Source organism: Schistocerca gregaria, chromosome 7 (genome assembly GCF_023897955.1).
Source record: "Schistocerca gregaria isolate iqSchGreg1 chromosome 7, iqSchGreg1.2, whole genome shotgun sequence".
Classification (NCBI taxonomy): Eukaryota; Metazoa; Arthropoda; class Insecta; order Orthoptera; family Acrididae; genus Schistocerca; species Schistocerca gregaria.
Window position 1 is genome coordinate 468,787,810 of NC_064926.1, and position 576,716 is coordinate 469,364,525.

The window sequence follows — 576,716 nt, forward strand, 5'->3', positions numbered from 1 at the left end:
CAAAGGACACTCAAACTGGCGACAGCCTCCTTTGGATTTTGATTTCTGTGTTGGTCTGTGCATTTCCCATCTACCCTGCATAACTGCCGGGCCTTCCCCTACCTGCCAACTAAGGATGCATCCGGTAGGGTTCAGAAACTGACTGGACTTCTTACTTTATTACATTAGAGTTTTCACCAAAGATCCTAATTTGTGACAGTCTTCAGGTCAGGTTAATGCAGTCTTGTTTTCTCACTAGCTGCAAGGTTCTGTATAAGTTTTTATATATGATGATTAAATAGATGAAGTACCTGTTGACAGAACTTAAAATGCCAAGTCTTTTGTTCCTGGAATAGATGGTATAGTCTCCACATATTGCAACATTTGTGGTAAGAGCCTGTCATGTAAGAACATATGAATTGCTGCCAACCTGTTCTGAAGATTATGTAGGCAGATGGAGCAGACATCCCATGAACAAGCAATGCATTTTATCAGTAGTGGAATTTATTGATTTTCTTTGCATGTCTGATTTTTGTGAAATAATGTAAGCCCTTTGTCAGTGGAGGATAATTGCCAAATACAGTTATCTTAGGTCCAATTCCTACTCACATGTGTTAAAATATTTCAGGCTTTTATGTAGTGCTCAGTGGGGAAACCCACCAATTTCATGTTCATAGCTTCAGTGAAGGCACAGCTCACACCCTTGCTTGCTACTGACTGAAGTCAAATTTCATTTTTGCGTTTTTGCTAAATGTTGTTGTTGTTGTGGTCTTCAGTCCTGAGACTGGTTTGATGCAGCTCTCCATGCTACCCTATTCTGTGCAAGCTTCTTCATCTCCCAGTTCTTACTGCAACCTACATCCTTCTGAATCTGCTTAGTATATTCATCTCTTGGTCTCCTTCTACGATTTTTACCCTCCACGATGCCCTCCAATGCTAAATTTGTGATCCCTTGATGCCTCAGAACATGTCCTACCAACCAGTCCCTTCTTCTTGTCAAGTTGTGCCACCAGCTCCTCTTCTCCCCAATTCTATTCTTCATTAGTTACATGATCCACTCTTCTCATCTTCAGAATTCTTCTGTAGCACCACATTTCGAAAGCTTCTATTCTCTTCTTGTCCAAAATATTTATCGTCCATGTTTCACTTCCATACATGGCTACACTCCATACAAATACTTTCAGAAACGACTTCCTGACGTTTAAATCTATACTCTATGTTAACAAATTTCTCTTCGTCAGAAATGCTTCCCTTGCCATTGCCAGTCTACGTTTTATATCATATCAACTTCACCCATCATCAGTTATTTGGCTCCCCAAATAGCAAAACTCCTTTACTACTTTAAGTCTCTCATTTTCTAATCTAATTCCCTCAGCATCATCTGACTTAATTTGACTACATTCCATTATCCTCGTTCTGCATTTGTTGATGTTCATCTTATATCCTACTTTCAAGACACTGTTCATTCCGTTCAACTGCTCTTGCAAGTCCTTTGCTGTCTCTGCCAGAATTACACTGTCATTGGCGAACACAAAGTTTTTATTTCTTTTCCATGGATTTTAATACCTACTTAGAATTTTTATTTTGTTTCCTTTACTGCTTGCTCAATATACAGCTTGAATAACGTCAGGGAGAGGCTACAACCTTGTCTCACTCCCTTCGCAACCACTGCTTCCCTTTCATGCCCCTCGACTCTTATAACTGCCATGTGGTTTTCGTACAAATTGTAAATAGCCTTTCGCTCCCTGTATTTTATCCGTGCCACCTTTAGAATTTGAAAGAGAGTATTCTAGTCAACATTGTCAAAAGCTTTCTCTAATCTAAAAATGCTAGAAACATAGGTTTGCCTTTTCTGAATCTTTCTTCTAAGAAAAGTCGTAAGGTCACTATTGCCTCACGTGTTCCAGTATTTCTCCGAAATCCAAACTAATCTTCCCCGAGGTCAACTTCTAACAGTTTTTCCATTAATCTGTAAAGAATTCGCGTTAGTATTTTGCAGCCATGGCTTATTAAACTGATAGTTCAGTAATTTTCACATCTGTCAACACCTGCTTTCTTTGGGATTGGAATTAGTATATTCTTCTTGAAGTCTGACAGTATTTTGCCTGTCTCATACATCTTGCTCACCACATGGTAGAGTTTTGTTGAGACTGGCTCTCCCAAGGCTGCCAGTAGTTCTAATGGAATGTTGTCTACTCCTGGGGCCTTGTTTGGACTTAGGTCTTTCAGTGCTCTGTCAAACTCTTCACACAGTATCATATCTCCCATTTCATCTTCCTCTACATCCTCTTCCATTTCCATAATATTGTCCTCAAGTACAACGTCCTTGTATAGACACTCTATATACTCCTTCCACGTTTCTGCTTTCCATTCTTTGCTTAGAACTGGGTTTCCATCTGAGCTCTTGATATTCATGCAAGTAGCTCTCTTTTCTTCAAAGGTCTCTTTAATTTTCCTGTAGGCAGTATCTATTTTACCCCTAGTGAGATAAGCCTCTACATCCTTACATTTATCCTCTAGCCATCCCTACTTAGCCATTTTGCACTTCCTGTCGATCTCATTTTTGAGACATTTGTATTCCTTTTTATCTGCTTCATTTACTGAATTTTTATATTTTCTCCTTTCCTGAATTAAATTCAATATTTCTTCTGTTACCCAAGGATTTCTGCTAGCCTTCATCTTTTTACCTACTTGATCCTCTGTTGCCTTCACTACTTCATCCCTCAAAGCTACTCATTCTTCTTCTACTTTATTTCTTTTCCCCATTCCTGTCAATTGTTCCCTTATGCTCTCCTTGAACCTCTGTACAACCTCTGGTTCTGTCAGTTTATCCAGGCCCCACCTCCTTAAATTCCCACCTTTTTGCAGTTTCAGCAGTTTTAATCTACAGATGATAACAAATAGATTGTGGTCAGATTCCACATCTGCCCTGGAAATGTCTTACAATTTAAAACCTGGTTCCTAAATCTCTGTCTTACCATTATATAATCTATCTGAAACCTGTCAGCATCTCCACGATTCTTCCATGTATACAACCTTCTTTCATGATTCTTGAACCAAGTGTGAGCTATGATTAAGTTATGCTCTGCGCAAAATTCTACCAGGCAGCTTCCTCTTTCATTTCTTACCCCCAATCCATATTCACCTACTACATTTCCTTCTCTTCCTTGTCCTGATCTCGAATTCCAGTCACGCATGACTATTAAATTTTCGTATCCCTTCACGATCTGAATAATTTCTTTTATCTCATCATACTTTTCATTGATTTCTTCATCATCTGCAGAGCTAGTTGGCATATAAACTTGCACTACTATAGTATGCGTGGTCTTTGTGTCTATATTGGCCACAATAATGTGTTAGCTATGCTGTTTGTGGCGGCTTACCCACACTTCTATTTTTTTATTCATTACTAAACCTACTCGTGCATTACCCCTATTTGATTTTGTTTTTATAACCCTGTGTTCGCCTGACTAAAAGTCTTATTCCTCCTGCCACCAAACTTCACTAATTCCCAGTATATCTAACTTTAACCTATCAATTTCCCTTTTTAAATTTTCGAACCTACCTGCCCGATTAAGGGATCTGACATTCCACACTCTGATCCGTAGAACACCAGTTGTCTTTCTCCTGATAACGACGTCCTCTTGAGCAGCCCCTGTCCGGAGATCCGAATGGAATATAGAGATATGAAGTAATATGTTTTCTTTTCAAAATTTGGGTGCAACTGGCCATTATTCGAGGATGTGTAACTGAATGGTGTCAGTATTACAATGCTGAAAAAAATAAAAATTGCACCATGGGGTGATTGCAATAGTGGACAACAACAACTGACAACAGAAAATGTCTGGGGCAGTATTTAGCACTCGCTCCCAAGAAACACTAAATCCTGCCCCATTCTCCTTGCAGTATCACTCAGGCCCTGAATTCCTCAACACATTGCCTATCCAATGCTACGACTTTATTAAGTCGAAGCTTGAAATATGATACTGTCTCGTTGGTATCCTCCTCGCATCATCCACTATCCAGCTGTGACCATCTGTTGGCCTCCTGATTTCTCTAATGTCCTAGTCAAGTTTTATGGCATTCCGAAGCCATTATTCCTATCCAAAGCCCCGCTGTAAATTTGCTCCACGCAGCCACCCACTACCATCTACTCCAGCCTCACTGCTGGTAAATCTGGTAATATGAAAGGTAGAACAACTTGCCAAACCGTGCATGTTGTTTGTCAGCTAGCCTGTAGCTACTGCACAGTATTTTTATACAAACAAGCACCACTAAACTGGCTGAGCACATGAATGGGCATAGAGGAACTGTACGCTTCGCGGACACCCAGCACCAAGTTGCTGGAAGTGCCTTCCAGCATAACACAAAGGACTTGGGGTGCCTTCTACACCACATGGTGTGATTCTTCCACCCAATACTAGTGTCCCTGAAATCCAGATAGGGGAACTAGCCCTCCAATGCATTCTTGCATCCCAACCCCTTCTTGGACTTAACTTTTGTTAATATATTACCCCTGCCCCTTTTTCATCTTTTTGTTACTAAATTTTTATTTATTTTGTCTCATTTCTTTTATTGCTTTCACTTATTATCTTCCTTATCCTCCCTCCTCTCATTCTCATTATTGTTATTACTAGAGCTTTTTTTCTAGTCTGTAATTGCACTATTCATTTGTCTTCCTCAAATCCATCTTTGCATGCTACTCTCACTGACTGAAGCTGCCACAATCTATACCAATGTACTGTTTTTGTTCACTTCCTCTCTCTTACACCTCCAACTTCAGCTTACTCTCCTCATTCGTACAACAGGTGGGTCTCTCTCTTCTTGAGGTTTTGGTGATCTGCTCATACGTTTTAACCTTACCTAACCAATTCCTCTCTCCTCCCTTGTGAAGGAACTAATAGTTTTGAAAGCTGTTGTGGGAATTTTTATGATGTGTGACTCTTCAAATAGTTAGGCGTAATGACAACATTCACACGATAAATTTAGTCCCTTATGAAGTTTGTCTACAATCAATAACATTTCAAAAATAGCAGTAACATTCATAAATGTAATACGGAAAGAAGAAATAACATACAGTATCCATAACCAGCTTTAGTGTGATGCTGAAAGAAATGAGGTATACAGCTGGCATCAGTTAGCTATATATAGGCTGATATTTGCTGTTGGTAATGTTGCAGCATCATGAGTGTCATAATATGTTGAGAGAGGACAGCGATTGAGATTCTCTACATTACTATCACTTTTAAACAGTAACTTGCATCCAGGTTTTCCTTTCTGTGAAACTGGTCTATGCTGATTGAAAAATTTACCAATTAGTCAATGGTTTAACAACATACTTAGCAGTCATTCACCTCCCATCTTTTAATAGACCAATGTATGTATACGTGTAGGTGTACTGATATGTTGTATATTTTACACCCTTCCTGAAAGGTTATTAGGGTTCCAGATATCAAACTTCTTGCAATACTGACTGATGTGACAAGCATTTGTGTTCTGTACAAGTTTTTGCGATCTAGTCTTGTTTAAAGTATTCATCTCCTATAATTCCAATGAAAGAGTTTGCTCACTCCTTCCACCCCTTTATCCAGTTAAGAATTTGTATTGTGGTTGACTTTAAACCAAAGATTCAATTTTTAGAATTCAGCTGAGCTGAAATTGAGATGTTGATAGTTACTGTTTAGGTTAAGTTGTGCATCTTAATCCAATACATACATATTTTATACTTATTTTTTATGCTTCTGTTTTTTTTTCATCTATTTATTAAAAGATAATTAAAAATAACCACTCAACACATTCTGGATTGGACAGTTATGTGAACAAGATTTAGAAAGATGGGAGGAGAGGGTGAGTGAGGGAGGGGCCTTATTGTTACTCATTGTTTTGCTTGTTTTCTAGCCAGATCTTGTCAGTATTGCATTAATACCATGGAAGTTAGAAATTTCCAAAAATAGCTTAGAATGCAATGACAGTGGTCTGCTGTTTTCAAGCATATAGTGAATTAGTGCTATTTCTGAATAGCTGGCGTTCCTTTGACTGAAAGCTGCTGTTATGCTACTAACAGTAGTGTTAGATTAACTCCCCTGAATAAGGTACCTGAGCTGTGCAAAGTATTTATGGCACCCCATTCCTCTCATTACATGCTGCTTCTCTGATGGGTTTAGTTGCTCAGTTCAAGGAAAACAGTTTCTGGAGACAGCTGTGAAAACTAAAGTGATTTTCATAGAAGGAGGTGGAGGAAACAAACCTGTACAAAATAAAACCCAAAACTAATGAACAACTATATTTATTGACCACTAAACATACTAATTCTATCCTTTTTAGTAATGGGTATCTACAGTACAATTAACTGATAGATGTAGTTTGTACAGGAATTGTCCATATAATTATGCTTTTAGGATACAATGCTAAGGGAAGCCATTTGGTATTTTCAGTTGCAGGGGGAATAGGAGGTATCAGTAAAATGTTCAGAATGAATTTTGATTATGCAGTTGAGTTTGAGATGATCTGAAACTTCCAGGCAGGTTAAAGCCATGTGACACACCAGGCTTGAACCTGGGTGCTTTGCCTTTCATGGGCAAGTGCTCTATCAACCTAGCTCTCCAGGCACAAATGCATGTCTCCTCAATATTCTTTCTTTGTCAGTGCTAGTCTCACATCAAATGCAGGAGAACTTCTGTGAAATTTGAAGTTAGGAGATGGGTACTAGCTGAAGCAAAGTTGTGAGGTTGGATTGCAAGTCATGCTTGGATAACCCAGATAGAAGAGAACTTTTGCATGGAAGGCAAAGATCCCAGGTTCGATTTCTGGTCCAGCAACAGTTATAATCTGCCAGGAAGTTTCAAAACAGTAAAATAGTTTTTAGGTTCCATAACAAATGGCTGTGGATATGCTTGCCATTAATTAATATCCATTACTTGTTGTGGCTTTCTTCAAACTGATATTGGATTAAAATGTCTGTCTGTGTAGCATGGCAGGATGCAAGTTTGGTTTATGAAGACAAGAGGTGGAGGTGGGCGGATGGGCAGCAGAGCTGCCCTACATTGTGTTATGTAACACATTTGAAGGTAGCTAAGGAAAAACTAGGCAAAAAGACAAGGCCCAACAGAAATCCTTGGGTAACAGACCAAATAAAAATTCGACAGATGAAAAAAAAAGATTAGCAAATGAAACAGACAAACTGGAAAAATAGGCACTTACAAAACACTTACAGTTAGGAAGATTGTGGCAGAATGTAAGTAATTTAGAAGTTGAAGGTTAGAAGCATTGAGTCATCAACAGGTGCATAAAAAAGAATGAAAACTTTTCTTATTTTTACATGAAAACTCCTGTTACAGTTACATAGTGGCAGCTGAACACCCAATCTGGGGCTGCAGTTCGGCAAGTAGACTGGGGTGAGGGGTTGTGCCTAGAGATCTAAAACTGAATGAGTACAACTCTAAATGTTGAGGGTCAGATACACTACAAATCAAGGTGCTGCTGTTAGGTCAATGCTAAATCACATTCCTTTTTTCCCCACTTCAGTTCTGGGTGTGTGAAGAGCCTGAGAATAATGGCACTGCAGTCACTTCCCACTTGTTGAATGCTTCTCTCTTACTGAAGCCGGCTAGACTGAGACTAGTTGCGACTTAGTACAGAGGTTGAGTGCATGATCATGTTGCTGTAAATTAGCAATGACATGGTGAAATGACTGGTTGTTTGGGTCAGATGACCTCTAACGAAGCTGTGTTTTGTGAGACCGGGAGGGTGTAAGACGAAAGTTAAGTGATGCATTGTATACAGTTGCAAATGTGTTTCGTTAGAGAAGAGTGGATAGTCCACACTTTGCATGATAAACATACAAATTTAAATCAATGTAAAAAACATGGGTTTGTTATTGTTTTTCTCCTTTAACATGGAAAAAAAGTATGTGCTCCGTGTGAAGGAAAACTGGGCACAGAGTGATGTTACTGTTATGTCCCTGGAACCAAAAAAGACGCTATATATAAAATCAGGGGAACCTGTGTTTATGGGCTAATAGTGAGCAATGTAGTTTATCATTCATTTCTGTAACTTTTTTGTAGACTACTGTAAATTTATTTCATTAGTTAATCACTATTTAGAATGTACACTTTGCTTCTGGTACAGTCATCGTAGAATTAGTAATGTGTTGAAAGTTTGTGTGTTAGGCATTCTCGGAATAGAGATTAAATATTAAAATATAAATTTACAGCAATTTTCGAAAAAAGTTTTATACATATAAAAATATAAATAATATACATATAAACGTGTGTGTGTGTGTGTGTGTGTGTGTGTGTGTGTGTGTGTGTGTGTGTGTGTGTGTGTGTGTGCGCGCACACACACACACATACAAATGTATGTAGAAACAGAACAATATTCACTGCTAAATGATCAGTGTATTGGTGTATAATAATTGTCATGCCCAACAGTTTCATATGTAACAGTAATGCCACGAGTGCTGAGTTATACTTGTGAACTCGTGTACCCACATTCCTTTCTACAATGGTGTGTTCCACTTGTACCTGACAACAGATTCAAGTGACGAAGTTTAAGTTAAATGGCGAGTAGTGGAGATGGCAGAGTCTGGAGATGACACTGTAAGACCCACTGGTGCGTTTAAAGTGAATATACAGAACTCATTTCTGATCTCAAGTTTTGTTGTGTGGGTTTGGAGGAAGGAGGAAAGAAGTGGGAAGCAGGAGGCACAGTGGCTGGCTGACAGCTCAGAGGAAGGCAGCAGGTGTGTGGGATAGGAATGTGGGAGGAAGAAGCAACAAGTACACATCATAGCAGTGCAACATGTGGCCACTGGAGCCAGTGAGTTCATACTGAGCACAGTGACAATTTAATGGAGTGGCTTGGGAGTGGGTGATGGGACAGAGAAAGAGGAAACTGTTGGGTAGAGGGTGTGGGTGTAGTGGGTTAGTGGGTTAGTGGAGATTTGAGGGCAGGAGGATTACTGTAATGAAGGATGTTTCGCAAGGGTCTCTCTCGTCTCCTTAGTTCAGAAAAGTTCGTGTAGATGGAAGGGTTCCAGGTGGGATGGAATGTGAAGCAGCCATTGAACTGGGAGGAAGTCATTTAAACCAGGCTGCATATTGGGCACTGCCTTTTTAGCCATCGTCATTTGACAATTGGCGCTACCACACCACTTCGTATACATTGTGGCCAAGTTTGATCTCTCTTCCACTTCATGACGGAATGCCCATTTTTTAACTGTTTATATTCCCATTTGGGTTTGCTGTCTGAGTTATCGGCTGTTTTAGCAAATGACACACGGGCTGTTGACCGCATTTTACTTTTTATCTGCCAAAGCAATATGGTGAAGGCCATTTAATTTTTAGTTTTGGACTTCCATTTCTGTATAGTGTCTTTTTTAGCCCTTTTCTCAAATGCCTGTTTTAGGTGTCTTCCCTTATGTCAATTGCGACTGACATATAGTCATTTTTTAACTCCTCTTCTTGTTCTATAGTATTGAATTTGACGCATATGACCCCAGTTGTTTTTTGCGCCCTAAAGCAAAACGAAACCCAACAAGTGGTAGACTCAGCTCTGGACCACAGTTTGGCAGTGGCCAGTCATGCTGGTGGACAGGCGGCTGATGGTCATGCCCACATAATGTTGTGGAGAAATTGCAGTGTAGGTGGTATGACATAGCTGCTTTCACAGGTGGCCCTGTTACTGATAGCCTGTGATAGGAGTAGGATGCGCTTGCTGAATGAATTGGGCAGGTCTGGGTTTTCTACAGGTACAACTTAGGAGGTGTGGAAAGAACAGTAGGTAGGATGATGTCACTGATTTCCAGGTATGATGATAGATAATAATCGAAGCCATGGCGGAGATGGGAAGTCTCTTTGTGGACTAGGCTTGGGGGACACTGCCTGTCTTTGAAGGCTTTTCAGAGACCATTGGCATTCTGGGCAAGAGAACACAGGTGGCCAGTCTATATAGGAGTAATTTTTTGGTGTGGAAGGGGTGACAGCTGTCACACTGCAGGTGTTGTTGGATGTTTGTACATATCAAGAGTTTCAGTGGGAGTACTGTAAAGAGCTACAATGTGGTGTCCAGTATTGTTGGACTTAAGGGACAGGCTCAGCAGCAGTTTTTGACTGTTTCCTGGTGATGCTGTAGTGTACGGAAAGGTGTCTTCACTGTGTGATTGTAGGAGGATACAAGATGATTTAGACAAAATTTCTAGTTGGTGTGATGAATGACAGCTTGTTCTAAATGTAGAAAAACATAAGTCAATGCAGATGAGTACAAAAAACAGTCTTGTAATGTTCAAATATAGTGATAGCAGTTTGCTGGTTGACACAGTCCCCTCGATTAAGTATCAAGATGTAATGTTGCAAAGCGATATGAAATGGGATGAGCTTGCAAGGATGGCAGTAAGGAAGGTGAGGTCAACTTTTACGTAGTGGGAAAATTTTAGGAAAATGTGGTTTATCTATAAAGGAGATTGCATATAGAACACTAGTGTGGCTCATTTTTGAGTACTAATCGAATGTCTGATATTACCACCAGGTCGGATTAAAGGAAGACAGCAAAGCAATTTAGATACGGGCTGCTAAGTTTGTTACCTCTAATTTTGATGAACACACGAGATGCTTCATGAACTTAAGTGAGAACCCCTGGAGGAAAGATGGTGATCTTTTCATGTAAAACTCTTAAGAAAATTTAGAGACCCAGCATTTGGAGTTGACTGAAGAATGATTCTGCTGTCACCAATGTACATTTCACATATGCACTGTTAAGATAAGAGAAGTTAGGGCTTGTATGAAGCCATATGGACAGTAATTTTTTTTCTCACTCTATTTGCAAGTGGAATTGGAAAGTAAATGACTAATAGTGGTATAAAGTAGCCTCACCCATGCAGCATATGGTTGTTTGCAGAACATGTATATATATGTATTGATTTTGGGAAGTATGTAGAAGGAGTGAGTGAGTGGGATTGTTGGAATGAGGTGGGAGATAGATTAAAGAGTAAGTGTTTGGGACAGGCTTAAGGATTTGAGTAGGACTGCAGTGTATGTTGGACACCTTGTATGGGGTTGCAATGGCAGAGCTTGTAGGTGGATGCCTTCTGTCTGGTAGTCACTGTGATTCATGACAACAGTTATGGAGCCTTTGTCTGCATGGCGGAGAATTAAATCAGGGTCTGTCTTGAGGTTATGGATGGCTGTTCTTGCTTCTGCTGAGAAGTTCGTATTCCGGGAAAGGAAGTTGGTGGTAAGAAGTTCCTGGAAGGTGACATGGTCCTCCTCAGCTCAATGTGCCACCATCTTGCATGTTCACCTCCACACTGTCTGATGGCTCCATCCATACCTCTCTTCATATCAGACTCACTAATTATCAACGGTGCCTGCATTTTCATACCTGTCATCTCTTCCACACCATAAGATCACTCTCGTGTAGCCTGGCCACCCATGGATAGCATACCTATAGTGACAAGAATTCCCTTGCCCAGTATGAGTATATTCTTGTAAATGCCTTCACAGACAAGCACTATCCCCCCAAGTCCACAGATTTCCCATGCTGTATCTTCAGACACCCCTAATCCTTCCAACATACCCAAGAAACAGCTGTAAAGTGGCCTGCCCTCCCCCAGCTCACCTCACCCAATATCATCCTGGACTGGAGCAACCAAACCACGTCCTTTCCCAGAGCTTCAGTTGTCTATCATTGTACGTGGAAATGAGGGACGTTTGTTCTACTGTCACAACCTCACCACCTGTCATAGAGTGGTACTCTGATGCCCATCCATCCTACACGACATCCTGGTCCATCCCAATGTCACTCCCAGTCCTGACTCCTTGCCATAGGGATCATATCCCTGTGGAAGATGTAAATGCAAAACCTGACCTATACACCCACCTGATACATCCTACTCTAATCTTATCACACAAGAGCATGGACCACATGTGAAAGTAGCCATATCGTACATCAGCTCTGCTGAAATTTCTGCACAACATTTTGTGAGGATATGTCCACCAATCAGATGTCCACCAGAACGAATAGCTACCATCAAACTGCAGTGTAGAGCAGAGTTGACCACATGGTGGTGAGCACAACATGCAAGAATGCAGTGGGTGCTTCATAGCCTGTGCCACTTGGATCAGTATTATCCTTGCAACACATTCTTCATTCCTGTAATCCTCTTGGACTCAACCTCTGCTAAACCACTGCACCGACACAGTCTTCCATTCCTCTGTCCTATCATCCTCTCCTATCCCACTCCTCCACATCATTGTCATTGAGAACCACACACACACACACACACACACACACACACAAAGAGGCTCTGGTGTCCACAAATTACACTCCTATGTTGTACACTTATTGCCTCTCCCTCCCGCATTCCTTTTCCCCACACTGCTGCCTCACTCCGAACCATCAGCCTCCATTCCCCCAACCGCGTCTCCTGCTTTTCACCTCATTTCTCCCTCTACCCAACACAAAACAGCACCTCACCTCAGTCTACCTCCCAAATGGCAATCCTAGCATTGTGCATTCAGCCAACACAATGTAGCTGCAAAGCATTTATTTGTGTGTGTGTGTGTGTGTGTGTGTGTGTGTGTGTGTGTGTGTGTGTGTGTGAACTAAATATAAGACAGACGAAATACCTTCAGAATTCAAGAAGAATGTAACAATCCCAGTTCCAGGAAGGTAGGCACAGATGAATGTATTCATTAGTTTAATAAGCCATGGCTGCAAATGCTAACATGAAGTATCTGCAGAAGGATGGGATGACTGAGAGAAACTAATTTGGGGAAAAATAAGTTTGGGTTCCAGAGAAATGTAGGAGCACGGCAGGCAATATTTACCTTATGACTTGTCTTAAGACATGTTGAAGAAAGGCAAACCCACTTTTATAGCATTGTTGTATTCAGGAAACACATCTGACAAAGTTGACTGGACTACACTCTTTGCATTTCTGATGCTATCAGAGATGATATACTGGTACCAAAAGATTGTCTTAAATTTGTATGGAAACCAGATTGCAGTTCTAAGAGTTGGTGGACATGAAAAGGAAGCAGTAATCGAGAAGGGAGTTGTAACCTGTTCCTTCATATTATTAAATCTGTACATGGCACTAGAAGTAAATATAACTTCAGAACAATGTAGAAATTGAGGGAGAAGAAGCAAAAAAATAAATGTTTGTCTGGTAACATTGAAGTTATTATAAATGGCAAATGACTTGGAAGGACATTGGAATGCAGTGGATAGTATCTTGAAGGGAGGTTGTAAGGTGAGCATTAATAAAAGTGAAACAATGCTGAGTGTAGTTGAATTAAGTCAAATGGGGCCAAAGAAACTACACTACAAAATGAGATTCTGAAAGTAGTTGCCAGTTTTTGATATTCGGGCAACAAAACAACAAATTGTACTGTAAACGTAAAAACTGGCTTGTTCTGCATTCTTGTGATCCCAATGTAGTAGGACCTATGGAATATAATATAAAATCAAATCAAATCATTAACAATGGCAGAAGGAAAGAGGATATAAAATGAAGATCGGCTATAGCAAGAAAAGCTTTTCTGAAATATGTTGATACTGAATATAAATTTATTATGAGGTATTGCCTGAAAGTATTTGTTTGAAGTATAACTTTTTAAGGAGGTGAAACATGGACAGTAACAGAAACAACAAAGAGGCATTAAATCAAATTGGGAAGAAAAGAGCTTTTGGCATAGCTGGACTGTAGGGAGGTTGATTGGACACATCTGCAGCTGAAGAAATAGGGAATTTTCCATTTTTTTTTTTTTTTGGGGGGGGGGGGGGGGGGTTCGGGGGAAGAGGTAATGCTGTTGAGGGAGACCAAGAGTTGAATGTAGTAAGCAATTTCAGATGGATGTAGGGTGCAGTAGTTGTGCAGATATTGAAAAATTTGCACAACCTAGAGTGGTATGGACATCAGCATGAAACCAATCTTGTAATTGATGACCAAAACAATAACAAGTTATTGCTAAACAGATTAAAAATAGCGTTCAGTAACATTATTAATTATTTACTTTGGTTCATTCCATATTAAAACAAACTTGCACCAAGCACTTGTAACATCTGCAAGGTGGCTTGGAATTGCTTCATAACACAGTTTGAAAGAAATAAGCATAGCTACAAGTAGTAATGGCACGAAGTCTTTCAACTAATATAGACTTCTGTCAGCTCTGAACCAGTGAACTCAGCAATGAGGAAAAGTTTGACAAATAAAAAAGGATATATTTTGTTACAGTCTTCATGGTTTTTCCATTTGTCTTTCTGAAAATAAAAATAATTGTCCCTCTATAATGAATGATGAGTTGGGTTAGGTAACATGGAAAGAGGTTGGTATTATACGGCACTGTTCTTGTGTGTAGGGTAAACTAATAAGGCGCATTCTACTGTGAAAGTATATTATAGAATTTTATTATTACTGCATGTTTCATTTTCACTGGGCTTGATTCTTTATCTAAATATTTTTTTACTATGTAATGTCTATTATTTCAGATATGCTTAAATGCATTTTTTAATGACTGAAAACTTTTCCACACTGAGTGAATTTGGACAGATCAAAATATCCTATTATTTTGCTTTCATCACTGTACAGTTTTGGCTGTAAAACTTTCTGTAGTGATTGTGTAGAGCAGGGTTTCCCAACCTTTTCAGTTGGTGGACCCCTTCCTCAGTCAAAAATCCATGGCGGACCCCTAGTTTGTTTCCAATGACACTCCCCCCCCCCCCCCCATGAAGTATCAATAGTCTTTGGTTTAGAGATGAATGAAAACAACTTGAAGGTCAAAAATCAACTTATGAAATAGGTAGTGCACTGACAAAGAAAGTTTAACATTTAATGATGCCTGGGGCCGCATACGTGCCAGCGAGTGCTGTGATTGGTCGACAAAGCTCGCTCCACGCATGCTAAAAGGTTTCAGCGCATCTACCGCCATGAGCCGGCGCACAAACGACCCCCCGTATTGTTGCGAAACAGTTGATCAGTGAAGCCGCATTATCCGGCACTAAAATGTGTTTGCGTTCTCACTTAGGAACCGCAAAGGCTGCTAGGGAATACGACCTGAAGTAAAAGTACACATTTTTTCACATGAAAAAAAAAAAGTGATGAATTTGATTTCCACATTTTTATTCAATAATTTTACTCATTATTCTACACGATTTAGTGAAGGGTGGCCGCAGTCCCCTTGGAAGAGCCAGCGGACTCCTTAGGGGTCCGCAGACCACACGTTGGGAAGCCCTGGTATAGAGTAACCCATCAGAATGGGCATACCTGGATTGGAGTTAAAATATGCATCAAATTGGACAAGAGTAGAACTAAAAACAGGATAGAAAGTGCATCTTGAATAGTAATGATGTAACAAAGAATTGTAAGAAAGTACTGGACTATGTATTTGAAAATAAAGGTGTATTTTAATCCATCTAATGCCAATCAGTTTGGCAGACTAATTGTTGAGATAATTTTTGGTGGCTGCGGGCCTTATTGCAACCAAAAATAGGTATTTTTAATATTTCAGTTTTAGTTATTTGTTTAACCTAATTGGGATGTTTATCACACCATTTCATTCCCAAGTAGATGCTCTTTTAAATTTTTCTTCAAAAGTAGTTAGTGACCTTGATAAAGATGTTAATGAAATAATTATTAATGTTTCTTGTCACTATGAAATTGTTACTGTGTTCCAGCATTTGACATGTCACAAATAGAATCACCTAACCAGAGTCTATAAACATATCTATACAATGAGTCTTTTGTATAGTGAGCCTTTTTTTTTTTTTAATCACCCTTTCCTGTAGTTTGGAAATGATACCAATATTTTGTGTATTTGATGCCCAAAAATTGATTCTATAGCCGAACATTAGATATACACGGGAACAATATGTAACGACAAGACACTGATGGTTTCACACTGTTAAGAGGACTCTGAGGGTGTGACATATTGATGATAATCTCTATGCCAGTATTTCATTTTTCCTTAGCTTTAAAGCTAAATATGACAGAGTTCATTTACTGTCATACCCAGATAGGCTTCATTGGGGACAATATACCTCCTCCTATACACTAATGAGCCAAAACATGATGGCCACTTGCTTGACAAGAGTGTTGGTTCACTTTTGGAACACAATACAAGTGCTATTCTGCATGGCACTTATTCAATAAGTTCTTGGTAATTTCTGGAGATACATGGCTGGCAGCAAAAGTGTGCAAACGTCACACAATTCCTGTAAATTACAGGCCAGTGATTAGTGGCTGCAGAGGTGGCACCTGATAGCACCCTGATGGGTTCCATTGAGTTCAGATCTGGTGGATTTGATAGCCAAGATATTGAGGTACACTGCCGTGCTTCTCCTTCAGGGAAGACATTGGGCATGAAGGAATGTGTGTGTCCCTCAGTACAACTGTGACAGTCTTCAATTACTATCGTAGGTACCATGGAAAACCAGGTGAACATCCCCCATAACATAATACTGCCCCCACTGACCTGCATTCATAGTGCAGTTCCTGTTCCAAGTAACCATTCACCTGGCTGATGGCATATCTGGGCAAGACCACCGACTTGTTATAACAAGAAACATGATACATCCAATCAGGTGATCAATTTTCATTGATCGGTGGTCAAATATTGATCATTCTATGCTCACTGGAATTGTAACTGATGGTATCTTTGGGTCAGCATGAGAACAAGTGGGAGTCATGTGCTGCAGAGTCCCATGTTCAGCAATGTGCACTGAATGGTATGCTGCAAAACGCTTGTACCTGCACCAGCACTGTACTCTGTCAATAGATCTTCCACATATTGCCATCAATCCTACTTTACAGATGGGAGCAAGCATTTGATCTTCAGGTTAGTGATTAGATGTGGATGTCCAACTACTTGTGACCTACACATAGTTTTACTGTTCTTCGATATTTTTCTGTGGAGGCTCATGACAACTACACACAAAATACTACCAGTTTCTCCTTTTGAGGTAATCTGTCCCAGATGCCAGACCATAACAATGTGCCCTTTGTCAGTCTTTTACATCAGTGGATATCCCTACCTGCAGTCTTAATCATGACTATGATTCTCTATTCATCACTGATATACTTTTCCTTACCATATCACATCCCTACAGTGCCACCAGGGAACTTTGAATTTAGCGATGGACAGTTGTCATAAGTTTCAGCTTGCCAATGTAGATTCACAGTATAGTGATGTGCAATTGTGATTCAGTCATAGCATCAGTGGTAATCAAAAAAGACATGGCAACAAAAATAAACATAGTAGCCTACAGATTCAGTAAAATTCCCCATAGTTTGCACAGGTTATGTCTGAAACTGGAGATAGAAATATCTGCTTGTCATAAATCTGTTGGTGAATTGTAACTCGAGTTCAGGCAAATAGTTTATTGAGCTCTACAAAAATCAGTAGGCTACTAAGAAGAATAACAAGAGATGTTGTAATCACTGTTACACTATTACACCAGCAAAAGTACAAAGCTGTAAAAGTTGAAGGCAAATTGTAAAAGTGCAAATAGACTGAAGTTAGTAGAAACATACTTGGCTACCATAAGGACCATGCTTTACTGTAAGAAATAATGTAGCAGATCCTCGATTAAAATCCTTAGAAATATTAGCAGTGTCTAATGTTGTCAGTGGCATATAAATTAATGCCCAGATTCTCATTGGTAATGCAGAGACCAATGTAAAAGTCAGCAAAATGTATGCTGAAATGCTGAACTTCCAAATATTCTCTGACAAAGTGAAATTTTCTACTCAAAGGGACACACAGGTTTTAAAAAATAATGTAATGATACAGAGTGCCTAGCATTGGGCTACCATATTTTAACAGTTTATTTTAAATACCAGATTGAGCAGACTCTGTGGCCTACTTGAGGTTAAACATCCTGGTGTTTTCCTCCAGTCTCAATGAAGGTGGTAAGGAAGTTTCAAATTACTCAATCAGGCTAGTTGTCTGCTGTTTGTAGACAACCAGGCAATATTCATTGTACATAAGCATATGTTAATATTGAATGCCATCTAGTTTGTTACATTCAAAGTGTGTCTGCATGGGCTTATGGTTTTAAACTGTCTTGAAAACTGTAAGTACCATGCTCTGACTGCTGTAATATATGGCCTATAGTTCACATAGTGATTTTGTGTTTTTAGTGTGTTTCACTATGTTTAGATTAAATCTCCCATGCTTAATCCATGCATAGTTATTTAATTAATTGTTGTAATTTTTGCTTAAACTGCATTTGTGTACTTTTTGTTCTTGCATCCCTTCAAAATTATTGTAAAAAAGCCCAAAATTTAATTATCTATTGGCAGTCCAAGTTTTTGCTGTGTATGCCAGTGCTCTTTAAAATTAGATAATTTTTATTTTTCAGGTCATTGAATCTGATGGATGATCCTCCACTTAGCATAAACGATCTTCCAAATGAAATTTTGTTGCAGATCTTTTTTTATCTTTCTGTTGAAGATATAGCACTTAATGTTCAATTTGTTTGCAGTCGTTGGTCTGAAGTGTGTTCAAATGATGTACTGTGGAAGAACAGCTGTTTAAGTGTAGAGGGAAGTGCATCCATTCAGTATGTTGTGTCACTGTTAAAAAAAGTTCCAAAATTGCAGTGTTTTTGTATCTGGTTTAGATCATCAGGAGAAGTTCTTAACAGATTAGCAGAATTCTGCAAAGATTTGCGTAAATTAGACTTCTGCGTGCCTCAGCTTGAGTTACCTTATGAAGCATTCAAGAATCTTGTTTCAGAATGTCCGAAACTGGAGGAAATTACTATCCCAGGATCTGCACTAGTAAGAGAAGAATTGGCAGAGCTTGTGGGCCAATGGGAGTACCTGAGTGACATTTACCTTATAGGTAGATCAGACAAACCCATTGCACTGAAGTATTTAGCAGAGGGCTGCCCAGCATTACAGCATTTACACATGCGTTATGTTGTGTGCAATTTTACTGAACTAGAATATTTCTTAGAGAAAAAGAAGAACAAACTACTGACTTTAAGCATTAGTCCACTCACTCAAGATGGCAGATGTGTGATTCCTCTCCTCGACATTTGTAAGGACAGGCTGGAAAAACTGCAGTTAGAAGACAGCAAATATTGCTACATTGAGTCACACAATTTTGGTATCATAAAAACACTGAAAAACTTGAAGGCCCTGAGCATAAAAATTCCTCGTGGTGTAAGAACAGATGTGATGTCAAGTATTTTTGAAGAAAAGGCATTGTCTCAGTTACAAGAACTTGAACTAAACAATTATGCAGAAATAAATGATGCTCTGGTTAACACTATTTGTAGTAACTGCCCAAATCTCTTGAGATTGGCTCTAAGATATTCAACACGTATTAGTGATGATGCAATGAGGAATCTACACAAATGCAAGAACTTGGAAGATTTAGATTTGTATTATTGCACAGAACTTACAGATGTCTCTGTGGACTTTGTTTTAAAGTGTAGTAAATTGAAGTACCTCAATCTTGGTTTCTGCAAACTAACAGAGAAAAGCTTAACACGTCTTATAGTTCTGACTGAACTTAGAGAACTGATTCTTGATGCAATTAATGTTGCAAGTCTTCCCTTGCACATTTTTCCTCAACATTTGACGAACCTCAGAGAGCTTAAACTTGATTACTGTATGAACATTGATAATGAAGCACTAGCTATTCTCTGTGTTGAAATGCCTCATTTAAGAGTGTCAACAAAACAAGCTGAACTGTGTCCTTGACTGCTTCATATTCTTATATCATTATTAAAAAGCTTTGCTAAAAACAGTGACATTTCTTTGCTGTGAATATTGTATTTATCACTTATAATATTGTTTTCATGTCAGTTACAGATATTTTAAGTGTAATGAAATAATAAAAGTGTTTATATTATCTGTCTTTTATTTACACAAATATACATTTTATAAATGAATCAAAAATACTTACAGACAGCTACAGTAATCAAATAAACAAATCTTTGAATGTTGCCTACTCCCATAAATATTGTTTACATTTGCTGGAGAAACTGTCTACATATAGTGTAGTTGCGCAATCGTATAATGTTATTTGTACACGAGTTGAAACTATAATAGAATATATATATGAGGCATCCCAGGGGGAATGGTTGGTATTTAGATATGACAGGAACAGTCATTTGAAGCAAAAAATCTAGTATACATGGGTTCTGAAATTAACATCTTCAGAGCTTTGAGTACATCTTCATTCTCAATACCATGAAACAAATTTCTTCCAACAGCAAGCTCTTTGCTTTCCACGTTTTTGGAGGAGGTAGTATAGACCATAACAAGAAAAAATTGTCTAGTAACTATGGGCTCTAAAATGCGCACCTTAAGAGCTGTGAGCACTTCTTCAATAGAAGAGATGTCTTTCACAGTAGTGAAGATTAACAGGTGCTCATAGCCCTGAAGGTATGTACTCTGGAGCCCATGTTTACTGGATATTTCCTTCTTATTTTGATCCATACTATCACTTCTCATAATATTGAAAGTAAAGAGCTTGCGGTAGAAGAGGTTTGTTTAACGCTGTCAAAGATGAGGAAGTGCTTGTTGCTGAGAAGCAATACTGAACTGCAAGCTCTGCACACTTCTTACATGTTCCGTACATATTCCAAATGATGATCAAACAATGGAAACTCCAGGCAAGAATATTAACAATGTAGGAAAAAATAGATTGCTACTTACCGTAAATAAGGCATGTCATGTTCACACACACACACACACACACACACACACACACACACACTGTTGGCCTGAGATGCTGGAGTTGGCAATCAAGTGTGCATGAGGTGTACTTTCTTTTCTGTGTGTGTGTGTGCGCGTGCACATACGCGCTTCATTTTACCGATGAAGGCTTTGACCGAAACCTGTATGTGAGTGTTTTTTAAATCATGCCTGTCTGCACCTTGAAGTGTTTTCTTTATGGTAAGCAGCAATCAATCTTTTCCAAATGATCAGTGTTTTGTGCACCACCTACACTGCATTTACTAATGTATCACGCTAAAATGTGATCATAGATATTTTCCATCTGATATCTGAGACATTTGTGACTTGTATCCATAACTGTATGGTGTTGTAGGAAAATGGTTAAAATTCAGGGATATGACATGAATAATTATTCGAAGCAAGAACGTCTAGTAAACATGAGCTCTAAAAAGCAAACTTTAACAGGTACAAGCACTTCATCTTTGACAGTGTTAAACAAATCTCTTCTACTACAAGCTCTTTTACTTTCAATATTTTGAGAAGTGGTAGTATGGATCAATATAAAAAAGAAATGTCCAGTAAACATGGGCTCTAAAGTGCATACATTCAGGGCTATGAGCATTTGTTAATCTTCACTACTGTGAAAGTCATCTTTTCTACTGAAGAAGTGCTCATAGCTCTTATGATATGCATTTTAGAGATCATAGTTACTAGACAATTTTTTCTTGTTATGGTCCATACTACCTCCTCCAAAAACATGGAAAGCAAAGAGCTTGATGTAACAAGATTTGTTTCACAGTATTGAGGACGAAGATGAACTCAAAGCTCTTAAGATGTTAATTTCAGAGCTCATGAATGTGGATGCCTGCTTGATCAGTTGTTATTTTCATTTGGTAGTGACTATAGAACTCCTGACTATTGAGTTAGTGAGGTGCATATCAGAATTTAAGAAAACATTGATTTAATTTTTGCAATTATGTTATGGCTTTTATTTTGTGTGTAATGGTTTTCTGGCATATTATGATAACTTTTCAAAGAAAGTTAGATCATTTCTCTCTTAAGTTGGACCATCAGGGATAAATTTTCTGCAGCCACTCACTATCTGCAATTAGGATGCTTTTAGTAGCACAATGTAAAATATTCAATGTATTAAATGTAATTTCTCTAATCTTAATACATACACATCTGCACTGAAAGTCTTAGAAGGAATGTACAGTGCATTTATAGGGGCTTGTTTTACATTAATTCTGTAAGGCAAGAAACAACTACTTCAAAAAGAGCTATACCATTTTTAGTACACTAATTAGTTGCTACTCTTCATGAATCTAAGCCACTATGCACATTTCCCAATAGTAAATGAGCTTCTACACTGCTCTTATCTGCTGCTGTTAACAGTAAATAACAGTAGTTTCTGTGATTTCAGAGACTTTAAAAAGGAATTTATAAAATAAGGGCTTTGGATAAGACAGCTTACTTTTTAGGATCTTACTATTTTAATCTCTTGTTTTTTGTGCCAGCAGCTAATAGGGGGGCACAGTTTGTTCTAATTATAACAGAAGCCACAATACTTAAATCTAGAGCAGATTTTGCTGATACTGCCTTATTAAACATTCCTTCCAGTGCACAACAAGAGTCCGCAGATATGTGTAGATTGCCTAAAGTTGCTACCCCTACCCTGCTGCTACATGTTGCATGGAATTGAAGGCAACTGCACAAAAGCATATACAATCTTACATGAATGCCTTCCATAAAGGGCAAAGCTTTCGCTCGTAAGTGTGCTTTCAAGCAGTGGAGATGTATGCTGTGCACTTAACAGTGGCTGCAGCACATTGGCAAGGTGATTCGAGAAGCATGAAGGTAGAATATGGCAAATTGGTGCAAATAACACAAGAGTGTTTGAACTGAACAACATGAACTGAAATCATATTTGTTATCAGAATTAAAGACTATCACAAGCAGGACAAAAATAGTATAGTATGAAATAAAATTGCTGAATGTTAAGAGTGTAGGCTGCAGATGACAATTGAGGATATTGGAAAGAAAATAAATACTCTGTTTTCATAGTCCTGCCAAGAAAGGCATGTCACTGAGAGTTCGAAGCGAATTGGTGCTGACTGTGAAGATGTGTCTGTACCAAAAAGTATAGTTTTTTGACAGATTTTGATTTGCCAGTGGCATAGAATCTTTGCTGGTAAGTAATCGCTTTTCTCATCAAAATGTCTGCTGTGTTAATTTCTTTGCACAAGACCAAGTAGAAATTTATAACTATCCTTGAGCATCCTCAGTTAATGTCAAAACGAGTGCTTGGTGCCAAAACTAGTACCTGGCCTCCAAAAGGAGTCACACACACAAAGGAAAGTCACGTTCCCCCACTCCTCCTGTCAGTTCATCCATTTGTGCCCCCTTAGTGGCTGGTTTCTTTTGTGCTATTCACTGCCACATTTTATAATGCAGCAGAGAAAGCAAGAATTGAAGATAGTGCCATGATAGTTTGCCATCTGTGTGTGCACAATAGTGTCTCCTGACATGCACTTTGTGGTACATCTAATCACATGACTTTTCCCATACACTTTGGGGGTGCACATTGTTATGTGCTTTAAGGAATGTGAAAATGGGCACTTAGCTTCATAGCTCACAGAGTAATTTTTGTACATCTCATCCTGCCAGTTATCTAGCTTTCCAAAAACCCTTGATATTTTCATTATTTACAAGTACCTGATTAAAGTTCTTGTTTAGAGCCTATATTATGTTGTGGTACAAATGATATCCTGTAACAAACTGATGTTTAACAAGATATAGTGTTCCTAAGTGAAGGCACATACTATGTGTTGATTGTGAAATATGGTACCATATTGGGTGGTGGAACTGATTTTGCTATGTGGGAACTACTCTTCTTCAATTAACTTTACAGACAACTTTTTCAGTTAGTTAATTTTGTGGCAGTGTTTATTCAGTTCTTACAGCATGTTACAGCAGATTGATGTAATGCTTATGGAGTTGCATAACGATACAACATTTAGTCTTACAGACCATCAAAATGAATAATTTAAGACTGTCACTTGAATGAATGTTTCACTGTGCAGTGGAGTGTTCACTAGTTTGTGAGATGTCCTGAGAGATTAAAACTATGTGCTGAACAAGAACTCGAACCAGGCATCTTAACTTTCACTTAGCTGGTTAGAGAATTGTTTTCCAAAGGCTGGGTTCCAGATTCAAATTCCAGTCCAACACACAGTTCTAATCTGTTAGGAAGTCTCAATACTGACTCTGTTTGTTGTGGATTGTACAGCATCATATTACTGTTTGGTCCACTTCTTGTCTATTAATAGTTTGCTTCTCTGTCAATTTGAAATGTAGCATTTTGCTTCACAAATATTACAAGAAGACAGAAACTTTGTCAGACACCTGTAAGGTAATAATGCCACCATTCAGGTGGTGTTTATTGCTGTTGAATGGATTTAGAGTGCAAGACATTATGGGCATTAATTCCAGAGGCATAACGGGTATTGGCATTTCTGCAAAAGGGTAAGTGTGTAACAAATTGACTTACTATGAACACTACAATGATAAAGTTTTAATCTGACAGGAAGTATCAAAATCGGGGCACACTCCACTGATGAGTGAATTCAGTCTGGAAATGATTCCCTATGTTATGGCTGAGCCATGTCTCTGCATTATTCCCTCGTTCAGGAGTGCTAGTCTCGTAAGGTATGTGGGAGAACTTCTTTGAAGTTTGGAGGGTAGGGAGTAAGGTACCATCAGAAGTAAAGCTGTCAGGACAGGTTTTAAATCATGCTTGGATAGCTCATTCGGTAGAGCACTTGCCAGTAAAAGTCAAAGATCCTGCATTAGAGTTTGTGTCTTGCTCACAGTTTTAATCTGGCAGTAAGTTTTGATCCAGTTATTATTATCAAGAATAGACAAAGTGAATATCAGTGATCATTTTAGTAAGTTTATTTGCTCATGTCACAACCTTATGATAACATAGTAGGATATGTTAACAAAGTCGATGTAATATGAAAGAGAATAGCCTTGGGCTATTGCAGTACTGTAGTAGGGGAGGTAAATGTATGTAAAAGGAGAAAGATTTCTGGAGCTTCGTTGCAAGTATCAGGCTGTTTGAGCAATTAACACACTTCCAGAACTGAAAGGAAAGAAGAGATGAGGGCAAATGAGAATGTGGGATAGTGGTAAATGAGAAGGAAGGGAAAAAAAGAAAAAGGTGAAAATCTAGGAGGCTAACATTGCTGGTCTACCTAAAAGTGTAGTTAACTAGAAGTGTACTAAAATATAGTTAAGTAGGAAATAATTAGGACCAGAGAGGCCACCGCAGGTGCAAAAAATAAAAGGGAAAAATAGACACAAATATCTTGCTGCACTATCTGAACTTATTGATAAAGGTGGAAGTAGACAATACCAAATTGTCAAATGGGAATCCACTAGTACAAGTGCTTATAAATGGAATCAGCAGGGAGAGTAAAGAATCAAAAATGGTTTAGAGATAAGAAACATAAAAAATGGAAAAGTTGTATTCCAAACAATGGAAATCCCAGAACGGAGTAGTTACAATTATGAATTATGATAGACTGCTACTCACCACATAGAAAAGACTCTGTGCAGCAAACAGGTAGAATTAAAAACACAACTAAAAGTGGAGTAAGCTATTGGATAAAGTCTTTCTTTAGACTTAGAGAAACACACATGGGTTGATATACACACAACTCATACACACGACCTCTGCCATCTCCAGGTGCTGAGGCCTGACTGCAGTGAGCAGCAATCTTGGCTGAGGTGAGTAGTTGGGGTACAGAAGAGGCATGGTGTGGGAAGGAGAAGGGGTAGCAGGGTAGGGACTTTGGGAAGATGCTGTAGTGCTACCTGAGGGAGTGTGCAGGTACCTGCTGGGGAGAGGATGGCGGGCTGTTATGTGTAACATTGGGGGATAGTAGACATGTGTGCGTATGGAATGGGAGGATGGTGGGGTGTAGAGGCAGGTGGAGGACAGGGACTAGCAAAGAGTGAGGCCAGGGGGACTATGGCAGTGAAGTAGATGGTGCATGGAGAGTTTCCACCTGTGCAGTTAAGAAAAGCTGGTATTGGTGGGGAGAATACAGACTGAACAGGCTGTGAAGCAGTCATTGAATTGAAACACTTCATGTTGGGCGAAATGTAGCAGTTGGGTGGTCCAGCTGTCTGCAGTTTCATCCAGAACTGAAATGACCAAATCACATTTTCCACCAGGATTTCAGATACCTTTTGTTGTGGCCTGAAATGAGTAATATTCTTGTCATTTTTTTTTTTAAAGAATTTTACTAAATCGAATAAATGAAAAGATAGAAAAGGAAAGGAAGAAGCATGGTCGACCTGATATTTTCTATCCGCCAACTGATGGAAAAAAAAGTTGGGAGTATAACAAAAGGGTGATAAAGGTTTTTATAGACATAGAAAAAGCATATGACTCAGTTGACAGGAAAAGACTCTGGGAAGAAATGAAGAAGATAGACATAGAAGATGGATACATAAATGTTATAAAGACAATGTACAGAGGACACAATTGTAGAATTAGAACACCATTGGGGAACTCTGAATTCTCGAAATAAGACAAGGACTTAAGCAAGGAAGTATTCTATCTCCTGCACTTTTTAATGTTGTGATGGAGGGAATGAATAGGGCAGCTAAAGACACAGTAAAAGAAAAAGACAAAAATATGATTTTTGCAGATGATATGTTAATATGGGGAGATAAAGAGGTAGATGTACAGTTACAGCTTGATGCGTGGAAGGAAATAATGAAAAGGTGTGTGTTAAAAATAAATAAAGATAAGAGTGAAGTAATGGTATTTGGAAGAGAGAAAGGGATCAATGGAAATATTACCTTGAATGGAGAACCCCTCAAAGTGGTAGAAAGTTTCACTTATTTAGGGAGTGAAATATCTATGTATGGAAGAATAACTAACAAAATTAATAGGAGGTTACAGAAGGGAGGCAATTTCTACCAAACAATAAAACACCTGATTTGGAATAATAAAGTTTCAGAAAGAGCAAAACTTCTTATGTATAAGAATTATTACATCCCTATTGTCACCCATGGTGGAGAAATATGGACAATGACAGAAAGGCACTGGAGCAGACTGCAAGCAGGGGAAATGAAATTTCTCAGTGTAGTTAAGGGAAAAAACAAGAATGGACAGAGTAAGGAATGTAGAGATTAGAAAGGACCTTAAACAAGAAAGTATGAGACAAGAAATTGAAAGAAAGAGACTAAGATGTTATGGGCATGTTAAGAGGATGCATGGGCAGAGACTCCCCAAAATTATGGAAGAACTAAAGATGGATGGGAAAAGACCTAGAGGGCGCCCAAGAACACGGTGGAAAATGGGAGTGAGAATATCTGTAGAAAGGAGTGGTGTGACATGGCAGCAAGTGGTGGAAGAAAAATAGTGGGAGGACTGAGCCAAATGGAGAGGACTCGTCAACACCCAGACCTGGCAGTAGCTGGAGCGAGATTTGGATATAGATAGATATCTCCCACAGTTTGGTAATCCACTGCCCAACCTACACTAGCAATTTCCTTGTTCATTGCTGCTCCACTCTGTTACCCCATGGCTAATATCCATGTGAAAGATACAGACACAGGACCTGTCCTGTACATACTCTCGCTACCACCTGTTTGACTGATGACCACAGCAGTTGAGTCCCATAGTGCTCAGAGCCATTGAGCCACCTGTTTCAGTCCTGTCACTTCATCAAAGGCAGGACAACCTGTGAAAGGAGCCAGGTGATGCACCAACTTACCTGTAGCCACTGTGCTGCTTTCTACATGGGCATGACTACTAACACATGCACATGACTACTCATGAATGGCCACCGACAAACTGTGGCCAAGAGACAGCTGGACAACCCAGTTGCTGAGGATGCTACGAAATGTCACGTGCTTCACTTCAATGAATGCTCCACAGTCTGTGGCATCTCCCTGCAGCACATCATTTGTTCCTGTAACCCCTCTGTCCTCCTCCTGCCTCTATGACCTTCCCTATCCCCACTCCAGTATCACACACCCCTTCCATCCCCCAAGTCACCTGCATAATCCTTTTCCCTATCCTACATCTTTCCACTCCTCTCCTCTTCCCTCCTCCCTTCCTTCCAGCACAGCCTCCTGATGCTGCCTCTAGTGGCGGCATACCTTCCCTTCCTGCCAGGATACCCACAACTCCCATGGGCAGCCTGGGGCTGACAGTGTTTTTTTTGTGTATTTGTGTGTGTGTGTGTGTGTGTGTGTGTGTGTGTGTGTGTGTGTGTGTGTGTAAATCAAAACAAAGTGTGAGATACATAGTCCTAAACTTAAATGAGTGCTAAAAAATCTGCAGTTAAGGTACCAGAAATATTCAAGTATATATTCTTGAAATACCAGAAATATTCAAGTATATATTCTTGAATATATACTTGAATATTTCTGGTATCTCAACTGCATATTTTTCAGCACTCATTCAGCATCAGGACTATGTATCTCAGAATGAAGAAAAATGGACTTTTACCACTATTGAAATAAACCCCTCATATCATTGTCAAGATTCTTTTTAAATAGGATCCTGAAAGCCATGTAACAAAGAAATCAGGTGGATGCAATTTTTCTTGACTTTTGAAATGTGTTTCACTCAGTACCACACTAATGCTTATTAACAAAAGTACAGTCACATTGGGTATCGAACAAAATTTATAACTGGATTGAGGATTTCTTTGTAAGAAGGGCAAAGTGTTTTGTCAGGAATGGAGAGATGTCAACAGATGCAGATGTAACTTCAGGTATTCCCCAGGAAAGTGAGGTGAGGTCTCTGCTGTTTGTGTTATACTAGTGATCTGGCAGGCTACATTAATACTACCTTCACACTTTTTGTAGCTCATGCAATCCTGTACTACACTGTCCAGTCATATTAATGTGATAACCTGTCAAAATTCTGAAGAACCCCCTTTTAGCAGCATGGGCCACTTTGAGATGCAAGAAGTGTGGTGGCGAGGTTATAGAAGGTACCGTCAGGGGTGTGGAACCATACCAACTACAGTGCTGTGGCCAGCTCTGCTAGGTTTCTCAGTTGAGGATCCATGGTGCGAACTGTCCAATTGAGGTGGTCCCACAGATTTTTAATTGGGTTTAAATTCGCAATGTTTGGTGGTCAGAGGAATATGGTAAACTCATCCTGGTGATATTCAAACAGTGCAAGTACCTTGTGAGCTGTGTAACACATTGCATTGCCCTGCTGATAGATGCCATCATGCCAAGGAAAAACAAACTGCACATAGGGGTGGACATGTTCCTCAAGAATAGATGCATACTGGTGTTCAATCCATTGTCCCTTCCAGAATGATGAGATCATCCAGAGAATGCCATGACAGCATTCCCCAGACCATAATGCTTCCTCTTCCAGCCTGGACCATTCCAACAGTTGTTGCAGGGTGTTTCCATTCAGAATGTTACACACTGTATGTGCTAACAACTGTCTGATGGACCAGAAAATGTGGTTCATCTGAAAAGGCCACCTGTCACCATTCAGTAGATATCCAGTTGCGGTACTGATTTGTAAATTCCAGCCTTTGTCACCAATGAACAGCAGCCTGATGCAGAGGCCCATGTGCAGGAATGTTCACTGAACAGTCACTGAGGGGCTGTTGGTAGCTCCGTGGTTCATCTGGTGAGTCAGTTACTCAACAGTTGCGTTTCTATTTGCCTGTACACATATCAGCAGCTGTTGTTCACCCATGTCATCTATGGCTCATGGAGTGCCACAGTTGCCTTGGCGCCAGTTTTTGATAGTGTAATTTTGTCATGCATAGTGTATTTTAATTACGGCTGCATGCAAACTGTTTACAAGCTTGGCTATTTCGGAAATGGTTTCATCCTTGGCTCAAAGCCAGTGAGCATGCTCTTTCGGACATCAGATCAATTGCTCCATTTCTGCATTATGACAATGAGTGAACTCTTTTTCGTGTCACCCTGGCATGGTTTATATACTCTCCACTGCTAGTGCTGCCCCCTGTTGTCTGTGAGTGGTTATTGCATGTTGATGCAGAAGAAAGGTGGTGGCCACATTAATGCGACTAGACTGTGTAACTGAGGACAACTGTATGAATATTCAGTCAGATGTTGGTAAAGTTCCAAAGTGATGCAGATATTGGCAACATGCATTAAATGTTCAGAGGGGAAAAATTGTACCCATTATGAAATGTGCAAAACAGAGTGTCAGTATTATGAAAATGAAAGTTGCTATTCACCATATAGCAGAAATGCTGAATCATGGATAGGCACAACAAAAAGTGTGCCACACATATGCTTTCACCCAGCAAGGCCTTTGCCAAAAAAAAAAAAAAAAAAAAACACACACACACATACACAAATGTAACTTGCACACGCGACTAGAGTCACTGGCAACTGAAGCCACATTGCAGTGCAGTGCACCAGTGCATGATGGGAATGATGACTGGGTGGGGTAAGGAAGAGGTTGGGGCAGAGAGGGGGAGGGAAAGTAGTTTAGGGTGGGGGACAGTGAAGTGCTGCTGGGCAGCGTACAGGGACGAGGTGGAGAGAGGGTAGGGCAGCTATGTGCAGTCGGGATGTTACACAGAGGTCAGGTGAAGGTGGGGAGGGAAGGGGAGGGGCAGCGTTAAAGGACAAAAGTAAAAACACTGGGTTCAATGGTGGGATGAGGCCTGCGTAGTTCTGAAATGGGGCAGGGAGGGGCTGGATGGATGAGGACAATGGCTAGTGAAGGTTGAGGCCAGGAGGGATACAGTAATGTAGGATATATTGCAGGGAAGTTCTCACCTGCACAATTCAGAAAAGTTGGTGTTGGTGGGAAGGATCCATATGGCACAGGCTGTGAAGCAGTCATTGAAATGAAGGACGTCTTGTTGGGCGGCGTGCTCAGTAACAGGGTGGTCCAATTCCCTATTGGCCACAGTCTTATCAATGGCTGTTCGTGCAGACAGACTGCTTGTTGCTTGTCATGCCCACATACAATGCACCACACTGCTTGGAGCTTAGCTTATAATCACTTGGCTGGTTTCACAGGTTATGTGATTTTTGTGACCGGGCTGGAGTAGGTGGTGGTGGGAGGACATATGGGACAGGTCTTGCATCTAGGTCTATTACAGGAATGTGAGCTATGAAGTAAGAAGTTAGGACCAGGGGTTGCATAGGGATGGACGAATATATTGTGTAGGTTTGGTGGGCAGTGGAATACCACTGTGGGTGGGGTGGGAAGGATAGTGGGCAGGACATGTCTCATTTCAGGGCACGATGAGAGGTAGCTGAAACCCTGCCGGAGAATGTAACTCGGTTGTTCCAGTACTGGGTGGTTCTGATTTACAAGGGGAATGCTCCTCTGTGGTTGGACGGTGAGACTTTTGGAGATGGTAGGAGACTTGAAAGATAAGGTGTGGAGATTTGTTTTTGTACGAGGTTGGAAGGATAATTACGGTCTGTGAAGGCTTCAGCGAGACCCTCGGTATATTTAAAGAGGGAAGCTCATCACTGCAGATGCAGTGACTGTGGGTGGCCATGCAGTACGGAAGGGACTTCTTAGTTTGGAACGGGTGGCAGCTGTCGAAGTTGAAGTATTACTGGTGGTTAGTAGGTTTGATATGGACATAGGTACTGATGTAGCCATCTAGGTCAATATCTAGGAAGGTGGCTTTTTGGATTGAGTGGGATGAGGTGAAGCAAATGGAGGAGAAGCTGTTGAGGTTCTGGAGGAATGTGAATAGGGTGTACCCACCCTCGATCCAGATTGCTAAGATATCATCAGTGAAACTGAACCAGATGAGGCGTTTAGGGTTCTATGTGTTTAGGAAAGATTCCTGTAGATGTTCCATGAATAGGATGGCTTAGGGTGGTGCCATGAGTCTGCCCATAGCCATACCCCAGATTTGTTTGTAGGTAATGCTTTCAAATGGGAAGTAATTGTGGGTGAGGATGTTTTGGTCGTGGCGACTTGGAAATAGGTTGTTGGTCTGGAATACATCGGGCATTGGAAAAGGTAGTATTAAATAGGTGGGAGGCCATGGGCATTAGGGAAGTTAGTGTAAAGGGAAGTGACATGAGTAGTGACGAGCTGCGGGTCTGTGGTGAAGGAACATGAGTCAGTGGAGGAAATGGTTGGTATCTTTTATATAGGAGGGTAGGTTTTGGGTAATGGGTTAAAGGTGTTGGGCTACGAGAGCAGAGATTCTCTCAATGGTGGCACACTAACCAACCACAATGGGGCGTTCTGGTTGGTTGGATTTATGGACTTCAGAAAGCTGGTGAAAGGTAAGAGTGCAGGGAGTGGTAGTGGTGAGCAGAGAGATGGACTCTGGGGAGAGATTCTGAGATGAGCCTAAGGATTTGAGGAGTGACTGGAGATCCTGTTGGAATTCTGGAATGGGGTGATCATGGCAAGGTATGTAGCTAGATGTATCTGACAGCTGGTGGCGTCCTTCTGTGAGAGAATCCTCTCAATTCAAAACAACATTGGTGGAGCTGTTGTATGCTGGTAGGATTATAAAGTTGGGATTAGTTTGCATGTTGAGGGATTTGGGGTATGCTGATGAGGCAAGCTGCATGGTTAAGGGAGCAATAGGGGTGGTTCACAGTTGGATGGGGGAGTCCATAAATCCAACCACCCAGAACGCCCCATTGTGGCTGTTTACTGTGCCCCCATTGAGAGAATCTCTGCTCTCATAGATCAACACCTTCAACCTATTACCCAGAACCTACCCTCCTGTATAAAAGATATCAACCATTTCCCCCAATGACTCATGTTCCTTTACCGCAGATCCCCTGCTTGTCACTACTGATGCCACCTCCCTTTCCACCTAACAACCCTAATACCCATGACCTTCCACCTATTGAACACTACCTTTCCCAATGCCCAGTGGATTCCTAGTCACCATGACCAACTACATCCTCACCCACAATTATTTGCCCTTTGAAGGCATTACATACAAACAAATCCAGGGTACAGATATGGGCACCCTCATGTTACCATCCTAAGCCATTCTATTCATGGGACATCTAGAGGAATCTTTCCTAAACACGTAGAAAACTAAAATCCTCACATGGTTCAGTTTCACTGATGATATCTTAGCAATCTAGATCAAGGGTGAGGACACCCTAGCCACTTTCCTCCAGAACATCAACAGCTTCTCCTCCATTTGCTTCACCTCATCCTACACAACCCAACAAGCCACCTTCCTAGATGTTGTCCTAGATGGCTACATCAGTACCTCTATCCATATCAAACATACTAACAAACAGCAGTACCCCCTTTTCAACAGCTGCCACCCACTCCATACCAAGAACTTCCTTCCATACAGCCTAGCCACCCATAGTCGTTGCATCTGCAGTGACGAGTGTCAGTCTCCTAGCACCTCCCAAAGTCTCACCATCTGGCCACAGAGGAGCATTCCCCTCATAACTCAATACCACCCAGGGCTGGAGCAGCTGAATTGCTTTCTCATCTCGTTGTGCCCTGAAATGAGAAATGTTCTGCCCGCTATCCTTCCCACCCCTTCCACAGTGGTATTCCGCTGTCCACCGAACCTACACAATATACTCGTCCATCCCTACACAACCTCTGCTCCCATCTCCTTACCTAATGGCTCATATCCCTGTAATAGACCTAGCTGCAAGATCTGCCCCATACATCCTCCAACCACCACCTACACCAGTCCAGTCACAGACACAGCATATATCATCAAACGCAGGGCTACTTGCAAAACTAGTCATGTGATCTACAAGGTAAGCCGCAGCCACTGTGCTGTGTGGGCATGTCAACCAACAAGCTGTCTGTCCGCATGAATGGCCACTGACAAACTGTGACTATGAAACAAGTGGACCACCCTGTTGCTGAGCACGCTACTCCACACAATGTCCTTCATTTCAATGCCTGCTTCACAGCATGTGCCATATGGATCCTTCCCACCAACAGCAGCTTTTCTGAATTGCACAGGTGGGAACTTTTCCTACGATATCTCCTACAGTCCCGTAAACCTTCTGAACTTAATTTTCATTAGTCATTGTCCTCATCCATTTAGCCTCTCCATGTTCCCATTCCATCACTACACAACCCTCATTTCACCATCACACCCAGTCTTTTTACTTTACTTCCCTCCTTTTCCGCTACCCCGCCCCCATCCCCTCCATCTCACCTCCCCCTGCCCTCGGTCTAACCTCCCAACTGAACGTAGCTGCTCTACCCTCTCTCCAACTTGTCCCTGTGTGCTTCCCAGCAGCAGATCACTGTCCCCCCACCCCTTCCCCTGCCCCTACCCTACTATCACTCCCCCTCCCCCTCCCCGCACCAGCCTCCTCCTTACCCCCACCCAGTCACCACTCCCATCACCCACTGGTGCTGCTGCTTGCAGTGTGACATCAGTGTGTGTGTGTGTGTGTGTGTGTGTGTGTGTGTGTGTGTGTGTGTGTGTGTGTGTGTGTGTGTTCCTTTTCATGATATTGTTACATTCCATCCCAGATTTTCCACTGTTTCAAAAATATATTGTCAAAAGATTACAATATTAATAAAGACAGAACTGGAACCCGTCAAGTCATACAGATATGTGAGTGTAACTATTGGGGCTACAAAGTAGAGTGATCATATTGAAAAAAGTTGTGTGTAAAAGCAGGTGGTAGACTTCATTTCGTTAGTAGGTTGCTGAGAAAATGTTGTCTGGCTACTGATGAGATTGGTTAGAGAATATCTGTGTGGCCCATCAAAGAATACTTCTTAAATCGGTGGGAGCCTACTAAATAGGAATGATGGGGGGTGTTGCGCAACTACAAAGAAGAGTAGAATAATCTGAGGTTTGTTTGACCCACAGGAAAGTAAAATTCTATGTACCAAATTGACAGAAGTTCTGGTCTTACGTTAAATCAGTAAGTGGATTGAAACAGCATATCCAGACACTCTGGGATGATAATGGCATTGATACAGAGGATGACATGTGTAAAGCTGAAATACTAAACACCTTTTTCCAAAGCTGTTTCACAGAGAAAGACCGCACTGCAGTTCCTTCTCTAAATTCTCGCACAAACGGAAAAAGGTCTGACATCGAAATTAGCGTCCAAGGAATAGAAAACCAACTGAAATCACTCAACAGAGGAAAGTTCACTACACCTGACAGGATACCAATTCGATTCTACACAGAGTACGTGAAAGAACTTGCCCCCCCCCCCCCCCCCCTTCTAACAGCCATGTACCGCAAGTCTCTAGAGGAATGGAAGGATCCAAATGATTGTAAAAAGAGCACAGGTAGTTCCAGGTTTCAAGAAGGGTCGTCGAGCAGATGCGCAAAACTATAGGCCTGTATCTCTGACATCGATCTGTTGTAGAATTTTAGAGCATGTTCTTTGCTCGCATATCATGTCATTTCTGGAAACCCGGAATCTACTCTGTAGGAATCGACATGGATTCTGGAAACAGCGATTGTGTGAGACCCAACTCGCTTTATTTGTTCATGAGACCCAGAAAATATTAGATACAGGCTCCCAGGTAGATGCCATTTTCCTTGGCTTCCGGAAGGCATTCAATAAATTTCTGCACTGTCGCCTGATAAACAAAGTAAGAGCCTATGGAATATCAGACCAGCTGTGTGGCTGGATTGAAGAGTTTTTAGCAAACAGAACACAGCATGTTGTTCTCAATGGAGAGACGTCTACAGACGTTAAAGTAGCCTCTGGCGTGCCACAGGGGAGTATTATGGGACCATTGCTTTTCACAATATATATAAATGACCTAGTAGATAGTGTCGGAAGTTCCATGCGACTTTTTGCAGATGATGCTGTAGTATACAGAGAAGTTGCAGCATTGTTGGTAAGGCGGGTGCCAGGTTGAGATTCATTGGGAGAGTCCTTAGAAAATGTAGTCCACCAACAAAGGAGGTGGCTTACAAAACACTCATTTGACCTATACTTGAGTATTGCTCATCAGTGTGGGATCCATACCAGGTTGGGTTGACAGAGGAGATAGAGAAGATCCAAAGAAGAGCGGCACGTTTCGTCACAGGGTTATTTCGTAACCGTGATAGCGTTACGGAGATGTTTAGCAAACTCAAGTGGCAGACTCTGCAAGAGAGGCGCTTTGCATCGCGGTGTAGTTTGCTGTCCAGGTTTCGAGAGGGTGCGTTTCTGGATGAAGTATTGAATATATTGTTTCCCCCTGCTTACACCTCCTGAGGAGATCACGAATGTAAAATTAGAGAGGTTCGAGTGTGCATGGAGGCTTTCTGGCAGTCATTCTTCCTGCGAACCATACGTGACTGGAACAGGAAAGGGAGGTAATGACACTGGCACTTAAAGTACCCTCCGCCACACATCGTTGGGTGGCTTGCGGAGTATAAATGTAGATGTAGATGTAGATGTATATGACAGAAATGCAGAAAAACCCGGACTAGCAGACGCCTGAAGATGGACATTATGTGAATGTTTTAAGAACTAGTATTAAGTGAGGAATGTAGTAATGTACTACAACCTCCTAGCAATTTTCCTGTAGGGACTGCAAAGCCAAAATTATAGAGAAAATGTAGTGCACAAAGAACCATTTGAGAAGTCATTTTTTCTGTGCTCCATATGTAGCAAATGGGAGATAAAGAAATCCTAATTTGGGTATGACTGGAAGTAAACTACCTCCCCCCTCCCCAAATATACTTCATTGTGGTTTGCAGAATGCAGACGTAGAATAATCTCTTAAGTACAGAAGAGGATTGATGAATGGCTGGAGTCTATTAGTTGTCTGTATGGTAGAATATAGCTGTACTGAAGCATAGTGATGGCATTTATTCATTCTTGGAGCATTTTATGACATAAGTGTATCCCCGACATAATTACTGTAACCTTTGATTACAATATTATTGAATTTTTTCTCAAGGTAGATAGATACATATTGACACCATCTCACTCATTCCGCTTCTCTTACACATCACTTCTTCCTTTATAAGTTGAGTGCCCTACTTCTGTCACCTTTATGTTTAGTTCAGAAGTGTTGTGCAAATCTTTTATGGCTCTGTAAGTTTTAAACACTTTTTCATTTTTCTTTAGTGCATGTTGATCATAATAAAACATATGGCAACTTACTGATATTATTTCTTTCTTTTTTAAATTTCTTAAGTGCATTCTTAACATTTTGTTGCAAAAACTTCTATAAATCGCATACATCCATGGTAATCTTCTTTCGACCATTTGATTAAAAAAAAAAAAAAAAAAAAATACTGGCCCTTTGTATGTGTGGCTCCCTGAATCCACCCATAGCTGTGATGGAGGAGCGCGTGAGAGGGAGGGGGGGGGGGGGGAGGGAGCAACAAGTGGTTTAGTAATGATGTCAGAGCGGAGAAAAGTCAGTAATTTGAGCTGGATGAAGAGTGCATGCCTGAAGCAGATATCTTCAGAAATACTGAACTGCTGGTATAAGAGCTAGGAATTTATATAAATGCTGTCAGTTTTCTGTGTAACAGCAGAGTACTATCAGATGCATAAGTAGGGGTAAATGTGAGAATATTTGCTTGTTGAATCTGATGTATCTATCTTATACGCTGAAGAACCAAAGAAACTGGTACATGTGCCTAATATCGTGTAGAGCCTCCATGAGCATGCAGAAATGCCACAACTCGATGTGGCATGGACTTGGCTAACATCTGAAGTAGTGCTGGATGGAGTTGGCACCATGAATTCTGCAGGGCTGTCCTTAAATCTGTAAGAGTATGAGGAGGTGGAGATCTCTTCTGAACAGCACATTGCAAGGCATCCCCGATATGCTCAATAATGTTCATGTCTGCAGAATTTGGCGCCCAGCAGAAGTGTTTAAACTCTGAAGAGTGTTCGTGGAGCCCCTCTAGTGATTTGCATATATGGGGTGTCACATTGTCCTGCTGGAATTGCCCATATCTGTCGGGATGCACAATGGACATGTATGGATGCAGGTGATCAGACAGGTTGCTTACATATGGGTCGCTTATCGGAGTCGTATCTAGACATATCGAGGGTTCCATATCACTTCAGCTGCACATGCCCCATGTGGATTCATGAGGTTGTCTCCATACCCGTACATGTCCATCCGCTCAATTTAGTTTAAAATGAGATTGGTCCGACCAGCAACATGTTGGTCCGACCAGCAACATGTTTCAAGTCATCAAAAGTCGAATATTGGTATTAACGGGCCCAGGTGAGGTGTAAAGCTTTGTGTCATGCAGTAATCAAGGTACACAAGAGGGTCTTTGGCTCTGAAACCCCATATTCATGATGTTCCATTGAATGGTTTGCACTCTGACACTTGCTTATGGTCCAGCATTGAAATCTGCAGCAATTTGCAGAAGGGTTGCAGTTTTATCATGTTGAAAGAATCTCTTCAGTCATCATTGGTCCCATTCTTGCAGAATATTTTTCTTACCACAGCCACAGCTGTCAGAGATTCCTGATATTCATGGTGCACTTTTGAAATGGTCGTATGAGAAAATCTCCACTTCATCGTTCCCCCAGATACGCTGTGTCCATTTGCTCATGCGCCGATGCAACACCACATTCAAACTCACTTAAATCTTGATAACCTGCCATTGTAACAGCAGTAACCAATCTAACAACTGTGCCAGACACTTATTGTCTTACATAGGTGTTACTGACCGCAGTGCTGTATTCTGCCTGTTTAGGTATCTCTGTGTTTGAGTATGCATGCCTTTACCAGTTTCTGTGGGACTTCAGTGTAATATACCTGTAGGAATATTTAACAAAGGAGGAGGAGGAAATTTATGAGTTGCTAGAACAATATCGCTTTGGATTCAGGAAGCATTAAGGTACTAGAGGAAAAATAATTACTGTACTTTTAGTCAGGTGGGAAGTAAAAAAGGCAGTCTTGTAATATTCTGTGCTGAGATAGTCTTCCTGAAGTTAGTTGAAAATATGATCTTCAAAATTCTTGAGACATTTGGAACTATTTAAAAAGATGAAGTGTCTCCAATATATACATACATAAAAAAGTCTTGCATCACCCCAGTTCCCAGAACTCCTGAAGACCTGGTGTTGACTGTGGACATTGTATCACAGACACAGTCCCTTTGACTGTTCAGAGATGTCACTAAACCCACCCAAAGATGTGAACAACCATGTATGAGCAGTGCCTATTAGATGCAGGGAGTCCAACAGCTGATAAAAAAAAAAAAAAGATTCAAATGGCTCTCAGCACTATGCGACTTAACTTCTGAGGTCATCAGTGCCTAGAACTTAGAACTAATTAAACCTAACTAACCTAAGGACATCACACACATCCATGCCCGAGGCAGGATTCGAACCTGCGACTGTAGCAGTCACTCAGTTCCAGACTGTAGCGCCTAGAACCGCATGTCCACACCAGCTGGCTACAGCTGATCAGTTCCAGTCATTCCACCAGGAGGGAGGTACACAGCTTGTGTTGTCTGTAATTAAACTATGCCTAGATGGTCAATACTGCAATTCAATCATGTCCATGTTGTTACTTTTTGCCACGAAGGGCTATCAACAAGGGAAGTGTCCAGGTATCTCAGAGTGAACCAGAGCGATGTTGTTCGGACATGGAGAAGATACAGAGAGACAGGAACTGTCAATGACATGCCTCACTCAGCCCCCCCCCCCCCCCCCCCCACTACTGCAGTAGATGACCACTAACTACGGATTATGGCTTGGAGGAACTCTGAAAGCAATGCCACCATGTTGAATAATGCTGTTTGTGTAGCCACAGTATGTTGTGTTAGGACTCAAACTGTGTGAACTAGGCTGCATGACGCGCTACTTCAGTCCTGACGTCCATGACGAGGTCCATCTTTGCAACCATGACAACATGCAGCGAGGTACAGATGGGCCCAAATCATACCGGTTGGACCGCTCAGGATTGGAATTACGTTGTCTTCACTGATGAGTGTCGTATATGCCTTCAACCAGACAAACGTTTGAGATGTGTGTGGAGGCAACCTGGTCAGGCTGAACGCCTTAGACATACTGTCCAGCGAGTGCAGCAAGGTGGTGGTTCCCTGATGTTTTGGGATGGCATTATGTGGGGCTGACACACGCCACTAGTGGTCATGGAGGGCGCTGTAATGGTTGTACGATACATGAATGCCATCAGCCGACTGATAGTGCAACCATATTGGCAGCATATTGGCTAGGCATTTGTCTTCATGGATGACAATTCGCACCCCCATCGTGCACATCTTGTGAACGACTTACTTCAGGATAACATCGCTTGACTAGAGTGGCCAGCATGTTCTCCAGACATGAACCCTATCAAACATGCCTGGGATAAATTGGGCTTGACCCACTAACCACTCTGAGGGATCTACGTCAAATTGCCGTTGAGGAGTGGGACAATCTGGACCAACAATGCATAGATCAACTTGTGGATAGTATGCCATGACAAATGCAGGCATGCATCAATGCGAGAGGAAGTGCTACTGAGTATTAGAGGTACCGGTATGTACAGCAATCTGGGCCACGACCTCTGAAGGTCTCACTGTATGGTAGTACAACATGCAGTGTATGGTTTTCATGAGCAGTAAATGAGTGGGAATGATGTTTACGTTGATCTCTCTTCCAATTTTCTGTACAGGTTCCAAAACTCTCAGAACCGAGGTGATGCAAAACTTTTTTTTTATGTGTGTAGATGCCCAGTTGGAAGCAAGAAAAAAATGAGAGATAAAGATAAGCTCATGCCAAGGGGACTACAAAATTAAGTTATAGGCTATTATTATTGCTGCTGAACTTGAGTATCAAAGAAGTAAATAATGGTCACCAATGCTCCATGGCAACAAAATCCTTATGCACAAAGTGAGGAGAATTTAGAATGCCAATTTAATGAAAAAGGAATAGAATTTTGACTAATCAAAACAATATGAGAGGAAAATAGGGCAGTGGAAAGGAGGATTGGCATTTTTGAAACACAATGAAAAAAAGGCTTGTGTATACTACAAGCAATGAAATTATTCTCTTACTTTAGAAATCAGATTACACATAAACAGCCAAACTGGATGAGATTTAACATGCAGATTGATAGAGAATTAGGAAAAAAGTATTTGAAATTGTACACCATAAGCATGGTGAAAAAAGCATTTGTAATGTACTGTAGAAAAATTTACAAATTAAGTGATCAAACAAACTTTTTAAAATGAAGTGGTATGTACATGCAGGATTACATGAGGGAAGAAGTCTGTAATAAAACAATTCTAAAATAAAGCACAGGTTAGTGAGACATATGCTGAGATTCATGAACCATTGATGTAGCATTGTAAGAAGTAGAAAAGGGGAAAATCTGAGATGCTGACAATGACTGGCAATACTATTGAGTTTAGTAAATTTATTGTAAGATGCATAAAAAAAAATGAAAAAATCCATCAAAACAGTATAGGAGTGTAGACAGTACAAAAATAGAGAAATACGTTTAGAAGACAAAAAATATGCAGAGGGAAAATCTTAAACACATGACTTGAAAAAGTTCATTAATGTCATTTTACTTGATTACAAAATCGGTCCAAATTCAAACTATTTTGCCGATAAAATCCTCTTCCATTTGTTGATAGGCGTAAATTGTACTTAACTAATAACTAGGGGAAATTTATTCCTTGTAATTTTAGTCTGACATACCTGATGTAGAAGTTTTCTTTAACATTACACCCCTCACTTAATACTGTACTATGAAGTATGACTGTGTTGTGAAATTGCTAATGTGTAACTGCAGTATGTGGTGAAACATCTGATATATTGTCAAACTCTTTGCCTTTACATATGTCTGCTTGTATATATATATATATATATATATAGATTCCAAGACTTACCAAGCGGGAAAGCGCCGGCAGACAGGCACATTAACAAAACACACAAACACACACACAGAATTACTAGCTTTCGCAACCGATGGTTGCTTCTTCAGGAAGGAGAGGGAAAGACGAAAGGATGTGGGTTTTAAGGGAGAGGGTAAGGAGTCATTCCAATCCCGGGAGCGGAAAGACTTCCCTTAGGGGAAAAAAAGGACAGGTGTACACTCGCACACACATACACACATATATCCATCCGCACATACACAGACACAAGCAGACATATTTGCCTTCCTGAAGAAGCAACCATCGGTTGCGAAAGCTAGTAATTCTGTGTGTGTGTTTTGTTCATTGTGCCTGTCTGCCGGTGCTTTCCCGCTTGGTAAGTCTTGGAATCTTTGTTTTAATATATATATATATATATATACCAAGCGGGAAAGCGCCGGCAGACAGGCACATGAACAAAACACACAAACACACACACAGAATTACAAGCTTTCGCAACTGGCAGTTGCTTCATCAGGAAGGAAGGAAGGAGAGGGAAAAATGAAAGGGTGTGGGTTTTAAGGGAGAGGGTAAGGAGTCATTCCAATCCCGGGAAGTCTTTCCGCTCCCGGGATTGGAATGACTCCTTACCCTCTCCCTTAAAACCCACACCCTTTCATTTTTCCCTCTCCTTCCTTCCTTCCTGACGAAGCAACTGCCAGTTGCGAAAGCTTGTAATTCTGTGTGTGTGTTTGTGTGTTTTGTTCATGTGCCTGTCTGCCGGCGCTTTCCCGCTTGGTAAGTCTTGGAACCCATGTGGAAGTTTCTTTCTGTTTTATTTACATCGTCATTAATTTGAACCCAACGGGAAGTCTTTCCGCTCCCGGGATTGGAATGACTCCTTACCCTCTCCCTTAAAACCCACACCCTTTCATTTTTCCCTCTCCTTCCTTCCTTCCTGACGAAGCAACTGCCAGTTGCGAAAGCTCGTAATTCTGTGTGTGTGTTTGTGTGTTTTGTTCATGTGCCTGTCTGCCGGCGCTTTCCCGCGTGGTAAGTCTTGGAATCTTTGTTTTTAATATATTTTTCCCATGTGGAAGTTTCTTTCTGTTTTATTTATATAAAGCTTGTGTCTGTGTATGTGCGGATGGATATGTGTGTGTGTGTGCGAGTGTACATCTGTCCTTTTTTTCCCCTAAGGGAAGTCTTTCCGCTCCCGGGATTGGAATGACTCCTTACCCTCTCCCTTTGTGTGTTTTGTTCATGTGCCTGTCTGCCGGCACTTTCCCGCTTGGTATATATATATATATATATATATATATATATATATATATATATATATGCTTAGGGAAACGTCACATTCTAGATGCTAGCTACAGACTTGGAATCACCTCATATGTTCCCAGTGAAGAGTCAGGTGTGAAATCCATTAGTTTTGTCAAGCCTGGGGCATCCCTCTCTGAAATAATTAAGAATGTCCACGCTGAAGAAATTATCAAGTTGTCTTCGGATGATTTTGTAGCAGTGATTGTCAGTTCTAATGACGTATACAAAAATGAAACATCAACAGCTTCCTCTGAATCAAAGAAGCACATGGCTCACTTGTAGCACACAATATTCTTTTCATGAAAATTCCACATTGCTATGATCTGCTGCCTTGGTCTTCTGTAAACAAGGAGTTTAGTGCTTCTAATGAGCATTTTTAGACATATGCAAAAAGTTCAATATTGTCTGTGTTGTTGATATTATTAGCATTGAGCACAGGTTTCAAACTTCACATGGACTTCACTTGAGTGACCAAGGAAGCAGAGGTGGCACAAATTATGGGTAGGAATCGCGATGTATCAACAAGCATCTGAGCACCAAGAACAGTGTCAGTACTAGTAACATCACAAATACCAGTAGCATCTGATACAATTCAAGTACCACCAACACCACCACCACCACCACCACCACCAACAACAACAACAACAACAACACCAGCAGCAGCAGCAGTAGCAATAACAGCATCAGTAGCAGCAGAAGACTCAACACAAATAGCAGAATGGTCACCAGTAATAGCAACAAAACTATAAAGTGGTAAAACCAACAGCAGCAGATCAAACATCACATCAGTAATAGGAGGAAAGGCACCTACCATACAAAAAAGACAACAACAGTTGTAGGAGCAGAGCAGTGCTGATAGAGGCGCCAAAGGCAAGGTATATCTACTCGGCTTCATAAGGATTTTTTATGGCTTCAAACCAAGAAGAGGAAAAGGTTGTGCCAAACCAGCCTGAAAACTTGCAAGATAAGTGACAACTATCAAGAAAAAGGCAGCATATTATCAAATAATGAGAAAAGTAAAAATATTTGCAAAATATTCAGGTTAATGTGTCAAAATATTCAGTGAATCAAGAACAAAGTGTTAGATTTAGAAGTAGCTTTGAATAATGCATTAAGTCTTATATTTATAAGTAATTTCAAATTAGCATCTCATTACTGCCACAGTGTTTATAAAAATGCTGGAGTACACATTTATACAACAGAATTGCAGTTTAAAGTGAAAACAAAAATAATGAAAAAGGTTTTGAACCATGTCCCATAGAGATAAAAAATGGGGAGAAGATTCAAAAAATAATTGTAATATCAATATGTAGATCACAAGTGGGCATTTTTAAAAAGTTGGAGACAGCTTTAAACACATTCTATTACAATGAAATGAAATTATTTTTATGTGAGGACTTTAACATTAATATATTAACTGAAAGTGAAGTCTCTTATAACAATCCTCAGTAGAATAACATAGTTGACATCTTCCACATTAGACAATATCTTCACAAACATGGGAAGTGGTGTTACTGAGGCACTAAATATAAACTTAGGTCTTTCATATATCATGTATACTGGCTAATGAAATATAAGTAGGAATATAAAAGGTACTTCTCTACAGAAACAGCAAATATTTTTATTCAGATATTAGCAGAGGAAACCTGGGAAAACATTTGCAAAAATAACCAATAATGACTCATTCAGTGCATTTACTAGTGCTTTCATGTCCCTGTTTGAGATGAAAAAAAAAAAAAAAAAAAAAAAAAAAAAAAAAAAAAAAAAAAAAAAAAAAAAAAATTACAAAAATCTGTCATGCCAAGAAACAACAGCCAGTGGATATCACATACTGTCGGAGTATCTAGCCAAATTCTAAAACATCCCAGTCAACTTGAAAAGGTCAACAAAGATAAACATTTCACAGACTATGTTAAGACATATAATGAAATTTGTAGGAAGATGATTTAAAAAAAAAAAAGCAAACCATCAAAAGCAAGAGGAAAAAGAAATAAATAGAAGTGTTAAAAGTCAAGATGTTACTCAGAAACCTTACACTAGGAAATTACATGAAGAACTACTTCATAATTACTCCAGTGAGCCTGATTAAAAATTGCCTTAGGATTAGTAGAATCTCTGTTCCAAGAAAAGAAATTGTCAATGTAATATTGCTGTACCCCACAAATAAATAAGAAGCTCTGAGAATAATATCAAAAATATGATGTGCTAGTGGCATATCAGAACCACTCATACATGGCATAACTAGATCATTATTAGGAGGAGTGTTTCCAAAAAGATAAAAAATTTAAAAAATAAAACCGTTGTATGAAAAGGGCAGTCTATATGAAGTGGGAAATTATAGCCCAATAGCATTGTTATCTGTATTCTCAAAAGTGATGGAGACAGTCATGAAAAGCAGTCTTACAAATTTCCTTGAACTTAATTCTTGTCTGTAAACCAACAGTTTTTGCAAAGGCTTGAGTAAACAGTGAGGTATTACTCAGTTCACTGAAAATGTCATGGAACTAGACAGAAAAGACAGTATAGTAGGAATAAATTTGAACTTATTGAAGGGATTCAGTATGGTCTGACATGATAGTCAAATGAGAAACTTTTACTGGATTTTCAGTTGGAGCTTGGCAAACATGACAATAATATCAAAAAGGAAATCATTTCCTAATTTTGTGCAAAATTATATTTATTTTGTCACAAACTGGCTTTTGGATTATCAGGCCGTCTTTGGATGACAACTGAATATCACAAACACAGATAAACATGATGTGTGCCTTACATAGATTTTATTTGTACAGAAAATACAAACATGACAGTGCTTACATAGGGTACATGAGAAAAATATTACAATAATTACATTAACTAAGAAAGGGGAGAAGTTGATGAGAAATAATATTAATCTACAGTTTGAATCTAGTATTTGTAATGAAAACTTAATTTAATTTTATGTATATCACTCTGTGACAAGGGATGCATTTTGTCTTTACTATTGAATAAAAATTTTGTTATGTTATTGGTATTATAAAATGCAGGCCTGTAGTTGAGAGACTTGACTTTTTTTGCTAGACTCTCTGAAATGTTGCCAAGATATAGAATTTTGCACCAGGCTGTGTCTGCTGTCGGTCAGCATACAGAAGCGGAGTGATTTTATTCGTTTTCTTTTTTCGTAGAATATTACCAATTAGGGCAGAGCTATAGCCATGCTGGAAGCAATTTGTTTTTGGTTTGTAGTGTAAGTTCAGACATCAATATGAAAACAATAAACTAGGCAGTACCCATTCAAAGTACTAGATTGTGTAATAAACTTCTGGCACAGATAAAAGAAATAAAAAAAGTCTTCATTTAAGGAATCAATATTCAAATTTTTAATGACCAACCCTTACTAGACTATAAACAAATACCTGTGAAAACCTAGTAGCAAATAAGTATATTCACATACGCCATAGTCAGTGTCAGTAGTACTTTCAGTCAAGTATTTACTGTGGTCTGAATTAATGTTTTGAATTTAATTTAATAGTACTCTGTGCAGAAAGTGCCAAAATATAAGTGTACAAGGCTTTCGTACATGTAGCGACAGTGGGAAAAACAACTGAAAACTGTGAGGCCTTTAACAACAAGGTCAGGAAATGTGCATGTTACAAATAGAACAACAGACTTGATAAATGCATACAATGCAATGACAGAAGTATTAATCTTAAAGTGTGGTGTTAATTGTGAGAGTGACTTAGAGAGAAGAGAAGCAGACAAACACAGCACTATTATAGAAAGGCATACTCCACCTTGGCATCAAATTGTACAATGCACTACCCAAATCCACAAAAATAATAATGGGCTTAAACAAGCTCAAATCAACTGTGAAGGATTACTTGGCCGAACACTGCTTCTATACGGTAAGGGAATACCTAGGGAGGAAAAAAAACAACAAACAACCTGCCTCACTGCTTAAGACTGTTTTTATAAAATGTGTACAGTTAGAAAATATTGGATAATTTTATCTTTTGTTAAAATGCTGTCTGAAAAAGAAAAAATCAAGGAAAGTGTATTGTAATTAGTGAATGGTCAAATATCTTTTGTACACTGTACAGTCCTAGATTCACAGGCCCAACAAATAAATAAACTGGTAGGAAACATAAAATATTTAGAACACTGTATAGCTTAAGAGGCACATTAAGGAAATGAAAAACATGAAAATTGAACTTTGTGTATTGAATGAAATGGCATTGAGAAACCTGATAAACAAGTGCAAAAACAAACAGGTTGGAAGTGAAATGATTGTAAAAATGAGTGAAGTGACAATGTCCAATAGCTTGTCTGTTACAAATAAGGTTGCCCAAAATGAAATGGTCAGAAATGTGAAACACAAGAAAAACAAGGTACTTGTTTTAGTGGACAGCCAGCGAAGAGAATAAGGATCACTTCTTCAGGAGAAGATACTCTCTTCTTACCAGGTGGAAATGATCAAACAGGTGCACTGTTAAAGGACATCACAAAAAATGTGGCAAACCTAACAAAAACTTTCGCAACAGATGGTTCACCAGTGATAATAGGAGGTACAGATGAGTTTGATAACCCTATTCAAATCATTAAAAAGTATGTGTACAAAACATTACAGACTGTAGTGAAATTTAGTCATAAAAAAAAATATTCATCCTATTTTAAAATGACAATGTGTAACACCTTCATTCAAAAACAGAAGCAACAAATCAACATGGTACACACAATCAGTGAGCTGAGGAATGCAAACAAAAGAAGAATGACAGTTAATTTTGAAATGGAAAGACTAGGACAACAAATGTATTTTACAAGTCTTATATTTAAACAGAGAAGGAAAGAAAAGATATGTGAAAGATTGGCTTTTCTCATTAGCAATAATGAAATGAAAGTCCCAAGTGTTAATATTAAACCTCAAGAAAACTACTAGCAGGGAATAAGAAAGGAGAAAGCAGAAGGCAAAAGAAAGACAATGACTAAAACAGTACAAACTACTTTTAATAAGCGGATTTCAGAAAAAAAAGGCAGAAGACATAGGAAAAAGTAAGCAGAACAGCGCAAACTACAACTAGCAGGGTTTAGAGTAACAGAAAAGAAGAAAGAAGATATAAAAGGAATTAACAATCATCAGGACCAAACAAACCATACGGAAGAAAGAAGATGACAATATGTCAATTAATACAACTGTGAACCTGTTTTTTTTACTTCTTTTTCCAAAAAAGTTGCCCCACTAACTGAAAAGTCATATGTTGTTGCAAGACATGCAGTCTCAATGGAAACACCATTCAAGCATCTGAAGAAAATTCAACAGGATTGGCAGAGCCTCATAAGTATCAATAACCACCTCACCAACGCAACAACAACCGTTTTAGCATCACCACCAAACATCTCAGTGGCAGGAGGTGGTTCTGCATGAGCATTTAGAAGGAACAGGAGATAGCAAAGTCATTTGAAGGATTTTTTATTGCCAAAAGCAACAGCTAAAACAGCTCTAAACAAGCAGCATTTAAACTGAAGGTAAGCGGTACTATTGATATTCCCATAATTCAGGAATTAAGAGCTTTTCCCCCAGAATATTCATTTCTTATACAGGGTGTATACGACCCGGGACAACCGGGAGATCCGGGAAATACCCAGGAGTTTTTTCATCCAGGAGAAAACCGGGAAAAACCCGGGAATTTTTCATTGTTTTAGTTTTCAGTTAATTTTGTATAATTTTGACTGGTAAGAACCGATACTCTAACGAAGGATATTACTGCATCCCGCTACTGCAGAATAATACTGCAGCAACAAAATATGAACTAGAGAATAAAACTTAAATTGCATAGGAAAAATGCCATAAAAAAAGAAAAGAGTGCTCATACAAGAATTTGCCAACAGCAAAATGTGTCAGTAAGTTTTGGAAGACTATGCATTGCTTCGTAACAACGAATTACCTCTGATGAGTGTGACATCACAACTGTTCATATTAGATTCATGTAAGCAATTGCGAGCGGGATCATGCGTATGCGTAGTTGAGTCACGTATGAGTAGTACCTCCTCCTGCTTCTGGCTACAGGAATGTTGCTGTTGGTTGTGTACGCAGCAAACCGGGGTATCTAAACTGGGCGGCAATTGAGGTGGTGAGGGGGGGCAAATTCGTATTACTGAGGAAAAAAAAGCTTGTTTCACAAAGTGCCAAGCAGTTAGTGCACGTTAGTCTATCGATTATTCAAATGATTTTGAAACGCATCCCTGTTGCTTTTTGAACACATTCTACCTTGATTTCTGAATGAATCATAAGTTGATTTTTGAATGCATGCATAGTGTACGTGATGTCCATGCCAGGGGAATCCACGTCGCATATAGAAATAAACTTCCCTGCAGACAAAAGGGGATTGGGCTATTAGAGCTGAGCGGAATAAAGCTGAATGGGTGAAAACCGTTTGTATATGTGATTCATTGAGTATGCGAATGATTAGCGTTATTATAATTACTAGCGAAGTCCATAGATTCAGACTACCAGAGTGGAAATAAACGACTAACAGGAATAACAGGTAAGAAAGATTATGTTATCTTCTCGGTGTATCCAAGAAAATGAAATTTTGACAGAAAATTTTTGACCAGATCGCTACAGTAGAAAGGGCAAGTTGTACATTTCCTGGCTAGCAGCCGCTAAAGTGTATTCTGGGAGAAGCCTGGACAAGGCATTGTATGAACACGTAATAACACCTAACCGGAGAATAATCACTGGATAACTAATCCGGTGATTCTGGCAGGGTTAGTAGAGTTAACCGGAGAATGAATGAGCTTTGACAATGATAGGAATAGCTACAGAATTAGTGATGAGAAGATAGTTTGTTAGAATGAGGAAGGAGAAGAAACGGGGACATCACACAGATTATGGAATAATATGACGATTCCAAATTTATACAAAAATTTCGTACTACTATTTTTCGATCTCGTGCTTCAAAAGCTGGAGCGTATGAATGAAATGTGAAACTATTTCCTAAAATAAAGCTTTTTGCTTGTACTAGACCAAATATGCATTTCATATTGGTACTTCGCGAATTAGATTCTGTCATATTATAAAAATGACAATTATTTCCAAAACAGTCTCGCTTATTTGGTGTGTGGTACAGTTGCTGCAATATTTAGAAAGACCTGTTTTCTTTTGTCTAGCAGACAGTGACAAAATAGATGTAATCAGATCGAGAAACGACACCACTCGTGGGTACTATTTGCATTAACAGCTTTTTCAGTATTAGACAACGACATTTAGAATTTTTATGTAGCAAAACGTTTGACGAACTTTGATGAGGTAATAGATTCTTTCGCAGAAAGAAAAGCACATCATGTAAAGTTGTGCCAAGATTAGAGAGAGAAAGAAAAACGCTAAGACTTAAGGATTGAAGAAATGTGTACTGTCTTGCTTGTCTCTTGTCGTACCTGGTTTTATGTATCCTGTATTTCACAGAGCGAGGTGGCGCAGTGGTACGCACACTGGGCTCGCATTTGGGAGGACGACAGTTCAATCCTGCATCCGGCCATCCTGATTTAGGTTTTCCGTTATTGCCCTAAATCTCTTCAGGCAAATTCCGGGATGTTTCCTTTGAAAAGGGCACGGTCGACTTCCTTACCCATCCCTTCCTAACCTGATGAGACCGATGACCTCGCAGTTTGGACTCCTCCCTCAAAACAACCCAACCCTGTATTTCAAATAGAAAGAAACTTCCACATGGGAAAAATATATTAAAAACAAAGATTCCAAGACTTACCAAGCGGGAAAGCGCCGGCAGACAGGCACATTAACAAAACACACAAACACACACACAGAATTACTAGCTTTTGCAACCAATGGTTGCTTCTTCAGGAAGGAGAGGGAAAGACGAAAGGATGTGGGTTTTAAGGGAGAGGGTAAGGAGTCATTGCAATCCCAGGAGCGGAAAGACTTCCCTTAGGGGAAAAAAAGGACATCTGCTGTCTGCTTGTGTCTGTGTATGTGCGGATGGATATGTGTGTGTATGTGTGTGCGAGTGTACACCTGTCCTTTTTTTTCCCCTAAGGGAAGTCTTTCCGCTCCCGGGATTGGAATGACTCCTTACCCTCTCCCTTAAAACCCACATCCTTTCGTCTTTCCCTCTCCTTCCTGAAGAAGCAACCATCGGTTGCGAAAGCTAGTAATTCTGTGTGTGTGTTTGTGTGTTTTGTTAATGTGCCTGTTGCCGGCGCTTTCCCGCTTGGTAAGTCTTGCAACCCTGTATTTCATTTTATTTCACACAAAACAGTAAGTTATTAGGTAATAGGCAATAAAGAGCCCAAATTTTCTGAAGAGTTCTTGTTCTTCCGGTTACAAATAATCCCATCCAGTATTAACTGCAATGGTTTCTTCTATATATAAAAAAAGAGGGGCATTATGTCAAGACCATCCGACTGGGAGCAGGAGAAGCACCCAGGACATTTTAATTTCCGTTGTCCTGATATAGTTTGATGGCATCCATTACAAAATATACACATTTGGGTTCCACGATGCGAAGTACAGTGACATGTGATAGAAGAATGCACTTTGGCACACTTAAGACCAAATAACATTTCTTATATTTCCTTGAAGTTTTATGCATCAGACTCTTCAGAAAGATGTTCACTACAAAATGAACATATTTTTGAAAAGTCGTTTTTTTAAATTTTTTTGTCCTATCTCAAATGCTCGAGAGGGGAAAGGGGGGAGTAAGGGCGCCATCATCTAGTATTGACCCCAGTTCGAAATATCTTAGATCCGGGGCTGATGCGCAGAGCAGTCCGAGTTACAGTGGGGGATTTACATTTAGTGATATTGCTGTTGCCTCTTCATTTATTGCTCTAACATAAAAAAAAAACTGTTTTATGTGTTATGTGGCTGGTAGCTATCAAGTGAATTAAATTACATTCACATGATTATGGAAGGCTACAATATGTTGTTAGTTCCAAATATTATTTTATTTCCACCTTTCTGACAGTCAAGCATTTATCACCTTTTAGAACAATGAAGTTTCTTTGTCGCTTTGCTAAAGAAATTTGCTTTTTATTTATCTTTTCCACTGAGGCAGCCATTTTGTTTCAAATGAAGTATTTAATTCCACACTGTTGGCCAGTTTCAACTATTCACTGCATTTCAAGTGCACGTTTTCATCTTCTAGCATATATGGCATTATGCCATAATAAAGAAGCAAACATGAGATAATACAGTACTGGTACTCCAACAAAATTTACATCCCGAAAATCACACTGTAAAGCTTAATATTAGATTGAGGCCTACTTCGCTGCAAATCTGGACATATGAATGTGCAGTTTAACGCGAATTATTCATTTCAGTATGGTTCAAGAAATTCCGGCTCTTTTGGAGTATTCTCTGATGTCTTGTTTCTTTTATGACATAATGTAAGATCTTTTAATGTTTCATACATACAAACATATGGGCTTTCTACGTCATCGTAGCTGTGCAAGTGCGGGGACGCCTCTCTCTGGCAAATGCTGGAACAAATCTATTTGCAACAGATCTTGGGAAAATATTGCGAATTGTGGTTTGAAAAGTGTTATTTTCAAAGTAAATTTCCTTTTGTGCAAGATGAACTGTGTGCGAAAATGTACAATGGATTTCTTAAATCACAGAGCATGTGACTTTCATTTAAAAATCAAATCTTTGATGACAAACCATCTAGAAGAATTTTGAGCCCAGAAGATCAGAGATTTATTTTGGTATTAAACATTTTACTGGCACATTTGTGTGATGTGTCTTAAAGTGTAAAACATGCAAAAAAGACCAACATTATATGTGAAAGCTTAGTGTCACTTGTAACTTATTAATCTTCGCTACAAATATAATATATGAAAAGTTTGCTTTTCCTTTATCAACACTGCATATATTAATTTAAACCATTAACTTTTCCTGTTTGTATGTTTGCACTGCGTAAGTGATGTTGCTATTGGCTGACTACATCATGTGTCCTATGCTATGAATATCTGCTGTCATCGGCTGGCGAGATATCGTGATATGAGCTATGACTGGCATACAAAAGTGCATAGCAATGTTGATTTCAATGCTTCAGAAAGTAACATGCGGTTTTTGGTGCAATTCGAATTTATACTTTCCTAATACAAAAATATGCAGCATATATGTTGCTGCACACGAGAGAACTTTCCAAAATGTGGTTTTTCCCCGAGTTTTGTTTTCTAAAGTGCCGGGAAATTCTAAGCTGCTGTATAAAACCATAACCATTCAAATTACTGATAAATTTTACAGTTCCAAGGGAACGTATAGTTTCACTTAACACGGAAAAAGTGTATTTTCACCTGGGAGAAAGTGTTTCCCACATGGGAGTAAAATGTGTTTTTAACTGGGAGATCCGGGAAAAATCCGGGAATTTTTTTTCCTTGTCCACGTATGCACCCTGTTATAAAACAAAATTGAAGACTTAAATATACTAATAATGCATGAACTAGAAAGAGATTTTTGTGATGTGTCTTTCTGAGTACAGGCTTGATGAAACCTTAATAAAATCTGTCTCCCTACAAAATTTCTCTCTGGTTGACAAGTCATATTCAACAAGAATGGTACAGAAGTTAGTAATGTAGCTAATTTTACTTACCAAAGTTGTGAACAGCTTCGAGATGGCAGCTATAAAGTTCCAATATTAAATTCGATAATAATGTAAGTGTAGCAATTCCCATCAGGAAACTTTGAGGTATTCCTAGAATAAATCGAATGGTTCCTAAATAAAGTAAACGCAGTGAGATATGATGTTATAATTTATGGTGATTTTAACATAGACTTTGTCAATGACTGTAAAGAGAGAGCCACTGTGGTCAATCTCATCAAATCACAGTAAACCTTACAATGAGACTGACACTAACCAGTCAGACAGCCTTAGATCAAATCCTCATTGATAAAGAGTAATTTGAGTGATATATAAAAGTATTCAATACAGGATTTGGTGACTATAAACTCTTAATAATGACCATCACCATTGAAACAGGACAGGCAAACAACAACATACATAAAGTTAAATATAGGATGTTCTGTCAGGAAAGCATAAACCTCTAATACATTACTGCATAATGAGGATTGATCTGCTGTCTGTGAAATGCAAAGTCTAGATGGATTAGATTAGATTAGATTAGATTAGATTAGATTAGATTAGTTTTTCGTTCCATAGATCCATGCTGAGGAGATCCTCGTGGATGTGGAACATGTCAAATTCAACATATTTACAGAAAAACTGATACAGTACTTTGATACAGTAATGGTAAATTTCAGAAATTATGCAAGAGGCAATAGCTGGAGTACTAAAGGAGTTAGAACTTACTGCCATAAAAAAAGAACTGTGTGGAATCAACAAGAAAAATAATATCCTAGCAGATCTTCATACTCACTACAAAACATACACAACAATTACAAAAGGTCATAAGACAGGGAAAAAGAATGCACAATGATAGCAATATAAAAATTCTGCAACCAAAATAAAAACAATGTGGGAAATCATAAATAAGGAAACAGGCAAGGATAAGAAAACCTATATATATATATATATATATATATATATATATAGAATTACAAGCTTTCGCAACTGGCAGTTGCTTCGTCAGGAAGGAAGGAAGGAGAGGGAAAAATGAAAGGGTGTGGGTTTTAAGGGAGAGGGTAAGGAGTCATTCCAATCCCGGGAGCGGAAAGACTTCCCTTAGGGGAAAAAAAGGACAGGTGTACACTCGCACACACACACACACATATCCATCCGCACATACACAGACACAAGCAGACATATTTAAAGGCAAAGAGTTAAGGGCAGAGATGTCAGTCGAGGCGGAAGTACAGAGGCAAAGAAGTTGTTGAAAGACAGGTGAGGTATGAGCGGCGGCAACTTGAAATTAGCGGAGGTTGAGGCCTGGCGGATATCGAGAAGAGAGGATATACTGAAGGGCTGTTTGTTGGTAATGAGGATCACCCTGTGGCTAAACATGCCTTGATGCACGGCCAGCACATCTTGGCACAGTGTTACACCGTCCGAGTTATCTGGATACTTCCCACCAACACCTACCTATCCGAACTCCGGGGATGGGAACTCGCCCTTCAGTATATCCTCTCTTCTCGATATCCGCCAGGCCTCAACCTCCGCTAATTTCAAGTTGCCGCCGCTCATACCTCACCTGTCTTTCAACAACTTCTTTGCCTCTGTACTTCCGCCTCGACTGACATCTCTGCCCTTAACTCTTTGCCTTTAAATATGTCTGCTTGTGTCTGTGTATGTGCGGATGGATATGTGTGTGTGTGTGTGCGAGTGTACACCTGTCCTTTTTTTCCCCTAAGGGAAGTCTTTCCGCTCCCGGGATTGGAATGACTCCTTACCCTCTCCCTTAAAACCCACACCCTTTCATTTTTCCCTCTCCTTCCTTCATTCCTGACGAAGCAACTGCCAGTTGCGAAAGCTTGTAATTCTGTGTGTGTGTTTGTGTGTTTTGTTCATGTGCCTGTCTGCCGGCGCTTTCCCGCTTGGTAAGTCTTGGAATCTTTATTTTTAATATATTTTTCCCATGTGGAAGTTTCTTTCTGTTTTATATATATATATATATATATATATATATATATATATATATATATATATATATATATATATATATGTGTGTGTCTGTGTATGTACGGATGGATGTGTGTGTGCGTGTGCGTGTGTGTGCGTGTGTGTGTGCGCGCGCTCGCATGTGTATACCTGTCCTTTTTTCCCCCTAAGGTAAGTCTTTCCGCTCCCGGGATTGGAATGACTCCTTACCTTCTCCCTTAAAACCCACATCCTTTCGTCTTTCCCTCTCCTTCCTGAAGAAGCAACCATCGGTTGCGAAAGCTAGTAATTCTGTGTGTGTGTTTGTGTGTTTTGTTAATGTGCCTGTCTGCCGGCGCTTTCCCGCTTGGTAAGTCTTGGAATCTTTGTTTTTAATATATGAACAAAATGATTACAGAACCAAATGAAACTGCTACTTCACTGGAATAGCTGAAGATTTAGTAAAAACTAAATTTGTTGGAAATTGACAGCCAGCAGAGAACAAGATCAATAGCTATAAATTGTCAGTGTTTGTTGGTTATGTAAGCAGGGAGGAAACAGTCAAGCCTGTTACAGATCTAAAAACAACATACTTAGTAGGAGTTGATGGAATACGCAGCTGAATCGTAATTGCTATCCCTCCAAAATATTATGGACCCTCTAACTCATATATGTAACTGCTCATTAGAGACTAGCATTTTTCCTGGTCAACTAAACACATACAAAGTTATTCCAGTATTCAAACCACTGCCCCATTACATTAAGATCCTGTTTTTAAAAGGATTGGTAAAACTGATGTACAGTAAGTTAAAAAAGTTTATAAAAAGAAATGTAGTATTAGCCAGTTCTCAGCATGGTTTCTGAAGTAAGAAATCAATTAAGACAACAATCTATGAATGCATTAACACTGTTTTAATAGCCTGTGATGAAAAACAACAGATAATAGGTATATTTTTAGACTTAACTGAAGCTTTCAATGCGGTAAACAACAAATCTCTTCAAAACATGCTTGATTACTGTGGAATTAGGGAATTAGCAAACGAATGGATTTGTTCATTTCTCAGTGACCACAAGCAAAAATTGTACATTAGTCATGTAGATGAAAAAAGCACAAATAGTCCTAGAATACCTGTCACAAGAACACTCGATCACCTATGGGGTCCCTCAAAGGTCAGTAATGAGACCTCTTCTTTTCCCAATATATTTCCATGATGTTGATGTGCATCTTGAATCATGAAAAATAATTCCATTTCCTGATGACACAACAATATTAATAAAAGCAGCTAAAAATAATGATATCCAACATGAAGTAAACTCTGTTACAAATCAATTAACTAATTGGTCAACAATGAATTGTAATAAACAACAGAAAACAGTAGCATTAAATTTCAATAACTCTCAAAACAATATTAGACATATATCTAGATATCACCATCAAGAAACAAACTATTGTGAATAAAGAAGTAACAAAATTTCTAGGCATTTGGATTCAAAGTGACCTAACATGGGACAAACATATTGAACACATTAATGCCAAGTTGAATACAAGCAACTAGTTTTAGGACCTCTAAAAGCATGCATAAATGAACAGTCTCTAATATCTGTCTATACCTATATTTTAATTCACATCTAAAGTATGTATTCATATTCTGGGGAATACACCAGCAGTTCTGGTGAGCTTCAGAATCCGAAAAAGAGCCATTAGGATTATTACAAGAAACAGAGCTAGACAGTCACATAAACTGATGTTTAAAACACTGAAAATGTTACCACTACCTTTCATGTTTGTTCTTGACACACTAATATATATTTAAAAAAATGTAATTGGAAATGATAACAGTCTTTTTGTTTTGTCTGTCTGTGACTCAGCATCTCCACTATGTGGTGAGTAGCAACTTTTATTTTCATAATATTGTTACATTCCATCCTGGATTTTCCATTATTTGAAATGATAATAGTATTAGACAAAATTGTGGCTTACATATCACAATAGTAGATTAAAAGGTAACTTGCATTTACTCCTAGCTAATACTAGTTTGTACATGTTACATTGGAATAAAAATATTCAATAAGTTGTCAAATGATATAAAATGCATACTAAATATTAATGCTTTCTAAGATCTGTTAGAGAATATCAACAGTATCTCTGCTTCTATCCAGTAAATGACTGAGCTGCAATAAATGTGTAGATCTGTCACTTTTGTAACATATTCATGGAGAACTACATATAATCCTGAAAACTGTCCTCTTTAAAACTGGAGCTAAGACAATATCATATTGTACATTGTACTACATATGATCAAAGGACTAAATAAATAAATAAACAAACAGAAGTGTTGACTATTATGTGTTTGTATGTAAATCTCAGCTAAGTATTCCATGTAAAATATCATTTCCATTCATTTATGAAATTTTACATACAATTTTGAATGTGATTGTTTAGCTTAGTGTGGACCCTTATATTGTTTAAGATGCTGTAGAGCACATATGCACATGTGCTCTTGTTTGTTTATTTTTTATTTTTATGGTATGTATTTTCTAATGAAATTGATGCAGTGGACATTGTCTCTGGATGAGTAAACTACTGTACTACTGCAGCTACAAGCAGTACTAATACCACTATAATCCAACTGAGAGCGTATAAGTAAAAATATTGGATCTGAAACCTTTGACTGGAGAAACTTCATAAATCATTACTACATTTTGGAATGAGTGTTTGAAAAATAATAACTTAAAAGAAAAAAAAAAAAAACAATTTATCTTTGTGCAGATAATATGAACAGAAAATTTTGGAGGTGTATCTAGAAAGGGTGTCAACAATGTTTTCCCAAAACTAAAAGGAAATTGAGGTCATAAATTGCTTGGGGTTGTTTGTTCTGCTAATATAAACCACAAAGCTATCCAGATGGCTGCTGTTGACCTTTCTATTGATACTGAATGTATTTTTTCCAAAATATGTTCTTATTTCTGTATGTATACTGAAAGGGTTTACAATCTTAAAGAACCTTGTAAATTTTTAGGCCAGAGGTACAAAGTTTTACACTATGGCATAACATGAATGTTTTGCTTTACTTCCTGCTATCAAATGTCTTCTGACTATGTTTGTTCCTCTAAAATCATCTTCTGAATCTCAAAATATATGCCAATTTGTTAGCAAAGTTTTCAAAAATCCTTCATCAGAAGCTTGACTACTTTCTTCACAACCAAGCATCAACTTTACACACCACAGTTCAAAATGTAGATGGTGAAACAATTGCAGTTTTTGAAGTACTTTCTACGTTAAATGATTGAAAAGCTAATTTAGTTTCCAAGAGTGAAGATTGTGTCTAATATCACCTGCCAGATCAGTTCTTGGTAAGAGTATATCATAAGAAATTGCAAAATTTAAACATACATTTTATCAAACTGTACCTGATATTTAAATAAGTAACTTGAACCCACAGAGAGTTTACAGGACTACAGTCGGGTAACTCTTAGTGTAGGAGTACTCCTGAGGAAGGATATACAAAAGACTGAATACTTCATTCACAACATGACCGTGTCAACTATAATAGATGATACTGGTCTGTATAATGAGTATTTGTATGTTAATTTACATATATCAACAAAAATATTACAAAAATGGAAACTGGGAAAAACATCACCTAGCAACTGTTGGGTAGAAATTATTTCACATTGTAATATGAACACCATGTCTTAAACTAATTCTCTTAAAATTTAAGGATTTTGTATTTGCTTACATGGAACTAACATCCCCACTGAAAAACCGTTTTCTCATATGAATGGCATGTGGACAAATCAGAAGAATGCTCTTTCGGTACAGATTTTTAAAGTTATGTTGATCAATAAGGCGAACTTGAATAATACCTGTAAATTTTTACAAAATCTTGTGTGGTAAGATGGACTTACTGAATAAGATCCATTCATCAATATGATATCAATAGGAAATGACTCCAGTACTAGTAATTTCACAGGATTGTTTAGCTGGAGAGAATTTAGAGCTACTATATTTGTAAGTTACACATTATTTATTTGTGATTAGTTTTGAAACCTTTGTATTTATGACGAAACAGTTTTACATGTCTTCTTTTTCCCTTGTTTCACTGAGAACAATTAACAAAGTCCCATTTTCTTGTTTCAAAAATGTAATCACCTTACTGTAGATGCATGTGATATCAACCTCTGGCAGTACTGCAAGTATGTGTCAGAGGTTGAAAAAATTTGAACTCCTCATTTTAAAACACTAAAAGTTCTGTAATTTATGTTGATTTTCTAGATTAGAATTTAATTGTCTATGTGTTTTCATAATTACCATATGTCAAATTTTAGTTGATAATCTCATCTATACAATGACTCCCACACAACATGTTATGAATCAGTGAATGATCGAACAAATGAATAAATAGATAAAAACCATAGTAATTGTGGATATCTGATACACAAGAGATTATTCTAATAGCAACTCTTTTCTTTAAATATCATTTGTCTACTGATGAAGAGCACAGAATATGGAATTCAGTAATGACAAAGTGTTAAGTTTATGAATAGAACAGTGTTCCAAGTACTTTGTGTGAGTAAATTTGGCAGTTAAACCTGACCAATACTACTTGGTAATACTTCCAGTATTATAAGAGCACACATTAGATGGAAAGAGTTGTGAGTTGAGGAAGTTTTCTACCCCATCTTTTAGTCTATATTGGCAGTGAGGCCATCTTTTCCCATGGAAAGCCAGTGACGTCGGTCTTCCCTGGGTAAACCACATGCTCCAGCATGCCACACAGTTAAGCATTGCCCACATTTGTGGAATGACCTGAAACCTGATTAACCAACATATGCTGGAATACTTGCTCTTCTCAAAGCACAATATTAATAAGACTTATTTTGGTATTCACATGTTTATGGTTGGAAATAAAATGGCAAAATATCTCTGGAAGTAATGTGAAAAAGTCAGTGTTCTTACATATTCCTCCCATTAAACAAGCAAATGGTTATACATCCTGAACCCTTACACCAAAGTTCCAAACATAGAAACTTCAGGCGCATCACATCTATACTAGTAATAAAACTGTAAAACTGTTATGTCTGTCTGTTCAAACAAGCTAATCCCCCAAATTGCTAGATGAATTACCATGGGTTTTTCACAGGTAACTTGAGTATAGTTTGGGGCAATGTATAAGCTTTATTTCGTCAAAAGTGAAACATGGAAAGCCAGCCAGAGACTGTGGTCACATGTGTGTGATTTGCTTTTGCGTGAGTGGGTATGTGTACTTTGTCCATTTCTGATGAAGGCCTATTTGGTCGAAAGCTTTGTTTGACAATCTTTTTATTATGCCTATCTGCAACTGAGCATCTTTGCTATATGATGAGAAGTGACAATCCTTTTCATAATTTTGTCATTATTCCATCCTGTATTTTCTATTGTTTAGTTACATTAAGAAGATGCATTTATGAATGTCTCCTCTACACAGTGTGTTTGATCAACGTTAAATATTACATTGGTGCAGTTGTCATTTTTTTTTAAAAAAAATATGGTGGCTAAAGAGAGTTATACTAGAGGCCAAACAAAAGATTGAAAAGTATGTGCCCACACATCAGTTTCCTAAAGCAGTGCTACAAAATTTTTAAAGAAAAACTCTAAAAAGTTGTCCCTAAATGTGAGATAATGTCAAAGCACTGTTGAGTGCAAAACAGTACACAAATTTTAAATACATGTCTGTTGCTTAATGCATAGCATTGAAGTCTGGTAGAGTAAGACTTTCTGGCTTGAATCTCCTTCACACCAAATTCTTTTTTTTTTTTTTTACTTTTATTTATACTCTGGACTTCTTGTCAGGTGGAAATTGAAATAAATATTTAAGCATAAGTTTCTAGTGAAAATAACATAATTTCATTTTTCAGTGATGGGTCATACAGAGATTAGATTTACTTTCATTCCAATTGATCCATAGTGAGGAGGTCTTCCAGGATGTGGAACATGTCAGAAAAACAACAATACATGACAAATATTTACAACTGAAACAAGTAAGCTAATGTACCTTCCACAAGTCCCAAGTGGAATGATTGTCATTTTTTTAAATGAACACTATATGAAATAATCATTTTACAAACACTAATGCACTGAATTTAAAACAAAAAAAGTTTTTTATTTATAAGTTAATAAACATGTAATAGAACTACTACAATACTTATTTACAATGAACACATTAGTGCACTGAAATGGTCCACAAAACACACACACACACACACACATAACTTGGTTCTACTGAGAAATTCTTCAATGGGGTAGAAGGAGTTGGCCACCAATAAATCCTTTAGGCTTTTCTTACACTGAATTTCATTGGTTGTTAAGCTTTTTATGGCTGCTGGCAAGTTATTGAAAATGTGTATTCATGAATAATGCACGCCTTTTTGTACAAGAGAAAGCGATTTTAAATCCTTGTGAAGATTATTCTTATTTTTAGTATTGTTTCCATAAATTGACCTGTTGGTTTGAAAAAGTGATGTATTTTTAATGAAAAATTTCATTAAGGATTAAATATATTGGGAAGCAGTAGTTAGTATTCCTAGTTCCCTAAACAGGCTTCTGCAGGATGTTCTTTAGTTCACACCACATATAACTCTTACTGCACATCTTTGTGCCTGGAAAACTTTTGCTTGGCTTGATGAATTACTCCAAAAAATAATCCCATATGACATTGTGGAATGAAATTAGGCGTAGTATGCCAGCTTTTTCATTTTTATATCCCCTATGTCTGACACAATTAGCACTGAAAATAGCGATTTGTTAAGGCACTTCAGCAGTTCTGTGGTGTGCTCCTCCCATTTAAATTTATTATCAAGCTGTAATCCAAAGAATTTAACACTGTCCACTTCTTCTTGCATGTAGTGTGTTTTTTCAAAGTTAAGTGACAAAGAATTGGCTAGGAACCAGTGATTAATGTTCACGAATATTAGCTGATCTTTGTAAGACTACACTTGATTTGCTATTTATTGCAATGTTTGTATCATCGGAAAACAAAACGAACTTGGCATCTGGTAATGTTACTGATGAAGCTCATTGATATACACAAGAAAAAGTAAAGGCCCTAAAATGGAACTTTGTGGGACCCCACATGTAATTAGTTCCCAGTTAGATGATGCCTGATAGCTTAATACATGTCTCTTTCCTAATCACACCCTTTGTTTCCTGCCAGAGATATAAGATATTAACCATTTTGCAGCATTTCCTGTTACACCATAATATTCTAATTTACTTAAAAGGATATTGTGAGTTACACAGTCAAATGCCTTTGACAGATCACAAAATATACCAGTTGCCTGAAATTTTTTGTCTAATGAATTAAACACATTTTCACTGTAAGTGTAGATAGCCTTCTCAATATCAGCACCCCTGACTTTGACAGTATGTCATTTGAGATAAGATGGTTATAAAGCCGAATGTACATTACGTTTTCCAAAATTTTTGAGAATGCTGGCAAAAGTGAAATTGGATGGAAATTTGATGCTATTTCTTTATCTCCCTTCTTAAACAGTGGCTTAACTTCAGCATATTTCAATCATTCAGGAAATATTCCACTGATAAATGACTGGTTACCCAGGTAACTTAATATGTTACTTAACTAAGAATCACATTTTTTAATTAACTTTGTTGATATTTCATCATACCCACTACATGTTTTTGATTTTAAAGATTTTATGATGGTCATTATTTCTGCTGGGGTTGTTGTTGTTGTTGTTGTTGTTGTTGTTGTTGTTGTGGTCTTCAGTCCTGATTCTGGTTTGATGCAGCTCTCCATGCTATTCTATCCTGTGCAAGCCTCTTCATCTCCCAGTACCTACTGCAACCTACATCCTTCTGAATCTGCTTAGTATATTCATCTCTTGGTCTCCCTCTACAATTTTTACCCTCCACACTGCCCTCCAATGCTAAATTTGTGATCCCTTAATGCCTCAGAACATGTCCTACCAACCGATCCCTTCTTCTAGTCAAGTTGTGCCACAAACTCCTCTTCTCCCCAATTCTATTCAATACCTCCTCATTAGCTATGTGATCTACCCATCTAATCTTCAGCATTCTTCTGTAGCACCACATTTCGAAAGCTTCTATTCTCTTCTTGTCCAAACTATTTATCGTCCCTGTTTCACTTCCATACATGGCTACACTCCATACAAATACTTTCAGAAATGACTTCCTGACACTTAAATCAATACTGGATGTTAACAAATTTCTCTTCTTCAGAAACTCTTTTCTTGCTATTGCCAGTCTACATTATATATCCTCTATACTTCGACCATCATCAGTTATTTTGCTCCCCAAATAGCAAAACTCGTTTACTACTTTAAGTGTCTCATTTTCTAATCTAATTCCCACAGCATCACCCGACTTAATTAGACTACATTCCATTATCCTCGTTTTGCTTTTGTTAATGTCCATCATATGTCCTCCTTTCAAGACACTGTCCATTCCTTTCAACTGCTCTTCCAAGTCCTTTGCTGCCTCTGACAGAATTACAATGTCATCGGCGAACGTCAAAGTTTTTATTTCTTCTCCATGGGTTTTAATACCTACTCTGAATTTTTCTTTTGTTTCCTTTACTACTTGATCAATATACAGATTGAATAACATCAGGGAGAGGCTACAAACCTGTCTCACTCCCTTCCCAACCACTGCTTCCCTTTCGTGTCCCTCGACTTATAACTGCCATCTGCTTTCTGTGCAAATTGTAAATAGCCTTTCGCTCCCTGTATTTTACCCCGGCCACCTTCAGAATTTGAAAGGGAGTATTCCAGTCAACATTGTCAAAAACTTTCTCTAAGTCTACAAATGTTAGAAACGTAGGTTTTCCTTTCCTTAATCTTTCTTCTAAAATAAGTCATAGGGTCAGTATTGTCTCAAGTGTTCCAACATTTCTACGGAATCCAAACTGATCTTCCCCGAGGTCGGCTTCTACCAGTTTTTCCATTCGTCTTTAAAGAATTCACATTTGTATTTTGCAGCTGTGACTTATTAGACTGATAGTTCGGTAATTTTCACATCTGTCAACACCTGCTTTCTTTGGGATTGGAATTATTATATTCTTCTTAAAGTCTGAGGTAATTTCACCTGTCTCATACATCTTGCTCAGCAGATGGTAGAGTTTTGTCAGGACTGGCTCTCCCAAGGCTGTCAGTAGTTCTAATGGAATGTTGTCTACTCCCAGAGCCTTGTTTCAACTTATGTCTTTCAGTGTTCTGTCAAACTCTTCACGCAGTATCATATCTCCCATTTCATATTCACCTACCTCCTCTTCCATTTCCATAATATTGTCCTCAAGAACATAGCCCCTGTATAGACCCTCTATATACTCCTTCCACCTTTCTGCTTTCCCTTCTTTGCTAAGAACTGGGTTTCCATCTGAGCTATTGATATTCATACAAGTGGTTCTCTTTTCTCCAAAGGTCTCTTTAATTTTCCTATAGGCAGTATCTATCTTACCCCTAGTGAGATAAGCCTCTAAATCCTTACATTTGTCCTCTGGTCATCCCTGCTTAGCCATTTTGCACTTCCTATCGATCTCATTTTTGAGATGTTTGTATTCCTTTTTGCCTGCTTCACTTGCTGCATTTTTGTATTTTCTCCTTTCATCAATTAAATTCAGTATCTCTTCTGTTACCAAGGCTTTCTACTAGGCCTCCTCTTTTTACCTACTTGATCCTCTGCTGCCTTCACTATTTCATTCCTCAAAGCTACCCATTCTTCTTCTGCTGTATTTCTTTCCCCCATTCCTGTCAATTGTTCGCTTATGCTCTCCCTCAAACTATGTACAACCTGTGGTTTAGATAGTTTATCCAGGCCCCATCTCCTTAAATTCCCACCTTTTTGCAGTTTCTTCAGTTTTAATCTACAGTTCACAACCAATAGATTGTGGTCAGAGTCCACATCATCCCCTGGAAATGTCTTACAATTTAGAATCTGGTTCCTAAATCTCTGTCTTACCATTATATAATCTGTCTGAAACCTTTTAGTATCTTCAGGGTTCTTCCACGTATACAACCTTCTTTCATGACTCTTGAACCAAGTATTAGCTATGATTAAGTTATGATCTTTGCAAAATTCTACCAGGTGGCTTCCTCTTTCATTTCTTAGCCTCAATCCATATTTACCTACTACATTTCCTTCTCTTCCTTTCCCTACTGTCGAATTCCAACACCCATGACTATTAAATTTTCATCTCCCTTCACTACCTGAATAATTTCTTTTATCTCATCATACATTTCATCGATTTCTTTATCATCTGCAGAGCTAGTTGGCATATAAACTTGTACTTTGGTAGTAGGTGTGGGCTTCATATCTATCTTGGCCACAATAATGCGTTCTCTATACTGTTTGTAGTAGCTTACCCGCACTCCTATTTTGTATTCATTATTAAACCTACTCCTGCATTACCCCTATTAGATTTTGTATTTATAACCCTGTATTCACCTGACGAGAGTCTTGTTCCTCCTGCCACCGAACTTCACTAATTCCCACTATATCTAACTTTAACCTATCCATTACTCTTTTGAAATTTTCTAACCTACTTGCCCGATTAAGGGATCTGACATTCGACACTCCGATCCGTAGAATGCCAGTTTTCTTTCTCCTGATAACGATGTCCTCTTCACTAGTCCCTGCCTGGGGATCTGAATGGGGGGCTATTTTACCTCTGGAATATTTCACCCAAGAGGGCGCCATCATCATTTAATCATACAGTGAAGCTGCATACCCTCGGGAAAAATTACAGCTGTAGTTTCCTCTTGCTTTCTGCTGGGGTAGTGAGGGTCAAATTCATATAATGGAAGTTACTTGAAATGTCTTATCTGAGGTATTGCATAGCAGCATCTACCTAACCCGACAACCCCATCTTTTCAGTAAGAGTTACAAAATGTTTGCTAATAAGTTCTGCAACACTATACACATCTGTCACCAATGTATAATTTCCTCTTAAAGCTATTTGTCCTTTCTTCATGTCTGGTTCTACCGGTCTCCTCCTTCACTATATCCCATATTGTCTTTATTTTGTTATCTGATATGACTACCTTTTCCTTGTAATATGTTTGCTTTGATGTTCGTATTACAGTCAAAACAAATTAAACTTTGATACGGACATGTTAAATGACTTATATACTTCAATAATACTCCAGAACTAATTTTCACTCTGCAGCAGAGTGTGCCCTGAAATGAATTTACTTGATTGGGATAAGTGGATTTACTTATTATGCTTTTTGTATTAAAACTTTAATTACATTGCTTTACTTCTTTTGATAGTTTTATTTATACTCTTTGCTAGAAGAAAAATTATTAAGTTTGCTTTGTGATTTGGGTGTTACCCATTACATTTTGATTTCATTTTGTTTATGTATTAATATACCTAGAAAAAGGTTGAATCTTTTGGAATATACCAGAATGGCTAAAAGACTGGGGAGTATGCAGTCTCAATAGTGCAATGATGATTGTGAGGTGAGACTTGCTTGGCTTATCAACATCAGGCTTTAACATGCTCTTCAGAAACTCCTTCCAAAAGCAAGCAACAATGTAACTCTCATCAAGAGCATCATGCATTATCTCACTCCTCAGAACCCTTCATCCACAGTTATATAAAATTAGTTCTCTCCAAGGTAACAGCATAGAAGCAGAAATTTTGAGGGGAATTGGTACAGGCGAGTGAAGTTTTACACTCTGAACCCCACTTAGTCCTAATAATTTACCAATGTGCTTTAAATGTGTACAATTCCTGGTGAGCTTATATTATGCTATGACCATAAACAAAGCACAAGGGTAGACATGCATGTCGCGGGTGTGGACCTTAGTGCTATTTGACTTTTGAACAGCGAGCTCTCTGTGTCTCTCTCCCATGTTAGTAAAACAAACAAGCTCTTCATTCATGTCTCCAATCATACTTATTCAAATGTTATGTACCAAGAAACTTCCTAAGTCAAAAATAAATTAGGGCATACATAGTCTGATGCATAGCTAAAAAGCAATACTTGGGCAATGCCAGGTTTCTCAGCTAGTATTTAATTTAAAATAAAACTATGTCACTGTTCTGAAGTATTAGCACTCAATCAATAATTATTGAAATTATTTTTCCTTTCCTTTGTTTTTTTGTGTAAGTAATTAGTCAAGACTGTCAGTTTATCACACTTTCAGTTCAAATGCTCTGTACACAAAATTTTTATATCAACATGTATGCAGTAAATTTATTTGCACATTTATTTATTTAGTGCATGGTGGAACACATGACATTATTATATGTTACAGATATAAAACAATGGTAGTAAAAAAAATAGGTAAAATATGGCAAATGGCTTACATAGATTCTCATCCAGTCAGCATCATCCGAATCAGTGTCAGGACATCCTTTGTGTTGCTCAGATATGATGTTAAAGTACACTCCTGCAAAGTGTTTTGGATGGTCTCAACACAACTGCAACATGGCTGTGTACTGTTTTACCATTTGTAAAGTAGCATAGTCCGTGGTTTGTACAGATTCTATCAGCTGTCTTCCATGTGCGTTGGGGTAAAAAGAAGCCTACCAGTTTACTGTTTTGGTCACTTTGTATTCATAGTGGTGCTTACGGGACCCATTTTTGCTCTCATTCGTGGTGCATATCAAATCATTCATTGAGAAGTTCTGTAGCATTTCCTATTTCTGGCTGTCTAGATTTTAGCCTGTCGGATGTAGCACTTGGGACATAGTCATGAATGGGACACTTAAGATTGTCCAGTATTTTCTTATACTCATGTAACAACGATTCCTGCCTTCTGATTTCAAGTAAAGAGATCTGGCTTTGAGCTGGAAGGCAATGAGTTGGTATAGCTTTTAGACACGCTGTGATTGTAAGCATTGTTTTATTGAGTTGGGTTGGGTATAGAGCCTACCGGTATGGTTCCATTCAACATGCTGATTGCCGTGTGGCTGCCAAGAGCAACAGCAGAATGTCATGCCTAAGGCTATGCACCTGTCCTGGCTGTGAAACATCCAACACCAAGCATACAGCAGCCAGTGTGTTAACACAGGAGCTCAGTATTGGGAGTGTTACAGCTGTTAATCCACACAGTATTTGGAGGATATTATTATTGGTGTGAACTTTGGTTGTAGTATTACTAAAGGATCTGTCAGTTGCTGTCCTCATACAAATGCTTTAGAGTAGGGTTGTATTTTACAGGATTTCCATTAAAACAGATTTGCAGTTGACAGTTGACATAATTTGTTGTTGAAATGGAAGCATGAGCATTCTGTTTACTTAGGCTGAGTCTGAGTTGCTTCTTACAGTAGTACTGCCAAAGGATTGAGACTTCTGTCAATAAAATTTTAGTTTCATCAGTGGTCTTTGCTGGGATAGGAATGGTGAACTCATCTGTGCAAGAGAATTTCCTGCTGGCAGCATGAGGAGTATTGCCAATATCTGGATTGCGAAAAGACTGATCCTACATCAAACTGGTAGCAATATTATGCCATACATGCCAGTTGAACAAGCTGATTTTCAAACTTGTAAGTACTGTAAAGATCAAGTCTTTAGTTTCACAACATGTAACAAAACAGGCAGTCAATAAGATGTGAAAAAATGCATGTGGTTTTTGATTTATTTGCACAGGATATCTGTTTCATTAGCAACTCAAATATTTCACTGTTATTGAATTCAGCAGTCTGTGCACTTGATAAGAAGATATTTGAAGAAAAGGGAATTTAATTTCTTGTCGAGAGTATGGAGCATACTGAGACAGGTTCCACAATTATAATATTGATTTGCAATTGAATATACACATCAATTACAGTAAAAATAAAAATGCTTCTGGTGCATTTTTTTTTTTTTGGATATTTTTGAACTGTGATGGAAGACAAGATTTTCATTGCAAAAAATTATAGCTCTATTAGAGAAACTCCTTGAGGAAGAATGACACTGTTTGATAAGATATTGATGCTCCTTTATACATATACTTAATAGGTCATTATTTTATTTGGCATTTATTATAAGGAAGAAATTAGCAACTGTACTGTGATGGAAGACAAGATTTTCATTGCAAAAAATTATAGCTCTGTTAGAGAAACTCCTTGAGGAAGAATGACGCTGTTTGACAAGATATTGATGCTCCTTTATTGTATAATAATAATGATGATGATGATTTTTGTTTTGTGCCATGAGAGCATGTACAAGGGACAAGTATGTTAAAACGTGCACTCAGATGTGTACAAATGGCCTTATTTGCTGATATCTAAAAAGGTTAACTTATCTTTGGATGGAATGTATATTATTAAAAGAAATAATTACTAGATAGTAAAACACATAAACACAGTCCAATAAAATGTGTTGCTCCAACTATCACAATCTACACACCCTACTGGGTCTTCTCAAAAGAAAATGTCACACTATATTGGGTGTAGTCTTATGTGAAGCCTGATTAATGCCTCTTCCTTCCACCTAAAACTGCATTTTCCAAGGTACACTACAACATGCAATGATGATGAAAGCAGCCTCTCTACTCTCACTCGGGTTTGCTGCCACTGGAATTGTTTCCCATGGTGTGATCACAGTTGCAGCTGGTGTTGCATAATGAGTCATAATCTAAATGATGACAAAAGTTCAGAATTTTTATATTGATTAAATGTCAATTAATTTACACATGTTTTTCAACTTACAGAAACTGATATATTAAAGAACCTGTAACATTTTCAAGAAACCTTTCACTTAAACTGAAAAATTCTGCAGTGATCCTGTCTTCTGTACAATAAGATCAGATAATCTGTAGTAATGTGGACTTATGAGATGAATAAAGAATGAATATAAAGGATAAATCAATTTTTTTTCTCAGTTCATCAAACTTTTGTCTCAAATAATTTTGAAAAGAATTCCACTCTCCATCAAACATATTGTAGTGGCATAATAGCTTATTTATTTTTGACAGTGAATCTTTTCAAGTGGTAACTGAAATATGACATTACCTGACATAATATTTCTCCAGTGAAGAGAAGATAATGAATCATTTAGAACAGGGGTATTTATTTAGACTAAAGCATGTGACTAATTCCAAGATAAAAATGCTCACTCTACCACTATTGATAGGATGCCGGCAAAAAAATTCATTAGTTTAAATACAGATAATGAGTAGCCGTGATAACTAAAAACAGTGATTCAGTTTCTAAAATGTAACCAAATTCCTTATTTATATTGTTCCTTTCATAACATACTTGTTCTTCTTGCTTTATGTTTTCAGAATCAAAACAATAATGTGAAATGGGATGTTTGTGTTTATTTTTATTTAAAGGTTTTCAGAAATTACTGCAACCAGTCACCTTTTATGTAGATGTATTTTATTTAACCATGACCGGTTTCAAGCTGCCTAGCAACTCATCATCAGATGGTATATACATTCAGTGCTTTTTTGTACCCATTGTGTGGGTGGTTGAGTATCTGTGGAGATAAATCTTTCTGCAGGTATATATATCTCTTTTAGGAGGTATTCTTGAAACCATTGTTGTTCTTGTTTTTCACAATTCCACAAGTTAAGTTTCAAGAATACCTCCTAAAAGAGATATATATACCTGCAGAAAGATTTATCTCCACAGATACTCAACCACCCACACAATGGGTACAAAAAAGCACTGAATGTATATACCATCTGATGATGAGTTGCTAGGCAGCTCGAAACCGGTCATGGTTAAATAAAATACATCTACATAAAAGGTGACTGGTTGCAGTAATTTCTGAAAACCTTTTCACACCACAGTCGCAGTGTTCCACATCCACAATGGATAAAAGTCTTATTTTTATTTAATTTCTTAAATTACAAAATAATAAACTACACACGCACACACACACACACACACACACACACACACACACACACAGAGAGAGAGAGAGAGAGAATTATTCATGTGAGAAAACTAGTAAATTATGAGATTGTTGGCCAAATCTTACCTTCACGAAACAAAATGTGCAGCACTGCTCATAGACACCTATAAATATAAAAGTGATACACCTCCTAGCTTTCAAAGCTAACAGTTCTTTCTCGGAGAAGAGAGAGGGGCACATTGGGGTATATTAAAAGGAAGGGCAAGTCACTCAGCTCCCAGGTTGAGTGGGACCCACCTCTAATAAGAACCCTCCCTGAATAACAAAGGCACCAATGTTGTGAAATTAAGCCCATCATGTTCTGTAAGTGGCTCATTGTTCCTCCAACTGATTTTTTTTCTGCTACACATCTCATGGCATCATCACCTTCAAAGCCTCATTCACAAGGTACCAGCACTGCTCATAGGTGCATTGCCTCAACAGGAGCTGCATCAACCACCACTTTACTTATGCCACCAGACAACACCTATCACATGTGGTGTACCCCTTGCAGCCATAGTCAACATTCCCTCTTTGGAAAACACACCTTAAGCTATTGAAAAGGTGTTTTCCTATATCACATTATCAGCTTAATTTACCCTACAGTATTATTCTCTACAATGAGCCATTGATTTTCCCATTCATACATGACCTGTCTCTGTGACAGCAAGCTGACAGGAAGTAGAAAAACACTAGTTTGCATAAGTATGTTGTAACCTTACCCTCCCTCACATCACCTGTTGGCTGCCACTCTTCAAAACAATTGACTCTTTCAATAAGCTTCAAGAGGAGTAAGATTTACAGGTAAACTTTCTTACTTATCTTCTTTTCTCATAGTTGGCTCTAGTGCTTCATGTCTAGGGGTTGATTCTTGATGCTGAAATTTGTTGATATTGTAGGTTCCAAATGAAATGATAATTATGAAGAATTGCCTGTTTTTATCTTGATTTTTATTTTTTCACATTTTTCTATATCACACCGTCTTTACAATCTCCCCCCCCCCCTTTTTTTTAAATCAAAAATTACGTTGTTATTGCCAAGATGGAAAACGTATACCCACTACTAACTCATTCTGCAGTAACAACAATGTTACAAAGAGTTTACAAACTTTCTTGACAAAAGAAGAATCTTCAGCAAGTTGTATCATTATTTTCTAAATGAATCCAGAAATAAATTTAATAAATATCTTCAGATTGTGCAATTAATAATATGAATTTTAAGTGTGCCAAATATATCATAGTTTCAAATAGTTCTAAAAAAAAGTAATTTTAACTGTACATACAGAGTTAGTACATACCGATTGTAACAAAAAAATAAAGTGATTTATTTTTATACATTTTAGCCTGAAATATACTACACCATGTACAAAATCATATTAAATTCCTTTAGGAAAACAGCTGAGATAATATTAACCTGTTCAAGATTCGAAAATATCGATTACTTCTGTTGAATAAAGGTAATGTTAGAGGAGGGTGTCCCTTTACAATACCACCCTCACAAAATTTGGAAACAATGTGTTTACAATAATTTGTGACAAACTATAAGACCTACCAAACAGTGTACAAAATGATGGCAGAAGATAGAATAAGATAGAATACAGGTGTATGGCAGTGTCTGATACATAACATATTACAGAAAACATAAGAAAAATATCTACTATACACGTCATAATCTATACATATATCAGGACATGGCATTCATATTTTCAGATAATGGAACATATTGTACAAGACAAATAATACAAAGTCAAAACTACAACATTACAACACTAAACCATAGAAATAAATACAGAGACTAGGTAAATTACTAGAATTACGAATTGTAAGTTTACATCCACAAAATCACACCTGCAATTTGCAAATCTCAGTTACAACAATAATGTAGTTGACAGATGCTTGAATACATTACCCAGCACCTATGATCTCTTGTTAAGTCGACTGGTCCAGCAGGGCACAGCCATCCAGCTGTGTGGGGAGTGAATCCTCCCACATCTTTCATTCTCCTCCCTAGAGTTCTCATCACATGCTCCAACGAATAGGTAACTTCCTGTCTAGCATTCACATCAAATCTTAAAACTTTATTTGTGTACTAAATATGTTGTTCAATACCTTCTTCACATCACATTACATATGCTCTCCCTGTTTATATTCCAAGAGCAATTTTTTAGGATTTATGTCAGATAATATTAAAAAGTGTTCACATATGAAACATTAATCAACAGAGTTTAATGCAATGAAAAAAATGAACTAACAAGGTGATACACACAGAGGTACTAACATACTGTTCCTAATTTTTCAGTACAAATTATGAACACTGTCCCATTTCAAATTTGCAAAAGGATCTACACATTTAGGCTCATGGCATATATGTATCAAATTCTAAAACACAAATCTATATGAAACATAATTATATGGTGTATCATAGATTTTAACTCAGTCAATAGATGAGATAGAACTTTAAAAATCTTATTGTCTTATATACTACGTCCCTGACAAACAAAACACAATTATATAGTCTTATGAATCTACAAACATAGTGTGTATTTTCTTCTAGACTAGGGATTATTATGCATCCATGTTCAAAGGTTTCATCTTCTATACTAAATGTTAACAGTACTAGACATTTTAAATACTTGTTGTGCTTACCATTAGCTCCTCTTATCTTTACACCTACAATGGACACTTCCACAAGGTTGTTGTCTCTAAATTGTTCAGATATACAGTAGAGCGTCGATTATCTGAAGTAATTGGGGAACATGGGTGTTCAGAAAATTGGTTTGTTCGGATAATCGAACTGTACATGTTTATTTGCCAAAAAGAAGTACTGTACAGTAAATTTATTCATAAACTGGCATCTCTTTTAGTATTAAAAATTAACATACAAAGGCAACTTCAGTAGGAATATATAGTATGTGGCACAGTTTATTAAGCAAAAATATATACATATTACATACGCATTTTGCATGAACAATACACACAGTATACAAAATTAATGTTTAAAAATCCTTTATTTTGGTCTGTCTAAGCAAGCATACATGCTTACGAGCAGCTAAGTCACGTACTTTTTTCATTACAGATATTTGAAACTGGTCACTTTCGTCTTGGGCTTCAAACCATCGCAAGGCAGTATCTAAAGAAGTGAATGCCTCAGAAGCTGTTGGTATACTTTCATCTTCACTTTCTGGAGCACTGATTGATGAGATGCTGGCAGCATCATCTTTATCAGTGACGATGTTTACAATCTCGCTGTCCTGCATGATTTGGTGTCCTGGATCTGCATCATCGATATTCATCCATTCATGAACGTCTTCTTCATCACATATGTGGCAATCTATTTCTTTTAGCAATACCAAGAATTTCGGACATATAATTCTGTTCGTCATTTTCAATCATACCTTGTGAATTTTCTTCTGTGTCCAAAATTTTATTCCAGCCTTTCTTCAAATTCTCTTTCTGTACACTATTCCATGCTGCACTGATCATGTAGGATGCATCTTTCAAGTCAATATTCTTATGATTTCTTAAGAGACTTTCTTCTCCATCCTCTTCTCTTTCTAATAGTAACTTACGCAACAATTCTTTCCTGTAATATCATTTGAAAGTCTCAATAATGCCTTGATCCATGGGCTGTAATAAGGAGGTTACATTAGGTGATAGAAATATTACCTTTATGAACTTGTCTTTTTCATTTAAAATATCACATGACGGATGAGTTGGTGCATTGTCAAGGAGAAGTAGTGTTTTCTCTCTCTTCCCATTATTTAGCTGATGAGCTTTTACAGAGGGTACGAAAATGTCCAGAAAACACTACATAAAAATCATACTATCCATCCAGGCATTCTTTTGTGAGGTGTACACAACAGGCAAGGCTGACATATTAACGTGCTTGAAACAACGCGGTTTTTTACTTTTACCAATGACGAACACAGGCAGCCGGTGACTTCCAGTAGCATTAGCACAAGTCAAAGCTATAATATGGTCCTTGCTTGTTTTAGGACCAGGTGCTGCTAATTCATGACGTGAAACAAGAGTTTTTCTCAGTAAAGCTTTTCCAGTTAAGTCCAGTTTTGTCAGCATTGTAAATGTTTTCGAGAGCATAATCTTCTTCCCTTAATACGTCTCTTAGTTTGACTTTGAAAGAATCAGCTGCTGAAGAATCAGCCAACAGTTTTCCTCCCTGTATTGTAAGCTCAAGAATACCGTGTCTTAACTTGAAGCGGTTTAACCAGCCCGTGCTCACTTTAAAGTTTGAAGGCCCTCCAAGTTTTTCATTGAACTGCATTGCCTTCTCACACAGAATGGGACCTGAGATAGGTTCTCCTTCCGATCTCTTTTGTGTAAACCACTTGTAAACAGCATCATCTAGATCTGTGTTAGTGGCGAGCTTCATAGTTTTATGGCTTGATGATCCATCAGTAGAATCAAGCATAGCTATAAAATTTGCTATGCTTTTGCTGTGCTTGCCGTAATTGTCGACTTCCCCACCTTGTACTCATTGTATAAAGTGGTTGCAGATTCACCTTCTTCTAACCTTTTAATAATCTCGTATTTGTCCCCCATAGAAAGGACAACATGTTTACATTTAAGCATTTTGTATCGTCAAGTTCACTTCTTCATGCAGCAGCACACAAGTGGTCGTAACAGAGAACAGAAGGTGACTGCACCTTGAGAAGCTCTTCTTGGGGGCACGCAATCCTTCAAACTGCGTGGAGCGACATGCCTCAACTCTAAGCTGGCACAGCTGTTGCTGTGAACAGCTTTGATACTCCCACTACTTCTACTGCCAGTGCCAAGCGGACAGAAGTGTGTTGATTGTTGAAACACAGTGACTGGCAGCTTGGCTAGTCAGCAGTGCCTTGCGAAGGCCCCATTAGAAGCAATGTTCTACTAGCAGTGGCCCAGTGCGGCGACTACTGTCGGAAAGTTGGTTTGGGAGTGAGAGGGATGATGGACGGTAGGGTGGGAGAGTAACAGGTGCGAGCGAGTACACAGTTTGTTTAAGCGGTCGTTCGGTTGACCGACGTTCATATAATCAACGCTTTACTGTACCACAAATCAGGCTTCCTGCATCAATTACTTTTGTTACTCATGCTGTCAGGTAAAGATTGAACATCACTTATCACAGAAGGAGCACAAAATATACTACTGACAAAATCACACTTCCTGCTTAGATCTTTCATTTCATTCCACCAATATGGATACAAATTTTGACTAACCACAGCTAACTTATTCCAGAATGCACATTTATCTGTGTTATCATCAATATGGTCCCAAACAGACTTCAAAAAGTTTTCATCTTTATTCTCTAGGGTTACAGATAACTCACCTTTACTGTTTGGATCATTATTCTCATGACATTAATGAAAAACTGCAGTGACTGGACTTGTATTCCATGACTCTCACTTACATCATCACAAACATCACTTACCTTATCTATATCGTCAACATCATTTACAAATAACTCTGAAACTTCATTGTTCTTAAATTCCACAAATACTTGATACTTATCAACATCATCACCATCACCATCACCATCACCATCATCATCATATTGTTCCAAAATTAGTTCACCAACAACATCACTAACAACACAAGACTCATCTCTGTCAACTCCTCCATTCATTTGCAATAAGCTACCAGTTTCAGGTTTACCAACTTCAGTTATTTCAAAGCTCTCATTCACATCTACGACAAAAATACCACCTATTTAAGATCCAATACAGTCATCACCTGATTTACATATATCAATAAGAAAGGATAATTAATCAAAACCCTCAGCTGCTAACAGTTGCCGGCCGCAGTGGCCGTGCGGTTCTGGGCACTGCAGTCCGGATCTGCGGGACTGCTACGGTCGCAGGTTCGAATCCTGCCTCAGGCATGGATGTGTGTGATGTCCTTAGGTTAGTTAGGTTTAAATAGTTCTGAGTTCTAGAGGACTGATGACCTAAGATTTTAAGTCCCATAGTGCTCAGAGCCATTTGAACCATTTTGCTAACAGTTGTTGTTGATATACCTCAATGGCAACAGCTGAAAATGCGTGGCCTGACCGGGACTCGAACCTGGGATCTCCTGCTTACATGGCAGATGCCCTATCCACCTGAGCTACCGAGGGCACAGAGGATAGCGTGATTGTAGGGACTTATCCTTTGCATGCTTCCTGTGAGACCCACATTTCCAACTGTCCACAACCTACATTTTTCAACTGTCCCAATTGAGGTATATCAACAACACCTGTTAGCAGCTGAGGGTTTCGATTAATTATCATTTCTTTCTAGAGAAGCTGCATGGTCATCATTGGTATCTGTTCTTTCAGAACAGTTACTATCTTCAGATATATCAGTAACACTGTTTTCTGACCAAGAGAAGAAATCATTAGCACATACTCTCACATTCTGCTTTGTAATTAGCACTTACATTACTATAATTAAGCACAGTATACCAAAACTTTTGATCAAAACAGAAATGAGAAATCTGACATTCCTTCTGTTCACCTTCAGGCACCTGGGCCATATCATTAACACTGTTATTATCATCTAATTACAAGTGTAAGTTGGGTGTTCTGTGCTTGTTGTGTTTCCTTGCCCCAAAACTGTGGACCTTCATTGAGGCAGACTGCCATTTCTGGGGTAGTTACCTCTATGATTGATTCTGCTATTAAATTGCCCACAGTCATCCCATTATTCCTATTCTGCTGATGTTCAAAATTTCTCTCTCTATTAACATTTTGATCCTGATAGGAGTTACCAATATCTCTGTTTATGTAGTTATTCCCATTGCGATCTCTATCATGCCGATTGTTATGGTACATACTTCTTTCTACTGTCCTATCCAGCCTGTCAACATACCATAAAAATTGTTCAAGACAATCATTCAGTTCGTGTACTAAATCCCAGTGCAACCTTTCCGGTAATCTTGTTTTAAGTGCATCAATCAAGGTCATTTCATCAAATTGTTTGTCAAGATGTCTTAATTTCTTAAGTTGATTTTTACAAAACTCTTTCAAAGAATCGTTCCTATTCCTATGATTAGAAGCATTCAAAAATTCACTTTTAATACTCCCCTGTTCATCTTCTGACCAAAATTTATTTAAAAAACGTTTTCCAAAACTTTGATTTGTTTCCCATTGACTCAAATTTAAATTTATATGAGACAGAGCTTTGCCTTCAAGATGTCTTTTAACAAATTTAAGTTTTTGGTTGTCACTCATGCCTGACACAAAACTGTCTCTACAGTGGTGCAGAAAATCCACTGGATGTAAATTGTCTGTTGGAAAACTTTTGATTGGAGTGTTGGACTATGCAATATCATAGTTTGAATACAGATGTTTGTGAATTCAGTTTTCTTGAACTGCTGAAATATATGATTTAAAACACTTTCATTAGTTTGAATATTGCATATTGTCTTCAGCATTTAATTTTTTTTATCTAAACTACTAAAGTTCGGTTCCATTTTTTCCACTATGGCCTTCTGTTCAACTCTGACATCATTAACATTCTTTGTCTGTCTGGCAGTTTAGACAATGAACTCATTTTCCAAAACAATACATTTATTTTCTAAGATGTCAACCCCCCATGAACCGTGGACCTTGCCATTGGTGGGGCGGCTTGTGTGCCTCAGCGATACAGATAGCCGTACCGTAGGTGCAGCCACAACGGAAGGGTATCTGTTGAGAGGCCAGACAAATGTGTGGTTCCTGAAGAGGGGCAGCAGCCTTTTCAGTAGTTGCAGGGGCAATAGTCTGGATGATTGACTGATCTTGCCTTGTAACACTAACCAAAATGACCTTGCTGTGCTGGTACTGTGAACCGCTGAAAGGGGAAACTACAGCTGTAATTTTTCCCGAGGGCATGCAGCTTTTCTGTATGATTAAATGATGATGGCGTCCTCTTAGGTAAAATACTCTGGAGGTAAATAGTCCCCCATTCGGATCTCCGGGCGGGGACAACTCAGGAGGACGTCGTTATCAGGAGAAAGAAAACTGGCTTTCTAAAGATTTGAGCGTGGAATGTCAAATCCCTTAATTGGGCAGATAGGTTAGAAAATTTAAAAAGGGAAATGGATAGGTTAACATTAGATACAGTGGGAATTAGTGAAGTTTGGTGGCAGGAGGAACAAGACTTCTGGTCAGATGAATACAGGGTTATAAATACAAAATCAAATAGGGGTAATGCAGGAGTAGGTTTAATAATGAATAAAAAAATAGGAGTGTGGGTAAGCTACGACAAACAAAATAGTGAATGCATTATTGTGGCCAAGATAGACATGAAGCCCACACCTACTACAAAAGTAAAGGTTTATATGCCAACTAGCTCTGCAGATGATGAAGAAATCGATGAAATGTAAGATGAGATAAAAGAAATTATTCAGGTAGTGAAGGGAGATGAAAATTTAATAGTCATGGGTGACTGGAATTCGACAGTAGGAAAAGGAAGAGAAGGGATGTAGTAGGTAAATATGGTTTGAGGCTAAGAAATGAAAGAGGAAGCCTCCTGGTAGAATTTTTCAAAGAGCGTAACTTAATCATAGCTAACACTTGGTTCAAGAATCATGAAAGAAGGTTGTATACATGGAAGAACCCTGAAGATACTAAAAGGTTTCAGACAGATTATATAATGGTAAGACAGAGATTTAGGAACCAGATTTTAAATTGTAAGACATTTCCAGGGGATGATGTGGACTCTGACCACAATCTATTGGTTATGAACTGTAGATAAAACTGAAGAAACTGCAAAAAGGTGGGAATTTAAGGAGATGGGACCTGGATAAACTATCTAAACCAGAGGTTGTACATAGTTTCAGGGAGAGCATAAGGGAACAATTGACAGGAATGGGGGAAAGAAATACAGCAGAAGAAGAAAGGTAGCTTTGAGGAATGAAATAGTGAAGGCAGCAGAGGATCAAGTAGGTAAAAAGACGAGGGCTAGTAGATATCCTTGGGCAACAGAAGATATATTGAATTTAATTGATGAGAGGAGAAAATAAAAAAAATGCAGCAAGTGAAGCAGGCAAGAGGGAATACAAACGTCTCAAAAATGAGATCGACAGGAAGTGCAAAATGGCTAAACAGGGGTGACCAGAGGACAAATGTAAGGATGTAGAGGGTTACCTCACTAGGGGTTAGATAGATACAGCCTACAGGAAAATTAAAGGGACCTTTGGAGAAAAGAGAACCACTTGCATGAACATCAAGAGCTCTGATGGAAACCCAGTTCTAACCAAAGAAGGGAAAGCAGAAAGGTGGAAGGAGTATATAGAGTGTCTATACCGGGGCAATGTTCTTGAGGACGATACTATGGAAATGGAAGAGGAGGTAGATGAAGATGAAATGGGAGATATGATACTGTGTGAAGAGTTTGACAGAGCACTGAAAGACCTAAGTCGAAACAAGGCTCTGGGAGTAGACAACATTCAATTAGAACTACTGACAGCCTTGGGAGACCCAGTCCTGACAAAACTCTACCATGTGCTGAGCAAGATGTATGAGACAGGTGAAATTCCCTCAGACTTTAAGAAGAATATAATAATTCCAATCCCAAAGAAAGCAGGTGTTGACAGATGTGAAAATTACCGAACTATCAGTTTAATAAGTCACAGCTGCAAAATACTAATGTGAATTCTTTAAAGACGAATGGAAAAACTAGTAGAAGCCGACCTCGGGGAAGATCAGTTTGGATTCCGTAGAAATGTTGGAACACGTGAGACAATACTGACCGTATGACTTATCTTAGAAGAAAGATTAAGGAAAGGCAAACCTACGTTTCCAGCATTTGTAGACTTAGAGAAAGCTTTCGACAATGTTGACTGGAATACTGTCTTTCAAATTCTGAAGGTGGCAGGGGTAAAATACAGAGAGCGAAAGGCTATTTACAATTTGTGCAGAAAGCAGATGGCAGTTATAAGAGTCGAGGGACACGAAAGGGAAGCAGTGGTTGGGAAGGGAGTGAGACAGGTTTGTAGCCTCTCCCTGATGTTATTCAATCTGTATATTGAGCAAGTAGTAAAGGAAACAAAAGAAAAATTAGGAGTAGGTATTAAAATCCATGGAGAATAAATAAAAGCTTTGAGGTTCACCAATGACAGTGTAATTCTTTCAGAGACAGCAAAGGGCTTGGAAGAGCAGCTGAATGGAATGGACAGTGTCTTGAAAGGAGGATGTAAGATGAACACAACAAAAGCAAAATGAGGATAATGGAATGTAGTCAAATTAGATTAGGTAATGAGACACTTAAAGTTGTAAAGGAGTTTTGCTATTTGGTGAACAAAGTAACTGAGATGGTCAAAGTAGAGAGGATATAAAATGTAGACTGGCAACGACAAGGAAAGCATTTCTGAAGAAAAGAAATTTGTTAACATCTAGCATAGATTCAAGTGTCAAGAAGTGGTTTCTGAAAGTATTTGTATGGGGTGTAGCCATGTATGGAAGTGAAACGTTTGGACGTGAAGAGAATAGAAGCTTTCAAAATGTGCTGCTACAGAAGAATGCTGAAGATTGGATGGGTAGATAACATTATGAATGAGGAGGTATTGAATAGAATTGGGGAGAAGAGAAATCTGTGGCACAACTTGTCTAGACGAAGGGATTGGTTGGTAGGACATGTTCTGAGCCATCAAGGGATCACAAATTTAGTACTGGAGGGCAGCGTGGCTGGTAAAAATCGTAGAGGGAGACCAAGAGATGAATACACTAAACAGATTCAGAAGGATGTAGGTTGCAGTAGGTACTGGGAGACGAAGAAGCTTGCACAGGATAGAGGAGCATGGAGAGTTGCATCAAACCATTCTCAGGACTGAAAACAACAACAACAACAACAATAACAACAACAACAAGACATCAGCTTTTCCATTTACACTTTTTAACCCCTTTGAGAACTCATTTTTTAGATCCGAAACCTGATTACTAAGATGGTGTATTTGGTACTGTACACTATTCATTTTACTATTGTTTTCCGTTTCCAGGCCATTTAATTTTCCTTGTAGTGAAGTAATTTTTTGGTTAACTGCAATACTTTTGGTATTGTTATCTGTTTCATTGCCTCTAGTTTTGCCTAAATTAATTGCAAAATATCAGTTTTTACTGTTTCTTTTTGACTTGGCTCAAGCATGTCCTGATTGGGTCCAACAGCTTTCACTTCTATATCACTGCTACCCTCATCTCTATTCTGGCCACTGTGGCCGAGCGGTTCTAGGTGCTTCAGACCAGAACCAGGCTGCTGCTAAGGTCGCAGTTTTGAATCCTGCCTCGGGCATGGATGTGTGTGATGTCCTTAGGTTAGTTAGGTTTAAGTAGTTCTAAGTCTAGGGGACTGATGACCTCAGATGTTAAGTCCCATAGTGCTTAGAGCCATTTGAACTATTTTGACAGTCACATGAGTCCACAAACAAATTAATTTCACAAATAGTTTGTACTTATCTTTTCTTCTTGATGTTCCTTCCCATAGTTGTAAAGTCCTCTTTCATTTGATTCATTCCATCATTGTTGATAGTATCTCATCACTGTTTATATGACTTAATTGGACAGTCATCAGTCTTATTTCTTCACATGACTGGAAATTCATTTATATCTAAACTGCAAATGGCACAAATCTCTCTCCCTTCTTCTGCAACAGACAAAACTTCATTATCAGTCAATTGATCCCTCCCTCACATCACCTGTTGATTGTCACTCTTCAAAATAATTGACTCTTTTAATAAGCTTCAAGCGGAGTAAGATTTACAAATAAACTCTTTTACTTATCTTCTTTTCTTGTAGTTGGCTCCAATTCGTCACATCTAGGGGTTGATTCTTAAGGCTGAAATTTTTTGATGCTGTTGGTTCCAAATGACATGTTAATTACTGAAGACTTGCCTGTTTTTATCTTGATTTTTATTTTTTCATGTTTTTCTATATCACGCCGTCTTTACAATCTCCACTTTTAAATTGAAAATTATATTGTTATTACCAAAATGGAAAACATGACTGATAACATCAGAGGCTTGCTCACTAATAACTCATCTGTGGTACTAACAATATTCCAAAGATTTTGCAAACTTTCTTGACAAAAGAAGAATCTTCACCAAGTTATATAATTATTTTCTAAGTGATGAAATGGTCCCACTACCTTGGGAAGCATTCCAATTACTATAATGTGATGAGGCCTTCATACATTAAAGGTTACACCAAATAGTAATGTCTGCACATACAGAATTAAGCACATTTTTCTTTGTTTTCTCCACCACCAGATAAACATCTGGAAAAACTAAAAGACTTGTATTTGTAGAGTCAGTTCTTCTGTTTCTTGTAAAAGCCATACTGAATGTAAGGTCCTTGGGATGTAGGGTGCTCCACTAGGAAAGAGAATCCTAGGTCTTACTGCAGCTGGTCTTCCTAAATGTGTATGTTGCAATAATAATCTGCAGATTTTTTGATTCATCGTTGTTTATTCACAAAAACTCAAAACATTTCCACTGCCCAATTGTTCAACCGCCACCAGCCATTTGCATTCAACTGCCATTCCAACTTCCCTCCAAAACCCATCTCCTCCAAAGAACAAACAATTGACAAAACATTAACGTCTTTGTAAATGGAAGATTAAGGAATTAACAATTAAAATTAATACCAATAATCATGTCTCACCAAAACATGTGTAATTAAGATCTGCATTTTATATAAAAGTTATTTGCATATCACAAAGTAGACACAAAGATCTGCACTTAGTAATGGGAAGGATAGAAATGGGAAAGTGGTTCCATTTCAATAACCCCCCCCCCCCCCCCCCCCCCCGAAGAGCTTTTACTAACATCAGTTAGTAGACAACTCACAACCAGCAGGTGGATTGTATGTGAAAATTGGAAAAGTAAACAAACTTCCAGCACCAGTGGTATTTGAATGAAAGTCAGTGAAATGATCTTTTTATGAGTTTTAAACCCTACATAAAAAACTTTCAGAATTCAGATTGAATCGTGTGCAGCACATTGTCAAACATAAATCACAAAAACAATTTTAAAATGGTGTTAAGCACCTATTAATGTAGAAATACAATTGTATAAGCACAAAATCATACATAGAAGTTTTAAATGGTGTGAAGCACCAATGAAATTAATAAATAAAGTAGATGAGAATCATGTCGTGTGAAGCACAGTTATCAACATAAATTAAAAAACTGTATTAAATGGTGTTAAGCACCTGAACAAAAGAAACCTAAATGCAAAAGTTACATAAAACTAGTAAAGTGGCATGAAAAAGTTCGTTCTACAATTCTATACGGAAATTGGCATAAGACAATGCCATAAACATTTCCACACATTGGTGTGAGACAATAAAACATTTTATCAAACAAGTTAAACAGTGAAAATTTACTAGAATTAATGTAACAGAAAATTATAAGTATGAACTACATTATAAATTATTTACAGATGTTTTCTTTTTGCATGAACTCAATTTTGTCAGAGACAAAGTCTCTTGAAGAGAGGTGTCTGCTCCAAAAATTGATCCTTTATATTAGCTAGTCTCAGGTATATCACTGACTTTTCAATTCCTGAAACTAGTTTTGTAACGTTCCATTCTATCTGAATATATTGCATACACAATCATTTAAATCAGTGTCCTTCCACTTTAAACATTACATGTTCTCTATTTATCAGGTACTGCCTCTCACAGTATAATGAATGTTTCTTTATATTTGCATATTGTCTTTAGTTCTGGCATGAAATCAGTAAAGACTACTTTTAAGCCAAATCCCAGTACATATACAAAATACAGAAAATAAGATAAATGAAAATGGCACAGAATGCAAATAAGAAAAATAATCATAGGATAGTTTTCATTGACAGGTCCCCCTCAGTAATTATGGAAAAGTCAAAAATCCAGGTATGGTATCGAATAGCTAGGTCGAGATAATCTCAATGCCCCAAATCTAGATAGCTTGCTCAATTCATCTTGACAAACATTTCATGTAAACATTATGGACAGTGTAAATGTGGGTTTGCTATAATCAATGTAGTTAGTGTTGTTGTTGTGGGCTTCAGTCCTGAGACTGGTTTCATGCAGCTCTCCATGCTAATCTACCCTGTGCAAGCTCCTTCATCTCCCAGTACCTACTGCAACCTACATCCTTCTGAATCTGCTTAGTGTATTCACCTCTTGGTCTCCCTCTACGATTTTTACCCTCCACGCTGCCCTCCAATGCTAAATTTGTGATCCCTTGATGCCTCAGGACATGTCCTACCAACCGATCCCTTCTTCTAGTCAAGTTGTGCCACAAACTTCTCTTTTCCCCAATCCTATTCAATACCTCCTCATTAGTTATGTGATCTACTCACCTAATCGTCAACATTCTTCTGTAGCACCACATTTCGAAAGCTTCTATTCTCTTCTAGTCCAAACTATTTATTGTCTATGTTTCACTCCCATACATGGCTACACCCCATACAAATACTTTCAGAAACGGCTTTCTGACACTTATATAGTTAGTATGAGTGTGTATTTAGAATCAATAACCACAAAATTGTTCCCAACATGTGTTAAAATCATTAACATGATGGCATGTTTGCACTAATTGCACAGTGCCAAGTAAGGTTTTATCTTCTTTCAGTGACTCAGGATGCACAGCGTCATCTTGAGGTTTTATGAAGAATAAGTCATACGTAGATGCAATAGGTGTGTTAACTGTATTACACAGCAACAATCAGTAATGAATTCTGAAGTTTATTACCCAGAAATTATTCAATCTTAAAATATCATCTAATAAGCTTACCCTGTAGAATGTAAGTGAAATTCATGAAAAATAGAAAGACAAAAATCACCAAAATAACTTAAACTAAGTGTTTTTTAATGCAATAGTATTATCCAAGTTATCTCATTGAAACTGCACAGTCTAAGTAAAACTGCTAATTTTTATTTTCAGTCTCAATGGTGTTGATCTTGTTCCTCTGCTCTGAATCATATCATCTCTCATATGTACTAAGCAAAGTTAAAATCATCTAACCTGAACACATCATAAATACCTAAGTTAAAATTACCCCCCCCCCCCCCCAGCCTGTTGATAAGGATGAAACAAAGTGCAATTTGTTGCCATATCACAACAAACAATATTCAAAAGAATATATATACAAATGAACCAATCCTTTTTTTTAAAAAAAAAAAAAAAAAAAAAACAAACCCTCAAGTGATATCAACAAATGTAATGCATTCATTCAAATATTGAAAAGGCTGGTCGTTCACTGAACATACTATCCAAAAGTCCTAAAGATTTACAAGACATCCACCAGAGTGATAGTATCATGCAAAGTCACCAATTAGAAACATCACACAATCAACTCAATCTCCCCTATCTGCTGCTGTCATCCCTGGATTGAGCATGAAAAACATCTTCAGAGTCAAAATTCCTGATGTCTTTGTCAAATATCATAAGCTGATGTATAAATGTAAAAAAAATTCTTCATCAATCTACATTCTCAAATTCTCAATCCCATTGGTCTCAGTATTGAAAAGTACTTTTCAAATGTATCACTCACAGGTTTTCAAAAAACAAAATTCACCACTTTCAAATGTATGCAAAACAACAACAAAAAATCAAATGTATCAATCTGTATATGAGTGATGTGCTACTGAAGTGCAAGTTTATGATACATATGATTTAAGCTGCACTATGTTTCTCAGTCCAGACACTTTCCTGGGTCTAGGATAGATGAGTCTGTATGCATTGGGATGTGGCATTTCACAAATTTCAAAAGGACCCATGTAAATACTGACCTCCTCAATGCCAATGAGCATGGATTTACAAAATATAAATCATGTGAAACTAAACTTGCACTTTTTTCACATGACGTACTGAAAGCTTTGGATGGAGGCAGTCGGATAGCTGTTGTATTTCTTGAGTTCTGAAAAGCATTTGACTCAGTACCATACCTATGTTTGTGGTCAAAAGTGTGATAATATGGGGTATCAAGTGTGACTGGATTGAGGGTGTTTTTGGTAGGGAGGATACAGTATGGTAATTTGAATGGAGAGTCTTTGTCAGATGTAGAAGTAATTCGTTTGTGCTCCAGGGAAGTGTGTTGGGGCCCTTTCTATTCATGTTGTATATCAGTGGCCTTACATATAATATTAGTAGTAAAATCAGGCTTTCTGCAGATGGTGCAGTTATCTTAATGAAATACTGTCTGAAAGAAGCTGCATAAATATTCAGTCAGATCTTGATAAGATTTCAAAGTGGCTCAGAGATTGGCAGCTTGCTTTAACGGTTCAGAAATGTAAAAATTGTACACTTCACAAAACGAAAAACTGTAGTATCCTATGGCTGTACCAATGAGCACTTTTGAAATGACACATATCCTCTCCCATGCACCTTATGGTGGTTTGCAGAGTATAGATGTAGATGTAGACTTGAAAATAGGATTACAGTGATATGATGCATGTTAATGGTGAGATTGAAACTCATGGCATATGCTAGCTTCTGGCACATCAGATGGGGCTTAGGAAATCTACAGTCCTGGAAATTGAAATAAGAACACTGTGAATTCATTGTCCCAGGAAGGGGAAACTTTATTGACACATTTCTGGGGCCAGATACATCACATGATCACACTGACAGAACCACAGGCACATAGACACAGGCAACAGAGCATGCACAATGTTGGCACTAGTACAGTGTATATCCACCTTTCGCAGCAATGCAGGCTGCTATTCTCCCATGGAGACAATCGTAGAGATGCTGGATGTAGTTCTGTGAACCAGCGTTCGTGCTGGACGTGCAGAACGCATGAGACGACGCTTCATCCAGTCCCAAACATGCTCAATGGGGGACAGATCCGGAAATCTTGCTGGCCAGGGTAGTTGACTTACACCTTCTAGAGCACGTTGGGTGGCACGGGATACATGCGGACGTGCATTGTCCTGTTGGAACAGCAAGTTCCCTTGCTGGTCTAGGAATGGTAGAACGATGGGTTCAATGACGGTTTGGATGTACCGTGCACTATTCAGTGTCCCCTCGATGATCACCAGAGGTTTACGGCCAGTATAGGAGATCGCTCCCCACACCATGATGCCGGGTGTTGGCCCTGTGTGCCTCGGTCGTATGCAGTCCTGATTGTGGCGCTCACCTGCACGGCGCCAAACACGCATACGACCATCATTGGCACCAAGGCAGAAGCGACTCTCATCGCTGAAGATGACACGTCTCCATTCGTCCCTCCATTCACGCCTGTCGCGACACCACTGGAGGCGGGCTGCACGATGTTGGGGCGTGAGCGGAAGACGGCCTAACGGTGTGCGGGACCGTAGCCCAGCTTCATGGAGACGGTTGCGAATGGTCCTCGCCAATACCCCAGGAGCAACAGTGTCCCTAATTTGCTGGGAAGTGGCAGTGCGGTCCCCTACGGCACTGCGTAGGATCCTATGGTCTTGGCGTGCATCCGTGGGTCGATGCGCTCCGGTCCCAGGTCAACGGGCACGTGCAACTTCCACCGACCACTGGCGACAACATCGATGTACTGTGGAGACCTCACGCCCCACGTGTTGAGCAATTCGGCGGTACGTCCTCCCGGCCTCCCGCATGCCCACTATACGCCCTCGCTCAAAGTCCGTCAACTGCACATACGGTTCACGTCCACGCTGTGGCGGCACGCTACCAGTTTTAAAGACTGCGATGGAGCTCCGTATGCCACGGCAAACTGGCTGACACTGACGGCGGCGGTGCACAAATGCTGCGCAGCTAGCGCCATTCGACGGCCAACACCGCGGTTCCTGGTGTATCCGCTGTGCCGTGCGTGTGATCATTGCTTGTACATCCCTCTCGCAGTGTCCGGAGCAAGTATGGTGGGTCTGACACACCGGTGTCAATGTGTTCTTTTTTCCATTTCCAGGAGTGTATTTCAAAAGTGTGTACAATTCCTGGTTTTTGTGGAGACAACTACAGTTTTGGTAGGAAGTTTTCCTATCAAACCTTCATCATTGCTGCTTACTTGTCACAACTGAAACAGGAATGTCAGTTATTCATAGTTCATAATGATAAACAGCCCTATTCAAGAAATGAAGGAAACTACTCTGTCAACTTTCTTACGTCTGAAAAAATATTATACCTGGCCTGCCTTTGCCTGGAGATGCTGAATGGTTCTTAAGGTATCCTCCTACTGTTTGACAATGTCCATAAATGCTTCTCAAAATTAGACAGAACATACTTTAAGTAAACTAAACAGTTTATTCAGAATGACTGAAGACATGCCATCCACAAAATGAACACCTTTCTTAGTAAAACATAGTTTTACACTTTACTTAAGTATGTTCTCAAATTGTTTACCATTGACTGTAAGGCACAATTGTGGTCATTTTTCAAGAGCAAGATGAACAAATGAATGTACAATGGGTGATACGACACTGCATGCTGTGTCACTTCGATGGCACATATGGTCTGGCATAGTTGGGGCGTCATGATACACTGCATCTTCCAGTGCTCCTCAGAGAAAGAAATCAAGGGAAGTCAAATCAAGAGACCTGACCAGGCATTGTACTGCAGCATTCTGTCATATTCACAGGCATGAAACTTTTCATTCAGTATTTGCCCTGCAACATGGGAGAGTGAGCTGGGCAGCTGCCATGTTGGAACCACATCCACTGTTGGTTATCCTGTGGTACTTCTACTAGAAGAACAGATAAAAAGTTTGCAAGAAGGTGTGCATACATATTTCCATTTAACATCCCTGAGATAAAATGAGGGCCTACAAATGGCTTTTTCTATGATGTCACAATGTAGATTTATTCTTCATGGCCATTTTTGTTGTACCCGACAAAGCCAGTTTGGATTTTCAGGTGCCCAGTTGTGCCTGTTGTGTAAATTTACACTAATGCGGTTCATAAATGTGCTTCATTGGTAAAGTGCAAACATTGGAAACACATGTGTCGTCTTCCAAGTGATGCAGAGCAAACTGAAAAAATTCTACACTCCTGGAAATGGAAAAAAGAACACATTGAAACCGGTGTGTCAGACTCACCATACTTGCTCCGGATACTGCGAGAGGGCTGTACAAGCAATGATCACACGCACGGCACAGCGGACACACCAGGAACCGCGGTGTTGGCCGTCGAATGGCGCTAGCTGCGCAGCATTTGTGCACCGCCGCCGTCAGTGTCAGCCAGTTTGCCGTGGCATACGGAGCTCCATCGCAGTCTTTAACGCTGGTAGTATGCCGCGACAGCGTGGACGTGAACCGTATGTGCAGTTGACGGACTTTGAGCAAGGGCGTATAGTGGGCATGCGGAAGGCTGGGTGGACGTACCGCCGAATTGCTCAACACGTGGGGCGTGAGGTCTCCACAGTACATCGATGTTGTCGCCAGTGGTCGGCGGAAGGTGCACGTGCCCGTCGACCTGGGACCGGACCGCAGCGACGCACGGATGCACGCCAAGACCGTAGGATCCTACGCAGTGCCGTAGGGGACCGCACCGCCACTTCCCAGCAAATTAGGGACACTGTTGCTCCTGGGTTATCGGCGAGGACCATTCGCAACCGTCTCCATGAAGCTGGGCTACGGTCCCGCACACCGTTAGGCCGTCTTCCGCTCACGCCCCAACATCGTGCAGCCCGCCTCCAATGTCGCGACAGGCGTGAATGGAGGGACGAATGGAGACGTGTCGTCTTCAGCGATGAGAGTCGCTTCTGCCTTGGTGCCAATGATGGTCGTATGCGTGTTTGGCGCCGTGCAGGTGAGCGCCACAATCAGGACTGCATACGACCGAGGCACACAGGGCCAACACCCGGCATCATGGTGAGGGGAGCGATCTCCTACACTGGCTGTACACCTCTGGTGATCGTCGAGGGGACACTGAATAGTGCACGGTACATCCAAACCGTCATCGAACCCATCGTTCTACCATTCCTAGACCGGCAAGGGAACTTGCTGTTCCAACAGGACAATGCACGTCCGCATGTATCCCGTGCCACCCAACGTGCTCTAGAAGGTGTAAGTCAACTACCCTGGCCAGCAAGATCTCCGGATCTGTCCCCCATTGAGCATGTTTGGGACTGGATGAAGCGTCGTCTCATGCGGTCTGCACGTCCAGCACGAACGTTGGTCCAACTGAGGCGCCATGTGGAAATGGCATGGCAAGCCGTTCCACAGGACTACATCCAGCATCTCTACGATCGTCTCCATGGGAGAATAGCAGCCTGCATTGTTGCGAAAGGTGGATATACACTGTACTAGTGCCGACATTGTGCATGCTCTGTTGCCTGTGTCTATGTGCCTGTGGTTCTATCAGTGTGATCATGTGATGTATCTGACCCCTGGAATGTGTCAATAACGTTTCCCCTTCCTGGGACAATGAATTCACGGTGTTCTTATTTCAATTTCCAGGAGTATATATGGCTTTCGAAATCATATACTCAGAGTACCTGATGTTATGACAGATAAGTGTGGAATTTATGTCAATGAAAAATGCAAGTAGCAGTCCTCTGGCCGATCCCATATTCCTTGGCAATATGTCATTTGCCACTATTTGCCATATAAAAGTAGCTTGTCTAAGTTCTCCTTGTGGTATACATGTCTGCATGCAAGGAATGTTGAAGCAGAAATAACCTGCTGAAATATGATACAGTTCCTGCTAGTTCTGCAGTGCAGATAAGTAAACAGTGAAAAGTCTTAGTATCATGACATTGCCTCACATGAGTGTGTTTATAACACAATAGCAAATTCTAGTAAGCTTGCCTTTCAATTTTGGAATATTTCTTCGATTCTTTTGTGAAGCCTTTAAACCTCAATATTAATAAGCATTATATCACTGTACTCATCTTTTCAAGTGCTATTGGATGCTATCAATAAAGTAAGTAAACAGTGATAAGTCTTAATATCATGACATTGCCTCACATTCTATTTTTAAAAAAATTAATTAGATAGATAAAAAATCTACTCACCAAGCGGTGGCAGAACACATACATAAAAGATGGTTGTAACTGGCAAGCTTTCTTCAGTCAGAAGGGCTGAAGGGGAAGGAGTAGGGGTGAAGGAAAAGGTCTGGAGAGGTCTAGGAAAAAGAGGTAGATTTTGGGAAAGTCACTCAGAACTACAGGTCAGATAGACTTACCATACGGGATGAGGAAAGACAGGGTAATATGCTGACAGAGATTACTGCTTAAACATCATGCATGAGTTACTAAGAGCAGAGAGCTAAATGCATTGTACATAACAGAGGTGGGAGGGGGGCAGTGAAAAATAGATGGATAAGACAATGAAATATGTAGAAATCGAAAATGGAGTGAAGCAAAGAGTAGTTACAGCAAAGAAATGCTGAGATGGAAGAAAGTAATGTAAATTAAGGCCAGATGGGAGGCAAGAACCAAGGACATGTTGTAATGCTAGTTCCTGTCTGCAGAGTTCTGAGAAACTGATGTCTGGGGGAACAATCCAGATGGCATATTTGGAGTAACAGGTGCTGAGGTCACAATTGTCATGTTGTAGAGAATGTTCTGCAACAGGATATTGCGAGTTGCCAGTATACACCCTCTGCCTATGCCCATTCATCCCAATTGATAATTTGGCGGTAGTCATGCTGATGTAGAAGACCGAACAGCGTTTACATAACAGCTGATATATGACGTTACAGGGCTGTTATACAGGGTGTTTCAAAAATGACCGGTATATTTGAAACGGCAATACAAACTAAACGAGCAGCAATAGAAATACACCGTTTGTTGCAATATGCTTGGGACAACAGTACATTTTCAGGCAGACGAACTTTCGAAATTACAGTAGTTACAATTCTCAACAACAGATGGCGCTGCGGTCTGGGAAACTCTATAGTACGATATTTTCCACATATCCACCATGCGTAGCAATAATATGGCGTAGTCTCTGAATGAAATTACTTGAAACCTTTGACAACGTGTCTGGCGGAATGGCTTCACATGCAGATGAGATGTACTGCTTCGGCTGTTCAATTGTTTCTGGATTCTGGCGGTACACCTGGTCTTTCAAGTGTCCCCACAGAAAGAAGTCACAGGGGTTCATGTCTGGTGAATAGGGAGGCCAATCCACGCCGCCTCCTGTATGTTTCGGATAGCCCAAAGCAATCACACGATCATCGAAATATTCATTCAGGAAATTAAAGACGTCGGCCGTGTGATGTGGCCAGGCACCATCTTGCATAAACCAGGAGGTGTTCGCAGTGTCGTCTAAGGCAGTTTGCACTGCCACAAATTCATGAAGAATGTCCAGATAGCGTGATGCAGTAATCGTTTCGGATCTGAAAAATGGGCCAATGATTCCTTTGGAAGAAATGGCGGCCCAGACCAGTACTTTTTGAGGATGCAGGGACGATGGGACTGCAACATGGGGCTTTTCGGTTCCCCATATGCTCCAGTTCTGTTTATTGATGAAGCCGTCCAGGTAAAAATAAGCTTCATCAGTAAACCAAATTCTGCCCACATGCATATCGCCGTCATCAATCCTGTGCACTGTATCGTTAGCGAATGTCTCTCATGCAGCAGTGGTAGCGGCGCTGAGGGATTGCCGCGTTTGAATTTTGTATGGATAGAGGTGTAAACTCTGGTGCATGAGACGATATGTGGACGTTGGTGTCATTTGGACCACAGCTGCAACACGGCGAATGGAAACCCGAGGCCGCTGTTGGATCACCTGCTGCACTAGCTGCACTTTGCCCTCTGTGGTTGCCGTACGCGGTCGCCCTAACTTTCCAGCACGTTCATCCGTCACGTTTTTAGTCCGTTGAAATTTTTCAAACAGATCCTTTATTGTATCACTTTTCGGTCCTTTGGTTACATTAAACCTCCATTGAAAACTTCGTCTTGTTACAACAACACTGTGTTCTAGGCGGTGGAATTCCAACACCAGAAAAATCCTCTGTTCTAAGGAATAAACCATGTTGTCCACAGCACACTTGCACGTGGTGAACAGCACATGCTTACAGCAGAAAGACGATGTACAGAATGGCGCACCAACAGACTGCGTTGTCTTCTATATCTTTCACATCACTTGCAGCGCCATCTGTTGTTGAAAATTGTAACTACTGTAATTTCAAAAGTTTGTCCGCCTGAAAATGTACTGTTGTCCCAAGCATATTGCAACAAACGGTGTATTTCTATCGCTGCTCGTTTAGTTTTTATTGCCATTTCAAATATACCGGTCATTTTTGAAACACCCTGTAGGTAGTGATAGGAGGGTGCATGGGGCAGGAGGAAGATGGGTGCAGAAGGAGCATAGGGTCTGTCAAGAATTTAGGGAGCTGCAGAGAGACAAGAAGGGAAACATCACTGTTCAGATAGTTTAGGAGAAGGTGGGGCAGCTTTTTGAGGTGGGGTGTGGCATTTTGTTGCAGTGTGAAATTAGCTTGGCAGATGATACCAATCTGGCAACATGAGGGGCAGATAACTGCGGGTCATTCCATGTCAATTCAATGCACCTTTCAACCTGATTCTCTTTGATTTCGTTCATAATTGGTGCATTCAAAGACCCAGATAAGAGATGGGAAAATTGCAATTTGCAGGTGTGTATTACAACTGTGAAGAGATTTACAGGTCTGGAAAGTTTGGAATTTGTGCTAAATTTACATGTGTATATCACAACGTAAATGACTATAATTCTGGTTCTAATTCAGTTACAGCAATGAAAATGGTACCATTGGAAAGCTAATGAATAGATCTTTACATATACATTACAGTTTTAATGAAAAGGCAATGAAAAGTTATTAGATCTCCCCTCACAATTCTCCAACTAAATTGTTAATGTTTGCCAGATGTGATGCAGGGAGATTGTACGTCCTTGCAATTGGTATCACTGGATCCACTCTTGTGATAATGTCTCATTTTCTGATGACACAAGTGTCTGGTTTGGCAGGAAACACAAATGATGGAGATGGTCCATGTGGATGCAAGAAGTTGACCTTTACTTCATCTGTTTCTTCACATGTTTGTACGACATATGCAACCCACCAATGACTGTCATACATACAGGCAACAAATCCATGTATATTTGTTAACAGTGAATTTATGGGATGAAACTTGCAGTATTTTTATGTAAGATGATACCTGCATACCTGTAGAAGTCTTCTTGATAAAATTCTGGTGTCATTAAAATTGTAAGACCCTTTCAGAATCGCCTTATATTAACAATAGAAAAAGGGCTGTAGTAACAAGTGATACTATAGGAATAAGACTACATTCAGAATGTGGAACTTTAAACATTATATCCCACAAACTTTGGTGCTTGGTGCAATACTATTGTTAACCTACAAAGAAGTTTTCTGTGACATTCAAGGAAATGGTGATATTTGCTAGTGACAATAGTAAAAACATCAAGAACAGTTAGAGTAACAACAACAAATGCAATAACAGCTCCATCAACTGCCAGAGCCAGCCATAATACCAGCCGAAAAATGAACAGCAAGAGCAACAGAACCATCAATAGCAACAGCAGTACTGCCCACAACAGCAGCAGCATCAACTCCAATATTGGCAGAACCAGTATTGTCAACTAAAAAAACTTCAGACAGCAGACAGAAGCCAGTGCCTCCATCCCATCTAAATGAGCTTTTAGTGGAAACCTGAAAGAGGAGGAAGCCCACAAGAGAAACAGAGATATGATCTTATTTAATCTGAAAAAGCAGAGAAATCTACAACACGGTATCCACCAGAATGTACATGGTTTGAGCAATAAATATGAACTATTAGATGTGTTTATAAATGAAACTATGCCTGATGTGCTTGCTATTAGTAAACACTGGTTATATGATGCCAAATTAGAACTTTTGTAACCTCTAAACATGGTACTAGCCAATAAGTTTTGCAGATCTTCTATCAGAGGAGGGGATGTGATTTTAATTCTGTAAATGTAAGCAAATATTCATTGTAAGGGACAGTTGAATTATGGACTGCATGAATAAAGATACCAAATGATGAAATTTGTGTTATATGTTTATATAGACCATCAGGAGGAAACTTCGAAGTTCTCTTTTCAAAGTTTTGTGATATGGTAGAGAATGCTTTAATATCACACCTGAATAAGTTAGTAATTATAGGAGATTTCAACATAAATGTATTAGCAGGTAAATTACACACTAGACTATTCAAGTATACTCTGCTTGAATATATTGAAAGATACCCAATAAACACTGGAACCAGGGAGACTGAAACATTCCAGTCTGCAATAGATAACATAATCACTGGTATTCATGTTTATGATCTGACATCTTCTGTTATTATAAGTGCTTTGTCAGACCACCACACAGCAGAACTAGATGTGAACATGAAAAAGGTTCCTACACACAGTTGCTACAGATATATTAGGAAGAATACAGACCAAATTAGAACTCATTTGAATAACATGCTAAGGAATGTGGATTGGAACAGTATTCTAATAACACTTTGTAGTTATGGCAAATTCTCAAGTGAACTATGCTACATTCTCAACCAAGCCTACCCATTAATAAAAAAAGAGAATTCAGTCGCATGCTGTAACCTGAAACTGGATGCCAAGTTCAGTCATTGAGGCTAGAGAAAAACTAAGATGCTACAAATATGCTTTGTTAAATGACTTGAGCAATAAAAAATTAAAGGAAGAATTAAAAAAAGTATCAGAAATACTATATAGACACTCCTAATCTCTGAAAAACAGAAACATTTTGAAAGTGTCATTCAAAACACAAATAATATTTTCGAAACATCATTGTCACTAGTAAATAGAGAAATAGCTAAATCTGGGAAACATACAACTGAAAATCACTTGCTGATAAATGGCACAATAGAAACTGATCAGAATAAGGTAGCAGATCTATTTAACAATTACTTTGCTTTTGTTGGCTCCAGCATAAACAATTGGCTTACAAATCACAAATACAAATTCAGAGGAACACCAGTGTCAGGAAGTATATTTTTGACACCAACAAGTAAACAAGAAATAATTAAAATAGTGAGTAGCTTGAAGAATTCTCATGCAGAAGGATATGATGGACTTAGTCTGGACACTCTTAAGAAACATAAAATTGCATCACCTTTATCAGCAATCATAATCTTTCATATGGAAGATGGTCTATTTCCAGATGAGTTGAAAATTAATAAAGTTGTGCCTTGAACCATTAGCTTCCTCCTCGTGGTTGTTCGGAAATTGAACGTTGCTTCTGGTTGGAGTAGGTCGTGTTTAAAATGGCTGTGCTGATTCAGAATCCCGCCAAATGTGAAATACGCTCCATCAAATGTTTTCTTCATCAAAAGATCACCAACCATCAGATATTCACAAAGAAATTGTTTTTGTTTATGGGAACATTATGAATCGACAAAATGTAACGAAATGATGTCATCATTTGTCTGAAGGTAGGACCAATGTTCATGATGAACAAAGAACAGTTCGACCATCTGTGATCTCTGATGCCCTTCTTCGGAGAATGGAGGAAGCAATTTGCGCGAATAGACGTCTCACATTGAAAGAATAACTTCAGATCATACCGGACGTGTCAATGACAACTCTTTATGATGTTGTGACTGTCAAGTTAGGGTACAGGAAATTGTGTGCGTGCTGGGTTCAAAAACTGTTAATGGAAGAACACAAAAAGAAAAGGATGGGCTTTACACTCGACTTCCTCACACGCTATGCTGAAGCAGATGATGAGTTCCTTGATCATATTGTGACAGTTGATGAGACATGGGTTTATCACCATACACATGAATCCAAGCAACAATCAATGCAATGGTGCCATTCGAATTCATCAAAATCCAAGAAAAGGAAAACGTCGATTTCAGCGAAGAAAATGATGGCTTCTGTTTTTTGGGACAAACAAAGCATTCTTTTGTTGGAATTTATGCCTCCTGGAATGACAATTAATGCTGCTGCATATTGACAGACTTTGAAACGTCTTTGAAGGGCAATTCAAAACAAACCCAGGGGAATGCCGACAAGTGGAGTCTGATTGCTTCATGACAACGCTCGGCCTCACACACCGCTCGTAACCAAAGCACTACTCAAACAGTTCAAATGGGACATATTGGACCATCCGCCATACAGCCTGGACCTTGCATCCACTGACTTCTGTATCTTTCATTACCTGAAGTCACATCTGGTGGAAAATCATTCCACAACAATGAAGAGATCTAAGATGAAGTTGAAATGTGGTTCCGACAACAGGCGGCAACCTTCTATGACTGTGGGATACAAAAGCTAGTGCACCAACTTAACAAATTTTGGATAATGGGGGTGATTATGTCGAAAAAAAAAAAAAACAAATAATCCCGTTAATAAGATGTAACTGAAATTTTCTAAATAAATGTTCTATTTAAGGACTGCAAGCCATTGTATCTTTGCTTTTCTAAATGCCCTCGTACTAATCAGAGATCAGAAAAGATGGTGGCTAGTGTTAAAGTAAATCGTGTATCTCCGCAAAAAAAAAGTAAAATTCGATGGAAAAAAGAAATCATGTATGAGTTGTAAGGACGAGATATCAAAGCTAAATGAACGTATAAAAAGTCTACAATTCATAATCAGTACTCTAAAACAGGATATAAAAGAACTTCAATTGTGAAAATACGGGAAGCAAGAAGACATGGCCTCCACAGGAAAATGGGAATAAGTGACCGAAGAAAACTTTATCCAGGAAGATAAATCTCAAAGAAGCAGTGTAACTTCAATACAAAAAAACAGTGTGCAAAAATCGAGTGTAGTAAATCATGGAATACAGCCATCTGAAGAAAAACTGTTGCAAGGAACTGAAAGTAAACAAAAAGTGTGCAAACAAACAACTCTAGCATGGTAGCAGAAAAGCATGTAAACAGATCAAACTTTCCTCGAAATCGCGAACTTCCAAACATACCGGTAGTGAAAAGTAAGGATTGCATAGAAACATGAAAGGGAAAGTAGCACTGTGCGATGCAATCATGGAACAATTAAACCAAAATCAGCCAAGCTTAGTGCAGCCTCCAATTGTAGCAGCAGCAGCAATGGAATCAGCAATTTCAAATCTACATCTACATCTACATTTATACTCCGCAAGCCACCCAATGGTGTGTGGCGGAGGGCACTTTACGTGCCACTGTCATTACCTCTCTTTCCTGTTCCAGTCTCGTATGGTTTGCGGGAAGAACGACTGTCTGAAAGCCTCCGTGCGCGCTATAATCTCTCTAATTTTACATTCGTGATCTCCTCGGGAGGTATAAGTAGGGGGAAGCAATATATTCGATACATCATCCAGAAACGCACCCACTCGAAACCTGGTGAGCAAGCTACACCGTGATGCAGAGCGCCTCTCTTGCAGAGTTTGCCACATGAGTTTGTTAAACATCTCCGTAACGCTATCACGGTTACCAAATAACGCTGTGACGAAACACGCCGCTCTTCTTTGGATCTTCTCTATCTCCTCCGTCAACCCGATCTGGTACGGATCCCACACTGATGAGCAATACTCAAGTATAGGTCGAACGAGTGTTTTGTAAGCCACCTCCTTTTTTGATGGACTACATTTTCTAAGGACTCTCCCAATGAATCTCAACCTGGTACCCGCCTTACCAACAATCAATTTTATATGATCATTCCACTTTAAATCGTTGCGCACACATACTCCCAGATAGTTTACAGAAGTAACTGCTACCAGTGTTTGTTCCGCTGTAATATAATCATACAATAAAGGATCCTTGTTTCTATGTATTCGCAATACATTACATTTGTCTATGTTAAGGGTCAGTTGCCACTCCCTGCACCAAGTGCCTATCCTCTGCAGATCTTCCTGCATTTCGCTACAATTTTCTAATGCTGCAACTTCTCTGTATACTACAGCATCAACCGCGAAAAGCCGCATGGAACTTCCAACACTATCTACTAGGTCATTTATATATATTGTGAAAAGCAATGGTCCCATAACACTCCCCTGTGGCACACCAGAGGTTACTTTAACGTCTATAGACGTCTCTCCATGGATAACAACATGCTGTGTTCTGTTTGCTAAAAACTCTTCAATCCAGCCACACAGCTGGTCTGATATTCCGTAGGCTCTTACTTTGTTTATCAGGCAACAGTGCGGAACTGTATTGAACGCCTTCTGGAAGTCAAGAAAAATAGCATCTACCTGGGAGCCTGTATCTAATATTTTCTGGGTCTCATGCACAAATAAAACGATCACTGTTTCCGGAATCCATGTTGATTCCTACAGAGTAGATTCTGGGTTTCCAAAAACGACATGATACTCGAGCAAAAAACATGTTCTAAAATTCTACAACAGATCGATGTCAGAGATAAAGGTCTATAGTTTTGCGCATCTGCTCGACGACCCTTCTTGAAGACTGGGACTACCTGTGCTCTTTTCCAATCATTTGGAACCTTCTGTTCCTCTAGAGACTTGCGGTACACGGCTGTTAGAAGGGGGGTAAGTTCTTTCGCGTACTCCGTGTAGAATCGAATTGGTATCCCATCAGGTCCAGTGGACTTTCCTCTTTTGAGTGATTCCAGTTGCTTTTCTATTCCTTGGACACTTATTTTGATGTCAGCCATTTTTTCATTTGTGTGAGGATTTAGAGAAGGAACTGCAGCGCGGTCTTCCTCTGTGAAACAGCTTTGGAAAAAGGAATTTAGTATTTCAGCTTTACGCGTGTCATCCTCTGTTTCAATGGATCATCATCCTGGAGTGTCTGGATATGCTGTTTCGAGCCACTTACTGATTTAATGTAAGACCAGAACTTCCTAGGATTTTCTGTCAAGTCGGTACATAGAATTTTACTTTCGAATTCACTGAACGCGTCAGGCATAGCCCTCCTTACGCTAACTTTGACATTGTTTAGCTTCTGTTTGTCTGAGAGGTTTTGGCTGCGTTTAAACTTGGAGTGAAGCTCTCTTTGCTTTCGCAGTAGTTTCCTAACTTTGTTGTTGTACCATGGTGGGTTTTTCCCGTCCCTCACAGTTTTACTCGGCACGTACCTGTCTAAAATGCATTTTACAATTGCCTTGAACTTTTTGCATAAACACTCAACATTGTCAGTGTCGGAACAGAAATGTTCATTTTGATCTGTTAGGTAGTCTGAAAACCACCTTCTATTACTCTTGCTAAACAGATAAACCTTCCTCCCTTTTTTTATATTCCTATTAACTTCCATATTCAGGGATGCTGCAACGGCCTTATGATCACTGATTCCCTGTTCTGGAAATACAGAGTCGAAAATTTAGGGTATGTTTGTTATTAGTAGGTCCAAGATGTTATCTCCACGAGTTGGTTCTCTGTTTAATTGCTTGAGGTAATTTTCGGATAGTGCACTCAGTATAATGTCACTAGATGCTCTGTCCCTACCACCCGTCCTAAACATCTGAGTGTCCCAGTCTATATCTGGTAAATTGAAATCTCCACCTAAGACTATAACATGCTGAGAAAATTTATGTGAAATGTATTCCAAATTTTCTCTCAGTTGTTCTGCCACTAATGCTGCTGAGTCGGGAGGTCAGTAAAAGGAGCCAATTAATAACCTAGTTCGGTTGTTGAGTGTAACCTACACCCATAATAATTCACAGGAACTATCCACTTCTACTTCACTACAGGATAAACTACTACTAACAGCAATGAACACTTCACCACCGGTTGCGTGCAATCTATCCTTTATAAACACCTTCTGTACCTTAGTAAAAATTTCGGCAGAATTTATCTCTGGCTTCAGCCAGCTTTCCTTACCTGTAATGATTTCTGCTTCGGTGCTTTTTATCAGCGCTTGAAGTTCCGGTACTTTACCAAAGCAGCTTCTACAGTTTACAATTACAATACCGATTGCTGCTTGGTCCCCGCATGTCCTGACTTTGCCCCGCACCCGTTGAGGCTGTTGTACTTGTCCGAGGCCATCTAACCTAAAAAACCGCCCAGCCCACGCCACACAACTCGTGCTACCCGTGTAGCCGCTTGTTGCGTGTAGTGGACTCCTGACCTATCCAGCGGAACCCGAAACCCCACCACCCTATGGCGCAAGTTGAGGAATCTGCAGCCCACCTGGTTGCAGAACTGTCTCAGCCTCTGATTCAGACCCTCCACTCGGCTCTGTACCAAAGGTCCACAGTCAGTCCTGTCGACGTTGCTGCAGAGCATATGACTCCAATGACTGCAGGAAGAGTTGAAGTGGCAAGAAGAGGATCACCATCTAGCCTATTTGCAGTTTTGCAGTTCCTCAAATTACAACTCCAAAAATTACAGCAGAAAATCCATCACACTACAAGTCAACTCGGCCAACACGAAACAGGAAAAAACCACAACATTTTTTATGGCAAGTGATTCCAGAGAAATGTTGATTTTATCTTCTAAAACATTGCTCTGGAAAGAAAACTTCAATTGTAAAAGTGTTAAAAATGGTATGTCATGTGCAGCTGTCGAACATAAGGTAGGCCAAAACAACGTAGTAAATAAGCCATCGTCGAAATTTATGCTCCTGCACCAAAATGTACAATCCTTATCAAATAAAGTTAGTGAGACAGAAATATTGTTATCAGATGAACTAAAAGAAGTGTCTGTTATATGTGTTAGTGAGCACTGGTTATCAGAAAATATGTCACATCACACAAGGATAGAGGGCTTTACCCTTTCATCTTTTTTTTGTAGGAAAACCTCCATGCATGGAGGAACATGCATATATGTTAGAGAGGATGTCAAACACGAAAATTTAAAGTTCACTAACCAGCTAGGGGAAGAGCAAAGCTTCAAAATTTCTGCTACACAGCTGACAAATTTAAATATAATTGTTATTTGCATATATAAAAGCCCAGATGGAAACGTAACTACTTTCATTGAAAATCTTGAGAAAGCACTTAACAGTATAAAAATAGTAAAACAACCATCATATGTGGTGACTTTAATATAGATTTCAACAAGAACTCAAAAGACAGATTAAACCTTGAGGCCTTATTAAAAACCTACAATATACATACAACTATCAAATCCCCCACCAGAGTCACCAAATCGTCAAGCAGTGCCATAGATCAGATACTAATTAATACAGATAAATATTTATACAAATCTGGAAATATGAATACAGGTTTCAGTGATCATTATGCACAGTTTATTGAATTCCCAGTAGAGACTGCAGGGAATACTGAACAACAAATGACAAGAAAAGGTAGAAATTTTAGCAAGCACAACCTAGAACACTTTAGGCACTTACTAAAAAAAGAAACATGGAATGATATAGACAACTATGAGGACACATGTAAAAAGTTTGACATGTTCATGGAAATATTCTCCCATTATTTCAATATTTCTTTTCCAGTTAAAAACCAAACATTAAAAACTAACAAAAGAAATGTTACATGGCTGATGAAAGGCATTAAAATATCATGCGCTGAAAAGAGGAGACTTTATGAAATCTCAAAAACACAAAATGTTACAGAAGAATTTCGGGTGTATTTCAAGAATTATAAGAGAGTGCTTCACAAAGTCATAAAAGAAGCTAAAAAAACAACAAATGATCAGCATATAAAAATGGCCAGGAACAAAATGAAAGGCATGTGGAAGATAGTCAGAGAACAAGTAAGAAATGAGACCTCCCAAAATACAAATCTCCAGGTAATCCAAGATGGCAAAAAAATTACAAATCCAGAAGAAGTAGCCAATGCTTTTAATACGTACTTTGCAAATATTAGTGAAAAATTCCTCTCTGACATAAAATCTTCAAGTAAAAAATCCTGCTACAACACCATCAAATCAAAATAGAAAGTGCAACTCCCTATTTCTTACTCCAACCAACCATAAGGAAATTATACTATCAATTAGAGAGTTAAAAACAAAATTTTCAGCAGGTGTGGATGAGATTCCAGATTATGTCATTAAAAATGTGGGTGACCTCATTGCAATACCATTAGCCCACATTTTCAACAGTTCATTAACAAATGGAGTCTTTCCTTACTGCTTAAAGACAGTGAAACTAAAACCACTGTTCAAAAAGGGTAAGAAAGAAGACATAGCCAATCATAGACCTATTGCCTTGCTATCTACATTTTCGAAAATATTAGAAAAATTTTTCATAAGAGGTTGCTAGATTTTCTAGAAAAGTGCAAAATATTACCCACAACCCAACATGGCATCCGGAAAGGCCGATCAACAGAAACAGCAATATATGAATTTCTGGGTGAAGTACTGGAAAAAATTGATAGTGGACAAAAAGTAACTGGCATACGCCTTGATCTGTCTAAGGCTTTCAACATCATAGACCACACCCTATTGCTGCAGAAGCTTGAAAGAATTGGTAACAGAGGTATGCCTAACAACTGGCTTAGATCATATCTTACTGACTGCAAGCAAGTAGTAGAAATACATTTTCACAAAGAAAACAAATCAACAAGACACTATTCTGATTATAAAGCAGTAAAAATATGTAGTACCGTAGGGCTCGGTACTGGGCCCCATCCTATTTTTGATATATATAAATGACCTAACATCAACCAACCAGTAACATAGCACTATCCAGTTTGCAGATGACACAAGCATATTAGAATCTGAGATCTGAAGACTGTGTCACAAACTGTAATTTCTTTAATCTATGTATTGCAATAGCAAATTATTTTTATGTTTAGTCCATACATGTAACATTGTTCTCTCAACTAAATTTAGAAAAAGTTGCGTAGATAATAATTCCAGGCAATGATAAGTAACTCTAGTAGGTAAGGTACTGTAGTAAAAGACAGACTGTTACTTACCATAAAGATGACACATTAAACTGCAGACAGGCACAATTAAGAGAAGGGTTATCCATTACTGAAGCAGGCATAATTCTGCAGTATTTTAATGAAAATGAACTAAAATTAAACACAAATAATTCTGTCTGTATTAAATTTGATCTTGGGAGGCAAAAAACTCATGAAAACTAAAATTTGATGGGTGATGAATACATTAAAAAAGAATACTCTACCAAATTTCTTGGCCTGATACTTGATAGAGAGTTAAACTGCTTTTGGCCAAAGCCTTCATCAGAAAAATAGGAATACACTCCATTTGTACTACCTGGCATTTCCATTGTTTGATTCTAAATCTCAAATTATTTGTGATTTATCACTATTTGTTTCTTTATCCATCCATAAATTTCTTTTTCTATCCATAAATTCCATACAGTTCTCAGCCCCACAGAGAAAATCTGGTGCTACAGTTACTTTACAGAACTTCAGTAGGATTTCTTTTTTAATTTTTCTTCTCAGTAGTATGCAAAAATAATTCAAAGCATTCAGTTTCTTCTCTATTTGTTTGATGCACATGTGATGTCATAGCTACAGTAAGCACTTGACAAAGTGGACTTGTTTTATGATCTGATTATTTATTTCAGTTTTAAATCTTACCTCTTCAGCATGACTTGCTTGACAATAACTCCTGGGGATAAGACCTTCAGTGAAGTTTTTTAAAAATAGGGGAGGGATATTGATAGGAACGAAACTGTGAGAGTGGATCATACTTCATGCTTGGGTAGCTGACTTGGTAAGAGCATTGCTCACAAAGGGTAAGGTACTGGGTTTGATTGCCATGCATGTAGAAAATTATAAATATGAAAAAAATACTATTTTTATGTGTCTTTCAGTCACTGTTGCACTATTTATTAAATATGACCCAGCAGCATATGCCACAGGTGGAAAGTAGAAGAATGTTAGCTTTCTTGAATTGAGAAAGAAACTAAAACACAGTTGATGTTTATTGTTAATCTCTTATATTCAGGTATATGAAAAATCACAAGAATATGCTAAAATACATCCTGTGTCTCTCTGTCTTCTGTCATTTTTTTACAGAATGCTCTGTCCATGAGGACGAGAAGGTACACAGTTTCTGAATTACAGAATGCACTGAATGATAGTTAAACATAACAATACAGTAATCTTCCAATAATAAGAAAACAACCCTGTAAAAGTTTTATAATATACATACATATAGTAACTAAACATGTAGCAAACACAACTGTGTCTAAATCTAATATTGCACATATTGACAAGATATAAATGGCATCTTCCTGTCAAAATTATCACAACCACTTACATAACAAAATAAAATTTAATCTATTGCACTTTCATTTTTACATGAGCAGTGATGACAGAAGATATTAGTTCCAAGTCTTAAGTTGCAGTGCCATTCTTACCTAACTTCAGTGCAGAATACCTGTTTTATTTAACAATGCTTTTTACATTACATGGGATATTTCAGTAATGGATGTGCATAACTATGCCTGTAGCCACTGTTTTTATTGGATCTGGCCACATTAGTGTTCCTATTGTGCAGCCAGTTACAAAGAAATGGAAGCACCAGTCATATCAACACCAATATAATGAAAATATCTTCTCAGACTTAGATTGAACAAGTAATTCAGGTAACTTGATAACTTGTTTCTGCTTAATATAATATGCTAAGTTATTAAACATAACAGGAATTACAGTGAAATACTGACTCACAAGTCTGGAGCTGGCAATTTGTGTGATGAAATTCAGACAATTGTTGGGCAGCTACATAAGTATTCACGATGATGAGCATTTTTTCTGAATCAAACCAAATTCTGTTATTTCACAGCATAGCATTTCAAAAATTCTTCAGTCATTAATTTTATACATTAAACAGATTCCATACTGAAACTAGGAATTACATTATCCAATACTAATTTTTACTGTTATTTTGATTGTGTAAACTAGGGCTTTGTATTAAATGCTACTATTTGACTACTGTAAAGATTCACATATATAAAATAATGTAAACATGAACCTCAAAACTGAAGAACAGTAATTCGTGTTCAATATATGCACATGTCTTTAAATTTCTTCAAAGCATACTATTTCAAAAAATTTCTTAGAAATATTTGGCACTCAAGATCAGGAAGAACATAAATGTCATTGTAGTATTTAAAAAATATACTTAGACACAATGAAACAGCACCAGTTATGCACATCTAATGTTAAAAATGTATCAGCAGGTAGTATTATTTAGCTCATCATCATAAATTTACCTGATTGTGCTAATGTAATTTTGAGAACATAAGATAATAAAAATACAATGGTAAATAATTTAATTTTGAATTGTTTTGAATTTCAAGTGGTAGAGAATCATATTGTGAAAAATAGTTTATTAGTCACACAAAATGTAGCACACAGTTTCAAATTGGACATTAGTTTCCATTTTTGTTTGTATCAAGTTGCATAATAGTTTCAAAGATGCTGCAGGCCACTTTTTTTAATGATTGAAAAATGACTGCAATTATTTATCAGACACACACTAATATTTTTGGAGACATCTCATTACAATATTGGTATCCTATTTTCAGATTCCTAATAACAATGACAGACAGAAAGAGCTCTGTTCAAGAAATCTACAGATTCACCATTTAAAATCCTAGTTGGTTTAGTACACCAAGATTAGTCTTTCTCTGGTGTAGATCTGAAAAGCAGACACACAAATGAATCTGATCATTGCTACCGAAGTTAGTTTGAGTAAGCCAGTCTCCTTACAGTTGCTGAGGGTAGATGTAAGTTAACATTTTTCTTAACTGAAACATTAAATTTATGCATGAAAGAAAACCCCCTTGAATTTGACAGCCTTATGCTCACATGCACAATAAGCTTAGCCTTTTTCCACAATGCAGTAACATTTGTGTGACTCACTGTTTCTTTGGAGATACAAAGTAAATTTTCTTTGTTCCATTTCTCAATAAATGGAGTATACGGTTGTTATCACTTTGTAAGAATTTACACACCATGTTATTTATAAGCCATCAAAATAAAGTAGAGGTACTATAAAGTTTATTTAGGAAAGTGTGATGAAATTTGTATGAAATCAGCACTACAATGGAATGAAGTAAAGAGATTGTGTTGCTGTCTGCAATGATAAATTGAGTTTTTGTTATTGAGTGAGACTTCTAATCACATGCAGCATTATTCAGATTCTATACCAATTGTCATGTGTTAAATATTTGTTAGTTTTATTACTGATCCTGGTGAATAACAGTATCATCGCATCATCAAATCATTTTAGCTAAGCATTCTTGTCAAATAGAAGTTACTGTCGTATTTCTAACAATTTTGGATTACGTGAAAACCAGCCATAAGGAAAACAGGGGTAAAGGACCAGAAAAACAACAGAAAATTGATGCATCTGGGGTGAAGCTATGTTGTATGATGCACAGCATTTGATAGAATGTGATGGAATACTCACTTGTCTCTCACATTCCAACTGAGAAATATCTAATAATATCACTGAATATGCATTTAAGTAAAAATTGTATCAATGTATGATAAATGGGGCTTTCTTCTAATCTTTCTTTTCTTAAAGAAATGGAGGAAAGTATGTGGTGGTGGAAGTAAGTTAGATAATGATGCTGTCTTTCTGTTAATCAGATTACTGTTTCAATTGAAATAAAATATTAATATGCAAAGGTGGAAAAATATAGGCTGTTGTCCCAGCCAGTCTCTTCTCAATTAATGTGATGTAAAGAACTTTGGTCCTCCTGTATCTCCCAGTAAAATAACACACGTAAATGGTTTACACTCCTTTTTAGAAGATTTCTGTCTGTCACATACGTGTTCACATTATCATTTGTATGTCAGCCGTGGGTGCAAAGTATTCAATTTTGACGCTATGTTGCAGCAAATAACATATATTATATATAATGTAAAAGCTACATTACACAAGTAATTGTTTAAAATCACATCTGTGCACACTCAACAGAAGTTCATGGAGAGAAAAAGATAGGAAGACTTTATGCCAAAAACACAGTCAGAACTTATTATTTGTGTATTTATCTAGTCAATTCACTCCAGTACTCATCATTTGTCATATTGATACAGCTGAATAATTGTAAGAATTATCTTAAAATTATATTTGATATATAATTTGCTGCATGATTGTTGCCTATAATTTTATACTGCTCTTCCATTCTGATTTTGCTGCACATTTTGAGAATTTAATTAGGGAAGTGCACATGGAATAGAAATAACTAAGTTGTCAAGGTTTTCAAAAAATGCGGCACAAAGAAAGCTTCCTTCTGAGACAGGAATATTCTGTATGCATATTGTCCAAAATTTGTATTAATTTAATATGGAGTGCTGAATGTTTTCACCCAAAATGCTTATTTATAGAGAACAATGGGGTTCAACAAACTTTATTAATTATATTTTAAGGTATGAAATGTGTGCTACATGTGGCATGAAAAGCTAAAATGCTGGAACTACTACTTCTTGTGACTTCTTTTAGGCAATCATATCATCAGTGGCCTATTATCCTACTACATTGTGAAAATGTGACATCAACCCAGAGAAGGTGTCTTGATTCCTCAAACATTATCAGACTCATTTCATTCTTTTAAATCATGGCATGACATTTTCAATCATAATGTTCTTTCTAACAAGTCATTTATTTAGTTAGTTATTACTAAGTCTTATGAATGGTAACTTGTGTAATATTCTAAACTGTATTCATTTTGTATTAGTTATTTTCCTTCACACAACATTCAATACAAATATAAATGTCTATCAACAAAGAAACTAATATTGCACTTTCATTCAGTTATTTCTGACTCCTCTTCAGTATGGAGAACTTGTAGTTGAGGTAACTCTGAGAATGATGTTCTCTTCTAACAAACTAACAATAACTTACCTAATAGCTAACTTACGTCTCTACACTTTCTTTTTGTGTTTCATTGTGATGGTAAAAGTAAGCCTGATTTTCATTCAGCTGACAGAGATCTGTCTTCTAGATTTTCTGACTCTCTGTGTGAAATGCAACTTTTTCCACAAGAATAGGTAACAAGCATTTTTATTTTCACAGATTTTTGCGACAATTTTTCATGTATAGTGAGATGCACTGAACAATGTTGACAGCTTAATCAAATACACAAATTATTAACACAAGCAGTTGTTTTGAATGGAAGCCCTATAGTTTTGGTCCTACAGTAACTACATTTACAACATGAGACTCAGCTTTACAGTTTGCGTGTCTGTGCAGTTACTCATATTGGGCTTGTTACCACAGGTTGCAGTTATAGTTCAGTTTGTACTTTGGCTGGCAAGTGAAACATATACAAAACTATGCATTATGCACTGACAAAGTTTACAGTAGGTAATAGACACAGACATATGCAACAGATGCTACACAAAATAATCAGTATTAGCGTAATTCTTTGATTTTAAAATAATACAGTAAAATGAGTAATTTAAATTATTGACATTTTTATAATCAATTTTTATTTTGCTGCCAAATGTGAAGCTGTTCAATAGTCAACAAAAACAATCAGAATTTTTCACACTTTTTATAAAAAGTTCTACATACATGTCTCCCAATCTGAGAGGTGAAAGTTTGGAGGGGGAAGCTCTAAATTTCATTCAGTCTCATTGACATTATGGACTTTTGGTACCAAGTATGTATACAAAAGTAGAATGAATTTAATAAAAAACTTTTGCCCACTTCATTAAATAGGTAGCCTAGTTTACAGATATATTATTACATTGTAGGAGGAAGGAAAAGTGGCAGGTGACCTGTATGCAATTACATTACAGGGCCACTGGAAATGTCACAAACTACTTCGCTGTCACTGGTAGCTTGCAGTTGTCTGCATTAACAAAAGGACGGTAAGACAGACTGGTGGACGGATGGCTGTGAACTGAGCATACTTTGTAATAAAATGGGGCTCTCAACGAATTAAAGCATGTAACTCATTTATTTTATAGAATTTCTAGCATGAAAACTGAAAGGATGCAAGGAAAAGAAAGGGAAAATTATTTTTTTTTGTGTTACAGAAGGAAGTAAGACTTTTTGAATTTTCAAATAAATGTAGATATTAAATATACTAAAAGTAAGGAAATTTACTAAGAGAAGACATTCTCACAACACAAAAATATATAGAGCGAAGCAGGAAATAATACAAGGCTCATCAGAACGGGGTAAGCACAGTTTTTTGTCACACATCCAATGGCTGATGTTGACAACAGACAAGAATACTACCAGTTTCAGATACACAAAAAATATTTGTTAACATAATATGAAAGACAAAATTTGCCAATAGGATTATTCTAGTATCTTCAACATAAGAATCAAGATGCATCTGCCATATTTCTCGGTTGCATGGCTCTCGTAACTGCCTTAATAGTACTACAATTGAAATATAATCTTCCCATCTTCAAAATAAACACTGTTTCTCCTCATACATACAGAAAATGAGATCACAGGAACAACAAATATAAACACCTATTCTAGCTAAGAAATATAGTTCAGCAACTACTGTTTTATGTTCTGTGTCGATAGATATCTGTATGTATAATAAAATTCTTCACAGCTACTCTTTGGCTTGGAATGTTCCACATGACAACTATCTACATGGACTCCTATTTTACAGGCATTGCACAATGGGTTTAAATCTACTAAAAAGCTATACAAGTTATAAAACATTATTAGTGTCAAAATTATAATCACTGCACTGTTCATGTAATGACATATCCGGACTTTTCTCTTTTGTCTGTTGCTTGAAGGTATCTCATCTGGGTAAAAAGAAAAAAAAATCTGACCATTTTCTTCCAGAATTTCTGTCAGCCTTTTTGAAATAATGGCTCCAGAATTAATTCAACATGACCATACAGCAGCAGTTGAAAGATGACTTTTCCCTCAGGTAAAGGTAACTGATTTACACCTGCAGTTTATGAGTTAGTAGGTAAGACATTCAGTGTTCTGAATGATACCCACTTTCTTCATACACAGCAATAGCAGCATCCGATGAAGTCACAAGTCCTGCCGCAGTATTATCCACGGCGGACTGGAGAGTAGCTAGAGCAATTGTTCTATCACTGGATGCAGTAAGCACATATGCTCTGCTCCTCTGATTGGTAATTGGTTGACTGTGTAGTGCTGAATCATCTCAGGAATATTATCAAATGGTTTGCTGAACTGGCCGAGGATGAATTTTCCTGATTCTTTGTTTTGCTGGATACGCATGTGCATAAATCCACGGGCACCCCTGGAATAAAAAAAATTAAAAATGAGTATTTGTTGGAGGAACGGCTTATAGGCACTCAGTGTCAAGATTATCAGTGGAATATTTCTTATCAATAGAACTACAGTACTGTCTACAAAGTTTTTGGACATGTGCATTGATCATAATTTGAGCTGGAGAGACCACGTCATATACCTATCCCAAAAACTCAATTCTTCTGACAATAATTTCTAGAGTTTGTAGCACAGAATGTGCAAGATTAGTGTATTTTGCTTATTTCCATTCTACTGTATCACATGGAATAATGTTCTGGGGCTTGAGAGACTTTTTAAATTACAGGAAAGACCCATTACAAATATTACATAAACTTTGCAGGCACTTATCTATGTAGTTAAAGATACTTACAGTGCCATCTTTGTGCATATTCAAAAGAGTATTGTCTACAAAAACACACATCAGTAGTTTATATATAAATTCAGATTTCCATAACTACAATAGATGCTTCATTAAGAATCAGCATGTACAAAGAGCAAGAAAAACACAGACTCAAAAACATCTCAGTCATTATGGAATAAAGCTGTGTAATGCCCTACCAATATGTATCAAGGAAATTTAAGTTGAGGGAAAATTTAAGACAGAAATAAAAAAAAAGTACTTGTTGAATAAATGTTTTTATAATGTGGAAGTATATTTTGAATCACTAAATCGCTAACAAACACTTATTTTTCTTCACTGTCATTTCAATAATGCTGTTCTCATTGGAAATTTTATATTTTGTTTGCATATCCTTTCAGCTATAAATGATGTGATAAATGTATTTTCCAAAGTGCACTGCACGTATGTCAACTAATTATTTATTTATTCATGGATGTTGTGTAAGACCGATGCATTATTTTATTGTGTCTTTTTGTAATACACTGCCTGTGCATTAATTTTATATTTTTAGTATCTCTTGAAGGGCACTAATAAACTAAACCAAACCAAACCTCTTAACTGCTTTTCCCCTTTTTGGAAGAAATACATCTATTGATTTAATTCTGACTGTTTTTGGGCAGTCAAGAATACACTTTATCTATCATTTAGTTTCTTTAGTTTGCTTTAGATAACTCACACTAAAGATCTTCATATCAGCTGCTGTTCTATCACATTAGTGAACAGGAGAAATTAAATAAAAACCAGTTACCCCTTGATGAAAATTAACTGATGAGCCAAAACTTCATGACCACTGCCCACAGTGAGATTGAATGTCATCTGGCAGCAATATGGGAACTTGACACAACAAGAAAAAGCATCTAAGTAGAGTAGAGATGACAGGAGAATTATTCTAGCAATGATATGGGCCATAAAAGAGAAATCCCAGGCAGAAGCCACTTTCACAATGGGCAGATTGTTATGGCCCTATCCCTGGGAACGAGTATCTCAGAAATAGTCAGGTTGGTTGACTCTTCATGTTATATTGTCATGAGGACCTACAGAAAGTAGCTGAAGGATGGTAAAATTATGAGTAGGCAATGAGGTGTTGGATACCCAAGCCAATTCACATAAAGTGAAGGTCAGAACCTTGCCCATTCTGTAAAACGTGATTTGCAATGATCTATTGATAATCTGATGAGAGTTTGCTATACTGGTGCATGCATATGCATTTTAGAGCACACTGTTCAGTGCACACTGTTGACCAGTATGTTGCCCCAACAACAACATCAATTATGATAGCAGTGGCCACAGGAGCATGAAGGCTGGATCATGAATCATTGGAATCATGTCATTTATTTATTTATTTGGATGGATGAATCACATTTCTTGTTACACCAAGTTTTTAGTTGTATACAGATATAATGTAATCCACATGTATGGCTGCTCAAAACATACACCACAACATGGACAAAGACTGGTGGGGGCAGTGTTAAAACGTGTGTGTGTGTGTGGGGGGGAGGGGGGGGGGGGGGGTGTTTACTTGGGTTTCCATGGAACCTATGGTAGTAATCAAAGGCACCGTGACAGCTGTAGATTAAATGAACAATGGACCACTTGCATTCCTTCAGGCTTGGTGTCTTCTTCAATGGCAGTAGCACCTTCAAGGAAGATAACTATCCATGTCACAAGGGAAGAATCATTCTACAGTCATTTGTGGCATGTGATAGTGAACTTATGTTAATGTGTCAGCTGCCAAATGTGCCTGATCTGAAGCCGTTGGTACATATCTGGAACGCTATCAGTTGCCAACTCAGCACCCACAAATCATCAGCTCCTGATTTATGGAAATTTAGCATATGGTGCCACGTACCTCTGGAAAACCTACATAGGACTTGTTGAATGTATGCCATGCAGGATCACTGCTATATTGTGTTCAAAAGACGGACCAACCAGCTATTAATGAGGTGTTTATCTGTGTATACGATAAGGTCATTAATCATCTGTAAGAATGTTACATTTCCTTATGGTTTAAGGACTCAGATTCCTTCTCTTCCTGAGAAACTGTCTAAATACTAGAAAAATTATGGAATTATTTTGAGTTCAGTTTCCATACTTTCATAGTTTTTTTCATAGTATATTTATGGTGCAATTCAATATTCTCTTTGTTGTTCTGTTGTCGTTTTTTTTTGTTAGCTACACTGTTATAGTGTGGACATGTTCATGTGACAGTCAGTCACAAGCGAAAACAAATGCGGATTTAGGCTGCTGTGAGGAGAGGAGTAGTGCTGCTGAACAATCCCTGCATGCCTCACACAGGACTGGAAGCCTACATTCAGATTTGTGCTCCTACGAAAGCAACACTGGTGTGTGGTTGAAAGTGACTGTGAATCATTCTTGGGATTGAAGAAGTTGTACTTGATCACTGTGATGGACCTTGAGTAGATTCATTTCGAAATAAGAAAACAATGATCAATGAACAACACAAAGCAAAAAGTAACAATATATTCAGTAATGGCTACCATAACTATTTGCTAAGGTTGGGAATGTCATGGTGAAGATAATATGGGCCCAACATCTATCAATACCTTACGCAACAGTAACTCAACCACACCCTTCGTAAAATTGCCATATTAAAGCATCCACACAATAGCAAATAGTTTATGTACATGAAGACAGTCTGGAGTACTGGTACTACTTCAGTTTTTGGAAGTTATCCATTGTCTGATGTCCAGTCATGAATGTTAGTAAGTGAAAAATGTATATGATATTTATCTGTACAAGTAGATTTTTTACTTTGTGTCATAGATGCATCTATTAATATTTATTTCTTCATTCTTTTCCCATGACACTAGCAGATAACTTCCAACTGATATAGAGAGAAACATATAATTTCATAAACAGACAGACCAAGACAGACATAACATCTATGTTTTGGCTGTATTGAAAACTTGAGGCTTAATTTGAAAGAATATAAATTAATTTCAGAATAAAACACAGGTTCACATTTTACTGGCATATAACTGATCAAGTATGAAGCTGACAAAATACTTTTACTTCATATTGCAACAAACTGCATAAGTGGAAATAATGGTGATCCCTATATGGTCAGATAATGAATATGATTCAGATTCAGATTCAGATGGTGTCCTTGGCGTGCACTACAACATGCAATGTAACTATTTTCAGTTCAATGACTGAGGATTGTTCAGTGAGCAATGGAGAGATGCACAATTGGAATTTGGCCAACCGAAGAGACAGGAGAACAAAGAAGTGGATCAAGAAAATACTTGAGTGGGAGGCTGTAATGAAATTAAAAGGATGATGGTTGGGATATGTAATCACACGAATGGATAGCAGATTGGCCAAGGGAAATCATTGTTGGATTAAAAAAAAGTGAAGAACAAGATCATGACCCAATTTGGTGAACGATGCTAGAAAACATTCAGGAGGAAAATGAATGCGTAATAGCTGATGTCCATAAGGAAAGATAAAACTCAAGTAAGCATTTCAGATAGGTGACTGGTGGAGGATGGGGGGGGGGGGGGGGCAGAGATGTGAAAGGGGGGGGGGGGGGGAGGAGGAAAGCAGAATAAGGGTCAAAGATATGAAAAGCACATCCATAGCATATTCGTACTGATAGAAATTTGGAGTAACAACGTTGAAAATGATAACAGAACATTACTGTTTATTGAGATCACTGATTAGGTGGGAGTGTGTTACTTATTATGTTGTTTCTCCACAGAAAAACCATGTGTTTTTCCATAAGTGGTAGTTGATAGGAGACTTACTTCAGTGACAGTGAATAGTCGTGTCTGGCTGACTCGCTGTTGCGCACCAAGTATGAGCCCTCACGGAGGACTCTGAGGACATTCTCAGCCTCCACTCTGGACAAGGCACCATGGTACCACCTGTCGCAAAATAACAAGATCAGGGCTTAAATATCAGTTATAACAAATAAATTCTTAAGTAATTGCAGCAAATATATTGCATCTGCAGCAGTACTAAAACTTATATCATAAGCCATGTAGTTTGAGCAGAGTAGGTATAATATTGAACTCAGGTCTATAAAACATGCTATTTACATACCAGGCCAAAAAAACCTATAAAATAATCAGTTCTCATCTCCCATACATGGTGGTTAGACCAGTTTCAATGTTTTACTTTTGTGTTCATTATTTCCTATTCTCTTTCTATAATGTTGGCTTGATAGTTATGTACTCCTTCCACCTTTAAGTTTTCCCTTCTTTGCTTACTAAAGACTTGACACCTGAGCTCTTTGTAATAACACAGCTGCTTCTGTTGCATTCACATAATTCATGCAATTAAGGTAATACATTTAAAATAATGAGAGAGTGTTAGGCCAGGAGTCTGTAACATAAAAGTGCAACTATTTTATACTGCTTGTTGTTTCAGTATGTTGTTATTGATGACTTAACAGAAAAAAAGCCCATTATCATATAGTTTGGATCCTGGGACATGTGGCCCACATACACTTCCACACATGTCATAAAATGGATTGGCTGGAAACCACCTTATACATGTAAAACTTTTTCATGCTTTATCAGCAAAATTATAAATTCTTAACAGATAAAAGAGCATGACTGTTACATGCCCCAGAATCCAAACCTTGATAATGGGCTGTTTTTTTGTTAGGTTGTCAATATTAACGTATTAAAATGCCCAGTTGAAAAGGAGTCCTTCACTGTAGCAGCACTGTGTGTGTTCCTCGTGGGTTAATTTGTTTGCTGAGCATTTTACGATGATATTCTGAGTTGCACAAGCAGAGTATGGCTTCATAGAAATTTCCTCATTTCTGAAGAGTTGTTCTGCAGTTTGTTGCATGATGGGTTCCTCCCACTCAGCACAAAGACCAGTTATCCAGTTTCTTTGCATCCACAGATCTTTCAAAGTATGAGAAGACGGTGGGAATTGGTGTTCGCCTCACCCTTCAGTTGAAAGACATGGTTCAAGGAATGGATTACATTGTTCAGATGGTGCTATATGATGAAATGTGGTGTCACCACTTCGACCCTGCCTCCAAATAGACGAGTGTGGCATGGTGCAGTCCTTGCTCCGCTCATACAAAAAATACCCACTCTCTCCTGAAGGCTGAAAAAGTGCTGCTCAGTTTCTTTTTCAACAAAGAAGAACCTCTACTCATTGACTGGCTACCAAACAGTGCAACAGTCAACACTGCGTGGTAATGCAAAATGTTGCTGAGGCTCGAACAGGCCAGCAAGAAAAATTGCACAGGCAAGCTGGAACTGTGCTTCTCCAGGATAGTAACATGTGATAAAGAAGATCCTCAAGTTCCCCCAAAAATATTGATGGTAGGTCCTGGAACATACTGCTTACAGATCTGCTACCTCCCCGTGTGTCTTACATATCTTCGTCCCCTTAAAACGATCACTGAAAGATCAGAGGTCAACCTGTGACAAAAAAGTGTAGCATACTGCAGAAAAGTAGATCCATCAGCAATCAAGGAGTTTATATACTAAAGCCCTCCACTCCCTCCTACACCCTGGGATGGGAGCATCAATGTAAATGGCATTTATGTATAGTTGTATTGTTCCACATGAACTGTAATTTCTTTACAAATAATTGTGGTCTCCTTTACATCTTATAATGCAAAATAACTGCAGATTTATTTTGTCATGGGCTCCCAGACTATATAGGGTGATTCAGTTGCCGCCTACCAATAGGTTTTATGCACCCTGCAACAACTTAAAAAACCGTGTGCAAGATCTTCATACTTGCTTGTTTCCTATGCACAAATTATCAGTCCCACAGTAGAAATGAACAGGACCTTTTTGTAGGAAATTTAATGCAGCTAAACATGGCACTGGGTTACGATTTCACTGGAAAACACAGTTTTCAAGTTATTAAAAGAAAAAATTAAAACCACACACCACAAAGGAATTATCAAAATGTGGCAGAAATCGGTAGATGTGATGATGTACATGTATAGACAAACAAATGATTGCAATGTCAGGTGAACTGCACAATTTATTTAAGAAAAATATTTTTACAAAATTTGGAATACAGTAACGTGTTGGTCCACCTCTGGCCCTTGTGCAAGCAGTTATTCGGCTTGGTATTGATTAACAGAGTTGTTGGATGTCCTCCCGATGGATATTGTTCCAAATTCTGTCCATTTGGCGTGCTAGATTGTCAGAATCCAAAGTTACTTGGAGGGCCCTGCCCATAATGCTCCAAAAGTTCTCAGTTGGGGAGAGATGTGGCGGCCTTGCTTGCCAAGGCAGGGTTTGGCAAGCACGAAGACAAGCAGTAGAAACTCTTGCTTTATGCAGGCAGACATTACCTTGCTTTAATATAAACTCGGAATGACTTGCTATGAAGGGTGAGAAAATGAGATGTAGAATATCGTTGACATACCATTGTGCTGGGAGCCAAGGATGGCAACCAAAGGCGTCGTGTTATGAAATGAAATGGCACTCCAGACCTTTATTTCTCATTGTGCTGTGTAGCAGGCGACAGTCAGGTTGGTATTCCACCACTTCCTGGGATTGATTTATTTATTTAGCCATCCGTGGACATTTTAAAATGTATGGGTGTTGTCAGTTGCATACATTCATATATTTATACAGTTTGTTGTTACATGTAGTTAAACATTGTGACATATAAGTTATATACAATCATTTTTGCTCCTTGTGAAACAAATTATTTGTAATCATTTTGTACTAAGGAATTCACTTAAAGTGTAAAAGCAACGTTCCTGCAAAAACAATTTAAGATTTTTCCTAAAGAGGTACATGTTATCTGCTTCTTTTATTTTCTGCGGCAGTTTATTATACAGTTTTACACCTTCATACAAGAAGCTATTTTGAGTCTTATATTTTTTCTGCCTGTCTAGGTGAAGACAGTGATTTGTTTTTGTACTATAGTTATGAAAACTGCTATTTGTGCTATAATTTTCTATGTTTTTCTTGATGTACACTATGGTTTGGAATATAAATTCACAAGGAACAGTTAGAATTTCCAACATTTTGAAAAGTTCTCTGCAGTGGGCCCACTTACTGCTTTTTGTTATAATTCTTACTGCTCCCTTTTGCATTTTAAATACTGTTTGTAAATTCTGAGCACTGTTTCCCCAGAAAATAATACCATAACTGATTACTGAATGACCATTACTAAAGCATACAGTTCTCAAACATTCACTACTGCATGTGGATACAAGGACTCCAAGTGCATAACATGTTGTGGATATCTTTTTCGAGAGTGTCATAGCATGTTCCTTCTACTTCATTTGGCTGTCAATGTGCAACCCTAAGAATTTTGTTGTAGGTACATCATCTATGTACATCACGTATGGAGATGTTATCTAGTTTTAAATTTAAGGGACTCTGTTTTCTGTTCATTCTAAAGCATATTGTATTTGTTTTCTTTGTGTTGAGAGTTACTTTCTTTTCCTAAGACCATTTGTGAACATCCCTCAGCACTTCAGTAGAATTTTCCAACATTTGTGCTGGTGTCTTACTGGTGATTACTATGTTGCTGTCATCCACAAACAATATCTTCTCTCCATGGCTGATATTCTGCGGGAAATCATTTATATACACCAGAAATAATACAGGGCCTAGTACACTTCCTTGAGGGACCCCATATTGTGGATCGGATATATGTTTCTCAATGTACTTTGATCCACTGGAGACATGTGTGATCTCTACTGACAGTACTCTGTTTTCTAGATACGAATGAAACCATTTGAGAACCAATCCCCTTATTCCTAGTGCCTCTAATGTATGCAACAGCTTCTGTTGGTCAACTGTATCAAATGCCTTAGACAGGTCTAGGAAAAGGCCAGTTACATAGCTGTTCTCATATAGTGCTTCTAAAACTGTTTTTGTAAATTGTGCTATTGCAGATTCTGTACCTCTACCAGGCCTGAAACCATGCTGGTCATTGCAGAGGAGGTTCAATTTACTTAGATAGCTGAAAAGCATGTTTTTCATTATTGTTTCTATCACTTTGGAAAAGCATGACATAGGGCTATTGGTCTGTAATTCTCAACATTTTCTACGTCACCTTTCTTGTGAGCTGGTAAAATTTTGGCTTGCTTCAGACAGTCGGGGAAGCAACCAGTTTTGAAGGATTCATTTCTCATTTCTGTTAGCGGGGCTTTGATACCGTTTATGCATTCCAGATATTTCACTGGGCATCTGAGCTGAGTTCGATGTGGGATTCATCACTGCAGGCAATTCTGCTCCAGTCAATGAGGTACCAGGCCGAAGACAGACTGGAGATGCTTCAGACAGCAATGGGATACCAACGTGATTGTCACCTGCCATGCGACCTGACAATGATGAGTGGTCAGGGGTGCAATTTCATTTCCTTTGGTTTTCATCTGCAGCATCCTTACAGCACAGTGGTACATGGACTATGTTCTACACCCCATTTTGTTGTCCTTCATGACAAGCCATCCTGGGCTTACATTTCAGCAAGATAATGCCCACCTATACTTGGAGCGAGTTTCTACTGCTTGTCTTCGCGCTTGTCAAACCCTACCTTGGCCAGCAAGGTCGCCAGTTCTCTCCCCAGCTGAGAACATTTGGAGCATTATGGGCAGAGTCCTCCAACCATTTCGGGATTTAGACGATATGACGCGCCAATTGAACAGAATTTGGCACGATATCCTTAGGAGGACATACAATAACTTGTAATGGTATGTACTATTAAAACAATCTTGACCACGGTTTATTTATCAAGGTGACCGGTTTCGACCACTACTGTGGTCATATTCAGACCATTGAGTAGGAACCTCTTTCTGTTGGGAGTAGTGATTTCCCAACAGAAAGAGGTTCCTACTCAATGGTCGGAAGATGACCATAGTAATGGTCGAAACCGGTCACCTTGATAAGTAAACCGTGATCAATATTGTTTTAATAGTAAATATTTGTAAGACATTTATCACTGCCTTTCCCGTAATGTATTCAAAAGTAAACTTGTAATGGTACTTGAATTACGTAACCATTACGGCTCCTCACCTCAACCTCTCGATACCAGCAGTATTCTACTGTGTTTCTGTAAAATAGTTAACATATTTCTGTGACAACATTCAGGTATGATTTCATTAGTGTAGAGGTACTTCGATACATCGATTTGTATATATTGCAATGTTATTATTCTTATGTGTATTCTTTCTTTTGGTCTCTATGATCATTAACATACTTGTAACTCTGATTTTTGGGCGTGTTAGCAGTTATCAGAGAGTCAAGATTTGGTCGTCATGTTAAAAAGACGCAAATTGTAGTCAGTTTATGAAATGTGAACTTTAACAGTGAGGCAGATATTTTCAAGTATGTTTTATATTGTGGAGTGATGTTTTGGAACTAGTTACGTCATATTGCAACAAAAGCAATAAAAAAGAAGTGTAACTTAAATTCGGAGTGTTGATTACTTTTTTACATCACCATTGTCCTAACTTGCAAAAGTTTAATTTTCAAGAACGGTTTATGAAACACATCTACAAAACTTTTGAATATTGCAGAATAACACCTAGGCTTCTTTGCATCCGAGCTTGGAATCATCACTACCTAGATTTTCGACGATTGAGCCATGAGTTCACGACGAGACCAGCGTGGGAAACACGAAAAGATGAGTGCCTAGTTTATCCCTTATTTGAAGAAATGTCTTTATTAACTGCGCTCTAATGACACCTGCCACATAATATAACTTTGTTGTAGCCCGAAAATGCAGTATTTAGCAGCGTGAGCAACGCTACAATCATAATTAATTTTTGACCTTTGTTGTGGTAGGGATGTTAGAAACTCTATCAATCAATGGCAAGATCAATAACTACTTGCATAATGGCCAGAGGTGGAATAACACATTACGGACTTAATTTGTGAAGCTCTTTCTCTCGAATAAATCCTCCACTTCTGTTTAGTTGCAATCATTTGTTTGTCTGTTCGTGACATCACATCTACCTATAACCGTCTCCTTCGGACGTGCATTTTTTGACTGTATTGGGGAGAGTGGTAGTTCACAAAAACTGCAGTCTTAGGAACTGGAAAGTGCAACACGAGAGCCAGGCCCCGCATCCGAGTAAGGATACTCCGCAATCCACCATACGGTGCGTGGCGGAGGGTACCTCGTATCACAACTAGCATCTTCTCTCCCTGTTCCACTCCCAAACAGAACGAGGGAGAAATGACTGCCTATATGCCTCTGTACGAGCCCTAATCTCTCTTATCTTATCTTTGTGGTCTTTCCGCGAAATGTAAGTTGGGGGCAGTAAAATTGTACTGCAGTCAGCCTCAAATGGTGGTTCTCTAAATTTCCTCAGTTGCGATTCACGAAAAGAACGCCTCATTTCCTCCAGAGACTCCCACCCGAGATCCTGAAGAATTTCCGTAACACTCGCGTGATGATCAAACCTGCCAGTAACAAATGTAGCAGCCTTCTTCTGAATTGCTTCTATGTGCTCCCTGAGTCCGACCTGATAGGGATCCCAAACGCTCGAGCAGTACTCAAGAATAGGTCGTATTAGTGTTTTATAAGCGGTCTCCTTTACAGATGAACCACATCTTCCCAAAATTCTACCAATGAACCGAAGACGACTATCCACCTTCCCCACAACTGCCATTACATGCTTGTCCCACTTCACATCGCTCTGCAATGTTACGCCCAAATATTTAATCGACGTGACTGTGTCAAGCGCTACACTACTAATGGAGTATTCAAACATTACGTGATTCTTTTTGCTATTCATCTGCATTAATTTACATTTATCTGTATTTAGAGTTAGCTGCCATTCTTTACACCAGTCACAAGTCCTGTCCAAGTCATCTTGTATCCTCCTACAGTCACTCAACGACGACACCTTCCCATACACCACAGCATCACGAGCAAACAGCTGCACATTGCTATCCACCCTGTCCAAAAGGCTTTAGGTAATACGCACCCCTGCCTCTCGAGCGGCAAGGAGACGTCGATGGAGCCCGGCTGCGCCGCGACTCCCGCAGGCAGGTCGAGCGACAGCGCTGGCCGTCGAAGGGGCGATGCGGTGGACGACGCGTCACCGCCGCCCAAGTTCAGGCTGAGCCCGGGCCGCGCGCACACACCTGCAACATTTCACCCAACAACACGATCACACGCGTCCGTAAAGATATGTTTACGTTAAGGCTGTCACATTTTCTAAAATGAAAACTGACAACTTGTTACTTGTTTATACACTAAACCAAGTCTGTGATATCCTAGAAAGATTCCCTATCGAACGTGCGAACCCCTATCGATATACAGGGTGAGTCACCTAACGTTACCGCTGGATATATTCCGTATACCACATCAAATACTGACGAAGCGATTCCACAAACCGAACGTGAGGAGAGGGGCTAGTGTAATTGTTTAATACAAACCATACAAAAATGCACGGAAGTATGTTTTTTAACACAAACCTACGTTTTTTTAAAATGGAACTACATCAGTTTTGTTAGCACATCTGAACATATAAACAAATACGCAATCAGTGCCGTTTGTTGCATTGTAAAATGTTAATTACATCCGGAGATATTGTAACCTAAAGTTGACGCTTGAAACCTCCGACGTTCAGTTGCGTGTTCTAACAAACACGGGCCACGGTCGGCGAGCACCATCTGCAGGGACATGTTTACGATGACGACCGTGTTTACGAGTGTGGTTGTAGTGCACTGTGCCGGCCGCGGTGGTCTCGCGGTTCTAGGCGCGCAGTCCGGAACCGTGCGACTGCTACGCTCGCAGGATCGAATCCTGCCTCGGGCATGGATGTGTGTGATGTCCTTAGATTAGTTAGGTTTAAGTAGTTCTAAGTTCTAGGGGACTGATGACCACAGCTGTTAAGTCCCATAGTGCTCAGAACCATTTGAACCATTTTTTGTAGTGCACTGTTGTGGTTTGGTCTAGCTGTCTCAGAGTCCGCATGTAGCGCTTGCTGCTATTGTTATTCTGCATTCGTCTCCGCACGCAGACCAACTGTAGTACACGGTGTTACCAGACGTCTGTGATAGTGTAGCGTTGTAGGAGCTGTGACCGTGGTGTATTCGAACTCTGAAAAGCGGAGATGATACTCATCTATGGCGAGTGTCGACGAAATGCAGCTGAAGCCTGCAGGGTGTATGCAGAACGGTACCAGGACAGAGAGCATCCAACGTGCCGCACATTGCCAAACATCTACCGCCAACTGTATGCAACAAGTGTGGTCGTAGCACGCAAACGGGTCCGTAACAGGCCCGTCACAGGAGGAGCGGGTGCAGTTGGTGTGTTAGCTGCTGTTGCCATGAACCCACACATGAGTACACGGGACATTGCGAGAGCCGGTGGACTGAGTCAAAGTAGTGTCATGCGCATACTGCATCGTCACCGTTTTCACCCGTTTCATGTGTCGCTACATCATCAATTACATGATGATGACTTTAATCATCGAGTGCAATTCTGTTCAAATGGTTCAAATGGCTCTGAGCACTATGGGACTTAACTACTGTGGTCAGCAGTCCCCTAGAACTTAGAACTACTTAAACCTAACTAACCTAAGGACATCACACACATCCATGCCCGAGGCACTATTCGAACCTGCGACCGTAGCAGTCGCGCGGTTCCGGACTTCGCGCCTAGAACCGCTAGACCACCGCGGGCGGCTGCAATTCTGTCAATGGGCATTAACAGAGAATGCGTTGCAGTTCTACCTGTTTACCGATGAAGCGGGTTTCACAAACCACGAGGCAGTGAATCTACGGAACATGCATTACTGGTCCGTGGACAATCCTCGCTGGCTCAGACAGGTAGAGCGACAGCGACCGTGGACTGTAAATGTATGGTGCGGAATCATTGGCGACCACCTCATTGGTCCTCACTTCATTGCAGGGGCCCAAACAGCTGCAACATACATCACGTTTCTACAGAATGATCTGCCAACGTTGCTCGAAAATGTCCCACTGGAAACGCGTCGACGTATGTGGTATCAGCATGTTGGTGCACCTGCACATTCCGCAATTAACACTAGGCTGACCCTTGACAGGATATTCGACGGGCGTTTTGTAGGACGTGGAAGACGCATAAATTGGCCAGCCCGTTCTCCTGATCTTACACCTCTGGACTTCTTTCTGTGGGGTACGTTAAAGGAGAATGTGTGCCGTGATGTACCTACAACCCCAGAGAATATGAAACAAAGTATTGTGGCAGCCTGCGGCGACATTACACCAGATGTACTGCGGCGTGTACGACATTCATTACGCCACAGATTGCAATTGTGTGCAGCGAATGATGGCCACCACATTGAACATCTATTGGCCTGACATGACGGGACACACTCTATTCCACTCCGTAATTGAAAACGGAAACCACGTGTGTTCGTGTACCTCACCACTCATGGTAATATACATGTGCGTCAGTGAAAAAGACCAATAAAAAGGTGTTAGCATGTGGACGTAATGTGCTGTTCCAGTCTCTTCTGTACCTAAGGTCCATCACCGTTCCCTTTGGATCCCTATGTGATTCGGTGCTCTCCGATACACACGATCGAACAGCGAAGGAGTGGTACTCAAACGTCAACTTCAGGTTACAATATCTCCGGATGTAATTAACATTTTAAAATGCAACAAACGGCACTGATTACGTATTTGTTTACATGTTCATTTGTGCTAACAAAACTAACGGGGTTCTTTTTTTTAAAAAAACGTAGGTTTGTGTTAAAAACATACTTCCGTGCATTTTTTTATGGTTTGTATTAACCAATTACACTAGCCCCTCTCCTCAAGTTCGGTCTGTGAAATCGATTCGTCAGTATTTGATGTGGTTTACGAAATATATCCAGCGGTAATGTTAGGTGACTCATCCTGTATATCCAACGTTCGACTCGATGTCGACCATATGGCGCAAATTATGGTAAATGTTTAGTCACAGTCTAATAAATACAGTTACGGCAGTAGTGATAGTAAATGGCTCATCAATGCACCGGGTGATCAAAAAGTCGGCATAAACTTGAAAACTTAATAAACTACGGAATAATGTAGATAAAGAGGTAAAAATTGACACAAATGCTTGGAATGACAAGGGGTTTTATTAGAACAAAAATATATGTTGCTATACGCGTGAAAGATCTCTTGCGCGCGTCGTTTGCTGATGATCGTGTGCTCAGCCGCCACTTTCGTCATGCTTGGCTTCCCAGGTCCCCAGACCTCAGTCCGTTCGATTATTGGCTTTGGGGTTACCTGAAGTCGCAAGTGTATCGTGATCGACCGACATGTCTAGGAATGCTTAAAGACAAAATCCGAAGCCAATGCCTCACCATAACTCCGGACATGCTTTACAGTGCGGTGCACAACATTATTCCTCGACTACAGCTATTGTTGAGGAACGATGGTGGACATATTGAGCATTTCCTGTAAAGAACATCACCTTTGCTTTGTTTTACTTTGTTATGCTAATTATTGCTATTCTGATCAGATGAAGCGCCATCTGTCGGACATTTTTGGAACTTTTGTATTTTGTGGTTCTAATAAAACCCCATGTCGTTCGAAGCATGTGTGTCAATTTGTACCTCTCTGTCTACAATATTTCGTGACTTATTCAGTTTTCATATTTATACTGACTTTTTGATCACCCGGTATATCCGGGCTATTATAATGAAAAGTATGTATCAGTCTTTTTTATTTCTGAAGAAAAGAATTTTATTTGTCTGTAATGTACTTACACTTGCCTTTCCAATTCACAAAACGAAGATACATTCTTGTTATGGGTTTCTCAGCTGCTGAATCATCCTAGACTTATTGTCGGTTTCAAAATAACACAGTAACTGACAAGAAAGATAAGCGCAAGTGTAGTTGTGAAGTTAAGTATAAACACAAGAGTCCTGATTTTTTCGCCTCGAGATCTGGTCGGCCTACTACTACAATCACTAGATTAAATTAGTACTTGCTCCATAGATCATGAATACGACACTTCGTAATGATGTGGAACATGTGAGGTTAATAAAAGGTGTCCATACAAGATATTACATTACACAAAATATAACATGACACTTAATATTTTTTGGGGGGGTGGAGAAATTACCCACTTACTATATCAAAAAATTCATCTAACAAGTAGAAGCAATTGTCATTAAGAAATTCTTTTAATTTCCTTTTAAATATTATATGGCTATCTGTCAGACTTTTGATGCTATTAGGTAAGTGACTTTTGTGGCAGCATAATTTACCCCCTACTGAGCCAAAGTTAGATTTAATCTTGAGTAGTGAAGATCATCCTTTCTCGTAGTGTTGTAGCCATGTACACTGCTATTCCTTTCGAATTCATTAGGATTGTTAATAACAAATTTCATAAGCGAATATATATATTGTGATGCTACAGTGAAGATTTCTAGCTCTTTAAATAAGTGTCTGCAGGATGATCTTGGATGAGCTCCAGCTATTATTCTGATTACACGCTTTTGTGCAATGAGCACTCTTTTACTCAACGATGAGTTACCCCAGAATATGATGCCATATGAAAGCAGAGAATGAAAATAAGGGTGGTAAGCTACTTTACTTAGATGTATATCGCCAAAATTCGCAATGACCCTAATAGCATAAGTAGCTGAACTCAAACTTTTCAGTAGATCCTCAGTGTGTTTTTCCAGTTCAACCCCTCATCAATGCATACACCTAGAAATTTTGAATATTCTACCTTAGCTACCGATTTCTGATCGAAGTCTATATTTATTAATGGTGTCATTCCATTTACTATGTGGAACTGTATATACTGTGTTTTGACAAAGTTTAATGAGAGCCCGTTTGCAGAGAACCACTTAATGATTTTCTGAAAAACATCGTTTACAATTTCACCAGTTAATTCTTGTCTTTTGGGTGTGACAGCTACACTTGTATCATCGGCAAAAAGTACCAGCTTTGCACCTTCGTGAATATAGAATGGCAAGTCAACGAGGGCACCTTCCCGTACACCATAGCGTCATCAGCAAACAGCCGACAGCTGCAAATTCTGCACATCCTGCCCGTCAGATCACGTATGTATACAGAGAACAACAGCGGTCCTACGACACTTCTCTGGGACAATCCCGACGATACCATCGACTCTCCGTCGATCACAACGTACTGGGTTCTAAGTTTCCTTTAATTTACATCTATGGTCAGAAACCTTTTTTTAACAGATGCCGTACAGTATCCACAAGATGTTTGTGTTGTAAGTTCACCAGATGTCGCTAATGTCGGCATACACTAGTTTTCAATAACTAATTGAGACAGCGAAAATAAAGGGGGATACAATAGTTGAAGTCTGTAATAAGCTTATAACGTATAAAAGGCATTATAATAATAAAAAGCAATAAAAAGAAGAACACGACAAAAGTAAGATTGTTAAAAAGAGGAAGAGTTAAGGAACAGTGGTTGACATGTGGTCTAGTGCCAATATTCTAGATAATGACATAAATATTAAACACCGTGGATAGTGCACCGGGTAATATTAAACAACTATAAAACAAATCGCTAAAGGAGCCACAAATGAAAGAAAACATAGCGCTGCACATAATCAGCACACTCTGTTAGCGTTAACGCCAGAATTCCGCACAGGCGGGAAGTGTTTGGAAGAACGTGACCGGCAGAGGGCTCCTCGCACCCTGCGGCACTCCGTTGCAAGAAAAGAAAGTTTTTATAAAACAGGTATGCCTCTTCATATTTAAAGCGCACAAATGTAAATTTTGTCAATACTACTTTTCATTATATTCGATGTATTGTTCTTAAGCTGTAGACAGTTTGCGAGTGTATTTATGTTTTTCCCATTTTTGCTACAGATCTGATGATGGTCATTGAAGACCGAAACCGGTAATCTGTTAACTAAAAGTTTGTGACCATGGACGTACGTAAATTAAAGGAAACTTATTACATATACGGTTCACTGTTTTCTCGAGACAATGTCGGAGCTTGTGGTATTGGGTTCTGTTACTTAAGAAGTCTACGAGCCATTCACTTATCTGGGAACCTATTCCGCAAGCTCGTAGTTTCGTCAGTAGTCTGCAGTGGATCGCCGCGTCAGATGCTTTTCGGAAATCTAGGAATATCAAATCGCCCTGTTTCCGTTCATCCACAGTTCACAAGAAGAAGGGCGAGCTGAGTTCCGCGTGTGAGATGCTTTCTAAATCGGTGCAGAATCGTGGAGAGAAGCTTTTCTGTCTCACGGAAATTATATTTGAGCTCAGAATATGTCCAAGAATTCTACAGTAATGCAAGGTTATTGATCCGTAACTCTGCGAATCCGTTCTTTTATGCTACTTATACTGACATCTGCGCTTTCTTCCAATCGCTTGGGATTTTCCGCTCGGCGAAAAATACGCAATAAATGCAAATTAAGTACGGGGCCAATACCCATAGTACACTCTGTAAAAGCGAATTGGGATTGCATCTGGACCTGCTGCCTCATTTGTTTTCAACTCTCCCAATTGTTTCTCTACGCCAGGGATGCTTATCTCTGTGTCGTCCATAAGGGACTCTGTGCGATTGTTAGACGACGTTAAGCTCGTACCATCCTCCTGCGTGAATGATTTCTTGAACGCAAATTTTCATATTTCACCTTTACTTTTGCTGTTTCCTATTGCCACACCAGACTGGTTAATGAGTGGATATGTAGAAAATGATTAAAGAATTTGAAAATTTAGGTTCTTCTGAAATGTAATATGGCAGAGGGAGAAAACAGTTGATAAGACGTCTGTCGAAGATGTAGCCACAGCACTGCGGGAGGGGTCGAGAGGTGGTGTGCTATTATGCAGCGCACGGGGAATTGCTCGAACGTTGGTCGTGCCTACAAACTCGGCGCATAAAATCCTAAGAAACATCATGCATTGCTGTCCATACAAAATCACCCATAGTGAGGAGTTTCTTTCTCCTAACCTGCCATCAAGACGAATGTTCGCTCTGGAATTTCTTGCTCGTATGGAGCTTGACAATGAATGGCCATGGAACGTTATGTGGACAGACGAAGCCCATTTTCGTCTTCAAGAACATGTAAATACGCAGCACTGCACAATATGGGCAAATAAAATCCGCATGCTGATCAACCGGTATCACTTCATTCACCAAAGGTAGCTGTGTGGTGCGGGTTGACCGCATCGTTTTATCGTAGGACCATATTTTGTCGAGGAGATGGTTCCTGTCGGTCCTGTTACCTGTACCGTCACTGTTAACAAAGACTCCACTGCACACCAGTCATTCCAACTCTTCAGCGGCGTGAATTTGTGGCTAATTTTGCAAGATGGCACTCCTCCGCACATTGCACAGCAAGTGGAGCAGTTGCTGCAGTGAAATATTGTAAATGCTACAATTATCAGCCGTCATTTACCTACAGTCTGGCCGTTCAGGCCACCTGATCTTAGTCCATGTGACTTCTGGCTGTGGGATTATCTGAAAGACGTTGTGTTCAGTGTTTAGATTACAAACGTAGCTGAATTGATGCCACGAATTGCACAACGCATTCTGAACGAGATCCTGTGACATTGGGGATCAGTTGTGAAACGTACCACTTCTCGATTTCAACTTGTGACAGAAGACACTGGACAGCATACTGAACTTGTCTCCCGCCAGTCTCACGACCGTTAAAAACCTATTTCATTGTTGCTTTTTAGGTGGTTTTTGGCTTTGGCACAGTTAACAACCGTTTTTTCCCATAGGATCTGATTTGATCTTACCGTGGTGGGTGGGCATACCTAAGGCCGGTATTAAGCTATCATATTTCCTTGACAAAGAAATATGGTCAAAAATCCTTGACTCGGCGCTTAAAAGGGCTATTACACTATCGTCATATTTTTCGTCAAATTTTAAGATGGCGGACAACAACTTCTTATGCGCTGCAGTTGAGTACCACAATTGCATTGTGTGTGTACTTGGAAGAAAGGCGGTGGAGAAGAGGAAACATATTTGGATGAAGCCATAGGTATTACGTCGAGATAATAAAAGCATTCAGCAAAATTTGTTACGAGAGCTGCAAGTGGAGGATGTCAAGCCATATATAAATTACTTACGAATGGATGAGATTGTATTTCAGTATTTGCTCAGTAAAGCGGCTTCTCATATTACAGAACAGAATAATCTCTTGAGAAATGCTATATATGCAGAAGACCGGCAAACTGAGACACTGTCATTTCTTGATACAGGAGAGAGCTACTTCAGTTTAGGCCTACAACACAGCACTCTAATATCACATTGTATATTTACCAAAATAATTTCAGAAACCTGTGAGGCGATTTATAAAGCACTGAAGAGGGAATATGTGAAGGTAAATAAATCTTTCGTACACTATATGGGCAATAAGAACTAACTTTATTTTTGAATAATTTAATTAATGGAATTAGTGTTCCAACAACCACAAAATTAATAAGTACGAAACAGATGAAGTGCTTTTTAAATTGCGGCATCAAGAGTTCAAAAATAGACAAAGTAGAATGGAAAGGTAAGAAAGAAATTTGTTTTGGAGTGTGAGCACATTCTCTATTCTGGCTTGCTGGATGTTTCCAGATATAGAAGTGGATGGCTGTAGACGTGAGCATGCAATGTGTCCCTTACTCATCTCACACCCTAGTCGAAGCAAGTTTATACAAAAAAAGGTCGAAGGAACACACCAACTCTGAAGCCATGAATACAAACACACTACAGAGAGTGTAGTGACGCTAGCCCTCCAAGCGGTTACATTTCGCGTTGCAGTGAACAAAAGACGAACGACTCAAATCTACGGCAAGGCCCTGGATTTGATCATATTTCTTTGACGACAGGCGAGATTTGACAGAGTTCCGAATTAAACCATCAAATTCCTTTGACATAAATATTTGACATATCGGCTTTGGCAAAGAAATATGATAGTGTAATACCTTCCTAACTAACAGTACCAGAACTGTTGAATGCTGACTGTTGTATGCTGAACCGTAGTCTGCAATGTGTCGAGTAACGTTCATGAGCAACTCACACCATAATCATAGTAATGCGATTTATCTGCCATTTGTAACCGAAGCCAATTAGTTTATGACGCTTCCAGCGTCAACTAGTGAGAAAATTTTTGTTAATTTTTGTTTGTCCCGTGACGTTTCCCCTGCGTCAATAATATGCTGTATAAAAAAAAGGTTCAAATGGCTCTGAGCACTATGGGACTTAACTTCTAAGGTCATCAGTCCCCTAGAACTTAGAACTACTTAAACCTAACTAACCCAAGGACATCACACACATCCAAGCCCGAGGCAGGATTCGAACCTGCGAACGTAGCGGTCGCGCGGTTCCAGACTGTAGCGCCTAGAACCTCTCGGCCACAATATGCTGTATAAATTTGACATATTTCTGAGCAGTGCTTCTCTTTCTACAGCGTTTTTAAACTGGAACTTTAGTTATCGACACTCTGTATTTATTGTTGTTGTTGTTGTGGTCTTCAGTCCTGAGACTGGTTTGATGCAGCTCTCCGTGCTACTCTATCCTGTGCAAGCTTATTCATCTCCCAGTACCTACTGCAACCTACATCCTTCTGAATCTGTTTAGTGTATTCATCTCTTGGTCTCCCTCTACTATTTTTACCCTCCACGCTGCCCTCCAATACTAAATTTGTGATCCCTTGATACCTCAAAACATGTCCTACCAACCCATCCCTTCTTCTAGTCAAGTTGTGCCACAAACTTCTCTTCTCCCCAATTCTATTCAATACCTCCTCATTAGTTATGTGATCAACCCATCTAATCTTCAGCATTCTTCTGTAGCACCACATTTCGAAAGCTTCTATTCTCTTCTTGTCTAAGCTATTTATCGTCCACGTTTCACTTCCATACATTTCTACACTCCATACAAATACTTTGAGAAACGACTTCCTGACTCTTAAATCAATACTCAATGTTAACAAATTTCTCTTGTTAAGAAACGTTTTCCTTGCCATTGGTATTAGGGTAGTTAATTTCCTATCTTGTTCAATCACATAAAGCAAATGTTATGACGGTTCCTACAAACAACATTATGGTACTTCCTTTTCCCCGTCGCCTAGCTGAGGTGGTGCTCTGTGTAATGACTTCGATGCCGATAGGACGTTAATCCCAGAAAAAGGATCTATCTTTTGACAGATCGTGTCTGGGTCTCTAGCAGGTGTGGCGGAGCGGGCGAGGTCTCGCCGAGGGCTCCAGACGGTGCTCCGTCTTGCGGCCGTCGTGTAGCGCTAAGTGAATTGGCCGTGCTGGGGCTCTCCGGCAATCCATCAGCCCTGCCATCTGGACGCAGCGGCCGGTCCTTCTTGGCCAGGTCAGTCCTAATCTGCGGCCACGCCGCCTTGATGGATGGCTGGCGGGTGCACCAGATGCACCTGTCTTTGAGTCGGCCGCTGCTCGGTCAACATCCGTTACGGTCTCCCTTTATTCCTGTATGGCCCCACCCGTCTCAACACTGGGGGTACATCGATAGAGCAGCATGCGGCTGATTACCTTTTAAACTCCAACTTTCAATTGATGATGCGTGCTCTTAACAACAGACTGAAACATCTACATCTACATGATTACTCTGCTATTCACAATAAAGTGCCTGGCAGAGGGTTCAATGAACCACCTTCATGCTGTCTCTCTACCGTTCCACTCTCTAACGGCACGTGGGAAAAACGAGCATTTAAATTTTTCTGTGCGAGTCCTCATTTCCCGTATTTTATCGTGATTATTTTCTCCCTATGTAGGTGGGTGCCAACAGAATGTTTTCGCAATCGGAGGAGAAAACTGGTGATTAAAATTTCATGAAAAGATCCTGTCGCAACGAGAAACGCCTTTGTTTTACTGATTGACCCTCGAATTCAAGTATCATGTCTGTGACACTGTCTCCCCTATTTCGCGATAATGCAAAACGAGCTGCCCTTCTTTGTACTTTTTCGATGCCGCGCGGGATTAGCCGAGCGGTCTAGGACGCTGAAGTCATGGACTTTGCTGCTGGACCCGGCGGAGATTCGAGTCCTCCCTCGGGCATGGGTGTGCGTGTTTGTGCTTAGGATAACTTAGGTCAAGTAGTGTGTAAGCTTAGGGACTAATGACTTTAGCAGTTAAGTCCCATAAGAGTTCACACATATTTGAACATTTCTGGACTTTTTCGATGTCATCCGTGAATCCCACCTCTATTATGTGTGCCCTGACATGAAACCAGCACAGCTCCACTGACGGCCCATAATGACGAACATTCTAGCGCATTATAGAGATCTAATGTATAGAGTGTGGACAAAAATGCAGAAACACAAAAAAACAGAACTCATTACCATCCGCTGGCATTCAAAACAACTGTCAGTCGTCTCGGAATGAATAAATACAGGAAATCTTATATCACTCTTCCTGCAAAATGGTGGCAAGTTGTAAGAGGTCCATGACTAAGGAATTTTTTGCTAGCCCACTCGAGCAGATGTAATTTCAATGGATTGCTCACGCGCTGCCCGCGACATGTAAGCTATAAGAGAATCTCAGACCAGAGAGCAGTGTTGACTGCAGTAGGAACTGTGTAGCAGTTGTAGTAGTAGTAGCTAGCACCCGTGTGTATGGAGTTGGCTGGGCCGGTCGTGTGGAGCGATGGCTGTGCCTGAGCATTATAATTGTAGTATAAGGTAGGTTTAATAGTGAATAAAAAAATAGGAGTGCGGGTAAGCTACTACAAACAGCATAGTGAACGCATTATTGTGGCCAAAATAGCCACAAAGCCTATGCCTACTACAGTAGTACAAGTTTATATGCCAACTAGCTCTGCAGATGATGAAGAAATTGATGAAATGTATGATGAGATAAAAGAAATTATTCAAGTAGTAAAGGGAGACGAAAATTTAATAGTCATGGGTGACTGGAATTCGTCAGTAGGAAAAGGGAGAGGAAGGAAAGACACATAGTAGGTGATTATGGATTGGGGCTAAGAAATGAAAGAGGAAGCCGTCTGGTAGAATTTTTGCACAGAGCATAACTTAATCATAGCTAATACTTGGCTCAAGAATCATAAAAGTAGGTTGTATACATGGAAGAATCCTGGAGATACTAAAAGGTATCAGATAGATTATATAATGGTAAGACAGAGATTTAGGAATCAGGTTTTAAATTGCAGGACATTTCCAGGGGCAGATGTGGACTCTGACCACAATCTATTGGTTATGACCTGTAGATTAAAACTGAAGAAACTGCAAAAAGGTGGGAATTTAAGGAGATGGGACCTGGATAAGCTGAAAGAACCAGAGGTTGCACAGAGTTTCAAGGAGAGCATAAGGGAACAATTGACAGGAATGGGGGAAAGAAACACAGTAGAAGAAGAATGGGTAGCTCTGAGGGATGAAGTAGTGAAGGCAGCAGAGGATAAAGTAGGTAAAAAGACGAGGGCTGCTAGAAATCCTTGGGTAACAGAAGAAATATTGAATTTAATTGATGAAAGGAGAAAATATAAAAATGCAGTAAATGAAGCAGGCAAAAAGGAATACAAACGTCTCAAAAATGAGATCGACAGGAAGTGCAAAATGGCTAAGCAGGGATGGCTAGAGGACAAATGTAAGGATGTAGAAGCTTATCTCACTAGGGGTAAGATAGATACTGCCTACAGGAAAATTAAAGAGACCTTTGGAGAGAAGAGAACCACGTGTATGAATATCAAGAGCTCAGATGGCAACCCAGTTCTAGGTAAAGAAGGGAAGGCAGAAAGGTGGTAGGAGTATATAGAAGGTTTATACAAGGGCGATGTACTTGAGGACAATATTATGGAAATGGAGGAGGATGTAGATGAAGACGAAATGGGAAATACGATACTGCGTGAAGAGTTTGACAGAGCACTGAAAGACCTGAGTGGAAACAAGGCCCCCGGAGTAGACAACATTGCATTAGAACTACTGACGGCCTTGGGAGAGCCAGTCTCGACATACCCTCAGACTTCAAGAAGAATATAATAATTTCAAACCCAAAGAAAGCAGGTGCTGACAGATGTGAAAATTACCGAACTATCAGTTTAATAAGTCACAGCTGCAAAATACTAACGCGAATTCTTTACAGACGAATGGAAAAACTGGTAGATGCGGACCTCGGGGAGGATCAGTTTGGATTCCATAGAAATGTTGGAACACGTGAGGCAATACTGACCTTACGACTTATCTTAGAAGAAAGATTAAGAAAAGGCAAACCTACATTTCTAGCATTTGTAGACTAGAGAAAGCTTTTGACAATGTTAACTGGAGTACTCTCTTTCAAATTCTAAAGGTGGCAGGGGTAAAATACAGGGAGCGAAAGGCTATTTACAATTTGTACAGAAACCAGATGGCAGTTATAAGAGTCGAGGGGCATGAAAGGGAAGCAGTGGTTGGGAAAGGAGTGAGACAGGGTTGTAGCCTCTCCCCGATGTTATTCAATCTGTATATTGAGCAATCAGTAAAGGAAACAAAAGAAAAATTAGGAGTAGGTATTAAAATTCATGGAGAAGAAGTAAAAACTTTGTGTTCACCAATGACAGTGTAATTCTGTCAGAGACAGAAAAGTACTTGGAAGAGCAATTGAACGGAATGAACAGTGTCTTGAAAGGAGGATATAAGATGAACATCAACAAAAGCAAAACGAGGATAATGGAATGTAGTCAAATTAAATCGGGTGATGCTGAGGGAATGAGATTAGGAAATGAGACACTTAAAGTAGTAAAGGAGTTTTACTATTTAGGAAGTAAAATAACTGATGACGGTCGAAGTAGAGAGGATATAAAATGTCAAGGAAAGCGTTTCTGAAGAAGAAAAATTTGTTAACATCGAGGATAGATATAAATGTCAGGAAGTCTTTTCTGAAAGTTTTGTATGGAGTGTAGCCATATATGGAAGTGAAACATGGACGATAAATAGTTTGGACAAGAAGAGAATAGAAGCTTTCGAAATGTGGTGCTACAGAAGAATGCTGAAGATTAAATAGGTAGATCACATAACCAATGAGGAGGTGTTGAATAAGATTGGGGAGAAGAGAAGTTTGTGGCACAACTTGACTAGAAGAAGGGATCAGTTGGTAGGACATGTTTTGAGGCATCAAGGGATCATAAATTTAGCATTGGAGGGCAGCGTGGAGGGTAAAAATCGTAGAGGGAGACCAAGAGATGAATACACTAAGCAGATTCAGAAGGATGTAGGTTGCAGTAGGTACTGGGAGATGAATAATCTTGCACAGGATAGAGTAGCATGGAGAGCTGCGTCAAACTAGTCTCAGGACTGAAGACAACAACAACAACAACAAGGTAAAAGCAACCTCGCGCATATGTAGTCTTGTTATATCAAATGCCATGTAAATGTTTTAAAAAAATCTCTTAATTATAATCTTTCTCATAAAAAGTAGCTTTTGACAATCATTCATCTTAATTTAAAGAATTTACTAATTTCTCCAGTCCATGGTCATTCCGATTATTGTAAAGAAAAATCAGTTGTTTCTTTTTATACGTGACAAATCTATCGGCCAGCATTGCACTGGGCGTGCCAGAAAAGTTTCTTATTGGAGCAGATATATAGACGTTATGCGGCCACCTTATTGAGGTAAGAATTTTTAATTTATTCAGTATGATCTTTCAGAGCCATGACGCAGCACTGCTGACGTCCAAAATTTACCAGTTTAAATTCACAGTCAGTTATTGAAAGGTTATATATGAGCCACAATTTTATTGAGGAATTAGTCACCGATTTTTATTACTGATAGGTTGCGGAATTTTTATGTTGGGAGGTTACAAAGTTCAGGTAACGACGATGGAGGTGGATAGCGATCACACAACCTTCTCTCCAAAGTAGATCAGTAGGCTCAATAGCCGGCCGGTGTGGCCGAGCGGTTCTAGGCGCTTCAGTCTGGTCGCAGGTTCGAATCCTGCCTCGGGCATGGATGTGTGTGATGTCCTTAGGTTAGTAGTACTAAGTTCTACGGGACTGTCGACCTCAGATGTTAAGTCCCATAGTGCTCAGAGCCATTTGAACCATTTTTAGGCTCAATAATGTTGAGATCTGGTGAGTGCGGTGGCCAGGGGAGATACGAAAATTCATCAGCGCATCTGGACGATGCGAACTGTGTGAACACGGGTCCTGCCGTGCTGAAGGCAGCGTTACCATCCGGGAGTGAACACTGTCCATGGGATCCCCAAACCTACCAACAAACTGTCGGCTTTCTGATTCGCAGAAGCAATGATTTATTTCGTTTCAAAGATGATCAAACAAGCTGTTGAGTAGGTGGTCATAATGTTCTGGATCATCTGCGTATAAAATTTCATGAACAAGTATTAAGAGAAAGATTTAGAGATAGTCTTCAGTCACCGGTATATCGCTTCCATCGGGAGCATGAATAGAAAATTAGACTAAATACCGCACGTACAGAGGCATTTAAACAATTCTTCCCGCGCTCCAACACGATGAATGGAGGATGTAGAAATGTTGTGTGTAATTAAGTGCGAAATGATTTAAATTTATTGATACGTTCAATACTCTTTGCATACAGTACTGAAAACTAAGGTTGGTAGCGAACATAAACAGGTGAATGAACTTCTTACGAAATGCTGCTCCTGTCAACCACCGCGTCGAGAGCTGCTTAGAGTGAACGATTAATACGGTGGTATTGGTTAAGTAGTATGGGCTTGCGGTAAAGAAACCGACAGGTACAATCGAAACCCTTTAAACTCTTCCCCTTTAGGTGTTCTGTCCCTGTTTTTTTTTTCTTTTCCTTTTTTAAATCGCTCCTGAGGGAGAAAGGTAGGCAGCACCAATGACGTGACAGGGTTGCTGATAAAAAGGGGGTGCCGTTAATGGAGCGAACGGCGCCGACGTTCTATTGTCACGTCGTTACCGCTGACGTCAGAGAGGAGGAGGTGAGGTGGACTCCGTAGAGGCGGTTTCGGCCGCTCGTATCTCTGCATTTATTATCTCTTTCCGTGGACACGCCTCTGTCCTGGCGACGTGACGCGACCGTGTCTTCTCGGGCGCTGCTTAATTCAGCAGTATCTGCAGGGCTTTCACAGAATACGCCTATATAGAGAGACCAAATCTTTGTTAGTAGATAGCTGATTTTCCTTTTGCACGGAACTTGCATATCTCGGATGTAGGAGGGAGAAATACGAGAACTACGCAACAGTTGGAAGAGCTATGTGCAAGCTATTCCCCCCCCCAAAAAAGAAAAAAAAACCGGAACTTGAAGGATAATCCAGACGAAAAGAAAAACAATCTGGAAACCAGGCAGAGTTAGTAATGCCATTTATTAAAAGTAAATAGCGCCGTTACCGATTTCGATGACATCAGACGGCTGCTCGCGCTTAATTTTCAACGTGCAAAAATTTATCATCATTTTATATTTCGTTAACTGCGATTACTCGTTCAACTAAGCTAATGATGACAGCACGAAAGTACGATCGTCTGTGACACATGGGGGCATCGATACTGCTGCTCAGATGATGACTGAATGAATGATTTGCTACGGTTTTATCTTTATTTGACGACAAACCTTTCCTCTGCAGCTTCGCTCATGTATGTGGTCGACACACACATCTCCCCCCCCCCCCCAACCCCCTCTCTGTGTCCACTTCCTCCCCCATCTCTCTGTCCAACCCACCTCCACTTCTATCTGTGAATCTCCTCCTCCCCTTGTCTGTACCATCTCCTCTGACCCCTGTCTCCAACCATGTTTTCCTCCCCCTCCCTACGTCCATCTCCGCCTTCGCCTCTTCCTTTCCACCTGTCCACTGCTCATTTACGCCTTCCACCTGCCTCTCGTAAAGGGACATCCTCCTCTAGCATTACATTTCCTCAACAGTAGTAGTCGATAGCAGAAAAATTTTTCGAATTTTGGACAGGTCAGTACTAACTCAGTTGCTTTTCTGAAAAATTTCAGATAATTTTATACACAATACGTTATGTTTCAAGCTAAAATTTATGAAAAGGAATTACTCTATTTTCCTTGTTACACTCAATATGTATTAGTTCTGAATGTACAGTTAAAATAGTCTCTTTTTTTACTAAAAAATTTTTTATAGAAACATTTGAAATTACTAAATATTTCCACATTTAAAAGTTCTATCATTAATTACGCCATCTAATACTGTTTATTATGTTTATTTCTCGATTCAGTTATAAAATAATAATCTAAACTAATAGAAATTCATTTGTCAAGAAAAATTGTGTACCCTTTGAAATACTGTTATTACCGCAAAGTGTTTTTTTTTTTTTGGTTTAGAGCGCAAAAACAACTGGGGTCATACGCGCTTAACCGCAGAGTGAAGTAGTAGTAAGCACTCCTGTGATGCGATCGGATGTATTTTTGTATCTTGGACGAACAATGTAATTTCAGCTTTGTTAACGTGATAATTCAAAAGACAATGTGATATAGTAAAATGTGAGGCAATAAATTATCATAAAAAAAAAATTCTGCAACGACACTCTACAAAATTATTTAGATCAATTGAGCCATCAGAACCTAATATGTGAGAATTTCAGCTTCAAGAATGAGACTCCTAGACATGAAGAAATGGAGCCAAGTATGCGAGAAAATAGAAGTACAAAGTTTATTGTCAATCTTACTCCTCTCGACCCTTCTGAAAAGATTCTGCCATAGTGGACAGTAGCAACAACAACGACGGGAGGGGTAGATTACACTCTCCTTTCCTCTCCATATTCATCTCCTCCTGCCCCCCTCTCCCTATCTATCTCCTCTAGCTCTAGCTCACCTCTCCCTCTCTATCTTCTCTTCTCATAGGCCTCTAACCGTCACTTCCTTCCTCCTCTCTCTATCCCTCCCTACCTGCAACTCTCCCTCCCTGTCCCTCCCTTCCTACCCCTCTCTCACCCATCCCCTCCTCTTTCCATCTCAATCCTTCCCGAGGTGTGTCCATCCACACACGTAACCAATTTCCGTTGAATTCAATCCAAAGGGTTGGGAAGAGAATCCTGGAGGTATATATATAGTCCAATATCTCACTATGCAATATCACCCATTATTTCTTGTGATCTGTTTTCTTTAATTAAAAGAATAATGAATGCTGGATCTCTTCTATGGTCATATTGAACAAGCCTTCATTCCAATATAGGCTAACAAGACAAGATAATGGTCATTCCCCAAAAAAGAGTACATTGTCGATTTTCAGCGCTAAAGATGGTGCAGAAATGGTACCAGGTAGGCATGTGACCCTCCACCACTAACTTAAACCATAACAGAACTGAAACTTCCTGGCAGATTAAAGCTGTGTGCCGGACCAAGACTGGAAACTCGGGACCTTTGCCTTTCGCGGGCAAGTGATCTACCAAACACGACTCACCCCTCATCCTCACAGCTATACGTGTGCCAGTACATTGTCTCCTACCTTCCAAACTTCACAGAAGCTCTCCTGCGAAACTTGTAGAACTAGCACTCATGGAAGAAAAGAGGTTAAGCCATGTCTTCGCAATATCCTGGACACAGACAGGGGGAGGACGATATGAATCGAGTATCTCGCAAAAGGCCATTACTTACAGCGGCACGTAAATCTGCACGTCTTAAGTGGTCTAAAAAACATAGAAACAGGACAGCATCTGGCTGGAGGCATTTATTGTGCTCTGATGAGTAGCCATTTTGCCTCTTTTCAAATGATAAAAGATATCGGGTATGCCGACGACCCAATTAGGCATGACTCAATGTGTGAACGGTGTAGTTCAGACCGGAAGTAGTTCAGTAACGTTTTGGGTGTTTTTTTCGTACCATGACTTGGTTCCATTCATTCTAGTTATCATGAACACGAATCAGATCGTTTATTTCATCATATTCTGTGGCCAATTGGTGCCGTTTCTTCTACATGTATATGACGCGTATGCTGTCTGCCGTATTCGAAATAACACAACAGCCACGTTGACACTACTGTGCGCATACGTTCCTGGTTTGATGAACGCCACAACTTCGTACCTTGACTGGCCCGCTAAATCACTGGACGTTTGTCTCGCAGAAAACATCTGGGACTATCTGGAATAGTGGGTAGAACAAAATAATCAGTCAGTATCCCTCCAATGCGGTAGATTTGCGGGATCTACTGATCAGCGAATGCTTTCAGTTGGATGTGGCATACTCGAAGAAACTTGTGGAGTCTCTTTGTCGCCGAAATGGGGCCACTAGAGGCGGCGTTACAGGGTGTAGGCGTATGCTAGGGTGACTAATTTTTTGTCGAACAGTAAACTGTTCTGTATTTGTCATTAAATTATCAATAAATTTGTTTATTTTAATGTAACTACGATTTTTATTTGACTAGTGTTACAATCTCCACGCCTGTTGTTTATTTCTGACAAAAACTTTAATCGTATTAACTGTGATCAAGTGGAAATCTGGGGTTCATTACGGCTGCTAGCAGAGAATAAAAGCTGGTGACCAGGTTACGGTCAAGACAGTAAGGCTAGCAGGGAAGTCCCCAGTCTAGTGGCACCTGACAGCACAGGGGAGAGAATACTGGTTGTTACTCTCCTGAATCCCAATATACCAGGATCACTCTGAAAGAAATGCACAACGTTTTATTTTTAATCCAATATTTTTTCTACATCCTTTTTATTTACAGAGGTCACAGAAACAGCCTTCCCCCTTGTGTTCAAATTTAATTCAACCTGTTTCCGTAACTAGCGCTGTCGTAGCACATCGTCAGCTTGGATGCTACACTTTACGTTCGTCTGAAGTAAAGTGCTTTGACGAGTTCCTGTGTTGTGAGAACGAGACAGCCGCGCGGGATTAGCCGAGCTCTCTAAGGAGCTACAGTCATGGATTGTGCGGCTGGTCCCGGCGGAGGTTCGAGTCCTCCCTCGGGCATGGGTGTGTGTGTAGTTTGTCGTTAGGCTAATTTAGGTTAAGTAGTGTGTAAGCTTAGGGACTGATGACCTTAGCACTTAAGTCCCATAAGATTTCACACACATTTGAACAAGAACGAGACAGTGACAGGCATAAAAAAAAAATGGTTCAAATGGCTCTGAGCACTATGGGAATTAACATCTGTGGTCATCAGTCCCCTAGAACTTAGAACTACTTACACCTAACTAACCTAAGGACATCACACACATCCATGCCCGAGGCAGGATTCGAACCTGCGACCGTAGCAGTCGTGCGGTTCCGGACTGAGCGCCTAGAACCGCTAGACTACAGCAGCCGGCTAACAGGCATCCACAAGAGAGTGAAGAAGGTGTGTGGGGATGACGCTGCTGGTCGCCTTACAGTTAGCCTCTTTCAGCCAACAGAACATCTGGTGAAAGTATACTCGCTAGTACTGGGGACCACCAGTACAGTGGCAGACCGAGCACTAAACAGACTCCTGACAATGTGTGGCGTATCCACAATGTGAATTTGGCCGACAAACGCATAACAGAGAACAAACTGCCAATTTGAGTGGGAGGGGCAGAAAAGAATGTGAGCAGAATATTAAGACAGTTGAAGCTGAAAAGTATTTGCAGCAGTTAGGTACGGAGAATGTTTGAGAATGCTCACAAAGAGCACTCCGTCTTCAGGCCACAAGTGGCCCATCGGGACCATCCGACCGCCGTGTCATCCTCAGTTGAGGATGCGGATAGGAGGGGTGTGTGGTAGGCACACCGCTCTTCCGGCCGTTATGGTGGTTTTCTGTGACCAGAGCCGCTACTATTCGACCGAGTAGCTCCTCCATTGGCATCACGAGGCAGAGTGCACCCCGAAAAAATTGCAAGAGTGCATCACAGCCTGGATGGTCACCCATACAAGTGCCGGCCACGCCCGACAGCGCTTAACTTCGGTGATCTCCCGGGAACCGGTGTATCCACTGCAGCAAGCGTTGCCAATGCTCGCAAAGAAACACGGAAGATAGGGTGAAGTGTGCTTTTGGAACAGTTCGAGAATTCTGGAGATGATTACCCTGCAAGAATAACGACGGGAGATGTAGCATAGTTGGATCACTTTGAAACGGAGGTGAAAATTAATCGTTAGAGTAGTACTCGCTGTACTACTAAACAACGGTTCAAAAGTGCTGGTCATGACTTATATCGTGCACGTATATATTTCTTAGTTTAAGTGCAGCATAAGGAAATTCAAAGGAACGGAGATTATGAGGGAAAATTGAACTTTGTTTCTCAAGAATATATCGACATGTTTTAAATAAGTCAAAGGTATGGAAAATGAATTGAATGTTAAAAAAAAAAAACAGTTAGCATTTCTTTTGAAATGACTCTCGAACACACACACACACAAATGCGCGCGCACGCGTTCACTCGCCTTATACACTCCTGGAAATTGAAATAAGAACACCGTGAATTCATTGTCCCAGGAAGGGGAAACTTTATTGACACATTCCTGGGGTCAGATACATCACATGATCACACTGACAGAACCACAGGCACATAGACACAGGCAACAGAGCATGCACAATGTCGGCACTAATACAGTGTATATCCACCTTTCGCAGCAATGCAGGCTGCTATTCTCCCATGGAGACGATCGTAGAGATGCTGGATGTAGTCCTGTGGAACGGCTTGCCATGCTATTTCCACCTGGCGCCTCAGTTGGACCAGCGTTCGTGCTGGACGTGCAGACCGCGTGAAACGACGCTTCATCCAGTCCAAAACATGCTTAATGGGGGACAGATCCGGAGATCTTGCTGGCCAGGGTAGTTGACTTACACCTTCTAGAGCACGTTGGGTGGCACGGGATACATGCGGACTTGCATTGTCCTGTTGGAACAGCAAGTTCCCTTGCCGGTCTAGGAATGGTAAAACGATGGGTTCGATGACGGTTTGGATGTACCGTGCACTATTCAGTGTCCCCTCGACGATCACCAGAGGTGTACGGCCAGTGTAGGAGATCGCTCCCCACACCATGATGCCGGGTGTTGGCCCTGTGTGCCTCGGTCGTATGCAGTCCTGATTGTGGCGCTCACCTGCACGGCGCCAAACACGCATACGATAATCATTGGCACCAAGGCAGAAGCGACTCTCATCGCTGAAGACGACACGTCTCCATTCGTCCCTCCATTCACGCCTGTCGCGACACCACTGGAGGCGGGCTGCACGATGTTGGAGCGTGAGCGGAAGACGGCCTAACGGTGTGCGGGAGCGTAGCCCAGCTTCATGGAGACGGTTGCGAATGGTCCTCACCGAGACCCCAGGAGCAACAGTGTCACTAATTTTGCTGGGAAGTGGCGGTGCGGTCCCCTACGGCACTGCGTAGGATCCTACGGTCTTGGCGTGCATCCGTGCGTCGCTGCGGCCCGGTCCCGGGTCAACGGGCACGTGCACCTTCCGCCGACCACTGGCGACAACATCGATGTACTGTGGAGACCTCACGCCCCATGTGTTGAGCAATTCGGCGGTACGTCCAGCCGGCCTCCCGCATGCCCACTATACGCCCTCTCTCAAAGTCCGTCAACTGCACATACGGTTCACGTCCACGCTGTCGCGGCATGCTACCAGTGTTAAAGACTGCGATGGAGCTCCGTATGCCACGGCAAACTGGCTGACACTGACGGCGGCGGTGCACAAATGCTGCGCAGCTAGCGCCATTCGACGGCCAACACCGCGGTTCCTGGTGTGTCCGCTGTGCCGTGCGTGTGATCATTGCTTGTACAGCCCTCTCGCAGTGTCCGGAGCAAGTATGGTGGGTCTTACACACCGGTGTCAATGTGTTCTTTTTTCCATTTCCAGGAGTGTATATATATCCCCATTCGACTTCCCTGGTTTCGTCAACGATGGTTTCAGTAAATCAACGACGGATAATGATGGGGTCGTTCCTTAAACAAGGGAACAGCTGATTTAGTATCCTATGTTTTCCATCTCTTATGATCCCATCATCGATAGGGTGGAAGGGGGATTAGTCATTGTCTTTTACTATCTCTCGGTATGTAAACTTCGATGCTCTCAAGGCCGCACCTACGCTTGATTTACGACAGCCCTGTCATCAAACCCACGCGCCCCGTCAATCTACCCTATCACAATCGCCCGGAGAATGTAAACACAGCCAAGTGTCATTAATCTTGCAGTAGAGGTCCTGCCACCTGTTGAGCCACCCACATACCTCGCATGCAAGAAGGCCCTCCGATAATGAAGTTACGGTTGCGGATGATTACATGCATCGCACATGATTATCAGCCAGGTCACCAGATCCGTCCTATTGCATTTACGCTGGCCTATAAAAATTACAGAAACCACATTAAAAGAAAATAAAATGCATGGAAAACGTAGAACTAACTCGCAAATTTAGAGATAATAATAAGACTGTCAAATGAGATACCAAATTTAAAAATTTCTACTGGCTCTGTACAAAAAATGAAAAAAACTCTCGCTAAATTTTACACAGTTTCGTGTTAGTCACACTTCTTTGCTTTCGTTTCTCGCTAAGCTCAGTACTGAGCTATTTTGATGCAAACGAATTTGTCGATATGTGGAGAAAACTAGCGGTCGGTTAGGGTTGTCAGGCGCAGTTCTCTGATGTTTCGCGACATATTTGGAAATTTGTCTCCGCACTGCTTACCAAGTGGTTCATGTGACGCCTAGTGATAAAGCTTCTCACAAAACGATGAACAAGTGAGCAGCGACAATAACATATCTGTCGATGAAAATGGCGACATGCATCTTTTCCAGATCTCATTTTTGTGTATGAAAATATGTGTTACCAGTTAATAGCGAAGTGAGAAAGGTGTGGGAAACAGCGAATGTAATTAAAACCAACAAAGAAAACACGACAAAATGTACGATACGACCAAAAACGAAAATATGGGACATGCATAACTTCGAGCCTCGAAAAAAGCATTAAAAATTATAACTCTTCAAACACGCTATTTCGACTACTTCACAGATGACATGCTGTCAAACCATAAAAAAAAAGTATAAAAGCAAACCAGCCTGTATAAACCCAACTTCACAGTTAATGTTGTTTCAGGCGAGCAACCAAAAGGAAATAAAAATGTAGATGTTACAACTTTTAGGCCTAAAATAGGAAAACAACCTCAAACTTTCTATAAGAGTCTTACAGAAATAAATTGACACCCAATGAAGAAGACGTATAGGTGTTGCTACTTGCTGAGTCCCTTGCGGTTCATTTTGTATATTAAGTACCTTGCAGATACGCTATGACGTTGAAAACCGTATTTGCTTATAAATCTCCTAATATAAGGTGATGTGGTTATCTACAGTCAAATGCAGTGTGAAAAAAGCTGCTCAAATATTCAGTCGGATCTTTATCTCACTGCAAAATGGTACAAACATTGGCAGCTTGTTTTAGTGTTCAGAAATTGAAATAGTGGACTTCCGAAAACGAAAACACGTAGTATCCTATATTCAAGGATCGCTACTGGAATTGGTCAACTCACTTAAATTTCTGGGTGTAACAATTTGTGGGGATATGAAATGGAACGATCACGTAGGCTCACCCATAGGCAGAGCATATGGAGGACTTCGGTGTATTGATAGAATATTAGGGAAATGCAGTCCGACTACAAAGGAGAACCGAGCCAGATGGGACTGACAGAGGATATTGAACACATTTATGGATATAAAAATATTAATGGTGATGTTTCAGGTTAATTTAACACGCAAAGGCGAAAATGTTGGCGTTTGAAAAATATCACTGGACCCTGAACCAAGTACAATATTTTATTTGGTTAGAGACTATAATGATTTACCAAGCGCACTGAAAATGACCATTTCATCCCTGTTCACATATTAGAATAATGGGTAAAACGTTACCACGTTTGTATCAGCTTGAAACCAAGATGGTAATAGTCAGAAGAAAATTAATTAAGAATTAATTGCCTAATGCACGAAATAAATCAGATTAAACTAACTGTAATTTCGATCAAAAGAGTATATTACAGGTACAAGACCTGTCGTGGAAATTGCACCAGCCGACATTACTAGATCGCGGAAAGGCGATAACTGAACTGCACTTTTGTTGAGGTCTTATATTTATTTTAAAAAATGCTCAAATGTGTGTGAAATCTTATGGGACTTAACTGCTAAGGTCATCAGTCCCTAAGCTTACACACTACTTTACCTAAATTATCCTAAGGACAAACACAAACACATGTCCGAGGTAGGACTCGAACCTCCGCCGGGACCAGCCGCACAGTCCATGACTGCAGCGCGTTAGACCGCTTTTTTCTATTTTTTCCTCTATTCATCTTTTTTTCTTTAAATACTGGGGTAATAATAACAAATATAAACAGCTTCTATCAAGTTTTTGTTTATAAGACGATGACCTTTATAAAATAAAATATTTCTGGGAAACGTAAATAAGTGGACTTTTTTTACACAATGGTGTAACAATAACAAACATAAACTTCTTCTATCAGATTTTTCTTATAAGACGATGACTTTTATAAAATAAAATATTTCTGGGAAACGTAAATAAGCGGACTTTTTTTACATAACAGTGAAAAAAATATCCTGCTTCTGCCAGTACAAAACAATAACGGACCACGTTCCTCTTCTTCGGCACGTACCTAGCTAATCCCGTTACAGCCCGCGTTGGTGTCGGGTACGTCTTCACGTGTGGTGGTGGATCCTCTCCACTGTCCTGGTCCTTTCTTCTTCTGCTACTTATGGGCAATAATTACATTCTCCTACCCGGGACACCCCAACTGGGTGGGGGATCAAGCAAGGCACTCCCTAAAAAATTAGCGTAATATGTTCGATATCTCAGATGTCTCATAAGCTGCGAGTGATGTTCTTGTACTAAGGCCAAAAAGTCGAGTGCATTTTTACTGCCGTCTCGGAATAGATAAAGCACAGTCAAACCTCGAATCCAAGTCACTACGTCTGTCTTTGTTCGGGGATAATAGGTTATATATAGGATCTTCTATTCATTAAAAAAAAGTTCAAATATATGTTAAATCTAATGGGACTTAACTAAATGGTTCAAATGGCTCTGAGAACTTTGGGACTTAACTTCTAAGGTCATCAGTCCCCTAGAACTTAGAACTACTTATACCTAACTAACCTAAGGACATCACACACATCCATGCCCGAGGCAGGATTCGAACCTGCGACCGTAGCGGTGACGCGGTTCCAGACTGTAGCGCCTAGAACCGCTCGGCCACCTCGGACGGCGGGACTTAACTGCTAAGGTCATCAGTCCCTAAGCATACGCTCTACTTAACTTAAATCATCCTAAGGACAAACACACACACACCCATGCCCGAGGGAGGACTCGAACCTCCGCCGGGACCAGCCGCACAGTCCATGACTGCAGCGCCCAAGACCGTTCGGCTAATCCCGGGCAGCTTCTATTTTTTTTACTAGTGGCTGTTGTAGCATATGATCTGCTCCCTAGGACGTATTTTACTCCGTGTTCCACAGCTATGTTTGCTATTAATATCCATAGTATATAACAACGCTAAGACATGTAGTAGATGTGGTACCAACAGAAGTCGCTAGATCGCGGAGCCATCAAAACCTCGAACTGGATGCGAGGTTTTTCGAAATGTGATGTAAACTGCTTTGTAAGTTCGAGACTTGTTCAAACATAGTATTAGTATCTGCTCTTTATATCAAAGTTAAGTATCGATACCCCAACCTATCAATACCTTTGTTCCGACACTTCTCAAAGCAAAATACTTTTCGTTCGGTACCTTACCGCTAGGCGTACGTCCTGTTGGACGCGAGAGGTCTTACGCGCGGCTGCACTTGCAATAGAATGGGAGACGGGCAGAAATCGATTCGCGGTCGTGCTGTGATCTGTGGCGCCAGGTCCCGCGGCTCCTGAAAGCGCGCCAGCGCTGTTGGGGGCGGGCACGATTCAACTTAATTATCGCGAACTGTCAGCCGGCGCTATGTTTGGACTGCCCGCCTGTGTTCCACATTAATTAGCGCGCCAGCTTGGTGGTCAGCGCAGCTCGCTGCGTATTGGTTTTGCAGTTATTTGTGGCTGCCTCCCACGCCAGGGCCGTGTCCCCACGTAAAACGCGCCAGAGGACAAAAGTGGCGACAACCCTTTGTTGGCAACTGAGCCGCATATCTCAAACAGCGAGTACCCTCTCCCGCCCGCCACTTTTTTTTTTTAAACACATGACTGCCCCGTACCGGATATACACTACAGTCCCGGACAACTGGTTAGAATACCTGCAGACAGAGATGACAGAAGAAGGCCGAAATACTGAATTGGATTTTTCAAGATCGTTTCACTGCAGAAGATAGTAATGGCCTTTCCCTGTTCCATCACCGCACTGTAATACATCACGCCGGACGGGGTGACCGAACGGTTCTAGGCGCTACAGTGTGGAACCGCGTGACCACTACGGTCGCAGGTTCGAATCCTGCCTCGGGCATGGGTGTGTGTGATGTCCTTAGGCTAGTTAGGTTTAAGTAGTTCTATGTTTTAGGGGACTGATGACCTCCTCAGAAGTTAAGTCCCATAGTGCTCAGAGCCATAATACATCACACCTCCACTGACCCAGATGTTTTTGGAAACATCCCTCTTTTGAGTGTTTCGATTCTCCCTGCCACAAATTCCTCTTCTGCCACCCTGTTCATTTCATAGTAGTATTCAGAGTAGCGGCTGCACCATATGTCCTCAATTATTTGTTGGCTGTATTCAAATCTCTGTCTTCCCCTACAGTTTTTATCTGCTACAGCTCCATTTACTACCATGGAAGTTATTCCCTGATGTCTAAACACATTTCCTATCATCCTTTCCCTGCTCCTCAGTATTTTCCATAGTCCCTTTCTTCGATGATTCTGGGGACTACCACCTCATTCCTTATCTTATCGTAAAGAAGTGATTGATTTGTATTATTTTTTTCGTTCGTGCTTCTTTTCTTGTCGATTAGGAGCTCATTTCAACAAATATATCTCCTCTAGCGTAAATTTTCATTTGTCACCGACGGCAGACATCTTGGACGAATAGATATAGGACGTTCATACTCACAGCAGATGTACCTATGTTCTGCAGAAATGATTAGCATTTTACCTCAGTTCAGCATGTGTTCTGTTGCCTAGTAGGCACAGATTCCGTCATGGGCCTTGGTAACTTGCTCCATGTGTGATGGCACCCATGAGTATAAGGTGCGAACGGCATCCAGTGGTACACGCATGCACGCTGCATTCACCTGGTTCCAAAGTTCATCTGTGGTGCTTAACATTGGGGCACAGCGCTGCACCCCTTGTTTCACCATATTATGCACGTTTTCGATTGGCGACATGTCTTGTTATCCGGCGGTGCAGGGCAACATGTGGTCGTGCATTGTCGTGCTGAAAAATTGTGTCTGGGGTATTGTACAGAAAAGGTATGGCTACGGGTCGCAGGATGCCATTCCCGTAAGTCACAATGGTCACAGTGCCCTGGACACACATCAACTGTTTTTTTTTATTGTACGCAATAGCACCCCACACCATAAGGCCTTGAGTTGGCACTGTATGTCTCGTGCGAATGCAGCCACTGTGATGCCGCTCCCCTTATCAGAGGCGAACCAAAATACGGAACCTGGTGTCGTCTTAAAACACTATCTGATGCCATTCCTGTCCACAGTGACGTCGTTCTATTCACCATTGTTATCTGGCATACTTCTACACATTCGGCAAAGGTAGACGGAGAAATAGACGACGCACACGTAACCCACGCCGTAATAAACGGCGACGGACCATTACCTCTGATATTGTACGACGTGTCCCACTGTTGTGCCACAGTGAGGAAAGTACACGTCTCTCACGCAATGCCATTCGGATTAGGTATGGATCTTCTCTGGGGATGGTCTAGCTCGACCCACCTTGCCGTGTTTTATGGCCTTCCGTGAACCATCACTTCACACACCCTTTGCACGCTGAAACACCTCGTCCCACACCAGGACCAATATTCCAGATGGATACATCGCGTTTTCTCATGCCAATAATGCGCACTCTTTCAAACTCAGTGATTTGAGGGTACGGTTGACGTATTCGGCTGTGAGGCATCCTGCACGTCTGCTGCACTCACACTGGTGCCTGATTACCTTCTGTTTATAGCGACCACGAGAGTTGCGGGCGCAATTTACCGGTAGGTAGTGTGACGCCTCATATCGATGCTGACTTGATGATATTTTGGTTTTTTGGATGCTCAACTATGAGGTAATCAGCACCTATACAAATTCCCAATCTTTGCACTATCCAGACTCGCCACTTTCCAGAATTATGAGGAACTGATGAGAACGACACAATCCCCGACTGGACTGGTAATCGAAACCGAGACCCAGTGATCCATAGGCAGGAATGCCAGCCACTAGAGAACATGCTGCGGACTGTTGACATTGGGTCAGTGGGCCTACATGGTTCAGCTGGTAATTATTCAAATGGCTCTCAGCACTATGGAACTTAACGTCTGAGGTCATCAGTCCCCTAGACTTAGAACTACTTTAAGCTAACTAACCTAAGCACATCACACACAGCCATGCCCGAGGCAGGATTCGAACCTGCGACCGTAGCAGCAACGCGGTTCCGAACTGAAGCTCCTAGAACCGCTTGGCCACAGCAGCCGGATAGTAATCATTACTGCAGAATATATATATATATATTACTGGGCATTAAAATTGCTACCCCACCCAGATGACGTGCTCCAGACGCGAAATTTAACCGGCAAGAAGAAGATGCTGTGAAATGCAAATGATAAGCTGTCCAGACCATTTACAAAAGGTTTTCGCTAGTGGCGACATCTACAACGTGCTGACACGAGGCAAGTTTCCAACCGATTTCTCATACACGAACAGCAGTTGACCGGCGTTGCCTGGTGAAACGTTGTTGTGATGCCTCGTGTATTGAGGAGAAATACGTACCATCACGTTTCAGACTTTGATAAAGGTCGGATTGTAGCCTATCGCGATTGCGGTCTACGTATCGCGGCATTTCTGCTCGCGTTGGCCGAGATCCAATGACTGTGGGTAGAATATGGAATCGGTGGGTTCAGAAGGGTAATACGGAACGCCGTGCTGGATCTCAACGGCCTCGTATCACTAGCAGTCGAGATGACAGGCATCTTATACGCATGACTGTAACGGATCGTGTAGCCACGTCTCGATCCCTGAGTCAACAGATGGGGACGTTCGCAAGACAACAACCATCTGCACGAATAGTTCGGCGACTTTTGCAGCAGCAAGGACTATCAGGTCGGAGACCATGACGCCTTGATGCTGCATCACAGACAGGAGCGCCTGTGATGGTGTACTCAACGACGAACCTGGGTGCACGAATGGCGAAACGTCATATTTTCGGATCAATACAGGTTCTGATTACAGCATCATGATGGTCGCATCCGTCTTTGGCGACATCGCGGTGAACCCACATTGGAAGCGTGTATTCTTCATCGCCATACTGGCGTATCATCCGGCGTGATGGTATGGCGTGCCATTGGTTACACGTCTCGGCCACCTCTTGTTCGCACTGAGGGCACTTTGAACCGTTGTCGTTACAGTACAGATGTGTTACGACCCGTCGCTCTACCCTTTATTCGATCCCTGCGAAACCCTACATTTCAGCAGGATAACGCACGACCGCATGTTGCAGGTCTTGTACGGGTCCTTCTGGATACAGAAAATGTTCGACTGCTGCCCTGGCCAGCAAATTCAATGCTGGCCTAGCAACTGGCTCGTCATAATACGCCAGTCACTACTCTTGATGAACTGTGGTACCGTTTTAAGCTGCATGGGCAGCTGTACCTGTACATGCCATCCAAGCTCTGTTGGACTCAATGCCCAGGCGTATCAAGGCCGTTATTACGGCCAGAGGTGGTTGTTCTGAGTATTGATTTCTCGGGTTCTATGGAGCCAAACTGTGTGAAAATGTAATCACATGTCAGTTCTAGTATAATATATTTGTCCAATGAATACCCGTTTACCATCTGCATTTCTTCTTTGGTGTAGCAATTTTAATGCCCAGTAGTGTATTACAAGTAATCGTCAAATGCTCCGTCTACAGCAACCGTTTATATAGCTGAAAGAATATGAGTAAATTTCATTTAATATTTAATTCTTATTATTATAACAGACAAGATTGTTGCAGTGAGTGTTTTGGGCTTTATGCGCCAGAGATACAGGGAGTGTGGCGCCGCAGTCTGTAAATCACGCAAGCTGCATCCACTCTGTGACTGTTTTACGAGTCGCTCACGGAAATTGAGAAGTATCGCACCATTAGCTTTAGTGTTTGTGGATCACCGCTTAAACAAGGGGCCGCCCGGCGAATGCGTATACCAGCGGCCGTTAAACCGGCGCGCAGATTCGATTCTAGCCTGGTTCAGCGCCCCAGGTCGTAAACCGACCGTTGTACGCGTTATGTGGAGCTGGTAGGCCGTGGACGTAGGCACTATTGAAACCAACACTCTGCGCGCGAGGAAAATAGTTTGTACTCAGTCACCAACATTATTAACATTCTGCATTAAAACGTAGAGGGAAAGTGATTAAAGAAATTAGCTCTGACAACACAGAATGGCGGGATACGCGACAACTGCCCAGAAATAATGTTTTTATCTGCATCGGAGTCTGCACTGTTTTAAATCTTCAGACAGATTAATAGAGTTTGCCAGACAGTGACTTTTATGAAGATTGTATGGTAGGTGACAGGCATTTCCAAGTGTGAGTCGTGATTAGGTAGCTCAATTCGTAAAAGAGTTGTACCCGGAAGAAAAGGTTACGGTTTCGAGTCCCCATTCAGCACCAAGTTTGAATAGTAATTACTGTTTACAGATGTAATTTTTTTTATCTAGTATGGAATATTACCAGTTGCTTGAAAAAGACATTGATGGAAATTGCAAATAAGTAAAAACTACGACAGCCGTAAGCAGTTACAGATTTGTCTGTATGAAGGCTGTGGAACCATCCCCCACAAATTACACTACTGGACATTAAAATTGCTACACCAAGACGAAATGCAGATGATAAACGGGTATTCATTGGACAAACATATTATACTATAACTGAGATGTGAATACAGTTTCACGCAATTTGGCTCCATAGATCCTTTGAAATCAGTACCCAGAACAACCACCTCTGGCCTGGGAATTGAGTCAAACAGAGCTTGGATGGCGTGTAGAGGTACAGCTGCCCATGCAGCTTCAACACGATACCACAGTTCATCAAGAGTAGTAACTGGCGTATTGTGACGAGCCAGTTGCTCGGCCACCATTGACCAGACGTTTTCAGTTGGCGAGAGATCTGGAGAATGTGTTGGCTAGGGCAGCAGTCGAACATTTCTTGTATCCAGAAAGGCCCGTACAGGACCTGCAACATGGGGTCGTGCATTATCCTGCTGCAATGTAGGGTTTCGCGGGGATCGAATGAAGGGTAGAGCCACGGGTTGTAACACATCTGAAATGTAACGTCCACAGTTCAAAGTGTCGTCAATGCGAACAAGAGGTGACCGAGACGTGTAAACAATGGCACTCCATACCATCACGCCGGGTGATACGCCAGTATGGCGACGACGAATACACGCTTCCAATGTGCGTTCACCGCGATGTCGCCAAACACGAATGAAACCATCATGATGCTGTAAACAGAACCTGGATTGATCCGAAAAAATGACGTTTTGCCATTCGTGCACTCAGGTTCGTCGTTGTGTACACCATCGCATGCGCTCCTGTCTGTGATGCAGCGTCAAGGGTAACCGCAGCCATGGTCACCGAGCTGATAGTCCATGATGCTGCAAACATCGTCGATCTGTTGGTGCAGATAATTGTTGTCTTGCAAACGTCCTCATCTGTTGTCTCAGGGATCGAGACGTGGCTGCACGATCCGATAAAGCCATGTGGATGAGATGCCTGTCGTCTCGACTGCTAGTGATACGAGGCCGTTGATATCCAGAACGGCGTTTCGTATTACCCTCCTGAACCCAGCGATTCCATGTTCTGCTAACAGTCATTGGATCTCGACCAACGCGAGCAGCAATGTCGCGATACGATAAACCGCAATCGCGATAGGCTACAATCCGACCTTTATCAAAGTCTGAAACGTGATGGTACGCATTTCTCCTCCTTACACGAGGCATCACAACAACGTTTCACCAGGCAACGCCGGTCAACTGCTGTTTGTGTATGAGAAATCGGTTGGAAACTGTCCTCATCTCAGCAAGTTGTAGGTGTCGCCACCGGCGCCAACCTTGTGTGAGTGCTCTGAAAAGCTAATCATTTGCATATGACAACATCTTCTTCCTGTCGGTCAAATTTCACGTCTGTAGCACGTCATCTTCGTGGTGTAACAATTTTAATGACCTGTAGTGTAAGTTTTCTGTACCAGAGCCACGAGTCTCGTTCCAATGCGACAAAGTGATAATCTGTGTGTTTTTTATCCTAATGAAGTTGAAGCCAGTTTGTACGTATCCATGAATACAGAATTAGTGGAATGTTTTTGTGGGCTGTTAGGTTGTAGCAGTCGCCACGAAGAATGCCACTGACACCTCTGCATGCATTTCAGTCGAAAACCGCACTTTATATTAACACTCCAATTTTACACCTCGAAACTACTCGTGCACCTGAGAGCAGAATTTGTCATCTGAGCTACCGTGCCATCTGTGCTAGATCGCCAGTCCCCGACGATTCGAGTACTGAAGCTATTCTTAAAACGCTGCGATTCATCTTGAACTTCTGGAATAATAAACACGACCCTTTATTTCGGTATCATTCATACAGCCCCCTTATCGCAGCCTCCCATTCTTCTTCCGCTATCTTAATTGAAATTTTAGCGGATGTCCTCTTCTGACTTTCTCGCATTGGATGGGGAGTCAGGTGCCTGCGCACACGTATAGACCATAGACTTTAAACACCGCTGTCCCCAGACACCATGGCTCACAACTGCTCCATTCTGTCCTACGAGTTCCCCGTCCGTAAGTCAGTGGCTGGCTGGCGTAAAACTGGCGCCCAAGCATATCTGGTATGCAACGAGGGGAGGGGCTGATCCGTCCTGGTAGCATCGCTATGACCGTGCAGGTCGCGGGCTTAATTACCGACCGCCACATATCACGGGAGGCCGTTAGCTGGAGTAATCTGGGACATTAGTCATCGCGAGCGCGTGGTCCCTGTACGCCTCGGCGGCATTCATTGCCTGCGCGTCTGTTCGCGAGATATTGCCAGGCTCCGCATATGCGTGGCCGCATCACGTACGGTACTCATTCTGTCCGTTCCGCACCATGTGTCAGAGTGTACGAGATACGATCAAAAAAGTTTTATCTCTCTTCAAGATTTTCTTATTCCCCAGAGTCAGCTACACTCCTGGAAATTGAAATAAGAAGACCGTGAATTCATTGTCCCAGGAAGGGGAAACTTTATTGACACATTCCTGGGGTCAGATACATCACATGATCACACTGACAGAACCACAGGCACATAGACACAGGCAACAGAGCATGCACTATGTCGGCACTAGTACAGTGTATATCCACCTTTCGCAGCAATGCAGGCTGCTATTCTCCCATGGAGACGATCGTAGAGATGCTGGATGTAGTCCTGTGGAACGGCTTGCCATGCCATTTCCACCTGGCGCCTCAGTTGGACCAGCATTCGTGCTGGACGTGCAGACCGCGTGAGACGACGCTTCATCCAGTCCCAAACATGCTCAATGGGGGACAGATCCGGAGATCTTGCTGGCCAGGGTAGTTGACTTACACCTTCTAGAGCACGTTGGGTGGCACGGGATACATGCGGACTTGCATTGTCCTGTTGGAACAGCAAGTTCCCTTGCCGGTCTAGGAATGGTAAAACGATGGGTTCGATGACGGTTTGGATGTACCGTGCACTATTCAGTGTCCCCTCGACGATCACCAGAGGTGTACGGCAGGTGTAGGAGATCGCTCCCCACACCATGATGCCGGGTGTTGGCCCTGTGTGCCTCGGTCGTATGCAGTCCTGATTGTGGCGCTCACCTGCACGGCGCCAAACACGCATACGACCATCATTGGCACCAAGGCTGAAGACGACACGTCTCCATTCGTCCCTCCATTCACGCCTGTCGCGACACCACTGGAGGCGGGCTGCACGATGTTGGGGCGTGAGCGGAAGACGGCCTAACGGTGTGTGGGAGCGTAGCCCAGCTTCATGGAGACGGTTGCGAATGGTCCTCGCCGATACCCCAGGAGCAACAGTGTCCCTAATTTGCTGGGAAGTGGCGGTGCGGTCCCCTACGGCACTGTGTAGGATCCTACGGTCTTGGCGTGTATCCGTGCGTCGCTGCGGTCCGGTCCCAGGTCGACGGGCACGTGCACCTTCCGCCGACCACTGGCGACAACATCGATGTACTGTGGAGACGTCACGCCCCACGTGTTGAGCAATTCGGCGGTACGTCCACCCGGCCTCCCGCATGCCCACTATACGCCCTCGCTCAAAGTCCGTGAACTGCACATACGGTTCACGTCCACGCTGTCGCGGCATGCTACCAGTGTTAAAGACTGCGATGGAGCTCCGTATGCCACGGCGAACTGGCTGACACTGACGGCGGCGGTGCACAAATGCTGCGCAGCTAGCGCCATTCGACGGCCAACACCGCGGTTCCTGGTGTGTCCGCTGTGCCGTGCGTGTGATCATTGCTTGTACAGCCCTCTCGCAGTGTCCGGAGCAAGTATGGTGGGTCTGACACACCGGTGTCAATGTGTTCTTTTTTCCATTTCCAGGAGTGTATGTCCCCTTCGAAGTAGTCCCGCCTCAGATACTCTGAAGCCCAAAAAACTGTTACAGGCATGCGCATTCAAATGCAGAGATATGTAAACAGAAAGAATACGGTGCTGCGGTCGGTAACGCCTACATAAGGTAACAAGTGTAGGAGCAGTTATTAGATCGATTACTGCTGCTACAATGACAGGTTATCAAGATTTAAGTCAGCCTGAACGTGGTGTTATAGTCGGCGCACGAGCGATGGGACACAGCATCTCTGACATAGCAATGAAGTGGAGATTTTCCCGTACGACCGTTTCGCGAGTGTAAATGGCTCCGAGCACTACGGGATTAACCTCTAAGGTCATCAGTCCCCTGAAACTTAGAGCTACTTAAACCTAACTAACCTAAAAACATCACACACATCCATGCTCGAGGCAGGATTCGAACTTGCGACCGTAGCGGTCGCGCGGTTCCAGACTGTAGCACCTAGAACCGCTCGGCCATCCTTGCTGTTTCACGAGTGTACCGTGAATATCAGGAATCGGGTAAAACATCAAATCTCCGACATCACTGCGGACGGAAAAAGATCCTACAAGAACGGGACCAACGACGACTGAAGCAAGACAGAAGTGCAACCCTTCCGCAAATTTCTGCAGATTTCAATGCTGGACCATCAACAAGTGTCAGCGTACGAACCATTCAACGAAACATCATCGATATAGGCTTTAGGACCCGAAGGCCCACTTGTGTATCCTTGATAACTGCACGACACAAAGCTTTACGCCTCGCCTGGGCCCGTCAACGCCGACATTGGACTGTTGATGACTGGAAACAAGTTGCCTAATCGGACGAGTCTCGTTTCAAATTGTATCTAGCGGAAGGACATGTACGGGTATGGAGACAATCTCAAGAATTCATGGACTCTGTATGACAGCAGAGAGCTATTCAAGCTGGTGGAGGTTCTGTAATGGTGTGGGGTGTGTACTGTTGGAGTGATAGGGGACCCCTGATACATCTGGCGACAAGACAACTTTAAAAAGTGAAAAATCAGGAGAATTTTAGAGTTGTACTATTGTGAATTACAACACATCCCTGACGATTAAAGTTGCAATAATTCAATACCTGTAAAAACTCAAGTACATTTGCTTTATTATTTACATGTAAATACTAAATAATTGACATACCTGAGCCTTCGGAGTGTATAATTTATCATTCAGCATGCTGAACAACATGAATGATGAGCTCTGCAGGTTTCTTTGGATTCACACACATTCATGTAAAGCACTCTCGAGAGAATTGCAGTTCGAAATTACGATCCGAGGAAACAGACTGACGTCAATTACATTTCTGTTTTGACATTAGCACAGTTTTTGCATGAATAAATCACTGTTAAATGATCACATGTTTTCATTTCATAATACAACCCATATTTGCATGGCATCTTTTAAAACCGTAAGACATCTTTCCCAATTTCATACAGGATGTACATATTAGCCTTAGCAAATAATCTGAATAGTTTATCAGTTTGAATTTGTCTGATTACGGTAGTTACTTATTCAGCACACCCGTAGCTGACTTAGCCTTCTTCAAAAACTCTGAACTAAAGTTCTGCTCAAAGCACTTGTCTTTTTGGAACTGATTTTAAAATTAAAAATTTCTCCAAAGACGTTTCTGAAAGCATGGACCTGAACTGAGTTTTGGTCTTTGTAGCTCTGCTAAAAATTCTCTCCCATTCCGCATTACTATGTGGAATTGAAAAAATAGCCACATCAGCTTTGCAAGTTTATCATATTGAAGAACCCCCATCAGCCGATTTTATCTGACCTACAAAAACCCACTGAACATCCATTCTGTATGCTGCCAAGCTGGTTTCTTCCAGCTGAAAGTTACAGAACTGAGAGTGGAGTCAACGCTTAAAGGCATCTAGACGCTCTAGATAAGACTCTGACAGGTGATACGTACGTAAGCATCCTATCTGATCACCTGCATCCATTCATGTCCCTTGTGCATTCCGAAGGACTTGAGCAATTCCAGGAGGACAATGCGACACCCCAAACGTCCAGAATTGTTACAGAGTGACTCCAGGAACTCTCTTCTGGGTTTAAACACTCCCGCTGGCCACCACACTCCCCGGACATGAACATTATTGAGCTTGTCTGGGACGCCATGCAACATGTTGTTTAGAAGAGATCTGCACCCCCTCGTAGCCTTACGGATTTATCGACGGCCCTGCAGGATTCACGTTGTCAATTACCTGCAGCACCACTTCAGACATTAATCGAGTCCATGCCACGTCGTGTTGCGGCAGTTCTGTGAGCTCGCGGGGGCCTACACGATATTAGGTACCTGTACGAGTTTCTTTGGCTCTTCAGTGTAGTTGTCTAATTAGGCGTAAGAGAGAGCCTGAAGGCCGTAATTTTTCCGGCCGAGACAAACGTATAAATAAAGAAAAAAAAAATTACTGTATTGCAATTCATCGCAGCAGTCCACACAGCACGGATGCGCACATGTGACGCGTCCCGCGAAGAGCCGGGTTCGAGCAAATGATTGGGCAGATTGAGTGTGGATACTCGTGATTACTGCGCCAGATAAGGATGGGAGGGTGACTAAGCCGTACGCTGGAACAGTGCAGCGGCGCGACGGGTCAGTGATACGGGGGTGGCGGCCGGAGGTGTTAGTGTGGAGGCGCGACGCAGACAAAGGGCTGCGCCGCGTTCATCAGCACCGAGAGACGAGAGCGCCCGTCCCATTGTGCAGGTGGCAGCCGGAGAGAGCGGGGGCGGCAGCCCGGCTGACGAGTGCCGCTGCTGCGCGGCCAGTCATCAGCCTGCGACGAGAGTCATCAAGCGCCAGCAGCCGACACGCAGCTGAATAGCCCTAGTATCGCACTCCAAACGACCGCCAGCGGCGGAACCAAAGCCTCAATCCAGTCACTTCTTGATCCTTCCCGTCTTCTTATCCTCAACCCTAACGCTGATGGCAGCGTGATAGTCTCTGAAATGGTTCCTCTGCAATGCCATCTCCTCGATTTGGTATTTGGTTCTGCGGCCGTTCTTCTTTCGAAACTTGCATAAACTGGTCTCGGAGTCTTACTGCATCTAAATGTGCTTCTACAATGCGCAAGCCACCTGATGGTGTGCGGCGGAGGGTACTTTGTGTGCAACTGTCACTTCCACGTTTCCCTTTTGCTGTCGCGAATGGTGTGCGGAAAGAACGTTTGACCTCGAATTTATATCATTTTACTTTTACCTCTTTACCCGAGATACAACCTGTCAGTCCAAAAAGTCTCCAGGCTGGATTGATAAAAAATAGAAAATCTATAAGATGGTGGTTCTAATGTTTCAGATGTTCTATATAGTCTCCCCATACTCGAATATGACGTTCATACAACCACGTGAAACCGCTGGAAAAGTCTTTATTTGGGATGTTGTTTCAACTCGCGCTTCACATTGGCCGGAAGTCGGTTATGTCGTCAAAGCGTTGACACTTCATGTGAGCTCGTGATCTAGTGTCACGGCGGCACGGTAGCTCAGCGTGTTCGGTCAGGGGGTCAGCTGCCCTCTGTAATTAATGAAAAAAAAAACTGTCTGCATGGAGTAACGATGAACTTGAATGGGTGTTATGAGACGTCAGTTCCGAACAAATGCAATGAACAGTCACGTACAAAATGAGATAAAAAGCAAACAGAAAAGTGGCTAGCGTTGTTGTCTCTGGATCACGGGGTCCCGGATTCGATTCCCGGTTAGGTCGGGGATTTTCTTTTCTCCGACCTTTCCTCATCGTTTCATATCATTAGGGAAAGTGGCGAGTCTGGACAGTGAAAAGATTGGGAATTTGTAAGGACGATGATAACCGCGCAGTTCAGCACCCCCAAACCAAATATCATCATCAGTTCATGCGAATTTCTGCATTTTGTCCTTTTGTGGTAGGTTCGATAGACAACACCAACTTTCGTAGGCCGTGCTGATTTTTTTTACAGAAGAGAACAGTCCGCCTTTCACATATCCATCGCCGGCATCGGTGGTCTCGCGGTTCTAGGCGCGCAGTTCGGAACCGTGCGACTGCTGCCTCGGGCATGGATGTGTGTGATGCCCTTAGGTTAGTTAGGTTTAAGTAGTTCTAAGTTCTAGGGGACTGATGACCACAGCTGTTAAGTCCCATAGTGCTCAGAGCCATTTGAACCATTTTTGAACATATCCATCAAGTAGCGGCAGGCTTCCAACCGTCGTCGTTTTTGTTCTGCAGTCAAGGTGTACGGGGCATATTTTGCACACACTTTCAAAACAAATATATTATACTAGAACTGACATGTGATTACATTTTCATGCAATTTGGGTGCATAGATCCTGAGAAATCAGTACCCAGAACAACCACCTCTGGCCGTAATAACGGCCTTGATACGCCTGGGCATTGAGTCAAAGAGAGCTTGGATGGCGTGTACAGGTACAGTTGCACATGCAGCTCCAACACGATTCCACAGTTCATCAAGAGTAATGACTGCCGTATTGTGACGATCCAGTTGCTCGGCCACCATTGACCAGACGATTTCAATAGGTGAGAGATCTTGGGAATGTGCTGGCCTGGGCAGCAGTCGAACATTTTCTGTATCCAGAAAGGCCCGCACAGGACCTGCAACGTGCGGCGTGCATTATCCTGCTGAAATGTAGGGTTTCGCAGGGATCGAATGAAGGGTAGAGCCACGGGTCGTAACACATCTGAAATGTAACGTCCACTGTTCAAAGTGACATCAGTGCGAACAAGAGGTGAGCGAGACGTGTAACCAATGGCCCCCCATACCATCACCCCGGGTTATACGCCAGTATGGCGATGACGAATACACGCTTCCAATGTGCGTTCACCGCGATGTCGTCAAACACGGATGCTGTAAACAGAACCTGTATTCACCCGAAAAAATGACTTGTGCACCCAGGTTCGTCGTTGAGTACACCATCACAGGCGCTCCTGTCTGTGATGCAGCGTCAAGGGTAACCGCAGCCATGGTCTCCGAGATGATAGTCCATGGTGCTGCAAACGTCGTCTAACTGTTCGTGCAGTTGGTTGTTGTCTCGCAAACGTCACCATCTGTTGACTCAGGGATCGAGCTGAGGCTGCACGATCCATTACAGCCATGCGGATAAGATGCCTGTCATCTCGACTGCTAGTGATACTAGGCTGTTGGGATCCAGCACGACGTTCCGTATTACCCTCCTGAACCCACCGATTCCATATTCTGCTGACAGTCATTGGATCTCGACCAACGCGAGCAGCAATGTCGCGATACGATAAACCACAATCGCGATAGACTACAATCCGACATTTATCAAAGTCGTAAACGTGATGGTACGCATTTCTCCCCCTTACATGAGGCATCACAACAACGTTTTACCAGGCAACGCCAGTCAACTGCTGTTTGTGTATGAGAAACCGGTTGGAAGCTTTCCTCGTGTCAGCACGTTGTAGGTGTCGCCACCGCCGCCAACGTTGTGTGAATGCTCTGAAAAGCTAATCATTTGCATATCACAGCATGTTCTTCCTGTCGGTTAAATTCCTGTGGTGTAGAAATTTTAGTGGCCAGTAGTGTAAGAAACCACACTGTGATCAGAACGCCTTTCCTATAGCGCCTACCACAGGAATTGTATGAACATCTGCGTGACCCTTTCGCGCTTACTAGCTGAACCTGTAACGGAATACGCTGTTGTTCTTTGGGACTCCCCTAAGACCTCGGCAGTCCTATCTGGTAAGGGTCCCAGAGCGCCACGCAGTACTCAAGTAAAGGTCTAACGGGAATGACCTCGTTTACCCCCCCCACCCCCCCACCCCCCCCACCTCCCACCCCGTCCAAAATCAACCGCCGGCCGGTGTGGCCGTGCGGTTATAGGCGCTTCAGTCTGGAACCGCGTGACCGCTACGGTCGCAGGTTCGAATCCTGCCTCGGGCATGGATGTGTGTGATGTCCTTAGGTTAGTTATGTTTAAGTAGTTCCTAGTTCTAGAGGACTGATGACCTCAGATGTAAAGTCCCATAGTGCTCAGAGCCATTTGAACCATTTGAACCAAATCAACCAACCACTGTGGTGATCATTCCATCATAGAGCATTGCATCTCCCGTCATTTATACACTCCTGGAAATTGAAATAAGAACACCGTGAATTCATTGTCACAGGAAGGGGAAACTTTATTGACACATTCCTGGGGTCAGATACATCACATGATCACACTGACAGAACCACAGGCACATAGACACAGGCAACAGAGCATGCACAATGTCGGCACTAGTACAGTGTATATCCACCTTTCGCAGCAATGCAGGCTGCTATTCTCCCATGGAGACGATCGTAGAGATGCTGGATGTAGTCCTGTGGAACGGCTTGCCATGCCATTTCCACCTGCCGCCTCAGTTGGACCAGCGTTCGTGCTGGACGTGCAGACCGCGTGAGACGACGCTTCATCCAGTCCCAAACATGCTCAATGGGGGACAGATCCGGAGATCTTGCTGGCCAGGGTAGTTGACTTACACTTTGTAGAGCACGTTGGGTGGCACGGGATACATGCGGACTTGCATTGTCCTGTTGGAACAGCAAGTTCCATTGCCGGTCTAGGAATGGTAGAACGATGGGTTCGATGACGGTTTGGATGTACCGTGCACTATTCAGTGTCCCCTCGACGATCACCAGAGGTGTACGGCCAGTGTAGGAGATCGCTCCCCACACCATGATGCCGGGTGTTGGCCCTGTGTGCCTCGGTCGTATGCAGTCCTGATTGTGGCGCTCACCTGCACGGCGCCAAACACGCATACGACCATCATTGGCACCAAGGCAGAAGCGACTCTCATCGCTGAAGACGACACGTCTCCATTCGTCCCTCCATTCACGCCTGTCGCGACACCACTGGAGGCGGGCTGCACGATGTTGGGGCGTGAGCGGAAGACGGCCTAACGGTGTGCGGGACCGTAGCCCAGCTTCATGGAGACGGTTGCGAATGGTCCTCGCCGATACCCCAGGAGCAACAGTGTCCCTAATTTGCTGGGAAGTGGCGGTGCGGTCCCCTACGGCACTGCGTAGGATCCTACGGTCTTGGCGTGCATCCGTGCGTCGCTGCGGTCCGGTCCCAGGTCGACGGGCACGTGCACCTTCCGCCGACCACTGGCGACAACATCGATGTACTGTGGAGACGTCACGCCCCACGTGTTGAGCAATTCGGCGGTACGTCCACCCGGCCTCCCGCATGCCCGCTATACGCCCTCGCTCAAAGTCCGTCAACTGCACATACGGTTCACGTCCACGCTGTCGCGTCATGCTACCAGTGTTAAAGACTGCGATGGAGCTCCGTATGCCACGGCAAACTGGCTGACACTGACGGCGGCGGTGCACAAATGCTGCGCAGCTAGCGCCATTCGACGGCCAACACCGCAGTTCCTGGATTTCCAGGAGTGTATATCCGCCGACGGTGTGTACGCGATCTAGGTGGTAATCTGAGCAGCCCCTTTAGATTGTTTGCAAGTGACGCTGTAATTTACAGTCTAGTAAAATCATCAGACGATCAATGCCAATTACAAAACGATCTAGATATAATATCTCTATGGTGTGAAAAATGGCAATTGGCACTAAACAAAGAAAAGTGCGAGGTCATCCACATGGTTACTAAAAGAAATAAATTTAGGGTATACGATAAATCGCACAAATCTAGGGACTGTCAATTCGACTAAATACCTAGGAATTACAATTACGAACAACTTAAATTAAAAAGACCACGTAGATAATATTGTGGGGAAGGCGAAACAAAGACTGCGCTTTGTTGGTAGAACACTTAGAAGATGCGACAAACTCACGAAAGAGGCAGCCTACATTACACATGTCCGTCCTCTGCTGGAATATTGCTGCCCGGTGTGGGATCCTTACCAGGTAGGATTGACGGAGGACATCGAAAAAGTGCAAAGAAGGGCAGCCCGTTTCGTGTTATCGCGCAATAGGAGTGAGAGTGTCACTGATATGATACGCGAGGTGGGGTGGAAATCACTGAAACAAAGGCGGTTTTCTTTGCGGCGAGATCTATTTACGAAATTTCAATCACCAACTTTCTCTTCGGAATGCGAAAATATTTTGTTGACACCCACCTACGTAGGGAGAAATGATCATCATACTAAAATAAGAGAAATCAGAGCTTGAACTGAAAGATTTAGGTGTTCCTTTTTCCCACGCGCCATTCGAGAGTGGAATGGTAGAGAAGTAGTATGAAAATGATTCGATAAACCCTCTGCCAGACACTTAAGTATGAATTGTAGAGTAACGATGTAGATGTAGGTGTAGAAATTACATTGAAGCCGACCACGTATTCACAGTGCTTAAATTTTTTTGTCAGGCAGTGTATACTGTAAAACCCCCTTCAGGTGCGCCCGAAATTATATTTACGTCTGAAGATTTCTCTGCGGTTGAACGCCCTGTTATATCTGCTAGTAAGTCCTTAATAGAGTCATAAAACTAGTCTGGTATTCCTCTTGCTGTTTTTCGTTCAACTGTCCCCTCGTGGAGGGATTTGTCGGTGGCTCAGTGGATAAGTGTAAGACTACAAATCCACTTTGCAAGGTTTCAGTGTGAGTTTGTGCAGAGCTATCTGAACTGATTCTCGCAACACTGCAGTCTGAAGCGCTGAATTGTGGAACGATTTTCTCGGATGCCTTTCCAAGGTCTCGCAACGTATGCAGACACGTCCATTAGTTTTGTGTCTATACATCTGAACTGAGTTTTTCCCCATCTATCCATTTCGATGTATTTAATTCAGATCATATTTCTGTGAAGTCACAGTTTTCATTAAGTTTTCATGCTCAAAAAAGTGGGACCTCAGAAGCAGAGGAACTCTCTTCTTTAGCTTTAGTGTTGTTGGTTTTAGTCGAAGGTCGGCACACACTTCGAAATGCCAGCCCTGCTCCTGTTTCCAGCTGGGGACAGTCTAACACTACCCCTTTACGACCCCCCCCCCCCCCCCCCTCACTGTCTATTCCCGCCATGCGGCAGCACGAGTCGCAGAAACAATGCGAACACCGAGGGTAAAGAGCTATTCCGAAGCAGTTAGGCCTCTCTACCGAAACTGGCTGCAATTTGCGCCAACTGCCGGAAGAGATTTATGGCGACCACACACTACATAAATGAGCTCGAGAACTTGCGTGCACGGCCTGCTAACAACACTTCCATGATTGTCGTTACGTTAACCACATTTCCCGTACCAAATTACGGAAAACTAGGACACGTGCGCTCGAAAGGAATTCCACATCTCTGGCAACTGATAACGAAAATGTAACATGTGCCTTTACTAGCTTCTACGTGTAAGTCACCGAGTGATGCGATGACGTCGTTGTAGTGGCTACGTCTGGAGACTGGTTTGATACAGTCTATCCTGCACAAGCCCCACATCCCTACATAACTACAGTGCAGCATACATGCACTTGAACCTGCATACAATAGTCAAGCCTTGGTCTCAATCTTCAATTGCCCCCTCCCCCCGTCTTATCTACCCTAGGAAAATGATTATTCCCTCTGACGCCTATCAACCTGACCCTCCTTCCAGTCATGTCGTGCCACAAATTTCTTTTCCCCCACTTAGATTCAGTGCCTGTTACTTAGTTATCAGATCTATCCATTTAATCTTTGGGAACCTTCTGTAACTCCAGATTTCAAAGTCTACTATTCTCCTCTGGTCAGCACTGTTTATTGTCCGTATAGGGCTGCACTCCAGACAAACACTCTACAAAAACTTCCTAACACTGAAATTAAGTGTTAACATATAAATTTTTTCTCGAAAATCTTTTCTGCTATTGTCGTCTGCATATCACCTTTGCTTCTGCTGCCCAAACAGCAGAACTTCGTGTGGCAAAAAAATGGCTCTGAGCACTATGGGACTTAATTTCTGAGGTTATCAGTACCCTAGAACTTAGAACTACTTAAACCTAACTAACCTAAGGACCTCACACACATCCATGCCCGAGGCAGGATTCGAACCTGCGACCGTAGCAGTCCCGCGGTTCCGGACTGAAGCGCCTAGAACCGCACGGCCACCGCGGTCTGCTTTCGTGTGGCACTTCTGATACCAGTCCCCCAGCATCGCTTGATTTGGTCCGACGACAATCCAGTACCCTTGTTTCAATTTTATCGACGCTCATCTAATATTCTGTTTAAAGACAATCCATCTATATCAACTGATCTTAAAAGTCATTTGACGTCTCCCACGGTATTAGAAGCCATCGACAGACGTTAAAAACCTTTACTTTTTCTCCCATGTACTACAAATGCCACTTCAGTTAACGTTCGCGGTGTTGAACATGTCCTGCGTTCAGAAACTGCAACTATCGATTAATACAATGCGGGCAGATAACGAGTTTTCTCGTGTTTTGCGAGCCATTCGCTAAGGGCGGATCTCGAGATAATTCGTGTTTTTTACACGCTGCCTGTAAATGTAATCCTTTATGACGTACTTTAACTACTTTATCTATTTACTGATTGCCGTCATGTACTTTTTGCTTATTTAGCATTTTGATTGTGTTCTCATACTTAAGATAGTTACTATTTTCGTGTTGAAGTTCCTATTATTTTTAGAGATGGTCCTATGCAGAAAACGGAAGGAAATGAAAAAAAATCTGGAATGCTTTCGGAGGTTTTTGATGATAATTATTCAGTCGTTCCTGGTGAGAAAGAAGATCAGGATGACTGTATGAATGAATGTTTTTACGGTTCAAAGGGTGTTTACAGTGACGAAATTACAAATGTAACGAAGCGTAAGGTGGCAGAGTTTTCGAGTGATTCCGACAATAACGATGAAGGTAATTCTGCTCTGGTCAGCCAACGCTTTGTCACAACGACAATAACTGTCTTCACCGTTCCCACTCCGGCCCATAGTTGCTGTACAAATAATTACATTACTTCGAATCTGTCTTTACAACTACAAAAAAAAAATGCTTCTTCATTTTACCATACGCGTTTCCTTTTATCCATGTAAAACTTTGTGAATGGTTGCATTTTTGTCTGATTTCGCTTATATCTGGAAATGTTGTCTGCATGTGCGTTTTCCAGGGGTTCCTGCATGTGGAAATGATGTTTTCCGCTTAATTTTAGATCGGACTGCAGAGCTACATATTTACTGACCTAACGCGTGACAAAATATTGCATCATTAATGTTTATTTACATTTTCCTGGACGCTCTGATGAGTTTTCTAAATATTGTCATCATGCTTTCAGCTGTCAGAATTTTATTTTAGGATTGCAATTTCGGCATTAAGATATTTTCAAACATAAGGTTTCGTTTACATTAGGCAACAGCTGTGTGTGTATTACGTTGTTATCTCTGTCTAATGCTAGCCTATACGTCAAAATCTTATGTCTGGAAATGGCTTAATACCGAAATAGCAACCGTAAAAAAATTCGAAGAGCTGAAAGCAGGATGTCACCATTTAAAAAAAAAAATTGATAGGAACTATGGACCCACATTACAAGAAAGATGTTACCACAAGTTTCCAATTTCCAAGATGACAATGCAACACTGACAATATTTTGAATGAATAAAACATAGGTCATATGATAAAATAAATACGAATTTCGTAGTAATTACAAAGACTTTGAAATACTTTAAATGTTTGATTCCTTTCGAACGAGCCTTGTTTTGAACCACCAAAGCTCATGCATCATTACTCTGACGCATACCCAAGATTCCAACGAGAATTCTCTTTAGTGTATATCACAATTTGACTCAGACACACTATATTCGTGATAAGATCACAAGTCACACGGGAACAAATTATTGTATGTTTTATTTGATGATCAGAGCTAGAGTTTGAAATGCGTCACGGGATTTGTGATCGTATCGCGAATGTTAGATGCTTCAGCTAAATTTTAGTAGTGGTTAACGTTTTACAACCAGGAAGAAGCCGTCAGCTAAAATGGAAAATTCTCCAGGCCGGCACCTAAAATGGAAAATTCAAGACAAATCTCCTTTTTGACAGCAGACTGGATTTAGCGTGACAAAAACACTGGAAGCACGCGTGATACATTCCCTTAAGCGCGTAGCTTACGAGGCGCCCCCCGCGCGAAATCATGTTTCTCTAGCAGTTATGAATCAATATCGGATATCCTCGCAGCCACAACTGCCGATGAGGGGGAGGGAAATGTATTTATATCGCGCGGCGGGTCGGCTGGCTCCCTGAAAAGCAGTAACCAATCTCGTCCCACCGCCGGCATCTGCTCGTAAAGCACGGCCTGATTTATCGCAATCTCCCGCACCGAAATTTCGTCCCATTTGTGAGAAGCTGCTATAAAACTCACATCGCAGGCGGCCTGAGTGGTGCTGGATGCCTTTCGGACGCAGGTCCGCGACCGTGCCGCCTCTGAACTGTTCCTCTGGATCCCGAAAGTCGTTGCCGCAATCTGACGTCTCTGTACGGATGGAATATAACAGACTGTGACAGTGCTGAAGCGGGCATGGTCACGGAACAATGATACAGAGGGAATTGTCAAATGCAATTACTTTGCTTCAGGCACTGGATCAGGAAACTAAATACTGGGTGTATCGTAATTACACTACTGGCCAATAAAATTGCTACACCACGAGGATGACGTGCTACAGACGCGAAATTTAATCGACATATCACATGCTGAGATATGCAAATGATTAGCTTTTCAGAGCATCCACACAAGGTTGGCGCCGGTGGCGACACCTACAACGTGCTGACACGAGGGAAGTTTACAACCGACTTCTCATACACAAACAGCAGTTGACCGGCGTTGCCTGGTGAAACGTTGTTCTTATGCCTCTTGTAAGGAGGAGAAATGCGCACCATCACGTTTCCGACTTTGATAATGTCGGATTGTAGCCTATCGCGATTGCAGTTTACCGTAACGCGACATTGCTGCTCCCGTTGGTCGAGATCCAGTGACTGTTAGCAGAATATGGAATCGATGGGTTCAGGAGGGTAATACGGAACGCCGTGCTGCATCCCAACGGCCTCGTATCACTAGTAGTCGAGATGACAGGCATCTTATCCGCATGGCTGTAACGGATCGTGCAGCCACGTCTCAGTCCCTGAATCAACAGATGGGGATGTTTGCAAGACAACAACCATCTACACGAACAGTTCGACGGCGTTTGCAGCAGCATGGACTATCAGCTCGGAGACCATGGCTGCGGTTAACCTTGACGCTGCATCAAAGAAGCGCCTGCGATGGTGCACTCAACGACGAACCATGGTGCACGAATGGCAAAACGTCATTTTTTCGGATGAATCCAGGTTCTGTTTACAGCCTCATGATGGTCGCATTCGTGTTTGGCGACATCGCGGTGAACGCACATTGCAAGCGTGTATTCGTCATCGCCATACTGGTGTATCCGACGGCGTGATGGTATGGGGTGCCATTGGTTACACGTCTCCGTCACCTCTTGTTCGCGTTGACGGCACTTTGAACAGTTACATTTCAGATGTGTTACGACCCGTGGCTCTAACCTTCATTCGATCCCTGCGAAACCGTACATTTCAGCAGGATAATGCACGACCACATGTTGCAGGTCCTGTACGGGCCTTTCTGGATACAGAAAATGTTCGACTGTTGACCTGGACAGCAGATTCTCCAGATCTCTCGCAACTGAAAACGTCTGGTCAATGGTGGCCGAGTAACTGGCTGATCACAGTACGCCATCACTGTTATTGACGGACTGTGGTATCGTGTTGAAGCTGCATGGGCAGCTGTACCTGTACACGCCATCCAAGCTCTGTTTGACTCAATGCCCAGGCGTATCAAGGCCGTCAATGCGGCCAGAGGTGGTTGTTCTCGGTACTGATTTCTCAGTATCTATGCACCAAAATTGCGTGAAAATGTAAACATCCGTTTATCATCTGCATTTCTTCTTGGTGTAGCAATTTTAATGGCCAATAGTGTAACAGTGAAAACTGATGCGGGTGAAAGTATGGGCTATCTCATCAAAATTGACCGGACACTACTATGTAATGTGGAATTGACCATTAGATGACCCAAGAGGCGAGGCCGCCATTATAAAAGGAGAAGGAGAAAGAGATTGGCCGGCGGCAGTGGTCATGCGGTTCTAGGCGCTCCAGTAAGGGAACCACACCCTAACAACAAATAACCACCTCATTCCGTAACGTCAAGTCCTCCGTACGTTCTAGGCGCTACAGTCTGGAACCGCGCGACTGCTATGGTCGCAGGTTCGAATCCTGCCTCGGGCATGTATGTGTGTCATGTCCTTAGGTTAGTTAGGTTTAATTAGTTCTAGGGGACTGATGATCTCAGATATTAAGTCCCATAGTGCTCAGAGCCATTTGAACCATTTTTAGAAAGAGATTAGTGTTTACGTCCCGCCCAGTGAGGTCATTAGAGACGGAGCACACGCTCGGATTACGGAAGACAGGGGAAGCTAATCAGCTGTGTTCTTTCAAAAGAACCATCTCGGCATTTCCCTGAAGCGATTTACGGAAATTACGGAAAATCTAAATCTGGATGGCCGGACGTGGGTTTGAACCGACGTGCTAGCGAATGTGAGTCTAGTGTGCTAACCACTGCGCCACCTCGCTCTGTTGTAGAAGGAGGAGGGGAAAATTATGTTGCCATTACAGAAGCAGAATGAGTCGGTCAGGAGATTTCAGATGCGTCAAACATGGACTAGTCAATGGATGTCACTTGAGTAACAGATCTACCAGGGACATTTCAACCCTTATAAAGCGGCCCAAGTTGATTGTTGGTGATGTGATTGTGAAGTGGAAACGCGAGGGAACAACCAGAGCTAAATCAATATCAGGCTGACGCCATATAATGGCGAACAGGGACTGTCGGGCACTACAGAGGGTGGTTGAAAAAAAACTGCATGAAATCAGCGGAAGGAATCACTCTTGAGTTCGAAGGTGCCACCGGCCGTATAACAAGCACAGTGATGATGTGTAGAAAGTTAAAAACAATGGAATACAACGGTCGGGCATCTCGTCATAGTCACATATTTCCGTAGTCAATGCTAAACGACGATTGAGTTGGTGTAAAATGTAACGCCGCTGGACAGTGGATGACTGGAAGCGAGTTACTTAGAGTGAAAATGTTCAAATGTGTGAGCAATCTTATGGGACTTAACTGCTACGGTCATCAGTCCCTAAGCTTACACACTACTTAACCTAAATTATCCGAAGGACAAACACACACATCGATGCCCGAGGGAGAAGTCGAGCCTCCGCCGGGACCAGCCGCACAGTCCATTGCTGCAACGCCTTAGACCGCTCGGCTAATCCTGCGCGGCTGACTTAGAGTGATGAATCACGTAATATCCTATGAGGACCCGTTGTAAGAGGACAGGTTTGGGAAAAGCCTGGAGAACGTTATCTCGTTTAGTGCAAGCACTGACGTACGGAGGATTGGCTCTGAGCACTATGGGACTTAACTGCTGAGGTTATCAGTCCCCTAGAACTTAGAACTACTTAAACCTAACTAACCTAAGGACATCACACACGTCCATGCCCGAGGCAGGATTCGAACCTGCGACCGTAGCGGTCGCGCGGTTCCAGACTGTAGCGCCTAGAACGTACGGAGGAGGTGACGTTACGGAATGAGGTGGTTATTTGTGGTTCGGGTGTGGTTCCCTTACTGTGCTTAAAGAAATGCTAAAAGCGGATGCATATGAACAAATTTTACAGCATGGTATAGTGTGTAGAGTAGAAAAACAGTTCGGAGAAGGCAGTTCGGATAAGGTGACTGATTCTATCACCATGACAATGTATCATGTTATAAAGAAGTATCTGTGAGCAATGGCTTCTGGACCGTAACATTGCTGAAATGGACTGGTTTGCTCACAGTCCTGACCTGTATCCAATGAAACACATTTTCGAGGAGTCGGAACGTTCGCTTCGATTGTTTCGTCTCTTGAGAAAGTATGGGCTGCCATTCCTCCATATACATTCAGACACATCCTGAAAGTGTCGCCAGTAGAATTCAAGCCGTTATAAAAGCGCAGAGTGGACCGCCGCCCCCCCCCCCTCCATGTTAATGTCCACTAATAATTGTCTGGAGATTTTGATAAGATAATGTAGGTACCAGAAGCAAAAACGTTCCACCTGTCGTGGAGCCGTAAAGGAGCTCTTTGCCAGATAATCGCGAATGTTCCACTACCAGTCGCCATTGACTTTAGTATGAAATTTTATCCTAGTTGGTACGAACGTATTTGAAATATGATATTTTCAATTTAAGTCCCCATCTAATTGATGCATGGCTTCTCTTAAAAAGAAATACATTACAAATTCAGCACTAAAATTTACTGTACATTCGTACCTCCTTAAGGAGGTGTTCCCCGTATGGTACTAGAATCTAGCTGCAATATTACTTCCTCGTCTCTGCAGTGAATTACGAATTATTTCTAATATCCCCAGATCTTCTAATAAATCGTGAAAAAACGTATAGTTCTCTGCTGCAGTTCAACTGTATCAATGATACTTTATTTCCTCCTCTACCTAACAGCACTTCACTGAAAAGCTCTGCTTTCTGCCACGACGTTTTGCAGGATTGTTTCCAACAGTTGCTGGAAGACATGCGTTGTCACGGGAGAGTGACTAGCAATTAAACTGGCCAAATATATTCCGACCATAAAATCGCGTACCGGTGAAGACAGTGGCAAAACAATGTGCCCTTACTCAGCGGGACAGCAGCTCAAAACCGCGTCCAGCCATGGTGATTTATGCTTCCTGCCAGTTCCGTAAAACGCTTAAGACGAATGACAACATTGATCCTTCAAAAGAGCATGGCTGACTTTGTACCGTTCTCCAAATTACCATGTCTGCGACGGGATGTTAACACTCTTTGTTCGCTTTTCCTTCTATCACATGATCACACTGACAGAATCACAGGCACATAGACACAGGCAACAGAGCATGCACCATGTCGGCACTAGTACAGTGTATATCCACCTTTCGCAGCAATGCAGTCTGCTATTCTCCCATGGAGACGATCGTAGAGATGCTGGATGTAGTCCTGTGGAACGGCTTGCCATGCCATTTCCACCTGGCGCCTCAGTTGGACCAGCATTCGTGCTGGACGTGCAGACCGCGTGAGACGACGCTTCATCCAGTCCCAAACATGCTCAATGGGGGACAGATCCGGAGATCTTGCTGGCCAGGGTAGTTGACTTACACCTTCTAGAGCACGTTGGGTGGCACGGGATACATGCGGACGTGCATTGTCCTGTTGGAACAGCAAGTTCCCTTGCCGGTCTAGGAATGGTAGAACGATGGGTTCGATGACGGTTTGGATGTACCGTGCACTATTCAGTGTCCCCTCGACGATCACCAGAGGTGTACGGCCAGTGTAGGAGATCGCTCCCCACACCATGATTCCGGGTGTTGGGCCTGTGTGCCTCGGTCGTATGCAGTCCCGATTGTGGCGCTCACCTGCACGGCGCCAAACACGCATACGACCATCATTGGCACCAAGGCAGAAGCGACTCTCATCGCTGAAGACGACACGTCTCCATTCGTCCCTCCATTCACGCCTGTCGCGACACCACTGGAGGCGGGCTGCACGATGTTGGGGCGTGAGCGGAAGACGGCCTAACGGTGTGCGGGACCGTAGCCCAGCTTCATGGAGACGGTTGCGAATGGTCCTCGCCGATACCCCAGGAGCAACAGTGTCCCTAATTTGCTGGGAAGTGGCGGTGCGGTTCCCTACGGCACTGCGTAGGATCCTACGGTCTTGGCGTGCATCCGTGCGTCGCTGCGGTCCGGTCCCAGGTCGACGAGCACGTGCACCTTCCGCCGACCACTGGCGACAACATCGATGTACTGTGGAGACGTCACGCCCCACGTGTTGAGCAATTCGGCGGTACGTCCACCCGGCCTCCCGCATGCCCACTATACGCCCTCGCTCAAAGTCCGTCAACTGCACATACGGTTCACGTCCACGCTGTCGCGGCATGCTACCAGTGTTAAAGACTGCGATGGAGCTCCGTATGCCACGGCAAACTGGCTGACACTGACGGCGGCGGTGCACAAATGCTGCGCAGCTAGCGCCATTCGACGGCCAACACCGCGGTTCCTGGTGTGTCCGCTGTGCCGTGCGTGTGATCATTGCTCGTACAGCCCTCTCGCAGTGTCCGGAGCAAGTATGGTGGGTCTGACACACCGGTGTCAATGTGTTCTTTTTTCCATTTCCAGGAGTGTAGATGGCGTGAAACTGGTACTAGGAGGCCATGAGACCCTGCACTTTGACGTAACTCCTCACAGTGAAGTGATGTGCATGTGCCAGCAGATTACATGGAATCTGCGCAGGACGATATGTCGACTTGGGGACGTGACAGAATGCCAGCAAGAAGCTGTTCTGTTTGGACGTGCCCATGACCACGGTGTCAGTGCAGCAGCTGCTGTATCAACGCTGTCGAACGAGTCTAGAAAGCAAACGAGGGAATGTTACACAGTGTAAGAACAGTGATTGTAAAACGATCCTAACCAGCACGGGTCGGACATGGGTGTCACACCTTTTCGATGGCAATCGGTTTCAAACCCGAGAGCAACTGCTGTTAACAGTGGATGCAAGTACTTTATATCTCGACCAGTTTCCAAGCGGTGTTTGTAAGAGGGGCGTTCAATAAGTAATGCAACACTTTTTTTTTGAAAGCAGGTTGGGTTTATTCAGGATTCCAATAGACCATATTATTACCCATTCTTTTGGCTACAAAACCCTATTTCTCAACATAATCTCCGTTCAATGTGACAGTCCAACGCTACTTCACTGGGAGGGCCTGTATGTTTTAATGGTACTACTCTACTTGTCGGCATCGGAGCCAACGTCTTGCTGCATCAATAATCTCATCATCCACGTACTGCTTCCCGCGGAGTGCGTGCTTCATTGGGCCAAACGGATGGAAGTCTGAAGGTGCGAGATCCGGGCTGTAGGGTGGATGAGGAAGAATAGTGCAATGAGGTTATATGGACGAGAGTGCCAGCACTACCAACAGACACGTCCAGTAGCGCGACGAGGTGTTTCGTGTGCTCCATCGATCTCCTCGAATGAGAGTGTTCACACCTTCCAACACTGCAGGAGTCACAGCTGTGTGCTGACGGCGGGGACGCGGGAGACCGGAAGGTTTACGCGACGTTGTTGCTATGATGACAGACGCCTTCCCGATGACTCACCGTGCTTCTGTTCACTACCAGATCTGCGTAACATTCTGCAAGCGCCTATGAATATCTGCGATACTCTGGTTTTTCACCAAAAGAGATTCAATGAGAGCGCTATTCTTGGAACACATTTCCGTCATAGACGCCATTTTGAAGGCCACCACCAGACGGAACTTCATGAAAGTGTGGGGGCTAAAGCGGGAATATTCCAACATGTCGTACAACAAATTCCACATTTTTTCAACCGAAATTGCGCGAACAATCGTGGCCCAATGAGAAGATTGAAGCATCCCCAACTCTCTTGTGGTTCCCTTTTTAGGTACTCCACGTCGACGTCTGCTCGTAGATACGTATCGTCGGTAGGTTTTCCGGCTTTGCTTCCCGACGTGACAGCGACGACTCTCCGATGAAGTGCAGACCTTCTGTTTTGCTATTATTGCGAGTCTGGTAAATATCGCTTTTATTTAGTAATTTTCCCGGCTAAAACTCTCCCCTTTTATGATTGAGACAGCCCGCGCCACCTTTTGGAGGGAGTGGGGACATCAAAGAGTCACAAAAGTTCATATTAAGCAATCCGTAAAACACGTAAACGTTCACTTCAGTTTGCGTGTTAGTTAATGCCTACGCTTTCCGATCGATGGTGCTCACTTAGTGCTGAATAGCTTTGGTTCCGTAAAACCTTCACTGATTGGTACTAGGTACTTGAAATAAGTACAACACTCTTGTATTTCACTTTCACTCTATATTCAAGGATTAAGATGGTGATGGATGATGGTCTATTTAAAAGGTTCCTAGACTGGAGGAATCCAAATAGTCCGCAAATGCCGATATGCACGCGCTCTACGTCCAGATTCGCAACTAACGGCACACGACACTTTCAAAAGTCCACACGTTAATATCTGAATACCGGTGCCTCTGAATTCACTCGTATCAGCAGATAATTTGAGTTTCTGTCGTCTAAATGTCCGTAAAGTTCCAATCTAGCACTAAAGTCCTAAAATCCCCTTAATACTCCGTTGCTACCAACTGCCAGAGATCGTACACTACATCACTTTTAATCTTCGTAATATTCTAACAGTTTATCGTGAATCTTAACACGATAAAATCCAGTCTAATTATTGTCTCGCTGACTGACACGGATTCTCTGTCCTTTAACGAAACAATCAAGGAAAAAAGGCGGCAATAATGACGATCAGGCCTTTTTATAGGTTTTTCATCACAAGAGTTTAACGTCAGTGCCTTCTCCATGACGGAGCTTCCGTGGCTTTGCTGTACTTAGACGATAAAGTACTTGCTGATATACTATAATTTTGATCTGCAATTACCGAACTCTGATTTTACACTATTTTCCCCTCTAAAAATTCCATTCTTAATTTTAAATTATTCTTTCTATAGCTTTTATCACTGTAAACTGAACCGAGGTGCTACAAGGTGCATTGTCATCCATAAAAATTCCATCGTTGAATCGCTGTAAATGATCTTCAATTAGCCGAACTTAACCATTCCCAATCAATGTTTGGTTCATTTGGACCAGAGGACACAGTCCATTCGATGCAAACACAGCCAACACCATTATGGAGCCACGACCAGCTTGCATAGTCTTGTTGACACGTTGGGTTCATGGCTTCTTGGGGTCTGCGCCATACTTAAACTATACCATCAGATCTTACCAAATGAAATCGGGACTCATCTAACCGGGCCACGGTTTTCCAGTCATCTGGAGTTCAAACGATGTGGTCACGAGCCCAGGTGAGGCGCTGCAGCGATGTCGATGGAGCGTAATCGAGGGATCAGCTCATTCGCAAAATCCTGCAATAGCAACACTTTCGCAATTGTGGAAGGCGACAGAGGCAGCAATGCTCAGTATTTCTGCAGAGGATTTCCAAAGACTTGTTGAGTCCAGGCCACGTCGGGTTGCTGCACAATGCGGGACAAGGAAGGTCCGACTCGAAATTAGAAGGTATTCCAGGATTTTTGTCACCTCACTGTGGTATGCTCTGATACCACTGAACGATGTCCTCGATAGTGCTGCTTTTTTTTCTCCTGCAGTGTATTTATTATCCCTTAAGCCGTCGGCACACGGACCGTGCTGTCGAACGTTAACTTTGAGCGTGCCAAGTTCAACGTGCTGCTGAACGCTCAGGAACGATGCGACTTGTGCATGCGGTACGTGGGCCCCAACGTGGTATACGTGAACGCAACGCACTCCAGCGGCAGTTGAAGGATGGTTCAAATGGCTCTGAGCACTATGGGACTTAACTTCTGAGGTCATCAGTCCCCGAGAACTTAGAACTACTTAAACCTAACTAACCTAAGGACATGACACACATCCATGCCCGAGGCAGGATTCGAACCTGCGACCGTAGCGGTCGCGCGGTTCCACACTGTAGCGCCTACAACCGCTTGGCCACTCCGGCCGGCAGTTGAAGGATGCATCTAGTTCGTAAATCACACCGTTTACTCAACGGGCTCGCCTAAAATTCGCATGTTACCTCTATTAAAACGAACATTTACTCCATCGTCCACGAAAAGGAAAGTACCATGTCCAGTCAGTAAGGGCACAAGCTTATAAAAGTTCCATTCCAAACAGTACATTACAAATTTGGAATACTTCTCCGCATAAGATAAACATTATTTCATCATTTCCACATTTTAGTAAAACCCCAAGATCAGTCTTACTTGATCACTGTTCCTACCCAGTAGCAGAATCTTTGCAACATGTGAATTATCAAGCGTAAAAGAAAAAGGAGCAAAATATCTTTATAGAAGTAGTGCAGTGCAAGCTATTCTGTAGATTATACCAATCAAACAAAGTCACCCCAAAAAAAGGTGAACTTATATTTACATTATATAAAATATTATAGTATATATTTATATTAATCTCATAACATAGTATCAGAAATTAATAAAAACGCGAATGTTAGGAAAAAATAATTCGGTAGTGCCAAGGGGCGAACCACCGCCCCCAACTAAGAAACTCAATACAGGACAGTGACGCTAATTATTACGCTTTTTTTTTTAAATCTCATTTTGTTCTATATTGTTCGTTGAGGACGTCCGATGACACTCGTTCTGGTTGTTCGTTGATCCGTTCATTCAGTTTTTTTTAGTACAGAAGGTAGCAAAACCCTCTGAAATAACACGTTTTTTTCTTTTTTTACTCATTTTGTTCGATATAGTTTGTTGCGTTTGGTCGGGGCGGACGTCGCAAGACATCCGATGAAATTGCTCGTGGGTTCCTTGACTCAGTTTTTTTTTTTTAATTACAGAGAGCACACAGCCCTCTGACCGAACACGTTGAGTTACCGTGCCGGCAACACGCTGAGCTACCGTGCCGGCGCTAAACCAACATCATACCCTTTCCATCTAATCATATTGTATTACTCCTTTCTGAAAACCTTAATCGTAGGTATGTTACTAACTGAAATTTAATTATAACAAATTGTACCAAGAGCAATACGTTCTGGGTGCATCTACAGTGTGTCGCTGCCTTCAAATAGCCTATTCTCATAATACGCAAGTTACAATAATTCTTTTGCCACGAATACGATGTTTATCATTATTTTATTGGAACGAATTACACAATTAACAACGGGTTTTTCAGTGATCCTCAATTTGCTGGTGCTCAGAAACGGCATATATACGTATAGGCTTGAAATGAATGTCAATATGGCACCTCACAACTCTGTGCTGCATTCGGGAGGACGACGGTTCAATCCCGCGTCCGGCTATCCTTATTTAGGTTTTCCGTGATTTCCCTAAATCACTGCAGGCAAATGCCGGGATGGTTCCTCTGAAAGGGCACGGCCGACTTCCTTCCCCATCCTTGCGTACACCGATGAGACCGATGACCACGCTGTCTGGTCTCCTTCCCCAAACAACCAACCAACCAACTCTGTGCTGAAGGGAGACGGCGTCCTTGTGACATAGATAGCGTTGTGCCCTCTCACTGGTCAACGCTCAGACGCACTTTCAGAATATCTGACATGCGAGATATTGCTCTGCACGTTCGGAGAGACTCCCGAGCGTGTTATTCCACGCTATGACGTCAGAAACTCGCTCAATGTTCGGATGCACGGCCCGTGTGCCGACGGCTTTAGGAAACATCCGTGTATGGGAGCCATTGTGGCCCGGTATACATCGGTTGTTAAGGGTGTCGCTAGCAAGCGGGCAGTAGGAAGCGCACTGACCTTGGCTGTCCCTTCGGCCGCCCTGGCTCGAAGAGGCGCTGGACTCGGTGCTGCCCGCGTCCGCCGACGAGAGCGCCAGCCCGGCGCCGAGCGAGTTGCGCATGCGCCGCCGCAGCTTGGGCATGTCGAAGGGCAGGTCAGCGAGGTCCACGGAGGAGGCGTCGCTGCTGCGCGCCGCACCGCCGCCCCCGCCGCCTATGACGTCACCGCCGGCCTCCCCCGCCGTCGCGGCCGGCGCCACGGAAGTCGCCGTCCCGGGAGCCCTGGGGTCGCCCAGCAGCTGCTGCTGTTGCAGCTGCAGCTGGCGCTGCCGCCGCCGCAACTTCGGCATGTCGAACGGTAGCTCCGAGAAGTCGCCGGCCGCCTGCAAAGTAACTGCTCTCACCACTCTGCACAAACTAAAGCTTACAAATTAACCTGCTTTCGAACTTCAAAAGATAGTTAACGGTCCACTTCTATCGCGACAACTCCCGCTTCCACATACTTGTCTGCAGCTCGGTCTATTAATCACCCTGGCACCTTGAAAGGGTACAGTACCGGCCGACATTGAAAATAGGTACAACGTTCTTCGTTATTCTTGTCAGAACAACATATTTTCACGCCCCGTCCTCACAGCCTTAATTCCGTTGTGAGGACGGGGCGTGAGTCGTGCTTGGGTAGTTCAAGCAGTCTGCCTTCGGCAGTGCTACGGCACGGACGTCTGTTTACGTCCCTGCCGGAGTAGTTCGCGCTCGCGCAGTTGTTTACCTCTTCGGAGTACTCGCGCGTTTAGACGACTCGATACAGAATGGCGCATGCATACCGAAAGTCGACTCTCAAGATTAGTTTTTCGAACGTATATGCGAGACCGAAAGCCTACGAAATAGAAAGGTTCCTACGAGACGAAGTTAAACTTGACTACAACGAACTTATCGGAATCCACCTCTCCATAGTGAGCAGTGTCGTTTACGTCAAGCTGATTAACGATGCAGTATGTGACAGAATCATCCGAGATACTAAACATGGACTCAAATTTCGTCACTCTGATGGACATGTTGGAGAAGTAACTATTGATCATGCAGGACTGGGCTTACGAAACATACGCATTTTCGAACTTCCCTTCGAGGTTCCGTCTGACTTGGTCATTGACGCCTTACGCCCGTATGGAAGAGTGCTCAGCCACGTTGAGGAAAAATGGTCCAACTTCACGACTTACCCCGTTCTCAATGGGGTGCGTCAAATCAGAATAGAACTGACACAACATGTACCCTCGTACTTGTTCATCGGCGGATGCAGAGCTATAGTCATCTACGATGGACAACCCAAAACATGCTCAGGATGCGGGAAAGAGGGCCACGTGCGTTCCGAATGTATGCAGCGGAGGATAGTGCAAGTTCCAAATGGCGAACCTGTACCTACGTCCACGTTGACGCCGCTGCCACTAACGTATGCGGACGCATTCCGAACAGATCCCATCCCGAAGAATGACCAGGTACAGAATCCTGACAGTTTACGGCAACCGACTGCAGCAGAGACCGCCTCCAGTGACGAAACGACGCACACTTCTGCCGCTCCGCCGCCGACGACGCCCTTAACCGAGCGGAAAGGATCGGTAGGAGATATGGAAATTGATCCTGCGGTTGTGCCGACAGCTGCTTTCGTCCCTGAGCACCGGGAGTCACTTCCGCACTCGGATACGGAGGCGCACACGCGCAAACAACGGTCGCCGAAGCGCCACAAGAAACGACGGCTAGCGCCGTCGGATACCTGCTTACTGCAGTCCATGTCAGACGATCTTGGGTGTAACGTCGATACAGTGCATCCGGAGGCGCAACGGGAGGTTCTACCCCCCACACAGCAGTACGACGCCAATCACGCTAGACAGGAGTTGAATACAGACACACCGGACGGAAAGCCGACGGAAGGAGACCCTCCACCCACCGCAGCAACGCCACCGCCTTCGGTCAGCCCGACCGGAGAGACGCGACGGGAGCTGGACCACCAGCACAGTAACTGGGCCGACGAATCCGATGCTGACCCACACACTGACGACGCACCCGCAATGGCGAGTGCTGCGACCACCGGATGTTAACCGCGCAGAAGATGCAGATTGACGCACAGACAGCAGGTCACCGGGCAGCAGCACACAAATTAACATAAGCGTTCATGTGCGCTTTACGCACTGAGGAACAGCGGCAGGCATATCGAACAGCCTCTATTAATATTAATACGATCAGAACGCCTGTAAAATTGCAGTTACTACGAGACATGTTGCATGCGTCAGACGTCGACATCGTTCTGCTGCAGGAAGTATGTGTTGAGAGCTTCCCCGACCTCTATGAGTACGATACGTACATTACACCTACTACCGACGGCGGCAGCGGAACAGCGATACTTCTACGTAGTGGCATAGTAGCCGAGGACGTGGTGTACCTGCCGTCAGCGCGGGGACTGGCTCTCACAGTGCTGGGAGTACGGGTCGTTAACATTTACGCACCGTCGGGGTCCGACAGACGGCGCGACCGATCCCGATTTTACGCAGAGGAGATTGCAACACTATTCTTAGGTCGGTATGAAAATGTCTTATTTGGAGGCGACTTCAACTGCGTGCTCGCACCAAAGGATCAACACCCACGTTATACTTCATGCCCGGAGCTGCGACAACTCATACAGGACATGAATCTCATTGATACATGGGAGAAGATACATGGCGACAGACGTGGATACACCTACGTCACGAGTCACTCTGCAAGTCGGCTCGATCGCATTTACGTAACACGTCGTCTCGAACCTGCGATCCTCGATGCGGAATTGTGGCCTGTCGCCTTTTCAGATCACATAGCATATATTTGCACGGTCTCCCTGAGTCGCCAACAAGTTTGGAGGAGTCGCAGTGTTTGGAAACTGAATACAGCACACCTCAGGGAACCTGAGTGCAGACGCATAGTCGAAGATGCTTGGCACGTGTGTGAACGACGCCTCCCGACATATCCGACGACGTTGCAGTGGTGGCTGGAATGCGTTAAGCCTGCATTGCGCCGAGCGTTAATTGCATACGGAAGAGAGCAGATGATGTGGAGGCGACACACGACGGAATTTTATTTCACGATGCTCCGCGAACTTTCTGTACAAGCACCTTCACAGGAGCGTCGAGCCGGTATAAAACGAGCACAGGCCCAAATAATTTCCATAACGCGCCGCCGTCTGGAGGGAGTCGCAATCCGTGCAAGGGCCTTTGAACGAGTCCATGGAGAATCACCGTCGATGTATCACATTATCAGAGAAAAACAACGTAGCCGCAGAACCTTAATACAGACGGTCGTACTGCCAGATGGTCGCCGCATGACAACGCAAAAAGATATTGCCAACGCTTTCGTGGAACACTACGGTCATCTCTATGAAGAAGCGGAACACGATCAGCCAGCCTTTCAGGAGGTCCGTCGAACGCTCTCCGCGTGTCTCGACGAGCCGGCCAACCTGGAGTTAACAGGTGAAATCACAGTTGACGACGTAATGGGAGCGATTGATAAGGGAGCGTCGCACAAGTCGCCGGGGCCCGACGGGTTTCCGTTAGAGTTCTATCGTACATTTAAAGATCTCATGATTCCACGATGGACTGCCATGTACTGCGAATTGATGTCTCCCAACGTGCCTCTTCCACCCGCCTTCGTGGAAGGAATGATCATCCCCATCCACAAACCATCTGGCGGCACAGGGATACAGGCCTACCGGCCACTGACCCTTCTTAATTGCGACTACAAGATCTACGCCAGGATACTTGCAGCACGTTTTAAACGCGTAATACGTCAAGTGATTTCACTCGACCAAACCCAGCTAGGAGGAGACAGTAATATACAAACGGCACTCAGTGACTACCGCGATGTTATCGCACTGGCATCAACATGTCGTCTCCGGGGTGTATTGGTATCGATAGACTTCGATCGCGCATTTGACAGGCTGAGTCATGCTTATCTCACGGACGTTATGACAAAAATGAAGTTTCCGGAAAGTTTTGTCACCGTCGTTATGAGACTACTCCACGGAGCCGCATCCAAAGTGCTCATCAACGGACGCTTGGTGGGGCCCATCACCATCTCACGATCGGTCAGACAAGGGTGCCCGCTGTCAACGATATTGTATGCCATCGCTGTCGAGCCCCTGCTCTGCGGGCTCCGGAATCGACTCCAAGGAATGACGATAAGGCACAACAAGTTTATATGCCGAACATACGCAGATGATCTAGTGTTTTTAGCACGGTCAGGAGACGAAGCAAGAGCCTCCTTGCATTGGATTAATTTGTATTGTATGGCTACGGGAAGTCGCCTGAACATGGCAAAGTCGGGAGCGATGAACATCGGGAGAGGACTCCCGACAGGAAGTGTAGCACCATTACAGCGGATCAACAAGATGAAATGCCTAGGAATTATCTTCACTACAGACGTTCGACGCACGGCGGCACTAAGTTACAGACATCTTCTGCAAACAATTCGTGCGAGTGTCCGAAGTCACAGGTTAAGGGCACTGGATATGATACAACGGGTCACCTTTGGCAACACTTATCTAGCCTCTCGCATCCCCCACCTGGCACAAGTTCTTCCTATGCCGGTGGTGCTGGCCCGCCGAATCCTGGCGGCACTAGGATATTTTGTGAGCACGGGTCTGCTTTTTAAGGTAGGATACGAAACCCTCACCCTTCCTCGTAGTCGTGGAGGTCTTGGACTAGTCCACGTACGCGACCGAGCAGTGGCTATTTATGTAACCACAATGATAAAGATGTGGACACGACACCAGACAAGTCTGACGGGCACCTTGATAGACGTACTCGCTCCACCTTCTCGTTCGGCTCCGGTAGCGGTGGCTCACATCTCACCATCGCTTACCCATATGCGAACCTTTTTTGTGGAACACAGTTACGTACATATGGAACTACCGACTACCAGGACGGCAACGGCACGTGATATATATCACATCTTAACTCGACGACGGCCGAACAATGCCGTAGAGCGCCGCCAACCAACAGTTACGTGGTCAGTGGTATGGCGTACAGTGCACCATCCACACCTTGATACAGGAACGCGCGCACTGTGGTATCAGGTGGTAAATGGGAAATACGTGACTCGTTCCAGGTTGCATACAATTCATATGGCGGACGAGCCACTGTGTCCGCAGTGCAATGTTATAGACACAGAGGAGCATCGCCTGATATGCGGTCCTTCGGCGGACGTATGGTGTTTGGTCAAAAAAATGATCGCCTTCCTCCTTCGGGTGGGGCCGCAAACAGTAGAACCACGCACATTACTTCTCCCAGATAGGACATATTATCCCCGAACAAAGACAAACGCCGTGACTTGGATTCGAGGTTTGACTGTACGTTATCTTTTCCGAGACGGCAGTAAGAATGTGCTTGACTTCTGGGCCTTATTACAGGAACATCACTCACAGCTTATGAGACATCCAAGATATAGAACATATTACGCAAATTTTTTAGGGAGTGCCTTGCTTGATCCCCCACCCAGTTGGGGTGTCCCGGGTAGGAGAATGTAATTATTACCTATAAGTATTAGAACAAGAAAGGACCAGGACAGTGGAGAGGATCCACAAACACACGTGAAGACGTACCCGACACCAACGCGAGGTATGACGGGATTAGCGAGGTACGCGCCTGAAAGAGGAACGTAGACCGTTGTTGTTTTGTCCTGACGGAAGCAGGATTTCTTTTTATTTTTATTTTATTTTTTTTATTCTTTATTTTTTTTATTCTTTATTTTTTTTATTTTTTTTTTCACACTTATGTAAAAAAAAGGTGGACAGTCCACTTATTTACGTTTCCCAAAAAAAATTTATGTTATGAAGTCATCGTCTTCTATATTAAAAAAAAAAAAAAAAAAAAAAAAAAAAAAAAAAAAAAAAAAAGTCGGTAGAGCACTTGCCCGCGAAAGGCAAAGGTCCCGAGTTCGAGTCTCGGTCCGGCACACAGTTTTAATCTGCCAGGAAGTTTCATATCAGCGCACATTCCGCTGTAGAGTGAAAATTTCATTCTACTACTACTACTACTACTACTACTACTTACTTTATTTAAGACGACTGAAATCCAAAAATAACGAAACAGCCTTTCTCTGCCAAACTCACTGGCAACAAAGATTGAGAGTACCAGAACTAGTCTGAGCACTTCTCAGCAGGCGTCAGAACTGTTCAGGGCAAGAAATATGCAATGGCCACTTTCCCCACTCTGAGCAGTTTACCTCACCTTCCCTCATCATCATCATTATTATTATTATCCACTGTTGTTGTGTTGGGAATTATAATTTACCTGACAATATTATTTCAGATACACATAACTGAACCACAAGGGCACATGAAAAATTGAAATATTTCGTAATATATATTGGTAGGTATTTTTCTTGATCGACAGTTAAAGTGCGCCAGAAGGGAGTAATGTGCTAAGGCTAAAGAGAACAACAAATACATAAAACAAAGCAATTCATTAGTGCTTTTCAAGACTGAATTCGTGGATGAGCCATATGTTAACACGGAGGAAGATTTCAGCACGACGACTTCAGCAATTAAAGTCTTCTGAGGTATCGCGATGCTGAAACCTTCCTCTGCGCCGGAGCAGAGCTTTGCTGCCAGCGGTTCGACAACAGCGTGGCTGAGAGAGTGCAAGGCGGGACTCACGTGATGGTGCTGGTGGCCGGTGCGCGACTCTATGGAGATGCCGCTGTCGGAGCCCTGGACCTCGGCCTCGCCCGACGACTGTTGCAGGCCCATCAGGTTGATCAGGTTGCGGTTCTGCGGCGCCCGCTGCCGCTTCGCGAACCGCCCTTCCGCCTGCGTCACTGCGCCGCCGGGCCTGCCAAACACCGCCTTCTACCGTAACTGTTCATACCTGAGGCCACATAAACTGTTAAAACGGAGAAGAGGGATAAAATAGTTGAACGTATGGGGATCCACGTAGGGAATAAATCTGAAATTAAACGTAGGGGGGAGGGAGTTTGGCAGGAACGGTGGGATAACGATGAGACGGGTCGTAGAACACACGAACTGTTGCCCAATATTATGAAGCGATTACGGCTCAAATACTTCAAGCCACCAAGAGGTCTGCTGCACTTCCTTACCGGACGTGGAACCTACCCGGCATACCTATGCCGGTTTGGGAAGCGGGCTACACCAATACAGGGCACCGCGGACCATATGGTGTATGAGTATCCTCTTCCACGATGTAGTGGCACAACTAAGACAACAACTACCAAATCACGACACGTACCACCTGCTCAGGCAAAAGGACCATTTTGAAACCCTAAACAAACTTGCCAATGAAATACCAAGGAAAGTTTTTAAAATTTTTTAAGGAATAATCAATAATATACACTACTAGACGTTAAATTTGCTACACAACGAAGATGACGTGTTACAGACGCGAAATTTAACCGACTGGAAGAAGATGCTGTGATATGCAAATGATTAACTTTTCAGAGCATTCACATAAGGTTGACGCCGGTGGCGACACTTACAACCTGCTGACATGACGAAAGTTTCCAACCGATTTCTCATACACAAACAGCAGTTGACCGGCGTTACCTGGTGAAACGTTGTTGTGATGCCTCGTGTAAAGAGGAGAAATGCGTACCATCACGTTTCCATCTTTGACAAAAGTCGGACTCGTGGAGATAACATCTTGGACCTACTGATAACAAACAGACCCGAACTTTTCGACTCTGTAAGTGCAGAACAGGGTATCAGTGATCATAAGGCCGTTGCAGCATCCCTGAATATGGAAGGTAATAGGAATATAAAAAAAGGGAGGAAGGTTTATCTGTTTGGCATGAGTAATAGAAGGCAGATTTCAGACTACCTAACAGATGAAAACGAAAATTTCTGTTCCGACACTGACAATGTTGAGTGTTTATGGAAAAAGTTTAAGGCAATTGTAAAATGCGTTTTAGACAGGTACGTGCCGAGTAAAACTGTGAGGAACGGGAAAAACCCACCGTGGTTCAACAACAAAGTTAGGAAACTACTGCGAAAGCAAAGAGAGCTTCACTCAAAGTTTAAAAGCAGCCAAAACCGCTCAGACAAACAGAACTTCAGTGAATTCGAAAGTAAAATTCTATGTACCGACTTGACAGAAAATCCTAGTAAGTTCTGGTCTTACGTTAAATCAGTAAGTGGCTCGAAACAGCATATACAGACACTCCGGGATGATGATGGCATTGAAACAGAGGATGACACGTGTAAAGCTGAAATACTCTAACACCTTTTTCCAAAGCTGTTTCACAGAGGAAGACCGCACTGCAGTTCCTTCTCTAAATCCTCGCACAAACGAAAAAATGGCTGACATCGAAATAAGTGTCCAAGGAAGAGAAAAGCAACTGGAATCGCTCAACAGAGGAAAGTCCACTGGACCTGACGGGATACCAATTCGATTCTACACAGAGTACGCGAAAGAACTTGCCCCCCTTCTAACAGCCGTGTACCGCAAGTCTCTAGAGGAACGGAAGGTTCCAAATGATTGGAAAAGAGCACAGGTAGTCCCAGTCTTCAAGAAGGGTCGTCGAGCAGATGCGCAAAACTATAGACCTATATCTCTGACGTCGATCTGTTGTAGAATTTTAGAACATGTTTTTTACTCGAGTATCATGTCGTTTTTGGAAACCCAGAATCTACTCTGTAGGAATCAACATGGATTCCGGAAACAGCGATCGTGTGAGACCCAACTCGCTTTATTTGTTCATGACACCCAGAAAATATTAGATACAGGCTGCCAGGTAGATGCTATTTTTCTTGACTTCCGGAAGGCGTTCGATACAGTTCCGAACTGTCGCCTGATAAACAAAGTAAGAGCCTACGGAATATCAGACCAGCTGTGTGGCTGGATTGAAGAGTTTCTAGCAAACAGAACACAGCATGTTGTTATCAATGGAGAGACGTCTACAGACGTTAAGGTAACCTCTGGCGTGCCACAGGGGAGTGTTATGGGACCATTGCTTTTCACAATATATATAAATGACCTAGTAGATAGTGTCGGAAGTTCCATGCGGCTCTTCGCAGATGATGCTGTAGTATACATAGAAGTTGCAGCATTAGAAAATCGTAGAGAAATGCAGGAAAATCTGCAGCGGATAGGCACTTGGTGCAGGGAGTGGCAACTGACCCTTAACATAGACAAATGTAATGTATTGCGAATACATAGGAAGAAGGATCCTTTATTGTAAGATTACATCACACACCGTCAGGTGACTTGCGGAGTATGGATGTAGATGTAGATGTAGATTATATCATAGCGGAACAAACACTGGTAGCAGTTACTACTGTGAAATATCTGGGAGTATGCGTGCAGAACGATTTGAAGTGGAATGATCATATAAAATTAAATGTTGGTAAGGCGGGTGCCAGGTTGAGAGTCCTTAGAAAATGTAGCCCATCAACAAAGGAGGTGGCTTACAAAACACTCGTTCGACCTATACTTGAGTTTTGCTCATCAGTGTGGGATCCGTACCAGATCGGGTTGACGGAGGAGATAGAGAAGATCCAAAGAAGAGCGGCGCGTTTCGTCACAGGGTTATTTGGTAACCGTGATAGCGTTACGGAGATGTTTAGCAAACTCAAGTGGCAGACTCTGCAAGAGAGGCGCTCTGCATCGCGGTGTACCTTGCTCGCCAGGTTTCGAGAGGGTGCGTTTCTGGATGAGGTATCGAATATATTGCTTCCCCCTACTTATATCTCCCGAGGAGATCACGAATGTAAAATCAGAGAGATTCGAGCGCGCACGGAGGCTTTCAGACAGTCGTTCTTCCCGCGAACCATACGCGACTGGAACAGGAAAGGGAGGTAATGACAGTGGCACGTAAAGTGCCCTCCGCCACACACCGTTGGGTGGCTTGCTGAGTATAATGTAGATGTAGATGTGGATTGTAGCCTATCGCGATTGCAGTTTATCGTAGGACACTGCTGCTCGCGTTGGTCGAGATCCAGTGACTTTTAGCAGAATATGGAATCGGTGGGTTCAGGAGGGTAATACGGAACGCCGTGCTGGATCCCAAGGGCCTCGTATCACTAGTAGTCGAGATAACAGGCATCTTATCCGCTTGGCTGTAACGGATCGGGCAGCCACGTCTCGATCCCTGAGTCAACAGATAGGGACGTTTGCAAGACAACAATTATTTCCACGAACAGTTCGATGACGTTTGCAGCAGCATGCACTGTCAGCTCGGAGACCAAGACTGCGGTTACCCTTGACGCTGCATCACAGACAGGAGCACCTTCGATGATGTACTCAACGACGAACCTGGGTGGACGAATGGCAAAACGTCATTTTTTCGTATGAATCCAGGTTCTGTTTACAGTATCATGACGGTCGCATCCGTGTTTGGCGACATCGCGGTGAACACACATTGGAAGCGTGTATTCGTCATCGCCACTCCGGCGTATCACCCGGCTAATGGTACGGGGTGCCATCGGTTACACGTCTCAGTTACCTCTTGTTCGCATTGACGTCACTTTGAACTGTGGACGCTACATTTAAGATGTGTTACGATCCGTGGCTCTACCCTTCATTCGATCCCTGCGAAACCCTACATTTCAGCAGGATAATGCACGACCGCATCTTGCAGGTCCTGTACGGGCCGTTCTGGACACAGAAAATGTTCGACTGCTGCCCTGGCCAGCACATTGTCCAGATCTCTCACCAACTGAAAACGTCTCGTCAATGGTGGCCGAGCAAGTGGCTCGTCACAATACGCCAGTCACTACTCTTGATGAACTGTGGTACCGTGTTGAAGCTGCATGGGCAATTGTACCTGTACACGCCATCCAAGCTCTGTTTGACTCAATGCCCAGGCGTATCAATGCCGTTATTACGGCCAAAGTTGGTTGTTCTGGGTACTGATTTCTCAGGATCTATGCACCCAAATCGCTTGAAAATGTAATCACAAGTCAGTTCTAGTAAATATATTTCTCCAATGAATAATCGTTTATCATCTGCATTTCTTCTTGGTGTAGCAATTTTAATGGCCAGTAGTGTACTAAACCCGACTGAGACTCCGTACATGCCGCGGCGTGGACTTGGCCAGCCGCTTCACCGATTGGATGCGCCACGTCTCGGACTAGGGGGAGAGTGCACATTCAGACTGGTCAAGACACTCACCAGACGTGACAGTAGGAATAAGTATTATGTTAGACATAGATAGAATAACCACATTAGCACAGAACTGTAGCGACTCAAACATGCTGGGTCAGCCCGGTGCCAGGGTCATGCCCACCGGGATCATCTCGGTCGATACGGCCAAAACGTAGGTTTATAACACGCTGGCACACCTGTAACGCCTCAGGTAGGGTAGAACTGCCCACACTAAAAATAGAAATAACAAAATATCCAAGTAACTATTCGAGATGAGATGCAGTATTGTAAATAAATATATAGATCAGGACCCACTAATGTATTAGGTGCTGGGTTAATATGTATACGTAGTTTGAAGAATAAAGAATTTAAAAAAATAACTGTTAAAAATGTATTGCACCACCCTCTTGATTTCCACGGGACGTGTTGTGCCTAACACCCGAAACGTCTTCCTCAGTACTCTTCAGACTACCAGAAATCATTATATACATTAACTTTTCTTGTCCTCTTTCTTATTTTTCTTTTCTCAGATTCTCCACGGGGTCACCGTTAGTGTCGGTTTTGTCGCTGTTTCACGGCACTAGAGGGAAGCTGTACTGAACAGTAGGAGGAGATAAATAGTGCAATACGTCCAGGAAGTATAATTGATGAGATACGCTGCAAGTGCTGCTCTGAGATGAGGAGTTTGGCCGATAAAGGACTTTGTGATATGCCCACAAATTTATGCCTCGTAGTCATCACGAGCAGAATGCAAAGAAGCTGCGCGTTGCCTCATTGGAGGTAAATGGGAGAGTTGTGTCGATGCAGACAGTAGGTAACAGTCTCCAGGCGCCCATTACGAATAACAGTAAAAAAACCCCAGCACCGTGGTGTGCTAAGAAGATGGTGAAAGGAACACCTGAAATGGAATCTAGATCAATTGAGCCAGTTTCTCTTTAGTGATGAGTGAAGGATTTGTCTGACTCCTTATATCGTCGCAGAAGCGTACAACAGTGAAACCACAACTTAGTTTTCAATCAGGTTCACGAATGGTGCCACTCTACCAGGTGACGCCAAGGTTACCGTACAACTTTGCTAAGCCAATCACGTGCAGTGAACTATAGCGTAACAGTATCCTGCCTCGCGTCAGGTATTTAGGGGGGCCACACAGCCTATCGACTTAGAGTTGTATTTATACGTGTGTCACTGTGAATTGTACGGTGGACTACGAGGTGTACTTCCTGAACGACGCCAGCACCCGATAGGGAAGTATCGAGAAGAGATCAGTCCACAGCCTCCAAAAGTATCAGATACTATGGACATTAAGACATTATATTCTCTGTAATTTTTTCGTTATGTCTCTCTCTGAAAACATTTGATACTGCCGGCTTACTTCTTTCTACTTCACTCGACTTTTAGCATCTTATCTGACTGTACGGATAACAGAAGGTGATGATGCTATACTGTTTATACTATGTTTTTTTTTTAAACACGATGTAATATTATAATTATTTCCTGTCCTAACTCTGTCTTTCAATGTATTTTCAAAGTTGTAACTTAGGGCCAAGGACGACGTTGGTGTTACATCTGCATCTACATCTACATGACTACTCTGCAATTCACATTTAAGTGCTTGGCAGAGGGTTCATCGAACCACAATCATACTATCTCTCTACTATTCCACTCCCGAACAGCGACCGGGAAAAACGAACACCTAAACCTTTCTGTTCGAGCTCTGATTTCTCTTATTTTATTTTGATGATCATTCCTACCTATGTAGGTTGGGCTCAACAAACTATTTTCGCATTCGGAAGAGAAAGTTGGTGACTGAAATTTCGTAAAAAGGTCTCGCCGCGACGAAAAACGTCTATGCTGTAATGACTTCCATCCCAACTTACGTATCATATCTGCCACACTCTCTCCCCTATAACGTGATAATACAAAACGAGCTGCCCTTTTTTGCACCCTTTCGATGTCCTCCGTCAATCCCACCTGGTAAGGATCCCACACCGCGCAGCAATATTCTAACAGAGGACGAACGAGTGTAGTGTAAGCTGTCTCTTTAGTGGACTTGTTGCATCTTCTAAGTGTCCTGCCAATGAAACGCAACCTTTGGCTCGCCTTCCCGACAATACAATGAAGCTAATGATAGTCAGCCATTGATGCGGCCTTCATGATCAATTAAAAAAATTTCGTCTTTTAAGAACTGGGTTTTCGAAGTCTGATCCATTTAAATAAGCATTGCTCTTCTACGCTAATACCAGCGTTGCAATATCTACATTACCTTCCACGGTCATGCATCACTTTATTAGTTGTGGACGAACAATTAGAGATTGTGCTGATCTCGAGAAAACCCGTCCCCGTCATTAAGGTAAGTCTTCCTTCTCTCCTTATTCGCTAATCATTTGCAACAAACAACAATTAATCATATACTAAAGAGGCAGGAGCAATTATAAACCACTGAATGGACTTAACACTCTGGGAAGTGTGAACTACCTCGTTTATTATTTTACGTGTAACTGATTATTAATGGACTTTTATGTGGGAATTATTTAAAAGAGTTATAATTGTATTTACTTTACTCGTAATAAATGTGATGACTGACTCATATTTGTCACTCAGTAATCGTGTAGCACAATGTGACAATGGTCACAGCACAAGGATACAAAGAAAGTGTCATATGGCTTTCTTCGCCAGGCGACCCCTAGAGGTGGATTCAGCGGCGTAATCGGAGAGGGTTTTCTTCGTTAGGTGCACAATTACCCCTTTCCTCACGGTTTACAAGCGTTGTGTCTTAAGAGCATCTGTTAAATGTATGTGATTTTAATGGATGTGTGTATAGTTTGGTGTCGGGTTGGTGTTGTTTGACGATGAGAAAGGAAAGGAAGAGAGTGAAACAGGTACCGCCACACGGCCGACTCCTCTCGAACAGCAGCAAGTTTGCCATCGTGATTAGGTTCTCATTGATGGACGGATTAACATCGACAGTATGTGTCACATTTTCTCACGCCATGAGACACTGCGGAGAAGCTGGAAATTTAAGCCAGAGTATTGGCGCAAAATCTGATGATCCGAAATTTACGCCAATGCCTCTCCTCCCCTTGGCCAAGTGTAGGCAGTGAGGCTTTCTTTCAAGAACAAGATTCGAACCGGGTACTCCCTAGTCAAGCGCCACAGCACAAGCTTGCGACTTCGGCTGCGAGGCAAGTTTTCAAGAGAATAGCGTACGAGGATGCTATCCTGAGCTCGTCAGCTTCCTACAGAAGACTGTAATCAACCGAATGGAATAGCCTGGGATGTCTGCTGACACGAATTCTGCTAGATACGCTTGGGGTCAATTGAAAATTGCAGAGTGTCGTCAAGGGAATCTTCCTCACAGACTAGATGAACTTAGCAAGGCCGCTGGTAAAAGTATCCTACTCGAGCAGAAAGTTCCGACTATCCTGTCGACAATAAAGGAAATGCAAGCATGTTAAAATGCACAGCTTGGAACAACATGGTAATTAATATCACCTAGCAGGAGATATTTGTTTGATCAGACGTACGAAGACTTACACAGCTACTATTTTAGTTATTCTGTTATTTTTATTTTGTACTAAGTTTAATGTATTAATTTGTCCTTGTTGCAGCGTACAGAATTGGTTGAGGTCAGCAACTTTACTATTTTTTTTATGTGGCTCTGAGCACTACGGGACTTAACTTCTGAGGTCATCAGTCCCCTAGAACTTAGAACGACTTAAACCTAACTAACCTAAGGACATCACTCAACACCCAGTTACTATATTTATTAGCATGACGTGCTTTGTCAGCATGCTGTCGTCACCAGGAGCATTACCGTTATATGCACATTAATCTGAAATCTGATGACTGTTTGCTGGATGTGCCAGTGAGGTTATGTACCGAAATTTAACCCTGAACAGAAAGGTTCAGTTATTTCAGTATATACCTTAAGTGATTTGTATGTTTGAATAATTTCACTTATACCTTAACTTACGTGTTTTCTGGAAATTTGTCTGGTACACATAGCACAGTAACAAACACACCATCGCTTAACACTTCAACATTCAGATGTTTACAGTCCAGACACTCTTAACTGCTTGTATAATCTTATTTCAGTTGCTAAGATAGTATAGTGTTTTATATACATATTTATGTCATAGCACCTATTAAATATTGTGATTATTTGATATCCACCGAAAAATAAATATGCTTGTATAAATAATATTGTATTTTCATTGTTGGTAATATCTTAGCAACTGATATAAATTTATCTTAACAATTAAGAGGATTTGGCCCGTAAACATCTGAAGGTGGAAGGACATACGTCCTATACCTACAGTGTTAAATATGCAATATTGATGACCCATTATCTCAGAACCTTTGAGAGATAGAGGTCTGAAATTTTTAGGAAGTATAGTTTCACTCATTTTCTGATTACTGAACCAGGATCAGAATATACAGACAACTAACTAGTTCATTATGATTTTTAAAAAATTATGTCTTTTTTTTAAAAAAAAGTCCCCTGTTCATTCTCTAAGTAAAAGCAGTTAAAAGTAGACGTCTTTTAGTGGTTCATCAGGTGCAGTATACTAAGAGGTAACAGTGTTAAATAAGACATATGTATCTGTAATAGTTCCTGAGATAATGGGTCAAATATTTTAAAAAAATGTCATTTCCGGGAAATCAAGTTAAAACATTTTATTTGATATTAATCTCACATATGGAGCCATGCCAGCTCCTAGAAACAGCCAGGCCCATAATCAACATTATCTGGATCGTGTACTTGATCATCCTGCAAACCTAGAAGCTTCCTTCTTTTCCCGTCTCTTGATTCTTTTGTCATTTCCTCTGCTGCACGCTGTGCATTCATGATCCTGAGTGGATCCATTTGCTGGAAGGCTTGCAGTTGTTGGCTCCTGGAGTGATACCTAGTGGCTCTAGTACCCTAATTATTCCCTTATTGCCATAATTAAACATTGTCACAGCATCAAAAACACCGAAACATAGCGTTTTCATGCCTACAAAGACATTTTTGGTATGCGGGTCCAAATGACATTATTGAAAGACTCATTCGAGTTTTGCGTTCGACCATGGACATATTGGAAAAGAAGATCAGGATGAGCTAACTCTCTATATATTGGCCTAATTACCTCCACCATTGCAGATGGTATCCTGTTCTCGGGCATACATTGTTCTTCTGTACCCGCTGTCTGAGCTTTGCGTTACTTGCACCACGAATCAACACCAGGTGGGCAAAGACCATGGATGGGTGTGGACGATTTGTGGAAGAATGTAACCCACACTGCTCTTTTCACTCTTTGTAGGTCATATGTGTTGTTCCTTATTGCCATTCCATAATACTGCTGGAGTTCATCAATGTTTTTGTCTGTAAGTCTTCCTTTACCATTTAGAGTATTTCCATTCAATATCTCCTATTTTTATTTTGTCTGCTTCAGTTTTCAAAAGCGTGTTCCCATCCGTTTTTGAACGTGGCCACACGTTCAATCTGCAAAATATGCTTCCACCATAAGGTTGGCTTTCCAAGACTGATTTGAAGGCATTCAAATCACCATCCCCTAAGTAGTCAGTGCAGCACTCAACTCTTTACTGCAGTGAGCGACTGAACATAGAAACAACTGCAGCAGCCTCCATACCCCCACTAGTCTAGTTTTCTCATAATTCTTAGCTCAATTTGTTTTATGATTTTCACTTGTTCCATTGTCAACTGATTTACATTGACAGCAGTATTTATTAGCACTTCGATGTCTAAAATTTTACCTGCATCTACACTAGTGACAGTTGCAACTGCATTTTGAGATGTGTGTCCTCTCTTCTGCCATGTACCATCAGCTACCACAGACAAGTCTGTCTTGTTATTTAATTCTACTGCTTCTTAAGCAGCGGCTTTCATAGAAGCAAGAGCAACAGATCTGACACATTCACCAATTACTTCTGTGTACTTACCTGATTTGGTTGGTGGGTTTGACAAGTTCAGCGTCGCACATAATACTTGTGCTGCAGCCAATCTTTTGTCTAAGCACCTCATTCCATACAAGAATCTAACATTGCTCTCAAACAAGTCATTCTTGTACTTTTGAGAAGTCCAAAATGACGTAGAGAGTCTGCAAAATTTGCACTGAACAACAAGTTTGTTAGCTAGGCCAGTCATTGCAGATGTGTCCTCAAAGATGCTAATTTGCCCACCACAAACCTTACATGATACAGCATCTTGTAAAACTTGTCGTAAACACACTCAAATCTAATAAAACATAACCTAAACTATTTACATGATCTCCTTTGTCGATAAATAAATCCTCAGGGTTTCCTAGTTTCGTTCTCGAAGCACTAGTAAGGGTGTCCTTTTCGTGTGTCTGTGAAATATCTGTTTCAGGATCAGCACTGGATTCAGATCCAGTCGTATGCTAATTTCCATGGAAACATCGCTTCTTAAAAGAACTCTTTCTTTTCGGCATGTTGAAAGCTGGTATAAGAATGTGCAATAGTACACCAAACCACTATGTTTACAGTTCAACACCTATAAAACACTACACCCACAAATTATATCCACAAGATGCATGTGCAATACTGTCAGTTCTGTTTGAACAGTGTATCCAACCTCTTAACATGAATTCAAGGAATAAATAGCTGAAAACCATAGCCTTGTAGATTGAATAGTTCCAGAGATAGCAAGTCAATGTAGAAAGACCAGATTTTTTTTACTATTAACTTTGAAACGATATAAAGTACACTTCTAATCGGAATTAATCGACAAATGCATTAAATTATTCAGGAGAGATTAAACATTATTCTACAACTACATATACGTCCATATTCCGCAAGCCACCTGACGGTGTGTGGCGGAGGGTACTTTGAGTACCGCTATCGGTTTTCCCTTCTATTCCAGTCTCGTATTGTTCGTGGAACGAAAGATTGTCGGTATGCTTCTGTGTTGGCTCTAATCTCTCTGATTTTATCCTCATGGTCTCTTCGCGAGATATACGTAGGAGGGAGCAATATACTGCTTGGCTCCTCGATGAAAGTATGTTGTCTAAACTTCAACAAAAGGCAGAGTTTTCCACTGGAGTTTATCCATCATCTCCGTAACGCTTTCGCGATTACTTAATGATTCTATAACGAAGCGCGCTGCTCTCCGTTGGATCTTCTCTATCTATTCTATCAACCCTCTCTGGTACGGATCCCACACTGGTGATTAATATTCAAGCAGTGGGTGAACAAGTGTACTGTAACCTACTTCCTTTGTTTTCGGATTGTATTTCCTTAGGATGCTTCCAATGAATCTCAGTCTGGCATCTGCTTTACCGACGATCAACTTTATATGATCATTCAATTTTAAATCACTCCTAATACCTACTCCCAGCTAATGTATGGAATTAACTGCTTCCAGTTCTGACCTGCTATATTGTAGCCAAATGATAAAGGATCTTTCTTTCTATGTATTCGCAGCACATTACACTTGTCTACATTGAGATTCAATTGCCATTCCCTGCACTATGCGTCAATTCGTTGCAGATCCTCCTGCATTTCAGTACAATTTTCCATTGTTACAACCTCTCGATACACTACAGCATCATCCGCAAAAAGCAACAGTGAAGTTTAGAAGTTATCCACAAGGTCATTTACGTATATTGTGAATAGCAACGGTCCTATGACACTCCCCTGCGGCACACCTGAAATCACTCTTACTTCGGAAGACTTCTCTCCATTGAGAATGACATGCTGCGTTCTGTTATCTAGGAACCTTTCAATCCAATCACACAATTGGTCTGATAGTCCATATGATCTTACTTTGTTCATTAAACGACTGTGGGGAACTGTATCGAACGCCTTGCGGAAGTCAAGAAACACGGCATGTACCTAGGAACCCGTGTCTATGGCCCTCTGAGTCTCGTGGACGAATAGCGCGATCTGGGTTTCACACGATCGACTTTTTCGAAACCCATGCTGATTCCTACACGGTAGATTTCTGGTCTCCAGCAAAGTCATTATACTCGAACATAATACGTATTGCAATTTATTTATTAAGAGATAATAATCATAAAATGTCACTTTTTGACCAATTTCACTTAAGTGATGATGTGTTTATTACTGTGCTCTCTGTGCCAAACAAATTTCCACTAATAATGTAAGTAATGATCACGGATAAATTATTTAAACATTCAATGCACTTAGGTATACATGAAATAAATGAATCTTTTTGTGCAGAATCAAGTTTCAGTATATAACCTCACTAGGATTTGCAGCAAATAATCCTCATCACAGTTCTGATTAACGTGCATGTAGCTGCAATGCACCTGACATCAGATTTCTTCCGAAACGCATCTTGCTAACAATTTTTAATATAATGAGACTCAAGCAGTAAAAATTATTTCATGCAGATATCCAGGTGGTACAAAATTTTGTTGAGCAGTCTGTCGGCTCAGAGAGTGGGGTACATACCCGTTGCTAGTCGTGATGGTGGCGGTAACGTTGGTGTTGGTGTTAGTGTTGGTCTCGTTGGTGGGGGTGATTCCACCCTGGTCCTCTGGCGAGGCGCGCGTGCTGTTGTTGTTGCGGTTGTTGTCCGACGTCTCCGTGGAGGAGGCGGGCTCCTGCGACGACTTGTCGGAGATGGGCGACAGGATGTGCAGTTTGTTGCTGAAGCGACCCATGCCGCCGCCCACGCCGCCGCCCACTCCGCTGCCGGGCGTCGTCTGCATGCCGCTCCCCAGAGGCAGGTGGTACCTGCGGTGAACAGATTCTTGCCAGTCGCTCAATGTTCAGGCTATATTTGCCGGCGAGCTGAATGTTTCGCAAGGTTTTGGGCATGCAATCGGGACATCATTTCTCTTTTGCAATATTTTGGCTTAAAGCCTTCCAGTCGTTGCCGAGACGTTCTGGTAATGGCTTATAAGAGAAAATTCTAATCAGCTGGCACCACGCTTCGCAGCTTGCGGTGTCCTTAGAGCTATGGCTTAAATAGTACATTTAGTGTCCGACGCCTACATACTTAGTCCTAAGACCCTCTGAGCGGCCAAGGAGTGGTGGGATTGCGATATGCACATATACAAATGGCTGTAAAATCTTGTACACAAGCCTTGGAAGGCCAGTGTATTGGCGGAGCTGCCATTTGTACTCAGATGGTTCATGTGGAAAGGTTTCCTACGTGATTTTGGCAGCACGACGAGAATTAATAGACTACGAACGAGGAATGGTAGTTGGTGCTAGGTGCATGGGACATTCCATCCGGTAATCGTTAGGGAATTCAATATTCCGAGATCCACAATGTAAAGAGTGTCCCGAGAATACCAAGTTTCAGGCGTTCCTCTGCCACGGACAATGCAGTGGCCGAAGGCAATCACTTAACGACCGAGAGCAGCGGCGTTTGCTTATACACTCATGCTCATAAATTAAGGATAATGCTGATACATGGCAAAACAACGCTCTTGTGGGCGGTTTGTGGGCTTAAACCAACTCGAGGTATGATCATGCGATGCATTTGACCTGCGGTCGTCGCACGGTGGCGCTGACAGCAGTCCACATACGCAGAGGTGTGTTAGTGCATGTCAAAGTACGGTGTAGCGAGTAAGTTCGCAGACGTTTTCAGGCATGCTAATGTTGGCTGTGTGTTGAAAATGGCTCGAAGAACACATATTGAGGACGTTATGAGGCGTAGAATACTAGGGAGACAGGAGGCTGGTCAAACACAGGTCGTAGCACGGGCCCTGTTTGTGCCACAACTGTGATCTCAAGATTATGGAAACGATTCCGGCAGGCAGGAATCGTGTCCAGGCGCTACAGTACCCGACGTCCACAGTGTACAGCACCACAAGAAGACCGATATCTCTCCATTAGTGCCCGCAGATGGCCACGGAGTACTGCAGGTAGCCTTGCTCGGGACTTTACCGCAGCCACTGGAACAGTTGTCTCCAGACACAGTGTACAGACGACTGAACAGGCACGGTTTATTCGCCCAGAGGCCTGCAAGGTGCATTCCACTGAACCCTGGTCACAGGAGAGCCCATAAATCTTGGTGTCAAGAACACAGTACATGGGCATTGGAACAGTGGTCCCAGGTTTTATGTTCACGGACGAGTCCAGGTATAGTCTGAACAGTGATTCTCACCGTGTTTTCATCTGGCGTGAACCATAAACCAGATACCAACCCCTTAATGTCCTTGAAAGGGACGTGTATGGAGGTCGTGGTTTGATGGTGTGGGGTGGGATTATGACTGGTGCACGTACACCTCTGCATGTCTTTGACAGTGTAACTGTAACAGGTCAGGTGTATCGGGTCGTCATTTTGCACCAGTATGTCCGCCTTTTCAGTGGTGCAGTGGGTTCCACCTTCCTCCTGATGGATGATAGCGCATGGCCCCACGGAGCTGCCATCGTGGAGGAGTACCTTGAAACAGAAGATATCAGGCGAATGGAGTGGCCTGCCTGTTCTCCAGACCTAAATCTCATCGAGGACGTCTGGGATGCTCTCGGTCGACGTATCGCTACACATCTTCAAACCCCTAGGACACTTCAGGAGCTCCGAGAGGCACTGGTGCAGGAATGGGAGGCTATAGACCAGAAGCTGCTCGACCAACTGATTCAGAGTATGCCAAACCATTGTGCGGTCGGTGTACGTGTGCATGATGATCATATCCCATATTGATGTCGGGTTACATGCTCAGTAAACAGTGGCGTTTTGTAGCACATGTGTTTCGGGACGGTCTTCTCAACTTATCACCAATACCGTGGACTTACAGATCTGTGTCGTGTGTGTTGCCTATGTGCCTATGCTATTAGCGCCAGTTTTGTGTAGTGCCACGTTGTGTGGCATCATATCCTGCAATCATCCTTAACTTATGAACATGAGTGTAGTTGTCCAGTGCAATCAGACAAGAAACACTGCATGAAATAACCGCAGAAATCAATGTGAGACGTGCGACGAACGTATCCGTTAGTTCAGTACGTCGAAATCTGCCGTTAATGAGCTATAGCAGCAGACAACCGGCGCGAGTGCCTTTGATAATAGCACGACATCGCCCTCAGCGCCTCTCCTGCACTCGTGACCGTATCGGTTGGAGTCTAGATGACTACAAACTCGTGGTCCAGTCAGATGAGTCTCGATTTCAGTTGGTAAGAGCTGATGGTAGGGCTCGAGTGTGGTGAAGCGATGTTGTCAACAAGGCACTGTGCAAGCTGGTGGTGGCTGCATAACGGTGTGGGCTGTGTTTACACGGAATGGACGTCATGTTCCTAAACAACGGTGGAATTTTTATGGATGACAGTACGGCATTTCACCGGGCCAAAATTGTTCGCGATTGGTTTGAAGAACATTCTGGACAGTTAGAGCGAATGATTTGGCCACCCTAATTGCGTGACATGGGGCATAATCGAGTGGCCAGTTCGTGCACAAAATCCTGCACCGGCAACACTTTCGCAGGTATGAATGGCTATTGACGCAGCATCGCTCAATATTTCTTCAGAGGACACCCAGGACTTGTTGAATATATGAGACGTCGACTTGTTGCAGTGCGCCGAGCAAAAGTAGTTCCGACGCGATATTAACAGGTATCTCACGACTTCGGTCGCCTCAGTTTACCCACCTGTTAAGTGATTTTTATTTTCTTCGCATTTTTCTCTTCTGTAACTTTTCAGTAGCACACTGGAAACGACTGGTACACTAATAAGGTCTAAAGTATTTTTCCCTTTTAATCTTAAACGGCGTGAGCATCGTCCATCGTGAGACACTTCCACTAGATGAAGAAGGTGAGCTCTTTGAACGATGCCATGAAACAGTTATTATAAAAATCGTCAGCAGGGAGCAGCAGGAATCAAGAAACAATTAATTTTGAAAGCGAACTTCTTAAAAAGAAATAGAAGAAAGTAATTTTACAGAATAGTACAAGGCCAAGGTTTTTTTACACGAAAAGGCATATGTTTGTTGGTTAAAAAAAGGGTCTTTCGTTTCGTTAAGAATACGGATAATGTGTCGAAAGAAAACAATTGTATCATATGTTTATTTATTTAACGACCTGTGAATCATATAAAAACTTTATTCATAGCGAGTAATGAATGTTCAGTGATATATGAATGCACGACATGGAAAAAAAAACCGACACACCACAACGGAATTATCCTAACGAGACGGAAGCCGGTAGATGTGATGTACATGGACAAACAAACAAATCATTAGTTTCAGAAAATCTGGATATAGATTCAAGAGAAAGACCCTCACAAATTGAGCAATTAAATAACGCTCTGGTTCAACTGTGGTCGTTATGCAAGCATGCCAAGTGGGTCCTACTATGAAAGAGCGTCCCAGACCATCATTCCTGGTTGTCGGGCCATATGGCGAGAGACAGTGAGGCTGCTATCTCATCGCTGGACGGGGCATCTCTAGACACATTTTCGGGGTGGAGTCTCACTGACTAGACTAGAGCTGTCTTCAATGACGAATCTTGCTTCAAATTGAATCACAAAAACCAGCGAAGACGTCCACGACAGCGGTGGGATACCAACCTGTATCGTAACGTCACCGGTGATGTAATTTTGAAGCCTCAAAATAAAATTCTGTGCCACGCCTGACTGTACAGAAGCATTGTGTGCTTGGGTGATTGCGATACCTCGTGACAAATTTGCAGCAGTCTTACACGGAACTGTTCTCGTACAGCAAGGCTTAAAATCTTAGTCTTTACTAATGAAAGTCATTTGAAATATTTATTTGCCTACCTTGTTATAATTCCTTATCAATTTTCTTACCTTATTAAGCATTCTATTCCTACCAATTCTGATATGGAAAAAAATACAAATAAAAAATTTGCAAAATCTGTTTGGGAATCTATTCGCAGTGAAATGTTTTGGTCACCACGGCAGCGGCGCTTTTGTTCAGCAGCGTGTACTTATTAGTACGCAAGGAGCAATCGCAACAGGTTCTTTCCTCACTTTCTAGAAAAATACGAGCTTGTGGACGCCGGATATGCTGATGAAGAAAACTCAGTTTTCAATTTCTACTGATCCCGTCAATTTTGTGTAGATTGTGCGTGATGAAATTTAGGGAATATTCTCTCAAAATCGGGGGTGTATTGAACCAAAATACACTCTCAAGACAAAAAAAGAAAGCAAACAAAAAAAAGAAAAAGAAACCGACGCACCACGAAGGAATATTTCGAATGAGACGGAAAGCGGCAGATGTGACGTACATGTACAGATAAACAAACGAATACAATTTCAGAAAAAATTGTATGATTTATTCAAGAGAAAGCGATCCACAAATTGAACAAGTCAGCAACGCGTTGGCCCCCTCTTGGCATTATGCAAGCAGTTATCCGGCTTGGCAAAATTGACAGAGTTGTTGGATGTCCTCCTGAGAGATGTCGAGCCAAATCATGTCCAACAGGCGGGTCAGATCATGAAAATCCTGGGCTGTTTGGAGGGTCCTGCTCGTATTGCTTCGAAATTATCAGTTTTGGAGGGATTCGACGTCCTTTCTGGCCACGATACGGTTTGGTAAGCACGAAGACCAGCTGTAGGAACTTTCGCCATGTGCAGGGGGGAATTATCTCTCTGAAATGTAAGCCAGAATGGCTTCCCATGAAAGGCGACAAAACGGGACGTAGAATATTGTCGAAGTACCTGGGCTTAAGGGTGCCGCGGGAGACAACCAAAGGAGTCCTGCTATAAAATAAAATGGCACAACACACCATCGCTCCTGCTTGTCGCTCATGGGCGGGCGACAGTCAAGTTTGTATCTCATAGCTGTCCACGGCATCTCCAGACACGTATTCGCTCACGAAATTCCAATCACCAAATATTTTGTTGTCAACGACCTACATAGGACGGAACGATCACCACGATAAAATAAGGGAAATCAGAGCTCGAACGGAAAGATATAGGTTGGTTCGATGAACCCTCTGCCAGGCACTTAAATGTGATTTGCAGAGTAACTGTGTAGATGTAGATATAGATGTAGATGTCAATGGGCTCAGTTCGGAGCAGCACTCATCACTGAAGACAATTGTACTCCAGTCTATGAGCTGCCAGGCATTGATCAGCTGCGATGACGCGTGTGGAGACGCATTGGACTATCGCTCCGCCTTACTTCCTGACAACCAGGTATGATGGTCTGCAGTATCTCACCCTCACAACACAGTGGTACGTCGACGATATTCTACGTCCCATTTTGCTGCCCTTTATGGGAATCCATCCTGGGCTTGCATTTCAAGAAGATAATGTCCGCCTGCATAAGGCAGGAGTTTCTACTGGTTGTCTTCGTGCTTGTCAAACCCTACCTTGACCAGCAAGGTCGCCGGATCTCTCCACAAATAGGACTGATGACCTCCGATGTTAAGTCCCATAGTGCTCAGAGCGATCTGAACCATTTATCTCCACAATTGAAAACGTTTAGAGCATTATGGGCTGTGCCCTCCAGCCAGCTTGGGATTTGGTGATCTACCGCGCCAATTGGACAGAATTTGGTACGATATCCCTGGGAAGAAGTCAGCCGCTGTGGCAGAGCGGTTCTAGGCGCTTCAGTCCGGAACCTCACTGCTGCTACAGTCGCAGGTTCTAATCCTGCCTCGGGCATGGTTGTGAGTGATGTCCTTAGGCTAGTTAGGTTTAAGTAATTCTAAGTCTAGGGGACTGATGACCACATATGTTAAGTCCTATAGTGCTTAGAGCCATTTGAGCCTGGAAGGAAATCCACAACTCTGTCAATCAATGCCAAGCAGAACAATTGCTTGAACAATGGCCAGAGATGGGTCAACACGTCATTGATATGCTCAAGTTGTGGATTTTTTCTCTTGAAGAAATGATCCAATTTTTATGAAATTGTAGTCATTTGCCGGCCGAGGTGGTTGAGCAGTTCTAGGCGCTACAGTGTGGAACCGCGCGACCACTACGGTCGCAGGTTCGAATCCTGCCTCGGGCATGGATGTGTGTGATGTCCTTAGGTTAGTTAGGTTTAAGTAGTTCTAAGTTCTAGGGGGCAGATGACCTCTGAAGCTAAGTGTCATAGTGCTGAGAACCATTTGAACCATGTTCTTTGTAGTCATTTGTCTGTCTGTACATGCGTATCACATCTACTGATTTCCGTCCCATTCGAATTATTCCTTTGTGGTGCGTCTTCTTTGTCGTCTTATAGTGTATCTTAGACACTTTCATTTTAGGTTACCACAGTGACTTGCCAAATATAAAGAATTGGTTGACTGTCTTGGGCTCCCCTTGTTAGAACGTTTACCATTTCTCCTCTCCAGCTGCGAGTAAAGGAAGTCCAGATGACTGGTGGGTTTGGGAGGCCTACCTGTCGGCGCCGCTGGAGTCTGAGCTGTGCGAGCTGAGCGAAGTGCTGCGCCGGCTGTCGGAGCTGCTGGTGGAGCGGTTGCCCTCGCTGGTGCTGGAGCGGATGGACTCGAGGCTGCCGCCGCTGCTGCTGGTCGCCATGCTCTCCGTGCTGGAGAACTTGCTGCCCGCCGCCGGCCGGCCCTTGAACTCGAGGATGAGCCCGTGCGGCCGCGCCGGGGGCGGCGTGGGCGTCGGAGCGGGGTCGGGGGCGGCGGTCGGGGGCGGCACGCCGAGGCCGGCCGGCGGGAGGCGGCCGCCGCCGCCGCCCCCGTGGTGATGGTGGTGGTGGTGATGGTGATGGTGGTGGTGGTGATGCGGGTGGTGGTTCTGGTGGTGGTGGTGGTGATGCATTTCGCGTCGTGGTAACTGCAAAACGTTTCAACATACAAAATTCCGCTAAGGTAGAAGTTACACTATAACATTTTCTTTGACAAAGATGTGGCGCAAACCAGAGAGGTCCAAATTCTCCTTCTAACGTATCTTCCCCTGAAATTTCCTGACATATTAAAACTGTGTGCCGGACCGAGACTCGAACTCGGGACCTTTTCCTTTCGTGGGCAAGTGTACTTACCCGCGAAATGCAACGGTCCCGAGTTAGAGTCTCGGTCAGGCACACAGTTTTAATCTGCCAGGATGTTTCATGTCAGCGCACACTCCGCTGCATAGTGAAAATCTCATTCTGTGTGTTTGCCCCCATCTCCACTGCAACGATTAAAGCAGGTCATCCTGCCGCGACGGAGAAACAAGAGTACAGCATGGTTAAAGCAGGCCAGCTTAGGTTTCCGCAAACCTGGGATGCTTCATGGGACCTGTTCAGTCTGCTGTAGGGTGGGGGGGGGTCTAATGTTATACCATTGGATACCCCCTCCCTCCCCCTCGGAAACTAACAATTTGGAATTGTAACTATCATTGATCCGATTTGTAGTTTTGGAGATATTTCGATGCCTTCAGTTAAAATGAATACTCTGTATACAGAGTGATTTTGTAGAAATAATTCAATAGCCAAAAATACTTTTTACTGGATAACCGGTTTCAACACACTAAAAGTGCCATCATCGGATCTGAATGTAGATTAACATTTATAAACCATATGGATATGATACATAAGGCAGACCAGCTGATACAAAATCATTGTCACAAAAAATAAAAAAAAACTGCTGTCATGGTCATTCTTTTCCATAAGATATGTAAAACCGAAGTCACAAGATAAAACATCACAGTGTAATGCCGACCGTTGTTAGTCGAGCAGCGCTCATGTACCAAATAGTTTAATCTTGTGACTTCGGTTTTACATATCTTATGGAAAAGAATGACCATGAGACCACTTGTTTTTGTTCCTTTTGTGACAATGATTTTGTATCAGCTAGTCTGCCTCATGTATCGTTATATCCAAATGGTTTATAAATGTTAATCTACATTCAGATCCGATGATGGCACCTTTAGTGTGTTGAAACCGGTTATCCAGTAAACAGTACTTAAGCGATCTTGGCTTTTGAATTATTTCTACAACAGAGTGATCGCCCTACTATGCACAGTGTGTTCACTTCATTAGAGTGATTTTGCCAAGTGAACGATCGGCAAAAGGAGAGAGAGCAAAAAACGTCGCACGGAAATATAGCAGAAAATGTATTGCAAGGGATGTACACCTATTTGAAGGTGGAGACAAAAGATCTTTGACAGTGGTCCACCATCATGGGGTATGCCTGACGATGTTGTCGAACATGCTGCACGACAGCTGCCACTGTCTGTATCAGTTAGAACGCGTGCAGGTGTTATTACATACCGACTTGTCTCCGAGGCTGCGGTTTCGTCGCTGGGACATCTGTCGTCCATCCCATTCAGAGATGAGGCTACCTTTACGACGGGAGGTATCGTCAAACTTATGAACACCCGCGTCTGGACTACAGAGAATCCTCATAATATGGTGGTAACGAACCATCAGCGCTGTTTAGCCTCAGTGTATGGTCGGGAATTATTGGTGACTGCCTCATGAGATCAGTCGTCCATCCACAATGCCACGCATTCGAGGTGTATCTGTACTCTCTGAAGACGACTCTAACTCCCAGCCATGATGGACTTTTTGCCTTTGGATGAACGAAAGGTACCAAGGCTACTACAAAGGGTGCACAAAATAGGGAAAAAACAAAAAACCGAACACATTGCCATGCGTAATTCGGTGTAGGAAAACCGATGGTATTCAAACCAGCTTGCCGTCGTCTCTGAATGGATAAATGCAGGTCTTGCATGGTTTTCAAGGAAATATTACACCACTCTTATTGCAAAACAGTGACAGTTTCAGGTACCGACGATGGACGTGGACATAGATCACGCGTACGTCTCTCGAAAGCAGACCGCAAAAGCTCAGTAATACAGGGATCTGGTGTGGTGGTCAGTGCAGATACGACAATTCATCCTCGTGGTCACAAAGCCACTATTGGACGATGCGTACATAGGGACCCTGTCGTCTCGGAACACATAATCACCACTGGGGAACAAATATTGTACCATGGGGTGAAGTCGGTCACCCAAAATGGTCACAAAATTCTCGGCGACGTTGCAGAGTATTCATGGAGCACATGAAATACCATATTTGGCTGCCCAAATCATCAGGAAACCCACGGAATATTTCACTCGTGCGGCATAAATTCTGCCAGAAATTGGAAACAGTGTGGAAAAAGACTTTCTTCTGTTGTTCCATAGTCCAGGTTTCATGGCTTTGTTACCACGGTTTCCTGTTACGGTCATTTGCATCGCCGATCAGTGGCTTTGGAATTCCAGCTCGTTCTGTAATTACCTTCTTATGGAGCTGCCTTCGTGTTTTGTTGACTAAGCGGATGACGTTTTTCGCTTTTCCTGTGTGTGGTATAAATATTAGATCCAATGACCCAATGGTTTTCAAGGAAACATTACACCACTCTTATTGCAAAACAGTGACAGTTTCAGGAACCGACGATGGACGTGGACATAGATCAGGCGTACGTCTCTCGAAAGCAGACCGCAAAGGCTCAGTAATACAGGGATCTGGTGAGTGTGGTGGTCAGTGCAGATACGACAATTCATCCTCGTGGTCACAAAGCCACTACTGGACGATGCGTACATAGGGATCCTGTCGTCTCGGAACACATAATCACCACTGGGGAACAAATATTGTACCATGGGGTGAAGTCGGTCACCCAAAATGGTCACAAAATTCTCGGCGACGTTGCAGAGTATTCATGGAGCACATTAAATACCATATTTGGCTGCCCAAATCATCAGGAAACCCACGGAATATTTCACTCGTGCGGCATAAATTCTGCCAGAAATTGGAAACAGTGTGGAAAAAGACTTTCTTCTGTTGTTCCATAGTCCAGGTTTCATGGCTTTGTTACCACGGTTTCCTGTTACGGTCATTTGCATCGCCGATCAGTGGCTTTGGAATTCCAGCTCGTTCTGTAATTACCTTCTTATGGAGCTGCCTTCGTGTTTTGTTGACTAAGCGGATGACGTTTTTCGCTTTTCCTGTGTGTGGTATAAATATTAGATCCAATGACCCAATGGTTTTCAAGGAAACATTACACCACTCTTATTGCAAAACAGTGACAGTTTCAGGAACCGACGATGGACGTGGACATAGATCAGGCGTACGTCTCTCGAAAGCAGACCGCAAAGGCTCAGTAATACAGGGATCTGGTGAGTGTGGTGGTCAGTGCAGATACGACAATTCATCCTCGTGGTCACAAAGCCACTACTGGACGATGCGTACATAGGGATCCTGTCGTCTCGGAACACATAATCACCACTGGGGAACAAATATTGTACCATGGGGTGAAGTCGGTCACCCAAAATGGTCACAAAATTCTCGGCGACGTTGCAGAGTATTCATGGAGCACATTAAATACCATATTTGGCTGCCCAAATCATCAGGAAACCCACGGAATATTTCACTCGTGCGGCATAAATTCTGCCAGAAATTGGAAACAGTGTGGAAAAAGACTTTCTTCTGTTGTTCCATAGTCCAGGTTTCATGGCTTTGTTACCACGGTTTCCTGTTACGGTCATTTGCATCGCCGATCAGTGGCTTTGGAATTCCAGCTCGTTCTGTAATTACCTTCTTATGGAGCTGCCTTCGTGTTTTGTTGACTAAGCGGATGACGTTTTTCGCTTTTCCTGTGTGTGGTATAAATATTAGATCCAATGACCCTTCAAACATTAAACACTGGCTGTCTTGGTTACGAAAGCATCCACCATACACGGACCAACAATTTGTCCACTTTCGAATTCATTTAACTCTGAGATGATACGTACACGACAAGACACAGCACTGTTCTGACCACACTTGCAGCTCACTGACGGCAACACACAGGTGTTTTCTTTCTTTGGGTCTTAATCCCGCTGCAACGCGGGGTCGGCCACGTTACTACGGATATGACAGTGTTAGTTGGAGAGGGTGGCCAATGCCCTTCCTGCGGCCTCCGGCCACCCTGAACCCCCTCCCCCCTTCCCCCCAGGAAGTAGGTTCTGTACGCCAGCTGTATCTAGTGTAATACATGCAATAGTGAGAACGTTTTCAGATGGGTGCGAGTCGTGTAAATGTAGCGGAACGTGGGGACCAGCCCAGTATTCACCTAGCGGGATGTGGAAAACCGCCTAAAAACCACATCCAGGCTGGCCGTCATACCGACCCTCGTCGTTAATCCGCCGGGCAGTTTCGATCCGGGGCTGGCGCGCCAACCCGATTCCAGGTAGCAACGCATTATCGCTCTCGGCTACCCTGGCGGGTTCAACGCACAAGTGTCGTCGTGGTCAAATATAACAGCACGACGTGCAGGCTTGGCTAGCATCGGCACTTATGTTCAAGCACGCATTGCTTGCAGTGTTTCCATATTTTTGTCCAATCCCTGTATACGATGGTGATCTAGATTACTGTCTTCTTGAGTCATGGAGCTAAAATAGTAGCACAGGCAGAACATTGCCCTTTATGTGGTGTGTCTCTTGTGTGCTTTAAAACACTAAAACCTACACTGCCAAAGACATTTTATTTTCACTCTGAATTGGGCGAACCTCCCTTGGAACATATTCCCGGGAGTACGTAGAGGGTGACAATTATTGAACTATATGAAACAAAATCGTCGTAACTTCTCAACAGTTTGTGTTAGTACATTTAAACTTCACGGTTGGCAACGGGGCATGATGGCAATTAGTATGCACAATCATGGTTTGGATTGGTTCGTAAATAAGCAAAATCGGCGCATTTAATGGACTGACAATCCGCATTGCGCGACCGAAAAGTTTCTTCATCCTCAACGTGTGAGTGTGTGGTGTGCAATTTCCAGTGGATGTTCCTTCATGGCACGGTGACTACCGAACGTTACGTGAAGGTTTTGGAAGATGATTTCATCCCAATTATCGAAACTGACCCTGATTTCGACGAGATGTGGTTCATGCAAGACGGAGCACGACTCCATCGAAGCAGGGGAGTGTTTGATATCCTGGAGCAGCACGCTGGGGACCGCATTCTGGCTCTGGGGTACCCAGAGACAAATGGCATGGGTCGCGATTGGCCGCCATATTCTCCGGATCTGAACGCGTGTGACTTCTTTTTGTAGCTCTATATTAAGGACAAGGTGTACAGCGATAACCCCAAAACCATTACTGAGCTGAAAACAGCCGCTCAGGAGGTCATTGACAACATCGATGTTCCGACACTTCAGCGGGTCATGCAGTATTTCGCTGTTCGTTTGCGCCACATCATCGCCAATGATGGCAGGCATATCGAACATGTCATAACCTAAATATGAATATCTTAGTGACGTTTACATGTTGAATAAAGTACACTCCTGGAAATTGAAATAAGAACACCGTGAATTCATTGTCCCAGGAAGGGGAAACTTTATTGACACATTCCTGGGGTCAGATACATCACATGATCACACTGACAGAACCACAGGCACATAGACACAGGCAACAGAGCATGCACAATGTCGGCACTAGTACAGTGTATATCCACCTTTCGCAGCAATGCAGGCTGCTATTCTCCCATGGAGACGATCGTAGAGATGCTGGATGTAGTCCTGTGGAACGGCTTGCCATGCCATTTCCACCTGGCGCCTCAGTTGGACCAGCGTTCGTGCTGGACGTGCAGACCGCGTGAGACGACGCTTCATCCAGTCCCAAACATGCTCAATGGGGGACAGATCCGGAGATCTTGCTGGCCAGGGTAGTTGACTTACACCTTCTAGAGCACGTTGGGTGGCACGGGATACATGCGGACGTGCATTGTCCTGTTGGAACAGCAAGTTCCCTTGCCGGTCTAGGAATGGTAGAACGATGGATTCGATGACGGTTTGGATGTACCGTGCACTATTCAGTGTCCCCTCGACGATCACCAGAGGTGTACAGCCAGTGTAGGAGATCGCTCCCAACACCATGATGCCGGGTGTTGGCCCTGTGTGCATCGGTCGTATGCAGTCCCGATTGTGGCGCTCACCTGCACGGTGCCAAACACGCATTCGACCATCATTGGCACCAAGGCAGAAGCGACTATCATCGCTGAAGACGACACGTCTCCATTCGTCCCTCCATTCACGTCTGTCGCGACACCACTGGAGGCGGGCTGCACGATGTTGGGGCGTGAGCGGAAGACGGCCTAACGGTGTGCGGAACCGTAGCCCAGCTTCATGGAGACGGTTGCGAATGGTCCTCGCCGATACCCCAGGAGCAACAGTGTCCCTAATTTGTTGGGAAGTGGCGGTGCGGTCCCCTACGGCACTGCGTAGGATCCTACGGTCTTGGCGTGCATCCGTGCGTCGCTGCGGTCCGGTCCCAGGTCGACGGGCACGTGCACCTTCCGCCGACCACTGGCGACAACATCGATGTACTGTGGAGACCTCACGCCCCACGTGTTGAGCAATTCGGCGGTACGTCCAACCGGCCTCCCGCATGCCCACTATACGCCCTCGCTCAAAGTCCGTCAACTGCACATACGGTTCACGTCCACGCTGTCGCGGCATGCTACCAGTGTTAAAGACTGCGATGGAGCTGCGTATGCCACGGCAAACTGGCTGACACTGACGGCGGCGGTGCACAAATGCTGCGCAGCTAGCGCCATTCGACGGCCAACACCGCGGTTCCTGGTGTGTCCGCTGTGCCGTACGTGTGATCATTGCTTGTACAGCCCTCTCGCAGTGTCCGGAGCAAGTATGGTGGGTCTGACACACCGGTGTCAATGTGTTCTTTTTTCCATTTCCAGGAGTGTATGTGCGCGCCATAGTTTGTAACTAATTTACGTTCATTCAGCAGTATCACCCGGTATGTCTTAAAAATGGCGGAGGCTACGCGCCCGCTCGTCTGCAGCGTAGCGCGGCCGGACTCACCTCCCTGGCTCGCAGCGACTTGACGGGCAGCCGCGCGTCCTTGAGGCGGCCAGCGATGGTCCCGGACTCGGGAGCGGAGGCGGGCAGGCAGGGTGCGCTGCGGGCGCCGGAAGCCGCCCCCGCGCCCGCCGCCGGAGCCTTGCTGAACTTGGCGGGCAGCGGCGCCGTAGACGGCGGGGACGGCGCCGCCCCCACCGCCCCCGCAGCGGCGCCCGCGGCCGCAGTCGCCGGGCGCGACTCCTCTTCGTCGTCCTCGTCCAGGTCGAGCGAATCGAGGTCCCGCGACAGGCTGGTGTCATCGACGAGCGTGACGCGGCGCTGGTGCACGCGCCGGCGGAGGTCCTTAGGTGTGAAGATGCCCAGGCCGGACGGGTCGTCAGAGGGCCCGGCGCGCGGCGCCAGCGAAACCACCCCGGGGGCGGCGGCCGCTGGCGTGGCGCTGGGCTGCAGCACACGCCCACACACACACCTCTTACCCAGCGGCCACATTCTGAGTTGACGAGCATTGCGCACTCATTTCAATATATGGCCGAAAGGGTCAGCCTACAGGAATTGTGAAACGAACCCTGTCATCCAGGTCTGGGTGCCACAAAGGGCGCAGATTCAACACGACATGGGCAAAATTCACATGCGTCTATTGTCTATTGAGGCCACAGACGAGGGCCTACATCATAGGGAAACCCTGCAGAAGGCTTTTGTGGGCAATGAGACGTAGCAGTGTTAAATTTGACGGATCTACCTGTAAGAACGGCCACAATTAGAAAAATTGTAAGTAGGCTGTTCAGGTTCTCTTATTGGTAACGCCACGTAGCGCTCTGTGTGAAAATCACTGGCTGTGCTGTGTGCAGTCTGTGGCTAGTTTGCATTGTTGTCTGCCATTGTAGTGCTGGGCAGCTGGATGTTAACAGCGCCTAGCGTTTCGCAGTTGGAGGTGAGCCGCCAGCAGTGGTGGATGTGGGGAGAGAGATGGCGGAGTTTTGAAATTTGTAAGACTGGATGTCATGAACTGTTATGTACATTACGACTTTTGAACACTATTGAGGTAAATGCATTGTTTGTTCTCTATCAAAATCTTTCATTTGCTAACTATGCCTATCAGTAGTTAGTGCCTTCCGTAGTTTGAATCTTTTATTTAGCTGGCAGTACTGGCGCTCGCTGTATTGCAGTAGTTCGAGTAACGAAGATTTTTGTGAGGTGAGTGATTTGTGGAAGGGATAGGTTAATGTTAGTCATGGCCATTCTTTTGTAGGGATTATTGAAAGTCAGATTGCGTTGCGCTAAAAAAATATTGTATGTCAGTTTAAGCACAGTCTTGTATAATTTTTCTAATGGGACGTTTATGAGAAAGCAGTCACCACAGATTTAGAAAACATAGTTCTTGTGAAACACAACTATCACAACACGCACGAAGTGTTGTTGGTATTGACAACGGATTTCAAATTAATTCCGTATTTCTAGATTTCCAAAAGGCTTTTGACACCGTAACACACAAGCGGCTTGTAGTGAAACTGCGTGCTTATGGAATATCGTCTCAGTTATGTGACTGGATTCGTGATTTCCTGTCTGAGATGTCACAGTTCATAGCAATTGACGGAAAGTCATTGAGTAAAACAGAAGTGATTTCTGGCGTTTCCCGATATAGTGTTATAAGCCCTCTGCTGCTCCTTATCTGTATAAACGGTTTAGGAGACAATCTGAGCTGCCGTCTTTGGTTGTTTGCAGACGGTGCTGTCGTTTATCGTCTAATAAAGTCACCAGAAGATCAAAATAAATTGCGTAACGATTTAGAAAAGATATCTGAATGCTGCGAAAATTGTCAGTTGACCCTAAATAATAAAGGGTGAGAGGTCATCAACATCAGCGCTAAAAAGAATGCCTTGAACTTCGGTTACACGATAAATCAGTCAAATCTAAAGGCCGTAAATTCAACTTAATACCTAGTAATTACAATTCCGAACAATTTAAATTGGAAAGAACACACAGAAATGTTTTGGGGAAGGCAAACTAAACACTGCGTTTTACTGGGAGAACACTCAGAAAATGTAACAGATCTACTAAAGAGACTGCCTACACTACGCTTGTCCGTGCCCTTTTAGAATACTGCTGCTAGTTCTGGGATCCTTATCAGATAGGATTAACGGAGTATATCGAGAAAGTTCAAAGAAGAGCAGCACGTTTGGTATTATCCGGAAATAGGGAAGAGAGTGTCACTGCAAAGTATAGAATTTGGGGTGGACAGCTTAAAACAAAGGCATTTTTCGTTACGATGTAATCTTCTCACGAAATTTCAATCACCAATGCGAAAATATTTTGTTGACGCCGACTTGCATAGGGAGAAACGATCATCATAAAAAAATAAGGGAAATCAGAGATCGCACGGAAGTTGCCCTTGTGCTCTTCCAAACGTTTTAAATGTTTATGTGGGTACCACTAAAAGAACGGTTTATCGTCTTGTGCTCTTCCAAACGTTTTGAAACCGTTCTTTTAGTGGTACCCACATAAACATTTCAAAACGTTTGGAAGAGCACAAGGGCAATTGTAGAAGAGGAGAAACGGAACGATTAGTTGTTGCGGAGCATGCTTTCCAGCCAGGGAACCACCATATTCGTTTCGAGGAGACGCAAGTACTAGCGGCCACAAGCGGATACTACGAAAGGCTCTACAGGGAAGCAATCGAAATCGCCGAACACCCTAATAATTTCAGTCGAAAGGAGGAGGGCGTGAAATTAAACGGTATATGGATGCCGGTGTTAAAGAAGATGTGTACCACCCGTCCACTACTGGGTGATGGCAACGGCGATCGACGGCAGCGGACAGCGGCCAATTGCACTGACGTTTTCAAAACACGTGACGTCACGCCGCGGCGCGGGAGCGCGCGGACACTGAATTTAGAAGAAGTCAGTAGCGAGCCAGTGTGTGTGTTGGACCTTCCATCGAGCTGCAGACCCCCTTGAAGATGTCTCCCTCAGGCGGGGACAAAACGTTGGGAATTGACACAGAATTCATCAACCGACCACGGTATAACATCCCGGATAATTATAACGGACAGGTTTTCTCAAATTATCACAAATACCGTGGACTTACAGATCTGTGTCGTGTGTGTCCCCTATGCGCCAGTTTTGTATAGTGCCACGTTGTGTGGCACCACATTCTGCAGTTATCCTTAATTTATGAGCACGAGTGTAGTAATCTACATCCACATCTACATCTACATCTACATGACTACTCTGCAATTCACATTTAAGTGCTTGGCAGAGGGTTCATCGAACCACAATCATACTATCTCTCTACTATTCCACTCCCGAACAGCGAGCGGGAAAAACGAACACCTAAACCTTTCTGTTCGAGCTCTGATTTATCTTATTTTATTTTGATGATCATTCCTACCTATGTAGGTAGGAGAAAGTTGGTGACTGAAATTTCGTAAAAAGGTCTCGCCGCGACGTAAAACGTCTATGCTGTAATGACTTCCATCCCAACTCACGTATCATATCTGCCACACTCTCTCCCCTATAACGTGATAATACAAAACGAGCTGCCCTTTTTTGCACCCTTTCGATGTCCTCCGTCAATCCCACCTGGTAAGGATCCCACACCTCGCAGCAATATTCTAACAGAGGACGAACGAGTGTAGTGTAAGCTGTCTCTTTAGTGGACTTGTTGCATCTTCTAAGTGTCCTGCCAATGAAACGCAACCTTTGGCTCGCCTTCCCGACAATATTATCTATGTGGTCCTTCCAACTGAAGTTGTTCGTAATTTTAACACCCAGGTACTTAGTTGAATTGACAGCCTTGTGAATTGTACTATTTATCGAGTAATCGAATTCCAACGGATTTCTTTTGGAACTCATGTGGAACATCTCAAACTTTTCGTTATTTAGCGTCAACTGCCACCTGCCACACCATACAGCAATCTTTTCTAAATCGCTTTGCAACTGATACTGGTCTTCGTATGATCTTACTAGACGGTAAATTACAGCATCATCTGCGAACAGTCTAAGAGAACTGCTCAGATTGTCACCCAGGTCATTTTTATAGATCAGGAACAGTAGAGGTCCCAGGACGCTTCCCTGGGGAACACCTGATATCACTTCAGTTTTACAGTAATATGCGCGCAGGGAATGCAGCAGGCGTACCGTACCTTGGAGAAACCGTGCAGTGCAGGGTGGTTGGAGAGGCGGTCGATGTCTTCGGTGTCGTCGGTGGCGGCTGCGCGGTCGACGCGGCAGTCGAACGCCGTCTCGTAGATGTGGCGGCGCGCGCGCGGCTGCCCGCTCATGTCCAGGTACTCGTCGTCGAGGTCTGCGTCGCTGTCGCTGAAGCGTGCGTCGTCGCCTAGCGGAGGCGTCGCCTGCTGCGGCTGCGGCTGCCCGGGCTCTTCCGTCGCGCTTCCGCCGGCGCAGGAACACGACGCCACCTGCCGCACGGCCACGTTGCTCCAGGAGCCAGTAATACGCTTTCTGTCGTCTTTTGTCGGAGGAAGGAAGGAAGATTACGGTTTGTCGTTTCGTCAAGATGGAAGTCATTAGCGACAAAATACAAGCTCGGCATGTTTCAAGGGTGGAGAAGGAAACAGGCCGTGCCCTTTCAAAGGAACCAGCCCGGCATTTGACTGAAGTGATCAAGGAAAATCTCGGAAGACCTAAACCTGGAAGACTTCAACCATCGTTCTCCCGAGTTCATGTACTAACCAATGTGCAGCCTCACTCGGTATTTTTATCTCATTTTAAGTCAGTAGTGTAATACGTATTTTTAGGTCTGTGCCAGGGATGCACAGTGCCGGGCTATACAGCGTTGGTGCCACTTCTTTCAGTACGCCGACAAACAAGTCCAAAGATGCAAATTTTACTTTTTTTATTTTTTTGCTCGATGACTAGTTTCGGGGCGAGACCCAGTTTCAAATCATCGTAACATAGTCAAAAATTGTATTTCCGAAGACGTGAAAACCGTGTCAGAAACGTGCAACGAACACTTACAGCGCATGCAGATAACTCATATTTGTAGGCGCCGTAGCTGTTGGTTGCACGTTTTTGACACGGTTCTCACGTCTTCGGAAATAAGATTTTTGACTATGTTACGATGACCTGAAACTGGGTCTCGCCCCGAAACTAGTCATAGAGTGAAAAAGCGTAAAACTTGCATCTTTGGACAGGTTTAACGCTGTACTGATTAACAGAAGTTGTTAGAGGAATGAACAAAACAATCTTTGCTCGCTTTGGCCGACACTGTACACTGCAAGAGCAGCAACGCGCACATGCTAGCTGCTCTGCAATCTATGTTAAAGAAAGTATTTTGTAAAAAAGTAGATTTATTCGTATCTTATAGCCTCATTCAGTCGTTTCATGGTGTAGTGCCTATCGTTTCTTTAATGGTCATAGTTACTGTTATACTTCGAAATTATGTAATCCACCAAACGAAATTCGAAAAGACTGCAATGAAAAGTAGGAAAGTAAGAGTCGCGGTGACTAAGTTTCATGTACCTTACGTCATACATTGCTGCATAGCAAATGTAGTTAATGTACTCAATTTTTGTAGGAAAATGAAACACGTACAGTTGTTCTTATGACGTCATTTATTGTACGACTACAAGCTTCGGTGCTTCAGTGCACTTTCTTCAAGGGCTCCCTTATGCGAAACGGATTAACATTATCTGTAAAGGCGATGTATCTGTGGCCAACATAACTAGTTTACGCAGACTATCTGTAACTGCAGTTGAGGGTTGGAGGGACAACATCACAGTTCCAGGTAGTCTGCGTAAGTCACTCATGCACCATGTATACGGATAGTGTTAACCTCTTTAGCATCAGCTAAGATCTGAAGATGGCGTACTGCAGCACCGAAACTGGTAGCCATACAATAAATGACATAATAAGGACAGCTGTAGGTGTTTCATTTTCTTACATAAGTGAACGGCCGAAATACCCTAGATCTCCGATCACAAGGATGGACATACAAACCCTGAATTTTTATTTAAGCTTAAGAGGAGATATATCTATGTTTAACCTAAAAAAAATCGATTACTTGAAGAACATTTACTTCTGTTCTCGTGGGAAAACAATACAGCGAGAGTGAACTTCTCATGGCATCTATTGTATCTTATAAATAGTTGGACACATGGAAACAAGCTTTTGTCAAATGATTCTGTGCAAAGAGCAGAGTTTTTGCCATACAGTTAACATGAAAAACTTTCTTATCTACTATGATATACGAGTAACTACAGATTTTTAAACGGAGAAGTGGAATTTTTTGAAGGCCATTGATAGTTAGACGAATGTAAGTTAATGTGTGTTAGCAGCAACGTAAGTGAAGAAATTAAATGTTATTCTTATATCAAGAATGAGCACTTTCTTGAGCTATTGACCTCTATGATAATCTATTTTCTCTATGGTGAGTAGTCGACAGAATTCTGCAAGTCGTCAGAGTGGTCACAACTTCAGAGCTACGAAATAGTCACTTTGTCTCGTCGAGGAGCACCATTCTGGAGCCAAAAAAGTCCTTTTACGAACCACTTGCGATTACTAACCAAAATGAAAACAGATTTTTGTGCTTAACACATCAAAAGATATTTGTGCTATATAATTTCATTAATTCACTCTGAATGCAGTTAGGAACAAAAAGATTATGCGCTAAATACTGTGAATTCTTTTCATGTTTCTCAGACATTGAATTATAGGAATAAAATCTATTGGAAAGCTTCAGCCACAATCTGGGCTTATGCTCCGCCTCTAATGACCTCGTTGCTGACAGGACGTTAATTAAATCCTAATATTTCTTCCTTACTTCCTTCCCTCAGAATATAGAAATGTCATCACTGTTGAGTCCTGAGTAATACGTACATCTCTCTTAATCCAAGTTTAATTTCGCTTCTTTTGATGAAACCCAGCTCAGCTTAGAGTGTTTCACCTCAGTTTGATGCTAATGCAGTTGCAGTTGTGGCAGAACCCAAACAAGCTACTGGAGACAATAAAGGTTAATAGCTTCAGAAAATGCGCATTATCAGTATAAAAGCAAACGTGCAATTTCTTGCTATTGATGATGCTAAAAAAATACTTTACCCACTGGAAAAAATCTGTTGTTATGCGAATATTTTTCTTTGGAAACCTTGAACAATTTATGAAATACAGTGGATGTCATGAGCAGTTTACTCTCTTGTGTGGAAGAGAGAGCGCTGCATAAAATCCACACTGAAGATAGATATAGGTATACTCCCACGATTAAGGAAAAATGGAATATGTTATCTACATTTCACCCACAGCAACGTACGACCTAACGTGCACATAGTGTAAAATCATAGCGATTTCTGTAATTCGTTTCAAATCGTTAGAATTTCGCGGAGTAGATTACCCGACTTCGAAATATCACAATAAATATGACCAATGACGAAAAATGCAGTTCACGATGTAGCTAACATACGAGGCTATAAGTAGCATAAGAATCAATACTTTTCCCTATTAGTTTCTTTAACTTTGTTTCTGAGAGGATGAATATCAGCGAGAGTGCATTGGACACAAAGCAATTGAGTTGCTGGTACTATTGCTCCAACTGGCAGGCTAACCAGCGTTCACTGTGTGCAACTGCAAGCTCAGATAACTCAGTAACATTGCATACAGGTGAACGGCTTTCACTGTGTTGTCTCATTTAGGGAATTGATGACTGGAGGGGATTTGGATTCATTCAGAATGTCAGTCCAGTGTCTAGGTCTACATGAAGTCACACGATCATTTAAAAAAATCTTAACTTGGAAACTATTAGAGACAGAGAATTGTGGTTGTTGTAAAAAGGTTATCAGCTCTCGAAGCTTTTATGATTTCTCCTTCGTAGCAGATTTGACATGGATTACATCAAAATGGCGACAGACCATGAGAAAGCACAATGTATCATCTGGTGTGCAGAATCCAAATTTGTGACAACGGTACTCCAGAGTTATCGACATAGCTATGTGAGGACACCACCGGCAAAAACAAGCATAATAAAGTAGTTCAAAAACCATCCTGGAAGTGGACATCCCCCTGTGTCCCAAGTACTAATTCATAGTTTGGTAGGTATGTAGGTATGTATGTAGGTAGGTAGGTAGGTAGATAGGTTGGTTGGTTGGTTGGTTGGTTGGTTGGTTGAGTTGGGGGGACCAAAAAGCGAGGTCATTGGTCCCATCGGATTAGGGAAGGGTGGGGAAGGAAGTCGGCTGTGCCCTTTCAAATAGACCATCCTGGGATTTTCCAGAAGCGATTTAGGAAAATCACGGAAAACCTAAATCAGAATGGCAGGACCCGGGTTTGAACCGTGGTCTTCCCGAATGCGGGTCCAGTGAGCTATCCACTGCGCCTCCTCACTCGGTACACTTTATCATAAAGTGCAAACTACATTTCAGCGCAACCCTCAGAAGTCAATTGGCCTTGCATCACACGAATTGCAGGCAGACAGCTCACTTTTCCATAAACTGTTATGTAATCGGTTATACCTTTTAATGTAGAAAGTGAAAACGGTGCAAGCCTTGCAGCCAAACGATCATCCTCTGCATTATTCATTCTTGTGTTACATGACGGTCTTCACTGAAGCTATGATTAACTGAAAAGAGCCAGTTTTCAGAAGAAACAACGTTCCGTATTTATGGACATGTAGATCGCTACAACGTTAGGAATTAAGGCACCAGAAACACATACAAGACAGGTGAAGACATATGTGACAGCTTGAAACTTAATGTTTGTTGTGGCATAATGCATGATAGTGTGATAAGCCAATTTTTCTTCATATAGGAAACCATAACGGGAAACGTCTGACTGGCATGCTCTGACAACTGCTGCTACAACAGATCGAAGAGCTGCAGGTGTCTTTTATCTTACAGATTGGTGGTGCACCCCAACATTGGAGTTTGGACGTGTGGGATGAGCTGAGTGACATATTTCCTGAGGATTGGGTGGGTCTCATGGTCCCATCGTACAGCCCCTATGTCAGGCAATTAGATTTCTTTTTGGGGGATTAGGTCACAGACTGCGTGTACACAACACAAGTTGACCTCTGTGCACAAATCAAAGAAGCAATCATAACTGCCGATGCTGCGTTGCTGACCAATGCACGCTAAGAACGGTGATATCGACTTACTGTTTTACGAACGACAGGTGGGGCTCTTATTGAAATTCTGGCATAACAGAAAAACAACTCTGAGCTGGTAAACGTTTTACAAAAATATGATGTTCTGCTTGTAACAGTTTCCACATTACGATTTTGTGGAATGATAGTCGAACCTTATGGACACCTGGTATTACTAATGGACGATCTCTTTTGGCCGAATAAAATAATTATCTAAATAAAAATAAATTTACAGTACAACATTTTTTTAAAGTAGACCAAGAAGTACAAAATAATTTCTCCCAGCCTCATACAGATTCCTAACCCCATGCAGATAGTTCTAAAAATTTGTGGTTGTGAAAAAAACTTGTAAGTTTTATAATGAAATGCATGATAATTTATAACGAAAAGCGTCAGATGCATGCCGTAGAGCTGGATTATTTATGCATCAGTTACGTATTACATGTACCTTTGTTTTTCGTTTTAAATCTTACAAATATTTTTAGCTATTCAGAATCGCAAATTTTCAGAACCATCTTTATGGGGTTAGCAATCCGTGTGGGTTGTTGACGGGAGGGGGAGGAGGGGGGTGGTAAGAGAAATTATTTTATACTTTTTAGTGCGATTTAAAACGTGTAACATTAAAAAAATTATCTTTATTGAAATAACTATTATTGTCGCAAACTGTTGTGACGGGAATTTGACATGGTTTGGGAACGACTTACTGATATAATAGAGTCTGGTCATCTGGCCAACGACTTCGAACAGTGGTTAACTGAGTGTGAACAGGAGGACAAGAAGAGAAGGAGAATGAACACCAGAGATGGTATGGCAGAATAACGAAGTTCAAAAACGTAATCCAAAAAAGAAAACGTAAGGCAGAGTGAATTCTGGGCTGAACTGTGTTTAATTGGAAGGAAACGAGCTTGCAGTGAATACACGGCTTGGCCAGCCAAGTGGTTATGGCGCCGGAACACCATAAGGTCAGCTCTGCAGAGGTGACAGCAGCGCTTGCTGAAGCATTAGGGCCTTCTGGTGGCTGTCATCACGTTCCACGCACAAAGCTTGGAACGCAATCCTAAACCACATGCACAACATGCCGCTTTTGAAGGCAGCCGAGAGGTCAAGAGTTTCCCCACCTTTTTACTTCGTCCCTACCACCATGGGACTACATTGCCTGGAAAAGAATTAGTGTACCTGGAAAGGCGACATCGATTTTGATCTGATGACTGCATACGCCACCTGGGTGATAGTAGATGTATTGAGAATGGCTTTAACATTGTGCACCAACTGATAGGAAATTGGCATAGCTACCATAGCGCCATCTGGGCCTACCTTTAAATAGGGAATAGTCAGAGAGAGAAGTCTCAGTGTGGTGAAAATGTGTGAAGCAAGCAGGCAACCATGCCACAGAGACACATTCATGCTTCCTACAGCCAACTCAGCGAGTTTGAAAGTGGTAAAACTGTGGCCTTCCGAGTGGCGGGATGGTCCTTTCGTAGAATTGCCACACAAGTTGGACATGCTGCGTCAGTTGTACAACGACGCTGGTATCAATGGTCACGTGAACATTATGACACTCATAGATGAGGTTCTGGACATCCACGCAGAACAGACGGCTCGCCAGGCTCGTTATATTGTAAGGGCAGTAGTGGCAGATCGTACAGATACCACAGACGGAGAAGAGGGCTTTGCGAGCCCAGATGTATCGACACAAAGTGGTGCGAGCTGATTATCAGCAGAGGGACTATGGACATATACAACTCTAACTCGTCTTCCACTGATGCCACAGCATCGACGCGCACGGCTCGGCTAGTACCGTTAGAGCATCACTTGGAAGATGGAATGGCATGCCACTGTTGTCAGCGATGAAAGAAATTCTGCCTATAAGCACGTGAAGGACCAATCCTTTGCCTTACCGTCTGGTATGCGATAATCTATAACACTTGTTCACTTTTGGAGTGCCTTGAGGGGCCGCTAATAAGCAATTGGTGCATTCAGAGTGCTGTTAAGACCGCTCTTTTGCCAATCTAGCAACACGAATGTGGTGTTTTGGTCCAACAGGACAATGCAGGCGCAGATCCTGTGAAACTCAACGTGCTCTGAAAGGTGCGCAGCACCTTCCCTGGGCAGAAAAATTCTCCGGACTTGTCTCCAGCGAGCACGTGAAGGATATGATGGGACAAAAAGTGGTTCATGTGACTGGTCAACCAACAACTTTTATAGAGCTAAGTGGACAGTTCGAGCAGGCGTGACATTACGTATCACAGGACTGTATTAGCCATCTGTACGATAAATTCGACGCGAGAGTCAGCGCCTGTCGAGGTTACACCAAGCACTAATGTGGGTTTTTCAGTATCGACTGTACCTCAGAACCACTTGTGCTATTTACCTGTAAATGTAATCATTTCATGTACTCCATATGCGCTGTTGTATCAACAGATCTTGGGTGAATTGGATACTTCTAAAAGGGTGTACTAATTTCTTTTGTATGTGGATTAGACAGACAAGAAAGCAGCATCATATTGCATTGTGATTCAGTTTCGAGCTCCGTTTAAAATTTCAAGTCTCTATTGTATTGTATGTTAACCAGGGACCTAGAAAAGACGAAGAGGCTCCGTCCCCGCCGCAGCCGCAGTGGTCCACAATGCCACAACGACTACCGCAGTCCACTTCACCCCTCCGCCGCCCCACATCGAACCTAGGGTTATTGCGCGGTTCGGCCCCCGGTGGACCCCCCAGGAAACGTCTCACACGAGACGAGTGTAACCCCCATGTTTGCGTGGTAGAGTACGTGCAGAACGTGTTTGCGCGGCAATCGCCGACATAGTGTAACTGAGGTGGAATAAGGAGAACTAGCCCGCATTCGCCGAGGCAGATGGAAAACCGCCTAAAAACCACCCACAGACAGGCCGGTTCACCGGACCTCGACACAAATCCGCTGGGCGGATTCGTGCCGAGGACCAGGCGCTCCTTTCCACCCGGAAAGCCGTGTGTTAGACTGCCCGGCCAACCAGGCGGGCTTCAAGTCTCTAGCTCAACGGGTAGCTAGTTCAGAAACAGATGCAAAATTTGTACTTAACGAACAGACAGATGGACAAGAAGGTGGCCTAATAAAATAGTGTTAAAAAGAAAAAGGAGGGGAAGGTGGTTTGTGGAGCTGACCTGCTGGTAGGCAGCGACCCGTCGGTGCTGGGGCGGCATGGGCGCATGTCCCCCGGGCTGTGGGGCTGGCTGCTGCTGCTGGTGTGTGGACGGGGGCGCCTCTAGCAGCAGCGCCGCCAGCGGCGTGGCGTCGAGGCTGGCGCTCTTGCGGTAGGCGCGCGCCCCTGCCGCAGCGCTTGGCCGCTGCTGGCTGGCGGGGCACGAAGGCGCGGCTGCGTCGAGGCTCACGCACTTGCGGTACCCCTGCACACCACACGGCTCGCGTCAGTACGCTCCCGCCATACGCTCTGCAGAGTCGAGCAAAAGGGATCGGGGCGGAGAAAAGTAGAAAATGTGAGCGACTGCGGAGAAATCAGGAACAGTGTTCCACAAGGTTCAGTTTGGAGTCCACTTTTACTCTTCATACACGTGAATGACCTTTCACTCAAAATTCGTCAAGCCGACTTGGTACATTTTGCAAATCTAAGAATATTTTCGAGGCAACTCCGCGACTAGTTTGAATCATATTTAAGAAACAAAAAGCAAAAAGTTGTGCTGAATAATTCAAACAGTGGTGGAAAGGTAGAAAATTCTGGTGTCTGGGAAGAAATCTGACATTTGTTTCTATTCTTTTCTGTTAGTTTTTTCATCATTGCAATTTTCGGTAAAATTCTTGGTACCGATATGTTGCGAACGATTGTTACGGTCTCAGATCTTTACGGGTTTGGACTACGACGAGTTCGCCGCTGGTTGGCTGTAGTTTAGTAGCTATATCTATGGTTATCTGGCATATTTGGCTCGACTCGACATCCCCCCGCCTGCTTTGACCTTAATGTTAGGTGGTTGTTCTCCAGGCCGCATACAATTATTTCCCATTTATTATAGGATCATTGAACCTAATGTCAATAATTTACTAAGTTGTAATTGTATTAGAGAGTTGTAATCATCACAACTATAGGCAGGAGACGGGACCTGCTAACAATCCAGAGGCCATTTTTTAATTTTTTTTTTTTTTTTTTGGCGTCTCTCACACATATGGATAGCTAGCACGTCCGCTCGCCCCCAGTCTCGTCAGCAATCCTCCTTCCTGTTAAAGCAGAGCTGTCTGCGAGATGTCGACAGAGGACAACAGGTTAATCTCAGTCGACACCTGTATAACGTCAGACTTTCCCAGTAATTAGAAATGAGGACGCAAATATTCCAGTTGGTCGTATCCTGGGGATATTCAGTAGTGAGATATTTTACTGCAATCGCGGTTTTGCTATTACAGGTTAGTGTTTCGCTTATGATCCTGCGCAAAAATTTTCTACTGTTATACTGGGCATTCAAGTCATGGTGCGCTGGCGGACATTTTGCTGTTCGCGCAGTTCGCTGCTGTAAACCCGTGAGCTTTTCAAACAGCCTAACCTTTGGTAATCCCGAGAGCATATTCGATGGCGACAAATCTTGTCAGTTTTAACCTACGTCACAGTCACTCACTAGATAAAAACTGTAGCAGATTACCTTCATTTTGGATAAATCCTAATCATCTCCTGATACCTAAGCTCCTTCTAATAGATACTACTCCGATACACATCCCATATACTTTTTGTAGAATATCGTTTTCAGACCTATTCCAGCCCGAATCTCTAATATACTGTTAGTACCAGAATCCTCGCTCCAGACATCCCACAGATTAAAGAACCACACTTTTCAACAACATCATGGCAAGAATTGCTTCATCACTGTTATCACATACACGTTGCCTTAAACTCGTGAGATCAAATCCTAAAGACAGTACACAATCCTAAACTGTGTATTTATAGAAAATGATTTAAAAGCCGTAAATAAATACCTCAGATGATTCGATATCTTAACTGAACAATGCTTGTGAGACACGTGTCTCTAAAGAGGCTACGTTAAAAAAACTGAGTAACCAATCTACGTTGGTGGCTGTACCTTGGAAAACGATTACCCAATGGCCTGTTGCGTGTAAATTCCCAAAGATTTTATCAAAGTTACCATTTCACAACATGTCGAAATCGACGTCCTGATCATTGCAGGAACTCGCAAACGTACATTTAGCGTATGCACTGAACAGACGAATATTTCATACATAGGGACCACGCTGATTGGAAGCAGAGAGAGCTGGCCAAATTGTAAACAAATACTTGTTCGCACGATAAAATGTCAGTAGTTGGCGTTGGACGTATCCATCAACTTCCCTATTAAACGCAAACGTTAAGGAATACGAGGGTGAAGTAATTATAAACTGGAATTTTTTCTTAAGTTTACTTACGCGTCAGAAAAATTCATACACACGAACTTATTTTTCTGTGTTGTCTCTATTCTCCTAGTGGATAGGCAGTTTCTTGATCCTATTTTCGTAAAATGAACAAGGCTGTGACAGCAGCCAGTTGCGTACGAACACTTCCACAGATCCATCGTCTTCAAATCTATGTCCTCCAACTGCTACCTTTAGCAATCAAAATCGCAGGGCAATATGTCCGGTCTGTAAAGAAGATGCTCTAGTGTGGTCCAGAACAATTCCTGAATTTTTTGTTGATTTCGGATTCTCTGTGTGGGGTCGAGCGTTGTCATCAAGCACGATTGCTTCCCGAATTGGAAATGATGCGCCTTTTCTGACGATACGCACGTTTTGTTTGGTCCAAAGGTAGGCGGTACTATGCAGCCTTCACAGTACGACGTTCACGGGGAAAATCGATGAGAAGGACTCCTTTAAAAACAAAGAAGACTGTTGCAAGAACCTTATGGAGACCTACCATTATTCTCCTTTCAAACTCTGCCAGGTGCTGATAACGCTGCTTCATACGTACACGGCATCTCCGTATTTTTTGCAGTGATCATTCAACATCTGACACTATTAACGTCCCATAAGTATCTTACCAGGTCTGGTAACAACGCCAAACACGAACAACACTAACGCTCTCTACTGGCTGTTCAATCTGGCACAGGTAATCGCAAGTCTCATTGTGTGAACGATGAGAGTGTACACAACAGTCGATGATGTGTTCATGTACTAAGTTAATATTGGCACCCAACCTTATCTTCTGAGTGCTTCACTTTTATGATAAGGCAGCGTATACAGAGCGAGAAACGCACACGAAGAGAATCTACGACTGCTCGCTGGACTGCACTGTTACGCGAGAAATTCATATTTAGTCATTTTGTAAGGAATTAACAGCTTTTCCTGGAGAGGTTACTTCCCTACCCAAAAAATCTACTCGCTCATCAGTTTGCAGGTAGACTACAACAGATCGAGATGATAACTATAGACAGGACAGAGGAAGCGGCCAAACTTATTCTACTAGTGTTTGTTGCTATGACAGCTTCCCCGTAGCTTTGTTATTCCGGTTAAGATGTAGGAAAGCTGGGGGAGCTGGGCCACGTGTGTGTCTACCTGTTGCTGGCGGCGCAGAGAGGGCGCTGGCAGCGGCGGGGGCGGCGGCTCTGGTTCGTCTCGCTCCCGGAAGAGGTCGGCGTAGTAGTAGGGCGATCTGTTGCGGCGCTCGGCCCCCGCAGCAGGCTGCGGCGGCTGCAGCTGCGTCTGCTGCGGCACCAGCTCCGCCTCCTCGTACCACTCACCGCTCTCGTCGAGAGCACCCTGCAAGCGCACACACCAAGTTGCAGCATGCAAAAGCTCGTGTAGACGATCAAATAATGCTGCTACGATCGACGTGTTTGTCAAACAAAGTTTGGGTGTGACGTGTGTCAAACGAAACCGTGTACGACGTGCTTGTCAAACGGAGTCATTGTTTGACTTTGCAGCATGCGAAAGCTCATGTAGACGATCAAATAATGCTGCTACGATCGACGTGTTTGTCAAACAAAATTTGGGTGTGATGTGTGTCAAACTAAACCGTGTACGACGTGTTTGTCAAACGGAGTCATTGTTTGACGTTGCAGCAGGCGGAAGCTCATGTAGACGATCAAATAATGCTGCTACGATCTCTACATCTACATCTACATCCATACTCCGCAAGCCACCTGACGGTGTGTGGCGGAGGGTACCCTGAGTACCTCTATCGGTTCTCCCTTCTATTCCAGTCTCGTATTGTACGTGGAAAGAAGGATTGTCGGTATGCTTCTGTGTGGGATCTAATCGCTCTGATTTTATCCTCATGGTCTCTTCGCGAGATATACGTAGGAGGGAGCAATATATTGCTTGACTCTTCGGTGAAGGTATGTTCTCGAAACTTTAACAAAAGCCCGTACCGAGCTACTGAGCGTCTCTCCTGCAGAGTCTTCCACTGGAGTTTATCTATCATCATCTATCATCATCGACGTGTTTGTCAATAAAGTTAGTGTGTGACTTGTGTGTCAAACGAAGCCGAGTACGACGTGTTTGTCAAACGGAGTCCTTCTTTGACGTGCTCGTCGTACGAAGTCCGTGCTAGGCTTGTTTATCAAACTGAGTCTGTGACAGACTTGCTTGTTAGACGAATAGTGTACCTGACTTGTTTGGTAAGTGGGGACGGCGTTTGACCTGTTTCTCGAACAATGACAGTGTTCGACGTGTTTGTTAAAAATATTCACTGACGTCCGATTTGACAGACTAGCTTTACCGTTTATGCCTAAAGCTGTCAAACAAAAGTCTTAAAAATGATGACTGTCCGAATGTTGATGTTTTGCAGCGTTTTTAGAGCGAAAAAAGAATTTTTATTGCTGTTTCTCTCTTTATATCGCGAGTTTCCGGAGCTTTTGAAAACGTTACAGTAGAATTATATTGACAAAATAAATGATTGCCAGCTATTACCAAAATGGTAGAGATGTTGCGCCTTTTCCGTCAAAATATTACTCAGAAACGCGTACTGAACAAAAAAATCAATATTCATTGCACGACGTACGAAAGCGTGTGCAACAAACAATACTGTACTCTAATAATTCATTTATTGCTTAACATGTTTTCAGAGCATTTTCACGCGCTGTAGGAAATGAAACGCAGGCTACCAATTTAGAATCTTAGATAAATGCTCCAGTTGCCAGGTATCTAGATGTTACAGATAATCATCAAGAAAATGGAATACAGTTTCACATTATTATGCCTTTTTATTTTCTAAAGTAATTCCAACAAATCTGACTGTCCATTTGGAGATAGTTGAAGAAATCATCAGGTTTGGAGTGTAATGTTTTCTTTAGCAGATTTTCATGCATATATTTATCTCTCTCTTATATATATATATATACTAAAGCCAATGTCAGAAAAGTTTTGTCTGCATTGCTAGCTCCCCTAGTGTCAAAACAAAATACATTCAGCATGGAAGCTGCTTCAGAAGTGAGGTTAAGTTTGATAAACATCGTTTGTACGTTGCTTGTCTATTTGACGAACACGTGGAAACAAAACAAAGTATCTGATAAGTAAATTCGAGCTTTGATAGCGTCCCACCCTCATAATTCTACATTACTACCTCTTAGCAGTGATATGACTGGTGTAAGGTAACTGTGGGCAAAAGAAATGAGGAGGAGGAGGAAAAGGAAGAACAAGAAGGAGGATGATGAATGGAAATCTTGTAGAGACTCGGACTGAGCTGCGTTGCTCAACGGCTCCGTAAGACCTTCATCTCACTGCTACGGAGACATTTCTCCATTCTTTTTGACTCCTAGATGCAGCCATTTTCGTTATGCCATGTGAGCCAATACAACAGCGTGGAGCGTACCTTTTGCGTTTGTTGTTCTGTTTATTAGGGCAATGCATGAATCGCCAATGAAACAATGGAAAAGGAAACGTTTCAATGTTTAAAGTAGTTTGCCTTTTGACTGCGTGATTTTGTCCTAGTTTCAGTATATACGAAGGGGCTTCAAAAAAAAAGTTACACATGTCATGCCACCAGAGGACCATTGCCCAACAATAGTGGCGCTTTGTCAGAAGAGAGAACGTGTTCTGGTTTCCTTGCAAACACATTTCTGCTGCGGCATGGTTAACAGGTGCCTCACAGGGTCAGAGTTTCAGTATATATGAAGGGGCTAAAAAAAAAAGTGACACATGTCATGCCACCAGAGGACCATTGCCCAACAATAGTGGCGCATTGTCAGAAGAGAGAACGTGTTCTGGTTTCCTTGCAAACACATTTCTGCTGCGGCATGGATAACAGGTGCCTCACAGGGTCAGAGTTTCAGTACATACGAAGGGGCTTAAAAAAAAAAGTTACACATGTCATGCCACCAGAGGACCATTGCCCAACAATAGTGGCGCATTGTCAGAAGAGAGAACGTGTTCTGGTTTCCTTGCAAACACATTTCCGCTGCAGCATGGATAACAGGTGCCTCACAGGGTCAGAGTTTCAGTATATACGAAGGGGCTTAAAAAAAAAAAGTTACACATGTCATGCCACCAGAGGACCATTGCCCAACAATAGTGGCGCATTGTCAGAAGAGAGAACGTGTTCTGGTTTCCTTGCAAACACATTTCCGCTGCGGCATGGATAACAGGTGCCTCACAGGGTCAGAGTTTCAGTATATACGAAGGGGCTTAAAAAAAAAAAAAAAAGTTACACATGTCATGCCACCCGAGGACCATTGCCCAATAATAGTGGCGCATTGTCAGAAGAGAGAACGTGTTCTGGTTTCCTTGCAAACACATTTCCGCTGCGGCATGGATAACAGGTGCCTCACAGGGTCAGAGTTTCAGTATATACGAAGGGGCTTCAAAAAAAAAAAAAAGTTACACATGTCATGCCACCAGAGGACCATTGCCCAACAATAGTGGCGCATTGTCAGAAGAGAGAACGTGTTCTGGTTTCCTTGCAAACACATTTCCGCTGCGGCATGGATAACAGGTGCCTCACAGGGTCAGAGTAAAGAGTCACGGGAACTGGAAACGTAGTCCAAAGTTGAAGTATGCGGCGGAGTACGATCCTTGTGGGTGAAACATCTGAATTAAACACAAATTCTCAGTGGGATTCTGAAGGTATATGGATCAAATGCAATGTCGTGTCCACCCTTAAAGAAATGGTGCTAACAATTTGACCAAGGTCGGACAGACATGGTTTGTGCTGATCGGGAAAGAAGGCCATCAAGCACAGACGACAATGTCCGGGCAATTGAGGAGTTGATTCGCAGCAGTTACAGATTTTCCGACCTTGGGAACGTTCACACAGCTGTTCTCGAAATGCTTCGTGACCTACGAATGGATTTCTGTCGTCGAGGAATCGAGCGACTGGTAGGACGTTCCGATTGTTCCTGACACAGACTTGGTAATAATGTTGAAAAACAGTATTAGGCATCTGTGTCACTTCGATGTGTATTGCAGGTTTCAATAAAAGTTACTTGGTCCGCCATAACAAAGTGTGCCAAAAAAAAAAAAAAAAAAATGGTTCAAATGGGTCTGAGCACTATGCGACTTAAGTTCTGAGGTCATCAGTCGCCTAGAACGTAGAACTAATTAAACCTAACTAACCTAAGGACATCACACACATCCATGACCGAGGCAGGATTCGAACCTGCGACCGTAGCGGTCACGCGTTTCCAGACTGAAGCGCCTAGAACCGCACGGCCACACCAATCATGTGTGCCGTTACTTTTTAAGTTCCCTCGTATTACACAAAAACAACTTACTGAAATTTACACCGTTTACTTACTTCATTTGAAACGGCTCATTTCATTTTACTAACAAGTTAGAGGTGTAAACGGTTTGGTTCGTATGGAGTTTGCCATTGGTATTTTGATGACTTCTTGTTGAAACAGGCAACCAAATAGTTCCAGACTTAACATCCACCTAAAATAGTCAACAATTAAAGAAAAGCACTTACACTGTAATTTTGCTTTAATAACGCATTAAAATGTAGGAAACTAAGAAGGGCAGATTGGAGGAGGAGTTGGGTGGGTATTAAACAAGAAAGCGGATTCCTTTGGAGGGAGGGGAACAGGGAAAGGAGGGGGGGCATAAAGCCGAAGTTTGACGCACACGTCAGTTATCTTTGTTACTTCACTTTCTCTTACTCCTTCTGTACCCTCGTCATTTAATGAACTCTGCTACTCTCACTCCACCTAATTTTCCATACTTGATTACCTTCTCCCGCCTGTACCCTAGTCCACCTCAATGTAAATACACCTTCTGAAATCCCTGGAGCGACTTCATCTCGAATCTAAACTCCCTGTTGTACTTTCTATTACCGAGAACCTTGGCGTATTTCCGCACATCTACCAGCAAGTGTCCCATCTTCCCTCACGCTGTATGTACGGGGTACGACGCTCTACGCGGAGCAACAGAGACAGCCGGGTTGCCTGAGCAGCAGGCGTACGCGGCGAGATGACACTATAGTTCCGGTCCGGCGTACGGAGACCGCCGTCTTTGTCGCATTATTTTGCTACATCGGTCACTTGGGCGGCATTAGTGCTTTGCTCATTATACTTCTACCCACCGGGTATTTTGTGGTCTGCACTTCCCGTCGACGGCAGAGCGAAGTGGAGGGTCAAGTCGAACTCAAATGCGGATTTAGCTGGTTTACTTCCGACGACCGCCGCTCGCTCACCCAGTTCATCGCTCAGCGAATGGACTTCGAATTTCCTGGACGTTTAACCTAATCTGATTAGGAATTTGACAGAATGTTCTTACTAGTCAAATATTGTCTCTAACGTTGGTATTCCTTAGAACAGAGTTAAGTACTGTATATACTTGTTCAGTAACAAATGTTGTCAGGACTGATAATTTTTTATGCGCGATGAATACAGCACCTCATCTCTGAATCATTTCCTGAAATATAACTTTCGTACCAGCACTACTACTTCTGCCATGAAGGAAGGTACCAAACCATCCTTTTTCTGCTTAACATGAACTGTATCCGCCTTCGGTACACTAGCATTCCATCCATTAATTCTTTGCAATGTACTCGTCCAGCTCGTATACCATCTTCGTCAATCCCACATCCTTACTGAACCAACCTGGTATTACAACGGGTCCTCATCATCACCTCCACAGAACAAGAAGGAACGTACATCACCCACGTCAATCAATCATTTCGGTATCATTATTTTATCTTAATAAAACAGGTTTGGCTCTCTAATAATTCTGAATCATGAGTTAAGATGGAGATAGATGAGAAAATTTGCTTATAAACGAACACAGAACGGTACAAAAAACGGGCAGTAATCTGTAAGGTCAAAACCAGGCATTATAATGCAGTTATGAAACCAGAACGACTCCATGACTCTGAGTATCTTGTTTTAAATAAAAAGAGATAGTTGTAAGGACTTGAAAAGAAGAAAAGGAAGATTCTCAGGAAAATTATGGAAACCTAGATGGGACTTGGTAGAATAAGAAGAACGAGGAGCTCTAGAAATACACCGAAGAGATCATGGACACAATGCGGAAACAACAATTTAAATTTTATGGATACCTAGTTAGACTGGATGAAAACAGACTCCTCAAACATATCTTCAATAGAGGTATACAAAAACATTTGTTTATATATCAGTGCCCGTTAAGGTTTATAATTAAGACTGGGAATTTGTACGAACGCTAATAACCGTGTCGTTGAGCGCCCTAAAAACCAATCATCATCATCATCATCATCATCATCAACAACAACAACAATTTCTGATTACTTCACGAAGGAGTTAATGTGTTAAATATTTGAAGTTACACATGTAACACCATTATGGTTAAAGACACAAAACCCTATTATGGTTAAAGACACAAAACCCTATTATGTTGACTTTGCTACTTCGGAAGATGGGATGAATATAGTCTGGGTAATTTGGGTGCCGTGAGTTAGGCTCCCTCAGGTCATATTTACAATTTCTAATTTTAAAACTTAAATTATTCTGTTGAACCCTTAATGTAACATTGTAGTCATAATGAGATCATCTTGACAACATTTAAAATTTTTAGATTCGGTCAATAATTCTATCTACGTCTACGTCTACATCTACGTGATTACTCTGCTATTCACAATCAAGTGCCTGGCAGAGGCTACAATGGACCACCTTCATGCTGTCTCTCTACCGTTCCACTCTCGAAAGGCACGCGAGAAAAACGAGCACTTAAATTTTTCCGTGCGAGCCCTGATTTCTCTTTTTTATCGTGATGATCATTTCTCTCTTTGTAAGTGGGTGCCAACAGAATGTTTTCGCAACCGGAGGAGAAAACTGGTGATTTAAATTCCCGTCGCAACGAAAAACGCCTTTGTTTTAATGGTAGCCACTCCAATTCACGTATCATGTATGTGACACTATCTCCCCTGTTTCGGGATAGTACAAATTACACAATTATACATTTATATGAAATGCTAAAAAAATCCAAATTGTTTTGCTCTTGGAAGTCGTTAGATAGTTAATCTGCAACTAGCTGACCACAGCTACTTAGTAATAGAGATACTGTTCAAGAATTTCCAAATTTCTTCTTGAACTGTTTTGGAGAGAGACAAATTAAATTTCATACTTGTGAAGAGCTAAATATTGAAAAAACAAATGAAACGCGGTGTTTCGAAGCTTATACATAACAAGCGCAATTAGATACGTAAGTCTGGAACAATAACGTAGGATTTACCCCTCTAAAAAATTAACGTAGCTGTTACGCTAATTAAAATTGTTGTTGTTGTTGTGGTCTTCAGTCCGGAGACTGGTTTGATGCAGCACTCCATGCTACCCTATCCTGTGTTAGTTTCTTCATCTCCCATTACCTACTGCAACCTACATCCTTCTGAATCTGTTTAGTGTATTCATCTCTTGGTCTCCCTCTACGGTTTTTACCCTCCACGCTACCCTCCAATACTAAATTGGTGATCCCTTGATGCCTCAGAACATGTCCTACCAACCGATCCCTTCTTCTAGTCAAGTTGTGCCACAAGCTTCTCTTCTCCCCAGTTCTACCCAATACCTCCTTATTAGTTATGTGATCTACCCATCTAATCTTCAGTATTCTTCTGTAGCACCACATTTCAAAAGCTTCTATTCTCTTCTTGTCCAAATTATTTATCGTACCCGTTTCACTTCCATACATGGCTACACTCCATACAAATACTTTCAGAAACGACTTCCTGACGATTAAACCTATACTCGATGTTAACAAATTTCTCTTCTTCAGAAACGCTTTCCTTGCCATTGCCAGTCTATATTTTATATCCTCTCTACTTCGACCATCGTCAGTTATTTTGCTCCCCAAATAGCAAGACTCATTTACTACTTTCAGTGTCTCATTTCCTAATCTAATTCCCTCAGCATCACCCGACTTAATTCGACTACATTCCATTATCCTCGTTTTGCTTTTGTTGATGTTCATCTTATGTCCTCCCTTCAAGACAGTGTCCATTCCGTTCAACTGCTCTTCCAAGTCCTTTGCTGTCTCAGACAGATTTACAATGTCATCGGCGAACCTCAAAGTTTTTATTTCTTCTCCATGGATTTTAATACCTACTCCGACTTTTCTTTTGTTTCCTTAACTGCTTACTCAATATACAGATTGAATAACATCGCGGATAGGCTACGACCCTATCTCACTCCCTTCCCAACCACTGCTTCCCTTTCATGTCCCTCGACTCTTATAACTGCCATCTGGTTTCTGTACAAATTGTAAATAGCCTTTCGCTCCCTGTATTTTACCCCTGATACCTTCAGAATTTGAAAGAGAGTATTCCAGTCAACATTGTCAAAAGCTTTCTCTAAGTCTACAAATGTTAGAAACGTAAGTTTGCCTTTCCTTAATCTTTCTTCTAAGATACGTCGTAGGGTCAATATTGCCTCACGTGTTCCGATATTTCTACGGAATCCAAACTGATCTTCCCCGAGGTCGGCTTCTACCAGTTTTTCCATTCGTCTGTAAAGAATTTGCATTAGTATTTTGCATCCGAAAATAAGAGCAGATTTTTTTATGCTTAGATATGCCGTAGAGATCTAATCATTACAGGAGATTTAGATATTTGAAGGAGATTTGTATTGAGGAGGTAGCGACTTAAAAATTATTTTCTATCGTCTCGTAGGGCGGACCGTGCAGCTGCCTGCAGATAGTACCTGCAGCGACATGGTGGTATTTATGGACCTTGAACGTGAACGTGACAATGCGACTACTTAAGGCGGTACGACACGCGAGTGGAGACTCACGTGCAGCGGCGTGCGCTGCTCGCTGTCAGCGCTGACGCAGACGACAGTGACGCAGGCGGTGACGGTGGCGGCGCCGGCCGGACCTGCTGTGGCGGCGGCGTCCTCTGCTCCCTCTACAGGCAGGCCCACGTCCTCGTACACGCCGTCATCGTCGAGATCGGACGCCTTCGCTTCCGAAGACCCATCTGAAACAACACAGAAGCGCTCTTTAACTTTATCAACATCGTGATGGGAGCGTCGTCGTAGTTACAACTCAAAAAATTAAAACAATATTTTGTTGTGGTCTTGAGTCTAAAGCCTGGTATGATGCACTTTTCTACACTTTATTCGCACGAAGTAATGGCCGCTATCGACAGGGGATCTCAAGTTGATTCCGTATTTCTAGATTTCCGGAAAGGTTTTGACACCGTTCCTCACAAGCGATTTCTAATCAAGCTGCGGGCCTATGGCGTATCGTCTCAGTTGTGCGACTGGATTCGTGACATCCTGTCAGGAAGGTCGCACTTCTTAGTAATAGACGGTAAACCATCGAATAAAACTGAAGTGATATCAGGTGTTCCCCAGGGAAGCGTCCTGGGACCTCTGCAGTTCCTGATCTATATACATGACCTGAGTGACAATCGGAGCAGTTCTCCTAGGTTGTTCGCAGATGATGCTGTAATTTACCGTCTAGTAAGGACATCCGAAGACCAGTATCAGTTGCAAAACGATTTAGAAAAGATTGCTATATGGTATGGCAGGTGGCAGTTGACGCTAAATAACGAAAAGTGTGAGGTGATCCACATGAGTTCCAAAAGAAATCCATTGGAATTCGATTACTCGATAAATAGTACAATTCTCAAGGCTGTCACTTCAACTAAGTACCTTCGTTTTAAAATTACGAACAACTTCAGTTGGAAAGACCACATAGGTAACAATGTGGGGAAGCCGAGCCAAAGGTTGCGTTTCATTGGCAGGACACTTAGAAGTGACAAGTGATTACATTTTCACGCAATTTGGGTGCATAGATCCTGAGAAATCAGTACCTAGAACAATAACCTCTGGCCGTAATAACGGCATTGATACGTCTGGGCATTGAGTCAAACAGAGCTTGGATGGAGTGTACAGGTACAGCTGCCCATGCAGCTTTCACACGATACTACAGTTCATCAAGAGTAGTGACTGGCGTATTGTGACGAGCCAGTTGCTCGGCACCTTTGACCAGACGTTTTCAATCGGTGAGAGATCTGGAGAAAGTGCTGGCCAGGGCCGCAGTCGAATATTTTCTGTATCCAGAAATGCTCGTACAGGACCTGCAACATGCCGTGATGCACTATCCCGCTGAAATGTAGGGTTTCGGAGGAATCGAATGAAGGGTAGAGCCACGGGTCGGAACACATCTGAAATGTAACGTCCACTGTTCAAAGTGCCATTAATGCGAACAAGAGGTGACCGAGACGTGTAACCAATGCCACCCCACACCATCACCCCGGGAGATAAGCCAGTATGGCGATGGCGAATACACGCATCCAATGTGCGTAGACCGCGATGTCGCCAAACACGGATGCGACCATCATGATGCTGTAAACAGTACCTGGATTCATCCGAAAAAATGACGTTTTTCCATTCGTGCACCCAGGTTCGTCGTTGACAACACCATCGCAGGCGCTCCTGTCTGTGATACAGCGTCAAGGGTAACCGCAGCCATGGTTTCCGAGCTAATAGTCTACGCTGCTGCAAACATCGTCGAACTGTTCGTGATGATCGTTGTTATCTTGCAAACGTTGTTGACTGAGGGATCGAGACGTGGCTCCACGATCCGTTACAGCCATGCGGATAAGATGCCTGTCATCTCGACTGCTAGTGATGCGAGGCCGTTGGGATCCAGCACGGCATTCCGTATTACCCTTCTGAACCCACCGGGTCCATATTCTGCTAACAGTCATTGGATCTCGACCAACGCGAGCAGCAATGTCGCGATACGATAAACCGCAATCGGAGTAGGCTACAATCCGACCTTTATCAAAGTCGGAAACGTGATGGTACGCATTTCTCCTCCTTACACGAGGCATCACAACAACGTTTCACGAGGGAAAGCCAGTCAACTGCTGTTTGTGTATGAGAAATCGGTTGGAAACTTTCCTCATGTCAGCACGTTGTAGGTGTCGCCACCGGCGTCAACCTTGTGTGAATGCTCTGAGAAACTAATCATTTGCATATCACAGCATCTTCTTCCTGTCGGTTAAATTTCGCGTCTGTAGCACGTCATCTTCGTGGCGTAGCAATTTTAATGGCCAGTAGTGTATGTTGGTTGCAGTAGCTTCGTTCCGCAGTCAACTTCAAATTCCACTTATCTATAAATATTCTCAATAGTGTTCCTTGAAAAGAACGTCGCCTTACCTCCAGGAATTCCCATTTGAATCCCCGAACCATCTCCGTAATGCTTACGTGTTGATCGAACTTGTCGGTTACTAATGTAGGAGACCGCCTCTGAATTAGTTCGACGTCTTCGTTTTATCCGACCTCGTGGGGATCCCAAACATTCGAGCAGTACTGAAGTATCGGTCGCATAAGTGTTCTGTATGCCGTCTCTTTTACAGATGTATGACAAAATGGCTCTGAGCACTATGGGAGTTAACTGCTATTGTCATCAGTCTCCTAGAACGTAGAACTACTTAAACCTAACTAACTTAAGGATTCACACGCATCCATGCCCGAGGCAGGATTCTTAGATGCGATCGTAGCGGTTTCGCGGTTCCAGACTGTAGTGCCTAGAACCGCTCGGCCACTCTGGCCGGCGATGTATGACACTTTCCTAAAATTTTCACAATAAACCGGAGTCGACCATTCGCCTTCCTTACTACAATTCTTACGTGATCGACCAATTTCAGATCGCTTTGTAATGTTACGCCTAGAAATTCAATCGATGTGACTGTCTCAAGCAACAAACTACTAACGCTGAATTGGAATGTTACGGGATTGTTTTGCCTACGCATCTGCATCAGCTTACATTGTTCTACATTTAGAGCTAGCCATTCATTCATCAAACCAACTATAAATTTCTTCTACGTCATCTACCCTCCTACGGTCAATGAACTTCGACACTTCACCATGCACGACAGCACTATCAGAAACAGCCGCAACTGCTGCTCATCTTGTCCGTCAGTCAGTTACGTAAGCAGCCAACAAGACCGGTTCCACAATGCGATTTTCACTCTGCACTGATATGAAACTTCCTGGCAGATTAAAACTGTGTGCCGGGCAGAGGCTCGAACTCGGGATCTTTGCCTTTCGCGGGCAAGTGCCGTACCATCTGAGCTACGCAAGCACGACTCACCACCCGTCCTCACAGCTTCAGTTCTGCCAGTACCTCGTCTCCCAACTTCCAAACTTCACAGAAGCCCAGATGGTAGAGCACCTGCCCGCGAAAGGCAAAGGTCACGAGTTTGAGTCTCGGTCCGGCAAACAGTTTTAATCTACCAGGAAGTTCCATATGAGCACAAACTAATCCGCAGAGTGAAAATCTCGTTCTGGAAACATCCCCCAGCCTGTGACGAAGCCGTGTCTCTGCAATATCCTTTCTTCCAGGAGTGCTAGTCCTGCAAGGTTCGCGGAAGAGCTTCTGTTAAGTTTGGAAGGTAGGAGACGAGATACTGGCAGAACCGAAGCTGTGAGGATGGGTTGTGAGTCTTGCTTGGGTAGCTCAGATGGTAGATCTCTTGCCCGCGAAAGGCAGAGGTCTCGAGTTCGAGCCTAGGTCCGGCACAGAGTTTTAATATCCCAGGAAATTTCAAGAGCGATTCTGTCACACTTCCGTAGGGCAGTCTTGACGATACCATTGTCTCTGATGGATACTCGCTGACGACGACAGCGTACTGCATTCTATTACTTTAGGAAGTCTTCGGCCACTGAAATATCTGCGAACCTATTCCGTATGCTCTTACTTTTGTTAACAGAAAGCGGGTTCTCAATTGCTAAGCATGCTACAGTCTTTGGCTACCTAGTGAAAGTTTATCTATACCCAATACCATTGGACGAACAGCTGACTGATCAATCACATATCAGTGCGGCATAGTTCAGAGGCATCATGCTCCTGTAAATAATTAGAAAGAGACACTCTGATTCCTGTTTTTAGGTGTGCTTTTCTACATGCTGTTTCTTGGCCGCCTTATTTCCTGGGCCGTTGGGGCACAGGCATAATGGGGATGCAGCCTGTATGAAGTCGATGCTACAGTTCGACGGTCAACATACCAGAATTTATGGCGAGACCATTACTATGCAAGGGCAACTTGGCGTAGTATTTTGTTTGCAACGCTTTCAGAGTTATAGATGTAGCATCCAATGTTAACATCCGCTGCTGAAAAAGAGAGACTTCTTTTGATGTTCACAAAATACCAGTCTTTCAATTATCCATCTGTGAGATTAGAGTTAATTACCTTTCCACTTATTTAATACTGATACGCGAATTCTAGACTGTATGGAGTTTCCTTTTGTTTTGATATACGTGTTTTGTGGAATTATACTTCACGTGGTCGGCTATACCCCAAATGTAATCGTACTACAACTGCCAACTGGAAAAATAAATGAAACGTAGTTGTTCTGAAGAGCTTTCAATTTATTCTCATCCCACAGTCAGCAATAAAAATTGTAACTGTTCCCGGATATTTCCATGAGCTCTTAACTTTTCAAGTGAATCAGTAGTTGATCTGAACACAAGCTGCTAAATGCATTCTGTTTTCAGGGAATTGTTATTCGAAACGAGCTGCCCTCAGCAGAAATACTTCGAATTCTCTGCAGGCCCTTTACAAAAATGGTTCAAATGGCTCTGAGCGCTATGGGACTTAACTTCTAATGTCATCAGTCCCCTATAACTTAGAACTACTTAAACCTAACTAACCTAAGGACATCACAAACATCCATGCCCGAGGCAGGACTCGAACCTGCGACTGTAGCAGCCCCGCGGTTCCAGACTGTAGCCCCTATAACTGTACGGCCACCCCGGCCGGCAGACCGTTTACAGCCAGCGAGGTAAGCCAGTGTTGGCGACAACTTCGCACGTCAGGCTGGTCCTGAATATTGTTCGGAATGACTACCGTATTTTATATTCATTTACGAATAGGCGTTAGGCTTATAAATACGTTTATAGGTTGTGCCGGGAAATAATAGGGTGTGATTGTAGCGTTGCATTCATTTAAATATTTGTTCAAGCTCCCCATAAGTTCTCGTTGCACAGTAAAAGCATTCCCTACTTCTGAATACATCAAGCAAATCGAGATCGGCTAGCGATAATATTTATTCTTGTGGTCATAATAGTGTACAAAAAGGAAACATCTCAGGGCATTTTCACTGAAATCATACCTTTTATGTAGTCAGTTTAAGTTTAGAAATAAGTAGAAATCTTTAAATTTCTGCATGACTTCTGAAACTTGCATCCGTCTGAATTAGCTTACTGCATTCTAACGTTGGTCTTCTTGTACGTTTTTTACACCTCGTCCCTCTCTACAGTTCTCTCCATTACCAAATTTACCATCCCTTGCTGGCTCTGGATGTGTCATACCAACTGATCCCTTCTTTTAGATAAATCATGCCAAAATGTCTATTATTCCTCCCAGTTCGATTCAATTCGCCTTCGTGAGTTATTAAGTCTACCTGTTTTACATTCTTCATTCTCCTGTAGCACCACATTTCAAAAGCTACTATTCCCTTCTTGCCTGTACTGCTTACCGTCCACGTTTCACTTTCTTAGAAGGCTACTCCACCCCCCAAGAGGTTTAGAATGCCGTTAGAGGAAGCAAACTTAGTGTCCTAATGTCGCGGTGGGATTTCTCCATTTGAAGATGTGCCGTGTATGACGAGGGAATGTTGCAACTGTACGTCAGGTCTGGCCGCGAATTTACACACGATATCTGAGCATTATATTAATGGCTGGTGCGTAGTCGACATGGCATCACCGACACCAGCTAAACGGCTTTGGACGTAGAGTAATTAATTAGTGCTACGTGCATGACTAATAGAATACCAGACATTACACAAAACGTGAAAGTCTGAGGTTAAAAGACATTCAATATCACATAAACGATCTCTCTCTCTCTCTCTCTCTCTCTCTCTCTCTCTCTCTCTCTCTCTCTCTCTCTTTCTCTCTCTGGTATGGCCGGATGCGGGGAAGAAACAGCCTTCTACAGGCTGCTTTGGAACTTGTGTTCACAAAATTTCTAGTAATTTATACATATAATTTTACTACAAATCAAAACAAGCTACATACCACTTAATTCCAACCAGAGATGGCAGGCCTAGAGTTTTCGGAACAAGTGGTTCTACAAATTTCTGGTATTGTCGTTATTTTGACGCTGTTACAGAACGACGGTGGATGGCGATCATATTTTTTATATGTGTCTGTTGTATTTGCTTTGTGTTTGGTGTTCGTACCAAGCAGCCAGCAGTATACTGACTGAGCGGTTTATCTCATGATCAAAACCAGTTTGTGTACCGTCATACAGTAGTAGCTCATAACACATGATAACAAATCATGGAAGCGGGCAAAAAAATTCGTTCTGAAGTGATATTGTATCATCATCTCGTTATACCGTAGTTTCCCTAAGGTAAAGATGAAGGACTACATAGATGTGACGCTGTCGCCTGACAGGCTTTTTGCACTATGTTACAGAAGCTATCAGTGAGAAATCTGAGTCCAGCACACATGCAGCTAACAATATCTCCGAAAGCCGTAACGAGTTGTTTTTCTGACGCAAGAATTGTGGTGATAATAGTGGGAAAATTAGTGTTTTAACATGCTTATTCTCTTTCAGATAGTGACTTGCAAATCGCGATACCATTCACGTGGAGTGAATATAGGATTTAATTATCTCCCACTGTAGAGTTGTGTCAACAAGTTGGGGAACCTTTGACTCCTACCCTATGGAGATGTTGAAGTTTCCGTGGTGTAAGCTTCCCCTTAAGGTGAAAGTTGATGTTCTGTCAGTAAACCACAGCCGGCCGCGGTGGGCGAGCGGTTCTAGGCGCTTCAGTCCGGAATCGCGCGACTGCTACGGTCGCAGGTTAGAATCCTGCCTCGGGCATGGATGTGTGTGAGGTCCTTAGGTTAGTTAGGTTTAAGTAGTTCTAAGTACTAGGGGACTGATGACCTCAGATGTTAAGTCCCATAGTGCTCAGAGGCATTTGAACCATTTTTTTTAGTAAACCACAGTCTCCTTCAGGAAGCAGAAAGGGCTTTATAATACCAGTGGGCACGCTACGTTGTTATCCTTCTCCGCAATTAAGATTGTACAGAGTTCAACTAATGCTTGTAGCTATGTCACATTTGGAATATACGTCGTTATAATTACGTTGAGTCTACATGACTACCTATAAAGCACAAATGATGGCGCTCTGTTAGCTGGAACATAGACCGGCAACAAAAAATACCTGATATTACGACCGATGCTGACCTCGTTTCTGTCCTGAATTACATCACAGTTATTCCCATGTAACCGAACATGAAGTAATAGCATAATTATTAGTTTGAGTGGATTACCACTAGTAATAATTTGTTGTAGTAGTTTTCAGAAGCAGCCAGCAATGGTTATTGCTACCTGTGTATGTACAACTACTACTTCCACATCTCTGAACGCTCACATTCATGATGGGATTGACGTAATATGAAGTGTGAAACAATGAATGAAGGTAGAAACGAGCTATCCATTATGATGCTGAGTAGTTGGTTTGCTGTCTCTTCGTGTACGAAAAAAGAACGGTATTTTTAGACTAGTTCTCATGTGTGTCTCAGATAAGCGGAGCTGTCCTTCGGTTCCACTTGAGTCAGGACGCGAAGACGACGGCGAAATGCACCCAGCTTCAGCCGGCGCCAGGCGCCACAGTTTGTGCAGCGGACCCAGAACTTCGTCCCTGGTTTTGGAGCGGGGAGGACGACGCAGTTCCTAAAACGAAACTTTACAACCAGTGACCGAGTTTCCCGGGATTCCGCCCGGGCTGCAGAGCTAGCCACTCACGTCGGTGGAGGTCTTAGGAGGAGCCGCAGTGCGGCGCTCAGGGTCTCACCACGAAGTTTTGTTTATGTGCTGTGGAGTCCCTTTCAGATTTTGTAATAAAAGTTATGTAAAAAACTGAACATACCAATGAACACATTTTTCTACCGATTCGTCACTCCGTAGGAGCATGTCACACTTAACAAGTAGAACAAAAAAGCTTCTATAGCTTTAATAACATTTTATCTCTTGATATTTATATGAAAATTTTGTAATCTACATTACCAAAAGATTAAAAAGATCACCCGGTTGCAGTTGCACATTGTCTAGTTAATGGCTCCCACGGACAACAAAAATTTGTTTTTCAGTAATCCATATAAGTATTGGCTGAATTTAAGTAGTTCAAATGCTGTCATGATCAACTCTTTAAGAACTATAAACTCACGATAAAAGTTCAACAAGCAAGACAAGTATTTTGGTGAGAAACTGTGTATAAGTCGTGAGGCAGTATAACTCACGGCGTGCAAAATACCTAGACTATATTCAACCAGTATCTGAGAATGAGAGCACTTATCTACTTCGAACAAACTTTGCACTTAAGCTCAAACAATCTCGAAACTACTGCTCGCACAGAATTATGAGAGGAAAAATTATACAGCTTACTTTTTAATTTATTACTGTTAGAGTACTAACTCTATTTGCAACACATTTTGCAAGAGTATTCGGCCGCTCGGAATAGCCGTTCGGTCTATGGCGTCTTGTCACGGTTCATGCGGCTCCCCCCGTCGGAGGTTCGAGTTCTCCCTCGGGCATGTGTGTGTGTGTGTGTGTGTGTGTGTGTGTGTTGTCCTTAGCGTAAGTTAGTTTGATTAGTGTCTAAGCCTAGGGACCGATGACTTCAGCAGTTTGGTCCCATAGTCCTTACCACAAATTTCCAATTTTCAGAGAGCATTCACATTTTCCAGTGAATGGGCTTGCAAAATTACAAGTCATTTTACGACCTACAGGGTAGTTGAGATGGGGCATAAAACGTCGTTTTATGCAATCCACGCTATTTCTGTGTCACGAACGGTATCCAGATAGGCGACAGCCATGTAATCGCGGTAAGACACAAAGGATTAAATGACGTTAGCTGCAAGTCGGCATTGATTTAAATCGATGAGGTACGTTGAAAATTTGTGTACTTTGGGATAGGTCAGTGTAGATGCAACCACACTCGAACTCTTACGAGAATCGGCATAATCTCAGAAATAATGAGCATAGTGGGCAAGGAGCACTACGTAAGTAGTGTGTGGGTGAATTGAATATTGGGATCTGACAAGAGCAGTGCTTGCCTAGTCTGTGCAGTTGGGATAAACACTGTGTCTGGATGGCACAGTGGTCAGGTAACTGCCTAGTAAGCAGGAAACTTCGGTTCGACTCCTGGTCTTACATAAAGCGATGTTGTTCGGATATGGAGGAGATACAGAGAGACAGGAACTGGCGATGACATGCCTCGCTCAGGCCGCCCCCCTCCCCCCCCCCCCCCCCCCATCCTACTACTGCAGTGGAAGACCGCTAACTACGGATTATGGCTCGGAGGAACTCTGACAGTAACGCCATCATGTTGAATAATGCTTTTCGTGTGAACTAGGCTGCATGATGCGCAACTTCACCCCCGACGTCCATGGCGATGTCCATCTTAGCAACCACGACACCATGCAGCGCGGTTCTGATGGGCATAACAACATGCCGAATGGACCGCTCAGGATTGGCATCACGTTCTCTTCACCGATGAATATGACTTCAACCAGACAATCGTAGGAGACGTGTTTGGAGGCAAGACGGTCAGGCTGAACGCCTTAGACACACTGTCCAGCGAGTGCAGCAAGGTGAAGGATTCCTGCTGTTTTGGGGTGGCATTATGTGGCGCCGACGTACGACGCTGCTGGCCATGGAAGCGCCATAGCGGCCGTGCGATACAATGCCATCCTCCGACCGATAGTTAAACCAAATCTGCAGCTTATTGGCGAGGCATTCGTCTTCATGGACGACAATTCACGCTCTCATTTTGCACATCTTGTGAATGTCTTCCTTCAGGATAACTACATCGCTCGACTAGAGTGACGAGAGTGACCAGCATGTCCTTCAGACATTAAACCTATCGAACATTCCTGGAATTGATTGAAAATGGCTTTTTATGGACGACGTGGCCCACCATCCACTTTGACGTATATACGCCGAATCGCCTTTGAGGAGTGGGACAATGTGGACCAACAATGCCTTGATGAACTTGTGGATAGTATGCCACGACGAATACAGGCATGCATCAATGCAAGAGGACGTGCTACTAGGTTGGTTGGTTGGCGGAAGAGACCAAACAGCGAGGTCATCGATCTCATCGGATTAGGGAAGGAAGTCGGCCGTGCCCTTTCAAAGGAACCATCCCAGCATTTGCCTGGAGCGATTTAGGGAAATCACGGAAAACCTAAATCAGGATGGCCGGACGTGGGATTGAACCGTCGTCCTCCCGAATGCGAGTCCAGTGTGCTACCACTGTGCCACCTCGCTCGGCGCTACTAGGTATTAGAGGTACCGGTGTGTACAGCAATCTGTACCACCACATCTGAAGGCCTCGATGTATGGTGGTACAACATTTGGCAGCTTCTAATTGGCTACTAGGTTTGACGACCTGGCTGTTTAGCACCCCAACTCACAAATAATAATAATAATAATAATAATAATAATAATAATAATAATAATAATAATAATAATAATAATAATAATAATAATAATTATTATTATTATTATAATTATAATAATAATTGGCTGCTGTGTCGCAGATGTGTAGGTCGTGGGGGAGCGCCTGCCTCCTGGTTGGTATGCATCCCGCGAAGCCCGCCCCTTAATGCAGGCATCCGTGCGCAGCGCGGCCTGCGAGAGGCGTTTAATACATTCGCCACGACCGGAAATTGCCTTCATTTCCTGGTCGCAGTCTGCGCTGCGTGCCACGGCTGCTAACAGCTACCACTTCACAGTCCGTGGAATTAAGAGGCCGATTCTTTACTTGTCTCACTCGCTTACTTTCTCCGCAACTCCAAAGAAAATCAGGTGCGTGCCTCTGTAACTAACATCTGACTTCATGATTTACTATTGTTTTAAGGGAATTAATGATGTTGAAAGAACCATACAAGTCCCTTTCTTCATAGAATATACTAATGTAATACGTACTAATGTGACAATACATTGCTGACTATTAGAATACATCACGACTGATAGTAAATGACGAAATGTTATTGTTTATATACATCGCGGCACGAAGAACACATGGTTAAATTTTTAGGTGATTAACACTTTGAGCACCAGTGGTTTCTGCCTCAAACTACCATTTTATTAATTGTGTATTGAGGCATTAGTACCTTTCTCACGGATCTGCCGATGCTGTCTGTAAGACCGAGCCATCTAGTCGTAGACTGAGATACTTCAACGAATGTAGTACACTGTTTCAGTCGCTTACAGCGTTGAAAGCAGCCGTCGGCGCGGAGAGAGTGCTGGGCGATTTTAGAAGATTTTCACATGTGGTTCTTTTTTCTTGTGGCCATATTGTGGATTTCATTGACAATGAAAGTAACCATATCCAAAGTTAATTGAATGTAACTTTGTTTCGAAATGAAAGCAACAGGGCAGTATATATTTTTGATATAAAGTGTATTAAATTGTATGCCAAATTTTGCTTGTTATTGAGGATTATAATTTGTTTTAGCCATTGTCAGATCATGAAAGGTTCGAAATGTGAATAGTCTCTAGGAAAAATGTGAATAGTCTCTAGGAAAAATGTGAATTTTCTCCAAGAAAAATGTGAATTGTCTCCAGGAAAAATGTGAATTTTCTTTCAAATATATTGCATGAATTCACGGGTGGTTGAAGAAACTGCTCATGCTAGTGATGGAACCACTTTCTTATATCAATGAATTGTTTACTTTTTGTTAATTTCTGTTCGTTTTCGTTGCTTATTATGGCAAAGAGCAAGTTTCTGAAAAGATTTAAAATTATGTATTCTTCATATTCTTGGAAGTCATACGGTTAAGGGGTATATAGGGGTGCGAAATTTAGAATACAGGGCAGCCACCTCTTTTGGAAATGGTGACTCTTTCCCAACTGGAGCTAGGGAGTATGGATGATAATGGTGGTGCCACAGTACTTTGACAACGCGTGATGAGATGTTTTTAGTGGGCGAGGAACTGGAGAAAGTGCTAGTCGATGCTATAATCTCTGTCTGTGTCACGTTATCTTGCCAAAAGATAACATCATGCAGAGCTCGAAGATAGGACAAAAAGTCATTGGATAGGATTTGCGCATACATAGGTGGTGATAGTAACGCGTGCATAAGATATAAAAGGGCAGAACACTGGCGGACCTGTCATTTGATTTGCACTCAGGTGATTCATGTGAAAAGGTGTACGATGTGGTTATGGCAGTACGACGGGAATTAACAGACTCTGAAGGCGGAACGGCAGTTGGAGCTAGACGCATGGGACATTCCATTTCGGAAGTTGTTATGGAATTCAATAATCCGAGATCAATTTGTGTCAAGCATGTGACGAGAATACGATATTTCAGGCACTACCTCTCACCACGGCAACGCAGTGTCCGACGGCTTCCACTTAACGACAGAGAGCAGAGGCGTTCGCGTAGTGTTGTCAGTGCTAATAGACAACGAACTCTGCGTGAAATAACCGCAGAAATCAATGTGGGACGTACGACGAACGTTTCCTTTAGGACAGTGCCGTGAAATGTGGCGTTAATGGGCTATGGCAGCAGACAATAGACGCGAGATCCTATGCTAACAGCACGACATCGTCTGCAGTACCTCTCCTGGGTTCGTGACCATATCGGTCGGACTCGAGGCGACTGGAAAACCGTGCCGTGGTCAGATGAGTCCAGATTTCAGTTAGTAAGGCCTGATGGTAAGTGGCAGAGACCCACGAGGTGATGGACTCAAGTTGTCAACAAGGCACTGTGCAAGCTGGTGGTGACTCCATAATGGCGTGGACTGTGTTTACATGGCCTGGGTCCTCTCGTTATATTCGGCTGCTTGGAGACCATTTGCAGTGTTTCGTAGACTTCATGTTCCCAAATAACCATGGACATCTACAGCTACATGGCTACTCTGCAATTCACACTTAAGTGCCTGGCAGAGGGTACAACGAACCATTTTCATACTACTTCTCTACCATTCCACTCTCGAACGGCGCGTGGGAAAAAGGAACACCTAAATCTTTCCGTTCGAGCTCTGATTTCTCTTATTTTATTGTCACGATGATTTCTCCCTACGTAGGTGGGTGTCAACAAAATATTTTCGCAAACAGAAGAGAAAGTTGGTGATTGAAATTTATGAAATAGATCTCGCCGCAAAGAAAAACGACTTTGTTTCAGTGACTGCCACCCCAACTAGCGTACCATGTCAGTGACACCCTCACCCTTATTGCGCCATAACACGAAACGAGCTGCCCTTACTTGCACTTTTTCGATGTCCTCCGTCAATCCTACGTGGTAAGGATCCCACACCGCGCAGCAATATTCCAGCAGAGGACGGACAAGTATAATGTAGGCTGTTTCTTTAGTGGATTTGTCACATCTTCTAAGTGTTCTTCCAACAAAGAGCAGTGTTTGTTTCGCCTTCCCCACAATATTATCTATGTTGTCTTTCCAATTCAAACTGCTCGTAATTGTAATTCCTAGGTATTTAGTCGAATTGACAGCCCTTAGATTTTTGCGATTTATCGTATACCCAAAATTTATCGGGTTTCTTTTAGTACCCATGTGGATGACCTCTCACTTTTCTTTGTTTAGTGCCAATTGCCGTTTTTCGCACCATACAAAAATTGTCTCTAGACTATGCACCGTGTCACCGGGCCACAATTGTTTGCGAATGGTTGAAGAACATTGTGGATAATTCGAGTGGAGGATTTTGCCATCCAGATATCCCGACATGCATCCCACCGAACATTTATGGGACATAATCTAGAGGTCAATTCGTGCACATAATCCTTTCGTAATTATGGACGACTATGGAGACAGCATGGATCAATATTTCTGCAGAGGACTTCCGATGACTTGTTGAGTCCATGCCACGTCGAGTTGTTGCAGTACGCCGGGCAAAAGTAATTCCGACGCGATATTAGCAGGTATCCCAAGACTTCTGTCTCCTCAGTATACGCACCTGTTACGTGATTTTTATTTTCTTTGCATTCTTCTATTCTCCAGCTTCTTAGTAACGCAGTGGAAACGATTGATACACGAATACGGTTCTAAAGTATTTTTCCCTTTTAATCTTAAACAGCGTGAGCATTGGCACTCGTGAGATGCTTCCACTAGATGAAGAAGGTGTTCTCTTTGAACGATGCCATGAAACAGAGTCCTGGCAGTGGTTATAAATATCGTCAGCAGGGAGCAGCAAGAATCAAGAAACAATTAATTTTGAAAGCGAACTTCTTAAAAAGAAATAGAAGAAAGTAATTTTAAAGAGCAATGCAAGGACAAGGTTTTTAATACGAAAAGGCATATGTGTGTTGGTTAAAAAAAATGTATTTCGTTTCTAAGTTAAGAATACGGGTAATGTGTGGAAAGAAAACAATTGTATCATACGTTTATTTATTTACCGACCAGTGAATCATATAAAAACTTTATTCTTAGCGAGTAATGAATGTTCAAGGATTTATGAATATACGACAAATTAAAAAAAAGGAGATCCGGCACGATATTAGGAGAAACCCCATTACTTTTGCCATCTCACTGCAAACTTCCGAAAAATTTTCTGTCATAGAGAGAAAATAACTAACAGTGCCATCTATTGGTTCCCTGGTGTACTACGAAACAAACAACGCTATCAATTGGTTCCTTGATGGTCATGTATATCTAGGGTCAGCATCGGAGCTACTAAACTGAGCAGACTGCTAAAGTTTTAAATTATTTTTATTGTTGTTTCCGTGATCCTATTTTAACAAAATAAGGCCTATGCGTTGCTTCAAGCTACACTCAAGTTACTAGTGAAAACACAGAAAATTCGTCTGATTGTTTTGGAAATTAGCGTGTTAAAAAAGACAAAGACACAAACGCGACTGTTTTACTGTTTTATTATGGATACGATCTATACCATTGTATGATTTGTATGATTCGTGAACGTCAATGGATCTTTCTATGATAAAAAAGTATGTGAGGCATTCAGAACATCGGAAAATAATCAGCTAGTTTATTTGGAACTAAACTGGAAGTTAGTGCTTCTTTAACTGCAGTCGAGACAGTGGCACTGTTAGACTTGCTGGTCGGGTCGGCAGAGCAGGCGTAATATCTGTGCCTGCCTCGGTGCTATAACTTACGGACAATGCGGGCTCCGCTGATATTTGCCGCCTCGGGCTCCAATAATGGAGCGCTCCCTGGCGAAGATGGCTCTAACAATAGATCAATGGATGTACGGATGGTCTGCTCTCTGCTCGATAATGGCGGCCAGTGCGCGAGCGACGTAGCAATCGCGCGGCATGGGGAATATTTGCGGCTGCGGGCGGCCTCACCGCCGCACAGTTTTCACTTCCAGTCGGCACTCTCAACAGACAGTCTGGTGCTGCTCGACGAGAATGTTTCCATTCTCTAGTAAATACCTACTTGTAGAATCTGACGAAATTGTATAACTCGGTAAAATGATTATTTAAACCCTACATTTAGTAATTGTATATGGAATATGCGAACAGATACGCACTGCAATGAAACTGGGCTTTGTATCATGATTACTGTGACGTAAAACGATACAATTTGTGAAGATTCTTGTATCTCTTATACAAAATTGTCATTTGAACTGAAGCGCTGCCTTCGTTATGTCTGAGTGCTATGACATTCTCTACTTACATAGGTTTTTATGTTACTGACGTTCATTCACACATGTCTTCTTCATTAAAAGCCAAAACTATACCAAAATAACGGTTGACTTTGAATATTTTAATAATAGATGACATGCGAACAATACTTTTCTATTGCACCGATCATAATTTTTTATACATGATTTTTTCAAGAAAGAGATTGCATTTCCTTCAAATTTAAAGGCCATTTAAACATGAACGTGCAAGCATTTATCATTTTGCTTACAAACATTTCTTCAACATTTCGCATATTTGTATTATTCAAAAACTAAATGTCCATTAGCAATCTCTCATATATTTTAAAAGAACATATTCCAACAAATTAATTTGAAATGATATTCCAACTAAGGTAGCTGCACACGTTGGAAGCTATTACAACTTGTAACTGTTTTTGAAACAAAAAGAATAAAAAATTTTGTGATTAAGAAAATTTATTCGAAAATGTTAGCACTAGAAGCAGCCAAGGCACAAAAAGTATACAAATTTTTATGTCATGTATATTAGAGTAACCTGAATGAAAATATTTAAATATTCACCTAAACAGAACACATTAAAGATAATTTGTTGTCACAATAAATTGGCATGAGAAAGTAATAGTATGTAAAATATGAAATTAATAGTGAGTGCTGTAGTGAATGCTCACGCCAAGTGTAACTTGGTTGGTCTGTGGAAAGGGTTTGGGTTTGGCGAATGCCTGTAGAACGTTAGCAGGCATCATGTGTTGTGCCAACAGTAAAGTACGAAGGGAGTGGAAGTGCAGTATGTGGGTGTTTTTCGTCGTTAGAATGTGGTCCCCTTACTGTACTGAAGAAAAGGTTTCATGTGGAAGGATGTTATCGCCTTTTACAGTGCTGTGTTGTACGTACAGTAGCGGGTCAGTATGACAATATACCCTATCATAAAACACCATCTGTAAAACAATGGTTTGTGGAGAATAACATTCCTGAAATAGACTGGTCTGCCTAGGATCCCGACCTGAAGCTAATAGAACACCTGTGGCTTGAGTTAGAAAGTCGACTTCACTCCAAACCTCAGCATTCATCAACACGTTCTGTTGGTTCGAGTCTTACAGAAGAATGGGCTACATTCCTTCACAGACATGTAGAAACCTCACTGAAAGTGCTCCAGCCAGAGTTCAAGCCGTCCAAAATGCTAACGGTGGAGACATCCCATATTAATGCACAAAAATGGGTGCCCACATCCTTTTGATTTGATGGTGTGAATGAGTGACGTCTGACATTGGGCGAGGGAATTAGTAAGTGTTCCACATAACTAAAATGCGCTCAATGCGGAGTGAAAGTTCTTGCGCAGCAAAGTGCTTATAGCAAAGAAGGAAGAAAGAAATAACAATGAAGAATGCAGGGACGTACGGAAACGTACATGGGCACATACCTGTATAAGCTAACGTAACTTTTACTGTTTGATAGGTAATTGATCCAAATATTGCACATGTTGTCATTTATTGTCTACAATCTGGACTTTTAAAAATGTTTTTCGTCAAATAAATTGATCACGACGCTGCAGGATACTTTCAGAATACATACTATCACATGAGGCACATTTCCTCAAAGAATACTGTATTTCTCGCTTTCGAAATGTAGCTGGTTATTCTTTGTAATCATATAAACAAAACTGTACCAGGTTTTTCATATCAATCTTAGAACAACAGAAACAATTTCTTTACCTTTATATTGTATTATACATAGCAATTTTTTCGTGAACATTTTAATAAATTCGATAGTAATGCAGTTTGAAAAACACAAGGAGTTGTGTAATAGTATGTGCAAAGTCTGTAGTAAGTTTCGCCTTTTCATCTGCAATGGTTCAGCTGAAAATGTTCCTAATAGACTGAAAAACGAAAGTTATGGGAAGTGCAGGAGAAAGATTTTGTTAGCATTAATGTCTGAAACAAGTACCTTAATGTTGGCGGTAACGATAAATTTGATCTGTTTGATCTTCAGGTTGCTATTTTTCTTCTGGCTTGCCATTTTGGTAATATCCTTCACTAACATCTCAGAACTAGGAATACGCACATCGCCAAACTTCTTCAACAGGTTTTTACTGCAGCAACCTGGATCAAATCCTGACCTTAAATGGGTCCAGATTTTTGTAGTGTTACCATCACTGAACCCCAGACACGCGTCATATGAGGACATTTTAACAACAGTAGATCGAAATGTTGTCTTTGGAAGTCTCTTTTAAATGGAGATATTTAAGCTTTTGTTCTGGTTTTGTGTTCCACCATGAGTGCATTTCTTTAATAAATCGTAATTAATCTCATCGTAAATGGTCTCACAGCCTTTTGCACTCTAGAGAAGTCCTCTCTGATGACAGGAAGTAATAAAACACCGCGAACAAGGACAGAGTCATGTACAGAAGTGGGTGTGGTACTACATATTTGCTGAAACAAGATGGCTTTTACATCAATTGTAGCACGATTTAACTCTGAAAATTGGAGGCAATATCTCTAACATGCTACAGAACCATCTGGTGGAAAAAGTTTTTAACATTTTTGACTGATGGTACGTAAATCCCCATTTATACGGTTACTCGTCACTTTAGAAGGTGAATGGTGAATTACTTCTACGTTTCTGAGTTTTTTAATTTTTTTTTTTTGGCTACGAAGTTATAAAGCTGACGTCGCTTCACAGCGGGGCCGTCTGCCATTGTCGCCTACGGCCAAGACCTGCCTACCCATGCGCCTCGCCCCACAGCTGAACTAGCATTGCCGGACGCAGGAGAACGCACACAACGCAACGTCGCCCCACCAACGTGTTGAGATACAAGTAGTGACTGCCGCCTGCGTCTCCCGTACACATCGTACACTGAGGCTTGCTAGTTCGATGTTGGCCACCCAGCGCCTGCTGACGTAGCTATGAGTTATTACTATGATCTGTTGGAAAGCAAATGAAGGCTTCTACAGTCATCGAGCTGTTTGTGACTAACCCTTCTCCACTAAACTCTGCGAGAGAACACCCACACCCTCAACAGGGCACTCATAACCTTCCTGCCTGTGGCAGACCACTGACATATTTCCGAACCCCTCCTCGTTAGCTCAACTCATCTCGTGTTCAGTGTAATTAATTTCACCTAACAGTCATTCTCTCTCAATGGGTAAGTGTAATTAATAAACACAAGTAAAATGTTATTGCTAGCCGCCGAGATAGCTGCATGCTGTAACACGCCACTCCAAGTACTCAGGGAGACGTCCCGGTTCTCCGAGGAGGAAGAGACTAGTGTTTAACGTTCCATGGACAACGAAGTCAGTAGAAACGGAGCACAAATTCGGATTAGGGAAGAAAGGGGGGAAAAGTTGGCCGTGTCCTTTCAAAGAAACCATCCCGCCATTCGCCTGGAGCTATTTAGGAAAATCATGGGAAACTAAAATCAGGATGACCGGACGCAGGTTTGAATCATCGTCCTGCCGAATGCGAATTAGCATGTTAACCACTGCGCCACCTCGCACTTGCCGGACTCCGATCGAATGCGTCTGGTGGATTAACGATGAGGGCCGATGTGCTGGCCAGTCTGGATGCGGCTTTTAAGCAGTCTCACAGATCCTATTTGATGATTACTGGGCTGATCCCTGCATCCTACGTTAATCACACGCTTCACATACATTTTAAAAACGCTCTGGCACCTTCAGATGAGATAACACTGGCACAGGCAGACGGGGTAGACAAATTTTGTCCTTGGTGTTGGGGTACAAGACGCAGACTGTCCAATATTAAAACAGGACAATCTACCATTAGCCAAGTAAGTGCATTTAAATATCTTGTAAGCACCATAACCGAAGACTTGAGATATCATCAGGAGGTGATAACTCGAACTGCCATAGCGAAGGAGGCATTCAACAGAAAGAGGAGACTCTTACGTGGCAAATTAGATAAAGGACTAAGGAAAAGGTTTAACAAATGTTTTGTCTGGAGTGTAGCATTATATAAGGGCAGTAATATGGGCGCTGAGACGAGAGGATGAAAAAAGGTTAGAAGCATTTGAGATGTGGATGTGGAGGAGAATGGAGAGAATAAGCTGGATGGAAAGAGTGAGTAATGAAAGAGTATTGGAAAGGATTGGTGAGAGAAGATGTCTGCTGAAGGTTGTAAGGGAAAGGAAAAAAGAGCTGGTTGGGACATTCATTGAGAAGGGAGTGCTTGCTAGCAGATGCTTTAGAAGGATTGGTTTGTGGGAGAAGACTGAGAGGAAGAACGAGATATAAGATGATAGACGACTTAAAGGGAAGAGGAAATTATGCAGACCTGAAGAGAATGGCAGAAGATCGGACGGCCTGGAGAACTACTATGTGGAAACCTGCCTTTTGGCAGAACACTGATGATGACACTGATGATGATGGTGGTGTTGGGGAAGGGTTGACAGTGACATTGGCGTCTGACAATCCTCTACCGCTAACGCAACCAAATCCGGAATAACGTGCCGACCCCTTGAGGACACGCAGCAAGAACAGGAAGAAGAAGACGAAAATGAAGGAATTAAATTTTTTGCTGAGCTACCCTCTTCCCACCCGGCTACAGAATCTTTTCTACTAATTTCTGAATTGTCTAATTAATGCCAATCCCACTGGTAGTGAATTCTTCTGCCTCTTCTCTCATCCCGCTTTGCCCACCAGGGTCCGACGATATTTACAAGAGAAAAAAAATAAAAACAAAAGAAGCCCAGTGGATGAGTTGTTGCATCGCTTCCACTGCCCTGCGCGGCCGCCCGGCAGCACGCAGACACCACCGACCCCCCCCCCCCCCTCTCCTTTCCGCCCCTGGCCGGCACTTCCATATTTCGACAATCAATGCCCTGGGGCTCGCCGACTCCCGACCAGAATCCGGCAGTCTCACTGAAAGTCAGATTCCGACAGAACACGCACCCCCTCCCTACGTCCTCTTTCCCCTATTCCCTTTGTGTGATTTATTGGGATTCGTCCTCCACGAACCTCGCCCGGGGGATGCACTGCATACCCCCCCCCCCCCTTCCCCACCCCCCTCGCAGCCCTCTTCCGGCAGCGCAGGAGCGAATGAAATGTTGAGGTATTCCCCGTGAATTACGCCAACGCCTGTCATGACTTGGGAATGCATTATTCAATGTGGGCGCTATTTCCCGCGCCGGGAGGATGCACCCCCGGGCCACAACGAGGCGCACGTGCGAGATTTATCTCGCGACATTAGCACCGCAGCCGCCCCAGTCGCTGCTGCTGCCGGTGTTGCTGTTGTTGTCGTGTTTGGAAACATCGGCGCGCACACCCTCGTCAGATCGAACGCCTCGATTCCAGTTTTCAATCGCGGGAGATAACAAGACGCGTGTGGCGTGAAAGTGTGCGTGCGCGCGCGGCGAAGCCCAGACAATGGGCCGACATTTTCGACGACAGAATGCACTGTGTCACCGCCCAGTGGCGAGGGGACCGCGGTGCTAGCTATGAAAGGCGACGACACTTCTCGAGAGCGGGGAAACAAACGGATCCTGAGGAAGTGCGAGGGGCAGAGATCCGAATGTGATATCGGGAATGGACTACAAAAACAATCACCTGCATGAAAAAATGTTACTGGGTTTGTTCATACAACCAGGCTGACATTGGTTCGAAGTGATCTACATATAAATTTGCAATAATTATGAATATAGTGGCAGAGAGAGGGAGAGAGAGAGAGAGAGAGAGAGAGAGAGAGAGAGAGAGAGAGAGAGAGAGAGAGAGAGAAATCATTAAGTGGTTCTCTGCAAATGGGCTGTCATTAATCTTTGACAAAACACAGTATATACAGTTCCACACAGTAAACGGAATGACCCCATCAATAAATATAGACTTCGATCAGAAATCGGTAGCTAAGGTAGAATATTCAAAATTGCTAGGTTTATGCATTGATGAGGGGTTGAACTGGAAAACACACACTGAGGATCTGCTGAAACGTTTGAGTTCAGCTACTTATGCTATTAGGGTCATTGCAAATTTTGGCGATATACATCTGAGTAAATTAGCTTACCACGCCTGTTTTCATTCTCTGCTTTCGTATGGCATCATATTCTGGGGTAACTCATCATTGAGTAAAAGAGTGCTCATTGCACAAAAGCGTGTAATCAGAATAATTGCTGGAGCTCATCCAAGATCATCCTGCAGACACTTATTTAAAGAGCTAGAAATCTTCACTGTAGCCTCACAATATATATATTCACCTATGAAATTTGTTATTAACAATCCGAACGAATTCAAAAGTAATAGCAGTGTACATGGCTGCAACACTAGGAGAAAGGATGATCATCACTACTCAAGGTTAAATCTAACTTTGGCTCAGAAGGGGGTAAATTATGCTGCCACAAAGTCTTCTTTCACTTACCTAATAGCATCAAAAGTCTGACAGATAGCCATTTAAAAGGAAATTAAAAGAATTTCTTAATGGCAACTCTTTCTACTCATTAGATGAATTTTTGGATATAGTAAGTGGGTAATTTCCCAACCTCCACAAAAAAATAATTATTGAGTGTCATGTAATATTTTGTCTAATGTAATATCTTGTATAGACACCATTTATTAACCTGACATGTTCCACATCATTACGAAGTGTCGTATTTATGATCTATGGAACAAGTACTAATCTAATCTAAAATCTAATCTAATCTAGAGAGAGAGAGAGAGAGAGAGAGAGAGAGAGAGAGAGAGAGAGAGTACCTCGGTCTGGCACACAGTTTTAATCTCCAAAGGGAGTTTCAAGATAAAATAATCTTTGTGAATGCAACGGACAAATTTCGGACTGTTTAAGAAATAAATAAACAAATGTTACATGCACTACCCAACCACGATATTGCTGCACTCGGCCTTCCTTGGTTGTTATCGGAAACACGTGGTGGCGTTACAGTAAACAAGTACACTGGTGACTGTCAATGTTCTCAGGTCAGTTGTGCATGTACTGGCACAACAACAGTATCTTTCATTCCATGTATAGCTCGAAGGTGTAATACTACTGTGTTTGACTAATAAACTACACCGATCAGTCAAAACTTTATGACGAGTGTCCATAGCGACACTGGGTGCTGCCTTGTGGCATTGCTTGGGTGGGTTAGGATGGTATACATGGTATAAACGCTGATTCATTACACCGCACCACAGTCGTTTAGAGGAGGTCGAGATGAACAGTTTGATATAGGACGCTTACAAGGTTTCAGTCTGGGAGAGCGCCCCAGTCTGGCCTGCAAAAGCTATCTAATCTGCACCGCATGCGCTCCGAACAAGATTTGCACCACATACTACGAAAAAAACTACTCATTGTGAGGGTATTATCCGAATGGTACGTAATTCTGTAGATGTGAGGTACAGACAAACAAATGTTTACATTTACAAAAAAATTGGGTGATTTATTCAAGGTAAAGATCTTCGCGAATTGAGCATTTATTGATAGCGTTGTTGGATATCCAGAGGGATATCGTGTCGAATTCTGTCCAGTTTGCGCGTTAAATCGTCAAGATCCTGAGATGAATGAAGTGGCCTGCCCATAATGCTACAGACGTTTTCAATTTGTGTGAGATCCATCGTCCTAGCTGGCGAAGATAGGGTCTGACAAGCAGAAAGACAAGCAGTAGAAACTCTCGCCGTTTGCGAGCGGACATTATCTTGCTGAAATGTAAGCCGAGGATGGCTTACCGTGAAGAGCGACAAAACGGCGTCTAGAATGTCGTTGACGTACCGCTGTGCTTTCAGGTTGCTGCTGATGACAACCTAAGGGGTGCTCATTTGAAAAGAAATGGCACCGCAGACCATCTTTCCTGGCTGTAAGGCCGGATGGCGGCCGATATTCATGTTGGTATCCCACCATTGTCCGGGGCATCTCCAGGTACTTCTTCATCCTGGCCTTATTTCAGCAAGATAATGCCCGCCTTCACATGGTGAGAGTTTCTATTGCTTTTCTTCGTGCTTGTCAAACCCTCCCTTGGCTAGCAGTTTCCTGCATCTCTCCCCGGTTGAGAACGTTTGGAGCATTATGGCCAGAGCCTTCAACAATCTCGGTATTTTGACACTCTAATGCGCCAGTCGGACATAATTTGGCGCTGTATCCCTGAGGAGAACATCCAATAACTATCAATCAGTGCCAAGCGCAATAACTGCTTGCTTAAAGTTCAGATATGGACCAACGCGTTCTTGACTTGCTCAATTTGTGAAACTCTTTCTATCTTTCTATTGAATAAATCATCCAGTTCTTCTGCAATTGTAATCATTTGTTTGTAAATATACATCACAACTACCAAACTTCGGCCCATTAGGATAATCCTTCGTGGCGTGCCTTTCTTTCTCTATTTTCCATTGTAGTGTCACGCTCATAATCGTTCCGATTTTCGAAAATTTTTATTTGTATGACATTAGACTTAACCTTTCAAAATGTTTAAATGTGTGTGAATTCCTAAGGGACCAAACTGCTCAGGTCATCGGTCCCTATGTAACACCATGATCGGTAAGGAGTAGTTGTTCACTGTAATTAATGATGTGAATTGTAAAGTGTTTTCTCTTTACTGGTTATTATCATTGATTTACTGTAAGGAAACAGTTAATAATTATTAAACAATAATGCAAATAACACTAAACTTTGTGTTCGAACCATGAATTGTTTCCTTTCTTGGTATCTATCGGGGTCTTCCCCTCATAATGACCAATATCCGAGTACCCTGTGTGTGAAAAATGGTAATTATACGAAATATGTTTTGTACAATTGCAATGAGACTTTCTAAAATAGGTTTGTTTATGTAAAGGAAATAATAATGTAAAAAAACTGGTGCTTACTTAGGAACTTGCATTGTATAATGAAAAAGACATTGTACTTCCCCTCCGCGACGGAAGGAGTTGGCGCCACAGAAGTCAGTAGCCAGCATCCGACGAGTTAACAGCGCAGGTGCCGAGCGAAGCATCCAGTACCTAATTTGAGATGGAATGACCTCGGGTGTTACTGCGGCTGTAAAATGGTCCTCTCGCATTGGAAATGGTTATAAAAATGATATTCACGTCACCAAGAAGAACTAAATAGAGAAGATTACTGCTAAAGCAGAGACCAGGTAGGCCACACGTGATCGCCACCACTATTGCGCCACCACTTCATCAAATTCCAGAGGTTAGAACTGTATATTAGTGTGAACCAGTGTATTCGTGTGAATTAATTTGCAATAATAAAGCATATAATACTAAATTTTGTGTTGGAACCATGAATTGTTTCCTTTCCTGGTACCTATCAGGGACCTCTCCTCATAGTCACCAACATCAGAGTACCCAGTGTGTGAAGAAATGATAATCATCTGTGTTATCTAACAATGCATAGTTCTGAATGCAAAAATATATAGAAGTGAGTAGTCATATTATTAACTGAAGTGATGTAAAGGGAGACATTAATTATTGAATCCATGAAAATCTCCAATGTGTTTCGGTTTGCTTCCATTTTATAAATATCAGTATTATAATGTTCAGCAGTATAAAAATTGTCAGTGAAAATCACTTGCTTCGCAAGTGGTGTTATAAAGTATTTGGTCATGGAGTTAATTGAACTTTTACTAGAAGTCATTTCTGTCGTTGTAGAGAGTATTGTCAGTTCAAATAATGTTAAAATTTTGCAAGATAAATGATTTTAAGTGGGGCTGTAATTCAGCTTTTATCATAATGCAAAATGTTTCTGAAAAGTGTGCATATATAGGCGGTACATGCCTCGGGCATGGATGTGTGTGATGTCCTTAGGTTAGTTAGGTTTAAGTAGTTCTAAGTTCTAGGGGACTGATGACCACAGCAGTTGAGTCCCATAGTGCTCAGAGCCATTTGAACCATTATGAGTTCGTTCCCGGTTGCGTGCGATTTGATGGGGTACTTCCGATACACCTAATTACAGCGTCCTGAATACAGCTTGGGTCTCGTACTAAGCGATTTTTATGTTTTCACACCGTTAATGAAGCATGTGGCCTGTCGCCACTTCAGTATGGATGCCGACGTTCAGTACGCTGTCGTTAAATCACTCCTAGACATGGGATCCTGGTTTGTTCTATGCCGATAGAATAAATCCTTAGACATCCACGGTGATTGCGTGGAAAATTTGTATGCAGCAGTGCCTAACTAACTTCGTGTAAATTTTTGACTTCCTGAAAATCCGCCTCTATAGCTCAGAGGTGACCCGTCCAAAATAAAAATAAAATAAATAAATAAAATTGTTCAAATGGCTCTGAACACTATGGGACTCAGCATCGTAGATCATAAGTCCCCTAGAACTTAGAACTACTCAAACCTAACTAACCTCAGGACATCACACACACGCATGCCCGAGGAAGGATTCGAACCTGTGACCGTAGCAGCCCCGCGGTTCCTTACTGCAACCCGTCTAAAGCAGCGTTCTTTTGAGCGGAATGTGTCGCAGCATTCGCCAGACATTCCGACTTCAGACTTCCAACTATTAGGTTCCTTGCAGAATTTCCTGTATGGCAAACGCCTCACCTCCCTGAAAAACTGGAGACTAGACGTCGAAGAGCTCATCGACTTGAAAACCCCACATTTTGAAAGAATGGCATTTATAAGCATGTAGAGAAATGACATCATATTGTCTACAATAATGATGTATACTGTAGGAAATAAATAATTTGTTTACAAAGTTTATTTAGCTATACTGTGCACGACCTTGTGTGTGAATTTTGTAAGCAGACAGCTCTGTCGTAACTATTCTGCGGGGAGGTGTGTTCCCAGACGTTCTTCGTGATTGCACTGTAACGAAAAGCGAACGAATCCGGGAGAGAAACCAAGACGTAACTGGCCGTGTCTTTTGATTGCAGTCAGTTAAAAGCTTGAATTGTGTACATCGCCAAGGGATCGTAGACGTTGGTATGTGACATAAATTACAACTTGATACGTATACCTGTTCCTGTCGAAATGGGTTTTTAACAGTCGGACAGACAGACAGACGGAAGGACGGACAACAAATTGGTCCACAACGTTTCCATTTTATACCGACTAAGGTATGGGACGATAGAAACGCACACGAACATGCGCGACGTCAGTCATGACACGTTAACTAAAAATGGTTCAAATGGGTCTGAGCACTATGGGACTTAACATATTTGTTCATCAGTCCCCTAGAACTTAGACCAACGTAAACCTAACTAACCTAAGGACATCACACAACACCCAGCCATCACGAGGCAGAGAAAATCCCTGACCCCGCCGGGAATCGAACCCGAGAAAGACGTTAACTCCGCTATTCAATAGGAAACAGATTTTTATGGCGCCTATATTGCAGCTGAAGAGCTCTCCCGCGGAAACACTTTTCGCTCTTCAGTTTACAGGCTGTCTAGGCCTACATCGATTCATATGCCTCCACCTAACCCTCAAGTACTCATTTTTGTGGCAGTGTCTTAGGCATATTTTTGTGGCTGATATGCATACTCAGTCGAAAGAAAAGGGTAAATCTAACTTGTCTTGTCTAATGGGAAGTTATTTTTTTAAGGGGAGCGTCAGAGACCAGACTCGCCGATTCCGAGCAAAATGACATACGGTGCGTGACTCATGTCCTTAAATCCTAAAGAGGAAGACAGTAAACTGTACGTTCCCTTTGATGTTTAAGATCCGTTCGCCAAAATCGAGTACTGTACAACGAGAAACATGAAAACTAGTGCCGACGACCGAAGAAATTATCTGGCGATGTCAATTAAAAGCTAATAAACTAATATCAAGCTTGTTGCGAATAAACCGCGTTATAGTATTGTAATAACAGGTTATTTTGAAACAGTGGCGAGCCTCTCAGCCAGAGTCTCGTTCTGGTCGGAATGGACCGCGCCGGTTTTAGCACAAGAGCTGTCGTTTCAAGAGGTGAAACTCGGTCAGAGCCATCCATATCGTTTCATGCAATTTGTTTGTGGTGAGCTTAAATTCCGCGGATTGCTGTTGAGAGAGATACCAACAACACGATGAATACGGCAGGTTCGTTTATCCTAAATGAATGCAACCAATTGACATGAACAGCTAGTCCAATATCGCTGCCGTTCGACCATAATTGAAATAAAACGTGATTCTAAAATAACGACCAAGGTGTTTCTTTGTTCCAAACTTGAGCATGCTTAGCATTACATTTTTTTACCTAGCAATGCGTAGTCAACCAGAGTTGCAGAGCTTGGTTGTTAACTTGTCATGAGAATCAGAGAGTCGCGTTTCATTTTTTGTAACGTCCTATCGACATCAGCTCTATTACAGCACCTTAGTGCGGAATAAGGAGTCGCTTCTCACTGAAAATTTAAAAAACTGAATATGGTTAACTTTCTCCACATCCAAACCCTTTAACATTGTCTTTTATTTGCATGCTTCTTATGTTGCAATTAAGAATTAAATGAAGAGAAGCGATAGATATACGAGTACACCGGCACAAAGCATTATCACTACTCAGTAGCATGATAGCCCATCCTGGGAAGCAATACAGAAGCGAGTATGCGTGGCAAGTCCTTGGTTGCTTTCCGGAGGTATGTGGCACCAGATGTGTATGTGTAGCTCACGAATTTCCTGTGAATTATGCGCCAGTCATTAGTGAGCTCAGAATTGACACCTCATCGTGTTTTGGTCAGGTGAATATGATGGGCAAGATATCAATGCGAGATCTTATTATGGTCTTAAAACCACATTAGCACGATTCTGATTTTGCGACAAGGACACTTATCGTTCTGGAAGATGCCAGGCCGATGGGGTGGACATCAGGCATGAAGGGATGGATGTGGTCCGCAATAGTGTGCACTAGCACGGTACCCACGGTTGCCACGGTAAATGTCTCCCATAAGCGGACACTGGCGCTAAAACTTCTGATTAGAAACTTTAACTCGCCACTTCTTCTTCCCTTGCCGGACAAATGCTGAAAATGGAAATTTCCCACTACCATGATTCGAATCGGGTTAGGTCCGAGTTGAGCGGAGGTGGATGCTTTAATGTTATCGAGAAACTTTGACGAATAATCATAAGAAAGGTTTTAGATGGAGAGAGGAGGGTAAAAGCAGTGAAGGCTTTTCCTACAAGGAGTGCTTCAGAACTGCCGTATACGCACTTGTTCCGGAAATTCTTCGGGTGACATGCGTACTAAGCAAACCTATAAGCGTAAACAGAATGCTGGACCTTACATTGTCTAAAAGCTGCTGGAGAAAACAGATTAAACTTCATAATTTCACATGGGAATATGGAAAATGTTAGCACCAGCGAAAAGAGGTCTTAAAACTAAACTTTTTTGTCCAACGAAGCTTTTCTTTTGTTTGCACCAGTTCAGTGATATTCATCAACAAAACTGTTTCTGGTAACGTTCCATGTCATTCCAATCAATACAACGTTTTTTAAATTTATTGGCTTTCAGCACGTGCCCATACAGCCATCTCAACACTGGACATGCGATTCTTCAGTTTGTTTTGATAAAGCAGAGTATACATTCCTTTAAGTTGTACTCTGGTACGAAGTTACAAAGGCGTAACGAGTGACAGATTGTGACGCAAACAAATTTTACATCCACAATATACTGGGGAACAGTTTGCCGTTGGGTAACGTTTTAACTTGCATTCCCTTGCGGATTGTACACTTATTACCGTAAAACGAAACAATGAATGTGATATTTTCTCATGATTATAATTTCACATGCTAAAATTGCAATTACACTATTTTCAAGATAATATTGTTTTTTCACTGCATTAAAAACACATTAATTATATTACAAATTTTCTTTTTCTTTCCTTAAGGATTGTTTAAAATGTAAGATCCAAAAAGTGTTTTTGATAACTTCAGCAAAAGGGCACAAACTATAAACAATTTGAAACTTCCTGGCAGATTTAAACTGTGTGCACGACCGAGACTCGAACTCGGGACCTTTGCCTTTCGCGGGCAAGTGCTCTACCAACTGAGCTACCGAAGCACGACTCACGCCCGGTCGTGCTTCGGTAGCTCAGTTGGTAGAGCACTTGCCCGCGAAAGGCAAAGGTCCCGAGTTCGAGTCTCGGTCGAGCACACAGTTTTAATCTGCCAGGAAGTTTCATATCAGCGCACACTCCGCTGCAGAGTGAAAATCTCATTCTATAAACACTTTATTTAGACAAAAAAGTTCAGCTAGTTTTTTTGAAAGCCACCAATTTTCCATATTAGAATTTGAAATTCAGAAGATGGTTTTCACAGATATTGATGCATAAGCCATGTTGTTTTAATGTCTGAGCGCAGTGAGTATTTTTCTCTTGCGGCAGACGTTGTTGAGCTAGCGTGTGGCACAACATACGAGTATACAGTGGACTTTGCGTGCGAGCATGCTTAATTTGTTTCTGACGTAATATGAAAAGCTGAGTAAGCGACAATTGTAGCTGCACTCTTCTATGATGGGCCTCCCGTACTTTCTAAATATTTACCACACACAACTTGTGAGAACTGTTCTAAGCTATGTTTCGGAGCTTATGTATATAAGTGTAATCTGAAATTATGTACACTCCTGGAAATTGAAATAAGAACAGCGTGAATTCATTGTCCCAGAAAGGGGAAACTTTATTGACACATTCCTGGGGTCAGATAAATCACGTGATCACACTGACAGAACCACAGGCACATAGACACAGGCAACAGAGGATCGACAATGTCGGCACTAGTACAGTGTATATCCACCTTTCGCAGCAATGCAGGCTGCTATTCTCCCATGGAGACGATCGTAGAGATGCTGGATGTATTCCTGTGGAACGGCTTGCCATGCCATTTCCACCTGGCGCCTCAGTTGGACCAGCGATCGTGCTGGACGTGCAGACCGCGTGAGACGACGCTTCATCCAGTCCCAAACATGCTCAATGGGGTACAGATCCGGAGATCTTGCTGGCCAGGGTAGTTGACTTACACCTTCTAGAGCACGTTGGGTGGCACGGGATACATGCGGACGTGCATTGTCCTGTTGTAACAGCAAGTTCTCTTGCCGGTCTAGGAATGGTAGAACGATGGGTTCGATGACGGTTTGGATGTACCGTGCACTATTCAGCGTCCCCTCGACGATCACCAGAGGTGTACGGCCAGTGTAGGAGATCGCTCCCCACACCATGATGCCGGGTGTTGGCCCTGTGTGCCTCGGTCGTATGCAGTCCTGATTGTGGCGCTCACCTGCACGGCGCCAAACACGCATACGACCATCATTGGCACCAAGGCAGAAGCAACTCTCATCGCTGAAGACGACACGTCTCCATTCGTCCCTCCATTCACGCCTGTCGCGACGCCACTGGAGGCGGGCTGCACGATGTTGGGGCGTGAGCGGAAGACGGCCTAACGGTGTGCGGGACCGTAGCCCAGCTTCATGGAGACGGTTGCGAATGGTCCTCGCCGATACCCCAGGAGCAACAGTGTCCCTAATTTGCTGGGAAGTGGCGGTGCGGTCCTCTACGGCACTGCGTAGGATCCTACGGTCTTGGCGTGCATCCGTGCGTCGCTGCGGTCCGGTCCCAGGTCGACGGGCACGTGCACCTTCCGCCGACCACTGGCGACAACATCGATGTACTGTGGAGACCTCACGCCCCACGTGTTGAGCAATTCGGCGGTACGTCACCCGGCCTCCCGCATGCCCAAAATACGCCCTCGCTCAAAGTCCGTCAACTGCACATACGGTTCACGTCCACGCTGTCGCGGCATGCTACCAGTGTTAAAGACTGCGATGGAGCTCCGTATGCCACGGCAAACTGGCTGACACTGACGGCGGCGGTGCACAAATGCTGCGCAGCTAGCGCCATTCGACGGCCAACACCGCGGTTCCTGGTGTGTCCGCTGTGCCGTGCGTGTCATCATTGCTTGTACAACCATCTCGCAGTGTCTGGAGCAAGTATGGTGGATCTGACACACCGGTGTGTTCTTTTTTCCATTTCCAGGAGTGTATTATTATGACAATGACAATGCTCTTCTGTTGCCTGTAGAAAACCATATTATTCCGTTAAATGAAACTAAATTTCCGTTACGTTTCACCGTATTTAACATCTACATCTACGCATCTAATGTGAAGCGGCAGAAGGTACGTCCCACTGTTCCACTTATTAGGGCTTCTTCCCGGCCCATTCACGTATGGAGTGCAGCAAAAAAGATTGTTTAAATGCCTCTGTACGTGCTATAATTAATCTAATCTTTTCCTCAATTAAAAAATTCCTCTACTCATCTTTCTCAACACTGTTTCGGCAGTGGCGTGACTATCGATAAATTTAGCTCATGGCCAAAAGCTCTTTCGGTATGTGCGTTTAACGAGAAAAGGCAACTTTCTGGAACTTCTTAAACAGATGTGAGAACAATAATACTTGTTATGGCTCTTCAAGAGAGGCAAAGAAGAGTTAACGATTGCATACTTTCTGTCGACAAAAACTTCAAGTTAAATTTTGGCATAACCAATTTTTAATAAATAAAGTTATATGTACAAAATGGTGAACTAATATTTACTGCCTGAATTACACAAAAGCAATATCTTTTCCAGGGTTATGAATCAAAAGTTTCAGCGCATTTTAAAATAAATGTTAGATTTTATTTAAAAAAAAATAGAAATTTAGTCTTATAATTTCATTCAATTCAGTTTCTCTTTTTAATTGTACAATGTGTGTAAACAGTTTATAGTTCAGAGAGAAAGTAAAAACAATACTTCAGTTTATAATGGTAGCTAGAACATATTCCAGAACGAAATGATGCTGAACTTTTTAACTTGCGTTAAGTTTATTGTCAAACATAACTATAATGAGGCAGATGCTTTTGTTTCTATAAACAGGGCTCACAAAGACATGGTGTGACAGGCAAGTGTGACTGCTCGTACTACATTTGCTGTTTTTCATCGCTGAGGTATCTTTGGATTTCATAGCGAGGAAAACAGAGAAACATGATTTACGAAGGTATACTGCTACAGAAGAAAATTGATTCTTGACCACCTTATCCCTCCAGATCCCTAAATTCTGCACCTATTATGCACGCAGAACTTTGTCACAATTCCTACACTCCATTAGGCGAGGGAGATCCTGTTGACAGGTTTCAACCACGAAGTGCAAAAGGTTGTCGTTCGTACTGACTGACAACCACAGACGCCTACTACTACTGTGGCAACGCTATGGCATGGCCACAGAATCGTAAGCAAATTCGTAGCATACGGTCGTCGGAGGCTTGCGCAAAATCCACTCTTACGCGACTTCTCTGGTCGGGCGTTACGAAATCATTACATTTACAGAACCACCGAAGATTAAATGGATTTAAAGAATGCAGGGTTGGTGTTTGTAGACGCACAGCACTTTTAAAGAACAAGACGACATGTCGCAGTGTTGGCAGAAATTAATGAGTATTCTGTAAAAATATGTATGTTAGATGTGACACTGCTTATTAAATACATTTTATAAGAGTATGAAGATTTGCAGTTGTATGACGATTTGAAAGCATACCCAGAAAATCTTCGCCCTCTTCTGCTTGTAAATCCTACTTCACCCCATGTTTTCCTTCCGTTTCCCACCGCAGCGGTGCCGAATAGACGAATGGTAATCGAAAAGAACGCATATGGTAAAGTTAGCAGGTAGAAACGATGTTACTGTCGAAAATGCTCTATTTCCGCTTGTTTAAGGTGGTCAAAGGCGGTCGCATCCACTTAAAAGAAAGCCATCAAATCGGCATCACCTACATTTAGTTATAATCCTTGGAGCACTTCGTCGGAGGTCGGAAGAGCGGTGAATTCCTGAGAATATGTAACTTTTTTTAATAACGCCAACACGTGTTAGATTATGTTAAGAACCGATATGTGAAGGAAAAGTATAATACATGCATGTATGTTTAGTGGTCATTTGGGATTGACCAGTGCTGTACATTGGAGAAAATGCTACACTTTCAGTACAAAAGTCAATACATTTTACTAACAAGATACAAAAATTTCATTAATGTACGGTAGAATATGCATCGGGCAAATCCAAGAGACGACATTCGACACAACAATGGCCATATGGATCGATGTAAGCAAGTATGTGATCACTTACGAAATATAACAGCCACGTCACCAAGATATTAAATAGCAGCTACACGAAAACTTCATAGAATATTCCTAGGAAATATGTTATGGACTGTCTTCAGCGCAGACGTATGCAATATTGGCTGCATAAATATTTAATTAATTCCGTAACTCAGTAACACTAAAGCCCCAGCAGAATAACTACATCGTTCAGAGCTGTAGTGTAACGATCACTTGCCTGCTATATTTAGGCAGCTATTCCGACTGCGTACGTAAGGGACGAAGTGTCATAGAAGACATAGAAGACTGGGAGATTCCCAGAGCTTTCCCGCGTCGTTCACACATCGGGGTATGGATGACCGAAGAAGCGCAAACAGGCTTGAGCAAACCTGTCGCTTTTGTCCGCCGCCATCGGCCACTAACGAAGAGCAAATCGCTGGGGACACTGTTTTAATAATGTTGACGCTGCGGCACGGAAACGCAAATGATGCGCACCCAGCGTAGAGAGAGAGAGAGAGAGTGAGAGAGTGGCGGCGGGCGGGTGGGGGTGGGGGGGGGGGGGGGGGGAGGAAGGCGACTCTGCACGGCAACCGACAAAGGCCATCATGTCCCGGAAAGCGACCAGGCTTTCTGCTCGTCTGCTCGGAGGGTTGGCTACCTTGCTGGGGGCTTCCCCCGGGAGAGAGGGAAACGAGACCCGGCAGGAGTCTGCCGCGGTTTTGCCCCCCTCCCAGGCGCGCCTTCCCCAACTTGTGTGCTCTCTACTCAAGTCCAGCCACATCCCCTCTTCCCTCCCCTCCATACTATTCCCAGACTTCCTGCGGGATCCTAATTAAAACGGGGGCTCCGAGCTTTTGAAGTGGACGCAGCGCGCTGGGAGTCTAACAAGGTCTGTTTATTGCTGTTTACCTCTGTTTTGCAAAGCAATCACTCCAATGGAATACGCTTGCCGCAGACGAAAGGCAAGTATAACGGAATGGTTGCTTCGGCACCAACAATTTAAAGACAGTCGTTAACTTCAAGCGATGCTACGTTAATTACGTGGAAAGGGCCTACAAAGGCCTTAAATTGTCCACACAATAGTATGTAGACTCTAGAAGGGAAAGGCTGCTTCAGAGTTTAGTTTCACTGCGATTATCACAAAAGACGAAATAACACATCTGGATAGCGATTAGAACTATCCTCGTTTAAGGAAATATCGCCTATTGCCATAACTGACTTAGAAATATCACAGAAAATATTACTATGAGTAGCCGGACACGGTTTTGGACCACACTCCTGTCGACTACAAGCGAATCAAGTGTCCTATAGAAAGTGCTTCTTGGCACTGTATTTTTTTTTTTTAAGGATATCCACCGTGTAAATGGTTTGACACAGTTCTTACAATTCTCCAAACATATTCCTTGCAAGGTCTCCTTGTCATAACTACTGCGCATCATCGATGTCCGAGGGGTCAGTAAAGTTTTAATAATTGTAACCTCGAAAAAATAAAGGTACGTAACAATTTTGGCCTCTCTAACTACCCGTTGCCGATCTATGGCGGGGAGGGGACGAATGGCGTGGGTGGGGTTATTCCAGTATGTACCGAAATTGTACACACATAATTGCAAACAAACCAAAAATTGATTACTTAATTTTACTTTTCGTGATGGTAATTAAACCTCTATGTCGACTCCTCGTACTGATATCTACGTCTGTCCCTGTGATTCTCCCACCCCTCCAACAAATTTAAGCCTTCCTTTCCTCTTCGTTCCATTTCGTATCGCTTCTTAGTATTAACCATAAACAGGCTATATCTACTCAGTGACATGTTTAGCATGTTCGTCACAAATCTTGTAATCTCTTGCTATCAAGTTATTTCGGTTTGTTACAGGCGTAGTCTTGTGTGTATCAATCTTTAACTTTTCGCTACAAATTTTTTGTTCGGAATGATGACAGACATCAACGTATGGTTATTTTAATAAGTGTCGTAGTCTCAAGTTCATGAAAAATATTTGTCAGCATTGTGGGGAAGGGAGGAACTTGCAGTATTATTCCTAAATAAGTCCTTGGTTCCAATAGATGATTGCGTAAAAACTACAAAAGATACCGAAAAGAGACATCAGTATATAGAACATCTCTTCAAATTTTAACTCTCATTGTAGGTGGTCAATATAGGCTCCATTTGTCGCTTGGCAAAGTCAATATATACGTATATTTCTTTGGCAGAAATTGTTCGGTAAGGCGCGCCAGGGGCATCCTTAGCAAAACCTGCTCGTAGTGGTGCATGCAGTATCTCCTGGAGCGAGTTATTTCGATGTGACGACACGAAGAGAAGCAGATGGTTAAGAGTGAAACTTGTAGAGAGCACTATAAACAAGTGGAAGCTGCAATTACTATAACTCTACAAAACGCCAGCAGGTTTCCCTTTTCAAGAGGGACATTGATACACACACTAAACAATAAACTGTAACAGACTCCCACTAGTTCTCTGATAGCCTGTTATGGGACTCCTGCGCCCCAGCGGCAGTCAAAAGGTTAAAGAGAGCTGCTTTTCATGAGGACTTCTCCAAATCCAGTGATGTTTTTATAACAGCAGAAATAAACTTAACAGAAGAAATTGTTTATATACGCCACCACAAGCTGCCACAACCTTTACAATGCTGCAACTAGTGCCAACAAAACGTTGTCATCCAGCTGACTCTAGAATTTTAAAATAGTTGTAGAATCTTGGTGGTGAAGACATTTTGTGGGAAATAGTACATACAGCAAAACGATACCGACAAACTTAGGGGTGGGGGGTGGAGGGGGTTTGCAGAGAGTATCCTGAGGAACTAACGGAATATAGGAAGCCATATTCAAAAATGTCATCCAACGACGCTACAGAGCTTCGAAGTTATAGGCTTCGGTGTCTACCACTGGCTCACCAATTTGGCGGCAAGCGTGACTTTTTACGCTGAAGAATCGTAGGCGGAACGTCTCGCAATGTTGTTTGTTATTTAGTGATCGCTCCTGATTGCCACGATCGCCATTGGAGAAGACGGAGCTAGATGCTGCGTAGACACGCCTTGTCTCCTACGGATCCAATGGACTGTTGCCTCGCTGTATAACTGTTTCGGACATAGGTTTTAATCCACAGTTTACTTGCTCCTGGTGTCTTCTAAATTCCCGAATGTTTTACAGTAGATAGGAGAAAAATTAAGTCGGGTGATGCTGAAGGTATTAGATTAGGAAATGAGACACTTAAAGTAGTAAAGGAGTTTTGCTATTTGGGGAGCAAAATAACTGATGATGGTCGAAGTAGCGAGCATATAAAATGTAGACTGGCAATGGCAAGGAAAGCGTTTCTGAAGAAGAGAAATTTGTTAACATCAAGTATAGTTTTAAGTGTCAGGAAGTCGTTTCTGAAAGTATTTGTACGGAGTGTAGCCATGTATGGAAGTGAAACAGGCACGGTAAATAGTTTAGACAAGAAGAGAATAGAAGCTTTCGAAATGTGGTGCTACAGAAGAATGCTGAAGATTAGATGGGTAGATCACATAACTAATGAGGAGGTGTTGAATAAGATTGGGGAGAAGAGAAGTTTGTGGCACAACTTGACTATAAGAAGGGATCGGTTGGTAGGGCATGTTCTGAGGCCTCAAGGGATCACCAATTTAGTATTGGAGGGCAGTGTGGAGGGTAAAAATCGTAGAGGGAGACCAAGAGATGAATGCACCAAGCAGATTCAGAAGGATGCTGGTTGCAGTAGGTACTGGGAGATGAAGAAATTTGCACAGGATAGAGTAGAATGGAGAGCTGCATCAAACCAGTCTCAGCACTGAAGACCACATCAACAACAGGAGAAAAATAAACTATGGATGGAAACGCGTCTTCAAAACCGTCATTCACCGACGCAACAGAACGTCGAATTCGTAGAAGATAAGGCTTGATCACACAGCATCTTCTACAGTGTCGATAGTGGCAATCAGTCACGATCACTAAATAAGTAACAACATTGCAAGACGCTCCACCTACTGTCTGTATGCATACAAGGTCACTTCTGTTGTCGAAGGGGTGGCCTAATAGCAGGCGCCAGGGCCTATGACTTCGACGTTTTGCAGCGTCATTGGATGAAATTTCCGGACACAAGTTCCTATCCTTAGTTTGTTTCTAAAGACACTTTCTACAGTCCTTCAAAGTTTGTCAGTATCGTTTAGCAACACCCTGTATGTAAATATTTTCCATAAAAGCTATGGAGCACAACTGAAGAGTGTCTCAAAAATCACTACCACATTAATAATTCCTGTGTGGCGAAGGAAAAGACAATAAGGGTTGGAAGTAGTATCTCTCTACACCAGGACACGGAGAAACTTGTTGGACGAGCACTAGCTCTTACGTGAAGATGGCGTGTTCTGTCACTTTAGTTACAGCGGACGACAGGGGTGAGGGATTCGTGGCTGTATGAAATCGCGGTGTGTCGATGCCGGTGGAGCAAGGAGAGGTTATCTCGATGACGCGTCCCGTACAGCCAGCGATGTCACGGACAGCGTCGCGAAGGCACAGGAGCAGGGCTGAGCGAAAGATGAAAGCCCCTTGATCCCTATCCCATTCGCGTCCCCCCGGCTGGCGCCTGCGCCATTGTGGCGGCTCCTTTGTGGCTCTCCTCGCGGGGATCAGGAATCGCCTCCGCTATTGCACTCGCTCACAATGGCCGCGGTAAGCCGCAAGTGGCTGCTCCAGGCCACAGATTATGGGCGGTTTTTACAGGCGCACACGCAGTCCGACTGAGATTCTAGGCGGTAATCTTCCGCAGAACCAACCATTGTCCCTCACCTTCACTGTCGTTGTCTATGCTCGGAACACACGTGTCCTTCGCTTCTTAAACCCGAATACACCAGGGTACATCTGCGACTATAACGTGTGAAGAAATCTCCAACACCATCATCATGTCATCTTCTTTTTCTTCTTCTTGAACAGCTTCTAGATCCTGGTTGGCCCTGTCTGGAACATAAACCTCGCCATCTGTACCTGTTTACCGCACCATTTATCTGTGTTCACTCTGGCTCAGTCCTCGCCTCTTTTCAAAAAACTCCTCCATACCTTCCAGCCATCTATTTCTTGGTCTTCCTTTTTGTCGTTTCCTGCGCATCTCCAGTTCATGTATCTTCCTGGGAATCCTCTTGTTTTGTGGTTACGTAGGCTTTCCCGGCGTAATAAGTCTTGAAAGTCAATTCGCGTTTGCTGCCGGATCCTAAAATCAACTTGACTCGATATTTCGGCGATCCAACTGGTCGCCATCTTCAGGAAAATGCTGCTTCTGCTGATGAGTCCCGCTGAGAACTGACGCCAGGTTGCAAATCGACGTCCTATATAGGCCACCGTTCAGGACACGGCGCATGCGCCGCCCATCACGGTTTCTACCTTCCAAAACAGGGAGGTGGCGCTGCCTTAGTGAAACACTGCTGGCAACGATATATCGCAATCAAGGCCGCACCGGAGAACGTTCATTTTTGATGCGGGATAATACAGGATTCCACGTCTTGCTAAGAGGAAACCCATGGTCTCTGTAGATTAAATTATCAGCCAACCTAATTTCAATCGCCTCTTCATACACACTGTTCCAAAAACCGGAAATGTTGGCAACCACAACAGTTTCCTCAAATTTCATATAGTGTCCCTCATTTAGGCAGTGTTGTGCTACCGCCGATTTTTCCGGCTGTTGTAGCCTCGTATGACGGCGATGTTCCACACACCTGTCATTCACTGTTCGAATAGAACGGCCAATGTAAGCTTCCTCACAATGACACGGAATTTTGTACACCCCGGGTTTCCTAAGCCCCAAATCATCCTTCAGAGAGCCGAGCAGAGCCCTAATCTTAGAAGGTGGACGGAACACACTCTTGATGTTAAAATTCGTCCAATCTTAAACGATAAGCCTCGAGCGTCAGGAAGAAAGGCCACAGATCTATGTTATTCCTATCCTACTTCTGAGGAACTTCGTTTCAAATGCCTGTAATTTGCTTACATCTCTCTTCTTCATTACCCGTGTTCCAGATGCATAGGTTAGTGCTGGAATGCAGCAACGTCTATATAAGAAGTGTGTGAGAAAAGTAATGAGACTCACAACACTGCGAGCGATCTTGCAACACTGTGTTGTTTTACTTACGTAGACCGGTGTGCTCATCCCTTTCAGATACACAATCCGAGTTTCAGCTCCGTATAGCCATCACGTGACTTTTGAGAGTGCCGTCAGTAAAGTTTTTTTTTTTTTGCTTGTTACGAAAATGGAACAGCGGAATTTAGAACAACATTATGCCATCAAGTTTTGTGTTTAACTTGGGGAATCCGAATATGTGACCTTTGGTACGTTGAAACAGGCCTACGAGAACATTCTTCATCAAGAGCACAAGTTTTTCGCTGGCAAAGACCTTTTTTGGAAGACCGAGAACAGGTAGAAAGTTCATCTCCTCGCTCAGGAAGACCTTCAACTTCAAACACAGACGATCACGTCGGATGTGTGTCTGTTCTTGTGAAATCAGACCGACGTTTCACAATAAGGATGATGGGTGACTGTTAAACACCTCCACCGTAAGTTAAATTTTGACCGAATATTTGCACCATGCGATATATTTGTGCCAAAATTGTTTCGAAAAACCTCACAACTGAGCAGGAGGACAGTTGAAGAAACTTATGCGCAGATCTTCTTGTGAGGATTGCCAACGACCACGAATGTTTCAGACGTGTGATCACACGTGATGAATCTTGGATTCTTGAGTACGATCCTGAAACAACGTAACAAAGTGAGGTGTGGAGCACTGAGACATCTCCTCCACAGGAAAAAGCTCAAATGATGTAATTGAAGATCAAAAAAATGCTGATTTGCTTTGTTGACAATAGCGGTATCGCGAATAAATAATTCATTCCTCCAGGAAAAACTGTCAATCAAGAGATTCACAAAGATGTCCTTAAAAGGCACAGGAAAAGGGTGAATCGAGTGAGAGCATACACTGCAAAACAAGTGGATGCTGTTTCATGATAACGCCCCTTGTCACACGGCCACTTCCTTAATGGAATTTTTGACCACAAAAGGAATTCCTGTTGGTGCACAGCTCCCCTCTCCCCTATTAACGTGAGCTGGGTCTCTGTGACTTTTTTATTTTCCCGAAAGTGAAAAATATTTTAAAAGAACGTTATTTTGGGACTCTGGAAAAAATTCAAAAGAATGTGACCGAAATGTTAAAGACCGAACTAGTTGAAGCTTTGCAGCACTACTACCAAGACCGAAAACAACGACTCCGCCGTTGTGTGGCTGCCGAAGGGAACTACGTTGTAGCGGAAAATACCGTTGTTTGAAAAAAATTAAAAGCTTTGGCGGATAAAAAATCTGTCTAATTACTTTTCTCGCACATCTCGTGTTACTTCTTTGCTTTTTTTACGGGACGTCTTCGTTCCAAACCATGCTCTTAACACTTCGCAGGAATGCTTCGGCCAGTCTGCCACGTTCGCTGATCTCTTTCTCATTTTTTCCGTTTTCGGATTTTCCTCTATCGAATTTCCCAAGTACTTTACACTTTCAACCTTCTTCAGTCGTTCACATCTGATCATTTTTCCGATAGCTGGTCTATCTTGCTTTCTAGTTGTAAGCAGGATCTCACATTCGTTCACATTAAATTTCATTCCATAATGTTTCATAGTTTCTTCTCAAGTATCCAGCTGTTCCTGAATTTCCTCCTCCATATTTCCACAGATCAATATGTCATCCGCGAACACCATGGTTTTCATCCTGCGTTCTCCAGTTTTTTTTCTGCCACCTTAGCCATTATCTCATCCAAGGCCACAATGAAGAGGACAGGTGTCAATGCACTGCCCTGTTTCACACTACTTTTTTGCTGGAACCAATTCGTCGCTCATCTCTCACTTTCACAGAACAGACTTCCGAAGTACAGTTCATCCGTTTTGTTTGTTGTCCCTTTTCCGTCCCTTCTTTTCTAGTGATTCCCAAACCTTTCTCCTACAGACGCTATCAAATGCCTTTCTATATCGAGAAAGGCTATCACAAGGTCTTCCTCAATTTCATAGTGGTGTTCCTGTGCTACCTCGCAGTTCAACAAGGTAACTGTGTGAAGAGCTATAACATGCAAAGTGTGGCGCAGTGATCAGACAATAGATTCGCATTCAGGAAGACAATGGTTCAAATCCTCGTCCGGATATATAGTTTTCGATTTTAAACGGTTCTCCTAAACCGTTTAATATAAGTACGAGGATGGTTTCTTAAAAAAGAAGATAGACGATTTCCATCCCTTTGCTTCCCCTCATCAAAGCTTGTGTTCTGTCTGTAATGACCACGTCATCGACGGGACGTTAAACCCAATATTTCTTTTCTTCTTGCAAAGCAAACGAGACCTTTGTTGCGTAACTGTCCGATTACTTGGCGTTGCCCGATTAGTTATTTATCCCAATCTTATATTAGACTAGCTTAGCACAGCTGCTTCGCTCTCGTAGACTGACTGTGGTCTGTACAGATTACTTTTATTTTTCATTAGTCGGATTTTTATGTTATTCACAAATTGCAACACCTTCTAAAGGGAACTTGAGGCTATAGAAGCATCGTTGTTTCCGAATGTACTTCTGCCCAGAAAGTGATTTTGGTAGCTGGAGGTCAAGCGTTTTGTTAATCACGTCTTTTGCATTCTTGCGATGATATTTCCATAGAAACTTTTATCCTGTATTCCAAAGTTCTTTATATCTAACCGTGAAGTGAAACACCATTTCTCATAGATTTACCTTCAAATCTTTTTGATACAACGAAATATTTTCTTAAAATTTTTCATCTCTTATTTCGGCCCTCTAAGGGGTCGAATTTCCAAAAACACTGAAACGCATATACTTTTATTTTTAACAGAGAAGTAAAATACCAATTTTCACCGATGTAGCTTTAAAAACGCTTTCGTAGCTCTTGAAACATCCCCTTAGAACAATTATACACGACTGTGCTTAAGCTGACACACAATATTTTTTGCGCAACGCAATCTGACTTTCAAGAATCCCTACGAAAGAATGGCCCTGACTAACATTAACCTATACGTTTCACAAATCACTTACCTCACAAAAATCTTCGTTACTCAAGCTACTGCAATACAGCGAGCACCACTACTGCCAGCTTAATATTCATAATATATAAATCAGTTCGTGACACCAATTCTTACAAATTTCAAAACTCCGCCATCTCTCTACCCACGTCCACCACTGCTGGCGGCTCACCTCCAACTGCCCAACGCTACGCGCTGTTAGCATCCAGCTGCCGCTGCTCAACACTACAATGGCAGACAACAATGCAAGCTAAACACAGACTGCGCACAGCACAGCCAGTGATTTTTCATACCGATCGCTAAGCGGCGTTACCAATAAGAAAACCTAAACAGCCTACTTACATAGCCCCCATGCTCCCCACAAAAAAATTTACAAATTGTTTTGGGCACTGGCCAATAATGATTTGATAAAATTTTTCATCATTACAATAACAAAGATATCAAATGCACACACTTATTGATACAATGTTGGTCAAAAGCTAAAATTTTCTCACAGTCCATATAGACAGTCCTGATCATTCATCACAGTAAAATAGTAGTGTTTTTCTCAAAGACTGAGCAATAAAAGAAAATGCACACGGAAGTAGTGGATTTCCATGCAGTCTTGAAGAAGTAGTGTTGTCTTTCCAACGAAAGACAGTGCTGACTCTTGACATGCAGACAGGTAATGGGCCACAACAGAGTCAGTCGACGTTGAAGACTATCGGTAGGTAGGTCATCACAGAGCAGACCCACTGTAGTCCTGGTAGAGATTACGGTATTGGTGGACCACCAGAGATGCAGACCCACTGCAGTCCTTGTAGAAATAATGGTATTGGGGAGTCATCAAAGGTGTAGACCCACTTCAGTCCTTGTAGAGATAGCCAGCAGCCATCTGTTTGACTGTGCAGGCGCACAATCACCATTGAAGAGTCTTGCGGATAATATAGCAAGTCCATAACCACCACTTGTGCACTCACAAAACTTGTTTTTGAAATGTCCTTAGAACCAGCAATGCTGTTATCCAGTCGCTTACTGAATTATTAACACACGTGCAAACACTATCAGTCCCTACTTCTCACATATTGTCCATATACTATGACCAACAGAAACGTGTGCAGTGAAATGTAATTTACAAGTTACTTAATTTGATGAACTGGTGTCAATTACAATTTTATAACATGAGAATACAATAACAAAGGTACAAAAAATATCACGCCATATGAAACGTCCCCTTAGAACAATTATACACGACTGTGCTTAAGCTGACACACAATATTTTTTGCGCAACGCAATCTGACTTTCAAGAATCCCTACGAAAGAATGGCCCTGACTAACATTAACCTATACGTTTCACAAATCACTTACCTCACAAAAATCTTCGCTACTTAAGCTACTGCAATACAGCGAGCACCACTACTGCCAGCTTAATATTCATAATATATAAATCAGTTCGTGACACCAATTCTTACAAATTTCAAAACTCCGCCATCTCTCTACCCACGTCCACCACTGCTGGCGGCTCACCTCCAACTGTGCAACGCTACGCGCTGTTAGCATCCAGCTGCCGCTGCCCAACACTACAATGGCAGACAACAGTGCAAACTAAACACAGACTGCGCACAGCACAGCCAGTGATTTTTCATACCGATCGCTAAGCGGCGTTACCAATAAGAAAACCTAAACAGCCTACTTACACTCTTTAATAATGATTTATTAAAAAAAATTTACTGACTATTTTATTCCCTTAGAGGCTGAATTTTCAAAAATGCGGAAACAAGTATTTTTTTTATGACTGAGATACAGAAACCAATTTTCGTAGTTCTAGTTTAATAAAGACATATTTTGAAAAAACCTTTCGTCCCCCGTTTCACAGAAGATCAACTGAAAACACTTACTTTAAAAAAAAGTACTAATGCATTATACAAATTATAAACAAAGACTTCCACAAATTCTTTGTAATATAACTTTAACACAAATTATGCTCACATAAAATATTTTTTAGTTTCACTTTCTTTACCCAGCAATCATGTGTATGAGTGCTGTGTTTTTTTCCAGATATTGAATCATGCGTGTATTAGGTCCAGCTGAAATTACTTCATGCATTGCAGAGACATCCTTTATATTCCGCCTCTTATTACTGTCATTCTTACCCCTAGGGATTAAAAACCCCAGTGTATCAGCCGTAATCCTAACAAGTTTTTGCTATTTTACTTTCCGTAGATAGAACACATTAATGAAAACTCGCATTGGCGGAAAAGACAGGCGATTCCTGCAGTCGATGACGGCGGATTTCACAAAGTGATCTGCTGGCCAGAACTAGAGTCCAAAGCATAGCAAGAATCGTCGTAAGCGTGCGAAAAAGAGGCCGAGAAGTGATCGAATAAAAAAAACGTAAACACAAGCAAGGTCAGTCACTCCGCTATTAAATGAAACTGTACGGTTCCAGACAACTTTTAAAGTCTCATACATCTATGACCTATACATGTAGACTGAACAGACAAATGAAAACTTGTACCAAGACCGGGATTCGAGTCTTAGTGACCTATTTACTAGGCAGATGCGCTAACCGCTACGCTAACACAGCACAGTAGCTTTGCAGAACTGCGCAGGCCACCCTAGCGCGCTTCAGCACACGTGAATGGGAATTGGGTTTGAGGGGGGAGGTGTGCTAGGGTGGTCAATACAGTTGTGCAAAACGAGTGTGCCAGGGTGGCGTAGTGGTTATTTCACTTGCCTAGTGAGCGGGAGATCCTGATTCGAATACTGGTCTTGTTACATATTTTCATTCATTACTTCAGTTTGCCTGTATAGATCTCTTCGTGTACGAACGGCTCCAGAGAACAGTGAGAACTGCCGGACGAGTGCAGGGCTTGTTATTTACGGACACTGCCCGCTAGTAGATGACCCCACGTGACATGCACATGGTTGCAGCGGTTCTCTCCGTCGGAGCAAGCTGCTGCAATGGTAGGAAGTCCGAGCGTCTCTGGCCTTTCCTTCATACTGATACTCACGGGAGCGGAAATCTACTGTCGGATACTATAACACCGAAAACTGGATTTATCACTAATACCTTTATTTTCGATTTTTTTGACATGTTACTTAATTAACGTCCAGACCTCAATCATAAGGGCCTCACGGTTTTCTTGCTCTCAGCGAATATTAAGTCATATAGAACAATACCTGCGGGGTCTTCTCTGTAAACTGCTTACATTTCATAGTATGCAACTGTCTCGTAGACGTTGATTGTGCAACATTGTCTGTGATGTTCCTGCGGTGTTATTTACCACGGATTCTGGGAACTGGAGCATTTCTTGCTAGCATAACACCTCATTGAACTGTTTTACTTCCTACTGGAGCCAACAAATACAGTGTTATGTCATTTCTGGATGCTTCGTGATCTTTCTTTATGTTCTAAGCATTTACTTCTGCACGCCTTGTCCTTAAGCAAGACAATTTTTTTGCCGATGCCTGGATGTACAACAGATAAAATCGAATGCTTTTGAGATCAGGAGACTTTGAATAGTGCTAAAATAGTTGTTTACCACCTTCCTACAATATAGCTGTGAAATGCTTTTGTGTACATAAATTGCTTTCAAGATGATGCAGAGTGCTATCATGCACGAGGTGTGATGCTTAGCACTTTACGGAATCAAACATCGTAGCAGTTAGCCCTCTCTGCCACGAAAATGAATAGCCGTTGATGTCACCGATTCTACTGTGCTGAAACGCTGGTCAGTCTTAACTAAATTAGAAGTCTTGTTGCAATGAAATTACGGATGAGACCTCTAAAGAAGATCTCGAAACATCAGCAATGCATCACGTTAGTAAAAGGTAATATGTACTATAAGAGAGAAGCAAACAATGTTAAAGAACAAATAGAAAACCAGGGGAAAAAAGATAAATATGGTTGTTAACTGATCACTGAAATTGTCGCGTCACAATTCGCAGTAATAGCTGGACAGCTGTCCTGTCATTCGCAAGTGTGAGGGATAGAAAATTCATTCTTCATCCGTAGATCGGCCGAAACTGTTCTTTCGGTAACAAATCGTGCACAAAAGGAAAGTGTTCCGTGAAGCAACCAGCTTCGTAACGTGCGTTGTAGTGCATGAAAAAGTGGTCAGTATGGGTATCAGCATTATCATATATCACGAGTATTATAGTCAGGAAACTGCAGACAGATGTGTGAAACCTATGCCCATTCAGCGTTATCTGTAATGTGTTTCTGACCTTCAAAAATGGTACAAATGGCTCTAAGCACTGTGGGACTTAACATATGAGGTCATCAGTCTCATATACTTAGAACTATGTAAACCTAACTAACCTAAGGGCATCACACACATCGATGCCCAAGGCAGGATTCGAACCGGCGACCGTAGCAGCAGCGCGGTTCCGGACTGAAGGCGCCTATAACCACTCGGCCACAGCGGTCGGCTCTTCTGACCTTGCTAGTCTCATTGCAAGAAAAATATCTGGCGCGGTAGCGCAATGTTCAGCCATTGGACTCTGATTCCGGTAGGCGGCGATTCAAATCCGAATCCTGTCAACTAGACTGATAAAGGCGAATATCGCGATGGTTCCTTTAAAAAGGGCCATCAGCAGAATGTACGTCTGATAACGACATGAACATTAGAGTAGACGCACCAAATAGCTACTTATAATAAGAGGCTTTATCGCCAATTTCAAGTACGTCTAGCTTGATGTGGCGTCCGTATTAAGTCGTTAGAGGACTGTCTTATAGCTGACACTGCTTTGATAACATGGTAAATGACGTCAGTATCTGAAAATAAAATGTTAATTACGATGTGACAGTAATTTGACACTTCAACTCTTAGGTAACTGTCAGACTACTGTCACATCATAATTAACATTTTATTTTCGACATACTGACATCGTTTACCATCTTATTAAAACAGTGACGGTTATCAGACAGTCCAGTAACGACATCACACGATCGTCACACCAATGTAGACGTACTTGAAAATGGCGATAAAGCCGGAGCAGTCTGTCGTGAATAAAGATTACTTATTATATGCAACTATTTGGTGCATCTACTCCAATAATTTCTTTTAGACGCCACACATTTTGGCTGCAGACAGGTTTTGAATGTCGTCGTTTCACTTGTTTGTCAGATACGTTGTTCACGACACACACCTCCGCTCCTGCCGACACACTACCGCCGTCGCTTTCTAGACTGAACATCCGTCAGTTAAATATCGTGCAAACACAGCGAACTGTCTCCCGAACGGCGGCATTTGGAACGCTTACCACTGCACGATACTGCTTAAGCACAGAGCGCTAATAAAAGGCAGGGGCGACTTTTTAAGGGGACGCGGCGAACAAAAGAGAGGTCGCATTAACTGATTTATAAAAGAACAAAGCGTGGGCGGAGGGGGTGTAGGCAGTCGCGCGACGAGAAGTTTTCCCGCACAGCGGAAACAAACAAAGGATTGAAGCGGCAGCCAATTCAGCGCGCGTCAGCGCAGGGTCGATTGTTCTGCGACTCCGCGCGCTTTCCAAAGAATAAAAACGAAGTAGTTTGGCTAACTTTGTATTTCAGTGCTGCTTCCCGTGGACGTTAAGTTCGTCGTACCTCATAATGACAAAGAGAGTTATTTACTCTAGAATAGTGTATCTAACAGTTTCTTGTAAACTGTACCCAGTGAAATTTAGGCCGAAAAGTTTGGGGAAACCTCCATTTATCCTCCCTTCGCACTCCTTCCCCCGCCCCTGAGCCCACCAATATCCGCAACTTGTCGAGGGCTCTTATGTGCTGCTTACTGAGATATTTTTGCCATTCTATTCTGGCAAATTACTGATCACATTGCGGAAAAGACTGACTACGACTGTTTTCATTCGTTTGGTCCAAAGGCCACTTGATGTATGTTTTTTTGATACTTGGACCTTCCTAGGTCTACGGTTTACGACTATATTCGTCCAAGAATGAGATTTTCACTTTGCAGCGTAGTGTCCGCTGATATGAAACTTCCTGGGAGATTAAAACTGTGTGACCGACCGACTCGAACTCACGAGTTCGAGTCTCGGTCTGGGTCACAGTTTTAATCTGCCACGTAGTTTTATATTCGTTCAACATTGCACACAGGAGCTGAAACATTTTTATGCATAAATGATGACTAACTGAAACCCTCAGCTGCCGGCAGGTGTTGTTGATATACCTCGATGTGGACAGTTGAAAATGTGTGCTCCTACCGGCTACGCAGCCATTGACCTTCGTCTGTGCGAATGCGCACAGGTTGCTCAAACTCTTACGGTAATCACCAAAGTGTGCGCGAGTAATGAGTGGATGGGCAAATGTCTATAAGGTACATTATATATGTAGACTTGTGGACAGTTGGGAATGTGAGTCTCGCGGGAAGCGTGCAAGGGATAAGTCCCTGCAGTCGTGCTGTTCGTCTGTGTCCTCGGTGGCTCAGATGGATAGAGCGTCTGCCATGTAAGCAGGAGATCCTGGGTTCGAGTCCCGGTCGGGGCACACATTTTCAACCGTCCACATCGAGGTATATCAACAACACCTGCCGGTAGCTGAGGGTTTCAGTTAGTCATCATTTATTCCAGGGAAAAGCTGTACGGTCATCAACAGTATCTGTTCTTTCGAGAACAGTTACTGTCTTCATATATTTTTATGCATGTTGGTTTTTGTAAACCCACGTCATCAGTTTTGTAAAGACCTCGTCCCTACTGGTGTGGAGGCCGAGTTGCCACTGTTGCTACGGTACGACGAACATGTGAGTTCGTGAAACGGGCTCTGGGGCAGTACATCGCTAAGACAATTTCTCCCTGCTACTATTACACAGCTATGCCTCAGGGTCAGGTAACATGGCAGGAGACGAAGCTTCTACAACATGACAACAAATTAGTAAAAGAGTCACACAAATGAGTCAGAAAGGTTTACTTATCTATGTGACTTGTTGAAGATTAAGTCTGCAACACTGCATGTAATAAACACAAAAGGCCCTCAATGGCTAAGTGCAATAGGTACATCATAGCAAATGCAATTTACAACAACTGTTTATTTCTAAAAGTTCACTAAGCGACGATCCCTGTCTAAGCCAGCCCTGGAAGATGATCTATAACCAAGTGGGGAAGAGCTGCTTTTCTATCTTTCGAGTAGGCTTCCGTGCGTTGTCATCCGGTCATTGGTGGATTGTAATCTGCCTGCAACTGGCGAGGCGAAGTCGACATCTTAACCCTCAGCACCACCCGTCGTGTGTCCCAAGTTCATACACTACTGGCCATTAAAATTGCTACACCAAGAACAAATGCAGATGATAAACGGGTATTCATTGGACAAATATATTAGAAATGACATGTGATTACATTTTCACACAATTTGGGTGCATAGATCCTGAGAAATCAGTACCCAGAACAACCACCTCTGGCCGTAATAACGGCCTTGATACGCCTGTGCATTGGGTCATACAGAGCTTGGATGGCGTGTATAGGTACAGCTGCCCATGCAGCTTCAACACGATACCACAGCTCACCAAGAGTAGTGACTGGCGTATTGTGACGAGCCAGTTGCTCATCCACCATTGACGAGGCGTTTTCAATTGGTGAGAGATCTGGAGAATGTGCTGGCCAGGGCAGCAGTCGGATTTTTCTGTTTCCAGAAAGGCCAGTACAGTACCTGCAACATGCGGTCGTGCATAATACTGCTGAAATGTAGGGTTTCGCAGGGATCGAATGAAGGGTAGAGCCACGGCTCGTAACACGTATGAAATGTAACGTCCACTGTTCAAAGTGCCGTCATTGCGAACAAGAGGTGACCGAGACGTGTAACCAATGGCACCCCATACCATCACGCCGGGTGATACGCCAGTATGACGATGACGAATACACGCTTCCAATGTGCGTTCAGTGCGATGTCGCCAAACAAGGATGCGACCATCATGATGCTGTAAACAGAACCTGAATTTATTCGAAAAAATTACGTTTTTCCATTCGTGCACCCAGATTCGTCGTTGAGTAGACCATCGCAGGCGCTCCTGTCTGTGATGCAGCGTCAAGGGTAACGGCAGCCATGGTCTCCGAGCTGATAGTCCTTGCTGCTGCAAATGTCGTCGAACTGTTCGTGCAGATGATTGTTGTCTTGCGAACGTCCCCATCTGTTGATTCAGGGATCGAGACGTGACTGCACGATCCGTTACAGCCATGCGGATAAGATGCCTGTCATCTCGACTGCTAGTGATACGAGGCCTTTGGGATCCAGCACGGCGTTCGTTATTACTCTCCTCAACCCACCGATTCCATATTCTGCTAACAGTCATTGGGTCTCGACCAACGCGACCAGCAATGTCGCGATACAATAAACCGCATTCGCTATAGACTACAATCCGACCTTTATCAAAGTCGGAAACGTGATGGTACGCATTTCTCCTCCTTACACGAGGCATCACAACAACGTTTTACCAGGCAACGCCGGTCAACTGCTGTTTGTGTATGAAAAATCGATTGGAAACTTTCCTCATGTCAGCACGTTGTAGGTGTCGCCACCGGCGCCAACCTTGTGTGAATGTTCTGAAAAGCTAATCATTTGCATATCACATCATCTTCTTCCTGTCGGTTAAATTTCGCGCCTGTAGCACGTCATCTTCGTGGTGTAACAATTTTAATGTCCAGTAGTGTACCTCCAAGTACCATTCCACATTCAAAGTCTGTCAATTCTCGTCGTGCGGCCATAATCGCGTCAGAAACCTTTCCACATGAAACAACTGAGTACAAGTGACATCTCTGCCAATGCGCTGTTCTTTTATACATAGTGTACACGATACTACCGCCATTTTTATATGTTATTAGTTCTATCCCATGAATTTTGTCGCGTCAGTGTATATCATTGTACGACACATATCTCAGAAGTTATAGCGTCATAAACATTGCGGTTGCGTGAATAACTACCTTTTGCTGAAAACGGAGAATATTATACTTTTTCCTAAAGTAGTTATGGGCTGGAAGCTATTTTATACAAAGGATTTTGATTGTTTCAGGAATCGCTGGTGAGGGTTTAGTGGCGTGCAAAAAAAAGGCAGTCTATCCCGAAGGCAAGACCCCGGCAGAGCGCCGGGCGAAGCTCCTTTCTGGACGTCCGCTAGCTGTCCAGACGGAGCAGAGTCGCGTGAACGATTTATGCAGGCGCGAATCAGTGCGAGCAGCGCACGCACCGCTACGTAGCTCACTCCGTCATACACGCACGCGCGCGCACTCGGTTACCACAAATTTCCATACAAATGGAGGCGGCGGCCGGGTCGGGGGCCGGCATAATTTTGGCTAACGCGGTATGGAGCTGGAGCGGCGGCGATTGAGAGAGCGGTCGCCGGGTGCAGCGCGGCGGCGAGCGAAGGCCGGTCGCTGATTGAGGCCTCATTGTGTGCACCGCACAATGGGCTCGCCGCTGGTGGCTGTCTGCTGTGATGGCGAGCAGCTCTCTGTTCCAACACGTCGCATTCGTCAGTCTGATATATCGTCAGCCAGAGTTAGATCCGGCAAATGCCCTTCCTGTCTCTTCTTCAAGACTTCAACCCTTCGACTACCGACGGGACGTTTGCACCGTACGATATGTGTAACGGGACATCCTCCTCTAGCATTGCTTTTCCTCAACATTACTTGTCGACCAGTATTACTTTTCGAATTTTGGACAGTTCAGTATTGTCGCAGCTGCCTTTCTGAAAGCCGGCCGCTGGTGGCCGAGCGGTTCTAGGCGCTTCAGTCTGGAACCGCGCGACCGCTACAGTCGCAGGGTCGAATCCTGCCTCGGGCATGGATGTGTGTGATGTCCTTAGGTTAGTTAGGTTTAAGTAGTTCTAAGTTCTAGGGGACTCTTGACATGAGATGTTAAGTCCGATAGTGCTCAGAGCCATTTGTACCATTTTTTTATAAAACGGAATTGCTTTATTTTCGATGTTACAGTCGATAAATACTAGCTGGTCCACCAGGTTAGCCTAGAGCGCGGACGCAGTCGGCGCGCCGGCCCCAGAACGAATCCGTCCGGCGGATTAACGACGACGGCCAGTGTGCCGACCAGCCTGGATGTGGTTTTTAGGTAGTTTTCCACATCCCTCTAGGTGAATACCGGGCTGGTCCTCACGCCCCACCTCAGTTACACGGCTCGCAGACATCTGAACATTTTCGCACTATTCCATGGATTACACTAGCCGCAGACAGAGGGGGTGCACTCATCCCGTTCCAGAGGGCTAAAGGGTGGCGCCAGGAAGGGTATCCGGCCACCCCTTCCATTAACATTGCTACATCCGATTAACCATGCCGATCCTGCGTATTCGCGGGGAAAACGCCAAGGGAAAAAAAGTTGATAAATACTAGCTCCAAACGTACAATTAAAATTATTAATTCGTTTTAGAAACGTTTGAAAGTATCAACTACTTCGTACCCTTAAAACTTCTATTATTAATTACCCAGTCTAGTACTTTTTACTACGTTTATTGCTGGATTCGTTTGTGAAATAATAATCGAAATGAATTTCTATTAAGTTGTCAAGAAAAACTGTAAACCCGTTGGAATAACCTTATTCCGCGGAGTGAAGCAGTTGTAAGCATGTCTCTGATGCGAACGGACGTATTTTTGTATTTTGGGCGAACAATGTAATTTCTGCTTTGTTAATGTGAAAATTCAAATGACTGTATGATACACGAAAATATGACAAAATACACTCCTGGAAATGGAAAAAAGAACACATTGACACCGGTGTGTCAGACCCATCATACTTGCTCCGGACACTGCGAGAGGGCTGTACAAGCAATGATCACACGCACGGCACAGCAGACACACCAGGAACCGCGGTGTTGGCCGTCGAATGGCGCTAGCTGCGCAGCATTTGTGCACCGCCGCCGTCAGTGGCAGCCAGTTTGCCGTGGCATACGGACCTCCATCGCAGTCTTTAACACTGGTATCCTGCCGCGACAGCGTGGACAATGAACCGTATGTGCAGTTGACGGACTTTGAGTGAGGGCGTATAGTGGGCATGCGGGAGGCCAGGTGGACGTACCGCCGAATTGCTCAACACGTGGGGCGTGAGGTCTCCACAGTACATCGATGTTATCGCCAGTGGTCGGCGGAAGGTGCACGTGCCCGTCGACCTGGGACCGGACCGCAGCGACGCACGGGTGCACGCCAAGACCGTAGGATCCTACGCAGTGCCGTAGGGGACCGCACCGCCACTTCCCAGCAAATTAGGGACACTGTTGCTCCTGGGGTATCGGCGAGGACCATTCGCAACCGTCTCCATGAAGCTGGGCTACGCTCCCGCACACCGTTAGGCCGTCTTCCGCTGACGCCCCAACATCGTGCAGCCCGCCTCCAATGGTGTCGCGACAGGCGTGAATGGAGGGACGAATGGAGACGTGTCGTCTTCAGCGATGAGAGTCGCTTCTGCCTTGGTGCCAATGATGGTCGTATGCGTGTTTGGCGCCGTGCAGGTGAGCGCCACAATCAGGACTGCATACGACCGAGGCACACAGGGCCAACACCCGGCATCATGGTGTGGGGAGCAATCTCCTACTCTGGCCGTAAACCTCTGGTGATCGTCGAGGGGACACTGAATAGTGCACGGTACATCCAAACCGTCATCGAACCCATCGTTCTACCATTCCTAGACCGGCAAGGGAACTTGCTGTTCCAACAGGACAATGCACGTCCGCATGTATCCCGTGCCACCCAACGTGCTCTAGAAGGTGTAAGTCAACTACCCTAGCCAGCAAGATCTCCGGATCTGTCCCCCATTGAGCATGTTTGGGACTGGATGAAGCGTCGTCTCACGCGGTCTGTACGTCCAGCACGAACGCTGGTCCAACTGAGGCGCCAGGTGGAAATGGCATGGCAAGCCGTTCCACAGGACTACATCCAGCATCTCTACGATCGTCTCCATGGGAGAATAGCAGCCTGCATTGCTGCGAAAGGTGGATATACGCTGTACTAGTGCCGACATTGTGCATGCTCTGTTGCCTGTGTCTATGTGCCTGTGGTTCTGTCAGTGTGATTATGTGATGTATCTGACCCCAGGAATGTGTCAATAAAGTTTCCCCTTCCTGGGACAATGAATTCACGCTGTTCTTATTTCAATTTCCAGGAGTGTATATTATCGTAACAACAAAAATTCTGCAACAACAATGCTCAAATTTCTTTAGATAATTCAACGATGAGGACCAAAAATGTGAAAAATTCAGCTTCAAGAATCAGACCACTACACAAGAAGAACTGGAACCACCTCCACACGTAAAGCTAAGTAAACTAGAAACTTTATTGTAACCTTCGCTACTCTCAAATTTTTCATAAAAGACTTTGCTTATTACGGGCAATAAATGGAATTAGGGAGGAGGGGGAGATTACATAAGTATCAGATAACTAACTAAAATCTGTTGCATGTCATAGCCATGTATCATTGTCTCTCAGGTAAAGCGAAGCCTACTAATGGTTAGCAGAATTCTATAATTACAGAAGGCACCTGCAGGTTGTGCTGTCCTCAAGTTTCATTCTTAACCGCCGGCCGGTGTCGCCGAGCGGTTCTAAGTGTTTCAGTCTGGAACCGCGCGACCGCTACGGTCTCAGGTTCGAATCCTGCCTCGGGCATGGATGTGTGTGATGTCCTTAGGTTAGTTAGGTTTAAGTAGTTCTAAGTTCTAGGGGACTGATTTCCTCAGATGTTAAGTCCCATAGTCCTCAGAGCCATTTCAACCATTTTTTCATTGTTAACCCTTGCCTTCGTATTGTCACACAGAATTAGTTGGCACCTGCAGGTAGGCAACGCGATGATCAGATTGGCAAAGGGTCGCGTGCTGTGGTATGCGGAGACACTATACGCACCACAGTAGAACACAGAAGAAGCTTCTAAGTTGATGTAATAGCCAGTAAGAGGCAGTACAATTCAAGTTTTCGTTATCGATTATTGACTTTTTAGACGGTTTTGGTGCCTTGGACATGAGCTAGGACCTTACGTTTTTGCATGAAGGGAGGTCTAGCACCCACGTTGCACGGGAGAATGTGAAAAATGTTCATATGTAGTAAAAACCTGAGAAATCCGCACGTTTTCGTCATTTGCTATCGAATGTACTTCATGCCAGATCGTCACATTTGCCACTCATCTCTCTGAAACGATTATATTTATCGTGTGCAAAGCTATGTCGCGTGCTGTGGTATGCGGAGACACTATACGCACCATAGTACAACACAGAAGAAGCTTCTAAGTTGATGTAATAGCCGGTAAGAGGCAGTACAATTCAAGTTTTAGTTATCGATTATTGACTTTTTAGACGGTTTTGGTGCCTTGGACATGAGCTAGGACCTTAAGATTTTGCATGAAGGGAGGTCTAGCACCCACGTTGCATGGGAGAATGTGAAAAGTGTTCATATGTAGTAAAACCCTGAGAAATCCGCACGTTCTCGTCATTTGCTACCGAATCAACTTCATGCCAGGTCGTCACATTTGCCGCTCTTCTCTCTGAAACGATTATATTTATCGTGTGCAAAGCTATGTCGCGTGCTGTGGTATGCGGAGACACTATACGCACCATAGTAGAACACAGAAGAAGCTTCTAAGTTGATGTAATAGCCAGTAAGAGGCAGTACAATTCAAGTTTTAGTTATCGCCTTCCCGGACACATCGCGTCAACACTTGCACCTGATAATTGATGCTTGCCACAGACGAAGCCCATATTCAGCACCTACAGTGTGAAATGCAAAGTTGGGGAGATGCCCTGCCTGGTGTGTGTCTGTTTTCAGTGTGTTTTGTAGGTTTTGCGCAGTCATCTTCTGAAAAACTAGATGTACTTATGAATGATCCTGTATTTCGTAATCCGCCGTCCAACCCCCTTCGAAAACAAAACTGTGGGAAGCATTCTTTTTATTCTGTGACTTATGACTAACACATTAATTAAAATAACCATACATTAATGTTTTTGAAATAAAGTTGGTAATTTTTTTGTAGTAAAGACATCCCACTGGTTGCAATGGATTCCATAGTAGAATTGACTATGGTTTCGACTCCTAAAGTAAGGGAGTCTTCATCAGAATTTATATTACATACATAAGTAGTTGAGCATAACAGCTCACGTCATACAATTTTAACACCAAAAAGGCCACGTCACATAATAAAACATCCTACGTAAAAGTTTTAGTGTCATATCGTTAATGTAGCCTTCTTTTCGTTAAACATTTCGAATAATCGAGAAGAGAAATATGAGATATATGAATGCTGCTTTCGTAATCGCCCATTTTCCTTAATACCGACTCGTGAAACTAATGTTCAGTCTATGTCGTGTGCATGAACATGCCGAGAACATGTTTTGCAATGTTTGGTCTGATCCAATCTTTCCCTCTCATAAAGTTCACCCAGATAGGTCTCCAAAGTGGACTGATAGGAAATCTGTCAAATGACAAATAAAAGCTCTACAGCAGATGCAAACAGCGCTACCAAAATTTATGAGTATAAAAGAAAATATTGTTTGAACTAGTCCACTTATGAATGAAATGTGATTCCTTTACACTTTAGCCTATACTCAGAATGATTCATAGACGCTTAAATGACTCAAGCTAGAAGTTTTTTAATCAAAATACCTGCACGAGAAGCTAATGTTTGGGACAACTAACATGGCGGACATTGGTTTCAAGTTTGTAACATAATGACAAATCCCCTTATTATACCTCCACGGTTTTACCTCTGGCAAGAATTAAGTTCGACAAAGATTACCTCCGACAAAGATTACCTCCGACAAAGATTATCTCTGTCAAAGATTATCTCTGTCAAAGATTATCTCTGTCAAAGATTATCTCTGTCAAAGATTATCTCTGACGAAGATTATCTCTAACGAAGATTATCTCTAACGAAGATTATCTCTGACGATCATGTATAAACCTCTACTATGCCTTTTTTTCACACTGCTTATTTCGCTTTTCAACTTCCGACTTGTCAGTCGGCAAGACTTTGAGGAACCATTAGCTCCTCTGAAGACGTCCAGCACAGCTCGGGATGAAACGTGAGGAACGTTCATGGAGTACAGCCATTACAAACGGAAAGACTCAACAGCAGCTCTTTCAAGAGTCTCATACGTGACGACAGTGGTGAAAACCACATACTATTCTCACTGGTCTCTTGTGTGCAGTCAAATGGCTCTGAGCACTATGGGACTTAACATCTCAGGTCATCAGTCCCCTAGAACTTAGAACTAGTTAAACCTAACTGACCTAAGGACATCACAAACATCCATGCCCGAGGCAGGATTCGAACATGCGACCGTAGCGGTCGCATGGTTCTAGACTGAAGCGCCTAGAACCGCTCGGCCACCAGCGGCCGGCTCTGTGCATTCAGTACTTCCTTCCTAAGCAATGAGTATTCTCGGAAAATAATGCACGAGGATATCTCTTGCTCTCTGAGAAAAAACATCTAAAAATGAATAGCTCTGAAACAGAGAACCGACATAACGTGCGTGATCAATAAAGTGAAAGCACGAAAACATGCAAGAGCAAATGTTTACGTGACTGAATAGCTTTTCGCTGTGACGGAAAGGCTCAAAATCCCTCCTTAACTGGCGTTTACGCAGCTAAAGCGAAGCCTGTGTTCGTTTTGCCAGCGATTCAGCAGGGCGGACTAACAAGCGCAGTTTCAGGGCCTAAAGGGGACGTTTAATTCTGGCCGGCCATAGAAATTCACTCTGGCGGATAACGCGGGACGGCAGAGGGTAGGCGGCGGGGGGCGAGCCTGAAATTCATGAAGCCCGCAACAAGCGCCAATCAGCGTGACGTCAGCTCTGCCTAGCGCCGCGCACTTCCTGCCGCAGCTGGTGGGTGGCGAACGGCGCTTCTGCAGGGCCGCGAAACAATACGCTGACGCTGCCATTGCGTGTGGTCGCATTAGCGAGCTCCACTGCCAGTGGCTCACGGTCACGGCTTTGCAACGTAGCATTTAAAATCAGGCGCTGATCGCAGAGAGGGAGAGGAGTCATGGATCTGACCTCCCACGTCCCCCTTACCCAAGCAACATTTCACTAAAATCGTGCCGTTCGTCGCTGGATCTTCTCTGTATCTTCTAGTAATCCAACATTGTAACGGTTTCAGACTGATGAGTAACGCTCAAGAGTATGATACAAATCCTGATTACTAGTTTCAGCAAAGTTGTATTGCCATATTCAGATCTTAAAGTGTTAGAAACATGTTACAAAGTTTATAATTATCACACGTAATAAGCCACAGCTGCAAAATACTTTCTTTACAGACGAATGGAAAAATTGGTAGAATCCGACCTCGGGGAAGATCAGTTTAGAATCCGTAGAAATGTTGGAACACGTGAGGCAATACTGACCCTACGACGTATCTTAGAAGAAAGATTAAGGAAAGGCAAACCTACGTTTCTAACATTTGTACACTTAGAGAAAGCTTTTGACAATGTTGACTGGAATACTCTCTTTCAAATTCTGAAGGTGGCAGGGGTAAAATACAGGGAGCGAAAGGCTATTTACAATTTGTACAGAAACCAGATGGCAGTTATAAGAGTCGAGGGACATGAAAGGGAAGCGGTGGTTGGGAAGGGAGTGAGACAGTGTTGTAGCCTCTTCCCGAAGCTATTCAATCTATATATTGAGCAAGCAGTAAAGGAAACAAAAGAAAGGTTCGGAGTAAGTATTAAAATCCGTGGAGAAGAAATAAAAACTTTGAGGTTCGCCGATGACATTGTAATTCTCTCAGAGACAGCAAAGGACTTGGAAGAGCAGTTGAACGGAATGTACAGTGTCTTAATAGGAGGGTATAAGATGAACATCAACAAAAGCAAAACAAGGATAATGGAATGTAGTCGAGTTAACTCGGGTGATGCTGAGGGAATTAGATTAGGAAATGAGACACTTAAAGTAGTAAAGGAGTTTTGCTATTTGGGGAGCAAAATAACTGATGATGGTCGAAGTAGAGAGGATATAAAATGTAGACTGGCAATGGCAAGGAAAGCGTTTCTGAGAAGAGAAATTTGTTAACATAGAGTAGTGATTTAAGTGTCAGGAAGTCGTTTCTGAAAGTATTTGTATGGAATGTAGCCATGTATGGAAGTGAAGCATGGACGATAAATAGTTTGGACAAGAAGATAATACAAGCTTTCGAAATGCGGTGTTATAGAAGAATGCTGAAGATTAGATGGGTAGATCACATAACTAATGAGGAGGTATTGAATGGAATTGGGGAGAAGAGGAGTTTGTGGCACAACTTGACAAAAAGAAGGGACCAGTTGGTAGGACATGTTCTGAGGCATCAAGGGATCACCAATTTAGTATTGAGGGCAGCGTGGAGGGTAAAAACCGTTGAGGGAGACCAAGAGATGAATACACTAAGCAGATTCAGAAGGATGTAGGTTGCAGTAGGTACTGGGAGATGAAGAAGCTTGCACAGGATAGAGTAGCATGCAGAGGTACATCAAACCAGTCTCAGGACTGAAGACCACAACAACAATTTCGAGAGAAAGAAATTCAGCTTTACATACCATCTGATACCCGAATTATAAAGTTACTACGCATGGCACTTTTCCATCTAGCCATGGAAAATATGGAGATAAACTGTGAAAATAAAAATATTACGTTAAGCAAGCAAACTGAGAGTGATTGGTTTTCTATGAAGCAAGCAACGGATGCTCATCGAGATCTACAGGGAAATGAAGCTCACATATGTGGAAAACTCTCTCGCTTTGAGAATTGTGGTTTGGTGGTATCGTGAGTTCGAAAAGAATCGTGAAGTCTTGCATGATAAAGGGCAGACAAGGAGACTGAGTTCGTCGCTGACTGACGATGTCATGCCCCGCCTGGATGCAATAGTAAAAGCATATTGGCGTGAGATTTCTACGCTTTCGGACCGCTGAAGAAGTTCCTGACAGGACAGCGTTTTCCAAGTAAAGATGAAGCCAAGACATGGATCCATGGTTCCATAGTCAACCAGACGAATTCTACCGCAGGGCCACCTAAAATTTGCGATGGGACTAATGTGCGAACCGGTGTAGGAAAAGCAATGCTAGGTACGTAGAGTAGGATTTATATTTGTGATTACCTGTATGTACCTTACTTTGGATAATAAAAAATAGGGGCAAAGGATTACTGATTTATCTCGCATAAATTTATATTTTTAAAATGTGCAACGAAATTTTATTGCCCCAAGTCGTCATTCTGTTCTTTTGTGCTAAATAAATTGTTAAAACAATAGACTCTACCCGACAGATCAATTTGTTAGTTGTACTAGTCATTTTTTATGACAGACCACTTATTTTGAACAGTGTAATAGCTACATTGTACTAGAGAATAATACATCAGTTTGAATAGGAGGGCAGCTTAATACTTGTTTCCAGTTGTATCCACCTTCGCCAATCCCTATAATGGACAGGCCTGCACAGAGTCCTGACCTGAATCCTATAGAACATCTTTGGGAAGTTTTGGAACGCCGACTTCGTGCCTGGCCTCACCGACCGATAGCGATACCTCTCCTCGGTGCAGCACTCCCTGAAGAATGGGCTGCCATTCCCCAAGGAACCTTCCAGCACCTGACTGAACGTATGCCTGCGAGAGTGGAAGCTGTCATCAAGGCTAAGGGTCGGCCAACATTACCGATGGAGGGCGCCACGAACTTTGAAGTCATTTTCAGCCAGGTGCCCGGATACTTCTGATCACATAGTGTATGTTTATATATCAATGTCTCTCCTTCGCAGTTGTGTGTAAAACGAATACGCGCGTGACAAGAGCAATACACGAGAGAATGAACTTAATACTAAGTATTTGTTGAATACTGGTCAGCAAAGCGACATATTTAAAGAGAGTTGGGGACTGTTAATTCGGAAGTTGAAGATTCGCAGGGAGAACAGTGTCAGGAATACCAGGAACCTCGGTCGCTGGTTGTGAAGTTTCGCCGATTTTGTTTCCAGATATGGTTTGCACAGTCTGGGATGAAGTTTCGGGCCCCTGCCACAAACTCTGCCGACTGTTAGTTGTAGAATTTTGGAACACGTATTATGTTCGAGTATAATGTCTTTTCTGGAGACTAGAAATCTACTCTGTAGGAATCAGCATGGGTTTCGAAAAAGACGGTCGTGTGAAACCCAGCTCGCGCTATTCGTCCACGAGACTCAGAGGGCCTTAGACACGGGTTCACAGGTAGATGCTGTGTTTCTTGACTTCCGCAAGGCGTTTGACACAGTTCCCCACAGTCGTTTAATGAACAAAGTAAGAGCATACGGACTATCAGATCAATTGTGTGATTGGATTGAGGAGTTCCTAGATAACAGAACGCAGCATGTCATTCTCAATGGAGAGAAGTCTTCCGAAGTAAGAGTGATTTCAGGTGTGCCGCAGGGGAGTGTCATATGTCCGTTGCTATTCACAATATACATAAATGACCTGGTGGATGACATCGGAAGTTCACTGAGGCTTTTTGCAGATGATGCTGTGGTGTATTGAGAGGTTGCAACAATGGAAAAGTGTACTGAAATGCAGAAGGATCTGCAGCGAATTGACGCATGGTGCACGGAATGGCAATTGAATCTCAATGTAGACAAGTGTAATGTGATGCGAATACATAGAAAGATAGGTCCCTTATCATTTAGCTACAAAATAGAAGGTCAGCAACTGGAAGCACTTAATTCCATAAATTATCTGGGAGTACGCATTAGGAGTCATTTAAAATGGAATGATCATATAAAGTTGATCGTCGGTAAAGCAGATGCCAGACTGAGATTCATTGGAAGAATCCTAAGGAAATGCAATCCGACAACAAAGGAAGTAGGTTACAGTACGCTTGTTGGCCCCTTGCTTGAATACTGCTCAGCAGTGTGGGATCCGCACCAGATAGGGTTGATAGAAGAGATAGAGAATATCCAACGGAGAGCAGCGCGCTTCGTTACAGGATCATTTAGTAATCGCGAAAGCGTTACGGAGATGATAGATAAACTCCAGTGGAAGACTCTGCAGGAGAGACGCTCAGTAGCTCGGTACGGGCTTTTGTTAAAGTTTCGAGAACATACCTTCACCGAAGAGTCAAGCAGTATATTGCTCCCTCCTACGTCTATCTCGCGGAGAGACCATGAGGATAAAATCAGAGAGATTAGAGCCCACACAGAAGCATACCGACAATCCTTCTTTCCACGTACAATACGAGACTGGAATAGAAGGGAGAACCGATAGAGGTACTCAGGGTACCCTCCGCCACACACCGTCAGGTGGCTTGCGGAGTATGGATGTAGATGTAGATGTAGACTGCAGCTGGGCATATTTCGCGGTCCTCTTCCCGTCCTGATCTAAGTGGAAGCAACTCGTAGTTCCTCGTCCCTTAGCACACGTGCCAAGTGATCCAAACGGACTGAGGTATTCTACGGGTAAAATGAGAGAGATCAGAAACCAACTACTCAGTGTTATAATGGAAAATTTGTCGTGACGAATGCCTCATGCTGTTTCGAGAGCAAATTTGGCTCTTACAAATCAGGTAACTATACGCACCTGACCTGGAGATTGTTGACTGACTGGAAGGCAAGGAAATCTGATCTACCACACTGAGGCTCAATATACAGCCTGTTCTACAGACATTCAGAGAGAGCAAAATTTTATGAATACAGTAGCTTTTTTCCGATGCAGTGTTTTATTTACTGGTGGTATACGTAGCCATAAAGTAACAGTGAGAATGGAGCGCACTACTCCTCACCATGGCTTTTCCTTTTTCTTTTAACTATTTCGAATCAAACCAATATTTAAGGTAAAAGGGAGACAGGTTGCGGAATACGCAGACATTCACACTGACGAAAGTTCCAGATACTTGAACAAAGTTTTAGGAAACTTTTCTGGAAAATTGTATTTATATTACTTTATTAAGTGAAGTTAGAAAAGGAAGGGAAATCTGATTTATAGAGAAAGCGTGACCCCTTTTGAACACTTGATGCTCAGTTTGGCTGAACACACCGTCCCATTCCGAAGTTTGCGCAACCACAAGGACTGTCTTTCAGAGGACGAGCACTAAGGAAATCCGTGATAACCAGTAAGAGCAGTCATAAGGCTGTAATTATGATCCCAAAAAAAGGAAGTTGCTTAATTTTTTCTTTGTTCGCAGAACATCTCTGGTTTCATGGTACATATTAAAATCTTCGTGGCACATTATCGTAGCATGCAGCTATCTGAGACAAAACGAAGTGGTGCAACCAACTGATAAAGTAATCGTCCTGTAATACCTTTTCGGTACTAGTGGAAATTTTGGCGCCTTGTCAAATTAATGCAGATGACTTCTTTAGGCATCTGGATTAACCAGACTCAACTGCAGCATTTCCGCAGCTGCCGAAAGCGATTTACTGAAGTTTCCAGCAGTATCTGTTTCAGCCTGTTAGTGTCGAACTGTCGGGTCTGGTGGTCTATCGGTAAAGCACGCGCCTGGAAACCGATCGGTCATCGATTGGACTCCCTTTAATCAAAAGTCCCCTCTTAACGACGTGAGGATTCGGCAGGATTAGTACGTTGTTTGGTTTCCACTTTAAGCTGTTTATCCCCTTTCCCTGGTTGAATAATTGGTGCAGGTTAAGTACATTGTGCTGACATTCACGAGGGAATATAGGACATCCTGGTTGTCGCCATTACTTTCCTTCAGTGTCGCGGTTTGATGTATGATTTGTAGCAAGTACACTGTGTTCATAACTTACGTAATATTTATGTTAAAGAGAATGAAGTTGAGATGTATTGGTCACGAAATGAAATCTTCGTCTGTTTGTAATGCGTATGGATTATGTTAGAAATAGTGTATACTGTGCGTTTTTGTTCATTCCGTTACATGGGTTCGAGGGCGCTGAAATAACGGCGGCGGCATTGCTAGAGCAAGGGACGTCGTCATTGGAAGCTGGTCACCATAAGCGCCAAGCTGACGCTCGTGACAAGCTAGAGGACGTCGTCGTTGGAGCTGCGGCATTTGATAGTTATCAAAAATATTTTGACATGTATTGCAAAAGAAAAAACCGAAATGTTTTGTATGATTTCAAATTTGTATGATTTGAAATCTGTATCAGCTGATTGCCTGACTGTCTTCATTGCGTTACATTGAAACTAATATGATCGGGCAATCAGAGTACTGTTACCATGATAATAATGTGTAAATTTATTATGACGATAAATAAAACTTCACACAAGTTGTTATTTGTGAAAACGTAAAACTTATCTAGGCAAATTATTTGTTTCAAGAGTATGATGTCTATCATGATAAACGCAATGAAGATCATTTTATGTAAAAAGAGATTTGTTAGTAGAGTGAATCTGAGTAAAAGCAAGCGGAATATGTTCGTACTCAAAAATCGTAAGGAACGTAACAAATTAATTGGCCTGAATTTGACTGGGGTTTTTGAAGCAGTATTGGAATTCAAGATCGATTTTAAAAGGTTGTTACATTCTCGCCAAGTGATCTCGTGTTTTTAACATATTCACGACGCTAGCTCAGAGATACGAGCTATTTAACTGCCCTCATGACATTTTAGTTATATGTGCTAATATTGCTGGTTGCGTTAGCAACGGACGGTAACAGCTGCATATTGAGCTAGGAAAACTCTGTTAATGCTTGAGATTATGATGAGAGTCATTTGCAGCAGTTACGTAATTAGTTATATTAAATAAGAATCTACTAGAAGAAATTATTTCTTCGGGAGCGGAGACAGTGATATCGACAAATGGTTCAAATGGCTCTGAGCACTATGGGACTTAACTTCTAAGGTCATCAGTCCCCTAGACCTTCGAACTACTTAAACCTAACTAACCTAAGGACATCACACACATCCATGCCCAAGGCAGGAATCGAACCTGCGATCGTAGCGGTCGCGCGGTTCAAGACTGTAGCGCCTAGAATCGTTCGGCCACCCCAGCCGGCTGTGATATCGACGCACTTGGTATTGACGGAAGAGTCTGCAACATTTTCGTAAAGTTACGTCCATAGGAGAGCGATCTTATGAGTCAGTTTAAGGATGAACTAGCTTCTAACGAGACTGAGAGACGAAATCGATCAACGTTCAGTATCAGAGCTGTGAATATCGTTGCGAGCCTACGGCTAATTACACGGTAGGGATGATAGACACGGTGAATTGAGTAGTACGTGCTCGCCATCTGTTCCGACTCCCAAGTCGCGGAAGTGGCGCCCAGTTGAAAGACTTACATCCGAGCGCTGAGTCACACGAAATTACACACACCAAAAAAAGTTTCGCATCGCCCCGGTTCCCAGAACTCCTGAAGACAGACATTGACTGTGGGTATTGTATCACAGATACAGCTCCTTTGACTGCTCAGAGGTGTCACTAAACCCGCCCAAAGATGTAAACAACCATGCATGAGCAGCGCCTATTAGACGGAAGGGGTCCGACAACCGATCAGTTCCGATAATTCCACCAGGAAGGAGGTACACGGCTAGTGTTGTCTGTGGTTCAACCACACCTATACGGTTAATACCGCGGTTCGATCGCGTCCGCATTGTTACTTTGTGCCAGGAAGGGCTCTCAACAAGGGAAGTGTCCAGGCGTTTCTGAATGAACCAAAGCGATGTTGCTCGGACATGGTGGAGCACAGAGAGACAGGAACTGCCGATGGCATGCCTCGCTCAGGCCGCCCAAGGGCTGCCACTGCAGTGGTTGATTATGGCTCGGAGGAACCCTGGCAGCAACGCCACCATGTTAAAAAATGCTTTTCGTGCAGCCACAGGACGTCGTGTTACGACTCAGACTGCGCAATGGGCTGCATGATGCGCAGCTTCACACCCAACGTCCATGGCGAGGTCCATCTTTGCAACCACGACACCACGCAGGGCAATACAGATGGGCCCAACAACATGCCGAATGGACCGCTCAGGATTGGCTCAAATGGCTGTGAGCACTATGGGACTTAACTGCTATGGTCATCAGTCTCAGGATTGGCATCACGTTGTCCTTACGGATGAGTGTCGCATACGCCTTCAACCAGACAATCGTCGGAGAAATGTTTGGAGGCAAACCGGTCAAGCTGAACGCCTTAGACACACTGTCAAGCGAGTGCAGCAAGGTGGATGTTCCCTGCTGTTTTGGGGTGGCATTATGTGGGGCCTACGTTCGCCGCTGGTGACTATGGAAGGCGCCGTAACGGTTGTACGATACGTGAATGTCATCCTCCGACCGATTGTGCAACCATATCGGCCTCATATTGTCGAGTCATTCGTCTTCATGGACGACAATTAGCGCCACCATCGTGCACATCTTGTGAATGACTTCCTTCAGGATAACGACATCGCTCGACTAGAATGGCCAGCATGTTCTCCAGGCATGGACCGTATCGAACATGCCTGAAATAGATCGAAAAGGATTGTTTGTGGACGACATGATCCACCGTCCGTTCTGAGGGATCTACCACGAAGCACCGTTGATGAGTGGGACAATCTGGACCAACAATGCCTTGATGAACTTGTGGATAGTATGTAACGACGAATACAGGCATGCAGCAATGGAATAGGAAGTGCTGCTGGGGTGTTGGGGGTACCGGTGTGTACAGCAACAGCAATCTGGAAGGTCTAGCTGTATAGTGGTACAACATGGAATGCGTGGTTCCCATGAGCAATAAAAAGGGTGGAAATGATGTTTATGTTGATCTCTATTCCAGTTTTCTGTACTGGTTCCGAAAAACTTTTTTTGATGTTTGTATATTAATAGCTAAACTTGTTCTATATCCTTGCAGGCCTTCATAATGAGATTTACGGAACACGATACGTGAATGAATGAAATTGTCAGTGACCTACGCCATTTTGTTTAAGCTCCTCTGGCAACGTGCTACGTTATTGTGGCGCAGGAATTCATTGTATATCCAGTACTGCAGACATCTACCTGCAATTAAACAAAAAATTAATGAGGCTACTCAAGTACAGTTTCTTGAGGTACCTGCCGCACAGTCGTATAGAAGTAGCAAAATTCTTATTGTTGCAAAGGATCATGGAGGCAGAGCTGACCTCTCTACATAGACTTTGGGCAGCGCACAGGCCACGACGCACGGTAGTGTAGTACGTGGGGCGTTTAATAAGTAATGCAGTTTCGGTTAAAAATGTGGAAGTTCTTGTTGGACATCGTGGAATACTCCTGCTTTAGTCCCTATAGTTCCATGAAGTTCCGATGGGTGGCGGCGCTACACGTAGCCTTCAAAATGGCTTCTGTGACGGAGGTGCATTCCAAGCGGAGTGCTTTCACTGAATTTCTTTTGGCGAAAAACCAAAGCACTGCTGGTATTCAAAGTCGCCTGTAGAATGCCTACGGAGAGCTTGCAGTGAACCGAAGCACAGCGAGTAGTTGGGAGAGGCGTCTGTCAGCGCAACAAGGTTGCGCACAGCTGTCCGATCTCCGGCTTGCCTGCCGGACGCACACAGCTGTGACTCCCTAAATGTTGGTACGTGCGGACACTCTCATTTGAGGTGAACGACGGATAACAATCAAACACCTCGCTGCTCAACAGGACGTCCCTGTTGCTAGTGCTGACGCACTCGTCCACTAGTTAGGATCTTGAAAGAGTGTGCCCGCTGTGTGCCTGGCCATTTAACAAGAGGATCATTGAGAGCAACGAAGGACCACCTCTGCGGAATTGCTTGCGCGTTACGTGGCTGATCACGACAATTTTGTGTCAAACATCGTCACAGGCGATGAAACATGAGTTCATCACATAGAATCGGAAAGAAAATGGCAGTTCATGGAATGGCTCCACGCCACGTATTCTCTGAAGAAAAAGTACAAAGCTGCACCCTAGACCGATAAAATCATGACCACGGTCTTCTGGACCTCTGAAGGGGTTATTCGGTTTGATTTCCTCCCTCACCTCCTGCTCTGAAGTGTATTGTGCTATCCTCAGGAAACTGAAGAAACGACTTCAACAAGTTCGTCGCCACAAAAATGGAAATGAATTTCTCCTTTCCATGACAACGCAATGCCTGATAAAAGTCTGCGCACCTGAGAAGAGCTCAGAAAACTTCATGGGACTGCTCTTCCTGATCCACCCCACAGCCCGGATCTCGCATCTTCCAGCTTCCATCTGTTTAGCCCAATGAAGGATGCACTCCAAGGGAAACAGTACGAGGATGATGGGGAGGTTACTGATACAGCAAGACGTTGGCTCCGACGTCAACCGGTAGAGTGGTACCGTGTCTCCCCAGTAATGTGGCTTAAGATCGCCACATTGAACAGAGATTATGATTAAAAATGGGTTTTGTGGCCAAAAGAGTGCGGAATAATATGTTGTATTGGAGTCCTGCATTCAGAAGAAAATGTGTTGCATTACTTTCTGAACGCCCCTCGTATTTGCACTTCATTGCATTTAGGATTCGTCGTCCTAATGGTAATAGGCGCTATTGTTCCACAGGTTCCATATTAAAATCGGGTGACGAGGCAGGGATGAGCCAGCTCAACTGGAGCCAACGCGCGCCACTGCACACCGTCAATCCCCCGTCGCCTCATGGATATTCAGACGGGGCAAGCCGCGGTAGGCAAACAGTTTGCTCATCTGGTTACCAGATGGCGGGCCCGTCGTGGGCGCGCACCTCAATGGGGGCCTCTCTTGGGAGCGGCGGAGACGCGGCGCAATGAACCGCGACGGACTGCTGAAGATGTTTGCTCAAGATGGAATCGAAACGCCCACCGATGGGGATAGCGGGAGGCGCGCCAGTGGTGAACGAAGCCGCGTCATTTCGTAAGACCACACACAGCTCCAGAATCTGAGAGTAAGGCCTTCTGGATGGACGAAGGGTACTGAGTGTTGGCGCAATAGCGAAACTTAGGAGAGTGCATGGAAGCCGCGACAACACATCTGCTGTCGCCGAGTAGAGTGATTTTCAATGTAATATGTTCCTCATAAATGTAATTTTCCTTATTCCGAATGTTTACCAGCACTTCGATTTTTCATTGAATGTTTATTAACCCTTTTTATTTTTATTGAGGGCTAAATGAAGGTCTGTTGGAAAAAGAACTAGCCACCCGAAGGGGATATCATATAAATAAATTATTTATTTATTTGTTCTGTTGCTTCCTTTATATGACATAGTATTCTTTAACATTTTTTGAAGTTTTTACGTATTTTGACTCATTACAAATTTGTATCTCAGCTCAACAATAACAACAACAACAACAATAACAACAACAACAACAATAACAACAACAACAACAATAACAATAATAATAATAATAATAATAATAATAATAATGGTTAGAATGGTAAAAAAGGAATGGGTAAGGGATAAAAGTCTTTGCATCAAACGTCTAATGGTGTGATATCACGTCGTGAAGAATTCTGCTAGAGGCAAAATGTTCGCTAGGCTTCCCGGCCGTGCTGGGCGTCTTTTTATTGAATTCGCCGGTTTTGGGACGATGAGATTTCACCCAGCTAGCAGGATCTAATAACCGGATATATTGCATCTGCATATCATCTACCCCAGTGCATTTCAACAACAATACCCTAAGAATCAGTGCCTCTAAGCGGAGAAAACCATTTTAGAAAGTCAGTCTGCCCCTTTTTATATAGAGCCGATGACTCGGTTGTAAGCAACACATATTTTATATGCACGCCGAAGAGTGCCTACGCCATGCCAGCCTGTAGGGGTATAACCAATAATAAAACGACGCCTACTGCCGCAGGAAAGTGTCAAGACAACATTTTATCTCTAACAAAAGTAGTTCCCTTTGGCTTTATCTATCACTACTACACTTTTGGTGCAAAGACGACGAAATACCCTTTGTATTCATAAATGTTATACTGTATAACGCGACCTTGATCCTTAAATCACGAGTTGTGCTCTCTCAGATAGAAATTTTTGAACTCGCTCTCTAGGGTCAGTTGCGGCGGAATGATTCTGTACCCTCCCTCCCCTCTTTTCCTTCCTTATATCGGCAACCTTACAATGTTTTGCTGTCGGTGATATTACTGCCTTCTTTGTATGTTGTGCTTTATCTGTTGTTGACACATGTTACTGACACGTGCTCAGTTATCCTAGATCGCGACTCTTGAACTACGTACCTATTTTCTTCGGTACAGTACAAACAGTGTTTGCAGGAACGTGTTAGTTTTAAGGATCATAAGTTTGATGAAATTATTAGTCGGTGGATAGAGGAAGATGTCAGTGATATAGATGAAGAAACAGACGAAAACGGCGACGAGTTTACAATAGCCAGTGATCGAATTTCTGCTAAGGGGGAATCATTCAGAGGAAGAAATTCAGAGGACTGGTGATGAAGACCTTTCCATTTTTCCAAGAAAATAGTTAAAGTGTTCGTTAAAATCAAAGGAAAATGTAAATACAAGCACTCAATGTCGATTTTACAGACATTTTTGTTCGTATAGTGTGCATTTTTTTATGTGCAAGTTTAAGCCATTGAATTTAGTTTCATGTGAAAATTTGCTTCCTACAGAGATACTAAAATTTTTCAGAATGTGAAATTCAATTCTATAAGAGTTTGTTTACATGTGCTACTTAAAATACCTCACAGAAGTATGTGATTTCATGTGACTCAAAGTAAAATACCGCTTGGTTTATGTAGCGCAATAAAGTGAACAAGAAGTATTCAACAGTACTTAAATAATTGTAAAAATAACTGTCATATAGCCTAAATTAAACATTTCAAATGATTTGCTCCTTAAATCTCGATATAAACGTAGGGACCCCAGAGACTCCACCTCGTAGTGTACGTTACTGGTAAGTCACATCATGAGTTAGCGCTAGCCTTGATAATGCTGATCCAAGCGAGGCCACTAATTTAGGCTTGTTGATTGCTACATTTCACTTGCTGTTCTTTTTGGATGAGGGACCCGTTGTCTTCGCTGGTTCATTAGCGGTTAATAAAAAACTTATTATTTATTTGGTTTTATACCACAATTATCTTTGTTTCTGTGAAAATACATTCATCACATTGAAAATCTTATAATGTAGTATCATTGAAACGTTTAAAACAAATACAGAGTAATGAAACAACTCCCAGTCATGAAAGTAGTGTATGTGGTTGGCATCGTTGCTGAAACACCTCAGCACAACGTCGCTGTATCTCTAATCCAATGCATTCGATGAACGCATCACACGATCTGCATATCGGCCAAAGCTTCATCAGTAAACCTATCCACACTGTTGAGTACCACTGTCAACGTACAATTAACGCTGCCGGAAAAAGCAAGCCCGAGGCAGAACGGAGCGGAAGTGAATGCAAGCGTGAGGCGGAAGTATAAAGTGGGCGTTACTATTGGTCGGTAGTAAGTGTCGTGAGTGAATGGACCATGTTTGCTCTGAAAGAAGACACACATCGCACACCATCGACATTTGCACTGTTGTGCAAGTATTTTCAGTGCAATACAAACACAAAGGTGAATGGGACTAAGAAATCCAACAAAATGCAATTATTCTTTGGTGAGCCACTGGATACCACGCAGAAGCCGAATGGCCGGATGGAGAAACGTCTCAAACGTGCAGTAGGTTTCACCCACCGCAGCTTTATCTTCGTCAACCCCAATCATTCCGACTCCCACAGACGCGTGGTCATGTGCCTCAGAAGCGAGGTAACTGCGTGTACATGGGCAGTAGAACGGGAAATTTTATCTTCCCAAACAGGCATCCTTAGTTGTCGAGTTCCCCTGAATTGCCACCTGCTGTCGCAGCAAGCGGAACGACACCTCCTTGTCCTGCGTCCGTAGGTGGAGAATGGTGACTTGGAATATCAGAATATATTTTTCTTCTGGGTACATCTGATCGATATCTGCTTCTGTAGGAGAACGGTAATCGCGACTGACTGCCATTCTGAGGATCTGGGTTCGACTCCCGGTACCGTCAGGATCTTTCCATTGGTGTGAGGACTGGAACAGAGTGCACCTAAGCTCGTGATGACAGCTGAGGAGCAACTTGGCCGAGTGGTAGCGGTTCTAGGTAGCGAAAATTGACTGCGACTGGGAAAGACGTGTGCTGACCCCAAGCTTTCTATGCCGCATTCCATGTCGCCAATGGCGGAGAAAGACGAGGCGGTCGGTCGATACCGGACTCACCAGGCTTGTGGAGGGATCTTACGTTTTTCATATGTTACTGGTACCATGAAGGACTCTTAGAGGGTCGGTGCAAATTGGAATTTGATAGCATGATTACACCACATCTGCTCCAGCCCTCTCAAGATTCCTTCATACACTGTGAATGTATTAGGTAAGCGAATCTTATGTCGAAGTGCTAATTAAAACGTTATAACTATGCTTGTAAAATAAGTTGGTTCCTCTGAAAATAAAACTCTGTAATCCTATGAGCTAGTTAAAATTTCTACTTTCGTTTACGTACAAGATACATTCTTGCGAAATCGGATGAATCTTTCTGAGACACCCTTTGTTATATTGAATGTGTGGAAGCGGGTGATTTTTCGCTTCCGTGTATGAGTTCTATGTAACTCAATTGGTTCTGGGAAAGGAAAGAAGCTGTATCTGTCTCTCTCTCTCTCTCTGTCTCTCTCTCCACGCACACACACACACACACACACACACACACACACACACACACACACACACACAGAAAATTGCTCGATGACACACCCCTTTCCGATATGGCTTTAACGAAGCCTTTCATTACCTATAAACTGTGTCCAGCCAGGACAGAGGGAGAGAGAGAGAGAGTGTGAGAGAGAGAGACCGCACGTAAATCTGGCGAGGCCTCTTGCCCGCGAAAGCCAGGCGATCGCATATTAAAGCCCTTTCGCCAAATTATTGTAGCGCGCTGCACAGCGCCACGCCGTTAGTCAGAATTATCGGCTGGCGGATTACGTGCCGCTCTGAGGGCGTCGCAGCCTTTTGTCCGGTCGGATCCACGTGGCAGCCACGTGAGAGGGCCCACCTACCCGCCCTGATAGCTAATGCCGCCGGCCAACACAGGTATACAGCTCCAGATTAAATTACAATAAATATCGTAAAACCCGGCAGAGGCTGAATTTACGTCCTGATTAAATGTAATTCCTTCACTGTTCTCGTCCCTTTCCCCCTTTTTGGGGTAGCCTTTTGCTCTCTTTCACACGGCGACGCTTTGATTTCGGCAGCAGCTACCAGCGTTGCGACGACCGCGTGTTTAATGCGACACAGGCATCTGTAATGTCATTACTTTGCTAGCGGCGACTTCAGCGGATGGCAGGAACAGGTCACGCGTTCTCGCTGCAGGCAGCGCAACTGTGAAAATGCTACATATATGAAATTTACAAGCACTCATTCCGTGACCGAGTTAATTCTCTCTCGTATTTCGTTACCTCTCAAAAATAATGTCAGTGCTATATTGCTGATTTGATGGGAGCATTTGCTCCTGAAAACCTAATAAAGTACTAGCATCCGGCTGTAAAAGCAATGCTGGGGATATGATGAGTGAACTGCAAGTTTTACAGTTTTAAAGCTTCAAATTAACAGGAGAAGTACCCTAAACATTTTGGCGCCTCCATGTACGTAACAAAATGGATAGGATACTGACAGAAATGTCTATCTGCGTACTACTCTTGCACCACGAGCAAATAGAAAAGAATGTATACGCTGAGGTGACAAAAGTGTTGCCGGTGCAGTATTTTGTGCACGATCTTACTTCTCGATTATGTCCAATTATTATTCGATGGGATTCATTTCGGACGAACTGAGTGGCCAAATCATTCGCTCGAAGTATCCAGAATGTTCTTCAAACCAATAACAAACAGTTGTGGCCCGGTGCCATGGCGCATTTTTCTTTTGCTTGTGCCTCTTTCCCGAAATGACGCAGGGTCGGCACGGTTAATCGGATTCGGCAAGGTTAATATAAGGGGTGGCCAGATGCCCTTCCTGCCAGCACCCAGTCCTCCCCCCCCCCTCAGGTCAGAATTAGTCTACTCCAACTGTCTGTGTCTAATGTAATCCATAGAATAGTGCGAATGTGTTGAGATGTGTGCGAGCCGTGTAACTGAGGCGCGACGTGGGGACCAGCCCAGTATTCACTTAGTGGGATGTGGAAAACCGCCTAAAAACCACATGCAGACTGGCTGGCACACCGGCGTCCATCGTTAAGCCGCCGGGCGGATTCGATCCAGTGCCAGCCCACCTACCCGAGTCCAGGAAGCAGCGCATTAGCGCTATCGACTAACCTGGCGGGCGGTGACATGGCGTATTGTCATCAACAAAAATTTCGTCGTTTGTTTGTTAACACGAAGTCCAAGAACGGCTGCATTTGGCCAATGATCGTTTCAGCTGGGCCAGAGGACCAGTCCATTCCATGTGAACACAGTGCACACCATCATGGAGATACCAGCAGCTTGCGCAGTGCATTGCTGACAACTTGGGTCCATGGGTCTATGACTTCCTCAGGTCTGCTCTTCACTCGAACCCTACCATCTGCTATTACTAACTGAAACCAAGAATCATGTGACAAGACCACGGTTTTCCAGCCGTCTAGGGCCCAACCGTTATGGTATCAAGCCCAGGAAAGGTGCTACAGGCGATGTCGTGCTGTTAGCAAAGGCGTTAGCGTCGGTCGTCTGCTGCCATAGCCATTACTGCCGAATTTCGCCGCATTACGCTAAAGGATACGTTCTCGTGCGTCCCGTATTGATATATGCGGTTATATCATGCTTTGCTGTTTGTCTGTCAGCACTGACAGCTCTAAACGAATGCCGCTGCTCTCGGTCGTTAAGTGAAGGCCGCCGACCACTGCGATGTCCCTGGTGAGAGGTAATGCATGAAAAAGGGTTTTCTCGGCACACTCTTGACGCTGTGGATCTCGGAATACTGTATTCTCTAGCGATTTTCGAAACGGAATGTCCCATGCGTCTAGTTCCAACTACAATTCCGCGTTCAGAGTATAATAATTCCCGTAGTGCGGCCATAATCACGTCCGACACCTTGTCACATGAATAATCTGAGTACAACTGACACTTTCGACAGTGCACTGCCCTTTTATACCCTGTGTGTGCGATAGTACCACCACCTGTATACGTGCAAACTGCTATCCCATGATTTTCGTCACCTCTGCGTAGAGTGATCAATGTTTCACCAATTTGTTGAAGTTTCTGTGGATATCTTCGTAGTTTTACGATGTTCATATATCAGAACAGCGGATAGGATGACGCACTAACGCAAAAATAGTATTAAACTTGTTTTTGTTTTGAAATAAGGGAAAAATATGTACAATCTTTATTTGAATATTTGTTTTGGTGGGTATAGAATAAAAAAATTTCCAGCCAAAACGATACATCGCAAGAAAAGATTTTGTAACATCAACCATTGGACATATTAAGAAAAGTATCGGCTAGTATGGGATACACAACAAAAATAGGTTTTTTAATCAAGAAACAAGAAACGTGCTTTTGTGATACACAACAAAAATAGGTTTTTTAATCAAGAAACAAGAAACGTGCTTTTGTGATTCATATACAGAATTAATCCACACACATTACAAAAATGTGTGTGTGTGTGTGTGTGTGTGTGTGTGTGTGTTTGTGTGTGTGTGTGTGTGTGTGTGTGTGTGTGCGCGAGCGCATTTGTTCCATATCTCCTAAACTACTGGGACAATTTCAATCAAACTTCGTACACATATCCCTTACCGTCGAGCAACAACTGCTTTGGGACAAGAGCCTACTATTTATCATAGATCAGCAGATATGATGCCGTAAACAATGAGATGCGTGAAAACTACTTCCCTGTGCATCATTTTTAAATTTATTACTTCTTTTCTACTAGTTCTATTCGTAACATATTCGTAACAGTATCCACATGTGCCTCTGAACGTTTCTACAAAATTATATCATTACATGACACATATCTCAGATTATATTACGTCATAAACGTTGAGATTTGTGAAAAAAATGCCAAATTATGTAGGAATTTTTAGAACATTCGTTCTTTACTACAAAGACGCCCCTACAGTCGAGTCAACTTAAGGAAATCCCTTACATCTGATAGCGCTTTTGACAGCTTTCAACTGCGAAGTACAAAGGGCTGTAGGTACCCCTCTATAGAGCTATGAAGAAGCGTTGCCATTGAGGCGTTTGCAAAATCTAGGTGTAGATAAGCGAAGCAACTGCACCCAGCGTACAGAAACGGCCCGGGATCATGTTTTTTAATTTGAATACTGTACTTCTGCATATGTACATTATGTATAATTCTTTGCGCGACTGTTTTATGTCAAAGGTGTTTCCAGGAGTACGTGAAAATGAAATTTTATTTTACAACAAGCACAGTTAAGTTTTTTGTTTTCGTTTCTAATAGAAAATTGGCATAATGAATACTCGAGCAAGGCGTTTGTCAGCTAGTCTTTTCATACATCAAAAGAAGAAGATAATAAAAAAAGACTGTAGTTAAAAATAGAAACTTTCAACTTTTAGTCGATTTAATCTGGTACGACGCAATAAACTTGCGCTCTGAGGTTTTCTGTTAGACTTTTCTGGGCGACTCTTTGTAAAGTTTTCATGGAAATATTTACCTGTCAGTTTCTTGCCACTGATAATCTATGGTGCCGTTTAAAATTTTCTGTGAAATCGGACGCCAGCTTTTGAAACTGAGTTTAGTTAATGGCGTTAACCTAGAATCTAAATCTTAAAATTGTGGTCTGAACAGCCTCATCTGAGCTGTCGTAGATAACTCCTGATTCCCAACAATGATTTTAATCTCATTTGCAACGTAGTTACAGGAAGATAAGAATTATAGGCAACAGCCCTTTCGGTCATTTCATCTTCCAAAATGCTTGAAACCGCTTGCTCCGTTGCAGTCTCAGGTCACTCCCCTGACTCGCATCGACACACTACTTCTCCAGTCTTGGCGTTTTACCCCCAAAACAAAGAAAATTGCTTATATAGCCCATAGCAGCCGACTTTGCTATGGCCCTCACTGCCCCAGTGACACTGCACATTAAGACAAGGAGGAAACGGAAAGCGACTTATGAGAGCAGAATTTCGCTATTAAGACACAAGCTTCAGTACATTAGCCTACTTAAAAAAGAGGGGCGTTCAATAAGTACTGAAAGCAGGTTGATTTTAATCAGGATTACAGTACACTATATTATTCCCTACTCTTTTGGCTGCAGAACTATAATCTCAACATAATTTCCATGAAATCTGACGACCTTACGCCACCTTGCTGGGAGTGCCTGTGTGCCCTCATGGTATCACGCTACTGATCGGCGTCGGAACCAACTTTTTGCAGCATCAGCAACCTCCTCATCATCCACGTTCTGATTCCCGGAAAGTGCATCCTTAATTGAGCACAGATGGTTCTCAGTTTCTATTTATGTTCTTCTGTTATGAGGCGAGGAACTCAGCTAGCATATACCTTTGAGTACCCCAGCTGGTGGATGTGTCACCACTACCAACAGAAAAGTCCAGTTGGGAACCGAGGTATCTGACTGTGATCCGTCGATCACCTCGAATTATGGTGTCCGCGCGGACAGGCTTGCGCGACCTTGTTGCGATGATGACAGAGGTCTCGCCGAACGACTCACGTGCCTTTGTTAACTACCAGATTCCCGTAGACTTCCTGGACGCGCCTGTGAATATCAGCGACGTCTGACTTCCGCAAAAAAAAAAAAAAAAAAAAAAAAAAAAAAAAAAAAAAAAAATTATCAAGGCTCCACAAGCCCGTAAGTGGTCTACTGTGAACAATGGACAATTTTAAAGTTGGCCATTGCGGTGGTAAATTTACAAGCCTTTGCTTATAACTCGTGTTCCTTTGCTTTATGTCATAAATACAATGTCTCGCGTTATGTCATAAACATAATGTGCACGTAACTACAAGATAGCAATTAATTTATGAACTAACGGAAACCAGCCACTGTCTACCGATTTGTTTTCTACGTACTGGAAGAAATTTGCCATAACTCTTTGTTCGAAACCAAATGCAGCTTATTAGCCGTGCTGGGTAGCAGCGCGGTCTGTGGCGCCTTGTCACGGTCCGTGCTGCTCCCGCGGTCGGAGGTTCGAGTCCTCCCTCGGGCATAGGTGTGTGTTTTGTCCATAGCGTAAGTTAGTTTAAGTTAGATTAAGTAGTGTGTAGGCTTAGGGACCGATGACCTCAGCAGTTTGGTCCCACCTTACCACAAATTTCCAATTTTCCAAATTGCAAGTATTACGTAAGCATGAGCGTGAACTGTAGCATGTCGTTTTTTAGTGCTACAAATTTTTCGGTTGACATGTATTTATTTTCGAGCCTCGTAGCTACTAGTACCGTTAAAAATAGCAGCTACGGTTAAAAAAAGATTGTAAAATCGATTATACATCCCCGCTGAAAAAGTAAGTCCTGTGACTCAAGGTCGTAATATAAAACATGTGAACATATACATGTATCTGTGAAAGGTAATACTGGCTCTTTTCCAGCATTTATTCGTGCAATTAGACGCTGCACAACTCTTCACCATTTTTCTTCAGGGCACACAAGGATGTGTAGGCAGTACAGTTACGATTAACAAATACCGTACGTATGCACTAAAAATGTATCCTTAAAAGCAACAGTACACTTCAGCTTTCCAGACACGTAGCACCACAATGGCGTCCAGCCGAAGGATCAAACTATCCCGCGTCTGCAGCGTCCTCGGTGAGTCTAGTTATTTTTACAAGGTCTTTGTCCATTTTGAAGGTTACGTATAGCGCCACCACCTATCGGAACTTCACGAAACTATAGGGGCTGAAGCGGTAGTATTTCACAATGTTCCACAACGATTTTCGCATTTTTTGAACCGAAACTGTGCGAGGAAAAAAATTTGCTGCATTACTTATTAAACGCCTTTCGTATTAACAGTAGTGTGGTAATATTACTTCTTACCTTTAGAAGTATAAACCTATGCTGAAAAATACATCCTTCACCAGCTTCGACACTCAAAAACAAATAAAAATTAACTGTGAAGCGAACTCAACAGCTACATCATTCCAGCTCCAGCAAGTGGCTGTTTGATGTGTATGGTGTACTGCAAGAACTTGTAATGGTACTTGAATTACGTAACCATTACGGCGCCTCACCTCAACCTCTCGATACCAGCAATATTATACTGTGTTTCTGTAAAATAGTTAACATATTTCTGTGACAACATTCAGATTTGATTTCATTAATGTAGAGGTATTTCAATACATCGATATGTATATATTGCAATGATATTATTCTTATGTGTATTCTTTCTTTTATCACTATGATCTTTGACGTACTTGTAACTCTAATTTTTGGGCGCGTAAGCGGTTATTAGAAAGTCAAGCTTTGGCTGTCATGTTAAAAAGACACAAATTGTAGTCAGTTTATGAAACATGAACTTTAACAGTCAGGAAGATATTTTCAAGTATGTTTTATACTCTGAAGTGATGTCTTGGAACGAGTTACGTGATATTGCAACAAAAGTAATAAAAATGAATTGTAACTTAAATTCGGAGTGCTGATTACTTTTTTACATCACAATTGTCCTAACTTGCAAAAGTTTAATCTTCAAGAATTGTTTATGAAACACATCTATAAAACTTTTGAATATCGTAGAATAACACCTAGGACTCTTTGCATCCGAGCTTGGCATCATCACTACCTACGTTTTCGACGATTGAGCCACGAGTTCACAACGAGACCAGCGTGGGAAACACGAAAAGATGAGTGCCTAGTTTATCCATTATTTCAAGAAATGACTTTATTAACTGTGCTCTAATGACACCTGCCACATAATATAACTTTGTTGTTGCCCGAAAATGCAACATTTAGCAGCGGGAGCAACGCTACAATCATAATTAATTTTTGATCTTTGTTGTGGTAGGGTTGTTAGAAACTGCATGTATCCGCTGTATTTCGGCGAACCTGATAAACACAAAGGGCGGCCCGCACTACCACATGGCCCATAATAACATCTGTTTCTCTATTTAGTTCATCTACGAAGCTGTAGAGGGTGATGAGAAACTCGGATCCACGAAGGAACAAACGAAGAGAGAAGTCATCTGGCAGCTAGCTAGCGGATCCGTTCAGCTGGCGAATAAATCGAAGCGTACGGTTACCTGCAGTGTTGTAGTAAGATTGATATTGTCCTTTAATTTATATCTACAGAGGAATTATTGCTGGTATCCACAGATAACACGTGGATGTCTGCAACCGCGCCCGCCGTTATCCGCAACGTAAACAATTTCTCCCAACGTCCGCATCGTTGCGGGCCTCTGCCGATAGACTAATGGAAAGAGGGTCAGTGTGATGCAATGCCCTATGTACAGTATTCGGGCTTTTCATCCCGCTCGTTTCCAGCACAACCTAGAGAGATGAAATTTCAAACCGAGCATGAGGAGGTGTTTTGCGCGGCTTATCTCGATACAAGTGGCCCGCGGCGAACCTCTTGGCCGGTTTTCCCTTGCCCCGTGGCAGTGGCCACTCCACCCACACAGGCGGCACAATCCCTAGCGTGTTCCTTTCAGACCGCGCACAGTGGCCAGAGAGGGATGCGGCCGAACGAGAGGGCTCCGTCTGCCTTTTGGAGAATCCCGCTTCTAATTGGACAGAAGGCTTTTTAGAAACGGTTGCTCCTCGCCGTCGTCGCCGTTGAGGCCTTGGGACGGCACAGTACCCATAGATATACTACAACGCTCGCAACTACGTTACATTGGTTTTCACCAATCAGCAGGGGAAGAAATATTCACTGAATGGCGATTGTCCAGGATAATACTGTCATCCTGTAATCAGAATCAAGCCCTTATCCGATAGGAGGGTCGCCAGTAGAAAGATATTTCGTTAACCTTCTAGATGTGAAGTACTAAATCTATACACATTACAAAATTGTATGTATGTCTGTACGTTCTTTCTATATCTCCTCCTAAACCACTGGATCCATTTCAAACAAACGCGGTACACACATCACTTACTGTCTGGAAAGAACCACTTTAGGGATAACAACCAACTACCTCTCAAAGGGCTAGGGGTGAAACAGGAGTGTAGCTCACACAGGGAAGATAGCAGACTGTATTCACCTGCTATTTGATACCAGCCCTTAGTAACATGCAACGTACTTTACACATAATTTTAAAACTTTATGAGACTTTATCTCGCTCACACCCATCATAAAATGACGCAAGGGGAAAAAAAAGGTATCACTTACCACATTTCCGCGGTGCTAAAGCTGCCGCATGAGGCACGATCTTTTAATTTATCATTTCTTTACTTATAACTCTATTCGTAATATATTTCGCATACTGGGTCCACATTTACCACTAGATGCACCCACGAAGTTATATAATTGTACGATGCATTGTTCAGGAAAATTACGTCATAAGCGTGTTGAGCTGAGTGAAAATGAGTCTGCAGGGCGAAGTTCGCTAGAGACAGAAGCGCACTATGTGTAATAATATGTTAAATACATGTGACATGTGCCCATGCGGGCATAGCCGCAGGTAAGGAGGTCCTCTTAAATCCCTTGACACATCTGAAGCGGGAGGAGATGGACACAGAGACGGAGAGGTGAAAATAGACATTGGGAAGGGGGGAGGGGGGAGGAGATGGACGAAGAGAGGGAAGAGGAGACGGATGGAGAGAGGCAAGAGGAGCAAATGGACTGAGAGAGGGGAAGGAGCGAATGCAAATAGAGGGAGAGGAAAAGAGGAGATGGACTAACAGAACTGGAATAAATACGTAGTGAAGAACGCCGGGTATTCAGCTGGTAACAAATATTTGGTGGCGATCAGGTTTGAATGGCGATCCAAACACGTCAGTCGACAATGAAACGCTACTCCACAAGGAGTGCATCACAGGTCGCGGCTATATAGAGTTAATGTGTAAATGATGGTCACTATGATGCGTTATTATAGTAAAATCTTCTGGTGCTGCAGATAACTCCATCTTGCAGTGTTTTAGCCATTGCTGTGAGTACCGCTGAACTGGCTGTAGTGGTGTGCACGTAAAGCATGGTTTATACTGGAGCCAATGAAGGCGAACACAAAGCGAACGAGCATTTGCAGACAATTACCTAGTTTTCACTACCATTCCCTTGTACTTGTGAACAAGACAACGAGCATAACCAATGAAAGCAGTTTCATTGTTTTTTGGCACACATGGTACAACACTATACACGTAGCCCCAGGAAGAACGGTCATGACAGGAACGATCATTTGAAGAAAAACGCTTAATTTGAACACATGCCCTATTCTGAACGATTTTCGTGACAGAACAGATTTAATGCACATCGTTATTAATTTTCTGCAGTATTGAATACAGAAAAATAATTTTTAGAGCGGGATTTTACGTGCCCATTCGACAGAGCGGTACGAAATTAGTCTAGTGTGATATTTGTTTATCGATATTAGCGGGGACAATAAAACAGGAAGAATAACCTTTTGACGCATGGAGGTAGTAGTCAGCGCGGGCTCGGGGCGCTGCAGTCGTAGCTGGAGCACTGGTTATTCTTCGTGTTTAAGTATTTCAGTTAATACATGTCGATAAAAGGAAACTCGCACTAGACTAATTTGGGACCGCTCTATCGAATGTGCTCGTCAAATAAAAGTCGCTTAAAATGATTTAAAAATATTTTTTCTGTATTGAATCATACCAAAAAAAATGACGATGTACATTAGATATGTTATGTCTCGGAAACCATTCGCAGTAGGGATTATGTCCATATGAAGTTTTTTTGCTTCAAATGACTTGTTGTACACACGTCATGGATACAGGAAGATTTTAGGTGAAGTGGATGTTTGAATATTGTAGTAAAAATACTAGCAGTACTCATAGTTTTTTTAACTGCAGTAGATACTTGTGTACATAAAAATAGCACCTCAGAAATATTATGGTTATAAGTAATATTTAGTCATGCCTTTTTATTTTGTGCATTCCTTGGGTGGCCGTTCGTATTTAACAAAAAGACTAAACATTATTTATAAACGTTACATTTTTGGCATAGTTATTGCGAATGTTGAGTGCACAGTTAAATACAACTTTTCTGGCGCGAGGATGGTCACAATTTGACAGAAGTCGAGTATTAAACTAAAATATGTACAGCTGTGTATTGCACAGTGTAGCTTCCAACCTTTATTAAAAGCTGTTCAACACCCTCTATAAAGAATATTTCTAACTAATGCATTCTTGTGAGTAGACCTTGTCCCGTATTCTACAACCGTGACGTACTATGTTAAAGTTAAGTATAGCAAAACCACGAAGTTACGTATAAAAGACGTTTCTGAATTCGAGTGCTTATTTATTGAGAGCAGCGTGCAAACGTTGTTAACGATTTCAGCAGTTTGGTTTGCTAATATGTTTCCGAAATAGGGCTAAAATCAACATGATTCTTAATCATGTTAGATATTTAAAAACCTTAATACAGTATCGTGAACTATTTCAGGTTTCAGCGTACGTGGAACCGCTTAAATAATCAAGAGCTGTCTGGATTCTGTTATCTGGCGAGTGGTCGAGCATCGGAACCTGTTACACGTAATTAACGGATTAGATCATCCCTAATTAGCGATGGACAGCGGGCAGCAGCTACCACCCGTGCTAACGCGATGTATGGCGCCGTTAAATTGTTCCTCAACGGTCGTTGCGCGACGTAAATGCCCGCCGAAAGTCGATACTTTTACTATGGCACAGGCTGCGATATACGGCAATTTAGCCAGAAGACGATTCCTGTTGCTGTATTCAGCACTGCTGTGAAAATTATTCTATAAGTAATTCGCCATGGCCTCAACAAAATCAGCAATGAAACCAAAATATTCACTCATTTTCTGGGTACAGAGGCAATCTCCCACTTTAATGGAGTGTCACTGGCACAGGCGTAACACGTGGCAATATAGGAATATACCACGTATATCTAACAGTAGGCATCTGCTTGCCTTTATCTCAAGTTATATGTTCGGTAGAACATTTACAATATTATTATCGACATTACCTAGAAAGATCCAGTCTTAAAGGGCGCATATACTTAACTTGTTTGTGAGAACCGCTACATGCTGGCCGTTTAGAGGTAACTAAATAGTACACGGGGTTAAATTTAATAAGAATGACCGTATTAGTCTACATCTACATTATACTCCGGAAGCCATCCAATGGTGTGTGGCGGAGGGTACTTTCCGTACCACTATCTGACCCGTCCAACCTTTCTCGCCAGCTAAACGAACCCGTGACGAAACGCGCCGCTCTTCGTTGGATCCTCTCTACCTTCTCTATCAGGCTTACCTGATAGGGACCCCAGACAGATGAACAATACTCAAGAATCGGGCGAACAAGCGCTTCATAAGCCACTTCTTTCTTGGATGAGTTACATTTCCTTAAGGTTCTTCCGATGTATCTTAGTATGGTGTCTGCTTTGCCCAGTATTTGTTTTATACGGTTGCTCCACTTAAGGTCGCTCTGGATAGTTACGCCTTGATATTTTACGGCAGACGCTGTCTCCAGCTGTTTGTCATCAATAGTGTAGCTGTACAGAAGTGGATTTCTTTTCCAATGTATGCGCAATATGTTACATTTATTTACGTTCACGGTCAACTGCCAGAGGCTGCATCATTCATCAGTTCTCTGCAGGTAGTTCTGCAAATTGTTACTCTCTTCTGGCGTTGTTACTTTGGTATAGACGATTGCATCATCTGCGAACAGCCTTAAAGAGAATCCGACGCTTTCTACTAGATCATTTATATGTACTATAAACAGCCACGGTCCTATCGCACCTCCCTGTAGTACTCATAGTCCATGCTATGACTCGTGTAACAAGACGAACTTTACCTTATTAGATACATATGGTTTCAGTTTTTAATTCAAAATTTGTCGGTGAAATTGAAGTAGTCGTGTAGAAGTGATTTAAAACTTCGTTAAAACTTTACTTTGCTACCTGTTGGACATTTCACGCTACTCGGCAAATGTACTAAGATTGTTCTGCCTGCATAGACCGGTTCCTGTCAGATCACCAAGTTGAGCGCTATCGGACTTGGCGAACACTTGTGTTGGTGACCGTACAGGTCTACCGAGCGCTGTTGGCAATCGGGGTGCATTCAGCCCTACTAAGCCCAGCTGAATAGCTACTTCATAGGAAAGAACCGGCTTCAGACACGAAAACTGAGAACAGCCGGGAGAGCGGTGTGCTGATCTCATGCCCTCCATATCCACATTCAGTGACGTCTCTATTGGCTGAGGATGATATGGCGGTCGGTCAGTCAGTAATGTTGGGACTTTCGAGGCCTATTCGGACAGAGTTTATATCCAACTATCTTCTGAGCTGCTGGAAGCTTTATTAATGAGTGTATCATTGATGTTGTCTGATTTCACCACAGCATGACTACTGCAGGCTACCTCCATTTTAATCGGTTTGCTGTATTCGTGTCACGATCTCCTTCAACAATTTTTACTCCCCACCCTTCCTTCTAATACCAAATTACGTGATGAGTAAAGTAGAACATTTTTCCTCCTGCTGTTGTAGCTTTGAAATACTCCGTTATTCTAAAACTGACGTAGATTCTTTTTGACGAACTCCATTAGCGACATACATATTGTGGAGTAGACGCTGAAACGCCGAACTCGTTGAAGAGACGTGTATCAGATGACTATATGTGAGCGCTACATCATTCTCATTTTGCGCTTTCCTGCGAGCGATAATTTCTCTGTAAGTGATTAGTTACCATGTTAAAATACACAATTATACGTTAATGTGTGTAAATTTGGTAAAATATTAATATTTCGATTGCTATTATAATATATATGAACTAAGAGTGTTCATTTCAACGGGCATCGCTTTCTTCATTTTGTGACGCCGTTGGCATCGGTAGGCTCATTTTATCTTTTTCGTGCCAAAAAAAATCAGGCAGACGATGATAGACTTAACTTTTCTGATTATATGTGTGCTCCAGTAGCACCCAAAAGCAGCTATTAGTAATTTTTATGTATCTTCCTAATTACAACTTAAAGTATTTTTTAAATATTTATTCTGTAATTAGATAAATAATGCAAAATTACTAAGAGCTATTTCATTCTATAATATTAATTTCTATAAGAGTTATTGTAACAAGTGTAAGTATCCTTAAAATGAAAATTATTATTTTTATTATTATTTATCGACTCACAAAAATCGTATTCCAGCGTCTCTACACGTATGTTATATCTATGATTTGCATGATATAGGGAGCTTTGACGGGATTTCTTGTTGTAAAACAATTTTGTATCATGTGAAGCAGTGTGAAAATTGGTGGCTGGTCAAGCAGATGGCAAGGGTGTGCTAAAAAGAAGGTAAGGATAAGTGGAGTATTATAAAAAATAGTAAGTTCAATTTATTTTAAAAACCACCAGTAGCACATGTTGTATGCAAAAATCCAAATAATCCAGGCAACTAATGAAACGACTATAATCGACACTCATCGAGATTATTAATCCAAACATAAGTAAATTATGTTGTTGTTTTTGTAGTCTTCAGTCCTGAGACTTGACTAGAAGAAGGTATCGGTTGGTAGGAGATGTTCTGAGGCATCAAGGGATCACCAATTTGGTACTGGAGGGCAGCGTGGAGGGTAAAAATCGCAGAGGGAGACCAAGAGATGAATACACTAAGCAGATTCAGAAGGATGTAGGCTGCAGTAGGTACTGGGAGATGAAGCAGATTGTACAGGATAGAGTAGCATGGAGAGCTGCATCAAACCAGTCTCTGGACTGAAGACTGCAACAACAACAACAACCTGGTCAACTTGAAAAGAACAGCGCTGCTTGTAACTACTCGTATCAGAGGACTTGCTTCTGGGCGTCACGAAAACTGGAAGGTCTGGAAATTCCAATACTGACAGTGGACTAGATCAACAAGATACGTAAGATATCTCCTAAACTGGGGATACCTGTGCAGTTGTGGTGGAGTCCAGAAAACGAAGTAGATCTGAAAGGCGGTCACCTCGTCTCCCGATCTTAGTTGCAAGTTGCCTATCTAACGGCTCCCAGGGGCAACAGAAATCTGATTTCCATTTTTTCACATTATTAGTGACCGAATTAAAACTTAAGGTGCTGTCATAATTCTACTCATTAAAAGGTATAATCACGCATTAAAGGTTTTACGCAAGAATCAGGTGTTAAATTTAGAACCTGTGTATACATCTTGAGGTAGATTTACTCTCTCCGAAAATCACCCATACCATGTTCATTCAGCATTTGAGAATGAGAGCACTATTTGACTTACAAAAAAGCTTTACATATAATTTCATCGTTTACGAAATTTTTTTCTCCCTGACAGGGCCCTAGCAAACATTGAGAGGAAGAAAGTTCATCGTTTACTACATTTTCGCTGTTCATGCAATAAAAAATCAGCTCCAGTTATGACGTTCTAATTTATTACTTCTTTACGCCTACATCTATTTGCAACAGACCTTACAGACGGTATCCGCCTATACCGCTAAACGTGCATGCAAAATTATATCATTCTAAGGCACATATTTCAGGAGATATGAAGTCATAAACACCACAGAACTGCAGAAACGCCTTAACAAATCTGTATTTGCAATTCGAGTGTTAGCAGACATAGGCGACATAAAAGTGAAAAAGCTTGCATACTTTACCTACTTTCATTCCATAATGTCATATGGTATAATATTTTGGGGTAACTCTTCAAGTCAAACAAAAGTTTTCAGAGTCCAAAAGCGTGTAATACGCATTATTTGTGGAGTAAACTCACGGACGTCTTGTAGAAACCTCTTCAAAGAACTGGGTATACTAACTACTGCCTCTCAGTATATTTACTCCTTAATGAAATTTCTCCTAAATAATATATCTCTTTTTCCAACAAACAGCTCAGTTCATACATACAATACCAGGAACAAAAATGATCTGCACAAGGACTTAAAAGCACTTACTTTAGTTAAAAAGGGGTCCGCTACTCAGGAACACTCATCTTCAATAATTTGCCAGTGAACATAAAAAATTTAGTTACAAATAGAGATCAGTTTAAAAGGAGCCTGAAAGACTTACTAGTGGCCAACTCCTTCTACTCCACTGACGAATTTTTTAATAGAAACAAATGATGTGTTGTATATATTTATACTATTAGTATTGTTATTTCAGCGTAAAAAAATAAATAAAAAAGGTTACATGTGTCACATCCACGAGGATCTCCTCAAACACGTATCTATGGAACGAAAAACTAATCTAATCTAATCTAATCTAATCTAACCAAAGTGACATGCTTATGCTTAAAACGGAAGTGTTTGACTATTTAAATAATCAGTGGGGCAGAGGGGGGGGGGGGGGGGGGGGTTGCCCAGCGAGCTAGCGTAGTGGTTAGCTCACTGGATTCGCATTCGGGAGGATGATGGTTCAAACCTGTATCTGGCCATCCTGATTTGACTATTTCGTAATTTGCCAAAATCGCTTCAGGCAAATCCCAGAGCCTGCTTTGTGGCCGAGCGGTTCTAGGCGCTTCAGTCCGGAACCGTGTGACTGCTACTGTCGCAGGTTCGAATCCTGCCTCGGGTATGCATGTGTGTAATGTCCTTAGGTTAGTTAGATTTAAGTAGTTATAGTGCTCAGAGCCATTTGAACCATTTGTCTGGCGTTGCCTGAGATGTTTAATATTCGCCACACGATGTGACTGGCGCTGTACCTCGTTGATACTTATAGAGAATAGACGCCACATGGGGAACTGCAATCGCTATAAATCGAAGGGAATATTTGAAACACAGGGTGTCAATCGAATGCGACAAGTGAATATGTCTTCACTTGTATGAAAAGATTTTTAGTTGCTCCATCGGTTGCTACATTTTGTGGTAAGTATCTCACTGCGTTTTTGGAGATTCGTCTTCTGTTGTTTCAGCTCAGTTTTCACTGTTTCAGGTAGGGCTGTGTTTGAGCACGACTCAAACTGTTCGAAAAGTTTACGTCACAGTTCGGGAAATATCGGGTTCTGTTCGATAATTTGATCGGCCTGTGATCTAGTGACTTCTGTTGCTACTATTTCCACGATCAGCCTTAGAGTTTGTACGGCGCTGTGGAATACAATGATAAAAATAGCTCTGAAACACAAACTAAAATATCTTGTAGGTTACGTGTCACATGCATTAACGTCAACTAATCAATAAATAAGAGTTTGCAATTATGTTTCTGTCAAATTCTCGTCCCGCGATCTAGTGACATCTGATGCTACTGTCTCTATTATATTCCCGCGATAGGAATTATAGTCAGTTTATCGTGGTGTATTTCGTTTGTTAGGCTTTTAATTTTTCACTAATTTTCTTCATTGTTTCATCTGACTGTAGAAATTTGAAGTAAATAGGCCAAGAAATTTAGAGATTTTTGGTAACAACCGTCCGCATTTATATGTTACATATATGTACATATTTCAATTCAGATAACGAAATCATGTAGGCAGTGGTCTTCCTCCTGTCTTGAAGCCCGCCGCGGTGGCCGTGCGGTTCTGGCGCTGCAGTCCGGAACCGCGGGACTGCTACGGTCGCAGGTTCGAATCCTGCCTCGGGCATGGATGTTTGTGATGTCCTTAGGTTAGTTAGGTTTAAGTAGTTCTATGTTCTAGGGGACTTATGACCTAAGATGTTGAGTCCCATAGTGCTCAGAGCCATTTGAACCATTTGAACCTGTCTTGAATGCAAAGTGTGCAAAATTTCAGCAGAATCGGAATAAAATTGTAGATTGATATGAATTACAAGCAAACAAACGTATACTCATCTTATATGCATACGAGTATATGCGACATCCAATGATTAGATGAATACCACGTCAACGTGCTTTGAGTGGGTAGTGGACAGCAACTCTGCCGTAGTCAAAAAAGTGTCAAATATGATACTTTAAAGGCCAAAGGACGTGCCTCGTAGATTTAGTCACATAACAATTGGATGAGATATTTCCTGATATTCGCGTTTCTCCTTGTCCTGGGAGGGTGTTTCGTGGGTTTCGGAGGTTTGTCCGAAGTTCCGCCAAAATATATTGAGCTTGGTCGTACCAAGTTTATTCAAGATCCTATTCCCTGCGATTAACGGGACCATCACGATGACGGCTAAACGATGCCCCTCGTGCACTGCGTTAACTACCGCGCTGCGACCGAGAGATGTCCCGCTGGCGCTGCTGGAATCCCAAACGTTGCGTATCTCTCGCGAGCGCCTTTATCCGGAATCCCGCTTTAATGGCATTCCGAACAATGGCGGCCGTTTCAATTAGGTTCCGGGCTATCGCAGCGGGCACGGACTGCTTGGCCCTGCGCTGGATGCTTAACGTTATTAACGAGCGGCAGCGGCTGCTATCGACTCGCATTATGAGCTGCGCCAGATAGTCGCTGATTAATGGCGCCTGTCTCTGGTCCTCGCCACCCGGCGCTGTGACGTCACGGCTGCATTTCACTGGCGGGAACACGGCGCGCGACGCTAACCCGTGTAATAGGCCACCTCATTGCCAGCAGGAGGACCACACAACTACACATACGCCGAGAGGTGCATCGTGCAAATTAATTCAAGGTGATGACGAGTCTAGGAAGCTTAGAAAATTAGGAATTATCAGGGAAATAGTATTTACTGGATAAGTTAGGGAAATCAGACAGGCCCATGAGTACTGGAGCATTTTCTTTCTATTATTGCCCTATACTTTCACCCCGTAGTCGATTTCGTCATTAACTGTGTATGATACATGCTGTATAAAGTAAGTTAGGATTCACATAATCATCAGTGTGGGTCAATTAGCACTATTCATAATACAGCATCTCAGCAAAAGTATTCGGAGGCACAGATAGCGATATGCACATATACAGATGGCCATAATATCGCATACACAAGGTATGAAAGGCCAGTGCATAGCCTGAGGAGTCGTTTGTAATCAGATGATTCAGCCGGCCGCGGTGGTCGTGCGGTTCTAGGCGCTCCAGTCCGGAGCCGCGCTGCTGCTACGGTCGCAGGTTCGAATCCTGCCTCGGGCATGGATGTGTGTGATGTCCTTAGGTTAGTTAGGTTTAATTAGTTCTAAGTTCTAGGGGACTGATAACCACATCAGTTGAGTCCCATAGTGCTCAGAGCCATTTGAATCAGATGATTCATGTGAAAATGTTTACAATCTGATTATGGCCGCACGATGGAAGTTAACAGACTCTAAACGCAGAACATTAGTTGGAGCTACACACATGGGAAATCGTCAACTTTCGTTGTCTAGCTTCAAAACTGCTTGCTTAATGAAATACTTCCAATAGCCTGTCGTCCCCTATTTCACCCGCTACGGGATGGAATTTCCAAAAATCTCTTCTTAAACGACGCCTGCCGTATAAGACTGACATCCTCACCAGATTTCGACTTTCTGTCCTTAGCGGTTTGGACTGGGCGAGGATGAGTCAGTCAGTCAGGATATGGCCTTTCATGTGTATAGGTTACCGAAGTTGCCTGCACTGGCTGTTAGGTAACACACAACTTGATTCGTTCCACATTGCTGAAGGCTTTCGTTCACGATGCGACGTGCGGAATCACGAAGAATGAGGGGATAGGTGGAGTGGATTCACCTGATGCTCACAGGAAGAAGGCGAATTTAACTTGGCGACATTCCCAGCATCCACTGCATTATGCGAGCGCTAATAAAGAAGGGAAAGACAGAGCCGGCCTCATTGTGAGTCTCGCGCTCCCGACGACTCTGCAAATACGCGGCTGTGTGTGCGGCCGTAGCTCTCTTTTATCCGGGAGCGACAGACGCCTTCCGCAGCGGTTAGCGCCGCCAAGGCCGGCACAGGAAAAGCAGCAGTAGCAATAATGCTGCGCCGTTTGTCAGCGCCTGCCCGCCCACCGCCTGGGGATTCCGCTGCCCCCTTTCCTTACTACTCCCGTGCCCCCACCCTCGCCAGCTGTTAATTTGGGCGGGCACTGCAGCTCCGTGTTTATTTTAATGAGCCGCTTAGCGCCGACAAGCGCATCGGCTTCCCCGGACGTCAAGTTCCCTTCCTTCCTTCCTCCCTGCAGCGCGTGTTGCGTGTTCACGGCACGCCACGCCCTAATGAAGAGACGCACCGCCGGTACGCAACGGCGGTAGAACTCGTCCGGGGCGCGAGGGCTCCGTGCAGAGCTGCGATTAAGTCGTCTCCGCCCAGCGACAGTAGCCTCGCAGCTCTGGGAGTAAACCTCGCCCTCACCTGGCGGCGCCAGTAGTAGCTTAAAGACATCCTCTCACGGAACGTGAAAACGCACGTGGACGAGGAGCTGGCGACGTCACCGCGTGGAATTCCACGTTCCACTACATTGCAAAGTGTGAGTACAGTAAGCCTTCTGCCGCCGAGCAGTGTGTCAGCAGAGCGCAAGTAGCAGCAAGTGGCTTATTTAGCGTTCATGCAAGTGTAGCAGTCAAGTTGAAAATTTGTTCGAGTGTTCTTAGCGCACTTGTTCAGTTACACCCGCCAAATCATTGGTTCAAATGGCTCTGAGCACTATGGGACTTAACTGATGTGGTTATCAGTCCCCTAGAACTTAGAACTACTTAAACCTAACTAACCTAAGGACATCACACACATCCATCCCCGAGGCAGGATTCGAACCAGCGACCGTAGCAGTCGCGCGGTTCCGGACTGAGCGCCTAGAACCGCTGGACCACCGCGGCGATTAAGTCGTCTCCGCCCAGCGACAGTAGCCTCGCAGCTCTGGGAGTAAATCTCGCCCTCACCTGGCGGCGCCAGTAGTAGCTTAAAGACATCCTCTCACGAAACGTGAAAACGCACGTGGACGAGGAGCTGGCGACGTCACCGCGTGGAATTCCACGTTCCACTACATTGCGAAGTGTGAGTACAGTAAGCCTTCTGCCGCCGAGCAGTGTGTCAGCAGTGCGCAAGTAGCAGCAAGTGGCTTATTTAGCGTTCATGCAAGTGTAGCAGTCAAGTTGAAAATTTGTTCGAGTGTTCTTAGCGCACTTGTTCAGTTACACCCGCCAAATCATTGGTTCAAATGGCTCTGAGCACTATGGGACTTAACTGATGTGGTTATCAGTCCCCCAGAACTTAGAACTACTTAAACCTAACTAACCTAAGGACATCACACACATCCATCCCCGAGGCAGGATTCGAACCTGCGACCGTAGCAGTCGCGCGGTTCCGGACTGAGCGCCTAGAACCGCTGGACCACCGCGGCGATTAAGTCGTCTCCGCCCAGCGACAGTAGCCTCGCAGCTCTGGGAGTAAATCTCGCCCTCACCTGGCGGCGCCAGTAGTAGCTTAAAGACATCCTCTCACGAAACGTGAAAACGCACGTGGACGAGGAGCTGGCGACGTCACCGCGTGGAATTCCACGTTCCACTACATTGCGAAGTGTGAGTACAGTAAGCCTTCTGCCGCCGAGCAGTGTGTCAGCAGTGCGCAAGTAGCAGCAAGTGGCTTATTTAGCGTTCATGCAAGTGTAGCAGTCAAGTTGAAAATTTGTTCGAGTGTTCTTAGCGCACTTGTTCAGTTACATCCGCCAAATCATTGGTTCAAATGGCTCTGAGCACTACGGGACTCAACATCTGAGGTCATCAGTCCCCTAGAACTTAGAACTACTTAAACCTCACCTAAGGACGTCACCCAAATCCATGCCCAAGGCAAGATTCGAACCTACGACCGTAGCAGTCGCGCGGTTCCGGAGTAAAGGTGGCTTACAAAACACTCGTTCGACCTATACTTCAGTATTGCTCATCAGTGTGGGACCCGTACAAGGTCGGTTTGACAGAGGAGATAGAGAAGATCCAAACAAGAGCGGCGCGTTTCGCGACAGGGTTATTGCGTTACGGGGATGTTTAGCATACTCAAGCGGCAGACTTTGCAAGAGAGGCGCTCTGCATCGCGTTGTAGATTGCTGTCCAGGTTTCGAGAGGGTGCGTTTCTGGATGAGGTATCGAATATATTGCTTCCCCCTACTTATACCTCCCGCGGAGATCACGAATATAAAATTAGAGATACTCGAGCGCGCACGGAGGCTTTCCGGCAGTTTTTCTTCCCGCGAACCATACGCGACTGGAACAGGAAAGTGAGGTAATGACAGTGGCACATAAAGTGCCCTCCGCCACCCACCGTTGGGTGGCTTGCGAAGTATAAATGTAGATGTAGATGTGAAATGGAACCTGACATGTCTGATTTTTGCCTCGTAGAAACGAACGTGGCCAACGAGATGCGACATCATTTTTACGTCACAAGCAGAACTTGGAACCGCCATATTGTACAGACTTAAACTCCGTATTTGTTTTCTTTTTTTATACAGAGTACGTGGTATGAACGTAAGCCGTTTCAGAGCTCCAGACCATTAGCCGCGCTATTGTTTCGGGATTAGTGCTGATTAATGGGGCACTGCATGCCGGCCTGGGAGCGGTCGCAGTGCTGGAAGTGTGGGGCGGGGCAAAGAAACTTGTGAGGCTCTCCAGCAACAGACTGGTACATCTTCCTTAACGAGTGGACTGTGTCTTCCCGGTAACGGTATGCAGTTCCAGTAAAGTACGATTTAGTTTTTTTAGTGTAGCTGTGATCGCACTCCGCTATCTCCGACGTCGACCTCTTGTCGAACATCTGAAGAGAATCCTCGGCAATGAGGAGCGGTCAAATTGGGCTGCCAAGACAAATGCGCCAATAAAACAACAACACAGGAAGCTTGCTATTCTGCCAGCTAATACGCGCCTCCTCTTTGGTACAAACACGCCCGCGCTAAGCAAGTTGACATCACACTTCTCTTAAGTACAGGGTTGTCTACTACCACAGCTGTTAACACTGACAGTTGAACTTCCTCACAGCAACCCAAGACAGCGGTACCGAACTGTGGCAGGGTAGAAATACGGTCAACTTTAAAAGACCGTCGCTGCATGTAACTATCCGAAGACTTGCCCCTGGGCGTAAGGAAAAATGGAAGGTCCGGAAATTCCTATACTGACAGTGGAATATAGCAACACTACACAAAACGTATATCCTAAAATGGGGATACCCGAGTAGTCGCGGCAATGTCCAGAAAACGCAGGAGATCTAAAAGGCTGTCACCTCGTCTCCCAGTCTTAACTGCAAGTTGCCTTTCTATCGGCTTCCGGGAACAGAAGAAATCTGATTTTCATTATTTCATACTCTCAGTGACCGAATTAAAATTTAACGTGCTGTCCATAATCTACTCATTAAAAGGTATAATGATGTAATAACTGTTTAACAAAATGAATCAAGTATTAACGTTAGGACCTGTGTGTACTTCTTGAGGTGGAGTTACTCTCGCCGTGAAAATCACCCAGACCATCATATTCATTCAGCATTTGAGAATGACAGTTTTTTTAACTTCCAAAAAAACATTATGTACATTACTGGCCATTAAAATTGCTACACCACGAAGATGACGAGCTACAGACGAGAAATTTAACCTTCAGGAAGAAGATGCTGTGATATGCAAATGGTTTGCTTTTCAGATCATTCACTCAAGGTTGGCGCCGGTGGCGACACCTGCAACGTGCTGACATGAGGAACGTTTCCAACCGATTTCTCATACACAAACAGCAGTTGCCCGGCGTTGTCTGGTGAAACGTTATGTAATGCCTCGTGTAAGGAGGAGAAATGCGTACCATCACATTTCCGACTTTGATAAAGGTCGAATTGTAGCCTATCGCGATTGCGGTTTATCGTCTCGCGACATTGCTGCTCGCGTTGGTCGAGATCCAATGACTGTTAGCACAATATGGAATCGGTGGGTTCAAGAGTGTAATACGGAACGCCGTGCTGGATCCCAAGGGCCTCGTATCACTAGAAGTCGAGATGACAGGCATCTTATCCGCATGGCTGTAATGGATAGTGCAGCCACGTCTCGATCCGAGTCAGCGGATGGGGACCTTTGGAAGACAACAAACATCTGCACGAACAGTTCGACGACGTTTGCAGCAGCATGGACTATCAGCTCGGAGACCACGGCTGTGGCTGCCCTTGACACTGCATCACAGACACGAGCGCCTGCGATGATGTACTCAACGACTAACCTGGGTGCACGAATGCCAAAACGTCATTTTATCGGATGAATCCAGGTTCTGTTTACAGCATCATGGTGGTAGCATCCTTCGTCGATTGCTGTGCAAACAAGTTCTCCACGTAGGCGTACACCACCATTACTCTACCACGCAAACATAGGGATTACACTCGTCTGGTGTGAGACGTCCCCGGGGGCGGGGGATTGTGGACTACAGCGGCTGCGGGGGGACGGAGCCTCTCCGTCGTTTCTAGGTCGCAGGTTAAAATATATTTCAATTCAATACAACCAAACAACAATTTCCAGTCAATGCTTGGTTGATTTGGGTCGCCACCATTACCGAGCGACGCGACCAACAGCTTGTACAGTGCCTTGGTGACAAGTTGGGGTCATGGCTTAGCGGGGCCTGCGCCACACCGGAACATTACCCTCAGCCCTTACAAACTGAAATCGGCACTCATCTGACAAGGCCACGGTTTTTCGATAAGGTCACGAGCCCAGCAGAAGCGCCGTCAACACACTGTACTTTTATACCTTGTGTAAGCGATACTACCGTCATCTGCAGATGTGCACGTCGCTATCCCATATCATTGTATACGTTAAATAGGCTGTAGAGTTTGACGAAAATGCCTTCCCCAGTCTTAAGTACACTACTGGCCATTAAAATTCCTACATCAAGGAGAAATGCAGATGATAAACGGGTGCCGGACAGGGTGGCCGAGCGGTTCTAGGCGCTTCAGCCTGGAACCGCGCGACCACTACGGTCGCAGGTTCGAATCCTGCCTCGGGCATGGATGTGTGTGATCTCCTTAGGTTAGTTAGGTTTAAGTAGTTCTAAGTTCTAGGGGACTGATGACCGCAGATGTTAAGTCCCATAGTGCTCAGAGCCATTTGAACCATTTGATAAACGGGTATTCATTGGACAAATATATTATACTAGAACGAACATGTGATTACATTTTCACGCAATTTGGGTGCATAGATCCTCAGAAATCAGTACCAAGAACAACCACCTCTGGCCGTAATAACGCCTGCGCATTGACTCAAACAGAGCTTGGCTGGCGTGTACAGGTACAGCTGCTCATGCAGCTTCAAGACGATACCACAGTTCCTCACGAGTAGTGACTGCCGTATTGTGTCAAGCCAGTTGCTCGGCCACCGTCGACGAGACGTTTCCAATTGGTGAGAGATCTGGAGAATGTGCTGGACAGGGCAGCAGTCGAACATTTTCTGGATACTGAAAGACCTGTACAGGACCTGCAACATGGGTCGTGCATTATCCTGCTGAAATGTAGGGTTTCGCAGGGATCGAATGAAGGGTAGAGCCACGGGTCGTAACACATCTGAAATGTAACGACCACTGTTCAAAGTGTCGTCAATCCCAACAAGAGGTGACCGAGACGTGTAACCAATGGCACCCCATACCATCACGCCAGGTGATACGCCAGTATGGCGATGACGAATACACGTTTCCAATGTGCGTTCACCGTGATGTCGCCAAACACGAATACCACAATCATGATGCTGTAAACAGAACCTGGATTCGTCCCAAAAGACGACGTTTTGCCATTCGTGCACGCTGGTTCGTCGTTGATACACCATCGTAGGCGCTCGTGTCTCTGATACAGCGTCATGGGTAATCGCCGCTACGGTCACCGAGCTGATAGTCCACGGTGCTGCAAACGACGTCGATTCCATATTCTGCTAACAGTCATTGAATCTCGACCAATGCGAGCAGAAATGTCGTGATACGATAAACCGCAATCGCGATAGGCTACACTCCAACCTTTACCAAAGTCGGAAACGTGATGGTATGCATTTCTCCTCCTTACACGAGGCATCACAACAACGTTTCACAAGGCAACGCCGGTCAACTGCTGTTTTTGTATGAGAAATCGGTTGGAAAGTTTCCTCATGTCAGCACGTTGTAGGTGTCGCCACCAGCGCCATCCTTGTGCGAATGCTCTGAAGAGATAATCATTTGCGGATCACAGCATCTTCTTCCTGTCGGTTAAATTTCTCGTCTGTAGCACGTCATCTTCGTGGTATAGCAATTTTAATGGCAGTAGTGTAGTTCCCGCAAAGAACTAGAAATTGTATCATTGTTCATTTCATAACAGATAAACGAACTGACAGCATAACACAAAAATGAATATCTAATGAATCTGAGATTTTGCAGACACTTGCGATCTGTGAACGGGCTGCACGACCAGGAGACGGATCGCTGCGATTCTTCACTCGTAAGTGGTGGTCCCTAACAAGGCTGTACAAACGATTTTGCAACGCCAATAACACCCCCGTCCTTGCGTATGCAAATAAGTGAAACTTAGCCTCGTCCGTTTTCGACTTTGCTGCTTAATTTGTTTTCCCTTTGAAGCTCCAGTAGGCACATCAAGGTCCGCTCTTTAGCATCCGGACCTCTCTAGCGGTCAGTGGCGGCTGTTGGTTATTATTTTGCAAAACCGGCTCCACGCTAACTGCTCCAGCTCCGAACGACGGCGGGAGGACAATTTTTCAGATGGGTAAGCGCCAGACAGCGTACCGTACCGCTCCGCCTTGCCTCCGCGAGCGGTGTGCGGTAATAAGCAGGAATGTGGTGGATGCGTTTCATTAGCCGGCGGTCCCTCCCACAAAGCCACGCCGGCTCCAAGGAGACTACGTTCGCTCCCCCCACGAGGGGGAGACTGTCTCTAAACTCCCGCTCATTCCTACGCATATGTTGGTGAATCACACACACACACACACACACACACACACACACACACACACACGATACGTGCCGTCAGTGGGCGCAGGTGTGTGTGTGTGCGTGTGTGTGTGAAAGGATGGAGAGGCAGCCGCACGCAATAGTATGCCGAGTTGGATCCCCGTTTATTTTCTGTACCCTTCTCCCATTCATAATTACAGGGACAGAAAACCGTGTCCAGTAATCAGAAATAACTTAGTTGGAGCGCCGCCATAGAGACGTCGCAGGTGATCACGACTGCTCACATATATGCTTTTGCGTCATAATTTCAAATTCTGTTTCATTAGGCAGGGGTCCTACCACAATAGCCGCAGTTCGCATCTGCCGCACTGGAAATAAATCCTACCTCTCTCTTAGGCGTTTTGTTGTTTTTCTTGAGGCGCTTATTAAGTGAGTGCGGCTGTCGCCTGTAACGGTTCGCGTACTGTAAACTTGTGCATGTTCGCATGAGGCAACCGCGTTCACCAGGGGATCATACGAACTCACACTACTGGCCATTAAAATTGCTGCACCACGAAGATGACGTGCTCCCCAATTCTATTCAATGCCTCCTCATTAGTTATGTGATCCACCCATATAATCTTCAGCACCACATTTCGTTTGCTTCTATTCTCTTCTTGTCTCAGCTATTTATCGTCAATGTTTCACTTCCATACATGGCTACACTCCATACAAATACTTTCAGAAACGACTTCTGACACTTAAATCTATACTCGATGTCAACAAATTTCTCTTCTTCAGAAACGCTTTCCTTGCCATTGCCAGTCTACATTTTATATCCTCTCTATTTCGACCATCATCAGCTATTTTGCTCCCCAAATAGCAAAACTCCTTTACTACTTTAAGTGTCTCATTTCTTAATCTAATTCCCTCAGCATCACCCGTCTTAATTCGACTACATTCCATTATCCTCGTTTTGCTTTTGTTGATGTTCATCGTATCCCTTCCTTTCAAGACACAATTTGATCATATCTCTACTTTTGGCCCAGTTTACTGTTTGCAGTCCTGGATTATTGTGAGGAAATGCAATTGTCGGTGTTACAGCTGTGGTAGTGGACATCTTGGTTCTCATGAGAAGTGTGATGTCAATTTGCTTAGCGTGGACGTGTTTGTACCACACAGGAGACCCACATTACATCTACATCTACGTGATTACTCTGCTATTCACAATAAAGTGCCTGGTAGAGGGTTCAATGAACCACCTTCAAGCCGTCTCTCTACTGTTCTACGCTCCAACGGCGCGCGGAAAAAATGAGCAGTTAAATTTTTCTGTGCGAGCCCATCATTTTATCGTGATGATCATTTCTCCCTATATAGGTGGGTGCCAACAGAATGTTTTCGCAATCGGAAGAGAAAACTGCAGATAAAAATTCATGACAAGATCCCGTCGCAACTAAAAACGTCTTTATTTTAATGATTGCCACTCCAATTTACATAGCATGTATGTGGTACTGTCTCCCCTATTTCGTGCTAATACAAAACCAGCCGCCCTTCTTTGTACTTTTTCGATGTCATCCGTCAGTCCCATCTGATGCGGATCCCACACCTTACAGCAATACTCCAGAATAGGTCGCACAAGCGTGGTGTAAGCAGTCTCTTTAGTAGGCCTGTTGCACCTTCTAAGAGTTCTACCAATGAATTGCAGTCTTTGGTTTGCTCTACCCACAACATTATCTATTTTATCGTTCCAATTTTTGGTTAATTGTAATAACAATGTATCTACAGACGTCGCCACGTTGGAATCCACTGCTACCAGTCCGCAGCCGTCTGGTTGTGGAGCGAACTTCGACTCTAGAGTCACTGACTGAAGATGACGGCCGGGCCAATGAAGAACCGGCTTGGCCGTCTGCGAACTGTCAACCTGGACGCAGGGCGCCTGTGTCGCCGCTCCTGGGCAGTACAAGTCCGGCCTTACCAATTCTCAGGCTGTCCTTCGTGACGCTGTTCGGTCTTACGTTAACGGACAACACGGCACGGACATTTCTGGGGCCGAGTCGAAACACAGCTACATTCAACAAGAGCGCAGACGTCCACAGCCACGCCGCTCTGTAGCGAGGGGACCACGATACTTATCTCCGACATCTCCAGACCCAGAGACTGCAGAGTCATCACTGGACGCTACGTGCTACTCTGCGGCATCGTGCAATGCGCGCTCAGGACGGCCTCTGACAGACAACGCCACGAACAAGATAGAGTGAATGTAAAAGCATTGCCAACAAATTAATGTTAACTGCCCCGCCAGGGCACACTTCACATGACCCTACAATCGCACTTCCACTGGTCTATCCTGCACTCACGTAGGACGCCGCATCTGGCGGCCTGCTACACTGAATTCTCAATATCCGCCTTCGCAGGTACAAGAACAAACAGCATTGTATCAGATTGTAAGTAACATAAATTATCTTTGCGAAACACTACTCGCGCAAGTGCCAAATATTTATAAAATTTTTTTAAAAAGCTGGCAGAATTATAAGCTTCCACTGTTGTTCGTTTATTGGCGCATGTGTTTTAGCAGCCCAATTTGACTGCTCGTTATTGCCGAGGATTCTCTGCAGATATTGGTCAAGGAGTCGACGTCAGAGGTAGCGGAATACGATCACGGCACATTACTGGAACAGTGTACAGTCACCGGGAAGACACAGTCCACTCATTAAGGAAGATGTACCACACTGCGGCTGGAGAGCCTCACATGTGTCTCCCCCCGGCTCCAGCGCTGCCACGCTCCCAGGGCGGCCCGCAGTGCCCCATTAATCAGCACTAATCCCGGAACAAGAGCGCGCCTAACACTGAGGCCTAGCGCAGCCGCTGGCTGCCATCCGTCGCTGGAGCTTCGGACCTCGCCCACAGTCCATCATCAGGGTGCGTATTGCGGGACATGTCATGTGGGGCTCTGTATCAAGCATTCTCCTCAACAGATGATCCAGAAAGGGTGTATCAAGGCCCGGATGGCGTCCCACTTATACAACACCAATATTTCATTAATGCAGCATTCTTAAGACGAAGTGAGAAGCACAAAGAGAGCTTCTGACGACTGCCAATTTAATTAATATAAGAACGGCATAGCTGTTAGAGAGGAACTTCATAAGGGGAGCTGCTCGTAAAAAATGACAAAAAATTTGAAAAAAGTCTTCTGCACAGGAAATACATTTCATGTTGATGATAAAAGTATATACATTACTGGCCATTAAAATTGCTACACCAAGAAGAAATGCAGATGATAAACTGGTATTCATTGGACAAAAATATTATACTAGAACTGACATGTGATTACATTTTCACGCAATTTGGGTGCATACATCATGAGAAATCAGTACCCAGAACAACCACCTCTGGCCGTAATAACGGCCTTGATACGCCTGGACATTGAGTGAAACAGAGCTTGGATGGCGTGTACAGGTACAGCTGCCCATGCACCTTCAACACGATACCACAGTTCATCAAGAGTAGTGACTGGCGTATTGTGACAACTCAGTTGCTCGGACACCATTGACCAGACGTTTTCAATTGGTGAGAGATCTGGAGTATGTGCTGGTCAAGGCAGCAGTCGAACATTTTCTGTATCCAGAAAGGCCCGCACAGGACCTGCAACATGCGGTCGTGCATTATCCTGCTGAAATGTAGGGCTTCACAGGGATCGAATGTATGGTAGAGCCACGGGTCGTAACACATCTGAAATGTAACATCCACTGTTCGAAGGGTCGTCAATACGAACAAGAGGTGACAGAGACGTGGAACCAATGGCACCAGACGCCATCACACCGGGTGATACGCCAGTATGGCGATGACGAATACACGCTTCCAATGTGCGTTTACCACGATGTCGCCACACACGGGTGCGACCATCATGATGCTGTGAACAGAACCTGGATTCATCCGAAAAAATGGCGTTTTGCCATTCTTGCACCCAGGTTCGTCGTTGAGTACACCATCACAGGCGCTCCTGTCTGTGATGTAGCGACTAGGGTAACCGCAGCCATTGTCTCCGAGCTGATAGTCCATGCTGCTGCAAACGTCGTCGAACTGTTCGTTCAGATGGTTGTTGTCTTGCAAACGTACCCATCTGTTGACTCAGGGATCGAGACGTGGCTGCAGTGTCGCGATACGATAAACCGCAATCGCGATAGGCTACAATCCGACCTTTATCAAAGTCGGAAATGTGATGGTACCCATTTATCTTCCTTACATGAAACATCACAACAACGTTTCACCAGGCAACGTCGGTCAATTGCTGTTTATGTATGAGAATTCGGTTGGAAACTTTCCTCATGTCAGCACGTTTTAGGTGTCGACACCTTGTGTGAATGCTCTGAAAAACTAATCATTTGCATATCACAGCATCTTCTTCCTGTCTGTTAAATTTCGCGTCTTTAGCACGTCATCTTCGTGGTGTAGCAATTATAATGGCCAGTAATGTAGTTTATTGACATTTTCGTATTCCGTGAGATTGCATCGAGATGAAAAGCCGAACATCGCTAACTTTCCTAGGGACGCAGACAATGACTACCTGATTGTGGTTTGTTTTTCTTACGTAGCGACAGTTCACATCTCTGGGAAAGTAAGCGGGCATGATGTCCTGATCTGCACGTTGGAGAGCCTGCAGATCGTGGTACAGCAGGTAAGGGAAAGCACCAAAGTGACTGGGTGGTGTGATTTAATACACAACACGATTGCTGAACTTTTTAACTGGGCTTACCTTTATTGCAAACAGTTTACCATGCCCTGTTGGAACTTTATGATGCACCTGAGTCACAGGAATACCAATAGTGGGTAATATCTCAACAAGATGGTGCACTGGCAGACTTGGGCTTATTTGTTCGCCAGTTCTTGCATGAAACCTTTTTCGGACATATGGATAGGTAGAGACGGTCCATAATCATTATGAAACACCCCGTTGTTAGTGAATAATCTAGCAGCCTAACCTTTCCTTTTAATGACCGTTGAGATAATTGGTTTTAACTGTTACGGAGATTTTAGTTCACAATGGTTAAAATGGCTTTGAGCACGATGGGACTAAACATCTGAGGTCATATCAGTCCCCTAGAACTTAGAACTACTTAAACCTAACTAACCTAAGGTCATCACACACATCCATGCCCGAGGCAGGATTCGAACCTGCGACAGTAGCGGTCGAGCCGTTCCAGACTGAAGCTCCTAGAACCGCTCGGCCACAACGGTCGGCGGAGATTTTGGCTGCTCAATAATACTATATTCAAGGAATAGAGATTTTGCAGTAACCAAGGTTGTGGATGTTGGCACTAAGTAAAGCGACATATTCTTATTCAACACAATGGGAGACAGTCACTACTTATGTCGTACAGATCTATTCACGTCCAAGCTCAGCATAGGTCAAATACATCACAATATCGTCACACGCCGTTATACCTTTACGATAATACGCTCACTGCCATTCACTGACCGGCCCGGTAAACGCAGACGCATAATATCGGCGCTCCTTACTTAAATGACTTTTTGGCAAAACAGATACTTACTACACATCCGGTATAATTCTTACGGTTTGCTGAGGGCATTCCATTGCAATTCGGGACGCACTGAGCCAGCAGTGTTGCCATCTTTCCAAAACGAAATAAGCCTAATGTGTCTTTAAAAAAAGAGCGATAAGAAAGCTGAAATAAAACAAGGTCTATAACTATGTAGCTTTAGTTTTGCAATATTTATAACGTGAAATGTATTTAAGAGCTGTAGGGATGTATACGAAAGCGCGGTAAGGTAAATACAGTTAGGGAAGTCCAGCTTTATGAAGAACAATTCGAGCAAATGTTATATCCACACAAGCCAAAATGTAATCAACGACGCTGTTATACTGATGGATTTTTTTTCCTTTGGAATTAAGTTCTTGAAAATGTACTCACATTTACTCATACCAGATATGTGATTCAGCTTGAAACAACTTCAAGAAATGACTATTCGACAGGATTTTGCACACCTTAAATGCATGTAAGAAGTTTTATTTTAATGGCTTTAATAGCCGGAGAGAGAAAGTATAGATGTTAAAAAATTTAAGGCTTCCGGAAAGCACAGAAGATTAAAAATTTAGAGCCGTGTCTTGCACATCCCTTTGGAGAAATCATTTTTGATTGCACTTCGGTGCAGAAATAACAATTAGAGATTTCATTTCTATCACACGCGTTATATTAGTCCATCTTTAAAATCTTGGTATTTTGAGGCAAAAATGTGTTTAAATAAACATCTTCATGTCCTTTTCTGTCACATAACTTCCTTTTTCTTACAATAAAAATAGAAATAATGTTTCTGTTAGGTAGTTACAGGACGAAATTAACAATATCTTCACTGTAATATTACCTCATTTCTTACATCTAGGTACTAATGCGCTCAATAGAAGTACGCTATTCCTCTCCTCAGCTCAGTCGCTGGCACATTATTTATTGCAACTGTAAAGCGTATGTCTGATTCACGCTGCATAATCAAAGGCTACTTCGCTTAGAACAGCGTCTTCCACAATTGTGGAGTTGCTGATGTCAGCTATGCTGCAACAGCGTTTCCAGTAAGGCTCTGAAAAGCTAAGAAGACAGAGCAACATAGCTTTAGCTTGCTTTGTTACGCTTCTTAATTCAGTCTAATAATACACTTTCATGGAATACGGAAGTGTGTTTGGAAGTCTTCGTTCATTGGAAATAATTTTCCTGTGATAAACGTAGGTTTTAATGTTTTCCTATAGCCAAGAAAAAAATCCGGAAAAGAAGCAAAATGATTGTGAAGGACGCCATAGGTCTCCACGCCAGCTAATGCTACTCGTGTTAAAAAGAAGCCACAGTTACCTAAAAAAAAGCTGATTTGGCAACACCGTGAACTGGTACGATACGCTTCCTCCCGCTACACCATTACAATAATGACGCTATTCACTTCTGTGCTTGTTAATAGTATCATCTGCTAGCCGTACTCTGCTCTGGACAATCGATTCTTGGCGTTGCCTTGGCTTGTGAATGCATAAATATGGTTATCTCTGAGTGAGGACCGTGCATCCCCCACAATGCTCACCACTTTCACCAGAAACAACCCTCTGGACTTTTTTGCGATTTTACGTAAGGATAAAGTGCTCAGTTTACCAATTCCTGTTGTGCAGAGTCTTACGGCACTATTACGAAATGCTGCAGATGCGGTGACAGAAGAGATGTTGGAAACGACATGGAGAGAAAATGAGTGTAGCCTGAACTTCTATGGGCCACAAACGGAGTACATGTGGATGTGTATCCATAAACAAACTATGGGTTGAGCTACCATTTGGAAAAAAAACCCAATAGCTGAATCGACATCTACATCTACATGATTACTCTGATGTTCAGAATTAAGTGCCTGGTAGAGGGTTCATCGCACAAGCTTCAAGCTTAAATTTGTATGCGACCTCTGATTTCTCTTATTTTATTCTAAATATCAGTCCTCCCTATGTAGGTGGGCGCCAACAAAATATTTACACACTCTGGTGATTGAAATTTCATGTGAATATCCTGCCTCAATGAAAAACGCCTTTGTTTTAACGACTGCCAGCCAAGTTCACGAATCATATACGTGGCATATCTCTTCTGTTTCGGGATAGAACAAACTGAGTTGTCTTTCTTTGAACTTTTTCGATGTGCTCCGTCGATACTGTGTGTTGCCGATCACACATCGCACAGCACTAGTGTAGAAGAAAACCGTACAACCATTGTGTAGGCAGTCTCTTTAGTATACCTGTTGGATTCCCTCAGTGTACTGCCAATAAAAATCAGTCCTTGATTTGCTTTATCCAAAGATTATCAATGTGGTCATTCCAACCTCAGATATTCGTAATTGTTATCCCCAAGTATTCAGTTGAATTTACAGGCCATAGATTTGTGTGGTTTATCGTGTAACCGAATTTTAGCGGATTACTTTTGGTAATCATGTGGATATTTCACACTCTTCATTATTTAGAATCATTTGCACTTCTCGCACCATACGGATATTTTGTCTAAATCGTTTTGCACTTTTTGATCATCTGATGACTTTATAAAATCATAAACGACAGCATCATCTGCCAACAGTGTAAGAGTGCTACTCAGATTGTGTCCTAAATCGTTTACTTTACGTAAATCAAGAACAGCAGGGGGCCCATTCCACTTCGTCGGGGAACGCCAGATATTACTCCTGTTTTATTCGATGACTTTCAGTCAATTACTATCAATCGTGACCTTTCTGACAGGTAATTACGAATGCAGTCGTTCAACTGAGACGATAGTCCACAAGCACGCAATTTGATTAGAAGTCGCTGTGAGGTACGGTGTCAAAAGCCTTCTGGAAACCTAAAAATATGGAATAAATTTCTCATCTCCTGTCGATAGCACGCTTTACTTCGTGCGAGTAAAGAGCTAGTTTTCTACCATAAGAACGATATTTTCTGAATCCGTGTTGGCTATTAGTCAATAAATCGTTATCTTCCAGATAACTCATAATGTTCAAGCAGAGTATACGCCCAAAATCATATTACAAATCGACGTTAGCCATGTGGATCTGTAATTCAGCGGATTGATCCTACTTCCTTTATTTGGTACTGGTGTTATTGCGCAACTATCCAATCTTTAGGTACAGTCTTTCAACGAGGGATCGGTTGTATATGGTTGCTGAATATGAAGCTATTGTATCAGCTTCCACTGAGAGGAACCCGACTGGAATACAATCAGGACCGGAGGTTTTGGCATGGTTAAGTGATTTAAGCTGCTTTGTTTCGCCGAGAATATATACACTCCTGGAAATTGAAATAAGAACACCGTGAATTCATTGTCCAAGGAAGGGGAAACTTTATTGACACATTCATGGGGTCAGATACATCACATGATCACACTGACAGAACCACAGGCACATAGACACAGGCAACAGAGCATGCACAATGTCGGCACTAGTACAGTGTATATCCACCTTTCGCAGCAATGCAGGCTGCTATTCTCCCATGGAGACGATCGTAGAGATGCTGGATGTAGTCCTGTGGAACGGCTTGCCATGCCATTTCCACCTGGCGCCTCAGTTGGACCAGCGTTCGTGCTGGACGTGCAGACCGCGTGAGACGACGCTTCATCCAGTCCCAAACATGCTCAATGGGGGACAGATCCGGAGATCTTGCTGGACAGGGTAGTTGACTTACACCTTCTAGAGCACGTTGGGTGGCACGGGATACATTCGGACGTGCATTGTCCTGTTGGAACAGGAAGTTCCCTTGCCGGTCTAGGAATGGTAGAACGATGGGTTCGATGACGGTTTGGATGTACCGTGCACTATTCAGTGTCCCCTCGACGATCACCAGAGGTGTACGGCCAGTGTAGGAGATCGCTCCCCACACCATGATGCCGGGTGTTGGCCCTGTGTGCCTCGGTCGTATGCAGTCCTGATTGTGGCGCTCACCTGCACTGCGCCAAACACGCATACGACCATCATTGGCACCAAGGCAGAAGCGACTCTCATCGCTGAAGACGACACGTCTCCATTCATCCCTCCATTCACGCCTGTCCATTCACACCACTGGAGGCGGGCTGCACGATGTTGGGGCGTGAGCCGAAGACGGCCTAACGGTGTGCCGGACCGTAGCCCAGCTTCATGGAGACGGTTGCGAATGGTCCTCGCCGATACCCCAGGAGCAACAGTGTCCCTAATTTGCTGGGAAGTGGCGGTGCGGTCCGCTACGGCACTGCGTAGGATCCTACGGTCTTGGCGGGCATCCGTGCGTCGCTGCGGTCCGGTCCCAGGTCGACGGGCACGTGCACCTTCCGCCGACCACTGGCGACAACATCGATGTACTGTGGAGACCTCACGCCCCATGTGTTGAGCAATTCGGCGGTACGTCCACCCGGCCTCCCGCATGCCCACTATACGCCCTCGCTCAAAGTCCGTCAACTGCACATACGGTTCACGTCCACGCTATCGCGGCATGCTAGCAGTGTTAAAGACTGAGATGGAGCTCCGTATGCCACGGCAAACTGGCTGACACTGACGGCGGCGGTGCACAAATGCTGCGCAGCTAGCGCCATTCGACGGCCAACACAGCGGTTCCTGGTGTGTCCGCTGTGCCGTGCGTGTGATCGTTGCTTGTACAGCCCTCTCGCAGTGTCCGCAGCAAGTATGGTGGGTCTGACACACCGGTGTCAATGTGTTCTTTTTTCCATTTCCAGGAGTGTACTTTAAGTTATTCATGTCGGTAGTTGTTCTTGGTTCGAATTCTGGAAAATTTAGTTCGTCTTCTTTGGTGAAGGAATTTCGGATAACTGTGTTTAATCACTCTACTTTCGTGGCACTGCCATCAGTAACATCACCATTGTTATCGCACAGTGAAGTAGTGATTGTGTCTTTTCGTTGGTTTACTTTACATACGACCAGAATCGCTTTGGTTTTTCTGCTTGATTTCGAGACAGTTTCGTTATGGAAGATATTAAAAAGCACCTCGCACTGAAGTTCGCCCTTCAATTAGAGCTTATGTGGAACTTTGCCAATCTGGAGGGCCCCAATATAGCAGCTGCACTTTCACACAGGTCACACGAAAGCTGTTTGCAGAGATGCCTGCTGTGTCGCCACCGTTGAGAACGTCTACAGGGGCGCCGGCCGAATGCCGCATTAAACCGTCCTTCAGTATAGGCGATCATAATTTCGCGCTCGGACGACGCGTGCGTATAAAGCGGACGACACAGTACGCGGGGACCGGCGAGTGCTGGGAAGGCTGCCCAGTGAAGCTGTTTACGACCTCCCTGCTGAGCGTTCCCATTATCTCACGGGAACTGCCGTATATTAACACTTCAGCTCCTGCGGTGGCACCCAGCAGTTTGGGCGCAGTATTCAGCGCGCACCCTCCTCTGGTATTTTTCAGCTGGGAATTCCTCCGGTTAGCCGCCCGCTGATGGATACTAGGCGGCGCCTCCTCCCCTCCCAGAAATAATTTGGGCTGTTAGGGTAGGCGATAACCGGCCACCCCGTAATGAAACGCGCGCTGCTGGACAAGGGTGGCTCGCAAGGTGCCACGGGTGGTTGGGGGGGCGACGATTAAAATTCTGTTCAGCGTACGGCACGCCTCCATAAATTTTGGTTTTGAATCCCTCTCGGACCCTTGTAGCTCTCTCTCTCTCTCTCTCTCTCTCTCTCTCTCTCTCTCTCTCTCTCTCTCTCCTCCCTTTCTCTCTATCTGTCTGTATCTGTCTCTCTCCCCCTTTCTTTACACCAACACTCTCATCAGTAGACAACACTGAAGATTCGTTTCCATGGTGCGTGACGTGCAAGCGTGAGCAGTATTTTCGTGGACTACGAGCCATGTGAACGAAGCGTCGGGCAAATCGAGGATCACGGAAAAGACAGGCTGTGGCACGTACGTCGCAGCACGTGACACTGCAGATCTTATTAGTGCCAGCAGACGCGTTCAGAGAGGAACGAACAACTATTTTATCCGAGTGTAATAATTCTTGAATGCTTGCTTCAGTGCATGAAAGTTCTCGATAGCACACGACAAAGTTAAGACTTAGTGAGAACCTTTTCAATTAAATATTGACTTCCCGTTTGCCCTACACGGAGTCGAGCTTTCGCGAAGTGTGACGGACAAGCCTTCTAGTGCGACGTCACAAGTTCGTTGTAGGGCCCGTGTATTTCATTTACCCCGTGGGTAAATATTGTATCGTCGTAGACAAGCATGAGGCCTCACTCCTCATAGTAAACCTCAAATGTTTTCTTCAGGCAACTGTCAGCAGCGGGTATACGATGTTGCAGAAAATTCATGACACTTGGCTGCATTAGAACAATTCATTAGTTTGCTACTGGTTTCCCTCAAAGACGATCATATGGCACCTAAACCAACATTAGAAAACATAAATGACAAAAATACCTCAATGTGAAAAACGTCATAAGGACGCGAAATACAAAAATGAAAACTTAACGAAAAACTGTCACATGTCGATTATCTTGAACCATATAATCTCATTAACTGTCAATTCTTTGAGTAATGATACAAAAGAACAATAATTTTCAGATATCAGCAAACTTCTTCAAGCACACACACCAGGAGACTGACCATATGTAGTCAGGACATAGCCTGAATAGCTAAAGTACTTGTAGTTGCAATGTCAACACCAAAAAGGTGTTCTATTGCGTGCGGCTGGGGAAGATTGATGGTGTGTGAAAATTGTTCTTCTGTATTGTTACTCATGAAATTGACAGTTAATGAGATTGTAGAGTTCAACATCATTGACATATGATTTGAAGTGGCCAATTTTTCGTAAGCTACGTTTTTGTGTTTCGTGTCTTTACTACGTTTTGTACGTTGAGGCTTTTTTGTCATTTCTGTTATCCAGCTGCCAGACGATGAACGTTGACCGAAACCGACAGCAAATTAATAAAAATCTATTCTAATCCAGGCAAGTGTCATGAATTTCCTCAAACATCAAACGTGACTGATTTTCAGTCGTGAATTTGCCTCCACCATGTCCACAGCGTGTCAGATGACACAATTACAAGAGAATGACTCTATGCTCCTCCTGGAACTGTATGGAGGTGAAAGAGTGTTGTATGGTGTAAGTCTGGAACATTACTGAGACAGACACGAAAGAACGGCAGCTGCAAAGAGAATTTTCAGTGAGTTCGCAGTATGTTGCTGTCAGACCAAAACAGTTGGTTTCGAAATTTAAAACCTTGGGAGTGGTTACTGCCGTGAGTTGAGAAAGCTACATGATACTCAGCGGTCAATATTCTTCGCTGATGACATTTACATAGCAAAAGTCTTCAGGTTCCACGAAATGAATCCTTACATTTGCCCGTTTGTTTAGCAACGACCAAAGCATTCGAAATTATTAAGTGAAAAGAAATTCATACGTATAGGTCTATATGAACTGTTAAATTTTCTTTCGGCTATCTTCACGTGCATCACTTACGAACTTACTAGGTGTAATTTTTGGCCGGCCGCTGTGGCCGAGTGGTTCTAGGCGCTTCAGCCCGGAACTGCGCTGCTGTTACGGTCGCAGGTAAGAATCCTGCCTCGGGCATGGATGTGTGTGATGTCCTAAGGTTAGTTAGGTTTAAGTAGTTCTAAGTCTAGGGGACTGATGAACTCATATGTTAAGTCCCATAGTGCTTAGGGCCATTTGAACCATTTGTAATTTTTGTAAAAAAAACAAAAATTACAGACACTTCCAATAGTCTCCTACGGCTAGATAGCGTAAAGTCATTGAAATTTTGTTTTTCCACTCACTACCTGTCTAATATCAGTATCTGATTTGGAAATTGGTGGTCATACGAGTTCCAGAAGATAATCACATTGGCATCCAGCCGCTGGTAATAATGTTTCTGAAATCGTCTGGGTATCTGTTACTGAGTTCGGTGACACTAATATTAAATGGTCCTGAAATTGTACTTAGAAAGCACTTCCCACTTTACTTCCGTTATTCTTTTGGTTCCACGACCCGATCATTCTTTGAGACAAAACAGCAGCAGAAAATGAACTCACTACAGTACCATTTTCTGAGAGGAGATCGTCCATGGTCGGCTTTCCGCTATCGACTGAGTCCCGTCTTCATAGTTTACCCACGTTCCATGACTTGGAACGGTCACATCCACAAATCGTGGTACCTGAAAACGTAGTTTAATGCTGCATTGCGAAAGCCCCGGAACAGGATACATGGACTGGTTAGATAGTCTGTCACGTCATTACTATGACCGCGCCACGCAATTTTCGCTGTTAAAAGGTGCGAATAGCACGCTAAGCGGAAAATTCACCGTGTGCATGCGTAGAGCAAGCAGCGAAGTCCTGCCGGCAGACATCAGCCGTCTCATGGGCGTACTTTGTTCATCGCAAGTTTAAACCTAACGCAAACAAACTCACGCCAAGCACGCTCAGCGATTGGTCTTTAGATACTGTGTACCTACATTAAAGATTGTGGAATGTATTCTAGCTCGAATGACACAACGAAGCAGGCTAAAGCATTGAAAGTCCTCATTGATTTTTGCCTGTCATATCTTAAATGTTTAATTCGTATAGTTCTTGTTTCAGATCTCAGTGGACTGTCGCTTTCTCTACTCGCCAGTTGTGCTCGAGCTGCGTTGTCGGTCGAATACGCTGTAATAATGTTTGAAGTGGCTTCGTGTTCTGTAGAAAAACATAGGTGCGGAACACCGTTGATAAGCAGCGAGAAAGGAATTGTTCTTTATACAGGGGACCGGAATCGACTACTGTTGTGTAAGCAGTGCAGAGGGCGACTTATTTTATAAATTTGGCAACGGGCTGCAGTTGTCGGCAGTAGTTCGTGAAGGACTTTTCAGCTAGTGGATATGAAACGTCCCCTTTGAAAAATTGTACACAACTGGTCTATATGAAACGTCCCCTTAGAAAAATTTATACAAGACTGTGCTTAAACTGACACAGAATAATTTCAGCGCAACGCAATCTGACTTTCAAAAATCCCTACAAAAGAATGGCCCTGACTAACATTAACCTATACGTTTCACAAATCACTTACCTCACAAAAATCTTCGTTGCTCAAGCTACTGCTATACCGCGAGCGCCACTACTGCCAGCTAAATAAAAGATTCAAACTACGGAAGGCACTAACTACTAATAGGTATAGTTATCAAATGAAAGATTTTAATGGAGAACAAACAATGTATTTACCTTAGTACTCAGAATATATATATCACTTTATGACACCAATTCTTACAAATTTCAAAACTCCGCCATCTCTCTACCCACGTCCACCACTGCTGGCGGCTCACCTCCAACTGCGCAACGCTACGCGCTGTTAGCATCCAGCTGCCGCTGCCCAACACTACAATGGCGAGTATTACAACAATGCCAACCAGCCACAGACTGCACACGGCACAGCCAGTGATTTTCATACAGAGCGCTACGTGGCGTTACCAATAAGAAAACGTAAACAGCCTACTTACAGATAAAGCAGACAAAAACAAACTGCAGGAATACAGAGAAACTGAGGATTGTAGCAAATTCGTTAAGTGGACAGAATTAACTATTTTTTATATTTAGCACTTATCTGTTGCTTCGTCATGGAATCTTGATGTTAGTCGTAACACACAAAAATTTTGTAACGAATCCTACGTGAGCATCTGCAATGACAGAAGCAGAGATCCTTGTGATGCGTTCACTGCAAGACCTTTTTCAGGTTCTTTCATTAACGTTAATGCTAGACGCTTCGTACATTTTGTAGTACCCTTTTCTAAAAAATACTTTTTATGTAAAATTTAGAGCCGATACTTTATATTTACGTTATTTCTACAACTAAACGAAGGCGCGGCCTTCAGTTTTTTCCGTGGGTAGCTAGGAAATGTCTGGCTGCTCGAAAAAAATTGTGCAAATGTCTCTGAGCACTATGGGACTTAACTTCTGAGGTCATCAGTCCCCTAGAACTTAGAACTAATTAAACCTAACTAACCTACGGACATCACACCCCGAGGCAGGATTCGAACCTGCGACCGTATCTGGCTGCTCGCCTTTGTCTTTTGTCATCTCGCTTTCGTAATGCAAGAATCCTGCTCTGTAGCTCTGTATGATTAATCTAAAACTCTGTCAGAATGTGTTGGAATACCTTTTTGCCATAACAGTTCACATATTTATGCTAACTACAAATGTACACAAACCAAAAAAAGTTTTGCATCACCTCGGTTCCGAGAGTTCCGGAACCTGTACAGAAAATTGGAAAAGAGATCAACAGAAACATCATTTCCACCCTTTTCATTGTTCATCAAAACCACAGATTGTATGTTGTACCACCATACAGCGTGACCTTCAGAGGTGGTGGTCCAGATTGCTGTACACGCTGGTACTTCTATTTCCCAGTAGCACGTCCTCTTGCATTGATGCATCCCTGTATCCGTCATGGCATACTATCCAGAAGTTCATCAAGGCATTGTTGATCCAGATTGTCCTACTCCTCAACCGCGATTCGGCGTAGAGCCCTCAGAGTGGTTGGCGGGTCACGTCGTCAATAAACTGCCCTTTTCAATCTGCCACAGGCGTGTTCGATGGGGTTCATGTATGGACAACATGCTGGCCACTTTGGTCGAGCGATGTCGTTATCCTGAAAGAAGTCATTCACAAGATGAGCACGATGGGGGCGCGAATTGTCCATCACGACGAACGCCTCGCCACTATGCTGCCGATGAGTTGCAATATCGGTCGGGGGATGGCAAGCACGTATCGTACAGCCATTATGGCGCCTTCCATCAGCACCAGCGGCGTACCTTGCTGCACGCGCAGGACAGTGTGTGTATGGCGTTCAGCCTAACCGGGTTGCCTCCAAACACGTCTGCGACGATTGTCTGGTTGAAGCCATATCCGACACTCATCGGTGAAGACAACGTGATGCCGATCCTGAGCGGTCCATTCGGCATGTTGTTGGGCCCAACCGTACCGCGCTGCAAGGTGTCGTGGTTGCAAAGATGCACCTCGCCATGATATCGGGAGTGAAGTTGCGCATCTTGCAGCATATTGCGTACAGTTTGAGTCGCAACACGACGTCCTGTGGGTGCACGAAAATCATTACTCAACATGGTGGCGTTGCTGTCAAAGTTCCTACGAGCCATAATATGTAGGTAGCGGTCATCGACTGCAGTAGTAGCCATTGGGCGGCCTAAGCGAGGCATGTCATCGACAGTACCTGTCTCTCTGTAACTCCTCTATGTTCGAACAACATCGCTTAGGTTCAAGCTGTGACGCCCGGGCACTTCTCTTGTTGAGAGGACTTCCTGGCACATAACAACAAAGCGAACGCGATGGAACCGCGGTATTGACCGTCTAGGGTTGGTTGAACTACAGACAACACGAACCGTGTACCTTCATCCTGGTGGAATGGTTGGAACTGATCGTCAGTCGTAATCCGTCCGTCTAATAGGCGCTGCTCATCCATGGTTGTTTACATCTTTAGGCGGGTTTACTGACATCTCTTAACAGTCAAAGGGACTGTGTCTGTCATACAGTATCCACAGTCAACGTCTATCTTCAGGAGTTATGGGAACTGGGGTGGTGCAAAACTTTTTCTGATGTGTGTATGCATGAATTACTTAGCGGGAACTAGCAGTAATGGCGTCTCTAAACAGGGTATACCTGCAAACGACCCCTAGTGTTTCCCCAGCTTTGTTAACAGTGAACCGGTGGTACTAACATCGGGAAGTCAAATATTGGGAGCAGAACAGCGAAACTGAACAGCGTGAATGGTATAAAGTCTTTTTATTTCCTTGATCACGGAATGACACAGTTACTACGTACAATACGATTAGTTCAGATAAATTAATGAGCTAGATGAAAATATTCTGTCTTATCATGTTAGGTAAAGCTTTATGTGTGTGTTCAGGAAATTGCATTTTTTCTATGTTTTATTTGCTTCTATACAGTCTAAGGTCCTGGCTAGGACTAACGTATTTTACAAACAGTGTTTTCGTTATTCAGTAAAGTGGGCTAATGATATTTTGGATAGCGCAAAGGAGACAAGGCGATAGTGGATTAATTATACAAATGTACTGTACATATTTTAAGTTAAAAACAGTATGTTTTATTTAGCGGCAGAATCCTTTGGAAGACTGCATATGTTTAGGATACACAATCACAATCGTTGTCACAAACCGGAATGTACCTTATCAATTGTATTGAAAATTTTTATGATTAGTGACAAAAAATAGTAGACAAGCGTAAAAAGTATCACATGATATTAAAATGAAACCATTTAGCTGTCAGAAAATGGGATTATCATTGCAAATCTAGCTGTGCAATATATTTTTATGCAAAATAATTACAGCAGTAATGCCTCTGTAGCGCAGATTCCGAACGAACGAGCAGTATGACATACAGAAATGCCAATATGCGGCCATAAATTCAAAACGTACCGAAGAGCGTATGGGGCCATTTTGCTAATGAACGCGCATTTATCACGCCGATATTGCTTCATAATGTGGCGCTTTAGATGCGACTCGTTTCCATACGCCGGTGGCAACCTTCAAACACTGATCTCCGCAAACATTAATTAACGGCCATTGTGACAGGAGAGTCCTCTGTGGGCGTCCGTTGTTAGAGGCTGCGGAAGTGGCAGCTTAAAACAATACACCTTGTGTGCAGACTATGTCACCACATACACGGCCAAAATTTGCCGATGTGGTACCACAGTGTGATAATATTGAAATTTACTGTATCGACCCAGCTGAAACACTGTGCCGCCCTATGTTGAGCTTTGTTGTTTTGTTATTATTGTTTATTTTGCCTTTGAGGTATTGGCTATTATTTACAAACAATGGACCTGGTTCCATAGTTAACGACGTGAGCAACTGTTTAAGTGCTGGTACATTTGTCATACAGTCAATGCATCGACATTATTTTTCAAAACTGCATAAAAGTAACAGATTATGTTAAGTTTCTTAGGTTTCTAGGCTTCGTGAGACAGTTAAATGCACGTTACGGTTATAAATGTCTCTTACTTTGTTAATATTGAAATTAGTAACGCAGTAACTGCCGAAGTATTTATATCGTAAAAATTCGCATCAAGCATACTGCATCATACGGTTACTTTGTATTTTACATTTATAAAATGGACTTATTATTTACCGGCGTTTGTGGATAATAAGAAACGTTGGGCTAACAAGGTTTTTGGAAATATTCACACCTGTCTCCATATTCATTGGTGAATATGTGTAGTCTTCAACCCGCTACAGTTCCGAAACGATCGAAAATCGGACACATGTTCATAGGACTTTTTCTGTTTACTTTCACGTGTAGTATCACTTCACAAATAATCTGACATTCCTCCTGTACGACCCTGTACGCGTCGGTGCCACTGTCGTGATTTAAAACTTTTAATCGCCAATGAAACAATGAAAGGTACATGCTAGAACACGACGATGCTTCACTTCACTGACTGTGTTTCGTACAAGCACAGCCAGCAGTAGAGATAGATGATATCCAGTGATGACAGGCCCTGCAGATCACGTGATGCTTCCACAAACTGCCTCCATTCCTTCCTGTTTTGTGCTTGGTCTCTCCAGGTGTCTTCAGTTCCCAGGGCTGCTAGGTCCTTCGTCAGGTCGTCCATCCAGCGCTGCCTTGGTCGTTTAACGGGGCGTTTGGTATACATGCACTACATACAGAACAAAATGCAGCGCTGTGTCAGATGGTCAGGAAAGGGCCCTAAACGAAAGAGCACATACCCAGAAAACCCAGGGCCCTGAGAGGCGAGGTGGCTACGACATTAAGAAGAACTCTCTTCTCTGACCTCTTACTTAGATACATCGGTGGGAAGGAATTCTTATCCCCTTTATTGTTTTCCTTCTGTGATTCATTACTCCTCTACAGCCTCAGATTCAATGACAGTTTTACCAAACAAGGTAACCACTCGATTTTGCGTAAATGAAAGTACATCTACAGCGCCGATAATCTGGCTACTTATTAGCAAAATGTCAATAAAGGAAACAGCCCTCAAATAATTTGGCTGCCGATAAGGGCTCTGCAATACACTAGTCCATGACTTAACCTACTAACGAAAAATGAGTGCGAAACGTTAATACAATCAACAGGATTCTGGCTGTGCCTCCCTTACTTGTATATTACGTGATAAAATACACATATCCATATGTAATGTAATATACATAAGTTTTGAGATGAAATGTCACAGTAATTATGCGACCGCATGTTATAAAGTTCCAGGGGCCTTACTGGATACCCCGCACTGCCCTTTGCAAAAGCTGTGTGCCGTAGGTATAGTAGTAGGCACACCTGACACATTCTATTGGAATAAAGTAAAAAGAAATCAACACACATCAGTGTAGCATAGGTCCAGCTACAGGGAAATTAAGGAATATCATAGGTGGCCTGATATCAGGATCAAAATTAAGATCACAGAAACGAAGAGAAACAAGCGGAGGAAGGGAATCAATTGAAAAGAAGGAAGGGAAACTGAACAACTTACACGTGATCATCACGGGGCGAAACGAACCAAAGAAATGAAGGAGAGGTCGCACTATCTTGTAACAATCGGTGTTGGACAACTAGCGTTCACTGTCCTAGATAGCTAGTAAAGACACATACGTACAAAGCTTGGTCAAAAACGAGGAAACACCAAAAACACAACATATTACCATGCCTCACACGGTACAAGAAAACCGCCGGCATTCAAAATAGCTTCCAGCTGTCTCTGAGTGGATGAATACAGATCCTGTACGGTTTTCAAGGGAATGTTATAACATTCTTCCTGCAAAATAGTGGCAAGCTCAGGTAGAGATAATGGAAGAATATAGCAGTCACGCCCCTTCTATCCAAAGTAGCCCACAAAAGCTCAATAAGATTCCGATATGGTGATTTTGGTGGCCAGGAAATAAAAATTGGTTCTCGTGCTCACAAAACGGTCAAGGACTACGCGAGCTGTGTTAACAGAGGTCCTGTCGTCTTGGAACACAGAGTCACCATTGGGCAAGAGGCACTGCACCATGGGATGGACCTGATCAGGCAAAATGGTCATATAATCGTTAGCAGTAATGCGACCTTGCAGAGTAGCCATAGGACCCGTGGAATAAGACTTATGGCTGCCCAAATGATCACAAATCCCCACCATGTTTCATTCATGGGACGTAAACCCCGCCAGAAGTTGGAAACAGTGTGGAACAAGGCTCATTCGACCAAGAGACTATCTTCCATTGTTTCACAGTCCAGGTTTCATGACTTCGGCATCGACATGTAAATCTACATGCTTACTCTGCAACTCCCACGGAAGTGCCTGGCAGAGGGTTCATCGAACCATTTTCATACTACATCACTGGCCATTAAAATTGCTACACCACGAAGATGACGTGCTAAAAACGCGAAATTTAACCCACAGGAAGAAGATGCTGCGATATGCAAATGATTAGCTTTTCAGAGCATTCACACAAGGTTGGCGCCAGTGTGACACGTACAACGTGCTGGCATGAGGAAAGTTTCCAACCGATTTTTCATACACAAAAAGCAGTTGACCGGCGTTGCCTGCTGAAACGTTGTTGTGATGCCTCGTGTAAGGAGGAGAAATGCGTACCATCACGTTTCCGACTTTGATAAAGGTCGGATTGTAGCCTATCGCGATTGCGGTTTATCGTATCCTGACATTGCTGCTCGCGTTGGTCGAGATCCAATGACTGTTAGCAGAATATGGAATCGGTGGGTTCAGGAGTGTAATACGGAACGCCGTGCTGGATCCCAACGGTCTCGTATCACTAGCAGCCGAGATGATAGGCATCTAATCCGCAAGACTCCAACGGATCGTGCAGCCACGACTCGATCCCTGACTCAACAGACAGGGACGTATGCAAGACAACAACCATCTGCACGAACAGTTCGACGAAGTTTGCAGCAGCTCGGAGACCATGGCTGCGGTTACCCTTGACGCCGCATCACAGACACGAGCGCCTGCGATGGTGTACTCAACGACGGACCTGGGTGCACGAATGGCAAAACGACATTTTTTCGGATGTATCCAGGTTCTGTTTACTGCATCATGATGGTCGCATCCTCGTTTGGCGACATCGCGGTGAACGCACATTGGAGACGTGGATTCGTCATCGCCATACTGGCGTATCACTCGGCGTGAGGGTATGGGGTGCCATTGGATACACGTGTTGGTCACCTCACGTTCGCATCGACGGTGCTTTGAACAGTGGAAGTTACATTTCAGATGTGTTACGACTCGTGGCTCTACCCTTCATTCGATCCGTGCGAAACCCTACATTTGAGCAGCATAATGCACGACTGCATGTTGCAGGTGCTGTACGGGCCTTTCTGGATACAGAAAATAATCGACTGCTGCCCTGGCCAGCACATTCTCCAGATCTCTCACCAATTGAAAACGCCTGGTCAATGATGGCCGAGCAACTGGCTCGTCACAATACGTCAGTCACTAATCTTGAACTGTGGTATCGTGTTGAAGCTGCATTTGCAGCTGTACCTGTACACGCCATCCAAGCTCTGTTTGACTCAATGCCCATGCGTATTAAGGCCGTTATTACGGCCAGAGGTCGTTGTTCTGGGTACTGATTTCTTAGGATCTATGAACCCAAATTGCGCGAAATGTAATCACATGTCAGTTCTAGTATAACATATTTGTCCGATGAATACCCGTTTATCATCTGCATTTCTTCTCATTTCTTCTTGGGATCCAGCACGGCGTCGCGAATTACCCTCCTGAACCCACCGATTCCATATTCTGCTAACAGTCATTGGATCTCGTCCAACGCGAGCAGTAATATCGCGATAAGATAAACCGCAATCGTGATAGGCTACAATCCGACCTTTATCAAGGTCAGAAACGTGATGGTACGCATTTCTCCTCCTTACACGAGGCATCACAACAACGTTTCAGCAGGCAACGCCGGTCAACTGCTGTTTGTGTATGAAAAATCGGTTGGAAACTTTCCTGATGCCAGCACGTTGTAGGTGTCGCCACCGGCGCCAACCTTTTGTGAATGCTCTGAAAAGCTAATCATTTTCATATCACAGCATCTTCTTCTTATCGGTTAAGTTTAGCGTCTGTAGCACGTCATCTTCGTGGTGTAGCAATTTTAATGGCAGTGTATTTGCCCACGTCCGAATTCAGTTAGAGCTGATATAATGTTTTTATGCCTACACAGAACACTGTTATGATCACGAATGACACTTGCCAAGTATTAAGGACATTGCACAGGTGCCATTCGTGGTCAAATACAACAGCTTAAGATGCAACCTTGGCTGGCACCTGCGTATATTCTCAAGCCTGCATTTCTCGTTTCGAAATTTTTGTCTAAGGCCTGTAGCACCTCGCAAATACAGTGGACAAAAAAAAAAAGCAGTCAACCAAGGAGACATCACGGTAATAGCGTGTAACACTGCCTCTTGCCTTGATACCTGTTCTTGTATACCTGACTTCTGTTTGTTAGAAGTCTCAAGACACACTAAAGCAACCGATGAAGTTTTCCACTCTAAGCCTGAGCGACTTTACACCCTACGCTTTTCGGCTGGCTGGGGAAAATCACAACCGCCTCGGAGAGGTAACTTTGTTTGGCGCGTCGCTCTCACCTCTACGTGGCATTGGCAAGTAACCGAGTGCCGAAATCCGGGAGGCGCCCTGCGCCCCCGGCACCCAGTAAATACGACTTTAACTTCATCAAGTAGGCGCCCGGCTGCACATTTCATCAAGATTAACATGCGCAGGCGCGACGGTGGCAGCGATTGCGCTAACGACGCAATTTCCAATCCTGCGAGGCGCCGCTGTTCCCGCTCTACCGTTCCGTTCTACGTCAAAGTCGCCGCAACTGCTGTGGAAGCCTCTTCCTCTCCTGTCGTCTTAGGCAGGTGCGCGCCTCCCTCTCAACCCCGACATTGATTAAGGCCACAACCGAGGCATGTCTCAAGCACATTAGCGTCCCGCGTCCCCTCGAAGGCACTAGCAGGTAACTGTCTGCGTCTGCATTCTGCTGTCAACGACGAAGTTCGTCGTAAACAGCATTTACGTAGTACAGTAGAAGCGCACGGATCAAAAAATTAGTCACATCCTATGAGATACCGTGTAACACTGCCTCTACACTTAATAATGGCCTCAGTTCTATGGGAAAGAGCCAGCTGTAAGAGGAAGTCATAAGCAAACAACACAGACGGAAAAAGGTTGAGAGGCACCCACATGTCTTGCTCATACTGTGGCATCAAGCAATCAGGCCTGCAAGATGAGTGGTCCGCCAAGCGAGTGGATTCATTCTTATTTATCGAGTAACATGAGCTCTAGTACTCACAATTAAGTTACAGATTATTCTCCTGTTTGAATATTACGCAACGGATACGGAAACGCACATCTGACTATTAGTAATTTACACAACTCTAACTGTTCACTACGCACTGGCAATACCACATTTTCTTTCTTACCCAACGGCTTTGATCAACACGTGGCCATCGCACTGAATATGAATGGCGCACACATTATATAAATTATGGATACCAAGACAACATACTATTCGAAGGAAAGGGCCACAAATCTTTTTCTTTTCACTATCTGTTTTATTCCGATAAATTCTATAATCTAAACACACCATTACATTTTATACAACAATTGCATATGAGAAACTCCGCCCAGTGGGCATGGCTTTACATTGGCGATTCTCTATCTTATGGTCTCGTAATTATCTAACACTACAGTGCACTTTCTGGATAGGATGGTGGATCTTTTGCTATATCTCACACTTCGACTCTCACACCCATCACCACGAAAATTTCCTCCGGACTGAGCGGTACAAAAAGGAACGTGCATAACCCACTGCCTCTGAACCTATCTTTGCTACTCTCCCATGTAAACCACACATACTTAAATTACATGAAATACACCACACTGGCAACATGGAATACAACACAACGAATAGTCACAACGTTATAATCACATCACTTTCAGCTTTCCCACTTCAATTAGTATTCATCCCAGTTTCACACGACACTGCCCCACTTCGTAACTTTTCTTTCCTACTACGAACTCTGGAGGATATATGCACGTCTTTCTGTGCAATGCATGCGAAGTGGCGTTGCTGGATAGACGGCTGACTCACCTTGCTTCACTCTCAGAGTATTATAGTTTGAATCAAGCGTCACACGGAAACATGGCACACAAAGTAATATTAAGAACATATTCGTCACACACGCGAATCCTCAACTGATACCATGGACGAGTACTTTTCCTTATCCTTTGTCTCATACACAGATTGAGACTCACACAGTACTCACCACGTGGAAGTATTCGTCTCTAATTTCAAGTCCTGCACACGCCATTTCTTAAATATTTCCAACTTACAGCACACACACTAGTAATTCAGCTTAACTTATGCACTCGGAAGTATTTCAACTTATTGCTACACGTGGTTTCATTGTGACCGTTGGTCACTTCCGAAGATTACTACGATCCCCTTAATATTACCTGCCTGACATTTAATTCTCCCCACAAAAGTTCCTGAAATAGAAAAATTATTATTCGAAACTACTCTTAAGTATTCCACATGCATACAATTCTCTCCACTCTTTTGTCTTTACGGAGCACACCTAAGACAGGTCTTACCAACACAAGGTCCACCGCCAGACTGCTGAAACATGGCCGTTCTTAAGGTCAGATCGCACCTCAGTCGAGGTGGGGGCGCACCCTGCTACCGTATTGGTCAGCCACATTTCAGGCGCTCAAAGCTCAGGTAAATTTCATCTCTTTGGTTCCACCAAAAGTGACCAAAGGACCATCTCGAAGATGATCATATATTCACATTCACTATCTGCGGTTAGCAGACGACCATACATTCATTCATTTCGCAGATCTCACCAAATTGCATATAGGGATTTATTTTGTGGGAGTGCACATGTGATCAATTAAATAAATAAATTGTCCTTTCTTCCTTCACTGGTATCTGGCTTCGGTGAATTAAGTGAAATTGATTTATTACTACAAAAAATAACGAAGAATGTTGTAACTATTTTCAATTTCGGGCGGTACTATACCCTTTCAAGGTGTGTAAACTTTAAACGTAGTGTCTCGTGGTCCAATTTCGCTGGTATAATGAAATTTTGGATAGCTTTCCTAACAAATACGATGAATGGAAGGGTTATGGCTATTTTGGCAGTGCAGCTTTATTATAATTAGCGATTTTACGCATCTGACTTAAGGAAACTGACTCTACAAAGCCTCTTAGCTCAATAGTTCCAACACTCACTACAGCCTACTAAAAAAATAGGCAACAGGCTTTCACCACATCGAGTGGACTTTTTGCTCGTGACTAACAGTAAGCCATGACACTTACCTTACTCAGAAGGGAAGTATTTGATATATCAATGGTCGAAATGGATCTGAGAAAGTAAACTGAGCCCCAGCAATACAAATCAAAAAGTTTATTACAAAGGACACTTAGTCTTACACACACACAGAATTACCTCGATAATAAGCCCTATTCTACTATAAAGGAAATATGGTCTCATATAAACACAGAATTATCTAGGTACTCAGACCTATTCTTCTAAAATTAGAGATGATATTTTTGGGTAGAAACACTGTCTCAGTAGCCCAATCTCTCCACAATGGCGAAGGAAACGTAACGCGAAAGGAATCATCGAAGCCGGCCTCTGCAGCCGAGCGGTTCTAAGCACTTCAGTCCGGAACCGCACTGCTGCTACGGTCGCAGGTTCGAATTCTGCCTCTGGCATGGATGTGTGTGATGTAATTAGGTTAGTTAGGTTTAAGTAGTTCTAAGGTTGAGATGGCTCTAAGGGCTATGGGACTTAAAATCTGAGGTCATCAGTCCCCTAGACTTAGAACTACTTAAACCTAACTAACCTAAGGACATCACACACATCCATCCCCAAGGCAGGGTTCGAACCTGTGACTGTAGCAGCAGCGCGGTTCCGGACTAAAGCGCCTTGAACCGATCGGCCACAGTGGCCGGCGTAGTTTCAAGTCTAGGGGACCGATGACCTCAGATGTTAAGTTCCATAGTGCTTGCAACCATCTGGACCATTTTTGAATCATGGAACCGATCGTTGTGACTAAACAATTACGCTATTGACCAACAACAGAAACAAATTATCATCATGTAACCGTTACTAACGAAGAATCAGCAGAGGAAAAGCCCGGTAAAAGAATAATAAAGTGGGAAAGTGGTGTCTCATCTCTAAATAAAGGAAATCTCGATAAAACCCATCACGCGGGTTTTCCTTTGAGAAATACTGATTACACCACAGCGAGTACATGCAGTTGCTATGAGATTACTTTAAACAGCCAACCACACGTCCCGTGGTCGCATGCTCTGATACAGAGAACAGGACCTATGTTGCAAAAAATTTATAAATTATTAGTTCCACACGCATATTACAAAAATGCTTAGGAAATGCCACTGAAGCCGGTACAGTAACTTTAAGAACAGAAATCTCTGCTCCAGCGTGTAGAACGACTGGCCTCGTGAATTTGAATTACGTTACGGAAAAAGTTCTGACGCTAAGTTCCGCATAACGTAGAAATCACTGAATTTACGGGAGCAAATTGCAAGAAAACGGGTAAGATCAATGCTCTGTAACTAATGGACCTCCTAACTTTCTAAATACATTACAGTTGAACGAATTTGCTGTTCATCGAGAACACGCATGCTTACCAATCCAAGGTCTGCATCATCTCGCTCCCACACGCTAGCAGGAGTTGCCCCTCTCCCATGTCTCCAGAGATAATTGGTGCACCCCTAAACCGGCCAATTAGAGGTCACAATTTTTGCCGCCTAATTAGCTGGCAGCTCGAACTCAGAGGGATGGCTCGAGATTCGCCAGAATTCGGTCAGAGTTTCTCAGGGAGGCCTCTTTACAGCAACAGAAGTATTAGTACGAAGTTAACCTGCAAAATTGGTAATACAACTAATCAAAATAAAAAAGACTAATCTGACGTCTATACACCATTCAAACTGCTGGCCCACGCTTTCGAAAGCGACGATCATGGAGGGAACAGAAAGCCAGCATGGCTACACCAGGGAGACTGCTGAACTGAATGTAAAAATAAAAGAAAATACCTTGCACCCATCCTCTCTCACTAACCAGTGTGAAATTAGCATGGAATATTATCTAACTACACAAGCGTAATACTGCAAACTATAAACTGACAAAAGAACATATATTTATATTAATAAAGAAAAAATTTAACAAATTGAAAGTTCTGCATAGTAAATGAGAATGAACACGCGTATTTCAACTGTTAATCAAAAGTAATCGCCATAACTGCGAATACATTTATTCCACTGTGAGACAAGATGGTCAGCGTCTGCCACTGAAAAATTTTTGTTGTTGCCTGCGGAACCATGATTGGCGCGAACCTCTTCTTCCGAAGCAAATCAATGGACACAAACGCCTTTCTTCAAGGCTCCAAAAATACGGAATTCAGATGGGTAAAGATCGCGGTAATTAACACACAGCGGTACGTGGACACTTAGCAAAAACTGAAGCGGGATATCAAGTTCAGACGCTCACGAATGTTGACTGGACGACATCATTCTATTGGAGGATATTGTTCGCCCATGTGTTGCCAGGGTTGCCCGGAGGACGCAGTAGAAGTTTCGTTGAGAAAACCTTATACATCCTCCATACAGTTCGGTATCTCGCCATGCGATTTCCATATTTTTGGAATATATATTTTTGGTAGTGCTGAAGAAAGCGTAGGTTTGAAATCATGTGCAATGTTTATTAGAAGTCGCTGAGTGCTCTCATTCTCAAACACTCGATGAATGCAATCTGGCAATTTGTACGCCGTGACTTACACTACTTCAATATACACAGGGTGTTCCAGAGGGCATGGTCAACATTCAGGGATATGACAGGAACGTTCATTTGAAACAAAAAGCTTCATACTGACCAGTACCGGATTTAGGGTATTTTCGAAACGGAGAAAAGGACGCACAAAAACCGTTTTACAAAAATATATTCGTTCTGTAGCGCCTATATTTCTGATTATCGGCTCAGCTCCTATAACCCCTCCTCTTTTGTCTGCCGGAAAGTTTATTTCTAGATGCGATGGGGATTACCCTGGCAGAGACATCACATGCACTAAGTACGCACCCAAAATATCAACTTAGGATGTGTTCAAAAACCAACTGGGATGCGTGTCAAAATCATGTGAGAAATTGACAGACCAACATGATAAAGTTTTTTTTTTCTTCAAGAATACGAATTTGTCGCCCCCTCCCCCACTGAAATTGCCAGCTGGGGCAGATACCCCGGTTTGCGTCCTCCCTCTCCCCCCCCCCCCCCCTTATCCGGGCCTGTTATGAACGGTTTCCAAGGGGGCAAGAGGCGGAGGATGTGAAAGTAACATACTGTAACCTCCGCTCCGCTCACGCACCAGCACAACCCAACCCTGGATTCCCGCCTGGGTATATCTCAATTACAGTAAGTTCCGAACGATTTCCACAGCTGCTTCAGAAGCAGCTTTCGCTTAATGGAAAGCAGTTGACCTCAGAGACACAGAGAGCGAACCGGGCCTAAGCAATTTCCTTGAGCACTGCGACGGCATCGCCCAAGACATTGTACCCAAGTAGGATGCTACGTGGGAGCGGTGGACGTTAAGCGCTTAACTGAATGAGCAGCCCGAGAGAGGCAGTAACTGGCTTACGGCGCAACTTGGTACGTGCCAGCAAGGGCGATCACGTGACCTGCCAGATAAGGCGCGCGCGCACCTTCCGAAAATAGTTCCCCCCCTCTGAATCTGCCGACAGCTCTCTCCCTCCAAGTCAGCGGTGATGTTGTTTCTGTGTAGCACCTTGTCACAGCGCATTAGGCTGGAAGTTAGCAAACCGGTAAGCAATAAAGCGACGTAACTATTTTTGGATCAATCACCACTTTAAGGCTAACTGCGAACAACACGCTGTCAGTGAGAGACATCATAACAAGTTGCAGTCAAACTGCAGCGCAGGCACAACAAGACTAGAGCTGAAAACTATGCAGTGTTAGTTACGCGACCTGGCTTAGCACGAGTAGCATTAAATATCTATGGTCGGATGAACTACCAGGCGAAGCGCTAATAAACTACACTGTTGGCCATTAAAATTGGTACACCAAGAAGAAATGCAGATGTGAGTAGTAGCCTCCAGCATCGTTATCTCAGCTTCTGAAGGAAGAATGGTATTAGGTTCCTTTTATAACCATACAGGAACTGTTTTGAATGATGATGGTTGCTCCACAATGTATATGCATGGAGTCTTTCGTTTCTTCCTGTTTCCATACTTTTGTCCACCCTCTGCGCTTCCTGCCTTTTGTAGCCATCAAATTTCCTGACCCAATAGCAAATGGAACTATCGGAAAAAGACTGTCTAAGCTTCTATGTGAGCCTTAATTTCTGTTGTTTTCGAGGCCCTTACGCGAGGCGTACGTCGATGGCGGGAGAATCGTTCTGTAGTCCCTCCCAAATGCCTGTCCTCTAAACTTTCTGAATTTTTTGCGAAATGCAAGTTTTCTTCCACGCAGGGATTCCCATTTGAGTTCACGTAGCAGCTTCTTAACCTCTTGAGTGCTACAAGTTTCTGCCTGAAACAATCATTTTATTGTGTGATTCTTCAGTTTCTCCCGGCGTATTTCTTGCTCAAACACTCCACGGGTGTACTGTCGGTCCATAGTGTCCAACGGGCACAATATTTCGGCGATCAGACCGAAATATTGTGCCGGCAGTACACCCGTGGACTGTTTGAGCAATCATTTTATTGATTTCTTGAAGCAGCAGTGCCTTTTGCATGAAACCACCGATGGTACTGCAACAAACAGACATCGAATGGTACACTGACGTACTCCTGCTAATGTAGTGTATTGTAGCACTCGCTCACACCCTTAGAAGCAATAGTCGGCGCGCAGGTTGACAACATGGTTACAGTAGATTGTGAATTTTTGTTGTTGTTGTGGTCTTCAGTCCAGAGACTGTTTTGATACAGCTCTCCATGCTACTCTATTCTGTGTAAGCTTCTTCATCTCCGAATAACTACTGCAAGCTACATCATTCTGAATCTGTTTAGTGTATTCATCTTTTGGTCTCCTTCTACGATTTTTACCCTCCAAGCTTCTCTCCAATATTCAATTCGTGATCCTTTAATGCCTCAGAGCGTGTCTTACCAACCGATCCCTTCTTTTAGTCAAGTTGTGCCACAAATTCCTCTTCTCCCCAATCCTATTCAGTACATCCTCATTAGTTAACTGATCTATCCATTTAATCTCCAGCATTCTACTGTAGCACCAGATTTGGAAAGACTCTATCCTCTTCTTGTCGGAACTAGTTATTGTCCATGTTTCACTTCCATAGATGCCTACACTCCAGACAAATACTTTCAAAAAAGACTTCCTGACAAATCTATACTCGACGTGAACAAGTTTCTATTCTTGAGAAACGTTTTGGTTCCCATAAACAGTCTACGCTTTATATCCTCCATACTTTGACAGTCATCAGCTATTTTGGTAGCCAAATAGCAAAAGTCATTTACGACTTTAAGTGTCTAATTTTTTTTAAAAATAGTGACAATATTGAGTTCACTGGTAGTGAAACTAAGTATATCTAAAGTTATTGTAATGTGAATTTGATTTTCTACTACTGCTTTTATCAGTGGTTTTGAAAAGAAACAACTGAGGGAGTATATACTTCCGACATAATTTCTTTTTGAATTTTAGGCCTATTTTTGCTTGTTTGGTACTGTTATTTGCTGTAGGCATTATGGAAATTTCGAGACGTGGGATTGTGTCTAGGGAAAACGTGAAATTACTTTCAAATATATCTCATAGGTGGCGATAGGTGCTTGAAAACCGTATGTCCCAGTACTTACAAAGTGAAACCTCAGTTTCAGAACAATTGATTATTTACTTTTTGCCAGTTGCTTCTTGTATTCGTTACTTATCATCAAGCTACAGGTCAATTTTAAGAAATTTTTAAAATTAAATTAATTTTATCGTGTATAACTCAATCGATAAAAACGGAATCCTTACAGGATCACTTCTGTCTGTCTGATTATTCAGAACCTTTTTTCTCAGTAAAGGGTAAACGTACCAAACTGAAATTTATGTTATATGTTAAGCTCTACGGCCCCTTGACGATGAAAAAAATGGTTGCTTCTAAGTCGATGAAATCAAAAGATACGCCCATATATGTCACATATTTTGGTACTCGCAAACTCACTCCCTGAAATCTCTAGAGTACTTTCCTCTGATGTGGAACCAAGAAGTTTGGCAAGAGGCAAGATTTCACTGTACAAGCAAAAGGGAATAAATCAGAAAATTGTTAATTTTTTGTTATATTATACGAAAAATTTTCTTTTTTCATTTTTATTCGACTTCGGACTTGAAATTAAGACATCCTCGAAAGTCTTCAAATCCCTGGGACGGATGTCTTGCCAGTAGCAATGTTCATAATAGGCAAAAATCATATAAATCCTACATCCTCGGAATAGATGAACTGTCTATGTAAATAACTAAGAGTGTCCGGAAACCTGACTGCGCGATTCTTACCCGCACCCGACCAATTTTTTTTTATTTTTTTATTTTTGGGACGATTAACAATCGCGTGTTGACCCAACCAACAGATAACAAAGATTTAGGAACAACACCAGAATTTTTTTGAGGGATGTAGGAAAACTAAACACAAATCTAAATGGCACATGGTGCTTTTGAATCGCTATACAGATTTTTTCATTTTTTATTCGACTTCAGATTTGAAATTAAAACATCCCCGAAAGATGTGACACGGAGTCGGGAAAACTCCCGAGTCCGTGTCAGATCTTGTCACAGCACCACCTACCTCTGTGATATAATATGAACACGAGCGACTACTGATTTTTGATGTATGAACTACTGGTCGTGTTTTATTCTCTGTTTTATAGAGACAATATCTGAACTGTTCGCCTATTTCTATTTGTATGGATTACCAGCTAACAGAAACGAATGTATGCATCAACGTTTACTGTCAAAGTCGGTTTGATCTCGCTCGCACCTGGAAACTCGCGAGTTATTTCTCGTGCCACTGCATTTCGAAAATTGCTCCTTTGGCGCGCTCCGCGGCGTGGGCGTTTCTCGCCTCCGCTAGCACACTCGCAGGGGGGCACTCGTGCTTTCGCCGTTGCTCTTTAATCTGCCTGAACGGGCGCGTGTGCACCTTCTCCCCCTTTCGTTGGCGGCACGCATCGCCCAGTGCACAGAGAGAGCATTCTTTGTGCGGATCTGTGTGATGCCGCTCTCGCTGCCTCCAGCGTACGTAGGAGGGGTATATCTGAGCTACCAATAGCGTCTCTGACAGCACCTGTAGCAGAACCCGGGCCGCCAGTAATCACTGCTAATGGCAAGGGGTGAAAGGAGGGAGGGGACGGGGAGGGAAGGCAACGACCAGACGAGACGTAGACTGGCTTGCCTTGATCGTGCACTACGCCACGTGTGTCTCGATTCACGTAGCATCTCTATTGTGACGTTGCAAAGCCAGTGAAAAGAGTAAGGGCATCATTATCGGTACCCTAACCCTTGATTTCATGAACTCTCGATGGCACATTAATTTCACAATACACAGCAGCAAAATAGCAATGATTTTTTCATAGTTTTAGTTTTTTTTGTTTGCCACTTTACGAAGGTGGTACTGATGATAACGACAAGAGCCTCCAGTAGCTTACGACCAACAGTTCTCAATACATTTACTTTACTTCACGTCTATGGTCACAAATTTTTACGTCATCAGACTACCGGTTTCGGTCTATAGCGATCATCTTCAGAACTCTTTTATGAAAACATATCCTGATATACTGGAGTCATAGTGGCATCGTCAAATGCTGAACATAAAATCAGCGACAGCATTGTCAAACATATGTAAATAACAGTATACACAAGAGTAATCTCGTCACCAGCAATACTTTTCAAAACAGATTTTTTTTTAATTTTTTTTTCTTTTTTTTATAAACCCGATCTGGAGATGGTCGTTATAGACCGAAACCGGTAGTCTGATGATATAAAAATTTGTGATCGTAGACATGAAGTAAAGGAAATTTATTCTATTTTCGGGGACACTGTTCAGTTTGAGACCATGTCGCAGCTTGTGAGTTCTCAGTATAGCACTTTTCCTAAGTAACGAATCGAAATGTGTCATAATGGACCAAGGATACAAATTAGTGAACATAAGGAAGATAATTACACAGTTACTAAATGGAGTTTAGTAAAAACATTGCTATTTTCATCGCATTTTGTTTCATTATACCACAAAATTACTCCACAAAATAAACATTTTGAGTTTAGTCCAGATTCTTTTACTACATGCAGCGAATCTTCCTCCGTTTACTGCAAAAAGTGACAAAATTAACATTACTTTTTTCTGATTTTACATCCATTGGAACTAATTTCTTCCTTTTGTTGCATGTATTGCTTTCTGTCAGAATTTGGCTTCTACTTCTCGGATTGGTATGTTGTGCATTCGTCTGTCCTAACAGTACTTGGCCGGCCGCTGTGACCGAGCGGTTATAGGCGCTTCAGTCCGGAACTGCGCTGCTGCTACGGTGCAGGTTCGAATCCTGCCTGGGGCATGGATGTGTGTGATGAGCTTAGGTTAATTAGGTTTAAGTAGTTCTAGGTCTAGGGGACTGATGACCTCAGATGTTAAGTCCATAGTGCTTAGAGCCATTTGAACCATTTTAACAGTGCTTGAGCAACATTCCTTCTAAATTAAAAAAATGGAAGCTTTCTATATAGCTGATAGAAGAGTTCTTAAGCAGCTAGAAATACCTCTTGGATCTTCTTAGCAGGCTTTAAGCAGATCTCAGTCAGTCAGCATCGTTCACAGAACGATGTTACAAGTACAATCCTTTTCTACCGAAGAACACTAAACGTCGATTTTAATATCATCTTCCTGCTTTCTGTAGACAAATACTACTTGTGTTCCATGGTAATTGGAAGCCAGGCATACAATTTTGCTGTCTTTCAACAAAGTATCGAATTCTGGGAGATGAAATCCTACAATGAAAGTCACCTGTTTTCATTTTCTTAGAAGGTGAAAGATCTGATGGAAAACGTTTCATATTTATCCTCATAATACCACAAATTAAAATTTTCTCTTCTCTTTGGCCTTCAGGCAGCGAAAGCTAAGTAAAATGTTATCAAAGTCATGTCTTCTGTTTGGCGCAGAACTTTTTTTAAAAACCTAAAGTATCCTAAAACACTATTTTCAAATTTCGTCTCCAAATCTTCATTTATCGCTTGATGAAAATTAAAGGCAACAATGTAGCTTTCCAGGGCTGCAATACGTCACGGTTTGTGACCGCATTATACAAACTTCACTGCATTGTATTGTTTCACAGTGTTTCTTCCTTTGAAGAAAATAAATAGGTTACCTACGTGTCCTTCAATTTATTTCGGTTTTAGTCTCAGGCTTATTGCTATTTTAGAGAGGGATTACACGGAAGCAGTCATTTATTGTTTGTTTTTCGCATTTCTCTATAGTTTCAGATAAAATGATTTCGAGATCCGTTGGTGCACATTCTATCAAAAGTCTTTCAAAAATTGTATCAAAATCTAAAGATTTTTCAAAAATATCGTCAAAACTTAAAGTTGCAGGGCTATTAGCATCATTCCCTCCTCACATAACATCATTATCACCTGGCAAATCTTTTAGAAAAGTTGCAACAATTCTGTCATCTGTTAGTATTTCCAGTGCCCGAAAAGTGGCAGTTCCCTGTGAAACAACATATACGATAATGAGAACCGTGCTAAGAGTAAAATAAGCCTGACCCTTATGCAGACAGATCGACAAACCTTGTAAAATAAAGGAAAAATAGCACCCAAGTCGATAAACCACGCTTGTGTTGCTGTACACAAAAAATGCTCGTACGGCCAGACTAGGCTTGCCATATCTCCCTGTTTAGAATACCATAAGATGGAACTTTTTGATGCTGAAGTAGTTGGTACACCATATTTTCTCGGAAGATTTCAACTTTTTTAGCAAGTCGTTTCTCCCTTTTACGTACTTATAAAACTCCATTAAGTCAGTTTGTAATTCAACTGGAACTGTAAGATTGATTTCACAGTCCCTGGCAACAGTCGATTTCTTTCATCAGTTCACTGGGCCAACATCGGCGAAAATACTCTTTCCATAGTAGTGTTGTGTGGGGGAACAGAAAAATAAAAGTACTTGCATAATTATAGCAGTTGGCATTTGCGTTCAGAATTTTGGGTTTCCTTAAGAAAGTAAATTCACCTTTCTTCCACCGAGTGTTTCGAGTCACGCTTGGTTTCCAAAAAGCTCTTCAGGTACATATATTCCTGAAAACAACTGTCACCTGAAATCTTCACACAATTTTTAATCAGATATATAATAGTGTTTCCAGCGAAAATCAAAACTGGGATTCCAGATAGCGTCATCCAATCAAATATTCATCAAATCAAATACTTGCTGTTTATTCAAAAAATAGCTCATTTCTCTAAGTAATCAAATGCTCTGGTATAGAAAGCCATTGTCTCTTCCTTCTTACTTCTCTAACTGAGGCTGCGTTTACATGTTGCGGTAACACATGATGTTACTTCACTACTTGAGCCAAGCTCGTAACAGTATTTTCAAAATCGGGACAAAATTGGATCTTGTCGGGATATCGGGACTAGAAGGTCCATAAAGGTGACGGTCCCGATATGTCGGGACGTATGGCAACACTAGGCCAGACAATAATGTAAACTATCACTTTGTTTTCAGCTTACTTCGTAAATAAAAGCTACAGATTTAACGAAAGAGCTGTACGAGAAAGCAAATAGAACCTAACCTGCGTCATATATACACTAGTAAACAGAATGGCTGCTAACAACTGTATGATAGTAAACAATGCAAACGTGCTGTCACCAAAGATTATACAAACGTAATCTTTGACTAGCTAACGCTATCTAGCACGCAGCAAATTGTTCCCAACACAACATAAATATGTGTGTAAACGCACCATTAGGTCAGGACTGGGAAGTAAGTGTGCAGTCAGAATAAACAAGAACTGAAAAAAGTGGTGCTTAGAACTACGAACAGGCAACAAAGAGTTAAAGTTATCGATATCAGAAGTTCACTTTGTTGTAATATTGTTGGTGTTCTAGGAGGTCGGAAAGTCAGAGTTTGAGGAGCATTATAGTGCGCTCACGTTGATCTCTTGCCCCTCATATTCACCAGATCTAAACACATCTGGGACAGTACGGGGCACCATATCCGCTCCCACAAACCACTTTCCGCAGACATTAGTGTACCACGTAAATCCAGAAACCTCCAAATCCATGCCACACAGTATCGATGCTATGTTATCTTCCTGTCGAGCCGGAAATACCGCGGTATTATACGATAATCAGGAAATTTTCAAACTTTTTCAGCTTTATAGTTTCGTATCGTTTCTTTTCTAGAGATACTGACATAGAGCTCACGATGAGTTGTAATACACAGATACATTTTGGAATGACAGGTAATTAACTCATTTAGGATATTTAGTTCGAGATATGACGTCTATTGTAAAGTGTTAAATCTATGAAGACAAAAACTATGGGTTCCGATCCTGTATGCACATTTGGCGAGGAATTGCAGTCCGTTATTACAGCAGCGGCAAATAACTTTCACCCTTCCTCTTTAGGGGCCGGCCGGTGTGGCCGAACGGTTCTAGGCGCTTCGGTCTGGAACCACGCGGCCGCTACGGTCGCAGGTTCGAATTCTGCCTCGGGCATGGATGTGTGTGGTGTCATTAGATTAGTTAGGTCTAAGTAGTTCTACCTTCTAGGGGACTGATGACCTCAGATGTTAAGTCCCTTAGTGCTCAGAGCCATTTGAATCATTTTTGAGCCTCTTTAGGGCAAGCGAAAAGATCTCTATTTTCAGGTGAGATACTGAAATATGAAGCTACTTGATAGATCGCTTATTTGCGTGCGATTGTCTTTCCACACGTGAAGAATCCAGTAGCTTACAACGCATGATTTGCTGTCTGTGTCGCGGGAAAACTAGATATTTTTATCAAAATGTATGTGACATAGAAAGTTATTTGTTAGACGTAGCGCTACTGCGGTCACTGTTTTCGAAAAGCGAGATTCCACATGGCTGACGCTGAATGCTTGGGACTCCCTGAGATTCTTCGTCTTCCACATCTGGCAACCGTTTCTGAGACTGCAACCCCAGAGTATTTACGAGCCACCCCTTCCGATTACTTTGCCGTCCCACAAGTCCTATTCATAAATTCCTCCCCTTTGATGCGTTCCTACGACTAAAAGAATTGAGAAGTCTTTTGGAACGTGAAAATGCTTAAAACACTATAAATTTCTCGCTGGAGCACAGTCGCTATCCTTCCGCGACTCGAAGGGGGGAAAAGCGGAACCGTAAAGTAAGTGTTCGCCAGTGCCAGGTGGTCCGCAGAAGAGGGGGCGGGGAAGGGAACGAAGAGGAAAAGGGAAAATCGCATTGAGGCGCAGATAAGCGCGAGAATGGCTGACAGAGAGAAAGCAGACTGAGGTCTGTTGAAAGAAAAAAAGAAAAAAAAAAGCTGTTCCACTCAGTCTGCGAGTCTCTGCGATAGTCGGTGAACAGTCACGTCAGCGAATGCTCACTCAGCAGAAGAAAGAAGAAGTCGCATGGCATTTACGACTGTAAAAAGCCACCAGTGTTTGCACTCGGTGGTACAACGTTGCTCATTACAACTGCAACACCATGGAGGTGGCATGTAACAAACGCGAAAATCGCATCAAGTGTACTACAAGTTTAGATATGTGAATGACAAACATTTCAGCACAGCCGCAGTATGTAAGCAGAAATCAGTCCACCTACATTCATTATGCAGTGTATCCCAGGAGAAATGTTCAATACTGAAGGATACGACAGGAGCGATAACTGGAAGTAAAACAGTCCAGTAAACACAAGCTCTGTAATGTATACCCTAAGTCTAAGAGGTATGAGCACTTGTTCATCGTCGCTACTGTGAATCACCTCTCTTCTCGTAAACAAATGCTCATAGCTCATAACGTACGTATTGTAAATCCCATGTTCACTGGACAATTTTTTTGTTTTGCTTTTGTTTAGGTCAATACTAACTCCTCCCAAAACATGAAACGCAAATAATTTGCAGTAGAAGAGATTTGTTTTCAAGAGTCAAAGATGAAGAAGTGCTCATAGCTTTTAAGGTATGCATTTTAGAGCTCATTTTTACTACGTTTTTTTGCTTCGACTGATCGTTCGTGTCATATACCTGAATATTGAACATTCCTTCTGAGATACCCCGCATGAGGAGTGATTTGTTGCATTTCCATTAGTTGCAGACACGACTTGAGCGAAAATGAATTGTAGCCCGGATCCTTTGTAGCGCTGGGGTCTATTTGGGTTGATGCATTGTGAGATATGTTAATTAGTATTTCAAGGACGGGTTACGATAGCTGTTTGGTCGGTTTCACTGTGATACTCTTTATGTTGTATAAGCTTAAAAGGAAAATGAGTTATGAAAAGGATTTCAAATACCGCTACCTGTCACAGAATTTGTTGAGAACTAAATTATTTATTTAGCGACATGTTTCGAGGGGATACATGTTAGGCTATAAATGGCATTACAAAAAATTGGACACGTGTTTTATGGTTATTAAAGCTTCTTTATACGGGGAGACAGTTATTGAACTCTAGGAAATAAAATCGTAATAATTTCTGAACGGTTTCCATTAGGACGTTCAAACTGCACGGTTGACCGTGGGGCATGATGGGAATTAGTACACGCATGCATTATTTGGTTTAGCGATGAAGACCACTGGCGTTTGGATGGGATCGTCAATAAGCAAAACTGGCCCATCTGTGGGACTGACAATCCGCATTTCGCGATCGAGGCGAAGCGTCTCTTCACCTTGAGCGGGCTACTGTGAAGTGTGCAATGACCAGTCACGGAATAATAGGTGCGATATTCCTTGACGATACGGTGACTACCGAGCGGAACGTGGAGGTTTTGGTAGAGGATTTCATCGACATTTCCAAAGTGACCCTGAAGTGATACTGAAAATGTATGCTTGACCGTGATTTGAGAAATCCCTTATACCTGGAAGTAGCCCGAAACGACTGGTTACTTCCAAGTTTTGGCCGGCACAGACGGATTTCGAAAGATGTACAATCAATCGTCGCTTTCGACATTACGAGTACAAGTTGTGGGATGGTATTTTTCGTAAAAACATGAAAAACAGAGTTAAACGGCACCAGCTGCATCGAATAAATGCTATGCATCCGCACACGCAAGGTCTTTTGAGGTTTTCCATGGAAAAACAATCCTCGTTAACATTTTCTAAAACTTATCTTTCAGCCGATAATTTGGATGCAAACCATGCATAACGCGGCATTTCCTTAAATATTGCGCTGATCATTGGTCATGCAGTATCGAGTATATTTTAACAGCGTCTTCACAAGAAGGAATTTCTCGTTCTCTTTCGATTAAATGCGAAAAATTTTGAAGACCGGAGAAGCATACATTTTCAGTACCACTTTATGCGTTTGGTCGTTTACTAGTCGTTAGTTATGAGTATTATATTATTTGTGATAATAAAAATTTGTAGACTGCCAAATAACACGGTAATATAAATAGTGAGGAAAATGAACTTGTAAGAAATAAAATTAAAACAAACTGGCGTTCTGGACTCGATCCAGCAACCCAGCGATTACGGGGCTTGAACGCTAACCACTTTCTTTTCTTTTAAATCTCATTCTATGTTCTATATCGTTTGTTGACTTTGTTCATGGCGGACGCCTGATGACACTCATTCAGGTTGTTCGTTGATCCGTTCACTCAGTTTTTTATTACAGAGGTCAACCGAGTCTCTGACCGAACACGCTGAGCTACCGTGCCGGCACCACTCGGCTGCCGGCGATTCATGGTAAAAATAGCCACGTACAGGTATGTATTTGACGACAGAAATTATCTTGCAATTTTCTCACTAACGCTTGAGAAGTAAGCGCTACTACTTACACGTTTTATTGTCCTAATGGAGTAGTACGAGTGTACGAAGTTTACAGTAAATCCGCGTTGCAAACGTCATGGCCTCCCCTTGTCAGTGAGATGCTGATAATGGCGTCTTTTTCGCCGTCAAGTCATTCTCGGTTAATATCAACTCACGACGTCTTCTGTCAAAGATAATTACGCTCACGACGGTTAAGGCGTACATAACACAAACATCCTCATAGTGGAGCTAATAGCGCCACTGTTATGCGACTGCCACGAATTTTGAATAGAGATCATCTTTTAGATGTAGAAACACGCCTACCCACTTTCGTTTATGTCGCACAACTCCTTCTTTCTGTTGGGATTTTTTTTCCGTCTGCGCATGTCGTTCTAAATCTACATCTACATCTACATGGATACTCTGCAAATCACATTTAAGTACCTAGCAGAGGGTTCATCGAACCACCTTTACAATTCTCTATTATTCCAATCTCGTATAGCGCGGAAAGAATGAACACCTGTATCTTTCCTTAAGAGCTCTGATTTCCCTTATTTTATCATGGTGATCGTTCCGCCCTAAGTAGGTCGGTGTCAACAAAATATTTTCGCATTCGGAGGAGAAAGTTGGTGACTGGAATTTCGTGAGAAGATTCCGTCGCAACGAAAAACGCCTTTCTTTTAATGATTTCCAGCCCAAATCCTGTATCATTCCTGCGACTCTCTCTCCCATATTTCAGGATAATACAAAACGTGCTGTCTTTCTTTGAGCTTTTTCAATGTACTCCGTCACTCCTACCTGGTAAGGATCCCACACCGCGCAGTAGTATTCTAAAAGAGGACGGACAAGCTTAGTGTAGGCAGTCTCCTTAGTAGGTCTATTACATTTTCTAAGTGTCCTGCCAATAAAACGCAGCCTTTGGTTAGCCTTCTCCACAACATTTTCTGTGTGTTCTTTCCAATTTAAGTTGTTCGTAATTGTAATACCTAGGTATTTAGTTGAATTTACGGCTTTTAGATTAGACTGATTTATCGTGTAACCGAAGTTTAACGAGTTCCATTTAGCACTCATGTGGATGAACTCACACTTTTCGTTATTTAGGGTCAACTGCCACCTTTCGCACCATTCAGATATTTTTTCTAAAGAGTTTGCAGTTTGTTTTGATCTTCTGATGACTTTATTAGTCGATAAGCTACAGCGGCATCTGCAAACAACCACAGACGGCTGCTCAGATCGTCTTCCAAATCGTTTATATACACTCCTGGAAATGGAAAAAAGAACACATTGACACCGGTGTGTCAGACCCACCATACTTGCTCCGGACACTGCGAGAGGGCTGTACAAGCAATGATCACACGCACGGCACAGCGGACACACCAGGAACCGCGGTGTCGGCCGTCGAATGGCGCTAGCTGCGCACCATTTGTACACCGCCGCCGTCAGTTCAAAAATGGTTCAAATGGCTCTGAGCACTATGGGACTCAACTGCTATGGTCATTAGTCCCCTAGAACTTAGAACTACTTAAACCTAACTAACCTAAGGACATCACACACATCCATGCCCGAGGCAGGATTCGAACCTGCGACCGTAGCAGTCTCACGGTTCCGGACTGCGCGCCTAGAACCGCGAGACCACCGCGGCCGGCGCCGCCGTCAGTGTCAGCCAGTTTGCCATGGCATACGGAGCTCCATCGCAGTCTTTAACACTGGTAGCATGCCGCGACAGCGTGGACGTGAACCGTATGTGCAGTTGACGGACTTTGAGCGATGGCGTATAGTGGGCATGCGGGAGGCCGGGTGGACGTACCGCCGAATTGATCAACACGTGGGGCGTGAGGTCTCCACAGTACATCGATGTTGTCGCCAGTGGTCGGCGGAAGGTTCACGTGCCTGTCGACCTGGGACCGGACCGCAGCGACGCACGGATGCACGCCAAGACCGTAGGATCCTACGCAGTGCCGTAGGGGACCGCACCGCCATTTCCCAGCAAATTAGGGACACTGTTGCTCCTGGGGTATCGGCGAGGACCATTCGCAACCGTCTCCATGAAGCTGGGCTACGGTCCCGCACACCGTTAGGCCGTCTTCCGCTCACGCCCCAACATCGTGCAGCCCGCCTCCAGTGGTGTCGCGACAGGCGTGAATGGAGGGACGAATGGACGTGTCGTCTTCAGCGATGAGAGTCGCTTCTGCCTTGGTGCCAATGATGGTCGTATGCGTGTTTGGCGCCGTGCAGGTGAGCGCCACAATCAGGACTGCATAAGACCGAGGCACACAGGGCCAACACCCGGCATCATGGTGTGGGGAGCGATCTCCTACACTGGCCGTACACCTCTGGTGATCGCCGAGGGGACACTGAATAGTGCACGGTACATCCAAACCGTCATCGAACCCATCGTTCTACCATTCCTAGATCGGCAAGGGAACTTGCTGTTCCAACAGGACAATGCACGTCCGCATGTATCCCGTGCCACCCAACGTGCTCTAGAAGGTGTAAGTCAACTACCCTGGCCAGCAAGATCTCCGGATCTGTCCCCCATTGAGCATGTTTGGGACTGGATGAAGCGTCGTCTCACGCGGTCTGCACGTCCAGCACGAACGCTGGTCCAACTGAGACGCCAGGTGGAAATGGCATGGCAAGCCGTTCCACAGGACTACATCCAGCATCTCTACGATCGTCTGCATGGGAGAATAACAGCCTGCATTGCTGCGAAAGGTGGATATACACTGTACTAGTGCCGACATTGTGCATGCTCTGTTGCCTGTGTCTATGTGCCTGTGGTTCTGTCAGTGTGATGATGTGATGTATCTGACCCCAGGAATGTGTCAATAAAGTTGCCCCTTCCTGGGACAGTGAATTCACGGTGTTCTTATTTCAATTTCCAGGAGTGTAGATAAGGAACAGCAAAGGGCCTATGACACTAACTTGGGGAACGCCTGAAATCACTTCTGTTTTACTCGATGACTTTCTGTCAATTACTACGAACTGTGACCTCTCTGACAGGAAATCACAAAGCCAGTCAAATAACTGAGACGATATTCCATAAGCACACAATTTTATTACGAGCCACTTGTGTAGTACAGTGTCAAAAGCGTTCCGGAAATCCAGGAATACGGAATCGATCTGAAATCCCTTGCCAGTAGCACTCAGAACTTAGTATACTCAGTGTCACGCAGGATCTAAAAGATCTCACGCGACTAGCGCTTGAGAGGAGATGCACTCAACTCGCTCGGCCGTGTGGGATCGTTCAACCAGGTCAGGTGCCGTGACTCAGGAAAGGTCTTGTCTACAGCATGACAGGAATGCCCACGGACAGTGCAACTATATCTGGGGCACCAGGCAGTGTCGGTACAGTACCACCTGATGCAGAGAGCCACGTAGTAAGCGCCCTTAGAGCCAGCAGACAGCCGACCTAGACGGAGGGCGGCGGCACCAGACGCCTGCCAGACGAGACAGACGGTGTTTAATTTTCGCTGCGCCCTCCACTCTCCGCCTTCCCCTCCAGCAGCCCCCTTCAAGGAGCTGGCTTGCGCCGCGCTTGAGATATTACCGCGTTTTATTAACGTTTAAGTGCGCGGCAGGGGATAGGGAGGGGCGTTCCGTATCGGCGGGGGGCCAATCCCGCCCCTCATAATGAAACCTAAATCACGCCAGCCTCACCCTGTCCTCGGCTCTTCCGTCTACGGCTCCGCCGGCCGTTTCGCTAAATTTATTCCCATCCCGTACGATACTCGCGGCATTCCTGTGGCTCATCCCGTCTGGAGTGCATACCGTCAATTTTATAGATGAGCTGTACCTAAAACCAGGTTACAACAGGTGATTCTGTCTCTCTGGACTTTGCCTACATGGCCTCTAACAACTATTTGCAACCCCCAAGAGTTAAGGATTTACCTTTACCAAAATCATCATCATGAAGTGTAATCGAAAGTTCGAGTATGGCTTTATAAGAGAATGACGACAATGAACATTTGTGTAGGACCGGCACTCGAACGCTGTTTTCCCGATTATCGCGAGCAGTCGCCTAACCCTATGGCTATGCGAGCACGATTCACGGCCAGCCCAAAATTTCCGTATGTCTTCAACCATATGTATACAAACTGTATTCGTACTTGAACTAAAAACCCTTGAGTTCCAGGACAGCATTAGTGGCTGCCGCATCGCGGTCGTGAAGTGGGGGCGAGGCAGTTCCAGACAAGTTATATAGTCTGACGATGATTTATGGATTTTGTAGTTTTAGCTTGACGGTGTCCACTATGGACAAACGGTACTTACTGTTATTCTGAAGAAGGTTGGGTTAGCCCGACTGAAACGTAGGTAAATTCTAGGTAAACGGTGCAACTGAGGCAGTTAATTCTAAAATTAAAATTAATTGTTCAGAAAACATGAAATATGTTTCAATATCGATCGGTAATCTATTATTATGCTACGATTTCACATTTTTTGACACTGGCAGTCACTTCTCGCGAAATATTTGAATTTTCCCTGAAATCGCTAGTTAAGTTTTTCTTAATTACCCAGATTACTTTCAAGCAACTATTTTTTTTTTTTTTTTTTTTTTTTAGAGTTGGACCCCATACTGATCGGTTTGATACCCCATTCGCCCATTTACCACTGTTAATTTGGAAACGAAAATTACGACAAAAATCCATGGTGTAATCTCTAAAATGTCTAATTTTCTCTCTTCTGAAAGATTCAACGAATAAGTAAAACAGAAAAAGTCGTCTCTCTCTTCTAAAACTTGCATCACAAATCGGACAGAGGCACAGAACACAGTGAATGCTAAGACAACCACTGAGGAAACTACTTTGGTTGGCTGATCACTAACAGAGAACCTGTCTGTGTCAAGCATCTTTTTCGTTTGTTTTGTATCATAAAATTTTAATAGCTATACCACATTCGTATCTTAGACTACTTAAATAGTGGAAAGATCAGCTGGTAAACTCCTTCCCTCTTATCTGAGCAAAAAATAGGAATACTTAAAATGTGGGAGACTGAAATCTACGAGTCACGGGCCCCGCAAATCGGAGGATTCTTTCGGTGTTGCTGGAAGCAATGCACCGCCCGACTCTGTGTGTTCTGCAGCCATGCCAGAAGGTCCTTGCTCAGCCTGAGCCACTGGGAGGAAGTAGTTGACTTCTCCAGATGCAGTTCATTGTTCGTCAGACGCACTTCTTGCCAGTGACATGGTATTCTGTACCTCAACAGCGAGGAAACGGTGTGGACACAGTCAGGACAATATGGCAATATTTTAAGGCGTTATGAACATGAATGTGGCATGCTGGTAGTCCTACCTGTGTACGGCTGCGAGTAGTCTCTGTCAGGACTGGTATATAGCTTTCCACTCGCCTCTTCGCCGGGTTCCAGGTACGCCTTGGAGTCCCGGGGGTCGCAGTACGCCTCGACTACCTCCACCTGAAACAGGAAAATGGCGGATCGTAAGAATTTAATGCGTTTTTCATACTTTATTCTCTGTCTCCTTACTCTGTTCACTTGAATCCTTACATGTTACTGTACCTTCATCTTATGAATTCTGATGCAAACGTCAATGTTAAAGATTTACTACTGTATTTCATTCAGAATGCAGAATTTCTCCATTTTGCAGGCGATATTGTTGTATTTATGCCCCATTCCCGCCCATGTTTTATCACATTTTATAATATAGTGCACAAAGGTTCGCGCTGCTGCGAGTCAGCAGACAGACTGCTCCACCTTACAAACAACAGCATCCAGTATCCTGGGTAAACTCCTCATGTAGGCAAAATTTATTCAAGCACGCACAAAAAGTAGTGTGTAAAACTAAAACAGTACGTCACCTTGTTGAGTCACACAAATTATGCACACATCAGGTAGAACGTTATGGCCACAGACCTACTATCGATATAACCACATCCAGACGATAGCAGCGTCATTTGGCGAGGAATGACCGCTTGTCAGACGCATGCACGGTGCATTTACTAGGTCTACAACTTCGCTTCCGCCGTTTTTGCTGGAAGTTCGGGGCTTTATTGTGAAAAACTTACAAAAAAATTATGGTTCATAGTACTGCCCATCGGTGGCCACTACATTCTCCGATCTTTCGGATAGCCTACAAATCCCGTGGCGGAGAATTGGAAGTCTCTTGTGGGGATCCATGAATTGATTCAATTTTCCACTTGTTCATGTGATCGGAAGTGCTGGTCAGCCAGACTGTATGACACAAATCGAAAAAGCTGGTAGTCAGAGAAAGCAAGGTATGGAGAAGACGGCGTGAGAGATGTATATTTTGACGGGTTTTGCGACATGGGATCGAACACTGACTTGCTGCAAAATTACTTTTACGTGTCTATAGCTGTACTGTGGCCGTTGGTGCTTCAGTGCTGGGCTCGAACGCATCAATTGCTTCCGATAATGATTTCCTGTGACTGTCTTCGTCTGTTTCAGTGGCTACGAAAACGTTCTGTCTTCCACCGCCATGCCGGCCTTCGACATCAAAATCACTGTTCTTAAGGCGTTGGAAACATTCTCTGCACGTTCTTCCACTAATACACTCCTGGAAATTGAAATAAGAACACTGTGAATTCATTGTCCCAGGAAGGGGAAACTTTATTGACACATTCCTGGGGTCAGATACATCACATGATCACCCTGACAGAACCACAGGCACATAGACACAGGCAACAGAGCATGCAAAATGTCGGCACTAGTACAGTGTATATCCACCTTTCGCAGCAATGCAGGCTGCTATTCTCCCATGCAGACGATCGTAGAGATGCTGGATGTAGTCCTGTGGAACGGCTTGCCATGCCATTTCCACCTGGCGCCTCAGTTGGACCAGCGTTCGCGCTGGACGTGCAGACCGCGTGAGACGACGCTTCATCCAGTCCCAAACATGCTCAATGGGGGAAAGATCCGGACATCTTGCTGGCCAGGGTAGTTGACTTACACCTTCTAGAGCACGTTGGGTGGCACGGGATACAGGAGGACGTGCATTGTCTTGTTGGAACACAAGTTCCCTTGCCGGTCTAGGAATGGTAGAACGATGGGTTCGATGACGGTTTGGATGTACCGTGCACTATTCAGTGTCCCCTTGACGATCACCAGAGGTGTACGGCCAGTGTAGGAGATCGCTCCCCACACCATGATGCCGGGTGTTGGCCCTGTGTGCCTCGGTCGTATGCAGTCCTGATTGTGGCGCTCACCTGCACGGCGCCAAACACGCATACGACCATCATTGGCACCAAGGCAGAAGCGACTCTCATCGCTGAAGACGACACGTCTCCATTCGTCCCTCCATTCACGCCTGTCGCGACACCACTGGAGGCGGGCTGCACGATGTTGGGGCGTGAGCGGAAGACGGCCTAATGGTGTGCGGGACCGTAGCCCAGCTTCATGGAGACGGTTGCGAATGGTCCTCGCCGATACCTCAGGAGCAACAGTGTCCCTAATTTGTTGGGAAGTGGCGGTGCGGTCCCCTACGGCACTGCGTAGGATCCTACGGTCTTGGGATGCATCCGTGCGTCGCTGCCGTCCGGTCCCAGGTCGACGGGCACGTGCACCTTCCGCCGACCACTGGCGACAACATCGATGTACTGTGGAGACCTCACGCCCCACGTGTTGAGCAATTCGGCGGTACGTCCACCCGGCCTCCCGCATGCCCACTATACGCCCTCGCTCAAAGTCCGTCAACTGCACATACGGTTCACTTCCACGCTGTCGCGGCATGCTACCAGTGTTAAAGACTGCAATGGAGCTCCGTATGCCACGGCAAACTGGCTGACACTGACGGCGGCGGTGCACATATGCTGCGCAGCTAGCGCCATTCGACGGCCAACACCGCGGTTCCTGGTGTGTCCGCTGTGCCGTGCGTGTGATCATTGCTTGTACAGCCCTCTCGCAGTGTCCGGAGCAAGTATGGTGGGTCTGACACACCGGTGTCAATGTGTTCTTTTTTCCATTTCCAGGAGTGTAGTTCCCTCACCATTGGTCTTACCCAGAATTTTAAGAGCTACAGCCGCAGATTTATTCATGTTAAAGCAGAAAATTAAAACATCCCGCAAATGTCGAGAAATGGGTACGTAAGTTGAGGTACTTAATCGAGAATAACCTTATGATGCAATCACAAATCGACTAATATTTTTATGGCATGATGTTCGCAGATGCCTAAGCTTATTATATTGCACGTATGACCATCACCTGAAATCCATTTGCCTGCTACTGCTGTGTATTGCAAGACGGCGGAAGCAAAGTTGTAGACCTAATAATATCAGCGAGCGTGTTGGCCAGATGCAGAGTGAATAAGACACGTGATCTATCTGAGTCTGACCGATGTGCAAATTGAGATGGCCCAGAGGCTCGGCACGAGTATTTTGTAGCTAACATCAGACTTTAATGCTGGGCAGAGTACAAGTGTGTCTGAACACACAGTGCACCGAACAGCTCCAACAATAGGCCTGTGCAGCCAACGACCCATGCACGTGCCCACTGGGACAGGACTTTAGCGCAGTGGCAGAGCCATGCCGAAGGGAGGGCGCGAGTCCCTCGTCTTACACGGAAACAGCTCCTTGAAACCAGTACTACGGGACGGAGACAAGTTGACGGCGGCCCCATTATGCTCTGGGGAACAGTCACGTGGGCATCCACGGGTTCAGTGGAGCTTTTGCAAGGCAACTCGACGGTCATGGAGTATCGTACACTGGTTGCAGACCACGTACACCCCTTCATGAAGATCATATTTCCCCGACGGCAGTGGCATTTTTCAACAAGATAATGCGCCATGTCACAAATCCAGTAGTGGGTCGAGGAACAAAGTGGCAAGTTCCAATTGATGTGCTGGTCCTAACTCGCCATATCTGAATCAATCGAACACATCTGGAATGTGACTGAAAGGCCGTCAACGCTCATCGCTCTGTGTGCTATGTGGTGCCAACTCTCTCCCATGACCTGCTACGCTTCCGAGCCGCGACACGTCACCGCTGTTATCAGTGCCAAAGGTGGACATACTGGCTATCAGGAAGGTGATCATAATGTTCTAGCTGACCAGTGTGTATGCCCATACTTGATAATGGGTTCCAAACTGGACAGACTAACGTAACTGCCATTAATATGGTCGATTATGAATTCCTTGGCGTAGTCATGACAGTACACAATCCTCATCGTTGAATATTCCTAAGAAAGAAATTAAGATGGAGGAGTGACAGAACTGTTACTGTTCTCATGCACGTAAATGATCTGTCAGGTGGTGTGGGATGTCGTATCAAATTATTTGTACAGGAAACTGTGCTTTACAGGAAAGCGTCACTGGCGGATAATCCTGTATCCAAAATTACGTAAACAATTATTTCTCATATACAGCGAGTGGATTAATATAAGGTTATTCACGTGAACAGGAAGAGCATTTTCTCTATCGCCTGGCTATAGCGATAAGCTTGTGGGCTTTGTTATATCGATTAAATACCTAGGGATACGGCTACGAAGCCATAGGAAGTGGAACTAACTCGCACGAATAGCTGTAGGAAAACCGAACGGTAGCCACCGACTTTTTGGTTACTAGCTCGAAAGTAAGGCTTATTATTATAGGGAAGCATCCATAATATTTTCGTACAAGCTTTTTCAAAATAGTGTTCCACTCTTTGGGAAATTTATCAATTGAGCAAGAGGACGTCTGAATTCTAGAGGGCTGTAGCTGAGTCATTTACTCCTGAAGAAGGTAATCCGGAAATACGTCTTTTATTACAGAGCTATTATTTAATACAGGCCATAAAAAAACTTTGAAGGAAGAAATATTAGAGTGTAGTGCTCCGTTGCCGAGAAGGTTATTAGAGGCGGAGCAGGACTCGAATAGGACAAGGATCAGAAGGGAAATAGCACGCGTCCTTCAAAAACAAATATCTCAGCATTTGTTGTAATAGATTTAAAAGAACCTAATATATGGCTTGGGAAGGGTGAAGGAATGGACTCCGTACCAACGACTTAACCGCTATGCAGTTTTGCTCATTAAAGCATTAAACGCACTTGTATACTTTGAACCAAGTATTTCGAATAAGATCCATTATCTTTCTCTTCTGCCCATATCTAGGTCAGATTATAACAGAAAACCGTTCATCTACGATTATTCAGTTTTTGTTTTTATTCAATGAGCGGGATTGCTGTTGTGACAATCCTCAGCTAGTCTTATGGAATGCGCGCTTTCGTGTGTGTGTGTGTGTGTGTGTGTGTGTGTGTGTGTGTGTGTGTGTGTGAGTGTGAGTGTGAGTGTGAGTGTGAGTGTGTGTGTGCGCAAATGGTTCAAACGGCTCTGAGCACTATGCGACTTAACATCTCAGGTCATAAGTCCCCTAGAAATTAGAACTACTTAAACCTAACTAACCTAAGGACATCACACACATCCATGCCCGAGGCAGGATTCAAACCTGCGACCGTAGCGGTCGCGCGGTTCCAGACTGAAGCGCCTAGAACCGCTCGGCCACCAGCGGCCGGCTGTGTATGTGTGCAGCCCGTAAATTCTGTATACAGGAAAAAATTGCAAATTGCATATTTGAACAACCATCAGCTTCGTATTAGAATGGCGCCAATGAAAATTTATGCCAGAACGGAACTCGAACCCTGATTTCCCGCTTATCGTGAACGGTTGCCTTCCAGGTAGGCTATCCGAGCACGACTCACGGCCCTACCCAAACTTCCACATGTCGTCAATCGTATGTCTACAATCTCTACTCTTACATCCTTTACGCATACTCCCGTAAAGGGGAGATATTTCACTTGAATGTCGCTTGCCCGGTATCGGCAGATAAATACGATATTGCAGTGCCTGTGTGATTACGAATACATGAATCCGTGTCCGAAGGAACATTGCAATGCAATTCGGAATAACACAGGCATTGCAGTATCGTAAATTTTGGAAGCTTTCTTCTGTGTGCATCCTATTTTAACTGTGTGCATGTTATATCTTGAGGCGGAGACGGAATACAGCACGTCATTTCGCTAGTTGAGTGTGGAAAACAGCTTCAGAACCATATACAGCTTGGTCAGAGCAGCTGTCGTTTATTTGGCACGCAGATGAACATGAGGGTCTGGCCCACCACCCTGTCTCGCAGGCCAGAATTTTGTGCATTACGCTACATCTACTTATCTTTCTCGTATTCAGTGAGAGCATCCGAGCCAATGTTACTTAGAAATTGAAAACCTAATCACTTAATTCGCAGAACGACGATAAAAATTTACAAATGAAAACATAAAGGAAACAAGAAAACACGAAAGACTAACAAATAATAGCGAAAGACGAGGGGACTATAAGAAAGTGTAGAAGCACTTAAGCATAATTTTTATTTGGCATATTGAATTGAAGCACTCTTTAACCGTGTGTAGTTTGAATAGAATACATCTGCAGCACATTACATCATTTAAATAGTTAGTGCTATTAGCAAGAAGCGACATGAAATAATAGGCATGCTTAAAATCAGTGTTTGTGTAGGTGAATGGAAAAGTTAAATTTGTTGGAAGTGTTCTTTGTAAAGCAAGTGGCCGACAAGACGTTAGTGTGATCAGTTCTAGAGTTTTGTTCCAGCGCCGGCCGCGGTGGTCTAGCTGTTCTAGGCGCTCAGTCCGAAGCCGCGAGACTGCTACATCGCAGGTTCGAATCTCGGGCATGGATGTGTGTGATGTCCTTAGGTTAGTTAGGTTTAAGTAGTTCTAAGTTCTAGAGAACTGATGACCATGGATGTTAAATCCCATAGTGCTCAGAGCCATTTGAGCCATTTGTTCCAGCGTTTGGTATCCTTATCGAGTACGCATGACACGAGACGTCGAATGAGTTCAGAGATGAGCTGCTGGGTTCGTTAGTGGTCGCTATGGTCCATAATGAAGAGCAACAGAAATGCTTTTCCTACCATCAGATTTCCTCTTGTAGAACAAATTTACAATTGTATAAACTGCATCACTAAATTTTTATCTTACACCCGTCGATATATCGGAAAAGACAGTTCGTAGTAAGGTCATCTGAATCCGAGAGTTTGTCATTTTCACGCCGACAGTGCTACACTACAACAGCAACATCGTACGGCTAACTTCCATACTACGTCACAGATTTACTCTCCTGCGCACTTAAGTAACACAGACCGAGTTGACGACCAGCAGGAAGCGACCGCAGCGCCGCCGTTAAAGACTCGTTATAGTCATGGAGCTACTGCGTGAAGAAAGGAAGCCTTTATGCACTGACGTAATAGCGGCGCCTTGATTTGTAAGGTATGCAACCCTCAACACTGAAGTCGTACCTGCTCCGTCTCTGGTCTCTAATACACTAGCGACTTCTACGTTACGCTTCTTGAAGGAAGAACGGCTGGTATATCTGATTATGCCTTCCGTTTGAAGGAAGCAACTTATTTGGCAGCAGTGAAGGCAGAAAACACTGAGTCGGCAGGCAGAAGCGGCACTAAAAGGAAACAAGCGGACGGGACACGTCCGCGCAGTTACGTCATCGGACAGCTGTAATTGAATAGGCGAGGGCAGCAGGAATCTAATTACCCTCTCCAGCCTCCTCCCCTCCCCCCATCCACCCCTTCCCCTTCCCCTCCCTCCAGCGACACAAGCGGCGCGCAGTCGCTGGCGGGTTTTCCGCTCTGCTCTCAGAGCGGACTTTGCAGAGCCGGTATCTGATTAGCTGCCGCGAGCTCGCAAGGTCTTCCTTTGATTCGATTTTTGAGCCAAACAAATGCGCGCTGCCGCTCCCTGCCGCCACTCGAACTGGGGCGGAAACAAAAAGCAAACAGACCCGGGGAGCAGGAGGCGGCTAATTGGCGTCGCAGCTCTGCCGGCTGCTACAATCACAGCCCCCGCCCTCAGAGCTGTCCAGCGTGGCGCCCTCTAGAAGTGCTTCAGTTTCTCCCGAAACGCGCATCCATCACTTCATTTCCCCCGTGAAAATAAATACGCTATGGATTTCGTTAAACATTCGAGACGCTACGGGTCCCGTATTATAGACTGCAGCTCGAAAGTGGTAGCCGTTTCCAATCTAGGGTCATTAATCACTCGAATAGAAACGTAACTATAAAGAATTTTTTTTGGGTGTAATTACGGCTTATTTGATGAATTAACCTCCTATGCGGTGTGAAGCTGAACTCTAACGACAAAATTTCGGAGGTTTTTCACGGATTCTTTCCGAGTACCCAAGCTTTGATTTGCAGTATTTCATATAACTCAATCGCCGGAGCTGTGGCCGAGCTGTTCTAGGCGTTTCAATCCGGAATCGCGCTGCTGCTACGGTCGCAGGTTCGAATCCTGCCTCGGGCATGGATATGTGTGATTAGATTAGATTGGTACTTGTTCCATACATCATGAATACGACAATTCGTAATGATGTGGAACGTGTCAGGTTAATAAAAGGTGTCTATACAAGATATTACAGTACATAAAATAATAAATGACACTGAATTCTTTTTTTGGAGGGGGGGGGGTTAGGAAATTACTCACTTACTATATCCAAAAATTCATTTAATGAATAGAAGGAGTTGCCATTAAGAAATTCTTTTAATTTCCTTTTAAATGCTATATAGGTGTCTGTCAGACTTTCGATGCTATTAGGTAAGTGACCAAAGACTTTTGTGGTAGCATAATTTACCCCCCTCTGAGCCAAAGTTAGATTTAACCTTGAGTAGTGACGATCATACTTTCACCTAGTGTTGTAGCCACGTACACTGATATTACTTTTGAATTCGTTCGGATTGTTAATAACAAATTTTATAAGTGGATATATATATTGTGAGGCTACAGTAAAGATTTCTAGCTCTTTAAATAAGTGTCTGCTGGATGATGTTGGATGAGCTCCAGCAATCATTCTGATTACACGCTTTTGTGCAATGAGCACTCTTTTACTCAATTATGAGTTATCCCAGAATATGATGCCATACGAAAGCAGAGAATGAAAATAGGCGTGATAAGCTAATTTACTCAGATGTATGTCGCCAAAATTTGCAATGACCCTAATAGCGTAAGTAGCTGAACTCAAACGTTTCAGAAGATCCTGAGTGTGTTTTTTCCAGTTCAACCCCTCATCAATGCATACACCTAGAAATTTTGAATATTCTACCTTAGCTACCGATTTCTGATTGAAGTCTATATTTATTATTGGTGTCATTCCATTTACCGTGTGGAACTGTATATACGGTGTTTTGTTAAAGTTTAATGTCCTTAGGTTAGTTAGATTTACGTAGTTCTGAGTCTAGGGAACTGATGACCTCAGATGTTAAGTCCCATACTGCTTAGAGCCATTTGAACCATTTGAATATAACTCAATCACTAAATGCAGAAACACGTTCAAAATTCGTCCACCTGAGAAGCCGTATCGTTTACTAGAGATACCGGAATTTGTCCACAGTCAGTAAGGTGCCTCCAGCAACAGGTATAGTTCACTGCTTATTACAGAAAGGAAACATGCCCTGGACGTGTTACCTGTCTGCTGCAGGCAATACTGCGATTTCGGCATCGTTAGGAGAAAACTGAGAAACAAGGAACGATATTACACTGTTAGTAAGGTGGTAGGCGTCATATTTGATCCTTCACAGCAAAAGGCAAATTTAGGGTTGTTCTCTTGTAAACAGAAGACATTACAGAATACAATAATTGGTGACCAAGATTCTACAAAAAGGACTTGCTTCAGTAATGATCCTGAAAGGAGCAAAAGTTTGTTTTACCATATCAGTTATGAATTTCCTTTCAGTAAAGGCACACTACGGATAGTTCAATGTAAGTGAAATATCAGCGGCCTGCGAGCTGATCGCTTCTATTTAAAAAAATACTTGGATGACTCTACAGCTTCCCAAGGAACCTGCCTACAAAGCCAGACTAACCATGAACATATTAAAAATGGGCGATATTAAATAAACTTTCATTTACATTGCGGAACAAAGATGCAATTTTGGAACGAGATTTTGACATTTCCGACAGCAAAAAGAGATACAGCATAGAGAGGTGAAACTGAAGAGAATATTTTAGTCCACGAACTTATTTTGATGCAATAATGTTTGAAATATATTTAGTTTCAGGAAAATATAAACTTGCATCCTAAAAATAAAAGTCCTTAAATTTACATTTGTTTGCTGTAAAAACAGATATTTCCACTAAAGCACCTTAAATTTACGTATTTTTAGAAAAAATTTAGAATAATTTTGCTTCACAGTTTTTGTATAAAGCTGTTATTGATCTCTCCTGTAAAATTTGTAAAAGTGGACTTGTTTCATTTCTGCAGTTACTGGTTCAGCTATTGACCAAATCAAAATACAAAATGTTGTCATAAACTACTCACTAAGAGGTATAATCTTATGTTACATCTTTAACAAAGAAATCCAAATATTATAGTTAGAAACTATGTAAGGATTATGTCATGAAGTAACGTAATCCTCGGCGCGCTAATTACAAAGACTATATTCATGTAGTACGTATTTAATGAAAAGAGGGCTTACCCACTTCTGACAAACTTTCAACATAATTTCAAAGCTTTTCTAAACGCTTCTAGCTTATATGCTAAACGCCAAATACTTAACACATAACGCATTTGTAAAGTAATCATGCGTTTAAGGCTGCTTTATACATGTGTCGAGTTGGCGTTAGGGTTTTTACTGCTTAATGTATAATGAGATTGCGATCTCGGGTGTCGCGCTTTAGAGTAAATACATTTCTTTTTGCACCTTCGCTGCACTGAAACCATCAGCCCAACAATGCAAATAATGGCAATGTGCACCGTGCGTCTTGTTCGCAAACAAACTTGTTCAATTCATTCATTCTTTCATTCATTCTCGGTGCTTGGTGTTGGCAACAATAATGCTCACTTTACTGTTCACTTTCAAGCTTGTATACAGTAGCGTTGGATTCTATCTTGGGTTTCTTTTTCCGGCACTGTTAGGGGTATGTTAATAGCAATATGCAGGGTGAGTCAAAAGTCGTATCACAAAGGCCTACACTGGTGATTCAATTGTCGTGTCCCACAGGTCGAATTCGTATTCAGGAATATTACAGGAACGATCATTCGAAGAAAAAAATCCAATAAACATGGGCTCTAAAATGCATACCTTAACACCTATGAACATTTCATCTTCGTTTGCCTGAAACAAATGCCTTCTACTCCATGCTCTTTGTTTTCTATATTTTGGGAAGAGGTAATATGGACCAAAATAATAAAAAAATGCACAGTAATCTAGGGCTCTAAAGTGCACACCGCAGAGCCATGAGCTCTTGTTCATCCTCGACGCCAGCCGGGGTGGCCGAGCGGTTCTAGGAGCTACAGTATGGAACCACGCGACTGCTACGGTCGCAGGCTCGAATCCTGCCTCGGGCATGGATATGTGTGATGTCCTTAGGTTAGTTAGGTTTAAGTAGTTCTAAGTTCTAGGGGACTGATGACCTGAGAAGTTAAGTCCCATAGTGCTCAGAGCCATTTGAACCATCATCCTCGATGGTGTGAAACACGTCTTTTCTTCTGACCAAGTGCTCACAGCTCTTAAGAAATGCATTTGAAAGCCCATGTTTACTGGGCTTTTTCGCTTCGAATGATCGTTCTTGCCATACAACTAAATATGACTTTTTTCGGCAAAAACGACATTATGTTGAGCTGTCCCCACAACGAAGGCTACAACACCAGAGGATACGTATTTTGTCTGGAGGTCCCAGCATTACGCTGTGTTTAGTGTTGTACGTTTTGGTGATTAAATGTTACATTCTTTATCGCTGTTTCGCAAGCATTTTCTGCAAAACAAATTTTATTGCCATAGGAAACCGAACTAACAATAACTACATAATTTTTCTGCAACAAGCCACCAGAGACCAGGGATCTCTTATACCGAAATACTCAAAAAATATCAGATACAACCTCTAAAAATTTTTCGGTGGTTGTTGGGTTCATCCTGTATATGGAGTGATTCAGCTGCCCCTACCTATGGTTTAATGCAACCCGCAATGCCTCCAAAAACCGCACAGGCTGTAGTTTTGGAATTATTCGAGAAAAACGTATAAAAGTGACTTTCAGACGTGTTTTTCTTTAATAATTCTAAAATCCTTTCAGTGAAAAAGTAACCTAGTACAAAATACAACATAAAATTTCCTACAAAAAGGTCACGTTCATTTTTCCTGTAGGGCATATAGTTTGCACATAGCGAGTGAGAGAATGTGAAAATTTCACTCAAGATATTTAAAGAATCTGCGAGGTGCATAAATCCACAGGTAAGGCCAACTGAATCACCGTTTATAGGGTCTTTAACAAGTGTCCCACACTGTTACAGGAGGTAGTACTGGTCAAAATTGGGAAGAAAATCCCTTAAAAATACATCAACGAATAAAATACTTGTTATGAATGTTTTTAGACTTTTCCAGCGTGTGTCTATTTTGGAATGTTCTCGAGTTGGCGCCATCCGAACGGGGCGATATTTAGGGAAGCTTATTACTGCAATCTTCAGCCTTTACTGTTGACTGGGTTATTCTTACATGCGGCCAAGCGTGTACCATTCATCTATTTTGATAACGTTTTTCCATATTCCTTTGTCATGGACGTTACCTAATTCTCCATCATGTGCTGATACGAGTGACCTGTTATCATCCTCTCAATAAAAAAAAATTGGGGCAAACGCACATCAATTAGAATATTGCGCAAGTAAAGGTCTACTTCACGTATCGTAACTGGGTTCCCACAATAAATCTCTTTGTTCTGGTGACTGACCCTTCTTCTGCTGCCAAAATATTTGTTTCTCGCCCAGACAGAAGTCGCAGAATCAGTACAACGCCCACAGTTCTGTTCAAATTGGAATCATATTAGTTCAGTCAATGCGCCTATGTAAGCACTTAAGATCTACGTTAGACTGGTTACAGCATCATTTTACCGATAATGAAGTTTCAAAACCGAGTTTCCACTTGCAACTAAACTGACGCCACTGGCTCGACACTCGAGTAGTGTCACCGTTATTGTTTGTGGAAACATCCATATTCTAGTGGCGGCACTCGGGTGACGTCACTTAGAGCCATGCCACTAAAAGTTGAAGTTTTGACTTTGTGACGCCCATTTCATTCCACACCCTCGATTATTGTCATTCGATTACTACCTCCTGGCAGAATTTCAAAGCTCCATCATTGAATTTGATTTCCCTGTTAGTTCCCTAACACGAAATCCGGTATACAGCGATGGTACGAAGCCATCTCGAAAATTTGTAGCCCTGTAGCTCTCAAAGCACCTGACTGCTACACACGTCGATATCGTGCTAATCCTGAGACCCACAATGAGAGATGTGCTTTCGACATGGTGGCTAGTGACGTCACAGCTGTTGCATTAATTAAGGTACATGTCAGACTTATAGTATGCCTTCTGATTCAAATTAAATTTCATATAAATTTTAATTATGCATCCAAATTACTTCTAGAGTTCCTCACGATTGCGAATAGGACTCGCGCACTGAAGGTTCCGTACCAGATAGGGTTGATAGAAGAGATAGAGAAGTTCCAACGGAGAGCAGCGCGCTTCGTTACAGGATCATTTAGTAATCGCGAAAGCGTTACGGAGATGATAGATAAACTCCAGTGGAAGACTCTGCAGGAGAGACGCTCAGTAGCTCGGTACGGGATTTTGTTAAAGTTTCGAGAACATACCTTCACCGAAGAGTCAAGCAGTATATTGCTCCCTCCTACGTATATCTTGCGAAGAGACCATGAGGATAAAATCAGAGAGATTAGAGCCCACACAGAAGCATACCGACAATCCTTCTTTCCACGAACAATACGAGACTTTAATAGAAGAGAGAACCGATAGAGGTATTCAGGGTACCCTCCGCCACACACCGTCAGGTGGCTTGCGGAGTATGGATGTAGATGTAGATGCGTGTGTAGGCAGTTCATCCATTCCAGGAATTTATTACCTCAATGATTTTTGTGAATTATCTTCAATGAATCTGGCAAGATATCGGTCTCAGTGTGCTGACGTAAGCTGTCGCCACCACACCGGTCGGCGAAGATGAAGCGCGAAGATCGATTAGTAGGCGCTGGATCAAGAACACCTGTCACGAGAGAGGCCAGAAACACATCCACAAGCAACACGCTGACAACTCACTCTCGACAGTATATACACTCCTGGAAATTGAAATAAGAACACCGTGAATTCATTGTCCCAGGAAGGGGAAACTTTACTGACACATTCCTGGGGTCAGATACATCACATGATCACACTGACAGAACCACAGGCACATAGACACAGGCAACAGAGCATCCACAATGTCGGCACTAGTACAGTGTATATCCACCTTTCGCAGCAATGCAGGCTGCTATTCTCCCATGGAGACATTCGTAGAGATGCTGGATGTAGTCCTGTGGAACGGCTTGCCATGCCATTTCCACCTGGCGCCTCAGTTGGACCAGCGTTCGTGCTGGACGTGCAGACCGCGTGAGACGACGCTTCATCCAGTCCCAAACATGCTCAATGGGGGACACATCCGGAGATCTTGCTGGCCAGGGTAGTTGACTTACACCTTCTAGAGCACGTTGGGTGGCACGGGATACATGCGGACGTGCATTGTACAGTTGGAACAGCAAGTTCCCTTGCCGGTCTAGGAATGGTAGAACGATGGGTTCGATGACGGTTTGGATGTACCGTGCACTATTCAGTGTCCCCTCGAAGATCACCAGAGGTGTACGGCCAGTGTAGGAGATCGCTCCCCACACCATGATGCCGGGTGTTGGCCCTGTGTGCCTCGGTCGTATGCAGTCCTGATTGTGGCGCTCACCTGCACGGCGCCAAACACGCATACGACCATCATTGGCACCAAGGCAGAAGCGACTCTCATCGCTGAAGACGACACGTCTCCATTCGTCCCTCCATTCACGCCTGTCGCGACACCACTGGAGGCGGGCTGCACGATGTTGGGGCGTGAGCGGAAAACGGCCTAACGGTGTGCGGGACCGTAGCCCAGCTTCATGGAGACGGTTGCGAATGGTCCTCGCCGATACCCCAGGAGCAACAGTGTCCCTAATTTGCTGGGAAGTGGCGGTGCGGTCCCCTACGGCACTGCGTAGGATCCTACGGTCTTGGCGTGCATCCGTGCGTCGCTGCGGTCCGGTCCCAGGTCGACGGGCACGTGCACCTTCCGCCGACCACTGGCGACAACATCGATGTACTGTGGAGACCTCACGCTCCACGTGATGAGCAATTCGGCGGTACGTCCACCCGGCCTCCCGCATGCCCACTGTACGCCCTCGCTCAAAGTCCGTCAACTGCACATACGGTTCACGTCCACACTGTCGCGGCATGCTACCAGTGTTAAAGACTGCGATGGAGCGCCGTATTCCACGGCAAACTGGCTGACACTGACGGCGGCGGTGCACAAATGCTGCGCAGCTAGCGCCATTCGACGGCCAACACCGCGGTTCCTGGTGTGTCCGCTGTGCCGTGCGTGTGATCATTGCTTGTACAGCCCTCTCGCAGTGTCCGGAGCAAGTATGGTGGGTCTGACACACCGGTGTCAATGTGTTCTTTTTTCCATTTCCAGGAGTGTATTTCGTCCGCCGCCTGTGACCAGAGGGGATCACTCAATTATCCAGTTTACTCGCAGAGCGGGTTTAGTTAGTCAGAGGCAATGACAGTACATCACGACCAGATTAGTGAATACAGCAGGATTAGTTTACCTCAACCGGAATTGTACTTTACTAGCTGTGAGAAACTAAGGTTTGTAATAGCAAGAGTACTAATATAGACATTACCTCAGGCTGCAGGGCCGACAGCGGTAGCCGAACGGTTCTAGGCGCTTCAGTCCGGAACCACGCGTCTGCTACGGTCGCAGGTTCGGATCCTGCCTCGGGCATGGATGTGTGTGATATCCTTAGGTTTAAGTAGTTCTAAGTCTGTGGGGCTGATGACCTCCGATGTTAAGTCTTATAATGCCTAGAGCCATTTGAACCATTTTTTTCAGTCTGCAAGAAGACTATTACTGATGAGCTTGTACCACAAAACATGGACTCTATTCCAGTTAAGTAAATGTCTCCAGTTCATGGAAATAAAGAACCGTAATAATCCGTATGTGCATTTGTGTTGTAGAAAGAGGATACCGCCCACCCTTAACAACATGCTCTCCCTTGGTTCTTTGTACTAGAAGACTCTACACTCAAGGGTCCCAACACTTTCGTGAATGTTTTTATTTTCAAGTTTGAAGTCGGATAACAAATGACAAAATATATTTCTTCGTGTAATATTATTGAAAATTAACAAAAAATAACTGACGATGGTCCAAGTAGAGAGGATATAAAATGTAAACTGACAATGGCAAGGGAAGCGTTTTTGAAGAAGAGAAATTTGTTAACATCCATTATAGATTTAAGTGTCAGAAATTCGTTTCTAAATGTATTTGTATGGAGTGTAGCCATGCATGGAAGTGAAACGTGGGCAATAAATAGTTTAGACAAGAAGAGAATAGAAGCTTTCGAAATGTGGTGCTACAGAAGAATGATGTAGATTGGATGGGTAGATCACATAACTAACGAGGAGGTACTGAATAGAATTGGAGAGAAGAAAAACTCGTGGCACAACTTGACTAGAAGGAGGTCACATTCTGAGGCGTCAAGAGATCACCAACTTAGTATTGGAGGGCAACGTGGAGGTTAAAAATCGTAGAGGGAGACAAAGAGATGAATACATTAAACAGGTTCAGAAGGATGTAGGTTGCAGTAGGTACTGGGAGATGAAGAAGCTTGCACAGGATAGAGTAGCATGGAGAGCCGCACCAAACCAGTCTCTGGACTAAGGACCACAACAACAACAACAATTTTCTAATTTTGTACTTTACTTGTACTGTGAAACCTTTCTTCTTGCCAAATTCCTGATTCTACGTCATGAGGAAGTAACCTGAAGATTTTAATGAGTGAGTGTGCGAGTACTGAAATACGTTACATATACTGCTGTCTCTTTTTACTGCTTTGACTTAGAAGCTTAATATTTTACGTCACTGAAAGACTCAATATCTCAGTGTGTGACTAAAATTTGAGATTAATATGCCCACCAGTTACTGAGAAAAAGGCGGCTAAGCAAACGGAGGGAAAGACACAGTCGGATAAAAAATGACAATATAATTACAAATTAACAATTTCGTATTATTTCCTTTACTTGTATTGTGAAATCTATTTCTTGCCAAATTTCATGATTCTAAGGAAAGCGAAGTACCCTATAAGTTCTAATGAGTGAGTTTTCGAGTATTAAAATTTGTGAGATAAATGGTCGTACCTTTAACTGCATTGACTTAGAAGATTGAATTTTGTACCCCGCCAAGCGACTGTAAGTCTTAGTATGTGACATACTTTTCAAATTGATACGTCGACCGGTTCATGAGAAAAACAATACTTAACTGTCGGACAGACAGACAGACAACAAAGCGATCGTGTAAGGGTTCCTTTTCTACCATTTCTGTTACTAAACCCTAAAAGTTTGGTGCTTTATGCTGCATATCAGCATTGGCGTGAAAATATGCAGGAACTCTGTGTGAAGTGGCTAGAAACCCAGATTTTTTGTGTAGATGTGAGGACAATGAAACACTACCTCTCCCCTCCCCTTCAGCCGTCCGCGCATTCCTTCCCCCTTTTATTACGACTTCTCGGCACGCACCTAGCAGCCCCTAATAGCAAGCTTGTTTTTCTTTGCGACGGGTTGGCAGCACCCCCCAGTATCACGCCAGGAGCCAGCAGCCAGGGGCGAGTTTTTGTAACGTATCAGCTGTGTACACAGGCCGCGGTGGCGGCAACCCTTCCGTCACGAGAGCAGAGGCGGCGCCAGTGCCGGCACGGAAACTCGTTAGGCCCGGGCGCGGAGTGTTGTCCAATTAAACACCTGCCAGAGGGGGTAGTGGCGGGGGGGGGGGGGGGGGGGGGTACGCCTGGGCCACGCTCAAGCCTTTCTCCGGGACTCCAGGAAAGCCAAGCCAAACCAGGTGCTACCGATCTCTCTTCGTTCGCAGTAGGCTACACCTCCTGTTTCACACGGTAAGGGACTTTATACATATATTTAGAAAAAAAACTATTATATCCCCCCATTGTAGTGCGAACCTTTCCATTTGACGCTACTTTGTCAGTCTGCGTATCGACCTTGCTACGTATTTATTAAAATAGTTTCGTTTGGCCTCACACAGCTGAGCAGAACCACTTCCGCCACTGAAAAATTCTTAGTGCCTACCAGTAATCAAAACCGAGACCTCTGCGTAAGTAGTCAACATGAACAATTGGACCACATTGTTACCGTTTTTGTTCAAATTTTTTCTATTTTGTTACTGGTCCATGGCCTTCACTCACTGTACAAACTTTTTTTATTCGAATTGTTTTATTAACTTTTTTTTTTTTTTTTTTTTTTTTTTTTTTTTTTTTTTTAAAAGGCTCTTTTCTCTCCTTAATTCGGCAACACGCTCGCGAAAGAGGGCATTCTAGTCGCATGTTCCTAGACCTATCCTCCCATTTCAAATTGCATTTTCCATGGGGCAAGATGATTCTCGGTTCTTCATTCTCGAATTTAGTTACAAGAATTCTTTGTCGATACATACAGAAACTCCTCTTTGAGAACTAATACTTCCTTTTCGAAAAACTGATGGTTCCCTTTCGAAAACTTAATAATTCCTTTTCGAAAAACTAAAAAAATCTGCCGTGCGGGATTAGTCGAGCGGTCTAAGGTCCTGCAGTCGTGGACTGTGCGGCTGGTCCCGGCGGAGTTTCCTCCCTCGGGCATGGGTGTTTGTGTTTGTCCTGAGGATAATTTAGGTTAAGTAGTGTGTAAGCTTAGGGGCTGATGACATTAGCAGTTAAGTCCCATAAGATTGCACATACATTTGAACATATTTTTGAACTAAAAACATCTTTTTGAAAAAGTAACAATTCCTTTCCCTAGAAACTAATAATTCATCTGAGGAAAAATTAATAAAGACGTTCGACGGAAAAAAGATAGAAGTTCCTAAATGATATAAAATGGTTCAAATGGCTCTGAGCACTATAGTACTTAACTACTGAGGTCATCAGTCTCCTAGAACGTGGAACTACTTAAACCTAACTAACCTAAGGACATCACATACATCCATGGCCGAGGCAGGATTCGAACCTGCGACCGAAGCGGTCACGCGACTGTAGAGCCTAGAACCGCTCGGGTACTCCGGCCGGCCCTAAAGGATATAAACCTTTCTCTAAAATAATATAAATTTTAAAATATATATGTACGTAAATGTTAATACATAAATCTTGGAAAAAAAGAATAACTGTCTCGGAAAAAAGACAAAACTTTTCCGGAAAAACTTATAAATCTTCCGCTAAGAAAATTAATACTCTTCTTCAAAAATACTATAACTTTCGACCAGGAAAAGTTCTATAACCTCTTCATGAAAACACTGAAATGGATTATTTGAAAAGATGAAAATCGTGGAAGTTGTTACTTCAGGTACATTAATAAAAATCTGTACCACAAAATGCAAAAGTAACTCATTTACAAGAACGTTTTTAAAATAGATGTATTTTACGCAACAGAAACTCTCATAATTGCTTGTATAGTTGAAATGAAAAACATCGAAAATCCAGAAACAAAAAACAAAACTTGACTTATATTAAAACTCTAAGAAAATGTATCAAGTTACGGGACGTAATCACAGATACAATAAGAAAGCTGCTGTTACCACTTCATGGTCACTTACATATAATAAGGAACGAAAGGTTGTCGGTCTTGATGGCTGCTGGGTCAGCGCGGCAGGTTCTTAGCTTAGCAAAGGGTCCAGGTTCAATTCCCGGCCAGGTCTGAGATATTATCTACTCGGGGACTGAGTGTTGTGTTCTCCTTACCTTTAAATCGTGATAATCATAACTGACAAGAAAATCGTATTCAGTACACTGTCGTATCATCTTTCTAGTTTTGAGATGGCTGACTGGGAATGAACCGAAAAGAAAGTCCACAAACAAAATACGAACACAGCTTTCGAGAAGGAGAAAAATGGTTCAAATGGCTCTGGGCACTATGGGACTTAAAATCTGAGGTCATCAATCCCCTGGAACTTAGAACTATTTAAACCCAACTAACCTAAGGACTCCACACACATCCATGCCCGAGGTAGGATTCGAACCTGCGACCGTAGCAGTCGCACGGTTCCAGACTGAAGCGTCTAGAACCGCTCGGCCACTTCGGCCGGCCGAGATTGATAATAGAAACAATTTCTAGTAGAGACTTATGAATACTAAATGGAAATGGTATACAGGATGAAATCTTTCAAGATAGAACAAAATAGTATCTAATTTGCTGAGAAGCCCCTTGACAACATTGCCAAAAAGAAGAAAAATGTGTGGTGCGTACACTACGAGGCTGCTGAGATTGTACAGACAAGTCGCCAGAAGCTAAGGTAACAAGAGAAAAAGAAGGAATGTTGCAGGCAAGTGACACACGTTGCTACAAGTCTAGAGTTTGCCGGTGGTGGCCCGGCTCCTTGAAGACGTGTTTATAAGTTTAACAGTTAGGAGGGTCTCGGCAGCAGGGCTTAACAGGCTCGCGGGGGATAGGTGTGGCAATCTCCCGCGCACTGCGAGCTGTTTATATGCATTGCTAATTTTAATTTGGCCGCTGAGCCGGGAGATTGCCGGAGGAAGCGACGTGGGGGCGGTATCTGCGCCGCCCCCGCCGCTGCCGAGGCGCCTACGCGTTTGCGAGGCGCCTGAGCAGCATAACCGTCGTTCGCTAGAGTACCGCTGCGGCCATTGTTGTAGACCCGCTACGAGATACCTTTGTAGGCAGCAGTATTTCATCACAGGTCACATCCTTAAATTTCTTGGCAATTCAGCAAATACGTACAAATGATACGTTACATACAACAGTTTGACAATGTAGCATCCCGTTTTCTGTCTTTTGTAAGACCCCTTCAGCTGCAGCTCAGTGGCTCACCGAGATACTTCCAGCCAGCGTGCAGCCACAAATTAATGTTCAGCATACGGGTTGTCTCAAACTTTTTGGGTCAAACTGAAACAGGTGATATTGAATCCATAACTGATTGTATTGAGATAGTGAACCAATGGTCGGAAATGCATATTTATTGTGTTATGGACATATACAGCATACGCCACACAACAACAACATCTTTCCTAGTAAGCGTTCAAAGTGACCCTACAATCACCTCTTACCGACTGCAATGGCTGGCCTTGGTGGCCGAGCGGTTCTAGGCGCTTCAGTCCGGAACCGATTGACTGCTACGGTGGCAGGTTCGAATCCTGCCTCGATGTGTGTGATGTCCTTAGGTTAGTTCGGTTTAAGTAGTTCTAAATTCTAGGGGACTGATGACCACTGATGTCACGTCCCATAGTGCTCAGAGCCATTTGAACCATTTTTTGAACCTATGTAAACGCCACTGCTCTCAATCGTTAAGTGAAGGCCGTCGGCCACTGAGTTGTCCAAGATGACATGTAATGCTAGAAATCTGACATTCTCGGTACACTCTTGACATTGTGGAACACGGAACATTTTTGAAATGGAATACACAACTACCATTCCACGTTCAAGGTCTGCTAATTCCTGTGGCGTGGCCATAATAATGTCGGAATCCTTTTCACATGGTCCGCATCTCGTGATCGTGCGGTAGCGTTCTCGCTTCCCACGCCCGGGTTCCCGGGTTCGATTCCCGGCGGGGTCAGGGATTTTCTCTGCCTCGTGATGACTGGGTGTTGTGTGATGTCCTTAGGTTAGTTAGGTTTAAGTAGTTCTAAGTTCTAGGGGACTGATGACCATAGGTGTTAAGTCCCATAGTGCTCAGAGCAATTTGAACTTTTTTTTTTCCTTTTCACATGAATCACCTGAGCACAAAAAACATCTCCGCCAGTGTGCTCTCCTTTTATACCTTGTATACGCGATACTACCTCCCCATTTGTGCCTATCGGTGTCCCATTACTTTCGTCACTTCATTGTGTAAGGGTACGTCCGACATTGACGAACATGATCATTTTGGTTGTCGAAGTGTTATGATGTGGGGAGGCATACCGTTGCAAGGTTTGTACTGACCTCCAAATCTTTCAGCACGCTACGATCATCAGTCAATGTCATTGTGACACTGTACTCCATCCGCATGTGGATCTTTTTAAGGGTCCATTCGGCCCTGAATTTATTTTTGTAGATGACAGTGCGCGACGGCATTTAACGGCACGGCTTGAGGATGTCTTGGAACGAGGGGATATTCGACGAATAGCTCGTCGACATGCATTGACGGCCATGGGGAATACCGGCTAGATACCATCTTGCAGGTATTCCAAAAACTCTCCACACGACTGTACAATAACACGAGACACTCGCGCAACCCGTTTATTCTTTCTCTGGGTAACTACGACCACAACCATAGATGGAAGCATAACATACCAAAGACATTACTGGCTAGGAACTAAACATCTATGGTCCATAGAACGCTAACACGACGGTACTGGCGAGCCCCTGCAACACAGTTATTACTGGAAACCCAGATGTGCGACCAGCCGAAAATCAGGCAACCGCAGGGAAACCGTACTGTACACAGCACGCAAACCAGCCACACACACCCCCTACACCGTCTGTGAGCCGATCTATGACATATCGCCCACTAATCTACAACGACCTTGAACTGTTGCAGGGACGCAGCAACTGCAGCAAGCGCCGCAACAAGCTTCAACAACGACAAAGGTAATGAACACGATACCTCGAACTAACACAACCACACCTTGCATGCACTGTCGCAGATAGCAAGCCGCTACTGCCCTTACTACCCGTCCTACTGTCGCACAGTTTTTTTCCCTTGGCTCTTGCCTTGGCACTTTTTTTCCTCTGCCCTTACAACCTCTACCCTTCAATCGTTTTCGACCACTTCTATCTCCTGATGGACCATGTTAATGAGCAATCTTACCCAGACGGATGGACAACATCACAGCCCGCATCCTGTAACGCCTGATTCAAAAAAACTAACATGTTTACGGAGGTGACACTAGAACTTTTGGTTTGGTCACCACGTTGGTGTGGGCGTGGAGGGGCCCCATCCTATAGAAAAAAAGGTGAGGACGCGCTGTTTGTTTTCCTGCCGCGGAGCGAGCGCTTGTGTTGTTTACATCGTACTCCGCCGTTTCGCGCGTGCCGTACTCAGCATATACAGGGTGTTACAAAAAGGTACGGCCAAACTTTCAGGAAACATTCCTCACACACAAATAAAGAAAAGATGTTATGTGGTCATGTGTCCGGAAACGCTTAATTTCCATGTTAGAGCTCATTTTAGTTTTGTCCACCTACGCTCAATGGAGCACGTTATCATGATTTCATACGGTATACTCTACCTGTGCTGCTAGAACATGTGCCTTTACAAGTACGCACAACATGTGGTTCATGCACGATGGAGCTCCTGCACATTTCAGTCGAAGTGTTCGTACGCTTCTCAACAACAGATTCGGTGACCGATGGATTGGTAGAGGCGGACCAATTCCGTGGCCTCCACGCTCTCCTGACCTCAACCCTCTTGAATTTCATTTATGGAGGCATTTGAAAGCTCGTGTCTACGCAACCCCGGTACCATATGTAGAGACTCTTCGTGCTCCAATTGTGGACGGCTGTGATACAATACGCCATTCTCCAGGGCTGCATCGGCGCATCAGGGATTCCATGCGACGGAGGGTGGATGTATGATCCTCGCTAACGGAGGACATTTTGAACATTTCCTGTAACAAAGTGTTTGAAGTCACGCTGGTACGTTTTGTTGCTGTGTGTTCCATTCCATGATTAATGTGATTTGAAGAGAAGTAATAAAATTAGCTCTAACATGGAAAGTAAGCGTTTCCGGACACATTTCCACATTACATATTTTCTTTCTTTGCGTGTGAGGAATGTTTCCTGAAAGTTTGGCCGTACATTTTTGTAACACCCTGTAGATCACTATGGCGCACCAGTACAGAAAATCGACGCTCAAATTTACGTTCCGCAACGAATTTGCACGGCCCAAAGCACTCGAAGTCGGTCGATTTCTACGAGAAGAAGTTAAAATCCCGGCGACCGACATTCTCGGCATTCACTTGTCCATTGTGAGTAGTATCGTATATGTCAAGATCATCAACGACGGAACATGTGAACGGATCCTTCGGGACACGAAACAGGGCCTCCGTTTCTGCCATTCTGATGGCAATGTAGGGACTTACACGTCGATTCTTTTGGCATGGGACTTAGCACGATCAGAATTCCTTTCGAACTACCGGCGGAGGACGCCGTGAAAGCGCTGCGCCCCTACGGCACGATCCATGATCATATTGCGGAAAAATGGACGCAATTCCAGACATACCCTGTGCTGAACGGAGTCCTCCAGGTCCGAATAGAACTTAAAAGACATGTGCCTTCATATCTGAATATCGGTGGCTGCCGTGCCATCGTCATCTACGATGGGCAACCGAAGACCTGCTCTGGTTGTGGGAAGGAGGGACACCTCATATCAGAATGTCTCCAACGTCGAATCACTCAACTGCCGCCGGCTGACGCGGACCCGCCATCGCAGCCGACGCTGCTTCCCGTGACTTATGCAGCAGCCCTCACGACAGCTACCCCTTCACCACGACAGCCGACATCCACTGTTGGGTCGCGGGTCCATCCTCCAATACAGGGCGATGACGACACACCCATTCCACAAGCTACGGATTCAATTCCGATGCCGCCGCCCCCGTCGATGGATAACAACATACATGACGATAGCATGGCCGTAGACTCGCTTATTGTGCCTACAGCTGCCTTTGAGCCGGAACGTCGTGAATCTTTGTCATCGTCTGACACAGAAGGACACACCAGGAAGCAACGCTCTCCGAAGCTACGGAAGCGGAGGCGTAGAGCAACTTCCGAATGGGATGCGACACAACCTCCAGAGGACGACGACTCCACCTTCAATGACGACGCTACCACAGAGGCAGCCGCCATTTGCTGCAGTGTGGCACCACCGAACGGAACTGAGGACAAACCACACATATCTACAGTGGCAAAATCAGATGCCGATATGCAGGACAGACGTTGCCCATCACCTTCTGGAGTGCAAGCACCCATGCCGTGTCCTGAGGAAGCTATGGAAGCCTATCTTGCTATGAGTTCCCCGACGTGAGCGGATGACCACGACGACGACGGAACCATGCAAGTTACGCCAACAGGGCGCACGCCATTGGCGCCGGCTCTCTAGAAAGGACGGCAGGTGAGGTTTGGGGGGATGCGGAGGTGTCAATACAGTCAGAAGCGTCATAGCTAATTCCAGTCTTAATGGATAACTTAACACCTGCGGTTCGGCAACAAGCTTATCGTATCGCCACGCTTAACCTCAACACGATACGGACGGCAGTGAAGATCCAGTTGCTTTGTGAGATGCTTCGTTCTTCGGATGTTGACATTGCCCTGTTGCAAGAAGTGTATATAGCGGCCCTCCCCGTTTTCTACGGTTATATGACATATATGACACCGGCGGACCGGAATGACAGCGGTACGGCAATACTAGTGCGCGAGGGAATTGACATCGGAGAAGTGACTTACCTTCCGTCAGAAAGGGGGCTGGCGATCACAGCACTGGGCACGCGCATCATTAACATTTACGCTCCATCAGGAACTGACCAACGCTGCGAACGATCGCTGTCCTACTCGGAGGATATCTCCCCCCTCTTTATCAGCCGCTGCGATCAATATATCTTCGGCGGCGACTTTAACTGTGTGCTCCACCCCAAAGACCAAGTCCCACACTTCTCGACTTGTCAAGAACTTCGGCTCCTGGTTCGAGATCTGCTTCTCACCGACACGTGGGAGAAAGTGCACGGTGAACGTCACGGGCCGACATACCTTACTAGTCACTCAGCCAGTCGCCTAGACCGCATTTATATCTCACGAGCTCTAGCGCCGGGAGTATTGGACGCCGAACGTTGGCCGCTTGTCTTCTCCGATCATAGCGCTTTCATATGCACACTCACTCTACAACAGCAGCGGATATGGCGCAGTCGAGGACCCTGGAAGCTGAATGTGGCACATATTCAAGCCCCAGAAATCCGTCGGATTATCGCCAACACACAGCTGGATTGCGAACGTCGTCTTCCCCGATACCCTTCGACTCTAGCATGGTGGGTGGACTGTGCAAAACCAGCGTTTCGGGGTGTGCTAACTCAATTCGGTAAAGATATCGCAGCTTGGCATCGTCACACATTGGACTTTTATTACACGATGCTTCGCGAACTCGACAGCCAACTGCCATCTCCAAACCGACAAATGGAAAGCCGCCGAATTAAAGGTCAAATATTGTCTCTTACGAGGAAACGTTTGGAGGGGGTCGTCGTGTGACCGCGACGTCAAGACCGAGCGGAAGGGGAAAACCCGTCTATCGTGCCCGACAGCCGCCGACGCCGACAGCAGCTGATCACGGACCTCGTATTGCCACGTGGTAGGGTCGTAATGACTCAGGCGGCGGTTACAGAAGCCTTTGCAGATCACTATCGCCGGTTTTACGACGAGGTGAATAAAGAGGAAGAGGAAGCGGACGATCACGACATACTGCAGTACGTGTCGCACACCCTCGACAATGCACCAGCGGCGACGCTGTTAGGTGGAATTACATGGGACGACATCGAGGACGCGCTTAACAAGGGAGCACTCAACAAATCTCCCGGGCCAGACGGACTGCCGTTCGAGTTTTATCGGACTTTCCGCGATCTAATGATGCCCCGATGGATCATCATGTACCAAGAACTGATGACCCCCGGTTCCCACGTGCCACCTGCATTCGTGGAAGGTCTCCTTATCCGATACACAAGCCTTCCAGAGGTCGGACGGTCGAGGACTACAGGCCCATTACAATGCTCAACTCGGACTATAAAATCTTAACCGACTACTCGCCAGCCGCATAAAGAAGGTTCTGCCCCTACTACTCTCACTGGAGCAAACGACACAGGGCGGAGTGACCAACACGCAAACGGCAACCAGCGAATGCAGGGATTTAATAGCCATCGCCACATCCTGTCGCCTTCGAGCTGCTCTGATCTCCATTGATTTCAATCACACCTTCGACAGAGTTTACCACAAGTTCTTTCTGTCCGTTATGGCCCTCATGGGCTTCCCGCCTGACTTCCTCGACATCTTTCAGCGCCTTTTCTGTGGAGCTGCATCCCGTGTGCTGGTGAATGGACGGAATGCGGGTCCCTTTCCGATCCGACGGTCAGTTCGCCAAGGATGCCCACTCTCCATGATCCTTTACGCGATCACACTCGAACCACTTGTCGGAGGGTTGAAAAACAGGCTCTCAGGAATGTCATTGAGGGGTCACAACTTTCACTGCAGGTTATGTGCTGATGGCCTTCTACTACTTGTCCGATCTGGTGACGAGGTACGCTCGGTGTTACAATGGATCAATCGCTATGGACTGGCAGCAGGCAGCCCCATGAATGTGGCCAAGTCGGCAGCGATGCCCATTGGGAGAGGTCTACAGGAGGACGCTTTAGCCCCACTCCCACTAGTTAACAAGATCCGGTTCTTGGGCATAACATTTACACAGGATGTGCGCCGCACGGCTGCCATGAACTATGCACGATTACTACAGGCCATACGCACAGACGTTCGCAATAACTTACTTCGACGGATGGACTTCCTACAGCGTGTGGAATACCTCAACCTTCACGTGGGGACTAAGATGATCCACATGGCCCAGGTCTTACCGATATCGACAGCGATGGCACACAGATTGCAAGCAGCGTTTGGATATTACCTTACCGCCGGACACCTATTCAAAGTCCGCTACGAAACACACCCTCCCTCCGCGTGATGGCGGACTGGGACTTATGAATGTACGAGCGAGAGGTACAGCGTTATACTTGTGTACAATGATGAAATTGTGGACCCACAAAGATGCTTCCCCTACGGGACGTCTGTTAGAGGAACTGCTGCCGGAGTCTCTTCTGCCACCTGTCACGGTTGCGCACATTACACCTTCACTCTCGCACCTCTCGGCATTTATTCTTGAGTATAGTTACGTGCACCCAGACCTTCCCAACACTCGCACTCCCAAGGCGAGAGACGTTTACAGACTGCTGCTAAGGTCCATCCCTCGGAATGTGATTGAGAGGAAGAGCCCTACGATCCTATGGCCTGCAGTGTGGAGAGCGATCCAGAAGCCGTTCCTCCCCACGCTGGTACAAGCCGCATGGTACCAGGTGGTGAAGGGGAAGGTTGAAAGACGACAAAGGCTTCACGCTATTGGGATGACGGACTCCCCGCTTTGCCCACATTGCCAACTCGTGGATACTGACGAACACCGCTTAACATGTGGATCGGCGTTAGAGGTATGGCTGCTAGTGCACAAAATCCTCGCCTGCTACCTGCGTATCGCGCCTCGCAAAATTGAGCCACGGCTCCTCCTTTGTCCAGAGGATACTTATTTCCCACCTGCGAAGACTCACACTCTCACATGGTTTAAAGGCATGTCCACATACTACCTCTTTCGAGATAATGAGAAGGTGGTGCTTGATTACTGGCAATTTCTCCAGGACAGTCATAGCACACTTGAGTGTACACCCCGATACCGACAACTATTTGCGAACTATTTGCGCAGTGTCTTCGATAACCCCCTCACAGTTGTGGAGTACCGGGCAGAGGATGACCGCCGACATGGGGCTCCAAACGCTGCGAAATGTTGTATTAATTTGGGACATGGAATCTGCACGCAGATCGGCCATGCACATGGAATGGCGTGCGGGATTTGGTTACATTTTTCTTTCTTTATTATCTATCATCACAATATTAGTTTCAAATTCTTTTTCATAGTTTAGAAGGAACTCTTGTTCTGTTGTTGCTACGGATGTAATTTTCTAATTTTGTTTGTCGTAACTGAAAGACGCCTTTTTCCATATATAAAAAAAGGTTGGCAGCGACAATAATTTCCAATTAAAAAAATTAAAAAAAGGTGGGTAGAGCGAAAAAAAAGAGCGCTAACGCGCTGCTTCCTGGACTCGGGTAGGTGCGCCGGCCCCGGCTCGAATCCGCCCGCCGGATTAACGACGAAGGCTGGTGTGCCGGCAAGCCTGGATGTGGTTTTTAGGCGGTTTTCCACATCCCGCTAGGTGAATACCGGGATGGTCCCCATGTTCCGCCTCAGTTCCACGGCTCGCAGACATCTGAACACTTTCGCACTATTCCATGGATTACACTCGACACAGACAGTTGGGGTACACTAATTCCGTCTCGGGGGGTTCGGGGTGGCGGCAGGAAGGGCATCCGGTCACCCCTTAAACATTAACATGCCAAATTCGATTAACGATGGCAGACCCTGCGTAACTGCGGGACAAGGCTCAAGCGATAGAACAGTCCCGCCTTTTGTAACGTCCAAGGGACCATTACGAATCGCGTTGACTTCGGTGTAAAGATTGTATTTGAATAAAAGCGTCATTTTTGGTCGTATAATCGCGTATTTTTTCTTTCTTTATACTGTTCTGCAGTAGTTTTTTGTATGTATGGCCCAAGTTTCATCGAGGTGTCTTACTTGGCAGTGACCTGCGTACTTAAGTTTTGCACACCAGCACTGACATCCCTCGGGTTTATCCCTATTAAGTCTGAAGTTTACATTGGCGTGGTAGCGGTATTATGCAACAATTTTACATCAGTTTTCGTGTTAAACCCACAGAGCTTAGCAGCCGCTTCTTGGTAGGTCATCGTTACTTAAAAAGCGTAGAACGTAGATGCAACCCAATAACAATCACGAGATACAAAAACTATATTGTCAGCATTGAACGTTACAGAATGCTAAACTGAAATTTTAGAAGTTCCAGTAATATCCTTCCGAGTGTGCGACCACGCAAACAGGTTGACGCATGCCTAGAATAGCAATTCTGGCAAGTTTTTTTTAGGAAAACCACTCGCCGAAGTTCTTGAAAATAACGACGAAACAAGCGGAGACAGCCATTTGTGTGCTACAGTTTGTCCATTGTCAATCGGTAGTGAGTGCACAAAGAGCTTTCTGTGGCAAGTTTCGCAAGATACCACCAGCATGCAACAACATATTGCTTTGACACACTAAATTCGAAGAGGATGGTTATTGTGCGATGTAAAACGTTCTGGCCGACCGGACTTGTCAGGGCACACAGTGGATCGTATTGCTGCGAAGTTCCACAAAGTCTGCCTGTCAAGCTAGTGCAGAATTGAAGATACCTCAGCCAACAGCGTGGAAAATACTTCATTAGGCATTAAGAGTGAAGCCATGCAAATGGCAAAAAAATGGTTCATTTGGCTCTGAGCTCTATGGGACTTAACATCTGTGGTCATCAGTCCCCTAGAACGTAGAACTAATTAAGCCTAACTAACCTAAGGACATCACACACATCCATGCCCGAGGCAGGATTCGAACCTGCGACCGTAGCAGTAGCGCGGTTCAGGCGCCTGAACCGCTAGACCACCGCAGCCGGCTCCAAATGGCAGCTGCATCGTCTGCGGTTCAGCATTGATACGTAGGCCCATCTTGAAAATGACGACTTTACAAGCAAATTAATCTTCAGTTAAGAAGAGGTTGTAGAGTTTTGGGAAAGGTCAACCGACACAACACGCACGAACGGGGGACAGAGAATCCACATGGATCCTCCTCCATTCCGGAGAAGAGTATGAGTGGTATCTCATAGTTGTGACTCATGCCACAATGGATTTCACTTTTCAGCAAGCTGGCGCCCCTGCACATTTCTCCAATTGATACGAGATTATGTAAATGAGACGTTGACGCGTCGCTGGACAAGCTTTGTTGGGGCCGGCAACCTGCCCTGCTTGACTGGCCACTCTGTTGCCGAACATGAATCCTTCGCCAAAACATTCAGGGACGCCTTGAACATATGGTAGCAGAGTGGAAGTTCACCGAAAGCCAAACGGCAAACTTGACAGCAGAGTATACAGAAAATTCATCGGCTCGGGAAGGTACCTACACACATCCGCCCACCATCACCCTACGCAGAAGAAATCCGCCCTACACACTTTAAGCGAGAGGGCCCACAGTATTAGCGATGAAGATCACCTGAAAGCTGAACTACAAAACCTCAGATTCATTTTTGAGTCGACGAGTTTCGGATGAAGCTGATAGATAGAACTATGGCAACAAAGGATGAAGGCAATAGGGAAGCACAGAATGAAGAACAAAACATCGCTCTGCTGCCATATGTGCAAGGGATCACAGAACTTGTGGGCAAAATTCTCCGCCGAGCGGGTATCAAGCTGATTTTGCGAACCAGTAGCAGGACAAAATACACTCCTGGACATTGAAATAAGAACACCGTGAATTCATTGTCCCAGGAAGGGGAAACTTTATTGACGCATTCCTGGGGTCAGATACATCACATGATCACACTGACAGAACCACAGGCACATAGACACAGGCAACAGAGCATGCAAAATGTCGGCACTAGTACAGTGTATATCCACCTTTCGCAGCAATGCAGGCTGCTATTCTCCCATGGAGACGATCGTAGAGATGCTGGATGTAGCCCTGTGGAACGGCTTGCCATGCCATTTCCACCTGGCGCCTCAGTTGGACCTGCGTTCGTGCTGGACGTGCAGACCGCGTGAGACGACGCTTCATCCAGTCCCAAACATGCTCAATGGGGGACAGATCCGGAGATCTTGCTGGCCAGGGTAGTTGACTTACACCTTCTAGAGCACGTTGGGTGGCACGGGATACATGCGGACGTGCATTGTCCTGTTGGAACAGCAAGTTCCCTTGCCGGTCTAGGAATGGTAGAACGATGGGTTCGATGACGGTTTGGATGTACCGTGCACTATTCAGTGTCCCCTCGACGATCACCAGAGGTGTACGGCCAGTGTAGGAGATCGCTCCCCACAGCATGATGCCGGGTGTTGGCCCTGTGTGCCTCGGTCGTATGCAGTCCTGATTGTGGCGCTCACCTGCACGGCGCCAAACACGCATACGACCATCATTGGCACAAAGGCAGAAGCGACTCTCATCGCTGAAGACGACACGTCTCCATTCGTCCCTCCATTCACGCCTGTCGCGACACCACTGGAGGTGGGCTGCACGATGTTGGGGCGTGAGCGGCAGACTGCCTAACGGTGTGCGGGACCGTAGCCCAGCTTCATGGAGACGGTTGCGAATGGTCCTCGTCGATACCCCAGGAGCAACAGTGTCCCTAATTTGCTGGGAAGTGGCGGTGCGGTCCCCTACGGCACTGCGTAGGATTCTACGGTCGTGGCGTGCATCCGTGCGTCGCTGCGGTCCGGTCCCAGGTCGACGGGCACGTGCACCTTCCGCCGACCACTGGCGACAACATCGATGTACTGTGGAGACCTCACGCCCCACGTGTTGAGCAATTCGGCGGTACGTCCACCCGGCCTCCCGCATGCCCACTATACGCCCTCGCTCAAAGTCCGTCAACTGCACATACGGTTCACGTCCACGCTGTCGCGGCATGCTACCAGTGTTAAAGACTGCGATGGAGGTCCGTATGCCACGGCAAACTGGCTGACACTGACGGCGGCGGTGCACAAATGCTGCGCAGCTAGCGCCATTCGACGGCCAACACCGCGGTTCCTGGTGTGTGCGCTGTGCCGTGCGTGTGATCATTGTTTGTACAGCCCTCTCGCAGTGTCCGGAGCAAGTATGGTGGGTCTGACACACCGGTTTCAATGTGTTCTTTTTTCCATTTCCAGGAGTGTATGTTCTTGGCCCAACGAAAGATGCAGTTAACAAGCTACATGCTGCTGGAGTTTACGAAATAGGATGCGAGAGTGAGCTAGTGTATATAATGTTGACATGCCGCAACCGGCACTAGGCAGCAAGTAAACAGCGCTACGTCACAACTGCCGCACACGGGTATCTGAACATGGAAGATATATACGACTAAGACTACACACCAAGTATGCGGTGGCAGGTCACCAGGATGAGCGTGAAAAACAGTCTTTTACCTTCAGGAGGAAGATTTAGAGAGGAAATAGGAGAAGCCAAGCGACTCACCAACATGAACAGAACGGACGGGTACCGACTTCCGGCGTCTTGGCTTCCAGCAGTGATAGCGCTATAGCGCTACGGAACGACAGCTCATGCGAAGCAACACACACACACACACACACACACACACACACACACACACACACACAGGCACGCGGGGACCATAGCGGCCGCAAGTAAACAGCGCTACGTCACAACTGCCACCCGTTTCGCATTCGCCTGTTTTCACGGTGGCAAGCTATTAACCAAATGCCAATCAAGATTGCCCACTTACACCAATGAAAATAAATAATGCAAACACCAATAAAGGGCGTCTAACACCCCTTCTCCTCAGTATCATGTTATATCACGATAACAGCTTTTTCCGCGGTATATAATAACCAAAACTGCCCTCATTCAGCAGTTATCAAAAACACCCTCAGGTGGACCATTTTCAACAGTGGCCGAAACATAGGAGAATTTTACACATTTACAATGCGAATACATACCCAGAAAAATATTTTTGACTGTGTCAACGGCAACCCTAATTGTATTGGTACTCCGTTTACTATGGGTCAGCCGGCCGCGGTGGTCATCTCGGTTCTAGGCGCGCAGTCCGGAACCGTGCGACATCTACGGTCGCAGGTTCGAATCCTGCCTCGGGCATGGATGTGTGTGATGCCCTTAGGTTAGTTAGGTTTAAGTAGTTCTAAGTTCTAGGGGACTGATGACCACAGCAGTTTAGTCCCATAGTGCTCAGAGCCATTACATATTGTGGGTCAATTTATCGATTGTTATTTTCTATTTATAGTTCACTGTAGCTATCTGAGTTTATTTATTGGAACGGGCTCTGGCCTCAGAAGAATACGCTTTTACATTTACAGGTTTTCCGACATGAGTGAACTACAGATCATCTAACTCACAGGAATCATTCATTTGACTGGAGAAATTAAAATGTACTCTGATGCATGGAGGTAATAGTGCTTCTCGTTCTGCGCTCATGTATACGATAAAAAGGCGGTAATCGTCTCCTACATTCCAAACTTTACAGAAGCTCTCCTGCGAATCTTGCAGCCTGGGCTGTGGCTAAGCCATATCTCCGCAATATCCTTTCTTTCAGGAGCGCTAGTTCTGCAAGGTTCGCAGGAGAGCTTCTGTAAAGTTTGGAAGGTAGGAGACGAGGTATTGGCAGAAGTAAAGCTGTGAGGACGCGGCGTCAGTCGTGCTTGGGTAGCTCAGATGGTAGAGCACTTGCCTGCGAAAGGCAAAGGTCCCGAGGTCGAGTCTCGGTCCGGCACACAGTTTTAATCTGCCAGGAAGTTTCACATCAGCACACACCCTGCTGCAGAGTGAAAATCTCATTCAGTAGTGGTACGCTTTGCACAGTCCGCCGCACCCCGCACTATAGGTTTTGGAATACAGGTGTAGACCAGATACTATGCTTCTGACGATTCCTCGGCGTGTAGAACGTTGTACTACATTCTGTTTGTTAAGAAGTTTTTAGTCGGGCGTTATGCCCTTCTTTCTGACGACACGCAAAAGTTTGCAAGGTATGTGGGAGTTCTGTCACCTTTTGCGACTGCATTTGGTGTTACTTCGATCAAACGCATTTCGCTTCATTTACAGCATCTTCCGTGATAATTTTTTTGGCCCATACATCGATTCTACACGTTCTTCAGCAAACAGGCGTTCGATTTCCAACACATATCACTGCATTATCACACAATATTTTCTCGTTTGTATGTTTTTATACATCTGCATTCACAAATTAAACGAGGTGAATGTGGATATATAAAAGCATGCATGCCTGTGTGCTGCACGTGTGAAATGGGCTGGGCCTCACCTTTAAGAAACAACGTGCAAGGAGTCTAAGTAAAATTGGAGGCAAGAAGGCGCGCCAAAGTTTCTCGCGAACGCTGCGGTAATTCCGTTGTCTCCCAGACACCGAGGCACTCCGCTTAATATGCATTGCCGATTTTAATTTAGTCCGCTTAAGGCGCAGGGGGGAAAGTCTGGCGAGCGGAGACAAGAGCCTCGGGGCTCTGTGTACAGGGGGGCTGCGAGTGGAGGGGGGGGGGGGAGGGGGGGGATCGGGAGCTGGCACCGAAACTACCGTACTGCTCCCGGTACTTATTTCTGTACAGATTTGTCACTGATGAATGCTGCGCTGACTCGTTTGTTGTTGTCTGACTGATTATAATCTGCCCGACGTTGTAGGAAAAGCAACTGCCGCGCTGACATTCACTGGAGAATGTTGTCGTTGTTGTTGTTGTTGTGGTCTTCAGCCCGGAGAATTTTTTCAAGCAGCTCTCCACACTACTCTATCCATGTGCGTCCGCATAAATCTATCCAAGAGGCGGAAAGATACTGAAATTCCCTTTTCTGATATATCTGGTCCTGTGAACTATATTTGGGAGGAAGTGCGTAAAACGCATTGTGTCTCAAATGGGTGATAGGCACCCACTCAATATTTTTGAGGGAGATTATTTCGATACCTAAACTATAAGCATGTTTCATTTCTTTTATATGCGAAATACGTCCATATGTATTATAAAAATGGGTATGTATATGTTTGGATGTATGTATTTGTCTCCACCTAAATCACTGAATCGATTTCAACCCATCTTCGTACACCTGTCACTTAATGTGTGGAAACAATCGCTAAGAGGGTAAGAACAGTCCACCTATCAAAGAGGTAGGGATGAAGGGGAGAAAGGCGTGTAGCTCACGGCGCAAAATATCCTGCCTTTATTTATTCATAATTTAAGACTACCACTTGCTGAGAATCCCCCATAAAATAATGAGAGGAAAATTTTTGTTTGCCTTTCACGTTTTCGCCGGCCTGAGTGGCCGAGCGATTCTTGGCGATGCAGTCTGGAACCGCGCGACCGCTACGGTCGCAGGTTCGAATCCTGCCTCGGACATGGATGTGTGTGATGTCCTTAGGTTAGTTAGGTTTAAGTAGTTATAAGTTCTAGGGGACTGATGACCTCAGAAGTTAAGTCCCATAGTGCTCAGAACCATATCTACATTTTCGCTGTTTATGCAATAAAACTGCCGCATCATATGGTTCAAATGGCTCTGAGCACTATGGGACTTAACTGCTGTGGTCATCAGTCCCCTAGAACTTAGAACTACTTAAACCTAACTAACCTAAAGACATTACAAATACCCATGCCCGAGGCAGCATTCGAACCTGCGACCGCAGCGGTCGCGCGGTTCCCGACTGTAGCGCCTAGAACAGGTCGACCATTCCGGCCGGCCCTGCCGCATCAGGTATGACATTTTAATTTATCACTTCTCACTACAAGCTGTATTCTTGATTGTATTCGCAACACACCTCGCACATAGTGTCCACATATGCCGCTGATTGTACCTATAAAATTACATTATTGTACGACACGTAGTTCAGGAGATATGACCTCACAAACATGGAACTGTGTGAAAACGAAACAGCAGCGAAATTTGCTAGATATCCTGGTGAAATATGTATACTAAAACTGTGAAGTACGTTGAAGATACGTGAAACGTATGTGACATGTTCGAACGCGGCAAACCCACATGAAAAAATCCCCCCTAAACCCCTGGCTCGATTTCAACCTAACCTGACACGAATACTACTTACTATCTGGAAAGGTATAATGTGGGGGAAAGAACCAGCAAACCCCTACTGGGGTAAGTGTGATGATGTGGAGAGAGAGAGAAGGCGGGAAAAGGAGATGGGCAGAGAGAGATGTAGGGGAAATGGACAGAAAGTGAAGAGGAGGCGACTGACAGAGAGAGGGAGCAGGAGGAAGAGACAGACAGAGACGAGCGCGCCAGTGGAGATGGACAAAGGTGAAAGGAGTGGATGGGCAGAGAAAGAGAGGGGAGGAAGAAATGGATAGGGAGTGCGAAGGAGGACGAGATGGAGAGATAAAAGGGAGAAAAACAAGTTGGGCTAAGTCAGGATTGAAATAAACACATATCTGGGGAAATGTGGGTACTCAGCTAGTTTTTTATAATACTAATACGAATATTAATGTCACCCTCTTGATTTGACGTTTTGTGACTAACTTCAGAGTATTTACTTGTAACAAGCTATTCACTACAAAATACTTTTATTCGTCTCACAATAATGTTGCCTTGACATTAAAACTGAAAAAGCTGAAAAAGAACAAAAAAGTATAAATAGGAAGTACGATTCAGCTTAACGTCATCACTGCAGTTTGTCTTAGACTAATTCATACCTGAATATGTTAATGGATTTCTTGCAGTATTTTAGGTGCCTTGTATTATTTAATGTCAATTAAAGTTGAACAAAATGAGTTTCGTGAGCTATACTTTTGCGGTAGTTTGGGTAACGTGTGACCTAAGACCAGCAGTCTACGTGATGAATGTGGGAAATCTTCTGAAAAAAAACCCATACTGATCGGCAGAATAAACTTTTAGCAGCTTAAGATTAAGCCAAGGCGAGTTGCTAGTCTTGCAAATTATTGTGCACCCGTGCTAACTGTGCTGCAGAATTCGTTCGTAGCTTCGTTGTGCTGCGTTGCATTCCATAGACTTTAAGAAGCCCTGCAATTCATGGAAAGAACAGTTCTTGATCTTGCTGTTTCACACTTCTTGACTGATGCATTTCAGTCCGTGGATGAAGCATTAATGTACAGCACGGCTTGTTGCGCTCTTCAGAGACTACAGCAATACTTCTGCCGCATAAAATTGAAAGACTCTGGAACGCTATCACAGCTGTTCTTTATCCTAATACACTGCAGCCCTGTTTAAGAATAGTCGCCGGAATCGCATTATTGTGTGGGAGTGGTCCTTTTCTGCATATCTATAATAGCTGTACGAGGCATCGACAAAGAAAAAAGTTGGACAATCTGTAGTTGCCTGGGCAGCAAAATAACTAATTATGGCCGAAGTAGAAGGGATACAAAATGAAGACAAACTATTTCTGAAAAAGGACGCGTGTTAACAACGAATATAAATTAAGTATTAGGAAGTCCTTCCTCAGTTATTTGTCTGGAGTGTATCCACACGCGGAAGTGAAGCGAAACGTGGATTATATGCAGTTCACAAAAGGAGACAACTTTTGGAATGCGGTGTTTCAGGAGAATGCTGAAGGCTATTTGGGAAGATCATGTAACTAATAAACAGATACTGAAATAGGTTGGGAAAAAAGAAATTTGTAGCACAACTTGACTAAAAAAATCTGTAAATTTCATGACCGATTTACTTTATATTTTTACACAGGAGTCTAATGAACACTTGGCAGGACATGGGCTACCTATCTATTAGAATACTGATACAGAATCTGACTATGTAGTGGCAATAAACAAGTTTCAAGATCGGGGGAGGACAGAAGAGGACATGGACAGAGGGATGGGAGAACATGGAAATAGAAAAGCAAAAAAGTAGGAGATGGACAGAGATAGGGGGCGGGGGGAGATGAAGAGAGGGAGACGGGAGGATAAGGTGGACACAGGAATGTAAGAGGAATGATGGACAAAGACAGGGGACAGAGAGGTATCAGGACGAGATGGAGATAGACGAAGGGAGGACAAGATGGACAAAGAAGTGGCGAGATGGTGATGGACAAGGTGCGGGGGAAGGAGGAGGAGATCGGTAAAGATAGGGGGAGGAAGGGGAGGAGAGGACAGAGACATCGAGGAGGGGGAGGGTAAGTGATTAAGTCGTATATCCAATTTCCATACATGTTAGAAATGTATGCTTTCCGTTTACTTTCTTTTCCACTTAACCAAGCTGAGGCAGGGAAGGTGTGGCCGCGAACAACTAGTACGAAAATAAAGAAGAAAAAGAAGAGATACTAGATGACGCAGAAAGCTTAGATGCTATATATTTTGTATCCACAGGGTGTTACAAAAATGTACGGCAAACTTTCAGGAAACATTCCTCACACACAAATAAAGGAAAGATGTTATGTGGATTGTGGACATGTGTCAGGAAGCGCTTCATTTCTATCTTAGAGGTCATTTTAGTTTCGTCAGTATGTACTGTACTTCCTCGATTCACCGCCATTGGCCCAATTGAAGGAAGGTAATGTTGACTAGGGTGCTTTTGTTGACATGCGACTCATTGCTCTACAGTACTAGCATCAAGCACATCAGTACGTAGCATCAACAGGTTAGTGTTCATCACGAACGTGGTTTTGCAGTCAGTGCAATGTTTACAAATGCGGAGTTGGCAGATGCCCATTTGATGTATGGATTTGCATGGGGTAGTAGCCGTGGCACGGTACGTTTGTATGGAGACAGATTTCCAGAACGAAGGTGTCCCGATAGGAAGACGTTCGAAGCAATTGATCGGCGTCTTAGGGAGCACGGAACATTCCAGCCTATGACTCGCGACTGGAGAAGACCTAGAACGACGAGGATATCTGCAATGGACGAAGAAATTCTTCGTGCACTTGACAATAAACCTAATGTTAGCGTCAGAGAAGTTGCTGCTGTACAAGGTAACGTTGACCACGTCACTGTATGGAGAGTGCTACGGGAGAACCAGTTGTTTCCGTATCATGTACAGCATGTGCAGGCACTAACAGCAGCTGATTGGCCTCCACGGGTACACTTCTGCGAATGGTTCATCCAACAATGTGTCAATCCTCATTTCAGTGCAAATGTTCTCTTTACGGATGAGGCTTCATTACAACGTGATCAAATTGTAAATTTTGACAATCAACATGTGTGGGCTCACGAGAATCCGAACGCAATTGTGCAGTCACGTCATCAACACAGATTTTCTGTGAACGTTTGGGCAGGCATTGTTGGTGATATCTTGATCGGGCCCCATGTTCTACCACCTACGCTCAATGGAGCACGTTATCATGATTTCATACGGGATACTCTACCTATGCTGCTAGAACATGTGCCTTTACAAGTACGACACAACATGTGGTTCATGCACGATGGAGCTCCTGCACATTTCAGTCAAAGTGTTCGTACGCTTCTCAACAACAGATTCGGTGACCGATGGATTGGTAGAGGCGGACCAATTCCATGGCCTCCACGCTCTCCTGACCTCAACCCTCTTGGCTTTCATTTATGGGGGTGTTTGAAATTTCTTGTCTACGCAACCTCGGTACCAAATGTAGAGACTCTTCGTTCTCGTATTGTGGACGGCTGTGATACAATACACCATTCTCCAGGGCTGCATTAGCGCATCAGGGATTCCATGCAACGGAGGGTGGATGCATGTATCCTCGATAACGGAGGACATTTTGAACATTTCCTGTAACAAAGTGTTTGAAGTCACGCTGGTACGTTCTTTTGCTGTGTGTTTCCATTCCATGATTAATGTGATTTGAAGAGAAGTAATAAAATGAGCTCTAACATGGAAAGTAAACCTTACCGGGCACATGTCCACATAACATATTTTCTTTCTTTGTGTGTGAGGAATGTGTCCTGAAAGTTTGGCCGTACCTTTTTTGTAGCACCCTGTATACTGCTACGTATGGCTTCATTTTGTGTGGCTTCGTAATTCATGTGAATAAATTGGAGGATGGCCGATTCTCAGTCAATCAGGCCACCCTTACTTGGTGAAGCCAGGGTGAACCCCATTAACACGGACGTGGGCGGGGCCTGCTGTCGCCGAGACTTCCAATTAGGCGCCGCAGTTTGCACAAAGGCCTTCAACAGCCTCGCACTCTTCGGCATAAAGAGGACCCCGAGCTGCCAATACTTGTCCTTTCCCCACTCTCCTCCTCTCCCCGGAAAGTTGGAGCTACTTCCGTTTTCTCCGCGATGGCGCCCCGTCCTTACTCTGCGCCCACTTTCGTATTGAGCCCCTCGACGCCTAACGCGTGTGGCAGTTCTCGAGGTCGAGCAAGGGGGGATACTCCGAAGTTCAATTGGCTTTATTATAACTGCCAGTCACTCTGAGATTTGAAAACTACCCCTGCCGCGGCCAAGTGGCGGAAACAGAATATGAAAAAATATCGACAGCGAAAGAGATGACTATTAATTTGTTGCTTACGCTTTTTCTTCAGCAATAACTTTATCCACATACGGTAAGTAATGGATCCAAAAGTCTTTCATGTACTTCCGGGGATATTAAAATTCTGTAAACCACTTCAATCTCTGCCGGTGTGACTGAACCTGTCCCAAAAGGTTGGCCTCCTTAATTCGAGCCCCGTAAATACAGTTAGATGTTCCCAAATATTAGCAGCTTTCACTCAGTTAATACTACGCAGAAATCCAATGTGCATTTGGACCTCACTTACTTGACTCTTGTGGAGAAAGGTGTGCAGTATAGTGGTGCATCCACTTTCAATAAGCTACAACAAGAATTGAAAAATCTTAGCAGTAATCCACACGCTTTCAAATCGAAACTGAAGAGTTTCCTCATGGGCCACTTATTCTATTCTGTCAAGGATTTCCTTGAAAATTAAGCTGACTCCTATGTTATGTTGTTGATCACGTTTACTTAAACTTATGGGTTGTCTTTTTTTGGGTTCATAGACGTTTTATTTTGTCTGTTATTACTTTTGTGTTGTAATTTCATGTACTGACACGTTCCATGACCTTAGAGATTTGCTCCTCATTTTGATCCTACGGAACTAGATGTGTAAAATACACTCCTGGAAATTGAAATAAGAACACTGTGAATTCATTGTCCCAGGAAAGGGAAACTTTATTGACACATTCCTGGGGTAAGATACATCACATGATCACAATGACAGAACCACGGGCACATACACACAGGCAACAGAGCATGCACAATGTCGGCACTAGTACAGTGTATGTCCACCTTTTGCAGCAATGCAGGCTGCTATTCTCCCATGGAGACGATCGTAGAGATGCTGGATGTAGTCCTGTGGAGCGTCTTGCCATGCCATTTCCACCTGGGGCCTCAGTTGGACCAGCGTTCGTGCTGGACGTGCAGACCGCGTGAGACGACGCTTCATCCAGTCCCAAACATGCTCAATGGGGGACAGATCCGGAGATCTTGCTGGCCAGGGTAGTTGGCTTACACCTTCTAGAGCACGTTGGGTGGCACGGGATACATGCGGACGTGCATTGTCCTGTTGGAACAGCAAGTTCCCTTGCCGGTCTAGGAATGGTAGAACGATGGGTTCGATGACGGTTTGGATGTACCGTGCACTATTCAGTGTCCCCTCGGCGATCACCAGAGGTGTACGGCCAGTGTAGGAGATCGCTCCCCACACCATGATGCCGGGTGTTGGCCCTGTGTGCCTCGGTCGTATGTAGTCCTGATTGTGGCGCTCACCTGCACGGCGCCAAACACTCATACGACCATCATTGGCACCAAGGCAGAAGCGACTCTCATCGCTGAAGACGACACGTCTCCATTCGTCCCTCCATTCACGCCTGTCGCGACACCACTGTAGGCTGGCTGCACGATGTTTGGGCGTGAGCGGAAGACGGCCTAACGGTGTGCGGGACCGTAGCCCAGCTTCATGGAGACGGTTGCGAATGGTCCTCGCCGATACACCAGGAGCAACAGTGTCCCTAATTTGCTGGGAAGTGGCGGTGCGGTCCCCTACGGCACTGCGTAGAATCCTACGGTCTTGGCGTGCATCCGTGTGTCGCTGCGGTCCGGTCCCAGGTCGACGGGCACGTGCAACTCCCGCCGACCACTGGCGACAACATCGATGTACTGTGGAGACCTCACGCCCCACGTGTTGAGCAATTCGGCGGTACGTTCACCCGGCCTCCCGCATGCCCACTATACGCCCTCGCTCAAAGTCCGTCAACTGCACATACGGTTCACGTCACCGCTGTCGCTGCATGCTACCATTGTTAAAGACTGCGATGGAGCTCCGTATGCCACGGCAAACTGGCTGACACTGACGGCGGCGGTGCACAAATGCTGCGCAGCTAGCGCCATTCGACGGCCAACACCGCGGTTCCTGGTGTGTCCGCTGTGCCGTGCGTGTGATCATTGCTTGTACAGCCCTCTCGCAGTGTCCGGAGCAAGTATGGTGGGTCTGACACACCGGTGTCAATGTGTTCTTTTTTCCATTTCCAGGAGTGTAAATAAATAAACTGCCTAACATCGTAGGACCCGAAAAGACAACATTTTAGTACAACATAGCCCTTCAAAACAATGTTCATAGAATGTAGTCTAAAGGAATCAGTCTAATCTGACAGAATCAGTTTGGTAAATGCCACATTAAAAGTCGTATATAAGTTTTGTTGTTTGGGCAGCAAAATAATATATGGTGGCCGGAGTAAGGAGGATATAAAATGTACACTGGCAATGGCAAGAGAAGAATTTCTGAAAAAGAGACATTCGTTGAAATCAAATATAAATTTATGTGTTAGGATGTCTTTTCTAGTGGAGTGTAGCCTTATACAGACGTAGGTGATAAATCGATCAGGCAAGAAGACAATACAAGCTTTTAAAATGTGGTGCTACAGACGAATGCCGGAGATTAGATGGGTAGATCGAATAAAGAATGGAGTACTACTAAATCAAACTGAGGGAAGAAAGAGATCTATGGCAAAACCCGACTAAAGGAGAAGTCTGGCTGATCGGAAACATACTGAGGTGTTAAGGAATAGTCTATTTTGCAATGGAAGTAAGTATGGACAGTAAAAACTGCAGAGGGTGACCAAGACCTGTACAGAGCAGGCAGGTTCAAATGTATGTAGATTGGAGTAGTTCTGCAGAGATGAAGACATTTGCACTGGGTAGACGAGCATGGAATGTTTGTTGCATCAGATCAGGTTTAAAGGCCAATGATCCTGTCTAGATTTTTCTTACGTCTTGCTTCTATTATCAAGCCTTACGTCAGAACTGCCTCTCTGGTGCCTTTACCTTTGTTAAAGCCCGAGTGATCGTCATCTAACAGATCCTCAGTTTTCTTTTCTATTCTTCTTTACATGGCTTTTATCACCAGCTTCGATGCATGAGCTGTTAAGGTGACTGTATTATAGTTTTCGCATTTATCTGCTCTTACTGTCTTCCGAATTTGGTGGATGATGTTTCTGCGGAAGTCGGATGGTGTGTCTCCAGTCTCATACATTCTACACGGATACTTGAATAGTGGTTTGGTTGCCACTTCACTTAATTACAATGCAAGCAAAAAAGAAAAATAAGTTGCACCACGAAGAAATTATCTGAATTGGACTGAAACTGGTGGATGTCATATACATGTAAATACAAACAAATGCAATTTCAGAAAAATTGGATGATGTATTGAAGAGAAAGAGATTTGTAAATCGAAAAAGTGAATAACACGTTGGTCCACTTCTGACTCTTATGCAAGAAGTTCTTCGGGTTGACTTTGACTGACAGAGTTGTTGTATGTCTTCCTGAAGGAAATCGCGCCAAATTCTGTTCAGCTAACACGTTAAATAGTTAAAATCCCGAGCTGGTTGAAGGGTCCTGCCCATGGTGCACCGAACGTGCGCAGCTGGGGAGAGATCCGGCCATCTTCCGGGCCAAGGTAGGATTTGACAAGCACGAATACGAGCAGTAGGAATACTCGCCATGTGCGGACGGGCATTATTTTGCTGAAATGTAAGCCAAAGACAGCTTGGCATTAAGGGCGACAAAACGAGGCGTAGGAATATCATCGACGAACCGCTGTGCTGTATGGGACTTGATGGCATTCTCTTCAGAACCGTTACAGTGATTCGTCAGGCAACGGACAGCTGCACTCGAATTCTCAACACAAATGGGGCCGCTAAGTGCGTCCTACGACGTCCACATCGCTGGCAACGGCTTGTACATAATATTGGTGACTACTCTGAAGGACAATAAAACCTCTAAACATGTACCAACTTTTTATAATTTGTACAAAAATAGTTGCCACTATTAAGGTTCCAACGCTCGTACATGTGCTAAAAAATGAGCATTTATCACACTTTCTTGTATAAAACTCAAAATATTTTGTTCTCCTGCTGAGCTGCTAGCGATACTGCTTATTTTACATCCCAACCTCCTAGCTCCTTTGCTGTCATTCTCATTTTCATCAATTTCCATATGGGCAGATTGTTGTAATTCATGAGTTAGTGAGTGACTGGTGTTACTGTGATGGTACGTCTGCTTTTGTTTGTGGTATTTATGGACAATGACACTGCTGGTTGACGCGGAACACTTGTTAACTCGCAGATGCACTGCCCTGCCGCGCCCCTTCTGGAGACTTGTTTGCCGTCATGTAAATGAGTCACACCCTCGTTAATTCGTCAGGCTTGCTGCAACCGCTACTCTGAACAAATATCGCAGTAATTTGGTTTGCAGACACGCGATGACTTTCAGCAACTACGAGGGTGTGTCTAAAAGTTACACATGGGTGTAAAACTTTAGCAAATAAAAGTACTGTTATCAAGATTAGTTTCATTTCTCTTATATTTTATGCATTGCATGATGTGTCTGATAGTTTCACAAGCTGTCGAAGACCATCATTTTGCCCACTGTCGTCGTAACCAGCCGTTGACTACCGTTGCTAAGTCGGCATTTCTGCGAAAATGATCACACGACGTTGATGTTTAACAGAAGCGATGAAGCTATTACTTTTGGAAGGAAGCTATTTGCTACACAGAATGACCACTGGAGTTCCCTAATGTCAATTACGCAACGTTTTGTTTATCTCACTGGTAGCTTGAGAAAGTGCTATTGACGAGAAAGCATCATCGCCTGGGCGGTCTAGACGATGTCTACCATGCTGTGTATTGCATGTAGAAATAATCGCTTGTTAATGATGCCATTGTTTCACTGTGTACTCCTCTCCTGCACCAATTAGCCGGCCGGGGTGGCCGAGCGGTTCTAGGCGATACAATCTGGAACCGCGCGACCGCTTCGGTCGCAGGTTCAAATCCTGCCTCGGGCATGGATGTGTGTGCTGTCCTTAGGTTAGTTACGTTTAAGTAGTTCTAAGTTCTAGGGGACTGATGACCACAGATGTTAAGTCCCCTAGTGCTCAGAGCCATTTGAACAATCATCACCGTCTGGCGAAATGTTTGTGATAATTGTTTCTGGAGTTGATCTTTAAAATTAAATCCGACAACCAAAACATTTAGATCCTCATTTCAGTAAAAATCGTCAGCCTGAAGATGTTCGAAGAACGAAACTTGTCGTAGCACAATAAATGTGAATTAATACAATCGACGGTGAAGCCGGCCGCAGAGGCTGAGTAGTTCTAGGCTCTTAAGTGTGGAACCGCGCGACCGCTACGGTTGCGGGTTCGAATCCTATCTCGGGCATGGATGTGTGTGATGTCCTTTGGTTAGTTAGGTTTAAGTAGTTCTAAGTTCTAGGAGACTGATGACTTCAGATATTAAGTCCCATAGTGCTCAGAGCCATTTTTGAACATCCGAGGTGATTTTCATTCATCATTAAAATGGTGTCATCTGTGGTGCTCAATATGATCAATATTATTCCTCTGTAATTAGTTTGATCTTGTCCTCACGACTCCCACGGAAACCATGCGTATGGAGTACAAGTGTATTCCTACAATCGTCACTTAAAGCAGATAATTGAAACTTTTATAAGTTTTGGCTGCATAGTTGTTAGGCATCCTCAGATTTCTGCTAGTCCAGATATTTCAGCATTTACGTGACGATTCCGTGGAACAAAACAGTGATCTTCCATGGGACCCTTATCTATAGACATTAAATGTTCAAATGTGTGTGAAATCCTGTGGGACTCAACTGCTAAGGTCATCAGTCCCTAAGCTTACACCCTACTTAACATAAATTATCCTAAGGACAAACACACACACCCATGCCCGAGGGAGGACTCGAGCCTCCGCCGGGATCAGCCGCACAGTCCATGACTGCAGCGCCTTAGACCTCTCGGCTAATCCTATATACGTTAAAAATATCGTTTTAATCATATTTTGTTTGGGTCCTTCGTTTGAGCAACATTCTAAGGTGTCACAAGAATGTTTTGATGATGATGTTCGGTTTGTGGTGCGCTCATCTGCGCGGTTATCAGCGCACGTACAAATTCCCAACTTTTGCTCAGTCCAATCTCGCCACTTCCATGAATGATGATGACATGATGAGGTCAACACAAACACCCAGTCATCTCGAGGCAGAGGAAAACACCTGACCCTGCCGGGAATCGAACCCGGGACCTCATGCTCGGGAACCGAGAACGTGACAGAGAGACCACGAGCTGCGGACAGAACTTTTTGAGAACTCCTATATAGAATGATAGCACTTTCCCAGTATCCTACGAATGAATCAAAGTTTGCCCGTGCATTACCTGCGACTGAACCTAAGCCATCTTTCCATTTCATATTCCTACAAATTATTACACCCAAGCGTGTTTATCAGTTGACCGATTTTGTGACTCACTGATTTATAGTCATAGGATACTGCACTTTTTGAACATTTAGCGCAAGATGGCAATTTTTGCACGACTCTGAAATGTAATCCACATCTGACTATCTGTATACTTTTCTGACCGTAATTAATGTAGATAACTGTGTTATTTGCAAGAATTCTGAGATTACTATTAGTAGGGTTCGCCATGTCCCTAAGTTATACACACATCCTTCGATAAAACACGATTAAGACAACATATAGTGTCCACCCTACTAAGATATAGTAATCCAGTCACACCTTTTATTTGATACTCCATACGATCGTACTTTCGTGAGTATGAGCTGATGTGGTACCGAGTCAAATGATATTCGGAAGTCGAGAGATCTACTCAACCGGCCGGAGTGGCCGAGCGGTTCTAAGCGCTTCAGTCTGGAACCGCGCTACCGCTACGGCCGCAGGTTCAAATCCTGCCTCGGGCGTGGATGTGTCTGATGTCCTTAGGTTAGTTAGGTTTAAGTAGTTCTAAGTTCTAGGGGACTGATGACCTCAGGTATTAAGTCCCATAATGCTCAGAGCAATTTGAACCATTTTGATTTAGATCTATTCGACTATCTTGATCCATGGCTTCAAGATCTCAAGTGAGGAAAGCGGAGCTGGATTTCGCACAATCGATGATTTCGGAATCCATGCAGGATAGCATGGAGGAAATAAATGTGTTCAAGATACCTCATTATATTTGAACTCAGAATATGTTGTAAGATTCTGCAGCAGATATTTCTGCACTTCACTAAAATTTTCTAACATCGCGACTTCTGTGTATACAACAGCATCATCCATGAAAGACGTACCTGCAAATACTGTGACGTCAGAAGTCAGAAGCGACCAGTCTAAAAATACTGTTATTCACCAGAGCGTCTTTGCGCCACCTGCGGTGTCTCACATACTGAGGTAAAGAAAGTGCGTTTCTTCCCCATAATCATTCCCGCCGTCGTTGAAACAGCAATAGGGCAGGACTCCATCGCATGACGAGACGCATAAGACGCCGTTAATGTGAAGGGAGGCTCCAAAAGGAGGCGTAAGACGGGTAACGGACGAGCAGACGCGGCCATTGTGAGAGACGGCTGACGGCGAAAGGGGGTACCCGGAGAATATGGCGGCCATTACGACGCTACACTTCCCTTGGCGTCGTTACATTCTTCAAGGTGATCTCACGTTCCGCAGATCTTCACCACTTTAAATAAGGAGAAACGGGAGCTTCTCAGCGAAATTTACGCTCATGTCTTTCTCCAGTGGCGAGCGTTTCGGAGATGGGCAACAATACTGTCACCATCTCCTAGTTTGTAGGCAGCTGACGACACACTTAAAAAAAATGGCTCTGAGCACTATGGGATTCAACTGCTGTGGTTATCAGTCCCCTAGTACTTAGAACTACTTAAACCTGACTAACCTAAGGACATCACACACATCCATGCCCGAGTCAGGATTCGAACCTGCGACAGTAGCAGTCGCACGGTTCCGGACTGCGCGCCTAGAACCGCCAGACCACCGCGGCCGGTGACACGCTTTAAAGGTGCTTTCTAGTCCAATGAAGATTTCGAAAATATAACGTCGGAGACAAATTTGTTTTGAAAGTCACCTGTGATTCGCCGTTTTGATGTGCTTACGTGAGACGATAACTCGCTAGGAGAGGAGATTAATTATTACGATGCTGAACGCAGTACCAGACTCACGATATTGTTCGCCAGATGTGTGGTCTCCCCCGTGTTGGTAACCGCCCATTAACTAGTCGGCGTGTTAATCCTTAACCTGGAAATAGCGTGTTCGAGTTTTGATGCTGAAAGATATTTCCGTAACAGGTGTTGAGATGGCAAGATGAGGATAGTTTATGGAAAACGTTTGGGTACTGAGAAAAAAACGGTGTTTTGCACAACAGGCGGACCTCACATCCTACAATCTTCATACTAATGTTAAGTAGTGGAAAGTTTCTTATTAATAAATCATTGTGAACTGCTGGTAATCCGTATTGTTATTCTGCTATAGATGTTGTCTAGCGCTATTTGGCCCTGCGGCTAGGGTGTATGATAGTTGAGTGCAAGAAAGCCATAACTTCTCAGCAACTACTTCCGGTGGTAGGGGGTTCTCTTCCTTCCACATAGTTATGTTTGACATTAAGAGTATTTGCCGAATACAAGACTCTTAGATTAAATATGTAAGTTGCACCGCGTTGTTCAGTGGAATCTAGCACGCTGTTCCTACAGAAGCGTCAGCGGTAAGCCGACAGTAAACAGTAGCCCTGTCCCTCTCTGAACTGCCGTTTGTGCTGTGCGTCCCTCTTCTTATTAGAATTCCGCAGATTCCTTGTCCGGGATTCTTGCCCTTCTTTCTTCTTCTTCCTCCTCCTCCTCCTCGAACGATTTATAACAGGACCTGGGAACCAAATCCCCTCGTGAAGTTGAGTCGCAGATGACGAATCTGCAGCGCGGAGTCCACAAAAAGTCCATAGAAAGTTCTTTGAAAATTTAGTTCCTTCCTTCGCGAACTGAATATTTTGCGTAAGTGAAGATAATCGACTTGTCAGAGGTCCGTATGCTCCTCACGTATACCTAAATAAGTTAATTAATTCGCAATGAAATGCTTCCGTTGACGATCACTAATTTACAGAAAGTGTGACATATCCACGTCATAGCGCGTATTTTATGAAATAAAATTATACGTTCTTAGATACTATTTTTGCCGCGTGATATTCGCTCGCTTTAGTGAGCACTATTAGATTTTTGTCGCAAATACTGTCCGAGCATTCACACGTGAGGAAGCTTCGTATGATATCTTACGAATTTAATCGTTCATCATGAGAAGTACAGAGGCGGCAAGATGTAATAGTATGGAGTAGAAAAGGTAATTCATACATGAATGATACTATAGGTTATTAATTAATTGTAAAATTTTATGACTTCAGCTGACTTCCAACTCATTGCTGTCACAACAGAGCAATTTTCTGGAACAATCCCACACAGAGACACAAAATATTCATTTCAAAGAAACCTGTTGAAAAGTTAATATCTTGTCACCATCCTAGTGTCTCACTATATAATTAGTTTCTTATGAAGTGTATAGCTAATGATCATCAACAATCGAAAGTTTGCCACTGACGACAAAAATAACCACTGTACACAACCTGACCGCTTGAGCAAAGCATCAAGCTATGAAAACATTTGACCACTTCCGTTGTGATTCAAAGGTGCTGGCAGACAAGTTTTACAAAACAAGTTGAGTTCATTTATGCTTGACGACTACTTTTGCTCCCCCGACGAATTTTTGAATAGATATTAAAAGCTCATTTTAAAAAATGTGTTTAAACTGATAAATGTTTTAGAAACTTGCCGAAAGGTCAAGTCTGTAAATAAAACAAAAGTAACAGACTGAAGAGAAACATATAAGAGCAAAAATAGTGATAAACAATAAAACATGAGCGTTTTGGACAATTAGAGCGAATCATTTGGCCACCACTATCATCAGACATGAATTCAATCGAACATTTATGGGACATAATCGAGAGGTCACTTCGTGTACAAAATCCTGCACAGGCGACACTTTCTCAATTATGGACGGCTATAGAGGCAGCATTGCTTAGTATTTCTGCAGGGGACTTCCAACGACTTGTTGAGATCATGCTACGTCGACTTTCTGCACTAGGCTGGGAAAAAGAAGGTCCGACACGATATTAGAAGGTATCCCATGACTTTTGTCACCTCAGTATAGTAGTCCTGTCTTGGGTATCAGAAAAAGGCTTAGGATAGCTGTTACAAATGTGTGTACGTACTCAGGTTCGAAGAAGTGCTTTTGAGGAAGCAAGTGAACAGTCGAAAATCTGGATGCAATTACGGAGGCTAATACGAGAGCTTAACTTGGCAGTGTTTACACCGCAACAACTGATTCCAGGCGCGTTCTCTTTCTTCTTCTTTCGTTTCACCCTCTTTGGAGTACGCTGGATCAATCATTTCTTTGTGCGTTGTTCTTTTCTTAGGGCCCAGTATTTCTTCATTCTTTCTGATCTTCTTTTCCTCTCTTCTTCCGAAACGAAGGGTTTGGACTTTTGTGTTGATTTGTCTTGTAACTTATGTTTTCATCTTTAGTAATTAATTTTGCTGTTCGATCTATAAGTGAGTTTTCTGAAATCTTAAACTCTACTAGGTCTCTCTCAGTTTCTTTAAACAAGTTGGGTTTCGTTTTGCGGTTACGGAAAAAGACAAAGATTTGTTTAGTTAATCTGTTGGAGTACGGGTACGTATTGAAAGATGAAGAGGCTTGCACGGGATAGAGTGGCATGGAGAGCTGCATCAAACCAGTCTCAGGACTGAAGACCACAAAAACAATATGTTGGAATTCATTCTGAGAAGATGACCACAAAAATTTATCCTCTTTTTTCGCATAGTATCTGAAAGTTTATAAATTTTATTGAAGAGAATTTCATTTTTGATGTATATAATCTTATTGTCTTGAAATTTTGGTCCTAAGATTTTTCTTAAAATTTTTCTTTCCTTCAGCTCAAGTTTCTCTATTTGGCCTTTGAAATCCATATTTAGTGTTTGTGCTGCATACAGTATTTCTGACTTAATCACTGTTTTGTAATGTGTAATTTTGGACCACCATGAAAGGGATTTTTTGTTGTACGTATTTTTTGTTAGTTGGAGGTCCAATTCCAATTTATTTTTTCTGGATGCCATTGCTTTGCTTTCCCCAGAATTCCAACTAATCCGTTCTCCGAGATATTTGAATTCTTTTACTATTTCAATCTTTTGTTCTTGAAGTTTGAGGTATTTACATGAGTGCTTGTGTTTGTCAATATCTTAGTTTTTTCAAAGGATGTGTGAAGATCTATTTTAGCTGGTCGTTTCTTTAGTTCAAGGATTTGCTCCCGTGCTTCTTCCACTGTTTCAGCAAAGAGGGTCATATCATCAGCAAAAGCAATGCAATTTACTTTAAGGAACTTCTTTTTGCAATGCAGTCTTATACCACTCTTAATATTTGTGTTCCATTCTCTGATATTTTTGAGAATATTTCAATGACAACAATAACAATCGTTCTATCATTAACGCATCTTGTCAATAGCTTTCGAATGCTGCTACTTTTACTATCATTTGCCGAAAATCTTGTTTCGTTACCTTGTACCCTTCACGAAATAAAAGGGTGAAAATATTTGGGTAAATCGCCCAGTGAGCTTGTTATATAGACGTGGAGCTTGTTCCGATGTCTGGAACGGTAAATTCTTCTTAAACCGCGCATTCCAGACTCGGTTATTCGAGTAACATTTTATTGCCCTGGGTAATAGGGAGGCTGGGCCACGATGCGAACCGGTGGGTGGCGTAAATATTTGCAATAAGCTTTCAGCCTGTCCGCCGGAAGCCACAGGGCCGCGCCCAGATGCTTCAGAGCCTCCGGCAGCGGCACACTGCAGGAAGGGGAAGCGCCCAGTGTGGCTGAACAAAGCGCTAGCGCCACCTCGGGCGCCTTTAAGGCATGCGGTGGCCGGGAAGAGGCAGATACGAAGATAAACGCTGTTAGAGATGGATCATATAGAAAACTGCGTAACCTCGTAGCGTTTTTGTTTTGCATGTTGGATATTCCGATTCCTACAGGTCGATTTATCAATTGTCATTTTTTATTTGTAGTTCGTTCTTGCTATTTGACTTTACATATTGTTATTTTGTCATTTGGAGGTACTGAAAGGGGCTGTGGACGCTAGAAAATAAAGTGCCAAGTGTAGAAATCTGAACATTTCCGACTCATTCCTCTGTTTGAGTTCAGTAGAGAGTGACAGCAAGAAACATCTGCGTCGTGTGTGAGGATAACGCCATTGGACACAGCACGGCAAGGAAATGGTTTTCTCATTTTGAGGAGGATCGTTTTCAAATTAGTGACTGTCCATATTCAGGATCACCTTCGGGGGTTGATCAAGATCGTTTAAAAGCATTAATCCGCAATGATCCACAACACTGTACTCCAGAACTGGCAACTGTGATGAACTGTGATCATTCCGCCCGTGGGAGGGTTCAAAAGTAGAGTGTATGGGTACCGCATGGTCTAAGCCAAAATCACAACAATCGGCACGTGGCCATGTGTGCATCTCTGCTTGATCGTCATCAACTGGCTCGTAAAGAACACAGACTATTCCTTTATCGTACCGTTACTGGTTAAGATGTATATGATGTCTCTATGCTAACAAAAAAATCGTTCGAATGGCTCTGAGCACTATGGGACTCAACATCTGAGGTCATCAGTCCCCTAGAACTTAAAACTACTTAAACCTAACTAACCTAAGGACATCACGCACAACCATGCCCGAGGCAGGATTCGAAACTGCGTCCGTAGCGGTCACGCGGGGTTCCAGACTGTAGCGCCTAGAACCGCACGGACCTGGATTCATCCGAGAAAATGACGTTTTGCCATTCGTGCACCCAGGTTCTTCGTTGAGTATACCATCGCAGGCGCTCCTGTCTGTGATGCATCGTCAAGGGTAACCGCAGCCTTGGCCTCCGAGCTGATAGTCCATGCTGCTACAAACGTCGTCGAACTGTTCGTGCAGATGGTTGTTGTCTTGCAAACGTCCCCATCTTTTGACTCGAGGATCGAGACGTGGCTGCACGATCCGTTACAGCCATGCGGATAAGATGCCTGTCATCTCGACTGCCAGTGATACGAGGCCGTTGGGATCCAGCACGGCTTTCCGTATTACCCTCCTGAACCCACAAATTTCATATTCCGCTAATAGTCATTGGATCTCCACCAACGCGAGCAGCAATGTGGTGATACGATAAACCACAATCGCGATAGGCTACAATCCGACCTTTATCAAAGTCGGAAACGTGATGGTACCTTACACGAGGCATCACAACAACGTTTCACCAGGCAACGCAGGTCAACTGCTGTTTGAGCATGAGAAATCGGTTGGAAACTTTCCTCATGTCAGCACGTTGTAGGTGTCGCCACTGGCGCCAACCTTGTGTGAATGCTCTGAAAAGCTGATCATTTTCGTATCACAGCATCTTCTTCCTGTCGGTTAAATTTCGCGTCTGTGGCAAGTCATCTTCGTGGTGTAGCAATTTTAATGGCCAGCAGTATAAATTGTCTGTTACGGAACTCTATTTCTTGTAAGGGCTTCCTCCATACCTTCCGGTAGCGCATTTCTAATTGAGAGCCTTTGACTGTGTGAAATGGCACACCTGACCAGCATTCCTGGATTCCAGGCCGTATAGCGGGGCGACATTCACTTTGCTATCCCGCCACTATGCGGAGCGTATCCAGACACGCCTATTCTTGTCATCGGTGCTTAGTTTGAAGCGAGACTCATCACTAAAGAGAATTCTACTCCAGTCAATGAGATTCCGGGCCGAAGAAGGGTCTGAAGAAGCCCTGGACATCGGTGGGATACCGACCTGACTGTTGCATATCCTACGGCCAGACAACTAGGAGTGATCTGAGGTGTCATTTCTTTTCATAGCAGGACCCCTTTGGTTGCCATCCGCAACACATTTACAACACAGCTTTACGTCGACGGTATTCTACCCTCCGTTTTGTTGTCCTTCATGGTAAGTCATCCTGGGCTTATATTTCAGCAAGATAATGTCCTCTAACGGTGAGAGTTCCTACTGGTTATCTTCGTGCTTGCCAAATCCTACCGAGCGAGCAAGGTCGCCGGATCTTTCCCCATTGAGAACGTTTGGAGCATTACGGGAAGGACCCTCCAACCGTCTCAGGATTCTGAAAAACTAACGCGTCATTTGGACAGAATTTGGCACGATGTCCTTCAGGAGGACATCCAATAACTCCGTCAGTGGACGCCAAGCCGAATAATTACTTGCAGAACGTCCAGAGGTGGACCAAGCCGTTATCGATTTGCTCAATTTCTGAAGCTCTCATTCTTAAATAAACCATCCAACTTTTCTGCAATTTTAATCATTTGTTTCTCTATACAACTACGTCATATATAGCGATTTACCTCCCATTCGAACAATTCCTTTGCGATGCTTTTTTGTTTTTTAATGTATTTATAAAGAAAGGTGAAATCTGAAAAGAAGATAAATACAATATAACGCTCACGCCATAGACACGGGAACCAAAATTTTCAATAAGACTTTTATCCACTGTGGATGTGGAACACTGCGACTGTGGTGTGAAAAGGTTTTCAGAAATTACTGCATGCTTTTCTCGATTTATTACATCTTAAAAAAGATATCCGTATAAGGATTCTGCTCTAAGTTCGTTCTGTGAAGATAATGGAGTATTTTACACATATATGGTGTGCAGTCTGCCCAAAGCGTCTACGTTTCTTATTCTTTCGAATCCTTTCTCCGGGGAAATAAGACCGTCCGAACACAGTATTTATGTTTGTTTGTCGTGAATCCAACAATAGCAGTTATCTGTTCCCTTCCATTATCCATCAAAGGTCACAGTTCTGCCATAATAGCCTGGAACAGACTATTGATAGGACCGAGTGCTGAAGTGAATATTCGCTGACCTGCTTTCCTCTCCCTCAAACTGAATTCTCGTACATCTACGTATTTAAGTAATTGAGACGTAGTACAGCAGTTATGGGAGAAGTGCTGAAGTGTATCGGCATAATGCATACAAAGCAGCGAGAAATTTCCCCACACAGCATTTCACGTACGATTACATAGATACTAGGTCGATACACATTAAAGTGTGTGGTGAAAGCTATTCACCGTTATTCGCGTTATTTTCCGCTCCATTTAGAGTAGAAATGGCTGCGCAGTAGTTCATAATGGGTGTTTTTGCGTCCTAGTTTTTACTAGTTCGGAGCAGAAAACCGTGCTGGCCCCAAATTTACGACACAGCTCAAACACTGGATTGTACCGAAGCCGCTGAAGTTTGCAGTTTGTGTTTCTAACAGCTATTGTTTTCCATAAAATTTCGGGCGGACTCCCGGATTTAAGTTCCAGCAACGATATTTCAGAGCAGAATGTTTCGGCCGTCTTAAGTTGTATATCTTGGAACAAGCCATGGAAATCTGCCAGTCCGTCCAAAATATCACGGAATAATCTATAGTCCGAGACAGTTTTAAGTTTCAGTTATTGCTATTACTATTTGTCATACGGCTAACTGAGATCTACCGCTTACAAACAAAAGATAAAAAAGAAAAACTAAAATGGAAGATAACAAATATTACAAAGAAAAATTACAAATTATAAATTCCAAGTAAAAAAAAGAGCCCAATGTGGGCTGTAATTATGGTATAGCAGCAAAACTTGGCAGATATTTTACTGCGGTAATCCGGAACCGATTTATCCCGAAAAAAAAGGAGTTCCGATTTTGGTCACCAGGTCCAAATCTGGCGCTGTTAATGCAAGAGAGATGTATAGAAATTTTTCCATTTGTAATGGATTATGAACGGGGCATGGACAGAAAAGATCAAACATGTAAGAAAGGCATAACTCTGATTTCATTATAAACAGCCTCTTACACAGTTTGTTCAAAATGAGTACCGGAGACATCGACGAGATGCTATACAGCGTCAGATTTGCACCTGATGACCAAATTCGGAACTAATTTTTTAAGCGTAAATTGACTGATGACCTCAGAAGTTAAGTCGCATAGTGCTCAGCGCCATTTAAGCGTAAATTGGTTCTGCATTAACTCATTAACATATCTACCAAGTTTCACTGCTATACGATAATTACAGCCCACACTGAACCTCCGTGAATAGTTACACTTTGATTCAAACCACCCGTCGTCAATATCCGATGCTTAGTCGATAGTCAACTGTTGGTTCCAGAAGTGTCTTCTCTTGGAACACTGTTGGACAATGTGACTCGCGGTCCATTCTGCTGCCCCGCAGTCAAATTCAGAGCTACCGACGATGCCCCATCTGTGTAGGTTAGTCGTATGACTTGCGTGTCATATACGAACCCTGTTTAGACCACACCAAATCTTCCTAAGCAGTTCCGAACGTAGCGCTAGTGTAGTGGAGAGGTAAGGGCGATGGGAATGGTGTTCCGATGGAGACAACAATAGCAGGGTTCAACCTTACTTGAATCCTTCGTTTATTCCTTATGCCTGCGACTGGCGCACCTCGAGTTTAATTTCAATATCCATACTTCTATAAAGACTTCCGATAGAGCCTATCAAGTCCTTTTATGGCCGTGGCAGTCTATTAGGTACAGCACTAGAATTCGGCCCTGAGGGTCCCGGGTTAAATTACGGGTAGGGTCAGCGACGTTTCTCCGTTTCAGTCCCTCTAGGATGGACCGAAGTCTACTCAGACGTCTGCCGAAATGAGTATGGTGATGTTTCTCGGGAGCAAAGGGTGGTCCTCATGAGTGACACGCTAACCCTCCCCCTCCTAGGTCCGCAGCGGATAGGAGGGCTGCACTCCGGCCGAAAGTCCGGACTTTGGATGCCTTCTTAGTCTCTAAGAACTGAACTTGGTCCGAATATGCCTCGGATGGCTGTACAGTACTGATCGGCCGCCATGTCATCTTCAGCTATAGGTGTCGGATATCGAAGGGCGTGTGGTCAGCACATTGTCAGTTTGAGACCAGAGCCGCTACTTCTCAGTCAAGTAGCTCCTCAATTTGCCTGATAAGGGCTGAGTGAACCCCGCTTGCCAACAGCGTTCGGCAGGCCGGATGGTCAGTAAACCCCACAGATTCTTCTTATCTACCCTATCAAAAACCTGCGTAGAAATCAGTGGCAAGAAATACGAATTTCCTCCTCTGTATTTCTATATCTGACTGACATTATTTGCACTGGATGTTCTTTTTCCGAAACCATTCTGTTGAGCTGCTAAAATGACATAAGCTATTCCGTAGATGTTTGGTTGTCTGCTCTGTCGAACATATCCATCACATCAGACGTCACACTTACATAGTATATCTGTGGGCTTCACTTCTGAACCCCGCTTGCCAACAGCGTTCGGCAGGCCGGATGGTCAGTAAACCCCACAGATTCTTCTTATCTACCCTATCAAAAACCTGCGTAGAAATCAGTGGCAAGAAATACGAATTTCCTCCTCTGTATTTCTATATCTGACTGACATTATTTGCACTGGATGTTCTTTTTCCGAAACCATTCTGTTGAGCTGCTAAAATGACATAAGCTATTCCGTAGATGTTTGGTTGTCTGCTCTGTCGAACATATCCATCACATCAGACGTCACACTTACATAGTATATCTGTGGGCTTCGCTTCTGAACCCCGCTTGCCAACAGCGTTCGGCAGGCCGGATGGTCAGTAAACCCCACAGATTCTTCTTATCTACCCTATCAAAAACCTGCTTAGAAATCAGTGGCAAGAAATACGAATTTCCTCCTCTGTATTTCTATATCTGACTGACATTATTTGCACTGGATGTTCTTTTTCCGAAACCATTCTGTTGAGCTGCTAAAATGACATAAGCTATTCCGTAGATGTTTGGTTGTCTGCTCTGTCGAACATATCCATCACATCAGACGTCACACTTACATAGTACATCTGTGGGCTTCACTTCTGAACCCCGCTTGCCAACAGCGTTCGGCAGGCCGGATGGTCAGTAAACCCCACAGATTCTTCTTATCTACCCTATCAAAAACCTGCGTAGAAATCAGTGGCAAGAAATATGAATTTCCTCCTCTGTATTTCTATATCTGACTGACATCATTTGCACTGGATGTTCTTTTTCTGAAACCATTCTCTTGAGTTGCTAAAATGACATAAGCTATTCCGTAGATGCTTGGTTGTCTGCTCTGTCGGACATATCCATCACATCAGACGTCACACTTACATAGTACATCTGTGGGCTTCACTTCTCTCGCTTCCCACGCCCGGGTCCCCGGGTTCGATTCCCGGCGGGGTCAGGGATTTTCTCTGCCTCGTGATGACTGGCTGTTGTGTGATGTCCTTACGCTAGTTAGGTTTAAGTAGTTCTAAGTTCTAGGGGACTGATGACTATAGCTGTTAAGTCCCATGGTGCTCAGAGCCGTTTGAACCGTTTTTTTTTTTTTTTTTTTGCTTCACTTCCTTGTTATCCTCAGTGCGGATGCACAATAGGGTCCGAACTTCTTGCGGGAATACAGGAAAATTTACGAGCAAATGAGGTACATGGACAGTGACAATACTTCTAAGTGTGCGACATGCTGAGAATTTGAGTTCGGTAGAAAGCGTTCTCGGATAGCCACTCGGTCGAGGCAGCCGCTCTCAAGAAGCAGGAAATCGGGTTTCGAGACCTGGTCCGCCACAAATTCTCAACTTACGCCACTGAGTTCCTTCAGCGCCCAGTTGCGACAAATGTTCGCACCTCGTAGAAGCATCAGCTATTCCCTTCATTCTCTCATCAATTGTCATGATGCAAACACCAATTACATTTCCTTGCTTTCATTTCCATTCTTATAGTAAAAATATTTCTGATTGTTCCTGGTAATCCGTTTCCGCGTTCGGGAAGGAGCAGATTTTCACATTGTGAGGACAGTTAAAACTTGTGTACGATGTTTACAGCAGGGGTAGTTTTAGAGGAGAATTTTTCTGTTCCACAGATTCATTGCTCCAAAGAAGTAAAAACAATGGAACGCTGCGTCAAGAATATTAGAGGGTGGAGAACAACGGACGAAAAGGCTTTAGCTGCAAACAGGTTGCTCCGTGGACGAGTAACGGCAGGATGGGGAAAGCTATACTGATCGGCTTTCCGCCGCTTTTTTAAAAGTTCTTTCCAAAGAGGATTATGTGCAGCGTCTTCATTTCGGCTTTCCTGTCATGAGCTTCCCGGCACGCTCTTGGAGTTGTTAACATTATCCTGTGCTACGCATTTAAGTTTTTCATTTTTTATTTCGTCTCGAAAAGATGCGACGGCCCTCGTCAGATGAGAAACGCTCGATATGCTGTAGTTTCCGTTTCCTTTTTGTTCTCAGGCCAGCATTGTGATCCTGAATGCGACGTCAGTGCTGCGACTACGGCCGTGCGCGAAGACTCAGTTAACAGGCGACGACCTCTCCCCCTGGCGATGATGGGAGACAGATAGGGCCCCCGCAGATGAAGGGTTGCCTCATCGGGACCGACAGGGGGGAAGCAGCAGAAACACTGCAGAGGAAGTCGCCCTCAGTTTAGGCAGGGCTCTCAGGGACGGCAGAGTAAACGGTAGCGTGTCGGGGCCAGTCTCCCTCTCAGTTAATTTAAGCTGCACGTGAGTCAATCTCTGCAGAGGTGTCGCGGTAGCATCATACGAGGGTAGCTTGAAAAGCTCGCGGAATCACCATCAGACGTCAGTGCTAGCGCGACGTTTCCCGCTTAATAATTGGTCACCTTTTACGGTTCAACTCGTGACGTGCCAGTGCTCTGGTTAGAGATCTGTGGTGTGTAAGGCTCTCTGTTGTTGTCCCCGTGTGCTGATTTGTGAAAAAAATCGAGTTCCGAACAGTAATTAAGTACTTAGTAAAAGATATGATTGTCAGCAAAGGAAATTCATGTTAATTTTCAGAAAGCACTGGGGGACTCCTTCATATTCAACTATTGATAAGTGGACAAATCAATTTAAATTTGCTCGGGACTGTTTAGATGATGATCGATTTAGTGGTCGGCCAAGAAGTGCCACTACCCCAGATAGTACTGCATAAAGTGGTATAGCCGACTGAAAGTGCGAGAATTTTCTGAGTAAGCATATCACATTTTAATAGTGGAACTGGATATGAGAAACTTGTCTTCTAGATTGACGCTGTGACAACCTACGCAGGATGACAAACGCATCAGAGTGGAAGTGTGCGAACAATGTTCGATCTGTTTTCGCAGCAACTAGGAAGAGTTTTTGAGCAGTTTTGTGACCACAGATGAAACGTTGGCCCCCTACAATACGCCAGAGATAAAACAACATTCAGAGTAGCGGGAACATACTGATTGATGACCTCCAAAGAAAGCAAAAGAAATTCCAGTAGTTCACTTTCATAGTGATGAAGCGTTACAAGCAGATGTTGACGCTGTGACTCCGACAACAAAGTCAGACTTCCTACAGTGACGGTATCGACAAACTGGTCTCTCGTTGGGAGAACTGTGTTCGTGTGTTGGTGACTATGTTGAGATATAAATACGTGGACATGGAGAACAAAGATGTAGAATGTTATTAACGTTTGATTTACTTTAAAAACTTTAAGAGTATTCGGATACAAAATTTGTAGGCATTACTCTTCAGCACTCCCTGGTACAGCCACGTCACGTATTTTTAATCTGAGTCTGAGTCACTAAACGGGCTTATGATTTTAAGCAACATTTTGACGTGTGAGGACAGATAGGTGTCTGTGTCCTGTCTTCGTGGTCACCATGACGTCCTTCAAGAAGATAATACAAGAACACTTGTTGCCCGTGCTGTCCTCGCCTATTTCGATACAGAGAGAATTCGAGTGTTGCGTTCACCATTACTTTCTCCAGATCTCTCCGCATCTCAAACACCTGGTCGTGGGTTACTAAGAGACTGGAACGCCATCATTCAGCAACCGCAACGATTGCTGAACTCTTACTAAGAAGAAAGAAAATGCCACTTCTGTCCGCTGGGCAATATGAAACAGTCGGAAATTACAAAGACTGAATGTATCATCCAATATGTCGGCAAAATTTCAGCTGAATTCGCAAAAAGTTAAAATATCATAACTAGAGTCTTGCGTTTTATAGTACCAACAGCGTATCAAACTTTTTATTCAATATCAGAGACTTACTGCATTCCTTGGCACAAAGTAGTGTGTATTAAACCACGTGCAAGCATCATGGAAAGAACATGCATTGGTCAGTCAAACAGAGCTGTGGCAGATAGGTTATCTGGTCATCAGAGAAATGAAAATTAAGAAAGATTCAACCGTTGCCTACCAAATTTTGACAGTAAACAACTCATTTGATGTAAAATTGAATTTTTACATTATTTTAAGAAAAGCAGAAAGATGATCCTTCTGATAACACTAGAAATCAACAAGAGTGTGACTCAGAATGTCAGCTTAGCATTAAATGAACAAGTGCATTTTCCTTTTCCTTTATGTTAAATTGAATTTTAGTTATAAATGCTAGATTAGAACAGTGAAATGAATTTTATTTTTTTCGTCAATTGTTAAATGTATCTCCATATTAAACAACTTTATGTTCCCTAGTTAAGGTAACTACATCAGCGTGAAAAAAAGCAGTCTTTCTGATGTTAACACTCTACATATCATCATTTTCGTATCTTATGTATAAATAATATCCATGCAAATCATGTAACTTGTCAAGGAATCACGTCGGAGAAGCGAGTGTGAATGGATGCCCTCGCTATCTGTGACCGAGACAATCTAATCTTCATTTGTGTGTGTGCCCAAATGCTAGATGCATGGACAGCAGAACGCACATGCGAGTGACAACAGACCAGCTGTGAATTTGTTTACATCCACCTACAAATAGGCGGCAGTGCGCATCACGATTCAAACAAAGACTATTAATACTTAGTTACGTTGATTAATGTAAGATGTTTTGTAAAACTGTGGTGTAAATGGAACTGTGAAAATCTCGTTAATTATTGAAGAATTCCTTTAACTCAACTGTAAGCGGAGAGGAGGAGATTTTGTGAAGAGACTAGTTTTGTCGATTTACTAGTGATTCGCTCTCGTACTGTTGGCAAGGCAGCTTAGCATAACTAGGTGAATGATGACTCTGCAGCGTTTGTGTGAAGGCAATGAGACGTAAACTGATAGCGTAGGGTACGTTTTATTGCGAAATATAACTTTGTGAACACAGTGTGAGGGAATATACGGGAGTTTTGTTACAAAGTGGTACTAAAGCTGCCCTGTTTCTTGAAGCTGGCAGATCAGTTGAGGCAGAAAATCGAACTCGGCCGCAATGAAAGTTAAGCCAATTCTCAGTTCCGAAGATTCGAGAAGTTTCTTTGCTGCTACAATTGCTTCCAGAGCGGTGACCACCTTAGTTATACTGGGGAAATTTTAAGCGTTGTAAACTGCTGCTGAAATCCATGTCCTTCGTCTCGTTATGATAGGCTGAAGGGGCTAAAAGATATCTGGTCCAAATTCTTCTTAATATTGGAAAATAATTTTTCGAGACCCTGTGAAAACTTTGTGCTACGTAGGTTACGAAAAGCATGTTTGGAAATAGCACTTTTAAAGTTGTTCTAGACTTTTTCGTGCATGACACAGCCTCTGAGGTGAAAATAATACACAGTAGTATTAAATTTCTTCAGGCCACAGTAAGTGTGTTCTTCTGGGCAAGCAGCGAGATATAAGTCTTGTAATGTATGAGTCTTCAATTGAATTTCTTTATTGCGATAGGCATATTACAGTGAATAATAGACAGAATTTTATAATTATTTGCTTAAACTTTTTGTATTTACGTGTTATGGCTATATGGTATGTGTATATGTGGATACTTACGTTAAAGTTCTTGACTTCCGTGTCTCATTGGTGGGTACCATCGTTTGTTATTCGAAGATAGCCTGTTATCAAAATAGGTCTATCGCACTAAAGAACTTTTCCCAGACACACTTTTGTAAGCAGGAATGCTCTTATTGTTTCATTTTCTAAAGGATCCAATGGTTCAACCATGACACTGCAAATACAGACCCCTAGAACCAGTTCACTTCTCTACTGAAATCCATGTATTTTCATTTTTACCTCATTTTAATGATTTCATTAATTCATCGTAATATTCACCTAAGTAACATTTTCGAAAGCTTGACTCACTAGACTCTGATTCGGCCGTATTTGTCTCCAGAAACTGTCTTAATGTAGGAGCCTGTAGTTTCTACAATGGATTTCCCGCATCAATAAAAATTTACATAACTCGATTGCATTGCGATTTTCGACTCTATGTTGCAGTTGCTGCTGGAAACAAACAAATCTTCTTAAATATGGTTCAAATGGCTCTGAGCACTATGGAACATAACCTCTAAGGTCATCCGTCCCCTAGAACTGAGAACTATTTAAACCTAACTAACCTAAGGACATCACACATATCCATGCCCGAGGCAGGATTCGAACCTGCGACCGTAGCGGTCGCGCGGTTCCAGGCTGTAGCGCCTAGAACCACTCGGTCACCCTGGCCGGCAAATCTTCTTCCCCCTCCCCCTCCCCCCCAGCCTTGGAAAGTGCAGTTTTGTGTTTGACTGTACTGAATTGCTGAGAAATGAAACATTTCTTTTAGTAGTCCCCTGACTGTTCACACATATTTAACACAGAAGTATTTTTAGCATCAGTAGAAAAAATATTTCGGATATAAACTTTCCAATTTAATGCGTAAAGGAAAAAAACTGAATTTGAACCTGTTACTACCTACCTTGCACAACAATAGCGCAACGGAAACCGAGAGGAACAGAAATTTAGAACAACAATAAAACCAGTTTTAGCTCCGGCGCTCATTTGAATGAGGTATGATCCGAAAGTAAGCCAAGTAAACACGAGCAGTAATTAAAACGCTTAGCTATTGTTATTTCTTTTTGTAGCTACACTCTGATGTTTAATAATAAATGAATTAATAATAATCAAAATTGCAACAAAAGACATTTATATCGGCAATTACGCATCTCTATAACAAAGGCTGAACTGCGGTTTTTCAATCACTACGATGTAAATCGTGCAAGTCCACGTTCAAAATGAAAACAGAGTTAACACATTTGAAAGGGCGTTCTGCTGAAGTTATTGCCTCTGGGTGTCATGTTCTGCCAACAACTGACGGGAAACTCAGTTAACGATGAAATTTCGTTATTGGTTATACTTCCTGAGGTTCTAATTTTAGTGGCCAGTAGTGAAAAATAGGCTTTGAAATAACCAAACGAAAACTTTTTTAACCTTGTGTCACACTCTTCATTATTAATGCACCACATAGATTACATAGGTTACGGGTTAAAAGCTCATTTTCTAGTACACAAACTATCCCCAAGATGGAAACCAAACGAAGATATGTCAACTTCTTAAACTATATCGAGTCTTCATTTAATCTTCAATAGTTATCTCCGTTAATAATTTTGACACAGTCATATATATATATATATATATATATATATATATATATATATATATAGTACAAATTTCATTAGAACAGAATTTACAATAACTAAGAATAAATATGAAACGGAGTAGAGCTACGCGGAGAGGAATGGGAATTAGTATCATTATCTATTTATAAATGAAGGCGCCAAGGTTCATCGCCTGTGCCTGTCTAAAAGATGTGAATAATCTGACTGAGTTTGCTCATTCAATAGTAAATGTGGCGATACAAAAATGCGTCTGTTACTTTTTAACATTTCTAACTAAGGGACCTTTGCAGCATTTCCCTTTATGCGTAGGACTTCTGCATCTAGTACGTATTTTTGGTTTTCGTTTAAGCGATCTTCAGTGAATGATGAATCTGGATTCTTTAATTTCCGACCCCTGTAATGTACTCTGAGCCTAATATGATTGATCTCCAAGTCTGTCCGTTATAGCTGGACTCTCACTCTTGGCAGACCGAAAAGGGAATGACTTAGTTTATCTTGAGAGGTAAAATTTCAAATCAGATATACAACATTTTAAAGGCACAGGATTTCTCAGGGGCTGTCTATGTCCCACGGACATTAGGTAGGTGTTTCTTCAACTCAAAAGATAAACAACTAAACATCAAGAATAGTTTATCTGTTAAATCATTTGCCAAGAATATAAGTGTTACTATATTGGACAGACTTCGAGGTCAACCTACAGCAAGCTCAGGGAGCACCCTACAAGCTTGAGATTAAAGAGACCAGTTTCATCCTTTGCCGCACATTGCTGAAAATAAAATTACAAACAAATAGTAGATATGGAAGTCTTATTAAGCAAACTCAGTTCAATTATTCATCCCTTCTAGCCAATGTTTCAACCGCTGCATAGGAGAAGAGCCTTGGTAGCGTCATTCTTAAGTAGACGATGACGCAAAGTTCCATTCCTGTGTATATTTACTCATCGTTATTGTAAATGGATTCATAATGAATTTTGTAAGATATATATAAGATATTAATAATGTGTCGAAATTATCCACAGAGATAACTTTTATAGTTTAAGTCACGAACTGATAGGTTAAGAAGCTGACATGTGCATCTTTGCTTCGCCTTCATCTTTGCGATCCGTTTTCTACTAGAAAATTGGCTTATAGCCAGAAATCTGTGTTGAACGGTAACAATTCAGTTTGTGAAACACGGTGTAAAACTGACTCGTTTAGTTGAGGCAATATATAATGTTTCACCCACATTTGAGTCAATCACAAAAAAGATAAAGTCCGAGTACGAATAGCGCTCTGAGATTTCAGTACAAAATTAATTCTCTATACAGACAGTTCATCCACACCGGAATCGAAAATCGTGACTATTTTTCCCTGTTACGTACACTGATCCTGGCAAGATATCGGTTCCGGAAATTCCAAGACATTCGGAATGTTTTCTACTAGTCTCACACAAGGGTCTTCAGCTTTGCGGAGGGATGCCATACATACACTACTGGCCATTAAAACTGCTACAGACGCGAATTTTTACCCACAGGAAGAAGATGCTGCGATACGCAAATGATTAGCTTTTCAGAGCATTGACACAAGGTTGGCACTGGTGGTGACACCGACAAGGTGCTGACATGAGGAAAGTTTCCAACCGATTTCTCATGCACAAACAGCAGTTGACCGGCGTTGCCTGGTGAAACGTTGTTGTGAAGCCTCGTGTAAGAAGGAGAAATGCGTCCATCACGTTTCCGACTTTGATAAAGGTCGGAGTGTAGCCTATTGCGATTGCGGTTTATCGAATCGCGACATTGCTGCTCGCGTTGGTCGAGATCCAATGACTCTTAGCAGAATATGGAAACGGTGGGTTCAGGAAGGTAATACGTAACGCAGTGGTGCATCCCAAAGGCCTCGTATTACTAGCAGTCGAGATTACAGGCATCTTATCCGCATGGCTGTAACGGATCGTGCAGCCACGTCTCGATCCCTGAGTCAACAGGTGGGGACGTTTACAAGACAACAACCATCTGCACTAACAGTTCGACGACGTTTGCAGCAGCATGGACTATCAGCTCAGAGCCCATGGCTGCGGTTATCCTTGACGCTGCATCACAGAAAGGAGCGCCTGCGATGGTGTACTCAACGTCGAACCTGGGTGCACGAATGGCAAAACGAATCCAGGTTCTGTTTACAGCATCATGCTGGTCGCATCCGTGTTTGGCGACATCGCGGGGAACGCACATTGGAAGCGTGTATTCGTCATCGCCATACTGGCGTATCACCCGGCGTGATGGTATGGGGTGCCATTAGTTGCACGTCTCGGTCACCTCTTGTTCGGATTGACGGCACTTTGAACAGTGGACGCTACACTTCAGATGTGTTACGACCCGTGGCTCTACCCTGCATTCGATCCCTGCGAAGCCCTACATTTCAGCAGGATATTGCACGACCGCATGTTGCAGGTCCTGTACGGGCCTTTCTTGATGTAGAAAATGTTCAATTGTTTTCCTGGCCACCACATTCTCCAGATCTCTCACCAATTGAAAACGTCTGGTCAATGGTGGCCGAGCAACTGGCTCGTCACAATATGCCAGTCACTACTCTTGATGAACTGTGGTATCGTGTTGAAGCTGCATGGGCATCTGTACCTGTAAACGCCACCCAAGCTCTGTTTGACTCAATGCCCAGGGGTATCAAAGCCGTTATTACTGCCAGAGGCGGTTGTTGTGGGTGCTGATTTCTCAGGATCTATGCACCCAAACTGCGTGAAAATGTAATTACAAGCCAGTTCTAATATAGTATATTTGTCCAATGAATATCCGTTAATCATTTGCAGTTTTAATGCCCAGTAAACCAGGGTGGAGAAAGGCAAGGCTCATTCAGCAATGCAAGGATTGGCCATATATGGTAACCTTAGGTGAGTGTTAAGTTTGAAATCGGAAAACAAATGACAATAAATGTGTTTTTGTGTGCTATTATTAGAAATTAAATTTTTTTAGATATTTTTCATTTACTTGTAGTGTGAAGCGATGATTCTCGCCGAATTTCATGATTCTGTGTGAACATTAAGTACCCTAGAACTTTTATTGAATGAGTTTGCGAGTATCAAAGTAAGGGACGTAAATCGCCGTGTCTTTTGATTTCATAAACTGAGAAGCTTCAAATTTTTACCTTGCAAAGGGCCGCAGATGTTGCCATGTGACAAAGTTCTACTTGATACTCGCTCTTGAGATTTTTAAAAATCGGCCAGACAGACAGACGGTCGGACGAACAACGGAATGCTCTTAAGGTTCCGTTTTTACCGGCTGAGGTACGGACTGCTACACAGATTAGTCTTAGTTGTTCGCACCAAAATATTTCCCAGCTGACGCCATCAGTTTGCTGCGCTACGGACGCAGCGAGGTTTGCCAGACTGCCGCTACTTTGCGCCGGGCTGCAGTGGATTCGGCGCCAGTGGGGACTGCGGATTCGAGCCCCCGGGCCTGCACTCTGCGGAGCGCACTGTGTGACGTGTATATCGACCGGTCAGTGGTAGCAGAAGCTCTGCTGTAATCCCACGCCGTCGCCCCTAATCGCTTCCCGACCACCGGACCGTGCTCTCGCAGCCAACTACATAATTACCGCGCGTCACGTGCCTCCGGCGTCGCCCTTTATTTTTCAAATATTTTTATTTTCATTTTTTAATTCCGCACACTTATTTTTTTCCCCGAGCTCGCAGTGTTAAGCGCTGCCGCATCGTAAAAAACACATGACGCGCCGCGCGGCCGCAATCGACCGAGCGCGCCGCACGCTGTACGGGGGAACAGGGCCGCATAATTCTGTGCGCCGCGCCGGATTTTAATTCCGCTCTGCGCAACGAATTCGTAATTGCTGCCAAGCTCGGTCGTCAATAATTTCGCGAGACAAAAAATTTCCACTTCTCCGGTTTGCATAACGATTAGCATCGGGAAAGGCTTTCGGTCAAACTGTCGCATTGCTTAGCATTTGTTCATGAGACGCATAAAATATTAGATACAGGCTCCCAGCTAGATGCCATTTTCCTTGACTTCCGGAAGGCGTTCGAGACAGTTCCGCACTGTCGCCTGATAAACAAAGTAAGAGCCTCTGCGTGCGAGGATCTGCACGTTTTTACTGAAAACGATGGCCGTATAAAATGTCTAGCGTGTCACAGAGTATTAAAACATGTAAAGAAATTAAATTTAAAACGTCCTTATGCAATAAATCACGCGGCAGAGTACGACGAATGGAAGGCAATAATCCTTGACTGAAAGGCAGCTTATCAAACGAAGTAAGTTTCCTCTCTGTAATAAGTTCTGTTTGTAATACGGTGGCAGTGGAGGCAATAAGACAAAATTACTTCGTTTCAATAATTTTGAGTTTTGAGTACTCGTGGTACCGATATTACACTACTGGCCATTAAAATTGCTAAAACAAGAAGAAATGCAGATGATAAACGGGTATTCATTGGACAAATATGTTATACTAGAAGTGATATGTGATTACATTTTCATGCAATTTGGGTGCATAAATCCTGAGAAATCAGTACCCCAAAACAACCACCTCTGGCCGTAATAACGGCCTTGATACGCATGGGCATTGAGTCAAACAGAGCTTGGATAGCGTGTACAGATACACCTGCCCATGCAGCTTCAATACGATACCACAGTTCATCAAGAGTAGTGACTGGCGTATTGTGACGAGCCGGTTGCTCGGCCACCATTGACCAGACGTTTTCAACTGGTGAGAGATCTGGGGAATGTGCTGGCCAGGGAAACAGTGAACTTTTTCTGTATCCAGAAAGGCCCTACACGACCTGAAACATGCGGTCGCGCATTATTCTGCTGAAATGTAGAGTTTCGCAGAGATCGAATGAAGGGTAGAGCCATGGGTCGTAACACATCTGAAATGTAACGTGTTCTTCAACTGTCGGATGAGAGATGCATTTCTGATTTAGACTTTGTAACTGATGCGACAGGACATGTTTGGGACTTGCGCGTGTCACTTCAGGGGAAGGAGAGTCTCATCATCCACTTCTGTGGCAAAATAAAGGCATTCAAGATGAAACTGTCGCTCTGAGAGAGGCAGCTGGAGGCTAGAAATGTCTCTTACTTTCAGAAACTGTCAGCATTAACAAACGTTGCCGTTGCTGCAGATTTTGGTGAGTATATAGATCTTTTAAGATACTTGCGTACTGAATTTGAAATAAGATTCACTGATATTTCGCGCCTGGAAACAGATTAAGGAATTTTTGCTACTCCGTACTCTGTTGACGTCTATTCTGTAAGCCACCCTCTCCAAATGGAAATCATAGATCTTCAGCGCGATTCAGAACTGAAAGATAGATATCAGAACTGTCGATTAAGAGCAATGAACCGTAACAGTGCAGTGTAGCCCCACTCATCCCGTGCCGGTGCAGCCATTCCGCGGGCAATCGCTTACCGCTGCTGTAGGCCTACCTGTTCGCCTGCCGGACTGGGGGTGGTCCAGTTGGCAAGCCCGGCGCCAAAACTGTGGGGTCTCCGCTTGTTGACGAAGTCCACCGGAAGACTGTATTCGTCACACAGCGACACCTGCGCAGGAAAAGAACACCCATTACTCACGGAATTTTCATAGGATAAGGCAACCTAAATATGATATAAAATCACAAAATTCGTATATATTTTTGAAAGTAAAGGAGTAGCTGTTATGAAAAACTGTGTCAGTGAACATAAGCTTCTAAGAAATGAAACTGTATTTAATTATTTAACGTTACAAAGGTAGCCTAGAAAAAATAAAAATGGTGTATCATTTTTTTTGGACAGAAATTCTTAAATAGGATACAGTTCATGCTAATTATGATACAAAAGTAGTATTGTGGTTCTTGAGTTTCTCCCGGCGTATTTGATAATCAAAATATCCACGGGTGTACTGCCGGTCTATAGTGTCCAACGGGACATGTTTGATCGCCGAAATATTGTGCCCGTTGGACACTATAGACCGGCAGTACACCCGTGGATATCTTAATTAAAAGTAGTATTGTTATGTACATTGAAGGCAGAAGATTGAAATCTTAAAAACGAGATAGAGGCCACACAAAACGACACGTATGTACCACTGGGATTCTTCTGTGGGGGACGTTTCTAGGAACTTTATGGTGTGAAACGTACGTCTGAGCGAACAACAGCAATTTCGTTATTTCTTTTTCCTATTTCTAATACCATATAGTCACCCACCAATGGGTAAGAACTGTTTAAAACTACACTTAACATATCTAATTTAATACGAAAATAAGAGCTACGGAAAAGATTGTGGGTTGCATTTTTGGGGAAGGAGACCAGACAGCGAGGTCATCGGTCTCATCATATTAGGGAAGGACGGGGAAGGAAGTCGGCAGTGTAAGGAAAAGAGAATCACCATGTAATATTTTTTTCTCATTAACGTCAACAGCACCGCACAAACATTACTCGTTTGATATTGCCCAGCCCAGTAGCAACATGGGGAATTGGCACTTTCACTATCACATAAATCTTATTAATAAGCGATATTTAATTTGATTGGATAACTAATTTGTTCATGTGTACAGGCTTTAAATAACCTGTAGGCGACTTTCCAGAAAGTGTTGTACGGTGCAGACATATCTGAAGCTGTAAGGATTTCTCTTTCCTTCTCGAAGTTTAGCCAAGATATAATCTTCTCCAGCAACATCTGCTGGATCTGTTATTGCAATAGGATCTCGAAAGAGATCGGCATTATCCATGCTATCGTCACTCATCAAAGAGATGACGGAAACAGAATCAGTCCCCTCAGCTTCCTTTCTTCTTTTGGCACTCGTCGCAGCTTTGGCCACAGGCATAGCCTTGTGAATCTTCTGCGTTTGGCCTTCTTCATTTTTGGTTGGTGGCTTTTCTTTTTGAACAATGAATTTACTGTTGCAGGTTTGGTTTGTGGCGGTTGGGTTGCTGACTTCAGGGGCAGGCTGGCAACCCGCCGTACACCGGTGTGTGGCTAGTGCCTGCGACATAGGCGACAGAGTGTCCCTTTTGGTAACCAATTGTATAATATACTGTTAAGATAAAAAAAGACGCACCAAGTAGGAGTTATCCAAATTGGAGGGAAATGTGTAGATGTGATGTATATTTACAAACATATGATATCAATTTCAGAAAAATTTGATAACTTATTCAACAGAAGGAACTTCAAAAAACTAAGCAACCTAATAACGCCTTGGTCTAGATCTGTCCTTATGCATGAAGTTATTCGGTTTGGAACTGATTGACAGAGCTGCTGGATGTCCTGCTGAGGGAAAGCGTGCCAAATCCTGTCCAGCTGGGGCGTTAGCGCGTCAAAATCTTGGACCACATGGTTGGACGGCAATGTCCATAATGCTCCAAACATTCTCAAACTGGGGAGAGATCCAGCGACATAGCTGGCCAATGTAGGGTTTGACAAGCACGAAGACAAGCGGCAGAAACTCTCGCCGTGTGCGGGCGGGTTTTATCTTGCTGAAGTAGAAACCCAGGATGACTTGGTATGAAGGGCAACAAAACAGACGCAGAATGTCGCCGACGTACCTCTGTGCTGTAAGCGTTCCGCGAATGACAACCAAAGGGATCCTTCTATGAAAAGAAGTGGCAACTAGACTCCTGGTTGACGGGCAGTAAAGCGAGCAAAAGTGTAGCTGGTATCCCATAACTGTCCGCCGAGTCTCCGGGCACGTTTTCGGCCTGTAACATCATTGACTGGAGTAGAACTGTCTTCAGCGATGAGTTCCACTTCGAAGTGATCCCTAAAGACCAGCGAAGACGTGACCGGGCACGCCTTGGACGGCGGTGGGATACCAATCGTTTGGAACGGGAAACAAACTGACGCTTTCCGTCGATAATGAGCGTCGCATGAAAGACGTAATGAGCATTTGTTTGGGCTGGCTCCAGCTACACATTGCAGATATCTGCTGGCACACCAGAGAAACACACTAAGACTAGTAAACAATTACATCACATGTAACACTCAATAAGAAGACTAAACTACAAATTAGAAGTAACACATGTAGATTATGACTTTTGGCCTTCTGAGTGCTAGAGACGCTTGTTTTGCGGTCATGGGAAGGATGTCGAATTTGGCGTGCTGGACATACGGGCGCGCAGCGACCGGACATTAAATTTTACGCACGGGGGCCGCCGTGAGCGTGCATCACCTCTATTGCCGGGAACAGCAGGGGGGGGGGGGGGGGGGGGAGAGAGGTGCAGGTAATCCTTGTTATAGCCGCGAGTCCGGCTTAATTAATAAGGCGTCGCCATCCGTCATGCTTAGCAGCGGGCGCCGGTGCGGACTGTTCATCTGTATGCTAAAGAGCGCCTCCCCGTCCCGAGGGCGTCTTGCAGGCCTTGCCACGCTAAATTACCGCCGGGGATCATCCAGAACGCGCCGGCTAAGTGTTATCGCCCGAGAGGGCCACATAGCAAGCACCGACCGCAGGCGAGTCGACTTAGGAGGCTATGTCCACCGTCTCATCTCGCTCCACAACTCTTGCTAGAGAGCCACAAAGTGGACTGCCGTGTCCACATCGAACTTCTGGATCGTGCCTCTCTTTCACGTAGAGCTACTTCATCGGGCATCATTACATACACACTGAGGTGACAAAAGTCAAGGGATATAGATATTCATATATACAGATGGCGGAAGTATCGCGTACAATAGTTATAAAATACCAGTGTATTGGCGCAGCTGTCACTTGTACTCAAGTGATTTATGTGAAAAAGTTACCGACCTGATTATGGCCGCACAACGAGAATTAACAGACTTTGTACGCGGAATGGTAGCTGGGGCTAGAAGCATTCAGTTCCGGAAATCTTTAGGGAATTCAATATTCCGAGTACGCGAAAGAACTTGCCCCCCTTCTAACAGCCGTGTGTCGCAAGTCTCTAGAGGAAACGGAAGGTTCCAAATGATTGGAAGAGAGCACAGGTAGTCCCAGTCTTCAAGAAGGGTAGTCGAGGAGTTGCGCAAAACTATAGACCTATATCACTGACGTCGATCTGTTGTAGAATTTTAGAACATGGTTTTTGCTCGCGTATCATGTCGTTTTTGGAAACCCAGAATCTACTCCGTAGGAATGAACATGGATTCCGGAAACAGCGATCGTATGAGACCCAACTTGCTTTATTTGTTCATGAGACCCAGAAAATATTAGATACAGGCTCTCAGGTAGATGCAATTTTCCTTGACTTCCGGAAGGCGTTTTATACAGTTCCGCACTGTCGCCTGATAAACAAAGTAAGAGCCTACGGAATATCAGACCAGCTGTGTGGCTGGATTGAAGAGTTTTTAGCAAACAGAACACAGCATGTTGTTCTCAAAGGAGTGACGTCTACAGATGTTAAAGTAACCTCTGGCGTGCCACAGGGAAGTGTAATGGGATCCTTGCTTTTCGCAATATACATGAATGACCTAGTAGATAGTGTCGGAAGTTCCATGCGGCTTTTCGCGGATGATGCTGTAGTATACAGAGAAGTTGCAGCATTAGAAAATTGTAGCGAAATGCAGGAAGATCTGCAGCGGATAGGCACTTGGTACAGGGAGTGACAACTGACGCTTAACATAGACAAATGTAATTTATTGCGAATACATAGAAAAAAGGATCTTTTATTGTATGATTATATGATAGCAGAACAAACACTGGTAGCAGTTACTTCTGTAAAATATCTAGGAGTATGCGTACGGAACGATTTGAAGTGGAATGATCATATATATTAATTGTTGGTAAGGCGGGTACCAGGTTGAGATTCATTGGGAGAGTCCTTGGAAAACGTAGTCCATCAACAAAGGAGGTGGCTTACAAAACACTCGTTCGACCTATACTTGAGTATTGGTCATCAATGTGGGATCCGTACCAGATCGGGTTCACGGAGGAGATAGAAAAGATCCAAAGAAGAGCGGCGCGTTTCGTCACAGGGTTATTTGGTAATCGTGATAGCGTTACGGAGATGTTTAGCAAACTCAAGTGGCAGACTCTGCAAGAGAGGCGCTCTGCATCGCGGTGTAGCTTGCTCGCCGGGTTTCGGGAGGGTGCGTTTCTGGATGAGGTATCGAATATATTGCTTTCCCCTACTTATACCTCTCGAGGAGGTCAGGAATGTAAAATTAGAGAGATTCGAGCGCGCACGGAGGCTTTCCGCCAGTCGTTCTTCCAGCGAACCATATGCGACTGGAACAGGAAAGGGAGGCAATGACAGTGGCACGGTAAGTGCCCTCCGCCACATACCGTTGGGTGGCTTACGGAATATAAATGTAGATGTAGATACAGTGTTAACAATGTACCGAGAATGCCATTTTTCAGGCATCAGCTTGCAGTGATCGGCAACCTTTACTTAGCGACCGAGAGCAGCGCCGTTCGCTAGAGTTGTCAGTGCTGATAAACAAGCAACTCGACGTGTAATCAGTGTGGGAGATACGCCGAATGTATCCGTCAGGACAGTGCGGCGAAATTTGCCATTAAAGGACTGTGGCAGCACACGACCGATGCTAGTGCCTTTGCTAACAGCACGATATCGCCTGCAGAGCCTCTCCTGGTCTCGTGGCCATATCGGTTGGACCCTAAGTCGACTGCAAAACCACGGCGTGGTCAGATGAGTCTCGATTTCAGTTGCTGAGAGGTCGTGGTAGTGTTCGAGTATGGTGCAGACCCCACAAAGTCATGGACCCAAATTGTCAACAAGGTACTGTGCAAGCTGGTGGTGGCTTCATAATGGTGTGGGCTGTGTTTACACGGAACGGATTTTATCCTCTGGTTCAAATGAACAGATCATTAACTGGTAGTGGTTATGTCCAGCTATTAGGAGACTATTTATAGCCATACAACAATGGAAATTTTATGGATGTTACCGGAGCACCACTGTTAATGATTGGTTCGAACAGACTGCACAATTCGAGCAAGTGATTTGGTCAGCCAGATCGCCCAACATGAATCCCCTCGAGCATTCAAAAAAAAAATGTTCAAATGTGTGATAAATCTTATGGGACTTAACTGATAGGGTCATCAGTCCCTAAGCTTACACACTACTTAACCTAAATTATCCTAAGGACAAACACACACACCCATGCCCGAGGGAGGACTCGAACCTCCGCCGGGACCAGCCGCACAGTCCGTGACTGTAGCCCCCTAGACCGCTCGGCTAAACCCGCTCGGCCCTCGAGCATTTATCGGAGATAATCGAGAGGTCAATTGGGAATCTCCAGCAACTTGGTGAGTGCAAGTCACATGGAGATGCTGCACTACGCCGGTCATGGGAGGTCCGACGCGATATTAAGAGTTATCCCATGACTTTGTCACCTCAGTTCACTTGCCCGGTACATTCGTGAACGGGGACATATAAATTATTCCGTATCATTTACAAGTAGTTCTTATGTACATGAATATCGCAGAAATGGAATAAACTAACTCTAGACAAGAAGCGGTATGTTGATTCAACGACGCCTGCTTATTCAATCAAAATCAAGTTGAGTAATTATTTTCCTGCGATTATTTCTCGAGCGGACAGCTCGTACTCGCCATGGCCGATATCGTCCAAATTTATGGTATAAGCAGGGCTTGGCCAGAAAACTGGGAGCTCCAGAAGCCTGGAAAAATAGCATTTTTGATGGAGATCGGGCGCGGCGTGAACCAAGTACGTCCGCCTAGTTTCCACGCAGCAACTGTCGCAGCGAAAAGATTACACAGCGCTAAATCGGGGGTCGTGGGGTCGAGTCGAGCCTCTATGTGGAATTTACTCAAATCTTCCTATTATTGAAAGTGATATACGAGAATTTCGTATACAAAATTTGATACTTTTGTTATTTTATAGTTAGTTTACACGTGTTGGGATGATGTTCATCGAAAAAGCACTCTATGAAGTTGTTTCCTCTGCATCTTGTACCCATTATGAACACAGCATTTTTGAAATTACGTTGTCGTTTTGAAGTTTCTATAGAAAAAAGAAAGATTTACATCCGTCATAGATTCTCCCAAACAACGGTCTGACAGCAAACCACTTGTAGCGAACTCCTGTAAACTTCAGTTATCTTCTCCTCTTGAAAAGTTATTCGAAGGGCCGTCGAGCACGCTTTAAGAACAATCGCTTTTTGGAAATTTACTTTCAATTACGAATCTTCTCTTGTCATTTTCTAGCTTGCCTTTTAGGAAAAGGTGACAGGAAAACATCCGTCCAACCCTTAATTTAAGCACGGCAACGCGGTAAATCACCATGCTGGCCATCCGCTTGTACCGGACAAAGGCACAAGAAAAATAATATTGTGTTGAACCTTTATCGTAAGAGTATCGCACCTAATGAGTGGATTATGACAGCAATTTTAATTTAGGCCAATAGTTATATGAAATGCAACAAACCGTGCTTTTTGGAAACCTTTAGATTGGACACCTCCAACTGGACTGTGTGGCTGCATGAGCGTTTTAGTAATAGTAATAATAATGATAATAATAATACTGTTTTTTAAAACGTAATTCTGTTTGACTAAAGACGGTAATTTCTTAAAAAACGTGTCTGATATTAGCACAAATTACACATTGCCTTGCACTCAACAGTGGCCAGCGTATTAAAAGTTCAGATGTAGGCATGCTCTGTAGAAGTTCACTTGCTCCGGGTTGCTTAAACAGGCAGAAATCACTTTCCCGGAAGTTTTACTTCAGAAAACTTTGTGTATTGCACAGGAACAGTGTGATGTGGTATACTAACATGGCACGTCTGTAACGAAGTGTGTTCTGCGTGTCGACCACACCTGCTTCAGAAGCAGTCGTCAGGGCCTTTTGTCAAATGGAGAGCAGTTGTCCTCAGAGTGTGTCAGTATTGTCCCGGCTGTTACTACCTGGGCCGCATTTGTGTTGTTATCAAGTGGTAGAGCGAAGTGTGTGTTACAGATCCTGTAAAACACAGGGATGTTAATGACGCACCATTTAGTTAACATACATTTATTACCAAGAGTTTTTCGATCCCTTCGTCTTCTTCCTGAAGCTGCCTAGCAGCGGACACACCGAGTTCGCGCTGCTTGAAAGCACGACGTAGTATGTCAGTTCAAAAATGGTTCCAATGGCTCTGAGCACTATGCGACTTAACTTCTGAGGTCATCAGTTCCCTAGAACTTAGAACTAGTTACACCTAACCAACCTAAGGACATCACACACATCCATGCCCGAGGCAGGATCCGAACCTGCGGCCGTAGCGGTCGTGCAGTTCCAGACTGTAACGCCTAGAACCGTTCGGCCACCCCGGCAGGCGGAGTATGTCAGTGCCCTGGAAGGAACTTGCTGAGTATAGGTCATGTTTTGCCTCTGGCCACTGCTGTGGCCCCATCGCAGGAGTGTGTGTGTGTGTGTGTGTGTGTGTGTGTGTGTGTGTGTGTGTGCGCAGCATACTGTGGTTGTGGACGTCCGTCAGTGCCTCAGCGCTCTCGATGAATGAAGCTGCGCTTAGGATTGGCTCCATAAATCAGCATGTTCTTGTTGGTCGTCGCGATGGTGTGTAGGCGAATGATCCAGCAGTAACACCAAGGATAACGTTAGTGGGGTCCTAACATACAGACAGTAAGGCTTGTGTTGTCCCAGTAGCGGCGGCAAAGGTGCCCAGCGCCAACGTTGAACAGTTTACAGAAGGGCATGTCTGTTTTTCATGCACGGAAAATCGGCCCAGCCTCATCCTAGTCAGTCACTGTTGTGGCTGGCAGAACTGCTGCTAGCAGATCAGTTATCCCACTCCACAGCCGGACGGCTGTTGGTTTGCAGCAGTGGACTCCAAGTTGACGGCAGTTTGTAAACACTTGTTGAATTCACCAGAGCATCCAGCAACTTAATAGAGCTAGTCTTCCTTCGATATCCATAATGGAGATGGGATGGCCTGACTCTGAGAATGAACTTGGGGAGAAGGGACGTTGTATAGCAGGCGATGACGTGATCCCTCACGCACTGCTGACTGAACGTGCTCTCGTTTTCTGAGCCTGTCAGCATTCTCAGCTGCTGTAATGATTTCCTTATGCGAAATTTGCGTCCTGAAAGCGTACTTACGACATTTCTAAGTGTAGTTACTACATTTATCGGTAGAGTGGTCTTCTATTCTGCACTGTTGTCAGAGTGCTGAATCAGTTGTTTGCTTCCCTCTCGCATAATCTACATCCACATCTACATATATACTCCGCTAGCCACCAATCGGTGGGTGGCGGAGAGCACAAATCGCGCCAAAGCCATATTTCTCCTCCCCCTCTCTGTTCCACTCGCGGATCGCACGAGGGAAAAACGACTGTTCAAATGGTTCAAATGGCTCTGAGCACTGTGGGACTTAACTTCTGAGGTCATGAGTCCCCTAGAACTCAGAACTACTTAAACCTAACTAACCTAAGGACATCACGCACATCCATGCCCGAGGCAGGATTCGAACCAGCGACCGTAGCAGTCGCACGGTTCTAGGCGCCACACCGGCCGGTGAAAAACGACTGTCTGAACGCCTCAGTACGAGTTCCAATTTGCCTTATCTCTGAATGGTCTGATGAAACGAACTCCCAGCTTGTTTTGTACTTCGGGCCTCCCTTGTTGACATTCAGTTACGACATCTTTGCGTAGCCGGAGGACGTGCCCCGGTTAGTGACATCCTCATTGGTTTATAACAAAATTTTATTCCTTTACTTATCATTCTACTGTTCAGCAAGTCACTCAAGCCACCCCATCTTAGCAAGGTACATGTTTTGTGGAACTGAGAAACAAGGGACAGGGCGGCGGAGGAATAGATATCACGAAAGCTCTAAAAAGGGTATATGAAATTCACTATTTACTTTCCTCTTACCGCTACAGCTGCTTTATTCTTTCGTCTTAGCAGTGCTGCTGTGTCAATGTCTTTCGCATATAATCTTCAATGATTGTGGCACAGTAGAGTGTGTGCTCAGCTGTATGCACAAACCTGTCAATCGCCGTGTGCCGTGTTGCCCTCTTCCTTGGCATGGGGACCTCATGATCTTGTCGTCTAAACGTCACCTGCTGGCCAGGAAGACAGATGGTGGGCAGAAGTGGCGCTGAATATTTGACGTGACGCCGGTTCGCCATTGTCTGCCAAGTGGATCAAACGAACCGCGCCACTGGCCGCTGTGTACACAGAGACGCGCTGGGGTGGCCTGGATGATAAATCGGCTAGGCCCGTGTTGACCGAGGCGTCCCATTAGAGGCTCCCTACTCCTCCTGTGTTTGCTTTTTTATGTGGCTGTGTGTGTGTGTGTGTGTGTGTGTGTGTGTGTGTGTGTGTGTGTGTGTGTGTGTTTGGAGAGGGGGAAAAGCGACGTACTGATATCGCCGGACCTCACGGAATTGCGAAGCCGGATGAAGGAGGCTAAAAGGAAAGCGCACGGGCGGTAGGTCCTATTACTTGATGCCTGATAAATGCTTACTGACGGATGAAACCGGATATGCGATATCTATCGCACACTTGAGCGACAGGACTTCAATAAGCAGCCCCATATTTTTGTGTTTCCATCTTTAGTGATCCCTTGCAACCTTCTTTAACACCACCACCTCAGTAATTGGAAGCGCGCGTTAGTACCTCTGCGTCCATACATTCAACAAGACCAGTACCAAGGCGAAGTACCGCAATATTACACTCCTGGAAATTGAAATAAGAACACCGTGAATTCATTGTCCCAGGAAGGGGAAACTTTATTGACACATTCCTGGGGTCAGATACATCACATGATCACACTGACAGAACCACAGGCACATAGACACAGGCAACAGAGCATGCACAATGTCGGCACTAGTACAGTGTATATCCACCTTTCCCAGCAATGCAGCCTGCTATTCTCCCATGGAGACGATCGCAGAGATGCTGGATGTAGTCCTGTGGAACGGCTTGCCATGCCATTTCCACCTGGCGCCTCAGTTGGATCAGCGTTCGTGCTGGACGTGCAGACCGCGTGAGATGACGCTTCATCCAGTCCCAAACATGCTCCATGGGGGACAGATCCGGAGATCTTGCTGGCCAGGGTAGTTGACTTACACCTTCTGGAGCACGTTGGGTGGCACGGGATACATGCGGACGTGCATTGTCCTGTTGGAACAGCAAGTTCCCTTGCCGGTCTAGGAATGGTAGAACGATGGGTTCGATGACGGTTTGGATGTACCGTGCACTATTCAGTGTCCCCTCGACGATCACCAGAGGTGTACGGCCAGTGTAGGAGATCGCTCCCCACACCATGATGCCGGGTGTTGACCCTGTGTGCCTCGGTCGTATGCAGTCCTGATTGTGGCGCTCACCTGCACGACGCCAAACACGCATACGACCATCATTGGCACCAAGGCAGAAGCGACTCTCATCGCTGAAGACGACACGTCTCCATTCGTCCCTCCATTCACGCCTGTCGCGACACCACTGGAGGCGGGCTGCACGATGTTGGGGCGTGAGCGGAAGACGGCCTAACGGTGTGCGGGACCGTAGCCCAGCTTCATGGAGACGGTTGCGAATGGTCCTCGCCGATACCCCAGGAGCAACAGTGTCCCTAATTTGCTGGGAAGTGGCGGTGCGGTCCCCTACGGCACTGCGTAGGATCCTACGGTCTTGGCGTGCATCCGTGCGTCGCTGCGGTCCGGTCCCAGGTCGACGGGCACGTGCACCTTCCGCCGACCACTGGCGACAACATCGATGTACTGTGGAGACCTCACGTCCCACGTGTTGAGCAATTCGGCGGTACGTCCACCCGGCCTCCCGCATGCCCACTATACGTCCTCGCTCAAAGTCCGTCAACTGCACATACGGTTCACGTCCACGCTGTCGCGGCATGCTACCAGTGTTAAAGACTACGATGGAGCTCCGTATGCCACGGCAAACTGGCTGACACTGACGGCGGCGGTGCACAAATGCTGCGCAGCTAGCGCCATTCGACGGCCAACACCGCGGTTCCTGGTGTGTCCGCTGTGCCGTGCGTGTGATCATTGCTTGTAAGGCCTTCGCAGTGTCCGGAGCAAGTATGGTGGGTCTGACACACCGGTGTCAATGTGTTCTTTTTTCCATTTCCAGGAGTGTATTTTTCAGCATTATAATCGTAGTAATAAAAATTGTTCTTGGTAATAACACTTCGCCGTCTTCTTTTCCCTACGTAGATTAGCTCGTCCAACCATCTCTTCCGTGGTCTTTCACTCTGTCTTATCCCTCTAGTTTTGTAGTCTAGAACTGTTTTGAAAGGCGGTTTTCATCAATTATATCTACATGTTCCCACCATCTGTTTCTCTTTGGCGCTATTTCCTTGTGCACTAAATCATCTTGTGATTCATTTCAAATGTCTTTGCTTCTCAAGCGATCTTACTGGCGCATCCTTTAATACTACGGAGAAATCTCCTTTCTGCAGCTTGGAACCTGCTCAACCAGTGGCTATCGCCTGTTCCCTAGGTTATAACAACAATATTTCGGAAAGCGATTCAGCTTCGACGACGAGGTGAAAGAAGAGGTTCATAATGGCGGCAAGCTGGTATGATATGGGCATACAAAATCTGCTACAGCGTCTACAAAAATGCATCGACATAAATGGTGATTATGTCGAAAAATAGCTATATTTTCAAGCTGTAAACCGATATACACCACTGTAGAAATAAACAGGTCTATCTACTTATAAAAAATAGGAGACCTTACTTTTGGGATTACCCTCGTAGATGTAGAACAAATTAATATCTTAACCCCCTGTCCACGACCGCATCTGCACCTCACTCATGTATCCACTAAAGAACTACAAAGCGCGCAAAAGAAGTTAGGCTAATATTTGATTTCATTATAAACTTTCGCCAACTCGGAAGCGGATTCTGCAGTTAATTCATTCTCTACTGACAACACAACACCGCCTGTTTTTTATAAGCGTGGGTCCGCCTCTTGTGACATTTAGTGCTCAGTTTAGCTTACATAGTGATGTCGAAATACTAGGGATCAGATAGCGTTGATAGAGTGATTCCATACTTGTCTATGTAGTTAACATGTAGCGAAACTTCTAGGAACAATTTCATATACGGAGATGGTTCGCACCATGATTAAGGTAGTGTGGAGATTTATCAGACATGTAGCAGCATACTCAAGGCAACATAGAGAGGGAAATACAGAAATAAAAGCAGAAGTAGAACTGGTGTATCTGAATGAAAAAAATAAATCTAGAAGAGTACAGGAGGAAATGAAACGAGCACATCAGCAAAATGTAGGCTGACAGGCGACCGAGAGTACTACACAAATACTAACCAACAGGATGAAGAAACATTGGGAGGCTCAAACCAGATAAAACGATTTGGACCCATCACTGTACGTGGATGTAATAGGCAAAGCCTCACGACGGCAGAAGTTAATGATTTTTCTAGTGTTGTTGTCCATGTTGTTCAGCACTGCTGTCGTGAATTTCACAATGCTAGCAGTGTATCTGAAGATATAATAATACAGTAAATGGAGGAGGGGAAAGGGAATACTAACGCCTAAAAATGAGATTGATAAGAAGTGCAAAATGGCTAAGCAGGAATGGCTAGAGGACAAATGTAGAGATTCAGAATCATGTACAGGTATCTCTAGGGGGAAGATAGATACCGCCAATCAGAAAAACCACGTGAATGAATATGAAGAGCTCAGATGGAGAACCAGTCCTATGCAAACAAGGGAAAGCTGAAAGATGGAAGGAGTATATAGAAGATCTATACAACGTGTAGGGAAGCAGCATACTCACGCCTTATAAAATTATCATCAGTCTTTCCATTGTGTGCCAACCTAGTCCGCTGTAACTAGCTCTGACGTCATAAATATTGCACAATACTTTAAAATGAAGTAAATAACTTGAAACGTTTCTAGAATGTCAGGAGTAATACAAAATCAATGTGTTGGATATCAGTTCAATAATTTTAACCAATTTCGAAATTTGGATGTTTCTCTGTAAAAATCATTGGCGCAACAGAAAAAAGCTAGAAACTTAAAAATTTATATTTAGATTCCTTTCGCATAATAATTTAGTAGAAACTGTATTCTGGATCTCACAAATTAAAATTTTAGTTGAAATTCATGATTTTCTGGTTTTTGTCTTAAAAATTAAGGAAGCAAGATAGATTAAGTAGGCGAATAAATAAAGCTAGGATGTTTAAATTTAAGTAGAAGGGAGATCCGCTATAATCATAAAAATGTGAGAAGTTTCAACAGAATAACTATAAACCTATAGCTATAGCGTATCCCCAAAGAGCAAGTTCACAGCCCTTCTACTGCGTGTAATGTAATTAAATTAATTATCTCGCCCAAAATATTTGACTTAGCCACGTCAGACTTTTATTATGATTACTTACCTGTGTGATGGTTGCACATTTAAATTGAGAGCTTCATCGGCCATCAGCAAAGGAAGCAATGATTTATTCGATAACTTAAAGTGGTGCATTACTAGCCCAGCGGCTAGTCGGGAGAGCAGATTTGATCAGGCGTTCCCTTAGCCGTCCTCACCGCGGCTTTGTATGTAAGAAAGCTGGGTGAAAAAGGAAGGCCCTAGTTCTCTCCATACGCTGATTAGCGCACCACCTGTGCTGGGAGTAGCGTCGAGTCGGTATCATTGCTATAAACAGCCTCGGATGCCGTAATAAGTTACTCGGGATACGCGTAACCATGAAATCGTTTTTGAGTGAAGTGTTAATTCTGGGATGACTTTAATTATCTATCTTCAGTTTGCGTATTTCGTATTTTCACGTGCCGTTTGATGAACATTATCATCAAATTATGGCGAGCATTCACTTACACTTTTAATTTGAACAGTTATAGTTGTATCAGCGCACTAGACTCTGAACTGCTCTGGTAGTTGGATTGTGCGGATTCTTTTTGGTCTGTGGCTTTCAGAATATAGTGAACATTTTAGAGAGAATGGTTTTTGATTCTGAATCCTAGACAATCTCCTAATTCCTCAGAGCTATAAGCTGTAGCTATAGATGTATTTCTCAGATGAAGTGGGCACTAGGAATTCTAATTACAGGCTTCACATTTTGCTAATCACTTTCTGGTTGCCAATATTGTAGTTAGAGAGTCAGTGTTGAGAACGGCAAACAACAGGATAAATACAAAACATTTATTCTATTATTCCACCCGCCGCCCCACAAATGGAGATGTACCTGAGGGCAATATTGTAGAAATTGAAGATGAGATAGGAGAGAAGATACACCGTGAAAATTTTGATAGAGCACTGATAGACCTAAGTGGAAACAAGGCCCCGGGAGTAGACAACATTCCGTTACAACTACTGATAAACTTGGGAGGCCCAACCTTGAGAAAACTCTTCCATCTAGAGAGCAAGATGTATCAGACAGGCGAAATACCCTTAGAATTTGGAACCGCGAGACCACTACGGTCGCAGGTTCGAATCCTGCCTCGGGCATGTTTGTGTGTGCTGTCATTAGGTTAGTTAGGTTTAACTAGTTCTAAGTTCTAGGGGACTAATGACCTTAGAAGTTGAGTCCCATAGTGCTCAGAGCTATTTGAACGCCTAGATTTCAAGAAGAATATAATAATTCCAACTCCAAGGAAAACAGGTGCTGACAGATGTGAAAATTACAGAAATGTCAGTTAATAAGTGACGGCTGCAAATACTGACACGAATTCTTTACAGAAGAATGGAAAACCGGTACAAACATACTTCAAGGAAGATCAGTTCGGATCCCGGAGAAATGTAGGAACACACGATGCAATAGTGACTCAACAACTTGCGCTGTCAATTGTGTAATAAAAACAAGTAGTTTAATTATGACGTTATCTTTTTATTGTTTAGCTACTTCATGGACGCGCTAACAAGACGATTGCTCAAAAAATGTCGCGCAGTGGAAAAATACTTTCAAGATGAGGGGTACTCTGCACTGTACATTAAAATAACGAAATCAAAGCACTATCGATATCAGCTCACCTCTTCTTTCCCTCACATGTCTTGCAACCCTTCATTAAGTTCGTGAAGACAAGTCGAAGATCAAAAAAGTATCAGGACAAGTGTTCTTTACACTTGGTACGAAAAGGAGAAATATCTTCTGAGGCGCCAGATGGCGACACGTGGCGCGAGGAGTTTCGTTTTCGTGAACGCGACCATCGCGCAGCATCTGCTGGTGAAGGCGTCGCGACCGCTTAGCGTCGGCGGGGCTCATAAAACTTTTTTAATGAACAATCGGCGTCGGCGCCGGCCAGAGCGAGCCGGTTGCCAGCCAGCGTCTCAGCCCAAAGTTTCATCTCGCGCTAACAAGTAGCTTGACACCTTTGTGATTAAAAAAAGGGCGTGCCAAAGCCTGGAGAGGCGGCGATTTTAATTTGAAATGTCGCCGTTTAAGGACCTGTCACGACACGACGCGGGTCGGGCTCGGCACGCAGGGGTGACACTCCCCAGGGGGAGAAGAAGTTGCATCCGGGGCTTTGCTGATATTTTCCTCCAATTACACAGTAATTACAGTTTAAAATGGCTGTTAACTGTGTGATTACTGCCGCCTTTGCGGCGCAACTTCTCCGACACCTGCCCTTGGAGGACGTGAAAATTCCTGTTGACTTCTCTGAGAGAAGGGGAAGAGAGACCAGAATCCATACAAATGAGGCAACAAAATACACGACCAGAAGTTGTAGGGCGTTAAGTCCTTGGTCGCAATGCTGTTCAACATTCGCTTTTCAGCAGTTTTAAGAACCAATAACAATTCTGTCAAGGACAGCAAAGGATTTGGAAGAGTAGTTGAAGCGAATGGAGAGTATCTAAAGAGTACATAAGATGAACATCAAAAAAAGCAAATCGAATATAATAGGATGTAGTCGAATTAAATCAGGCGATGCCGAGGCAATTAGATTAGAAAACGAGACACTAAAAGTAATACATCAGTTTTGCTATTTGGGCAGCAAAATAACTGATGATGGTCGTAGTAGAGCGTGTATAAAATGTAGATTATCTATGGCAAGTAAAGCTTTTCTGAAGAGAGGAATTTGTTAACATCGATTATATATTTAACTGTTAGAAAGTCTTTTCTGAAAGTATTTGTATGAAGTGTAGCCATGTACAGAAGTGAAACATGAACGGATATCAAAACAAATGGTTCAAATGGCTCTGAGCACTATGGGACTTAACATCTGTGGTCATCAGTCCCCTACAACTTAGAACTACTTAAACCTAACTAACCTAAGGACATCACACACATCCATGCCCGAGGCAGGATTCGAACCTGCGACCGTAGCAGTCGCGCGGTTGCGGACTGAGCGCCTGAACCGCGAGACCACCGCGGCCGGCAACGGTTAGCAGTTTAGACAAGAAGAGAATAGAAACTTTTGTGATGTGGTGCTTCAGAAGAACGCTGAATGTTAGGTGGGTAGATCACGTAACTAATGAGGAGGTACTGAACAGCACTGGAGAGAAAAGACATTTGTGGTACAATCTGACTAGAAGAAGGGATCGGTCTGCACGACAGATTCTGAGGTATCAAGGCATCACCGATTTATTACTTGAGGGAAGCGTGGAGGGTAACCAAGGGATGAATGCACTAAGCAGATTCAGAAACATGTAGGTTGCAGTATTTACTCAGAGATGAAGAGGCTAGCACAAGGTAGAGGAGCTTGGACAGTTGCATCAAACTAGTGTTCGGATTGGAGACCAGAACAACAACTCATGAGGAGGTACTGACTCTAATGGGGAAAAAATAAATTATGGTTCAAATGGCTCTGAGCACTATGGGACTTAACTTCTGAGATCATCAGTCACCTAGACTTAGAATTACTTAAACCTAACTAACCTATGGACATCACACACATCCATGCCAGAGGCAGGATTCGAACCTGCGACCGTAGCGGTCGCACGGCTCCAGACTGTAGCGCCTATAACCGCTCGGCCACCCCGGCCGGCATAAATTTATGGTACAAACTGACTAAAAAAAGAGCTCGGATGAGAGGGCATCAAGGAATCGTGAGTTTAATAATGGGGGAGAGTGTGTTGTTGGTGGTAGTGGTTAACAATTACCCTCGACCAGGGCTCCAATAAAGTAAGCAAGTTCAAATGGATGTAAGGTTGCAGATGTTATACAGAGATGAAGATGCCTGCCCAGGACAGGCTGGCGCAGAGAGCTGCAACAAACCAGTCTTTGGACAGAAGACAACAAAATCAAGGATCGACAAATATTTCGCGGCTAATGAAAATTCGTGTGACTCCTTAGCTTAGACTGTAGCGCCTGAAACCGCTCGCCCACTCCGGCCGACACTTAGCTTAAGATTTATGTCCTTTTACCGTTACTTTTATTACTTTTGTGTGGGGAAATGTTTTCTTAGTGTGAAAAATGCAGAGTTGCACTACCTTTGGAAGTCAGCATTAAAATGTACATCCCCTGGCAAAAGGCTGGATATCAGTTCACGGTAATGGCACATGACTTACAGGATCATAACTAGGAAGATAGGATGGCCAGCTCTTTCTTATTGTTGAAGCTATATAATCAAAGACTCATGAGTGGGAATAAAATTCAAAGTGAAAGGATTTCAGCGATAGGATTATGAAACAGCATTCTTAATGAAAGTTAGTAAGAATTACCATGATATACTGAACGAACAGTAAGGAGCACAGAATAAGGATTGAGAATAAACCAAACAGAGACGAAATTAATGAGAAGTAGCAGAAATGAGGTTAATGATAAACTTAACATCAAAACTGAAACGACTAAGTACACGAAGAATAGGAATTCTGCTACTTTGGAAGAAACAACATACGACGGACGAAGTAAGGACTACATCAAAAGCGGAGCGCGGAGTGGCCGTGACGTTAGAGGCGCCATGTCACGGACTGCGAGGTCCCTCCCGCCGGAGGTTCGAGTCCTCCCTCGGGAATGGATAAGTTAGTTTAAGTGAATTTAAGTAGTGTGTAAGTCTAGGGACCGATGACCTTAGCAGTTTGGTCCCTTAGTAATTCACACCCATCTGAACATTTTTTGAACATAAAAAGCAGTCTTGCACAGTCAGACAGGATTCATCGGGCCAAAAGAAGTACATTAGTATCAAGCATCGGTTTTAATGTGAGAAATAAATTTATGAGAATGAACTTTTGGTAGTGTCATGGACTCTCAGAAAGTGGGATAAGAATCGAAGCATCTCTAATGTGGTGCTGTGGAAGTATGTTGAAAATTAAGTGGACCGTTGAGATAAGAAATGAGGAGTTTCTTCGCAGAATCGACGGACAGTGTAATATATGGAACACACCGACAAGAAGAAGGTATAGGATGATACGACGTGTGTTTGAGCACAAGGGAATAACTTCCATGGCATTTGATTGAGCCGTAATGCCTACGGACTGTACGGGATGAATGAAATCGGAATATATCCAACAAATAATTAAGGGCCTTGGGTGTGAACTATTCTAATCCAAAGGCTCGTTCACCCTAGGCCATTCAAGGCCAACGAATGTCAGCCAACCGTTTTATTGGCAGACATTTGCTTAGTGTGTACGGACGGGAAATTGGAGCCAACGAAGCTGTTGGCATTGGTTGGGTTCGGTCTCATGGCGTTAGCATCAAAGCGATGGCGGTTGGTTGGCGTTGGGACCCATCTCCTTGTGACCACTCGTGACTGCCACAAGTCGCGCTTTGTATGCTTTATTGAGCAGTTTCGCTCTTTAATTTAACAAGAGCATCATTATAAACTCTGGTATTTACAGTTTAGAGTAGAGCAGTTGTTTGTTAAATTAAAGAGCGAAACCAATCAATAAAACATACCAAAAACTTGTGGCCGTCCTGAAGAACTTAATTTCAACAGTCTCTGTTTCCGCTGCAGGTAATGCCTGCTCTAGCTAAGTGCTTGTATTTATTGTATACAAAAATACTGGCGTACAGAGTGGAATATGGAGAGAGCACTACAGCTGAGTGAATTTTGTCTTTAACAGGAATGTTTAAGTGCCCATAAGAACTGCGATTATAAAAACAAACTGAAAAGACTAGACGCTTGGGGGGGACTCAGCTATTAGAAAGAGGGATAAGCGGAGCAGACAGGGACGGAGGATCACCACAGCGAAGATCTGGGCTGCATATCGGGAAATCCATGGAGGTAATCGACTTTGAGAAAGGGCAGGCTATTATTACGCAAGGCTTGTGGACGAGTATCTCGAAAACGGCGAAGCTAGTTGACTGTCCGTGTGCTACTGTCGTAGGCATCTACAGAAAAAGGTAGGAGGACAGTGAAATTACAGCTAGGCGCTAAATGCTTGTACATCGACGACTCTTCACAGAACATGGGGTTCGGAGGCTTCTCTCCTCTGCCTCTGTAAAGTAGGATAGATCGTTACCTGTGCCATCTCTGCCGAAAGAACACACAGCTGGAGCACACACAAGTGTTTCGGACCACACAATTCATCGTAAATTGCTGAACATGAGGCTCCGCAGCAGATCACTCCTATGTGATCCCATGTTGACCCAACGACAGGCAGGCCGCTGTGGCCGAGCGGTTCTAGGCGCTTCAGTAGGGAACCGCGCTGCTGCTACGGTCGCAGGCCCGAATCCTGCCTCGGGCATGGATGTGTGTGACGTCCTTAGGTTAGTTAGGTTTAAGTAGTTCTAAGTCTAGGGGACTGATGACCTCACATGTTAAGTCCCATAGTGCTCAGAGCCATTTGAATCATTTTTGAACCCAACGACATCGTCATTTACGATTGCAGTGGTCACAGGACCATCGAGATTCGACCGTCAATCTATGGAAACGTGTCTACTCTTTGGGTGAATCACATGTTTGCTATATTAGATCGATGGTTGTCCCCGAAAACGTCGTCGTAGTGGTAAACGGCGGCTGTAACGTGCAGCGCTTCACGGACGCAGCCTGGTGGGAGGGCTATTATACTATGGGTGACATCCTAATGTGCTTGCATGATAGTGATCGAAGACACGCTGCCAGCTGGGAACCCTTCATGGTTGATGTCTTCCCCGACGGTAATGTCTTCTTTCAGCAGTATAACTGTCCGTGTCTCGAAGCCAGAACCGTGCTATGGTGGTTTGAGTTGAGGGCCATTACAGCGAAGTCACGTTGAAATCTGGGCGACCAAATCCGTCTGATGTAAATCTTATGGCACTCATTTGTCGCGCTGTCGGGCGCCATCACCGCGTACGCAAATCAGTGTCCCGTTATATAGGCAAATTATATGATCTGTGGGTTGATATCTAATGCCACGTACCTGCGCAAACCTACCAACAAGCTTGCGGATCCCCGATGTGCACAACAGTGATATATTTCGTTCGAAAGACTGACAACCGAGCTAGTAAGCAAGTGGTAATAATGTTTTGACTCATCATTGTATAGACAGTAACAACAGCAACAACAAATCAACAGATAAACTGTGATCAGTTTGCAGATAGGTGGCCACAGGTGTGCAGTACGCTATGCTGCGCTCGCGACGCCAGTGGGGGAGCAAGACGCTGGGAGGGTGTCGACGCGGCTGATGCTTCCCGCCAAGTTACGAGCCCGTCGCGCGTCGTCTAATGGGGCCCGGGCGTTAGTGTGATGAGGGCCTAATCGCGCGCTGCTCCATATGCATGGCCTCATGAGAGGTGGCCTCTGTGGCGGCGATGCGTCTTAATTATGGAGCTCCTAACTACCTGCCTGGGACTCGATCCCGCAGCCGCCGGCGCAGGCGCTGGCGTCGTTAGCCCGCCTCCACAGCTGCGCGCGAATCTCCTCTCAGCACTACGGCCAACTATCCTTTCGAGCAGCTCAGTATCTCAACTGAAGGTAAAATCGTCTCAGTAATTAAGATATTATGCATTTTTCCTCAACTACTCCTCCAACCCAAGGTTTGTAAGGCTACCTGTAATAAAGGCAATCCCTCTAATCTCTTTTCTTACATAAATGGCAATGTCCCGACTGATTGACTCACACACTGTGTAAGACGTGTATATTTCTGTTGTCTATGGTCAAACCACAATTTATGAAAGGTGTTTATATTTTATTAATAGAATTAAGTAGGAATAATTAATATTTGTCATGCTGGAAATAGCTGTGGTAGCAGGGAATGTCTGCCCCAAAGTATTGTTGGCGGGAGAGACCGCACGTGGTTTAATTTTAAAAAGGGTGGGAGAGGCCGCGTATGGATATATTTTAAGAAAAAGAGCGGGGAAGACCGCGCATTGATACATTTTGTGATGGAAGCACGGATTGTCTGCACCAGAAAGCTTTGTTGGCAGGAGAGACCGCACTTAAGCGTTCGTAGAAAGTCAGTAGTAAGCGAGAAGTGAAGCGAGTCGGTAACAGGTCTGAAGCGAGACGTTGAGAAGAGCGGTGTGCCTGCCAGCCACCAGCTATCATTTACAAGAGATTATAAACGGATGTACAGACACATCAGTTAACTATTATCATAAGAGGAACTAATATTATTGAATTAGTTTTTTGAGAAACTCAAGACTACTGAAGGTACGTTTGCGCAATGCTAGTTATAAGATTACCGTAAAAAGTAAGTCCCATTTGTACGTTTGTAAAATCATTTCGTTCAAAATATAATTAATTTTTGCCAGCAATATTGCATTACTGATTATAATCCATCCCAAAAACCATCAACGTAAAACTTTGCAATATTTTATTGCTGTCACGAAAAAGTTTAACTATGAATTATGTAACTTCAGTCAAATTAATTAATGAAGAACGTAACCTTTGCTATTAAAGAATAACGTCAGCATTGGTAAATAATACAGCCATTTATTATGACAGTCCACCAGCAGCTAATAGAGTATAGTAAAACAGAGTAAGTATATTCATGTCGCAGTTCGATGTAGCAGTTAGATGGCGATCCAGTAACGGTAAAAAAGGTAAGGAACAGTTTTGGGTTATTGCAGGTAACGACTGAGGGCCACGACGACGACACATTTTATGTTTCGTCGAAATAATCAGAAAATCACTTTTAATAAGCAGAATTTAGATTTGTATGCGAAGATTGAGAAAGATAATTAATTTCAAAGGGAAGATTTCATTTGTTATTCACGCTATAGCCATCATTTAAGAAGGGGCTGTTCGAACTTAACGCTCGTAAAAGGTATGAAATAGGTGAAAGTACGTAGCTTTTAAGGAAAATTTGAAAACAGCAGCACGGAAATTGGTATTTGGTTTCTCAGTCAGAAACAAAAAGTATGTCTTTCAGAATTTTTGGATATTTAACCAATAAGGGGGTAAAATAATGGGTGATTTTTTTTTTTGAAATAATTCATTGTTAAAGAATCACTAAAGCATTTTTAAAGTCTTATCTATGAAGACTGGTATTTGACTTCTCAGTTAGAAATGTATATAAAAAAAGAATATATCTTTCAGTAATTTTGGAAATTCAGTCCCTTAACAGAGTGAATTAGAGGATGAAATGTTTTATGAAATTATTTCATTATGAAAACGTTTTCAAAGCTGTATTTACGAAAATTTGTATTTGGCTTCTCCGTTAAAAATTTAAAAACGTGTGTCTCTCTGTTTTTGGATATTCAACCCCTTAGGGCTTGAAATAGGTGGTGAAGACTTTTAAGAAAATATTTCGTTACATTAACAAAGGTTTTAAAGCTAAATCTATGAAAACTGGTGTTTCACGTCTGGGTTAGACATAAATAAATACGTGATAGGGGATAAAAATTCCTATGGTAATATCACACAAGAATTCAAAAGGCATTATTAACAAAAACCTTGAACTCCAGCTTCAAGAAGCGCCTTTTGGTCAGAAGTCCATTCTGAAGAGGTCTTGTTTCTATGACCATATTGGCATGAAAAGTTTGGAAGGCGTCAAAATTTTGGAACAACATAAAAATCTGATTCAAGGACAACAAAAAAAATTGTGCAGACCATATAGACTGCCCAAGCTAAGCTAGTCCTAGGATGTACGGGGTGGTGAGAATGAGTATGGAATGCTTGTAAGGGTGTTGCACGTTAGGTTGTGCTGAGAAATATTTCTTAAGGGCAAAACTCGATACGTTGCGCCGTTTCCGAGATAATTACCGTTGAAGTTATCTAATAAGGCCGTTGCGCACCCAAAATCAAGCGGCTCGCCACATAAAATTAGTAGATTAACTTACGTGTTTCTGCATTTTATCATTCATTACAAAAGCTAAAAATTCTACATATGTCATCTTGTATCCTTCTACAGTCGCTCAATGACGACACCTTCCCGTACACGACATAATAATCAGCAATCGTTTATGTATATAGAGAACTAGTTAGCGCCCACTGCCTCCCTCGCCTAGAATGTACAATCTGCACGGATTGTCTGGTTTTTGTTTTTCTTTAACAGAATTATTATGTAGTTTACAAAAAGGCAAAATCATCTAAACTTTTAACGCTGATTAAAGCCATAGAAGCATGTCCTCTTCCGAATGTAGTTCTGATCAAAACGCAATTATGGTAGCTGGAGACCAACGTTCTTGATAATCACGCCTTTTGTGTTATTGTGGTGAATTCATTGAAACTTTTATCCCCAAACACATATTTCTTTATATCTAACCGAGAAATGAGATACCAGTTTTAATAGATTTTGTTTTAAAAATTTTCATCCTATATTTCTCTATTTCTCCCCCCCCAACCCCTTAGGGAGCTTTAGCTTTAAAAATGCTTTCATCATGAAACATTTCCATAAAAAAATTTATCTCCCATTTCACACCGTAGGGGTTGAATTTCCAAAAACAGTAAAGCACGTAAATGAGATTTTCACTTTCCAGCGGAGTGTGCGCTGATATGAATCTTCCTGGCACATTAAAACTGTGTGCCGGACCGAGACTCGAACTTGCGACCTTTCCCTTTCGCTTAAGTTAAAGCTGCGAGGACCAGTCGCGAACCGTCCTTGAGTAGCTCTGATGCCAGTGCACTTACCCACGAAAGGCAAAGGTCCTGAGTTCGAGTCTCGGTCTGGTACACAGTTTTAATCTGCCAGAAAGTTTCAGTAAAGCACATATGTTTTATTTGTAACCGAGAAATGAAATATCTAGTTTCACAGATGTAGCTTTCTAAATGCTTTTGTAGTTCTTTAATAATTATTAATTTATAAAAATCATCCACTATTTCGCCCCCAGTGGAGTGAAGTTCCGAGAAATACTGAAAAACACTTTTCTTTAGTTCTGACCGAGAAAGCAAATATAAACTTTCTTAGGTCTAGCTTTGAAGTTGCCTTAATAGCAACGTATTTTCAAAAAACTTTTTCATCCCCTTAGGGGTGGGATTTCGAAAAGTTCTGTCATAAACGACGGCTACAGTATCACATAAACACATTTTCCAAATTTCGAATTTATACCCTTAGCGGTTCAGGCTGGGCGACGGTGAATCAGTCAGTCAGGGTACTGCCTTTTACATGTACAGATAGTGGCGGTCATATCGCACTACAGTGGGACACTCTTGACGATACCTTCGTCTCTGATGAACACTCACCATCGAGGGCGACGTACTGCGTTCTATTACTTAAGAAGAGTGTTTAGTTACTTCTTTGCTTAGGTGGCGAACGCACGGCGGAAGAAAGGAAGCAGTACGAGGCCGTGAGGCCAGGGCGGGTTTAGGCGAGGCGGAACAAAGCTATCAACGGTCTGGGCGCAGGAGGCCGCTCTCCGTGGTCATCCTCTGGGTCTCAGGGGACGGCGGGGGCGGCTGCGATCAGCGTCGCTTCCAATCTGCCCCCGGGGGCGGCGGAGGCGGAGGCAGCCGCGCTCGCCGCTCGCTCATTAGATTACCGCGCACTGGCGCCAGCGTCTCCCCGCCAAGAAACCTGATTACGGGACACTCTGCCCGGAAAGGCGCGCCTCTCCCGTCGGAAAAGCGACGGGCCACTGGCCAGACACGCAGCTGCTGGAGCCAAGCGCTACCTTCCAAAAGCATCGAACTGAGCAAATCGTGACAGTACAGGGTGCTTCAAGAAGAATAACCTGATTTCAAAACTCCGTATTTACTGATAAAACATACTACAAACACGGGATCAATTGCGAAACACACACAAAACCGTGTAGTTTTAGCTTTGCTAACACAAATGCTCTATGTGACCATCAGCAGAAGCACGAACAACACCTAGGCGATAGCTAAATTTGTCAGTCTTTACACAACGTATCTACTTTTACAGAAGTTATGGCAGCTGTCACTCTGCTCTTCAGCTTTTTATGCGAAGATTAGATGAACACGCTTTCCTTCCCATATCCTCACATGAAAGATATCATAAGGAATCATTTCTGGCGATCTTTGATTCCAAGAATGCAGGGCAATATATGGGGGTCCCGTGCTCCATATCCAGCGATGAGGCAGCGTGCCATTGGGAAACTGACGTACGTTGTTGTGCCAGCGTGCTGCAGCTCAATCCTGTTGAAAAATGAAGTCATCCGAATCTCCTGAAATTCTTGAAAAAATCCAGTTATGCAGCATTTGAAGACACCTCATTCCATTCACTGTTTTTTTCTAAAAAAGAAGGGATCGTAACTTTTTCACGAGATATGGCCCAAAAAACTTTCACTCAAGGTGAGCCTCTTTCGTGCTCAGTAACGTCATGATGGTTATGGATTACCCATATGCGCACGTTATGTCAGTTTACTTTTTACCGCTAACATTAAATGTTGCTTCATCACTGAAAATTAACCGCGGTAAAAATTCAATAGTCTTCCATGTCCTGAAGTCAACCTGTTTCCTTTCAGAACCAACCCGAAGAGCTTGAACTAATTGTAGTCTTAATATCTCCAAAAATCTTGTGACGAATTGCGAATTCTCTTCTTGAAGGGCAAGTAGACTTTCGTCGAGTCCGCTCAAATGTTTGCTGCATCTTTTCCTCCATTCCATCTGAAGTGCGAGGTCGACCTGGTCTCTTACCTTGGCACAAGCATTCGTCTCTTCAAATTAATGATACCAGCGACGGATGCTTTCGTGTGCAGATGGATCAATAACAAAACGCTGATGAAACTGAGCTGGACCGAAATCACTGACTCACTCTTTGCAAATTGCAGCACACAAAAAGCCTTCTGTTATGTGGACGCCATCATCCTTCTGAATGACTGCAAAGTGAGGAGACATATTGACTAATATCTAACGGCGATTTTCTGAAGCTCTAGGTCACGACCATTCAAACAACACTAAGTTCTTTACCAGCAAGTTCTTTACCAGATTCAGTAATTATCATCGCCCAAAATAAGGTGATTCATTTGAAGCATTCTGTATTCTAGTAATGTTTACAGTTAATGGAATTAGTGGCGCTATAAACAACTCACCCATAAAAAGCCGTGCTAAATATTGCGAGTAATGCAGAAAGGAGACAAGGGTCAAATCGTCAGTCGGTCCCACAGGGTTCAATGTTGGCTCCATTGTTGTTCCTTAGTCTGCACCATTCATGTAAGCTATAAAAACCCGAACATTTATTGAAAGACTCAAAATGACGGAGCGAAGTTTTAGGCAAATAATAGTAGGTAGAATGTTGTACCTGAAGGATAGTGCACCTAGGTACACGTGATTTTTCATGATTAGTGCTTCAGTCTAATGACCAATTTTAGAATCACATGAAGGAATGCACACTAAAGAACACCATAAGCAGTCCCTGGCCTTTTCTTCTGTCTTTGTTGTTGTTGGACATGACGTCGTGTTGTAAGCAATGTTTGTAAATATTAGGTGTTTTACTTATTTAAGTGCCATATAATATATGAAATGAATTTGAAAGATGATGTTAATACTTCAGTTTTATGATGAGAAAAATTCTTAGTTACACAACATGTGGACAGCTGAGCCATGTTCCGTCAGTCGTGCTGCATATCTTGTACCTTGAAACGAAATATCTTCTACTATAGAACTCGTTTCAGATGTTTAGACCTCCATCATCAGGTAAATTTATATGAATTAATGCGACGTGTGTGTGTTGCGTTTGCGACTTTCAGGTAACCTGTGGCACTGTATCCAGGGGTCACAGGCAACTTGTTCTGTCGTGTTACATCACTTGCGCTTTGTGAATACTTCACTAGTGCGAATAAAATAAATTATGACTGACAACAGTAACCTGTTGTTTCAGTCGACACCATGGTAAAGCTTTAACTAAAATGTTCGCATTTAATCATTTATTTTCCCTACTGTACCTGATAGCTAGTGAAAAGAGGAATACAGTGATACAAAACTTTGGCAAATGAAATTAGGTACACACGCTGAATGTGAGAGCAAAGTCTACCTGAATCTCTAATAGAAACCAATTCTGGAGTTATCTGCAACAGTTACAGGCAACCTATTTGCGTACTTCAAAAAAGAAGCGAGCCCACATCCATACAGGCTCTAGCCTACTATGTATCCCTGAGGATCAGCACATATTAAAATAACTCCTCTCCCTTTATGCGACAGCCTAAAAAAATCGTCTGTATCCTAATCAAGACAGAAGCCAACCCAATGGCTAACCAATAATTCCATCACTCATCAAGGAATATACTCTCCAGTAAAAAGTCACAGCAGATACCGAATTAGCAATTTTTACCGTACTGTTTAGTGAATAGTTCAATGATGAGCAATTCAAACAACCAGACACCACTCCGTTAATACCTTGTGCTGAGAAACATAAGTAGATCCTCTTCATTGATGAAATGTTTTAGCAATGTTTCAACGAGTTTCCTGCTTGTCATCTTCAGGTGATGTTCAGGAAGTCGAAGATGGCGAATAGTACACTCGCTGAAAAGTTGCTGCAAGACGATGATGCCACTCGGCTGAAATGCAGAGATTTCATCAATAAATTTCGCCGACAACACCTGCGCTCCTATAAACCATATCAGCGAACATTGACAACGATGTGGGGAAAACTTTGAAGCTACGACTGTGAAGGTTCTAATAATGTGGTTATATTTAATGGCGTATCACCTATGATATTTCGTGTGATGCCAGAAAATTAGCAGTTGCATCTACAAGGCTGCAAGCAATCTCTGCCCAGTTTCTGTAATTATTTGCCCCTGATAGCCTTGCAGTCGATGTCACAATAAAGCACACTTCTATCTTTTTGTCTCTACTTCGGTTCATTAGCGGAACGTCTGAGACAGTAGTCTAAGCAAACATACATACATCGTCACAGATGAAAGTCAATTACGTATCAATTCTTATCGGCAGTATCCCACAGAAAAATGTTAACGGTATGATTGTGTATGCAACGCGTTAATAGTAACTGGTGTAGTAGCAATCTGAATCGTTAATGATTTCACGGGAAGAAACTAATGCAGTGATTGTGAACAAAAAAATACAATCAAATAGTTACGTGCGTCGGTTCCACACGTTTTAATGGAATCTAAACATTTTTAGGGGGTTTATGCCTTTATCTTAAAATGCCATCTGTCTACACTCTCTGTTCAAAAGTATCCAGCCATCTCTTAGTGGTCATTAATATGGTATGTGTCCACCCTTCGCCTCTACGACAGTTAACTCTGTTGGGGACATTTTCAATGGATGTCTGAATGTTTGTGGAGAAGTGGTAGCCTATTCTCCCTCAAGGGCCAAAACCAGAGAATGTTCTGACGTTAGACGATGAGGTCTGGAGCGAAATCGATGTTCTGACTCATCCCAAAGGTGTTCCATTGTGTTCAGGTCAAAACTCTGGGCAGGCCAGTCCATTGTAGGAATGTTATTCTCCACAAACAATTGTCTCACAGATGCTGCTTTACAACGAAGTGCTTTGTCATGCTCACACAGTAATCGTCATAGAACTGTTCCTATGCTGTATGCACTACACAATGCTATAAAAAGGGTTCGTATCTTTCTGCACAAGTCGTCGAAATTTTGTGCGTAAAATGGAAACAACAACCCGGCAGTACATCCAGAAGCACACCAATAATCAGTGACACAGAGAAAATGTGACAGATCACTTTGCTTCTGTGTTCTACCGGTTTTGATATAAGCAAATATTTTTATGGAAACACGAAATGTAACAAACAAATGTAGCAACATCTCACGGCAATAAAGAATGCCGAAAAAAATAGCGTGTCATCGAAATGTGTCGTAAATGTTATCAAGTTATCAAGCCTATAAGTGAGAAATATCAGTATTGCGTTGATCTGGATCACATTCGTCAGATTTTTTGTAGCTCACACTTCAGCACAGTCGGAGTAGTGGCTGTCAGAGAATATTGTTACGACGCGCCTTTGACGTCAACAGCAGCGCAGAGCCTTGATGGGAATGCAAATCTGTAGATATTCACGGACAGCTTGGCCGATCCACGCGCGGAAGCTGAGAGCGAAGCCAGAGGCCTTTGTTGCTGGAGTTGCTCGCTTTTCCATTTCCTCCCGCGGCGTCGAAATTCGTTAGGAAGCCGCCACATCAAAGCTGCGCGTGCCGCCATCCGTTATCCGGAGTTACCGAAGTTGAGCAACCGTCAAAACAAGCCAACTTCCGCCCCCGCCACCGTCCCCACACCATTGGCCTGTCGCTGTAACTCCTAGGGGCGTTACGTTACCACGGACGCTGTCGCAGCCACTTACAAATGTGCAGAGACTTTTATCTCTCACGAGAAATACTCTCCACATAACTCAGAGCATTTTGCGATTGTTTCTCTCCCACGCGCAGTCGATAGAAATCCTGAAGTAGTAACCATCTACATCCAAGTGATTACTCTGCTATTCACAATAAAGTGCCTGGCAGAAGGTTCAAGTTATCTCTCCACCGTTGCACTCTCTAACGAAGAACGAGCTCTTAAATTTTTCTGTGTGAGCCCTGATTTCTCTTATTTTATCGTGATGATCATTTATCCCCGTGTAGGTGGGTGCCAACAGAAAGTTTTCACAATCGGAATTGAAAACTAGTGATTGAAATTTAATGAGGAGATCCCGTCGCAATACCTTTGTCTCAATTATTGCCACGCCAATTCACATATCATATATATGGCACTATCTCCCCTGCTTCGCGATAAAACAAAACGAACTGCCCTTATTTGAACTTTCCCGATGTCATCCGTCAGTCCCACCTGACGCACATCCCACACCACACAGCAATACTCAAGGAGAGGGTGGACAATCATGGTGTAAGCAGTCTCGTTAGTGGACCTATTGCACCTTCTAAGTATCACTCATGGCACTATCAAATGACCACTACTGTCCACTCTAATCTCACGTGTTCGGAATGATATATATATATATATATATATATATATATATATATATATATATATATATATATATATATATAAAAGCATCACTCACGACACAATTTTAACTATATGATGATAGTAACTGTTTCGAAAGAACAGATACCAATGATGATTTCTCTAGAAAGAAATGATAAACAAAACACTCAGCTGCCAACAGGTATTGTTGATATACGTCAATGGGGCCAGCTGAAAAAGTGTACCCCGACCGGGACTCGAACCCAGGATCTCCTGCTTACATGGCAGACACTCTATACATCTGAGCCAGTAATGACCAAACCTAACATGTCTTACATATGCGGGAGTTACTTGAGTCTTCCAATGTTTCCAGGTTAGGAATTATAAGCGACAGAAACGATTAACATTGGATTTAATTTACATAAAAAAGAAAAACAGTACAGTGTGTGTGTGTGTGTGTGTGTGAGCGCGTTTAAATCTACTTGTTGTTATCGTGGTCTTCAGTCCAGAGACTGGTTTGATGCAACTCTCCGTGCTACTTGCTACTCTATTCTGTGAAAGCTCCTTCATCTCCCAGTACCTACTGCAACCTACATCCTTCTGAATCTCTTTAGTGCATTCATCTCGTGTTCTCCCTCTACGATTTTTACCCTCCACGCTCCTCTCCAATACTAAATTGGTGATCCCTTGATGCCTCAGGACATGTCCTGCCATTCGATCTCTTCTTCTAGTCAAGTTGTGCCACAAATTTCTCTTCTCTCCAATTATATTCAATACCTCCTCATTAGTTATGTGATATACCAATCTAATCGTCAGCATTCTTCTGTAGCACCACATTTCGAAAGCTTCTATTCTCTCCTCTTCTAAACTATTTGTCGCCCATGTTTCACTTCCATACATGGCCACACTCCACACAAATACTTTCAGAAACGACTTAATGACATTTAAATCTATAGTCGATGATACCAAATTTCTGTTCTTCAGTAACGCTTTCCTTGCGATTGCCAGTCTACATTTTATATCCTCTCTACTTCGACCATCATCAGTTATGTTGATCCCCAAATAGAAAACCTCGTCTGCTAACTTAAGTGTCTCATTTCCTAATCTAATTCCCTCGGCATCACCCGATTTCATTCGACTACATTCCATTATCCTCGTTTTGCTTTTGCTGATGTTCATCTTATATCCTCCTGTCAAGTCACTGTCCATTCAGTTCAACTACTCTTTCACGTCGTTTGCTGTCTCTGACAGAATTACAATGTCATGGGCGAACCTCAAAGTTTTTATTTCTTCTCCATGGATTTTAATTCCTACTCCGAATTTTTCTTTTGTTTCCTTTACTGCTTGCTCAATATACACATTGAATAACATCGAGGATAGACTGCAACCCTGTCTCAGTCCCTTCCCAACCACTGTTTCCCTCCTTTCATGCCCCTCAACTCTTATAACTGCCGTCTGGTTTCTGCAGAAATTGTAAATAGCCTTCCTCTCACTGTATTTGACCCCTGCAACTTTCAGAATTTGACCGAGAGCATTCCAGTCAACATTGTCAAAAGCTTTCTCTAAGTGTACGAATGCTAGAAACGTAGGTTTGCCTTTCCTTAATCTAGCTTCTAAGATAAGTCGTAGGGTCAGTATTGCGTCACATGTTCCAACACTTCTACGGAATCCAAACCGATCTTCCCCGAGGGGTCGGATTCTAGCAATTTTACCATTCGTCTACCTTTCTCAAAAACATGTGATACTATTTTTCGATTGAACGTCTACGGAATTAGGAGGGGCATACAACGAGAGCATTGCAACACATTTCTTTTTCAGTCAATTGTGATTTAAAAAATGTGGAATTTGTTGTGGGACACCGGCATATTCCTGCTTCAGCCTCTATAGTTTCATGAGGCGGCGCTGTGAATAGCCTTCAAAATGGCTTCCATAACGCAGCTGCGTTCTAGGTATAGATCTGTCACTGCCTTTGTTTTGGCGGAAAACTAGAGCATCGCTGATATTCACGGGCGGTTGCAGAAGGTCTACGAAGAGCTGGCAGTGAACAAAAACACGGCGAGTCGTTGAGCGTCTGCAACGCAAACCTATGCGATCTCCCGCTTGCTGGCCACCCGCACACACCTGCGACTCCAGCAATGTTGGAATGTGCGGACACTCTCATTCGACGTGATCGACGAATCACAAACAAACCCCTCGCTGCAGAACTGAGCGCCTCTGTTGGTAGCGCTGACACACTCGTCCACCAGTTGGGAGAACTCAAATTTGAGTGCCCGCTGGGTCTTCGTCGCCTAACAGAAGACTGTGAAGAGCATTAGACTATCTATGCGGAACTGCTTGCGCGTTACGAAGCTGATCGTGGCAATTTTCTGTCGAACATCGTCACAGACGATGGGACATGGGTTTATCACATCGAACCTGAAACAAAACGGCAATTCGAGGGATGGCGCCACATCAGCTTGGCTCTCGCACCTTCGGACTTCTATCTGTTTGGCCCAATGTAAGATCCCTTCGGCGGGAAATAGTACGTGGATTTTGTGGAGATTATTTATGTAGCAAGACGATGGCTCCGACGACGACCAGTAGAGTGGTACCATGCGAGCGTACCAGCCTTCCAGCAAGGTGTCTTAAGGCCGTCGCCCTGGTCGGAGATTATGTTGAAAAATAGGGTTTTGCAGCCAAAAGAGTGGGGAATAATGTGATCCTGAATGAAACCAATCTAATTTCAGGAAAAAAATGTGTTGCATTTCTCATCAAAGGCCTCTTGTACTATGGCGAAACCGTTCGCATTTATAGCGTATTCTTTCAGGCTACTAATACACGACGAAGTGTATAGCAAGTTCTGTCCATTAGAAATCGTAGCGCTCACATGTTAAATACTACACGTACAGAAAAAATGTGAAATCGATATAGCATTCCAAGGTCTACGTACAGCTTCGCATCTACTGAATGGGTCAGATTAAACGTAAGAGCTTGATTTATGGCCGATATGTTTCTTTTAGAGCACTGCAACAATGGCAGACATTGAAACGAAGGGGCACATAAATAACTTCCTCATCAGAGGAAAATTACTGTCAAGCCCCATAAGACTTTTAACACATTTACAGCTAGTGACTTTGGTCTGATAAAAGGAAGAGAAATGGGTTCACCAAAGCATTAGAGAGCGCGCACAGAACTAGGACACCGTAATACTTGTGGTGCATCATCCCTGAATTTAACAGAAATGAGCCGTTGTCAGCGGAGAGTACTGTCAGTTAATCAAGCAATAAACATCTGACTGTGCCAAAGGAATTTATTTTAACACCACAATGCACGGGACGGATAAAAATAAATCTGACGCTTTTTTTTAAAAAAAAAAGAAAGTATTGGAAACCGCACTATTTGCTGGAGGCGAGTCGATTTTTCCTTTTGACGGGTATTATCTTTGTAAAATATGGAACGACAGACTACCCTCGGGAATGGGCTCACCTAACATCCGTGTCGGGTTTGCTGTACAGATTGCGTAATTTTATACGTCCCAGGAGATATTCGTTGCAGTAGCGCGTTTGGAGTAATAAATAACCACAACATACGAGCTCACATGTAGCCGTTAGAAGAGAGAGAGAGAGACAGAGAGAGAGAGAGAGAGAGAGAGAGAGAGAGAGAGAGAGAGCAATTACACCACGCAAATAAACTATGTACATGGAGCTACGAGCAAAGTGTAGTCAAAAAGATTTAACTATCACTTTGAAAAAATAAAGCTACGTAAATTAATTTTTGTTTGTTTGACAATAACCGCTAAAAAGTATCGGAACACCTGGAATGGATTTCAATATGGAGTGTCTCCACTCTGTACCTTTATGATGGCTTGATTTCTGCTAGTGACACATTCAAGGAGATATTTTAACGTATGTGGAGGAATGGCAGCCCATTTTTCCTAAAAACCATATCTAGAGAGATAGTGACATATGACGCTGGGTTCTGAAGCAAAATTGATGTTTTAATTAATCCACAACGTATTCCAGAATGTACAATAGTGCAATGTCAATCAACAGCTCCGTCATTACACCAGTGATGCAACTGAAGCAGCAAGATGATGACGTCGTAAGGGATCAACTGTCATATAAAGGCCTTTCACACTATTTTCATAACACATAACTGGTGCAAATCTATCTGCATCCTGTACAGGCTGTGACACCATACATAGTCAACCACAAGGAAGAAAACCAACAGAAGAAATCACTGATTTCGATTTCTAGCCATACACTGCCTTCCTCCTTCCCCCCAAATGCCACACCAGCCGCTACAGTAACAAACAATGCACAAAGGGTTCTAGATTAATCTAGTTTAAGACTATTTCTTTTTAAGTAACATTTCTCTGTATGTATGTATGTATAAAAGCCTGAAGATTAATAGAACATGCTCAAAACGCGTTATATTAAACATCAAATAAAAAAGTGACTGGTAGCAGAAATTAGAAATAAATAATTATCCCACACAGTCACGGTTCACAAACATAGCCATTATGGCCGAAAATAAATAATAAAGTTGAGCTAGGCTTCAATTGTAAAGCTGTTTTATCAAACCAACTGCAACAATGCTGCTGCTTCTCGCGTATGTTGAGGCATTAAAGGAATACGGTGAGGTTCTCTTTCCACACTGTGCTTGAAGGACGTGGTTTGAAATTTGAATTAACTAGTAATTTGGTAATTGCTTCTGGGAAAGGCCGACTTCCAATTGCGCCACATATTGTTGAAGAAGTTACTGTTGCCATGGCCGATAATGCAGGACGCAATGTGCGCACGGGATGTGTCACGACAGTTGAACATTCCACGGTCCATTGTTCTAAAAGTACTGCGAAGAATTGTGATATGGTATTCGTGCTGCGGCTCCAGGCTGTCATGGTTGCAGATGGTCGTCACACTGAGCAAAGTTCGTAACCTGGAACGTAAACATAGTACGGAATTAACAAATGTCACCCTCACATGTGGAAATTAAATTGTGTTTCTTCCAAAGGTTTATTCGTTATTTCTCTTTCGCACGTCCTTAAAAATGTTTCCACAAAGTTGCTTTGCCCTATGATCACTTTCTTTCCATGGGGGCCCTCTCAAATAGTGAAAGTTTAATTATAATCACTCTGTATTACAGAGATGCTTCGTTAACTCAAACGGGAATAATCTGCAGGGAAGACGACGCTCTCTCCGCGAGGCGGTATTGCGGGACTTTGGGTAACCGGCATTTGAGGCTGACTGCAGAACGATTCTGCTGCCGCCGGCGTACATTTCGCGTAAGCACGACGAAAATAAGATTCGAGAAATTAGGGCTCTTACAGAGGCTTTGGAGAGTCGTTTCTCCCTCGTTGTGTTTGCAATTGCAACAGGAACGGAAATGAATAATAGTGGTACATGATATTCTGCGTTATGCACCGCACGGCGGAGAATGTATGTAAATGTAAACTGAACAACCAAAGAAACTGGTACGTCTGCAACACGACGTGGCATGGACTCGAGTAATGTCTGAAGTAATGCTGTAGGGAACTGACGCAATGAACTCTGCAGGGCTGCACATAAATCCGTAAGAGTACGAGGAGGTGGAGATCTCTTTTGAACAGCACATTGCAAGGCATCCAAGATATGCTCAATAATGTCCATGTCTGGGGAGTGTTTAAACTCAGAAGAGTGTACCTGGAGCCACTCTGTACCAATTCTGGGCGTTTGGGTTGTCGCATTCTCCTGCTGGAATTGCGCAAGTGCGTCGGAATGCACACTGGACATGAATGGATGTCGTCTGGTCGGACGAGTCTCGTTTCAAATTGTATCGAGCAGATGGACGTGTACGGTTATGGACACAGCCTCATGAATCCATGGACCCTGTATGTCAGCAGGGGACTGTTCGAGCTGCTGGAGGCTCTGTAATGGTGTGGGGCGCGTGCAGTTGGAATGATATGGGACCCCTGATAAGTCTAGATACAACTGTGACAGGTGACATGTACGTAAGCATTCTGTCTGATCAGACAGGATGCTTATCCAGGTTTCCTGTTGTACGCGAGCAGTCACCTTATGCGCTTCAGCTACCAGTGCACGAATCACGGCCCGACCCGAAATTCCATATGTCGTCGTCTATGTATCACAACCTGCACTCGTACGTTGCGAATATTCCCATCCAGGAAGTACGTATTTATTGAGTCGAGAGTCTGGTACTGGCGAATAAATAAGAAATACGAGTGCCTGTGTTATTAAGAAGTACGAAGTAGTGTTCCTTTGGACATGCATGATGCACCAAACACCATCAGTTAGGCTCAGAAAGCCAGAGGTAAAAGTCTCCACAACAGTGGTTTAGAGGTCGGCAGCTGGAAATTTAGTGAAATTTGGAAATTTGTGCTAAGTTCCTATAGGACCAACCTGCTGAGGTCATCTGTCCCTAGGCTTACACAGTACTTAATCTAACTTAAACTAACTTACGCTAAGGACAACACACACACACACACACACACACACACAAGGGAGGACTCGAACCTCCGACGGCGGTCGCGCCGTCGGCAGCTCATTGCGACAATACAGCATGGGGTACAGGTAGAAGTATCGAAAGCGAACTCATCTTCGCGAGCGGTAGCAGCGAATCATATGTTCATCCTCAAGGGGGGTGTACTGCAATATAATTCGTGTGAAGGCTCTTAAGCCCGAGTGTTTATTACTGTTTGTCTGAGACAGTGATGTTATGCCTGGCCTACAATGAGCGAGTGTGCCGTACTTTTCTGGAACCATAAGTAGTATTCACCAACCGTATGTTTCACAAAAAAAGTCTTTCATGGCTCAGCTTGTCACTTTTCCGACATACCAGCAGGCTGGTAAGTGTTATCGTGAAACTTTTACTCCCTCTCGCGAAATCAAGCCGTGCTGTCTATTTATTCTCCTCGCTGAGGTCTGTTGCTGAGTTTATGATTCAAGCCTCTCGCTTGTGCGAGGGAAGGCAGTATCTTTCAGGTGTGTTCTGCTTTCCGTAATGCCAGCTTTCCGCTTTCTGTAATGTCGGCTTTCTGCGTGTTTGTCATTTTGAAGCCGGCCGATGTGGCCAGACGCTTCAGTCCGGAACCGCGCTGCTGCTACGGGCGAAGGTTCGAATCCTGCCTCGGGGACGGATTCGTGTAATGTCCTTAGGTTAGTTAGGTTTAAGTAGTTATGATGACCTCAGCTGTTAACTCCCACAGTGCTTAGAGCCATTTGAACCTTTTTTTGTCATTTTTATTGTCACATCGGATATTGGCCAGGTTTGCCTTGATTTGCTGCTAGCTTGACAGGGTTTTAAGAAAATTTTGCATTTGCCCATAATACACTTCTACTTAGTAACAGAGCAGTATGTGGAGTCACTGGTCCATCTTCATTTGAAATTGATTGTCATCCCTCTTTAAACAATTCTTCGAGCGCCGGCCCCTGTGGCCGAGCGGTTCTAGGCGCTCCAGTCTGGAACCGCGCTGCTGCTACGGTCGCAGGTTCGAATCCCTGCCTCGGGCGTGGATGTGTATATTGCCTAGTAGTTCTAAGTTCTAGGGGACTGATGACCTCAGATGTTAAGTCCCATAGTCCTCAGACCCATTTGAATTCTTCGAGCTTTGCTGTAGGGAGGGACATATTCTTCATAGTGCCCGCTGTAGCACTGCATAGGCCTAAGCTGAAGATTTGTCGAGAGGAAAGCAGAATTGCAATGCTGTATATTTTACATAGTGCGTTGCTTCCATTGTAGTAGGCGATACTGAACATGTCTCAGCTAGCCTGGTCCGCAGCTCGTGGTCGTGCGGTAGCGTTCTCGCTTCCCGCGCCCGGTTCCCGGTTTCGATTCCCGGCGGGGTCAGGGATTTTCTCTGCATCGTGATGACTGGGTGTTGTGTGATGTCCTTAGGTTAGTTAGGTTTAAGTAGTTCTAAGTTCTAGGGGACTGATGACCATAGGTGTTAACTCCCATAGCGCACAGAGCCATTTGAACCATTTTTCAGCTAGCCTGCTTCTTGCAGGTGGGAACCACGAGTGCCAACAGCGAAACCAGTACAGTTTGTATGTTAAGCTGACTTAACATCATAGTATTAAATTCTGGCATAGTGAATTCACCGTTAAAAATTATGATTATCTTTACTGACCAGCTCTATTCTGAAAAAGTTAACCCCGCAGGGAGTCAGCGCCTCACGCTTTGTGTGCTGACGCGACTTCGTGGAACTTCGTATCAAGGACAACGAGCTCACGTATCCCGACCGCATGCGCAAGCCGTTCGGCTATCTCGGACACCGCAGTGCCTGGCCCCGCTCGGCCGCTGTGTTCATTAATAACCCACAACGTCGTTAGCGGCCGGTTTGCGGATCCCGTTTGTCGCGTTTGCTTTTTACGCGGTCTGGCTGTCACGCCCTGTGCCCTCTGTAGGAGGGAGGGCCGACAAATTGAAAACGCACCGCATACACGCCGCTGTGCAGTTAGCGGGATTGCAGAGGGCCGCTGCGGCCACGACAGACGAGTTGAAATTGCCAGAGTTCCGCCCGAAGTAAACTGAAATTTGAAAGGAGCTGTTCCCGCTACGTAACTTTTCATTTTCATTTTATTGGCGTTTGACGTACATATGTTCAACTCATACATCTACACGACTAGTCTGCTATCCACACTGACGGTCCATAGAGACACTTCCAGACTATTTCTCGAACGTTTAACTCTCGAATAGCATGTGGGAGCCGGCCACTGTGGCCGAGCGGTTCTAGGCGCTTTAGTCAGAAACCACGCTGCTGTTACGTTCGCAGGTTCGAATCCTCCCTTGGGTATGGATGTGAATGGCCTTTCAGGCTATGAAGCACAAATTTTAACACTAAAAGGCTTTTGTACTCAAACAAATGTCACATGTAGTTACAAACTATGTAGGAATGTTAATCCAACAGCAATAGAGAGTTTTTTAAACCTCGTAAGGGAACAAGATTGGCATGATGTTTATAGTGCCGATAACATAGATGATAAATATAATGCTTTCCTTAACACATTTCTCATGCTCTTTGAGAGTTTCTTTCCATTAGAACGTTCTAAACGGGGTACTAGCAGTAACAGGCAGCCCGGGTGGCGACTATTGGTATAAGGATATCATGTAGAACAAAGCGGGAATTAAATAAAAGTGTTATAAGTAGTCACAATCAAGCTACAGTAGCCCATTACAAACTGTGTTGTAAGGTTCTTAAAAATGTTATTAGGACGGCAAAGAGCATGTGCTATGCAAATAAAATAGCTAATTCACAGGATAAAATTAAAGCCTTTTGGTGAGTTGTGAAGGAGGTGTCTGGTCAGCAGCACAAGATCTATGATATAAAGTCGGTTCGTATTAAAAATATTTCTGTTACTGATCAGATATACGTACAATATTTAACAATCATTTTCTGAGCATTGCTGGAGAATTAAATAAAATTTTAGTTTCTACAGGGAATCATAAAACTCCCTTGGCAAATGTCTTTCCGAGATTGATGTCTGAAACACTCCTCTGTGATACAGACAAGAGAGAGATTGAGTCAATAACTAAATCACTGAACACTAAGGACTCATGGTTATGATGGAGTGCCTCGCAGAATATTGAAGTACTGTGCTGCACATGTTATCCCTTTATTTAGCCATATTTGTAACTTTTCTTTTAGGAATGGTCAGTTTCCGGAAAGATTAAAGTACTCAGTCGTAAAGCCGCTTTATAAAAAGGGATAAAGGGATAATGTACACAATGTAGACCTTTTTCTATGCCATCAGTGTTTGTTAAAGTTATTGAAAAGGCTGTGTATGTAAGGATAATTGATGATTTTATATCACACGATTTGCTATCAAATGCACAGTTCGGCTTTAGAAGCCGTTTAACAACTGAAAATGATATATTATCTTTTCTTTGTGAGTTTCTGGATCGGTTAAACAAAAGGTTTCGAACGCTAGGCGTAGTTTTTGATTTAACTAAGGCATTTGATTGTGTTGATCACAAAATATTGCTGCAGAAGTTGTACCATTACGGAATACGGGGAGTAGCTCATAGATTCACCTCTTACTTTAGCAACAGACAGCAAAAGGTCATTATCCACAATGTTGAGAATGGCTGTGATGTGGGGTCTGACTGGGGTACGGTCAAGAGGAGTGGTGCCCCAGGTATCAGCGTTGGGGCCACTACTGTTCCTTATTTATATAAATGATATGTTCCTTTTTACATAAATGATATGCCCTCTAGTATTACGGGTAACTCCAAAATTGCTGCTGTCAGTGGCTTGGTAGTAAAGGATGTTGTGTGCATCACTGGATCGGTTTCAAATAGTGCAGTTCGTGACCTAAGTTCATGGCTTGTAGAAAATAAACTAGCGCTAAATCATAGTACGACTCAGTTTTTACAGTTTCTAACACACAATTCAACAAAACCCGACGTTTTACTTTCACAGAATGGGCATATGATTAGTGAAATTGAACAGTTCAAATTTCTAGATGTTTATATAGATAGGAAACTGTCGTGGAAAGTCCACGTTCAGGATCTTGTTCAAAGACTTAATGCTGCCAATTTTACTATTCGAACGGTATCTGAAGTGAGTGATCGTTCGACATGAAAATTAGTCTACTTTGCTTACTTTCATTCGCTTATGTCGTTTGGTATTATATTTTGCGGTAACTCTTCCCATTCTAAAAGGATATTTTTGGCTCAGAAACGGGCGGTTCGGGCAATTAGTGGTGTAAGTTCACGAACCTCTCATCGACACCTGTTCACGAGTCTGGGTGTTTTGACATTGGCCTCTCAGTATATACATTCCTTACTGTCATTTCTCGTTAACAATATTAGCTAATTCGCAACAGTAAGCAGCTTTCACTCAGTTGATACTCGTCATAAATCAAACCTGCATTTGGATCGGGCTTTACTCTTATGCAGAAAGGTGTGCAGCAAACTGCTGCAATCATTTTCTATAAGCTACCATTGGAATTCAAAAATCTTAGCAGTAATCCACGCCCTTTCAAATCGAAACTGAAGAGTTTCCTCAGGGGTCACTCATTCCATTCTGTCGTGGAGTTCCTTGAAAAATTAAGCTGACCCCTGTAGTATTGTTGATTGCGTTTGCTTATACTTACGGATTGACTTTTTTCAGATTCATAAACATTTTATTTTTATCTGTTGTTACTTTTATGTTGTAATTTAATGTACTGACACGTTCCATGATCTTAGAGATTTGCTCCTCAATTTGGTGCTACGGAAATTGACGTGTAAATAATAATAATAAAAAAAATCATGAGTTGTCTCGCCGCATTTCAGCCAGTTTCCTTATCACATTTTCTCGCGGGCGTCGCAACACGTTCCGATAGTAGAATCAATAAACAGTAGTCCCTGTGGCACGAATTCATGATGAACTAATCCTTAGAATGCAAAGAAAGTATCAGCCTGCGAGACCTGGCGATCTTTTCTTGGCTTTGAGAATCTTTCCTAACCCATTGTCAAGATGGAACCTTGGCCTTAACACCATAACCGTAGACCCACGTCTCATCACCAGTTATGATTCTGTTAAGGAAAATATCGTTCTCATTTTCACGATCGAGAAGCTCTTGACAGATTGCGAGGTGACGGTCTTTCTGGTCTAGATTGAAGAGCCGTGGGACGAACTTGCCGGCAACACGTTGCATTCCAAGATGCTATGCCAGGATTTCATGACATGACCCGACTGATATGTTACATTCTTCTGAAATTTCTAGGACAGTCGGCCTTCGATTGGAACGTAGAATTTCGTCGACTTTCCTGGCAGAGGCGTCGTCGGTAACTTCGAAGGGCGTTTTGAACGAAGGTCATCGTTAAATTCCGTCCAGTCGTTTTTAAACTGTGTGAACCATTCGTAACACAGATTACGGCTTAAGCATTCATTACCTAGGCTTCCTGCATCATTTGGTGTGTCTCTGCAGAGGTTTTCTTGGGTTTCACGCAAAATTTAATGCAGGCACGTCGTTCCTTGAATTCTGTCACTTCGAAATTCAGGAACGGTGCGACACAATGTTCTACTCAATACAGCACTGAACAGTATCTAACAGACATACAAGAACAAAACTTCCACAACTACACATTCAGCAATGCCAGCCGCATTTCGCTGTAACACACCCCTGAAATTAAGAATGTTCTGGAATTTTTGAACAGACCTGTGAGACAGTGGTTTGTAGACACTAACACAAGGTGGAATCCAAAATTTTCGGGACTGGTGCTGCCATCTGGGAAGTAGGAGTAGTAGATGTTTGCACCGCTAGGTGGGGAGGGCTGAATATCTGATGAGTCACTCTGCGGAGTGGAATTCGGAATTCAGCTGGGTGGACGAGTTGCGTATTCACAGTGACTACCGTAATGCTCTGTGTTTGGTGTGTGGCGATTTTACGATGGATCTGCAAAGAAAACATCGCTTGCGTATCAAATTCCGTGCGAATATCGGGAAAAGTGCTACGGAGACCCTTGCAATGATTCAACAAGTCTTTGGGCAAAGCAACAATCTTCCCACTGGAAGAGCCCGGGCTCTCCAAGACCCACAAAAGCGAGGCAGGTGAAGAGCAAAGTGAAGAGTATGATCATAGTTTTCTTTGATACCAAGGGAATTGTGCACAAATAATTCGTACCAACCAACCAAACAGTGTATTACTACTGTGACGTTATGCGACGGCTGCGTGAAAACGTGCGGCGACGAGGGCCAGAGCTTTGGTGTCAAGAGCACTGGCTGCTGCATCACGACAACGTGCTCTGTCGGACGTCCTTGCTCACCAGGACCTTTTTGGCAGAAAACAACATGGCGGTTCCAGAATGAGATTCTCACTCTGCAGCGGAGTGTGAGCTGATAGGAAACTTCTACATCTACATCTACATGACTACTCTGCAATTCACATTTAAGTGCTTGGCAGAGGGTTCATCGAACCACAATCATACTATCTCTCTACTATTCCACTCCCGAACAGCGAGCGGGAAAAACGAACACCTAAACCTTTCTGTTCGAGCTCTGATTTCTCGTATTTTATTTTGATGATCATTCCTACCTATGTAGGTTGGGCCCAACAAAATATTTTCGCATTCGGAAGAGAAAGTTGGTGACTGAAATTTCGTAAAAAGGTCTCGCCGCGACGAGAAACGTCTATGCTGTAATGACTTCCATCCCAACTCGTGTATCATATCTGCCACACTCTCTCCCCTATAACGTGATAATGCAAAAGGAGCTGCCCTGTTTTGCACCCTTTCGATGTCCTCCGACAATCCCACCTGGTAAGGATCCCACACCGCGCAGCAATATTCTAACAGAGGACGAACGAGTGTAGTGTAAGCTGTCTCTTTAGTGGACTTGTTGCATCTTCTAAGTGTCCTGCCAATGAACGCAACCTTTGGCTCGCCTTCCCGACAATATTATCTATGTGGTCCTTCCAACTGAAGTTGTTCGTAATTTTAACACCCAGGTACTTAGTTGAATTGACAGCCTTGAGAATTGTACTATTTATCGAGTAATCGAATTCCAACGGATTTCTTTTGGAACTCATGTTGATCATCTCACACTTTTCGTTATTTAGCGTCAATTGCCACCTGACACACCATACAGCAATCTTTTCTAAATCGCTTTACAACTGATACTGGTCTTCGGATGACCTTACTAGACGGCACATTACAGCATCATCTGCGAACAATCTAAGAGAACTGCTCAGATTGTCACCCAGGTCATTTATATAGATCAGGAACAGCAGAGGTCCCAGGACGCTTCCATGGAGAACACCTAATATCACTTCAGTTTTACTCGATGATTTGCTGTCTATTACTACGAACTGCGACCTTCCTGACAGGAAATCACGAATCCAGTCGCACAACTGAGACGATACCCCATAGCTCCGCAGTTTGATTAGAAGTCGCTTGTGAGGAACGGTATCAAAAGCTTTCCGGAAATCTAGAAATACGGAATCAACTTGAGATCCCCTGTCGATAGCGGGCATTACTTCGTGCGAATAAAGAGCTAGCTGCGTTGCACAAGAGCGATGTTTTCTGAAGCCATGCTGATTACGTGTCAATAGATCGTTCCCTTCGAGGTGATTCATAATGTTTGAATACTGTATATGCTCCAAAACCCTACTGCAAACCGACGTCAATGATATAGGTCTGTAGTTAAATGCATTACTCCTACTACCCTTCTTGAACACTGGTGCGACCTACGCAATTTTCCAATCTGTAGGTACAGATCTATCGGTGAGCGAGCGGTTGTATATGAGTGCTAAGTAGGGAGCTATAGTATCAGCGTAATCTGAAAGGAACATAATCGGTATACAATCTGGACCTGAAGACTTGCCCGTGTCAAGCGATTTGAGTTGCTTCGCAACCCCTAAGGTACCTACTTCTAAGAAACTCATGCTAACAGATGTTCGTGTTTCAAATTCTGGAATATTCAATTCGTCTTCCCTGGTGAAGGAATTTCGGAAAACTGCGTTCAATAACTCCGCTTTAGCGGCTCAGTCGTCGATAACAGTACCATCGGCACTGCGCAGCAAAGGTATTGACTGCGTCTTGCCGCTTGTGTACTTTACATACGACCAGAATTTCTTCGGATTTTCTACCGAATTTCGAGACAATGTTTCGTTGTGGAACCTATTAAAGGCATCTCGCATCGAAGTACGTGCCAAATTTCGCGCGTCTGTAAATTTTAGCCCATCTTCGGGATTTCGCGTTCTTCTGAACTTCGCATGCTTTTTCCGTTGCCACTGCAACAGCGTTCGGACCTTTTTTGTGTACCACGGGGGATCCGTTCCATCTCTTACCAATTTATGAGGTATGAAATCTCAATTGCTGTTGCTACTATATCTTTGAATTTGAGCCACATCTCGTCTACATTCGCATACTAGTTCTGAAGGAATGGAAATTGTCTTTTAGGAAGGCTTCTAGTGACACTTTATCCGCTTTTTTAAATAAAATTATTTTGCGTTTGTTTCTGATGGATTTGGAAGAAATGGTATTGAGCCTAGCTACAACGACCTTGTGATCACTAATCCCTGTATCAGTCATGATGCTCTCTATCAGCTCTGGATTGTTTGTGGCTAAGAGGTCAAGTGTGTTTTCGTAACCATTTACAATTCGCGTGGGTTCGTGGACTAACTGCTCGAAATAATTTTCGGAGAAAGCATTTAGGACAATCTAGGAAGACGTTTTCTGCCTACCGCCGGTTTTGAACAAGTATTTTTGCCAACATACCGAGGGTAGGTTCCCACCAACTATAACCGTATGAGTGGGGTATTTATTTGTTACGAGACTCAAACTTTCTCTGAACTGTTCCGGAACTGTATCATCGGAGTCTGGGGGTCGGTAGAAGGAGCCAATTATTAACTTAATTCGGCTGTTAAGTATAACCTCCACCCATACCAATTCGCACGGAGTATCTACTTCGACTTCACTACAAGATAAACCACTACTGACAGACACAAACACTCCACCACAAATTCTGCCTAATCTATCTTTCCTGAACACCGTCTGAGACTTCGTAAAAATTTCTGCAGAACTTATTTCAGGCTTTAGCCAGCTTTCTGTACCTATAACGATATCAGCTTCTGTGCTTTCTATTAGCGCTTGAAGCTCAGGGACTTTTCCAGCGCAACTACAACAATTTACAACTATAATTCCGACTGTTCCTTGGTCCAAGCACGTCCTGTAATTGCCAAGCACCCTTTGACATTGCAGCCCATCCCGCACTTTCCCGAGGCCTTCTAACCTAAAAAACCGCCCAGTCCACGCCACACAGCCTCCGCTACCCGTGTAGCCGCCAGCTGAGTGTAGTGAACTCCTGACCTATTCAGCGGAACCGAAACCCCACCACCCTATGGCGCAAGTCAAGGAATCTGCAGCCAATACGGTCGCAAAACCGTCTGAGCCTCTGATTCAGACCCTCCACCCGGCTCTGCACCAAAGGTCCGCAGTCGGTTCTGTCAACGATGCTGCAGATGGTGAGCTCTGCCTTCATCTCGTAAGCAAGACAGACAGCCTTCACCAAATCAGATAGCCGCTGGAATCCAGAGAGAATTTCCTCAGATCCAAAGCAACACACGTCATTAGTGCCGTCATGTGCCACGACCTGCAGCTGGCTGCACCCTGTGCTCTTCATGGCATCCGGAAGGACCCTTTCCACATCAGGAATGACTCCTCCCGGAATGCACACGGAGTGCACACTGGATTTATTCCCCTCCTTAGCCGCCGTATCCCTAAGGGGCCCCATTACGCGCCTAACATTGGAGCTCCCAACTACCAGTAAGCCCACCCTCTGCGACTGCCCGGACCTTGAAGGCTGAGAATGATCCTCTGAAACAGGGCAGGTAGCTGCACCTGGCTCAGCCAGAGACAGTGCCTGAAACCGGTTTGTCAGACGCACCGGGGAGGCTTTCTGATCAGCCTCCGGGGACGCCTTTCGCTGCCTGCCACGTCTTGGAACGACCTCCCAATCAACCACAGGCGACGGCTCAGCCCCACTGCGGGCAGCAACCGGGGCAACCACAGCGGCAGACCGATCTGGGGACAGACGGGACGAGGTTGACATCCCGTGATACCCCAGTCCGGCTCCCCACAGTGGTGCCCATTGGAAACAGCCTCAAGCTGCGCGACCGAAGTCAGCGCCGATTCCAGCTGTGAGCGAAGGGATGCCAAGTCAGCCCTCATCCGAACACAGCAATCGCAGTCCCTGTCCATTCTAATCTTCCTGGCAGATTAAAACTGTGTGCCCGACCGAGACTCGAACTCGGGACCTTTGCCTTTCGCGGGCAAGTGCTCTACCATCTGAGCTACCGAAGCACGACTCACGCCCGGTACTCACAGCCTTACTTCTGCCAGTATCTCGTTTCCTACCTTCCAAACTTTACAGAAGCTCTTCTGCGAACCTTGCAGAACTAGCACTCCTGAAAGAAGGGATACTGCGAGTCTCGGTCGGGCACAGAGTTCTAATCTGCCAGGAAGTTTCATATCAGCGCACACTCCACTGCAGAGTGAGAATCTCATTCTGGAAACATCCCCCAGGCTGTGGCTAAGCCATGTCTCCGCAGTATCCTTTCTTTCAGGAGTGCTAGTTCTGCAAGGTTCGCAGAAGAGCTTCTGTACAGTTTGGAAGGTAGGAGACGAGATACTGGCAGAAGTAAAGCTGTGAGTACCGGGCGTGAGTCGTGCTTCGGTAGCTCAGATGGTAGAGCACTTGCCCGCGAAAGGCAAAGGTCCCGAGTTCGAGTCTCGGTTGGGCACACAGTTTTAATCTGCCAGGAAGTTTCATATCAGCGCACACTCCGCTGCAGAGTGAGAATCTCATTCTGGAAACATCCCCCAGGCTGTGGCTAAGCCATGTCTCCGCAGTATCCTTTCTTTCAGGAGTGGTAGTTCTGCAAGGTTCGCAGAAGAGCTTCTGTAAAGTTTGGAAGGTAGGAGACGAGATACTGGCAGAACTAAAGCTGTGAGTACCGGGCGTGAGTCGTGCTTCAGTAGCTCAGATGGTAGAGCACTTGCCCGCGAAAGGCAAAGGTCCCGAGTTCGAATCTCGGTCGGGCACACAGTTTTAATCTGCCAGGAAGTTTCAACATGGCGGTTGTACCCCACCCATCGTACTCGCCAGATTTGGCAACTTTCGACTTCACACTATTCCTAAAACTGAAACTCAAGTTGAAATGCCGACGGGTTCGACACTCTAGAGAGAATTCAAGAAGCATCGCTGGCGATGATATACGTCCTCAAAGAACAGGACTTCCAGAAAACGTTAGACCAGTGGCAGAAGCTATGGGACCGGTGTGTACGTGCAGATGGGTACTACTTCGAGGGTGATGGTGACCATTAGTCCAAAGGTAAGGCTTTCAACATATGACTGCACGAGTCCCGAAAATTTTGGATAGCACCTCGTATTCCTGAAATGGAGTGGCTTGCCCTGAATCCAAATCTGAACCGAGTGGAACACCTTGGGATGAGTTAGAACATCGACTACGCTCCAGAACCCTGCGTCTAAGGTCATTCCCTTATCTGGTTTTGGATATCAGGGAAGAATGGGCTGAAATTCCTCCGCCGACATTCAGGCATCTGACTGAACGTATCGGCAGCAGTGTTCAAGTCGTCATATAAAGGCGAAGGGTGGGTACCCAATATTAATTTAAACTAATAGCTGTTCGTATGCTTTTGATCAGGCAGTCTGGATTCCTAGTTTGAGGAATAATTATGCAATATTACCGCCCCTCAACTGACTGGTTAAATCATCAGATTTTTATCTCACAGAGAATATTTGGAACTTTTTGGAACACTGGCTGAAATGCGACAGTCAGTATCCTCTTAATTCGGTAGCTCTGTGGGGCATCCACGTAATGATGTATTGGAACAGCTAGATCGAATTTTTCCTGCCGATATTTCAGAACTGTTTGAGTGTTGTTTGACGACCACATACTCCAAGTGGAATGAACAGTTTTGTGAACAAACGGATGGCGTGGCTATGGGAAGCCCCTTAAGTCCCGTAGTTGCAAACTTCTTTATGGAGAAATTCAAAGAAAAGGCCTTAGGTACTGGCAGCAAAAAACCAAATGTATGGTTCCGAACGTGGATGACACGTTTGTGCTGTGGAGACGTGGTAGGGAAGAACTAAGCCTGTTCCACGAATATTTGAATAGTATAAACTCGAGAATTCAGTTTACAATGGAGGAGGAGGTAGACGGCCAATTAAATTTCCTCGGTGTGCTTGTTTTTAGAAACGAAAATGGTAGTTTGGGCCACTCAGTATACCGCAAACCCACGCACACGGACCGTTATTTGCTCCTGGATTTGAACCACCACCCACAACAGAAGCGCGGTGTTATCAAGACGTTAACGGACAGAGCTAGAAATGTTTGTGAACTGAGTTGCTCGACACTGAGATGGAACATCTCCACAGTGGACTAATGAAGAACGGATATTCGTCCGCCGAAATAAAACGTGCGTTGAGACAGCCACGTAGAAACCATAGTGACCTACAGGCTACTGCAAAATCTAAAGTTTTCCTGCCATTTGTTAAAAATGTAACGGAAAGAATAGGGAATAGGGAATATTACCGTAATTTACAAGCCCACCAGGAAGGTACAGGAATACCTTAAGCCGCCAAGGACGCTCGCAAACCATTGGAAAAAGCTGGAGTGTATAGGATCCAATTCAACTGTGGAGATGTTTATGTGGGTACCTGTGGTGTGCGTACTGTAAGACCTTCGGTACACACACCATCAGATTATTTGACTTGTCGCTCTAACGAACTAGACGAGAGTCAGTAATATGTCTCGTGGTCTTATCGTGGTGTGTTTATCTTCTGCCGTTAGGTCAGACGATAGAAATGCCACTTGCACGCTTAGAGTAGCCAATTGACGGTGACCAACTTTAAACAGAACTTGATTAATTTTTACACACATTTATTAAAATAATAAAAAGCATAAACCTTACGTAACTTGATTCTGGATGCTATTTACAACTGCCAGTCTGAAGTTCCTTTGGTCTTGGTACGTTAATCTTATTCTCACATATCTCTGATACTTGACAAAGTATCTATACATTTCTCTTCATGGCTATGTACAGGAATATAACAATCGTCTTAGGTGCTGACTGAAACTTGACTATAGACTGGTACAGACTAATGCAAACTGGTACAGACTGGTACAGACAAATGCAGACTGACTAATCGGAGGCCTGTACACTCGTTATAATACGTCGCGCGCTCAGGTATCACTGCGCGACTGTGATCCGCAAGGAGAAAAGGTTCTACGTTAGCAGCAATCTCACTAGCTGCGTTACATATTAATACACGGATCAGCGGAAGCAGAATTTGGTCCGTCTCTAAGGCAGCGACATCTCGTAGTGCGGAGACGGACAAGCGCTGCGCCTGCGCTGTTGTGCTTAGCGGGACGCGCTCTAGTGGGAAAGTTGTGTACGCGCTGCCTATGCGGAACTATGTACACAACAGTACCACTAAAATAACGGTTTCAAAACGTTTGGAAGAGCACAAGGGCAATTGTAGAAGAGGAGAAACGATATTCATTTTGAGGAGGCGCAAATACTAGTGGCCACAAGCGGATATTACGAAAGGCTCTACAGGGAGGCAATCGAAATCGCCAAACACTCTAATGCTTCAAATGGCTCTGAGCACTATGGGACTCAACGTCTGACGTCATCAGTTTAAAAAAAAATGGTTCAAATGGCTCTGAGCACTATGGGAGCACTGAGGTCATCAGTCCCCTAGAACTTAGAACTACTTAAACCTAACCTAAGGACATCACACACATCTATACCCGAGGCAGGATTCGAACCTGGGACTGTAGCGGTCTCGCGGCTCCAGACTGTAGCGCCTAGAACCGCACGGCCACTCCGGCCGGCCCAAACTCTCTAATAATTTCAATCGAAAGGAGGAGGGCGTGAAATTAAACGGTATATGGATGCTGGTGTTGAAGAAGGTATGTACCACCCGTCCACCACTGGGTGGTGGCAACGGCGATCGACGGCAGCGGACAGCGGCCAATTGCACTGACGTTTTCAAAACACGGGACGTCACGCATCGGCGCGGGAGCGGGCGGACTCAGAATTTAGCGGCAGTCAGTAGCGAGCCAGTGAGTGTGTTGGACCTTCCATCGAGGTACAGACCTCCTTGAGGATGTCCTATGCAGACGGGGACGAAACGTTGGGAACTGACACAGAATTCATCAGCCGACCACGGCATAACAGCTCGGATAATTATAATGGACATCTGTAACAGTGAATGGTGTCAGCCTGGTAAAGCGTACCTGTAAAAAATTGTGGACTCACTCCCTCGCAGAGTTGTGGCTATTTTCCAGGCTAGATACGGTTTTAATCGGAATCAGCGTGATGTCTGCTGGGGGTGAGTAATTTTTTGTCCTGGATGCTTATTAGCTTTCGAACTCAGGGGTCTGGCTTTTCTCACTAGCGCTACGTACGTCGATCCCACACAGCCGGGTGAGGAGATGCGTCGTGGCCCTTGGGGAGAGTGGTTGCGGCGCGCCGATAGGTAGCTGCCTCAGCTGCGCTCTCCCGCGAGACTGTCGCGCAAGTTTAATTGCGGTGTCTGCCGGCGGCGGCCTTTGTCTGCGGGGGCGTCGCTAACGAGGTTAGCCGCCGCTGCAGGCGACAGCGCGGGCAGGCGAGGCCGCGAGGAGCTGCGATTTCGGATCGCAGCTCAATAATTACGCTCGGCAGCGCTTCCCGCCGGAGAGCTCTGTCGGCAGCTGCGCCGTCGCCCCGGAGCCTCCGAGAAAGGCATTTACACTGCCAGCTGTGGCCCACGGGATCTCGAACTATAACTGAACTAGTAATTAACGAATTTCCATTCAAACAGGTCTGTTAAGAAACGTCATTCCTGTTGCTTCTCCGGACGCGACTTGTATGTCGCTTGCGAGGTGCAAAGACACTGTCAGCGATTTGTTTGCTAGATATGCCACATCTTTCTCTGCACGGGGCAAGCATACCTATGCTCAATATTTGCGGGGCAACCCTTCTGATCAACCAGAAGAGACCACTTTCACTTGATTCTTACTGTAAATGACGCAGCACATTGGAAGCGTGTATTCGTCATCGCCTTACTGGCGTATCACCCAGCGTGATGGTATGGGGTGCCACTGGTTACACGTCTCGGTCACCTCTTGTTCGCATTGACGGAACTTTGACCAGTGGACGTTACACTTCAAATGTGTTACGACCCGTGGCTCTACCCTTCATCCGATCCCTGCGAAAGCCAACATTTCAGCAGGATAATGTACGACCGCATGTTGCAGGTCCTGTACGGGCCTCTTTGAGTACAGAAAATGTTCGATGGCGCCCTGGCCAGCACATTCACCAGATCTCCCATCAATTGAAAACGTCTCGTGAATAGTGGCCGAGCAACTGGCTCGTCACAATACGCCAGTCAGTACTCTTGATAAACTGTGGTTTTCTGTTGAAGCTGCATGGGCAGCTGTATCTGTACACGCCATCCAATCTCTGTTTGACTCAATGCCCAGGCGTATCAAGGCCGTTATTACGGCCAGAGTTGGTTGTTCAGGGTACTGATTTCTCAAGATCTATGCATCCAAACTGCGTGACAATTTAATCACATGTCAGTGCTAGTATAATATATGTGTCCAATGAATACCCGTTTATCATCTGCATTTCTTCTTGGTGTAGCAGTTTTAATGGCCAGTATTGTGTTTAAGTGATTAACATTGAAAGATCCCAGGTTAATGTAACCGCTAGGTAAGACATTGCAAATCTGAAATACTAATGTGTTAAACAACCGGTGTAGACGCCAGACTGTTGAATACATACCTGCAGACGTGCATGGATTATTTTGTAGACGTGCCAGAAGTCTGTTTGTGGGTTGGAGGTCCACGGTTGTTGCACTGGATCGGTCAATACAGGGACGGATAATGCTGTTTGTAGCTAACGTTGGAATTGTTGTCCGGTGACGTCCCACATGTGTTCAATTGGATACCGATCTGGTGATCGAGCAGGCCAAAGCAACATGTCGACGCTCTGTAGAACAGGTTAGATTACAACAGCGTCATGTGGGCGAGCGTTTGCCAGCTGGAAAACGCACCCTAGAATGTTGTTCATAAATGGCAACACAACAGGTCGAATCAGCAGTCTGACGTACAAATTTGCCGTCAGACTGGGTGGAATAACGACGAGAGTGGTCCTGCAGCCACACGAAATCTAACCACAGCCGTAACTTCAGGTGTAGATCAAGTGCGTCTAGCAAGCAGACCGGTTGGTTGCAACCCCTCAACTGGACTACTCCTAACCATCACACGGCCATCACTGGCACAGCGGCAGAACCAGCTTTCATCAGTAAATTCAACAGACCTCCGCCCTGCCCACCAATGAGATCCTGCTTGACACCGGTGAAGTCAGAAGTGACTGTGGTTTGGGCTCAGTGGAATGCACATCACAGGGCTTCTCCTTGGCGGTTTCCTTGAAGTAACCGATCTGTAACAGTTCGTTATGTCACAGTGGTGCCAGCTGCTACTCAAATTGCTGCTGCTGATGCAGTACGATGTGCCAGAGGCATACGCCAAACACGGTGGTCTTCCCTCTCGGTTGTGCCACGTGGCGGTTCTGAGCCCCGTCTACTTGCGACCTTACATTCTTTTATCAACTGCTGTCAGCAGCCGTGTACAATGGCTACATTCCTGCTAAGGCTTTCTGCAGTATCACTGACGGAACACCCAGCTTCCCGTAGCCCTGTTACACGACCTCGTCTTTGACGCCTTAAAGGCACTGTTGACTAACATCATGTCACTACGTCCAATCTAAAACATAACTAACGCTCACGACAGTTACAGAGACTATTTAAACAAATCCTGATACGCATCTTCAAGGGGGAAATGAAATCTGTTCAGAACTTTTACAAAACACCAACTTCAGCGATATAGGCCTATAGTTTTGTACGTTTATTGGACGACCTTCGCTTTCTGCTGATCACTAGGAATGCTTCTACCCTCCAACGACGTGAGGCACACTGCTGCCATAAGAGGAACAATTTCTTTCGGACACATTTATGTAGAATCATATAGGTATCCCATCAGATTTACTCTCATGTCATTTGCTCAGCGATTTTGGCTGATTTCCTGTTCCTTACCCAAATATTTAGATATCCGTCATATTGAAAACAGCATGGCAGTATCGTTTTCCTCAGATAAGCAATTTAGGAACAAGTAATTTAGTATGTCGGGCTACTAGCTATTAACCTTCATTTCGATGGCAATAGTGGTAATAATGAAATTCTGAGAATAACATCAGGAGGATTTTAAAGACAATGCATTTTATAAGTGTAGTCCCCCAAACCTCGTATCTAAAAAGAAAGATTTTAGAACCACCGAAATCCACTGATGAAGTAAATCTGTATTAACTACGTGTTTCTATTTTCTGATCACTATCTGATATCAAAATTATTTACAGTAGCCTCAATGGGACTACTCCTACCGAACAATCCTATTGACACTGTCGTCTACAGTAAAATGCTTTATACAGTCACAATGCACAAACAGTCTTCACACAAAAGTTGGAAACTTCCTAGCAGATTAAAAGTATGTGCAGGACCGATACTCGAACCTTGTCTTTCACAGGCAACGTTTATAGACGCTAAGCTATGCACTCATGGTTTTACTTCTTTAAGTACCTTTCTCGTACGTTTCAGACTTCACAGAAACTCTTCTGCACACCTTTCTGGCGTAGCACTCTTGAAGGTCACCCGCCTAGCGAGCAACCAAGAGCACGATTTTTAAAAAAAATTTCACGAGCAGTCTGGTGCGACCAATAACCGCATTGCCACCAAAACAAAAAGTGAATCTTTTTTTAGAAAGGAAATAAGGAAAGGAGATAACGACCTTTATTGTCTATAATAAATCATACAATCTCCGTTGATCTTTATTTTACAATTACCATTACCAACTTTAGCCCATATAAAGGGTACTCATCAGCATTTAATTTCTTCTTTTTTCTCGTACTCAAAACAAATGGCATGCTTCGAACAAGAGTACCATAAGGCTGTTTAGCCAACAGTCCTGTAGTCTCAGAAATACTCCATGTCTTCCAAGTCAGAATGTTAGCATCAGGAAAAGCTTCAAGACCACCATAATCTGCTTGATTGCCCCATACAACAGCAAGTGTGAGCCAAGTACTACCTCCAAACACTGCTTGTACATCACAGGTAAAGTTGAGATGGAGTCCCAATATCAATGGCTTTCAAACTGCAATAGACAGGTACACTGCGCTGCCAGCGACGACGCCATGCACGTCGTAGAGGCATTGCTGTGGCATGTTAACACAAGTTAACAAGGGATATATATATATATGTGTGGCAGTAAAGCTATGACTGCGCATCGTGAATCGTGCTTGCGTATCCCAGTCGGTAAGAGCAATGCCCCCAACGCGTAAAGATTCCGGATTCGAGTCCCAGCCGGCGCACACTTTTTATTTGCCATTACGTTTCACAACATTCACTATACCCATCAATGATTTATATGCAAAGGAAGAAAATTTCTCCTGCTGGGTGGATGAACAATCCCTTGAGGGCTCTTAATTTACAACATGTTATGACTCCCTTTTTACAGTCTCATAAAATCCATAGACGTCAGTATACCGACATGAATTATGGGCGCTTTTTACCGCCTCTAAGCATTAATGGAGACACTGCAGAACATCCCACGTGGTAGAATAGCAGCAGCAGTTCAGAAGCACCGTACAGTTTACCGACGGCTAGCGCCGCATTGTGCCGTCAGTGCATTTTTAAAAGCGGCCACGGGAGTCCGCGATATTGCTTATTTGCGACCGGCCCTCTCTATGGGGGACGATGCAGAGAGGCGGGCCTGAAATGAAGCGTCGCCGCCCCTGAACGTCGCCGGGCCCCCGCGGGGCCGTTTATTGAATCCAGAGATGCTATTTGCGATACAGTGGGCGCTGGGCCCTGGGCACGCTTCTCATAATGAACTGCGAGCAGTTTTGGAGTAGGGGGCCGTGTCCAGCGCCGGACGCCACGCTACCCTCACAACACAGCTGTACGCCCGGTTGCCGCTATAACAGGGGGCGCTGCGCCGCTGGAAAAGCTACGTGAGCAGAGGTGTCGGACGGCTTCTGCTTTTAAACATTTTAATTACACGTCATCCATAGGGCTTAGCGACGTCACTTTACGTGCTTCCAACAGTTATTCGTCCTTGTTGATATGTGACTGTTACAGAGCGGTTAAAAAAAAGCACGCTCTCCAAGTTCCTTTTCTTCCTCGAAAGCACTAAACGAGAATGCCTCACAAAGGAAACATACACCCAATGGATCACTGATTTTGCCCATCTGTCGCACGACTGTAGTACATACCTACTTGCATGTCACCCAGCGCTTCTAACATTTCTTTCATGTTTCATTAAAATACGAGAGCTACTAGGAAAGTAAGTTCTGATTGATCGCGAAATGGAAACCATTGTGAAAATCCCATGGAGTTCATCTACATCTACATTTATACTCCGCAACGGTGTGTGGCGGAGGGCACTTTACATGTTCCACTGTCATTACCTCCCTTTTCTGTTCCAGTCGCGTATGGTTCGCGGGAAGAACGACTGTCTGATAGCCTCCGTGCACGCTCGAATCTCTCTAATTTTACATTCGTGATCTCCTCGGGAGGTATAAGTAGGGGGAAGCAATATATTCGATACCTCATCTAGAAACGCACCCTCTCGAAACCTGGCGAGCAAGCTACACCGCGATGCAGAGCGCCTCTCTTGCAGAGTCTGCCACTTGAGTTTGCTAAACATCTCCGTAACACTATCACGGTTACCAAATAACCCTGTGACGAAACGTGCCGCTCTTCTTTGGATCTTCTCTATCTCCTCCGTCAACCCGATCTGGTACGGATCCCACACTGATGAGCAGTACTCAAGTATAGGTCGAAAGAGTGTTTTGGAAGCCACCTCCTTTGTTGATGGACTACATTTTCTAAGGACTCTCCCAATGAATCTCAACCTGGAACCCGCCTTACCAACAATTAATTTCATGTGATCATTCCACTTCATATAGTTTCGCATGCATACTCCCATATATTTTACAGAAGTAACTGCTACCAGTGTTTGTTCCGCTATCATATAATCATACAATAGAGGATTCTTCTTTCTATGTATTCGCAATACATTATAACACTCTCCTGCGGCACGTCAGAGGTTACCTTAACGTCTGTAGACGTATCTCCATTGATAACAACATGTGTTTGTTAAAAACTCTTCAATCCAGCCACACAGCTGGTCTGATACTCCGTAGACTCTTACTTCGTTTATCAGGCGACAGTGCGGAACTGTATCGAACGCCTTCCGGAAGTCAAGGAACATTGCATCTACCTGAGAATCTGTATCTAATATTTTCTGGGTCTCATGAACAAATAAAGCGAGTTGGGTCTGACACGATCGCTGTTTCCGGAATCCATGTTGATTCCTACAGAGTAGATTCTGGGTTTCCAAAAACGACATGATACGCGAGCAGAAAACATGTTCTAAAATTCTACAACAGATCGACGTCAGAGATATAGGTCTACAGTTTTGCGCATCTGCTCGACGACCCTTCCTGAAGCATGGGACTACCTGTGCTCTTTTCCAATCATTTGGAACCTTCCGTTCCTCTAGAGACTTGCGGTACACGGCTGTTAGAAGGGGGGGGGGGGGTAAGTTCTTTCGCGTACTCTGTGTAGAATCGAATTGGTATCCCGTCAGGTCCAGTGGAGTTTCCTCTGTTGAGTGATTCCAGTGAGTCTTGCACAGATGTGTTGGGAAGTTTCCCTGGTATTCCCATCAAACGTGGCACGCTACTCTTTTCAATTCTGAGCGCACAGTGAACACGTGTAGGTGCCTACAAAATAGTGTCCCCCGCCAAGTACGAGGACCCGATGAGAGATTTTGGTTGATGTCGTGTAGCCAACATAATGTAACTGTCACGCTTTTCTTTCTTCATGACAATTCTCGGCCGCACTCTGCAGGGACCATGAAGATGCGCCTGCAGCGTTTTCGATGGAAAGTGTTTCATCAACCACAAGACAGTCCGTAACTGCTAGTTCTGAGTTTCATCTCGCCTTACATGAACCGCTGGCTATGAAGACAACATTTTCGCACAGACAATAAGCCTTACGGAGCGTAGGGAACTGGCGGAAAGCACAGCCGGGTGTCTTTTATGACGAGGGTATTGGTAAGTTGATACAACGCTACGATAAATGTCTAAGTCGGAGCGACGACTATGCAGAGAAGGAGCTATGGTGTAGCTTATTACTGCAGATAAGACATTTTTTGATTTTCGCAGTGGTTTCCATTTCGCGACAGATCGGAGCTCACTTTCCGAATATCCCTCATAATTTTTTGTAATGTTCAACTATAATACATGACGGTCTCCGTACAGAGTTAAGTTTGTTCCGGTGCAACTTGAACTTCTGACCGTCTGCCCTATATGTACGCTCTGTGCGTAGCCGATCGTAGGAGGGTTGTATATTCGTGTTGTATATTCAACAGGCTCGTAAAACGTTCAACCTCGATTTCTCGAAAAAGCTTGATAACTGCATTTATTATGTTTAAGGATGCACTACAGTCGTGCTAAACACGAGCAGAACAGGTGACGCACTTGGGGCACACTTCCGTCGTAAGTTGCTGGCAACACCCTGGAGCACGCAGGACCAGAAGTTCTTGGTTTGAACCGCAAGGCAAGGTACTGTCCTGAACAGTAACTGACACTTTCTCGAACGCAGTTTACTTACTGAGAGTCATCTCCCACGGTGCGTCAGCTTTAAGTGTCATTCCAGTGAAACTAACAAGAGGACCGTACGAATTTTCCCTTAGATTTGATTAATGTCGACAGGTATGTAGGGCACAACTAGGACTTCAACATATGTAAACGGGAAGACACAAGTCTCAACCGTTTTCGAGAGAATTTAGCTTGAAAAGTTTAGCCGTGCTTGTAAATACTTATGGCCACTAATGTTCACGGAGTTCACAGTAGAGCGAGTTATCGCTTAGTTTAGTAAGAGCGATGTCTTTGGAAGGAATCTCATAGTCTGTACTTACTTTTCTGTCATTTCCACGTAATTGTAACAACAGATTTGTGTAGCATAGGACGAAATTGTATGATGAGCGAGAATCGTTTATGAATGTCGAGAATCGTTTATAAATGTAATCAAAGAATATTTTGGAATAGAAGCATCGAAAGAACCATGCACATGCAGAAATTAGACATTCATTCCATATGCTGTATTAAGCAGCAATAATTGTTTTCATTGTTTCTGCTATCAGTATAATCCTGATTCGTGCAGTGCTCTGTAGGTTACACGCTATACTTGTCACAAACGTAGATACGATAACACAAATAAAATGAATATACCAGTTTGATTGATAGTTGTCGTGGATCGTCTTTTTCTGTGCAGCCGACTTAAAAAATAAATTTTTCTCATTTTTTCAGGATACAGTTTATGGAAATAATAAATCTGTCGTTAGTGGGAATTAAAAAAAAAAAAAAGGAAAAGAAGTATCGCCAGCGAGTTTCGATACACACACCTCGCACTTACGAAACTAAGCGCTTACTCGATGACCTGCGAATTGCTTGAATACTAGCGACCACACAAAGTATATAAGCAAGGCCAAAATTTTCAAACTCTGTTTTCTCATAAGCCATTCAGAGCTGCGTCTTCCTGTTGACGTATGTTTTATGTCGTAGTTGTGCACTACACAGCCTGTTAATAAGGATCAAATCGGTGAGCGAAGTTCGTACGGTCCCGTTGTAAGCTAAACGCAACATGCCTCTCCTCCTGCATGGTTGAGCAGAATCTGTCTCTTGAAACTTAGGTTGCCTATGTGCTTCGGTGCCGACACCTGCGGAACGACTGTGGAGCTCAGTGCTGCTGCGACAACTTATGCAACGTGTCGCCTACTGCTCACGATTTGTGTACCGCCAATCTGCACTTGTAAGTGTCTTTTCATTTCATACCAATGATGCGTCATCAGTTTTATCCTATTGCAAATACAACATGTACGTTCATGACCACTAGTTTTATCTAAGTGAAGTACTAATCAACCTGAGGACAGCTAGCGAGAATTGCAGTACCGACCGGTGTGGAGTCTCAAAAAGGGCGCAGGATTTAGAGTTGAAGCTCAATCCATCAGAAACCCAAGCGGTACTCGTTGTTCACTCCAGGCTCATTAGTTTGAAATTTCGGGGATCTCTACCATTTTTATTCCTAAATGAACCAGTATCAACTTCTTTCCTTAGCGAAGAGTCTAGAGTAGTAATAGATGAAAATCAAAACTGGACTGAGCACGTAACTTCATTGTTCGTTATATCTGTGAGGTTCGACCATATTTCACCGTAACATGCACAGCTGTCATGGCTGCCTGGAGACAAGCACAGCAGTTTCCATGTCCTCTGTCTTCTGTTACGTCATATCAACGTACACGGTCCTTCATATCTCGCCTCGACCTCAACGCCCTTGTCTGAACAACATGGCATAAACACCCGTTCCCGTGAGATCAAAATTCTTTCTGTCCCACGTCATCGTTCAGCCACTTTCTCGAAGATCTTTTCAGTATTTGGAACCCGACTCTGGAATAACTTCCCGTACTATATTAGAGAACTACATAACATCTCCAGCTTCAGAAGAGAGCAAATGACATACCTGTTAAAACGACAGTTAGAATTACAATTGTCCCTGTACGCACTCGTTACGCTTGTAAATCCTTCTTTCGAACCAGTTCTTACTCATTTCCCAGTATTCTTTGGTGGTGCCGTCTCCTTAAACATCCTTTCCCCAGAACTCGCTATATCGGAAATCATATATCTTGCACACCAATAAATCCTTTTAATATCTGACATCGTCATTATAATAATAATAATAATAATAATAATAATAACAATAATAATTATTATTATTATTACTATTATTATTATTATTATTATTATTAGTAGTAGTAGTAGTAGTAGTGACAGCAGCAGCAAAATTAGTGCAAGTACTGCCAGTATTAACTTTAATATTTCAAGATTACTTGCTCACATTGGCACGTAAGACACTCAAGTCGTTTTAATGTTATTTGTTATTTTTTAGGTAACTATGTCGTTTAAAAGGTACTGTATATGTGAAACCCCGGCCTAATGTAAGAGACGGCCTCACGGTGTAATCACATCAAGTTAACTAACTATAGTAACTAAATAAATAACATGTTTGACACTACTTCTGCTGTTCGATTATATCATCACTTACGTATTCCGTACCATAAAAGAACTTTTACAAGTTGTATAGCTGTTGTTAAATGTTTAACTATCGCATGTCTATTTCCGCATACGTAATTTTATTGTTACTAGTTTTATTTCCTGATCCAACTTCTAATCAAACTTTGGATATTGTGCTCCTTTTTTGACGGCATTGTTCTCCAATGTAACTCTTGCTGTTAACACAGGCTGTAAGTGTTACTAGTATTCTGGACCATACGTTTTCAAAATTGGTGATCTTTGTTCTACTGACACTGGAAAATGGTCTTTGATCGAAAGCGACCGCTTGTTAAAGAATATGTTTAGCCGCACCTTACGTTGTAGCATCTTCAGCAAACTCCGCCAAGCTGTACGTAGTGTTTGTTTCAGCCCTCTAGCCCCTTCCTCCCTCCTCCGCTCCCCCTCCCCCTCTCCCCCATCTCTCCCCTCCCCCGCCCCTCCCTCTCAAAGCGCAGACCCGAGCAAACTCCGTACGGAAAGGGCTTGCGCTTGTAATGTTCTAAGCCAGCCCTCTGGGCGATTCCCGACGAGCACAGTAAGGAAAATTTAACAGTCCCATTGGATTTCACGACTCCCCGTCTGTATTTGTACTAAAGCGGGATGCGTACAGTATAGGCCTGCTACGAGCGGGCTGCACTCACTGGACTCACCAAGGCGCACCGCTGTCCCAGGCAGCAGGCGTCGCGACGCGCCGCGTCGTAACAGAGAACGACGCCGTTCCGGCGCGCGTCCTCAAATTGTCTACGCAAGGCGGGGCGTGGCTGTAAAATTTTAGAGCTCGCCGCTGACAGCCGACGCAATTGCGGACAAAACGGGTTGCTCTTCGGGGGAACGTCAGGAGCCAAGTAACAGGTGGACCGTTTGGGACGTTAACCATCGCTCAAGCTGCGTGACGCTCATCTCACTCCAGACTCGACACATCGGCCCGTAGGGGAGACCCAGGGGCCCACCCAGTTATCTCGCGATTGAATTTCCCCGGATCTTCCTTTCATAGTTACGAACCGAAAATTTTCGCGGTATATGACATCACATCATTTTTCGTGGAAATGGTTATGTGAGTTGTTCTGCGTAACTTAGAAGGTACGGTTATTGAAACGCGGGCAGTTCGAGCACAGAAAGGAAGTTAATGTTTCTCACGTGAAGTTAATTGCTATTTTGACAGGATTGGGACCCACGCTTTGAAGGAACAACTGAGTTTCAATGTCATGGTGTTGTATCTCACGGGATGATTGTTCTCGTCCACTGCTGAGTTCTTTCAGCAATTCAAACGCAAACCATGTTACGACGGAAACAGAAACCATACACGAGTACCAGTCCTCAGAGTATTAATCAGAGAGAAGAGAATTGTAGTCCACCAAACAAAAAGCCAGAGGTTGTACTGAGATATGCAGCAGGATTTTGGAACATATGTTGTGAATTATCCCGAAGACGTCTATTGACACCCAGTCAACACGGATGTAGAAAACATCGTTCTTGTGAAACACAACTAGCTCTTTATTCACACGAATTGTTGAGTGCTACTGACATGGGATTTCATTCCGATTCCGTATTTCTAGAGGAAGGTTATGACACTGTGCCTCTCAAGCTGCTTGTAATCAAATTGCATGCTTGTGGAATATCGTCTCAATTATGCAAATGGATTCGTGATTTCGTGTCACAGAGCTCACAGTTCGTAGTAATTGACGGAAAGTAGGCGAGGAAAACGGAAGCGATTTCTATTGTCCTCAAGATAGTGTTATAGGCCTCTGATGTTCCTTATCTACGTAAGAGATCCAGGAGATAATCTGAGCAGCCGTCTTTGGTTGTTTGCAGATGATGCTGTCCATTATCGTATAGTAAAATCATCACAAGATCAAAAAAATTGCAAAACAATTTAGATAATATATCTGTATGGTGCGAAAATTAGCAACTGAGCTTGGATAATGAAAAGTGTGAAGCCATACACATGAGTTATCGTTCACACGATAAAAATCAATGAAATCCAAAGGCCGTAAATTCAACTAAATACCTAGGACCTAGGAATTATACTTACGAACAAATTAAATTGGAAAGAGCACATGAAAAATGTTGTGGGGAAGACGAACCAAAGACTGCGTTTTGTTGGCAGAACACTTAGAAGACGCAACAGATCTACTAGAGAGAATGGGTACTCTACATTTTCCGTCCTCTTTTGGAGTAATGCCGTGTGGTGTCGGATGCTTACTACATAGGATTAACGGAGTACACCGCGAAAGTTCAAAGAAGGGCAGCAGGTTTTGTATTATTCAGAAATACGGGAGGGTGTCACGGATATGATACAGTGTTTGAGCTGGGCATTACAAAACAAAGACGTTTATCGCTGCGGCGGGATCTGCTCACGATATTTCAAGCACCAACTTTCTCTCCCGAATGCGAAAATATTTTGTTAGCGCCGACCTACTTATGGAGGAACGATCACCGTAATAAAATTAGGGAAATAAGAGCTCGCACGAAAAGACACAGGTGTTGGTTTTTTCTGCGCGTTGTTCAAGAGTAGAACAACAGGTGATTATTGTGAAGGCGGTTCTATGAACCTTCTGCCAGGCACCAGGCAGTTAAGTGTGATTTGCTGACGTCCCTGTAGATTTAGATGTAGACGGACCTTCTATTGGTTACTTTGTTGTGTATTGTGCCATACTGTAATGTCAGTTCCTCTCCCGAATCGTTTGTCTTTATTGAAAGGGATGCTGTTCCTCCAGCAGAACTACTATGATCACTTTATTTACACATCCACCTTCAGTCGTAATAGATCATCGTCAGACTGGAAGAACGTCAGTGTTTGTGGTACATAAAGGGTGTCTCTAAATTCCCTACGCATCATCGAATAACTTGTTTAAAATTATCGTAATTTAACCTACGCCATGACATGCCTCAGCTATGGGTGATCGTTGTTATTTGAATCAGTTTCTGAAGGGCGCTGACCAGTTTACTTCCGGATCTGCCAGTATCGCTGTTTCGTACAATAACCCCATAAACCACCGCTGGGTAGTTGGCTGAGACTGAATTACTCGATTCTATACGCAGCATATTGGTTGACTTTTTGGAAATATAGGACATTAAAAAAAAGCATTTCATACCTTGAGAGGCGGTGGTATGAACAAAAACAAATGTCTAGAAAACATGGGCTCTCAAATGCGTACTTTTGAAACAGTGAGCACCTCTACAGTAGAAGAGATGTGTTTCAGAGCAGCGAAGGTCAACAAGTGCTCATAGCTCTTAATATATGTATTTTAAAGCGCATGTTTCCTTGACATTTTTTCTTATTTTTGACCTTACTGCCACTTATCAAAACATGGAATACCTTTTTTTAGCACCTTGTACACGAGGACGTATTTTAACTAAAAGACATTTCACTCAATTGGGTGCCTTTCACAACACGCTACTGTGTTCAAAATCTCTTCTTAATATGGAAATTACGTACATATTGTAGTACTGTTAGATAAATGTTTCACTGAAACTTCCTGACAATATTAAAACTGTGTGCCGGGCCGAGACTCGAACTGCGACCTTTACCTTTCGCGGAAAAGTTACTTGCCCGCGAAAGGCAAAGGCCCGAGTTCGAGTCTCGGGCCAGCACATAGTTTTAATCTGTCAGGAAGTTTCATATCAGCACACACTCCGCTGCAGAGTGAAAATCTCATTCTGGAAATGTTTCACTCTTCGGCGGGGAACTGAAGCAATTATCCGCTGCCGACAGGACTTCAAAAATTGTCGTCAGCACTTCAATAATTGGAAAATGTCCCACGTGTTTTCCGAAAATAGGAAATGAAAATCATTTAGCGAATGTTAGATCGTTAAACAATGTTCGGATTAAATAAAGTATCTAGAAAGTAAATACACAAAAGTGCCACAGAAAAGTCGCAAAATCGTGTTTGAATTATAGTACTTAGAAAATTGCATTTCATTAACTATCACAGACCACGTACAAAACACTAAGGAGTTTGAGGCGTCCTACAGTTTGAAATTCACAAACTGGTATAGAGGCGGGCAAAAACCTTTCTTATAAAATGTCACGGTAGTAGAGCAACATATGTTAGCTGCAAGCATTGCTCACAGAACAATAGGTTGTAGCTCGCATCGAATACTTGTCACTGGGAGTGACGGTATCGAAGGATTCCGGAGTCATCCAGGCGGAAGGGTTTGCAACGCCAAGGAATTCCAGGAGCGCGCGCAACAGGCTCTGTGACCTTTCCTCAGTCTGCCCGCGACTGGGAGGGTACGGATGGCTCTCCTGGCACGGTTACAACGAAGAAAACACGCCGTGGTGAGATGTGTTCGACGAATTTCTGTGAAGCGTCCCAAACCCTTGGGATGAAAAATATACCAATTGTAGAAATCAATTCTGGTCCATTATAGATGCTGTGGAACGGAAGACTGTGCATTAATCGAAAAGTAAAGATAAAGACGACCAGTCACTTATAAAACATTTGTTTATTTCCACAAACTAGTTCTCGATCTTTTTTTCCAGGCTCATCTTGAGATGAGGCTTGGCCACAGTTACTTTTTTTTATAGTAGCGTGATGGCGGGTACTGGTTCCGCGACAAGATGATAGAAAACACTTTAATGTATCGCCTTTTGTGTAATTTGTATGGTAATTTGTGTCTAAAGACGAATGTGTTCACTTGCTACTAGAGTATGGGCAGTAGTATTATTAGTATGGACCTAGCAGCTTCTATTTTCATTGCTGATAGCCTGATACATCTACATATATACTTCGCAAGGAGCAGTGCAATGCGAGTGCCGTGTGTAGTAGCACAACCACAGCGATATGTGATACGTCGTAATAGATGCAATACGTCTTAGTGCAAATCACCACATGTTATGTGTGGTAACTGGGTTTAACGAAGCAGTCCATTGACAATCCTATAAATTCAGTAACAGTAACCGTCCACCCTGGTTCTTTAAAGAATCGAACTACCATCGGTAAAACGGTCTCGTTTTAAGAAAAGCTAGTTTTTTATGCATCTGAATGTTTATTACGTCCTACTTGCTGAACTACCTGTAGTCCAACGGTATAATTTTGCAGTTACATTCAGTGTTATCTGTAGATACTGTTTGCAAAATGTTTTGCAAATAGCATTAGTAGTAAAGAAGGAACAAATTAAAACATCATGCCTGACGAAGAAGTTTTACTGTACGAACAGTGAAAATGTAGTAAGCGACACATTTTTCCATTTCATTAGTTTATGGGGAATGACAGCGAGATAAAGTCGTTAATTGCTCTCATTCTCAAATACTGCATGAATATGGTCTGGATAATTTGCACGCCGTGAATTACACTGCCCCAAGACAGACATAACTGCTGACTTTAATACTTCACTTACCGTGTTATACCTTTAACGGAAGATTATACCCCTTAATGAGTACATTATAGCAGCACTTATATTTTTAAAATTCAGTCAATAACTGTGTGAAATATTGGAAACCAAATCTTTGTTACCCCCTAGAAGCCGTTAGATACGCAACCTGTAACGACCACCAGACGATCGGTTTAGTATTTTAGTGATATTGCTCGTCTGTTTTCTAGTAAGTGTTAATTTAATTGTGTAAACAAAACAGAACTGGATGCTTATATGGGTACACTCAGAAATATCCACACGAGTAACTATACTGAATGTGACTGGTACCAAACAAACAAGAGAAATGTATAAAAATTAATGTACTGTCAGAACTACATGTTGTAAGGAACCGAAATTGAAGGGAAGTGGGAGGTAAACTTATTACACTAAAGATTTTCCCTTCTCAAAGATCGTTCAGCTGCTGAATTATAAATGAGTCGTTCCTTTATGAAAGTTCATTAGAATTACAGACTTGCCCCCTAGTCTAGGTCGCAAACGAACGTCTGTGCGGTGGCGCTCGACTCGCAGCTAGCCAATTCGGATCTTGGTGGTGGAAGGAAGCGATGGTGAACTGTTCTTGGCTACCGCATATGGCACCAATTTCCTGAACAAAATTCCCAATCTTTATGCAATGTCTCACGTGATGGAGGTATATGTGTATATGACATTGTTCGCGATGGTCCGCCTGTCAGATGGTAGTAATTACAAAAGGAAGTATATCTTTGGAAAAACTATCCTTGTACAGCTGTAAACCCTCCCTGATGTTTCGTATCTGTTTCGCCTTCACTTAGATGATAATGGACTGGAAATCGGAAAGCCGGTTCATAAACCACTGCAAAATAAATACGGTAGTATTGTGGAATATCGGTTTTGTGCATTTAAGTTTTTAATAAGATGAGATGAAGTAAATGCAGTCAATTCCAGGAGGCTGATCCCCGACTTCAGTTGTGTTATATCCTATGTGTCTTGTAAATAGTAATAAGTAACGACGTATGCATACAACTGTACTTACTTCGTAAACACAGTAAATAAGGCTACCACAGTTACGCCAGACGTCAACCATGTTTTCACACTGTTGCCAACTTTCGTTTGGAAGGTGTTCACAGAAATAAAGTCTCATCCAAATAATCCAGTGTCAGGTCACTCTTAACTGTTGTTTGGCGTCTCTCAAAAATCAACAGATATGCCTCTTGCCGCTATTTTTAGGGGTGTGAAGTATAAAACAAGAAGTATAAACAAGTTCTTCACAGTAGAATTAAGGTGCCTGATGGGTAATATATTATTAATCTACACTATTTTTAACTCAAAGAGTTTTTACTTCATGTATTTAATTAGTCGGAATGTACAGTAATGTGGCAGCAACTATACTTACATTGCAATGTTCTTTCCACAACTGGTTTTGCCATGTTAGCAAAATAAAATAAATGTAATTTTTATAAAATTTAAAACAACTCCAAACTGATGTCTAATTGCCTTGTCCTAAAATAATTTTTGTGCCGATTGCAAAACATTTTTCAGTTTTCTGATATTGTAATATTTATGAAATTATGGAGAATGCGATATTATCGTTAATATTTTATTAATATTAATTCAGCCAATGCATTTGGTTACATCTGTGTGCGTCTCTGGCATTAGTTGAACGAATGTTACTTTTAAAACAGCCATTTAATCGAATTTCAATATAGCCCTGTAACTTCCTTCGTTAATAAGTGAAACAATTTTGGAATTACATTCCGCATAACGCCTGTTATCTTGTTTGATCTTTAGTAACTGTAGAACCTCAGTTCCCGGTAGCAAAACATAGTACGATGAATTTATGTGGTTTCTACATCGGAAATATAGATTTCTTACAGGAATTCCACAATACAGTTTCAGAAGGATTGTATGGTATCTATGGTGTCAGCAAGCAATCAACAGTGTTGTGCTGTTCTTGTAAGGGCGCCTTACGCATAAAAAAAATATAATTTATCTGATATCTTTTTGGTTTAAAGCAAAAGGTTTGTTGCTAGGTATCGTGATAGATTTTTCTTTAATAATTGCTAATCGATTACGAAATTATATTCACCTTACGTGTTCAATGACGTATTTTTATTTCCTGCCAGTTTTATTTGATCTGCCACCTAGTCATTAAAACAGATCGTGCTTGCACACTGTTAAATTGAAATGATGTTGATTTTGTTTTTTATTGTTATAACAAAGCTGCAGCTTAAAAGCAACTAGCAAACGGAAATGTATAAAATTAACAATTTACTGTTAATAACATAGGAAAGAGTTTAGATTCGTATATTGTCAACACCAATGCTATCCACAAGGGTGTATCTCAGGAAGACATTGAGACTCTCGCTCTTGGGCAGCCATATCCGATCTTCTTCTTGTTCTGAATTACTACTACTACTACTACTACTACTAGTACTACTACTACTACTATTACTAGGATCTGCAAACTAAAAATGGCCCAGAAAATATAAAACTGACACAGAACTGACTCTTGTTAATGACCGAGAGAAGGTCGCATCAGAGAAAACGCTGGCAAATATGGTGGAAAACGTGATTTCCATGGGAAAATCAGTTATTGTCCTACGTCTGATCATGCCTGCCTCTCACATTCTTTGTCTTAAGTATTTTACTGGATCATTACTTTTGAGTGAATGATAGGAAAAAAATTGTGGTACGTTCCCATGGGACCAAACTGCTAAGGTCATCGGTCCATAGGCTTACACACTACTTAATATAATTTAAACTAACTTACGCTAAGGACAACAAACACACCATGCCCGAGGCAGGACTCTAACCTCCAATGGGGGTAGCCGCGCAAACTGTGACAAGGCGCCCTAGACCGCGCAGCTACCCCATGTGGCAAATGATAAGAGCAGACATGTTTAGTGACCAGTTGAATGCAACGCAAAATGTTGCACACAATATAATACCAAATGTTCTTTGCTGCATGTTATACAAACCACAAGGAAAACGTGTGGAACTATTTGTTCAAGAGTTTAGAGAGTTAAGGGCTAGAATTGTTTTGGCAAAACTCCCCACAAACTCTGTAATGGAAAAGTTAGTGGCAAAATGATGTGAAACAGGTTCTACAGCTAATAAATTTCCAGCATCTTCTGTGATGTTCATTAGCGATTTTCAGTCCTCTATACATCTTATCTGTTATATATACAGCACAGTGTACACGTATATGACTTGGATCCCCTCAGAACCCTTGGATCGATTTCACCAAAATTTGGCACAGAAACAGCAGGCATCACCAGTTTTCACACTGTGGGATTTGTAATCTTCTAGTTCCAACTGGAGCAGAGATAAAGGTAAAAACGGTTTTTCCAGCCCCTGGCATATAGGTTGCCCTGCACAACAGAAATGTTGTATTGGAACAGTACCAGACTGACAAAACAGCTTGTTTTGCAAGGGTAGTACACGTGTCTGGGGCAAGAAACGTTTTTTCAGGCCATGACATGCAAGATGGCCTGAATGACAGGTGTTTTTGGGGGGGGGGGCGAGCATTGGCCTGCTTCACTAAACTCTGGTGCATGGGCTAAACATGCTTATGAACATAGCTGGGAATAGGTTGAGATGGATAGAGGAGAAGATAAAGAGATTGAAAGGAAGGAGGAAGTGGGCAGAGGGGGGGGGGGGGGGGGATAAGGAGGAGATGCGCGAGTATGATGGAAGATAAAAAAGGGTAGGTGGTAAAAGAAGAGGGGGAGGTGGAGAGGGAAAGAGAGGGGGGGAGGAGGAGGCGTGGGCTGTGGCTCGTGTCCGGTCGAGAGATGAATAATTCCCAGAGTTGCAGATGTAAGTGCCGTGAGCCGGAAGATGTGTTAACCGTGGAAAGCTACATGGGGGCGGAGTGGGTTCGGGTAACGCTTGGAAGTTGTCAAGTCCACGCAGGTGTGTTTGTTGCGGTGAGGGCGTTGGGGTCGCGCCCGACCGGCCGTGACCGCCGAGTTTCGCGGAGTTTGAGGGGCGAGTTGGGTTGCTCGAGGCCGCCACAGGTCGTTACTCCCGCTGAGAGTAGAGAAGTCACGGCTGCTCCCAGGAGAGCGCGAGAGGAGGGCGCCAGGCTGCGTCCGGCCGAGGCGGAAACACGGCACGTCTGCGGTGAGGTGGCGCTGCTCGCTACACCAGTCATCTCTACACTGCCAGAGTGCTGCGCTCTGGGTGGTCTCTGAGTACGGAACTGCAACGTGCTTGGGGATTTCTACTGTCTGCCTAGTCTGAAGTGTTGTGGATTAGATTAGATGCACTTTTTGTTCCCTAGACCTATAGTGAGTAGATCCTCAAGGATGGAGAACATGTCAGAAAAAAAAATTCGTCTATACATGCTTCAAATTGAAGTCCCCCGCCGAATTTTTCAGCCTGCATGGAAATGTTAGCCTCAGCAATACATTGAGAGGGGGAGGATAAAGTTTTATCTATTAGATAGACTGATTCATCAGGAAGGTTTGTTATTAATGCTACACGTTATAAAAAATCATTCAGCTGAAGATACTTGGTGTTACCCGAGCAAAGCCGGGGCGGGTCGCTATTAATACAGATATACAGAAACAATATGAGCATGCCTGTCCCCCCTCAACAGATTCCAAGTGAAGTGGTCCTCATAGATGTGGACTAAGCCGAAACATCCCAAACATATTCTCATTTAACAGATAACAAATTTGTCACAAATCATGTGAGTTTTGTATGATAATTCTTAGACACTACGGTTACTTACTAGTAGCTGGCAAGAAGCTTCAATCGAGCTGCAAACTAGTGAGGATTATGTACCCACATCAGACTGTTTATGTTATGCTATGGTGATTGAAGCAGTTAATTGTCAGATCACCACGAAATTACAATACTTCATTAGTAGGAGCCTACATAACCAGAATAATTTCTTTCTTCGCATCTATTACGAAATTTAGTCACTCTTATGGTTTTGTTCTTGCAAATGGTGACATAATTTTTAGTGTGCCAGGAATATTTCGTGTGATTTGTATCTTTACGATGAACATTTTGCGTTAATCAGAGATGTATAAGATAATTCTTAGACTATCCGCTTACTTACTAGTAGCTGGCAAGGAGCTTCACTCGAGAGATCACTGCGCCACACTCATTTTTGCAACGATATGAACAAGTTCAGAATGCATTAATAAACAAGTAATCAACGATTATTCAAGATAGTTTGTACAATATGTGAGATTGGAGACATGCCATCGCACTTTCGAGAAAATTTCATCTGCACAATCCCCAAGACAGCCAAGGCAGACAAATGCAGGATTCGTCCCAAAAGCAGATTGGCTGCGTAAGTGTATCACATCTAGTGAGACAAATTCTTCGCCAGCCAGAGATACGTAGGACACTGCAGTTTTGATAGTGTGGGTTTTCCGTTCGACCACGCATGCGTTTTCAAATTGTGCTAGTCTCTCAGTCAGTCACTTTCAACTTATCGGTTGGAGTCAAACAGCGAAGATGAATGACAATTTGGAGAAGTAATCAATATAAATGACAAAACGGTATATATGCATGCTGGAAGTAAGGGAATTAATAAATAATACGTGCACAGGGACGATAACAGAATAGACTGTGCAGCACACCTGTAGCATTACAACAACCATCTTAACTTTTCTACATTTTTCGTTAATCCAGTCTCTAAACTTTTTAGACTGACAGGGTATGATGGGTAAGCTAAATCCCATGGATTTAAAGGTACGTGTTTAAATCAGGACTAAGAGTAAACTAGCTGGTATAAATATCATTTGGAAATAATTCAAAATGACATACCACATGTAGTGAAAGTTGTAATAACAATGAACGGAGAAAGAGTGATGTTTACGCGTTAAGAGTTGAGATTAAGTGCTTACATTCTTTGCAATTAAACAGCGGCTCTATTACGGACAATGGGAATTCATAAAGGTTTAAGTATCCCCTTTAAAAAGTAAAAGCCGGCCGCGGTGGCCGTGCGGTTCTGGCGCTGCAGTCCGGAACAGCGGGGCTGCTACGGTCGCAGGTTCGAATCCTGCCTCGGGCATGGGTGTGTGTGATGTCCTTAGGTTAGTTAAGTTTAAGTAGTTCTAAGTTCTAGGGGACTTATGACCTAAGATGTTGAGTCCCATAGTGCTCAGAGCCATTTGAATCATAAAAAGTAAAAAAAAAAAAGAAAGTGTGGGAATTCCTAAGGGACTAAACTGCTGAGGACATCGGTCCGGAGACTTACACTCTACTTAAACTAACTTAACGCTAAGGACAACACTCACACCCATGCTCGAGAGAGGACTCGAACCTCCGGCGGGAGGGGCCGCGCAATCCGTGACACGGCGCCTCTAACCGCGCGGCCACACCGCGCGGCCAATAAGTACAGTTACGTAATTTATTTTTGTTTGTTGGTATATATGTGGCTATAGTCTTCATACACAGTGAAATACCAGCGTCAAGTACCGCAGGGAGCTCTTGGAGACGCCAAAACAAAATCTAGCATCCCATCGATAAAGTGCAGTATCATGCAGTAGTTCTTTTTTGACAGCAGCGGAAATGTGGTAGCGGTGTCAGGCTAATCCAGATTACTTCTTCAGCATCTGTCCTTAACGGCCATCTGCTGAGGATGGCGTTGTCAGTCTGTTTTCCTGCTGAGTGTGAAAGACTAATTTTGTTGTACAGCACATTTTGTAATATTCACAACTAATAACCTGCATGAATAAAGAGCCTTTCGGAAATGGAGGATTTAAGTATAGAAGAAAACGCAGAAAGAGGAGAGAAAGCAGTAGTGTAGAATTCCATTAAGAATAGATAACAGACGTCAGAAGTGCCCCTTATACAGAAATGAGACGATGCAGAAAGAGTATTAAGTTTCTGGGGCATTCATTCACGAAGCTGCTTGTGAAAAGCCTGTGTGGTAATCCAGTGCGTGTACGAAGGCGGGCTACATCTACCGTATTTCATCGCTCCAGTCCTGTCACAGCCGGTCAGAATAATACGCCTTCACCCCACGACACACGACCTCGCCGTGTTTCACGCGGTGGTGGATAGCCCGGTGTCAAACTTCAGCGGCGAGGCATCGCTCCCGTGCCGGAATAAACGACAAGAGGATGTATGGCAGAAAATAGAAAAAAAGAGGAGGAGATTGTCGATGTATGGGGACACGATTATTCTGCGGACACGGCGGAAAAGCGGCCGCCGACGACAAAGTGAGGGAGGGGGGAAAAGGGAGGGTGACGATGTCGTTGCTCCGGTGACGGCTATAACAAATTCGAGCACTGCAGGCGGCACCTGCCGGATATTGCCGCGAGATACCGACATCGCCTCCATGCGGGGCGGCGTATCGTGGGCAGAGAACGGGGGCAAGGGATGGAGAGAGGAGGGAGAGAAAGAGAGAGAGAGAGAGAGAGAGAGAGAGAGAGAGAGAGAGCGCTGAGGTGGGAGTGTGTGCGAAGGTACGGGAGGAAGTTCTCCACGTCGCACAGAAATGGCGTTTGTTTCTTATGTGTAATTACTTACGTGGGTTTCATGACGACATTAAGGCTCTCTCATGCACACAGTATACGGTAAAGCAATTACGCACCATGTGTCAGAGTTGAAAACTAAGCGTAATCAACAGCAGCAACCTGAACAGTTAAAGACAAAGGGAAGCTTCCAGAAGGGCAAGAGCAAATTCTCGAAATGTCTATAGATACAAGAATGGAGTGGAGCTCAGTCCCTACCTTAGACCAAGAAGTTCGTCAGCAACATGAAATAAAGAACCAGAATGAGATTTTCACTCTGCAGCGCAGTGTGCGATGATATGAAACTTCCTGGCAGATTAAAACTGTGTGCCCGACCGAGACTCGAACTCGGGACTTTTGCCTTTCGCGGGCAAGTGCTCTACCATCTGAGCTACCAAAGCACGACTCACGCCCGGTACTCACAGCTTTACTTCTGCCAGTACCTCGTCGGAGACGAGGTACTGGCAGAAGTAAAGCTGTGAGTACCGGGCGTGAGTCGTGCTTCGGTAGCTCAGATGGTAGAGCACCGGGCACACAGTTTTAATCTGCCAGGAAGTTTCATGAAATAAAGAAGTTTTAATCGATACAGTTAATCACCAAAAGACTCGATGACTTTAAATCTTGTTTAAGATGTTAAAGGATAACCACAGATATAGGTCCGAGCACGATAAGTAGCTGTATAAATTTGTTCTTTTCAGAAAGACCTAACAGTAGGATGAGTATGGGAGAGAGGCAATCCCATCTGGGATTATCTGAGACGGTCTTCCAGTTCCCCTGATAATCTTCGGCAACCTCCCTAAAACAGTGGTCAGAAGGGGGCGTTTGGAAATAAATAAACGTATTTCTGGGACTATGATGTCCGTTGTCGCTTGTTGCAGTTACATATACAGGTCCCCCCGCCCCCCCCCCCCCCCCAAAAAAAAGGTTTCCTTGCACAGAAGTAAAAACTGTCAAATAAACGTGGGATCTAAAATGCTTACCGTAAGAGAGCTATGATCACTTGCTCATCTTCGCCAGTGGAAACACATCTCTTCTACCGAGGGAGTGCTCACACAGCTCTAAAGATATGCAATTGACTGCCCATGTTTACTAGTATTTTTTTCCTTTTTTCGGTCTATACTAGCTCCTCACAAAACATGAAAAACACAGAGCTTTCAGTACAAGACATGTGTTCCACAGTATCGATACTGAACAAGTGCTCTTAGTTCTTAAGGTATGTGCCTTAGAGCTCTTGTTTACTAGACCTTTTTTCTTGTTTTGGCGTAAGGAACCTATCCCCAAAATTTGTCGGTGTTTTTTGGGACTCACATATATTTTTTACTCCTTGCTAAAATATTAATTTCAAACGTAGGGCTAGCAACATGAATATCGAATTGTTGCTGAGTGGCGGGAAAAGGCGACCAGTCCAAAAATGAATCCTTTTTGTTAAGAATTTTGGGAAAAAAGTTTTCCTTATTCATGTCTTGGAATGTCCGATTCACAACTCGGCTTCGCGTTCCGGGAAATACAGTAGCCGGGAAACTGATGTGTATGCGAAGGACGAACCGAACAATGGTTTAATAGACGACGGATAAACAAACCCTCTTTCTCCCGCAAGAAACAGAAAATTTGAACCTTGTCTTACCCAGTCATTTCATTGTATTCGTTCTAGACTGACGAGTTCATAGTTGGTTCAGCTATGGATATTAGTGTTTTTGACTGTTAGGAAGTTTGACACTACCAGGTGCGTTCAATATGTAATGCATCACTTATTTTCTACTGAGCGAGGTGGCGCAGTGGTTAGCACACTGGACTCGCAATCGGGAGGACGACGGTTCAATCCTGTGTCCGGACATCCCGATTTAGGTTTTCCGTGATTTCCCTAAATCGCTCCAGGCAAATGCCGGGATGGTTCCTTTAAAAGGGCACGGCCGACTTCCTTCTCCGTCCTTCCCTAATCCGATGACCCCGCTGTCTGGTCTCCTCCCCAACAACAACCCAACTTATTTTCTGAAAGCAGGGTGGTTTTATTCAGGGTTGCAGTACTCATATTATTCCCCATTCACTTGCCTACTAAACCCTACTTTTCGACATAATGCCAGTTCAGTGTGACGGCCTTACGCCACCTTACTGGGAGGGCTGGTATGCCAGCATGGTACCTCTCTACTCATCGAGGTCAAAGCCAACGTCTTGCTGCATCAGAAACCTGCACTACATCACATATTGCTCTTGAGGAGTGCATCCTTCATTGGGACAAACAGAAGGGAGTTGGAAGGTTCGAGATCCGGGCCGTAGCGCTGATGAGGAAGAACAGTCCATCGTAGTTTTATTGGATCCTCTTGGGTGTGCAGGCTTGTGTGAGGTCTTGTGAAGTGATACATGCATGTTTCATCGCCTATGACGATGTTCGAATAATAAAACTGTCACGATCAGTCTCTTAATCAGCAAGCAGTTCCGTACAGATGACCCTTTGTTGTTCTAGGAGGCGAGGAACTCAGCGGGCACACACCTTTGAGTACTCCAACCGGTGGACGAGCGTGTCAACACTACCAACAGATATGCACAGTTGTGCAGCGAGGTGTTTGATAATGATCTGTCATTCACCTCGAACGAGAGTGTCTGCACGTTCCAACACTGCGGGAGTCACAGCTTCGTGCGACCGGCCGGCACGTGGAAGATCTGACAAGTTTGTACGTCCTTGTTGCGATGACCACAGACGCCTCGCCCAACAACTCACCGTGGTTTTGTTTACTGATAGGTCTTCGTAGACGATCTGCAATCACTTACAAACACCTGTGATGCTCTGGGTTTCCGCCGGAAGAAACTCAATGACAGCTCTCTGCTTGGAATGTACCTCCGTTACAGACTCCATTTTGAAGGCTACGTAAAGCGCTGCCTCTTATCGGAACTTCATGAAACCACAGGGGTTGCAACAGGGCTATTCTACGACTCCCACAACAAATTACGGATTTTTTCAAACTAAATTGTCACAGAAAAAAGTGCTGTATTACATATTGAACCCTCCTCGTACGAGGCGCAACGGCTGTAATTTTATTCAAAGAATATATAATGTGTTTTAATTTAGTTAGTGGTTCAAATGGCTCTGAGCACTATGGGACTTAACATATGAGGTCATCAACCCCCTAGAACTTAGAACTACTTAAACCTAACTAACCTAAGGGCATCACACACATCCATGCCCGAGGCAGGATTCGAACCTGCGACCGTAGCAGTCGCTCGGTTCCGGGCTGAAGCGCCTACAACCGCTCGTTCACCGCGGGCGGCTAATTTAGTTAATAATGGTTTAATTTTTACATAATGAGCTAAAATGAAAATATTGTCATTTTATTTTTAAAAATTTAGTGCAGTGTGCAGCTGTTTTAATTGCTGTGATTTATCGTTTAGTGTTCTTTGTTTTTACTGCCAGCTCTCGTATCGGCGGAAAATAATAGAATGCAGTCAGATGCGAATTCTAGGACCCCAGTTAGGATTTTTATGCTGGTTATTTATTTTTTCCGCGTGCTCTTGTTATTTATGCTGCACATAGTGGTGGTTCATCCCAGTTAAATTATGTGAATTTTAGCGATTGGGTAAGAGGCAGAACTTAAGATACTTTTAAAGAAAACCGCAATTTCTTGAAGAAAGGGAGCCCTTACACTGTGTGTGTGTGTGTGTGTGTGTGTGTGTGTGTGTGTGTGTGTGTGTGTGTGTGTGTATGTGTGTGTCAGAGAGAGAGACTCTCGATCATTGCTAACACATTCCCATAAACGAAAGAAAAGAAAACAAAAAAATGTGTGATCTATGAACCATACGCGTACATACCACAAGGTGAACACTCAATGTTGGTTGACGTGTTGCCTGTTGACGCTGGTCTTCGGATCGTCGGCCGACGGAAGTTTCTCCATCACGAGAATCTGGCATAGTTCAAGTTGCGCCCTTCATAACAGCTGGCGTTGGTTATACTCCTATGAGCACGCGACGCCATCGTTTGGGTGCCTTTCTCTGATCGTTACCGCTGTAGTTTTACCCTTGTTACCTGCAACCGTCGTCCGCTACAACACGGAAATCCAGAATCCGTTTATCTTCAAGCTTTCTTCTCTCTTGTTCTTGTGAATTTAGATGACTTCCGTGAACAAACTGCATATCATCAAATACACCGCGAATAACTGAGAGACATATAATGATGAAATGCTTTGTAGACGCTACTAGGACACTGCCGTCTAGCCGATATCAATACGCGACGCAGAATCTGTGTAAATAGATGGTAAAAAGAGACTGGAATCATCAGAAATAGGCAAGTGCAAACCCCATCAAAACGTATTTAAATTAGTGGAAAGGCATGAAAGATACGCTTGCCACGGCGTGACTTGCGGTCGGTTCAGAATCTTTATATGAATACAGTCGATATGTCACTAAATACGACACACACATACACATACACATACACATACACACACACACACACACACACACACACACACACACACACAAACATATACAGGGGGGGGGGGGAGAGAGAGAGAGAGAGAGAGAGAGAGAGAGAGAGAGAGAGAGAGAGAGAGAGAGAGAGACTTTTTTGCTATGTTAGTAAAAGTAACTGAAGAAGTTTAAATTTCATAAACTGGCAATATGCCCGCCAAGTTTGAAGGAAACAGAATACCCATCCACCATTTTATCTGTATAGTGTAGGGTATCGTCCGCTGTGTCACAACCTTCCGTCACCCCCCCCCCCCCCCCCCTCGCCCCTTGAGATTAAGTTTGGCTAACTTCATATAGCTCATGATAGCTTATTCTTGTTTCTGTGTACATTGGCAGCAACAAGGCAAGCTTCAGTCTAAATCTGAATAAACTTGCCGATGAAGATAAAACTGCAAGACGACTGAAAACAATTTCGTCCACCAAAGATAACTTCTTGTTGCTCGCAAACTGAACGTAAATAAATGCGTAATCGTCGTAATACGTTGTATTTTAGCTAATAGAAACGGACTGAAAGATGTAAAAGCAGTATAATTATTAAATTACAAACTTATTGCTACTGATGACTCCTTACGAGTATTACTGACCAAATTTTCGAAAGTTCGCGTTATGGACGCTGGTTGGGCGATTTCATCTATCACTATTTTTTAAATGTTGGTGAAATTAAAGGCAATTGGGACTGCCTTGGACAGACGGGCCTCTGATCATTTGAGTCGTACACACGTTTCTCTTCGAAGTGATTTGAGCAGATGCACTCTTTGTAGTTCGAAACAATTTGTACCGTTTCACATTTGCTGCCCATCTCTACGGTAGCTCTTGCCACTTCGAGTCGTGCAGCTGAACGGTAAACACACTTTAGGTATGATTAATTTATACTGCACTAAACTGTTTGCGAAGAAAAATTAAACAGTTCACCACAAAATTGTGGTTCACTCTCTACACGGACAAACGAAACTGACTCCTCTCAGTGGTCTCACCACCGTCAATATGGCGGCCGAGTTAACGTTGGTTTCCGCATGGCGCGCTGTATCTGGGGTTGTTAGCCACTATATGAAATTTAAACTCGTTAATGTAGCCAAAACGTGGAATATTTTCCCTGGTATGGCTCATATCTTAGCACTGGAGCTCAATTCTTTTTTCTTTCTTTTGATGCTTTGGAAACGCAAGGGATATTAAAGTTGTCTCAAATGTTTCGCATTTTAGTCTGCATTGACACTATCGACACATGTATTACTTATGGATAATGTGTAGGTATTTCCCGGAGAAGAGATCAGAGAAAGGTTTTCACAGGCAGTGGAAGCCTTCCTTTTAGGCGTCGGGTAGGCTCGGTGACGCGCGGCGACAGCCAAATTAAGATTTGTGTGGGCCAGCCAGCCCTCCGGCGCTGTGTGACGAGTTAGGGCGCAGGGGTTTAGGGAGGGGGCGGTGCTACCAGTGGCGCCACAGTGGCGGGCGGCGGCAGATTGAAAAAGCTGAAAGCTGCCCTACGTTTCCCCCGGCGCCCCTCCCCCCTGACGGATAGGACCGGAGCTGCCTGGCGTCACGTGTGTGACGAGATGGGGCCGGCGGGGCGCGAGTCTCGCTTTGGGAGACAACACGATCCGACAAGCACACAGCCGCCTGCACTGAAACTGAAGTGCAACAGATTTTTCGCTAGTAAAAGAAAGAGCAGCATGTTTCCCCGAACGTATCTGAGAAAAGCCGCATCACGCTAACGACAATAAGCCTTTGCTTGTCCACCAGCACAACAGTTAACAGAATCCAGACTATTCAGAAGATATTAGACTGGCGCGTAAATTCTTAGCCCTTTTGTTTTGCACGTTGATATTCCGGTTGCTATACATTGGCGACGACATCTTGGTAGATGATTGATGCAGTGTCTGTGCATTTTCTAATATGACTTGTCAAGCCAATGGCAGCACGGCATCTCTTGCTGCAGTTGTCACAAGTGTATCTGGTTGCTGAGGCAGGAGCAGTGGTAGTAGCATTGCGAAGCTTTTTCTGCCTTAATCTGTCTAACAAGCCTTCATCATGCTTCGACATTCCAGATGATATATCATCACACAACTCTGGTCTCATGCTAGCCCGTGCCTCCCCTCTGTTTGTGTCGATTCCAAAGCTCTCCATATTTCGTTTACAGGAGTCCCTGAACCTCAATACAGAACGTCCTACAGGTCTTTTGGCTGTAGAGATCTCTCAAAGTCTCAAAGCATCACCTAACGTGGCAATCTGTCAGGATCCATACTGTGGACGTGTCCCAGCCAGCAGAGACTCCTCTGCTTCAAGATAGCTGAAATATTGTTGCAGTTAGTTTTAGATCGCACTGCTTCGTTGGTCACTCGGTCCTTCCACGTTACTCCAAGGATGGATCTCAGACACCGCATGTGGAAAAAATTAAGCCGACGTTCTTGTGTGGCATAGGTAATCCATGTTTCCGATGCATACAAAAGGATGCTGAGGATGCAAGTTTGATATACAAATATTTTGGTGGTCAAGGATAGTTTGTTGTTTTTTCCAAACAATTGTAGAGAGTTTGCCAAAAGTTGTCGCAGCTCTTCCAATGCGAGCATCAATTTCCTTGTGAACAGACATGTTTGATTCTATAGTAGATCCAAGATAGCAGAAGTTATCTACGACTTGCAGAGTAGTGCCATCTAGTGTGATATTCGGCTTTGTGTTAGCACCCTGAACCATAATTACGGTCTTACTGCTGTTTACATTAATCGAGAATAGGTGGCGTGTGGGACTAAATCTTGATACTAGCTCTTGCAGCTCTTCTGCGGAGTTCGCAACAATTGCAGCATCGTCAGCATACAGGAGTTCACGAGCGACCATCTCGTAGCGCTTTGCCTTACTCTTCAGAAGACTGACATTGGAAAGCCTTCCATCTTTCCTAGTATGCAGATTTACTCCAACATTGCAATTCTCGAAAGCCACTTGGAGCAGACCCGAGAGGAAAATTCCAAAATGTGTAGGTGCCAACACACAGCCTTGTCTTACACCACAGTTGATACCGAATGGTTTAGATCTACTGCCATCGAAGATTACAGAGCCGCGCATATTGTCGTGAAAAGATCTTATTAAAGACAGCAAAGTTGGGGGACATCCAATTTTTTTCCAATATGCTGTAGAGTCCCTCCCTACTGACCGTGTCAAAGGCTTTGTTGAGGTCAACAAAAGCCACATAATGGCACTCTGTGTTCACGGCACTTCTCTTGTAGCTGGCGCAAGGTGAATATCACGTCACTTGTGGATCTGCCAGTTCGAACACTGTGACTCCGAGTAGATCCGAGCAGCCAAGGTTTCCAGTCTCTTCAGGACTATCCTTGCATTTGCCTTTCCAGCAATGCTCGAGAGAGATATTCATCTATAGTTGTTACAATTACCTCTGTCGCCTTTTCCCTTATAGACTGTTACTATGTTTGCATCTCGCATGTCTTGAGGTACTGTGCCTTTTTCCCAGCACTGCAGTAGGATTTGATACAACATCGGCAACCGGTTGCTAAGGGTCTTTTCTATTTGTGGTTCAATGTTGCTATATAACTTCACATATTGTCATTTTGTCACCTGGACATAGTGTACAGAGCTATGGACGCTAGTAAATGGAGTGCCAAGTGAAGAATTCGGAACATTTCGAACGTGTTCTTCTGTTTGAGTTCAATAGAGTGCTGACAGCAGCGAAGGCAGCGAGAAACATTTGCGCCGATTATGGGCATAATGCTACCGGACAGAGCACGGCTGTTTAAAAAAAAAAAAAATTGGTTCAAATGGCTCTGAGCACTATGGGACTCAACTGCGGTGGACATCAGTGCTCGTATCTGTTTCCTCGTCAACAATTGTTTCGTCAACAGCACTTAGCGTTCGTATTCTGTATCGTTACTGGTGACGAGAAATGGTGTCTTTACGTTAACGTAAGGGAAAAAAAGGAATGGTTGAGCCCAAACAAAGCATCAACTACCCGTACAATTGAGTCGTGTGCTACAAATTGGTTCCCCCAGGTGTTATCATCACTGCTGGCATTTATTGTCAACAACTGAGACGTCTTGCGTAAGTAAGACAAGAACAGCAATTAGGAAGACTGCGTGAAGTGATGCTACTTCATGAAGTGATGCTACTCCATGAAGTGATGCTACTCCATGAAGTGATGCTACTCCGTCGTAACGCCCGTCCACATTTTGCTAGACTGAAAAAAAAAAAAAGAAAACACTATGCAGAAATTGGGTTGGAAATTCATTCTGCACACACCTCACTCACCTGATCTTGTGCCCTCAGAATTTCACCTGTCCCGCTCTCTTCCTTTCCGGATGAAAATGCACTCCGTACATGGATCAACGAGTCTATGGGACTTAACATCTGAGGTCATCAGTCCCGCCGCACGGGATTAGCCGAGCGGTCTGAGGCGCTGCAGTCATGGACTGTGCGGCTGGTCCCGGCGGAGGTTCGAGTCCTCCCTCGGGCATGGGTGTGTGTGTTTGTGCTTGGTATAATTTAGGTTAAGTAGTGTGTAAACTTAGGGACTGATGACCTTAGCAGTTAAGTCGCATAAGATTTCACACACCTATGAACATTTTTTTTTTCATCAGTCCCCTAGATGTAGAACTACTCAAACCTAACTAACGGAAGGACATTACACACATCCATGCCCGAGGGAGGATTCGAACCTGGACCGTAGCAGCCGGGTGGTTCCGGACTGAAGCGCCTAGGACCGCACGACCACAGCGGCCGGCAATTACGTATTCCATTCCATTCTGTTTACTTATCGATCAGCTTACTTCCCTGTTATTTAGGCTGAGCCTCAAATCTTTCCCTGAATACAACAATTTATTTCTAAACGACTCTGTTAGATACAGCTATGCAGTTTGTGCAAATGCTAGCTTAACTCGTAACGTTTATTATGGATACACTTCCAAAGGTCTATGCGGGTTTTTTGCATAACTGTAACTTAACACAGTTTTTTATGGATACACTTCTACATTTTACGATTTACCTCAGTTACAGGATGGTACACCACAACGCGGAAGGTTACGTGGTTGCCATTTCTTAGACGAAACATTCTGCGGCAGATGTGACAATAGAGACGGTTCAACGTATGGACGTCACTTTCACCAGAAACAACCCTTTTTACTTTTTTGTGAGATTACATGTTCAGTTCACCAGTTCCTGATGAGCAAAATCTTACAGTACGATTGTCAGATGCTGTAGAGGCTGGCACGGAAGAGATTGACAAAGACATGGAAAGTATGCAGACACAATAGCGTCTTTCTTAGCAATCATTTACAACCGTTCACTTGATGAAAAGCCTGTTCCTATAGAGTGGAAAGTACCACAGGTCACACCAATATTCAAGAAAGGAAATAAGAGTAACCCATTGAATTACAGACCCATATCACTACCTCATTAGGACTTTGGAGCATTTACTATACTCGAACACTATGCATCACCTTGAAGAAAATGACTTATTGATATATAACCGACAAGGATTAAGAAAATATTGTTCTTGTGCAGCGCAGCTAGCTCTTTATTTCCATGAAGTAATGAGTGCTGACGACAAGGGATCTCAGATCGATTCCATATCCCTATATTTTTAGAAGGCTTTTGATACCGTTCCTCACAAGCGACTATTAATCAAATTGCGTGCATATGGAGTATCGTCTCAGTTGTGTGACTGGATTCGTGATTTACTCTCAGAGAGTTCGTATCGATAGACGGTAAATCATCGAGTAGAACAGAAGTGACATCCGGTGTTCCGCAAGGTAGTGTCATAGGCCCTTTACTGTTCCTGATTTATGTAAATGACCTAGGTGATAATCTGAGCAGCCCCCTTAGATTTTCTGCAGACGACGCTGTAATTTACCATCTAGTAAAATCATCAGTCGATCAATTCCAATTACAAAATCATCTAGAGAGAATTTCTGTATAGTGCGAAAAGTCGCAATTGGTACTAAACAAAAAGAAAAGTTAGAGGTCATCCACATCGGTACGAAAAGAAATCCGATAAATATTGGGTATACGATAAATCGCACAAATCTAAGAGCTGTCAATTCGACCAAATACCTAGGAATTACAATTACGGGGAGCTTAAATTGGAAAGACCACATAGATAATATTGTGGGGAAGGCGGAACAAAGACTGCGCTTTGTTGGCAGAACACTTAGAATATGCGACAAACCCATTAAAGAGACAGCCTAAATTACACTTGTCCATCCTCTGCTGGAATATTGCTTCGCGGTGTGGGATCCCTACCAGGTAGGATTTACGGAGGATATCCAACAAGTGTAAAGAAGAGCAGTTCGCTTCGCGCTATTGAGCAATAGGGATGAAAGTGTCACTGATGTGATACGCGAGGCCGGCCGGAGTGGCCGTGCGATTCCAGGCGCTACAGTCTGGAACCGAGCGCTGGTTCGAATCCTGCCTCGGGCAGGGATGTGTGTGATGTCCTTAGGTTAGCTAGGTTTAATTAGTTCTAAGTTCTAGATGACTGATGACCTCAGAAGTTAAGTCGCATAGTGCTCAGAGCCATTTGAACCATTTTTGATACGCGAGTTGGGATGGCAGTCACTGAAACAAAGGTGGTTTTCTTTGCGGCGAGATCTATTTACGAAATTTCAATCACCAAGTTTCTCTTCCGAATGCGAAAATATTTTGTTGACACCCATCTACGTAGGGAGAAATGATCATCATAATAAAATAAGAGAAATCTGAGCTCGAACGGAAAGATATAGGTGTTCCTTTTTCCCACGAGCCATTCGATAGTGGAATGGTGGAGAAGTAGCATGAAGATGGTTCGATGAACCCTCTGCCAGGCACTTAAGTGTGAATTGCAGAGTAACCATGTAGGTGTAGATGCAGATGAAACTAAGCATCGCGTAGACGCTCTACAGCCAATAAACGGAGCGCACTTGGAAGTGTATCAATAAAAAAAAAAAAAAAATGAATTGACGCTGTTTTGTCGAAAACTTTTGTCATCAGGCGGAAATGTGCCAACGGGCAGTGATCATATTGTTTTGGTTCAAAAATGGTTCAAATGGCTCTGAGCACTATGGGACTCAACTGCTGTGGTCATTAGTCCCCTAGAACTTAGAACTACTTAAACCTAACTAACCTAAGGACATCACACACATCCATGCCCGAGGCAGGATTCGAACCTGCGACCGTAGCAGTGGCACGGTTCCGGACTGTGCGCACCTAACTAACCTAAGGACATCACACACATCCATGCCCGAGGCAGGATTCGAACCTGCGACCGTAGCAGTCGCACGGTTCCGGACTGCGTGCCTAGAACCGCGAGACCACCGCGGCCGGCTATTGTTTTGGATCATCAGTGTAAATAAATAAATAAATAAACAGGATGACTCACAGCGATTTCGTTCAACCGCTTATGATAAGCTTCAGTTTCAAGCTTCTATGGGGTCAGGTTGTACTTGCGCACAATGGATGCGACGACAGTGACCAGTTTGTCAGTATCGCGAAGTCGGCTAAAATACGCAGAAGCGGAAGTTTTCGCCAGTGACACACGAGATAACTGCTGTCCGCGCCCCTTGTATGAAGGCAGAATGGCTATCGTTCGGAAAATCCGATGATGGAGCTATAGCGGACAGCGCGCGACCAGGTGAGCCGTGCGCAAGCGGCAATCTGGCTGGCTGCAGCCGTTCTATTCGCGCCGCGGCCTCTGAGCGACGCGTCAGCAGGGCGATCCATCTGGCTCACGTCAGCAGCGGCTGCGACAAAAAGCTGACTGCCTGCTGGCGATCGCGCCCGGCCGGACATCGATCACGCGCTGCCGATGCGTCATTAGCGACCCAGGCGGCGCCTCCTTCTGCTGCACTTTTTATCATCTCAGGTTTTATCTCCGCTCGTCGGGAGGGCAGAGGCGACAGAGGCAAGGAATAAAAACTGAAGGATATCGCAATCAATAAACCTAGTACAGCTCAGGATGAAATTTTCACTCTGTAGGGCAGTATGCGCTGATATAAAACTTCTTGGCAGATAAAAGTGTGTGCAGGGTCGAGGCACCAACTCAGGACCTTTGGCTTTCGCAGGCAGTTGCTCTACAAACTGAGCTAGCCGAGCGCGGCCTACGATCGGTGCTCACAGCTTCACTTCCGGCAGTACCTCGTCTTCTCCCTTCCATACCTCACACACGCTCTCTTGCGAAACTTGCAGGGCTAGCACTCCTGGAAGAAAGAAGTGCTTCATTCTTCCACGAGTGGTAGTCTTGGTAGTTTGGCAGGAGAGCTTCCGTGACGTTTGGAAGGTAGAAGACGAGATACTGGCGGAAACGAAGCTGAGAGGAAGGGTCGTGAGTGGTGCTTGGGTAGCTCACTTCATAGAGCACTTTCCCACCAAAGCCAAAGATCCTGAGCTCGAGTCTTGGTTTCTAGTGAGGATCCCTCATTTGGGGAAACATTCCGGTAAGTCTGGAGAATAGGAGAGAGGTGCTGGCGAAAGTTGTTATGAAGGTAGTAAGAGAACTGTTCATATAATGTTAAGGTTGCAAGTTCGAGTCCTGGTCTGGTACACAGTTTTATTCTGCCAGGGTGTTCTAGAGTTTTGATCGGTAGTTACCGGAATTGTGGTGGAGTCTGCATAATACATTTTACTGAACATTGGAGAAAATGGTGGGTGGCCCATACCTACAGTACCACCCTTCAAAAATTGTTCAAATGGCTCTGAGCACTGTGGGACTTAACTGCTGAGGTCATCAGTCCCCTAGAACTTAGAACTACTTAAACCTAGTTAACCTAAGGACATCACACACATCCATGACCGAGGCAGGATTAGAACCTGCGACCGTAGCGGTCGCGCGGTTCCAGACTGTAGCGCCTAGAACCGCTCGGCCACCCCGGCCGGCGAACCACCCTTCAAAAACAAAAAATACGTGGTGTAAAGGAATTTAAAATCAAGTAGTACGAAATTGATAAGCAGAACGTTGGGATTAGCCGAGCGGTGTAAGGTGCTGCAGTCATGGACTGTGCACCTGTTCCCGGCGGAGGTTCGAGTCCTCCCTCGGGCATGGGTGTGTGTGTTTGTCCTTAGGATAATTTAGGTTAAGTAGTGGTGGTGGTGGTTAGCGTTTAACGTCCCGTCGACAACGAGGTCATTAGAGACGGAGCGCAAGCTCGGATTAGGGAAGGATTGGGAAGGAAATCGACCGTGCCCTTTCAAAGGGACCATCCCGGCATTTGCCTGAAACGATTTAGGGAAATCACAGAAAACCAAAATCAGGATGGCTGGAGACGGGACTGAACCGTCGTCCTCCCGAATGCGAGTCCAGTGTGCTAACCAGTGCGCCACGTCGCTCGGTAGGTTAAGTAGTGTGTAAGCTTAGGGACTGATGACGTTAGCAGTTAAGTCCCATAAGATTTCACACACATTTGAACATTTTTTTAAAGCAGAAAGCAGCGCTCTTCTGGCTACAGACGAGTCAATCGGCACCGACCAACTGCCATGTCATCCTTTGCCTGTGGCGTCACCTGCAAGCAGTATAAAGGAGTGCGGTTCAGTACACCACAATTCCGGCCGTTGTCGGTTTGCCGCTACCAATCTGTGGAGCAGTTCCTCAATTGGGATCAGGAGGCTGAGTACAATTCGTTCCAGTCCTCCCACCAAGGAAAAATCCATGGCAGCACCGGGAATCGAAGCCAGGTTCCGCAGCACGGCAGTCAGCCGCGCTGCCCTCTCTGCTACAGAGGAGAACCAGTGTGAAATGGTAGAAACAGGCATGGAGGTCATTTTGGAAGCCGCCATCTTGAATGCAAAAGTAATTTTCAAATGCAAACGCAGTTATCTCCTTTGTACGAAACAGATATAGAATTACACGAGAAAAACATCAAGCACATCATGTAACCTTTAATGTATTACCAGCCTTTGCCTCGTCCCGCACAAAATGTGACATAACTCGAGAATGAATAATGCTATGCCCAAATGAAAGGTGTCACTGTTTTCCTCGAGTAATGCTCTGTATTTTTGATATATCGAGTGAGTCCCTTTCCATTTGACAATTACGACTTGCGTCCAAGACGGCGGCTTCCAAAATGGCCGCCAAGTTGGTAACACAGCCTCGCAGTTTTTTCCCCCTCTAACGTCCTCGACTTTAAAATTGAGTTTACCCATTAGTTTTTGCTCTGAGTAATTCCCATCTCTGGACTGTTCTGAACACTGAAAGGTCTGAGAAAAGTGAACTAATATTGATAACCAATGAATAGCCGAACTGTCGGAAGAATACGCGAACAAGTGTAGAACCGGTAAATAGATGTGCAGCACTTATTGTACGACAATGCGGTCGCATTCGCATGACATCTCTAAGACAAACAGTTCTCCTACGGCAGTCAAATTTTTTAGTTCAGCTTCCACGTCTCGTTTTGATGGTTTTCACTCTCAACTGCAGAGAGCTGCAGGTAGTCGTCTGCTTTGAATTTTATTTTGAAATTGTTGTCAGTGTGAAAAATTCCGAGTTGCACTGTGGTTCGTCCACGCCAAACAGTACCCCCCCCCCCCCCCCCCCCCCCTATAACTGGCGGGTAAGTCAGTTTAAAGGTCTGACGAAAGCAAAGGCTTCTTCCCGAATACGGCCATGGCTACCATGGTGTTCCAACCAAGTTTCGGTTCGAGGATAACTGCACCTTTTCTATTATTGTTGTTGCAGGCTTCAGTCCTGAGACTGGTTTGATGCAGCTCTCCATGATACTCTATCATGTGCGAACCTCTTCGTCTCTCAATAACTATTGCAACCTACGTCCTTCTGAATCCGCTTAGTGTATTCATCTCTTGGTCTCCCTCTACGATTATTGCCCCCATACTTCACTCCAGTATTAAACTGGTGATCCTCTGACTTCGCAAAATGTGCCCTATCAGTCAGTCCCTTCTTTTGGTCAAGTTGTGCCACAAATTTCTTGTCTCCCAGTTCTGTTCAGTACTTCCTCATTAGTTACGTGAACTACCCATTTAATCTTCAGCATTCTTCTGCAGCACAGCGTTTCAAAAGTCTCTATACTCTTCCTGTCCTCGTCCATGTTTCGCTTCTCTATGTGGCTACACTCCATACAAATACTTTCCGAAAAGACTTCCTAACACTTAAATCTATATTCAACCTTAATAAATTTCTCTTCTTGCCTTCGTCAGTCTACATTTTACGCCCTTCCTACTTCGACCATCATCAGTTATTTTGCTGCGAAAGTAGCAAAACTTCTTAACTACTTTAAGCACCTCATTTCCTAATCTAACTCCCGCAGCATCACCTGATTTAATACTACTACATTCCGTTACTCTTGTTTTGCTTTTGTTGATGTTCATCTTATATCCTCTTTTCAAGACAATATTCATTCCGTTTAACTATTCTCCTAAGTCCTTTGCTGTCTCTGACAGAATTACAATCTCATCGGCAAACCTCAAAGTTTTTATTTTTTCCCCTTACCTTTAATTCCTAATCCAAATTTTTCTTTGTTTTACTTTACTGCTTGTTCAGTATACAGATTGAATAACATTTGGGATAGACTACAATCCTGTCTCACTTGCTTTTTATACACTGCTTCCCCTTCATGCCCATCGACTCTTGTAACTGCCGTTTGGTTTCCGTACAAGTTGTAAATAACCTTTTGCTCTCTGTATTGCACCTCTACTGCCTTCAGAATTTCAAAGAGAGTAAAATGCCATAAGTGTTGGTTTGCCTTTGTTTAACCTGTCTACTGTGATAAGTATTGGCTTGCATGTTCCTACATGTCTCCGGAATCCAAATTGATCTTCCCCGATGTCGACTTCCACCAGTTTTTCCATTCTTCTGTAAAGAATTCGTGCTAGTATTTTGCAACCATGACTTATTAAACTGACATTTTGGAAATTTTCACACTTGTTAGCAACTCTTTCCTTTGGAACTGAAATTGTTACATTATTCTTGAAGTCTGACGGTATTTCGCCTGTCTCATATATATTGCACATCAGATGGAAGATTTTTGTCATGGCTGGCTCTCCCAAGGCTATCAGTGGTTCTGACGGAATATCGTCTGCTCCCGGGCCTTGTTTTGACTTACATCTTCCAGACCTCCATCAAATTATTCTCATAGTATCATATCTCCCATGTGATCTTCTTATACGTCCGTTTTGGTTTCTATAGTACTACCCTCAAGAACATCTCTCTGGTATGGAACCTCTATACACTCCTTCCACCTTTCACCTTTTCGCCGGCCGCGGTGGTCTCGTGGTTCTAGGCGCGCAGTCAGGAACCGTGCGACTGCTACGGTCGCAGGTTCGAATCCTGCCTCGGGCGTGGATGTGTGTGATGTCCTTAGGTTAGTTAGGTTTAAGTAGTTCTAAGTTCTACGGGACTTATGACCACAGCAGTTGAGTCCCATAGTGCTCAGAGCCATTTGAACCATTTTTCACCTTTTCCTTCTCTGCTTATGATTGCTTTGCCATCCGTTCTCTTGACATTCATACAGCTGTTGATCTTTTCGCCAAAGCACCTTTTCTGTAAATTAAAAAGTGGGAAATTACTCGCTGGTTTTTGAAACTTGACGCAATTGAGAGGACGATAGAAGTCATGGAGCAGTAATTGAGCTTGTTACGCAAAAAGAACGTTTACGGTGGATGCCACTGAATAGCCGAGGCGATTTACACGCTATGTTTTTGTGCATCGGTTTCTTATACACTGATGTCCTTATCATATCTCCGCATGTATCAAATCCCTACTATCAATCCACAATTTTAACATAACATCGGATACGTCCAGCGGGCTGTAACACTGAATAACACAAAATTTTTCTCCATCGCCTCCTCTGTTTCAGGCACACGACTCTGAAACAGACTGCCCAGTACCGCATTTTTAACATTATGCGTGCGTTCTCGTCTATTTCTGTTTGGTTCTTCCATGACACCCGCTAACCTTATCCAGTTATTCCTCGCTCTTTCCTTTTCTGACATCGGTAAACAGGAAACTGTGAAATTATAAATCGCAGGTTTCTTCGTAGGTATGATTTAAGTTACGAATTCTGTAGCTGACGTATTGTTACACTTGCCTGAGAGCAGCTTGTGTGCGATTAGTGCTGGAAACAACAGCACAGAAAGGTTTGCGAATTCCGCCTGGAGAGTCGGTGGTCAATCATCCCGCACGGGGCATGCGCCTGCCGCCCTGTGGCGAACACGGGAAGGCTCTCTGCCTGACTACCACAGGAGTGCTCTGCCATCCGTCTTGATAATCGGGCCAGCAGACACAACAGGCCTGATTTGATTGATCACTCCTCGCGAATGATAGTCATTTACTGACGGGACCCAGCTGTCTGGCGAGCTCTCGGTCGAAGACACAGTACAGAGCGTCACTTCTGTCATCGTTTAGCAAATGCTCCTCACTTTCCTTAAGAGTTTCAACTAGTCGTACAACCGTGTTTTGCGGTACAGAAGACAGTTTCGTTTCTGGAGGATATTGTCCTAGAAGAGCCTAAGAAAGACGACAACAGCAACCAACTAAATATCGTGTAGAGGAATGGACACTGTGTCCTTAACTGTATATCAAATAACACTAACAACAACTACTCACGAATGGAAGTAAAGCGTTCCTATTTACCAGGGTCATCTTTTAACCACAGAAGGGTTTACCTTTTTTTAATCTATTTGTTAACATAAATTTAATTTTAGAGTAAGCATTTCTTTTTATAAAGTAGAAACATTTCCTGATTTTTTCCTCAATCAGGCACTCCTAATGTAATATGTATCTAATAACATACTCACGCTGGTACGGAGTTTAATTTTGTTTCTGAGTGAACGGTACAAATGAACAGCCAGTTCGCAGTCTTATTGGCAGCCTCTTTAAGAAAGTTTCACTACAACAGTGGGCTAAAGACTGCAAGAAATTCGTAATTTCTAATCTTTTGCTTGTATACATTCTGTGTATTTCATGAGAACGTTGAATGAGGAAACGGGTTATTATTTCGTTATTATATGCCTGGTTGTTATCAACAACGCACTAGTAAAGTTTTACGACGGATAAATAGTTTGCCTTTTAAAAAACTAACTGAGAAACCTCTCGTATGGCAGTTTATTTGACAGTTGGCGAACCCACGATTTTGATTCCTCCAGTTCTGTGTCACTTGGTTTTCCAGTTTCAATGTAAACGTTGTAAACGCAATGGCAGCGCAATGTTGTTTTCCAGCAGGAGATTATTTAGTATACGTTTCCGTAACAGATAACTACACTTTAACTATGAACTCGTGTATGTATTGTTGCTGATACTGTTGCTACTCATGTTGACGATGATCGTAGTGGCGATAGAGCAAGTAAACGCGCAAAGTCTATGTAATATAAAGAACAGAAACATAGTCATGCTTTTTTCAGAGTGTAGTTGATCCGAATAATAACCAACGGCGTAGCAGCAACGTATTATAAACGTCTCTACACTGTTCTAAAGACGCAGTTCTAACATAATTTCGGTGTTGTACGGTGTGTCCCACAAAGAGATAAAAGTCTGCTAATAGCATGTTCCTGTAAAGGCAGGAATACTAGCTTTAAATGGCATAGATATCTTCCTTAGCAGACAAATGGGGGGGGGGGATTTTAGAAACAGTAAGTCTGGCGCATAGTATTACATATACGTGAAACTTGGACTATGAGAAATCCGGAAGAGGTGAATTTGGAAAAAAAATACTTTGGAACATGCTGCAACAAAACTGATATTGGAACTTAAGAGGACCTTTGTACTACGATAAAGTACAAACTGAAGAAGTACTAAAACAGTTAGCTGAGGAAGGAAATTTACAAAATGTTTCATACTACAGTCCCAGTAAAGCATTTACCAAAAGGGGAAAAGGTTAGTTACACAAGTGAAAGATCATCTGAAAATACTTTACAACAAACTGGAACTATCAGTAGAGTGCACAATTCGAGGGATAGGGAAAGGTAAGAACATATGAAAAGGATTAATCTTAATTTGGTTTTTGACATATAGTTGTGTGCCGCATAAATTGTGAGATTAGATTACATGTGTTTTAGCGAAACACAGATTCATCTTACGTCAGTTTTCGACCCCAACCTAAATACGTAAGATTTTTTTAATCATCTTGTGGATAACGTTACTTGACAATGGTTACGATTAAAAATTAGGCTTAAAACATTTTACTGTGTCGGTTGTGACTTTGACGTATTTTACCTAAATTGCTAGGAGGATAGGTTTTTCAGAATGATCGTAATTAAAAATGACATACGCAGTGGTTTTATGGCTATCTTCACAAGAGAAATATGTATGCATAGTGTCCATAAAGTCCCGGTATGATTTCAAAAAAGTCGTAACGTGATACTTATTAAAGATAGTGAATTGTGGTTTATTCAAAAAAGTTTACCAGCTCTCATTTTTCTCCTCTGTCCTTTGTTGCAAATTTCATTTGGTGTGCCTCAAAATGACGACAGATCAGGAGAACGCCCAATGTGTCATCCTCTATGCAGGATCAAAGTCTGTGTGCCTAATTATCGATGTCAGCATGAGAGGGCATCACCGGCAAAAACAAGCACAATGTGATTCTTCAGAATCTTCTTTAAAGGAGCAGGCAGTGTCAAAGAACTTCCTCGAAGTGCACGTGTCTCAAGCACGGGTTGACAGAGTGCAAGATGCATTTCAGTGCAGTCCCAAGAAGTCAGTTCGTCGTGCATCAAGGGAATCGAAGGACTCAAGATGAGCTCTACATGAAGAGTTACATAAGCAGTTATGACTTTTTGCGAAAAAATGGAAATGGTTCAATCATTGAGCCCAACTACCATCCTCTACAGTTTGCATTCATGTGCTCCCTACTGGCTTCCACAGATGCTGTCAGTGACTACGTGAAAGATTGCCTGTTTTCATATGAAGCAACATTCACATCTGTGGCTCCAAAACCTATACAATAAACGTGAACACATCTGTGACAGTTCGAAACTTAACGTTTCGTGTAGCCTAACAGACTGTAGAGTGGCCGATTCACTTTTCTTAACAGAGAAAACAATACCGAGAAATTTTCACGTGGACGTGCTCGAACAGTGCCTCCTACCACAGAATGAAGAGTTGCAGCCGTCTAACAAACTGAGGCATGATGGTGTACTGCTGAGTTGAAGTCTGAATGTGGGAATGCGCTGAATGATTTTTCCTGAGAGGAAATCGCTTTTCTGATGCAATGGCATTAGACTAACTTCTGTGAAGTTACGTCAAACAACACGAGCCAATGACATTGCTAGCCTCCGTGGACGAATCACTGAAGCAATCAGTACTGTTGGTGCTGCAGAGCTGGCTCGTACATAGCTTGAACTCTAATATCGCCTCGATGGTCTACGAACGACAGGTGGGACACACATTGATATTCTGACGTAACAGAAGGAAAAAAAAACTGAGAACAGGTAAATGTTCTTCAACAAACCAAGATACTCTGTTTCTACTACCTTCCTAGTTACGAATGTCTGATACGATAGCGGGACTTCACAGAATTCTGTATAATGGCCAAGTACATCCAAAAACAGTAATCACAAATAAATTACACTAAAGAAATGGATTTTCAGTGATTTCTCCAACTACTTTCATAAAAACATGGGGTTGTTGCATATAATAAGCTAACCAATTAATTATCGAATGCCGGCCGTAGTGGCCGAGCGGTTCTAGGCGCTACAGTCTGGAACCACTAGACCGCTACGGTCGCAGGTTGGAATCCTGCCTCCGGCATGGATGTGTGTGACGTCCTTAGGTTAGTTAGGTTCAAGTAGTTATAAGTCTAGGGGACTGATGACCTCAGAAGTTAAGTCCCAGAATGCTCAGAGCCATTTGAACCATTCTGAAGTTATCGAATGATAAACAAAACCTAATCAACAAGCTATGAAGATAAAAAACACTATTGCAATATACATAATAAAATATTTCAGCTCTAATATCCATTCGCAACTCTTTTAGAAACCACCTTGTATATTCAGATTTTTTAAAAAAAGTGCTGAAACACTTTTGGACATGAGCACTAACTCAAAAATCACTCGTGTTTCACAAAGAGAGGTTGAAATTTGTCTCACAGTCTCTAAAACAAATTATCAGGAGGAAAGACGTATTAAGTTTTAGAAGACGAGTACATTATCACAAGATAGGAGAAGATAGAAGATGAAACCAAAGTAAACCGAAGAATGGACATTCAAAACAAATGCGAAAAAAGAATAATCCTCTATCTACTATTCCACATAAATAACAGAAGAAATGGCAGTTAACTAATATCGAACGAATTGTTCAGCACGATTATTCGGTATTAATTCTGTTGATAGCAGGAAATTAATTATCTTACCGGCGTCGCAGATTTTCGTTTCAGTTTACATGTCGGAGTAATTTAAAGACGCCCGTTGTATGCATACTCCGACTGGGAGCTGCTTTAAAACAATAGTGTAGAGTATTATACTGCAGCGTTCATAATGTACACATTCCATTTCCTATCGTTGGTTTAACGCCCTGCATTCAGCTGGCGCTAGGGAGTAGGGGAAGGAGATTAAACATTATCCGATAACTGGCGATTATAAATTATTGCGTTCGGTAATACTGACATGAGTTATTAGCAGCAACAACGGCAACAAAAATAGAAGTAATAGAACTGCACAACGTTAACTCTAACTGACACAGATCAGCCGAGTTTATTTTTTCTTGTTTGTATTGTGTAAGTAGGCTGTTTAGGTTTTTTTTATTGGTAACGCCGCCGCCACGTAGCGCTCTGTATGAAAATCACTGTCTGTGCCGTGTGCAGTCTGTGGCTGGTTTGCATTGTTGTCTGCCATTGTAGTTTTGGGCAGCGGCAGCTGGATGCTAACAGCGCGTAGCGCTGCGCAGTTGGAGGTGAGCAGCCAGCAGTGGTGGACGTGGGGAGAGAGATGGCGGAGTTTTGAAATTTGTAAGAATGGATGTCATGAACTGCTATATATATATTATGATTATTAAGGTAAATACATTGTTTGTTCTCTATTAAAAATCTTTCATTTGCTAACTGTGCCTGTCAGTAGTTAGTGCCTTCAGTAGTTTGAATCTTTTATTTAGCTGGCAGTAGTGGCGCTCGCTGTATTGCAGTAGCCTGAGTAACGAAGAATTTTGTGAGGTAAGTGATTTGTAAAACGTATAGGTTAATGCTAGTCAGGACCATTTTTTGTAGGGATTTTTGAAAGTCAGATTGCGTTGCGCAAAAAATTTTGTGTGTCAGTTTAAGCACAGTCTTGTACAATTTTTCTAAGGGGACGTTTCAATTGAACCACGAAAAATTAATGATGACAAAAGAAGAAATTTCAATATGTTTAGATTATGAGTTTCATAGGACCTGAGGCAGACCGTTTTGTACGAATTTCTCTTCATAAAATAACTAGTTGAGGGCGTGTCACCTTTCGACATTAATTTACCGTGTATCTGACTATATAAAGACGCAAAGATAAGTTAGCAGGCTTCACATAATTGAGTAATGGTATCTACATGCTTAAAAAACATGTGGCACAAAATTCCATGTACACTACGGGCCATTAAAATTGCTACACCAAGAAGAAATGCAGATGATAAACGGGTATTCATTGGACAAATATATTATACTGGAACTGACATGTGATTACATTTCCACGCAATTTGGATGCATAGATCCTGAGAAATCATTACTCAGAACAACCACCTCTGGCCGTAATAACGGCCTTGATACGCCTGGGCATTGAATCAAACAGAGCTTGGATGGCGTGTACAGGTACAGCTGCCCATGCAGCATCAACACGATACCACAGTTCATCAATAATACTGACTGGTGTATTGTGACGAGCCAGTTGCTCGGCCACCATTGACGTGTGCTGGCCAGGGCAACAGTCGAACATTTTCTGTATCCAGAAAGGCCCGTACAGGACCTCCAACATGCGGTCGTGCATTATCCTGCTGAAATGTAGGGTTTCGCAGGGATCGAATGAAGGCTAGAGCCACGGGTCGTAAAACGTCTGAAACGTAACGTCCACTGTTCGAAGTGCAGTCAGTGCCAACAAGAGGTGACCCAGACGTCTAACCAATGGCACCCCATACCATCACGCCGGATGATAGGGCAGTGTGGCGATGACGAATGCACGCTTCCAAAGTGCGTTCACCGCGATTTCGCCAAACAAGGATGCGACCATCACGATGCTGTAAACAGAACCTGGATTCATCCGAAAAAATGACGTTTTGCCATTCGTGCACCCAGGTTCGTCGTCGAGTACACCATCGCAGGCGCTCCTGTCTGTGATGCAGCGTCAAGGGTAACCGCAGCCACGGTCTCCGAGCTAACAGTCCATTCTGCTGCAAACGTCGTCGAACTGTTCGTGGTTGTTGTCTTGCAAACGTCTCTATCTGTTGACTCAGGGATGGAGACGTGGCTGCACGATCCGTTACAGCCATGCGGATAAGATGCCTGTCATGTCGACTGCTATTGATACCAGGCCGTTGGAATCCAGCATGGCGTTCCGTATTACCCTCCTGAACCCACAGATTCCGTATTCTGTAACAGTCATTGGAAGTCGACCAATGTGAGAAGCAATGTCGCGATACGATAAACCGCAATAGCGACAGGCTACAAACCAACGTTTATCAAAGTCGGAAACGTGATGGTACGCATTTCTTCTCCGTACACGAGGCATCACAATAACGTTTCACCAGGCAACGCCGGTCAACTGCTGTTTGTGTATGAGAAATCGTTCGGAAAATTTCGTCATGTTAGCATGTTGTAGGTGTCGCCACCGGCGCCAACCTTGTGTGAATGCTCTGAAAAGCTAATCATTTGCATATCACAGCACCTTCTTCCTGTCTCGTTAAATTTCGCGTCTGTAGCACGTCATTTTCGTGGTGTAGCAATTTTAATGTCCAGTAGTGTATAAAATACTGATAATTCTCGATTGTCTAGTGCCGAGATGTGTGCACTCTATTGGTTACTATAATGTAATGAATATTTTGAGAATTAAGGCTTTATTATGAAGCGCTTTCCATGAAGGTTTTGGTTTTCTTTTGTCTGATATACGCCGACCAGACATATTAATGTGACCACCACCTACGTTCGACGTCAAGCTGCAATAGCCGCTGCAGGTAACAGCACTACTGGTGGAGAATACGTAAAGCGAAGCGATTAGCAGGAGAGGGGGGGGGGGGGGGGGGAGGGGATCGGTGCAATTATGCGGAAACGGGGAGATTTGTCTGAAGTCCGGAAGGACATTATCATTCGCTTTCGAGCCACGGGTGGAGATTTGTTAACTGTTCGCGTGCCGCCATGGTTAAAGCACGCTGTGCATGGCACAAAGGCGCTATTGAAGAGTGGCGCCGAGACAAGTGTGCTGCTCCACGGGCCATAGATCACAGGGGTGAACGACGGCTTCACAGGTGTGTACGGTCGAACAGACAAGCAAGTATTGTGCAACTGATTGTCCAGATTAATTGCGGGGCAACCGACAGTGTCTCCTCAATGACAGTTCAGCGAACCTTGTTGCACGTGGACTTCCACAAAAGGCGCCTGGTTCATGCACCCATGCTTGCTACTGTTCGTCGGCGACGAAGGCTGGAATTTGCACGCCAATACCGTAACCGGTTGTTGTGTACATAGTTCCGCGTAGTCAGCGCGTACCCAAGTTTCCCACTAGAGCGCGCCCCGCTAAGCACAACAGCGCAGGCATAGCGCTCGTCCGTCTCCGTACTATGAGATGGCGCTGCGTTAGAGACGGACCAAATTCTGTTTCCGTCGATCCGCATATTAATATATAACGCAGCCAATGAGATTGCTGCTAACGTAGAACCTTTTGTCCTCGCGGATCACACTCGCGCAGTGATACCTGCACCAGTCTGCATTAGTCTGTACCAGTCTATAGTCAAGTTTCAGTCTGCGCCTAATAAGATTATCACATACAACTGATGTCAGACGACGACAGAGAGAAATTAGCGTACAGACCTGATTTAGGCAAGTCTTGTACACTGAACGGCAAAACTTTATCAGTTCTTACGCAATGTTTGTTGCTCGTTCCTGTCGGCATTGTTATTAAAATAGCACTGATCGCTTTTAGCATTTTCAGTTATAACGAAATATTACAGAGCAATGGCAGTTTTACGAATAAATTTTACTCATCGTTTCAAAAAAGGTTTATTTTGAAAGCAATTTTTAGCACAGCTGCTATTGATATTTCGGTTTTTTAACCGGGATATTGCATTGAAGAGGCAAAGAAACTGGTACACCTGCCTAATACCGTGTAGGGCCTCCGCGACCACGCAGAAGTGCCACAAAATGACGTGCCATGGACTCGACTAATGTCTGAAGTATTGCCGGAAGGTGGGAGACGAGGTACTGGCAGAAGTAAAGCTGGGAGGACTGGGCGTGAGTCGTGCTTGGGAAGCTGAGTCGGTAGAGCGCTTGCCCGCGAAGGGCAAAGGTCCCGAGTTCGAGTCTCGGTCCGGCACACAGTTTTCATCTGCCAGGAAGTTTCAGATTAGTGCTGGAGGTAATTGACACCATGAATCCTGCAGGGCTGCACATAACTCCGTAAGAGTGCGAGAGTGTTGAGACCTCTTCTGAACAGCAAGGCATCTTAGATATGCTCAATAATGTTCATGTGTGGGGAGTTTGGTGGCCAGCGAATGTGTTTAAACTCGGGAGAGTGTTCCTGGAGCCACTCTGTAGCAATTCTGGACGTGTGGGGTGTCGCATTGCCCTGATGCAATTACCCAAGTCCGTCGGAATGCACAATGGACATGAATGAATTCAGGTGATCACACAAGATCCTTACGCACCTGTCAGAGTCGTAGCTAGTCGTACGAGGGCGAGTCAAATGAAAACCTTAAATATTTTTTAAAATATTATTTATTGTGCAGAAGTGGTACAAAGCTGTGTAACTTTTCAACATTATCTCCCCCACGCTCAATGCAAGTCCTCCAGCGCTTACAAAGTGCATAAATTCCTTTAGAAAAACATTCTTTTGGTAGTCCGCGCAACCACTCATGCACTGCGTGGCGTACCTCTTCATCAGAACGGAACTTCTTTCCTCCCATTGCATCTTTGAGTGATCCAAACATATGAAAATCACTTGGGGTAAGGTCTGGTGAGTATGGTGGATGAGATCTGTGATTGTTGCAACTGTTGTACGGGCAGTGTGGGGCCTTGTATTGCCATTTTGCAAAACGACACCTGCTGACAGCAATCCACGTCGCTTTGATTTGATTGCAGGCCGCAGATGTTTTTTTTTGGAGATCTGTGTGTGATGCACTGGTGACAGTGGTCCCTCTAGGCATGTAATGCTCCAAAATGACGCCTTTTTCCTCCCGAAAGAGAGTCACTATAACCTCTCTGCTGATTGTTCTGTTCGAAACTTCTTTGGTTTTGGTGATGAGGAATGGCGCCATTCCTTACTCGCTCTGTTCGTTTCCGGTTGGTGGAAGTGAACCCAGGATTCGTCCCCAGTAACGATTCTTGCAATGAAGCCATCACCTCCTCTTTGAAAGCGGCGAAGAAGTTCTTCACAAGCATCAACACGTCGTTCTCTCATTTCAGGAGTCAGCTGCCGTCGCACCCATCTGGCAGACACTTTGTGAAACTGGAGCACATCATGCACAATGTGGTGTGCTGTCCCATGACTAATCTGTAAACATGCTGCAATGTCATCCAGTGTCACTTGACGGTTTTCCTTCACTATGGCTTCAACTGCTGCAATGTTCTGTGGAGTCACAACTGTTTGTGCCTGACCTGGGCGAGGAGCATCTTCCACTGCCGTCACACCATTTGCGAACTTCCTACTCCATTCGTAGACTTGCTGCTGGAACAAACATGCATCACCTTACTGAACCTTCATTTCAATAGCATTCACACCTTCACTGCGCAAAAACCGAATAACAGAACGCTGGTCTTCCCTGGTGCAAGTGGCAAGTGGGACGGCCATCTTTATACTGATACTGCGACGGTATGTTTGCATCAACACAATGCTACCATCTACAGGACATTCTGCACACTGTTTGTAGCACGCTTACCAAATTACAGGATAACGGCGCGAAATTTCGATTTGTTATTACAAATTTAGCGTTTACATTTGACTCACCATCGTATCAGGGATCCCATTTCACTGCAACTGTGGAGTACACCATTATAGAGCCTCCACCAGCTTGAACAATCCCCTGCTGATATGCAGGGTCCATGGTTTCATGAGGTTGTTTCCATACCCGTACACGTCCATCTGCTCGTTACAATTTGAAACGAGACTCGTTTGACAAGTCAACATGTTTCCAGTCATCAACAGTCCATTTCCGGTGTTGACGGGCCCAAGCGAGACATAAAGCTTTGTGTTGTGCAGTCCTCAAGGGTACACGAATGGGACTTCGCCTCCGAAAGCCCATATCGATGATGTTTATTTGCATGGTTCGCTCGCTGACTCTTGTTGATAGCCCAGCATTGAAATCTGCAGCAATTTATGGAAGGCTTGCAGTTCTGTCAGTTTGAACGATTCTCTCCAGTCGTCATCGGTCCCCATGTTGCAGGATCTTTCTCCGGCCGCAGCGATGTCGGAGATTTGATATTTTACCGGATTCCTGATATTTCTGGAACACTCGTGAAATGGTCGCACGGGAAAATCCCACGTTATCGCTACCTGGGAGATGCTGCGTTCCATCGCTGGTGCGTCCACTGTAGCACCACGTTCAAATTCACTTAAATCTTGACAACCTTCCATTGCAGCAGCAGTAACCGATCTAACAACTGCACCAGACACTTCTTGTATTATACAGATGTTGCCTACCGCAGCGCCTTATTCTGACTCTCTACATATCTCTGTAATTTGAATACGCATGCCTATACCACTTACTTTGGCGCTTGAGTGGAGTACAAAATAAAAATGTACGTTATAACCGAGGCCAAACAAATAGCGAGAGATAACGGTCATCCTCTCGATATTTGTTGAGAGATACTGGTTATTCATGGAATGTAGTCGAATTAAATCGGGTGATGCTGAGCGAATTAGATTAGGAAATGAGACACTTAAAGTAGTATATGAGTTTTGGTACTTGTGGAGCAAAATAACTGATGATGGTATAAGTAGAGAGGATGTAAAATGTAGACTGGCAATGGCAAGGAAACACTTTCTGAAGAAGAGAAATTTGTTAACCTAGAGTATAGATTTGAGTGTTGGGAAGTCGTTTCCGAAAGTATTTGTGTGTAGTGTAGCCATGTATGGAAGTGAAACATGGACGATAAATAGTTTGGACAAGAAGAGAATAGAAGCTTTCGAAATGTGGTGCTACAGAAGAATGCTGAATATTAGATGGGTAGACCACATAACTAATGAGGAGCTATTGAATGGAATTGGGGAGAAGAGAAATTTGTGGGATCGATTGGTAGGATATGTTCTAAGGCATCAAGGGATCACCAATTTAGTATTGGAGCGCAGCGTGGAGGGTAAAAATCGTAGAGGGATAGCAAGAGATGAATACACTAAGTCGATTAAGAAGGATGTAGGTTGCAGTAGGTACTGGGAGATGATGAGGCTTGCACAGGATACAGTAGCACGGAGAGCTGGATCAGACCAGTCTCTGGACTCAAGACCATAACAATAACTACCGGTTACTCAGGACTAAAATATCCGTATCGGTTTTAACCGGTCGGCTTTTCGCACCCCTAGTACCCGGCAGCGCACCCTCGCAGCCAGCAGTGTGTCAGCGTCGGCGCCTCACACACTCGCGCTGCTGCTCTGGCACGCAGCCGGCGCCGAGGCCGGCGTGACGGCTGCTGCTCGCTGTTTTTATTTTTACTGTCCCTTCTGCGACAGCCGGCGCGGCGCGGTGTGTGCATCCGCAGCAGCTAACACGCCCGCTACACACACGTCACACATGGCGCCGAGTGCAGCGGCAAACCCCCACCCACCCCCACCCTGCCGCACCCAGCGGCGACAGCACACAGACGCTGCCGACGCCTCGCGTGTTTGAAATAGCCCGTCCCCGCGCTGTTTGCTGCCGACGGTTCGCACCGTGGGTAGCGAGTCGTCGCTCCGCCCAAATACTTCCGCATGGCAGCAGTCGCCTCCGTGTCTTTCTCTACTCTCGCCGGTGACGACACTTACTAGTAACTGCTGCCACAGGGCTTACGCATAATTATGCCAAAAAGAGAAGTTTCAACATCTACATCCATACTCCGCAAACCACCTGACGATGTGTGGCGGAGGGTTCTCCCTTCTATTCCAGTCGATATGCCTCTGTGTGGGCTCTAATCTCTCTGATTTTATCCTCATGGCTCTTCTTGAGATATACGCAGGAGGGATAAATATACTGCTTGACTCCTCGGTGAAAGTATGTTCTCGAAACTTCAATAAAAGCCCGTACCGAGCTACTGAGCGTCTCTCCTGCAGAGTCTTTCACTGGAGTTTATCATCTCCGTAACGCTTTTGCGATTACTAAATGATCCTGTAACGAAGCGCGCTGCTCTCCGTTGGATCTTCTCTACCTTTTCAATCAACCCTATCTGGTCCGGATCCCACGCTGCTGAGCAGTATTCAAGCAGTGGGCGAACAAGCGTACTGTAACCTACTTCTTTTGTTTTCGGATTGCATTTTCTTAGGATTATTCCAATGAATCTCAGTCTGGTATCTGCTTTACCTACGTTTAATTTTATATGGTCATTCCATTTCGAATCACTCCTAATGCGTACTCCCAGATAATTTATGGAATTAACTGCTTCCAGAAAGATCCTTTACCATTTAGCTACAATATAGCAGGTCATGCTATAATAAATGGTAAAGGATCTTTCTTTCTATGTGTTCGCAGCACTCTACACTTGTCTACATTGAGACTCAATTGCCATTCCCTGCACCATGCGTCAATTCGTTGCAGATCCTCCTGCATTTCAATACAACTTTCCATTGTTACAACCTCACGATATACTACAGCATCATCCGCAAAAAGCCTAAGTGAACTTCCAATGTTATCCGCAAGGTCATTTATATGTATTGTGAATAGCAACGGTCCTACGACACTCCCCTGCGGCACACCTGAAATCCTCTTACATCGATCAGCCACTATGAACTTGCTGCAGTCATCATCGTTTGCTTTAGGAGCTTCAAAAGCAGCCGTGTTTGCGGATTATATAGGACTAGCGACCCGTCCTGGCTTCGCACGGGTAGCAGTACCGTTAATGCCTGCGGTCGGACGTCTTGTCTGGCGTAGTGGTAATAAATTATATACTGTAACCTCCCTTATGATACACTGTCTATTGTGAAATCCGTGTCGAGGTTAGCCTTCAGACACAGCCAGAACAACGCGGTGGGGGTCCTTATAATACACTATCGTTGTTACCCAGAAGCAATGGTGTGCAACACGCCATGATAAGAGGGCGTAGAGAAAATCGGAACCGCGATAACTGATTTAAATGGCAGAGAAGTGGAGTGCACGTAGGCCGTACAGCGTCGTCTTTTGTGTGCCCGAACACGCCAGCGTTACGTAACTCTTAAGTCGGTTCGGAACCATCATACGCAGTGGAACCAGGTAAACAAGTGCTACTATAACCGACAGCACAGGGTGGAATATCGGACTGTAAGTGCGTCTGAACGGGACAGAATGATTGGTATCCAGGAGGCGGGCCCATCGTCCCCCGACACTGCGGCTCGTACAGCGCACGCTGCTTCTAAGTGAGGCGTATGTGGAACCGGTGGAGAGAAGAGGGCCGTACACAGTTCTGATAGAGTACTGAATGAGACTGTGTAACTACAGCGCGAGGTGATAGCCATCTTGTCCGCCTGGCCGCAACGATTAAAACAGCTTCTTCCACAGTGTTGCCGCGACGTTGGAGCACTGCAAGGGGTGTGGAGAAGTCTGCGTCGATGGTTCGACACCGTTTCCTGTGAGATGGACTGGTGGCACCTATGCGATTGCGCCGCCAGAACCCACCAACACCGCAGACCGGAATGGGTACGTGAACGTCAACACTCGCATGATGAGTGGCAAATTTAGTATTTTCAGACGAGTCCAGGCTCAACTTATCCTACAGTGAAGACCGCATACGTATTTGACGCCGCCATGGCGAACGCAATCGGGAAGACTGTATTGAGTGCCGGCCGGAGTGGCCGAGCGGTTCTAGGCGCTTCAGTCTGGAACCGTGCGACCGCTACGGTCATATGTTCGAATCCTGCCTCGGGCATAGATGTGTGTGATGTCCGTAGGTTAGTTACGTGTAAGTAGTCCTAAGTTCTAGGGGACTGATCACCTCAGAAGTAAAGTTTCATAGTGCTCAGAGGCATTTGAACTTTTTTTTTTTTTTTTTTTTTTTTTTTTTTTTTTTTTTTTTTTTTTTTTTTTAGTGATGAGTGGCATAGCGGACAAACGGTAAGTGTGATGGTTTGGGGCGCCACTGCGTATCGCACACGACCTCGCCTCCTACGTATTGAGGGCAACCTGAACAGCTACCGCTACACATCAAGGACAGTTTGCACTCCGAGGCACTGCCCCCCCCCCCCCCCCCTCTTGCAGGCCGTTTCATATCTATGTTTCAGCAGGATAACGGCCGGCCGAATGTGGCGAGGAATATGCAAACTTTCTTCGAAGAACGGCGGGTACCACTGCTTCCCTAGCCTGCCTGTTCGCCTGAAATGTCGTCTATCAAACGTGTTGGGGATGTGATCGATCGGCAACTTGTTCGTTCTGTTCCCCTTGCATCCACATTTGATGCTTTGCGGACGCGCCCACGAACCGCGTGGCAGAGTATTCCCGAGGAGCGTAGCCAGGCGCTCTTCTGATTCTGTGTCACGACGTCTAGCGGCTGTGTTTGCAGCACGTTTTGGCGCTACTCCGTACTGAATTTCCACAGTCACAGTGCATGTGTACACGACTGTAATGCTGATCATTTATGTAATGACATGTCCCTAATCAGTAGAATAAGTATCATTGTGATCACATCTTTCGCTCTTGATATTCCAATTTTTTTCAAACTGTAATGTATGTATCGTCACGTTACGGTAATGAAAGTCCATGAATTAAGCAAACAATTGTTCTTTTCAATGCCAAAACAGTTTTTCAGGCCATTTGTACCTCAGCAGTGGGTGCTACATTGCGCTCTTTAGAATCTTAGGTTCTGTAGGTTCTTTACATTTTTACGTAGCTTCACATGTTTATTTCCATGGTGGCTTTCCTCATCTGCATGCTGTCTGTTATAGAAATTCACATCGAGTCAAGTTACTTTTTTTTTTTTTTTTTTTTTTTTTTTAACTGGAGCACCCTTGCAAGCTGAGAAGCGTAACTTCACAAAACGCAACGTTAATCGTATGCGTCAGCACACAACAGCGGTCAATATACTAACATCGACCACCTCTGTTAAATGTTCTTCACTCTTAAGCACCTGGAGAACCTGTTACGACGTGATATGTCAAATATAATGCCAGGAGAAATCCGTTATTACTCTTTCATTTATCTGTCTTATTGTTGCCTACATCTACCACAAGGGAGAACCTTGCTTACTCTCTGGCTGCGCAACTGAGAGCTCTTATCAACTTAATGACAAGTGTAATGCCGTTTCGAAGGCCTACATCACTTTTTAGTTTGCAATTAACTTCTGTCCCTTCCCAAAGGAATTCTTTAAGCAGGACAGTAATATACAATTCGATTTAGCCTTTATCCAATCTGTTGTATTACGTCTTAGGATTATGCAGGGTTCATCACAATTAGTAGAGAAGACCGACACAGGGGAAAGTGTACGATAACAGAAGTAACAACGTACCAGTCCGCAACTGAGACGTTTTAGAGAATTGTAAATGTGTGATTGCGAGCCACTACTGACTACAGTATGAAATATTATCCAATTTCAGAAAGTAAGTCCTCCATCTAATTGGGCTCCAATTTCAGCCAAGGCCTCTCTTAGCAAGCAAAATAATAGTAAACTCAAAGGAACAAAAAATTAATCACCCTAATGTTCACGCACAAATGAATCTCAAGCCTTTACATATATATCCTGCCAGAGAGTGACCAGCGACGCGTTTAACGGCTTGTGATTCAAAATCGCTTCCAAACTTGACAGGAATTGCTACAGGCGATGAGTAAAGGCTCATCTCAATCTATTAGGAAAAGAACATTGCGACTGGAAGTGCATGCGAGGAACATTTAGAGACGGTCAACTCGCTAGAGGCCAATGATAGCCCTGTTCTTCAAGATGACAGCAAAGTTCACAGAGATGGAAGAATATGTGGCTGGTTTTCTGATCACTCGCCCACCCTATTAGCTCTCGACTGGCCTGCAAAACCACCTGATTTTAAGCCCATAAAGAAATCTGTGGAACGTGTAGGAACAGCGGGTAAGATGCTGATAGGAACATCCCCGTAAGTTGGTGGAACTGCACGAGAGTGGCGTAGCCTGGAGGTGTCGTACCTGTCCAAGTTTGTGTAATCTAGGCGTACATTATGGACAGGGCAGAATTACATGGTATTCAATGATTTATGTAGGGTTGACTAATTTTTTTTATCCGATCAGCTTACTTCTGTACTTTGCGTGTTGTAATTTCCAGTACACTCGCAGCTGCTAAACGAGGTGTTGCACACGGTATTCTTGCACAGGGATGCAATACTGCCACAAGTTACCAATTCTTCCAACAATTCCGGCTCATCTCGTAAAGCTTGACACCGCGGAACATTATGCTCTTACATTTTTTCAGCCGCATCTGGCGATTTCTGTATACATAATTCTTGTCGTAACCCCAGACAGGAAAAACCAGAGGACTGAAGTCAGATGATCTGGGAGGTCAGGGTAGAGACCTTTCCCGGGCTGCCCATTGTGAGATATCGCCGACAACTCCGGTTGCAGTTCACTTTAGTCAGCACATCCCGTGTTATGACTGCTTTAGCGGGGACCGAACCGAGGCGTTAGCAGCTGGTAGTGACATTTGATACCACGGGTATTACCCTTCACATCTTTATAGCATGAAACTTCAGCTGTCTCCATACTGCGAAGACCACCCAACTGAAACTGCAGACCTCAACATTGTGATATTAGGATGTTCACGCTATGACAGATAACGCCACAAGTTTCTTACTACCTTGATCAGAGCAGGAATTCAGCAACCTACATCTGTGAAGGACCTGTTTCGACAGCTGACGACAACGGACTATGTCAGTGTTGCCCAGTTTCTGAAAGAAGCGGATATTCAGTTATAAGTCGGACAAAAACTTTCGAAAGTAAGAAATTGTGATATATGGACTGTGCTAAGTGCGTATTTGTACAGACTGTACCATGAAGTTTACCTACAATTAATATAATTTCCAATGTACATGCTATATATGTGATATTATACACCATATCTGCAGTTACTCACTTGTCTGGCTAAATGGTTAATACCAAAGGGCAATAAATTTATTAAAAAAAACATCTGATATTCGATGTGGTTTAATTTGGCAACATACACAATACGCTATTAGGAAAAATACGACCTAAGTATTATAACTGAAGAAAAAGCTGGCGTTGCGCCGATGTAAATAACTACTACGGCAGGCAGTTCGGAAAACGCATTGCAAAAGCTATGTGCATTAGCTGGCGACGCAACGGCGCAGATGGCCAGGGCGGCGTAAAAGCAATACGCGGCTGTTGACATTTATCCCACCTTGTCGTTACCTGCCGCGCCATTTTCCTTCAACAAGCAGATTTCAGACACGTTGTAAAACCCATTCTATTGTTGGACAGCCAGATGATAACATTTCCCGGGCTCGAAGTGTAATCCGTAAACATATTGTGAGCTCAAATAGCTGCCTCGGAAAAGGGAATCGTGAATATTCCCATCTCAAACTGTGTATCGGTTGCAGTAATTTGCCATCATTGTAATGTCATACAGTGGGGTATTGGAAGTTTGCTCGTTCACGGGATGAAGTACAATGGGTTTCTCAATACAAACGGGCAAACAGTGTTGCTCTTTCCTCTACGTAGTGTGAAGTGTGAGGGGAGCTGGCCACACACCAGAAAACAGCTTTCATTTGCAACGCTCTTCTCTCGTTTCCACCGCCCTTCCAATGGACGCTGAACGCCGACCGAATGCGGGTAAAAGGTGCAGTATTGCAGCCGTGACACCGTTCCACCTCTCACCGCCCCCCCCCCCCCCCCCCCTCTGTCGCTATCACCAATACGCTGCTGTGAAAATACAGAGCAGCAGAAAGTCAACAGTGAGGCGTTGAAATGGCAGCGCTGTAAGGCATAGGAAATCTTGCCCTTCAGATTCAGTGGGAGCGTAACAGGTAGATCAGTTTTACTGTCATTTTGGGCACAATTCTTGAGGCACTCAGGCTGTAAATTATTAAATTATGTGGAACGACAGTTTTAGGACGAAGATATACGGACTAACTCTCCTCTTCCAGTTGCTAATACTGATTGAAGTTCTTAATGTTAGACTACCAGCGTCAGTAACTGTTACATTATTTTTCTTGCAGTGGATCTATAGCGAATAATATCATACTAATCTTCGACTGCAGTACTTACAGTTTTGTAACTGTGACAGTGCAGGAAACGAACATCAACGTTGCCGAAGTACGTACCTGAAACAAAAGGAAATGAAGTGTTCAGCGAAACCTAAAAGATTTAATCTTTTAGAACAATTAACAAATATCATCACTACATCGGATAACAATCAACCGCGAAAGAAATGTTTATGCGAAAACAACAACAACAAAAATCTACTAATAACTAAAACAGAGACTAAAAATGCAGAAAACTATACAAATCGTAACACGGACAACATCAACTCAGCAACATCGGAAAAATGTCAAGGTCTAATGACTATTTCACCTGATCAGGTCCATTTCATCGTGCAATGTTTGTTTCCTAATTCCAATGCTGTGCTGCAAGAGGAAAGAGGCCCTGTTTCCATAGCTCGCATCGTGCTGGACTGGTTTTGTCAGCACGTGGATGAATCTCCTCTAGCCGCCACAGTGAGCAGATCTCAATATTATTGAGCACTTGTGGTTTACTTTAGAGGGAAGTGTGCGTCTGATTGCCATCCATCTACATCATAGTTACCCGAACTTTCCAGTATTTTGGAAGCAAAAGTACCGATAAATGGTGGCACTATACGTAGCCTTCAAAATGGCTTCTGAAACGAAGGTCCGTTTAAGCAGAGAGCCGTCACTGAGTTTCTTTTGACAGAAAACCAGAGCATTGGAGATATTCATTGGCGCTTGTAGAATGTCTAAGGAGACCTGTCAGTGATTAAAAGCACGGCGAGTCGTTGGGTGAGGTGTGTGTATCATGGCAACAAGGTCGCGCAAACCTGTGCGACCTCCCGCATGCCGTTACACCCTCAGGAAATTGAAGAATCGATTTCAGCGTGTTCGGCGCCGCAAAAATGCAAACGAACTTCTCCTCCACATGACAACTCAATTAAGTGGTGGCCGTAGGCCACTGCGAAGTACATGGTGAGAGGTAATATCTCAAATTTGGTATTCTGTGGACCTCGGAATGTCGAAATGCTTAACGATTTCCGAAAAGGAATGTCCCATGCGCCTAGCTTCAACTGCCATTCCACGTACAAAGTCTGTTAATTTCCGTCGTGTGGCCATTAATCACGCCGGAAAGAAGTTTTCGCGCCGAGAGGAGCTCATAAAACTTCACTGGACTGTTCTTCCTCATCCGCCCTACAGCCCGGATCTCGCACCTGCTGACTTCTATGTTTTTGGCGGGATGAAAGATGATGCACTCCACAAGAAGCAACACTTGAATAATGGGGAAGTAAGATGGAAATGCCTTCTGGCTAGGGCCTCCCGTCGGGTAGACCGTTCGCCTGGTGCAAGTCTTTCGAGTTGACGTCACTGCGGCGACTTGCGTATCGAAGGGGGAAGTTATTGATGCAGTAAGACGGTGGCTCCGATGTGTACCAGTAGTGGTATCATGCAGGTATACAGGCCCTCCCAGTAAGATAGCGAAAGGCTGTTGCACTGAACGGAGATAATGTTGAAAAATGGAGTTTAGTAACGAAAAGATTTGCGAATAATATGGTGTATTGCAATCCTGAATAAACAGGACTTGCTTTCAGAAAAAAAAAAAATGTGTACCATTACTTGTTGAACGCCCCACGAACTTATCATTTAGACACGACTTGAAGCGCTTGTGGTTGCCACCGGCTATCCTACAACGTATTACACTACTGGCCATTAAAAGTGCTACATCACGAAGATGTGCTACAGACGCGAATATTTAACCGACAGGAAGAAGATTCTGTGATATGCAGATGATTAGCTTTTTAGAGCGTTCACACAAGATTGGCGCCGGTGTCGACACCTACAACGTGCTGACATGAGGAAAGTTTCCAACCGATTTCTCATACACAAACAGCAATTAACCGGTTTTGCCTGGAGAAATGTTGTTGAGATGCCTCGTGTAAGGAGGAGAAATGCGTACCATCACGTTTCCGACTTTGATAAAGGTCGGATTGTAGCCTATCGCGAATGCGGTGTATCGTATCGCGACATTACTGCTCGAGTTGGTCGAGATCCAATGACTGCTAACAGTATATGGAATCGGTGGGTTCAGGAGGGTAATACGGAACGCCGTGCTGGATCCCAACGGCCTGGTATCACTAGCAGTCGAGATGACAGGCATCTTATCCGCATGGCTGTAACGGATCGTGCAGCCACATCTCCATTCCTGAGTAAACAGATAGAGACGTTTTCAAGACAACAACCATCTGCACGAACAGTTCGACGACTTTTGCAGCAGCATGGACTATCAGCTCGGAGACCACTGTCTGCGGTTACCCTTGACGCTGCAGCACAGACAGGAGCGCCTGCGATGATATACTTAACGAACAACCTGGCTGCACGATGTCAAAACGTCATTTTTTCCCTTGAATTCAGGTTCTGTTTACAGCCTTATGATGGTCGCATCTGTGTTTGGCGACATCGCGATGAACGCACATTGGAAGCGTGTATTCGTCATCACCATGCTGGCGTATCACCCGGCGTCATGGTATGGGTGCCATTGGTTACATGTCTCGGTCTCGTCTTGTTCACACTGATGGCACTTCGAACAGTGGACGTTACATTTAAGATGTGTTACGACCCGTGGCTCTACCCTTCATTCGATCCCTGCGAAACCCTACATTTCAGCAGGATAACGGACGACCGCATGTTCCAGGTCCTGTACGGGCCTTTCTGGATACAGAAAATGTTCGACTGCTGCCCTGGCCAGCACATTCTCCAGATCTCTCACCAATTGAAAGCCGGCCTTTGTGGCCGAGCGGTTCTAGGCGCTTCAGTCTGGAACAGCGCGACCGCTACGCTCGCAGGTTCGAATCCTGCCTCGGGCATCGAAGTGTGTTATGTCCTTAGGTTAGTTAGGTTTACGTAGTTCTAAGTTCTAGGGGGCTGCTGACCTGAGATGTTAAGTCCCATAGTGCTCAGAGCCATTTTGAACTAACTGAAAACGTCTGGTCAATGGTGGCCGAGCAACTTGCTCGTCACAATACGCCAGTCAAAACCCTTGATGAACTGTGGTATCGTACTGAAGCTGCATTGGCAGCTGTACCTGTACACGCCATCCAAGCTCTGTTTGACTCAATTCCCAGGCGTATGAAGGCCGTTATTACGGCCAGAGGTGATTGTTCTGGGTACTGATTTCTCAGGATCTATGCACCGAAATTGCGTGAAAATGTAATGACATGTCAGTTCTAGTATAGTATATTTGTCCAACGAATACCTGTTTATCATCTGCATTTCTTCCTGGTGTAGCAATTTTAATGGCCAGTAGTGTAGCATGGTAATGTATTGTTTTTCCATGTTTTTGTACACCTCTGTACATTCTCAGCTCAAGCAGCTATGGCAGTAGTTTCACGAAGGCCTCGCCGCTACTACCTATACAGTGGCTTGCAGCGTGTGTATTCATATGTAAGAAGGAGATTAGTGTTTAACGTCTCGTCGACAACGACGTCATTAGAGACGGAGCACAAGCTCGGATTAGGGAAGGATGAAATAGGCAAGCGGCCGTACCCTTTCGAAGGACATCCCGAAACTTGTTTTTAGCGGCTTATGGAAATCACAAAAAACCAAATTAGGATGGCCGTTTTGCTCCGTTGTATTGAGAATGCGAGTCCAGTGTTCAAACCATTGCCTACCCCTCGCTGATTCGTATGTGGACGTCGAACGTCGTTGAAGGTGTATTGGTGCTTCAGACGTATCCAAAAAACAGCGCATTTGCCGGTAATGTTTTCATATCGGATCCGCAGCGCTCGATGATGTATTCTGTCGAGGCGAGGCATTATACGCTCCGCCGGCCGGCAGCCTTCTTCCCAGAACGCCACGGACACTGTAGGGCCGTTACTGGTGCCCGCCCTCGAGCAGAGGATGAAGCGATCGGTCAGCGGACCCGGGCATAATCTGATACGTTTCCCCCCACCCCACGCGCCCGCAGCAGGCGCCGCCAGATATTGCAGAACATCAGCGCCGGTGCGACCGCGCGCCGTGTGAGCTCCGGAGAATATTGCGCCGGCGGCGCCGAGCTGTGAATCCCGCCAGCTGCAGCTCGCGCTATTACTGCCATCGTTCCTCCTGTTTCTCCCTCGACTGCGTCCTCGTACTCATCCTTATATCCTTATCCTTATCCTCTTCCCTTTAGCCCATCGTTTTCTTCGCCGAGGGGGAGATCTGCGACGGGGGTGGGCAACAAAAGATGACTGCCACGTGACGCCGACGTCTCTGCACTTTCCGCGGTATCGCCCAACCAGATCCTCAGCTCTGACGTCCCATGGTCAGATTAGCCTGCGGACCGGAGCCTAATGTATCGAATCTACTTCGTCTGGTGGTTTTCATGAGAGAAAACTGTGACGAAACCCATAAATACGATACTGTAGTTCCTGTGGCCTTCTCCACGAGACATCATGGCGCCTAGAGCATCAGCAACCAAACTGACAGCCTGCAGCTGCGGTTGCCCGCCTCGCAGGCACACCGAAGCACAACAACAACAACACCACAGCGAAGACACCAGGGGCCACTACCGGCTCATATACACATAAGGAAGAGGTCGCTGCAAATCCCGGAACTATTTTCACACGTCAAACCACGTGATGGAAAATAGTTCCGAGGTACTCATCCGCCGAAGCGCTATAAAGGCCGGCGCTCGGCCACACATTGGCAGTTCATCGACCGCCAGCAGACATGGAGAGCTGCCGCCTCGGCAGCCCGGCTTGGATCTCCTCGCTGATCTCTGGATTAGGCTTGGTATATTGGAGAAGTCTCTGGCGGAGATTAGTAGGGAATTATTTCAGTTGTTTTCTATATTATTCTTGTATGTAGTTGTGATTCGAAGACAGATCACTGTTTTGTGCTGGTGTTATACTTAGAGAATTTGTTTTGGTTAATAGAAGAGTCCAAATAAATTGTTTTTCGGACATATCAGTAGTGCCTGTGTTATTCTGAATTACTTTCAAGTAAAATGGCTCACCTGTATGGGAATATACAGAGTGTAAATTTTAAGTTAACAAACCAAAATAACACGAAAAAGAACCTTCACACAAAAACTGTGTAGAATCCAAAGTTGATTATTTTCGAGGGCGACATCTGCTGGTGCTAAAATTAGCCGGGCACCCCGGCACCCTGGGGGTGGGGTGGGAGGCAACTTCAAAATTTCAAACGGGAACCCTCTTTTTTTTTATTGCAGAATCAGATTCTTCATAAGAAACTACGTAAATTTTGTCTTACACATTTGTTTCGATTCTTGGTAGTTTCATTAACTTTCTAGCAGCAGTTGAACTATCAATAAAGTTCAGTTTAAGAGGGGCCCGAAGGATTTATTGGTGGCCAACTCGTGCAGATGAATTTCTTAGTAGAACAAACTGATATGCATATATTATTTATAACATCAAATGCGACTACTAGTTGTATGTGTAATCTGTACAAATTCAGTGCAGTAATGCAATCATTGTAAATCAGTGCTGCATGGCTGCAATAGCCCAAGAATTATCAGTGTATTGAACACTTACATATTTTGTGACAAGTTATTTCCTTTCCAACAAAAATGTTTCAGATTTTTTTTTTTTTGCTTTCTCCAATCAATGTGGATCATTTCACTTGGGATCTGTGGAAGGTGCATTAGCATAATTGTTTATCTTTGTAAATATTTTTTTGTGTATTCCTTTTTATGGCATGTTCTACAGGATGGAAGACCTATTCACTATTGATCTACTGGAAATAAAAGTACATCCAGTTTAATCTGATTTCCAAAAGATACGGGACACAGCCTGCATACAAGAGCGCCCATCTCCCAAAGACTCAGGGGCAAGTTAGTTATCATCAAAATCTAAGAGCGCGCTCTCGACAATGACAATGTTCCGCAACCACCTGGCATCACAAAAATTGTCCCCAGCTGGACGGTCATCAAACTTGGATAAAACCAAAAGCGCGGCTCTCTTTCAGCAGCTACTCAAGTTAGTTATTTAGTCAGCACAACACGGGAATCATCTACAATCGTTGCCAATAAGAGCCCATTTGAGCATTATGCAGTTGATGTCAGTCGCCATTCAGTGGATCTAGGTCTGTGTCAGTGTTTAAAGACAAATCACACCAAGTGAACAATAATGTCCATAATGCCACGCGTTATAGTTCATACTATAAGGAATTACTGTACAATTTTTATCAATAAAACACTGTAAATTGTTGCTAATGTGTGTTGTGCTATGGAACTGATCGATGTAGCATTCTTTTCGTCACGTAAGGTAGAATATGACAAAGGTAAAATTGTAATTGTGCATTTAGTGTAATTCTGGCAACTTAACTGAAACAAGCTCTTGTGTTTATAAACAGGAAACACGAATTTAAGACGGACCGACGTGGCGCAGTAGTCAGCACACTGCACTTGCACTCGGGAGGACGATGGATCAAACCCTTGTCCAGCCATTTTTATTTAAGTTTTCCGTGATTTAGGATTTCCCTAAATCGCTCCAGGCAAAGGCCGGGAAGGTTCCTTTGAAAGGGCATGGCCGATTTCCTTCCCCGTCCTTGACAAGCTGAGTTTGTGCTCCATCTCTAGTGACGTCGATGTCGACGGGACGTTAAACCCGATCTTCCTTCCTTGCAATTACTGTCATTATTTCTATTTTAGTAATAATTTCGATAAAGTTCTGTAAAAGGAAACGATTAATCACATATGTAAACTCTTTGAATATGAAATAAATTTTTTTTTAAAACGCTGAGCTGAGAGTATTAGTATTATTTTCGTTCTTCTTGGACTTAACTCGAGTCATAGCCTGAGTCAGTTGTGGTCTGTTCAAGTAAAGAGTTGGTTGTTGTCTGTAGCAGAATTGAGACCGATTTGTGATGTGATGTGGAAATGTAAAACGAAAAAAATGAAAGTCAGATGGGCAAAGTCGTAGGACGCTGTGTTCAACTTTAAAATATCAATTAGGTCATACCGTTTTTCAGGGAACTATGTTTTCAAAGAGCCACATTATCGAGAAAGAGCTACAACAGCGAGATGAGTAAAATGATTACTATTATTGATCTTCCTTCTCACTTAAACTGGTTGTACTATGCTGGAGACAGAATACCTAAAATTGTAATTGAAAATACACTCCTGGAAATTGAAATAAGAACACCGTGAATTCATTGTCCCAGGAAGGGGAAACTTTATTGACACATTCCTGGGGTCAGATACATCACATGATAACACTGACAGAACCACAGGCACATAGACACAGGCAACAGAGCATGCACAATGTCGGCACTAGTACAGTGTATATCCACCTTTCGCAGCAATGCAACCTGCTATTCTCCCATGGAGACGATCGAAGAGATGCTGGATGTAGTCCTGTGGAACGGCTTGCCATGCCATTTCCACCTGGCGCCTCAGTTGGACCAGCGTTCGTGCTGGACGTGCAGACCGCGTGAGACGACGCTTCATCCAGTCCCAAACATGCTCAATGGGGGACAGATCCGGAGATCTTGCTCGCCAGGGTAGTTGACTTACACCTTCTAGAGCACGTTGGGTGGCACGGGATACATGCGGACGTGCATTGTCCTGTTGGAACAGCAAGTTCCCTTTCCGGTCTAGGAATGGTAGAACGATGGGTTCGATGACGGTTTGGATGTACCGTGCACTATTCAGTGTCCCCTCGACGATCACCAGAGGTGTACGGCCAGTGTAGGAGATCGCTCCCCACACCATGATGCTGGGTGTTGGCCCTGTGTGCCTCGGTCGTATGCAGTCCTGATTGTGGCGCTCACCTGCACAGCGCCAAACACGCATACGACCATCATTGGCACCAAGGCAGAAGCGACTCTCATCGCTGAAGACGACACGTCTCCATTCGTCCCTCCATTCACGCCTGTCGTGACACCACTGGAGGCGGGCTGCACGATGTTGGGGCGTGAGCGGAAGACGGCCTAACGGTGTGCGGGACCGTAGCCCAGCTTCATGGAGATGGTTGCGAATGGTCCTCGCCGATACCCCAGGAGCAACAGTGTCCCTAATTTGCTGGGAAGTGGCGGTGCGGTCCCCTACGGCAGTGCGTAGGATCCTACGGTCTGGTCGTGCATCCGTGCGTCGCTGCGGTCCGGTCCCAGGTCGACGGGCACGTGCACCTTCCGCCGACCACTGGCGACAACATCGATGTACTGTGGAGACCTCACGCCCCACGTGTTGAGCAATTCGGCGGTACGTCCACCCAGCCTCCCGCATGCCCACTATACGCCCTCGCTCAAAGTCCGTCAACTGCACATACGGTTCACGTCCACGCTGTCGCGGCATGCTACCAGTGTTAAAGACTGCGATGGAGCTCCGTATGCCACGGCAAACTGGCTGACACTGACGGCGGCGGTGCACAAATGCTGCGCAGCTAGTGCCATTCGACGGCCAACACCGTGGTTCTTGGTGTGTTCGCTGTGCCGTGCGTGTGATCATTGCTTGTACAGCCCTCTCGCAGTGTCCGGAGCAAGTATGGTGCGTCTGACACACCGGTGTCAATGTGTTCTTTTTTCCATTTCCAGGAGTGTATTTTTTCGTAGGGGGAATAATGCAGGGGGAATTCCATAATAGTTGTCACATACTTCTTCTCTCGTAGCTGTTTCCTAACCCTATTTGGCCCTGTGACAAAGCCGTGTAGTTGATGTTATAAGCTCCCTGCGTCTTGTAGATTATATGGGTTGATTAATGATTATTATGTTACAATCCTCTTGTTGTAGTTGACCGTGTATATCGAGACTTCGTTCATTATTAAATGCAATGGTGTACCAACTGATGGAGACGCATTAAGAACTGGTAAAATTTAATTCATTTCTTTTGTCACACTGCACAAACATAAACATACTATTATTCAAACTGTGTGCCACTACTATTAAACATGAGATAAATCCTTCGCTATGCAACCGCCTTTGGCTCACGCAGCCTGCAACTGCCTCTACGTGCGACACTCTGCGCCTCTGGGCATTGTCGCACTCCAAAGAACAACTACTTACAGGTACTACACACCAGTGCCCTCACAATGTGTACAAGCCACCTTTTCATAGCAGCTTCTGAAGGTGGTGAGGAATCCCATCTACATTTATATTGTTTTTGCCAAGTGCTTTCGGTGAATATGAAAGGTCATACGTCATGACGGTACAGTTCAGAAGACTGACTCCTTGAAGAGGTGTCTAGAAGATGACCGTGCGTGAAATCCGCCAGTTATTTATTGACACTGCTTGCTGTCGTGTAGACATATTTTTTCCTAAGTGATTTGTTACCACAGAAGTCAATAAACATCTATAAAACCGGTATAACATACCTTTTAACGGAATTATCGTTAAAACCAGTATTTTCCTCCGTGTTAGGCTTACTCTGCACATAAATCTCAGGCTGCTTGCTTTTATTTAGAGTGTTCCTCTTCATAATTCAATTTGCGCCCGGAATCCAAACGTCTGAAGCGTTGCTTTATCTCCAGCTAACAACCATAACTTTGACAAATGGACATCGCAGCTGAAAGGCTTAGAGCCATTTTAATTAAAATTTCCTCGGCTCCGAGCTCATTTATTTTTTCTATTCCTCTATTGACCATTAAAACGCGAATTCTTGTAAAAATTAAATATTCTCTCTGTCGCTGGCGCTGCTCAGACGTGAGTGATGACACGGCCGGCGGACAGGGCCGACCCACATATAATTAAAAAATTTTTGCAGCCGGTGTAATTACTCAGAGATGAAACGTTTTCGAAAAAGGACAGATCGATACTTCATATCGCGCCGGAGAACGTAATTTACAGTCGCAGTGGGCCGTGAAGAGACGCTCGTCAGCTTTCACTCGCCGTCCGCCATGACAATGACGTCACGGGCCCGGAGACACACGAGCGCGGCCCCCCGCGACGTCCATCAAAATCAGACTGCGGTGGCCGCTTTCCGGCGCTCGGTTATAAATTCTGATTTGCGGTGGCTGTTCTCGACGTACGTGCACAGTTTTCATCAGTGAGAAATGAGTCCAGAGGCGTGGCTGCTCATTCTCCCCTGCCCTCTCGCCCCGCCCCCACATCCAGCTGATGAAACAGTCTCTGTAACTAGCACACCATCTGGAATTACTAATTACTGCATTTAATAGTGCATGAATGCCAATTTGTCTCGTTATTAATGAGCTCACTAAAAATAACTTTGCATCAGAAAATGAAAATAAAAAATTGCTACAATTATGTCATTTAACTGTCCTCAAATGGGAAGCTTGTTTTATTTTTATAGGTAACATACAAGGTTTTCGCGTAGCTTTTTCCTCTCTTTTGCAATTTTTAATATTTGTATTCCTCCATATGTGACAGGCTTGACGTACTCCATTTTCTCAATCACACATTACAGATGAAATCATCGCCAGTGTCTCAGTCTCCATACGGTGAAACCCAAGTCTACAGACAGTATTTCACTTACTGTTCAGGGATAATTTCTAGTATTTTGCATGGGTGTCCGAAGAAATTTTCTAGCGTGGGGTGCGGGGTGCGGTTGAAGGGGGGGGGGGGGGGGGAAGCAAGAGTCTAAAATTACCAATTTTGATATAACTGAGTTGGTTAGTTTCGAGATGTGCCATGCCCCAAGGACTAAATTTTATAAATGACCCAAAAATTATTATATCTCAGAGAAAGGACGGTTATCCACTCGCTTCTGCAAGTGCGTGAGCTTCTATAATGAATAAAAACTCTATATTTCAGATTCTAAGGAGTGGGGGAGTGCCTCTTCTTGCTTCCGCCACCCCCGCTCTTCCCTTCCAGACGTCTAAGGAATTTGGGTATAAGGGACCACGTGGCTTTCGACAGAGAAGTAATGTGGATATTGATTACGTGCTTTATTACCAAAATTAACTTTGTTTCTGCGAAGATGCCTTCATTGAGTGAAATATTCAATCACCAAAACGTACATCACAAAACAGAGAGCAAGGCAACAACCCTGAGATGAAGGGACACGCACTGTGATATGGTCGTTGTTGTGGTGGGAACAGCCCAGTACAGTGTTGTTGTGCCGCTATTCCACAGCATTAAATGAACCCATAGGCGAGGCATATATTGGTAAATTTTTTACTACGAAATCTACCCATAGTCATGTGTACTGCTGTTGAAGCACGACTAATAATGCCTGAGGAACAAACCCGAGACAGCAGCAAGCAGTACTGAATGTAAGATTTAGGGCGAAGGGGTAAAGTGGGAATTTCTGTTGTCGACACCAAGCACTGTTAGTGAATGAAACACGTTTATTTCCAAACAAGACACACAGGACACCGCTAAGTGCAAGAATTATCTGACACCAGGTGATCATCGTAGAAGA

General features: G+C 43.3%; 2 protein-coding genes and 2 non-coding genes across 6 annotated transcripts in view; 3 read left to right on the plus strand and 1 right to left on the minus strand.

Moving 5' to 3' along the window:
• Positions 1–19,947, plus strand: part of LOC126281728 (dynein regulatory complex subunit 6-like) — a 23,975-nt gene extending 4,028 nt beyond the window's left edge. The window contains exon 3 of one of the 3 annotated variants that reach the window (XM_049980909.1): positions 18,337–19,843. In XM_049980909.1, coding sequence (XP_049836866.1) covers positions 18,337–19,687 — 1,351 coding nt within the window. In that variant the 3' untranslated portion in view covers positions 19,688–19,843. Of the gene's footprint in view, positions 1–18,336 lie in introns of all 3 variants that reach the window. The other 2 variants (XM_049980910.1, XM_049980908.1) reach the window with 2 other exon arrangements.
• Positions 19,948–106,979: 87,032 nt separating this feature from the next.
• On the minus strand, positions 106,980–456,259 carry LOC126282434 (lateral signaling target protein 2 homolog). Its single transcript, XM_049982092.1, has 15 exons — positions 456,206–456,259; positions 455,516–455,629; positions 385,274–385,394; positions 240,241–240,425; positions 231,605–231,808; positions 228,226–228,468; positions 220,136–220,411; positions 215,995–216,438; positions 208,599–209,005; positions 201,761–202,045; positions 188,884–189,058; positions 182,230–182,593; positions 123,353–123,512; positions 116,217–116,336; positions 106,980–112,038 (listed from the first exon to the last, which is right to left on the minus strand). Exons 1-15 carry the CDS (start codon positions 456,257–456,259, stop codon positions 111,849–111,851), a joined length of 3,342 nt encoding a protein of 1,113 aa, XP_049838049.1. The 3' UTR covers positions 106,980–111,848.
• On the plus strand, positions 269,989–270,063 carry Trnas-cga (transfer RNA serine (anticodon CGA)). Its single transcript has one exon. It is a non-coding gene; the product is annotated as a tRNA-Ser (tRNA).
• Positions 289,472–289,545, plus strand: Trnat-ugu (transfer RNA threonine (anticodon UGU)). Its single transcript has one exon. It is a non-coding gene; the product is annotated as a tRNA-Thr (tRNA).
• Positions 456,260–576,716: the final 120,457 nt, after the last annotated feature.

Excerpts from the sequence above, each read along its gene's own strand:
- LOC126282434 (XM_049982092.1), bottom strand. The coding sequence starts at position 456,259 with ATGGTATTAGAAATAGGAAAAAGAAATAACGAAATTGCTGTTGTTCGC. Across the intron at positions 202,046-208,598 it reads GACTCCAGCGGCGCCGACAG|GTACCACCTGCCTCTGGGGA; the intron begins GTAGGCCTCCCA and ends TGTTCACCGCAG. Across the intron at positions 189,059-201,760 it reads ACCATCACGACTAGCAACGG|GCCCGGCGGCGCAGTGACGC; the intron begins GTATGTACCCCA and ends GGTGTTTGGCAG.